We start from the raw sequence: 498,355 nt of genomic DNA on the forward strand, positions 1-498,355 counted from the left end.
AAAAGAAAAAAGAAAAAAAGAAAAGGAAAGAAAAGAAATGGTTTGCACAATTGCACCACTGAAGGAATGTAGAGTATACCTTCCAAAGCAACCACTGCATAGGAAACAATATCATTTGGATGCGTAAGATCTGGGGAACTTGTATAAAAAATTACTCAGGCTACACTATATAGTCTTTGAAATGTCTTGGTAAGAGATAGTCCTATTCTCCCCGCCTTTTGTTGTTGTTTGTTGTTGTTGTTGTTGTTAAGTTCAATTTAACCAAAATTTTTAAGATGTACTAGTGTCTAGTGTCCTAATGACAGCATAAAAGTGTTAAAACATTATACGGGCCCTTTTCCATTTTAATATATTTTTCAGACTGCTGACATTTCCTTTCACAAGTTAAAATACCACCTTTCAACATGGGTTTCAAGCACGAGTCAAAAATACTCTTAGGTTTGGTAGAGCCTACCAATAACTCTACTTTCCCTAGACCATCCAGATAACAGGCCAAAGATGCTTCATGACTTGGGGATGAGTGGTGTTCGAATTCCAACCACAAAAGCCTCTCTCTGAGGAGACCTCCTCAAGAAGCATCAGTGCACTTCACCGGCTTGGTTTGTGTAAATCCTAATTGTATTTAGAGTATGCGCCAGAACATGGTATCAGACTGGCTCTGTTTCATAAACATCCAAGTCTGACCTCTCAAACACTGACAACTAGCACCTGGCCCCTGGCTATCATGACTTTATTTATAATGGCAGAGCCCAGTCAATGTGTTTGTAAGAAAGTTTAAAAAAAAAAAAAAGCTTTGATGGTCTTAATTATTTGTTATTTAAAGAAATCAATATATTCTGTTTACAAGGTTTTATCAAAACATTAAACATTGCACATTTTTTTCCGACTTTTAAGTTCAGGGGTATACGTGCAGAATGTGCAGATTTATTACATAAGTAAACGTGTGCCATGGTGGTTTGCTGCCCAGCTCATCCCACCACCTAGGTATTCAGCCCAGCATCCATTAATTATTCTTCCTGACGCTCTCTCTCCCCCCACCTGCCCACTCCAACAGGCCTCAGTATGTGTTGTTCCCAGCAATGTGTCCATGTGTTCTCATCATTCAGCTCCCACTTTTAAGTGAGAACGTGTGGTGTTTGGTTTTCTGTTCTGGCATTAGTTTGCTGAAGATAATGGCTTCCAACACCATTCATGTCCCTGCATGGGACATGATCTCATTCCTTTTCATGGCTGCATAGTATTCCGTGGTATACATGTACCACATTTTCTTTATCTAGTCTATCATTGATGGGCATTTAGGTTGATGCTATATCTTTGCTATTGTGAATAGTGTTGCAAAAAATATTGCAAATTATATTTATTTATTTATTTTTGAAATGGAGTCTCGCTCTGTTGCCCAGGCTGGAGTGTGGTGGTGCAATCTCAGCTCACTCCAACTTCCACCTCCTGGATCCTGGATTCAAGTGATTCTCCTGCCTCAGCCTCCCAAGCAGCTGAGATTACAGGCACATGCCACCACGCCCAGCTAATTTTTGTATTTTTAGTAGAGATGGGGTTTCACCATGTTAGCCAGGCTGGTCTTGAACTCCTGACCTCAAGTGATCTGCCTGTCTCGGCCTCCCAAAGTGCTGGGATTACAGGCGTGAGCCACCGCACCCAGCCACATCGCAAGTTTTAAATGCTAAAATAAGGGCCTCAATACTTTGAATCTCTTATGTTAGTCATATGATGACACTGTTTTTAACAAAGGAGTTTGTGCCCTTTACATTATCATACATGTTACATATTACTGAATCATAATCAAGGCTTTACATACCTTGTTATTTGTTAGTGGTCTCTGTCAGCTAGGGGGCTAGAGCTCCACAAGGGCAGGGATTTCTGTCCTTTTGTTCAGTGATACATAATAAGCACCTGGAACAACACCTGACACATACTAGGCACTTAATATGGATTTATTTAATGGATGGATGGATGGGTAGATGGATGGATGATTGGATGGAGCCATATTCCCTACTAGATTACTAGATTGTAAACATCCCAAATAAACATTCTGGAAAAAGTAATACATGTACGTTGTTAAATACAATTCAAACAACCTATAAGAAAAGTATGAGACTCATTAGGGAAATTTGAACAGTGAATAATTGATGATATTCATAAAACACTGCTTGTTTGTTTAGGTGTGGAATGTATTGCAGTTATGGTTTACATATTTAACTACTTAAAGACACAATGACGGCTGGCGTTTGTTTCAAAACAATCTCAAGGCAGAGGAAGAGCAGTGAGGGAGATATGGATGAAACATAATCTACCATGAGTTGACCATTGTTTTGGGATAATGAGTGCATGAAAGTTTATTACACTGTCGTCTCTACTTTTGCTTAATATACTTAAAAATACTTAATTGTATTTTTTTCATAATAAAAACTTAAATATTCAAGTGTTACAGAATGGCATAGAGTTAAAAGCAAGACTCCGTCCCATCTCTGAACTCTTACCCCTACATCCTCTCATTTCCAGCTCATTCATTTAAAAAAAACATTCTTAACTACAAGCACCTAAAATATACCAAGCCCTATTGTAGTCGCTGGAGCTATAGCTGTAAGCAAGCGCTCGCATGCCAGTGTAGAAACAGACAATAAATAAGTTGATAAACAAATATATAAGACAATTTCAGAGATTGATAAGTGCTCTAAGAAAACAAAACCAGTTCTCCCCAAAGCAACCAGTGTTTCCAGGTAGTCTAGGCATTTAGCCACACATGTGTGTGTGTGCGTGCATGTGCACATGCGTGTGCGTGTGTGTGTGTGCATGTGTGCGTGCTCATGTATCACATACCCTTTTATTGCTCAGATGGGAGCATCCATGCTGTTCTATACTTTGCTTCTTTCCTTGAAAAATACATCCTACAGTTAAGTCTATACCCAGACTGTGACCTTTCAAGAGCAAGGGCCACATGAACTCACCCAGTGCCTGTCAGACCCACAGCAAAAGCTTGATAAATTTAATGCCTGATTGAAAGTCTTTCCAATCAAAAACTGGTTAAACAGCAAATACTCTGCCTTCTCACCCTCTCTGTACCTTGCCTCTCCTACTCCAAAGGTAGGATCCAAGGGAGGTTTGCAGAGCTGTGTGGTGCCTGGCATATGGAGAGCTTTCAATCAATGTTTGCTAGAGGAATTCAGAGTGGGATAAGAATTACAGCAAGGCAAAGACTGTCAGACAAACTTCTCCTTAATGAGAGCTGGGCATCTGGTGTGCTGCGCCAGGAAGAAAATGTGTGCCGGGTCCCCAGTGTGGACAGGTGTTCTCTGGCATTTGGAAGCAAAGCTAAAGCTCAGTTTACGGTGCATGCCGCATGGCCTAGTCTGGTTTTGGTTTTTTGCTTTTTGTTTTTGTTTGTTTCCTTCACCTGCTCTAGCTGCTACAGCCTTTTGATAATGCTGTGTTTGCCCTAAGAATCACCTTTAATTCTCAGCAGATCCCAGAGAGATGAACATGGAATCACTGGGCGATCACTTACCTCATGGTTTATTTCCTGAAGGGCTTGACTCTTATAAGATCCAAGATGTCACGTTAATTTTTAAAAATGTATTCTCAGTAGTCATATTGATTCTGTTGTTGTTTTTCTGGAAAGCATTAATAGCAGAAAGGCCACATGAGTTCAGTGGTCACCCAGACCATTTGAGCCCCAAACCTTGCTTAATCTTGAATGGCCTGAGAAAGGTTAGAGGTATTTGACTATTTTCTTAAAAATAAAATACCTGAGTTATTGATAAATACAAAAAAAATGGAGTGAAGGGGAAGAATGACCAACCGTAAATTGGAACTTATTTACTTATTTCCTAGCATTACTCATTTTAGGATAATGCCTATTTGTGTAAACAGAGTTGAAGAACATGAGGATATTCTTCCTGCTACTATATCCAGGTCAATGTGTGATGCTCCCTTTGCTCATCATATTTGTTTAAAAGATTGGAAGATTATTCCAACAAATTGACCTAGAGACCCCTTTTTCACAGCCCAAGATACTTGTAAAACTCTCCTTTTAAAATATCCCTACAAGATCTCATTTGACATAACATTAGTGTTAGGTTGAGTGGGAGCTCAGGTCTTTCCATGATGGTTGTGTGTGCTGGGTGAGTTATATCAGTTTGTGTGAAGAGAGGGAAGTGAATATGAGCACACAGAACATAGCAACAGAGGCTGGAGAATGCCTGCAAGTTTGAAATAGGAAAGGAAGATACCAAAGACATTTTCCATCAGGTTAACCATCAAAATCATCATAGAAAGAAGGACTGGCCAAAATGCTTGAGGTCTGCTCATGTAAACACATCTGTTAGTCAGCTGGGACTGCTATAGCAAAATACCACAGGCTGGATGGCTTATACAACAGACATTTATTTTCTGAGATCAAGGTGCCAGCATGGTTGGGTTCTGGTGAGGGCTGTCTTCCAGGTTTGCAGACAGCTGTCTTCTTGCTGTGTGCTAATGTAGGCTTTCCATGGTGTCCTATTGTGGAGAGAGAGAGATCCATCTCTCTCTGACTTCTTCTTCTTATAAGGGCACTAATCCCATCATGAAGGCCTCACTCTTGTGACCTCATTTAACCCTAACTACCTCCCAAAGGACTTTTAATATTATCACACTGAGGGATCAGGGCTTCGACATACAAATTTGGTGGAAGGGACACAAATATTTAGCCCAAAATAACACTGGAGTAATTTTAGCACTTTACACGTTTATTTCATTTGGTTGTTGTGAGAATGTATGTATATCACGAAGCCCTTTACAAGTTTGCTTTGGATTGATTATTCACTTGACATTCAAGAAATATTTCTTATCATTTACTCTGTGCCTGGTGCAGTCGTAGGCCTTGGAGAATTCAGCAGGAAAAAACAGATATGGTCCCTGTCCTCAAGGAGCTCACAGTTTAATGGGAGAAAGGAAGAGGCAATGAATAAACAAACAAACAAAGAAGAAAGTAAATACAAACAAATCAATCACTTGTGATTTGGCTTTGAAGGACAAAAACAGATGTAGTCCTAGAGAAAAGGATGGGGAAGAGGTGATTAGGAAAGGCTTCTGAAAAGGTGACATTGAAGCTGATACCTGAAAGATAAGAAGCCTGCCCTGTGGAAAATGCAAGAGTGTTCCAGCAGATGGAACAGCAGGTGTGAAGAGCTCCAGGCAGAATAGAGGCTAGCATGTTCTAGGAACCAAAAGAGGTTCCTGTGTCTGGAACGCAGTGTATGATGGGGAGAATACAGCATGAGGTTGGGGGGATTGGGAGGACAAATTGCAGGGGGCCTTGTAGGCCAAGGTAAGGCCTTCATTTTATTCTAAGGATGATGGGAGCTGTTATAGAGCATAAGCTGGGGAAAGAGGTGGTTTGGTTCATGGGACTTGTTCACTGTCATGAGAAGCAGTCAGTAGATAAAGGTAAAGAAGGCAGGAAGAGACAAAGACGAAGCCAGAACCAATTTAGATACTTTGAGTAAATCAGTTTTCTTCTAGCCTTCGCGATCCTAGAAAACTATATGTAGACTTAGTGTTGTTTGAAAATCATTTTTCAGGTGATGAAGGGACTGTGCATTCAGCAGACATTTGTGGAGTGTCTACCCAGATGTGCTATGTGGTGGTAGCACAAAGATTGAATAAGACAAAAATCCTGGCCACCAAGAGCACTTAGGCCAGTCAAGGATACTGACAAGCACACCAAAGACACTCAAAGAACATGTGAAGAGCTCTGAGAAGAGTAGTTAAGGAGGAGGAGGAGGAGGACTCTGAAGATCGAGTCCTGCCAGGGAGGGAAGGCAGCAGGAAAGGTCTTGTTCAAAAAACAAGTGCTGCATGAGCAGATTCCTTAAGGAATGAGGAAGACTTTTCCCAGGTGGATGGAGTTAGATGTGGAAAAGCAGGCAGCGGGAACAGCACACACAAATATTCGGAGATAAGTGAGCCGCGAGCGTGAAAGCCACTGTGACAGCTTGTGTGGTCAGAGCGCTGGGCCCCAAAGGGGAGTGACAATGAGGATCTTCTCTACCAATAAGAGGGGAAGAGGGAAGAAAGCTAAGATGAATTTCTTTAGAAGACGTGTGAAGAACAGTTTGGAAGTAGAATAAAGGCAAAGTAGAATCAGATGCAACAGCCCAGGTAACAATACACTAGTCACGTCTAAGGCAAGATGATAAGCCTTAAAAAGGTAAGACCACATGACAGTCTTCACCGTATTCCCTTGAGCACCAGGTACAAAACCAAACACGCAATATTTTCTTAAATTATTATTAAATTGCATTGAGTAAATATAGTACCCTCACACTGAGGGATCAGGGCTTCCACATATGAATGAATTAGAATTTGTATATTCTAATATACAAAATGTCCAGTTCTAGATTCAGGATAAGATATTACCCTACCACAGAGAGGCAAAGCACTAGGTGCTATTTTTACATATTTATAAGGCCCAAACAGGTTAATGCATATTCTTGACATCACAGATTTATTTCTATGTTAATTTACTTTCAGAAAGCATGTATAACCATAATATACATGGGGAAAAAGTAATTTTATTCATGTGTTTGGACATAAAAAATATCATTATGCAGTCTAATAATCCCAGTTGACAGTTAGAATCATTAAAAAAAAACAGATATATTAAGAAAATTCAAGAAAAGCAACAACCACACTATGGTCTGGCTCCTCTGTTTTGTTGGGTGGCACTGATTTATACCAGCAGGCACAGTCATTTACAAGTCCATTTTGTGATCAATGCCTGGCCTATTTGCCTATATACAGCATTATGAAAAGTGCAGGCAGGCCTGCTAAAGAATTTCAACGGCCTAGACTTTGCAGGCAAGTGAAAAAGAAGGGTTTTTTGTTGTAACCTGTTATGTTTACATTTTTTTCTACCCTACGGTGACAGCACAGGTTTGGGGTCCCTGGTTACATACCAATGTACTACTATATATACCATTTAAAAATTCAAATGGGGTTAGTTTAGATGTTGATTCAGATCTTCTCCAAAATAGGAAAGGGCATTTTTATTCCTTTTGGATGATTCAAATCTTTTCCAGAATAGAAAAGGGCATTTTTAGTCAGTTTGGATAACTTTGAGATTTTTCTAGATAAATTTAATCTGTAAGGGACGAAAGTCGATCGGGAATTATCTCTGCCAATGACTTGGTCCAGCCAGTGAGCTTGTGAGTAAATCCTGCTTCTTCTCCACATAACTTAATTCCCACATTTCCCTCCACTTCCACTGAATGAAAAGAGAAGATGTTTCCACCATAGGAAACCACAGATAATTGAGAGAACTTTCTAAGATAGTTTTTCCTTTCTTCTTTTTATCCTCACTTTCTCTCCCCACTCAGAGCTTAAACAAGTGATACATCTCTGGCTTTCCTTGCAGCCCTCCTCCCCGCCCCTCCTTTTGGATAAGCCTCAGCTTCGTGGCCTGGCATGCCGGAGAAACTGGTTCTACACACCCAGGGGGAAAATGACAGCTTTTCACCGCAAGCTGCTCAGCTCATAAATAGCGAGGGGTAGCGTCCACACACGTCTCGACCTGCCTCTTTCCAAACGCCTGTACAGCCAGCATGGCAGGAAAGTCTTCAGAGAACATTAACAGCTCTTTACATAACTTTCTGTAAAGCAGCTTAGTAATGTTTGCAGCCTAAACAGCCCACAGGTGACAGCTCTGCCATTCTAATGCCTACAAGTGAATGACCAGCTCAACTGGGTGGTTCTTTCTTCTTCCAGAGTGGCCCTGGGAGACAGGGAGAGGGAGAAAAGAACAGAGGTGAGCGGAGAGAGAAGTTAGCTTAGTAAAGAATGAAGTGTCCACAAACCTGGCAAAGGGCCTATGATTTTATGCCTTGAGGTAAGAAAGTCAACTGCTTTTCCTGGAACTTGGTCTAAATTTAACACCCGCTTTTGCAAATGTCTGCTGTACGGTGAGTTGTGTGAGCTCATGGTGGAAAGTGACAAAGTAGGTACACAGCTGATATAATTTATTTATAAATGCATGAGTGCCGAAAGGAGGTAAAATCATGCAGAGTTGATTTAGCTGTTGTGTTGTTCACGGAAAACATGTTGCACACCAACAAAACACACAGATGCACATCTAAATTATTTTAAAGATCACATTTAAACCTGGAAAATACCAGTGGCTTTTTAACTTTATCACATCATAGTTAGGGCTTTAAAAAATGAATCTATTATTGTTTCCTTATGAGACTATAAGAGAAATAATGAATATTAAAATGAAGGTACTTAGTTGTCCTTTAGTATTTAAAACTACCAGGAAAGAAAAAGAAAAACAGTTTAGGTTAAGTTTAAGGAAGGAAAGGAAAAGGGGAAAAAATAGGTTGTCATTTTCAGATTATCATTTCATTTTACTTTAATAAGATTTTTAGGTGGTGACTGTTTTGTTTGTTTGTTTGTTTTGCAAGCTCAACAGTATAACAACAGAACTTAAAGATCTTCGGGTTTGAGAGGAATTATTAAGGGCTAGACCTGTTTTATGTATTGCTTTTAATATACATTTCACAGCATTTACTGCAGTAATCTCTTTGGGGAAATTAGCAATGGAACAATTTCTATATTTAAGAACCATAAGCCTCCATGTATGTTGAATTAACCTATTGTATAACCACAATACTAACAGCAAGGAAAAAGATTTTATTAAAATAGGGTTATTGCACCTTTTTATTTTTCTCTACTCCACTCAGCAGAATCTTAGAAAACTCTTCCATAACCTTAACTTTATCTTCAAACATAAAGTGATTACATGCTTTCGATATACTGTGTTTTTGCTTTTGTTGATAAATAGCTTTCCTGTAAGAAATGGATCATGACAATCAGAAATTAGATAATTGTAAACAAATTATATTTTACTGATAAAAATACAACCACGAATATGAAGACACTTAGAAACAGAAAAAGAGCAAGTTACATTTTCCATACATCAATATATAAAAACAGCCAGAAGAAATTTTTTCAAAATCAGGAAACAGTTCCTGGTCTATAAGGTATAAATCCTAACTCTTTACCAAATGTATAATTCTATGTTTTAAAAAATATTAAAAATTAAAAATTGGCTATGAAAATAGCAATTCATATTATTGTGGAGATTTATATACAATGGGAATCAAATGAGAAAGAAAATATTATATTCTTATTTGTATAGCAATGAAAACAACAGAATAAATCTGGAATTAAAGCTGGTCTTTAAAACAATTTCAGTGTAAAGTTAAAGCATTTATTCTACTGCATATATTTTATAATCTACATAATGCCTAACTCTTGCCCAAGATGAGCTTTCTGCACAGATAGATACTTAAAAGCTACTTTTTAGAGACACTGCTACTCAAGATTTATCATTAAATTTATTCCTTCTCCCTTTCCATTATGGATAAATGTTCTTGAGATCTAGAGAAAAGAACTTCCTGCTTCCTCCAGAAAGTAAACTAAATCAGAAATAAAGAAGAAATAAATATAACAACCCAATAGAAAAAGTACAGAAGTCATCTGTAGTTATACACTTTGGCTTCAAATGAAGAGATAAGCAAATTAAGACCTCCCAGGAAAATCCATGCCACTTCTTACACAAAACCCAAGCCACTACTTGGACATTGAGTTAGTTCAGTGTAGACTTTCTGCCAGACATAATGTATTTGATAAAGCTTCTGGCTTTTTATCTTCAGACTTGGTTTGCTATATTAATTCAAGAGTCTCAGGAATATGAGAAACAATGGCAATAATTCAAAATTTTTCATTATCTGTTCTTGGATATGTCTTCATTTGTCATAACTGTAGGGCTGTAATAAAGGAGCTGCTTCTGTCTTCTCATATAAATTTGGGTTTATTCTTTCTCAGTACTAGTTTCAGTCTTGGACTCCCCTGGCCTGAGGGAAGGGTCTGCGCTCCTTCTCACCCAGGTACCCTCAGCTGGATGTATTTATTACCTCCCACACCAAGACCACCTTGGTCTCTGATCTTTCCAGCCTCAGAACCCATCTCTTCACCTCAGCTATCATCACACCGTTAGTGAAAGGGTGAGGGAGCGCCAGACTTTTTCACACTGAAACTGATCACAAATTCATAGAAAACCCAGAGCCAAGATTATGCAAACCACAGTTTATAATGGAAGCCATTTCTATGTTAAAAGAAAAACCTTAGACAAATTGAATTTACCAGAGTTTAATTGAGCAAAGAATGATTCGTGAATCAGGTAGCCCCTGAACCAGAACAGGTTCAGAGAGACTCCAGCACTGCCTCCTGGTCAAAGAAGAATTATGGACAGGAAAGCGGAAGTGACTACAGAAAAAGGAAGTGAGGTTGCAACTGGGTGTTTGCCTCATTTGAACATGGTTTGAACAGTTGGCCGCCTTTGATTGGCCAAAACTCAGTGATTGGCATGAGAGTAGGTTACAGTCTGTTAACACATCCAGTTAGGTTACAGTTCACCATGCGCGAAGAAACCTTTAGGCTGAACTTAAAATACATAAGGAAGCAGGTTTAGGCTAAACTTAATTTAACACCTATTGAAAAATACAAAAATCCTAAAGCAGGATTCACTATAAATATTTATTTCCAGAATTCCTTTCCTTCCCCTTCTTTGTGGCTTTGCCTATGTTCTTCCTAAAGCCAGGGAACATGCTAATTAGGATTAAAAAGGCCACAGTCTTATCAGTCTTTGGTAAGGCTTTGTTAGCATAATAACCAAAGTTATAAGAGTTGTTTGATATTAACAAGAGAAAGGACTGTTTGTCTTGTCGATTTTCACTCAAAACGATGCAGATGATCACCCTTCCTGCTCCCATATTCATCAAGGGAAAAACTAGAATGTATTTATTGAATGGTGAGTTTGAACCCTGGAATAAAGGCTAAAACCAAATGGGCAGTGGGGAGTATAACACGGAGATCTCAACAGCGGACTCGCTAATGCCCTTGGGAGGGAGCATCTGAATGGGCAGTTGACTCCTGGGCTTTTACATTGGCTGGCTTCTCTTCCTAGAACCTTCTTCTCCCTTTTAGGTTATAAAATACTCTCACCTTCTTCTAGTCTTTGCTAAAATGTTTATATTTTGATGGGGCCTCCCTTGACCATGCTATTTAACATTGCAAACCACCCTTCAGTCCTCCACTATAGATTCCCTGTTTCTTTCTACTACCTACCCATCACCTCCTAACTCTATACTCTATTACACTAGATCATGTGCTTTTTTATTAAGTTTTCATTTATTGTTTGTCTCTTCCCAACCACAAGAGGATAGACTGTTTTGGTTTGTTTTGTTTATTCATGTTCCCTAATTTTTCCAAGCATCTCTAACAGAGCCTATGGATACCATTAATTTCTATCTACTCATAGACTCCATACCTCAGGCCATTTCAAATATTACCAGTGTAATTAAGTAAGGGGTTACATTTAGGTTATCATCCGCCCCCCCGCCCAAAAAAAAAGCCATGATGGCAATACATAGCTGAACAGCTCAGTCTACCATTTTTAGTCTCTTAGCTCAGAATTTTCAATATCTATCAGTTTCCCACCAATCCCTACATTGCCACCAATAACTGAGATTTCCTTTTTCAATCTGCAAGTTATTGCTAACAAGCGATCATTGATTAACTGTGTTCATTAAGCAGTCTATTGAAAAGAGAGAATCTTAGAAAAACAAAAATAAATATAAAAGGTCATCTCACCATGAATTACTGCCACCACACCACCAAAAGAATAACAGTGAGAAGAAGGGAAAGAGAAGAAAGAAGCAGAGGAAGAGAAGAGATGTTAATATATTAATCATTTACATTGGAAAATGATCCTCCTAAATGCTGTTATCAGTTCATATACCATCACTATCAACAGTCATACTTCAGTTTTGGGTTTTGTTTTTTTTTTTTGTAATTTCAAAGAAAAAATGTGAGATAGGAAAAAAATGAAAACACATCATGAGATAGGGAGAAATTTGAGGTCTCAAGTTGACAAACGGAATGTTCATTTTGGTTTTTAAAAATTTAAATAACTTTTTCACTGACACTTGCAGAACAGAAATTATTTTTTAAATTATGCCTCTAAAAGCCAGAAGACGTAATCATAGCACTTTCTCTATTATTCTCACCTCTAAATGTTCATTCGTTTATTTATGTATTTATATATTTATTTATTTATTTTTAAGGCAGCTCCTCCCTCTGACTCCCAGGCTGAAGTGCAGTGGTGTGATCATAGTTCACTCAGTGTTGACTTCCTGGGCTCAAACGATCCTCCCATGTCAGCCTCCTGAGTAGCTGGGACTACAGGTGCAGGCCACTACCATTGGCTAATTTTTATTTATTTATTTATTTATTTTTGTTTTTGAAACAGAGTCTCTGCCACCCAGGCTGGAGTACATTGGCACGATTTTGGCTCACTGCATCCTCCGCCTCCTATGCTCAAGTGATTCTCATGCCTCTGCCTCCCGAATAGCTGGAATTACAGGCATGTGCCACCACACCTGGCTAATTTTTGTGTGTGTGTCTGTGTGTGTGTGTGTGTGTGTGTGTGTCTGTGTGTGTGTATTTTTAGTAGAGATGGAGTTTCAACATGTTAGCCAGGCTGGTCTTGAACTCTAGCCTCAAGTGATCCACCCACCTGGGCCTCCCAAAGCGCTGAGATTACAGGAGTGAGCCACCACACGCAGCCTATTTTTTATTTATTTGTTTGTTTGTTTGTTTTATTTTTATTTATTTATTTTGCAGGGATGGGGTTTCACCATGTTGTCCAGGCTGGTCTGGAACTCCTGAGCTCAAGTGATCCGCCCACCTCAACCTCCCAATGTACTGGGATTACAGGAGTGAGCCACCGTGCCCATCCTGTGGTTGAGATCTTATGTCTCTCTATATTTGCATTCAATATAACTTCTACTATTTTGTTTGGCACAGATATACTTTGTTAAATTTATTATCGGGAGGTAAAAAATATCAGACTGATTTTGACAACTCTCGGGTTCTCGAGTAAGACTTCGAAATTCATAAAGAAAAAGCATTTCCAATTTTCTGTTGCAGATCATGTAAATACTAGAGTGGAGTCTAAAATCTCCTGCCTGTGAACTGAGCCCATGACCCTGCATAAATCATTTGATCTGCTCTGGTTCCCATAATTCTATGCTTATTTATAAATACAGCTGAAAGACTATTAATTTCTTCACCAGGCACAGGTAAAGGAGAGGAATGGGAGCCAGGGCAAAGGATGTTGAGCCAAAGCCAATGTAAACTAAGGCGAAGAAGCCAGTACTGTCATTTGCTATTCAGCACCTGTTTAGTTATTAGTAGATATCAGATGTGTCACTGTAAGATTCTAAGCAAAGGGCTAGAGAGAAGATACAGGAAATTTTAGCCCTGTGGGTTAAGGCTCAGTAGAATGATTTGAACAATATTCAAAGGATGAATCAATGAATCAACATATGAGAGATTCAAAATGCAAATATTTAAAAATCAAATAGGAAAATAAAGAACTCTTTGAGTCAATTTCAAATATTTAGCTCCTGAAAATTTAAATAAATGAAGTTTTCACCTGAGCGCAGCAGCTCATGCCTATAATCCCAACAACTCGGTAAGCTGAGGTGGGAGAATGGCTTGAGGCCAGGAGTTTGAGAGCAGTCTGGGCAACAGAGTGAGATGCCATCTCTAAAATAAATAAATTCATTAATTAAATAAATGAAATAAATTCAGCCCGGCATGGTGGCCCATGCCCATAGTCACAGCTACACAGGAGGCTAAGGTGGGAGAACCACTTGCGCCCAGGAGTTCAAGGCTGCCGCGAGCTAGGATTGCAGCACTGCACTCCAGCCTGGGCAACAAAGCAAGACCCCAGCTCTAAAAACATAAATAAATAAATAATAACAATAATAAAGCTTTTCCTGAAAATTAAAGGTATAGGAAAGTGACAGAGGAAATAGGACTTATACAGGTATTTAAATGAGTATTATATGTTTATTGTGGCAATTTTATAGTAACTGAAACTAACAGAAACCACAAAAGGAGATTAATCAAATTATAGTACTTCATACAATAAAATACTACACATCTGTAAAAATAATGTAAAGAAATTTTTTACATCATGGGAAAGTCTTTTCAATACAATGTTAAGTGGAAAAAAGGTCTACAAATGAGTACATATATATATAATGAGTATATATACAAATGATGGTATACAAATATATATTACAAATATATACAAATATGTACAAATATATACAATTGTGTATATATACGAATGAGAACATATATAATGAAGCCATTTTTATAAATAAGAAAATAAACGTGTATCTGTATACAGATGTTAGCCATTATGTCTCTATTAACTAATTATTTATTAATTCTAATGTATATTTACAACAAATATGTATTATAATTGTCTTCTTAAGAAACAATATGTGTATATATATGTGTGTGTGTGTGTGTATATATATATAGTTTTTTTTTAATATTGTTGTGGTGGTGGGCAGAATAATGGTTCTCTAAAGATGTCTATGTCCTGATCCAAGGAACCTGTGACTGTGATGTGGTGTGTTCACAGCAAAGCAAAATTAAGAATGTGGATAGGGCTGTGGTTGTTAATCAGCTGACCTTAAAATATTATCCTGGATAGGTGCAATATAATCACATGAGTTCTTAAAAGGAGAAGCAGAGGATTAGAGAAGGACATGAGAAGGACTCACTTGTTGTATTAGCCTGTTTTCACACTGCTATAAATAACTGCCTGAGACTGGGCAATTTATAAAGGAAAGAGGTTTAACTGAATCACAGTTCAGCATGGCTGGGGAGGCCTCAGGAAACTTACAATCGTAGTGGAAGGCAAAGGGGAAGCAAGGCACCTTCTTCACAAAGCAGCAGGAAGGAGAAGTGCCAAGTGAAAAGGGAAGAGACCCTCATAAAACCATCAGATCTCGTGAGAACTCACTCACTATTAAGAGAACAGCATCGGGAAACTTCCCCCATGATTCAATTACCTCTACCTGGTCTCTCCCTTGACATGTGGGAATCAGGGGGATTATAGGAATTGCAATTCAAATAAGACTTGGATGGGGACACAAAGCCTAACTATATCACCTGCCTTCACTGGCTTTGAAGTTGGAAAAAGGAAGCCACAAGCCAAAGAATGCAGTGGTTTCTAAAAGCTGGTAACGCCCCTCAATTAATAGCCAGCAAGGAAATGGAGACCTCAGTTTTACAACCACAAGGAACTGAGTTCTGTGAACAACCCCAGGAAAGAGCAAACAAATTCTCCTCTGGAGCCTCTAAGAGAGGAACGGAGTCAGCCTACACCTCGATTTTAGTCCAGTGAGATCCGTGTGGGGCTTCTGACCTACAGAACTCAGATGATAAGTTTGTCTTGGTTTAGGCCTCTACATTTGTGATCCTTTGTTATGGCGGCAAGAGACAACTAACACCATCAGAAAGGGTTTGGAAATGCAGAGAGAACAAGGAGAATTAATTTCACAAATGAGGAAGACTCAGTAGAAATACACCATATATGAGAGATTCAATAGGATCAAAGGTTAATAGAAGGGAAAGAGACAAAGATGGAAAGATCCAGATTACAGAAAGCCAGAGGCACAAATCTGGATGATAAGGAAGTCAGAGAAGATCGAGGTGGTGCATGTCAGTGAGAGGTGACAGCGTGCTCACCTCTGAGGGCTGCGCTCTGAGGGCAGTCCTCAGAGCCCTCGCTCGCTTTCGGCGCCTCCTCTGCCTGGGCTCCCACTTTGGAGGCACTTGAGGAGCCCTTCAGCCCACCGCTGCGCTGTGGGAGCCCCTTTCTGGGCTGGCCAAGGCCGGAGCCCACTCCCTCAGCTTGCAGGGAGGTGTGGAGGGAGAGGCGCGAGCGGGAACCAGGGCTGTGCGCGGCGCTTGCGGGCCAGCTGGAGTTCCGGGTGGGCATGGGCTTGGCGGGCCCCGCACTCAGAGCAGCCGGCGAGCCCTTGCTGGCCCTGGGCAATGAGGAACTTAGCACCCGGGCCAGCGGCTGTGGAGGGTGTACTGGGTCCCCCAGCAGTGCCAGCCCACCGGCGCTGCGCTCGATTTCTCACCAGGCCTTAGCTGCCTTCCCGCGGGGCAGAGCTCAGGACCTGCAGCCCGCCATGCCTGAGCCTCCCAACCCCTCCATGGGCTCCTGTGCGGCCGGAGCCTCCCCAACGAGCGCCACCCCCTGCTCCACGGCGCCCAGTCCCATCAACCACGCAAGGGCTGAGGCGTGTAGGTGCACGGCACTGGGGCTGAGGCGTGTAGGTGCACGGCACTGGGACTGGCAGGCAGCTCCACCTGCAGCCCAGGTGCGGGATCCACTGGGTGAAGCCAGCTGGGCTCCTGAGTCTGGTGGGGACGTGGAGAACCTTTATGTCTAGCTCAAGGATTGTAAATACACCAATCGGCACTCTGTATCTAGCTCAAGGTTTGTAAACACACCAATCAGCACCCTGTGTCTAGCTCAGGGTTTGTGAGTGCACCAATCGACACTCTGTATCTAGCTGCTCTGGTGGGGCCCTGGAGAACCTTTGTGTTGATACTCTGTATCTAACTAATCTGATGGGGACATGGAGAACCTTTGTATCTAGCTCAGGGATTGTAAATGCACCAATCAGCGCCCTGTCAAAACAGGCCACTGGGCTCTACCAATCAGCAGGATGTGGGTGGGGCCAGATAAGAGAATAAAAGCAGGCTGCTCAAGCCAGCAGTGGCAACCTGCTCGGGTCCCCTTGCACACTGTGGAAGCTTTGTTCTTTTGCTTTGCTCTTTGCAATAAATCTTGCTGCTGTTCACTCTTTGGGACCACACTTCTTTTATGAGCTGTAACACTCACTGTGACAGTCTGCAGCTTCACTCCTGAAGCTAGCAAGACCATGAGCCTACTGGGAGAAACGAACAACTCTGGACGCAGTGCCTTAAGAGCTGTAACACTCATCGCAAAGGTCTGCCGTTTCACTCCTGAGCCAACAAGACCGCAAACTTACCAGAAGGAAGAAACTCTGAACACATCCGAACATCAGAAGAAACAAACTGCAGACGCGCAACCTAAAGAGCTGTAACACTCACCGCTAGGGTCCGCGGCTTCATTTTTGAAGTCAGTGAGACCAAGAACCCACCAATTGCGGAAACATCAGCTCTCCTCAACCTTAGAGGAGTGCACCAAGAAGAAGCTGCCTTCAGAAAATAAAATGGAAGGCTGCTGGAGGAGTGGGGGAGGGGGGAACAGACTTTCCCTGGGAAATACGGAGGAGATTTTCTAAAGGCTTAAAGCAGCCCTGCGTGGGCACTGGTAATCTGGAAAGCTAAAGAGAAGTTAATTTAAAAGGTGGCCAGTCAGCTGCAAGCCCTAGCAGAAGAAGTCTGTGCTCAACTGAACCAACAGCACTCATTGGCCCGGCAGCCAGTTGCTGGGGTGAGCCTCATTCATTGATGGAACTGGTAAAAAGCCATGGTAAAAGCTACATGTAATCATGATTGCAGGGAAAAAATGATAAGCTAGTCCTAAAGCTCATTCATTCTCAGTCTTATTGTTCCAGTTTAGGATTCAGCAAGGAGGAATAGCTAAAACCATTTAATCGTTCCTTCAGAATGAGAGCCTGTGTTCTTCGAATTTACTCTGCCATACACAAGCAGTATTTGTGTAAACAGCAGCTTACTGGTCTTGCATATACCCAGATCTAAAGAAAGTGAATGACTGTATTGAATTTTTTTTTTCTTGTTTGTTGCTTCATTACATGAAGTTTGGATCAAAGCCTACATTTAATATAAATAAAAGTTGATCTGCTAAAATATTATGAAAAAGATCATTAAATCCCAAGAAAGTAGCTATTTCTAGAACCTAAAATTTTCTGTTTTTCTGATAGACTGCCAGCAGCTCTTTGTTTGGATTAGAATTAAGTGTCTGCCAAATTGGAAACTGTAAAACTCAATCTCAAAAGATTTTTTTTTTTTTTTTGGTAAATGTAATGGAAGACTAAGCAGCTCTCCTCAAAAATTCACCCCAGTAAACAAATGAGTATTTTCTACATAAAAATTCTGTGAATTTATAAGCCAGCTACTCCCACAAAATTGTGGGGGAAGGAGGAACAGAAGAAAGGTCCAATACAACCTTATTTTCTGGAGGCAATTCCAAGGGTTCCTGGAGTTCTAGAATAAGGTGCCTTGGGGAGGAGTAAAATTAGAGGTGATTGAGTTGTTACAGGGCTCCAGCCTAGAGCATGACAATCAGCCCAGCATACCTAAATGCACCTTGAATCCAAATGAAGACCAGACCATCACTGCTGCCCTCCATGCTCCATGCTCTGGTGCTCAGGAATCAGGGAGATTTCCATGGTCACGGAGAGCTGGCCATGTGTCAGGCCTTTGCTAAGCACTTTCCCAAATACTAATTTATTCTCAAGAGCTGAAGGAGGCAGGTCATAGTATCCCATTTTTGTAGATGAGTAAGCCCCAGTATAGCGGATAAGGGTTTATCCCTCTTCAACCATGCGGTATAAAGTAAATCTCCAGTCATTCTTGGTTCCACTGTCCTGTTTGATTTCCTTCATTACATCTATCTCTACCTGGAATGATTTTGTCTATTTGTTTGCTTCTTTGTTCCCAGATTATGCTTAATAAATATGTATGGAGTGAATTAACGAATTTACCCAAGCCCCCACAATTGTTGGTGCCAGAGTAGAATTTGAACTCAGCTCTATCTGATTCCAAAGATAACTACATGCTTAAAGATTGTTTTATTTATAATCCCAGCATTTTGGGAGGCCAAGCCAGGCAGATCACAAGGTCAGGAGTTCAGGACCAGCCTGACCAACATGGTGAAACCCTGTCTCTACTAAAAATACAAAAATTGGCCCAGTGTGGTGGCATACACCTGTAGTCCCAACTCCTCAGGAGGCTGAGGCAGGAGAATTGCTTGAACCCGGGAGGTGGAGGTTGCAGTGAGCCAAGACTGTGCCACTGCACTCCGCCCTAGGCGATAGAGCGAGAGACTCAGTCTCAAAACAAACAAACAAAAAAAAACGATTGTTTTATTTAAAAAGAGCTACATAGATACTAATGAAATGACATGATGTCTGAGGTATGCTTCAATATATGTGGGGGTGGGGGAGTGTGTACATGAAACAAAACTGACCATACGTTGATAGTTGTTGAAGCCAAGTGATAGGTACAAGCAGGTTTATTGCACTATATTCTCTCTTTTTTGTATGTGCTTGGAATTTTCCATAGTAAAAGTTAAATTTAAAAAATAAACAGAACTTCAATACATTTTTAATTTCTGTCCTTTCCTCTCCTGCTACAATCTTTGTTATTGACAGTTTAAGTTCCATTCTCCTTCTCATGCTGTGGTATCTAAACAATTTCTATTCCCCTTCCTGCCTTTTCTTCTCCATTTCTCTGACTTATGTACAGTAGACAAAACTTTTATTTCTCCCTGAGCACTTCTACATGTAAAATATTGCCACATTCTCAATTCTATCTATTAACCAAAAAGCAGGAATTTAATTCCAAAACTGTTTATGTGCAAATCAGTGAGTTTATGTACAAGTTTAATATATTTAATGATTTTAAGGAAAATTTAAAATTCATGTATGCAAACAAATTGCAACACAGTATGCATCTGACTCATTGTTATTTAAACTCTTAAACATAACTTACATCATTATTCACTAAATGTTCTCCTGAGGTAAGCAAGCAAGCAGTAACACCTATTCAAGGCAATTGCAGGAAATAAGACTGGATTTAAACACCAAATAGGAGAGAAATTTATTGTTTTTGCTTTCACTCTTCTGATTTCTACCATCTTTCCAGCATTGTTGCAGGGGCAAGTGCCATTGATTTCTCAATGTATTTCCATTCTCTGATTCATCCTTGTCACCTGAACCCAAATGATGTTGGAACAGCAATGTGCCCAGCCCCAGATGAGATGTTCACTCTCTCACTCTCTCTTACCTCTAAGGATAGCTTTGTAAAATCATCTGGCTAATAAAATATACATGAAAGCTCACTTGTGCTCCGGAAAACCTTTAACACTTGCTCATGAAAGGAGACAGGAGTAGTTAGCATATCTCTCCACTACCACCCCCTAATACACACACACACACACACACACACACACACACACACACACACTTACTTTTCTTCCCATCTTGAATGTAGTTGTGATGACTGGAGCTACAGCAACCATCTTGCAGCCATGAAAATGGAATCAAACAAACACGGGATGACAGAGTGGAAGAAGGCAAGAAGCCTGGGCATCTAGTGGCATTGCAGGATGCCATTGAATCAATGCAAGCAGCCATTTACTTCTAGACATCTGTTTATATTCTTTAAATCAGGCCCTTTCAATACCTGCAATCAAATACATTCCTAACTGATATCATAATTTTTGCTGAAAACATTTACCTGCAGATTAATATTGATAAATTTAACAGAAAATCAGATTTGAAGATAAGGAGAGATGCTAAAGTGGATGGACCTTACACACATACATGCATAGATTTGTTCAGCTTGTGAAATTTACCCTGTGGCTTCAGGCAATTTTCCTGAGGTTCTGTTGGGTGTTTAAAAACATACAAGTCTCCATTTACTCAAAAGACTGTTTCATTCAGTAAAATGGGTACTAATCTAAACAGTGGAGGACACAAGGCATTCTATATTTTGCTATAAATAAAATTACACATTGTTAAATAAAATATATGCAAAATACATTCATTATCTGCTCCTTCCCTCATGGTATACCTCATCAGTTTCATGACCTCCCCCTACCCCCAGTTACCATTCCTTTTTCAGCTTGTCTTTTCTCTTCTCACCCTGATTGCCACCCACTAACACTTGATCTTCAATTTCTAATTCCTTCTCCCCAGAAATAATTGCTGGACTTTACACCCATCCTGTATCAGTTATTAGACCCTTTCCTTTGCTCAGTATTTACTGAGCACCTACTATGTGCTACCATATGAAGGGTGGGGTGCTGGCAGTGCACCAGTGAGGCCCCCTGTCTGGTAAATCTGATGCTGTAGAACCTCACAAATTCTCTCTTAAATGATATCTCAGGGTAGCTATTTATGCATTGAATTTTATACTTATGTGGCTGAAACTAATGTATATGAAGAAATCACAATGTTTTTAATGTTTCAAAACTTGACATTCCAGACTTGCTACTGCAAGGAAATAATTGGCAAGTGACCTTTAGATGCTTTAATTGGGTGACAAGCTTACTTGGATGATAATTCAAATGGTTCTGCATGTTTAATATGCGCTAAAAAGAAAAAGGTATGTTTGAGTATTTGAGATTCTTTCAGAAGGTATCAGCAGCTTACAAAATACTAGGTCTGAGCAATATAGACAAACACACGTATACACACATATATACACGTGTTTGAAAAATTATAGAATCTTAAACTTAATTCAAGCTTAGATATTAAAGTCCAATTCTATTCTTTGACATAGCAGAAAACTAAATCCCAAAAAGGTTCAGTGATTTAGTTAAGATTATAAAGCTAACAAATGTGTTAGGTTCAATTATTTCACTCATAGAGGAGGTTTACTATATAGGAGTCATCAAATCATGACTGAAAATGGACTCTCTGGCACTCCTGGGAAGAGAGAACTTTAGAGAAAGAAAATAGAACTCAGTCTGTTATTGAGGTAGAGGGGCCGTTGCAGTAGTTGGTTGGAACCATGGAAGAATGAAGATGGGCAGAGCTGTCCATCTTCTGTTTAGTTTTTGAAAGATAAACATATAGACACCATGTCATAACTGTACCCGTAACTGTGATTCGGGGATTGATTCTACAGTTAAAACATTTAAGGAAGAAATTGCAATACTTTTTCTGATAATGCAACATGCTCTGTTTTAAAGCCCTGCTTAGAATGAGAAATACAGAATTCTGCTGCAACTATGACTAAATAGTCTTTGAATCTAGGAATGAAATCAAGCTCATTTGTAACCTCTGTGTGTGAATACATCAGAGATTTCATGGGAAACATGAGTTAGAAGAGTTGAGACTAAGGAGAGGTTACCAATTTGTTCCCCAGTTGGCATTTCTTGGAATTTTTCTCCATGTAGTCATCACTGCTTTGGAATGCAGGCATGACATCTGAAAGGTACTCTGCACAGAAGATCTCAAGATGGCATTGGTAGATTTTTAGGGAGTCTCTGAATGTACCATACTCCCAGTGTCCACTTTGAGGAGAGAGGGCCCATCATTTTCATCAGATTCTCAAGGAAGTCTCTGACCCTAGAAAAGTTAATGATTCTAATAATAAACTTTGTGACTCCGAACTCACTTCATGGATAGAAACATGGTCAATGGGTAAATGAGGCCAGTGCACAATTGGGCTTCTCCCAGTTTCTCTCTCAATGTGAACACTAATTTATGCCAAGCAAGTAGAAAAGAAATATGCATTTCACTGATTTTATTACCTTTTCCTAAGGGTAGGGCCAAAAGGTGAAAAAATTAAGTTGTCAATAGGTACAATTTTGTACTTAACTTGTAAGAGAGCGAAAGTGTAGACAACGTGGAGTGCAGAACACGCAGATAAAATCATTATTTTATCCAGCACCGGCAGAACCCTCATAGCACTGTTCCTCGGCCTGGCCACAGTCGCCTAGGGTAACGTGCGAAAGTGTGTGGAAACCATGATTAATGGTTCTTACTTATCTCCTATTAAAATGCCTAGCGGCTTTTGAATATAGGTCCCTGAACGTTTTAAATTTATTAATTTATTTTTATTAGAATCAGTGTATCCTGACACTAAATTGCTTGAGCACCTTGCAAAAATTCTACAAAACTAATTTATAAATTAAGTTTTTCTGTCTATGCATGGCCTGGGCATTTCGTTATAAAGGATTCAACTTTCTGTTTTATTTAGAGCTTTTGTTTTTCCATGTATATTAATTACTTCCCAAACTGGCCATTTTCGTCTACCTTCCTCACTTCCATATGCACTTTTGAATGTGCCATGGGATTTTTTTTTTAGCATTATGCTGCCTGTGGTTCACAGGAAAAAGATACATTTGACTTTAAATAGAATGAAAATGATATTTTTTCACACTTCTGTTTAGTTTGGGAGAATGCAAACACATCGATATCATGAATGCTACATAAAATTGATTAACTCAACAAACATTTATTGTGTACCTACAAGGTGCCAGGAACTGTGAAGAATAATAATAATAATGGTAAGAAAAGCAAGTTTTTACCATGAGTGCACTATACCAAGTTTTGTGGTACATTCTTTATGTTGACTCTATGATTTAATTCTCACCATAATCCTATGAGCTGGATATTATTTTTAAGCCTCACTTTACAGATGGGGAAACGGAGGCAGAAAAGGTTAAATCTATTGTCCTGAGTCTTGCAGCTAAAAACTGGCAGAGCTGGGATTTGGGCTCAGGCAACCCCAACTAGACCGTCCATGTTTATACACCTGACCATCACTGTCTTACTCTGGAGGTAGCACAGGAAACAAAACAAATGGAACTAAAAAAATAAACAAATAAATAAAACTACACACAGGTTATTTCTTTTTTGTTTTCTAGAGAGTAGCCCAGTATTATGGAGAGAATTTTAAGACATATTATCACTTGATTCGTATTTTTAAAAATAATATAACAAAGGCCAGGCATGGCGGCTCAGGGCTAAAAAATTTGCCAGCACTTTGGGAGGCCAAGGTGGGAGGCTTGCTTGAACCCAGGACTTCAAGGCTAACCTGGGCAACACAGGGAAACCCCATCTCAAAAAAAAAAAAAAAAATAGCCGACCATGGTGGCACATGCCTGCAGTCCCAGCTCCTTGGGAGGCTGAGGTGGGAGGACCACCTGAGTCCAGGAGATTAAGGCTGCAGTGAGCCATGATCATGCCACTGCACTTCAGCCTGGGCAACAGAGTGAGACCCTGACAAGAAAATAAAAGGGAAAGAAAAGAGAAGACAACAGAAGAGAAGAGAAGAGAAAGTGAGAAAGAAGGAAAGAAAAAGACTACAAAGAAAAAAGCAAATTATGAGCTTTGAAATTTTTTTCTCTATGTCATATACTTCATATTACACTCAAATCTGTATTTATTAAATCATATTTCAGAATATCTGGAATCTCATTAACCATTCCCATAAATTCTGGCATACTCTTTCTTAATTGTGAGAAGGGAGGAAATCTAGCTTATGCATTTTCTACTGCTCAATTGTCACCAAGGGCAGAAATGAATTGAGAATATGAAAATCCATGGGGAAGGTCTTTAAGAAAGAAGTACAACCACTAGAAAAAATATGTGTGTTTTTCTTGCTCATCCGCAGCCACTCTGGCTTTTCACCCATGATACGGATGTGGTGGCAGGGAAGGTGAGCACCGGAGGCACAGCATCTCTCCATGGTCTGTGCAAGGCCGAAGGTGTGCACCTCACCACTTCGGAGCGCTGGCCAGGCGCCATGGGGAAGTGTCAGGACACCACATGAACGAAAGGTGCTTGCCAGGTTGCCAGACTGATAAGAGGAGAGTAAACACTATCTATTTCAAAAGGAAGCTTGTTGTGACAAGGTTTTTGGCCCATGTTCACTAAAGGATGATGTTTTCAGAGGAAAAAAAAAACTTTTTTGCATGAATTTCCATTCTCTTAAATTTTGCAAATACGTCCTCTGAAGTTGGTGCACCACACCTGCTGACAGGAGCCAACCATGTTCCCTGGCAGGATGAGGTGAATGCAAGCAGCAAGGCTTGAGCCATGGTGCGCTTTCAGCACCAGGGCCGTGGGCTCACAGACGCTTTCCTCACTGCCACCATCCAGGAATTTACATTCTAGACAACCCTTTCTTATGCCCTAGAGCTGTGTATCTTTGGATGCCTTGGCTTAAATTCAAATATCCCTTAAGGCATCATGAAACCTAGAATATATATAGTCCTGAAAGACTATTTATCCAAGAGTCTATAGGTAATTACAAAATTGTTTATAAAGAACTTTTATTAATGATGACTCAATGTATTAATCATGACATCATAATATTTTTAAGACACATGCTATAAATGTGAGGCAATGAGTGAAGTGACCTGCCTGACTGCAAATTATGATTGGTGGTGGCACTTCAGACTAACCCAGACCAATACAGACACAGTAGCATTGACCGTAAACATACATCAAAACGGAATCCATTGGGAGTTTCACCTGATAAAAGTCTCATACATTTCATGGAGCAAAGATCATTGTTTCTGAGACTATTTCAGAGACATTTGAAAAGGAAAAGTGCAGCCCGGGCACAGTGGCTCACGCCTGTAATCCCAGCACTTTGGGAGGCCGAGGAGGGGGTGGATCACCTGAGGTCAGGAGTTCGAAACCAGCCTGACCAATATGGTGAACCCTCGTCTCTACTAAAAATAAAAATTTGGCTGGGCATGGTGGCACGCATCTGTAATCCCAGCTACTCGGGAGGCCGAGACAGGAGAATCGCTTGAACCCGGGAGGGGGAGGTTGCAGTGAGTTGAGATCCGCCACCGCACTCCAGCCTGAGCAACAGAGTGAGACTGCTTCCGAAAAAAAAAAAAAAGAAAAGGAAAAGTGCAGTAACAATGTAACACTAATGGACATTTTCGCAAAGGCTAGTTTGCTATTTTTATACATCATTTGAGATTCTTTAACGACTCAAATGGGCTTGGGCCAAAAAAAAAAAAAAAAAAAAAGGTGGATGGGGAATGAATGTTTTGGCTTACATAACTGAAAAGTCCTGGGGGTAGAAAACTTCAGGCATGACTAGATTGAGGCACTCAAATGCTATTATGGGGAATGTGACTCTACATTACTCTCAGCTCCACCGTTTCTTTTCCGGGTCTATTCTCAGCCAGGCTCTCTCCATACATGGTGGTCAAGATGGCTTCCGGCTAGCCTCCTATCCACTAGCAACTCCGGTAGGAAGAGGATACCTCTTTCCGGCAGTGCAAGAAAATTGGGGCTGGATCTCATTGGCCTATTTTCAGTTATGTGACCAACCCAAAGCCAATCACTGCGGCCATTGTCATATCTTGTTCTACCCGTGGACCCAAGCAGTGGAGTCACCCTCACTTTAACCTTATGTATGTGTTTGTGAGGACTGCCATGACAAAGTACCACAGAGTGGAGGGGTTTAAACAACAGAAACTTCTTTCATGGTTCTGGCATCGGAAACTCCAAGATAAGGTGTCAGCAGGGTTGCTTTCTCCTAAGGCCTCTCTCCTTGACTTGCGGATGGCCATCTTCTCCCGGTGTCCTCACGTGGTCTTCCTTCTGTGTGTGTCTGAGTCCTCATCTCTTCTTATAAGGACACCAGTCAGATTAGGGCCCACCCTAATGACCTCATTTTAACTTAATTACCTCTTTCAAGGCCGTATCTCTGAATACAGTCACGTTCCAAGGTACTGGAAATAAGGACTTTAACATATAAATTTTGGGGGGGAATCAGCCTTAGAAGTTAAATTTTCTAAGAAAATTAGGACGCTATTCACAAAAGAGGGGAAAATTAATGCTGGGCAAGAAAAGTAACAAGGTTTGCCAAACCTTTCCTGTTTCTGCAGACACTGTCCCAGCGAATCTTGCAATGAGCTTGCTACAACTCTATTTAAGATACTCTTCCCAGTCCCTCAGGAATGCCAGCATGTGGAAGGTTAGCACCCTCAGTCAATAGTACTAGAAAGGAATTTTAATGCTTTCAAACCATATTCCCTAAGTGTGTTCCATTAAACATTAGCTCCAAGTGGGATTCGATGTTATTGAAAAAAAGGATTATGTGGTACAAGAAATGCTTTTGTTTTGTTTTGGAAATGCTCAACTCAAATTAGACACATTTCTAGACCATAGGAGTTTCCAGGCCCTTTTAATATGCTAATAATCTTTGTGAATCCCCAAGAATGATCGTGTAATCTGCAGTATCTACCATTCCTCCAAACACACATTAGGAAATGCTTCATTATTAAATTGACATGCATTTAATGGGACACAGACTTTGGAAAGTCGAGGCAGGGCAAAGGAATTGAGTAGACATTGGAACTGCTGAAAACTGGCTTTTGCCAGTTCTGGAGAACTTTGCCCTAATCTCGTGCTATACGCTGAATGTTTATGTCCACTCAAAATTTATTGGGTTGAAATCCTAACCCTCAATGTGATAGTATTTGAAGATGAGGATTGGGGGAGGCGATTAAGTCATGAGGGAGCCCTCATGAATGGGATTAGTGCCTTTATAAAAGGGACCCCAGACAGCTCCCTATCTCCTTCCACCATGTGAGGGCACAATGAAAAGGAGCCATCATGAACCAGGAAGTGGAATCTCATCAGACACCAAATCTGCTGTCACCTTGATCTTGGGCCTCCCAGCCTCCAGAACTGTGAGTATAAATACATTTCTGTTGTTTACAAGCCACCCAATCTATGGTATTCTGTTATAACCATCTGAATACACTAAGATACATTACGTATTCACCAACTCAACCTCACCTAGCTAGCAGCAAGAGGTTCAGAGCTGGAAGAAGAGGGCCTCCTGAGGCTGGCTGCAGAGAAGAACAAGGAAAAGTAATCAGGATAAAAGGGGGAGAAAAGAAGCTGTGGTCCAAAACACCAAATTCAAGAGATTTAGCAAAATTTAGCATGACCTAGAGTGGGTCAGTCTATAAGGGATCTATTTGATTATTTGGGGGCAGGGAGGTCTACAGTGAGATTTTCCTAACTGTACTTGAGTGTCTGGGTCATGGACCAGGGACACCCATCTCAGCTGATGAGATGGATATTAGAATCTGGGACCAGTCCATAAAGAAACAAACCAAGGGGTGCAGATCGACAAGGGGTGCAGATCCAAGAGCCAATTCCAGAACTGGGTTGGGAGCTTGGAGTCAGTAAGACAGCCTGGCCATGCCTAGTTTAACTTGGGAAGATAAGGGACTGATACAGTTATTAAGGGCCCATATTCACATCTACATTCATCAGATGGAGCAGCAACAGATTTTAAAACCAGATTATTAGCAGAGAAGGAATTTCCATTCTACTGCCAGGCTGACCACCATCCCTTACCTTCACAGCCTCATCTCCAGCAGCTCCCCCTCATCCTTCATGCTCCGAACCAGAGGCCTGTTGTTAGCACCCCCTGCATGATCACATGCGTCTTGCTTTTTCTCTTACTGTCGTCCTTTTTGCGTATCACCTAGGTAACCACAACTGATTATTTAAGACCCAGCTCACGCAAGACCTCATTCATAAAGATGTTCCTGCCCTCCATGTGTCTCTTTACCTCTCCCACACTGGGCCAGGTGCACTTCCTTCATAGTTCCATAGAAACTTGCGATAACACTCCAGTAGGATATCATACTGTACAGATGGCAGATGTGCACATCTCTCTTCCATACAAGTATGGGAAGACTGCAATCAATGGCTGCTAATCTCAGCCAACCTGTGGCAGCAAGGTACACATGGAGTTAATTGACTGCCATGTAAAGTTGGAATTAAGCCTAGCATATTACAACATTTACTTTCTACTTGTAAACGTGAAAAGGGTACCCTTTCACATATAATTCTCCTGCCATTTGACCTCTGAAATAAAATGGAGCACACGGTGTCAAGGGAGCTAAGGCATCTTTCTGACACATGGTAATTACCCTTAAAAGTATACCTCCCAGTGAATCCCCTAAAAAACGCCACAGCTCAGATTCTGGCAGTGTTCATAAATCACCAGCTCTGGTCCCTCAGAAGTTTAGGAAGTTAGCAAGGACACTTGACAGAATTACTGCTTTTATTAATGTCATGGGCTTGGATTATTTATTTAAGATTACTAGGATCTGAAAACATGCACTCCAATTGAGCCTTCACCTAAATCACAAGGAATGGTGCAGATGCCTCTCTTGCTAGAAATCTCTTGCTATTTGCTGCTGATGGGAAGAAGCTCTCTAAGGGATAGAAGGAGCTGGTAAAACTCCAGGAAGAACAAGGATGATTAAAAGTATCTTTTCCAGTCCAAACACTATAAATGTTAAACACATGTTTTGCAGTTCAATTGTTTTAAAATATTTTCCAACATGACCTTTATAAATATTTGTGTGTCTCTCCCACTCCAAGGAGTCAATGACTGCTGGGTGCAGCCCCCTGAGGAGGTCTAATGAGGAAATGCTCCCAGTGCAGGAACTCTGCCCTGCAAGTAAGTCAGCCCCTGTTAGGATGTGTGCTACCCCTGCAGGTCACAGGGCTTCCAATTAGACTCTAATTACTAGAACACTAAATTGTTCAACATGACCCGAAAAGAAAATAAAGCTTCCCAAAGTTGGTGAAGCAGACAGAACCTCAGAACAGGAAGGGGCTTTCGAAATCATCTGGTTCAAACCCTCCTTTTACAGATGAAGGAAATGAGGCACAGAGAAATGAAGAGAGAAATCCAGGTTCATGAACAAGCCTCTGTCTCTGATCAGTTGAGTCTGCCTTTCGAGACACTACACGATTGGTTGGCTTTCCTTTTCCCTCCTCCTCTCTGTCCCCACCACTGTGTTCTCTTTCTCTTCCTGACACTAAAGCAGGGTATTCTGCATGATCCATTCCTTATCTCTCTCCCATCCCAACCCTATCTCCCAGCAAACCAAACCACTGCCGCTCCCCAAGTCCAGGGCACTGGGGGATGTGCTTTTTCTCTGTCTACAATGATTTTCTTTCCCTGGGAAGCTGATAGACATCTGCTCAGCCTTTAACACACAGCTAAAGACAGACTTGACTCTCCCCAGCCATTTCCTCTCTTGTGTTACCATAGTCATTCTCCATGTATATTGAAGTATAGCGCTTACAGCATTGAGTTCTAACCATTGGCTTAGTTATTAGCCTCTTTGACTCAACAATGCGCCCCACACAATGCCTGGCATGTGGTGCATCTCCCGTGTCTGGCCAGTCCCCTCTAGTCAGTTTCCACTCCAACTCCACCCCGGATCTATATTTCCTGGCCCAGTCTCCCTGCATGTCCCAACACTCTGCGGAATGTTCCACCAACATCTCAAACCTGTTCCCAGAGCTGAAATTATTGTTCCTCTTACCCTTCCATTCACCACCCCAAACCTACTCCTGCCCATCTCCCCATCCTTTGCCATTTACGGTATTGTAATCCTGTCAGTCACCCAGATTAAAACCCAAGGTGTTCATTGATCCCTTCTTCCCATCTGCCGCTGAACAATGGCTAAGCCCTGTTCATTCCACCTCGACCACATCTCTAGTGACATCACCCCTCCTCTTTTATTGGGACGACAGCCTGAATCCAGCCCTCTTCACTGCCTGTCTCACCATTTTCAGGACCCTCTGCTCTGTTCTCTCAGCTTCTGTTCTTGGTCCTCCAAGTCACCCAACACACTGCCGCTAGAGTAATCGTCCCCAAGGGCAGCTTGGTCACATCATTTTCTTGCTCAAAAATTTGCAATAACTTCTTTGTCCACAGTCCAAATTCTTTCCAAGGTCCCCCTCATCCAAGGTCCTCTGCAATTCAGCTTCTACTGCTTTTTCGTTCGTACCTCCAACTACTCCGATAACTCATTCTAATTCCAACCACTGCATCTCAGCATCTCATCGCTGTGTTTTCCTACTATACTTCCTACTAATGCTTCTAGCCTCCAGGCCCTTCTCATTAACTGTCACCTAAAATTCAACTCAATTATGAAGTCTAAGCAAGAAGTAACTAATCCCAAATCCTACAAAGCACTTTGTTTATAACTTTCTTTTAATATTATTCCATTTTTTCTTGGATTTTGGGTTGGGAGGAAGAAACAACACTGTAAGGGCAAAAATCCTTGCATCCCTCACAGAGCCCACCACAGTAGCATTTGGAAATAGTAGGCACTTAATACTCGCAGGCTGAACTGAATTAGATTATACAGAAAACAGAAGTCTACGTAACTACTAAATTCATGAATTCTAAGACTGACAATTTTTCACATTTATCACTTCTGAAATCAGAAAGCATCTTACAATGAATGATGTCCTAAATATCACAAAACTGATGAGTGATATTTTTCTTTCTTCCTGATACATAAAATAGCAGGGACTTTTGCAATGGATAATGTCTTCTACTCAAGAAAATAGGGTATTATCCCAAAGGATTATAAATCGTTCTACTATAAAGACACATGCACACATATGTTTACTGCAGCATTATTTACAATAGGAAAGACTTGGAACCAACCCAAATGCCCATCAGTGATAGACTGGATAAAGAAAATGTGGCACATATACACCATGGAATACTAAACAGCCATAAAAAAGAATGAGTTCAGGTCCTTTGCAGGGACATGGATGAAGCTGGAAACCATCATTCTCACCAAACTAACACCGGAACAGGAAGCCAAACACCGCATGTTCTCACTCATAAGTAGGAGCTGAACAATGAGAACAAATGGACACCAGAAGGGGAACATCACACACTGAGGCCTGTCGTGGGGGACAAGGGGAGGGAGAGCATTAGGACAAATATCTAATGCATGCGGGGCTTAAAATCTAGATGACGGTGCAGCAAACAACCATGGCACATGTATCTCCATGTAACAAACCTGCACATTCTGCATATGTATCCCAGAACTTAAAGTATAATAAAATAATAATTAAAAAAAACTAGATGACAGGTTGTTAGGTTCAGCAAACCCCCATGGCACATGTATACCTACGTAACAAACCTGCACGCTATGCACATGTATCCCAGAACTTAAAGTAAAATAAATTAAATAAAGAAATGTATAGTAACTAGAAAAAAATGAGACACGGTATTATAAAGTATCCCAATGTTAAGGCCATTTTGTGGACACAACAATGGTTTTGTAAAAAACGCAATTACTGCTACCAAAAGACAAATAAAATTGGCAATTCTCAAGAAACTAAAGGAAATCTATTCTTCCCACCAAAGAAGCTTAGTCTGCTATACAGCGTTCTTCATTCTCTAACTACAGCCAAATCTCAGTAGATGTAAGATGCTCATGGGACAAGGCTGCATCCAACTCATCTTCTGTGGTTAGCACCTTAAATATAGTAGGTATTCAATTCATCTTTATTGATTAGTTTACCTTTCATATAGGTATGTTGAAATAATTAAGACAACTAGAGGATATAGAGAGCTGTCCCAAAGCACAATAAGCATTAAGTTTGAGGCACCAAGCAAAGAAATAATAACTTCTTTAATCCCAACCCTTATCTGTATTATCCATATAGCCACTGTGCTTGTTGTGACCTTTTTGTTATTATAATCAGCATGACCCCGACTGACACTCATTGAGCGTTTATTCTAGACAGACTATGTTATGCTAAGCACTTTACCTATTTAACTCAGTCTTCAGAAAATTGGGTTGTAATAGAGAATCTGACTGCATTTTTTTGATGTTTAAATAGTGATCCCTCATCCTCCCCTCGTGCCCCACACTTGGCAAACTGATAAGAAAGCCCGGGTGTTTCCTTCTGTGGCACCCATGGGTGATTCAAACCACACAAGCCTCCATCTATACACAGAAATTCTTACCCCCAGCCCCACTCTCTAATCACAATAAAAACCCCAAGATAGCCTCTTTTCTCTGTTTACTCAAGGCTCTCAGACCTGCTTGGAAAGCATGCCCTGCTCTTTCCAGAAAACTTCGTCATGTAAGTAATAAATCTTCTCAGACCCCCTGTGAGTGTGTCACATCCAAACCAAATTTTGGGTAGGGAATCCATCCTGACTCTGAAGGGTGCTTGGAGCCAGGATAGATATCATTACCCCCGCCCCCTTTAACCTAGAAATAAACAGGCATACAGCTTTACCCATGGTCACACAGGCAGTAAGTTCATCCAGTCAGCAGACTCTGAACCCCACACTGCGTTTTCTGCTGCCTGAATTACTATTAAGAGCCTTCCACCTGGTCTCCTTGCCTCTAACTTTTCCTCCCTGCAATCCCTTCTCCAAATGAAAAACAGGAACAACTCATACCTAAGTAGGTAATTTTCCTTTTTCCATGGCTGCTCATGGTTGTACAGAAGATAACTCTGGCCCAATCTACTTTTCTAGACTGATCTCACATGACACCTGCTCCACCTATGGGGAAGGTCTCTACAGGTCCCCAGGAAGCCTGTGCTCTGCTCTATATTTTCACTTAATCATCTTCTCCATATACTACATTATATAACATACAAATATTATCTATTATAATAATTATATGCTGTAATGCAATTATTTGTTCACATATCCATCTCTCCAACTAAACTCTGTGCTTCTAGTACAGTGCCTGACACACAGAGAGAAAAAACAGATCTGATGAATGAAATAAGTCAGCAGAATGGCGTTATTGGAGCTTGATGAGAATAAGTAGTTTTGTTCTAATCATTTTAGTAGCAACACTCACTCAAGAACATTGTATTGCATTTGTCCAATGTACTCACAAATTAATATATACTAGTTTATGATTTTAATTTTTTTATTTCCAGAGTCTCAAATTGTGCACTTGAATTTTGAAAGCATAATAAACCTCCAACTACTCTTTTTGCCTTCAATCCCTCCTTCCAATTCAAGCTATAAATTTTCACATAAAGGAAATTACTGTCTCTAGACAATTATCTGTTATCCATTTGGAAATGAAAGAGGTTGAGTAAATTTAGCCTTCCATCCATGCCCTCATTTAAGTCAGTAGATTCCATCTCCCCATCCAGCTACTCAGTGGTTTTATATACAAGTGTCACCACAAGAAACAGACAAATTAATGATTTTTCCATTATGAATTCCATAGGCTAACAGGTTTCCCTGAGAATGAAAATATGTCCCTTCTCTCAATATCATGTACATCATTATTCCACATACACTTTCAATTCTACTACTTTTATGGAGCATTAGATGAAGAATAAATTAAGTGCTTTGGAAAGAGTCAAAGCTCCCTTTCTTAGAAATGGAAAGATCTAATCCAGGTATCCCCAGTCACAAGATGTGGACCTTCTTGTTGTCTTTGAAGTCTTTCCTTGTTAAGCAGAATACCATGCACCAATATCAACCCTTGGGACCATGCATCAGTTATGAATCCCAGGGAAGGCCTCTAAACACCTCACCAATACCATCCACCAGCATCAATTCCAGAGAACTCTAAATACCTTGCCAATGTCTGCTAAGGTTTTTAGATCTGGCAAGAGGTTTTGCACAAACCCAGCTACCAGAGGTTTTACATAAACCCAACCTCCAACATATGAGTCTAGTGAGACAGAACACTTACACAAGAAGTCATGCAGAGCAACTTTATCACTCCCAGACAGGCAGCATGAATCAACAGAAGTCTCAAATCCACGGTGAGCTGGCTCCCCAGGGCTCAGGAAAACTGCCTAGGGAAGATGTAATCTTACTGGATTTTATACCCTGGGGGAACTCGGATTACTGAGCTGAAGCGTTGCAGGACCCCAAGGAAACAGATCACTGAGCTAAAGTGTTGCAAGACATCCTGTCCTAGGAAGGAATAGGACAAAGCTTGGGCTGTTGCAGAAATTTCCTCCTTATCTCAGGATACTGCATTCTCAGCACATTCTGCAATTATCCTGACAACTACAAACAGGAGATGGAAGAGCTGGTTCAGCCAAGGCCATTCAGGGACCTGTCATCCTGCATACCAGATTCATTTCTAATCAATTACAGATGCTTCCTTCCCTCTTTAATTTGCCATACTTTCCAACCTAAGAGAGGAAGACAGAATCCATGGTGTCCTCTTCCCTAGTCCTCCACTCAGAAGGTCCATTCATCACCCTCACCCTCCGAACTAAAAGCTTCAACGTCCAAGAAATATCACATATAGCATCAACATCTCTCCAGTAGGGGTTGAGGGCATTGAATAAACCCACTGAGAAATGCTGTGGCTACTTTCTCTGAAAGTACTTAACTCATATTATTGGCTAGACTATTGAAACAATTCAGTCAAATAATCATGTAAGTCCACCAAATAACTGATTTAAACCCCAGAATTTGCTCATTTAAATTTGCTGATTATTTTTTCATTATATGGATGGCAACTGTACCACTTAGTGCCAAAGGCAACATAATGGTGATAATGAAAATAGACACAGTTTTGCTTGATAATGTCTATGAACATATGAGATTGAGGATTTGTCTTAAATACTAAACCTCTCAGTGTATAGATAATAAAACTATTACCACAGATCAGTATCTTACCTAAAATTATAAAGTCATTCTTTTGCAAAACTGGCATAATTAGCTTCCCATTCAATTGTCTGTACAAGTAATTTAACTTCACAAGAAGTTTCTTTTATGGATTCTTATTAGATTTAAAACATCACATTGAGCTAAAACTCATAAATTCGTCTGAATAAGAATGTATTAATGCTGCCCTCAAAAGACTTCCAGTTAAACAGTCCAGTAATTAGACTGGAGGGAAGATTGAGAGAGAAAGTCCTGGCCATTTAAAGGTGAACTCTGCAAGCATGAATCAAAATCCTGTGTACATGGAACAACCAGGTAGGAAATTCGATGGTGCTAAGCTCCATTGGCTGAGTTGGATACAAAGGTCCAAGCTTCTAAAGAGTGTTGTTTTGGTGTCAGCATGGTACCATGTAGAGGATCTAGGACCAGCAAGGCATGTACATTTTCCATTTGGGCAGATATTACTTAATTTGAACATGGCAAATCTAGGCTTGGGAGTGTATGAAAACAAACAGAAATATGGAAAGCTTATTAAAACCTTCCTCCTTACTACCCATCTATTTTTGGGGGGACCTAATCTGGTAAATAAAAATAATATTGTCTGATTACACCTAGGAATATCTACGTGGGAAACTGGTGTATGAAGGAAATAAAATTATGTGTTGTGTGAAATTCAGAAGGCTTGTCATCGGATACAATGCAAAGCAAAGGTTAAGTATTATGTGCTTCTTTTTATGACAATGAAAATAAATAGAAAAGACAAAAAATTATTTCTAAAAGGTGAGATTTTAGGCTGGTCCAATTTCTGGACTTATGTAATCTTCCCACTAATAGTGTGTATCTGTACCCATTATACCTATTTTCTTATTTTAAATCAAATCTTAAAGGCAATCTCTCCAAGGACATACCAGAATAAAGGACACCTAAAGGACTTATCTTAAGACACTGACACATATTTGCATCACTGGTGGCAAAATGAGGCAGAAGTCTGATCTGAGAACACCTAAACGAAAAGTGTGAAATTATTCTTATACCAGGAGAAATATATCTTATAAAAACATATTGAAAAAGCCACTGAGCTGTATTAATATAGTTACGTGTGTGTGTGTATATCTATCTACAAATAGATAGATAGATAGATAGATATGTTTGTTGAGACTGAATTCTAGACTCTTCCTTTCATTGTACATGCAGGGCAATGTACAAATTCAATGTACAGTATCATACCGATATGGAAATAATTTCCATTTTGCCTGTTTACTTCTTTACTCTAAAATATGATGTAGGTGAGTACTTTGCAAAATGTGTTAGGATTTCTACTGAGATATCAAACAATTTCTCAAAGCAATGTCACCAATTAGTATTTTTAATTCAAAAAAAAAATGTGTGAGAAAACAAACGCTCTCTTGGCCTCATGTGTGAAAGAATGGAGAACATGGCCTTTGCATCTCTTCTCAGTCTTTGCAGAGCCCATGCTCCAATCCCAATGAAGCAATTGTGCCAAGTTGAATCCCCTACTTTGCCTGTAACTAGAAATAGCCAAGGAGTCCATTAGCATCCCCAAAGTAACTACAGCTGATCTAAATCATCCAAACTGATTCAGATTTTGAGGCCACAGGACCTATGAGATTTCTCGTGAATAGAGAAGAACTTTCAGTCATTCAGGGATTCTAAAGAGTAATCTCCACCTTTCCAACATAATTAGGAAGGAAACTGACCCACTATGCCAAATCAGCCTTGGGAAATAGTTGTCAGCACACAGCACAAAAATCGTCAAACTGAAGGACACTGTAACAATTGTTGAGTTCCGTCTTCTGAGAGATGCAGGCATTCCCTAGACGACATTCCCACCCAGGTGTTCTGGAGTCTGCTTCAGCATTTCCAACAATGAGTTATCTTAATATGATTTTTAATTTTTAGAAAGAGAATTACAGTACCCTCCATTTGTAATACACTTTGGAAAAATACTTTTCAGTGTGTTAATTTCAGACCCCAAGGAGTCCCTGAGGACCCTTCGGGGGTCTTGGAGTTTAAAGCTATTTTCATAATAAAATAAAGATACTATTTTCGTTTTTTAGTGTGTTGACATTTGCACTCATGGTGCAAAAGCAATGGGTCAAACTACTGGCCACTCAGCACAAATCAAGAAATGGTACTAAATTCAACTAGCAATCATTGTATTCTTCACTGCCAGCCACTGGTGGGTTGGGGCGAGGTGGGAGGGGGTGTTTTACTTACTGATGGCCCTGATGCGGCAGTAAAAATGAACTGACTAAATCTGAACACTTGCATATACATTTTAAAAATACTGTATTATATTTGAAGAAATGGGAGTCAGACATAAAGTGCGTCAGCTGCGTGACAAAGAATGATGCTTGACTTCTGGGATCATTTGAGTTGCAAGTCGCATTAGTCACTATTCTTCACAGAACATCATTGGTACTTGGAAGAATGACTGACAGCAGATCATGGTTATTCTGATTTGGTTACTTGGCAGAAACTTTTCAAAAAGTCAACCAAATAAATCTGTCAGGTCAAGGTAAACAACTGGCAATATTTGTTGCCAATGATAAAATTCAAGAAAAGCAGGAAATACACTAAACAAATTGGACTTCAGAACAAACAGAAATGCCTCTACTTGTGAAGACCATAAATTTCAGTAGCAAAATTTCGTACCAGAAGCTTTCTTACTAAAGGTAGACCTGCCCAAAGCATATGCATTAACCCAGAACATTTTGCAGTTTGCTCTGCTGTTAGCAAGATGTTCCCCTCACTACAGGTGACATGAGCAAGGAGTCCCCAGTTTTCTGGGCCTATTCAGAGGCCCATTTGGTGTGGCTAAGGATGCATCCAACAGAGCTTGGCAGAACCTTCCCTGCTTCTAGCCAGAGACGCTTCGACAGGTAACCCTCCTCAAAGCTGAGCTCAGCCCTGGCCTATTGAAAACAAAACAGGAGACCTTCTGCCTTATTTCATAACCATAACCATCCCATCCACCATGAAAGACCCAGTGCTGAAAATGCAGAAACTCCCCCAACTCCCTTCAGGTTTGTTTTTCCCATAGGATTTGTCATTTTATACTATGAATGTTAAAATTTGTTCCAAGGTTGGCTTCAATATGCAAGAAATAAGGCAGAAAAGAGATCAAAAGGAGATAAATCCTTTTAATCAAAAAATATTAACACCACAAAACAGCAGGGTTTATGTCGCTTGTGTTCTTTTGGTTTCTATGTGTTTGTTCTTTTTTATTTTGTTTTATTTTAATCTTCTGGCTCTTAAAGAAAAAAGAAACAGAAAATTACATAAACCAAAGAGAAGTTTAGAGATCCCTCATGAACAAAGATTGAATAATAATCTAATAGGACAAGTAAAGACAATTTAATAATAACTCATGGGTCTAGGTCACCAGTGCCCTGTAATGGAAGACACATGTATAATTTAAAATTTTCTCATAGCCACTTTTTAAAAAGTGAAATAAAACGGGTAAAATTAATTGTAATAATGTATTTTATTATTTTAATGTCATCAATATAAAAATATTAACTAGATATTTTACATTATTTGTTCATACTATATATTAGTTTCCTACACCTGCCAAAATAAAGTGGCATAGATTGAGTAGCACCAACAACGGAAATTTATTCTCTCAAAGTCTGGATGCTGGAAGTCCCAGATCTAGGTACCACTAGGGTTAAGTTCTTGTGAGGGCTCTCTTCCTGACTTCCAGACAGCCGCCTTCTTACAGTGTGCTCACATAGCAGAGAGAGAGCTCTCTGGTGTCTTTTCTTATAAAGGCACTATTCCTATGAGGATCCCACCCTTATAAACTCATTTAGGCTTAATTACTTTCTTACTTCAAACCTCCCATTGGGGTTTAGGGCTTCAGCATATGGATTTTGTGGGGTGGGGGGACACAATTCTATTTATAACATACTAAGTCTTTAAAATCTGATGTGTATTTTACACTTGCAGCACACCACAGCTTGGACTAAGCACATTTCAAATGTTCAATAGCCACAAGTGGATTCTGGCTGCTGTCTTAGACAGTCCTGACCTCAATAAATGGTTATTGGCTTCAGAAGTGAGAGCAACTCTGAAACTGAGAATTGCGGAGCTAGAGCCAAGAGCCTGATCTTTAGATAGAAGGCAGTTACCCTAGGAAGAAGCCTGGCCAGAAGCCAAGGTTCACCTGCAGGCAGCCAGGGAAACTGATGACACACTGCTTAGGGGAAAATAATTAGTCTTCAAAACCCAACTGTCAGTTTCCAAAGTTTGTGGACAAAATTGGCAGCCAAAGCTTAATGGAACATTTTTCCTCAGCTAAGAAAAGAGTAGCAAGATTTCTGGATGTGACTCGCTACAGGGTGTGTGCAGGTTCACCCCGCTCCCCGCTCAGCCACTGTAAGCTCCCGGGGGACTCCAGCCACAGGCATGGGCTTGGGATGGGGGAGGGTTCTCTAGTGACTTGCCTTTACAAGGGAATTGGTATGACTGGCATTCATCACTGGCAAGCATAAACAACATTAAAGCACACCAAATCCTGCCATGTTACCTTCTGTTCACCAAAACTGCAGGCAAACCAAAAACAAACAAACAAAAAAGATGTTGAAATAAGGAAACAATGCCTTAAGGAAAAAAATAATCCCTTGATTTTCACAACAAACAATAAAACAAACAATAAATAAATAACCTTCAAAGGTAAAAATTATTGTCCTTTTAAATATAAAATCACACCTGCAGCAAGAAAAACGCAAGTCATACATATAACAGATACCAAAACCCAAGAGAATCAAGAAAAACATTTCAGTTCAGAACATTGAGCAGTTGATACACTCTGTAAGAGTTCTCCATTTGATTAGTCATTTTTAATTCTACCTGTGGACTCTTAAAGGTGTTCTTTTCCCATAATGGTAATAGTAACTCTCAGGGACCCACCTAGGCTTTGACCTGCCAGAGGCAAAATTGTGACAGTGTCTTTGGCAGCTCCAACCTCTCCTTACTGGGACTCCAGCTCCCCTCTGTCCCACACACTTCTTAGCAGCTTCCCACTACTTTCCGGGCCTTTAGCTTTCACTATCCTAGAAGGGCAATCCAATAGGCACATTTGCCCATAAACTTAGCTGCAGTAGAATCTGTTCTTTGCCTGCTCTATAAACCTTCTCCTTTTTCCTGGTAGTAGCCTGCTTTCTCTGGAGAACTATCCCTTCCTCACTCTCTGCCTGCGGTTGAGGTGGAACTGACTCCACCTTCAGTATCCAGGGTGGACCCATGACTGGGCACCCAAGCCACGTGTTCCATCCGTTGGCCACAGTGACAGGTGAGGAAAGGGCATATAAACAAAGTCAACCAAGTAAGCAGTTCCCTCCGGAACTTCTCCAAAGGCCACAAGGAAAAACACTGCTCTCCTACTGGTGCTGCTGACAGAACCGTCTTGCCACCATCTGGGGACAAGACTGCCCAAATGAAGTGAGCAGAGGGAAAAACAGATTCCAGAGATGGGGAGATGTGTCCTCTTGACATCGCTCCAGTACCTGGTTCCAATGATCCAGGTTTCTGATTAAGCTGCTTTGAGCTGGGTTTTCTGTCACTTGCAACCAAGAGTCTTGACAAATAGAGCACTATACTAATTTAACCTCTTCAGAATAAACATCCCTCCTACTCCACCCCTCCCTCAACATCACCACCACTCCCAGAAGAGAACAAGGCTTAACAACAAAGGAAGAGATCCCCAGTGAGGGGATTTTAGGCACCTACGGCAAATTAATGAAGCTGATAGTTACAGGCAGGAAGTTTTTCCAGCATCCACACAGCTTCTAAAAACGTTACATAGTTAACAGCTCATACTGTTTCACTAAGGCCAATTCTGCTGTTTTGCATTCTTGGTCTACTGAGTTTTCCTTTAGTTATTTGAGCCCAGAGCCGAAAACATCTCAATAAGCCAGATGCTTTCCATTAGAACAGGCCAGGGTTGGGTTCTCACAACCGTGAGATGAAACAGCTATGTCTCCCTCCTACTGAATTATCCTCCCAACCATTGAAACCAGTCTCCTTTATTACAGCCTCCCTTTCATCCAATTATCCTTAGGCCAGAGTCACCTTTCTCTAACATTTATATACTCATGATTTTCCTGCTCAAAACTTTTTCATGGAATCAGAATAATGTTTAAAGTCCTTAGCATTGCCATCTCCTCTGTGAAGTCTTCCTAGACAACCCCTCTCCTCCACCACAGGATCCATACTTCTTTGGTGGCTTAGTATTTTATCTGTCAGTCTTCAATGATAGCTATTTGTGTGGCTATATTTTCTCCACCTGATTCTGTATTATAAATTCCTTGAGAATGGAGCTGTCTTATGCATCCTTTTTTCTTTTTTTCTTTTTTTTTTTTTTTTTTTTTTTTGTGAGGGGGAGTTTTGCTCTTGTTGCCCAGGCTGGAGCGCAATGGTGTGATCTCTGCTAACCGCAACCTCTGCCTCCCAGGTTCAAGCAATTCTTCTGCCTCAGCCTCCCGAGTAGCTGGGATTACAGGCATGCACCACTATGCCTAGATGAATTTTGTATTTTTTTATTTTTTTTAGTAGAGACATCGTTTCTCCATGTTGGTCAGGCTGGTCTCTAACTCCCGACTTCAAGTGATTCATCCGCCTTGGCCTCCCAAAGTGCTGGGTTTACAGACATGAACCACCATGCCTGGCCGTATGCATCTCTTAATTAAAAATTCCTGGCTGAGAAACAGACAAAAGCACTCGAGATGTGCATAGAATGCCTTGACCTCCACAAACTGGCACCAACCTACATTTCCACCACTCTACACACCCATCATTGTTCCTCTGTTCCAGCCATATAAGACAGCTTAGTTGGGGTCTCTTTGGATTTACTCAGACCAGCAGACATAATAACAGTTACCCTCTGGCTTCCCCACTGTCTATTATATACACTTTTTCCTAATATGTAGTGTCCGATTTGTAATAATTTCAACTTCATGATATCTCTTATTCATAATGTCCTTCTCTACCTCATTTCTCCTGGTGCACACATCTTCTCAGCTTCACTTTCCAAACCTAACTGCCGATTTTCTTCATTTCAGGATGCAATTTTTTAGGAATGAGACTCCAGCCAACCCAGTTCTTCCCTATTTGTGCAAAGCTTTCCAGGTCAGGACCCAGGCCAGCCATAGGTTGGCTGCTTTTGGATCAGCTGCTCCTCTCTGGTCCAACCAGCCTGGACAGTAGGGGCCACATGTCTGCCTTGGTCCATCCATATTATCGTGAGTGGGCTAGTCATCCTTAACTGAGGCCAGGGTTAGGTCAGGCACCCTACGATTGTCCAAACTGTGCCCCAAACACTATACCCACTGACACTGTTTAATCAATCATTCATTTGAAATGCCCTTCCACCCACTTTCTCCATTTGAAACTTCATCCTTAATAAAATCCAATTTAAATATTACCTACACTATGAGAACTTTCCCAAATCTCCGAATGGATATAAACCTCTCCTTTTTATGCAATCCCAAAGTACATGGTGCCTTTAATTTAGTATTATCACACTATCCTAGATGGTAAACATTTGGAGATGTTTCTTGGGTTTTTTTCTGGATTGTAGATTTCTTAAAGGCTAGGACCATAGCATTTATATTTTGTTTCCCACAGTATACCTCACAGAGAGCTTAAAAACAGTGATATTCAATAAAAAGTAAAATTAAATTAAATTCCAAATAGCTACTAAATTGTAAGAACAATTTTGGAGATGCAATATAGTTAGCTATTGCCCTCGACTTCTTTCCACTGAGTCCAAATTGTCCCTAAAATACACCCCATTTCTATCACACTGTGTGTTCTTTTGCAGCTTTCAAGTCCCTCTACTTCCTCCAGGATTCAGTCAGTTCTTTCCCAAATCCCTCAGGCTACTCTATCCTACTCTATCTAAAAGCCCCAACCACTATGCTTTGATTTCAGTTGGAACAACCTGGCTGTCAAGATCTCCAGGGCCTAGAGATCAGCTCATAGCCGTATCTATTTAAGCTTCCTTAGCAGCAAAATCCAGTGAGCCTCTGCTTTCTAAGTTCCTAAATTTGGACTTTTTGTTCAGAAAAACTTGTACATGTGATTTGCCACAGAGGCAAACTTAAAATAAAATGAACTTTTGCCTTTTCACAAAAATGTGAAATGGGCTTAACTTAGTCCAAAAACCAATAAATAGTTCTGTTTCTTTTTTTTTTTTTTTTTTTTCTTTTCTTTTTGAGACGGAGTCTCACTCTGTCGCCCAGGCCGGACTGCGGACTGCAGTGGCGCAATCTCCGCTCACTGCAAGCTCCGCTTCCCGGGTTCACGCCATTCTCCTGCCTCAGCCTCCCGAGTAGCTGGGACTACAGGCGCCTGCCACCGCGCCTGGCTAATTTTTTGTATTTTTAGTAGAGACGGGGTTTCACCTTGTTAGCCAGGATGGTCTCGATCTCCTGACCTCATGATCCACCCGCCTCGGCCTCCCAAAGTGCTGGGATTACAGGCGTGAGCCACCGCGCCCGGCCAGTTCTGTTTCTTATATGATAAAACATCCAGCACTTTGCATGACAAATCAGACAATCTGGAATTTGCTTTGAAGGCTAAACTTGTCTTAATAATTTTAAATTACTAAGCTGGAAAATAATACTCCCAATTGTTAAAAAATCTTAAAAGAGCCTCTACCATTAGACAGAGCTTTCATAAAACAGTAAAGTGTCCTCCAGTCTTCTAGATCTAGAAATGTCCACAATTCTTGATTATTCAAGAAACTAGGCTGGGTGCGGTGGCTCATGCCTGTAATCCCAGCACTTTGGGAGGCCGAGGCGGGCGGATCACCTGAGGTCAGGAGTTCAAGATCAGCCTGGCCAACGTGGCAAAACCCCATCTCTACTAAAAATACAGGTGGTGGGCACCTGTAATCCCAACTACTCAGGAGGCTAAGGCAGGAGAATCGCTTGAACCCGGGAGGTGGAGGTTGAGATGAGCCGAGATGGTGCCATTGCACTCTAGCCTGGGCAACAGTGCAAAACTCTGTCAAAAAAAAAAAAAAAAGAAAAGAAAAGAAAAAAGAAAAGAAACTATTATCTAACTTATGGATTTCCTGGTCTTCACTTTCATATTCTTTCTTCATGCTTGCTTTCTCTCTTTTAACCCCTCTGGCAAAGGCTGAGTAAAACAAAGTGAGATGAAAAATTAAATAAAAATTGAAAACATGCTGCATGATAGTCATTAGTTTCATTATGGACATTAATTCTTCCTTGGCCTTTTTCACTGAAAAAGTGCACTCCACGTAACACTTCCTGCTAAGATCATGCTATTCCACTGGGGCACACGATGTTACTGACCCACTCTGCTGACTCCATGTCTCAGCGACTCCATTCCCAAAGTGTTAATCAAGCATTCTGCCTCTTATTTTTAAAGTAAGCTTGGGTGGGAATGTGATTTCAACACAGTGGATGATAAAGAGCTATCAAGAATTCATGCTCGGGCATCTAATTTGCTTTTAACCTAAATGCCCTTCAATGGTAGACTGGATAAAGAAAATGTGGTACATATACACCATGGAATACTATGCAGCCATAAAAAAGGACGAGATCATGTCCTTTGCAGGAACATGGATGGAGCTGGAGGCCGTTACCCTTAGCAAACAAATACAGGAACAGAAAACCAAATACCACATGTTCTCACTTATAGGTGGGAACTGAATGATGAGAACACATGGACACGCAGAGGAGAACACCACCCTGGAGCCTATCAGAGGGTGGAGAGTGGAGGGTAGCAGGAGGGAGAGGATCGGAAACAATAGCTAATGGGTACTCAGCTTAATACCCAGGTAATGAAATAATCTGTGCAACAAACCCCTACCATACAAGTTTACCTATGTAAGAAACCTGCACATGTACCCCTGAACTTAAAATTAAATTTAAAACAAAATTCATGCCCTGGTTTTCCAGGCTATTTTTACCTTGGAAAATAGACTCAGTCATTTTTAAAAGACAAAAGTCCAACTGTTTGAAAAGCAAAGTCCATGCAAGAGAATGCAATGTTAAGTTCAGATACCTGAAAACTTCTACCTGAGGATTATTTTTTGAGACCTGCCACCTTTATGTGCAGCAGTCCTCAGCATCTCTTTTTATTTTTATTTTATTTTTTTTGAGATGGAGTCTGGCTCTGTCACCCAGGCTGGAGTGCAGTGGTGCGATCTTGGCTCACTGCAAGCTCCGCCTCCTGGGTTCACGCCATTCTCCTGCCTCAGCCTCCCAAGTAGCTGGGACTACAGGCGTCTGCCACCATGCCCGGCTAATTTTTTTGTATTTTTAGTAGAGACAGGGTTTCACCGTGTTTGGCAGGATGGTCTCGAACTCCTGACCTTGTGATCCACCCACTTTGGCCTCCCAAAGTGCTGGGATTACAGTCATGAGCCACTGCACCCGGCCCAGGTCTCAGCATCTCTTTAACATGTATAGAGGACCCCAAGAGCTTTTGTTTATGGAAATTATACCTATTGATATTTATCATATTAGAAATTAAAAGAGAAATTTTAAAACTGTTTCATCCATTAAATAACCCAAAATGACTATAGCGAATACATTACGTATTAACACAAATGACATATATTTTATTTTTAAAAATAACTATTTTCCAAAACCAAAGAAAATTTGCAGTGTCATTGTTTTACATTGTTTGCAAATCTTATATGATATCTTTATAAAATACCTTGCTTAATAGAAGACAGCTGGATTTTCCTGTCTGCCTCTGCATTTAATCTGTTGCGATGTGTTGTTTTGGCTGAAATAGCTGAAGAAAACTTGGCTTCATACAAATACAGCTGAAAAAAGAAGGACCTTGCCGACGCTCTGAAAGGCACATTTTGAGAACCACTGGGGTGGTGATATAGCTATGCATATGACACAGCTGTCATTGTGTAATTCAAATCCAGCTTTTGTGTTCTTACTTCAGCAGAGCTTCACTGATGGGCTTTGAAGGAGGCAATCCTGCATTTGAAAGCTGCCTCCATCCCTCTGGCTACGTGTTTTTGGACAGGATACTTTATTCCATCTGTAACTGAAGTCGTTGGGAGGATCTAAGAATGCCTGACATTCTTAGGTGATACAGTAGGCACTTCATAAATGCGCATTTTCTTTCTTTTTCTCTCACCTTTCTGTATGGTAGACACACCTGACAGCGGTAAGTTAACTTAAGCATATCCTAATAATGACCCTGCATGGCCAATGCAGTTGAATGTGTGTTCAGAGTTCCAAGCTAAGGAATTCGGGAGTGGCCAACACAGTTTCATTCCTTATCTATGAGGAACATCTAAGCCCCAGGGCCATCCCATCCCATAAAACATGGGTGTACAGGGGATGGAAGCCCTTTGTTTTGGGTTAAATGAAGGTTGCCAGGTGGTTGTTAGAGGGAGGGTGCTGAGTGAAAAATGCTGCATAAACCACATGCTCTTTGCAACCAGTTATGGTGCTGCCTAGGCTGCTGCTACTGGACTGTAGGTAAGGTGGTTCTCCTGTACAGTCAACACCACTGGACTGTAGGTAAGGCGGTTCTCCTGTACAGTCAACACCACTGGACTGTAGGTAAGGCGGTTCTCCTGTGCAGTCACCACAACTGGACTGTAGGTAAGGTGGTTCTCCTTACAGTTACCACCAATGGACTGTAGGTAAAGTGGTTCTCCTGTACAGTCACCATCACTGGACTGTAGGTAAAGTGGTTCTCCTGTACAGTCACCATCACTGGACTGTAGGTAAGGTGGTTCTCCTATACAGTCACCACCACTAGACTGTAGACAAGGCAGTTCTCCTGTACAGTCACCACCACTAGACTGTAGACAAGGCAGTTCTCCTGTACAGTCACCACCACTGGACTGTAGGTAGGGCGGTTCTCCTGTCCAGTCACCACCACTGGACTGTAGGTAGGGCAGTTCTCCTGTATAGTCTGCCACCACTGGACTGTAGGTAAGGCGGTTCTGTCTAGCCCACCACCACTGGACTGTAGGTAAGGTGGTTCTCCTGTCTAGCCAGCTGCCACTGGACCACCTTGTTTGTAAGTTTCCTGCTAATCAAACTCCATGTCTCGTTTGTTGGCTTTGGGTCTCTTCTTTGGCCTCTTCAACCTGGTGCCATCACTATTGAAGCTAATAGGGGTCTGACAGGACACATTCTGGGATGATTAATTTCATGTGTTAGCGTAACTAGACCACGGGATGCCCAGAGTCTGGTTAAACATTATTCTGGATGTGTCTGTTTGGGTGTTTCTGGGAGAGGTTAGCACTTGAATTGGTGGACTGAGTAAAGTAGATTGTCCTTCCCATTGTGGGTGGATTTCATTCAACCCATCAGGGCCTGAACAGAACAAAGAGACAAACAAAGGAGGAATTCTCTCTCTCTGCTAGACTGCTTCAGCTAGGACATTGGTCTTTTGCTGCCCTTGGTCTGGGACTTACACCATCAGCACTCCTGGTTCTCAGGCCTTTGGACTTGGACTGGAATTATATTAATACCGCCAGGTTTTCTGCATCCCCAGATTGCAGACAGCAGATCGTGGGACTTCTCAGTCTCCATAATTGCATGAGCCAATTCCTTGTAAACCTCATGTGATGGATAGATAGATAGATAGATAGATAGATAGATAGATAGATAGATCTATAGAGCATATCCTATTTGTTCTGTTTCTCTGCAGAATCATGATAAATATACCTTTTCTTTGCCTTTTTTCCTCTGCTAATGTTCTGATCACTAACAAAACACAACTCTTGTCATGGGTATTTGTTTAATAGCAGGCATTTGTGGTTTACTGCCCACTATCCACACCTGTTCCTTCTGGTTACAGAGCCGAGTTTTCAGTTCAGAAGTTTGGATGGTGTTGTCCCAGTTCCAACCAATAGACCATGATAGTCTTACTTTAGTCCAGATTGGCCATCTGCCTGGCAAGATGATTTCTTCAAGGATAACATAAACCCAGCCAAAGAAAAGTTACCACTCTTCTTTTGGACTTGGTAGTGGGAGGACAAGAGGCAGAGGGGTGTAGGTTGCTTCAGCCTTCTTGGCCTATGAAAGGAGTCACTGAGTGAAGGCAGCTGGCACCTACAGAAAGCGCAGACAAGACAGAAATCTCGTGGATATTGTTAGAGGTTTAAAGCAGGCTCTACCCCAAATCAGAGCTTCCATAGGCTTCCAGTTATGTGAGCCAACACACTGTTTCTGCCAAGTCTAGTTTGACTTAGGTTTTCTATGACTTTCATCATGCAGAATCCTAACTGATATACCCTCCGGTATGATTGTTTCAGTGGCATCTCCTAAACCTGGTACCTCAGTGAATAAACTTGAGCTGGAGCTGCGAGCCATCCAGCCACTACCAACACCCACACATGGAAAAAACCATGAGATGAGGAAGAGAGAATCCCATCCTAATGACATTGTTTGAGCTGCTAAATCCATCTTAGTGCTGCCCTGCACTCTCCAATTACGTGTATGCATATGCTGATTTGGGTTCATTTTTCTGTCACCTATAACCAAAAGATTTCTAACCAAGATATTGGCAATGCCAGAGACTCTCACATGGTGGTGAATGACTTGCACAACTATTAAAGCCTCAAGAACTACGTAAAAATACCCCTGGACCATCGTGCTAAAATCTTAATACTTGACTTTAGCATGGGTGGTTTACCTAAGGAAATGTTGAGAAGAACAACTTTTGCTCAGCATGGCTTAATACCAAACCTACTGCCCTTACTTCCATATTTTCCTTGGTTGTTATCACACTACATCATGGGCCTGGAACCTGATAATCTTGCAGACTCTAATATATACATTGATCTACCTTTCCCCTTTTCCAATTTTCTAGCAAGTCCCCTAAGAGTTTCTTTTTCAAATGACTGGAATTTCCTGAGTGAAATTTGTTCCCTCAGCCTCACTGTAAGCAGGGATGCATTTAGAAAATTCTGATGCATGGAAGGTATTTTTGAAACTTGTAATCTACCAAGAGAAAATGTTCTACCACATTTCAGCTAAGCTACTCCCACAGGATCAGGATCAACTAAATGCAGAGAATTGCCCCTTTACATTTCCAACTTAAACTATTCTGCCTGGTCCTCAGCTTTAAGCATGTTTCCCAAAAATAAAGAAGAAAGAAGCTCCTTAGGAGCACCTCCCAGTTCTCCCCTGGTGTGGACAGCCTCCTGGCTTCAGCACAAACTAGCCTGTAGAAATGGAAGTGAAGTTAGCCCAAGTCATAGAACATTGGGCCACGGAGATAAATCAAGACTGAACTGGATGCTGTGTCTGAATTATTTGACTTGGCATCACACTCAGCAGATGATTGTCAGTTTCCCATTTCCTTTTGTGCTGTGCTTTCTCAGACTCCACACCAAAAGGAAGCTGATACTCTCTCTCCATCGCTGACACACCACCCTCCTGCCAACTGTGGGAGGATCCTGGCTTTGTACGGCCTGAGGTTTATACCATTTGGGGTCCCTCTTTCAGAATACAGAATTTAAAATAAAATATTGGAAGTGTCCCATATGAGAGAGAAGCCCTCATGCTTAAGTTTCATTAGCTCCATGGGAAATCCAGCACTGCCCCTATCCAAGAAGGGGTGGGAGCCTAAGGCATAGAGCACCTTGCCCCTGTAGCTACTTCACAAATGCCTTTGACTGCCAAGGAAAGGAGCTTTATCTTCATTGTTATACCTTTCTCTCTGCTCTATTTTGGTTTTTGCATAGAAGAAAGGGAGATTACTCTGCTTCTCTTGGAAACCAACCATTAGGAAATTCTCAAAACCTGCAGCAACACTCAAGAGAATTGTAGAATGTTCCATGTCAAAGAAACATTAACAACTAGATTATCAAAACTTCTTGCTTTCTAGATAAAGAAACAAAGCTAAAAATGTGCCAAAGGCTGTGCTTTAGCAGAATGTCTAGTCCAGAGGACTAGAATTTAGGTCTTTGCTCGAAAAGAAGCATGCAGGAGCCACAGCCACTCACACAGCCCCCGATCTGTGCTCTCTCTCAAAGCTCACCCTGTCTTTCAATGATTGCAATGAAACGGTAACTTTTACTTACACATTTTGAGGAAGTGGTCACCACAAATCTGCCCTTTGAGAGAGAAGAGTATTTTAAAGTGTCGTAACCAGTTTGAATATCAGCCTAGCCATTTGTTAGCTATGTAAGGTTGGGATCAGTTACTTAATCATGCTGATCCTTTTGTGTCTTCATTTGTGAAATAAAAATGGTGCACCTTCTTGGCAAGGCTTCTTGGTGTGTCAACTATTAGATGTCAACTAATAATAGATGTCAACTATCTCCTGCAGTGGCTGTCATTCCAAATGCAGACCATGCAAATGTATCTGCCTTGGGCTCCTCCCAAAGACCCCTGAATAAAAGTATAGAGGTACAGAAAGGAATCTGTCATAAAAGTGAAGAGAATAGGACAGTCACCAATACAGAGAGTTCAACCAATTTCAACACATTTCTGTAACACGGAACACGGATAGGGATGGGTAGACAGAAGAAAGAGGTTTAGGAAGCCACTACATTTAATGGAGGAGAAAAGGATTAGGATACAGTCTGCCCAGCAGAACCTCAAGCCCTAAAGAGGGCTCTAGGTCCAGAGTCAGCAGATTTTACCCAGGTGGGAGTGAGAGGTGGGGGCTTAATGGGATATCTCTAAATTGTGCACGTGCACCAGCCCAAATCCTCATCCTCACCCTCCTCTTCCCACCCTTGTTTTCAGAGAGAAAGTTTTCTTTGGAGTAAAATATCAACACTTCTGCAAAGCCAGTGAACAAATTATATGAGGAAAGCTAATGCTTTACTAGGGGGATTGACTCTGACATCCCTGATATGGTTTGGCTGTGTCCCCACCCAAATCTCATTTTGAACTGTAGCTCCCATAATCCCCACATGTCATGGGAGGGACCCGGTGGGAGGTAACTGACTCATGGGGGCAGGTTTCTCCTGTGCTGTTTGCGTGATATTGAATAAGTCTCACGAGATCTGATGGTTTTATAAAGGGCAGTTCTGTACACGCTTTCTTGCCTGCCGCCATGTAAGATGGGCCTTTGCTCCTTCTTCACCATCCACAATGATTGTGAGGCCTCCTCAGCCAATGTGGAACTGTGAGTCCATTAAACGTCTTTTCTTTATAGATTACCCAGTCTCAGGTATTTCTTCATAGTTGTATGAGAACAGACTAATACAATACCTGAATAAGACCTTCCCATAAAAGAAGTATGCCAGCTTCCCAATGAGAAGCCATTGCACATCCACACAATGGATGAAACCCAAACCAACCACCCAAAGCTTTTTTCTTAGGTGAAGACATATAACAAAGGACCACCAGGTCTAGAAAAGGAACACAGCAACAACAACAACAAAACATCAAGATAACTAAGCAAAATAACTAACCCAGAGGAAACAGAAAATTCCAAAAGCAGAAGAGACATTTTTAAAGAATCAATTTCTTATAAAGAGAGATCAAAGATACTATTACATCTAGAAAATGATGATAAGAAGCTATGAAAAAGGAACAATCAGAGAACAAGAAATAAATTTTGAGGAATTAAAAGTATAATTGCTTAGATTAAAAAGAAAAGTCAAGTTTCTAAAATAAAGTTGAGGAACTCTCCCAGAATATACACGATAAGATAAATAAGATAAGAGACTAGAAAAGTAATTCAGGAGATCTAACATTTAACTAACAGGAGTCTGAAAAAACTACCAGTGGAAAAAACAGAAACCAGTAATATTTTAATAGATCACCTCAGGGAAGAAGGAATAAAGAAACAGAGCAGGCTGGGCGCAGTGGCTCACGCCTGTAATCCCAACATTTTGGAAGGCCGAGGCAGGCAGATCACTTGAGGCTAGGAGTTTGAGATCAGCCTGGGCAACATAGTGAGATTCTGTCTCTACAAAAAATTTAAAAATTAGCTGGGCATGGTGAGGCACATCTGTGGTCCCAGATACTTGGGAGGCTGAAGCAGGAGGATCACTTAAGCCCAGGAGTTAAAGGCTGCACCTCCACTGCACTCCAGCCTGGATGACAGAGCAAGAACCTGTCTCAAAAAAAAAAAAGAAAGGAAGCAAAGGAGCAGAAGGCTGCTGAATTGAGATCTTAGGAATCTCAAGCTCTTAGATACCATTTACATTGTTACCACTGATACCACGATATTGTTACCATATACACGTATTATGGTTGAGCCTTGAACAATGGGGAGACAAGAGGGACAAATCCCCCAACAGAGTTGAAAATCCACACATAACGCCCCCAAAACCTAACAACTAATGACTACAGTTGACTAAAAGCTTTACCAATAACATAAACAGGTGATTAACGCATATTTTATATATTGTATGTATTATATGCTGTATTCTTACAGTAAAGTAAACTCAAGGACAAAAGGATAAGAAAATCATAAGAGAAAATGTATTTACTATTCATGAAGTGGAAGTGGAAGTTGATCACCATAAAGATCTCCATCCTCGTTATCTTCACGTTGAGTAGGCTGAGGAGGAGCAGGCAGAGGAGGGGTTGGTCTTGCTGTCTCAGGAGTAGCAGAGGTAGAAGAAAACCCACGCACCAGTGGACTCTCACAGTTCACACTAGTGTTGTTCAAGGGTTAACTGTACTTTGATACTGGTAAACAGCATATTCCCAATAACTGAAATGTATCATGTGTACATTTCCACTCTGGAAGGTGTCAGGACCAAGGGTATCTCTTGGAGAATTTAGAATTTTCATCTTTGTCAGCCTTCCAAGCCGCCCCCCCTAAATAAATATACATCCAAGTCAAGTCAACATGATTTCTACATGAAAGCTACTTCAAGACAAGTCCTCCAATTCTCACTCCCTTTTCTAATTAAGTTGCCATCCCACTCTCCTTCAACATAGAGACCCTGGAGTCATCTGTGCTCTGACCTCCCCAGCTGGCCTCAGCTCTCTTCCTCCAGTTGTTTAAGGGACACGTACTAACCTGACTCACTCCCCACTGAAACTCCACCATCTAAAACAGTTTATCCAACCTCTGTTCAATTTCCCTCCATTCATGTAAAGCCAGGGGACTAATCTTTCTTAATAAGGAGGTTCCCTCTACCAAGGGCTAAATTATAACAAGAGTTACCTCTGCTAAGGGGTCATTTTATGCTAGACACTTTCTAAATGTTTCCTCTAATCACCCACCATTCTGCAAACAGATATTATAATATTACCCTCAATTTTAAATGGATAAATCTGAGGTTTCAGGGGGTTAAATAATTTGCCCAAGGACAAAAAGTAAGTGGAGGAGCCAGAATTTTGGCCCACGGTTATCTGACTTCAAAGCCCACACTTTTACATTTCACCACAGCCCTGCCCTAATTATTTATATTTGCATTACATTTTATAAGCACATTTATATATTAACCCAGTTTTATTAATTGAACAACCCTATGATATAAGTTACCAGCCCCATTTTACAGGTGAGAATATTGAGGCCCAAATAAGTTAATGATTTGCTGTTGATCACATGATGCATTCGGTGCCCACTGATTCTTAAAACTACAAGCACCTGTTTTTATGCCACTTTTCAGCTCAGTTTTCGTCATTTGACATTGTACCCTTATGGTGCATCAAGTGTCACTACAACTGTGACTTTTTAGTTTCTGCTGCCAATTGTTTCATGGCCAAACCCTTCATTCTATCACTCTGCACAATCTTCAGTCTGGCCACAAGGCACATCCTCCATCCCTGCCGGGCAGGTCTCCTGGCCGTGCACCCACACTTGCTAAGCTCATCCCCATCTTTAAACCTATGCCTAGGCTCACCCCTTCCTGGGACACTCTGTGTCTTTTATCTGCCCAAATTGTCCCCGTTATTTTAATGCCCATGTCAGATTCCAGGTGAACGTCTATCTTGTCTATCCCTAATAGCCCATAGTATAGGTTTTCACTGCCCTGCATGTTGGGCATTTATAGTTTTCAATCGGACCCCCCTCTTATGTTTATTTATCCCCCGTGAAGGCTTTGTGCTTCAAACCTGCAGGAGCTCTGTGAAGTCAAGGATGAAAACATGTATTTCTTTGTATGTCCCCCATGCCCAGTACTTCGGGCCTACAAGATGCATAGCTTCTAGAAAATGCTCAGCAAACCCTTGAGGAACTAAACTTACAGCTTTTTTGAGTTGTTTGTCCCCAAATCAAGCATCTCTCTTCCCCTGTTATTCAACTTCTCTTGAAAGCTTGCCAGGTCCTCGTGACTTTCCTTTGAGTCATTTGCTTCTCTCCCCCACATTTTCCAGGGTTATTTTTTCCACTGACCTGGTGTTCTGATGTGCCCCATGCATATTCTTCATTTGTCTTTACTTTCTGCTCTTTCACAAAGCAAAATGTGAAATGATCCATGCTTTCATTGGCAAAGTTCAATCTTGGGTTTTCTTCCCCCTCCTAACTGAACCATTCATGTGGAGGAAGCTTTTGATCCAGGATTCAGATACCCAGTCACATTTTACATAACCAGAAACCATGCTAGGTGGTTATGTAAACTCTGTTTTTGACTTGAATAGCCAGACAACAGTCTTTACAATTTAGGTTAAAGCATGTTGTCAGCTTCCATTCATTTCTTATGGTCTGAGTGTCAACGTTATCCCACAATAGTGCTGTCAAAGAGATTCATGAGTGTGTCAGGAGGAATATTTGAAGACAAAAAAAATATATTTTTTAGACCATTTTTGTGGAATGTGTTGTCATTATCATAGAAAATGCCTAAGAAGAGATCAAGTTTGCTCGTACAGTTTAGTGAACAATAGCTAGAAAAGAGGTAATGGCCGGGTGCGGTGGCTCACGCCTGTAATCCCAGCACTTTGGGAGGCCAAGGCAGGTGGATCACGAGGTCAGGAGATTGAGACCATCCTGGCTAACATGGTGAAACCCCATCTCTACTAAAAAATACAAAAAATTAGCCGGGCGTGGTGGTGGGTGCCTGTAGTCCTAGCTACTTGGGAAGCTGAGGCAGGAGAATGGCAAGAACCCAGGATGCGGAGCTTGCAGTGAGTTGAGATTATGCCACTGCACTCCAGCCTGGGCGACAGAGCAAGACTCCGTCTCAAAAAAAAAAACAAAGGTAACATAGATGAGGTAGCCCACTACGAGGCAAGGCAGAGGGTCAACATTCAAGGAAAGTACCTTCATTTATAATAAAATGTCCAGGCAAGTGGCCACTTCTTTAGATACTGATTAACTAAGTGACTTTTTGTTGTTATAAATAACCTTTTATTTTGGCAGGGACTGCTTTCTAACATACATTCACTATCACTTAGCTTTGAGAATTCAGGATATTTCTGGAAGGACATGACAATGAGAGGAAGAAGCATGGAGAAACTGAGGAATCAAAACACAAACTGACCTGTCATGAAATCTCGGGGCGGGGGGCGGGGAGCCACTTCAAGTTTTGAACCAAATGTCCCGTCTTTAGTTCCTGGCTTCTTCAAGTTGCTTTGTCCTGAGGTCTTTGCCCTTTAAAGTTACACCTTTGGCGTCTCCAAAGTACTTGATGTACATGGAGACTTACTTAAGCTCTTGTCAACATCGGCTCATCCATTTTCTTCCTAGGATCATGTAAACATCACATGCCACAGTTTTGTGCTGTGGGACTTGACCATTTGATCAAACCACTGTAAAGGAGGTATGCCATGTGGTTTCTAGCCTAATCTGACAAGGTAGAGGTCAATGTGGCCTCAGTCATAGTTTGCCTACCCTGGGGACAACATGAACCTAGTGATTAGTGAGAGGAACCTATGTTTTTGTACTTTGAAGGGGATGAGGGTGTAAGCTACCACCTTGAAGATTCTGCCTGATGACGCAGAATTTTTAGAAATCTTTCAGACTGATTAATGAACCAAGCTCACTCATGCTTCCTGGTCAGTCACCTTAGTGAGCAAAAGTTCTCTTCCAAAATTAAAAAATGTCATTCCCGATAGCGATCGCCGAAAAGCTTTTAAGAGCTAATACAATAATATAGAATTATGTCAAAAATCTTCTCATCTGAAGTTGTTAAATTTTAAAATCAATCCCAACATTTGCCAAGCAAAAGTGGGATAGATTTGACAATAAGATATTTAAATTACTTTATATCAAACCAAAAAACAGTAATAATTCCACAAATGAGAAAAATCTTCACAGCTGCTGTGTCAGAAAGTTGCTTAATATTTCTACCATATGAGGAGTTTATACATGTCAATAAGAAAAACACTACGATACCAATAATTAAGTTAAGGATAGGAATGATTTTACAAAAAACAAAGTTTAGCAACAGTAAGCATAACAATTATTAATCTCAAAAATTATCAAAGAAATTTAAATTAAAAATATTAGCCATTTTCCCTCATCACATACCTATTTTTTAAATAATAACTTAGTAAGGGTTTTCTAAAACAGGTGATGTCACATATTTTTGGCATGAAAATGTCTTATAGCAGCTTTGGAAAGAACTTCAGCAAAAATTATCAAGGATCTAGGAATTTTATTTCTGAGAATTTATCCCAAGGAAAAAACTTAAAATTGGGAAGGTGGACTTCTATGCATACATGTTTACTAAAGTGTTCTTTGAGGAAGAGACAGATTGCATAATTTAAATTTTTTTGTGTGATTACTAAAAAATTAAGAATAGTTAACACTTTTGACACTTACACTGTCCCTGAAACTGTCCTAAAAGTTTATGTGATTGAATCGTTTACTGTCATAAAACCCCTATTGAGTGGATGTACTATTGTTATCCAGTTTTACAGATGAGGAAACCAAGGCACAGAGAGGCTCAATAACTTGCCCCAGGTTAAATAGTAAGTGATAGGGCCAGAACTGGCATCAGGAGCTAATTCTCAATTACTCACTTATATTCCCTCTCTCATTGTATAATATTTTCATTGTAGAGAACTTACAAAAGACAGGTAAACATAACAACAAAATTTAAATTCATTTGTAATAACCAGAGATAACTAGTAGTTAGTTCCTTTCAGTTATTTTGATAAGCATTTGTAAAATCCTATTACACAATTCCATCTCATGCTGCATTTATTCAACAAAATATTTCGAGAATTTTCCGTTCTCTTCTACAATTACTTGTGTTCCACCTGATATACATGTAATAGAGGTATATGGCCAGTTGATTTGCCTCTACTTTTAATTACTATATTCAATGCATTAAACAGCTTTTACATAAATCTTTGTCTGAACTTTTGATTTCTGAAAACAGAACTTTGCTTTTGAGGACAAATGCCTTTCTTAAAAACTATACAATTTTTAAGGATACTTGACATATTTTTTGACATTACTTTGCTTTTATTCTTTTTTATCTTTTTTTTTGTTTTTGTTTTTGTTTTATTTATTTCAATAGGTTATGGGGAACAGGCAGTGTTTGGTTACATGAATAAGTTCTTCAGCGGTGATTTCTGAGATATTGGTGCACCATTACCCAAGCTGTGTACACTGTACCCAGTGTGTAGTCTTTTATCCCTCACTGCCCTCCCACCCTTCCCCCGGAATCCCCAAAGTCTATTTTATCAGTCTTATGCCTTTGCATCCTCATAGCTCAGCTCCCACATACGATGTTTGATTTTCCATTCCTGAGTTACTTCACTTAGAATAATGGTCTCTACTTCCATCCAGGTTGCTGCAAATGCCATTTTTTTGTTCCTTTTTATGGCTGAGTAGTATTCCAAGGTACATGTATACCACATTTTCTTTATCCACTCATTGACTGATGGGCATTTGGACTGGTTCCATATTTTTGCAGTTGTGAATTGTGCTGCTATAAACGTGTGTGCAAGAGCATACTTGACATATTTTCTATTTTTCTTTTTCTTTTTTTTTTTTTTTTTACAGTCCAGAGGTCTTTTATTTTTTTAACACCTATGATGCCATGAATTCGTAGGGAAGAGGTTCCAGCAGCTCAGGCTCCTTCCCACGGGCTCTCATAAAGTGTGCTTCTCTGGGTGGAGCAGACTGGTGCTTCAGTTGAACCCAGGCACCTTTCTCTTTGGCTTCTTTCTTTTTCTGATCATTTTCCTTCACGCGTTTCAGGAAGCTAGCTCGGCTCTTAGAGTGTTTAATGTGCTCAATACACACATTAATTCTCTTGGCAAGAATCTTGCCCTTAACTTGTTTGTTTACAACAATGCCAACGGCATGCTGGGGAACACTGCAGACTCTTCCCATTTAGCCATGGTAACACTTGGGGCATTCTTTTTTGAACAATACCCATTCCCTTGATGCCTACAATGTCACCTTTCTTATAGATTCGCATGTATGTGGCCAAAGGAACAACTCCATGTTTTCTAAAAGGCCTAGAGAACATACATTGGGTGCCTCTTCTCTTTCCCTTTGTGTTCGTCATCTTGGCAAATTACTGGAAGATGGCGGTTCCCGCCGAAAGGTGATACATTTTCAAAGTGTTGTTCAGAAAATGTTTTATCAATTTATTTTCTTGTTAAGGGTATCTGACAACCTCTACCCTACCAATATCATTATTGAAAACATTTGCTAATTTAATAGTTTAAAAAAAGTCTCTTGTTGCCATCTTATTTGTCACTTTTTGTTCATTAATAGATATAAACATGTATCATATATCTAGTGGCCACTCAATATGTATTTTTTGTATAATTGCTCATTCATGTCCTTTTCTCAAAATTGGTGTTTCACGTATTGATTATGTAAGCTGTCTGTATATTAAGGCTATTATTCCATTTACACTTTTTATTACCTATATTTTTAAATGTTTTGTTTACTGTATTATTTATAAACATAAAAATCTGGAAACATGCTAACTCCAAAAGGGAAACAGTAAGTGTGCTACATTCATTTCGTGGGATATTATTTATTGAAGAAAATGTTTCTGAAAAGTTATCAATATATGGGGGAATGTTTATTTCGTGGTATTACAAGAAAATATAGGAAAAAGTTGGATGTTCAGTATGATAAAAACAAACAATATTCATATTAAAAGACTGGAAGAAAAACTATTAACAGTGATGATTTTTAGTATTGGGTCTTTCATTGATTTTTTTTTTCTTTCTTTTCTTCCTTTTGTTTTTTTTTTTTTGTAGAACAGTAGTATTTTCCACCAGAAAAGAAGAAATAAACTTGAAGAAGAGAGAGAAAAAGGAGAAAAAGGCATTGTAAAAGAACCAAAAAAAAGGGGAGGGGACTAGTACAAAGCTGATCTTCTATACAGCGTTTCACTTTGCTGAACTGCATGAGAGATTCCCTAATAAACTTCTTCTCACACTTGAATATCTTGTTCCAAAAAGTAGGAGATGTACCAGACAATCTGCCTTCCCTCAGCTTTCCTGCTTCTCACCAGGGGTGGCCTGGACCAGGTATTTCCACAAACCAGAGGGGCCCATGGAACCCCAGAACACAAGACAGATGGGCTTGAGTTCCAGGACCTGAGGACTCTCCATTAATTCCTCACTGAGGGCAGTTGGACTTGCTGCTGAAGGGCAGCCGGGGGCCCTATCCCACAGGCCTGGAAGGGTGGGACAGCAGCTGGTACACACAGACCCCATTCTGCCAGCTGTTAGCCACACAGCTGCAAAAAGAAGAGAAAGATCCAGGCAGCTACTTAGCTGACTGCACAAGGAGGGCCACTTACATCCTTTCACTGGATATAAGTTAGTTTTCCGACTGTCTTTTCCCCAGATGGGGTTTTACCTTCTCAGGGTATGAGTGCCCTTGGGATAGGAGAACCACTGACCTTATGGCATGACCAGAAGCATCCTTTTGTGAATTGATTGCTGAACTCAAAGCATTTCTCCAAAAATCATGATGTTCCTCAAAAGGAAGAAAGGGAGTTAAGAAAAAGAATTTTAATCTGCACATGACTGGGCATGGCACTGGTTCTTAACCCTGGCTGCACAGTGGAATCACATGAGGAACTTTACAAATGACTAATGCATCAGGGATTTAAAAAAAGCACCACAGGTGATTCTAATGTGCAGGCGGTTGGGAATCTCTAGGCAAAAGCGATGAGTTAAAGCGATTGAGAAGATCGTTAAATCCAAATGAAGCGTTTGAGAAACAGATTCAGTACCTCTGGTGGAGCTGGAATATTTGTAATTGTGTAATTCAGTTCAAGGGTTTAGTACTTTTTCCATCACTTCGTGTTTTCATCTTACATCATCTTCATCTTGCATCTCTATGAATAACCCTCTTCCCCATTGTCAAAGGCAGCAAAGAAAGGGTTACAGTATCTTGCCCAATGTCCCCTCACTAATACAGAATGAGGCACAGAGAGCTTGAATAATATAATGGAAGCCTAAGGCCAAAAGCCACAGCCCTAACATCCTTGCTATTAATAGAATATTGTTTACTTTGGAGTGGAAGAGCTTTTTAATGGAATTGGTATATGTGCAGAATAGTGTTAAATCAGTGGAAGATTGAGAAAATATTAGGGGAAAATTTGTTGCTACTCTCATTATTAATTTGTAATGGGTCTTTAATATGGCAACAAATGAAAACATCTTTGACTACTTGTTAAGCCAATAGAAATAACAAGAGAAATTCAGTGTACTAAACAGTATTTTAAAGACAATTACTAGATAAGGATTTACTAGTGAAAATTCTATCAGAAACAAACCCAAACAAAAACTCTATCATTAACAACGCATATGGCCTGATGTGAAAAGCGTTATGAGACCAAAAAGAAAGTTCTAATGCTGTAAATATATTAGAAGTTTATCAGCTAATGAATAGAATACAATTGATTCAGTGACTTAAAGTTTAACTAGTAGTTTATTTTATTTATGATTTTATAAAGTGAAAAGGGAAAGCAATCAATAAACCTACATGAGAAGAAACAAGAATGGAAAACTTGGTGGTTTAGATGCCTATTTACATGGGAAAACGTTTCAGATCCCCTGGGATGATAAAATGTCTGTTGAAAGAAACATAAAAGGAAGATGATAGGAAATTTAATAAACCCAAATTACAGAATGTGTTTCTTTCCATACTACAATTTGGCTGTGGTTACATATGATAAATAGAGATAAAGAAATACAATAGGAAAAGAAGAACAAGTACAGTCTTCTTGATGACAAGTATCTTGTAAACAGGCAGTAACATTTATTTTTAAATGGTTGTCCTCTTTTGCATGCATTCGTACTTTTTTAACATAAAAACCAGACATGTAAAGCTAAGAAAATAAGCAGCTACAATTAGAGTGGGAACTGGAATTGGGAGTGGGTGACCAGGGAAAGACGATGGAGTGGGCTTGTTCTCTTTTCTGTTCGCAAACCTGTAGTTAAGCAACAGGTTAAGAGAAGAAAACTCTTGTTCTGCAGCCAGAGACAAGTTCAGCAAGTTTCTGGACCAAAGAGTGAACTCACGGAAATGCCAATCCATCCACAGTCGACTATTAGTAAAGTAGAGTAGATGACAGATCTGGAAGAACCCACTGAAAGCCTGGTTGAAATCTCTAATTGCAAAAGAACATCAACAGAAAAATACAGCTGGAGGGAAATGAGCCTTGGTTTTCCTCCCAAACAGGCCCAGGAACAGACCTCAGAAATAATCCTGATCTAAATGTGCAGACTGGCCGGTGGAGTCTTCCTCCCTGGCCACATTTGCCTGAAAATGGAGCCTTCCCACAGCTGTTTGGAGCAGCTTGTGGCACACTGTTGTGTCTGTTCATTCAATATAATTAAGAACTGCTTGCTCTAGGGGAAATGAAGGATTTGATTAAGGGGGAGTGTTTCTTCTCCCTTTCTTCTTTCTTGCTTTTGTTCAGTCTTACCCAAATTTTTTTTACCATTTTTTAAGTCATGTCACTTTCTGGGGCAATTTCCACTTTTTGTTATGGACAACCAAGTGCTAAAGGCACATAGTAATGGGGTGTGTGTGTGTGTGTGTGTGTGTGTGCATGTGTGTGCTTTAAGATGGAATAAGGGAGGCTTGGAAAGAGGAACGCATCCCAAACTGGTTTTTAGACCCCAAAAAGCAAAAAATTCATAAAACCAAAACTGACTGAAGCAGATTATGAAGAACCCTGAGCAAATGCCAAGCGGCGTGTTCCCCAGGCTTGGAATGGCATTTGCACTCGGCGGCAATAATTTCTTTGTTAACAAGTAAATCCTCCCAGTTCTTTCTGTGGCTTCTGAAGTGTCACTATTATATACCACTGTGGAACAACCACAGAGGGTGGGCTGGGGAGGGAGGGGACCTGACACCGGTTATCAATCTTTCACAAACCACAAGTTCTAAAACAGCACAGGATTTATGAGCAAACAAGTCCAAAGAGCCCCATCCAGGGACTGAAAAAATCATGGAGTTGGGATGACTGTGAACATGTCAGAACCAAAGAGGGAGGAGAGAAAGATGGCACAACAAAATGGGCCCTCCTTGCAGATGGATGATTCTAATTGCCATCAAACCTGATTTCAAGAGCATTTTACAGCTCTTCTTTCCCCATTTGAAAAAGTTAAATAAGTAGAACATGTCAATAAATGTGATCAATATCCAGAAAACCTTATAGTTAGCTAATATCCCAATGAGGACGTTTGTATTGATTCAGTTCTTGATGAGGTCCAGTTGTATATCTGAGGGATCTGCTCTATGAAATGTGTAGGGCCTTGAACACAGTGGGTGTTCAGTAAATGTGAGTGCATTGGATTAGTGGCATTCTAGATAACTGAGGTTAAACAAAAACTGTCCCTTTTTTTCTCCTCTATTGTCCCATCAACTATCAAATGCCCTTGGTACATCCCCCAGAAATATTTTAAGATCAATTTATCTTTCCCATTCCCAAAACTGCACCCTTTCCTAAAATTTATCATCCAATGCCTCAAATATCACAATACCTGCCAAGCCAGTCTCCTAGCTTCTGGTTTATCAGATTACTCTTACTAAGCATTCACCAGCTCAAAAGCTTCGAATCACTTTCTAATGCCTTTGGGATAAAGTTCAAATCCTTCTGCTGACATTCAGGGCTCATCACAATTCAGTTTCATCATGCCTCTCCAAATTTTCAACAAATCTCAAAAGAAAAATGATGCTGGCATCAAGTCAATGTCCTCTCTGGTCTTGGTTAACAAACTGCATTTCTGCTGCCATAACTTTGCTTTTCCTGTTCACCCAGCTCACCTTACCTAGAATGGTTTTCGCACTCCCTCCTTCTCCTCTTTCCTCTCTCCATCTTTTCCATGGAACCTCACCCCTCTCTTTGTCCTGAGGGAGACTCTCAGAACTCCAATGTTGGGATACTGTCTGTTTCACTATCGCCAGCCATTGCAGGCCATTAGTAGGACTTTCTCTCTCTCAAGCATTGTCCTGACTTCTTGATCCACTCTCCATTCATTCTTTCATTCATCCGTGCCTTCATTCAACAATCGTTTATTGACTATTTTGGGCCTATTTTGGGCCAGGCACCATGCAAGGACCCATGTATAGAAAGATAAATGTGAAAGAGTCTATTGTCAAGGCAATCCCAATCAAAGAGAAGGAAATTACAATGCACTGTGCTCAGTTCAATAAAATATATTTACATTATGCATATGATCTCTCTGGTTGTCAGAATCTTAAATTCCTTGAGGCCAGAAACTATACCATGGACTTCTTTTGTGGTCCCTAGTAAGCTTATTGAGCATGTAACTTGGTTTTTGAAACATGCTTACACAACGTTAGTGAATGTTGCAATAATAGATTAGAACTCAAAAATTTTCTTGGTATTTCTTCATTTTGCCAGGAAAAATATTCAGGTCTAAAATGTGAGTTATAGAGAATATTTCTGAAGGGATAAAGTCACTAGTGACCCCAAGAAAGAATGAGTTGCCTAACAGATGGGGCAAGAAAAAATACTTTTCTATGTACGTGTTTTTATACTTTTGAATCTGATACCATGTGAATGAATAACTAATTGAAAAATAATACATTTGTTGATACAGTTTTAAGGAATCAATAGAGATAAAACTATAGATGCCACATTTTTATTTTTCTCTTGTCCTGTTGAGCAGTGATCCCCAACCTTTTTGGCACCAGGGACTGGTCTCATGGAAGACAATTTTTCCACAAATGGGGTTGTCGGGGAATGGTTTTGGGATGGTTCAAGTGCATTACATTTAGTGTGCACTGTATTTATTGTGCACTTTATTTATACATTTATTGTATACTTTATTTACAGTGTAATATATAATGAAATAATTTTATAATTATACAACTCATCATAATGTAGAATCAGTGGGAGCCCTGCGCTTGTTTTCCTACAACTAGATGGTTCCATCTGGGGGTGACGGGAGACAGTGACACATCATCGAGCGTTAGATTCTTATAAGGAGCACGCACCCTAGATCCCTCACATGCGCAGTTCACAATAGGGTTCATGATCCTATGAGAATCTAATGTTGCTCCTGATCTGACAGGAGGCAGAGCTCAGGCGGTAATGCGAGCAATGGGAAGTGGCTGTAAGCACAGATGAAGCTCCACTCACTTGCCCGCCTCCTGCTGTGTGGCCCGGTTCCTAACAGGCCATGGACTGGTACTGGTCTCTGGCCCAGGGGTTGGGGAACCCTACTCTTTAGGATGCTTGATAAAATGACAACTTAGAAAATCTTTACCATAAACACAGATGATACGAATGATAGGAAGAATACAGGTGAATGGATAATACACAGTGCTATTCCAAAATAATTCTTGACTCTCTCCCCTTTCTAATGGATTTGCTTCTCTTTCCTCCTGCATTTGCTTCTAACCTAGAATTAAGTTTGAGTTCAAAAACAAACAAACAAAAAAATCTGGCTTGGCATTCAGTAGGCTCTGGTTCTACTGGCCCTGGTGCTTTCTTGCCCACTAAGAAAATAACCAATAGCAGAGTCCGTGGGGTGTCCTGAAAGGCCGCGTGCCCTGGCCATGCCTGGAACAGAGCTAAGCATAGTCAGCCTGCACAGTCAGCAGAGCCCTTCTCAATGCCATTTCCCTCCTATATACCCCTCTGGATCTGTTCACCTGTTTACCCGAAGAAGGGGCTGTTTTAGGGTGCTGGCCGTGGTATTAAGAGGGTCAGCTGACAAGCACATGGGTAAATGACATGAGAGGGATAACGCCCTTTTCTATCTATCTACCCCACAGCTGGTAATCTTGCTTTGTCAAGAAACAAAAGGATTTTAAAATAGGTGTTCTCTGTGTAACAAATATAGAATGGAAAGTTTTTACAAGGTACCCCTTTTAACAAAGCACCATGCATTTGAATTATATTGAGCTCAGCATCACACTCCCGGAGTTGTTCATGAAAATTAAGAACTATCCAAACTATTGAACCTCTATTAGCTGTCTGTTTCCCCCCACAACCTCCACTCCTTGTGCAAATCATATTCAACCCATTCGTGATAATGTTCTCACTGGCACGCCTGGAAACTATTAAAAACAGATGTCCAGACCACACTGCAGACATCTGGGATGGAGCAACTCTGGTGGGGTCATAAACATGTCTCTGTGCGTGGAGGATAAGCCCCCTTCAGGTGTCTGTTTAGGGTCTTCTTATAATACCAAATATGTAACTTCCAAACGAGAAACTAGAGGCAGCTTGCATTTGCATTTACTTTGGCATTTTTTTTCTTATTTTTAAGTTTGCTTTCACGGATTCTGAAACGTAAACTCTTATCTTGAGCTGCTGAGGCCTTCATAAAGATTACAGTGAGACCACACATTTATACATTGAAACTGGAGATTCGACTTGTGTATGTTACCCACCCTGGAAACACCAGATCCTACTTTGTTTCATCTAATAAATGCTCTATTATTAGAGAAAGAAAGAGGGGAAGAAAGGGATAACTATATTTAAACCAAGTTTTATTTGCTTTCACTGTTACTATCAATTGTTCCTCCAGTATTTGCACAGTTTCTGAAAGTATTTAAACCAAAGCAATGCTTGTCCCAACTTTTTTTTTATAATGAGGAAAATATGTCTGGTCTTATTCATACTATCAGAATACAAGAGTAGGCTTTGGGCATGAACAAACGGTAGTGATTGGAGAATCCCAAAGACTGATTTCTCTAAAGAAAAATTTAAAATTGACTTCGGTATTGTATGAAAGGAGAGAAGGTTGGCATTCCCTTTGACAAGGATGGAAGAGGCCCTCAGGCCTGACAACAAGCATTTAGTTAAGGCATTGCCACCTACTTCATGGCATCTAACCATTATTTAAATAAAAAATAAAATAAAATAAAGTTAAATATGGCACCTTTTACTGCTAAATCACTGACTTTTGAGAATAGTTTCTATGTTGATGGTTGTTTCTCATACGATAGTGTTGGGAAAGGATTCAAATCCATCCCATTGAAGGAGAAATGCGTTTGACTTAACAAGTGTTAAAATCTCCGGAGCAAGAACATACATGAAAGATAGAATGAACAGCTTTCTATTCTGTATCCCCAGCCTCCACCTCGCCTCCACCCTGCCCTTTACTCTCAAAAACCCATATGCTATGATGGTTTCTGTCTATTCTTCCTGGGCAGCAAATCTGGAAAGCGGGGTGCTAAAGGGAGCCCAGAGTGAAGAGGGTTTTTGAGCTTCCAGAGGATTATTGAGGGCTGATTAGCCATGGCTTTCCCCAGAACTCATATGTTCTCAGGCAAGTCTAGGTTCTGAGCCAATAGAGAGCTTAATGGAACCACAAGGAGTTAAGCGTGACTCTTTCACAGTGACTCTCTTGGCTGTCATCGGAGATCCAGAGCACAATACAAAAAGGGCACTTAGTCTTCTTTTCTTTCAGCCTAGGAAGTTACATATTTAGTAGTTTCATGACCAGTAAGCAGAAAATCAAGTCATCCGCTCCAAAAGAAATAGCAATAGAAGTATATAGAAGTATATGCTTACTTCTGTATCACTTTTTTTCTGCTTTGGGGGGGCCCAAAGTTGTTTTTTTTTTTAAATCTTAGTCAATTTTTTTAATACACAGTTGATTACTTATTATGGTTTTTATCTGCTTATGATACTTCTACATTTTTCTTGACAAAGATTGAGATGATATTCATACCCCCTTGGATATTAAAAAAAATCACAGATGAAAAGGAAAAATCTTTCTGTGGTTATTTCACAAACTGGAAAAAGTAAACAACATATAATAATCATAAATCAATATTATTTTCAGACCATGCAAAGAGAGGCAGCAGCTGAAGAAACAAATTGCCCCTTAGAGAGTAGGGTGAAAATGCAAAATGTTTTTGTGAGAATTTTTTTAATACAGATGTTTGGAGTCTTATGGATAATTATTTCTAAGTCACTGTGATTTGGGAAGGACTTCTTTCCCATACTTCCTTTTCACCAATAGCCTTTGAGCTTCTCTATCCACATTCGTGAACATTCATCAAATCAGAACACCCACTACCTCCTGGATTATTAGGATTATCAAAATGCAAAGAGAAAGAACCCGATCATATGCAGGTTCGAGTTTCAAAATGACCGGTGAGACTCCTACACAAATGATAGGCATGCATACCAAAGATGTGATTTTAGGAACTGGGCTTTTGAGTTTCAATAGACTGAGCCTATTGATAACACACAAAGTTTATGACATAAACAATAGATTGGAAAGAGTATCGCTGAAAACTAAATTGCAACTCCATCGGCTAGGGTAGACAATTAGGAAAGGAAAACAGTCAAGTCAGATGATGATGCGGGCCTACAGGAGAGCTCACCAGACCCTGCCCTATGTCCACAGCCAAGATGGGCTCCGGAGGGAGGGGAACTGGTAGAAATTTCAGATAGGGACCTGAGATCAGGGGAGACTGGAATTCCTCAAGGAAGCCTGGGACATTGAGAAACTTTAAGGAGAAGTCACCTTAGCCAGCTTGAAGTGGCGACTAAAGAAGTGAAGTGGCAGGAGGTCTGAGGCAGGTCCCTGAGTCTCTGCCCCGGAGAGGAGCGGGAAAGCAGCACACAGTCTTACACCCTCCCGCTTCCCATGAGGGAGCAAAAGGGCTGAGAAAAACAGGGAACTAGGAGGGGCCTCAAGATCAAAATGAGTTGTACTTGGAGTATGTGGACCACAACCAGAGACAATAGTGTGATCATAAATGGCTCAAGGAACACTGGATGAATAGACAGTGAAGACAGAAGACCAGATGCCCCTCCCCTCCAATTCACTGACAGCATGAAGCTCTCCCCTGTGTCTCAAATACAGCCCCAGGGAGAAGTTATCCCTCATTGACTAAGTTTTAGTGCCTGTCGCCAGTGGAATAAGGGCTTAAGTTAGAAATGAAATGGAGTAACTTTTCTTATGTTTTTAAAGTCACGTTTTTTGTGCACTCAAGTTTGTGGACAGTGAAAATGATATTTATGCTACATTGTGGTAACAGGAAAATATATAAATAATCCATAATTGTCACATGACAAGGAATGTTTAAAAAATCTGAATATCCTGACGAGCCAGGGTAGATCATTGCTGGTAGTCACTCTCAGGGTCGCTTAAGAAAGAGGCTCTGTAAAATTGAAGTAAGCATATAGACATCTCACAGTAATTACATTTTTCTTATAATGATCAGATCTTTGTTAACACGAAATGATTTTGATCTGAGCACCACAAATGAAAACAAAGTAAACATAGAACATTTGAGCCAGGCACGGTGGCTCATGCCTGTAATCTCAACATTTTAGGAGGCTGAGACTGGAGGATCAATTGAGTTTAGGAAGTCAAGGCTGCAATGAGCTATGATCATGCCACTACACTCCAACCTGGGTGATTAGAGCAAGACCCTGTCTCAAAAAAGAAGAAAAGAAAAAAGAAAGAAACAGAAAGTTGGTATGTAAAACGTATAAGAAATGAAAAATAACTAAGATCATGATACAGTCCGGAGGAACAAAGGATACCTTTCTAGGGCTTAAAGCATCAGGATGAATGGATACCTCCACAATGATCTTGAGGACTTGATCAATAGTGAGCACCTAATAACTGTTTTAAAAATAAAAACAGCTTCATTTTTAGGGAATTTTCAAAATCACCCATGATTTTCTTCTTTTTCATTCTTCCCCTTCTTCCATGAAAAGAAAACAATATTTGAGCCCTTTAATGATCACTTTCTGTTCCATGTTCTCAATTTGTCCATTTTTGTCATCAGGCTAATTATTCCACTTATTCATTCATCCACTCAATAGCTATGTATTGAATGTTCGGTATGTGCCATGCACTGTATTAGGTTCTGAGAATCCATCAGTGAACAAGAGAGAAAAAATTGTCTTACCTGAAGAAGCTAATAAGAGCACCAAATACTAAACAAATTGAATATGTTAGAAGATAAGTGCTATGGAGAGTGATAAAGTAAGGAGGGGAATAGGGAATGTGGAGGGAGAGGTAATAATCTTAAATGCAGTGGTCTGATCAGAGCTTACGAAGATGGTGACATTTGAGCAAACACCTGAAAGAGATGAGGAAATGAGCTCTGCAGAGATCTGGGGAAAGTGCTCTTGGTGGAGCGGACATTAAGTGCAAAGGCCTTGAAGGGGATGCATGTCTTGTGTGTTTAAGGAAGGGCAAGGAGACCAGCGGAGCACAAAGAATACAGGGGAGACAGTAAAAGGAAGTGAAGTCCGAAAGTGATGGAAACCAGATTGTAGGACCTTAAGACCATTACAAAGACTTTGGCTTTTACTCTGGAGGGCTGTAGGCAGAGGGATGACATTATCTGAATGACATCCTAATAGCACCACCACAGCCACTGGAGTGGGAATAGACTAAAGAGGCCAATGGCAGAGACAGGTGGAGCATTTAGGACAGTTGCGGTAAATCAGGTGAGAGTTGATATTAGCATGGACAAGACTGGTTGCCATGGAGGGGAAAAGAAATGGTCAGATTCTGGACTTAGTATGAAGATAAAACTAGTGAGATATATTTATGGATTAAATGTGGGGTGGGGCAAAAAAGGAGTCCAAGATGACTCTGAATTAGAAGAACTGGAAGGATGCAGTTGCTATTAGCTAAAAGGAGGAAAATTGAAGAAGAAATCAATTTGAGGTGATGGGCAAAGACCAGACACTGTGTGAGCTGTTCGACATCCAAGTGGAAAAGTCAAGTAAGGAGCTCAGCATAGGCCTGGGTTGAAGACGTAGATGGAGAATAATCTGTGCATTAATGGGTTTGGACTTAGGCATTTAGACAAGGTCATCAAGGGAATGAGCATAGATAAAAAAGAATTCTAAGAATTCTAAGCTATGATCATGCCACTATACTCCAGCCTGGGTGATAGAGCAAGACTCTGTCAAAAAAAGAAAGGAAGGAGAGAAAGAAAGAGAGAAAGAAGAAGGAAAGAAAGAGAGAGAGATAAAGAGAGAGAGGAAGGAAGGAAGGAAGGAAGAGAGAGACAGAAACAGAAAGAAAGGAAGGAAGAAAGGAAGGAAGGAAAGGAGGGAGGGGGAAAGAAAGAAAGAGAGAGGGAGAGAGGGAGGGAAGGAGGCAGAGAGAGAGAAAGAAAGAAAGAAAGAAAGAAAGAAAGAAAGAAAGAAAGAAAGAAAGAGAAAGAAAGAAAGAAAAGAAAAGGAAGGAAGGAAAAGTTTGTATGTAAAATATGTAAGAAATGAAAAATAACTAAGATCATACTACAGTCAGGAGGAACAAAGGATACCTTTCCAGGGCTTAAAACATCATGCTGAATGAATACCTCCACAATGATCTTGAGGACTTGATCAATAGTGAGGGCATTCCAAAGATAAAAGGTCTAGAAGATGAGAAGGAATAAAGAGGCTTTGTTTGAGATAGGGTAAAACCAGAAGTGGGGATATCCCTGAAAATATCAGAAGGAAATTAATAGCCACCTAGAATATTCATTGATACTGCTGCCCTTAGAGCATCTTGTGCTCTTTAATGACCATGAGCTTTCATTTGGACAGTCACAAGAAGTGTGATGAAAAACAGATAAAACACAGGACCTTACTAAGGAGGTTACTGATAGGAGACCCTTTCATTAAAAATGGTAATTCAAAGAATACTCGAGCCAAGAATTTCTTCTGAAAGAATCACAGGGCAGGGTGCAGTAGCTCACACCTGTAATCCCACCATTTTGGAAGGCCAAGGTGGAAGGATCATTGAGCCCAGGAGTTTGAGACCAGCCTGGGCAATATAGCAAGACCCAGTTTCTACATTTTTTTTAATTAGCCAGCTGTGGTGGTGCACACCTGTAGTCACAGCTACTAGGGAGACCAAGGCAGGAGGATCACTGGAGTCCAGGAGTTTGAGGCTGTAGTGAGCTATGATCCTACCACTGCACTCCAATCTGGGCAACAGAGTGAGTCGCATCTCTAAAAATAAATAAAAGGGTCGCAGGTTGGTAATGACCCCCAGATTCCTGACAGAAGAAAATTTCTCTTGAAGAATGCTACTTCAGTCAGGTTGCAAAGAATTTCCATAGATAAATTTCCATTAAACTTGATCTCACATTTGAATATCCTTAAGAACATGAGAAAACAAGGCACCATGAGCAAGAGTCAGCAGGAATAACAGACAGTAGAATCAGACCTGCATAGACTTCAGTAGGTGTATTTTGAAAATCTGTATGGTTAAAGAAAGGTGTTGTGGCTTGCAAATGTTTCATTATATGTTTAAAGAAATAAAAAGGGGCATTGAAATTATGAGTAAGAGTGGAAAAAAGACAATAAAAATATCCAAGCAGTTTTGAAAAAACACTAAGTAGAACTAATAGAGATAAAAAATGATAGTAATTGAAGTTTTAAAACACAAGAAATGGATTAAATGGAAGATTAGACACATCTGAAAGTAGGATTCATATATAATTTTAAAGTTAAAATTATACTGAGATGCAGCACAGAAAGACAACTAGATTGTAGAGTGAAAAGACAAGGAATAGGTGCTCGAGAGCACCTAACACACAATAAAAGCTCTACAAAATCATAAAAGAATGGTGAGCTGGGGAAAATAATAGTCGGAGACAAAATGGCTGAAAATTTTTCAGCTTTGATGGACAAGACTCAGAGCCAGAAATTAAAATGAATTCTAAGCAGGATAAATACAAAGAAATCTGCATCTACACCATTATAGTAAAACTACAGAATAGCAATGGAAAAGAGATCTTAGAAGGAATCAGAGAAAGAAAAGACCTATGTACATTAAAAAGAACAATTCTTACACAGACCAGATACAGTGGAAACCAAAAGACAGTGGACTAGTGTCTTCAAAGTGCTAAGAAAAAAAAAATGACTGCCAAACTAAAATTGTAAACCTGTATAGATTATATTTAGAGCAAAGCCAAATAGAAACATTGTTTAGACAAACCAAAAAAAAAAAGAAATTTTACAATCAAGTCCTTATTAAAGGCAATTAATCAAAACCCTATAGAAGAATATCAGTAGGAAAAAAGAAAATCGCAGAGTAAAGATAAGACACATAAGTAATGTCAAGCAAAAACATTGTTAACATTTAATGAAATCTAAAACAAACATTGAAAGTATAAAACAAAAAGAATGAAGTATCTAATTTGTAGTATCAAAAAAATAGGAAGAATTAAAATAGCACTTGTGCAGAAACAGGGTAGGCAGATTGTTTGCACTATCTGTGAGAAGGGTAAAAACACTAATTGATGCTTCAAAGAGAATAAAATACCTGGGAATCCAACTTACAAGGGATGTGAAGGACCTCTTCAAGGAGAACTACAAACCACTGCTCAATGAAATAAAAGAGGATACAAACAAATGGAAGAACATTCCATGCTCATGGGTAGGAAGAATCAATATCATGAAAATGGCCATACTGCCCAAAGTAATGTATAGACTCAATGCCATCCCCATCAAGCTACCAATGACTTTCTTCACAGAATTGGAAAAAACTACTTTAAAGTTCATATGGCACCAAAAAAGAGCCCGCATTGCCAAGTCAATCCTAAGCCAAAAGAACAAAGCTGGAGGCATCACGCTACCTGACTTCACACTATACTACAAGGCTACAGTAACCAAAACAGCATGGTACTGGTACCAAAACAGAGATATAGATCAATGGAACAGAACAGAGCCCTCAGAAATAACGCCACATATCTACAACTGTCTGATCTTTGACAAACCTGACAAAAACAAGCAATGGGGAAAGGATTCCCTATTTAATAAATGGTGCTGGGAAAACTGGCTAGCCATATGTAGAAAGCTGAAACTGGATCCCTTCCTTACACCTTATACAAAAATTAATTCAAGATGGATTAAAGACTTAAATCTTGGACCTAAAACCATAAAAACCCTAGAAGAAAACCTAGGCATTACCATTCAGGACATAGGCATGGGCAAGGACTTCATGTCTAAAACACCAAAAGCAATGGCAACAAAAGCCGAAATTGACAAATTGGATCTAATTAAACTAAAGAGCTTCTGCACAGCAAAAGAAACTACCATCAGAGTGAACAGGCAACCTACAAAATGGGAGAAAATTTTCACAACCTACTCATCTGACAAAGGGCTAATATCCAGAATCTACAATGAACTCAAACAAATTTACAAGAAAAAAACAAGCAACCCCATCAAAAAGTGGGCGAAGGACATGAACAGACACTTCTCAAAAGAAGACATTTATGCAGCCAAAAACACATGAAAAAATGCTCACCATCACTGGCCATCAGAGAAATGCAAATCAAAACCATAATGAGATGCCATCTCACACCAGTTAGAATGGCGATCATTAAAAAGTCAGGAAACAACAGGTGCTGGAGAGGATGTGGAGAAATAGGAACACTTTTACACCGTTGGTGGGACTGTAAACTAGTTCAACCATTGTGGAAGTCAGTGTGGCGATTCCTCAGGGATCTAGAACTACAAATACCATTTGACCCAGCCATCCCATTACTGGGTATATACCCAAAGGATTATAAATCATGCTGCTATAAAGACACATGCACACATATGCTTATTGCAGCACTATTCACAATAGCAAAGACTTGGAACCAACCTGAATGTCCAACAATGATAGACTGGATTAAGAAAATGTGGCACATACATACCATGGAATACTATGCAGCCATAAAAAATGATGAGTTCATGTCCTTTGTAGGGACATGGATGAAATTGGAAATCATCCTTCTCAGTAAACTATTGCAAGAACAAAAAACCAAACACCGCATATTCTCACTCACAGGTGGGAATTGAACAATGAGAACACATGGACACAGAAAGGGGAACATCACACTCTGGGGACTGTTGTGGGGTGGGGGGAGGGGGGAGGGATAGCTTTAGGAGATATACCTAATGCTAAATGATGAGTTAATGGGTGCAGCACACCAGCATGGCACATGTATACATATGTAACTAACCTGCACATTGTGCACATGTACCATAAAACTTAAAGTATAATAATAACAAAAAATATATATATATATATGTGGCCCAAAAAATAAAAACAAACAAACAAAAAACACTAATTTATTTATTAAGTAGGCATGCTAAACATCCCAGGTAACTAAGACTAAAAGTATAATTTATTACTTTCACACTCATACAGTGAAAAATAATAGAGTGAGAAAAATCAACCAAAAAGAAGTCAAGACATGAAAAAAGAAAAGTGGAGCCATATGGCGTATTTGAGAACACAACATAGCAGAAATAAATCCAAATGCATCCAAAGTTTGATAGCCTAAGTAAAAAATATAAGCATAGCTATTAGCTGTTCATAAGAGAAATTCTTAACTCATCTCTCACCTTATATAAGAATCAACTCAAGATGGATCAAAGACTTAAATCTAAGACCTGAAACCACAAAAATTCTATTAGAAGATAACATCAGAAAAACTCCTCTAGACATTGACTTATGCAAAGAATTCATGACCCAGAACCCAAAAGCAAATGCAACAAAAATAAATAAATGGAACCTGATTAAACTAAAAGCTTCTGCACAGCAAAAAAAAAATAATCAGCAGTGTAAACAGACAACTCATGGAGTGGGAGAGAAAATACTTGCAAAATGTACATCAAAAAAAGGACTAATATCCAGAATCTACAAGGAACTCAAACAAATCAGCAAGATAAAAACAAATAATCCCATCAAAAAGTAGGCAAAGGACATAAATAGAAAATTTTCAAAAGAAGATATACGAACAGCCAACAAACATATGAAAATATGCAAATTAAACAACAGAGTAATGCAAATTAAAATCACAATGCAAGAATGGCCATAATTTAAAAGTCAAAAAATTATAGATGTTGGTGTGGATGTAGTGAAAAGGGAATAGTTGTACACTGCTGGTGGTAATGTAAGCTAGTACAACCACTATAGAAACAGAATGAATATTCCTTAAGGAACTAAAAGTAGAGCTAGCATTCAATCTAGCAATCCCACTACTGGACATCTACCCAAAGGAAAAGAAGTCATTATATGAAAAAGATACATGCACACGCATGTTTATAGCAGCACAATTCACAACTGCAAAAATATGGAACCAACCTAAATGCCCATCAAGCAACGAGTAAATAAAGAACATGTAGTATATATACACCATGGAATACTTCTCGGCCATAAAGTGAAATGAAATAATGGCATTCACAGCAACCTTGATACAGGTGAACATTATTCTAAGTGGAGTAACTCAAGAATGGAAAACCAAACATCGTATGTTCTCACTTATAAGCAGGAGCTAAGCTATGAGGATTCAAAGGCATAAGAATGATGTAATGGACTTTGGGAATTCAGGGGGAAGGGTAGTGGGGGAATGAGAGATAAAAGACTACATATTGGCTACAGTGTACGTTGCTCAAGTGACGGGTGCACCGAAATCTTAGAAACCACCACTAAAGAATTTATCCATGTAACCAAAAACCACCTGTTCCCCAAAAACTATTGAAATTAAATTAAAAAAAAAAAAAAGATGTACTCGGCTGGGAGCAGTGGCTCATGCCTGTAATCCCAGCACTTTGGAAGGCCGAGGCGGGCAGATCACCTGAGGTCAGGAGTTCGAGATCAGCCTGACCAACATGGTGAAACCCCACCTCTACTAAAAATACAAAAATTAGCTGGGAATGGTGGCTGGAGCCTATAATCCCAGCTACTTGGGAGGCTGAGGCAAAAGAATTGCTTGAACCTGGGAGGCAGAGGAGCCCAGATCACACCATTGTACTCCAGCCTGGGTGACAGAGCAGAACGCCATCTCAAAAAAAAAAAAAAAAAAAAGGCATGCTTAAAGCACAAGGACATGAAAGGTTGAAAGTAAAAGGTTGGGAAATATACCAGGAAAACATTAGCCAACAGAAAGATACGGTGGCTAGGCTATACTACCACTGAACAACAACAAAAACCTTTAAGAAAAAAGTATTCCTAAAGATAACATGGTCACTCTATATTAACAAAACCTTCAATCTACAAAAAAAGCTGTAATAGTTCTAAACGTTTACATACTTAATAATAAATCCTAAAAATATGGTTAGCATTAGAGTAGAAAAAGTATTAACTAAATTATAAGGACAATTTACAAATCAACCATCTTTGTAGAATATTTTAATGCAAACTTATCAGTTATAGTTAAATCAAGCAAAGAAAAACAATGAAAAATAAAAAGACAGGACATTTTAACAGCCCAATTAACAAGTTTGGATTTATATATTACCCAACAATTGAAGAATATATATTCATTTTCAAATACCCAGCATATTTTTGAATAGGCCACATGCTACACTATGAAACAAGTCTCAACATATTTCAAAGAATTCATATCATATGGGCAAATTCTTTCACAACAATAAAATTAGGTTAAAAATCAATAACAAAAAGAAAACTAGATTTTTAAAAAATCATTTGGAAATTTAAGTCGTACTTTCCAATAACTTATGAGTAAAAAAAGAAAAGAAATTAGAAGAGAGTCAAAATGAAAACATACTGAAAATACACATATTGAACTGAAATGTTACTAACAGAAGTGTTTTTTGTTTTAGGTGCTTATATTAGAAAAGAAACGGTTGAAAATGCACAAAACATCCAGCTTCAGAAGTTAGATAAAAGGCAGGAAAGTTAAATTTAAGAAAGCAGAAAGTGGGCAAAAATAAAGAAAAGCAAATTAGTAAAACAGAAAACAAACATACAATAAATATCAACAAAGCCAAAATTTAGTTCTTAGGAAAAACTAGTTAAATTGACAACCTCTTGCAAGATTAATCAAGAGAAAAGAAAGAAGATATAAAGAAACATTATTAGGGATGAATACAAAGGCATAACCACAGATGCTATAAAGATCTAAAAAGATAATAAAACATTATGAATAAGAAACCAATAAATTTTCAAAAATTATACAAAATGGAGAAATTCACAGAAAGAAATTTAACTTACAAAACTGACTCAGAAAGAACCAGAATGCCAAATTAGTTCTATGACTATTAATGTAATCCAAATTTCTCACAAAGGCAGCAGGCCCAGACTTTTATGGCAAGTTCAGCAAACTTTTAAAGAACTTATCAATCCAATGTTATCCAATTTTCCAGAAAAAAGTGGGAATACTCTTCAACTTATTTTATGATGTTGGATACTGTATACAGGACCCTATACATAGGAACTGTATAAAAAAGGGATATTACAAGCAAATTTCACATATTAACACAGATGTAATACCTAAAAAAGATATTAAGAAAACAAATATGTTTTTAAAAGTTAATACATACAGACCAAATTGGTTTATTGTTAGAAAATTGATTGGTTTATTGTTAGAAAATTGATTAATTCACCACTTTGGTTAAAAGAGAAAACCATTTGATTATCTTAATACGTGCAAGGGGCATAGAGCATTAAAAAAACACATTTTGCGAACTAAAAATTGACAGGAACATCTTAACCTCATAATGAGAATTTAAACAAACTAATGCAAATACTATATTTAACAGTGGTACAATCATAGCTCACTGTAACCTCTAACTCCTAGGCTCAAGGCATCCTTGTGCCTCAGCCTCCAAAGAAACCAGGGCTACAGGCACATGCCACCACACTCAGCTAATTTTTTTATTTTTCGTAGAGACAAGGTCTCCCTCTGTTGCCAAGATTGGTCTTGACCTCCTGGCCTCAAGTGATCCTCCTGCCTCAGCCTCCCAAAGTGCTGGGATTCTACGTGTGCACCACCATGCCCAGCTTGCACTGGCTTTAAAATTAGAAAAAAATGACACACATGACCATCTTATTCACGATGTACTGGAAGGCCTACCCAGTATGATAGGAGAGCAAAACAAGAAAAGCTTCAAAAGGAGTATGATTAGAAAAAATATCACTAGTGTTCTTCATTCTAAACCCCAAAGAACCTATAGTAAATGTTTGGCATTTGTGCTCAGCAATGTTACTAAAACAAAACAACTAAAAAAGCTAATTGCATTTCTACGCACCAGAAACAAATAAGTAGAAATTAAAATTTTTAAATGATATTATTTACAGAAGTAAAAACGATGGGGAAAATGTAAGCAGCGTGGACGAGGCACTGAATGTCTCAAAGAAGATGAGACACGCAAGAAGGTAGGTGGCTGAGTTGCCATGATAAAAGGCTGTGGTCAAACAGGATAATTGAATTTAAGATTCCAGAGGTGAAGCCACTCTGTGTGATGACAAGGGCCAAGGCATTCAGCAAATGGCTGAACAGAAGCAGAGGTACCAGTAACTTCATCATTTCCTTCTAAGAGGTATTGGACAGGAGAATCTGTTTGTAGGCATGGAGAAGAGTCCATAGGTCTTGTCGAGAGATTGTTTTAGTATGTTTTGATTCAGATCAGTAAATGTAGCAAAAATGCTTTCATTCTCATTTTTCTATAACGAATAAAAACATGTTTTGTTTGTATTTATTGTATGATCGTCTGGCTTAAGGGTGCAGAAGATGGAGAATGCAACTCCCAGACACAACCACCCAGGAAATAGTACTGGAAAAAAATCAGGAATATTTACTTTCAAAATTCACAATTCTTATAACAAATAAATGTATCAACTACAAACATGTGCATGCTTGTGTTTTTGTGTGTATGTTTTGTGGGCAAACACTCTAAATCGGATTATAGGAAATTGCCATCTTTGTAGTCATATAAGTCAATATCAGCAATTGCATATTTTCATATTTTCTGGGTCTGCTATATGAAAATACTGACCAAGCTGAAAAGATTGGTTTTACAGATAAAGGGGATGGGGTGTTACCACACTACTTTATGTTTTTACAGAAAAAAAAACAAAAACAAGCACGGCTAAGTGGCAATTATATTTTGCTACTATTGCCAATATGATTCTATTAACTATGTTAAGAAGCTATAAAGTAAAATATTTTGCTGGTTACTTCTTTAGTCAACTCGAGTAGATATTATCTCTTGACTAATGAATAAAGGTTCATTTGATTATAAAATGCAGTAGTATATTAGTGTGATCTTGGCGCATATTATATGTGGTACAATAGCTAACTGGCATAGATTCTAATTCCGATGCTTTTATGTAGGCCTTGCTTCCCTATTAAAATTGGAAGTGTTAATTTGCCAGTAATCACTCCACTTTCTCCTATCGTCTAGCAAAAAGGACAGGCCCTTACTGCATGGATAAAATGTAGTAATGCATTTAGTGCTAGGCCATGATTTTAGACCTCCAGCTGTTTTACTGGTTGTATAACTAAAAATAAGATAATGTTATGCTGGGTAACCACGGCTTTTGTAGGCATTCACATTTTACAAATCACTGCACAGTATGCAAACCATTATATTTTTTAAATGCTTAAATCCGACCTGGGAGTCTCACACTTCCATTATTAAAGAAGAGCTTGCTAGACTGTGAAGTGGTCTGAATCCTGGAAAGGGAAGCTGGTGGGCTGAGTTTATACTGTCCGAAAAATTCCTCCACACTACCCATTCCTGAAGCCCGGTTGAAAACAGGCATTCCTTGCCGTCAACGATGAAGAGCAGAATTGTCAAAGGTTGATGGGGTTTTTTATTTTTATTTTTATTTGATCTGTAAACCTCCTACTTATTCAAATAATGCAAACCAGAGAGCAGTATATTGAGCAAGAACAGTGGCGAGAAATAGCATGCCTCTCTAAACAGGCTTACATTAAAAATGAAGGATCAGAGGAAAGAACTTTGCTGGTTCACATCATGCAAACACATAAAAGTCCTGTGATATTTATACTTCTGTGATCTAATCAGAAGCCCAAAGCATGCTGTCTTTAACTGATTTATTTGTTTTGCATGAAAGCATTGATAAATAAGTAGAGCTATCCTGAGCCACATTTTTACAATGGCATCTGCTTTCAGAAATCCCAGTCATTCAGAACAAATGCTCCTGGAGCACAGTGTCCCACATAGACACAAATACTGGTAAGGACTTGGTGAAACTGTACGGTATCTGAAATTGCTCTCAAGGTTCTATGGATGATTTACATTAAAAACAACAACAACCCGACGACGACAACTGAGATGGCCTTTAACTTCTCCAAACACTGCATCCCATATAGAAACCCGAGTTTATGTAGAGGCATCTAAAGCTCATATAAATGTGGTTGCATTCCCTACTTGGGCAGGGAAGACAGAGATCCCTGGGAAGCGAAATGATTCAGGTGTCAGTCAATCAAGGCCAAATAAAAAGCAAAACGTGTGTAATTAGAAGTGCATACATGTTCAAGCAATGTTAGCTGATTCTTAGATCCAAATTTTAACTCGCTTTTAATCACCGAGTGAGTAGTTGGGAGGCTGATCATAGGAATGGAAGAGAGAAAATAGGCTTGTCTGTGACTTCCAACCATTACAATGTTGGTCGAGGGGCCAGAGAGGAACCAAAGGGATTTGGGAGGGTGTATTTGAAAAATGAGACTTAGTATATAGGAAATGAGATTAGAAATCACTCCATGTGTGAGCTTTTAGGAGTGGATTTCTATGTGGGATTGCTAGAGGGAGAGGGACAAGGTTATTGATTCTGTGAAAAAAAGTGAAGGTACAAAGATCAGTCAAAAATGTAGTGTTCCTGGGAATCCAGAAAAATTAAGGTGTATAAAACTCATCTTTTCTAACAAGTTCCTCATGTTCTTCAAGAGTGAAGACTAGAATCCCTTCCTTCCCCAGCCTTTGTCTCCTGCACAGGTACTGTTCGCTACTCTTAAGGATGCAAAACTGGGTCTTCCATTAAGGCAGGAATGGGCAGGACTCCGTTGGTCTAAAATGTATCTCCTATGGGGCCAGGCATGGTGGCTCATGCCTGTAATCCCAGCACTTTGGGAGGCCGCGGCAGGCAGATCCCCTGAGGTCAGGAGTTCGAGACCAGCTGGACAACATGGCAAAACCCCATCTCTACCAAAAATACAAAAATTAGCCAGGTGGTACGTGTCTGTAGTCCCAGCTACTCAGGAGACTGAGGCAGGAGAAGCACTTGAACCCAGGAGGCAGAGGTTGCAGTGAGCCGAGATCATGCCATTGCACTCCAGCCTGAGCAACAAGAGCGAAACTCCATCTCAAACTAAATAAATAAATAAAAATAAAATATATCTCCTGTTGGGTTTGGCTCGGGATCTTTAGAGCCAGAGGGGAACTTAGAATCCGTCTGGTGCAAACCTCTAATTTTATACACAGGGACCTGTGACACAGAGACGTTAAGTGGTTTGCCTGAGGTCACACAGCTAATAAGCCATGAATTAAGCCAAATCTTTCTGAGCCTAAGTCGTGTCTTCAAGTTAATAGTACCAGACTGTCTGTACTTTCAATTCTTTCCACTCCAAAAAGGCAACTGGGAATGGTGAAACTAATTCTTCAAAATCATACCTATCCCCTTCACAAGGGACAAAATCAAATGTCAGAAGATAAAATGTCACAAGCCATGCTTTGGCATGGACATGAAGCACAGTCTGAGAGCCTGTCTGAGTGGACAAGAGGCTGTGGCTGAGGAGTGGCCAGTGACGAGCAGGGTGTGGACAGAGGCCTCACCTCCCCTCGGAGCGCCAGATGGCAAGCACAACTTCTCTTTGAGTCACCAAATCACTGAGTCACACCTTTCCTTTCTGGCTGACTCCAGCTTAATCCGAAGGGTGAGGTGAATATTCCCAGTCCTAAACTGAAGACTGTGCCTTTTTTTTCTAGGGAAAATGAAAGACCTAAGGAACTTAGCTTGGGGTTTGGTTGTTCTTTTGAAGCTTAACAATATCTGCATCTCAGGCCAAATTAACAATTCACATATATGTATATAAAAACATAAACATATATATACATTATATGTACATAAACATATATATACATAAACATATATATACATAAACATATATATACACACCATAAACATATATATTAAAAAACCATAAAACAAAAACAAAGGCCAACTTTTAACATATATAATGTATAATACATATTATACATTATATATGCTTGACATGTTAAAGTATTATATAATACATATATATGTATTGTATATGCTTAACATATATGTTTAACATAGATAATACATACATATTATATAACTATATATGTTTAATATACATATGCTTAATATATATGTTTAACATATATATGTTAAAGTTGGCCTTTGTTTTTGTTTTACGGGTTTTTTTAATGTCCTAAAAAAGCCCTAGGGCCTTTGTAAGCATTTTCAAATAATGCCAAGTTCTTAACATTATCCTTTGAAGCCCTGCAAGTTCCAGCCAATTTGGCCCCTACTGTCTTCAAGTTTAAGTGCAACACTTTTACTTCAGAAAAATTAAACAACAGACATATGACATGAAGTCATCTAAGTATGTTGATGCTGTGTCTTCACATTTGCACCAGGTCCACAGATACGACCCCTCCACTCTCAGCCAATCCAGCTCCTAGGATTCAACGTTCTGAAATCCAGGCTCTTTTCGATCAGCTCATTGAAAGCGCGTTACCTCTGCACTCTGCCCTATCCCCACCTTCCTGGCTGTCCCATGTCTCAGCCTAATGACAACATATTAACTAATTTACTTTATCAGTCTTGTGGTTGCTGGGAAAATATTTCACAGATTAGATAACTTATTGAAGAAGGCTGAAAGTGCCTCTTCTCTCTAGCCTTGTGGCAATTAGTAGTCACTCAGCCCACCTACAGTTTGGTTCCCATCTCTGGAAGGTGCCCGGATGTTCTGAAGCCCTTCCTCTCATTCTTCCTTAACTATGCCAGGTATTCTGGAAAACTGAAAGGCCAGAATAACATCTCATTTCTCTCCCACTTCCCCCAAAATATTATATTCATTGAGTAGAGAAGCTTTTGACAAGGAAAGTCTTCAATAAACAAATAAAGCAGGCTTTTTTTAAAACTCTGAAGTTATCTCAAAGCAGATATCACATTCAAAAGATGATGAGAATTAGGCTTTCCCCCACCCACCAATCACTCTACTGAAAGCCATTAATATTATTAGTTGCAAATCCATTAGGTTAAATTGCCTCATCACATTTTCTAGACCATGATCTAGGAAATGTAAAGATGAGGGGTAAAGAGTGAGGACAGATTCCCCTGGAAGAGAAGTTATGACCACTCAGCAGGCAAGATTTTTCTACTGAAAGGGGGCAGTTCAGTGGGATTCTCTTAATGTGAAACCCTAGGGTTTCACATTAAACTTGTTAGTGTATAACTAGCACCCTTGCTTTTGCTAATTATATAAACCTGTTAGCTGCTATTATTTCTTGACCATTTCTTTAGTCAGTGTTGCCCACTCCCTAAGTTTAAAAAAGTTACATAAAGTTGTATTCATACCTCATCAGTGGGTGATGCTTCTGTATCTTTGTCCTCTGAAGATGATGTGGAGAGATAGCCCATCAACAGTGCCTTCTATAGCTCTAGAGATACCCTCCCTGGTCTCCGAGACTTTGGCTGTTAAGTTTGGTGCTGCTCAACATTTTAATATTTTTATTATTGCTATAGAAATATTTCTTAATTGTAGATGTTTAAATATCACTCGCCATTTGTTGAATCTCTAAGAAACTGGTGGGTTTTCTCATTTCTGCTTCAGAAACAAGGAAATAAGAGATTAGGTGGTACTCAGGATTAGTATTCTTCCTGAATCCTGTTTCACAGCTCCCTAAGAGGCAGCACCTGCACAAAGAGGGAAGAGGATGGGCATCTTTTTCTTGGAAGCAGGAGCACCTGGGTCCCAGTCCAGGCTTGCTCAGCCTTTCCCTAGCTGTGTCACTGTAGGCAAGTTACTTAACTCCTGTGAGACGCCTGTACTTCCTCAGTCGATGTATCTACCTTGTCAGAGGTCAATAGAATAAATTGTGGAGAATAACTAGCATAATATTAATAGATAATAGCAACTATCGTGAGGCCCGAAAGAGTCAGGAAGGCAAGCTCTATACACAATTGGTTCAATCAGTCATTCTGTTGTAATTGACTGACTGGACATGCTAAGTGGCATAAAATGTTAGGCTTAAGCCTACTGTTAGTTCAACTGTTTAGGGAGATAATTTTGACCCCACTCAAAGATATCCCTCCTCATCCTCTATTAAAGTAGTAAACTAGAAAGCAATACATCTGGAATAGAATGTCTTATTTATGTCATAGAATAAAATATATTGCTTTTGTAATGGACCTTGTCAATTTTCCCAAAGCCTCCCTCCCATCCCATCACTTTCAATCATGGAGATCGGGTATCTTGGTGTCCCATCTGCAGGGTGGATCCCAATGGTCCTGTGCTGGTCAGTTTAATTATTGGTTCGGGAAGGGGCGTGTAACCCATGCTAAATTAATCCTAGGGATGTCCAGGATTTTGTTTAGTGGTTGAGGGAAAAGCAATTCTCTCTTCCTCTAGGAAGGCATGGTTTGCCCATAAAAAGCCTGGAGCTGCTGCAGCCACTTCCCGCTCTGAGAGAATCCAAACTGAGGATGAAACCAACCACCAAAAGAAGGCAAAGGAAAAATAATCTCAAAGAAACAGAGCTGGGGAGCTGATCAAAGCACTCTGAGGCTTCCTAGAATGTTGACCTTTTCAATTTCTTGAGCCAATAAATTCCTTTAAGTCCATTTAGAATTGGGTTAGCTGGTATGTGTGGCCTCATGTATGTTAACTGTATGATTTCTTGAGCTGCACTATTATACTACCACCCTTTATCAAGGATTGATGTACAAAACCCATTATATATGTTTCTGCATCTTCTGGAAAACCAGTCTTGAAGGCATTATATTACCATTGTCCTTTAAAAAACAAATCCAGCTAAGTGGGGTAGCTCACGCCTATAATCCCAGGTACTTGGAAGGATGAGAGGGAAGGATCACTGGAGGCCAGAGTTCAACATCAGCCTGGGCAACACAGCAAGACCCCATCTCTAAAAATAAATAACTTAAAAAACATGAATCCATGTGATGAATTTACTCTTTGAATTTAATATTAGAGGGGAACAGAGCTTACTTCTAGAGAATCTACATGCTATCATTTTCCAAACTAGATCTATATACCCACATAATTTCCTTTTTGCCTCAACTGTCTGGAAAGCAGAGATACATGATGTTGGCAGGTTTGGTCACAAGCACTGCAGGGACCTTGGCAATGTGTAAAGACAGGAAGACAGGAGAAGCTGTGAACATGGTTGTCAGAGTCCCCAACCCCAGCTGGGCATCAAAGAGTGTCAGGAGCCCTGGATATGCTTGGGAGGGCAGAAGATTCAAACAGACAGCAAGTGCACTCAGAGGTTTAGAACATCTTGGATTGGATCAGGCTGCTAGTAAGCCCTTAATAAACAGCAGTTCTCTTCAAGGCCACATTGGTAAAAGCGAACATGAGAACCACCCACATCAGATCTACCTGAAGACTACAGGGGAATTGTTGAGAATGAAGATTCCTAGGCCTCAGCCTAGGCCAGCTGCATCTGATTCTAGGTGGCCTTCGGAAATCTGCACCTCTTATAACCTCCTCAACTAAATCTGATGCATTCTAAATTTCCTAAACTTGCTTGACTGTAAGACTTGTTAATACACTGACTACAGTTCCCCACCCCAGAACTCATGAATCAGAATCTCCAGGGAAAGGGTCTAGGAATATTCACATTTAACAAGCACCCCAGGAAATTCTTCTCATCAAGTGTGTTTAGGAAATGCTTCCTACTTTAGGTCAGGCTTCTATAACAAAGTAACATAGGCTGGGTGGCTTATAAACAACAGAAATTTATTTCTCGCGGCTCTGGAGGCTGGAAGTCTGAGATCAGGATGCCAGCATGGTTGAGTTCTGGCAGAGGCCCTCTCTGGGTTGCAGACTGCTGCCTTCTTATATCCTCACATGGTGGAAAGAGAACAAGAGAGCTCTATGGGGTCTCTTTTATAAGGACATTAATCTCACTCAGGAGAGCTCCATCCTCATGACCTAATTACCTCCCAAAGGCTCCACCTCCTCAAACCATCATGTTGAGAGTTAAAATTTCAACATACAAATTGGAGGGGAGGATAATTCCGTTCATAAATTTTCCCTAGAGAGTACTGGAAATCCATTGGCACCAGAGCCCAAGGGCTCCTGCATCCCAGGTTTGCTGGGAAGTTGTGTACGGGAGCCCCATGTGACACTGGAAGATGTAACGAAGTCATCAGATCCAAGATCTGGAGAGGCTGACTTGCTTCTAAGTCCTTCAAGATGCTGAAACTGGAAGCTAGTCATCCACGGGCTTCCCACACCTGCCAGGTGCAGGTCTGGATCTGCTAATGCTGCCCAACACCGGGACCACCTGCCCAAAGCTGGGCAAACTGAAGCCAGGGCACAGGAGGTGTTTGCCTGCGGCAGCCATCAGACTCCAAGCATTTCATGCTCTCTCATCATTGGATCTCAACTATGGCTGCTTTAAGTCAGCTAAGGAGCTTTAATAAAACCCATGCAGTGCTCCACCCAAACTAATGAAATCAGAATGGCGGGGGCAGGGGGGACTGCTGTGTTTATTACCCCCATCACCCCCATCTAGATGACTCTGTGCACAGCCATAATTGGGAAACACTGTGAGTTGTGTCCACTTTTCTTCCTTCATCTCTGCTCTCAACTGCCCTGCTCTGCATTCTTATTTAAAAGGCATCTCTTTAACTGTTGTTGCAAATCTGTACGGAAATACTTTAAAACATTTTAAGTCACTCATTAATTCAGTCAACTAGTGAGTTCATATTTTTAAGGTTATTTTTTATTTTTTTAAAAACAGGGTCTCTGTCACCCAGGCCAGGGTGCAGTGGCACAATCATAGCCCACCACAGCATCAAACTCCTAGGCTCAAGCAATCCTCCTGTCTCAGTCTCCTGAGTAGCTGGGACTACTGAGTTGCTGCACAGCACCATGCCTAGCTGCTTTTTAAAAATTTTTTGTAGAGACAAGCTCTTACTATGTTACCCAGGCTGGTCTCAAACTCTGGGTCTCAAGTGATCTTCCTGCCTTGACCTCCCAAAGCTCTGGGATTATAGGCATGAGCCTCTTCATTTTTTAAAAATATACACCATATAGGTGAATTGGCATTTTAAAAATCCTTCCTTGGTGATGGAATATAAATCAAAAAATTCTGTAGCCAGAATTATAAATGTGATTGCCTCTTTAGAATTCAGTATTTATGCACACAAATATTTACTAGATATATTATAATGTAAAAATCATCTGATGACTGGAGTGATGTTTTGAAGATGAAATAAGAGGATTGCAATAAAAGGCGGTGTGATGAAGAGTAAAGGCTGTACTATATTTTTATCTGCATAAATACCAAAACACGCAGTCAGTTAAGTCTAATGTTAAAACAATAAATGGTAATGGTTAAAATCAAAAAAAAAAAAACAAAAAAAAGAATTGGATATTTATACTTTTTTTTTTTTTTTTTTGAGACAGAGTCTCACTCTGTCACCCAGGCTGGAGTGCAACGGCTTGATCTCTGCTCACTGCAACCTCCACTTCCCCGGTTCAAGTGATTCTCCTGCCTCAGCCTCCCAAGCAGCTGGGATTACAGGCATGCGCCACCACATCCAGCTAAATTTTTTTGTATTTGTAGTAGAGATGGGGTTTCACATGGCCAGGCTGATCTCGAACTCCTAACCTTGTGATCCGCCCACCTTGGCCTCCCAAAGTGCTGGGACGACAGGTGTGAGCCAGGGTATTTATACTTTTATGGGATAGGAAAACCAATCTACGTAAACACTAAGAGGTGGAGCCCTGGCCTTGCATCAGTCTACCCTCCACAGACTTTGGTCACAAACATAAGAAGCTGCATGTGCTCAGAAAGAGCACCAAGCATCCTGGGCTGTACAAGAGGAGAATGCACTGGAGAGGGTTTGTAATCACCTTTTCCCCCCACAGTAAAATATCATTTTTAATGGAAACAGTGAGCAAAAAACTCTATAGGCAGCAGGGTGTGGTGGCTCATGCCTGTAGTCCCAGCACTTTAGAAGGTCAAGGTGGGTGGATCACCTGAGGTCAGGAGTTCGAGACCAGCCCGGCCGACATGGTGGAACTCCATCTCTACTAAAAATATAAAAATTAGCCAGGCATGGTGGCGCATGCCTGTAATCCCAGATACTCGGGAGGTTGGAGCAGGAGAATTGCTTGAACCCCGGAGGTGGAGATTGCAGTGAGCTGAGATGGAACCACTGCACTCCATCCTGGGCAACAGAGGAGACTCTGTCTCAAAAAATTAAATTAAATTAAATTAAATGTAAAACGCTATAGGCAAAAGTTTATCGTTGCAACATGGGTCGTTAGGAGTAAAACTACCAATTGGTATCTTTGAAATAACAATGTTTCCAAAAGCATCACTTTAAGGTCCTTACTCACGGGACACATTTGCCATGAGCCTACTCTCTCACCAGCCCGTGACTCAGCTTCATCATGCAGTGGTCCAAGTAACAAGGGATCCGTGAGTCAAATGGAAGAATTTGGAAAAGTTTGGTGGGGGAAAATTAATGAATTAATAAAACTGACCCAACTATGTGGGGAAAAAAAGAGCTCTTGTGAAGTAGAGCAGAAAATTATTAAGGTGGCCCTGCACTTTATAAATTGTTTATAGGCGTGAGCTTGGATACAGTAGAAAGAACATTGGAATTAGTGACTTCAGTTCCAGTCTCAGCCATAATATGTGCTGGCTCTGTGCCTCAGGCAAGTCTCTGAATCCTTCTGAATCTCAATTTCCCCAACTGAAAAAGGGGGGTGATAGTACTTACCTCACTAGATTATAATGTAGATCAAAGCAAATAACAGGTAAAGAAACCCTTTGAAAATTACCTTTGCTGGACAGTAGGGCATCTAGAAATGGTATAATTATATTCCATGCTGTGAAAAGTTCTAGCTTAGAATTTTGAGCAATTAGGTGCTCCACAGCAAAATAGAGGACATGGAGAACTTGGAGAAAGTTCAGAAGACAGCCACAGAGATGATTAAAGAGATTGAAAATCAAAACCATGCTTAGGAAAGGTTAAAAGAACTGGGTTCATCCTGCTTGGAGAAGACAAGTCTACAGGGTAATTAAATCATTGTTTACAAGCACACGCAGCCTGGTGTCCAGCTGTTGCTTCCAACTGACAAAAGAGAAGAAAGTACTGTGGACCCTCATCACTGGCAGATTTGACATATGAGGTTTCAAATCATTGTGCGTGACTCTGGAGGTTCATGACATGTCATAATTTGTATTTTTTTTCTAAGTCACAAATTCTAACCACAGGTGTGTGAAGGGAGCCCTGAGATGATCAGTGACTGAGTCTATCCAACTACCCAACATAGAAATCTCAATGGGGGCTGGGTATAGAATCGCTTCAGCACTTTGGGAGGCCAAGGCGGGTGGATTATTTGAGCCCAGGAGTTCGAGACTAGCTTGGGCAACATGGTTACACCCCATCTCTACAAAAACATACAAAAAATTAGCCAGGTGTGGTGATGCACATGTGCAGTCTCAGCTATTCAGGAGGCTGGGATGGAAGGATCGCTTGAGTAAAGGAAGCCAAGACTGCAGTGAGCCATGATCACACCACTGCACTCTAGCCTGGGTGACAGAGCAAGACCTTGTCTTAAAAAAAAAATTTAAAAAAAAAAAAAGAATTCTCAATGGAAATATGTTGTACCCCACTAATGTCTTTCACACAGTAATTCTCAGAAATAACAAAAATAATAGCTACCTTTCACTGTTGACTCTGTACCAAGCAGTGTGTGCTAAGAGCTTTCAGTGCAGTATTTCATCTCATGGAGAAAGGAAATGAGCATGAATTAGTTAAGGAACACACTCAAGGTCACCCAAGTAGTAAGTAGAGGAGCAAGGGTTTTGTCCTACGTGTTATCCAGAGCCCAAGTTCTTCATAGCTGCCACAAATTTTCTTTGTGAAAAATGGCCCCAGAAATAGAGTCACCATGGATCTTAAATTCAGCTGATTAGATAAAAGAAAAAAACAATTAATTAAAATAGAGTCACTGTCTAGGGCTGATGACAGCAATGAAGGCAAAGTGACGAATTCAAATAGTGATGGTTGTTACTAGAAATTGGAAGTGTCACTGCATTTGGATGTAGCTGATATTTATGACACCAACTTGACCACCTGAGAATTTGACATTCCACATGATGTTATGTGAGCACATTTGGAGATTTTCTAGACCTGCAGCCTCTCTCCAGGCTTTCTGGTTCAAGTCAAGTTGGACTCTGATCACCTTCCTGCCGATATTTGTCTAGAATGCTCACTTTCTTTTCTGCAACCATCTTTGCTTGCTGTCTACACAACAAAATTAACATCACATACAATCCTGCTTTCTATTTGTAGCTCACCTTCCCATATTCTTACTGTTTTCCATAATCTTAACACAGTACATGCACTTTCTGGGTAAATTCTTCAGTTCATTGCCACAGAACATGAGATGAACAAGGCCTGAGCGTTAGCCTGAGTTGGTGCTGAAGGAAGAACTTCTGTGTTAGGTTGCGTTGTTGTCAGAGGGGCCCAAAGCAGACTCATTGGGCCAGGCGCGGTGGCTCACGCATGTAATCCTAGCACTTTGGGAGGCAGAGATGGGCAGATTGCTTGAAACCAGGAATTCAAGACCAGCCTGGCCAACATGGCGAAACCCCGTCTCTACTAAAAATACAAAAATTAGCCACGCCTGGTAGCACGCACCTCTAGGTTCAGCTATTCTGGAGGCTGAGGCACCGGAATCGCTTGAGCCTGGGAGGCAGAGGTTGCAGTGAGCTGTGATCGCACCACTGCACTCCAGCCTGGGAGACAGTGAAACTGTCTCAAAAAAAAAAAAAAAGTAGACTCATTGGAAGTGGGAATTAGAAATCAGACCCAAGATCAAGCCCAAGACTAGAAGCACAATACCCAGTTTCAGTTAAGTGAGAAGCCACCATCGGAAAACAAGGCAAGAAGCCAGAAGCCAAGGAGAAGAATAGAGAGTGCAAGAAAGAGTGACGGATTCGCAACACAGACAGCAACATAAGCAACAATGACAAGGCTCACTCATGGTGGGATGAATGGCATGGAGGCAGTTTTGCCAGTTTAGAATACAGGATTGGGCCAGACTTATATTTCCGTGCTCTGCATGTCTGCAAGCAGAAACCATGACATAAGCCATGTCAATGCGATGTGGTCTTCTGCTACAGTGGCAAACACAAGTGTGATGTGGAATCACAGAGACAGAGCTGTCAGAGGATTCTTGGGGAAGATGAGACTTAGACTAAGTTTCAAAGGAGAGCTAAGTGAGAAACAAAAGAAGATATATTCTAGGAAGAGGAACAGTGCAGGCAAAGACCTCTGCCTTGGTTGTAAAGCCGGTCAGAGAAGCCAACGGTGTGGGGGAAGCTTTTGGAGATAGGGCTGGGATTGATTATGTTGCTGCAAAAGTAATTGCTGTTTTTGCCATTGTTTTCAACGTCACACAGGGCTGCTGCGAAGAGGGGATGAGGTCACATGTTTCAGGCAATCAAGTTACAATCATGTTTTGGTGGCTGGTGTCTGCTCCTGGACTAGAATTTCAGGCAGGATGAAGGTCAAGCAACCAGACCAGGAACACTGGACCAGTGAAGAAACCGCATGTAGTTTCAACCCAAGCATTGCAGTCCTCCTGAGCTGTGGGGAAAACTCAGATGTGCTGAGTGTTTCTGAGGGAAGCAAAGTGTTCTTTCTGTAGACTAAAATTTGATAAGGATGAACTACAAGCATCAGGGAAGCTTTGCAAAGAAACAGGCAGCACCGAAAGTGCTTCAGAAAAATCTTACTGTCAACAATGAGAATGGCTGACTTTAGAAGAAATTTCTTTGCCTTTCTTGGCACTAAATACTGAAGGATCAAATCAGTGTAACAGACACATGGAAGTACAGTTGACCCTTGAACAACACGGGGGTTGTTGTCATATAACTTTTGACTCCCCAAAAACGTAACTACTAGTAGCCTACTGTTGTATTAGCCTTACTGATAATATAAACAGTCAAGTGACACATATTTTGCATATTATATGTGCTGTATACTGTATTCTTACAACAAAGTAAGCTAGAGAAAAGCAAATGTTATTAAGGAAATCATAAGGGAGAGAAAATACATTTACAGTACTGTGCTGTATTTATCAATATTGTAAGTTTCTTGTGGTCTGTCTACAAGATGAGTCATCTGCCAAAAGGGTGACAACCACAGTGCAGACCTCAGTCTATGGTACATATCAAGCAATTCAACTTTTTCTTGTAATGTCATGACTTCCCGCTGCTTTTTGGGAGCACTTCCAGGACACTTCATATGCATTCCATTGCGTTATGCAGGGTTTATGGTATTGCACTAAACACGATGAAAATATGCAAGAACTTCAAGAGATCGCTTTTTAGTGTGATGCGAAATTTACCAGGGAGAGGAAGTGCTCAAGGGGAAATGATTAGCATCACAATGCTTTTTTTTTTTTTTTTTGAAACGGTATCTCACTCTGTCTCCCAGGCTGGAGTGCAGTGGCGCCATCTCAGGTCACTGCAACCTCTGCCTCCTGAGTTCAAGCTATTCTTCTGCCTCAGCCTCCTGAGTACCTGGGATTACAGGTATGTGTCACCACGCCCGGCTAATTTTTATATTTTTAATAGAGACGAGTTTCGCCATGTTGGCCAGGCTGGTTTCAAACTCCTGGCCTCAAGCGATCCACCCACCTCGGCCTCCCAGAATGCTACACACAGCATTTTAAGTGGGTATTCACAACACTTGAGCTCACGGCAATAGCAACAGGAGATGGCTATGAAATGATTACAGTAGTATGGCGTTACTACAGTTAATTTTATGCAGTTATAATGCAATACTGCATTTTTACATTTGTTTACATTTCTCTCAACTACAAATGGCACCATATACATCCATAGTGTCTGTATGCACAAGTTTTGATAAATTTTAACTTTTTATAATAAATTTGTGTATATTTCATGGTGGTAAATTATAAAATAGACTAGTACCTACATATATTTTATGAATTCATGACATACCTAACATTTTCTTAATGTTTTCAATATTTCTAGGCTATGTGGTTCGTCGAGTTTTTCAATTTGTTGCAAATCTCAAAAAAAAATTCTAATATATTTGTTGGAAAAAATCTGCAAATAAACGGACCCACGAAGTTCAAACACATGCTCAAGGACGCTGTACCTATTTTACAGATAAGTTAGAACCTGATCAGGATTCCTTATTTAAGACATACTTACTTTATTTCTTAATTATGAAAACAGTATTTGCCATAAGTTGATTTCATTTGTTCAGATATCAGTGTGTTGTAAAATTATTCTTACCCCTAGAAACAAGAATTTAAGAGCCATCTCCTATCAATTACATGAAAACCCAGGAAAAATCATAAGCAAATTCCCGCTGCTATTATTAACACCTCTCATTGATCTAACGAGTATTATCTACTGTAACATGTCCCCCTCCTGCCTCAAGCTTCTGAGCTGTATCCTGCCTCCAAGAGCGTATGTCACATTGAGAAATACCAACAGATTTAAACAGATTTAACAAGACTTAATTAAGAAGTTCGAAAGTCTTTCCTAAAATTTAGATGCTGTCTTCCAAAGTCAAACCAAAATCATTGCTCATGTCTGTACTGATGACTTTCTCACCAGTGTGTGCAAGTTAGAGCCCACTGGAATTCTCCTACATTTTCAACACACCAGGTGACATCTTTACTTAGTTTCCGTCTATCGTCTCCACCCAGCAGGCCTAAAACATTGCCCTTCTCCCTTAATTAGTTCACGCTTTTAAACATCCTATTCCAACAAATACAAACCCTTTAGCACACGGTGTCTTACAGATACCAGGGGCTCTCTATATTATCTTCAAATGGCTGAATGATTGAGGGTACCCTAGACCTCTCTGCCTCTCTAGTCTCCTCTTCTTCCTCTCTGCCTCTTATGCACTCCCCTCCAGCCACATTGACTCCTGTTTCTCAAACACACTAAGCAGCATTCCAACATCAGGGCCTTTGCACTTTCTGTCCCCTTGGGCTCAATACCATTTTCCACCACATCCATATGGTTCATCCTCTGAGCTCCTTCAGGGCTCCTGAAATCTGACAACTTAGCAGTGAGCTCCTCCCCACCCATCAGGCTCAGCACAGCATCCCCCCAAACAGCCTCCATCTCTGCAACAACTCACAAGCTTCCCCCTTCATTGTTCTCCATGGCACTTATCAACAGCTGACATTTGCTTATTTCACTTGCATATTTGTTTGTCAGACTCTTCCATATAAACTCCATGAAAGCAATGTTTTGTTTACTGTGGTGTCCACAGTACCTAGGACAATGCATACATAGAGGACACTCAACTAACATTTGAACGAATGAACGAATGTTCAAGAAAAAAACTCAGGATCAGGGTGAAACAAACAAGAAATTACTAAAGTGAATTGGTTAGAGCTTTTGGGGGGAAATTTCCTCTTTCCTGGGACCTGGCGTGTGCATGTACACACAGCCAAGTAAATGCTATTGTGAAATTAGACTTTCTTTCTTAGGTCTTCAGGCTGTCCCATAAAGCATTTGAGACTCTAGGCTTTTAGCAATAATCGTGCTGATGCAGCTGAATTATAATATGGCAGAATGGATTTGGGCACTAGTGTGATGCTTTCAATGTAACAATGTGGTTGGTTTCTAAAGGACTAATTGGTGACATGGTGAAATCACTGGTTGCCCTGATATGATAAGGCCACCGGCCCCTGTGATCTACCCTTGTTGATAAGGATAAGGATTCCACCCAGCTGGTTCCTTTAGGGAGGTGCCCTGGCTATCTCTCTACAAGAGCCTGTAGAAACAGTACAAGCAGTAACTATTGCACCAGCCAGGACTGCTCCTGGAAATGTCATCTCTCCTCCCACTGGGCAATAAAGGACTCCACTTTTTCCAGGATCTGCCTGCACCCAACCCTTATCTAGAGCGGAAAGAAACCATAACCCTTAATTTCCTCCAAGGATCTTGACACCTCCCCACTCATTCCCCAGTGAGTCTCAGGAATACAGGTTTGTTTTCTTGTGAGAGTCTACGTCTCTTTGCAAAGGTCTGTTCTCTCAAAAGAAAAGGAATTTGCTTCAGTTCTGCTTCTGGAACTAGAAAGTCAGGTCTTCATCAAACTTATATACAAAGGGATAAAGTCACAGTTGCCATGACCTCAAAATAACATCAACAAATACTTACTGGGTGTAAGACATTGTGCTAGCTGCCATGAGGGAAGAAGAATGGATCTCTTTCCAAAGATCTTAAAAGACACAGACTCATTATCCATTAAAGAAATTAATTACTCATAGCACCCAGTGGAGCTCACTCTTCATGCCCATCTGATAAATGCTGGGACTCCAAGACAGGTTTCTGAGAGGATGCTAGCATTCTTGGGTGAAATGGTAAATGAGATATGGATTCTTCCAAACTATTCAGCTGCTATTGTCCTTCTCCATACCATAGGCCTGGAGCTGGTCCAGAGCTGGCTCAGCATGTAAATTCCTCCCCACCTAGCATTGCTGGCCTCTTTGAAGGGAGTGAGGGCTCTGTCCAAGGGAGCTTTCTGTCATGGGCTAGTCATGGGTAAAGGGCACCAAGACCTTGTCTACCTAGTGTCAGATGAGTGGCTGGGAGTGGAGGATGTCGCTTGACTGATCCTTGGTGGAGAGGGCTTCTGGCTTCATGGAAGGTTTGTCTCACTATCATTTAAGGAACTTAATGATAGTAGCTTTTCTCCTATCTTTAATAAAACTAAGTGTAGTAAAAAAAAATGGATAAATGGATAAGTGGATGGATAAATCCTAAGAAATCGGAATAAAACATTATAACAAGAAAAAGAGAGATGAATCCTGCTCTGGACCCTAGAGAAAGCAGGAACAGTGGGAGGACTGGGAAAGTCCAGGAGAATTTGGCGACATGGACCTCGCCTCTCTGTGAGCACACAGGTTTATGTTTGGTGAAAAATATTTTGAATGGGATGCCAGGTATTTTCACTTAGATTAAGCTCCAGCTTCTAGAACCTTCTGTACTTCTCATCCCCTTCAGTTTTCTTTGAACCTTAATAGAGAAGAGTGCCTTTTAATGAAATAAGATATTAAAGCTAGGCCAGGCAGAGTGGCTTACGCCTATAATCCCAGCACTTTGGGAGGCCAAGGCAGGAAGATCCCTTGAGCCCAGTTCAAGACCAGACTGGGCAATGTGGTGAAACCCTATCTTTACAAAAAATACAAAACTTAGTCAGACACAGTGGCATGTGCCTGTGGCCCCAGCTACTCCAGAGGCTGGGATGGGAGGCTCACTTAAGCCGGGGAGATAGAGGTTGCAATGAGCTGAGATTGTGACACTGCACGCTAGGCTAGGCAACAGAGCAAGACCCTGTCACAGAGAGAAAAAAAAAAGATACTAAGCACTGAGCTCTATGACGTTGTCAATATAATCAAAAGGCTTAGCTTTGTATGAGCTCCATTCTAAGAATCTGGGAGGGCTGAGCCTCTGCGAATATCCTGCTGTGCTGCCAGATGATGGGGCCATGCCTTGACCTTTTGGGTCACCACCAGAATAAAGCTGCAGATAGAAAATGTGGGTAGAGAGTGGAAGAAGGGATATCAGAGTGGGAAAAAGGACCTCCAACTTCAATCTGAGAGAATTTTACAAGAAAAGTAATTAAGGCTATGCACCACACTCAGGTGTATTCTAGACCAGGGGTTGGCAAACCGTGACCCACTGCTAGCTTTTGTACCTAACATTTGACTGGAAGACAGCCACAATCTGTTTTTTCCTTATTGTCTATGATAATTTTGTGCTTCAGAAGTAGAGCTGAGCAGTTGTGTTACAGACCGTATGGCCCAAAAGTTAAAACTATTTACAATCTGGCCCTTTACAGAAAAAGTTTGCCAACCTCTGGCTTCAAACATGAGTGAGAGTTCTACCAGCCTGACTTGTACTTTTGGTCAGAAGAGTAAGGTTACTCCAGGGATTTCCAGCTTTTTCCTTCCTACCTATTCCCCTTTGTTGAAATTGCCTGTAATTCCTCCAGCTCCACTCCCCTGTTTCATTAGACCTAGAGTTGGAAGGCTGTGTGCACTTGGAGCTGCACACATCTATCTGTGCAGCGGGTACCATGAAGGGGAGATTAACACCAGCTTCTTTTTTTGAGACAGAGTTTCGCTCTTGTTGCCCAGGCTGGAGTGCAATGGCACAATCTCAGCTCACCGCAACCTCCACCTCCCGGGTCCAAGTGATTCTCCTGCCTCAGCCTCCCGAGTAGCTGTGATTACAGGCATGCACCACCACACCTCGCTGATTTTGTATTTTTAGTAGAGACGGAGTTTATCCATGTTGGTCAGGCTGGTCTTGAACTCCCGACCTTAGATGATCCACCCACCTTGGCCTCCCAAAGTGCTGGGATTACAGGTGTGAGCCACTGCACCCTGCCCCACCAGCTTCCTTTTTTTTTTGAGACAGGCTCTCGCTCTGTCACCCAGGCTGGAGTGCAGTCCATGGCTCATTGCAGCCTCAAACTCCTGGGCTCAAGAGATCCTCCTACCTCAGTCTCCTGAGTAGCTTGGACTACAGGCATGCACCACCACACCTGGCTAATTTTTTAATTTTTTTGTAGAGATAAGGTCTCACTATGTTGCTCAGGCTGGTCTGGACCTCTTGAGCTCAATCAATCCTTCTGCCTTGGCCTCCCAAAGTGCAGAGATACAGGTATGAACCGCCGTGCCTGGCCAACACCAGTTTCTTTAGAAATGAAAGAGTGAATATATAGTTTAAGAAAAGCAGTTCCCTGTATTCTTCTGTAAACATTGAGAGTTTATTTTATTTTTCCTCCAATGTCCTATGTGTTTCATCAATAATCACAATAATCTTCATAACATTGCATGGTTTGGCATGATGTTTTTCTTATTAAAATAAAAATAAAGCTGAAGCCATCATTCTCAGCAAACTAACACAAGAACAGCAAACCAAACACCACGTTCTCACTCAGAAGTGGAAGTTGAACAATGAGAACACATGGACAGAGAGAGACGAACAACACACACCAGGGCCTGTCGGGGGTAGGGGGTGAGAGGAGGGAGAGCATTAGGACAAATGGCTAATACATGTGGGGCTTAAAACCTAGATGACGGGTTGATAGGTGCAGGAAACCACCATGGCACACGTATATCTATGTAACAAATCTACACATTCTGCACTTGTACGCCAGAACTTAAAGTAAAATAAAAAATAAAATAGAAAATAGCTAATATTTATTGAGCTCTTACTAAATGCTAGTCCCCATTCTAAGAGCTTTATGTGAACTATCCTAGTGAACCCTCATTATTGCCCCAAGAGATAAGGACTCTTATCATCATCATTTTACAGATAAGCAAACTGAGGAGGAGAGGGGTTAAGTAATTTGCCCATGGTCAGACTCACAGTAAGTAGAGAAACAGGGTTTCAAACCACTCCTAAGCTATGACCTTGGCCACTCTGTTATGTACTACTTGCCTCAAGAAACGTGAAAATAAACTTAACTAAAAAGTCTAATTAGGAAATAAATTCTCATTAGGCATTCAACATTCAAGTATCTATCAAGTGCTAATACCAAATGTTAATATGGAAGGACAATATTAATTTTTTTTTTAAGATGGAGTCTCACTCCGTCACCAGGCTGGAGTGCAGTGGCGCAATCTCGACTCACTGCAACCTCCGCCTCCCAGGTTCAAGTGATTCTCGAGCCTCAGCCTCCCCAGTAGCTGGGACTATAGGCACGCACCACCACGCCCAGGTAATTTTTGTATTTTTAATAGATACGGGGTTTCACCATGTTGGCCAGGATAGTCTCGATCTCTTGACCTCGTGATCCACCTGCCTCGGCCTCCGAAAGTGCTGGGATTACAGACGTGAACCACCGCACCCGGCCGACAATATTAATTTTTTATCTACATTGATCTATGATTTTTCAGATAAATATCTTGAGACTAAATTTCAAAAACCTGTAACTTTTAGTAATTTTTATTTTCTTCTGGGCCTTTATTGGACTTTGATTTCTTTTTTGGATTGGGAAGCATTTTTAAGTCATTCTTATCAAACTCAATTATGTAAGATTATCACACACTAGTGATTTTTTTCATTACATCCAAAGTAAAGACAGTGAAAAAAAGCAAGGCAACTACATCTTTTTCCATATTTTATTTAACTATATTTGTCAAGATACTTGCAAAGCCTTTGGAGGTCTAGGAACATCTCAGTGTCAGCAACATTTCCATTCTTGCACTTCAAGCTCTACTGATTCATCAGGGGCCTCCAAGTAGCAAGTTCTTCTTTGTTTGTGGATTCAAAAGATCAGTTAACAATATAACTCATTCATGACATTTCAGTTAACAACTTTCAAAAAGAAGCTTTTTAAATTAGAACGAATGTCCTAAAAAAGAATAGAAATAGGCTCTGCTAGAAGTAGAACCCTCAAGTTCTCCTCCACAGAATCACACCTGAAAGTTTCCAATGATTCCACCAGAGAATTTCCTCCGGTTTTAATTAATATTGTAGGGTGGAGATACTATATGCTGGAGACTTTTATATCTGTGTTTGATGTTACAACAAATACAGTTTGAAAAACATTTTTTTAAACACATGAATTGATGGAGCTTCCCCTTCCCGGTCTGGTGTATAAGGAAGGAGCTTGGAAGTCTTTACTCCATCCTAAAACAGGTAAAAAGCTGATCAAACTGAATGTCAACAAACTGCTTAGATCTGTCAGAGAAGTAAGGTTACAGGGTAAACTGCTGCCCCTAAAATTGGAGCAACTAACAGACAGATACAGAGAATTACAACTTACCAGAACAGAAACCCACAGCAGAAATCTCAGGAAGTAGTGCTATGGTAGGTAAACCTGAACTGAATTCCATAAATTGCTAGAGGCTCAGTGAGGACAAGTCCAAGAGTTTAAATTCCAGGGGACCCAGTTATGAGGGGCTTCCATAATTTGTGAGTTTTACCTCCAAGAGATCAGCCAGGTTCTCATAATGAGTATCAGAGAAAAATTCCCTCACGCCTCCACCAGGGGGAGGAGAAAAGGAACCATTTTTAAATATAAAAATATACCAGAGTATTCTGTTCTTGACAAGGCCTGCCCTCAGAAGAAGCTATTTTATGAGAGTCTAAACTGCTGGAGTCTTATCCCAGCCCAACTTACCTGGGAGAAGAGAAATAACCAACTCCAGCTCCCTCCAGCTTTCCTAACTCACCCTATGAGGCTAGCTTAACACTAGTACCAAAACCAAAGACATTACAAAAAAAAGAAAATTATAACCGTGAATACAGATATAAACACTCTCAATAAAATATTAGTAAATCAAATCCAACAATGTATACAAAGAAATATACACCGTAACTGACTGGTATTTTTCCCAGGTATTCAAGGCTGATACAACATTCAAAACCAATTAATATAATCCAACATATCAACAGGCTAAGGAAGAAAAATTACATTTTCACAATAATAGATACAGAAAAACATTTGACAAAATCTACACTCATTTATGATAAAAAAAAAACTCTCAAAAAAAAAAACTAGAATGGAGGAAGACTTCCTTAACTTGATTTTTTAAATCTATGAAAAACCTACTGCTAACATCATACTTAATGGTGAAAACCTTGAAGCTTTTCCACTAAGATCAGGAAAAATACAATAATGTTCCCTCTCACCACTCCTTTTCAACACCATACTAGAAGTCTTAGCCAATGTAATAAAACAAGAAAAGGAAATATATGATACACAGATTGGAAAGAAAGAAATAAAATTGTCTTTGTTAGCAGGTGACAAGGTTGTCATGTAGGAAAATTGGAAAGAATCAACAGAAAAACCCTTTTGGAACTAATAAGCAATTATAACAAGGTTGTATAATACAAGGTTAATATATGAAAGTAAATTACTTTCCTAAATATCAATAATGAACAAGGAGTATTGAAATTAAAAACACATTACCATTTATACTCGCACCTCAAAAATGAAATACCTAGATATAATCTAACAAAGCATGTACAAGATCCACATGAGAAAAACTACAGAACTATGATTAACGACATCAAAGAAGAACAAAATAAATGGAGAGACAGTCCATGTTCATGAATAGGAAGATGCACTATTGGTAACATGGATAGGAAGATGCAGAAGACGCACTATTGCAACTTAATCTATAGATCCAATGCAATATCAATCAAAATCTCTACAAGTTATTTTGTGGATATTGACAAACTGATTCTAAACTTTATATGGAGATACAAAAGACCCAGAATAGCCAATTTAATATTGAAGAACAAACTCAGAGGACTAATATTACCCCCAATTTCAAGGCTTATCATAAAGACACAGTAATCAAGATAATGTAATATTGATTAAAGAATAAATTAATCAATGGAACAGAATAGAGAACAAACATATAAACCCACATAAATAGAGTCAACTGATCTTTGACAAGGGAGCAAAGGCAATACAATGAAGCAAACACAGTCTTTTCAACAAATGATGTTAGAGCAACTGGACATACACATGCAAAAAAAAAAAAATGAATCTAAACATAGACCTTACACCCTTCACAAAAATTAGCTCAAAATGAGTCATAGACCTAAATGTAAAGTGTAAAACTATAGAACTCATGGAAGATAACACAGGAGAAAGCCTACATGACCTTAGGTATGGTGATGACTTTTTAGATACGGCTCCAATGGTAAAATTCATTTTAAAAAATTGATAAATTAAACTTTATTGAAACTAAAAACTTCTGCTCCGCAAAAGACAATGTCAAGAAAATGGAAAGATAAGTCACAGACTGAAGAAAATATTTACAAAGACATGTCTGATGAAGGGCTCTTTTCCAAAATACATGAAGAACTATTAAAGCTCAACAGTTAAAAAAATATGGGCAACCAACTTAAAAATGAGGAAAAGACTGGAACAGACACATTACCAAGGAGATTATACAGATGTCAAGTAAGCATAATAAAAGATGCTTATGCTTATTAAAACATCATATGTCATTAGGGAATTGAAAATTAAAACAATGAGATACCACTATATATCTATTAGAATGGCCAAAATCCAGAACAAGGACAATACCAAATGGTGATGAGGATGTGGAGCAACAGGTACTCTCATTCGTTGCTGATGGAAATGCAAAATGGTACAACCACATTGGAAGACAGTGTGGCAAGTTTTTCCAAAACTCTGACAATATGATTTAGCAATATCCCACATCCTATTTACCCAAATGAATTGAGAACTTATGTATACACAAAAACCTGTATGTGGGTATTTATAGCAGCTTTATAGGTGCCAAAACTTGGAAGCAACCAGGATGTCCTTCAGGAGGTGAATGGATAAATAAACTACTGTGGTACATCTAGACAACAAAATATTATGGAGGAAAAGAACAAGCTATGAAGTCATGAAAAGACATGAAGTAAACTTAAATGCATATAACTAAGTGAAAGAGGTCAATCTTAAAAGACTACGTACTGTATGATTCCAACCCTATGACATTCTGGAAAAGGGAAAACTATGAAAGCAGTAAAAAGATTAGTGGTTTTCAGGGACTGGGGGACAGAGAAAAATGAATAGCCAGAACACAGAGGATTTTTTTTTTGAGACAGAGTCTCGCTCTGTCACCCAGGCTGGGGTGCAGTGGTGCGATCTCGGTTCACTGAGGCCTCTGCTTCCCAGGTTCAAGTGATTCTTGTGCCTACTGAGTAGCTGGGATTACAGGCCCTCACCACCATGCCCAGCTAATTTTTGTATTTTTAGTAGAGACAAGTTTTCACCATGTTGCCCAGGCTGGTCTTGAACTCCTGACCTCAAGTGATCCGCCTGCCTCGGCCTCCCAATTTGCTGGGATTATAGGAATGAGCCACCGTGCCCAGCCCACAGAGGATTTTTAAAGTGGTAAAACTATTCAGTATGATACTACAATGCTGGATACTTACCAGTACACAACTTTCAAAGCCTATAGAATGTCCAACACCAAGAGTGAACCCTAATGTAAGCTGAGGACTTTGGGTGATAATGATGCATCAATGTAGGTTCATTAATTTTAACAAATATGCCACTTAGTGGGGGATGTTGATTGTGGGGGAGGCTGCAGGGAAGGGCAGAGGGACTAGAATATACAGGCACTTTCTGTAGTTTCTGCTCAATTTTTCTGTGAACCTAAAACTGCTCTACAAAGGGTTAATAATAATAATAATAAATAATTTAAAAAACATAAGAGAACCTGAAAAGAAAACCAAAACAGCCTCCTTTGTATTAATATCCGATTAAAGCATTCTTAACAAGCCAGGAATGCTGATGGCCAGCAAAGTAGTGTCCCCATTACCACTAATTACTGTTCAAGGCATCATTCTCCCGAAGTTCTGAATATTGATTAAGACCGGAGGGAAAACAATGACACTTGAAATTGATTTGACCTGCTTAGAAGAAGAAAATCTCAGCCCAGTTCTCCATAGGTTTTCAGTTTATGCTGTCGTCTCTCAGTTTGAGGTTAACAGCCAAAGTTGAGACACACACAAGACCAAAATTATGTCTTTGGAGAGTCCACTCTGCTGGCAAACCTTTTCTCTCTCTGACGTTCTCTCTGGAAGAGAATTCATTCATTTCAGAGTTCTCTGTTTCCCACTGGAATGCTGACTACATTCCATGCCAGAAATAAACCATCATTCTACAAAAACTTTCAGGAGAAAATTAAATTCAGCATATTCTAAAGGCAGAAAGCATTAGTCCTTTCTGATATTTTTAATTTTTTTTCTTTTTTTTCCTGCAAATCTAGTCTCTATGTTAAAAACCAGAGTGCATTTTCTAGAAAAGAAAGAAAAATATCATCACAACACAAAATAATGACAATGTGGACAAAATGTATGACAATGTGGACATAAATAGCTTTATAGTGCTGACTTCACTGAAATATATCAGACCAGTTCTGCATTTGGAGACCTGGACTGTAATGTGAGGAAGGTGCATTGCCTGCCTTGTTTCTGCAAGAGTGATGCTTAAAAAAAGCAGAAAAAGGATGGAATTGGGAGTGGGGAGAACAGAGTGTCAATCCTGGCTCCATTGCCAGGGCTGTTGTGGTGCTGATCCACATTTACTTTGTCACTTGTGAATCAGCCCTGGTAATAGTTGCCCTACATACCTCACAAAACTGTTGTAAAATGAGGTACTATAAATAAAAGTACTCTGAGAAAACACAAACGTAGTAAACATATCATACCTGGACTTATCCAGGATGGCCCTATGCAAAATAACGATGTAGGTGGCATTTGCCTAAGCATATTCACTTTCTCACTGGTGTCTCTTAAAGAATTCCCTCCTTTGTCAAATATCCCAGGAACTGTTGCAACCATGTTTCCTCTCTCCTGCTATCATTTTACCCATCACCCCATGATCACTGAATCCTCTGCACTCCCTCAAAACTACAGCCTCAATGGTTTCCAACTTTTTATGGAGACCATTAGCCAGACAATGGTGTCATGTCCATGTGATCATGGAGATGGCTGGGGATGACAATCCTTCTCACCCCCTTTCAGTGATCCCATATTGAATATTTTTTAACACTTACTAAGCTCCCAGTTTTGTTGTATGACCCAGAGGGGTAATTCTAAGGGTAGAAACCTTAGTTTAAAAAGTTTAAAACAATGACAAGTTGGCAACAAGATGAGGGAGGCATTTTAGAAGAGCCAATGCCCAGTCAATATCTGAGATCACTCTTAGAGTTGTTTTTGTCCACTCTGCCATCTTGCTATGCTGACCACATGGCTATACCCCTAGAGAAGAATTTCCCAGAACTACATGAGCATCTGCAGAACAGACAGAAAGCCAGGGACTTCCATTCCACACATCCCCTTTGGTGGCCAGAGGTCCTGGATGTGCCAGAGCAGCAGCGTGAAAGAGTTATTTGCTTCATGGAGACAAAAGGATTCATCCCACAGACTGCTTATGAGCACAAGCAGGAGCCCTCCACATTCTCACACACTTACATTGGTCTCATCTTCACTGACTTCCAGAGAACCAATCACATCTTAGGACTTTAATACCAGATGAACCATAGCAATCATCTCATTCAAATTTGAGACAAAATCCCAAAAGAAGTTAAAAGATTTGCCCAAGATTACATGCTTCCTCCATGGCAGACAAAATAGAGCAAATTTCTGTCATATGAACTTTGATTTGGGTGAATTAAGGAAGCTCTACAATCATCATTATTTTGATCATTAATATTTATTAATCACTTGCTATAATATTTCATGGAATCTAAGACCCACTAATCATAAGGCTCACCATTATTTTGTGGACCTCCAAGACAGAAAGAAAATGCTAACAATTACATCATTACCTCATTGATCGTTAAGACATATTTCAGAGATGTTAAAGTGTGAATCTCAGAATCAGTGAAAAACAGTATGTACCAAGTTCTTGATGTACCTAATGGTGTTTATTCTCAAAACAAATAGACACTATTATTTGACCCATTTTTTTTTTCAGATGAGGAAATAAAGGCTTAAATTTTTCCTAAGTAAGAGAGCTGAGTCAAATCCATGCCTATCTATCTCCAGGGTCCAAACTTGTAACCACTATGGCTCTCTGAGGCGTATAAGTATCTTGGAACAGAACAGAAAGGGGACCGTGGGACAGGACCCAAGTGGATCTCAAATATATCGACTCTCATCTCTCCCACCTGTAGTTTTTCATGACAATAAGTACAATGATCTTTTCTCCCCACCATATATTATATGCAAGGTTACACTTCCTTTTGCTTGTGCCCATATCTGCTAGCAGTTCCCAGAGTACAGAGCTCAATTCAAAATTGACCCACTGCCTTCCTCTTATAATGGGCATAATATTCTGAGAAGCAGTCAAATTTTCTGGGACTTAGAGGCTCATTATTCTCTAAACTCTTTTGTGTCTGAAAATTTTTATAAGAGGTTTTTTGTTTTTTTTTTAAGATCAGTTACAAGGTAGGCACAGTGGTGTGCACCTTGTAGTCCCAGCTACACAGGAGGCTAGAGTGGGAGGATCACTTGAGTCCAGGAGTTGGAGTCCAGCCCAGACAACGTAGTGAGATCCTGTTTCTAACAATAATAAGGCCAGGGTCAGCAGTAAACACCTGTAATCTCAGCACTTTAGGAGGCCGAGGTGGAAAGACAGCTTGAGCCCATGAGATCGAGACTAGCCCTGGCAACATAGTGAGACCCTGTCTCTACAAAAACTAAAAAAAATTAACCAGGCGTGGTAGTGCATGCCTGTAGTACTAGCTCCTTTGGAAGGCTGAGGCAGGAAGATTGCTCAAGGCTGGGAGGTCAAGGCTGCAATGAGCTGTGGTCACGTCACTGCACTCTAGCCTGGGTGATACAACAAAACTAGGTCTCCAAAAAAAAAAAAATCAGTTACAATTCTATATAGTAATAGTCAGCATTTATTAAACCTTTGTTATTTACCAAAGCACTAATCATGCTTAAGGTCATATATCTAAAAAATGGCCCACTCCTAAAATATATCCACAAGATGCTGTGTACATACAGTGGACAGGGTAGCTTATTCTTTCTTAGGCTTTATAGCAGAAAAGGTTGGATGAAAGTCTTGAGGGAAAAAACATGGTTCAATGTCAGGAAGACATGAGAAAGAAAACTGCATGTACAAAAAGACAAAAAGGAGGAATCTTTAGGGAAAGACTTTCGAAAACTGCAAGTGTCAATTCCTAAGCAACATTTCACACAAGTTCGGCTCATGACAGAAGGCCAGTGTTTCTCTCAGCACTCCACCTTTTTTTAATAATAATTTCAACTTGTACTTTAGATTTGGGGGTTACATGTATACGTTTGTTACATGGGTACACTGCATGATGCTGAGGTTTGAGGTATGAATGATCCCATCACTGAGATAATGAGCATAGTACCCAAGAGGTAGTTTTTCAGTCCTTGTCCCCCTCCCTCTCTCTTTACTGTAGTAGTCCCCAGCGTCTATTGTTCCCATCTTTCTGTCTATGTGCATCCAGTGTTTAGCTCCCACTTGTAAGTGAGAACATGTAGTATTTGGTGTTGCTTTTTGGTGGTCCCACTGGAGTGCAGTGGCATAATCATGGCTCACTGCAGCTTCAACCTCCTGGGCTCAAGGAATCCTCCCACTTCAGCCTCCCAATTAGCTGGGACTACAAGGGCATGCCGTCACATATGGCTACTTTTTTTTTTTTTTTTTTTGTATATTTTGTAGAGATACAGTTTCACCATGTTGCCCAGGCTGGTCTCGAATTCCTGGGCTCAAGAGATCCACCTGCCTCAGCTTCCTAAAGTGCTGGGATTACAGGCCTGAGCCACCGAACCTGGCCTCAGTATCTGGTTTTATATTTCTGTGTTAATTTGCTTAGTATAATGGCCAGCTGCATTCATGTTGCCACAAAGGACATGATTTTATTCTTTTTTTATGGGTGTGTAGTATTCCATGGTGTATATGTACCACATTTTCTTTATCCAGTCCACCACTGATGGGCACCTAGGTTGATTCCATGTTTTTGCTATTTTGAATAGTGCTATCATTAACATATGAGTGCATGTGTATTTTGGGCAGAACAATTTATTCTCCTTTGGATAGATACCCAGTAATGGGATTGCTGGATTAAATGGCAGCTCTGTTTTAAGTTCTTTGAGAAATCTCCAAACTGCTTGCTGCAGTGGCTGAACTAATTTACATTCCTGCCAACAGTGTATTCCCACCTAAGGGAACAGTGAAGCATTCCCTTTACTGCACAGTCTCACTAGCATCTGTTAGTTTTTAACTTTTTAATCATAGCCATTCTGAGTGCTGTGAGATGGTATCTCATTATGGTTTTAATTTGCATTTCTCTAATAATTAGTGATGTTGAGCATTTTTTCATATGTTTTTTGGCCACTTGTATGTCTTCTTTTGAAAGGTGTCTGTTCATGTCCTTTGCCCACTTTTTTTTTTTAATTATACTTTCAGTTCTACAGTACATGTGCACAACATGCAGGTTTGTTACATAGGTACACATGGGCCATGTTGGTTTGCTGCACCCATCAGCTCGTCATCTACATTAGGTATTTCTCCTAATGCTATGCCTCCCCCAGCCCCCTACCCCACAACAGGCCCCAGTATATGATGTTCCCCTCCCTGTGTCCATGTGTTCTCATTGTTCAACTCCCACTTACAACTGAGAACATGCGGTGTTTGGTTTTCTGTCCTTGTGCTAGTTTGCTGAGAATGATGGTTTCCAGCTTCATCCATGTCCCTGCAAAGGACATGAACTCATCCTTTTTTATGGCTGCATAGTATTCCATGGTGTATATCTGCCACATTTTCTTTATCCAGTCTATTATTGATGGATATTTGGGTTGATTCCAAGTCTTTGCTATTGTGAATAGTGCTGCAATAAACATACATGTGCATGTGTCTGCATGTGCCTTTATAGTAGCATGATTAATAATCCTTTGGGTATATACCCGGTAATGGGATTGCTGGGTCAAATGGTATTTCTAGTTCTAGATCCTTGAGGAATTGCCACACTGTCTTCTACAAAGGTTGAACTAATTTACACTCCCACCAACAGTGTAGAAGCGTTCCTGTTTCTCCACATCCTCTCCAGCATCTGTTGTTTCCTGACTTTTTAAAGATCACTATTCTAACTGGCATGAGATGGTATCTCACTGTGGTTTTTATTTGCATTTCTCTGATGACCACTGATGATGAGCATTTTTTCATGTGTCTGTTGGCCGCATAAATGTCTTCTTTTGAGAAGTGTCTGTTCATATCCTTTGCCCACTTTTTGATAGGGTTGTTTGATTTTTTTCTTGTAAATTTGTTTAAGTTCTTTGTAGATTCTGGATATTAGCCCTTTGTCACATGGATAGATTGCAAAAATTTTCTCCCATTCTGTAGGTTGCCTGTTCACTCTGATGACAGTTTCTTTTGTTGTGCAGAAGCTCTTTAGTTTAATTAGATCCCATTTGTCTATTTTGGCTTTTGTTGTCATTGCTTTTGGTGTTTTAGTCATGAAGTCTGCCCATGCCTATGTCCTTCGTGGTATTGCCTAGGTTTTCTTCTAGGGTTTTTATGGCTTTAGGTCTTACATTTAAGTCTTTTTAATGTTAATTTTAAGTTAATTTTTGTGCAAGGTGTAAGGAAGGGATCCAGTTTCAGCTTTCTACATATGGCTAGCCAGTTTTCCCAGCACCATTTATTAAATAGGAAATCCTTTCCCCATTTATTGTTTTTGTCAGGTTTGTCAAAAATCTGATGGTTGTAGATGTGTGGTGTTATTTCTGAGGCCTCTGTTCTGTTCCATTGATCTATATATCTGTTTTGGTACCACTACCATGCTGTTTGGTTACTGTAGCCTTGTAGTATAGTTTAAAGTCAGGTAGCATGATGCCGCCAGCTTTGTTCTTTTTGCTTAGGATTGTCTTGGCTATGTGGGCTCTTTTTTGGTTCCATATGAACTTTAAAGTAGTTTTTTCCAATTCTGTGAAGAAAGTCATTGGTAGCTTGATGGGGATAGCATTGAATCTATGAATTACCTTGGGTCCTTTGACCACTTTTAAATAAAGTTATTTGGTTTTTGCTTAAGTTCCTTATGGATTCTGGATATTAGACCTTTGTTGGATGCATAGTTTGTGAATATTTTTCCCATTCTGTATGTTGTCTGTTTACTCTGTTGATAGTTTCTTTTGCTGTGCAGAGGCTCTTTAATTAGATTCTACTTGTCAATTTTTGTTTTTGTCTTAACTGTTTTGAGCATGTATTCATAAAATCCCTGCCAAGGCTGATGTCCAAAATGGTATTTCCAAGGTTTTCTTCTAGAGTATTCCACCTTTTTAATCCATGAACTCATATGCCTTTTAAGTATTCTCAAGGAGCTCTCTTCAGACATAGAATTGACTCACTTGTGTTCACACAGAGAATGAACACCTTATCCTGCCCACATCTGGAGTGGTTTTCTGGGAAATCTTGTGTGGTGTGCATGTCTTTACACACCTGCCCGGAAAAAAGATGAATCAGGCCTCAAGGAATTCCTCTCCCTCTCAGCATTCAGAGAGAACTGAGGCTTAGCTTGTCTATCAGAAACAAAACCGGAAAACAAAACAAAAAAAGTTTGAGGGTTTAGCATTTCCATAAGGGCTAAAAATAATTTTTAAACTACTTTGCTTTAAAAGAAAGATGAAAGGAAGGAAGGAAGGAAGGGAGAAAGAAAAGAAAGAAAGAAAGAAAGAAAAGAAAGAAAGAAAGAAAGAAAGGAAGGAAGAGAAAGAAAGAAAGAGAGAAAGAAAAGAAAGAGAGCGAAAGAAGAAAGAAAGAAAAGAGGCAGAAAAGAAAAAGAGAAAGAAAGAAAAGGGAAAAGAAAGAAAGAAAAGAGAAAAGGAAAGGAAAGCAAAGCAAGAAAGCAAGCCTGGTGATTGCTAAAGTAGCAGAATCTTAAATCTTCCATCTCAAATGAGTGGACTGTGCTGAGGCCCATTCCGCCTGGAGTTCATGTTCGGAGGTCTGTGGGAGCCTCTCAGGTGGCTGGCCCTCAATTGGCAGCAGAAGCAGCAGCTGAGCAGGTGGCGGGGCAGAGACAGGGTAGGGGATGGGAATGGAAAGGGATGGAGAAAGAAGAATGAAGACAGTAAAAGCAGACTCAGGACAGAGTGAATATTTGCTGAAAAGTCAATGGATTAGCAGTCCCTTGTGATGGCTGAAGAGTTCAACGACAAAGATCAGCTGAAAAATTGATGCCGAATTCTCTAAAGGGATGCTCTATCCATAGGAGCTTGGACATGTCAGTCTTTCTAAAAGCATTTTCAAATATTGTCTTGAAATAGCATTAAATAAATTATGGTATTTTCAGAATATTTGGCTTTATTTTTAATACACATTCATAATTCTTCTATCTACCCAAATCACTGCCCCACTACAAATAAGAAAAATACATTTATAAGAATATTAAAGTTACTGTCCCACAGTGCTGTCTTTTTTTCCATTTGGGGTATGGATTTGACGCCCTGGAATATTTCCATTGGAATATCACCTATTCATCTACCTTGATCATCACAGTGACAGCCGAGGGAAGCCAGGCAGTCAATAGATAGGTCTAAAATACAAAGTTGATGAGAAGGGTGGAGTTTGCAAATGGAAGTAATTACACTCATTAGTCCAAAGCAGAGAAAAAAAAGAAACCCCAGCCCAGAGTTCATTAGAATAGAAAAGGTTTTTCTTAATGAAAGGATATCATGAAACTGACATTTAAAAATGGAATGGACTTTTAAATCATAAGAGATAATACCGTTGTCAAGAGAGCACCAGTGCAGAAGTTGATTTCGAATTCTTGGTAAGGTCACAATCTACAGTGTCCTGGATATGTTCAGTAGATCCTTTTTTCTTTTTTTTGAGATGGAGTCTCACTCTGTCGCCCAGGCTGGAGTGCAGTGGCACGATCTCAGCTCACTGCAACCTCCGCCTCCTGGGTTCAAGCGATTCTCCTCCCTCAGCCTCCCAAGTAGCTGGGATTACAGATGTGTGCCATCACGCCCAGCTAATTTTTGTATTTTTAATAGAGAAGGGGTTTCATCATGTTGGCCAGGCTGGTCTCAATGACCTCAGGTCATCCACCTGCCTCAGCCTCCCAGAGTGCTGGGATTACAGGCGTGAGCCACTGCTCCTGGCCTCAGTAGATCCTTTTAGCTAACTTTTTCCACTTGGTTTGTGCATTTCTTCACCATGCTGAGCTGACAGATACGTATAAGCTATGTGGTATAGAGGCAACTTTTTTTTTTTTCAGGCAACCTCAAGAGGGCTGAAAAAGTTTATAAAATGTTCTGGAGATGCATTCATTGAGGCTCAGTAACTAAAGCTTAACTCAGCCTTTGAGGAATTTATGCTCCTCTTGAGAATCAGCTTTGCCCCTTTGTCTTGCTCAGCCCACTGGTGGGGGTCAATGGGCACACAAGAACTCCCATGGCAACAGCAGGTGCTTCTCATTCAAATTCAAACTGGTCAGTTTCTTTCCTTTGTTCACTCTGCTCTCCTAAAACCATCATCCCAGTCTCCTTGCTGCAAAACTTGCCAAGTCATGAGAGGTAAGTCATAAAAAGTTGAACGCTTGACTTTTCGGGCTTTATAGATAGGTTTGTTTGCAGATACGCAGCATTAAAGAGAATTTAGCTACCTGTCATTTCTCTGACAGCGCACCCCAAGGTTGTGAACCCCTCAGACATGTCCAGTTCTTCTCTTACAACCAAACCTGTCTTCCCAGACACTTCTGAATGAGGAGGCCTAGGAAGAAAGAGGAAAAGAGAGAGAGAAAGTGTGCACGCACAGGCGCACAAACACAAAATCCGGCTTCCACGGAGGACAGCAGCAGCCTGCTGCACAGTGGGGACCAAGAGATACAAGGCTGCCCATGTAACAGATGCAAGTTTCCCGTGCTCCGGTTCAGCTGGGAATGCAGGCTGTAAAGCTGAAATAAATCACATGGAACTTGCTGTCATCTCTCTACCTTCCTGCTAAACCCTTCGACACTGCCGCTTGACTGGCTGGAGTCGTCGTAGTTTTTAAATGAAGGCTGGAAACTGGCATTGGCAGCACTGCCTAATTTTTAGCTAATACCTTTGTGGGTTCTGCGCTCGCATCTGGCCAGTGCCATCATGCTGGGGATGATTATAATAGGCTGCTGCTCTTTCCCAAGCAGGAAGCTGGAGTCCTGTAACTGACAGGCTAAACAGAAGCTTGTTCCAAACACAACAGCACATCACAGCCAGAGAAGGGTCTGCGGTGCGGGACTTCTCCCAAGGCATAAAAAAGAGAGAGAGAGAGAGAGAGAAATGTGTTAACTGTGCTAACAGTGCCAAGTAATATGCTTCGTTAAAAATTTAATCACCTACAAGTGCAAAACAAGTGCAAAGCAATCATGTTGTAATTAGCACAGCAATTAACACCTCCCTTTTCGATAGCACATGCATCCTAGGAAGGGCAGGATTGCAAGTGTTTATGCTGCTGACAGCCTCAGTTCCTATAGAGAGGGAAAAAATTGCTTAAAGAGAATTTTTTGGTTTCTGGCATTTGGGCTTTTATGTGTTCATGAAACCTCAGAACCAGCTGCCATTTTGGTTTTGTGTGAAAGTTGTTCAGCTGTGTGGTAAAACTAACTAACTTCCCCATTTTGTGTGTTAGCTAAAGCTTCTCACTAGCACCACCTTCACCTTTTCTAACATTAAAATATAAATAAATTAGTATTAGGACCAAATTTGTCATGTATATCCACACAATTTGCATGCGAAATGGTGCTTCCTACCAAAAGAAAAAGAGAATTGTCTTCCTCAGTCCTTTATCCGAAGCCAAAATTAAAAAAAAAAATACTCAATAACAGGATAAATGACTACTGGAAAAATGCTCTAAAAGTATTCCTGCCAAAAAATAAATAAAAATAAATAAAAGTATTCTTTCTATCACTTTAGAAAATTAGGTGTCTTCTATGTCACCAAGACCAGTTTTAAGGACTAAGCATCAGTTTTTGTTTGTTTGTTTGTTTGTTTGTCTGTTTTAATTTTACTTTAAGTTCCAGGATACATGTGCAGAACGTGCAGGTTTGTTACATAGGTAAGCACGTGCCATAGTGGTTTGCTGCACCGGGTCTTTGCAGTAAGCATCAGTTCTCTAAGGAAGTCAGGGAAGGAAGGAAGGTGGAGGATCCTTCTGTACCATCTCATATCAAGCCCAAGTCCAATAACTGGTCTAGATAGAACGTGGCACCAGAGCTGCCTGGTATTAAGCGAGAAGTACCTATTCCAGCATGTACTGCCTATTAACCTGATTTATAGGTACCCTAGAGCTCATCTCAATACATAGAGATTTGTGGGTAAAACAGTTGGGAAAATAGAGCAAGCAGTCTTCAATCCCCTACTGGAGAGTTAATCTTTAACTTGCCAATCTCTTGTCTCTATCCCAGACAGATGAAAGCCTGTCAGAGTATGCAGTCTGAGATGCCACTGACTAGAAATTCATCTAAGGCCCCAAAGTCCTTGGCACAGTTTTAGAAATGACTCATTATGAGAATGAAACCTAGTTAGCAACTCGAAAACTCTGAATGTCTTTGAAAAAAGTTATATAAGGAAATTTTCTTTAAGTATGAAACATCTAAGAATTTAAGAAACAATATGAGGGAAAAGCAAATAAAATCTTTAGGATGAATTTGTTTTATTCTCATTGGCCATTGATCATGGAATGAATATGTTTTAAGGAGCAGAGGAAACATTTGGAGTGTGATGTTTGAAGGCTAGAAAGCAATTACCTATGCTTTACATTTCTTTTTTCTTTTCTTTTTTTTTTTTTTTTTGGTTTTTTTTTTTTGAGATGGAGTTTTACTCTTGTTGCCCAGGCTGGAGTGCAATGGTGCAATCTTGGCTCACCGTAACCTCCACCTCCCAAGTTCAAGCAATTCTCCTGCCTCAGCCTCCCAAGTAGCTGGGATTACAGGCACGCACCACCACGCCCGGCTAATTTTGTATTTTTAGTAGAGGTGGGGTTTCTCCATGTTGATCACACTGATCTTGAACTCCCGACCTCAGGTGGTCCACCTGCCTCGGCCTTCCAAAGTGCTGGGATTACAGGCGTGAGCCACCGCGCCCTGCTAAGCTTTACATTTCTACAGTCAACTTTGTAACGACATTGCTAAGATAGGAGCAATGAAAAGCAAGAGTCCCTAAGAACTGGCTAACGTGCCAACAGTCTGCGGTCTATAGAAAGTGCAGGCATTCACAGAAGCTAGTCACTTTCCTGGTTTGCTGTTTCCTTTTCCCAGCAATTCTTTTGTTCAAGCTCAGACGCCCATCCCAAAAAGCTGAGAAAGGAAACCTCAGTAAGATAGAAGACACACTTTATAACAGGGCAAGCTGCAATGAAAAATTCACACTGGAAACCTCAGTAGGAAGTAAAATGAAACCCCTGTCTCAAATACAAAGAGGACAAATGTCTTATTATGCTAAAAAGCCTCAAATTCAGTGTGTAGAGCTACTTGGAACAGACAGTTCCCATAGTCACAGTTTTTATTCATTCTTACAAAAACCGTCCTTGAGACCGATGTTCTTTAAATATTGCTATCATTTGTAAAACTGGTTAAAAATGTCTGCTGTATTGTGGCCTTAATCCAAAGACCCAGATGATATATTTCTGCATTTGCATTTATTTCTAATAAATATTATATCTCTGTTGCTCGATGTTTATTTTCTCTTTCATGAGAAAGGCTTAAATGCCAGATAATTTAAAAACAAGTCATGTGAAACTTTTGTAATTATCATCTTACATACTTGCTAATTAATTCATTCATTTAATAAGGAGTACTTACTGTGTGCCTGGCGTTGATTCAGGACTAGGCACTTTTTACAGTGTAAAAACAAACTAGTAACAATGAAAAAAATAAGGACTCCAAGGCTGAAAGCGCTATGAGAAGCTTTTTTTTCACTATCATATCCCTATTCTTCCTAGCATGTCTTAGAAATCTGTGAAATGAATGAATGAATCAATGATCAACACCTCCACAAGCTGACAGCCTAGGAGTAAAGTCAGTATATAAATGTATCTCATACAACTTCTAAATTGATGAGTACTATAAGAAAGAGACACAGTTGGGTCAGAAGTTCAATGGGCAAATAATCGTAATAATTTTAAAAAGAGACACATTAAGTGCTAGAGGAGAATGGAGACATAATTCCATTTTAAGTGCTGGAGTGAGAAGATAGAGTTAGGATGACAGAAACAATAGGTGTTTCAGTTTTGCAGAAACATGGTGTCTCTCAGTGGGAATAATGTTGGAACAATGCTGGAAAGGCAGGTGATGGCAGATCACAGAAGCCTTGAATGCCTGCCAAAGAAAAGTAAGTTCAGAAAGAGAAGCCAGTAAGGGGAGTGTAAAACTGATTAGACTGGAAATAGACTGACAACAGAGAGACCAATTAGGGAGCTATTGGAACAGTCCACGCACAAGTTAAAGGTTACCTGAGCTGGGTAAAGCCAATTTTACAAGGAGTAAAAGTCAAGAAACTGGTGAATTTCTAGCAGAAGCTGACAAGTTAGAGCCAGGCCATGCCAAGCAACACACCAAGGTTTCGATGCTTAGTGGCCGGGGAGGTACACATTCTACTCACAGAAATTGGTACCACAAAAACAAGAGCATTTTGCAGAGATGAGATGAAGGTTTTGGTTTTAGATGTACTACTTTTAAAGAATGATTGGATATTTGGTGACAAATGAAAACACCTGGAAATGTCAAACTAAAGCCCAAGAAAGACATCTAAACTAAATGTAAAAACAAAACTTTAGGATCCTCTGCGTATAGTTTCAGAATCAGCATGTGGTTGAAGCCATGAAATTGAATGAGAGAGAAAAGAAAAGTGCAGATAGAACCTTGAATACTGGCTAAATGTAGGAGGGAGAAAGGAAGTCAGGGAGGGAAGAAAGTGATTCAGAGCCATGAAATCCAAAGAGGAGAATTTCCAAAGCTTGTGGTGCCAAATGCTGCAGAGAAATGAAAGTATATATGAACTGAGAAAAAGCCATCGGATTTGATCACCAGGAAATGATTGGTGACCTTTAAAATGCAATTTCCATAGACTGGTAAGGTCAGTAAACCAACTACTAGGAAGTAAGGGTGGAGAGGATGATAAATCAGTGGAAGAGAGAATACAGATGATGCTTTCAAGAACACTGGCCTTTAGGAGAAGGAAAAAAATAGGAGACTGTCTTAGGAAAGAACAGGTCAAAGGTCAGTTTCTTTAAGACAAGTGTCCCTCAAACTGAAGGAGAGTATTTATCAAATAAGATTGCAGATTCTTAGACAAGGCAGTATGGGGGGGGGGAAAGTTTAAAAACAAATAAATAAAAATAAAATAAAAGATTGAAGACACAAGTAGGAAGAGATAATTGGAGGAGCAAGTTTTTCAGAGCAAACAAGAGGAAATGTAATGGCCTGGAAGACTATCACTTCAGAGAACTAAAGTAGAATTTCTTCTGCTGAGGCAATAGAAAAAATGAAGACAAACTTAATGAAAAGAAATACTGAAGTGAAAAATGAAAAATTTTGAAGGACTTGACATTTTCCTTAAAACAGGAGGAGCCAATTACAACTTCTACTTCTAGGTAAATGAAGTAGACATAATTTTTTCTATTCTTCTTGCTAAGTACAACTACAGAACCTGGGCATTACATATAAAAGAAATGTAAGAAGGCTCTGAAAGATAAAAAGAAGAAAGCAGACCAGCTGGAAACCTAAGGACACAAGGAATAATATAGTGTTGAATTCCATAAGTTTTATTTTTGCCTCCTAAATCGTAGATTTGGAGCTAAGCAGTCAACCCAGAAATTCCAACAAGCACAGGAAAAACAAACAAACAAAAACCTCAAGAACCAGGAAAGGAAGAACAGCCTAACAAGACAGAAAAACTTGCAGATGGTAGTCATTCTACTCCAGTGAAACCCTACAGAACACCTGAAGCCCTACCACACCCACACCAGCAAAGGCCAGGTGGAAAGCCTAGACTTCCACTCTCACAAGGGTGTAACAAGTGCCCAAACATACCTACAAGGATAGTAGGCCTCAGAGAAGGCCAAATAGGGAGCTGGAACATTCATCTCTATCAGGACGTAATGTGAGTGGAGGCCACAGGGACAGTAACAAGGCACTGCTATGCTCCCCACCACAGAGCTCTCAGTGGATGCCTAGTGGGGAGCTGAAACACCCAGTCTCAGTCAGCACTAACAAGGACCCTCTAGATTTCTTCCCCTATATGACAGAAGGAGTCACCCCTACACCTATTGTCACAGAGTGTCAGAAGAAGCCACTCAAAACAGAATGTTGAAATAAGATCCAGAGTCTCATGACATACTACCAAAAAATGTCAAGGTTTCAACTGAAAATCATGCATCATACCAAGAAATAGGAAGGTCTCAAATTGAATGAAGAAAAGACAACCAACAGATCACATCAAGGTGATGGAGGTGTTAGAATTACCTGATGACAATTTTAAAGCAGCCATCATAAAATGCTCTAATAAGCAATAATAAACACACTTGGAACAGATGAAGTTGTAGGAAATTTCAGTAAGAAATAGAATACTCAGCGAATACTCAGCAAGCAAATAGAAAATATAAATGAAACCCAAATGGAAGTTTTAGAACTGAAAAACACAATAACCCAAGTAGAAAACTCATTGCATAGGCTCAATAACAGAATGAGAGAGATACAGAAAAGAATTGGAGAACCGAAATAGAACAATGGAAGTTACCCAAACTGAACAGCAACAACAACAACAAAAAATTGGCTGGAAAAAGGAAATGAACAGAGACTAAGAAATCTGTGGGACTATAACCAAGAGTTAACATGTATGTTAACTCTCACAACATTTTGTGTTAAGAGAGTCTCAGACAATAAGGAGAAAGAGGGTAGAGTTAAAAATGAAATAATGCCTGAAAACTTCCCAACTTTCTCAAACAGGATAAACCCAAAGAAATTGACACCAAGACATATCGAAGTCAAATTTCAGAAAACTAAAAACAAATAAAAATGATTGAAAGCAGCATGAGAGAAAGAGTGCCTTACTTATAGGTGGATAAATAATTCAAAGACAACATATTTCTTATCAGAAATCATGGAGGCCAGAATAAAGTGGCATGACATTTTACAAGTGCTGAAAGAAAAGAATTGTCTATCAGAGTTCTATAACTATCAAAAATGTCCCTCAGAAATGAAAGGGAAATCAAGAAATTCACAGATGAAGAAAAATTAAGATAATTTTTCACCAGCAGATCTACCCTAACAGAATGGCTAGAGGAAGTTCTCTAAGCAGAAAGGAAACCAACAAACAGTGAGGAAGAAAGAACACAGTAAGTATTAATATGAGTAAATACAATACGCTTTCCTCGCATCTTCAGAATTATGTCTGACAGTTGAGGCAAAAATTATAACACTGTCTCATATGGTACTAAATGTTTGTAGAGGAAATATATAAGACAATTCTATTGTAAAGAGGAATGCTAAAGAAATATAAAGAGATGCAACTTTCTTGTACTTTTCTCAAACCAGTAAAATGATAACATCAGCAGGCTACAATAAGTTATACACATAGAATGCAATACTGAGAGAAACCACTAAAAATATATACACAGAGATACATTCAAAATATTATAGGTAAATCCAAATGGAATTCTAAAAAATGTTCAAGTAATGCAGAGGAGGGCAGGGAAAAGGAAACAGAAAAATAAAAAATAGAACAAACCAAAAACAAACAAACAAAAAACCCAGCAGACTTAAGCCCTAACATATCAATAATTACATTAAATTTCAGTAGTCTAAATATACCAATTAAAAGACAAATATTGGCAGAGTAGATGAAAGACGTGACCCAATTATATGCTTTCTACAAGAAACTCACTTCAAATACAAAAATATAGGCAGTTGAAAATAAAGATGGAAAATGATATTCCCTGCAAACATTAATCAAAATAAAACAGCAGTGACTGTATTCCTATCAGATAAAGTAAACTTGAAAGCAAAAAAACAATAAAATTATCAAAGACAAAAAAAGACCTTCTATAATGATAAAAAGGGTAAATTTACCATGAAGGCATGGCTATGCTAAGTGCATGTGTACCAAACAACAAAGCTACAATATATGTGAAGCAAAAACTTATAAAACTGAAAGGAGAAACAGACAAATCCACAAGTATTGTTTGATAACTCAACATCTTCTTTCAACTGTTCAGAGGGCAATTAAACAAAAAAATTCAACAAGAATATAGGAAACTCAGTAACACTGTCAAACGACAGGATCCAATCAACATTGATAAAATATTGCACCCACGAATAGCAGAATACACATTCTCTTCAAGTGTCCAGGGAAGGTACATAAAGATAGATCGTATCCTGGGCCATAAAACATACCTCCACAGATTGGAGGAATTGAAGTCATTCAGCATGCATTCTCTGGACAATGGAATCAAACTGGAAATCAGTAATAGGGAAATCTCAATGCACTTGGAAATGAAACATCATACTTCTGTGGTCAAAAGGAATGTCTTGAGTCAAAAGGAATGTCTTGAGAACATTAAGAAAATTTAAAAATACATTAAACTGAATGAAAATGAAATAAAGTATATCAAAATGTGTGGAACACAGCTAAAGCAGTGCTGAGAAGTAAATTTACATCACTAAATACATACATTGAAACAGTGAAAGCCTCAAGTGAATTTTCTAAGCTCCCACCCCAAGAACCTTGAAAAAGATAAAAAATAAACCCAAAGCAGGAAAGAAACAATAGAGCATAAATCAGTAAAATTGAAACCAGAAAAATTTTTAAAAATTAATTTAAAAAGAGAGAGGATTCTTTGAAAAGGTTGATAAAGTTGACAAAATTCTAGAAAGACTGATAAAGAATAGAAGAAAGTAGACACAAATTACTAGTATGAGGAATGAAATAGGGGCTATCACTATAGACTGAGAAAGCCTCTCTTCCTTGACCTAACTAACTATAGTCAGGCTCCTATGAACTCTCTTCTTGACTAGGCCCTAATATTGGGGCTTCTGTGCTCATCCGTGTTTAGTCCAGTTTTAGCAAGAATCCAGCTGGGTCAGTTTAGGGAAAATCCCCCACCCATAATAGCTGATCAAATTCCTTATCCCCTACCCATAATAATATCTTATCACTCTGGCATGCCTTCGGCAATAATTCTGTCAAGTCAGTTTAGCCAGAATCCTCCTTAACCCTGATGATTCCTCCTAGTAATTTTCCATCTACTGACCTCCCCCCTCCACTCCTCACCCTGCTCCCAGGGCTATAAATCTCCACTTGTCCTGTCGTATTCAGAATTGAGCCTGATCTCTGTCTCCTATTACAAAACTCCATTGTAGTAGCCCCCTTTGAATAATCTGCCTTATCATTCTTTAACAAATGTCAAGAATAATTTTTTGTCTTTGACAGAATCCTACAAATATCAAAAGTATAAGAAGGGTATACTACCAACAACTTTAACACATACATCTGAAGACTTAGGTGAAATGAACTAATTCTTTAAAAGTATAAAGTACCACAACTCATTCAACATGAAACAAATAATTTGAATAGTTTTAAAACTATTAAGAAAATGGAATTTGTGATTTAAACGTTCCCAAAATAAAAACCTCCAGGCTCAAACAACTTTGTGGGTGAATTTTGCCAGACATTTAAAGGTGAATTAAAACAAATTCTGCAAAACATTTACAAAAAAATAGAATAAGAGGGAATTCATTCCAATTCATTTTATGAAGCTGATATTACCCTGATGCCAAAACCAAAGACTATTATGAAAAAAAGCAAACCACAGACTGATAGCCCTCATGAATATAGACACAAAATTCCTTAACAAAATGTTTGCAAATAGAATTCAGCAATATGAAAAGAAAGTATATACCATGACCAAGTGAGATTCTTTCCAGAGATGCAAAGCTGGATCAATATTTGAAAATCAATCAAACAAGCTAAAGAAAAAAAAAGAAGAAGAAAAATTACATGATTATATTTTTAATGCAGAAAACATCTATGACAAAATAAACACCAATTCTTGATTAAAACACTCAGACAAATAGGAATAGAGTAGGACCTCTTCAAATTCATAAAGAACATTTATAACAGTAACTACAGCTAATATTCAATAATGAAAGACAATGCTTTCCTCCTAAGAGCTGAAACAAGGCAAGGATGTCCACTTTCATCTTTCTTATTCACCATAATGTTAGAAGTTCTAGCCAGTGCAATAAGGTAAGAAAAGGAAATAAAGGCATATATATATATATATATATATATATATCAAAAGGAAGAAATTAAACTACAAAACAAAACTAGCAGAAAACTTAATTGTCTACATAGAAAATCCTAAGAAATGTACAAATGTATCATAGAAATAGGCTGAGTATGGTAGAAGGTGGAGGTGAGAGGATCACTTGAGCCTAGGAGTTCAAGACCAGCCTGGGTAAAAGAACAAGACCCCATCTCTACAAAAAAAAAAAAAAAAATTAGCCAAGCATGATGGCATAGCTTATAGTCTCAGCTACTTGGGAGGCTGATGCAGGAGGATTGCTTAAGCCCAGGAGTTCAAGGCTGCAGTGAGCCGTGATTGCACCACTGCACTTCAGGCTGGGTAACAGAGTGAGACTTTGTCTCAAACAAACAAAAAACTCATAGAACTAATAAATGAGTCAGATAGGTCCAGAAAATAAGATAAACATATAAAATCAATCATATTTCTACATACTAGCAATGAACAGGTGGACACTGAAATTAAAAATACAAGACCATTTACAATTGCTCTAAAAAAATAAAATAAAAATACTTATGTGTATGTCCAACACATGTATGGGATTTTGTATGCTGAAAACCACGAAACACTGATTTAAGAAATCAAAGATGTTATAAATAAAGGAAGAGACATATGCTCTTCACAGATTGGAAGTCTCAGCATAATAAAGATGTCAGTTCTCCCCAAATTGATATGAGTTTATGTTACTTTCCTAAGGCTGCTGAAACAAGTTTCTACAAATTGAGTATTTTAAAACAAGAGAATTTTTTTCTCTCACAGTTCTGGAAGCCAGGAGTTTGAAATAAAGGGATCAGCAGGACTGCTTCCTTCTGAGGTCTCTGAGGGACAAATCTGTTCCTGGCCTCTCTCCCAGCTTCTGGTGGCTGCCAGAAATCCTTGGTCTTCCTTGGCTTGTGGCAGCAAAACTCCAGTCTCTGCCTTCATCCTCACATGGCCTTCTTCCCTATGTGTCTTGCTTATAAGGACACCAGTCACTGGATACAGTGCCCACCCTAATCCAATATGACCTCATTTTAGGTTAAATAATTACATTTACAAAGATGCCATATTAGTCTGTTCTTGCATTGCTATAAAGAACTACCTGATCCTGGGTAATTTATATTTTTTTTAAAAAGAAAGAGGCTTATTTGGCTCCTGGTTCTGCAGGTTGTGCAGGAAGCATGGCTGGGGAGGCTTCAGGAAACTTACAATCATGGCAGAAGGCAAAAGGGAAGCAGGCATGTTTTACGTGGCTGGAGCAAGAGGAAGAGAGTTAAGGTGATGGTGCTATACACTTTTAAACAGCCAGATCCTGTTAGAACTCTATCATAACAACAGCGCCAGGAGGATGATGTTAAACCAATAGAAACCACCCCACAACTGAATCACCTCCCACCAGGCCCCACCTCCAACTTTGGGGATTACAGTTCAATATGAGATCTGGGTGGGGACACAGAGCCAAACCATATCAAATATGGTTTGTTTCCAAATAAGTTCATATTCTGATGTTCTGAGTGGACATGAATTTCAGGAAGATGATATTCAACCCACCAAAAAGTTTAACACAATTCCCATCAAAAATCCCAGCAAGATTTTTGGTAAATATAGACAAGAGTACAACAAAATTTATATAGAAAGGCAAAGGATCTAGAATAGTTTAAGTAATTTTGAAAAAGAACAGGCCGGGTGTGGTGGCTCACGCCTGTAATCCCAGCACTCTGGGAGGCCGAGACGGGCGGATCATGAGGTCAGGAGATAGAGACCACCCTAGTTAACACGGTGAAACCCCATCTCTACTAAAAATACAAAAAAATTAGCCAGGCGTGGTGGTGGGCGCCTGTAGTCCCAGCTACTCGGGAGGCTGAAGCGGGAGAATGGCGTGAACCTGGGAGGCGGAGCTTGCGGCGAGCCGAGATCGTGCCACTGTACCCCAGCCTGGGCGACAGAGGGAGACTCTGTCTCAAAAAAAAAAAAAAAAGAAATAAAAATAAAAAGAACAATGAAGTCAGAGGAATCATTCTTTCCCATTTCAAGACTTGATATAGCTACAGTAATCACCACTGTGTAGTACTGGTGGAGGGACAGACACATGGATCAATGGAACAGATCAGAGAACCCAGAAATTGATCCACACAAATATGTCCAGGTGATTTGGGGCAAGGGTGCAAAAGCATCTCCATGGAGGAAAGATCACTTTTTCAACAAATACTGCAGGAGCATGTGGCTAACCGTAGGGATAAATACGACCTCAACCTAACCCTCACATCTTATACCAAAATTAACTTGAAAAGATCATGGGCTCACACTATAAAAGTTTTAGAGAATATCTTCAGGAGCTCAGGTTATGCAAAGAATTCTTAGGCTTGACACCAAAAGCACAACCCATAAAAGGAAAAAAAATAAATTGGACTTTATCAATATTTAAACTTTTGCTCTGTGAAAGGTTCTGTTGAAAGGATGGAAAGTGGCCAGGTGCAGTGACTCACACCTGTAATCCCAGCACTATGGGAGGCCGAGGCAGGTGGATCATGAGGTCAGGAGATCGAGACCATCCTGGCTAACATGGTGAAACCCCGTCTCTATTAAAAATACAAAAAAAAAAAATTAGCCGGGCGTGGTGGCGGGCGCCTGTAGTCTCAGCTACTTAGGAGGCTGAGGCAGGAGAATGGCATGAACCCAGGAGGCGGAGCTTGCAGTGAGCCAAGATCCTGCCACTGCACTCCAGCCTGGGTAACTAAGCGAGACTCCATCTCAAAAAAGAAAGAAAAAAATAACAAAGGATGGAAGGATGGAAAAACATTTACAGCCTGGGAGAAATACTACAAAATAATATCACAAACCACATATCCAACAGAAGCTTAGAATTTAGAATAATAAAGAACTCTCAGAACTCAACACTTAAAAACAAAAACTGAGCAATCAGGTTAGAAAATGAGCAAAAGATATGCAGAGACATTTCAGAGAAGAGAATATACAGATGGTGTATTAGTCTGTTTGCAGGCTGCTGATAAAGACATACCTCAGACTGGGAAGAAAAAGAGGTTTAATTGGACTTACAGTTCCACATGGCTGGGGAGACCTCAGAATCATGGTGGGAGATGAAAGGCACTTCTTACCTGGTGGCAGCAAGAGAAAAATGAGGAGGAAGCAAAAGCGGAAACCCCTGATAAACCCATCAGATCTCGTGAGACTTATTCACTATCACAAGAATAGCACGGGAAAGACCAGCCCCCATGATTCAAGTACCTCCACCTGGGTCCCTCCCACAACACATGGGAATTCTGGGAGATACAATTCAAGTTGAGATTTAGGTGGGGACACAGCCAAACCATATCAGATGGCAAATAAGCACATGAAAAGATGTTCACCATCATTAGTGATTAGGAAAATGCAACTTAAAACCATAATGAGATATCATTACACACCTATTAAAATGGCTAAGATAAAAAATAGTGACAACACCAAATGCTGGTGAGGTTGCAGAGACACTGGATTATTCATGCATCGCTGTGGGAATGTAAAATAGTACAGTCCCTCTGGAAAGCCGCTTGGCAGTTTCTTTAAATATGCAAATACCACACGATCGAACTCTGGGCATTTATTCTGGAGGAAAATAAAAGGAAAAAGCTTTAGACAAATGTTTAGAGCAGCTTTATTTATAATAGCTAAAAACTGGAAACAATCCAGATGTCCTTGAACAGATTAATGATTCAACAGACTGTAGCCAATCCATATCATGGAATACTATTCATATATGTATACTCACATATATGTCAATATAAGTATGTGTGTTGCTACATGCAAAACCACTGAAGGATTACGCTGAGTGAAAGATAAAAAAAAACAGTGCTAAAAGGTTACATACTGTATGATCTGATTTAATTTTTTTTTTTTTTGAGACAGAGTCTCATTCTGTTGCCCAGGCTGGAGTGCAGTGGCACAATCTCAGCTCATTGCAACCTCCGCCTCCTAGGTTCAAGTGATTCTCATGCCTCAGCCTCCCTAGTAGCTGGGATTACAGGTGCAGGCCACCATGCCCAGCTAATTTTGTCTTTTTAGTAGAGACAGGGTTTCATCATGTTGGCCAGGCTGGTCTCTAACTCTTGACCTCAGGTGATCCACCCACCTCGGCCTCCCAAAGTGCTGGGATTACAGGTGTGAGCCATTGCACCCAGCCCTGTATGATCTGATTTATTATAATTTTGTCAAAATTATGCAAGTAAAGAACAGTTTAGTGCATGCCAGAGGTTAGAAGAGAGAGGGAAAGGACGGAAGTGTGTCTGGCTATAACAGAGCAGCAGGAGGGGCCTTTTTGATGACAGAAATGTTCTCTATCTTGACTATATCAGTGTCAATATTCTGATTGTGATACTGTACTATAGTTTTGCAAGATGTTGCCGCTGGAGGAAACTGAATAAAGGGTGCATGGGATCTCTGCATTGTTTTTTACAACTGCATGTGAATCTACAGGTATCCTAAAATAAGAAGTTCAATTTAAAAACATAATAACTGTGGCTGCTACATAATAATTGGTATATATGAGTATTAAGTAAAATGAATTAAGCTAAAAAATGAAATAGGAGAAGGCACTGGCAGGAAGTAGAGATGAAAAGTCTTTGAAAAGGTGTTATATTTCTACTTGATGGGAAGTTAGATAGATTATTTAGAATTGATTCTCCCTCCATTTCAAGTATCATAGAAATGCATCAAAATATTGAAGTGCACAAACACACATATACACAAACATCCTTATGTCCCAAGAACAAAGCAGAGTGTCAAAAGGAACTAAAACAAAAAGCAAAAAAAAAATGCAGGGAGAAGAATAAATATATACATTTCAGGGATGTGGTAGTAATAATCATGGTAGTAGAATCGACCATTTACTGAACACTTACAATAGCCAGCAGTGAAGTGCTTGCCATTCGTTGTCTCACTGCATCGTTTCCAGGTACATTTTGTCAATATTCCAATTTTATAGACGAAGAACTTGAAGCCTGGAGAAGTTAAAATCACTCAGCTGAGAAATGGCCAAGCAAGAGAACAAACCCTGATTTGAGAGTTGGCCGGGCAGGGTGGCTCACGCCTGTAATCCCAGTACTTTGGGAGGCTGAGGCGGGTGGATCATGAGGTCAGGAGAGCTGATGGTCCCCCTGCTGTCTTGTCAAAAGAAGACATACACGTGGCCAACAATCATATGAAAAAAGCTCAACATCATTGATCATTAGAGAAATACAAATCAAAACCACAATGAGATACCATCTCACACGAGTCAGATTGGCAATTACTAAAATGTCAAAAAAATAACACATGCTGGTGAGGCTGTGGAGAAAGAGAACACTTAGATACTGTTGTGAGAGTGTAAATTTGTTCAACCATTGTGGAAGAGAGTGTGGCAATGCCTCAAAGACCTAGAGGCAGAAATACCATTAGACCCAGCAATTTCTTTACTGGGTATATACCCAAAGAAATATAAATCATTCTATTATAAAGACACATGCATGCGTATGTTCATTGCAGCACTATTCACAGTAGCAAAGACATGGAATCAACTGAAAAGCCCATCAGTGTCAGACTGGATAAAGAAAATGTGGTACATATACACCATAGAATGCTATGCAGCCATAAAAAAGAACCAGATCATGTCCTTTGCAGGGACATGGATGGAGTTGGAGGCATTATCCTTAGCAAACTAATGCAGGAACAAAAAACCAAATACCACATGTTCTCACTTATTAGTGGGAGCTAAGTGATGAGAACACATGGACACATAGAGGGAAACAATGCACACTGGGGCCACTTGAAGGGTAGAGGGTGAGAGAAGGGAGAGGATCAGGAAAAATAAGTAATGGATACTAGGCTTAATACCTGGATGATGAAATAATCCATACAACAAATCCCCATGATGCACATTTACCTATGTAACAAACCTGCACATCCTGCACATGTACCCATGAACTTTAAATAAAAGTTAAAAAATAAAAATAAATCAGCAATCTCCTAAGAAGAGAAAAAAAAAAAAAAGAAAAAGAAAATGACCTTGTCAGACCTTTGGCCACGAGGTCCTCTGACCCATGAAACCAAGAGACAGGAGAATAACTCAGAGAACCCAAGCCTGGACTCAAGAAGATCCACCTTCCTTCAGAGATTTAAATATTTAGCATCCTTGGGAGACTGGAAAAACTCAGGCCCAAACAACCTTGGTTTCCATTGTTTTCCTCAAATGGTTTCCAAAATCCATTTGAAGTCTGCTGCTATTTCTATAAGGATGGGACCAAAATGAGAACATCCTTAAAGTGTTAATTTGTTAGGCTTTGTCATGACTGTTAGTGATGGTAATTATTTAAATGATACTGGTTAATTTTTTTATTGTTTCACATAATTTGATTTATTTGCTATTTATTGGTTCACTTATATAATGAGTAGGGTTAGATTAATAGAGTTTAGAATGTAAATTCATTTCCACTAATGTTTATGAGCTACATTTGTAGATGTGGTTTAAATAAATACACAACCAGGAATCAGGATTACAGTATATTTTCAGAGTAATAAAGTCAAAATTCAAATATGTTGCAGAAATAAATAAGATATGCAGATTCACAAAGAAAACCGCCTACCAGAGATGGGAGGCATAGCCAAATTCCATCTCACAGTAAATAGATCTCATTTTCTTCCTGACCCACCCAAAATGAAAATTGTAAAATAAGAAGCCCAGGGTCACAGGTACTTCGGTATGCTATGTCACTGAGAAAGGCTTCCACACTGTCCTACTTGGCCCTGATGTTTGGGGTATGCTGGCAGTCAGAGGGCTTCTGACAAAAGCACTTCGGGGCAGCTTCTCTGCTGGTCCTGCCGTCTCATGCCCTGCCGCATCTAGCTGCAGTTCCTATGGAATACCACGCACCAGGGTGAATGAAGGAGACCAGGGAGCTGCTGGAGCTTCCCTGCAAAATCCTTTGCATGCTCAGCACTGCACACGCTCCTCAGCTGATTGTAGGTAAGAAAATGACCAGAAATAAGTTGCTCCCTGACTTGGGATGGATGAACCCCTCCCAAGCACAAGGGTATTGCTGAGTACACCAGGAGACTCCACTGGCTAAGAGAGTGGTCTTCGTGCCCTGGAAATACCGATTTATCTTATGTGGAAGAACAACAGAAATATCCCTTTACTTGTTGATGTACCTTCAAAATGGTTTAAAAAAAAAGTAATAAATATATATAAATAGATTTTTGAATACAAATTTATGTTCACTAATGTTTATGAGCTACATTTGTAGATGTGGTTAAAATAAGTACAAAGCCAAAAATCAAAATTACAGTATATTTTTGGAGTAATAAAGGGAGAAGTCAAATATGTTTTATATATGTCTATGTATATATATGTGTGTGTATATACGTGTGTATATATATAAATATATACACAAATGTGTGTGTGTGTATATATATATATATATATATATATTTTTTTTTTTTTTTTTTTTTTTTTTTACTGACCACAGAAGCAGGCCAAAACAGTGATGAAACAGCTTAATGGCCTGAATGAGCCAGCCCAGTCCTTAATAAGTGCAGATTTACAAACCAGTCAGCCTTCTATAAAGGAACTATGTTGGTTAGAGGGGCAGGTTGAAGACCAGAAAGTTTCAATAGCCTGCCTAACTTTTCCAGATATTAATGACTGTTAAGGGCTGAACTGTGTTCTCCCAAAATTTATATGTTGAAGATTTAACTCCCAGTATCTCAAAATGTGACTGTATTTGGAGATGGGGTCTTTAAAGAGGTAACTAAGTTAAAATGAGGTCATTGGAGGGCCCAAATCCAATAGGGCTGGTATTTTTATTAAAAGAGGCAATTAGGACACAGATACACACAGCAGAGACTATGTAAAGACACAGCAAGAAGATGGGTAGAACAAGAGGAAGAAGAAGAAGAAGAAGAGGGAGGAGGAGGAGGAGAAGGAGGGAGGGGAGGAAGAAGAGGAGGACGAGAAGGAGAAGAAGGAGGAGGAGAAGAAAGGGAAGGAGAAGAAGGGGAAGGAGAAGAAGTGGAAGAAGAAGAAGAAGAAGCAGCAGCAGCAGCAGAAGAAGAAGAAGAAGCAGAAGAAGAAGAAGCAGCAGCAGCAGAAGAAGAAGAAGGAGAAGAGAGAAGAAGAAGAAGGAGAAGAGAGAAGAAGAAGAAGGAGGAGAGAGAAGAAGAAGAAGAAGAAGAAGAAGAAGAAGAAGAAGAAGAAGAAGAAGAAGAAGAAGAAGAAGAAGAGAAAAGAAAAAGGAGAAGGAGAAGGCCATCTGCAGACTCAGGAGAGAGGCCTGAGAAGGAACCAACCCTACTGACACCTTGATCTTGGACTTCCAGCCTCCCAAACTGTGAGAAAATGTTTCTGTTATTTAAGCCACCCAGTCTGTGACTTTGTTAAGGTAGCCCTAGCAAATTAATACAATGACAAAATTTAACTTTGCATCAAGTCCTACAGCTAAAGTTGGGGCTAGCAGCTCCCTCATCCCAGCAACACAGTAATGGTGTATTGTCATTTTAAGTACCAGAGGAATTGACTTTATTTTTAACTTTGAAACTAGAGGAGATCTTTGGTTATCCCTATTGTAATGTCATTCTTTTTTGTCTTGATGTTTCCTTGAATGGAGAGAAAGGGGTAGAATTACTGCTGGCAAGCAAATTTTACATAAGGTAAAGCTTACTGTTCTATTCCTCAACTATCACCTATGTGCCATGAACACCTGTGGCAAATCCACATTACAGATGTGCTTATGACCTGTAATTTTTAGACCTAATTCTGTTTTTCTTTTAAATTTCTCTCATAAATAAATGTTTAATAAGAAGATGAGGCAGGGTGCAGTGGCTCACACCTGAAATGCCAGCACTTTGGGAAGCAGAGACAGGCAGATCACTTGAATTCAGGGATTTGAGACCAGGCTGGGAAACATGGTGAAATCCTATGTCTCCAAAAAGAAAAAAAAAAAAAAAAAAAAAAAATACAGGTTGGGTGTGGTGGCTCACGCCTGTAATCCCAGCACTTTGGGAGGCCAAGGCAGGCAGATCACAAGGTCAGGAATTCGAGACTATCCTGGCCAACATGGTGAAACCCTATCTCTACTAAAAATACAAAAATTAGCTGGGTGTGGTGGCATGTGCCTGTAGTCCCAGCTACCCGGGAGGCTGAGGCAAGAGAATCTCTTGAACCCGGGAGGTGGAGGTTGCAGTGAGCCAAAATTGCACCACTGCACTCCAGCCTGGTGACACAGCGAGACTCTGTCTCAAAAACAAACAAACAAACAAGCAAATACAAAAAATAGCCAGGTGTGGTTGTGCATGCCTGTGATCCCAGTTACTCAGGAGGTTGAGATGAGAGGATCACTTGAGCCTGGGAGGTCAAGACTGCAGTAAGCCATAATCATTCCACTGCACTCCAGCCTGGGTGACAGAGTGAGACCCCATCTCAAAAAGAAAGAAAAGAAAGGAAGGAAAGAAGAAAGGGAGGGAGAAAGGGAGGAAGGAAGGGAGGAAGCGGGGAAGAACGAGGGAAGGAGGGAAGGAAGCAAGGAGACTTTAGCTAAGTATCAACTAGTGCATGCCTATGGGGAAACTATTAGAGGTCAGGAAAGAACCACTCAAAAGAAGCAGGCTGAGCAAACCTAGGAGCTCACACATTTCCTGAAATAGTTCAAGTTTCCACCTGCCAGAGTAGAAATACGTCATAATACACAGAGCACTGGATAGCATGTCAGAAGGGTGTTGCCTCCATAGTGGGAAAAAGCTAACCTAGACTCGAGACTGCTCTGGTTCTGCCTACAGAGTTTGAAAGCAAGCCTCAAAAGGACGAAACTGTTTCTGAGTATCTTACCTACATCCCAGCACAAAGCTCAAGATTATTTAAAATAAAAAAGAATGTTCAGCATCCAACAAGGTAGAATCACAATGTCACAGATCCAATCGAAAATTACCAGGCATGTAAATAAGCAGGAAACTATGACCCATAATCAGGAAAAAAAATCTATTAAACCTGGCCCAGAAATGATACTAAGGACTAAATTAATAGACAAGAATATTAAAATGGTTGTTGAAACTATATTCTATACAGTACACTCAAGAAGGCAGAGGAAAACATAAGCATGCCAAAAAACATGGCAGGAGAAACAATATTAAGAAGTCCCCAGTCAAGCCTGGGCAACAGGGCAAAACCCCATCTCTACCAAAAATACGAAAATTAGCCAGGCATGGTGGTGCACACCTGTAGTCCCAGACACTTGGGAGGTGGGAGGATCATCTGGGCCTGGGAGATAGAGGCTGCAGTGAGCCATGATTGAATCACTGCACTCCAGCCTGGGTGACAGAGTGAGACCTTATAGATACATATGAAAAAAAAAAGTCCCCAGTGAAACTTCTAGAGATGAAAAGCAATGTCTGAGATAAAAACACATAGGATGACAGTAAAATAATGCCCCCATAAGGTTGTTAAAAAGGTCACAGTAATGAATTTAAAGTGCTTAACACCATGCCTGGATCTTCATTTGCATAAATAATTGATAACCACTGATATTACTGATTCTGCTGTAAATTCAGATTGTCAGAATAATCATAATAGTGGCTAACATTTCTTTAGCACCTATTTATGCTCCATACTGTATTAAGGACTTCAATTTAAATATCTCTAAGAGATATAAGTAAATTTTAAATATCAATTGGTATGTTTTCTTTTTCCTTCCTGTTATTAGTAAGAATTGATTTTCAAACTTAATGTTGGCCTTCTGGTTTCTCTTTATCACTACTTCTTTTTACATTTTGCTTTCCTAATTCTGTTTTTTTAGCCTATAAGCTTCACCTTGGTAAAGTTAAATTTTTTGAATTTTCTTCATTCTATTGATAATTCCTTCTCTCTTATCTTTCAACAATACACTGAAAACACACAGAGAGAGGTTTAAAAAAAAAATAACATTTTGATTAATAGATGTCGTTTTTAAGGTGGACCCAGAGGATAATTCTAACAAACACAAATTGGGAAAATCAGACCCTAAACTTAGAAATAACAAGAAAATATTGTTTAAGTAAAGCAGATCAAGCAGTGCTAACATTTATGGCAACACCTCTTTTAATAAAGAGAATGCTGTCCCCAGATACTCTTTGCCTTCATAAACTGCTCAGCCAGGGATAGACGTAATTTAGGCAGCAGAGGGGTATAGTTTAGGGTGTCAGGGACATAAACACATCATTAAATACAAGCTGATACCAAACATGACAAGATCATAAAACATAAATCTGGGAATTGAGGGCATAGAGAAAGACACAAGACAGAGAAGAATAGAGGAGGACAATAGACAGGGCTTGGCTGGAGGCTTTGGGGGCATTGCAACAGCCCATTGGTACTGCTGCAGCAGAGGAAGACACTCTGACATGGCCACACTGACGCTGACCCATGCACTCCATGTGGGAACATTGTGACATGATCATATGAACCACCAGAAAAATGCTTAACAATTTTAAATTATCAAGTAATGTGTGAAATAGACTGCCCACCATCCCCAATCCCTGCCTGTATTAGTCTGTTTTCACACTGCTATAAAGATACTACCCAAGAAGGTTTAATTGACTCACAGTTCCACATTGCTGCGGAGGCCTCAGGAAACTTACAATCATGGTGGAAGACAAAGAAGAAGAAAAGGCACATCTTACATGGTGGCAGGTGAGAGTGAGTGAATGAATGAGGAACTGCCAAACATTTTAAAAACCATCAGCTCTCATGAGAACTCACTATCACCAGAACAGCATGGGGAAAACTGCCCCCATGACCCGATCACCTCCCTCACTCGACATGTGTGGATTAGAATTCGAGATGAGATTTGGGTGGGGACAAAGAGCCAAACCACATCACTGCCCCTCATTCTGTTCCTGGACTTCTCCCCATCCCCAGTCCCTAATGGAAAGACCTCCGCCCAGACAGCCCCAGCAAAGGCCCTGCTCAGGACAGAACAGAATCCACAGTCAGAAGAGGACAGAACTCGATGCCCACAAGTCACCAACCTACTCACATCTAGTCAACTCCAGACTCTCCCAGGGCTATCATTCTTTCTTCCTATTACATTCTCCTTTCTTCTGCCTGACCCAACCTTGTCAATAATTTTAACATCTCAAAGGCCCTGTGTTTTCATACTTCCAGAATACCCAATGCCTAGTGTGATTTCAAATATATCCTACATCCTGTTCCTCAAAGTGTGGTCCATGGAGCAGAAGCAATGCCATCACCTTGGAGCTTGTTTCAGCTCCAGAAATGCAGGATTTCAGGACACACCCAGATCTACTGGACTGGAATCTGCATCTAAAAAAGATGCCCAGGGGATTCATGGGGATCTTTGAACTTTAAAGGCTAAGAAGCATCGCATGCATCCCATTATCCCCTAAAACTCTTGCTGTCTACTAACAATTTTCTGTGTACAATTTTTACAAAGATATCTGTTATGGACTGAATTGTGCCCCAGCTTCCACCCTCACCAAATTTATATGTTGAAGCCCTAACCCCTGAGGTGACCCCCAATTGTTTGAAAACAATATTTTCAAAAAAAAAAAAAAAAAAAGAAACTCCATTCCCAAAGAATGTATTCATCAAGGGAAATGCATCAAGAGTAAAAATGCTATTGGAAAAACACTGTCTGAAAAGTCACCCTTATCAGAAAGAAAACCAAACATCAACAGAAAATAAAGTGAATGAAATAGTTATGGGAACATTCTGGTTACACGCGAATAGCATTTCCATGGATTCATTATACACTATCTTTGGGGTCCCTATTGCCAAATCATGTTGTAAGAGAGTAAGGACTTTCAGATACTTCCAGAAGTGCCTCCTTTTCCCTTGGAAAATGCCCAAGATACACCTACCTTATGTCAAGTTCCTTGAAACAGCAAAAAACAAACAAACAAACAAAAAAAAAACACTTTCCTTGTGAAGAAATTCTAGAGTCATGAATACTGAAACCAGGATCGTATTCTGTTTAGCTGGTGATGGAGGGAATGGGAAAGAACCTGGAAAAAGAGACAAGATAGACAACAGAGGTCTCTCACACCCCAAAGATTCAATCACTTCTTCCAAAGACCATAACTTCTCTAGATAATTTCGGCGGGGCCGGGGAGGAAATGGCTCCAGTTTATTTCCCCCAAGCATTTGCTGAGCTGAAATCTACCCATGTACAACACTAATAAAATTACTAACTCCTGTTGACTGTGCTTGAGCATAATGAGTCTGTTCTCTATGTTACTAAGATCACAGGAGCTATGGAAAAGGGTCTGTCTTAAAGAGTACGTTTGTAGATTTGTGCTGGGAACAAATCTTCCAGTCTGTTGCAGATGTCCTCAGAGGAAATCATGTTTGTATGAAAATTGTGTAAGGTAGGCAACTGATGGAGCGTCAAACGTGAAAGACGGTTCAATGAGTTTGCATTGCAGTTAAAAACAGAATCGAGCCATGTGACACATTTACAGCCTTGTTGTGGCATTTGCAACAAAGATGTCCAAAAGACGATTCCAGTGCAGAACATTTAAGTTTCTTAAGGCATCACAAAATGAGTCACATACAGAAATAAATATTTTACACATCCATCTCTGTGATATGAATACTTAACACTCATATAGCACTTCTATTCTGCTTATTAAATACATCACCTAATTTAATTCCTACAACAAATGAGGGTATTCGCATTATCATCATTATTCTCATTTAACAGATGAGAAACTGAGGCACAGAAAGATGAATTTGTTAGCCTAGGTTTACACAGCTAATGAGTGGGATTCAAAACTGGGCCTCAGTTGGGATTCAAACCTGGGCCTCAGTTGGGCACAGTGGCTCACACCTGTAATCCCTGCACTTTGGGATGCCAAGATGGGCAGATCACCCGAGGTCAGGAGTTTGAGAGCAGCCTGACCAACATGGAGAAACCCCCTCTCTACTAAAAATACAAAATTAGCCAGGCGTGGTGGCACATGCCTGTAATCTCAGCTACTTGGGAGGCTAAGGCAGGAGAATCACTTGAACCCGGGTGGCAGAGATTGCGGTGAGCCAAGATCACGTCATTGCACTCCAGCCTAGGCAACGAGAGCAAAACTCCGTCTCAAAAAACAAACAAACAAAAAAATTAGCCAAGTGTGGTGACGCACACCTGTAATCCCAGCTACTCCGGAGGCTGAGGCAGGAGAATCACTTGAACCTGGGAGGCAGAGGTTTCAGTGAGCCGAGGTCATGCCATTGTACTCCAGCCTGGGCAACAAGAGCAAAACTCCGTCTCAGAAAAAAGAAAAAGAAAAAACCCAAACCTAGGCCTCCTGCCAACTGTGGCCAGAGCCACTGCACTATCCCACCCCCTAAATCCTCAAGGCCCAGCAAGCCCAGGTGTATAGAGGCCAGGTCCCAGTGGCAGGAAAAATCAGGCCTTATAAGAATCTTTGAATCATCCGGAACCTTTATTTTGGAACTCAGACAGATGAATTTGTCAATACTTGTACTCCTTCTGCAGATTGCCGGGTTCCAAGCCCCAGGTCTGCAACTTAATGGCTGTGTGGCCAAAGGCAAGTCACCTAATCTCTAGGCCTCTCAGTTTCCCATTTCATAAAATGAAGAAAAGGGCCGGGTGCGGTGGCTTATGCCTGTAATCCCAGCACTTTGGGAGGCTGAGGCGGGTAGATCACGAGGCCAGGAGTTCAAGACCAGCCTGGCCAAAATAGTGAAACCCCGTCTCTACTAAAAATACAAAAATTAGCCGGGCATGGCGGCGGGCACCTGTAATCCCAGCTACTTGGGAGGCTGAGGCAGGAGAATCACTTGACCTGGGAGGTGGAGGTAGCAGTGAGCTGAGATTGCACCACTGCACTGCAGCCTGGGAGACAGAGCAAGACTCTGTCTCAAAAATAATAGTAAAATAAAAATAAAATGAAGAAAAGAATAGTTGCACTTATGTCATTTTAAAGATCATATGAGTTAATATCTTCATAACCATTTGAAACCATGCTAGGCATATGGCAAATGCCATGTTAGCTACTGTTATCCCTGGGTAGACGTCCAATGCCTGATTCATCCCTGTGTCCCCCACAGAGCTGAGCCCATAATGGACGTCAATTAATATTGATGGAGTTAATAAACAAGCAAGGCTTTAGGAAGGAGGAGACATTTAAGGAGGCCTCCTATGAGGAGTGAAATTTGGAAAAGCAGAGAGATTAGAGAAAGGCATTTTAGGAGCAGGAATCGGCTGAAGGTACTGGAAGAGCAGGAGGAGCCAAGACAGTTGATAGGGTTTGGCTGTGTCCCCACCCAAATCTCATCTTGAACTGTAGCTCCTATACTCCCCACATGTCATGGGAGGGGCCTGGTGGGAGGTAACTGACTCATGAGGCTAGTTTTTTCCCATGTTGTTCTCCATAGTGAATAAGTCTCATGAGATCTGATGGTTTTATAAAGGGCAGTTCCCTGCACACACTCTCTTGCCTGCCACCATATCGGACTTGCCTTTTTCCTCTTTCAGCTTCCACCATGATTATGAGGCGTCCCCAGCCATGTGGAACTGTGAGTTCATTAAACCTCTTTCCATTTATAAATTACCCGGTCTCAGGTATTTCTTCATAGCAGTATGAAAATGGACTAATACAGTAGTCCTGTGGGACTATAAGGAGACAAAGTCAACTGGAGTGGAGGACTCTAGCTGGAAAGTACATGGGAAATAACAAAGAAAAGCAGGATGGGGTCAAAAGATGAAAATCTGGAATAGCCCAGGCTATTCCAGGTCTGTAGCCCTCTCAGGTCTGCGCTCTTCTCTTTCCATTTCTATGTGGTTAAGAATCTTTGTAGATGGAGGCCGGGCGGGGTGGCTCACACCTGTAATCCCAGCACTTTGGGAGGCCGAGGCAGGCCAATCACAAGGTCAGGAGATTGAGACCATCCTGGCTAACATGGTGAAACTCCATCTCTACTAAAAATACAAAAAAAAATTAATCAGGCATGGTGGTGGGCACCTGTAGTCCCAGCTACTCAGGAGGCTGAGGCAGGAGAATGGCGTGTACTTGGGAGGCAGAGCTTGCAGAGAGCCAAGATCACGCCATTGCACTCCAGCCTGGACAACAGAGCGAGATTCCATCTCAAAAAACAAAAACAAAAAGAATCTTTGTAGATGGCTGAGTGCAGTGGCTCATGCCTGTAATCCCAGCACTTTGAGAGGCCAAGGTGGGCGGGTCACTTGAGGTCAGGAGTTTGAGACCATCCTGGACAATGTGGTGAAATTCCATCTCTACTAAAAATACAAAAATTAGCTGGGCATGGTTGTACGTGCCTGTAATCCCAGCTACTCAGGAGGCTTTGGGCATGAGAGTTGCTTGAACCTGGGAGGCAGAAGTTGCAGTGAGCCAAGATGGCACCACTGCACTCCAGCCTCAGCCTGGGGGACAGAAGGAGACACTGCCTCAAAAAAAAAAAAAAGTATTTGTAGACTCATTGCCTAACCTTGCTATACAGTTATATTATAAAGCAGTTTTCTTTAACAGTAAAAAATAGTAATAATTCTTTCTTACTGTAACTGTTATACTGTGCTTTAAACTTTTTGTGGCATTTATACATTTATTATCTCATATAATAAACATCTATCTTGTAAGCTACATTAAAAAATAATACATTATTATATAATATGTATAAATGCGTTATTTTCTGAGCTCACTTTACAACTTAAATTAATACTGAAGGCTAAGAAAGCACCTCGTAAGTCAGGCTTATACCATCGAAAACCAATTAGTAAAGATTAACAGTTTGGGTTATTTGCAAGCCCTCTTCATTCTCAATTGATTTTCTATCATTAGATAGACGGAAATTGGTCCTGGCTTGACTGAATCATTGGATCTGCATATTTCTGATGAGTATTCAATGCATGACAGAAAATTTTAGTTGGGGATATGGCAGCAAAGGGATTTCCATCTGTTATAGGTCAAAACCTAACCAAAGACACGTATGATCCTTTTTTTTTTCAGATGGAGTCTCGCTCTGTCGCCCAGGCTGGAGTGCAGCGGTGAGGTCTCAGCTCACTGCAAGCTCCACCTCCCGGATTCGCGCCATTCTCCTGCCTCAGCCTCCCGAGTAGCTGGTACTACAGGCGCCCGCCACCACGCCCGGCTAATTTTTTTTATTTTTTAGTAGAGACGGGGTTTCACCGTGTTAGCCAGGATGGTCTCGATGGTCTCGATGGTCACAAGTCAGGAGACCTTGTGATCCGCCCGCCTTGGCCTCCCAAAGTGCTGGGATTACAGGAGTGAGCCACCGTGCCTGGCCGACATGTATGATCTTTCGAGTGCTATAACTCTGTCAGGCTAGACTAGTTGGAATTGGTTCTGGCCAGTCCTGGACAGTCTTCCCCAAAAGAGAAAGAAGCTCCTCGGGTAAATTCTGACTCTAGCCGAGACCTACTCAGTATTACTAGCAGGGTGAAATGTCACAATCAATATGATTTTCATACTCCTTTTCATTGACTTTCTCAACAGGTAGGATGAGGGCAGTTGCAAAGGGAAAGAATTCAGAGCCCTTCGTACTGTGACACTTTTGGAAGAATGCTTTCAGTCTTCTGACCCCCAAAATCACTCAGAAGTAAGTGTGTCCATTTTACAGATGAACGATTCACACTTGGGCTTTCAACCCTAGCAGTGGCAAAAGAATCCTATTGTCCCCTGGTATAGACACACGCATTTTGAAAAATAAGTTCAGGTGATCCCTGAGCCAGATGGGGATAGCAAATGCATGTTCCTTTTTTTTTTTTTTTTTCTTATTGAGTGGCAGTAACTTTTATTTGTATCTCTTCACGTTTCTGTTTTGTTTTGTTTTGTTTTTAGGGTAAAAAGATGCAATTACTCTGAATGATACCATTTCAGGGCCCATGGTAATGGGACTCTGTGTAATTTGTGAGTGGTCAGTGGAGCAGGACCAAGCATATACCACCCAGGCCTCTGCACTGTCACCTCGCTAGGAGTGTTTATGTCTCCCTACACACAGTACTCTGTTGGCTGCCAAGTATTTTCACTCTGCCATGCCACGTGTAATAAAGAATCCATTTCCAGGCAATTCTCCATTGCATATTCTTGATGAAAGGTGGCTGGCGGGCACCACACTACAAACTGGAAACCCTTTGTACGAACACATATCCTGCCCTGTTACTGCCACTTCATTGATTTAGGATTGGCATTTACTAGAGCTCTCCTTCAAGATCCCACAAACCGGGCACCATTTCCTTCCTCCACCATTGCCTTACCAGGGCTGGTCATTTCCAACTCTCATTTTCTTTCGAGTTGGCATGAGAAGCATACACAAAGCAGAAAGTGGTGCAGTCTGTTTTTCTGTTTTTATTGCCTTCTGCATATACAGAGGGGTCCCTGGTGTCCCTTTCCATATCTAAGTTCAACATTTTACTCAGTAACATGCAGTTACGGAATAAACAAGAAAATGAATCACAATAGCTTGGATAAAGAGCGAGCTCTGGAGCCAAGTAACCCACAGAGTGCCCACATTTATAGGCATCATAGATGTTGCTGCTGATTTTATTTAAAGCTGGGGAATGCTGGACTCAGGCTGCAACAGGGAAGGATCATGTGAAGGCAAATGCATGTTTTGCAACTTAAGCTGGTGCTATCTGTAAGTGTGGGGATGGCGAGCCTTGTGCAAAAATACACGCTTTCCAACCAGGTCCACCATCCCTAGCAACTGGTGACTTATTGGAGCCAACACTTAGGGATACTTGTAAGAATTTTATGGCAACCCCAGGTTATCAGCATTGCAGCAGACCTCTGGAACCCCTGAGTGCAAACCTGGGCTGATGGAGAAAGAGAAGGGAAGCCCAAAAGGAATCATTTCCTCCTCCTCCCAACTATGCCTGATGCCCCTCTGTATATGGGAGGTTCATAAACCCTTCTACCCTGCTTTATATTTTCAGGACACCAGCGTGCTTCCTTTCCTGATCAATGAAATGCCCCAGATAGCCATGCAATCTGCACTGTCACCATATGGCATCTGCCACATGAAAACACCAGTTCAGCATTGGTCCCTCCTCATTCTGTCATCTCATTGGCAGAAGTGTCATTAACTTTGTGGTGACAATTATTCGAGGACCAAGGAAACTGTGGAAATTTGTAAACTCTTGCATGGCTAAATTAAATGCTATTTTAACTAACAGTTAATAGTGTTTACTGCTGTGTAATAGTAATTTTCATTTTTTACTGTATCTAATGACATTCTGATGACTGGAATTCTCTGTAGGGATACCAAATCATTACATTAAGGATGAGTGATTTTAGTATGCAATGACTGATCAGTACAATAATATGTAGCCTAATGCTTAAGCTAGTAAATTAAATCATTTGCACCACAGTGTTTGTCAACTAGAATAGGGATTCCATTATGCTGTTAAATTATAATGTAGAGGCTGCTTAAAGTAAAATAACAAATGAGCATCTCAAATTGTGACACATTGGTGGAATATTTTCTTAAGAGGTATGGAAAAGAGAGAAACACTCCTAATCAACCCAAACAGCCCATCAACTTCTTGTGGTAGGTGACCATTGAACTGAGTTATAAAGGTAAACTTGTAGACACCTTAAAATGTTGGTATAAGAGAATTGCCTGCTAGAGGGAGAGAAGGGAAGTAGGACCTCAGGGAAGGTTTGGATAGTTAACCATAGAAGAATTGGTTTCATCTTGGCATGTGAGATCTAACGAAAAAGCACTGTTGAAAGGCAAAAGAAACGACTCCCTTCCAACTGGTGATTGGCCATGTTTGGGAGCATGTTCAAAATATAACAGCCACCTGGGCGAGACTCCTGTCTCCAGACTGCAGTGAGAGACTCTCCTCTCTGGCCTGAAAGCCATTAAGGCTTTCCTAACTCTCAGACAAACTAGACTGCATTTCACAAACAGGAAATCCTTTTTAAGTTGGCCTCGCCAAGAAGCTAAAGCAAGTTCCGTGTTTAAGATATGAGATCACTCAAACTTGAAAGGCTGCAATACTCTCAAAAAAAAAAGTCATCTAAGTTTTTAGACTTCCTTTTATCTCAATGATTCTCAATCATCAGATCATGTTTGAGAATCAATATTAAAGAAAGATTTGAAGAATAGAACTGGCAGAGTTTTCTCTTGGTTAAAAAGACTTGAAGAATAGAATAAAAGACAGGGGGAAGAGAAGGAATGTTATCCTGTTTTTCCTAAAATAGAGGCTGTGGGATGGGGTGCAAAGGGAAGTAAACTTTACTCAAAAAACCTCAGTGTCTTTTGTAGAGGAAACTTTAAAAACAAGGTCTATTCCATTCAATTCAATTTAAAATTTTTTAGCTAAGCACACATTGGAGCAACTTTAGGAGTCAGGCTGGTTGATAGGTGTTGGGTTTTTTGGTTTTGTTTTTGAGACAGGATCTCACTCTGTCACTCAGACTGGAGTTCAGTGGTGCAATCACAGCTCACTGTAGGCTCAACCTCCCTGACTCAAGCCATCCTCCTGCTTCAGCCTCCTGAGTAGCTGGGACCACAGGTGCACACCACCACACCTGGCTAATTTTTAAATCTTTTGTAGACATGAGGTCTCACTCTGTTACCCAGGCTGGTCTTGAACTCCTGGGTTCAAGTCATCGTCCCACCTAGACCTCCCAAAGTACCGGGATTACAGGCATAAGCCACCATGCCTGGCTGGTTCTGGACTTATAGGGATGAGTGCTGAATCATTATCCTCAAGAAGCCCACAACGCAGTAGATGACACAATATGGAAAACATGAATTACTACTCAGCTCCTTGCGTTCTAACACAAAGATACGCAGAACCCTAAGAGCTCCCAGAAAAGAGGCCGTAGCTCTTTAGACGGAGTGAGGAAGGCTTCCCACAGACTTCACCCTTTATGTCAGTTAGGAGTTGGTCAAATGAAGAAAAGGAGAAAGGTCTTTCCATCAAATAAAAATGCACAGAGGTTTAAGAAAATGTGAGGTATCAACCAAGATTCAAAAGAGTAGTAGGAAGAACCCTCGAAATCATGGAAACCTTGTACAGCACACAGTAAGTCAGAGTAAGTGACCGTGGATGGATTTGTATTCTGGAAATGTCATTCTGGTGGCAATGGAGAGATGGTTTAAAGAGAGGAGAAGGTACAAACTGAGATAGCAGTAAGAAAATTATGATAATAATTATAACAGATGATAAAGGCATGTGAACGATAGTGACTATAGAAAGGCCGCGGCCGGGCACAGTGGCTCAAGCCTGTAATCCCAGCACTCTGGGAGGCCGAGGCGGGCTGATCACGAGGTCAGGAGATCGACCATCCTGGCTAACACGGTGAAACCCCGTCTCTACTAAAAATACAAAAAATTAGCTGGGCGAGGTGGCGGGCGCCTGTAGTCCCAGCTACTCGGGAGGCTGAGGCAAGAGGATGGCGTAAACCAGGGGGGCGGAGCCTGCAGTGAGCAGAGATCACGCCACTGCACTCCAGCCTGGGTGACAGTGAGACCCTGACTCAAAAAAAAAAAAAAGAAAGAAAGAAAGAAAGAAAGGCCGAAACATACATATTTAGAAAGTAAGATGATAAGACTATTGACTGAGATATGGAATTGACATAGCATGCAATGAGTAAGTAATACTAGTCATGGCACAAGGATGCCATTCGTTGGTTGCATTTATTCAATACTAATCAGTACACTAAAATGGCCTCCCTTTGGTAAGCAAAAACACTATTTATACATTTCAGTTTCTTCCCAGGGTATCAAAAGAGAAAACTCTCATGTAATACTATTTGGTATTTTTACTATAAATCAGGCCACTTTACCCAAGATGTAATTCAGAGCAAACGGTATTATTGCAGATTACATTATTCATATTGATATTCAGTGGGTGTATTCTGTGCTAGGGTTTGTGACATTCCTGCCCTGGATGGGGCTGATTGGTTCAGGAGTGGGTTTATAGAGCTAACAAACTGCCTGGCACACAATCTCTACCAATAGGTCACTGGCCACACCTACCCTCCCTTTCAGGGAGCTTGAATCAAAGACACCAAGACAGAATTACCAAGTCCATGATGACAGGAGAGAAAAAAGCCAAGAGAAAATAGCTGAGTCGCCAAAGAAGAAAATCACCCAAGCAAAGAGGATCACATACCTGCTGGTGAGAGGGAAACAAACTCTGTGGTTTTGTTAGCTCTGACTCATGTCCTCAAAGATGGATGTGCAGGTTGGGCACTGCACAAGCACCTCTGGCTAAGGGGATAAATTGGAACAGAAATACAGCTCACCTTTCACCTACCAGGCCAAGCACATGTGTTCAGTGCAGTGACCACCCGGAGAAGGGCTGCCCTAGATTTCTAAGTGGCCCAGAGGCCCTATAGGGCCTAACAGTGGCCCAAGAGAAAACAGTTCAGCTTGCTGTGATGCCTGGTATGCAGAATTGACACTATCTCCTGTCTTGCTTTCAAATCCTTTCAGCAATGACAACTGCCATCAAACAAGAAAAGAAAACTTTTTTTTTCTTTTCTTTCTTTGAGATGGAGTCTCACTCTGTCACCCAGGTTGGGGTGCAATGGTGTGGTCTCGGCTCACTGCAACCTCTGCCTCCTAGGTTCAAGCAATTCTCACACCTCAGCCTCCTGAGTAGCTGGGATTACACTCCACCACACCTGGCTAATTTTTGTATTTTTAGTAGAGACGGGGTTTCACCATGTTGGCCAGGCTGGTCTTGAACTCCTGACCTCGTGATCCACCTGCCTCAGATTACAGGCGTGAGCTGCCGTGCCCAGCCTCACAACCCTTCTTAAAAAAAAAAAACAAAAACAAACGAAATCTAGGTGTGTTTTTGCCATACAATGTATAGTTCCTTAAAAATCTCATATAAATGCAAAATTGCCACATATAGAATAATGTCTTATTGGTACATTTAAATTTAGTTTGATTTTATTAGCTTAGGTTTAGTTTCCATTGGCACTGGCATTTCCAAAGACATAAACCCAATATTTTTCAAAACGGATCCAAAACATTTCCTCGAAATCTTTGAATCTACGAGTAAAATGTTACATCTCCTGAGATTTGTTTTGCTCTTTAAAGTAATTCATAATTATATTTTCTCAGCTAGAAACTGTTTCCCGCTAATGACATCACAGTGCTAATACTTACCTTCTAACTTTCACAGGCAAATGAGGCCTTAATTAGAATACTTCAAGTAAATAAATGTGTTTGAAGGGATTTCCTAGCATTGTACTTAAAAGGATCGTTAGGCTAGGCGAGGTGGCTCATGCCTATAATCCCAACTTTTTGGGAGGCCAAGGCAGGAGGATCATTTAAGGCCAGGAGTTTGAGACCAGTGTGATCAATATAGCAAGACCCCATCTCTACATACATTTTTTTAAGTTTAAATTTAAATTTAAACATTTAAAAAAATTTTAAATCTACATAAATTTTTAAAATTTTTAAAAAATTGTTGTGCACCTATAGTCCCAGCTACTCGGGAAGGATTCCTTTAGCCCAGGATTCTGTGGCTGCAGAGAGCTATGATCGTGTCACGGCACTCCAGCCTGGGTGTCAGAATAAGAGATCCCCCACTCCCCACCTCCTGCCCCTCAAAAATAAATAAATAAAAAGTTTTTTTAAAATAAAAGGACCAACACTCTCACCATTTAGCTGAAATAAAAACCCTTTGCCACATGGCACCCTGGCACAATGTGTTTAATGTGATCAGATTTGATGTTAGAAAGGAAGTTATTGACATTCTCATAAGAATTTTTAAAACTCGGGCAGTGCTCAGTGGCTCACTGAGCCCCAGCACTTTGGGAGGCAGAGGCGGGTGGATCACCTGAGGTCCGGAGTTCGAAACCAGCCTGGCCAACATGGTGAAACCCCATCTCTACTAAAAATACAAAATTAGCCAGGTGTGGTGGTGCACGCTTGTAATCCCAACTACTTGGGAGGCTGAGGCAAGACAATCACTCAGACCTGGGAGGCCGAGGTTGCAGTGAGCTGAGATCGCAGCATTGCACTCCAGACTGGGCAACGAGCGAAACGCCGTCTCAAAAAACAAAAAAAGAATTTTTTAAACTCAAACTAAGATATTTTTTAAATTTGGGGTATTTTCTGGGATATCTGATTACCTAAAACAAACTATTAAAATATGCAGTTTTTAAGAACTGAATTTAACAAGCTCTCTAGGAACCAGGAACTATGCATTTCACAGAGGCACTCTCTTGGTGCTTAGTATGCAAAGAGAAGATGAGAAGATGAGAGCATTTTCTTTGCCCACTAATTTCGCTAATTTGTGTTATTGGGTGATCATATATCCTTACTTAAGGGATTAGCCACTGTTGTACCATTTTATTTCAGTGTTCCAAGAATTCCTTTGGAGATTAAAAACAAATCCTTGGAATGAGAATCCAATTTTTTTCGTCCAAAATTACTTCTTGGGACACCAGTGCAAAATATCAGAAATGAGCTAATCCCTTAAGAAAGGGATATTTGATAACTCAATAGCACAAATTAATTGTGAGAATGCTCAGGGAATCCAAATGCATTATAATTAATTTAATTCTTAAGAAATACATTGAATAATGTACGTAGCTAATCCCCATAAATGTAACCTAGTGGAGGGAAGGTGGGAGTTGGCGTTCTTGCCCTTCTCTGATCTTATAAGCCAATAATCAGCCTGCAGTTTCAGGAAGCAGCTCTAGAGTCGGCACATTCATATGTAAAAGATTATATAGGCATGTAAACTCTACCACAAAAAGATAAATATCATTTCCAGCAGACAAATATATGAAAACAGGTATAAACTGATGGCTCGTACTACCCAGTGGAATAAACTCTTCTGCAATAGAATGAATATGTTCTTCTATAAAGGAAAAGAGTCACATCATAGGGAAAAGAGCTTATTTGGTGAGCACATTTAAAGCTGAATGCGTATATTGTCTCTCGTGGACTTAATGACTCATTTTATTTTTTCCCCCAGAGGTCCAGAGTTACAAAAGCATTATATTTTAAGTTGTGAATTCCTCATTACAGAAATGTTTTATGTACTGCTGCATTCAGATTAAGCTTCTCTGGTGATATCAAAAAAAAATTAGTTATCATGTCTAATTTATGACCCACTTGGCATGCTTCAGTGAGACATTTAGCAAATCAGATTGGTGGGTTGTCAACTATCTTAAGTAATATCATAGCTACTTACGCCATGTAGCTTTTTTTCAAAAAAAGACTGTCAACATTTTCAAGGCCTTTTCATTAAACCATTAGCAGCCCAAAGCTAAGTGGTACGCAGTCTAGAAGGAAAAGGGCTGTAGGTGAAATGCTGCTCCTCTACTGAAATTAAATGCAGACAAACAAAACTCAGAAAACCCATTATGCATCTGGGCAACAGCTGAGTACGCCAGGTGAGTAGATTCACAGGCCGTGGCCAATTTGTATGGCTTTTCCACCTAACAATAAATTCTAAAGGAACACGAAGCACCGCTCCATACCGTGCAATCTTCATGCCAGCTCTGTCTTGTTTTCTTCGGGATGCCAGGTGAGAAAAGTCACCATGGATTCTGGGTGGGAAAAGTGAAGGCTTGCTTTCCATCTCACTCCCACCTCCATCTGTGTGACCTCATGTGATTAAGCTAAGGCCATTGTCCCTCCATTTGTCCTCCAATGAACAGCCATTGTTCCTTTAGTACAAATGTCCTGAATGCCTACCCTGTGTGTAGTTACACAAATGCATAACCCACAGTCCTGTTCCAGTTGCACAGGAAGTGGCCATCAGATTGAGGGAGTAACAGTAAATCACGAGAGGTTAAAAAACAATACAGAATAAAATAACCACAAAAGGCAACTACAAATGGCGACCAAAAGCAAGCAGATGACTAAGTGACTGATGAGTGGTTCAGACAAGAAGCTTTTATGGAGGAGGTGACTTGGAGGTGGGCAGGATTGAAGCCCACAGAAAGGAGAAAGAGCTGTTATCACACTCCCATGTTTGTGTGACCACATACTACTCATGTGCAAAAAAAAAAAAAAAAAGCACTGGACTAAGCTCGTTAGTGCTTTCTCCTATCTTTTATACATGTTGCCTCTTTTGTTTTCCCAAAAGGAAGGGAAAAGATAAAAATGGTATGGCCAGAGCCTGGGCAGTAAGGGAACAAAGAGGGCTAGTCCAGGACATCAGCTGTGGAAAAAGATCAGCCTGAGGCCTGTTCCTACCAGCAGCACCATGAGAACTCGGGCAGGGCTTCCTCAGAGCATTGCTCCCCACAGGAAGGGTGGTAGACCAGCAAGCTGGCTCACCACACTACTAGACAGAAGGCAGACAGAGAACCATTGAGTCAGGGAACGGTCCTTGTGAGGCATCAGATCATTCTTCAGTCCCCTTGCCTCGGCCACATCTTTTAGACTAATTCATTGTTAATTTTCCTTCAACAAATAAGAACTGCCTCCTATGTGACAGGCACGGGGCTTTCCTATTCTTTCTTTTTTTTTTTTTTTGAGACAGAGTCTTGCTCTGTCGCCCAGGCTGGAGTGCAGTGGCGCTATCTTGGCTCACTGCAACCTCCGCCTCCCAGATTCAATCGATTCTCCTGCCTCAGCCTCCTGAGTAGCTGGGACTACAGGTGCGCACCACTATGCCCACCTAATTTTTGTATTTTTGGTAGAGACAGGGTTTCTCTATGTTGGTCAGGATGGTCTCGATCTCTTGACCTCATGATCTGCACTCCTTGGCCTCCCAAAGTGCTGGGATTACAGGCATGAGCCACCATGCCCGCCCTTCCTATTCTTTCTTAGTCTTAATAAAAGAGATTGTGGCTCACAGTAGAACAGGAATTAAGACAGCAGATATAGTCCAGCCACCATGGCTCACACCTATAATCCTAGCACTTTGGGAGGCCAAGGAGGAAGCATCACTTGAGCCCAGGAGTTTGAGACCCGCCCGCACAATATAGCAAAAACCCGTCTCTATGAAAAAGAATTTTAATAAAAAATTAGTTGGGTGTGGCAGTGCATGCCTGTAGTCCCAGCTACCTGGGAGGCTGAGGCAGGAGGATCCCTTGAGACCAAGAGTTCAAGGCTGCAGTGAGCTATGATTGTGCCACTGCACTCCAGCCTGGACGACAGAGAACCTTCCCTGCCACCCGCCAAAAAAAAGACAGCAGATAAAGTAAGTGCAGAGACAAAAGGAGAGTCCTGCCATGCCTCTGTCTTTTTTTAGGTGCCTATTAATTTTGTTCATATATACCTTCCTTGTTTATCAAATGGTGAAAGCAATTCATGCTTTGTAATCTAGTATTTGATTGTGAACCCAAATGAAGTATTTTGGGGTTTTTGGATTTTGGAGGGTCTTGTTTTTAATTTGTAGGTTTTACCTTATTTTTAACTGACACATAATAATTGTACATATTTTTGGGGTACAGTGGGACGTTTCGATGCATGTATACAATGTATAATGACCAAATCAGGGTATTAAGCACACCTATCATTCCTGAATGATATTTAAATATTCATTCCTAAATGATATTTAAGGGTATTAAGCACACCTATCATTCCTGAATGGCATTTGAAGACTAATTAGCTAATTCCAAAAATACTTGGGGTATCTGTGAGAAACAAGCTTTGGGCGTGGAGTATGAGCCTCCTCTCTGTATCATCATGTGTACTTGAATCCTCAGGTTGTCTGCCTTTTACATCCACAGAAGATGTATGGTTAAGTATTGTAAAGATTTCTGATCTCAGGATGCATTTCGCATGTCATACAGAGAACGCAAAGTATATGCAGCATACAGATGCAAAATTGCACAAATGCACACACTGAAGGTAAGCGTCCCGCATTTGTGATTTTAAGCTACTGAAGGCACAGAGCTCACTCACATTCTTCCTGCTGTGACTCATGGCTTTTGCAGCAGAAAAGAAGACTTTCTTTCCAGGAATCAATTATTTAATATCTTTCCAAATAAACACATCAAAAGCAAACAATAATACCTATTAGGGAAGAGATATGTAAGCCTGAGAGTTAAACATATCCGAACTGCTTTCGACAAACAGGTTATAAAACAGAATGCACAGCCTTAAAAAAGGAAGGCAATTCTGACCTGTGCTACAACATGGATAAACCTTGAGGACGTTATGCTAAGTGAGGTAAGCTAGACAGAAAAGGACAAATACTGATGATTCCACACATATGAGGCACTCTCATATGATTTTTACTAATAAAAATTATGGAGGCAGAAAGTTGCATGGTGGTTGCCAGGGGCTGGGAAAAGAGGAAAATGGGGAGTTATTGTTTAGTGGGTGGAGAGTTCCTGTTTTACAAGCTCAAAGATTTCAGGAGATGGATGGCGGTGATGGTTACACAACAATATGAATATACTTAATGCCACTGAAGTGTATGCTTAAAGATAAAGTGGCAAATTTTATGTTATGTGTATTTTATCACAATTTTTAGAAACAGAAGGCAATGGAAATGTATACAGTGAAATGATGTGATAACTGGAATTTGCCTCAAAATAATGGCAGGAGAGGGAGTTAGGTAGAGATAAAATAAAGTTGGCCATGATTTGCCCATTGTTAAAGCTGTGTGATGAGCACAAGAGGTTTGATTATATGCTGCTTGCTTCTCTTGTATATGTTTGAAATTTTCCTTTTTTTTTTTTTTTTTAAGTTTAAGAAAAGGAACCCCAGGGCCGGGTGCGGTGGCTCACGCCTGTAATCCCAGCTCTTTGGGAGGCCAAGGCGAGCGGATCACAAGGTCAGGAGATCAAGACCATCCTGGCTAACACGGTGAAACCCAGTCTCTACTAAAAATACAAAAAATTAGCCGGGCGTGGTGGTGGGCACCCATAGTCCCAGCTACTCGGGAGGCTGAGGCGGGAGAATGGCGTGAACCCGGGAGGCGGAGCTTGCAGTGAGCCGAGATTGCGCCACTGTGCTCCAGCCTGGGCGACAGAGCGAGACTCCACCTCAAAAAAAAAAGAAAAAGAAAAGAAGAGAAAACAAAAAGAACCCCATAATGTAGAGCATGATCACAATTTTGTTTTCTTTGAAAGATTATCTGCCTAGGTATGCACAGAACACGACTGCATGAGCATGCGTTACTTCTGAAATGAAAATTAAATTAATTAAATATTTCTTTAAAATTTATTAAATAAAATGTAATGTTTTATTTACTTAAATAAAACAATAGGTTACTTTAAAAAAACTTAAAAAATACACAAGTTAAAAAAATAACTTGTGTATTTTTGTACACAAGTTACAAAATAACACTTGGCAATTTTAGAAGCGGCAGTGTGGGCTCTCGCGGGCTCTGGTCCTGAACTGAAGCAGAAAGCCTTGGTTCTGGGGAGCAGCAGCAGCAGCGAGCAGCCTGAACCCCAGAACGCACCCAGCTGCCACTCCAGCTCCTGCCCTCCTGTGCTCCTAGGACAGATGCACACAGACACATTCTTCTGTTAGTTCCCCTTCCCCAGGTTAGATTGATGAGGGGATGCTACTAAGCCCTGGGTTGACCTCTGGGAGCAGGGCCAGTCGGGGCAATCAGCCAGGCTCTGCCCCAGGCCATCTCTCAGCAAACAGCCCAGACGCTCAGGCTAAGAAGAGCCTTGTCAACCCACCCCAGGCCAGGCCCCTTTAAAAGCTACTCAAGAAGAGGCCCCAACTGTGGCTCTTTGCATTACAATCAGCCCAAGGCAGAGAGCATGAAATGGTCTCGATGTGTAAATTTTGTGTTTTACAATGAATATTGTATACTAACATCTTTTATATATATATATATATATGTGTGTGTGTGTGTGTATATATATATATATGTGTGTGTGTGTGTATATATATATATGTGTGTGTGTATATATATATATATATATATATATATATATATATATGTAATTTTAGGTCTTCTAGTATTCATGTATTTCATGAACGCTAGAATATTTTGTCTTCTTTTTTTTTTGAGACGGAGTCTGGCTCTGTCGCCCAGGCTGGAGTTCAGTGGCGCAATCTCAGCTCACTGCAAGCTCCGCCTCCCGGATTCACGCCATTCTCCTGCCTCAGCCTCCCGAGTAGCTGGGACTACAGGCGCCCGCCGCCACGCCTGGCTAATTTTTTGTATTTTTAGTAGAGACGGGGTTTCACTGTGTTAGCCAGGATAGTCTCGATCTCCTGACCTCGTGATCCGCCCACCTCGGCCTCCCAAAGTGCTGGGATTACAGGCGTGAGCCACCGTGCCCGGCCGAATAATTTGTTTCCTACAAAATAACACTGCATACCTACTTGGTCATTCAAAAAGAATTCTAGGGTGTTTTGTTTTTTGTTTTTGTTTTGAGACAGAGTCTCACCCTGTCGCCCAGGCTGGAGTGCAGTGGCGTGATCTCGGTTCACTGCAACCTCCACCTCCCGAGTCCAAGCGATTCTCCTGCCTCAGCCTCCTGAGTAGCTGGGATTACAGGCCCGCACCACTACGCCCAGCTAATTTTTAGTAGAGACGAAGTTTCACCATGTTGGCCAGGCTGGTCTTAAACTCCTGACCTCCAGTGATCCACCCACCTTCACTTCCCAAAGTTCTGGGATTATAGGCATGAGCCACCATGCCTGGCCCTAGGAATTCTAGGTTTTTTATGAGGCTGTATGATATACCTCATATAGGAATTATTTCTCACAATATTTATGTGTGGTTACCTTTGAGGCATAATTCAACTAGGAAGTTGAATTACACCCATTATTTAATGAGGAAGGACAAAATTACATTACCTTTCCTCAACATGAAGAAAAATAAGACTATACAATAAAAGCGTTTTGGAAGCCCCGTGTAAGATATTATAATTACAAAGACAATTGGAAAACCCCAAGTGGAAGTTGAACAGAACACTCTTGCTCCTGGGAAGCATCAGAAATAGTCCGAGGATCCTGAGTGGGTGAGTCTTGGGTTTCCAATCTCAAGTGGTGATCCAGCATGGAGAGGAAGAGAATGACCAGAGAGAGAAGTAACCATGAAGTATTTTCCCAAAAATATTGAAAGGCATCGTTTGTCTTTCCCTTTACATGTAGATTCATCTTTTTGTATCCAGGGAAGGAAGGCATGATGCCTGGTCCCCAAGTGCTGCTCTGTAGCAAGACCTGGTCCAGATGCAACCAGTGTGTTGTATTGGGTAAGACAGCCATAACTCACACAACATCTTTACCAGATGGCAAAACCAGCATAGGTGCACCAAAAGGTCTCTTGAAGAAGGCTCCTAGTGCCTGTAATAGCTTCCTCATTTCTGTCCCCTAGCAGTCTAAGAATAGACTAGAATAGATGCACAGGTGACCTCCAAGAAATACTAGAGAAAATAGGGCTTGGGAGCAGATTCTTATGTCCCTGAATCTGCCCTTTTCCAAAAATCTTACATGATCCTAAAATCTAGCAAAGCTATTTAAATTAAAAGCAAAGAGTTTTAAACCTGTATCACAGATTCTTTTTTCCACATTCTGGTCATATTTTAACAGTTTCATTGGATTGTAAGACCTGCTTTAAATATCCCCAGGACAGATAGAGTAATCAGCGTCACCTATTTTATGTATGAGGCCAATAGTGAATTTCCCAATCACTGACTACATTCCTGTGTTTTCTGAGATGAGTTCCAGCAGACGCCACTTTCTGACAGAGCAAGAGGCTGATTTGGGTTCCACCTTCATTCAGAGGTCTACAGACCTGGGAGAGGTGTTGGCCAAATCACTTCACCCTTCAGGGATGAAATGTTCACCTTTGCAAAATAAAGAGGTTGATCATTTCCAAAGTCCTTTCCAACTCCAACATTCCAGAATGATTCCATAAATAAATATTAGATGACAACTTGTAGTTGTTTTAATGGTAGAAATTTAAGCCAACAATTTAGCCTACAGAGACAATGACCTGAGCAGAGAGTCAGCCCTTGAAATGAGAAATCTGCAAAACCGCAGGGGAAGGCAGAACAAAAGCCTTTGACAGCAGGAAGCTAAACTGAGCCTCTTTTTCCACTTTTCATTCGTCCTAGGCACTCCTTCCCCAGCTGATATGTCCACCTTCCACAAATAACCAGAAAGCAAACACATATTATGTATGCAACTACGAGCCATGTGTCATTTGTCTGGATTTTCATTTTTTAATAAGCTCTCTTATCATTAAGCCTCTCTCATTTTAACTTCTTTGCATCCTTCCAACAACTGTGTAATGAGGACGCAGTAAAACCCAAGCACGTAATAAGAGCAGATTACTCCTTTTAAAAAGCTGACCTGAAGTTCTAGTTTACTAACCAAAATGACTGGAGCCAGGCATATTAGTCCTTTAACCTTTTTATTACGTATATACATGAAAACAATTAAAGCTGGGATTTCTTTCCAGTGTATTATCATTTTCTCTTCCCCCTGGCCTTTTTCCATCACATTTCAAAGAATTTACATCATATCCACTGCAGAGTCTCTCCTGTTTCCATTCTTTTCCCTCCTTTCCTCTTAACAACGGTCATCCTTTTAAGGTTAGCCAACCATGGGCTATCATTATACACCAGCAGTTCAGTCGGGTTGGTACAGCAGCCGCAAATAAGAAGAAAAAAAGAAAAAAAAACGAAAGGAAAAAAGTTGTGGGGTGGGGGCATTTAAAGCTCCTCATAAAATTAAATCTTAGATTTAAATTCTCCCTCATATTTTATTGTCTTTTCTTTTCTTTTTCCTGTGGTAAATGGTAATTAGAGTCAATAATCTTTTGCTGAGAGAGCACCTTGTCTTCACAGTGTTTATATCATCATCATCAAAGATCTGCCTTAAGGCCCTGGCGTGTTAATAATTTAAGGTGTGCACAGCCTAGTTATAGCAGGAAGCCTAGTTATTGAGTTTGTAAACCAGCCGATGATTTATGGCAACACCTTGCGTGAGTCATGCTCATTAAATAAAATACTTCGGTTTAATAAGGAACATGGGGTACACAGTTCTTCCCGTTACAGGGTGAGTGTGCAATTGGAGATTGTTGAGTTTTGTCGCCAGGTTCACCACGGCGATTTTGTCTTAATTGTGTTGGCAGGCAAGGGAGGGAGGGCCATGTGTCTGTGTACATCTGCACATGTATGCATAGCGTGTTGGCCTTCTTCCTCCCCAACAGGGGCTACGAGTCTAGAGCTTTCTCTCCCTTGAGAAGCTGTATCACAGAAGCCAAACTCTCTGATAGAATGTTAAATCTTTCTCTAAAAGGCTACTAATTAAGAAACCAGAAATGTTCATGGAAATAAAATTACAAGAAAAAAATCAATATACGGTTGTTAAATGTAGCCTGCATTTAAGAGCCATAACCATATTTTACTGTTAAATGCTACGGTTTACTCATTAGGAATTCCTAAGCAGGCTGAGACAGCAAAAGGCAAACACAGCATTCTGGTATGTTTAAAAGAAAATTTGTACGCAAGGTACACTTTTTGTTTTTTTAATGTCCCGTATCTGGGACTTTGAAAAAAAAATCGGAATCATTTAGTTGGATGTACTGTTTCCAAACAAATGCATTCCAACAACCACTTGCATTTCTATTACTCTGAATTAATTGATCAGAGCATGAAGTGGGCGCTGAGAAAGGTGAGAAGCTACGCTTGTTTTGTTTCACAGATTTCCATACAAAATGAAATTTCAGGCCAGGAGCGGTGACTCATGCCTGTAATTCCAGCACTTTGGGAGGCTGAAACTGGAGGATCGCTTGAGCCCAAGAATTCAAGACCAGCCTGGGCAACATAGTAAGACCTCATCTCTACAAATAATTTTAAAAATTAGCTGCGTGTGGTGATGTGTGCCTGTGGTTCCAGCCACTCAGGAGGCTGAGGTAGGAGGATCACTTGAGCCCAGGAGGTCAAGGCTACAGTAAGCAGTGATCATGCCACTGCACTCCAGCCTGGGCAACAGAGTGAGATCCTATCTCAAACGAAAAAAAAAATGAACTTTAATATTTGGTTGTGTTTATTGTTGCATGATCTCTAGGAAAACTTTCCAAAAAAAAAAAAAAAAAGGGTAAGGAAAGACAAACTGAACTTCTGTTTCACGTGTCTGAAAAACTCCCACCTTTGGGACATTTCTGAGCAATACTTAAAAATGTTCTAGGCTGGGTGCGGTGGCTTATGCCTGTAATCCCAGCACTTTGGGAGGCCAAGGCAGGTGGATCACTTGAGGTCAGGAATTCGAGACCAGCCTGGCCAACATCCTGTCTCTACTAAAAACACCAAAAAAATTAGCCAGGTGTGGTGGCGCATGCCTGTAGTCCCAGCTACTAGGTAGGCTGAGGCAGAAGAATCGCTTGAACCCAGGAGGCGGAAGTTGCAGTGAGCTGAGATCGCGCCACTGCACTCCAGCCTGGGCGACAGAGACTCTGTCTCAAAAAAAAAAAAAAAAAGAAAGAAAGAAAGAAAGAAATGTTCTATAAGCAGAATCACTGAAACAAAAATCAATCACATTCATTTCATACGCTAAATATAGTCAGTGGTTTTTACCAGCTTTCTTTAGAAAATAAATGTATCTTCAAAGGGAGCTGCCGCAGCCAGGGAGTCCGCTGAGTGAGTAGGTTTACTTTGTGGTCTCTGTTTTACCGCGGAGAAAATGGCTAATCTGAGTTTCGAATTACAGCGCTTCCTTCCCAGGAACCCTACCTGCTTTTAGTCTGGTGCTCAATTTGCACGAACTGTCGCCGCTGTTTGTTGATATGGCTTCCATATTCAGAAACCCCACATACTACTCAAGACTAGGAAGCACGTCATAGCCTGCCCTGATTTTAAATAAAGTTTTACATTTTGCTTTGATAGTATAGGATACTATATTCCCTTTCCTGAGGTTGGGAGTTCGAGACAAGCCTGGCCAACATGGTGAAACCCCGTCTCTACTAAAAATACAAAAAAATTAGCTGGGCGTGGTGGTGGGCGCTTGGAGGCCGAGACCGGAGAATCATTTGAACCTGGGAGGTGGAGGTTGCAGTGAGCCAAGATCACATTGCACTCCAGCCTGGGCGACAAGAGCAAAACTCGGTCTCAAAAAAATCAAAAAAATAAAAACAGAAAGGACCCAGTTTTTCAAGTGTAGTCAATTTTATCCAGCCTCAAAATTTTTATTTTATTTTACTTATTTTTTATTGCTCCTTATGGGGCAGGGCTACCCCATAGGCAGTGTCCCCAGAGTAGCACAGCCTCAAAATATTAAGAAGTACTTACCTTACTCATTTCTAAGACCAATTGTATTCCTTTTCTCTTCATGCACAGAAATCTTGTATAGAGAAGTAGTTTCACATTGAAACACTTTATTCAAAATATTTTAAATTCTAAGTGGCCTCATGGACATTTTAATACGTGACATTTATAAGACAAATCAGACTGTAAGCTTCTAGCAGACCAAGAATAGGCAGATGTATTAGTTTCTATATTATATTTAACAGTGTCATATAGTTAAGTTATTACTAAATAGTGATTGCATTAACAGGACCCATGCTATTATCTAGTGCCTCCTTAGGTTTGACAATGTTTTCCTTTTCTGTAATGAACTACAGATCTGGCTTGCACATGATTTTTACAATTTTAGCTTTGATTTCAGAAATGTACATGTTTAAGAATAAATTAAATAGCTGCAAGTCCATAAAAAAATCTGTGTGTGTGTTTGTGTGTGCACTCCCATAAACTTGCTTTAAGACCAGCAGACTGAGGCCCTTGAGATTTTAATAAATATGTCCAGGGTCATATAATTGTTGGTTACTTTGGTTCATCTAATAATGAAAACATAACTCTCATTCTTTGTGTTCTTACAATACTTTTCAGGGTCTCAGAGCTCTTTCCCAAGAGTGTTTCACACCTGCTTGTTTGCCCTCAGCCTCGGTGGCGGAGCAGATCCCTCCAAGTAAACAGCTACATCCCCACGGTGCCTGTAACAACTCACAAAGCGTGCAGTCCCTAAACCCCACTCCGAGGAAGGCCCTTAAACTAAAGCCACTCCCATGTAATTCACCCTTGGTAGAATCTAAGATCAGTCTCTGTTGCCATCAGTTTCACTGTAGGGTAAATAATGTTTGAGTTCCTGGAAATGTCTCCTTATTTTCTGTTCTTGCAGTTCCACGAATAAGTATCCCAAAATAAGGGCAAAACATGAGCATTTTGAAAACATTTGTTTTCCAACCTGCCGGCTGCATTTTCCACCAAGGCATTGGACACGCACTCTGACTGAGCCCGCACATTCCCCACAGGCCAACTGCCTTTGACGTCAGTGGGAGCTTGGCCTTCTCGAAGACAGAGGCAAAGATAATATTTGCAAAGTCAGCTTTGCAAAATTCAGCTTTTCTCCGCTTTGCTGCAGATTGAATGATAAGCCTGGGACCAGCAGAGATAACGTTTCACAGGGGTTTCCCTATCTGGACCCTCCTACCAAATTCGTGGAAATCAGTCTTTAAGAAAACCGGACGAGCCACTCATAATGGCCTGGCCACCACACCTGTCTGATAGCATCTCAGCTACTCCCTTCAAAGACAACAACGGGGTAGCAATTTTTTTAAATGCCTCTGTTACAATACAGTATATTTTACTCACTGCACCAAAATGTCAGCACAATGGAAAACAGATTGTTTACGCTGACCCAAGGATAAATATTTACGAGCCAGCAAATACAAACCTTGTCAAAGTCGACTGGTCAACAAGCAATCTTCCAGGAGAGGGACCCATTTTATGAAGGGTGTGTACTTTCTGACGTCAGCCATTTTGCAAGGGGACATTTGGGGACACTGTTGTCAAAAAGAATCCTCCGTTTCACGGGCTACATAGCAGCAACTGCCATACCAAATATCTTTTCTGCCATTCCTGAATCTCAGACAGAGACTTCTCTCTCTAGAAATAAAGACAGTCTAGGGGAAAAAACAGTGGTGGAGAGATAAAATCTTTAAAATGTTGCATTAGGAGTTCTTCTCTTTTCCTCCCTTTACTTTGTGTGAGGACAGTGACTGCCGCAGCTAGCCGCTCCCTCAGCCACCCTGAATGTATAGTTGCCTCCAGTGCCCCAGGGCCAGAAGAGATTTCTTTACGGGAGATGCAATCAGCTCTAACCAATCAGTAAGAAGGGTTAATCAGCTGATCGATTGGTCCCTGAGCAGCTGGGACCTGGCTCCTCTCTGACTGGCTCTAGCCTGGCCTTGGGGTAAGAGGTTGGGAACTTTTAATTATCCACAGCAGCCACTGCTCTGATTGAATGGTCAATGGGTTTACTACTGAGGCGGCGCTGCTTGAATAATAATAGAAAACAATGTGGATGCCGGCAAGTGCAAACAGAGGGCCAGAAAAGGCACTTGGATATGTAGAATGCACGTTAAGATGAGTTAATTGCCTGGCAGAAACCAAATTTCAAAGGTCTTGAAAGGTGTTTTATGGAAGCAGAGTAGATGCTTGGGGAGGCATCAGCGAGATCACATTTTTTTCTTTTGTGACTCTTGGGTCTGTGACCATTGCTGGCTACACAATGTTGCCCCAGGACAAAGGATAACTTGCTTACCCCAGTGGTTAAAGAAATGATCACTGGAGGAAATCTGTATTTTGACATTTGCAGGCACTGTCAGGGTTTAATTATTTTTCTTTGTAAACTTCCTTGAAAAATAATCATTCCCTAGTTCCACTATGTAAGATGTGCTCATGGGGTGGGGAGGTTGGGTGGCATAATTAAATCATGCCAAGAAATATAGCGTTAACACCCAAAGGTTTTTAAAAGCTTTGTTCGACTGTGTGTTGTGGAGATCTTTCTACTTCACCCTCCCTAAGCAGAATAAATCATCAATCCAATAACTCACTACAATATGCTGATCTTTCCTTTCCCGGGTTAAACAGCTCACTCGTAGTGGTTCCTTCTTCCCTTGAACATAAAAACCAACAAGTGCCTCCAAATAAAAATGGTATTTGTGTTCAAGTCCTCTGAGAGTGTCACAGTGGAGGCAAATGCCCCAAAAGGGCAAACAGCTCCATGCCCTGGCAGTGGGGTTAGCAAAAGATGTAAGCAATTTCACAGAACTGCTGAAAAGGATGTTTGAGTTCAATTTTTTTAAAAAAAAGAAAGAATAGTCCATTTGGCACAGAGACTCACGTTTGGAGGGGTGGTGGGAAAAGGCAACTAGACCCCTCTGGAAGGTATCCCCTGGAATCCTGGTCAAGATCTTCAAATTATCAGAGATCAGAAATCATCCTATTTCAGCAGATTCCACGTTAAAAATGTGCCTTTCTCCAGTGATCTCACATAAACACTAGAGCTCATCAGGCTCCGCTGGAGTCATTACTATTTATATTACCATACCCTGGCTGTGTGCAGTCAATTCATAATTGTCCAGTTTTTCTAATTAATCACAAAAGATTTTTGTTTTGCCTGCAGCTAGTTCTGGGGTGACTCACGACGGCAAGCCAAAGCTCATACATCAAACACAGGCCCTCTCTCACTCCAGCCTTCTGCTGGGAAGGCTGCTCTGCGCCTCTCGACCAAAGAGGCACGCACTGGGCATGTGCGGCCCCGGGCGCAGGAGAAGCCGGAGATCCGTCCTCTACTGTGTGACTTGTTATTTTTATCTGATGCTTGCATTCTCGGGCCAAGTCAGACCCAAAGAGCACGGCCAGGTTTCTAAATTCAGAGCCCTGTTGCTCTGGTTCCTGTTCCTCCCTCTTTTCTGTGTTCCTCCTCGTTGTCTTTCATCAAATTAAGACTATAGTGCTTCCAAGAGAGAGATTAGGACATCATTTTTCATATTCTTCAGTCCTTTCAATGGTGACCTTTTATGGAGGCAACAACAAAGAATGTCACCAGAAGAAGGAGGGAAGAAAGCACAGCTTCTGCATTTTATTCTACCAAATCCACATCAAGGCAGGGCAGGAGGAAATATCTTTTTTTTTTTTTTTTTTGACTGAGTTTTGCTCTTGTTGCCCAGGCTGAAGTGCAATGGCGCAATCGCAGCTCACCGCAACCTCTGCCTCCCGGGTTCAAGGGATTCTCCTGCCTCAGCCTCCCGAGTAGCTAGGATTACAGGCATACGCCACCATGCCCAGCTAATTTTTTGTGTGTTTTTAGTGGAGACGGGGTTTCTCCAATTTGGTCAGGCTGGTCTCGAACTCTCGACCTCAGGTGATCCCCCCACCTTCGCCTCCCAAAGTGCTGGGATTACAGGCGTGAGCCACCCACCTGGCCGGACATATCTATTTAATGTGCAGTTTATCTTACTGAAAGGTATTTCGGCAGGTGACCCGTTGGAAATGTGTCTGGTGCAAATAACCTCTAGGATTGCTAGGAAGGGGCCCAGGGCCACCACTGGCCTGAGTCAAAGCAGCTGGGTTTGCCTAATAGAAATGATCAGAGGGTCAACTGGAAGGAGGCAGGCAGAGGCCGCCTGTGTAACCTGCATTGCATGTGAAGAATTTCAAGGTGAGATCAATCTATTTGGAAGATCTTGTTTGATCACATTCGGTCTGCGTAGGCGTTGGCACAGGGTCAGCACAGTGACAGGAAAAAGCATGGCGCTTGCTCTATGAAATCTTCAGGACTCAAGCAGATGCTTTGGAACTGTCAGATGACTCCTAGTTGCTGATTTTATATATTGATTAATTTTGCAAGCCTCATATACTTAATACTATTCTTGATATGTCCTGATAGCAGATATAGTCCATGTAGCACCGGATATAAACTTTTCCTTGTGTAAGACACTGTTTACAAGTCCACAATGCTCCCACCTGCCGATCTCCCCAAACCCCACTTGTCCTTTAGGTTTAACTAGATATCACCTCTGCTGAGAACTCAGTCTCCCCTGACCACTCACCCCCCATCCCCAGACACCTGTTCCTGACACCTGTGAGATGCGTCTTTTCTGCACTCCCGTCAAAGCCTATGCTGCCTGTGTCATAGCACACGTCACAGGCTGTTGAAATTACTTTTGTGCCTGCCTGCTTCCCTCGCATGGCCATGTGCCCTGTGAGAGGAGGGATCGTGGTGCTCATCCTAAGCTCGGCCCGTGACTCCATGTGTGCCTCCAGGAGAGAAATACCTCTGAGAAGAGATTTATCATTGGATGGGAAGGTCATAGTGAGTGTGAAGGAGAACGATGATGAAACTTAACTTTTTAGATTTATTTCCCAAGTTATTTACCCTTCTAGTGTTACCTTCACCTGTCCACCCCCTCACTGGTGCCCTATTCTGTTAACTCCAGAGAATTCAGTCTCCCTCGCCAGCCCCTGCATTCTTTAGTTCATTTTGAATCATAACAACAATAAAATTGAAGAACGCTCTTATTGTCTCCTGATTAGGGAGAGCCAAGCATACCTGGAGTTGTGTTTTGGCTCTTGGCTCTCTCCCTTTCTGCAACCTATTTGCATATATGAGGAGTGGGGGCGGAGAGGGGGGGACATCAAAGGGACAAGCTGCTTGTTTGATCTAATTAGTCTATTTTTCATTCTTTCCAAAAACACTGGGGAAGGGGAATTCCAGATAGTCCTGGGATCTCTGTGAGGTAAATTAGTTTTTAGGCAGGGAGGCCTGGATTTTCTTTAACACGATAGCTGCACCATGAACAAAAAAACTGAGATCACCAGCCCTTTGGACTTCATATAAATTCATACATTTTTATTGAGCACTTGCTGTGTTTTGGCACACATTGGGTGCTCCGGGCACCTACTCTTATTTATAAGCAAACATCAAGCTTGCTAGTCTTCTGGGGCGACAAAACCTCCGCAAGCTATTACAAGCCTAGAAAGGTAAATAACTTGGTGTGGTGGAAGGATATTCACGCACCATGGAAACTTGCAATGGAAGGGACTCCTATGGTCTAAGGGACTCCTATGGTCTGAGGTGGGAGCATCCCACAAAAAGTGCATGAAGTTCCTTTTAAGTCTAGTCGTGAAGAATGACAAGGCTAGACGTGCTCTGCAAGCAGATGGAAATGAGTGAGCTATGCTCCCTCCCTGAGGAGGAGGAAAATGTCCACAGCTGGGGCATGGAAAGGGAATGGAAGCTCAGCTCTCCCAGTCACTGAGCTCTCCATAGGGAGCGCCTTGTACACCACAGAAAAAAATTTCAATCGTGTCCCAAGGACACTGGGGAAGCACTAAAGACGAGTTTTAAACAGGTGCATTCAAGACTCAGATTTCTGTTGTCTACAGGGCTCTCTGGTTGGGGTGTGGAGATCAGAGAGAGGTAAGATGGGGAATGGGGGATTCATCAGGCAGCCCCTGCAGAGATCTAGTGAGAAATGATGGCAACCTGGACGGGAGTGGCCACCGTGGGGATGGGAGGAAGTGGAGGGTTTTCCATGGGGATAGAGGGATGTGGGCAGGTTTTCCGTGGGGATAGAGGGACGTGGGGGTTTTCCGTGGGGATGGAGGGATGTGGGCAGGTTTTCGGTGGGGATGGCGGGACGTGGGCAGTTTTCCGTGGGGATGGCGGGACGTGGGCAGTTTTCCGTGGGGATGGCGGGACGTGGGCGGTTTTCCATGGAGATGACGGGACGTGGGCGGTTTTCCTTGGGGATGGCGGGACGTGGGCGGTTTTCCGTGGAGATGACGGGACGTGGGCGGTTTTCCGTAGGGATGGTGGGACGTGGGTGAGTTTTCCGTGGGGATGGAGGGACGTGGAGTGTTTTCCATGGGGATGGAGGAACGTGGGCGGTTTTCCGTGGGGATGGAGGGATGTGGCGGGTTTTCCGTGGGGATGGAGGGACGTGGGCGGTTTTCCGTGGGGATGGAGGGACGTGGGCGGGGTTTCGAGGCATTCAGAAGGTGTTAAGAGAAGACGAAGGAAAAATGAATGGTGGAACTCTCCTGAAGAACAACTAAGATTTGTTTCTTCAGTATTTCAGGCGTTCAATCCTGCTTTGTCTAGTGACTTTAAGCCCAAGAAATCTGAAACTTAATGAGTTTGGGAAAAGTAAATTAGGGGTGAAACTGTGGCACGCACTACTGCTGACTGAAACAAGACCCAGCTGAGGACATTTTCTTAACTAATATCTCTCTCTCTCCCTCTCTCTCTGTCTCTCTCCCTCCCTCCCTCCCTCCCTCTGTATCATGAAATTGCACACTCGCCCATTCGCACCTATTTGGAACCAAAAGAGACTTGAGGCAGCAATCCGATTTACTTTACAATCCCGACCTACACCCACCCCACCTCTTACCCAAATAAAGGAGCATTGCACTCGCCTGCCACACACAATTCACTCTTCATTGGGGCCAGGAGGCACCTGAGAGGCTCTAGAAAAGCTCATTCTCTTTTTGAGACTTAAGTTTCTCCCTTGTTACATTGGAGAAGAGTAGAAATCATATTTATTCAATTCTCTGCAAATGGCATGAGTAGTGAGTGATCAGATAAACCAAATTGAACTCTGAAGGCCAATGCCCTAAAACCACAAAAAATTCTTCTCTGAGAGTGAGTCTGACGTTCCAGCCTCCGCCATCCTCCCCAACCCCACTCCCACCTTAGTGAGAGCAACGATAAACATTTGGATGAGTAAGTTACTGACTTCAGAGACCTGCTACCGATAGCCTCAGAATAGTCACCCAGAAAGAGAATTTTAAATCTATTCGAAAATTCTAGAAGTAAAATTTTATTATCTGAGACTAAAAGTAAGTTAGGAATTATAAAATATCGACAGCAAGGGCATTTCATATCAATAACAACTCTAGGCACAGTTAAGTACCTTATCAGGTTTCTAGTTGCATTTTTTCCCTAATTCATAATATCCTAGACAGCCAATTTCTCCTTCCCTGGGAAGGATTCTGAATTCTCAATATGAGCCTTTTTTTTTTCTAACAAAGAATAGCTACACAAGTGGCTTTTAATTCTCTAATGCTCATATAATAGGGGTCTTGATGCTAAAAATAGGCACTCTCTCAGGTAGCTGCATAAGGATAAATTCCCTTCCTACTCCTCTTGAAGGAGTTTTGAAAAACGAAAGAGAACAGCTTCATTTTTAAAACTACCATTTGTAGGCCGGGCGTGGTGGCTCACGCCTGTAATCCCAGCACTTTAGGAGGCCGAGGCGGGCAGATCACGAGGTCAGAAGATCGAGACCATCCTGGCTAACACGGTGAAACCCCATCTCTACTGAAAATACAAAAAAAAAAAATTAGCTGGGCGTGGTGGTGGGCACCTGTAGTCCCAGCTACTCGGGAGGCTGAGGCAGGAGAATGGCGTGAACCCGGGAGGCAGAGCTTGCAGTGAGTGGAGAGCGCACCACTACACTCCAGCCTGGGCGACAGAGCAAGACTCCGTCTCAAAAAAAATAAAACACAAACAAAAAAAACTACCATTTGAAAAAAACAAAAACAAAAACAAAAAACTGTGTAAGTGAAAGACTCCTAAACCCAATCCATCTCTTTCTTCATTTAACTGAGATTGTGTATATGGAGTAACAAAATTCCAAGTCAACACAATGGCATGGCATCTTAGAGCCTATTGAAAAAGGATTTGAACTCTAGAGTGCACACAAACACGGGGCAGGGCAAGGAGATGATAAAGGAGAATCCCCTCAGCTTCATTCCTGGGCCTCAGACTAAATATTGCAAAGTAAGAAAGGATAGGCCAGGCACGGTGGCTGAAGCCTGTAATCCCAGCACTTTGGGAGGCCGAGGCCAGGTAGATTACTTGAGGTCAGAAGTTTGCGACCAGCCTGACCAACATGGTGAAACCCCGTCTCTACTAAAAATACAAAATTAGCCGGGTGTGGTGGTCCATGACTGTAGTCCCAGCTACTTGGGAGGCTGAGGCAGGAGAATCACTTGAACCCAGGAGGCGGAGGTTGCAGTGAGCCGAGATCACACCATTGCACTCCAGCCTGAGCAACAAGAGTGAAACTCCATCTCAAAAAAAAAAAAAAGAAAAGAAAGGATATAGGAAAACATTGGGGATTTGATTGGAGAGAAGTTTTTGTAGGAGCAAAGGATGTCCTCTTTTCCAATCATTAAAAGCATTCCTTATTTTCCCTTTTTAACCTGTGCTTCCAATTCTACCTCTTACCCAGGAATCTGCTTCTAGCTTCTTTTCCACAAGTGGGAACCTGATCTGGGAAGAGGCCTTCTGGAGAAATCTCACTTGTCCTGGTTGGAAAAAGCCCTGGGAAGACTCAAGCACAGTCCCTGGTCTGGTCTGTGTACCTGAGCACATGGCTACTGAGCTCTCCTAAGTCCTGGGGTATAGGTTCTCTAGAGCTGGCACTAAAAGTCGGGTTCCAGGATAAGTCAGCCATTCTTTCCAGAGCTTCCCTCAATCAGCTGGAATGGAGACACACTTCCTCCAGACAGATGGACCAGTAGGGCAGAGTGGGAGCACTGAGATGGCACTGTCCTCTCCATAATGTCCAGGACAATGACCAACCCTGGATGGGAGCCTCTTTGTACTCTGGCTGCTTTTGTCTCGGTGGCTTTCTTTTTTTTTTTTTTTTTTTTTTGAGACGGAGTTTCGCTCTTGTTGCCCAGGCTGGAGTGCAATAGCGCCATCTTGGCTCACCGCAACCTCTGTCTCCTGGGTTCAAGCAATTCTCCTGCCTCAGCCTCCGGAGTAGCTGAGATTACAGGCATGCACCACCACACCTGGCTAATTTTGTATTTTTTAGTAGAGACGGGGTTTCTTCGTGTTGTTTCAGGCTGGCCTCTAACTCCTGACCTCAGGTGATCCGCCCGCCTCGGCCTCCCAAAGTGCTGGGATTACAGGCGTGAGCCACTGTGCCCGGCCCCTATGGCTTTCTAGGAGTGCTGGGATGGCTAAGCAATGCCACGTAGCTGAGGCAAAGGAAGGCATTGGTTTCCCATGCTACCTCCTCTTTCTGCTGTCTTGCCATCCTTTTTTTTCATTTTTACTTCCAGATTTTCAGTCAAAGGAAAGATACGTTCATGCATTTAAGCACTTGGCCTCAAAATAAAAATCTAAGCTGAAAGCAAACTTCGAAGACTTGCTCTTCCATGAGTCATTTTCTAGCAGTATAGAAATTACAACTACAGCTCAAATTAAAAAAAAAAAATGCTCAGCATCTCATTGAGAAGCTCACCTCTCCTACAACTTTTGAAGAGTTGCAGATGAGTCAGGGTAAGGCGGGAAGCTGAAAACTCAAGTCGCTTTACTTTAGATTCTGTGATTTTTCATCCTTTAGCTAAAGCTACAATTACAGAGAAGGTTCTCAATCACCAGTATTCTGGAAGTGAGTCATCAGATGAACTGGGAATGAAGCTATTACTGAGTGTCTGCTCTTCAGAGACAGAGAGAAGTGGATTGAGGTGGAGTTTTTGCTGATTTATAAGCATTAAATCAGATGAGGATAATGGCAAATATGCCTAGCTTTCTTATAACACCATATGAACAGCAATCATTCTCCAATACCTTAGAGGAGTAGCTCACAACACGCAGGTAATATAAGCAGCAGGAAAGGAGGTTGAAAGTGACTTTCTGTCATCCCCGCATTAGTGGAACGGTAAGATGAATGTTGCGTCTTGAAATGCCTCGCATTTTTTTGCCTGCTATTATTAACCTTGCATGCTTCTAAGCAGCACGGGGTCCTGGAGAAAAAGGTTCTAACAAGTGGATATTTGAGGGCAGAGATTGCGATCAGAGGTAGGCTGAATTGTATTTGCTTCCTTTAACCTTCCTTTGTGCTTGCCATCCACTATGTTGATGCAGCTGCTCCTTCCAGTTAGAAAGACTTCACAAATGCAGCAGCGAAATGGAGCTGGGTTCAGCGCAATGTTAGATTCAAATAAGGTACCTCCATCGCTCCTCCAAGACAGTGGGAAAGTGCCCATCAGAGAAGTGTTGAAGGGCGTGTCCTCAAGGCCAACTACAAACATCATAAGGGGCTTTGTGTTTTACAGCATCTTCTCTCTCCTGGTATGGGTCCTCTACTCTGATTTTCCTTTTTATCAGGCTAAAGAGGATATATTTTATCACGATGGCTTTATATCCAATGTGTACAGGCCAACACAAATAAGGGTATTACAAGTTAAAGAACTGTACCTCAGGCACCATTTTATTAGAACTAGTGTTCACATCAAACAATACATCCTAAGTACTTTATATTAAGCGTGGACAAATCATTTGCCTGAGGATTAGATGTTGTGCCATTGAAATGTAATCCTGCTGTTGATTTTTTTCTTAACTGCCAAACCAAACATGGTCAAAGAAGTAACTCTAAAAGCTGCAACAGGAGCAATCTTATCCTACATTTCACGCATAGAATAAAAACTGGAGCTGAAACTAGTGTAACACGGCAATATAAATTGCAGTTTCACTCCACTGCACACTTCTCTGTGGTGTCTAATATATGTGACTAAGTTTGCTTTGATTATCAGAGTGTACCAATTACAGTGCATTCTCAAAGCATATAAAACAGATTATATACACTTAGCATTATAAAGAAAGCAGTGCCCAGTAGAAGTCTAGCAAGACCACCTGAATTCCCATCAATGTGGCACGTTCCCAAGTAATCCGCTTGGCCCTTCTTCTCAGCTATCCCATCCCTAAAGGCGAGAGAATGAGGGGGAAGTCCTAGTGCAAAGGACCACTGTGGCAGGTGATTTTACTCTCTCAGGGCAGGGCCGTATTCTTTAGGACACTGGAAAAATAATTTGCAAATAGTCATCAGAGATTTGTTACATTGTGGTTTCTGAGTTCTTATGCTATGGAATTTGTCTTATAATCAAAGACACTTTTTTAAAAAAGTCCAGATACGACATCCTATTGCAGTACATCCTTGCCTTATTCCAAATTCCATAAAGATTTGCCAGGTGAAGAGGACACATACATCAATGTAATATAGTGGTTAAGAATGGAGTCAGGGTCGGGTGCAGTAGCTCACACCTGTAATCCCAACACTTTCGGAGGCCAAGGCAGGTGGATCACGAGTCCAGGAATTCAAGACCAGCCTGTGCAATATGGTGAAACCCCATCTCTACCCCCAAAAATATACAAAAATTAACTGGATGTGGGGATGCATGCCTGTGGTCCCAGCTAGTTGGGAGGCTGAAATGGGAGGAGCGCTTGAACCCAGGAGGTCAAGGCTGCTATAAGCTACGATTGCACCACTGCACTCCAGCCAGGCAACAGAGCGAAACCCTGTCTCAAAAAAAAAAAAAAAAAGAAAAGAAAAGAAAAGAAAAGAAAAGAAAGAATGGAGCCAGACTTTCTGAGTTTGCATCTTTGTTCTGCCATCTGTGCTATTTAATCTTGAGTAATTTACTCAACCTCTCTGGGCCTCAGTTTCTTAGAAGATGGGAAGAAGAAGAAGAATATCTATCTCCTAGGTGTCTGTGAATATTGAATGAGTTCACCAATAGGAATTACTCTTAGCTTTTTTCCCTCACTCTTAACATTAACTCTAGTGCTGTATTCAGAAGGGAGAGTTCCCACTTCCTGTCTTCAGTTCTCTCTGTGACACCCAGACTGTTTTTCTATCACAGCAGAAATAAGCTGTGCAAGGAGAACTCTGATCAGAGGAGACAATACTTGAGCTGGCAGGAACTCTTCTCCGTACACACTTCTGTGACGTCGGTAAGGCTGGTTACCTTAAAGTCTCAACTTAATAACTTTTCTTCCAGTCTAACTGTAATGCAGATACTTCTCTCTGGATCGGTCTGCTAAAACCATGCCACCTGCACAGGTGTGTCAAGCAGGAACATGGGAAATGCAATGCTGGCGTCAACAGTGGACCCTCTGTAGATGTGGGGTGCAGAAAGAGTATGACAATTATTAGCAACTACATTGGAAAATTTTTAATAGTCAAACAGAATACTTGGGTAAGTTACTAATGCTTGATTGGATTTATTAACTCATGGAACCAAACCTTTATTGATTGCCTAATTCATGGCAGGCATCGTTCTTGGTTACTGGGGTTACAAAGCCTGAGGGACTGAACGAGTAGATTCGCTTGATCATTCGTTCACTCATTTGTTCACCTGTGCCTTCATTTAACTAGCGTTTATGTATAGCGTTTCTGTATTTATGTGCCAGTCCCTGTATGAGACACTCCAGTAAGCGAGACAGGGATACCAGTGTCCCTGGGGACATACCAGTTCCTGAGTCTCTTGGTCTAAGAGTTTCTGAAAATAACCCACACCTTGTAAATACTCACTAAATACTTATGGCCTGAGAAATTACAGGAAGCCTCTCTTGTCAGCAATATCCAGCACTCATTTTTGTTGTAGGCCTTTAATCTTCCCCAGTCACAAACCAAAGCAGTTCAGCATATTCAAAACATAGGCCCCTTCATAATCTGCTTCCGACGGGCTCGTTCTCAGGTCCACTTTGCAATATCTGATTAAACATATAAAGGGGAGGGCTTCTCGTTTCAGAGATCCTGGAAATCAATCAAGAAGGAATCAATCAAGTAGAAATCAATGAACAAGGTGGGCAGCCTCCATGGGTCCAGCCTTCCTGAGTATGTCTCTGTCACTGAAAAGAAAAGGAAGTATGTGAAAACAGAGCAACGGGTGCTTCTTTCCCACAGAATTGCCTACAAAACATTAAGAGACGAATGCCATCATCTGTCTATTTTCCTGAATAAATAAAATATAGAAAAGTCAGATGGGGCCGGGTGAGGTGGCTCACACCTGTAATCCCAGCACTTTGGGAGGCCAAGGCGGGCGGATCACAAGGTCAGGAGATCGAGACCATCCTGGCTAACACGGTGAAACGCCGTCTCTACCAAAAAATACAAAAAAGTTAGCCGGGCGTGTTGGTGGGTGCCTGTAGTCCCAGCCACTCAGGAGGCTGAGGCTGGAGAATGGCATGAACCCGGGAGGCGGAGCTTGGAGTGAGCCACTGCACTCCAGGCTGGGCGACAGAGCAAGACTCTGTCTCAAAAACAAAAAAAAAAAGAAAAGAAAAGAAAAGTCAGATGGGCTGGGTGCAGTGTCTTAACGCCTGTAATCCCAGTACTTTGAAAGGCCAAGGCACACAGAGGTCAGGAGTTCGAGACCAACCTGGCCAACATGGTAAAACCACGTCTCCACTAAAAATACAAAAAAAAAAATTAGCCGGGCATCGTGGGGTGTGCCTGTAATCCCAGCTACTCAGGAGGCTGAGGCAGGAGAATTGCTTGAACCCAGGAGGCCGAGGTTGCAGTGAGCCAAGATCGCACCATTGCACTTCAGCCTGGGCAACAAGAGCGAAACTGTCTCAAAAAAAAGAGAAAGAAAAGTCAGATGGTCTGGTGGGGTAAGACGGGTGGAGTAAGGGATCTCCTTGCTTCTAAGGGTTAGTGTAGGAAAGTTCCAGAATGTTGGGGTCCTCTGTTCTGCATGGATAATTGCCCTGTCAGTCCAGGTGAGTGACTTCCTCCCCAGTGCCCCCATTTCAGTCTGGGGTGAATTTAGGAGAATTCTAAACACGTTCACCATGAGCTTCTCACCAGCTCCGTGGCATTTGGGACAGAAGAACTCGCACACCTTTTTATGCACCACAGTGAGTTGCATTTGTCTTCAAGAACTCTTCATTCTATCTTAATTTAATTTAATTTAATTTTTTGAGACACAATCTTGCTATGTCACCCAGGCTGGAGTGCAGTGGCATGATCTCAGCTCACTGCAACCTCTGCCTCCCGGGCTCAAAAGATCCTCTCTCCTTAGCCTTCCAAGTAGCTGGGATTAGAGCTACACCACACCCAGCTAAATTGGTTTTTTCTTTGTTTGTTTCACCATGGGTTTTGCCATGTTGCCCAGGCTGGTCTCAAGCTACTAGGCTCAAGCGATCCACCCACCTCAGCCTCCCAAAATGTTGGGATTATAAGTGCCCAGACTCCCATCACTCTATTTTTTTTTTTTTAAAAAAGGTTCTAAGCTAAGGCATACAGCAGTACTCATGGTTTTTATTTACCCCTTAGCATTATACATTTATTTTAAATGGATAACTAATTTCTTTCAAACCCAGTTTTCATATCTTTTGGAGTAGCAGTTTCATAACAAAAGCATTTATCAGTTTGGAGGCCAAGGCAAGAGGATTGCTTGAGTCCAGGAGTTCTAGACCAGCCTGCACCATACAGTGAGACCTTGTCTCTACCAAAAAATCAAAAAACTAGCCAGGTGTGGTGGCGTGCGCCTGTAGTCCTAGGTACTCAGGAGGCCAAGGCAGGAGGATTGCTTGAGCTAGGGAGGTCGAGGCTGAAGTGAGCTGTGTTCACACCACTGCACTGCAACCTCGGCAAGAGGGTGAGACTTTGTGTCACACACGCACACAAAAAACCCTAAAAGCATTTATTTATCTGATGAATATTCCAGTCATTAGTAAATGATTGCCTCTACTTGGTACTCTGAAGGAATTGGTAAATCTTTAAGTACTTGAAACTTTAACAATCTAAATAAAAATCAGAAATATTTCAGACTTCTTTTCAAATGCAAATCTTACCTACCACCCACTCCACAAACTTCCTCAGTACAGCTCTTGACGTTTTAATATAGAGAACATATGTTGTTTTCAACCTTAGATTTCTCCAACTATTTTCTACAAGAGAAATATTATGACGATTAACATTATAAAATGTTTTTCTTCTATACAGGTAAGAGAGTTTTCTAGTATTAATGTCCCATGGAGTTCCCCCTAAATGTCACAAATCATTTGGGAAATACTTAAGAAGTAGATTTGTATATGTAGCTCTCACATACACACCTCGTTACATAGAAACCTGATACATGAAATTCACTATTACAGAATTTAGAAACTAGCAAACTAACTCAATTACACTTTATCCCAAAGCTTCTTTTATATAATTTTCAAGTTACATTCAGTCCTATATTCCAGTAACATGCCCCACCCTCTTGCTTCATTTACTGAAATAATTAGGCTCAACCTCTTTGGTATTTCTGCATTTTCTCTGGTTTAGAGGGGCCTGGTGATTCTAACACAGTGCCTTCTTATTGTTCTGTATAACAAGCTCTGAGTGATCAAAAGGAGGTGCACATTTGCTCCCAATGGAAAATAATGAAGTGTCAATTTGTTAGAAACAGATGCCTCTTCAATCCAATGTGACTGCTCAGTTAAGAAACTTTTTTGCTTGCTGAGAAAGGGAGGAAAGCAAAGCAAAAGAGTCATTAGGTCATTTAATGAGTTGAATTATCAAATGTGATTTTAATACACATACATCCAGTTGTATAATGAAATGATATAGGCTTTAATACATACAAATCCATGTTAGAGAAAAGTTCAGGAGTGCAGCTGTTCTAAAGGGGCCTTGCACCTGCAATCCATCAGATGCTGCAGACTTTGAAGTTTTCTTCTGGTATAACTTTCAAGTTAATCACTCCTCCCTCTCTGCTACGTTGGTCTTTGTATAAATTTCTATTTATGACTTTACTGTTGTGTTTGTTTTCTTGTCTATCTCCTCTGCTGGACTGTAAGGTACTTGAGGGAAGGACCTGTGACTTATTGATCTTTGCACCTCCTGGCACAAACTGGCATTCAGCAAGCACATATCAAACACCATGTACCAGTGACCTATCTGCTGTGCAATAAAAATTGGCGAGTGTTTATTGCTGCCCTTGATGCTACTGTGTCATCATCCTTTTCAACTTAATTTTTACCAGCCCATGTCTGAGTTTGTCAGTACATGTATCAGACCTTATCCTTTTGCAGAGATGCCTTGATGGCCTGAATGCCCATTGCCAGAGATATGAAAAAAAAGGCAGAGCAGACACATATGATCCAGGAAAGAGTGTGTGGCTGCAGGTGACCCCAGAGCCTTGTTGGAGGACAGCAATTTGAAAGCCTTGAATCTACCAGTCCTCATAACATCTCTGGATTGATAATGTCCTGAGGCAGAGCAAGAGGATTCTAGAGCTTTGGGGACTAGCCTTTGTGTCCGCAGCCCCACATGCACGTTTCTTCCTGACCTCTGACTCACGCTCTACAGTTGAGCATATTGACACCTTCCATGTCCCCCATTTCTTCACCTGTACGATGGGAATGGTGGTCATAGATGTCCCTGACATACTGAGGTGGGGACAAGACTTAAGACAATTTTGTTAAGTACTGAGTGCTCCAAAAAAAAAAAAAATTGAAGAGACCAAAGTGAAAGTGAACACAATAGTAAATCCTTTGTTTTTCCTTTTTCTTTTTTTTTTTTAAGACAGATTCTCCCTCTGTCACCCAGGCTGGAGTGTAGTGGCACGATCTCGGCTCACTGCAACCTCCACCTGCTTGAGGTCAAGCGATTCTCCTGCCTCAGCCTCTCAAGTAGCTGGGACTACAGGTGTACACCACCATGACCCGCTAATTTTTGTAATTTCAGTAGAGATGGGGTTTCACCATATTGCGCAGGCTGGTCTCAAACTCCTGGCCTCAGGTGATCCACCCGCCTTGGCCTCCCAAAGTGCTGGGATCACAGGCCTGAGCCACCACACCCGGCCTTAAATCCTTTCTTTCTCCCAAGAGAAAACTTCAAGAAAATCCTCATCTTTGTTTCAGCCACTCACCTGTTTTAAGGCTTCACTATCTAAGTTCCCTTTAAGAGCCCCCAGAGAACATTCAGAAATGCACTGCTCCCCATAATGGGAAAGCTGCACAACAGAAGGACTAGGTGGAGGAAGAATATAGAGGTCTAAACCAACTCCTTGTTTTTAATAGAACTCAATTGGGAGTGATAAAGCTTATATGATTTGCCAAAGATCATGTGACTAATTAGTGATGCCCTGGGGTGAATCCTGTGATATCATACTTCTTAGAATTATTCACAGGAACCTTCCCCGTACTTCCACTAGGGTAGCAAACTGAGGTAACCTTTCTGTAAAGCAATTTAGGCAATATTCTTCAACAACCTTAAATATATGCATATAATTTGACCCAGAAATTCTACTTCTAGGAACTTGCCATAAGAAAGTAATCAGAGGGGCCAGGCGTGGTGGCTCACACCTCTAATCCCAGAACTTTGGGAGGCTGAGGTGGGCGGATACCTGAGGTCAGGAGTTCAAGACCAGCCTGGCCAACGTGGTGAAACCCCGTCTCTACTAAAAATATGAAAATTAGCTGGGCATGATGGCTTATGCCTGTAATCCCAGCTACTCAGGAGGCTGAGGCAGGAGAATTGCTTGAGCCCAGGAGGTGGAGGTTGTGGTGAGCCGAGATCACAGCCCTGCACTCCAGCCTAAGCAACAGAGCAAGACTCTGTCTCATTAAAAAAAAAAGGAATCAGAGAAACACACTATGATTTAGTCATGAAGATGTTCACAGCAGGGTAATTTATAGTAAGAAAAACTGGGAAGCAACATCTATGCATAATAGGAATGGACTGGTTAAATAATTAATGGTACTTATGCACAAGAAAAACTATAGAAGTACAGAAAACTGCAGTGTAAAAGATTGTTATTAGCAGCCTAGGTTAAAAAAAGGGCGGGGTGCAGTGGGAAGGTGGCAAAACAATGTGTAGAGAGGCCCCAAATTACATAAAAAATCTAAAGAGATGTGAAGAACCGCCCGGATGAGGTTAAGTCAGGGTCAGAGAAGCTAAGGCAGATGATGTCATAGATATGTCATCTTTTGCTGAAATCTTCATGGTGTATGTTTTCAGGGATTTTAAAGACCTATAACTTAACATGCACTAGTCTGTTATATGTACTTTAGCTTAAAGTCACCAACGGGAAGAAGATGTTAACAGCATGAATGGTAAAGGGGACAGAGCAGAGCTCAGGAATAAGGATTGGGGAACAGAATGGGAGCGGTCACAAAAGTGTAGCTCAAGATGAGAATCCAGATAGAGATAAGGGTGCAATTGGGTGGAGCTCTGAAGATGAACAGGAGATAACGTCTGATAAACTCTGACCTAGCTGGCTTCATGACGAGACATCTGAAAGATAACAGGGGCAGGCCATGATGAGAAAGTATATCCAGGATTAGCAAGAGAGGTGAAGGTAAGGAGATGCCACGGCAGAGTAATTACTGGCAATTTTGTTGATTGGAAGAAGGCATTCTTTGCCAAGGATTCTAAATGTCACAGCATGGAATCACAATTATGACAATTTTATATGTGTGACAATGCAATAATAAAATGAATAATGCTTCACCAATGAATGATGTTCTAGAAGGTATGGGATATTATCTGCCATCACTCATCTTCCTCCTTTTCTTATTTAGCATCATCATGAAAAAAAAAAGGGGGGGGCTATGGAGTCACAAGCCTGGTTTTAGACTCCAGTTTTGCCAAATTTTTCCTGAATATCATGAGACTCATTTTTCTCATCACTAAATGGGGATATTAGTAACCTGCTGCACAGGATGTTTGTAAGAACAAAGCGAGTTCAGCTGGGTGCAGTGACTCACACTTGCAGTCCTAGCACTTTGGGAGGCCAAGGCAGGAGGCTGCAGTGAGCCGAGATCCTGCCACTGCACTCCAGCCTAGGCAACAGAGCAACACTCCGTCTAAAAAAAAAAAAAGAACAAAGCGAGTTTATATGTGTAAAGAGCCTAGTACATAATATGCTCTCAAGAAGTGTTTGCTTTTTCTTTTTTTTTTTTTTTTGAGATGGAGTTTCACTCTTGTTGCCCAGGCTGGAGTGCAATGGCATGATCTCGGCTCACTGTAACCTCTGCCTCCCGGGTTCAAGCGATTCTCCTGCCTCAGCCTCCCGAGTAGCTGGGATTACAGGCATGCGTCACCATGCCTAGCTAATTTTGTAGTTTTTAGTAGAGACAGGGTTTCTCCATGTTGGCCAGGCTGGTCTCGAACTCCTGACCTCAGGTGATCCACCTGCCTCGGCCTCCCAAAGTGCTGGGATTATAGGCATGAGCCACTGCACCCAGCCTAATTTTGTATTTTTAGTAGAGATGGGGTTTCTCCATGTTGGTCAGGCTGGTCTTGAACTCCTGACCTCAAGTGATCCGCCCTCCTCAGCCTCCCAAAGTGCTGGGATTATAGGCGTGAGCCACCACGCCCAGCCCATGTGTTTGCTTTTTCTAACCCCAGCTCTCTATGCCAGTATCTGGCAATACTGAGAAAAGAAAATAGAGTCTAGCAAAGAAAAAGATTAAGGCCACCAAGCATATTCTATCTCTCCCTGGGTTTTATGGTCACCCTGGTTTTGATTCAAATGTACTTCAATCTTGGCTGATTTCTTTCCACCTGGCAAAGGCTGCCTAGCGCCTCATACAATACACACTTGCTCTGCCACTCCAAATGGATCTGTTGCTTTAACTTAAGGTCTTGCTTTCAGAGTGGAGCCAGGAAACTAATTGTGTATATAGGAAATATTTGTGATTTCCTAACACTTCCACTTTCTGATTCTAAAAAATGTGCACCTCACGTCAGTGATCACAACCCACTGATCACCCCTCACCAATTTCTCACTATCCTAGGTACACACCGCTCACCCTACAGCATCCCAGAATGGCCCCAGCATTTACCCAAACTCTCAGGATCAGTGCCAGCCACACCACACACTGGCTACGTTTTTAGCATCGGTGTGTCAAGGCCTCTTGGACTGTGCTCCCAATTCGCTTCTTTGAAATGTCAACCAGTATTAGAAACATGGATTCCGGCCAGGCGCGGTGGCTCACACCTGTAATCCTAATACTTTGGGAGGCTGAGGCAAGAGGATTGCTTGAGGCCAGGAGTTTGAGACCAGCCTGGCCAACATGGCCAAAAACCCCGTCTCTACTAAAAAATACAAAAATTAGCTGGTCGTATTGGCATACCCCTGTAGTCCTAGCTACTCGGGAGGCTGAGACATGAGAATTGCCTGAACCTGGGAGGCTAAGGTTGCAGTGAGCTGAGATCACACCAATGCACTCCAGCCTGGGCAACAGATTGAGACTCTGTCTCAAAAAAAAAAAGAAAAGAAAAAAGAAATAGATTCCCAGATCTCCAGGTTAGAGGATGACTTGGCCAAAAGATTCTACTAGAAAAGTACTCCATTCTATTTTCTAAATTCTGACTACTAATGAGTTGAAATCAGTTCGTGCATCATTTCCATTCTCTCAAATCACTCAAAAGGTGCCTAAAATTTCTTTTTTTTTCATATGCTCCAAGGTCTGTAATAGACGCACAATAAATGGGATTATTATTTGTTTGCATAGACTGTTGTTAGAGGTATGTATTCTACAAGCAAAAAATTTCAATAATAAAATGACTATTACTTACCAACTTTAAATTCAAAATATATCCTAGTGGCCAGGTGCAGTGGCTCACGCCTGTAATCCCAGCACTTTGGGAGGCTGAGGTGGGAGGATCACTTGAGCACAGGAGTTTGAGACCAGCCTGGGCAACATAGACAGACCCTATCTCTACAAAATAAAAAGTGAAAACTGCACATGTACCCTAAAACTTAGAGTATAATAAAAAAAAAACATTAAAAATAAAAAAAAAGTGAAAACTGAAAATAAAAAATTTAAAATTAAAAAAACAGCTATCCCAGAATAATTTCTAGAAGGCAAATCAAAGCAGACAAGACATAATGGCCAATATCAAAAGCAAAACAAAGTCAAGGATAGGGAACTTCATTACCTGTACCTTCCCTTTTTATATTGGGACATATTTTCATTCAAGAAATTTTATCAGACTGGCCGGGCGCAGTGGCTCATGCCTGTAATCCCAGCACTTTGGGAGGCTGAGGTGGACAGATCACCTGAAGTCAGGAGTTCGAGACCAGCCTGGCCAACATGGTGAAACCCCATCTCTACTAAAAATACAAAAATTAGCCAGGCGTGGTGGTGCATACCTGTAATCCCAGCTATTCAGGAGGCTAAGGCAGGAGAATTGCTTGAACCTGGGAGGCGGAGGTTGCAGGGAGCCAAGATCATCATGCCGTTGTACTCCAGCCTGGGCAACAAGAGTGAAACTCCATTTCAAAAAAGAAAAAAAATTGTATCAGACAGATAAATGACAGGTGGGGCTGCATCATTCAATAGTGAAGACTAATTCTTCTTGTAGAAAAAAGGCAGCAGCCCAGACACCTCTCCAAGTAGTAAGGGAACCTTAGCAGAAGGGCTTTAGCTCACAAAATTTACTCCAGAGATCAGTATTTTATAATTTTATTAGTGTTATTACTAAATTAATATTTCCATATATGGATACCAGTTTATATTTTCAAATTACTTTCATAGCCAGCATGTCATCAGACAGATCATCAAAAAAAGAAACAAAAGCAGGTATTATTAACACCATATTTCACATTAGACTCCTCAGGCCTAAAGAAGTTAGATAACATGCCTAAAATTAGAGCTTAAAAATTCATTGTTACTCTTCATGGAATCAATGTGGTTTTATTTCCGAACCTAAAACAGTGGGTTCCTTGAAGAGGGGCACTGGTTCCAAATTTCTCCAGGTGTCATAGGCTAAAATCTGTACCCCCATCTCTCCCTCAACTAATTCCAAAATGATTTGTTGAAGCCCTAACCCCCAGTACCTCAGAATGTGACTATATTTGGAGATCGGGCCTTTATAGAGGTAATTAAGGTAAACAGATCATACGGTGGGCTCTAACCCAATATGGTTGGTGTCCTCATAAGAAGCGGGGATGAGGCCACAGACACACACAGAGGGAAGACCACGTGAGAACACAGGAAGCAGATGGCCATCTACAAGCCAAGAGGACAGGTCTCAGGAGAAACCAATCCTGCCTTCACCTGGATCTCAGACTTGTAGACTCCAGAGCTGTGAGGAAATAAGTTTCTGCTGTTTAAGCCACTCTGTCCATGGTATGTTGTCATGTCAGCCCAGCTAACTACATGCTGGGTACTCTTGATTCCTAGCTCTCTGTGGTTGTAAAAATTCTCATTGGTAGGTCCCAAGAGTTACAGAATCATCAGCTAGCGCCTTGAAGCCCTATGCACCCTTGTGTTGTGATACTGGTGGTCTCCAAATAGATAGAAAGTCAATGACACTTACCTGTCTGCTGTAGTCAGTGCTGGGTGTGAGCCCACTCATGGCCTCTAACTTCACCCAATCTCCCTCGAATTTCAGCTTCACCTACCAGCTGAAAGACCAAGCAGGTCTCACTGAGACACTGGGATGGCTTCTTACAAGAGACCGCACACCTCTGAAACATGTCCATAAGGGCAACTCTATGTGAGGGATAGAGTGACAGAAAAAGAACATCCTAATCTATCATTTTTTCAATAGAGCAGTTATACCCCAAGCAGAATCAAGGCTTTAGGATCACCTAAAACACATGATTTAAGATGAATAGTCCTTGCATTCTGGTGAGGAGAAAGCTGTGTTTGGTTTGAGCACATGTTCACTTCCCGGTAGATATACATTTAGGTGCTGGGTCTTCCAGCCATCTGGAGTGACCACATTTTGAGATGAATGTATTTCCTCCTAGGATCTGACTGTCAGCCATACACCTCAGCCTTCCATGGTAATCAATTTAAATGTGGAGAAGGACATGCAGGAAGCAGATAATGGCTTACTAGGGACACATGGTCCCAACTAAACCATGGAACAAACACAAGGGAATATGATCCCAAGGAAGCAGTCAGGCTCCCTGGACATTATTCCATAATTATTCCACGTTTTCCCAAACCCAGTGGATGCAACACACTCAGACTCATGTCTTCCAAGAGAACATTTCCTAGAGCCTTCTTTTCTTCATAATTTTTCCTTCAGTCTTTCAAGGGAGCATCTTCAAGGAGTCAACAGCTGCTTACTGAGCCCCTGCAATTGGTGTGGCACAACCCCTCCTCCTTCTTAGGGGCTTACAATCTAACTGTAAAGAAATATTCCACAGACCTGAGATGTTTCAGAATTAGGCCTTGTGTAATGCAAGTTACCTGTATGATGTACCATGTGTCTATCTATAACAGACTGTATGTCCATGAGGACCCAGGTATACATCTGTATTTGCTCACGCTTTTGTTCCCAGTACTTAAAACAATAACTTGCCCTTCCTAGCTAATCATAAATACAATTGAATAAAGTATATATAATAAAATGTAACTGAAGTGCAAGGAAAGAAAACATCAATGAAGTTCAGAGTTATGGAGGTGACTTTATGAAGGAAATGAGCTGAGTATCAGAAAATCAGAGGTCTTCTCACATGAAGGCATGAACAATGGAAAAGACGGACAAGACATGAGGGGAAGTTCGAAATTCTTTGTGTGTGTGTGTGTGTGTGTGTGTGTGTGTGTATGTGTGTAGAGATGGGGTCTCACTACATTGCCCAGGCTAATCTCAAACTCCTGAGCTCCAGCAATCCTCCCACCCTGGTTTCCCAAAGTGCTGGTGAGAGGTGATAGCGTGCTGGCAGTCCTCAGAGCCCTCGCTTGCTCTCGGCACCTCCCCTGCCTGGGCTCCCACTTTGGCGGCATTGGAGGAGCCCTTCAGCCCCCGCACTGCACTGTGGGAGCCACTTTCTGGGCTGGCCAAGGCTGGAACCCACTCCCTCAGCTTGCAGGGAGGTGTGGAGGGAGAGGCGCGAGCGGGAACTGGAGCTGCGTGCGGTGCTTGCGGGCCAGCTGGAGTTCCGGGTGGACGTGTGCTTGGCGGGCCCCGCACTCGGAGCAGCCGGCCAGCCCTGCTGGCCCCGGGCAATGAGGGACTTAGCACCCGGGCCAGCGGCTGTGGAGGGTGCACTGGGTCCCCCAGCAGTGCCGGCCCACCGGTGCTGCACTCGATTTCTCACCGAGCCTTAGCTGCCTTCCCGCGGGGCAGGGCTCGGGACCTGCAGCCCGCCATGCCTGAGCCTCCCACCCCCTCCATGGGCTCCAGTTGCGCCCGAGCCTCCCCTACGAGCACCACCCCCTGCTCCACGGCTCCCAGTCCCATCTACCACCCAAGGGCTGAGGAATGCGAGCGCACGGCGCATGACTGGCAGGCAGCTCCACCTGCAGCCCCGGTGCGGGATCCACTAGGGGAAGCCAGCTGGGCTCCTGACTCTGGTGGGGACGTGGAGAGTCTTTATATCTAGCTCAGGGATTGTAAACACACCAATCAGCACCCTGTGTCTAGCTCGAGGTTTGTGAGTGCACCAATCGACACTCTGTATCTAGCTGCTCTAGTGGGGCCTTGGAGAACCTGTGTGTCCAAACTCTGTATCTAACTAATCTGATGGGGACGTGGAGAACCTTTGTATCTAGCTCAGGGATTGTAAACGCACCAATCAGCGCCCTGACAAAACAGACCACTCGGCTCTACCAATCAGCAGGATGTGGGTGGGGCCAGATAAGAGAATAAAAGCACGCTGCCCGAGCCAGCATGGGCAACCCGCTCGGGTACCTTTCCACACTGTGGAAGGTTTGTTTTTTCGCTCTTTGCAATAAATCTTGCTACTGCTTACTCTTTGGTTCCATGCTGTATTTATGAGCTGTAACACTCACCGCAAAGATATGCAGCTTCACTCCTGAGCCCAGCGAAACCACGAACCCACCAGCAGAAAAGAACGACTCCAGACGCGCTCCCTTAAGAGCTGTAACACTCACCGTGAAAGTCTACAGCTTCACTCCGGAGCCAGCGAGACCACGAACCCACCCAAAGGAAAAAACTCCAAACACATCTTAACATCAGAAGGGATAGACTCCAGACGTGCCACCTTAAGAGCTGTAACACTCACCGCGAGGGTCAGCGGCTTCATTCTTGAAGTCAGTGAGACCAAGAAGCCACCAATTCCAGACCGACTGGGATTTCAGGCGTGAATCACTGCACCCAGCCAAAGTCCGCAATTCTTAAACTCACATCGACTCCCAAGTCTACTCGGTCCACTAGGGTTTTTTTCACTGCCCATCAGCCCCAAAAGATGTTACTCTTGCAGGGGTCGCTCAGAGTCCGTGATGCATCTGGGTATTCTCCCCCTCACTCACACTCTCAACTCCTTTTTTTCTCTCCATCTTATGTAGAACTCAGCTCCCAAATCTGGGTAAACCACAGCTGTCATCTGTTCAGCCTCTGCCTCCAGCGGAACACCACCAGAGGAAACCATACAATTGTACTTACAGGTTTTGTTTTAAATGTAGATTTTATTTTAAATCTACAAACAAAAATCTCAAGTGGCTTTTTCCAAAGCTGCCAAACGCTAGCGGTTCTGTCAATTCAGTGTCTCAACTTCCAGAATGACGATTTCATGCCTTTCTTTCCCCAAAACTCTTAAGACTCCTTCCTCCCTCTCTTTGATGACACTGATTTCTTAGAAGAAAAAAAGAGAAACAATAAAGGATTCATCCTCCTTTCACACAAGCCAATTCTACCGACGTTTCTTCCAGCCCTAGCTAACTACAGGCCAGGTACTCTTGATTCCTAGTTCTCTGTGGGTGTAAAAATTCTCATTGGTAGATTCCAAGAGTTACTTTCTGCAACCCTAACTCTTTTTCCCATTCCCTCCTAAATCTGTTCACTTTTGCTCTAAAGCTCACACCCCCTAGCCTGTTTACAGGCTCAGCAACTCCTATTATCTCCTTCTTCCGATTCACCTATTCTCCCCTTTCTTCTGAGTTACTTCTATTACTTCTATCTATATACAAAAATGTTTTCATAATTCCCCTATTTGAAAAATCCACCCTTGACCCTACATCCCCATTTTTTCTCCCCTTCTCAGCAAAACTTGAAAGAACTATTGCTACTTGCTGTCTCCACTTCTTTACTTTTTTAATTCATTTCATTCAGAATTTCATCCCCACTGTTCAACTGCAGCTGCTCATGTTAGGGTCATGATGTAGAATCTAGTATTCAATTATCTGTCCTCAGTTTATTCCCAGCAGGATTTGACACTTGTTCCTCTTTGAAACATTATGGTGGGCAGGACAACATGCCCTTCTGAGTTTCCTCCTATTTCACGGGCCATTCCTTCTCAATTTTCCCTGTTAGCATCTCATTCTTAACATCATCCATTAAATATTGGAGTGTCTCTGAGCTCAGTCTCTTCCTCAGGGCAAGCACCTCCCTCCCCATGTGATGTCTTCTCGATCAATGGCTTTAAATACCATCTACACGCTGGTAACTCCCAAAGTTTATTTCCAGCTCCGATCTTTATCTTAAATTCCAGACAGCTGTATCTTTTTAATATTCTATATAGTCACTTAAAACTATAAAAACAGAGCTCTTAATTTTCCAATCTAAACCGTCTCCTCTCCCGATCATCTTCATCTCAGAAAATTGCCCCATAAATCATCCAGTTGCTCAAAATACAAACCTAGGAGTCATCCTTGACCCCTCTCTTTCTGTCCTACTGGGCATCCAGTCCACGATTATTGAGTCCTTTCTCGATCTCTTAAAACACATACTGAGCCCTCCCTACCACCTTTCCCCGCTTCCACTGCCATCTCCATACTGCAGACCACCATCAGCTTACACTTGTACTCTACAACAGCCAAGCCACTGGTCTTCCTACAGCCTTCTTTCTCCACTACAGAATATTCTCCAAGAGCAGCCAGGGTATTCTTAAACTGTAAGTCAGCTTGCCTTGCTCTCCTGCTTAATTCCTACCAATAGCTTCCCATTGCACTTAGAATAAAATATGAAATCCTTATTGTAGCCTACAAGTCCCTGGTGATCTAGCTACTGGCTGCTTCTCCTCATCCTACACTTCTGCTCCTTGACCCCTCCTCTCCACCCACCCCAATCTTCATGCTGTTCAAAGAGCAATGCTTGTTCTTTTCCACCTCTTCCTGCAATGCTTTCCACCGCAAACTCCCATCACGGCCACCAGTTCAGGTCTCTGCTCAGATGTGACCTCCACAGAGTGCTTCCCCTGTCCACCAAACGGGAAATAAAAATACCTCCAGGCCCTGGTCACTGCCATATCCTGCCTCCCTTTCTTCCCAGCATTCATCACTTTATGAAACTGTATTATTTACTAGTTTGTTTATGATTTGTTTGTCTTCCCTTCTAGAATATGCATTTAATAGAGGAAGAAAACTTTGCTTGGCTTCTTTGTCACTGTAAAAACAAATCCAAGATGAGACATTTAGAAAATACTGCAGCCGGGCATGGTGGCTCACACCTGTAATCCCAGCAGTTTGGGAGGCCGAGGCAGGCGGATCATGAGGTCAAGAGTTCAAGATCAGCCTGACCAATATGGTGAAACCCCGTCTCTAATAAAAAAAAAAATACAAAAATTAGCTGGGCGTGGTGGCGTGTGCTTGTAGTCCTAGCTACTCGGGAGGCTGAGGCAGGAGAATTGCTTGAATCTGGGAGGCAGAGGTTGCAGTGAGCAGACCTGGGTGACAGAGCGAGACTTGGTCTCAAAAAAAAAAAAAAAAAAAGAGAAATTAAAAAGAAAGAAAATATTGCTAAGGAAGGCTGGGCGCAATGGCTCACGCCTGTAATTCCAGCACTTTGGGAGGCCAAGGCAGGTGGATCACCTGAGGTCAGGAGTTCGAGACCAGCCTGATCAACAAGGTGAAACCCTGTCTCTACTAAAAATATAAAAATTAGCTAGGTATGGTGGCAGGTGCCTGTAGTGCCAGCAACACAGGAGGCTGAGACAGGAGAATTGCTTGAACCTGGGAAGCGGAGGTTGTAGTGAGCTGAGATCACGCCACTGCACTCCAGCATGGGTGACAGAGTGAAACTCTGTCTCAAAAAAAAAAAAAATATATTGCTAAGGAAAGGGAGGAAGGGCAGGAAGGAGGAAGACAAGACAGAAACGGGAGAGGGAAGGGAATTGTGCTTTTTTGTATCAGATCATTTCCACGAATCCATCAAACCAAAATCTCCACATTAATAGAAGCACTTTCATGTTACCAATTTTGGAAAACAGCTGTTGTGAGCCTGAGCCTGAAGTCAGTAGACTTTCTGTCCTGTCCCACAGTCTAGCACACACTCTGATTGAGCACTCTTGAAATTAAAGTGTGTGGTTGCCAGATCTGGATTCCCATCAACAGGTGCATTCTTTGAATGGATTCAGGCTATCTGTTGCTAAAAATATCTGTCGTGGAGAACAGATACCCTAATAGAATTGCCGTGACCACCCTGAAGCATTGAAGAATGTGAACTCCTGGAGGTCAGGATATCCAACCCACTATTACCTGCAAAATAAACTTCAAACATAGACGAAGGAAGTTCCTTGTTTATATGAGACACTGTGCACAGCAGGTAGTAACAATATTGCCCCTAGGACCATATTCATGGAGACATTAAAGCAGGTAAAACTTAGGGTGAGAAGAGGTTGCTGGGCACCGATGCACTTCACTTCCTGATCCACAGCTTTTACTGTCAGCCCCAAACTAAGAACACTCCATAGTTTCCACTTGTCCCAGCCTGACACTCACCTTTCCCTGACCCTTCCCTAGGAAGATCCTCCTTGCCATCTCCTACCTGCCCCTTAGACAGGCTGCCCTCCTTACAGTTCTCTGCAAAAATATACTTATTCCCCACTTTAAACTGTTCATCAAACTTTTCTCTCTGTCAGTCTCTTTGGGCTGCTAAAACAAAATAATTTAGAGTGGGTCATTTATAAAGAGTGGAAATGTATTGCTCCAAGTTGGAGAGGCTGGGAAGTCCAGGATCAAGGTGCAGCAGTTTCTGGCGTCTGGGGAGGGCCTCTTCCTCATAGCTGGTGCCTCCTTCCTGCACCTTCACATGGTGGAAGCGGCAAACAGTCTCCCTCAGATGTCTTTTACAAAAGCACTAATCCCATTCATGATGGTTGCGTCTTCATGACCTAATCACCTCCCGAAGCCCCATCCTCTTTAATACCACCATATTGCAGATCATGCTTCCACACATGAATTCTGGGGGGACACATTCAGACCATAGCATCTTCTCCTTTTGTTCCAGCTTAAAGGATACCCACTGTGAGGAATTGTTGTTGTTTTCAATTTTTTTATAGTTATTATTATTATTATTATTTAATTATTTTATTTTCATTATTTTTTAAACTTTTTGTAGAGACGGGCTCTCACCACGTTGGCTGGGCTGGTCTTGAATTCCTGGGCTCAAGTGATCCTCCCACCTCAGCCTCTCAAAGTGCTGGGATTACAGGTGTGAGCCACCATGCCCACACTATTTTCATAATTTTTAAAAAAATGTATTTTTAGAGACAAGGTCTTGCTCTGTTGCCCAGGCTAGAGTTCAGTGGCACAATCATAGCTCACTGCAGCCTTGAACTCTTGGGCTCAAGTGGCTAAACGCCTCAGCCTTCCACATAGCTGGGACTACAGGCACATGCCACCATGCCTGGCTAATTTTTAAAAATTCTTTGTAGAGGCAGGGCTTTTCTGTGTTGCCCAGGTTGGTCTTGAACTCCTGACCTCAAGCAATCCTTCCACTTCAGCCTCCTAAATTCCTGGGATTACAGGCATGAGCCACCACACCTGACCTATGTTAATAGCAATTAAAAACTACTACTTCTCCAGTGGAGTCTGTCTTAGTCCATTTTCTTTTTGTTATTTTTTTTCTCCACACCATGATTCTGTAATAGTTTATTTTCTGTTGTTTATAACAGAATACTTGAAACTGAATGATTTAAAAAGAAAAGGTATTTATTTTGTACAGTTCTGGAGGCTGGGAATTCCAAGGCTGAGGGGCCACGTTTAATGAGAGCCTCCTGCTGGTGAGGACTCTGCAGAGTCCTGAGGTGGTGCAGGGTGTCACATCAGAGGAGCTGAGTAGGCCAGCTCAGGACTCTCTTCCTCTTTTTACAAAGCCACCAGTTCCAGTCCCATAATAACCCATCAATCCACGGACTGGTTAATCCATGAATCCATGAATGGATTAATCCGTTCATGGAGGCAAAGCCCTCAAGACCTAATCACCTCCAAAAGGCCCCACGTCTCAATACTGCCACATTGGGAGTTAAGTTTCAACATGAGCTTTGGAGGGGACATTCAAGACACGCAGGGCCCCACACCTTCCCCCTACCTGTTCCCCTGCCTCCTACCTTCTCCGGATGCCTAAATTGATGTCATGGGCCTCAAGCCTCCCACAGTGTCTGTGGTCCCAGCTACTTGGGAGGCTGAGGCAGAAGAATCGCTTGAACCTGGGAGGCAGAGGTTGCAGTGAGCCGAGATTGTGCCACTGCACTCCAGCCTGGGTGACAGAGTGACACTCTGCGGAAAAAAAAAAAAAAGCAGAAATTTGAGGATATCACTGCAATAATCACTAAAGTCCTCAATATTGATAACAATTTCACTTAGACCTAGTATAGTCTGTCACGATTTTCAAAAGAGATGGCATTGACCCATGTGGCCTATCCCTATCTAGCTAGAGCTCATGCTAATCAAGTGGGAAATTGCCATTCGGAAATTAGCCTGAGCAGGAGAAATCCTCTCCCAAACACCAACATCTTTCCGCAAATGTACACACAGAACTTTCACCCCAGGTTCATCAGTAATGCCCATCAATTTGTTGCATCAACCTGGTTCCACCCTGTACCTGCTCACACATCTAGCAAGCTTGGATTAAGTGTCTGGAAAGTGCTGGAGTCAAGGATTGAAGCAAGAGCTGGTGAGCACAGAGAGGAGAGCGAGCAGTCCAGGGGAGCCAGGGAAAGCCGCACCGAAGGCAAGACTTGGCTGAGTTCTGAAGAATGAATAAGAATCTGTCAGGAGACAGAACAACCTGGACAAACCGAGAGGACATTATGCCCAGTGAAATAAGCCAGGGACACACAGACAGATGCCTGCATGATCTCACTTACATGTGGAATCTAAAAAAGTCAAACTCATAGAAGCAGAGAAAAGAATGATGATTACCAGGGGCTGAGGGTGGAGGAAATGGGAGATGCTGGTCAAAGGGGACAAAGTTTCAGTGATAAGATAAATAAATTCAAGCCGGGCACAGCGGTACGTGCCTGTAGTCCCAGCTACTCAGGAGGCTGAGGCAGAAGGATCCCTTGAGGTCAGGAGTTGGAGTCGAGCCTGGGCAACCAAGTGAGATCCCATCTATGAAAAGAAAGATGAATAAATTCTGGAGACCTAATGCACAGCTGCTGACTAGAGTTAATAATTCTGTACTGTATACTTGAAATTTGCTGGCTGGGCATCATGGCTCACACCTATAATACCAGCACTTTGGGAGGCCAAGGTGGGAGGACCTCTTGAACCCAAGAGCTGGAAGCTGCAGTGAGCTATGATCGTGCCACTGCACTCCAGCCTGGGCAACAGAGTGAGCCCTTGAAGAAAAAAAAAAAAGAAAAGAAAGAAAGAAAAGAAAGGAAGGAAGGAAGGGAGGGAGGAAGGGAGGGAGGGAGGGAAGAGAGAAAGAAAGAAAGATTTGCTGAGAGAGTAAATTTCAAGTGTTCTTACCACACACAAAAAAATTTTAACTAGGTGAGGTGATAGAAATTAAAAACTCACTTGATTGTACGATCATTTCACAATGCACACTATATCAAATCATCACATTATATATGTTAAATTTATACAACTATATTTGTCAATTCTACCTCAATAAAGCTGAAGAAATCAATAACCAATGAAAGAGTTTTAAGTGTTAAACTAAAATGGTGTAGAAGAGGATAGAAAAAATTTTGTTACATTTTTCTCACACATTATTTAATTATTGCAACTAAGATGCTCCAATTATCACTCTTAACTAGTCTTATTTTTTGTGTGTATGTGTGGGGTTTTTTCTGAGACAGGATCTTACTCTGTCTCCCAGGCTGGAGTGCAGTAGTACGATCATATCTCTCTGCAGCCTCCAATTCCCGGGCTCAAGCAACTCTCCTGTCTCGGCCTCCCAAATGGCTGGGATTATAGGTGCAAGTGACTGCACCTGTCCTTACTGTTTTGTTTAAATTACAGCATTTGTGTAACAGAAAAGTAGATCATACAAAATAATATGCAATTTCAAATAAACACCCATTTTTTTTCATGAAATGAAATAAAATTAATGTGTCAGGAAGAGAGTTAAGAGGACCTTGGGCAGGGATGAAAAGCCTGGAATGGTGAGGGGTGACTGCATGGGAAAGGACCGGAAGTACAACTTGCCTGGAGTGTGGGGTACCCGTGCCTGAACCCCACCAGCAAAGCTGCAGAGGTCTGGGAGTGTGAGTCTGTAGGGGAAAATATAATAACCTTATGTGCCATATTCAGGATTTAAGGAGTGGGGACTTGACTTTGTAGGGCTTCAGAAAACCCATGAAGATTTTAAGAATTTCCACTTAAATAAATTACATCATCAACAGATTAGAGAATAGACTTTTCTTAGCCTGTTTGGGCTGCTATAAGAAAATACAGTTGAGCCTTGAACTGTATGGGGGTGTTTGGAGTGCCAACTCCTGTGCAGTAGAAAATCCACGTATAACTTTTGACTCTCCAAAAACTTAACTACTAATAGCCTACTGTTGACCAGAAGCCTTATGTAGTAGTACGTTCTGGCATTGCTATAAAGAAATACCTATAAACAAAAGAGGTTGGCCGGGTGCGTTGGCTCACACCTGTAATGCCAGCACTTTGGGAGGCCGAGGCGGGCAGATCATGAGGTCAGGAGTTCGAGACCAGCCTGACCAACATGATGAAACCCCGTCTCTACTAAAAATACAAAAATTAGCTGGGAGTGGTTGTGCACACCTGTAATCCCATCTACTCAGGAGAATCGCTCGAACCCAGGAGGCAGAGGTTGCAGTGAGCCGAGATCGCACCACTGTACTCCAGCCTGGGCGACAGAGCAAAGCATGGCAGCATCTGTTGGCTTCTAGGTAGGCCTCGGGAAACTTACAATCATGGTGGAAGGTGAAGAGGGAGACAACATGTCACGTGGTCGAGGCAGGAGGAAGAGAGAGAGGGTGAAGGTGCCACATACTTTCACACAATCAGATCTCGTGAGAACCCTATCATGAGAACAGCACTGGGGAGAAGGTGCTAAAGCATTAGAAACCGTCCCCATGATCAAATCACCTCCCACCAGGCCCCACCTCCAACACTGGGGATTCCAACTGAATATGAGATTTGGGTGGGAACACAGATCCAAACCACGTCACCTTACCCATAACATAAAGCTGATTAACAAATAAATAGACCAGTATCTATATAGAATTTATGCATTCATGACATAGCTTTTTCTTAATTTTTTCAGTATTTTTTTTGCCTATATTTGCCATATAAGCTACAGCAGTTTGCAAGTTTTTTCAAATTATTGCAAATCTCTAAAAACTTTTTCAATAAATTTATTGAAAAAAATCTACATATCAGTGGACCCAGGCAGTTCAAACCCATGTCATTCAAGAGTCAACTCTACTATAAGCTAGGTAGCTTATAAACAACAGAAATTTAGTTCTGGAGACTGGGCTGTTCAAGATCAAGGCACCAATAGATTGGTGGCTGGGCGCGGTGGCTCACGCCTATAATCCCAGCATTTTGGGAGGCCAAGGTGCATGAATTACTTCAGGTCAGGAGTTCAAGACCAAACTAGAGAACATGGTGAAACCCCATCTCTACAAAAAAATACAAAAATTACACGGGCCTGGTAGTGGGTGCCTGTAATCCCAGTTACTTGGGAAGCTGAGGTGGGAGAATCACTTGAACCTGGGAGGCGGAGGTTGCAGTGAGCCAAGATAGCACCATTGCACTTCAGCCTGGGTGACTGAGCAAGACTCTGTCTCAAGAAAACAAAGAAAGATTTGGTGTCTGGTGAGGACACACTTCTTGGTTGTCATAGACAGTGCCTTCTCATTGTGCCCTCACATGGTGGAAAGGGCAAGGCAGCTTTCTGAGGACTCTTCTATAAAGGCACCGATCGCATTCATGAGGGCTCTGCCCTTCTGACCTAATCACCTCCCAAGGGCCCCATCTCCTAACACCATCACCTTGGGGGTTAGGATGTCAATGTGCGTATTTCAGCAGGACACACTGAGGCCCACGCAAGGGGAGAGGTTGGTGGAAGGGAGAGGGTGGCTGGACTGGTGCAGTAGCTCAAGGGAAAGGTGAGGAGCTGAACAGAGAGGGGCAATGGAGTGAAGGGTAGGAAGTCAGATTTCAGAAACAAGTCTGAGAGGACTCAGCAAGCACATGCTGGGAATTATCTTCCAGTAAAATCTCTCTGTGACTCATTCGATGAGGAGGCTGAGGGAGGGGATGAATCAGGATGACACTGAGGTTTCTGGTCGGAGAGACTGCACAGGTGGTGACGGCAGTATTCCAAATGGAAGAGGGAGCAGGAGGAAGATCACCTGGTTCAGGGAGGAACATGATGTGCTTGGTTTGGGATGCATCACACTGGAAACGCCCACGGAACCTCAGGAGCAGATGACAGGGAGAGGTCACAACTGAGATCTCAATGTTGGTCAAAGCCACATAAGTGCATTAAATGACCCAAGGACGAAAAGAGAAAGGAATTCCTTGCTCAAGAAACTTCCCAACATAGAAAGGAGACAGAGTAGTATCTTGAGATGGGACAGTACGGGCATGTAGATGATTTTAGGTTTAAGGAGACATGGACATGTTTGTCAGCTCCAAGGAGGGAGCTAAAGGAGAGGAAACAATAGAATATTCAGAAAAGAGGGCTCTCACAGTTAGCATAGGAGGCAGTGGCTGTGGCAAATGAAGCAGAAGGGATTCACGCGCCATGCCCGGGTAGCAGAGAGCTTAGCCTCAGAGAGGAGAGGAACTGCTATTTTCTCAGACACATGGATTAACGAGTTACAGCATGGGAAAACCAGGTTTGAAAGTAGGGACTGGCCGGGCGAGGTGGCTCACACCTGTAATCCCAGCGCTTTGGGAGACTAAGGCAGGTGGATCACCTGAGGCCAGGAGTTCGAGACCAGCCTGGCCAACATGGTGAAACTCCATCTTTACTAAAAATACAAAAATTAGTTGGGCATGGTGGCGTATGCCTGTAATCCCAGCTACTTGGGAGGCTGAGACAGGAGAACCGCTTGAACCCAGGAGGCAGAGGTTGCAGTGAGCCAAGATCACCACTGTACTCCAGCCTGGGCAACAGAGTGAGGCTCCATCTCAAAAAAAAAAAAAAGAAAAGAAAAAAAGAAAAAAGAAAGAAAGAAAGAAAAGAAAAAGAAAAAGAAAGTAGGGACATTGGCCGGGTGCGGTGGCTCACGCCTGTAATCCCAGCACTTTGGGAGGCAGAGGCGGGCGGATCATGAGGTCAGGAGATCGAGACCATCCTGGCTAACACGGTGAAACCCCGTCTCTACTAAAAATACAAAAAATTAGCCGGGCGTGGTGGCGGGCGCCTGTAGTCCCAGCTACTCCGGAGGCTGAGGCAGGAGAATGGCGTGAACCCGGGAGGCGGAGCTTGCAGTGAGCCGAGATCGCGCCACTGCACTCCAGCCTGGGAGACAGAGCGAGACTCCGTCTCAAAAAAAAAAAAAAAAAAAAGTAGGGACATTGAGTGGTTCTCCCAGTGGTCTCTATGGCCTCTGTACATAGGGAGGTGATATAACCTGTTAGGAGTGAGGCCAAGAGTGGAGTGAGGGTATTGGAGAGCTTTTGGAACAGCAGCCCCGGAATAGGTAAAAGAGAAGCCGACTGAAAAGTGGAGATCGGGGAGTTATCAGCCCTGGGGAGAGAACAGCATTTCTTGAGTACCTGTTCTGTGCAGGCAGGATTGTGGCTGATCTGCAAGACGATGGTGACAGTGACGACAATGACTGATGGTGGCCTTGCCTATTTGCCATCTCACTGCCTCTTCCTCCTTTGCCACTGCAAACAAGAAGGTTGGTTGCAGCTGTGACTTGCACTGTGTAGGAGGATAGAGCTGATTCTTTCCCACCTTCCTGCTGTCACATCACGTCTCTGCTTCTCCCTCCTCTGCCCAGCTGCCCTGCTCAGTTCCCATGAATCTGGGGGGATGTGTTACGAGGAAAAAAGACAGAAAACACCCCACCACTTATCGCAGGGAAGATGGGAATTCAGAACCTTTTTGTTTGTTCATTTGTTGTTGTTGAGACGGAGTTTCACTCTTGTCGCCCAGGCTGGAGTGTAATGGCACAATCTCGGCTCCCCGCAACCTCTGCTTCCCGGGTTCAAGTGATTCTCCTGTCTCAGCCTCCCAAGTAGCTGGGATTACAGGGGCCTGCCACCACACCTGGCCAGTTTTTGTATTTTTAGTAGAAACAGGCCACCATGCTGGCCAGGCTGGTCGCAAGCTCCTGACCTCAGGTGATCCACCCTCCTCGGCCTCCCAAAGTGTTGGGATTACAGGCGTGAGCCACCGTGCCCAGCTCCCGTTTGTTTTAAACAGTTAATAATAGTGATTCTTTATCAATCTCAGACTCTGGGCCAGGTATCGTTCTACACACTCTGTGTATTAACTCACTTATTTCTTTTTTTCTTCTTTCTCCTTTTTTTTTTTTTTTTTTGGAGACAAGGTCTCATTCTGTCACCCAGGCTGGAATGCAGTGGCACGATCTCAGTTTACTGCAACCTCCACCTCCCAGACTCAAGCATCCTCTCACCTCAGCCTCCTGAGTAGCTGGGATTATAGGTGCACGCCACCACAGCAGCCTAATTTTTTGTACTGTTAGTAGAGATGGGGTTTCACTATGTTGCCCAGGCTGGTCTTGAACTCTTGAGCTCAAGTCATCCAACCACCTCAGCCTCCCAAAGTGCAGGGATTACAGGCGTGAGCCACAGTGCCTAGCCTAATCCACTTATTTTTTACACCAGCTCCATGAGATGAGGCAGCATAGCTCTCATGAAATAGATTCTGCTGTCATTGAGCCTATTTTACAGATGAAAAAACGAAGGCACAGACTTTCGCCTAAGGCTACACAGCATAGGCTATAAGTAGCAGAGTTGAAATCTAGACTGATTGGCCTCAGCCACTGCTTTTGATCAACACACCATACTGCCCTCCTATAAGAAAGCTGAACTTGGGGAAACCCTCAGCCGTGCTTTTAGAAAAGACTTTAGACATAATCTATTCCAGCCTCCTATATCAAGCAGAATTCCTTCTGCAGTTTGGACAACTCAGGACTTGACAGGCAGCCTGTTTCACTGCTGCCCAGCCCTAACTGGAACAAAACCTGCCAAAAACCTGTTCCTCGTCCTCCCTTCTTTGAGAAGCCCAGACAAAATGTAGCTATCAAGGTGGTGAGCCTCACCACTCTCCTGGAATATGCAAGTCATTATCCACCCTTGCACAAGCAAAAGAAGGGCCAGTTCCTTCTCTTGCTTGGAGCTAAATGGGGATTAAAAAGAAAAAAAAAAAGAGAGAAAACAAGATGACCCCAGACTGAGGCACTTTACATGTGGCCTCATAGGGTACTAGGAAAGGGTGACTCTGTGGCTCTTAGGTGTGCTACACATCCCTGAAGCCACAGAGCATCTGCCTCCCTTAAACCACCCAGAAGGAGCACACTGCTAGGCTCGACCCTTGGGCATTCTAATGTCCAATCAGAAAATGTGTCATTAGGCTGGGCACAGTGGCTCACGCCTGTAATCCCAGGCCGAGGCGGGAGGATTGCTTGAGGCTAGGAGTTCGAGACCAGCCTACGCAACATAGGGAGCCCCCTCTCTACAAAAAATTTAAAAATTAGCCAGTTGTGATGGTGCATGCCTATAGTCCCAACTACTTGGGAGGCTGAGGTGGGAGGATGGCTTGAGCCCGGGAGTTCAAGGTTGCACTGAGCCATGATTGCATCGCTGGACTCCAGCCTGGACAACAGAATGAGATCCTGTCTCAAAAAAAAAAGGAAATAAAGAAAAAGAGAAAGTGGTGCCATTCAACATTTGTTTAGGCTCCTCAACTGACACAAAAATGGACTTTACACTCTAAAGCCTATCTCTCGAGGCAATAATTCACAATTTGCTTCTGAAAGTACAGGGTGAGTCTGGAAATGGCTTCCTCACCGCCTATTAATTAAGCGTAGATCTCTAATCTCTGGTTTTCCTCTGGGCCAGCAGATTGACTCACCGTGCCCTTCCAAGCTCGGCCTTTTGTCAAGTACTTCTAGGCCCCTGTGGGAGCTCAGTGGGTCTGTCCCCATTTCGCTCTATCACCATATGGGCTGCACTCACCTGAGGAGCGAGAGGGCACGTGGCCAGTCAGATGGGGGCAGAGTGTCTCAGGAGTGCGGCCCAGGCTGCAGGCTAAGCAGTCGGCCTCGCTGGCCTGGGGACAGCCGCCCAGGATGACTGTCCAGAAACAACAGCAACCCTTTCAAGAACCTCTGAATCGCGGTTGTAGCTGTCGGCACTTGCTCCTTCACACTCCCGGGTGTGTGTGTATGGGAAAGGGAACAGGCGAGCAGGGACAGGACTGAAAACTCAGGAAACTATAAATAAAAAAGAAAACTTGAGCCAAATCTTTTCACACTAAAGGAAATAAACATATGGAATAAGTTATTGGAACAAGCAGCTGAAGCAAAGGGCATAAATGAGTTCAACAGATATCTGCTTTGTTTTCTAGAAGAGGAAAGGACCAAAGAGAAACTGGATAAGAAAGAGGTAAACAGGAGTGTTCCTCCCTCTTAATTTATTTATTCACTAATTCGACAAAAATTTTGGTGAACACCTACTAGGTACCAGACACTGTGTTAGGTTCCAACGATTCAAAAAACAAATAAAACATGGTCCCTGCTCTTAAATTGCTCACAGACTAGTGTTTTAATTGCCTTAAAGTTTTTGTAGTTTTAGGGTTCTATTAAAATTTTATCACAATAAGTATTTTAAGCATCTCAAGACATGTAGGGCTTTGGAAATAAAACTGATTAATTACCACGTTTTTTGTGCTTTGATGCATCTTTTTCAAACCAAGGCCACTTCCACCCTAGGTTGGAAAAGATACAAAGAGCTAATAGTAGTGGGGGATTCTTTTGTTGGTCACATGCAGTGGGACTTGGGTTTTCTCAGTACGGTGGAAACAGCCCAGACATTGCAGCCAGGAAGTATCCAGGCGTGGTCATTTACAGGCTGTTACACCCTGGCCAGGGTATAATTTTTTAAAATTGGCTGTTGGGAGATAATTCTCCATGGGTCTCTTAAGTTTCTATATATCTTACAAGCAAGGTACTTTGTTCCAAGCTGCCCTTACAAGGATGTTTACATAACAAATAGCTTTGGAAGGTAGAGATAGTGTCTCACTCTGGAGAAAAGGGGAATCAGGCTTACTAAACATTATAAAAGATTCAAGTTCCTTAAGTTTAGTATAATGTGACACACTGAATGTATAGGCATCTACTTAGGTCTATCCACATCACCCTTATGGGACTTGCAGAGGAAAGGGGAACTGGCACAAATACACTGGTGTTCATGTTGCTTGCTGTACCATTCATCATAAAGTCCTTTGTCTCTGACCCAGGAGTTTCATGTCTTCTGCCAGCATCCATTAAACCATGACAGGCTAACTTGTTAACTTACAGGTAGGGTAAAACCTTCAACCCTTCATAATTCTTTACGTTCACCCTCATATGAACATATAATGAGCTCATGTAAAATATTTGTTTAACTAATTAATGAGGGAACAAATAAGATGGCAAAGGTGATTCTAATAGCATTTGAAAATGGGTCAGCCGGGCACGGTGGCTCACACTTGTAATCCCAGCACTTTGGGAGGCCAACACAGGCGGGTCACGAGGTCAGGAGTTTGAGATCAGCCTGGCCAACACAGTGAAACCCCATCTCTACTAAAAATACAAAAATTAGCCAGGCCTGGTGGCGGGAGCCTGTAATCCCAGCTACTCCGGAGGCTGAAGCAGGAGAATCACTTGAACCTGGGAGGCAGAGGTTGCAGTGAGCCAAGATCACGCCATTGCACTCCAGCCTGGGCGATACAGCTGGACTCCGTCTCCAAAAAAAGAAAGAAAAGAAAAGAAAATGGGCATTTACTGGCTGGGCATAGTGGCTCACACCTGTAATCCCAGCACTTTGGGAGGCCAAGGTGGGAGAATCACTTTTGAGCCCAGGAGTTTGAGACCAGCCTAGGCAACATAGGAAGGCCTCTCTCTATAAATTTTTTTCCATTAGTTGTGCGTGGTGGCATGAGCATTGTAGCATGTGCCTGTGGTCCCAGTTACTTACAGAGGCTGAGGCAGGAGGATCACTTGAGCCTGGAGATTGAGGCTACAGTGAGCTGTGATCATGCCATTGCATTCCAGCCTGGGAGATAGAGCGAGACTCCGGAAAAAAAAAAAAAAAAAAAAAAAGGAAGGAAGGGAGGGAGGGAGGGAGGGAGGGAGGGGAAAATGGGTATTTATTTATCCTATCAGAAAAAAAAAGTTGAAATGAGCTTGTTAGATATAAAACTGGGTAATGTCTTACTGGTCGATAAAATTATGACCTTTGGGATTATCTTTTATAATAGAAAGAAATAATTTGCATCTCTATGGGAGAAATACAATTTATAATTTAATAATCTACAAAGTTAAAACTTGGACTCTGTATTTTCACAGAATATAGGCCCTAATCATAAGAAATAATTAATCAAAGGTACTCTCCCTAGAGATTTAAATAATCCTTGGAAGTAGGATGGCCTGTTAGGTAGAGCTTCTGATGATACTAAAAAGAGATGCCGGCAGTCATTCTTCTTTTGCTTATTTCCAAGTTTCAGATTATTATTTTCTTATGTCCTTGTACAAGTTACTTAAGTTCTCTGGAGCTCAGTTTTTTTCATCTGTAAAATAGAGATAATAATATCCTTTAAGGGCAGTTATGTGGAGGAGAAATAGTACATGCAAAGTGTCTGGCAGAGAATAGGTGTTAAATTAAAAGTAGCTATTAGGAGCAAAAATCATACACAATCAGACTTCCCAAAATCTTTCTTCCCCAGCCTTACCTGTGCTCCAAGGCTAAAAAGAATGTGTGTGTGTGTGTGTGTGTGTGTGTGTGCGCGCGTGCGCGTGTGTATGTGTATGTGATAACTCTGAAAAGCTGATTGGGGATAGTGGGGTGTTGAGGCGTGGCTCAATTCATTTATATAAAGATAGAGCCTAGCTTGAAAAGGCAAGCCACGCCCACCCATGGCTTAGAGCACTCTTTAAAATAACTTAATTTAATTTAATTTTTGTGGAGAGAGAATCTTCCTGTGGTGCCCAGGCTTCAGTGTGTTGACTATTCATAGGTATAATATAGCTCACTGCAGCCTCAAACTCCTGGGCTTAAGTGATCCTCCCGCCTCAGCCTCCCTAGTAGCTGGGACTAGAGGCACACCACGTTACCTGGCCTTAGAGTACTATTTTAAAGGCTTCTAAAGTGCTTACCAAATACACTAGAGGATTGAAGCAAGAAGGTAACAAGCATGATTCCCAGCATTCTGTGGGGGTAACTTGTACTTTTTGCAATTTGAAGAGAGTTCCTGCAGGAGGGAAAATAGCACCTTTTGCTGTCCCCGGAAGTTCCATCCCACAGCTTGATTAACAGGAGCTTGTCCAAACTAAGCCAGAAAAGTAAACCTGAACTAGCCATTCTGAACACTAGAAAAGCAGCATTCTGCCTGTTGTTCCTTTAGTGCCCTGCCCTGCCACAAGAGGAGACAGTGGGCACAGGTGAGGTCTGAACACAATAGTCTATATCATCCCACTCCCCGACTGCACACTGGTTTACTTTTCCCACCTCCCCTGCCCAGCAGCCTGCCGAGATCTGGCTCTTCACCCATGTGATAGCACAACAAGACTTTATAACTCCGTCACCTCTCAGCAGAAAGTCCCCACCCACACGGAAGAGCGCACCCCTGTTAGTAACCTAGTATTTTTCCTTGCCTGATGAGGAATGTTTGTTTTTCCATTACAGTAACATGCATAGTTCCCATGGGTGCTAATGGGACTTCCCCACAGATGCATAAAAGAGAATAGCACCTTGAATTTAGACAGAACCTTCTGCTGAATTCAGACATGATCTCATTAATTGCCTTCACATCCCTATGAAGTGACAAGGGGCCAAGTATCATGGTGTCTGGTATCCACATGAAGATAATGAGAAACATGTCATCATGTGTGACACAAAGTCAGGTATTTAACAAAAGTAACTAAGTTGAAATCCCCCTGCCCTCCAAGAACTTAGAGCTGTGCTGTCCCATAGGATAGGCACTGGCCACATATGGCTGTTGAGCATTTGAAATGTGGCTAGTCCAAATGAGATATGCTTTAAGTGTAAAATACACATCAGGGCTGGGCGCAGTGGATCACACTTGTAATCCCAGCACTTTGGGAGGCCAAGATGGCAGATCACCTGAGGTCAGGAGTTTGAGACCAGCCTGGCCAACATGACAAAACCTCGTCTCTATTAAAAATACAAAAATTAGCTGGGCGTGGTGGTGTGTGCCTGTAATCCCAGCTACGCAGGAGGCTGAGGCAAGAGAATCGGTTGAACCCAGGAGCGGGAGGTTGCAGCGAGCTGAGATTGCGCCCCTGCACTCTAGCCAGGGCAACAGACTGAGACTCTGTCTCAAAAAAAAAATTAAAACAAAATACACATCAGAGTTGAAAGACTTAGTGCAACAAAGTGACATATCTGATTAACAATTCTTATATTGATTACATATTAAAATGTAATACTATTTTTGGCTTTTTAAATTTTTTTCTTTTTTAAAATCATCCCTTTGGTAATAATATTTTTGACATATTGGTTTAAATAAAATAGATTATTAAAATTAACTTTTTTTTTTTCTTTATACTTTTCTCTGTAGCTGCCAAAAAATTGCTCATTGATAGCTTGCATTATGGTTCTATTGGGCAGAGCTGACTATGAGGCCAGCAAACTCCTTTTTGACCTTTATACATAGTCCCTTCGTTACACAGAAAATAAAATGTAACCAATGGCCCTGAGTCCTGGTCCTGTCTCTACTAATAACCAACTAGCAAGCTGTGACCTTAGTTAAATTAGTCTCCTGGTTTCTATGAGTTTTGATTTTCTTCTTGGTAAAATTAAAGTTTTGGACAATCAGTTGCAAGGATCCCTTCAAGTTCTGATAACTGGTAACTGGAAAATTACTTTGCCTTCTCACTTCTAGACCCTGGCCAAATTCCAAACAAGTTCTCAAATAGTCACTTCTAGAAGAAGATGAAGAGGTCTATCAAGGGTCTGTATCTGTTATATTCTGAGGAAGCTCCAGATGAAAGGACCACTGAACATTTTTAGGGGAATGTGAGACTAACTTTCAGGATGCAAATACAACTAAGAAATGCAAGAAAGTTTGGTTATATGACATTCTATGATCATTCAATGATCAGGTTTCCCAATCAGTCAGGACAGATTGGGTTATGCTGCACAATGGACAATCCCAAAATCTCCATGGATGGTTCAGAAAAGGATTTATTCTTTGAGCATACCATAGGTCCATTTCTGGTCATCCGATGGGGTCTTCTCACTGTAACCACTTAGGAACACAGGCCAACGGAAAAATGACCATCCTAAACATTGCCAGTGGCTATTCCAGAGGAAAAGTGAATCCCAGAGGGTATCACAGAGGTAATTATGCTGCCCAGCTCAGAAGCGACTCAGGTCACCTCCATTCCTTCTCACTGGCCAGAACTGGCCACATGGCCCTCTCCAACTGCAAGGGATCTGAGAAGTGCAATCCTACTGTGTATTCAAATAGTAGGAGAGCTGAAGTGTTTGATGCACAGGCCTAAAATCACCTGCTGGCCCAAGACTGTTCTTAAGCTTGTCCAGTCTGACCCAGGAGGATGTGTGGCCCTGGGCCCATACAGACTGGAGTGGATCCCTTCAATCACAATCAGATTCTGAGCAGTACCAGGCCAGGCTCTAGGCCGGAAGGAGTTGGGGGCTGGAATATAAGTAAATACCTAGGCTGGGTGCGGTGGCTCATGCCTGTAATACCAGCACTTTGGGAGGCCGAGGTGGGAGAATCACCTGAGGTCAGGAGTTTGAGACCAGCCTGGCCAATATGATGAAACCCCGTCTCTACAAAAATACAAAAAATAGCCAGGTGTGGTGGTGCATGCCTGTAGTCTCAGTTACTTGGAAGGCTGAGGCAAAATGATCACTTGAACCTAGGAGGCAGAGGTGGCAGTGAGTTGAGATCATGCCACTGCACTCCAGCCTGGGTGACAGAGCAAGACTCTGTCCCCCACCCCCCCAAACAAAAGTAAATACCTGGTCACCTTATTTCAACTTTTTGTATCAAAAAAAAAAAAAGGATTTTCCACTAATCATAATTTTACTTACTTACTAGGCATTTGTGCTTTTAAAAGTATTTGAGGGCCAGGGCAGTGGCTCATGCCTGTAATCCCAATACTTTGGGGGGCTGAGGCAGACAAATCACCTGAGGTCAGGAGTTCGAGACCAGCCTGGCCAACATGGTGAAACCCCGTCTCCACTAAAAAATACAAAAATTAGCCAGGTGCGGTGGCACACACCTATAAACCCAGCTACTTGGGAGGCTACGGCAGGAGAATCTCTTGAACCTGGGAGGCGGAGTTTGCAGTGAGCCAAGATTGCACCACTGTACTCCTGCCTGGGCAACAAAGCAAGACTCCATCTCAAAGTAAATAAGTAAATAAGTAAGTAAATAAATAAATAAACGTATTTGGGGAAGAGAGACTTGGCCTCCCATTTTTGCCAAGTTAGTCCCTGTTATATAAAACCATCCCCCAAAAACTGAAAACTGTGGTTTCACTAGTTCCCTTTCCAGGTAACAACAGCCTCCCTGATCTATACTCAAGCAACCCTAAACAAATATCACCACTGTCAAAAACAACCAGCCACCCCTTCCAGGGCCATGCTAATTAGCCAGCACATATGCAGGGGCATCACTGAACTGAACTGCCTCTCTAATTTTCCTCTCTGACGAAGCCTCCATTCCAACCAAATCACTCTACTCTGTATAAACGTACATCTGGGGCCTGCCCCTCCATTTTCCCGATGGGCATAGATCTCTCTAATGACCAGGAATGGCACAGCACTTGATATCATAGACTGGACACTGGGCTTTTTCACTCAGCGAACTTATGCCATACAGACCCTTCTGTACACTTCAAGCATATGCACAAACAAATGCACCAAGGTGACCCACCAACATGTGTTGAATGGCTCAACACAGTACATATTAGATGGGCACCTCTGCAAAGCAGTCCATTTCAGCCAAGGGACAGCTGATGGTGAGTAGCCTTAATGTATTCTGAGTCCAGTGCTGTTTGGGCACCACTTCTTGCTTCCTGGGTTACACAATGTGTGGGTTCAAACAGAATCCTAATGTGTCCCCTGAGCCGTGGGTCACTGCAGCAATCTCTCTACAGCTGCTGCTCCCCAGTGACCAGTCCCGGTGTCCAGACTGTGCTTCCCAGAATCACTTCCTCAGCCCACTTGGGGGTGACCCACTTTGCTGGTGAAGTGACAGCTGCAGAACAATCTTGTGGCTGTTCATATGGCGGATGGAAAATGCTGGGTCAAAGGCACTTCCAAAAACAAACATGACATTCTGCCCCCTAGGACTGAGGATGCACAATTTTGTATTATCTCCATACCTCTGATTAATGAAAATAAGGCCAAAAAAAAGTTTAACCAAAAATAGAATGGGAGCTAACATTTCTGAAGCCTTAACCCAGGCTAGGGAATTTACTAAGTACTTTAAATGCATTAGCTCATTTGATCCTCTCAGCAACCCTGTAAGGGAATTACTGTTATCTAATTTTACATGTGAAGAGATTGATATTTTGGCAAATGAAGTAATTTGTCTAAAGTCATGCAGCTAGGAAGTATGGAAATCAGAATTGAGATCCAGGATCCAAACACAATCCCCAACCCTGATGTAGCAGAGGGTTCTCCAGAGAAACAGAGCCAATAGAAAATAGATATAGATAAGATGTATTTTAAGAAATTGGCTCATGCTATTGTAGAGGCTGACAATCTGAAATTTGTAGGGCAGTTCACCAAGCTAGAAATTCAGGCAGAAGTTGATGCTACAGTCCTATAGCTTCTTTCTTTCTTCCTTTCCTTCTCTCCTTCTTTATTTCCTTCCTTCCTTCCTTCCTTCCTTCCATCTTTCTTTCCTTCTTTCCTTTCTTCCTTCCTTCTTTCCTTCCTTCCTTCCTTCCTAGGGTCTTGCTGTGTCTCCCAGGCTGGAGTACAATGGTGCAATCACAGCTCACAGCAGCCTTGAATTCCTGGGCTCAAGCAATCTTCCTGCCTCGGCCTCTGGAGTAGCTGGGATTACAAGTGCATGCCACCATACCAGGGTGATTTTTTCATTTTTAATTTTCGTAGAGACAGGGTCTCGCTATGTTGCCCAGGCTCAGAAGTTCTTCTTTCCCAGGTTTCTGCTCTTAAGGCCTTCAAATGAGTGGGTGAGGCCAACCCAGAGTACGGAGGATAATCTGCTTTACTTAAAGTCAACTGACGCAGATGTTAAATACGCCTATAAAATACCTTCACAACAACATCTAAACTAGTGTTTAATGACATAGCTAGGTACTATGGTCTCATCAAGTTGACACATAAAACTAACCATTACACCTGGTCACTGGATTAAGAAGCTGCATTTTTGGCTGGGCACGGTGGCTCACGCCTGGAATCCCAGCACTTTGGGAGGCAGAGGTGGGTGGATCATGAGGTCAAGAGATCGAGACAATCCTGGCCAACATGGTGAAACCCCATCTTTACTAAAAATAAAAAAATTAGCTGGGCATGGTGGCACGCACCTGTAGTCCCAGCTACTCGGGCAGGTGAGGCAGGAGAATCGCTTGAACCCGAGAGGCAGAGGTTGCAGTGAACCAAGATCGCACCACTGTACTCCAGCCTGGCGACAGAGCAAGACTCCGTCTCAAAAAAAAAAAAAAGAAGAAGAAGAAGAAGCTGCATTCTTAACCCCTGTCCTATGCTGCCTAGCAATGGTACTGGTCTTCAAGCTTGTGAGATTTAGTCTCGTTTCTGCATCTGGAACAAATGAAAAGGACTGGTTGCTTCACACCCGTTGGATATTTTTATCAGTCTTCTGTCACTAGCAATGTATCTCTAAACGTTCTTTCTTTCTTTTTTTTTTTTTTTTTTTTTTGAGATGGAGTTTCACTCTTGTTGCCCAGGCTGGAGTGCAATGAATGGCGCAATCTCGGCTCGCCGCAACCTCTGTCTCCCAGGTTCGAGTAATTCTCCTGCCTCAGCCTCCTGAGTAGGTGGGATTACAGGCATGTACCACCATGCCTGGCTAATTTTGTATTTTTAGTACAGAGGGGGTTTCTCCATGTTGGCCAGGGGGGTCTCGAACTTCCAACTTCAGGTGATCCACCCGCCTCAGCCTCCCAAAGTGCTGGGATTACAGGTGTGAGCCACCGCGCCCAGCCCATATCTCTAAACTTTCAAAACTCAATTCAGGTGTCATCTCCTTTGCCAGCCCCAGAAATAAGATGGGCTCAAAAAGAGAATCCAGAAATTCAATTAAGGAAGGATGTTCTTCCTTAAGCCATGGCAGTACTTTACTAATACTCCTAGTGAAGCATTGCAATCATCCGCCTTTCAAACAAGGATTGTGCCGCAAGGGAAAGGACTCAAATGATTTTTGTCTTTCCATGATCCGGAAAAATACTTAAGTAGCAGGCGATCAATAAATGTATGTTGGCCAGGTGCGGTGGCTCATGCCTGTAATCCAAACACTTTGGGAGGTGGAGGTGGGAAGATCGCTTGAGCCCAGGAGTTCAAGACCAGTCTAGATAGCATAGGGAAATCCTGTCTCTACAAAATAAAAATAAATAAAAACATTAGCTTGAGAATGTGAGGCAGGAGGATTGCTTGAACCCAGCAACTCCACGCTGCAGTGAGCTATGACCACATCACTGCACTCCAGCCTGGGCGACAGAGTGAGACTGTGTCTCAGTAAATAAATAAATAAATAAATAAATAAATAAATAAATAAATAAATATATGCCGAGTGGTGGAAAGGATGAGCAAAAGTTTTTGTTGTTGTTTTGAGACAGAGTCTTGCATTGTTGCTCAGGCTGGAGCGCAGAGGCACTATCATGGCTCACTGCAGCCTCAACCTCCAGGCTCAAGCAATCCTTCTTCCTTAGCCTCCTCAGTAGCTGGGACTATAGGTGCACACCACCACACGCGGCCAATGTTTTTATTTTTTTGCAGAGACAGAGTCTTGCTTATGTTGCCTAGGCTAAAATGTTTACAGATAGCAAGATTTCTGGCACAAAGTAAACTACAGAATTTTCAATTCAGGGATTTTTTGTCTTTGATTCCTCTCTCCAGTCCAGGTGGATTCCTCTGTTGGTTTCAGGAGGTCTCTATGAAACCTCAAGACTTCTGTGCACAATTCTGTGAGCAAATGCATCTGTGAGTTGTTATTTAGAGAAGGTTCCGAGCTTTCAAATGTTATATTTCCTGGGATAGTCTCAGCTTGCTCCTATTGTAGGTCAATTAATTTTTTTAAAAAATTGTTTTTAGTATCTCTTTTCACTCTCAAAAGGATTCTGGTTTGTGCAAGATTAAAACCCATTGTATAAAACTTTATCCACATGTCTACCTTCACAGCCAGGTGGATTCAAGACGTTTGAACCAAGAAGAAATGCTTTCTTGGCCTATTCCTGCATTCTCTTGTGCAGCCAGCAGCAGCCTCTGCTTTATACAAAGGTTAGTGTAAATTAGGTCAAAGTTTCAGTTGAGTAGTAGGGGCCTCACCCTAAGGTGGGGTCACCCAAAGCTCCAGACCCCAGACTCTGGCTGTATCCTTGAGACATAAGAGTCATTGATGATAAGTTAAACCACATCAGCAAAAAAAACAACAACATTCCTGGGAACAACTGAAAATGCATGTCCTGCTGATCGACAGAAACCAACACAGTAGCACAGTGTTTTAAGAGAGGCGACCTCAGGCTTTTCTTGTTAGAAAGTAATTATCATGGTACTCACCTTTCTAGATGATGATAATACAATTTGCTGACTAGGAGAGCAAGGGTCAGTGTGGACCATAGTGTTTGCCTCTCCTGTAAGAGGAGAGCTATTGGCCGTTAAAACACACTTGGAAATTGTTCAGCAATCAATCCTTTGATAAAAATTGATATATTGGAGAATAGCTATGAAAAGACACCATGATCACGCTTTCTGAATCAAAAACTGGGATTTGGCTATGCACAATGACTCATGTCTGTAATCCCAGCACTTTGGGAGGCTAAGGAGGGAGGATCAGTTGAAGCCAGGAGTTTGAGACCAGCCTGGCCAATAAAAATACAAAAAAAATTAGCCAAGAGTGGTGGCATATGCCTGTAATCTCAGCTACTCAGGAGGCTGAGGCACAAGAATTGCTTAAACCCAGGAGGTGGAGGTTGCAGTGAGCTAAGTTGGCACCATTGCACTCCAGCCTGGGTGACAGGGCAAGACTGTCTCAAAACAAAACAAAATAAAACAAAAACTGGGACATGAGTTTTGTTCTGTTTTGTTTTAAAAGAGTCTCAAAAAAACATTCAAGGGAGGACGTGGGGACTGTCTCACATCATCAAAAAAATAGAATTTCCAAGGGTGATATATAGAAAAAAATCAAACATGTATTAGTTCTTTAACTTACTCATCCTATGGGAAAGGCCCTAAAAGGAAAACCTAACAAGCAAAAATTAAATTAAATATAGTTTCTACCAGTAGAAACTGCAAACCGGCTAGAAAAGATGGGACACACACATGATAAAACAGACAGCCATGGTGAGGGGTACCATGATCATTAGTTCTAGAATCAAACTAGGGAAAGATCAATAGATGCTGGAATATTCATGTACGAGATTATGGATTGGGAGGAATCTTTTAAAACGAGCACAGTTTGCGGCCGGGTGCGGTGGCTCATGCCTGTAATCCCAGCACTTTGGGAGGCCGTGGCCGGCGGATTGCCTGAGCCCAGGAGTTTGCGACCAGCCTGGGCAACACAGTGAAACCCTGTCTCTACTAAAATACAAAAAATTAGCTGGGCGTGGCAGCGTGCGCCTGTAATCTCAGCTACTAGGGAGGCTGAGGCAGGAGAATCACTTGAACCTGGGAGGCGGAGGTTGCAGCGAGCTGAGATTAAGCCACTGCACTCCAGCCTGGGTGACAGATCAAGACTCCATCTAAAAAAACAAAAACAAAAACAAAAACCAGCACAAGCAAAGAGAAAAGGAAAAGGCACAGCAAACAGACGTGCTGTGGCGGTTTCCAATGCTTCCACCACACAGAAGCCCCCAGTTAAAACAGCAACTAAATGTGCTATAATTTCACTGAGGGGCGGATGAGGAGGGGAGACTTTTCCTCATTGTCAGCACAAGTTGTAACAACCCCATCGCCCTCTGCCAGAGGTGGAGAAATTGGGCTCATCATCGTCTATCTATGTTTCCCAAGGTTCTGAGTAGTTCATCTGTCATGATCCCAAACTCCTCCAACAGGTCTTGGCGATGTGATTCATGTCATTTCTGATTCATCCAGGGATGATGTCTGTCTTTTCCATTTCTCCCGTGGTACTCAGTCCTGTAACAATACACTTGGGAAGTTTTCTTCTTTGTGTTTCCAAAACCCCTGTTGCTTGCCGCAGAGAAAGCCAATGGTGGAGACAATAGTATTGCCCAGGAAAAAAGCTTTAATTGGGCGTTGCAGCCAAGGAGATGGGTAATCTGTCTCAAATCCATTTCCTTGACCAACTAAACTACTAAAACTAGAGATTTGTGTAGGAGGGAAGAAATGTTACAATGTGTAAGAAAACAAGAACTAGGGAGGGGCAAGGTAGCAATCATGATAAATGAGGGGTCTGGCATCTCATTGTGGTGATCTGGTGAGTTTCAGTTCTTTGATACTTTTTTTGAGGAGCCTGAGCATCCTTTCCTGAGAAAGGAACTCAGATAAAACAAATTAAGTTTCAAGCTTTATCACCAGAAGGGTCAATTTCTATGTTTATATATATATATTAAAAAAAAATCTATGGGACTATTGGGTGCCTACAAGAGTATAACACATTCTACCAGTGAAGGCTCAGGTGCAGAATAAAGCCTTCATTGATAGCTGTGATCTGTGATTTAAGGCAGGAGGCTACTTCCAGGACTATTCTTCAATGGTTCAGGCTTTTAGGTTACCTTCTGCGTGCTAAAGACTTCGTATCTTTTAGAACATGAAGGGACAGAGCCAGAAAATATCTCATGTTTCAGTGAGACATTGAAAGTTCATATTCACAGTGAAAGAATCTGGCCCATTTTACTGGTTCATTGATCTCATTTTTCTAGTGATTTTTAGATCAAGGCTCTTGACCTTTAAGATAATGATTTGTTGGTAGATCCTAAAACCCCCAAACCTGGTGTGCGTTTTTTTCTTTCCCACAGCAGAGACACCTGAACATTTATTTTTGTGCCTTTCTTCCTACATGCATTTCAAGTCTTTTCAAAACAAGGCCCCAGAAATCTCCAGATTCAATTATGTCCCTGGGCTTTGTCCATTGCTACAGGAGTCTTAGGGAGCCTGTACAAATGCTTGAGTTACTCATTCAGCAACAATTAAACCCTAGGATAGAAGATGCGACAAAGCAGGACTCCTTCCTCCATGGCATGTGCTGATTTCAGATGAGGCAGCAGCCAGTGTAGAAAACACTGGAATTTTTCCTTGGAACTGGACTGCGATGAGAGGTGCTTGCCATGAACATAACCTACTGTCTTTTCTTTGAACTTTCCTTTCCATTTTTGAAGATAAAACAGGAAATCATCTTCTCCGAAGATACTTGATAATAATTCCAAAAAAAACAAAAACACGTGCTTCCCCTGCACTGTGCTTTCAGATATTCTGGCTCTAGTTCAGCTGGTGGATGAGCTGATTGATGCATTCACCCTGATAGCCAGGTAAGCCCATCTCCCTGAGGAAGCCCATTCTATTCTTGGCAGTGGACAGGCCACCAAGAGGTGGAAAGGGTGCAAGAACCATAAGATCTCCTGGAAATACTTCCCGGACAAGGCAATTTCATGAATGAGCTCTTCCAAGCAAATGACACCAAATTTCCCCAGGTACTCCTCAATCACTGTGTTGTCTGTCAGAGGGATGGCCTTATTCTTGACTGTGGCTTGTCGACATTTCAGAATGAGATCCCGGACAAACTTCACATTTGGAAATCCCCGGGTCACATAAGGTTCCACTATATGCAGCATTTTTAGGTTCTAGCGGGTAACTTTTACAAAGACACCACTAAAAATTTTCTTCAGGTGAAGTCTTGCAATGGTTCTCTGCACAGGTAACTCACACCATTAATCCTTTCAAGGAGTATAACAAAGGCCAAGGAGCCCGTAATTTCAGCACTTTGAGAGGCCGAGGTGGGAGGATCACCTGAGGTCAGGAGTTTGAGACCAGCCTGGCCAACATGGTGAAACCCCATCTCTACTAAAAATACATAAATTAGCTAGGCGTGCTGGTGCGTGCCTGTAATCCCGGCTACTGGGGAGGCTGAGGCAGGAGAATCGCTTGAACCCAGGAGGAGGTTGCAGTGAGCCGAGATCGTGCCACTGCACTCCAGCCTGGGCAACAGAGTGAGACTCTGTCTCAAAAAAAAAAAAAGAAGGAAGGGAGGGAGGGAGGAAGGAAGGAAGGAAGGAGAGAGAAAGGCCAAGGAATGTTTATCTGGCAATTCCAAGGCATGAGGTTTCACTTCTAGTTGTCTGAGATGCACCTTGTCACGTTTCTGCCACCAGGAATCATGTAGAAAAAATTCCAGTCACTTAAACCTGAGCCCTTTTTCTTTCCTCTGCTCCTCCTTTGCCAAAAGTGCCTGAGTTGCCTGAATGGCTTTGAGGGCTTGATAAGCCTTCCTCTTTTTCAGGAGATTTTCTGGAACCAAAGGAATTTTTCTTTGCTCTTGCTCCGCCATCTTTCTAGTGTATTTGGTGGTTTTTCAAAGTAGTTACTGCTGTCATACCCCAAAGAGTGACATTTGTGGTCAAAAGTATTCTTTATAAGGATAACATTGAGATCTGTTTTGTGGCTTAAAAAAAAGAAAGTCATGGCTGGGCACGGTGGCTCATGCCTCTAATCCCAGCACTTTGGAAGGCCAAGGTGGGTGGATCACCTGAGGTCAGGAGTTCGACACCAGCCTGACCAACATGGAGAAACCCTATCTCTACTAAAAATTCAAAATTAGCCGGGCGTGGTGGTGCATGCCTGTAATCCCAGCTACTCGGGAGACTGAGGCAAGAGAATCGCTTGTACCTGGGAGGCGGAGGTTGCGGTGAGCCGAGATCACACCATTGTACTCCAGCCTGGACAACAAGATCGAAACTCCGTCTCAAAAAAAAAAAAAAAAAAAAAAAAGTAAAGAAAAGAAAAGAAAGTCAGTTGCAAGGATGAAACAATAAGGCAACAAATTTCCATCAGAAGGTCAGGTGGTAACCTTTGAAGAGTACTGCAAATTACATGAGATTCTGGAAGCTCAGATCAAAACATAGTTCAGGTTTTTACCAAAGCTGACATTCTGAACATTTTAGATCAGCCGATTTGATATCATTCATTGGCAAAATTTTAGAAGAGTCAACACAGGGAGAAAAAAAATCTTGTGGACAGAAGAAAAAGAAGATGAGATTGCAAGTCAGTAAGGGCCCACTAACAACATCAAAGAGAGGACTACATTCATTTCCTTTTTACAAAATATTACCAGCCTAAAAAATCTTTTCAACATCAATATCTTTACTTTTTAAAAGCTTTTTAAGAAAATCCGTTTTATTCTTGTGGCATTGAAGAATTACAAGCTGGATGGTAGTATAGTTCTAGGTGAGTCAAACTTCATTGAGCAACTTACCCAGGAATACTTACTTCCCGTAGGTAGACTGTCCCTGGAAGTATACAAGACCCCCTCAGCCTTCACCAGTTGGCTAAGGGTTGCTGCCAGCCTCAGTTTCTTCTTGATTCAACATTATTGATCAAGAGGAGGCTCAACATTCTTATTCAGAAAGAGGCTTCTTGGCTCAACTTTTATTTACGTTGTCTCTGCTACCCCATTCAGAGATGCTCTCATCTTATTTGCATATAATTTCTTATATGTTTTGTAAGTTAATTGAGATCAATAAGATGAATTTGACATAAAAATGCCTCCGTTTCTCCACATCTTAGAACCTATGGTGTTGATAACTATGACCTTGAATGGGATAGAAGCACGCTACACTGACAACGTAAAACACTCATCCATATAAGTGTATGCTCATTTTAACAATATATTATTTTAATACATTCTATTTATCAGAGATGCCAGTAGCTTTTTCTTCATATAGCTGTCGTTGAGATGCCTGGCACACAGTAGAGAGTCTGTGAACAGTTGTTGGAAGAGCAGACAAATAAAACATTGCTTGTGCTTCTAGAGTTCTTTGCTCAAGTTGATGTTTCCAAATATCTGAATTTCGAGGAGGGCTCTTGTCCTAATAGAGATCCAAGGAGAACTGTTAGGTAAGGATTTTTGAGGCGATGTACTCCAATCGTATTTAGCTTTAATAGGGATTGTGCACTGAAACCCTAGGAGATGCTTTGAAAATCTCTAAGAATACATATTATGAATTCAACAGCTCTCCAGTCATTTTGCTGATATATTAAAAGGCAACATTTTTATTAATTTATGCAGTGCTGTCTTACCAGTTCTAGGCAATAAAGAAGTTTACAAGGTCAGTCAGGATCTGAACAAAGAATAAATAAAAAGATAGTCTGAAACTGGCAATGCTGTCAGGAAATTGGTGGGTACAAAATGAATTGGGGGTGATGGCCCGGCGTGGAAAATTGAGGATCAAGTGACCCGGCATAATGTAGATGCCAAGACTGCAAAAAGTGACACAAGATCCTGACAGAAAATAATTGGTACTTATTTGCATATAATTTCTTATATGTTTTATAAGTTAATTGAGGTCAAAATGAACATAAATTCCCCTCGGCCCGTGTATTTTCATCTTATGCATCCCCAGTTCCCACCAGCCTCTGCTGAAGGAGGTCAGGCTAACCCATTCAGAAAAAGAAAAAAGAAAAAATCCCTGCTTAGCCCAGTCTAAGGCAGTAGTTCTCTAAGTTCATTCTGCAGCACTGCCAAGGGTCTCAATCTATCATCTCTCGCCTCGCCTTCCTCTTCTCATCACCATCTTAACATTAAAGTGCCAGACAGGCTGTTCACACTCAAGCAAATGATTTCCTTCACTCCTCATCACAATCCTCGTTTTGCAGATGATGAATCTGAAATACAGAGAGGTTTAGTACCAAGGGCAAGTCACCCAGCTGCTAACAGGAATTCCAATCCAAACAACCAGCTTCAAAGCCAGTGCTTTTAATTAAACCTCATGCTCTCTTGAACCATTCCTCCATAAATCAGAAAACCTCTAGCCCACCAGAATTGCATGGCTATCAGATATCAAGATGCCCATCTCCCTCTGAGCACCCCACCGGACCATAAAGACTCCTCGGTATCATGGAGACACAAAAGGCCAACCCATTTACACTCACCCTTTTCCATGCCACCAACCCCAGGAGGCTACTTGGGCTTGGAAGCTTCAGTCTCAGGCCACCCTGGTTTCCATGAATCTGTTTCCATGAATCTTCCCACACAAGAAGCAGTGCTCTAGGCATTCCCAGCCTTGGCTGACATATTTCTTCCACAACTTATGACCCCATAAGTACAGACACCTAGAAGAAAGTAAGCCTAATTCGGAGACTGAGATGGAGGGTGATCTTGACGAAGGCCTCACTTTCCTTTCTCGTTAACCATGAAGCAGAAACTATATTCATCAGTTTCCATGCTAGAGAAATTTTGAACAGAAAATGACGGAAAAATACTTTTACCGTCAGGAAAAAAAATAAAATAAAAGACAAGGTGGCTGGGCGCAGTGGCTCATGCCTGTAATCCCAGCACTTTGGGAGGCTGAGGCAGGCAGATCACGAGGTCAAGAGATTGAGACCATCCTGGCCAACATGGTGAGACCCCATCTCTACCAAAAATACAAAAATTAGCTGAGCGTGGTGGTGGGTGCCTGTAATCCCAGCTACTCAGGAAGCCGAGGCAGGAGAATTGCTTGAACCTGGGAGGCGGAAGTTGCAGGGAGCCGAGATCACGCCACTGCACTCCAGCCTGAGTGATAGAGCAAGACTCAAAAACAAAACAAATCAAAAAGACAAGGTGAAGAACAATGTGTATAATAGATTTCTATTATGAAGAGGAAGATAAAAATCTGTAGCATGTACAGTCATGTGACAAAAAATGACGCTCAGTCAATGACAGACTGCGTATACCATGGTAGTCCCATAAGATTCTAATGGAGCTGAAAAATTCCTATTGCCTAGTGACGTTGTCGCCATTGCAGTGTCTTAGTGCAATTCATTACTCATGTGTTTGTGGTGATGCTGGTGTAAACAAACCTACTCAACTCCCAGTCATATGAAAGTAGAGCACATCCAATTATGACTCACAACACTCCATAGTGATAATAAATGACCATATTACTGGTTTATGTAGTTACTGTACCATACTTTTTATCGTCATTTTAGAGTGCACCTTTCTACTTGTATTTTTAAAAGGCAACTGTGGAACAGCCCAGGCAGGTCTTTCAGGAGGGATTCCAGAAGAAGAGATTGTTACCACAAGAGATGACAGCTCCCCTGAAAACCTTCCAGTGCGGCAAGATGTGGGGGCAGAAGATACTGATATTGATGATCCTGACACTGTGTAGAACTAGGATGTGTGTGTTTGTGTCTTAAGGTTTTTAACGATGTTTTAAAAGGTTAAAAAAAAAAGTAAATAATTATAAAAATATTAAAAAGCTTATAGAATAAGGATACTGTATAGCTGTACAATATGTTTTTTAAGCTAAGTATTACTACAAAGGGACCAAAAGGTTAAAAAAGCTTTTTTGGTTTGTATAATAAAAAATTTATAGTAAGGCCGGGCATGGTGGCTGATGCCTATAATCCCAGCACATTGGGAAGCTGAGGCGCGAGGATTGCTTTTCAGGTCAGGAGTTCAAGACCAGCCTGGGCAACATTGGGAGACCTTGTATCTACAAAAAATACAAACATTAGCCATGCGTGGTGGCACACGCCTGTGGTCCCAGCTACTCCAGAGGCTGAAGTGGGAGGATCACTTGAACCTGAGAGTTAGAGGCTGTAATGAGCTATAATTGCACCACTGCACTTCAGCCTGGGTGACAAAGTGAGACCATGTCTCAATAAATAAATAAATAAATATGCAGATAAATGATGAACTAAGAGAGACTTTTGACGGTGTAATGTTTTGTGTATTTTCATTTTTGACCCATGAGAATATATTATCTATTCAAAAATCTAGGCCGGGCATGGTGGCTCACGCCTGTAATCCCAGCACTTTGGGAGGCCAAGGCAGGTGGATCACTAGGTCAGGAGTTCAAGGCCAGCCTGGCCAAGATGGTGAAACCCTGTCTCTACTAAAAATACAAAAAAATTAGCCAGGCATGGTGGCGGGTGCCTATAATCCCAGGTACTCGGGAGGCTGAGGCAGAGAATTGCTTGAACCCAGGAGGCGGAGGTTGCAGTGAGCCAAGACTGAGCCACTGCACTCCAGCCTGGGCGACAGAGCGAGACTCAAAAAAAAAAAAAAATCTAACAGGTTGATTTTTAAATTAAAAAAAATATGTGTATATTATATATATATGTGTATATTATATATATGTATAACCGTGAGAAGTATTAACATTGATTGCCTCTGAGCAGAGAAACCAAAAGGTAGAAAAATGATGTATTTGTTTCTTAACAGCTGCCATAAGCAAGTGCCACAAATCATGTGACTAAAAACAACAGAAATTTAGGCTGGAGGCTGTAGTGGCTCATGCCTGTAATGCCAGTGCTTTGGAAGGCCAAGGCAAGAGGCTAACTTGAGGCCAAGAGTTTAAGACCAGCCTGGGCAACATGACAAGGCCCCATCTCTACAATTTAAAAAATAGAAAAATTAGTCAGGCATGGTGGCATGCACTTGTAGTCCCAGCTACTTGGGAGGCCAAAGTGGGAGGATTGCTTCAGCCCAGGAGTTCAAAAGTGGGCACGGGGGGTCATGACTGTAATCCCAGCAATTTGAGAGGCCAAGGTGGGTGGTTCACCTGAGGTTAGGAGTTCAAGACCAGCCTGGCCAACATGGTGAAACCTGGTCTCTACTAAAAATACAAAAATTAGCTGGGCGTGGTGGTGGGCACCTGTAATCCCAGCTAGTCGGGAGGCTGAGGCAGGAGAATCGCTTGAACCTGGGAGGCAGAGGTTGCAGTGAGACATAATCGTGCCATTGCATTCCAGCCTGGGCAACAAGAGCGAAACTCTGACTCAAAAAAAAAAAGTGCAGTGAGCTATGATCCCACCCCTGCACTCCAGCCTGGGCAACAGAGGAAACCCTGTCTCTAAACAAAACAAAACAACAAAAAAAGAATTATTATTTTACAGTTCTAGAGCCTAGAAGACCAAAAACAAGGTGTCATGCTCCCTCTAAAACTCTGGGTGGATTCCCTCCTTGTCTCTTCCTAACTTCTGGTGGTGGGGGGGAGCTGGCAGTCATTGGGGCTCCTTGGCTTGCAGGTGCATCACTCTACTCCCTGCCTCTGTCTTTAACAGGTCTGTGTCCAAATTCCACCCTTCGTGTAAGGACAGCAGTCGTATTGCATCAAGGACCCCCGACTCAAGTATGACCCTGGCTTAACTAATTAGATCTGCAACAACCCAATTTCCAAATCAGGTTGCATTCTGAGGCATTGGGGGTTAGGACTTCAACCTATCTTTTGGGGAGACACCATCCAACTTGTAATAAACAGGGTGCGGAAATTTTTTGCAGGGTTTCCTTTTACACTGTTTTATTTTTTCATGCCATGTGCAGAAAAGAAATGCATAACATTTAAAATTTTAAAAGACTGCCATCACAAATGAGTGCATGGTTGGAAAAGGGACGTTCTGTGTTCAGGCTGTATTCTGAAACCCTATTGTGGAAAATTCTGCCTGCACTTGGGTGTGCTTGCTTTGGGGTTGACTTTACTTTTAGAACGTTCCCAGCATACAAAAGGAAAGTAAAAAATATGCAAGATAAATATACGCGTGTTTACACAAGCCCTGATCTTTTTATTTTTATTTTTTTTGAGACGGAGTCTCACTCTGTCGCCAGGTTGGAGTGCAGTGGCGCAACCTCCACCTCCTGGGCTCAAGCAATTCTCCTGCCTCAGCCTCCCGAGTAGCTGGGACTACAGGCGTGCACCATCACGTCCAGCTAATTTTTTTATTTTTTTTATTTTTAATAGAGATGAAGTTTCACCATGTTGGCCAGTATGGTCTCGATCACCTGACCTCGTGATCCTCCTGCCTCAGCCTCCTAAAGTTTTGGGATTATAGGCATGAGCCACTGCACCTGGCCCAAGCCCTGATATTTTTATTACCTTGGGACAGTCATAGTGGGATCCCACGGACACAGTCACTTTAACACAACTGGCACAAAGCATCCTTCATTTTGGGTTTAGTTTCTCTCCAGCAAATATAGGAAGGAGCAAATACTTATCACCCAGGATTCCCCTCCCCAGCATTTATTAACTAATCAATAAAACCTAACAGCGCCATCATTAATTCAGATGACACCCATTCACTTAGAAAGCCATAGGAGATTTCAGGGCGAAAAAGCCATCATCCACGAAGTGGCTGATATTTCTACTGCAAAATTCTGGAGGATTTGCTTTGTCAGAATGAAAGAACAGTTAATGTGTTTGCTGGCAAAAATTTAGAGTTTTGGGGGGTTTCAGGGAAGTGGGAAGGCTGATGAGGACTCTCTGCTCACAGAAAACCCATCATGAAAACTCAGCACAAAGTCTTCACTGACAGAGAAATTCAACACTTGGTTTTCTTTAAAAAGATCTATTGAAATGAAAAAATCAGGAGACCGAATTTAGTCACTGCTTTTTAAGAACACATTTTTCTCTCTAAATGCACCCATTTCCAAATCTCCTTTGATTACTGTCTCTTGTTTAACATTTTTCCAGCCAAGAGATCTAAACCTTCACAAAATGTATCTGATTAACTTAATTTTATTTTAGTTACTTTAGATGCAAGATCCCCTGCCAGTCACTACGGAGAACACAGATATAAATAAAGCATAGGCCCCACCCTCAATAAACTTGTCATCCCACCCAGTAAAGGAAACAGACATAAACAACTAACCCAACACAAAACAGAATGAGAATTTTTCCCCATGCTTTATTAAACAGGGCCTCATTGTAGCTGAAGCATGAACAACATTACATTTATTAACTTTATTATAAAGGATGTTCGATAAATAATGATGATGATGCCAGGATCACAGCAGCAGAGGTTAAACAGAGTTATAGCAGGGTTAAATAAAGTTACAAGAAATATGCGATAAAAAGTCAGGAGAAGAGACAATTGCTTCTGACTGGGGAGATTAGAGATGCTTTATGAGATGAATTTGTAAGCTGGGATTTAGAGGGTAAGAAAGTTTTTTTTGTTTTCTGAGTGAGAGGAATGGCATTCTAGGCTGAGCAAAGGTCAGGAGTCCTGTAAGTTCCTGACATGTTCAAGGCAAAGCAGGAAGCCTGGAGCAGCCAAAGCACAGGGTGTTTGCAGGAATTTAATGGAACAAAAGTCTAGAAGGGCAGTTTGGGGTAGGATTGGGGAAGAGCTTACCTGCCAGGCTAAGAGGAGGTTAATTTTTACAAAAGAAGGACTGCTGCAGTTTTTCGAGGAGGCAACTTATATAAGTGGACTCATGTTTAGGAATATAATTCTAGGCCACAATGAAATACTCAGCATTAACCCAGTGTGGCAAACGGACTGGAGGGAAGAATACCTGGGTATGAGGCTCTCAGAGGGAAAGTCTTGGTGTTAGCTCATTTCCAGCCTGATTATAAAACCACTTTACATTGTCAAAGCACTCTGCAGTTTTTTGTTTGTTTGTTTTGTTTTGTTTTGTTTTGAGACGGAGTCTCGCTCTGTCGCCCAGGCTGGAGTGCCGTGGCACAATCTCGGCTCACTGCACGCTCCGCCTTCCGGGTTCACGCCATTCTCCTGCCTCAGTCTCCTGAGTAGCTGGGACTACAGGTGTCCGCCACCACGCCCGGCTAATTTTTTGTATTTTTAGTAGAGACGGGGTTTCACCCTGGTTCTCGATCTCCTGACCTCATGATCTGCATGCCTAGGCCTCCCAAAGTGCTGGGATTATAGGCATGAGCCACCGTGCCCGGCCAGCACTCTGTAGTTTTATGGTAGCCTTTATTTCACCTAATCCACCCAAAATCCCCATGGTCTCTCTGTGTGTGTGTGTGTGTGTGTGTGTATGTGTGTGTGTGTGTGTGTATTACAATGGTCATTTTACAGATGAGGAAATGGAAGTATACCCATTGTAAGTGGCTCACCCACAACACAACACTGCCAGTTCCTCAGCCTCCAAACCCACTCCTCTTTCCACTAAACCACAGCCAACTCCAAGCATGTCCATCTTTACTTTAGAGTGGGGGTTATTTCCTTGAAGATATCTAATGTTGTAGATGAAAAGATAGAAATATTTGAGAGTTTAAAAACTAGTTTCCTTTTCACAAAATTGCCTCTTTACACGCACACACACACACACACACACACACACCCAAAACTTGAGCACCAAGATTTAGAGCGAAGCAAATGTTAGCAGTCAACTTTTAAACTTTTGGAAATGGTGTCATTAAAGGAATAACAGCCACAATAACAAGACTACAATAAAACAGTCAATACTCATATGGTGTGAATGAGAAGAATTGTTTGTTACATTCGCTCAGGAATGTGGGTCAACCTTCTCATGCTTCCCCTACAGCCTTGTCTGAAGCATTAACAAATGGCTTTTGTGTCCCTGTCTATGTGACTATGGTATGTAACTGGACAAGCGGCTACTTCACACAAGAAGGGTTTATATATAAAGGTTTATATCTACCCATGGCCCCAGACAGGGCCTTCTGCCCCAGATGGAATGAAATGCTATTTGAGAATTACTGTGGTTTGGTTCCCACCCCCGCCGCCTTAGCCCTGTTTTGGGAAGTCACTAACTCCAGCTGACTGGGCTTTGCCCTTTGTTGGCAATGAGTCCCAAGCCAGATTTTCTGCTAGCATACCCTAATGTGCTCACTGGCTCCTTAGGACTACCCAGGGTGTCTTTGTGGGTGGCAGTGCTTTTTATTTTTCAAATTTTGGTGGAAGGGGGAAGAGGGGGCTCTACTATTCTTTGTAAATGAGGCCATTTCAGGTAAAGCTATTTTTGTGACCATTTTCATCCCCTTTTCTCCCTCAAGCCACCTTTCCTTCCCCTCTTCACTCGCTCGTTTAGTAATTATGATCATTTCTGCTTTCTCGATTGTTAGAGTCTATTAGTATATTTTCCAACTTGTCTTATGTTCTACTGTTTAAATGTCTTTATATAGTGAAAAATTCCTTCCAAAGCTGTCTCTAAATTTTCAGATCTTGGGCTCAGCAATTTCTTAGGTTAAGCTTTGGGCAAGATATAGAAGTGGTAATTACAGTTAGTCCAAAGGATAAAAACTGCAAACCAAAAGAATAAATTACGGACAACCTTGTGAAGGGATTTTATTGCTTTCTCTGTGTTTTAAAAGTAGATATCTTAACCTCTGCATAAATAAAAGGAAACATGATTGGAAAATCAACAATAAATCAACATATTCTTAACTTGTAATTAATAATATGGAAATTCATCTGTCCAAAAGCTCACCCTTCTAGAGGTGTCGTTTTATCTAGCAGCTTTGTTTTGAAGCAGGGAAACTGAGGCCAAACGTTGGTTTTCCATGCTTCTTCAGGGTTAACTAATTTCTGAGGGAACTAAAGGAATATTTGAGAATTCACTTCCCTGTTTTATGAGGCACCGGGTGTGGGGTTTCCCTACATCAAGCCAAGAATCAGGGGGATTTTTTTAATCGGTAAAATAATAACAGATTTTTGGACAAAGCAGCCAAAGTAGTTGCTGCTTTTTTTTTTTTTTTTTTTTTGACACAGAGTCTCGCTGTGTCGCCCAGGCTGGAGTGCAGTGGCGTGATCTCGGCTCACTGCAAGCTCCGCCTCCTGGGTTCACGCCATTCTCCTGCCTCGGCCTCCCAAGGAGCTGGGACTACAGGTGCCCGCCACCACGCCCGGCTAATTTTCTGTATTTTTAGTAGAGACAGGGTTTCACTGTGTTAACCAGGATGGTCTCGATCTCCTGACTTCGTGATCCACCCACCTCGGCCTCCCAAAGTGCTGGGATTACAGGCGTGAGCCACCGCGCCAGGCCAGTTGCTGCTTTTTAACCAACTGAGCAAGTCAGCCATGATAGCTAAACTAGTAGTGGTTTTTATTTGTTTGTTTGTTTGTTTGTTTTTGAGACAGAGTCTTGCTGTCACCCAGGCTGGTGTGCAGTGGCGAGATCTCAGCTCACTGCAGCCTCCGCCTCCCTGGTTCCAGCAATTCTGCCTCAGCCTCCTGAGTAGCTGGGATTACAGGCATACATGACCACTTCTGTCTAATTTTTGTATTTTTAGTAGAGACCAGGTTTCACCATGTTAACCAGACTGGTCTCGAACCCCTCACCTCAGGTGATCCCCCCGCCTCAGCCTCCCAAAGTGCTAGAATTACAGGCGTGAGCCACTGCGCCCAGCCTTAACTAGTAGTCTTAAGCACACTCAGCCTGAGTTAGTGAGTCAAGTTCTCCTACCTAGCCCAGTGGTTCTCAATTTCTCACTATTATCACTCCCTCAATATAAAGTCTAACAAGAGAAATTGAATACGAAGGAGTTACATTTTGTCAGGTAGGGTTAGTTTGAAGGACCACAGACCATTGTAACATCTGAGATTTGTTTCATCTCCCAGGAACCAATTTTTGCCCTCTTGAAGACAATATCACCCCAGTTGAGAATGCATGCTGTGGCCTAATTCCGTATATCAAAATGAGTAACCAGTCCAGCCCTACTCTGTGTATAAATCTTTTATTGGAACTTACTTCACTGTTCTGTAATTATATTTGTATTCGTCTGCCTCCCACCAGGCAATAAAATTCTCAATGGGATTTTTTTTTACTTCCTAGAAAAGAGCTCAAAAGCATTGAATAAATGAATGAACAGATGAATAAATGAAATATAAAGATTGATTGGCACAATCCAGAAGCCAGTATGTTCTTAATAGCTCTGCCTCTTCATTCCTTGACTAACTGATCTGAGGTTCAAACAGTAAAGGCATCTGCAGGTGTTGCCTCAGACAAGTGACTACTGTGAAATGGCACTAGGTTTCCAAACATCCACAAAGTCTTGCCCACTTTTTGGAGGATAACAGGTGCAGGAGGCAGTGACAGAGATTTGATGTTTGTTTGATGTCTTTGTGACCATTTCTCTACCAGATACAATAGGGTGTAGGAAGTAGTAATTATGTTGTCTCAAAGCAGCATTGTAAGTTTACTTACAAAAATGAACACTTAACCTTTCTCACTGTTGTGCCTGGACTGGCTGCCTAGAGTGATGGCCGAGAGCAGGGCTAATGGTCCAGGCAAGGCAGAACAGGGCACCCTGCAATTAGGAGGAAGGATATCCCTAAAGAAGATGGTGGTGGGGGATGCCAGAAACCCACTCCTGCCAGACCCTGAGATCCCACAGGATGCAGGGAGACTCAGTGGGAACAGCCAAATCTTCTCCAACAGTATTTCCTCCATTAAACCAGGAGTCTCTCTGTCTCATTCTCAACAGATCCATCACCGCTCATGTTCCAAAACAATCACTCAGCCAAAGTTCAATCAATTTCAGTGGTTGCTGCTGCAGAGTAGGTTATTGTAGCTACTAACAATTACAGATAAGAAACAGCATATAATAATAATAACAACAAAAACAATAGTATATTCATGCAGCATTCTAACATTTGCAAAGTGTTTTCATAAATAAATGGAATTTTAATTTCACCACACCGTGAACAATATAGACTAGATGGGTATTAACTGCATTTTATAGACAAGAAAGCTGAAGGCAAATGACTGGAACTCCTAGGGTCGTAGGCTCTTCATTCTAGTGTAACAGATACCTGAGTTCCAGATGAGGCACTGCCGATTACTCACTGGTGGCCTAAGCCCCAACACTTACCTGCTCTCAACCTTGTTTCCCTCATTTAAAAAATAAAGATAGGAAAAACAGCACGTATCTCAAAGGGTTGCCAAGAGTTTAAATGAGGTAAAGCCTATGTGGCACTGAGTGCAGTAACTGGCAAAAGATAATAGCTAAAAAAAAAAAATAGTTATTAGTATTAGTACTTGTATTTATTTTTTTATTCCCTATTTTGTTAAGAAAGTACTTGTGACCGGGCGCGGTGGCTCACGCCTGTAATCCCAGCACTTTGGGAGGCCAAGGCAGGTGGATCACGATGTCAGGAGTTCGAGACCTGCCTTACCAACATGGTGAAACCCCATCTCTATTAAAAATACAAAAAGTAGCCGGGAGTGGTGGTGCGCGCCTGTAATCCCAGCTACTCAGGAGGCTGAAGCAGGAGAATCTCTTGAACCCGGGAGGCGGAGGTTGCAGTGAGCCGAGATCGTGCCGTTGCACTCCAGCCTGGGTGACAGAGGGAGACTCCGTCTCAAAAAAAAAAAAAAAAAAAAAAAAAAAAAAAGAAAGAAAGCACTTGTATTTAGATTACATAAAATATTAAGCAATATGTGCAAAGCTAAAATGATTCAATTCCAGCAGCTCTCAAGGGCAAAAGAAAAATATTCAAATTGTCCTAGCTATTTACAAAAAATATATATATTTTTGACTCGTAACAAATAAAGACATAGAGAAATGATCCCATTAAGGAAATATAAAACATCTTCCTTAAAACCATATTCTTTATATGACTTTCATCAATAGACTTCGCATCTCCTTTCCTCAACTCCATTTCATAAAGAGGAATCTGGAGGGTAACAGTCATTTTCCCAAAGTTAGGTAAGAGGCCATTTGCCCAGCCATGTAAAATAATACATCAGCCAAAACAGGACAATTCAAAATATTAGCTTCATAAGAAGATGGGTTTCTGTCTGTTTTGTTTGCTTACTGTATCCTCAGGGCCTGGAACAGTTCCTGACACATAGTATGTTATCAGAAAATGTTTGGTGAATATTGAAAATATTGAGTGCTTGAGCATCTTTTTTTTTTTTTTTTTTTTTTTTTTTTTTTTTTTTAGAGACGGAATCTCGCTCTGTCTCCCAGGCTGGAGTGCAGGGGCGCAATCTTGGCTCACTGCAAGCTCCGCCTCCCGGGTTCACGCCATTCTCCTGCCTCAGCCTCCCGAGTAGCTGGGACTACAGGCGCCCACCACCACACCCGGCTAATTTTTTGTATTTTTAGTAGAGACGGGGTTTCACCATGTTAGCCAGGATGGTCTCGATCTCCTAACCTCGTGATCTGCCCGCCTCAGCCTCCCAAAGTGCTGGGTTTACAGGCGTGTGCTTGAGCATCTTAATTCATCTTCAGATATTATCAAGGAGATTGTTCATTGAGTAATTTTCTGCTGTTGTTCCATTCAATCATTCACTTATTCAATACACACCTATTAAGCACCTACTATGTGCCAACTCTGGGCTGGGTGCTGGGCATAGAAATGTCAGAAGAAGGCCCGGTGTGGTGGCTCATGCATGTAATCCCAGTACTTTGGGAGGCCAAGGCGGGTGGATCACCTGAGGTCAGGAGTTTGAGAACAGCCTGGCCAACACGGTGAAACCCCATCTCTAGTAAAAATACAAAAATTAGCTGGGCGTGGTGGCAGTAACCTGTAATCCCAGCTACTCAGGAGGCTGAGGCGGGAAAATCTCTTGAACCTTGGAGGTGGAGGTTGCGGTGAGCCAAGATCGTGCCCCTGCACTCCAGCCTGGGCAACAGAGTGAAACTCTCGTCTCAAAAAAAAAAAAAAAAAACTGTCAGAATAAGATCACCTGCTATAGGAGTGTACCTCTGATATGCAGAGAGGAAGGAAAAAGCAAACATATAGGGCAGGTGTGGAGGACAATGAGCTTGCCCCTCCCCTCCGCTTCTCCCAGGCATTGCCTTGGGCTCTTCTTTCTGCATAGATTTTGAAGAAGTTTGAGTCTGTAACAAGCTTTCTATTTCAAAAGAAAAGAAACAGGAGCGTTTTGTGATTTTATTTCCACTCTGACCCACCGGCTCCTGCACTTCTACATTTGTCGTTGTGCCATTGCTGCCACTGTTGTTCTTGTCCAGGGAAACACCGGTGGCCAACCCAGATCGGATACAATGGTGCGGCTCTGGACTGAGCCTCCAACCACATTAGCCATGGGCAGCATTGTTGCTGCCGCTGCTGTTATTTTAATTATGATTGTACGTTAACCACCACCTTCCTTCCTCTGCCTCCCTTCAGCTGCAATGATGTATGTTACTTTTTGGTAACTGGATTTCATTAACATTTATGAACTCTCATAAAGTAGTAGAAAAAGCAATTTGTGTGGAAGAATTTTCCACCTCATTAAACAGTGTTCTTTTGGGGGTCAAGCTGATATTTTTTTTGTTGTTAGATTTTTTTTATAGGTCCTTTGTCCTTCCCTAAGCCCTGGGGGATGAAAGGAGAGCCGTCCACCCAGCGAGGGGCTTGTGTGCCCTAGAGGGCGCTGGGCCCCGCGCGCTTTCCTGGCTGTCCCCGCCGGCTTTCCACCCTCCCCAAAGCCCAGGTGCCCACCGTGGGTCGCTGCGGCCTTTCCCCTTCTTGGCCAAATCCGATTACTTCGCAGCCTGCAGATGGCATCGCCGGCTAAGGGCAGCCTGCGGCAGGTCCCCGAGCCTGAGCACTCCTCCTATCTGGGGCCTGAGAGGACGCTCTGGGCTTTTTCCCAGGCCCAGGGTGCGCGGCCTGCTAGCGCCTTTCGAGGCACAGTCCCAAGATAGGCTCTTGTCCTTCGACGCCCCCTTGGCACAAGCGCACTGGCGCCCTCCGCTCAACCCACCTTGCCTTTGGGGCGGGCTTCAACCCTGGGAAGACAGGCCTGGGGGAAGCGAGAGGAGAGGCCCGAATAGAGGTTCCGGCTCAATCTTTCCCAGACGGAGGCCTGGTGTTTCCAGCTCAGTTGCATCTTCCAGCCGCGGGCTCCTGGCCCAAACAGAATGTGTTTGCTTTCACACCGGGACGGCAAGCGGAGTCCGCCTCAGTGAGCAGCGAGCTGCGCAGTCCGGACGGGTGTCGCCCCCAGAGACTCGCCAGCCGCCCCCAGACACTCGCCAGCCGTCCCCATCTCTAATCCACCGTCCAGGCCCGGGCCCTGGGAAGACCCCGGGGACGCGCTGGAGCCCCTGAAGGGGGTCAGGGGGAACAATGCCCGAAAAGGGAGCCTCCCCGACCGCCAGTCCAAAGGAACCGGGGATGTGGCAGCGATTGCGAGGGGCCTAGGTTAGGGACACGCTCTTCTCGCTGGGTCCCAAGCCCAATCACCCAGGCCAATCACCAGCCTCTAACCTCCTTCCCCTCTAACCCCATCCCCACCTAGGAAGTTAAAAAACGCCCCTGCCGCCTTGACTCTTAGGGGGAGAAAGAGGAAACCCGAGGACTCCTGCCTGAGGGCTCCATAAAGTAACCAGGAACCGAGTGACAGGTGCTGGGAGAAATGAACATGCAGAAAGACCAGCTTTTTCTATTCTAAATGTGAATATGTAAAACAAGAGTTCAAACTCAAGAATCTGGGTGTCCATTTTGATTAAAAAACAAAACATCTCTCCAAGAAACAGGTTCTATGGTACTTGTGAGATGCTTTTCTGCCAGACAGCTCCCAAATCACATCTTATTAAGGGAGACTTCGAAGGCCTGTTAGCAGGTGACTGCGGCAGGGGCAGGGGCGCATCAGCTGTCCGGCTTGGACCGGCGTGGGCGTGGGCTGGGGGCTTTTCCGATTTGCTGAGTCAGCCGCGGGCGCCGCGGGCTTTGGTGTTTCCAGCCCAAGCGACTGTGCTTCGCTGACTGGTGTGTCAACTTGGTAGTGTAATTATTGTTTTGTTTTCTAATATGTAATTACTCTTTGTCGTTGCTATTATGAATCCACCGAGCTTGACTCTTGAGCAGCAAGATGGATTCAAGTTTGAAGTTAGGATTTGATGCGTGGGGAAAACTGGCTTCTCCCCATGCGTAGGACACTATAGGGGCCCACGCGTGTCTTCCCCGCAGCCCAGCAAGAAAGGGGGCGCCGGGGGTGCCCTGGCGGATAACAGGCGGTCACGCCTGATCCCCGCATAACAGATCCACTCTCCGTGTGGCTACGAGCATGAATTGCCGAGGTTGTTTTCCTCTTTAGCATATTTATAAAGGCAGAGAGAGGGGCGGAGAAAGGGAGGGAGAAAAAAAAGATACACTGGAGAGATGGGCTGTAAAGTTGAGAATAGACAGAAATAGAGGAGAAACGGCATTAGAGGGACAAGGAAGAGCTCAGAGAAAAAGACAAAGATGAAGAGAGAATGAGAGAACAGATTATTGTTTATTTTCAAATGTTTCCTTTTAGATTTAAAGTGAGATACTGCAAAGTTCCCTCAGTTTCCACTTACTTTACCACACTCTGCTTCAGTAAATCCCCAAGAGCTGCCAGGTTCCTGCACGTTCTCCCCTAGCCGTGCCTCGAGTTCAGAGCGCGGCCCTCACTGTACAGGCCTCCCCCGCCCGACGGAGCGTCCCCTCGCACCTCCCCAGAGTTGCCTAACTCCTAGGCCCTGAAAGTGCCAGAACAAAGGCCGACTCCCCCGGCGCCTCCCTCGGGGACTGAGCACCCTGGGCCCTGCTGACGAAGCAAACCCCAGACTCAGCTCAGCTACCCACGCTCCCAGCCACGTCGCGGGTGGATATTCCCGCCTGGGCTGGGCACCGCGGAATCAGCACCGCCTGCTGCGCAGGCCCCGCCCAGAGGCTGCACCACCCAGGCCCTGCCCGCCGCCCTCTGCAGCCTAGGCGGGGTGTGTGGCGTCGCGGTCAGCCTTACCGAGGGACACGCCGCCCCGGGCCGGGACGGGGTGGGGCTGTGGGGGATCCTGGGCCGAGGAAAGCGATCCATTTTCTCTAACCGTTTGCTCCAGAGCTGTCAGGTTAGCGTGGCCTCCTCGGCCGCCCAGAGAAGAATGTGTTAAAATTCTTTGCACGGGAGCCTTTCCCAGCCCAAATATACCACACTGTGGCGTTCCTCGTGCCGACCGTGGGTCTCTAACCTAGCCACCTTCTCCCGTTGAAATATGCACATCGCTATTCAATAATTTAGACAACTGGGAGACTGGACAAGTATAATTTTTTTTCCAAACACACGAGCATCCGGGATGCCATCAATCATGCTTTTGTTTTATGTGAGATGGGCTTTGTGTGTTTAGCTGCCCGGCTCCATTCTATTTGCATGTGGCTATTTAATGGGCATTTATTTTAGCTTTGAAGATCTGCTTAAAAATCTGAACCCAGAGAAGGGGGGAGGGGCGCCCCTCTTGTGATTCGGGTGGGTTTGCCTTTGGGACCCTTTCCTTTGAGGAGACTGCCCCTGCGGGTCCCGATTACAGATGAATTTTTATTCCGAGGTGGGGCACGTAATGGAACGGAAAAGATATGATCTGTTTCCCAAATCTCAGGGTGTCTTTCTAGCAAACAATGCTCCAGTCACTGTTTGTGTATGAGACAAGTAATTGTGCTGCAAATGCTTAAATAAATCATTGATGGGTGAAATTACACATTCTCACTTAAAGTGTAATGTGATTAAGAGATTATGAAATTGAAGCTAATATCTTGTCTCCCAGCTCCTGGCCCCAAGTCTTGACACCAGAAATTTATCAACTACAACTGTCCTGAAATTTACAAATACCATAGGTTTCTATTGACAGCGAATCAAAGACAACCTCTAAAAAATAAAAATAGGTATATGTGCTTCTGCATATTGCGTTGGTCGTGGTTTTGTTTAAAAAGACGTAAGAAGGGAAGAGAAAGACTGAGATGATGGGGAGATGGTATTTGCTTGTTTCATCTTTTATTTTTAAAAGTAAATAGGGAAGGGGGAAGGAGGGGGAGCCGTGGCGGGCGCTACGTCTGCGAGCTGATTACTCCCCGTCTGAAAGCGGCTCCATTTCCCGCACGGTGGGTAAGTCCTTTATCGGGGGAAGCCCCGGCCTCGCCCGCAGCCATTCCTCGCCTCGAGGCGCGCGCCGGGCCGGGGCGCGGGAGCCGCTCCGCGACTCCGTAATGACCCGGGTTCGCCGCAGCTGCGCCCTGACCCTTTGTGATGGCGCCGATAGCGCTCGGATGAAATTATGTCCTTCTCCGGGTGTGAAATTACCATGTTTATTAATTGAGCCAGACATTAGCTTTACCTTTTCTTTTTAAGCCGTGAAAATTTGCGATTCAGGGCAAATGATTCTCCGACAGACGCTGGGCTCCACATCCCACCCCTCCCAGCCCGCGCCCCCTCCGGTCCTCGCGCTCCCCGGCCGCCACGTCCCGGGCAGTTCAGGAAAGCTTGCTAGGTTTCCACGCCGGAAAGCCCAAGGAGAAGGAGCCAGCAGGCCTCTGAGCGTGTGAGCGCGTGTGCGTGTCAGCGCGTACATGGGGGTGTTTTCCTCTTCGGGAAGTGTTATCAAACAGTAATAGCTACCCTCGACTCCGAATCACAGCATTCCCCCCAGAATTCCTGATCAGTAAAACCCAAATCGTTTTCAAGACAAAGGAGCATCAATCAGCGACAAAGACAGATTTAACGTATTAAATCTTTATTAAAGTGAAGTCATTCTTATTGAAATGATGTATTGGGTGTGCAGAAAGATTGGATTTTTTTTTTTTTTTTTTTTTGACAATGTGTAAAATGGAGATGGTGGCGGAGAGCTTGCGCCGCGTCTTGCCCTGATTGTTCTGGGCTGGGATTGGATTACTGGGACTGCCCAGGGTCCCGCGCCAGGAAACACCACCTTGGACTACAGGGAAGAGACTGATCTCCCTCCTCCTGCCGGCCCCCACGTTGATTTCCCGAGAAACAAGCGTGTCCCAGGTCTTCTCAAAAACTTCCCTCCTTGGTCTCCGCATTAGGGAAACTGAGGTACTGCTGGCATGGCTGTCCATACGTTTGCTAAATCAGCTACTCCAGAGGCCTAGAGAAGGGAGGGAACGCCCTGGGTTTTCCAGAACAAGACACAGATCTCTCCGTAGCCTAAAGAAAGTCCTTGCGCCCCAGGTCTGAAAGCCAAGGGGAGCCTGTGTTTGCTCCCAGCGGGGTCGCCGGCCGTCTCCACAACCCTTGCTTCCTACAGGCAGAATTGAATGCAGGAGCTGGCTGTCTTCCCGCCTGGGGTGGGCTCTCAATTCAACTGGACCTCGGGTCCTGTCAAGGAAAGGAAACCAGGAGGAGGAGGAGGAGGGAGTTCAGGGAGGAGTCCTCTCCCCCAGGGATGGGCTGCCCAGAGTTTGCTGCATTGCATCTCAAATGGCTCAAATTCTTACCTCCCCAGGAGAGAAAGCAGAGGGGGAATGTAAAATTGTAGGCTGCTTTTCAGAATGGCAGCCTCAACTTTAACAAAAAAAAAATGTGTTTGTGTCTCCACCTTCAGACACACAGACATCCACACTAACTGAAAATGAACTGTTGGAATCAATTTCCTCGGAATACTCAACTTTTTTTCTATCATATTTCAGCAATGGACTGAACAGTTATAGCTGGTTGATTCAATTTAGTATTTGCATAACCACGAGAAGAAGGTGGCTTTGCAGACTCAATGAATAGGTCTCTTGTTTGTTGTGTGTGTGTTGTGGGGTTGGATTTTTAAATACATGTGGGGAGGAGGAGGGCATCTCTAGGGCTATGCTGCTGCCCCAGGAGTCAGAAACTGAGAAGCTGCTTCTGGGCTGATGACAGTATTGTTTCCTTACTCCTCCAAGTTCTCTCTCCCTTCCCTCATATCTACCCCTGGAATCCTCTACATTGGAAAATTCACTCATTGGATCTTTCTTTTGTTTGTTCTAGGCAGCTCTGCATGTAAAGACAAACTGCTGTAGTAAACCGTTTGAAATAATTCCGTGGCAAGGAGAGATGGCAATGCTGTTTTACACTTTGCACATAGAAAAAGGGACAAGCAGATTTTCAGGGCAGCCTTCAGAAATAGAGCCAGTTTTAATAGGATCCCAACCCGTGCACTAATTAAATATTTCACAGCTCCCAAAGTTAATGTGTTAACATTGGAACTTTTTTTCCACCAAATCATACAAATTGGCCCTCTGTAACATCATCCTCCCACCCCAACTACTCCCTCCTGTACTCACCCACACACATACGCACTCTGTGCCACAAACTCCTACCAACCGACCTGTTTTCTGAATGGCATTACAAAGAATTTTGTTAAAGAAAAGTCAGACTAATTGCTGCCAGAAGACCCGTCTCTTAGAGAAGTCTGGTTTTCATAAGCCAGATTCAGTAAAGGTTGTGGTTAAATCTAAGCCGAGTAGAAGGTTCTTAAAGTTTTCTCAGCAAAGAGGGAAAAACAAAGAAACAGTAAGTTCAGCCAAAATGCTCAGTAAGGGGAGGAGGGGAGATGATGGGTAGGAGGGAAATTCAAGAGGGCTCTCTCAACTCTTGTTTCTAGATTCCTCTCCTTAGAAGAGCTTTCTTCAAACTTAGTAACACCAATTGAGATGGTTTTCCTAAGTAGCCCAGCATCGCAGTCACAGGCCAGTGACTTGATTCTCTTGAAATGGCACTAATTTCCAAGGGCTGGGAGTTATACTAGAGGGTATAGCAAGGGATTTTCCAGTCCCAGGATTCCCCGAGGCACCTCCCTGTTCAGTTAGCACCAGCCTTCCTTTCAAATCTCCTGATCAAGTTAGTTGCAAAAAGTCCCTGCAGGAACAGGCAGGTGGATTCTCCCCACTTCTAAGCTATGTCACTGAGGAACACAGGCTTTCCCAGAGCGTGTCAGGGACTGCCACTCCAGCCTTCCCTCCCAGCTCTCCCCCTGGCTTTACCTGAGCTAAACTAGCAAGATGCTGCAGAACCTTATAGAGCGCAGAGACGGAAAGCAGTGGTGGAGGTGAGGTTTGGAGAGACCTTCATCTCTTTGAGTGTTTGAAAAGAAAAATCCCTCCAAGAATGGTCTCATTTAATAATGAGGCTGGTTTAATTTTCGAAGTTTCTCATCAGAACTTTAACCTATGGTTTAATAGGTGCAGTCCCATGACTGGTTAGAGATTCCCTATAACTCATTATCTCCTAATAATGGGTCTCCCCCAAGCCCACCTTGTTCTCATGGATCCAAGAAGCTGGAACCATCTGATCATGTCTCATGTTGCAAGAAGAGAAACCCACTCAGTGTCCCAGTCTCTGAACTTCATGGGAATCTCCAAGATCATTCTGACTTGAAGCAACATCCTCAAGGTTAAGACTCAACACGCCCATGCTCCCTGATATTCCATGGAAATAGTTACCCTTTTTGGAACCATTATCTTGGGTGCTTCCATTCAACTGGCTATGGAGTATGGGGGTAGGAAACAGAATATGCAACAACTACATTATATTGAGTATAGTCTCCCCCAGCGGAGGGTTCTCATAGCCCTTGCCATTCTGGTGGTTAGTATTTAACTTATTTTTTCCTTTGAAGATTACTGCTTCCTTCTGAATCCATTGCCCACTCCCACCCTCACCCCCAGGTAACTATAGGGATGTGGAAATGAGGGCTGGAGGAGGTCTTGGTGTTACTGAGTCTTTCTTTTATTCTGTAATTACAAAAAGATCATAATATAAGCAAATGAATAAAAATTTAAAAATCACTCTTTCTCTTGGCAATTCTTGTGGTTGGGGTTTTGAAGGATGTTATCCATCCTTTACTGTTTTATAACCATAATGAAGTGATTTCTCGTTCTTAAGACATGAAGCTACTGAGCTGTGAAATGTACCCCATTTTCCAGTTTTCAGGATGAGTCAGGACAGCCTTTGCTCCAAAGTCCTATCACTTCTCATCCCACAGCCTGAACACTTTAGAGAACTTAAGGCAGCATGTTGCCAACCACATCTTAAAACTGTGATCATGGAGGTTTGACTTGAACACCTGGGCATCAATGTCAGCAGTGAATTTGGCTCATCCATTTAGTTAATCCGGGAGACTGCAATGATTTCATCTGAATCTGAAAGTGGACCAAGGCCGGTAGGGTTGGCACTGAAGGGTCCATTTGAGCAGGAAACAACTGATCACTTTCAAGCCCTTCACAGTCTTCCTTAGCCTGGACATCTGAGGAGGGAGGGGAATCATTAAGAAGCTACCTGGAGCTTTATGCCGTAAAGGCCCACTATGCTCTAGGACTGTAGAACAAGGAACCATGTCCATTTACATTGCCTTCCTCCCCTTGATCATCATGGGAAAAAAAATGCTGCAGAAGAAAGTACCTAAGTCACTTAAATCAGTCTCAATATGGAGCGTTTGTGGATTTGAAGAAAACTGTATATTACCCTGACGTTCTCATTTTATAAACAAGCAGCAAGGCTGTGTTCTCATAATGGAACTACAATCTCTTCTGTTTGTGTGTTATTTGCATAATAATTGCTACACAAAATCAAACCTCACGCCCAGTCTTTTGCATTTGACTTTTTTCTCCAGCGTCAAAAATATTTCCTATGTGCTTCTAAGATCTTTTTGAGAATCCATCTTTTCACTATCATTCCTCCTTTCTTTTTCTCCTAATCAATTAAAAGCTTTTTCTCCTGAAGCTAGGAATTCAGCCAAAATATCAAATCAGGAGTGCGTGAGACTTCCACATTAACCGAGGCAGAAATCTTCAGATCCAACTTTTATTTACGCCTGTCGCCAGCAAGAAAAGAGAGATTGGATATGTACGTGGAAATCAGCGCTGGGAATTTTTTGTCATAGCATTTTGAGTCAGAAACCACCAATAATATCCTCTAGACAGGACCCTTCTGGGTGCTAGGCCCATTTCACAGAGCTTGTTTCTGCCTGTCTTTTTATCCCACTGGACTGCCCAAACACTCCACATAAGCAGTCGATTTCTGTGGTTTCAAAGAAAAAAAAAAAAAAGATGAAACATGTCTTCTCTTTGAGGGTGACCTTTGACCTTTCTTTCCAATACACCTGACACAAAGGGCTTAGAAAAGACCCGTTTCGGGTGCGGGGTGCTGATGCTGCTTTTTTGTTGTTCGTTTGCGCTCGCGCTCGCTCTCGCTCTCTCTCTGCATCCCCCTCACCCCCTTTCTCGGAGACTGAACTAAGTGAAAAGTTGTTTCAATAATCGCAGCTCTCTGCTCCGCCAGGGCCGAGGGAGGCGGGCGGAACACGGAGGGTGTTTTGTTAAATGCTCCCGTCGTTCGCAGGGGCTGGGACTTGATAAAAGGAGACAGTTTTCTGAAAAGATTTGATTGAAATGGCGTGTGCCAGGGCTGATGGGAGCCAGCGAGGGACAAAGCGCCGAGAATCCATGGACACTCGAGCAATTATGCCTCCACGCTGAAGGTGGATTAGCGCGCTGGAAAGAAGCATATGTTTGGCCCGGGGCGACACTTCCCCCCGGCTGAGCTTAGAGAATGGGAGCGCGGAGAGCGGCTGGACCCGGAATATCAACTATCTGCGAAGCCCCCCCTTCTAGCCCAACTCCGCCAGCCTCCCCGCCCCCGCCGGGGAAAAGTCGGAGTGCATTTTTACAAAGATGAGAGGAGAAGAGAGGGCTAGGGGAGGAGCGGGCAGGGAGGGGAGTAGGTGCCTAGAGGTGCAAATGGCCCTGGGATCCCCCAGGAGCGGCCCTCCAGGCTCTCCTCTCTGGCGATCCCGAGGGCGCGTCCGTCCTTGGGTGTGGAAACCCAGAGGGGGTCAAATAAATGCTCCCCTATGGAATTTCCCACTGCTAAGGTAGTTCGGTCCAGGATGCCCGCTCAACGCGTATTGGAAGGTCAGCCGAATTGTTGCAATGAAACAAGGTTTTAATGACTAAAGATGCAAGTGCCTAAAAGGTTGCGTTGGGCAGGAGGCGCTTGGAGGGCAGCGCGGGTTCCCAGCCATTCCTTGGGTCCAGGTCGAGGAAGGCCTCGGGAGACGAGTCCCACAGTGAGATATTTGATGAAATGGGTCGGGGCTGGAAAGCTCGGACAGGCCGCATGGGAGAGAAAGGGTGCGGGTGCGGCAGTCGGATCCCCACGCAGCTCTATCTGCTTAGACACCCGGGCGAGGGATGCTTTGGGAGTTTGGAGCCAGAAAGTTTCCCAGACCCTGCCTCCAGTCATTAATTAAAGCGCCCTTCCCGTGGAAAAAAAAAAGGCCCTTAAAACTCTGACCTGGAGCCTCCCGGCTCTTCCTCACTGCACCCGCAAGCGCGCTAAGGGAGACGGGAGGCACAAGCAAGTCCCAAACCTTTCTCTGGGTTTTACTGCAGTTTAATTGGGTCTATCCTGGACGCGAGTGCCGGTGGCCGCTGCCCAGGCCGTCCACATTTCCCTCCCTGGCTGTCCTTCGAGCCCCTACCAGTCCTTCCTCTCCCTGCCGCCCAAGCCCAGGCAAGACTCGAACCGCCCGTCCCACACAATCTCTACCATCCCCCCACCCCCACGCCCAACGCCAGACAGTCCAAATCAAGTAGCGAATAGCTCCTAATACAAAGGGGTGCATGGCAGGATATTTTCGGGGAATTCAAATAGGGCAGCGCCCTGCCAGCGGGTGGGGTCCTGGGTGGGGCAGGTGGGACCCAGTGAGGGGGTGCGCACCGCGCTGCCTCCTCCCAGGCAGGGGTCCAGGAGACCAGAGCTGAGCTCTGGCGCTGGGGACTGACTCCATGCTGTGGACAAAGGCGCAACCCAGACTTGGGGACTCCAAAAAGACAGGGGGGAATCCTGAAATAGGATATGGTAGCTGACAAAGCAAAAGGAAATTTGATCCTAGCGTTAACTCGGTGCCCCAGGGGGAAAAATTATCTTAAGGTATATTAGCTAAATTTAGTTTGATCAAACACACACATACACACACACACCCCACAAGTGTGTGTATATCCATATCCTGAGGATAAGCTGGATTTTAAAACGGTGATGAGACCAACTCTAGAGAGAGTTTGGAGAGATTTGTTCCCAGTCCAAAAACAAAAAAGAAAAAAACAAAACAAAAACCCGGAAGGCCTGGGCTTTTTGACTTGTAAAACTTGAGAGTCATGATAGACACGCCAAGATCGATTGCTCATACAGGGGCTGTGGACCACCTTCAGTTGAGGGCGTGTGTTTAGGTTTGTTACTGGAATTTAAAGGACGCGATCTTTATTGCCATAGAAAAATCACGTGCAGCAAAAGCATAGCATGGGTTGGGTCACTTTTTAAAGCTCCCGCCCTGCTGATGAAAATATTCCCGCCCCCTTAAATGGGCGTTAAAGGAAAGTCAAAGGAAGACTAGGAAGTTTCCTCAAAGTCCTAGAGACCCTTTTTTTTTTTTTTTTTTGGTGAGAGAGAGAAAAAGGGCGATCTGTTGCAAGTGTCTAATGTGGGGAGGTCATCTCCCTGGGCCACTGCTTCTCTACACACTTCTCCAGCAATATATTAAGTGTTGCTCTTTTGTTAAGAAAGAAACATCTCTGTGAAAACTGAAGTTTGTTCTGCGCTATCCTTTTCGGGCATCAAAGATGAAAAAGAAATAAAATTTTACACATGAATCACACTTAAAGTTTCGTTTTAGGCCTCCCAAATTCAGCCTGAAATCACTTTTCTTTCCTCCTTTCCTTATTTTTTTAAACACAGGAACTTTCCATATACATGAATTATCTAGTTTTCCATCCCAACATTCTCTCTTTCCACTCTCATGCCTTCCATGGGAAACATCAGTTACTTCTTTGAGGGTAAGACTCGGTGCATAATGTGATTGTGAATATTTCTCATCTGTGTCCACACAGGCAAAGATGAGTTTGGGCTACTGGTTTTGCAGAAAGAAGTCAATGTCTTGTTCAATCAAACAAGGGCTCACTATGAATAAATACTTCACCTCAGACAAGTTCATCCTTGCCTTCAGAAAAACCGTTGACCAAATTCTGATCATTAATGGGATCATCAGTTTGAACTCATGGCTAACCTGGCAAATAATGTTTTTAAAGACATTGAAAGAAGGAATCCATAACAGGGTCAAACTTTTTCAGTTTCCCACCTAAGGTGGGTCACAGGGAGGACCGTATCATTAAGAGTAGTAATAGGCCAGGCACAGTGGCTCACGCCTGTAATCCCAGCACTTTGGGAGGCCGAGGTGGGTGGATCACCAGGTCAGTAGTTCCAGACCAGCCTGGCCAACATGGTGAAACCCATCTCTACTAAGAATACAAAAAGTAGCCAGGCATAGTGGTGTGTGCCTGTAATCCCAGCTACTCAGGAGGCCGAGGCAGGAGAATTGCTTGAACCCGGGAGGCAGAGGTTGCAGTGAGCCGAGATCGCACCACTGCACTCCAGCCTAGGTGACAGAGCCAGGCTCCGTCAGTTGGGGTGGGGAGGGGGAGTAGTAATAATAATAGGAAGCTGAGATGGCATACCTGTGCAACTCAGGTAGTAAACCAAGTTTAATATAGAAAAGAATCGTTCACTGAAATTCACAAGGAAAAATATCCCGGAGCATCCTAAAAGGGGATGCAGAGGTGTGAAAACTGATATTACCTGTTGTGCTCCATGGTTTCATTCTTCTGGGATGGGGTGGTTGGGTGATGTTAGGAGTTGAATTGGGCTTTTCTGAGGTATGCGTGGGTTTTATTTTTTTCTTCTCTGCTTGACTTTAAGATTTCTTTCACCCATAGCACTAAGCACTACGGAAACATGGATGTGTTTCTTCAAATGCACAACTTGGATAATCAAGTAAATTATAAAGCAAATTTCAGTACTCTTGCCTCAGAACCGCTGCCATCTCTGCACCTGTAATGTAGACAGTGAAAACGCTGGTTATTTATTTTGTACTTTCTGCCTCTCAGATCTCTTGTGAGTTGACCCGATTTTTACAGCCCTTTTACCCAAGCAATGAGGATTCTTCCCCACTCTACTTCCCTCCACCCCTCAACCCTATAACTGAGTGGCTTAGGAGATCTGTAACTGGGATGAAGCAGCTGTTGGCTTCACGCCGTCCTCTAACTTGATTATTCTTTGGACACGTTAGGCAAGCATTAGTGATTGATAATGACGCTAATTAACCCCTTTCCTTTCCAAACAGTAAACTGCTGCCAGCAGGATGCTACAAACAATAAATATAAAACACTGCATACATCAATATCTGTTTAAAGCACAACTTCATTTGGGCACATTTAACTGTACTGCTTTCAGTTAACAATTGGGTATTTATTCAAGTACTTCTCCAAAAGCCAAAGGGGGAAGCAGAGGAAGAGAGAGGGTTAAGAAAAGGAGCCTGTGGCTTTAAGACCACAAAATGCTGTCATACCTGTCAGCTGCAGCAAAGTTAAGCTCTCATGGAAACCATGCATAATTTTTTTTATTTCAAGTCTATACTTTTAAAAAACTTAATTAATCCAGCTTTGTTCTTAACCTATTTAAACTTAACGCAAGGCTGATGACCACAGATGATTTTTTTCTTTGTGGGAGAAAGTAGCTCTCCTGCCTGACATGGAATTATTGTGAATTTACTTTTGGCTGACAAAAGGAATGGGGAGACATCATCTCTTTCAGAGGGTGGTAAAATGTATATGTTAAGCAGGATTTGGGGAAACCAGGGCAAATTTGATCTGACTGTGCAGTCTAACATAACCTGAGTTGTAAAGAAATGTACATTAAATTTGGAATTTTGATAAATGAATATTCCTAGCAAGTGAATAAAATGTATTCAATTAACTAAAACCCTGTGCACTTCTGAACTGAAGTGGAATCGACTGTAATTGATTTATTTGAAACCAGAGGTTAAGGACTGAATTAGCTAAGTACAACTGGGTATTTCAAGCCACTGACTTCTCAAATGTCAAATCCCTTCTATTTTAAATATTATTTCAGCTGCGGGGCATTGCAGTCCTGATGGTAGTTCCATCAAGAACGCAAATTGTATTAATATTCGATTTTGGGGAGGAATGGATGGGATTGTAATTTTTAAAGGGTGTTAGAGAATAGAGGGGGTAATGATGACTACCAAACTCGAAGGAGCATTGTGTTTCCATAAAAATTGGGTGTGGTAATTAGCATAGCCTGGCAAGCATCCTTATAATTCAACTATGTATCCTAATTTAGTTTAGTCAAAAAAAATCACTGTTGTTAGTTTACAAACACCTGTCCTGTCAACTAATCACCATGTGTTTTAGAAAGTATACATTGGTCACCACAGAGAAAGCCAAAATCCACCGAGCCTTTGGTTAGCCCAATAAAAGTTATTTTTAATATAACCTCTCTAATCCTCCCATTTCTTAAAAATATATGTAACTTTTTAAAAATTTTGTTTAAAAAAAAAAGGGTGACAATATCATGATCTTCAAAATGTCCACCTACCGAATAAAAATAACTAATTCTCTGCATTTGGAAACCATTGTTTATTATGACCTTGTAATGTTCTAACCCACTATTTCCTTTCTGTCTTTCTCAGGATGCAAGGATTATATTGGGTTCAGGTTTTCCAACATAACAAGCATCTGTAAATCCAGATATGAATGAATGGTATTTAATAAGATTGTTTTCGTTTTAAAATGAGTATTTATGTGTCATTGGAGGCAGAGCAGCAATGTATGGCTGTTTATGAATGCTATTGTGCCTGAGGTTAGGATCCCCCACACAATCTGAGATGCAGCCAAGAAAAACAGCCCTGATAGACAATGCTTCACTTCACCTGCTACAATGCTGTGTGCATTTCATTTCTGTCAAGAGTATGTACAGTTAGGGTTCATTCGCCTCATTATTTTGTTACATCTACGTTACAGTTAACCAGTCTCTCTAGGAAATAATAAATAACCGCTTTAAAAAACAATTGCCGCGTTGCGTTCTGAGAATACACTTTCCATTTGAATTCTTTTTTAAACCCACCATTGTTATGAATTCTCTGGCTTCGGAAAATAGAATTCAGACTCCACCAACTCGCGTTCGTTTGTCGAGATTGATTTTACACTGCCTTCCATAAGGAGATTAGAAAGCAAAAGGCTGCAAAATGGACACTCTCTAATGCTTTGCTTCCTTGGTCCTTCGGAATGTCAGAGCGCAGGAACAAATGTGAAATCCTACCAGTCTGTCTACCTAGACACTTGTTCTGTGGCCTTTCCTCTCAACCTTCCAGTTAACCACCTCCTTTTGCTTGTTAAAAATCCTCTTCACTTCCAAAGCAAAGAATTTCCAAATCAGTTTACAAAAGCTCTGGATTCGCCATCTTTATGCACAGGAAGTCCTTCCTTCTCTCAGAGCTCAGCACACAGTCCTCTTATTGTAGAAGACAGATAGGAGAGGTCTGGAGAGGCAGGCTTCACAGCCCTCCCCCATCCTCCCCACCCCACCTCAGAGAACGTTTTGTATTTCTAAAAGGTTCTAAGAGGAGCCCTGTGGTGATAGGAAGGGGTGGGCTGGCATTTAGGGGCAAGCAGGAAAGATTCCAGGGATCAACATCATTTCCCACTCCCCTCTCTACCTCGAGAGCTACTGAAGAACAGCACAGTAGTAAATTCATCTCTAAATAAAATATGAAAATAAATGGGAGACAATTTGCCCTCTCTTTCCCTGCTACATGTATATTTCTGCCACTATTCCTTTTCTCCCGCCAGAAATCTAGAGCTGGTCTGAGCTCATTTGCCCGTCTTAGCCGCTGACTACCCTGAGCAAGCAAGTGAAGGTTGAAGTCGGTATTTCCTTTGTGCTAATGAACTAACAATTTAAATCTCAGTTATCCTCTGAGACAAATTCCAAAGCAGTTATGGGGGGCGGGGGGGGGGGCTGTTAGGCGGGGGGCCTGCTGGTGGGAAGTTTCTTCTGTTCTTCTCCATCTTCCTTGTCATCCTTAACATTTGGTCCTGGAGATTTTATATTTTGGTTTCCAAAACACAAATGAAAACCTAAAGGATCAACATAAATAAAATAAAACTTTATTTTTAATAATAAAATTAATGTTTCTAGTAAGGAAAAGACAGTATGTCATTCCTTTAGCAGTACAAACAATCTTTTATCCAAAAGAATACATTGGGTTTTATTGTGTCATTTGTCTGAATACAGACACAGTGGAATATCTAAATGATACCCTGCTCTGAACTCCAAGTTGAAAGTAAGTTTTTATTATACTTGAGGGAAACAATGGGTTCAGCTGCTTATTGCAAGGAGCAATTGCCAAGGGAGAGTTAAACTCAATTACTGTAACCATACTGAATAAAAAATACTGCCAAGAACAAAAATACGCCTGGGTAAAGACAGCCACTGAATAAAAAAAAATCGACATAAAGCGTATCAAATATTTATTTATCTGGGCAACAAAGGACTATGATACATTGACAGGCATGGAAACTACTGCCAGCACAACTCAATACAATGCAACTAGAACTGCTTCCAATATGGCCAGTGAAAATACAGAATACCAGGTGGTCCCAAATGTTTGAAGTTCTTTGAACAGAAAGAGAGAGGAGAGAGAGAGAGAGAGGAAAATTCCCTAACCCTTGGTTTAAAGACAATATTCATTTATTGCTCAAATGATGCTTTTAAGGGAGGACAGTGGAATAAAATAAACTTTTTTTTTTCTCCCTACAATACATAGAAGGGTTATCAAACCACTCAAGTTTCAAAATCTTTCCAGGGTCCAATATCACTTTTTTTCTTTCGGTTCAATGAAAAGCTAAATGTAATAATACTAATTATAGATAAAATTTTATTTTACTTTTTAAAAATTTGTCCAGCTGTTTGTCACCTTTAACATGCTACAACAGGGCTAAATTCATGAATCCCAGAGAAAAAAATCCCCCAAACACTGGATTTCTAAATCAGTACCATGAACCACATGAAGAACTAATAGGGAAGATTCAAAACCCACTAAACAAGAGGTAAACAAGATCAGATAAATAAAAAAAAAAAGGCTTAAAACAGACTCACCATATTTACAATTCCCATTAAATTACACATAAATAAATATATACAGAGACGTGAACACTGATTCCCTTATATAACTGCGAATCGTGTTGCCAGAGAAAGTTCAAGTTGGTCGCTTTACCTTAAAGAGGAAAAACTTCTACAACTGAAGACATGACATGGAACTTCGTGTATTTGTGTTCAAGTTTATTCACAATACTGATAAAAATGTTGTCATCATCTTTTGGCTTTTTTTTTTTTTTTAAGTATGGCTACAATCTGAACTGAAGTATGTAAGGGAAGGTGGTGACTCAGTCCCATGAAGCGCATATAATTTTTTTTATTTTCACTTTTTTTTTAGAAAAAAGTTTTTAATTTTTGTTGTTGTTGTTGCTGTTGTTGATTTGTTGTTTTGTTTAAAAAAAAAAGGGTTCACAAACTTGGCAGAACTTTTCTCTGCTGGCTTCACGGCCTGTTCTGTTCTCTTAGGCTCCACATGAGGGCACAGGGGTGTGGGAGCGGGTGGGGAGGTCGAGGCGGGTGCAGAGTCGGAGAGGCTGCCCCACTGACAGTCGAGAGGGCAGTCCCGGAGACTCGGGGGGACCCAAGGGCAGCGGCGGCGGCGGCGGCGGCAGCAGCAGCAGCAGTAGCAGCAGCAGGAAGGGTTGCTGATCCCGGAGCTGTCACCCGCCGGAGGGTGGGCGCGCGGGGGGCTGGTGAGGCGTGGGAGGGGCGGGGCGGGAGGAGAGCCTCACTTTCTGTGCTTCTCCTCTTTGTCACTGCTTTTGGCGTTGTTGTCCGTGTGGCTGTTGGGGTTGTTGCTGAGGTACATTTTGTCCATGGCCTTGAGGGCCTCGGTGAGATAGTTCTGCAGGGCCGTGACCGCGGCACACACCGCGGGGCTGCCGAAGCCGTGGGAGATGAGGTTGAAGTGGGTCAAGCAGCTCTGGATGCCGGGCTCCAGGATGGGGTTGGGCCGTGAGTTCCCCAGGGGAGATCGGTCCTGAGCCAGCAGGTCGGTGAACTCTTTGCATATCTGTCTGCAGCACAAGTGGAGCAGAGAGAGAGACATAAGGCTCCACTATGGGCAGCACTAGCAGCAAAGAGAAAACCTCCCTCCCTGCAGCTACCTCTGCCGGGATCCAGCCGGTACCTGACATGACCCAAGACCCCAGAGACAGACAGTGTGGCCACATGTTGGGAGATCCAGCCACCTTTCAGTGACCACTAAACCATCTCTCTTTACTTCCTACCTTCACAAATGACTCTCTCTCTCTTTCCTCTCAGATATGGTAAACTTTTATTCCCACCTTTCTCCCTCACACAAAACATCCTAGACATAGGAAACCATTTCACACATTGGAAGAGAAAGAAAGGAGTCACGCAGACCGGAAGTCAGAAACAGTAGCATCTTGCGAACATTATGCTGCAGCCATCAGCCTTCCTATTCAAAATGTCATAAAGACCCTCTTCCCTGCTCCTCTAGAGAGACCTCAGCAGCAGTTTGTAGAATGAAGTCCACACTCGTTCACCTTCAAATCAAATTCAGGTCAATGTGGACAGAGAGACAAAACTTTACTTGGGATTATTTTGCCTTTAAAAAACAAGAATAACAAAAAAACAAAACGGGCCCACACAAGCCCTGTTACTTGGAGATAATTCAAAGTAGTGTTTGGGAAGAAGAAACAGACATTTCGATTTCCCATTCCTCCTCTTTCCCCACATAGCTCAAAATAAAAATACTGCAGGGAAATTGTGGAGATGGGTGTGCTTACGAAGCCTGGGGAAAGAGAAAGTTGAAATTTCGCAGAGGTAGATGAGGCCTGCACTCAGGAAGCTCTGTCTCTGAATCTGGGAAGCAAGGGCTAGCTGGGGCCTTCCAGGGGCAGCAGCAGCCTGGCCTGGGGGGCTGGGGAGGGGGATGAATGAGGAGCCTGGGCTGGCTCCCTTCTCCAAGGCCAGCTGATGTCCCCAGGCCAGAAACAGGGTCCCACCCAAGGCCTCAGCTTCTGCCCTCTGCTTCCATGCCCTCCTGTGACATCAACTTTGATAATTAAGGGCTTCCAAACAAGCCTTTTAATTTCCAGAAAACACATCAAAACAGTCATTTTCTTTTCACACATCACCTGGAGAAGCCTATTCAGCCCAGGCACCGATGGGAATATAACTTGGGCCATTTTGAAATCTATTTGACTTCTCGCCTGTGGGCTAAAACTTATGTGGGGTGTGGGTCTCTCTCTCTCTCTCTCTCTCTCTGTCTGTGTGTGTGTGTGTGTGTGTCACTTTCGAGAAGGGGTTGTGAAAGGAAGGTAAGAAATGGAATAACAGATTAGGGTTGAAACTAGGACAGCTTCTGGCTTGCACATTTTGCAGGCCACTGTTTAATCTTTGCCCTTGGAGAACATATTGATAGGATACAAAAACTGATATAGGTAAGCCTGTTACCCCTTTGAGGATTTGATTCTGGTCTTTCTGAAACAACATAGTCACAAATCCACCCTTAACTTCAGTCAAACCCCTCCTACAACCCACTCCCATACACACTCATTAAAAAAAAAAAAAAATGAGTAAATGGGACAGATGAGAGGAAAAAGATGGGAGCGCCCAAGAATCCCACCTGTATTTCTTCCTTAACATAGACTATATATAAGATGGTGTTATAACTGCAACAAAGCTGATTAACACAAAAGGAAAACAAGGGAGAAGGAAGAGCAAAAACGATTTTTGTTTCTCTTTCTCTTGACAACGAGACACAGAGACCCCATAGAGGTAAATGCCTTACTTTGTAGCCAGGAGCATGTTTTTTCTTGTCACTTGCTCATTGGGATCGGAATGTTGTCGGTTGAGAAATTCAGCTACTGCTTTGGCAGGAAATTCGGTTTCGCACACGTACCCAAAGTCCCTGGCTAGGTGGACAGCTTCTCCTGGCAAGAGGGGAGAGGAGGGAGCCAGTGCGAGAGAATGAAGAGTGGGGATCCTAACTTCCTCCCCACTCCCAACTCCCTAATTCCCTTCACCCCAGATGTTGCAGGAAACACAAACTACTTGTTTTCTCATTTCAGGCATTTTATTTCCTTCTCTGTAGGATCTGGTGGATGCATTTATCAGGAAAAATGACCACTTCTCCTAGAGGGCCAAGAAGACTTGAAAATGAAAATCTCATCCACCAACCTCCAGTCCCATCCCCCACCCTAAATGACACTTCTCCAAATTCTCTTTTAAAATGCTTCTTGTATTCCAACTTCACACCTATCAACACATTCATAAATGATATTCATAATTACTCTTTGAGCTTTTCTGCAAGGGAACAACTGAGGGGTTACATTTTAACTTGATCACATAAATTATCTGTTCATCCAAACCGATTAACCAAGAGGATTTGAGGGTCACTCCACTGAGTCTGTCTGTGTTGTTGATTTTCGAATCTTTGGTTTTAATTTCCTGAACCAGTTGGTTTTTACTGCAGGGCTTCCTGCCATTAGCTCCAGCTCCGGAAGAACGCATGCGCCAATTAGAGCATCAAAGCCCTCTCCGCAGAGCTTGTTTCCATAAAATGGAGCGGATCACAAACAATAACAGTTCTCCAGAAACTGCCTCCCTGCTACAGAACTCAACCCCCAAACCCAGACGAACTCCACGCTATACCTTAAGCCACCACTACCATTTTCTTGGCTTATAATTCTTTTGGAGTATGAATAGTGGGTTCTCTATGGACTGTTATGATTTTTAATGTAATGGTACTGTAGTTGAGTTTCTGGCACTGAACAATTGCTGATTTTCTAAACAGTTATATTACTATCAATCTCTGACATCATCAACAAAGAGAATTCATAGGATTCCTCCTCAAATATATGGTTTTAAACATTTTAAAAAATAATTTACAAAGCCAGAACTTAAATTCAATTGTAATATATCTCCTCAAATACAAGATGTGAATGAAATAAAATGACTTCTTTAAATATATATACATGCTAGTTTTAAAATCTGTCTGGTAATTAAAGTAACTTTTTTTTCCCTGTTAGCATGAGATATTTACAATAGGACACAAAGAAAAACACAGGAGAGCTATAGATTCATTCCAGTACACCAAAACCTAGGCCAATCTTGTATCAGAAAAACTTAATCTAGAGGCAGCAGGAATATGAGTGGCTTCCGGTGGCAGTTATCTAGAGCAGGGAGTGAGGATAAGGGTTGGCTTTTTGTTTTGAGGCATTTGGAAGGGTGTATGTATGTTTAAAGCTACCAGGAGAAACTTTTTGCAATGCTTATATTTATCTTTCCATATCCACATCATCCAGAATCAAAAATTGCTCACTTTTCTTCTTCTCCAAGAGAAAAGCACAATTAAAGAGATAAGGGAGCATATGTTTGGAAAACAAAGACCTGAAAGGGCACATAACCCTGAGCTTTCAGGATGGTCTTAAATCAGGACGCAGGTCAAAGATTCCCAAATTAATTCAGGAAGTAATGGTCACGCATTTCTCAAACGCAGATGTCAGAATAACTTAAGTTATTTACTGCTGAGCCCTTTAAAGGAGACAAACTTGGAGAATGTGCAGTTCTTAAACTTGTGCGTTGTTTAGCTCAGAATTAGGCTGGGGAGGTGTAACTTTATGGTAGAGGAAAAGAAGGAAGAAGGATGGAGGTATAGGAGTACATGCAAATGTTTCTTTTTGCCATGAAATAATTCCATTCACATCTGGCTATATTCTCTGCAAAGATGAAACTGCCCAACTGACATAAAATACGACCAAACATCTGGCCACTAAATATTATCCATTTTCCAAGAAGGAAGTTCCTTCTAGTTAGCAAGTGGATTCGCTTACCCTCTACTAGTGATGTGAGCAGGGTAACGTTGGCAGCTTTACGTCTCCCTGCAGGCAGATTTAATCCTATTTTGTCCAGTTTTTCTCTTAAAGATCTTCCTCCATTTTTAGACTTCGCCCTGTTTCACAAATATATGCGAGAAAGGGATTTAGAAAACATTGGGTTGCTCTGCACCACATTAAAATCATTTTGAAAGCTTCCTAAAATGTGCTTTCAAAAACTGAGAAGCTTGGCCCCAAGACATTTAAAGGAGGGAAACCTAGGAATAGTACAGAAGTTCATAGGAGATAAACGCCTGTTAAACTGTAAAGCACCCCCTACGTTCAGTTATTATTGCAACTCTTGTGGCAGGTTGGAAGGTTTTGATTTCCCAACTCTCTAAAGAAGAACCACAAACAAACACAGCCCCATCTCTAGGGTTTGAGGTATTGAGTTCAACTGATTCCTGTATATTTTCTCTGCTGTTACAATCACACCAATCCCAATGGGGTCTTTAAAACTGTCTTTGCAAGATATGCTGTTAGGTTGTTCCGAGTAACCAAAGTTATCATCACTCTCACGTTTCTTGCTCTGGCTCTAGCCCCAAAGGGAAATTCGTTTCGCCAACTGTTTACGTGCCATGTCACCAGCCTAACTGGAAATGTCAAAAGCTGATATCAGCCCTAAAAGTTTCACTGATTTCAGAGACAATGGAGGCAGTTCTAAACAGATGTCTAAATAGAATCCCATAATCAGAAAGTGGTTAAGATAAATTGTTTAAATAAAACAGCAAATTAATTAATTTCAGATTTTATTCCCTACTCAAGTGCTCTTTAATTGTGTGGATTAGATTATACTCCCCTAGGTAAACAGTCTCCAATATTGGGGATGGGGGAAGGGAAGGAAAAAGCAGAGGGCAAGGAAAAGATCTGTGTCAGTGAAAGACTACAAAGGGAAAGCAAAATGACTGTGCAGGAGGAAGAAAAGACTAGAATGGTTGATGTTAAACCCTTCCAAAAAATGATCTTTATAGGCTTTGTGCGGGATATAGCCACTAGAAAGGAACTGTGGGTCTATCAACACATAAGTAAATGAATAACAGTCAAAACAATGAAGTTCTCAGTATTATTAAAGAAGAGAAGAAACATTATCCGGGTAAGTTCAACACAAGCCCCACAACTCACAACGTGCAGTGGAATCCTAGGGGTAGGAAGCCCACAGCAGGGAGAAAACTGCCCTAAGGGAAGGTGCTTTACCTTGCTGACCCTTATAAAATCTTATCTACTAAATGAATCACTCAAACCTCGCAGGGGTGAGGTAAGAATCCCTGGCTATGTATGTAACAGATGCATTCCTTGGTAGTGACTACACACAATGCACGTAAACATGCTCGCACGCAGCCTGGCACACATCAGGGCCTCAGTAAATTGGGAATCATCATCATATGCAAACGCCTATAGTATGGGGGTCTGGAGATGACAGCGACCGGAAAGCATGGCGTGCGGACTCAAGAGGACAACCATTCTCTTCCTTTAGTTAAAAGCCATTCTATTAAAACCCTATACAAGGCACGACCGGTTACCCTCGGAGACCCTACTCAGAGAGGTAAGGCAAAGCGAGGAGCCTGAGAGGAACTTTTCCTGGGCTTGCAAGGTGTGCGCGAAGAGGGAAAAGGTGGCTGTACGGCGCCCCGCGGCTGCAGTGGCCGGGATTGAGCCCGCGGCGGAGCGAGCTGCGCTTGCGCGAGGAGGAGGGCGGAGCGGAGGACTCCGCGAGCGCGCGGCAGCGAACGAAGCGCGCACCAGAACTCGCTCGCGGGAAAGCAGCGGAGAGCGCAGGCGCGCGCCGCATCGCCCGCTCCCCCGCCCCCAGATCCCGCCCACTTGGCTCTACGCTCTTCTCCCCGCCCCCTTTCCTTTCCCGCGTAGGGAGGGCCGCGGCGCGAGGCCTGTTTGCGTCGCCGCCACCGCCCCGGCGCAAGCGCAGTGGTTCCCCCGGCCGCGGGGCGGGGCGGGCGGGGCCGTGCCGGGCCTCACCTCCGGAGCACTCCGCCCAGCAGCGACGCGTTGAGACACTCGGGTGGTGAGAGCCGCCGCTGCACTTCCGCCACCGTGACCTTGTACTTCGAGGTGGAGCTGAGGAGCGAGAGGCGACCCGGAACTGAACAGAAGACTTCGTTGGGGTTCACCACGCCGCCGAAGAGGTTGTCCTTGTTAATAGGGATGGCGGAGACGGCATTGCTGTTGGACTTGGACAGGGACACGGGGCCTGCGGAGACAGAGGGGAGGCCGCGTGTTGGGCGTCGTGGATCACCCCCAAATCCTGCCCGACCCCGGCCCTCATCCCGGCCAGGGCCGGATCCCAGGCTTTGGGCCACAGTCCCCGCTTTTCCGTCCGGCTCTGAAATTCTGTGGCTCTGCTACTTCCCTTCCTCGGGCTCGAGCCCTTCCCTACCTCACCCGGCGGCCGGGAGGCGGCCCTGCCCTCCCCCAGCCAGCCTGGCCTGCGTTTCTGCCTTGACCCTTTCCCCTTCGCCGTCAAGGGTGCTCTCTAGAGATGGGTGGTGAAATTGGTGACCCCTGAGGCGCTGAGCATCCGAGCGGAGTGGGCCCCAGATGAGGTCCAGGACCACGGGTTCAGGGTGCAGGGGAGGGAATTACATTTGCAAACCGAGAGCAAGTTACTTGTACTTCAGGGGTTTTGCTGGGTGGGGTTTTAGTGTCGGGGAAAAACTGCTTCAAAGACCCATTATTAAAATCAGCCGACAATTTAGATGGCTAAAGCACCCTGTAAACGAGCGTTTTAATTGAGGCACCACGCTGGGAAGTGGTGGATTTTGTTGTCCACACCACACGTCCCGTCTTTTTGATAAATAGGCCCTTTCCTATGTTCAATTTTGAAAACGTCTCAGTTTTGGAGATCCATTCCAAGGCCAGTTTTGAACTGCGGAGTGGGGAGGGAAGAACAGGCCTACAGTGGAATACTAGCAATGTGCCCTTTTGTTAAGTAAATACTTAACAGTCCTCTGCTAAAGCGCCTTTATTGGGAAAGTGGGTATATATACTTCCTAGTTAAAACCATAAGCTCTTTATTGCTGGACTCACCACTGTTAGAAAAAAAAAAAATAGAAGACCTGCAGAAAGTATACTAATGCATTACGTTTCTCAGCACCAGTGTAATTCAGATGCATTCACAACCATTTAAGTACAGTATGCATTGTATTTTAAAATTCCATTTGGAGACATCATATGCACACAATCTCATCACAGTGTTCCTTATGCGTTCTTTAATGGGGATATGCTAGAGGTATAGGGAGGTGGGGGGCTCTAGGTTTTGGATAGATCACTTGTGACATTAATAGCTCTGGGGAGGCTAATAGAGACAATAGGAGTTAAACGAACTCTTGAGAGATTACTAATAAAAGAGCCAATTATCATGTCGACTTGGAAAGAGCATCTCTTAAGATTTATCCCTTGCACATCTAATTTGACGTGACAAAGACTTCACAGATGCAAAAATGAAACTTTAAACTAGCTAACAATATACTGATTGGGGTTAGAAATGAGAACAGTTTTATATAGCATCGTCCTCTGGTGGTGCCTAGAATCCTGAAATGTAACATTGCCACCATAACCAAAAAAAAAGCTGCTACCAAGAGTGAATAGCATTTAATTCAGTAAACTTTATTTCTACTCACTAAACACAATACAGATTACAAATCCATGCAAATCACTTGACACTTTTCTAACAATTTCTCCTCTGAACAAGTATGCTAATATTCCTCCCATCTTCAAGATACTAATTTTAACCAAAAGCTAAAATTTTGTTAACCTAATTCACAAAGTTCTAAGACCCTTAAACAGCTAACAAGAAACTAAATTGAAGAACATGAATGTTTTTTTCCTCTACTAAAGAGTGCTTCTTATCATCTGTTCTTACATTAATGTTAAATTATTTGTACTATTTTAGCATTATACACTTCTTAACCTTCATCCAGGCAATGGATTAAACTATCAAACTGTTTCAAAATTGAAATGCCACTTCCAAATCAGTTCAACTACTGTACATTTTGTGTGTTTGTCCAAATATCATTAAACTAAATTAAATGGTCAAATCATGAGTCAGAACAAAGCTAGCCTGTTGGCATTACCAACATACTGAAGGCTGATTATTTAAGCATTGCTGTTCTGTGCCTATCTATTTGCTAATTCTGAGCCTTTAGGAAATCCTATTTGGAAAAAATAAACACATCTCTGCAAGTTCTTTTAAATAGCACTCTGCCTGTAAGGACATGCTTGGAATGCAGAAGGAAATGGCTTACCTTTCTTAATTACAGTTTGATCTGGGATGTTAATACCCGGGTCTTCTACATGCTGCAACAAAAGGATACACATGGATGTAAGTGTATCATCAAAACAAAAGGAAATGAATATTCCCTGCAAGATGGGAGGAGGGGAAGGTGTAGAATCAAAATTCCCCCTCCCGTATAATGACATTTATATATAAACATCTCATCTTGGCTTATTGGAATTTGGGGCTTTGCAACTCAAGAGGTTTCACTGCACACCCATGGCCAATTTCTCCTCCTCCAGCAAATAATCCATGTTTAAAAGGGGTGGAGATGGGGAATAAAACTTTCTTTGGAAATTAAATCAAGTGTTGGAGCACCTAATCATTCTCAGTCAGTTCAACATTTAGAAATGTACCTAGCTTTAGATTGGCGCCTCAGCGGCTTCTGACTTTAGCAATTCCAGTGTTCAGGCAGCGAAAGCCAGGGAAACACAATAGAAATGACAGGGGCGGGAGTAACAGGAGAGTGTTGGAAAAGAAAAGGTTTAGGTAGTATAATAAAGAGCAAACACACACACCTTTATGGAAAACTCCACATAAATTTTTAGAAAGACTACTGCCTAAGCCTGGGTATGATAGGAATATGAAAATGACCAAAACCAAAAAACCTTTGAGCTTGCTTTCCTGTTGTCCAACAGCAGGTTTGTTGTTAGTGTGGGGTGTTTTTCTTTTTCTTTTCTTTTTTTTTTTTTTTTTTACAGATGGATGGGTATACGTGTGCGCACTAGAGTCAAAACGTGATTAGAAAGTAAAATGAAGTCATGTTTTCTAATGCAGAAACTGACAGGCAATATAATGTCTGGCTGTGTTTACAAATTAGCACCAGGGCTGCTGAGATAGAAGATTTTGCAATCATTACCAAACACAGGCATTACCATTTAAAAAACTATTGCTTCCTTCTCTAGTCTTTGTCCAACAATAATACTGATTCGAACATTTTCCATTCTGTCTTGGATTTATGCTCCTGTTAATTGTGCCTGATCGCAATGATTCCGGGTGGATGGTACTAAGTTGCTTTATTACAGGTTTTATTATACTCAATGCTCTCATTTGTAACTTGCCTAAAGTGCTTCTGGATTTAAGTATAATTAAATTGAGAAATGTTCAGAAATGACTACTGCTGCAGTTCTTGTGTTTTAACTATATGGGGAAATATGATCCCTTTATGCATGCACCCTAAACCCATAAAGTAAATGTAGTGTGGCATAATACTTTTATTTGTGTTATTTCTAGACCTTGTCCATACAGGGAAGACTGTTAAGTTTAAAACCCCACTGAGATATTAATGATTAAATAATTTTCACCATCGATTTGATTTTCTTAAATATTTAGCAGTTATACTTACTAAAGGTTAACTGTTGCAGCAATGGGAAAAAATTGAAAACAACCTTTTTCTTGACCCAAATTCCTTTGAAAGAATTTTTTTCTTAAAAGATGGGGGAGGGAGAGGGAAAAACAGCAACTGGGTTTCCTTGTTTTTGTTTAATCTTTTAGTTAGTTTCTCCTACTGACCAATTTTGCCACAAAGAGTGAGTATACAGGTGTTAAGAATTCACCTTGAAATTTTTGCAAAGTAGAGCAATTCTCATTCACAGTAGTTCCAAAAGCTTGCAACATTATTTTGCAATTCAAATATTTTCAAAGAACAAGCAAGGAAAAGATTCAGAGTGCTTTGGGAAAGGGAACTAAAATAATCATAACTCCCAGTTCATGTTTAAATTGCTCTTATATAAATTAGTGCTCCTCTCACTTCCAAAAAAATGCACTGTTAAGTATCAGTTTCTAAAAACATGTAAGTATGAACACACATATACAGACATACAGTGCTCACTAAACCTTATACTGGATCAAGTGCCCACTTTCCTGCCTTCCATGCAAGGGCTGCTAAACATAACCAACAAATTTCAGTGACTAACTGGGCCAAATGAGAGATGTAATAAATTTTCTATTTTCCTACGGAACTTAAATAATGTTTTAAATTCACCAAGCAAGGAGGTAAGTTCATCTGACCATTTTCCTTACAATCTAATGTAGTAATCATTAAACTGTCAACGGACATACTGCTGCAATATTTGATGCAGTAATTTGAAATAGCATTTTAGTAAAAATCACATCCAGATACATTTCCTCTCCAAAGAAAAGCAGCTTTAACAGAAGCCTTTACAGCTTTAATAAAATTATTGGCTTGCTCTAATTCCATTTCAGGAGGGTTGTGAGGAAACCATAAATATATAGAATTGAAGCAGAGGTACTGGTTTAAGTTTAATTCCAGAAAGTATTTTCAAATTATCAATAGCCTGGTTTGCATTGTAAATAGTAAATGTGCTAATGCCATGCTTATTTAGAAATCATTTTAAACTGCATTTATTGATAACTAAATTAGAACTCAAATAATGTATTACCCAATAGTCTCGAAACATTTAATTTAATATGGAGTGTAGCAGGTTCTGATAGGCGTTGGGAACCTAGCTAATGATTTATGAGGTCACCACTTAGCACCCCTAGTAAGAAGAAGGCTGCATTTTAATGTCCCTCTGCTTGGATTTGCTACTTAGTTTTTCTTTAATCAGGATAGGGTGTACACATAACTTTTAGGTTTCACTTGTGCTTATAAAATCCGGTTAAAATGATCTTAGTGTGTCTTTTACACTTCCTTTTACATTTTGAGGACATTTAATGAGCTCTTTTGGTTGCATTTAACATCATTCCCAGGACAGGGAGAAATCTCCACGCCAGACTCAGCGATGGAAGTAGATCTTTTAGCAATTGAGACAGTTTACTGTCGTCGAGAGGAAGATATTGTTAATGGTGACATTCGTCTGATTTATCTGTGTTGGTGGAAATGGTAATGCAGGCATTGTTTGAGGGAGCTCCAGAAACCATTGTTCTGGGGTAGAACTCGCAACTACTTTGTGTGGTTCCTCAAAACGTCCCTCACTCTCCGCCTCCGAATAAAATGTTTTTATAAGGAAATACTAGGGAGAACCCGGGCCCACCGACTGTATGTTCCAGGTATCCTTTCTGGGGTAGGTAAGTAGGGGGCTGTGTTCCCTCCCGCGCTGGTTGCGCGGCCTCTTACCGGGACCTCCTCGATGGCGTGAGGTAAGGAGTGGATCGAGAGGTCTCCGAGTCCTGAGCTGAGCGCGTGTGGGCCGTGCAGGAGGTCCTCGTGCCGCCTGTAGTCCCTGCGAGGATCCAGGCCCGACAGCTGGTGAGGCAGCCCCCGGTGCGTGTGCAGGAGCCCAGACTCCTGGCTCTGCCTCTGGCCGGGCCAGCCTGGGTGCTGCGGCTGCGGCTGGGCGTGCAGGGGGTTCAGGCTGTAGGGGTCGTTGACGTGGGAGTAAGGATCTTGCGACTGGGGGTAGATAGGCTGGTAGGGTGGGGGGAAGTATGGGGGCTGGAAGTCGGCATTGGGGGTGTGGGACAGCGGCGGGGCGCTCGTGTAGGGAGATTGACCTACAGTGCCCAGCTGGGGCAACCGTGCCGTCCCGTTGCTGGTGCCGTCGTGACGGTCCTAGAAGAGAGCGAGAGGAAAGGTAAAGAACAAGGAATCAGGCGTCGAGCTACAACTATCCACACAAAATCCACTTGACAAGTCTGCGTGGGAAATCGCCCGTTCCCGTTGGCTGGCCGCCGGGAAAAAATCAGCTCTAAGTTCTTTTCAGGAAATACCCTCAAGTGAAACAGACCGAACAACGCAGAGAAACTGTATATGGAGGGGGCACAAGAGACTATTTAGGGGTTTCTTTCAAAGAGAGGAAAAGATAGAAAAGGGTCTCCTGGAACACAGCCCATTAAACTGCAGCGTGAAATCTCTCTTAAGCAAAATTAAAATTCCTCCTAAATACTAAACAGCAGAAGCGGCCTTTTCTTTTCCCCCGATTTGAACCTGTCTGCCACTGCGTTATTGTTTATTCTCTTCCATTTATTTGGAGAGAAAAAAATCATAAACGTTCAAAGACTGTTACCGTTTCATGACTACTTAAATAGAAACATATTTCGCAGAGGGGCTGTAACAAAAACACACGTTTAAATTACCAGCTTAAAGAAGGTTTTAACTGCAGGATCGGGGTCTGTCTTTTTCGCTTCCTCTGTTAGGAGCCTTTTTCTCGACAGAGTCGATTTATGGTTTGGATAGGGAAAGGGGGACGTCAAGTCAAGGTTTAAAATAGAAAGATTCAGCCTTATTGGGTTTAAAAGAGAGAGGTGCACCCCGGGGCTGTGGCCCCCCCCCCCCGCCCCTTCCACCCCAGCCCCAAAGGGCAGAAGAAACGCCTGACTTTAGGTTTCTCTATTGCAATTCCCTTGCAAAACAAGCGAAGAGAGTTGATTCCAGAGACCGCGAACCCTCGGCGGTTCGGCCGCAGGTCCCGAGGGTAGGGGGCACACCGCGCTGCACTTTTCCTGCAGACAGTTTAAGCATCAAATGTTGAGAACATCTCGGGGACAAGTGAAGACTCAAGGAAATCAAGATGAACGTGGGGAGAAACACGCCTTGGGAAGCCGCGGCGAGGTAGGTCTGCGTGCTCGGAGAGGTCGAGCGGGGGCTGGGGTAGGGGGTAATGCACTCGATTTAGGGATGGAAAAGAGCGAGAGAAAGGCGGAAGGTGGGGTGGGGGATGCAAATGGAGAGGGTGTCCTGAAGGAAAGCTGGGCGTGAAACCCGAGGTTTCGGGCAGCTCCACGGCACCAGGTTTCCAGAATCCAATTCCTAAAGAAACAGCAACGGGGGTGGGGATGGGACTCACCATGGCTGAAAAACTGTGAACTAACATCTGCGAAGAGTCTGGGGTAACGAGTCAGGGTGGAAAAAAACAAGCAAGCCTGGAGCGCCCGGCTGCCCCGCCGCCCGAGCGCGCCCCACACAAAAGGCGCCGAGAGCCCCGCGCCACCCAGGACTCCAGTCACGGCGCCGACGCTCCCCGGAGCGCGGGAGCCCGGCTCGGATCCATCCGAACTTGAACCACCGATTCGCGCGGCGCCTTCAGCTGGTCGAACCCACGGTCTCTATCCTGCCGCGACTGGTTATGATTCAAAGTTCTTTAAAAATGAAAAACCCCAAAAAAGGAAAAAGGAAAAAGTATGTGTGAGTGTGTGGGTGCGTGCGTGTTCCTTAATCCGTGTCTCCCCCTCTTTTCTTAGCGGCGGCTTCGCTTGAGCTTCTAATAACCGCGCTGGGCAGCGTTCCTGGAGCCTCCTAATAGCAGATATTCATGACTATTAATATTACACGAATACTTAATAAGGGAAGAATGCCTGGAAATCGAGCGTGAAGCGGAGAGGCAACTCGCGCCGGAGCCGGCTCTCAATGCAGTCCATTGACGGGAGTCTCAGTGTAGCAAATCGGAGTGGGGAGAGGGAGCGCGAGAGACAAAAAGCGAGCGAGAGAGGGAGCGGGCGAGCGCGCGGGGGGCCGCGGCGCGGCGTCTGGCGAATCACAGGGAAGGGGCAACATTTTAAAAGGTTGCAGGGCATGCAAAAGTGAAAGAGAAAGAGGCAGAGAGGGAGACCGAAGGAGAGAGCGCAGAGAGGGAGAATGTGTCTGCGTGCGTGTGTGAGAAAGAAAGTGTGGGCGAGGGAGAGGAGCCCCGGGTGGGGAGAGGGGAGGGAGGGAAGGAGGGAGAGCCCGAGAGGAGGAAGGGAGGGAAAGAGGGAGGGAGGAAGGGAGGGAGGGAGGGGGAGGGGGCCCAGCCGGAGCGCACGGAGGGGGAGGCCGCGGGGGAGGGGGAAGGGGAGAGGAAGCGAGCGAGGACAATCAGACCTAAAAGGCTGGGGCAGACCTCGGGATGCAGCGGGGGTCGTGCGTAGCGGGTAGGAGCTGCTTGGGACCGCGTCCGGGCGCTCGTGGGGCTCTCGGCGCGGCAGGCGCTTCCCGGCCCTGTCTGGCCGCGGGCTCCGCCGCTTCGCAGCCGAGTCTGGGACTCGGGACTCGGCTGCCCGCTGCTGCGCGGCTCCTCCATGACCCGGCGCCCTGCCCGGGACCGGCCCGCTCGCTGCACTGGTCCTCTCCTCGGCCTCCTCTTGAGCTTTCCTCGGACAGGGGCACCGTGCGCTCCCCGGCCACCGTCGCTCTGCCCTCGGCTCTCTGGGGCCGGGGATTCCGGATCGGGAGCCGGGATGCGGGCCGGGGCGCGCACAGACGCTAGGCGGCCCAGCCCGGGCGCCGCTGGCACCGGCTCGCGGCTCCCGGCAAAAACCCGTCCGACTGGCTGGGCCACTCCCGCCTGACGCCCCCCCAGATGACACGACTAGCTCTCCCGGCGTGCTGCCTTTGCCAGTCTACCCGCCAGGTTGTCAGAACAAGCGGCACCTCGCCTCCTGCGTGTCCCTACAGAGCCCCGGCACAATCAGACTGCCCCAAGCCAGCTCCGAAACCCGAAATCCCCGCTCCGGCGCTTGCCCACCACGGCCAAAGTTGTGGAAACAGCTTTGACTTTATTCTCCTCTCTCTCTCATCTTTTTTTGCCTCGCTTACACACGCATTCACACTTGCCCCCACAGGATCCCTCTAGGGGTGCAAGTTCATCCCCCACCTAGCCACCCACCCCATCCAGTCGGCACCTAGAGCCGCACGGAGGTTCGGACCCCGCCCGCCGAGGGCGCCCACACCTGGAGCTGGGTTTCGGCCTCTGCGAAAGTGAAATGCCCAAGCCTCCGGCCAAAGCCCAGACCAGTACAGTATGAATTGTCCTATGAGACTGAGGGGTTCGGCTTCATTCCTACCTGCCCGCAAAGCTCGCCCCCAGCCTCGAAAACAAAGCGACTGGTCTGACGTGGGGTCCCTGCGCCCCTCCTCTAGCGCGACAGGACCCCCCCAGGGAAGAGCCAGTACCCGTGGGATGTCACCCCGTCCCCATCTACCGGGGTGGGGGGCCTGAAAGGAGAACGATTTAAAATAATCTTCAGAAAGAAAAGGGAGGAGGGAGCGGGTGACACATCGTTCACATAAACCCAATTTCTGGTTTCGAGTGAAGTCAAGATCTCCGCCCCTGCGCCTGCACACACACCTCCTGCCTAACATTCTCAGCTGCAAATGCCAAAAAAGAAAAAAAAAAAAAACAGCAAAAGTTGGGACTGCCACCTATTTATTTAGGTAATCTCCAGCCCTACACACCCCAACCCCTCTCTCGGACTCATTGCTCATTACAGTGTTGGTTGTAACCGTTCCCAGCGCCTCCTGCGGGTGGACAGGTCGCGCTAGGGTCTCCCTTGCTGCCTCAAGAAGGCGAGCTCAGGGGACTCTGCGTTTTAAAATGGGTTCCAAAGCGGCGCGCTCTGTCGGCCCAGCGGGCTTGCGGCACCAGAGGTGGTCTGCAGCCGCGCAAGGATTCCCACGGTCGTTCTGGGCTGGTGCAGAAGCTGGTGCTCCCGCACCCAGCGGCCAGCAGGCTCGGCGCAGCACATCTCCCCACCCCACCCCCACACACCCCCGTGGGGTGCGTCGATCCTGTAGCTCAGAGGGAGAAGCTACTTAGAACTTCGTGAAGCACAGAGGATCTGGAGCGAGCCCCGCAGCTGGGATCAGTGGTCTTAAGTTGAACCCGCTTACAGGAAGATGCAGCCCAGCTCACAGCGAAGTGTGGGGGGGCCGTCTCTAAAGCCGAGAAGGGAACCGCTTTAGAAGTGGGGGTGGGGGGAAGAAAGAATGAATGAATGAATGAATGAATGAATAGAAAGAAGAAGGAATATTAAAGATCGGAGAGGAAGTTCAAGAGAGAAAAGAGTTTTCTCTTTCCTTTCTGTTCCTGGTGACTTGGGCCCTCAATCTCGATGAAGATAACACGAGGAGTGCACAGGCAAGTGCCCAGTTGCCAGCAATTGCTTCAAAAGCCCATGTTCTTCTTTTCCCCCATTCTTAGGCACAGCCAAAATTGGTCAGAAAGGGGAGTAAAGTGGGACACGAGCTTCAAAGTAGGGAAACCAAAGAAGGGAGCATCCACGTCCTCTCTCTGCAGCTTCTCCCCCGCGTTCTTCGGGCGAATCCGAGGGACGGGCGCTGCGCTGGGGAAAGTTTGTCCCACCCGCGTTTCGCAGCTGGTTGCAAGGAGAGGAGGAGGAGAGGGAGGGTCAAGCTCGGAGCCTGTGACCGCACGGATGATCGAGCCGGCGTCGCGCTTACCTCGCAGTCCTCGTACTTGATATTATCCGTCAATTTCCAAAGCATTTTCATGGATCGGCGTGAACGGATATGCCCCTCTCGGTCTCGCACCCAAGTGGAGCTACTCTCTGGGTGAGCGCAAAGTGCTGGCTGCCGGCGGTGAGCGCAGGAGGAGGAGGAGGAGGGAGAGGAGGTGGAGGAGGAGAAGGAGGAGGGAGAGGAGGAGGGCAAGGAGGAGGAGGAGGAAGAGGAGGGCGAGGAGGAGGAGGAGGGCGAGGAGAAGGGCGAGGAGGAGGAGAGAAGGGAAAGAGCTCCCGTGTGCGCTCGGAGATCTCCCTCTAATGGTAGAAACTTTTCCCTTTTCCAGCTCTTTACCAACAGCCTAATCGCCTCATTAGCATATCAACAATAGTCCAATTGCTCGCCAGTACCACAATCTGCCGCCGGCCGCTCCGACACAGGTATAAAGGCCTCTCTACGCCGCGAACTTGCTTCTAGAGCGCACTCCAGCCTGCGAACTGATAAAACCTTCCTCGAGCTCCGCCGCGAGGCCCTGCCCCAACACCCCCTCTCTTACCCCAATTCCGCCACATTCCCCTTCCTTTCTTTCTCCGCTTCCTTTTCTCCAGAGATGCCTTCTGCAAAGCCCGGCACTGCTCAAGGTCCAAGCGCCACGCCTGGGGCCCAGCTTCTAGCACTTCTCCCTTAACCCTGCTACCACGATCCGAGCTGCCCTTTTGGCCCCGTGCAATTTTATTAGAAATCATTATCCCTTTCGCAATTAAACATAACCACCAAACCAAGACCGGCGAAGTCACTCCAGGATTTTTTCCCAACAAGGGATCGCCTCCGCTCGAGGCAGCCACCCCCTCGGGCCGCAGCGCCTTGGGAGTTTTATTGGCTTTGAGCTTTCCCCCAGGTTGGAGATTCTGCCAAGCGGCTCCGGTGGCTCTGCTGGGGTTTGCAATCCCTTAATTGCAGCGTGTAAAATAAAAGTTGTACCCTGAAGAGGTTACTTGACAGCTCCAGGGGTTAAACAATTTTTCTCCTGTTTGTGTGAAGCTAGGGCCAACTGACAGTTCAAATTGGTGTTCAGGCTAAGGTTTCCTGGGTGCAACGTGGACACGAATACAGAACTCCTATGGAACTGCACACCCGCTTCTGAAGTTGAGCCTAAAAACAGACGTGTGTGTGCCTGCAAGTCTAGATACCGTCTCGTGCGTGCATCAAAATAAATCACCGGGAACCGACTTTTAGCTGTGTTAATCTGCTCTAGTTTTCCCAAGATTCCCCTTTTTAATTAAAGCAGGGAGAGTTCCTTCATGATTTGGTGATGCTACTAACGCGGGCGTGCTCGCGAGGCAGAGCCCGGCTGCCGCGGAACCTGGAGGCCTGGGAGCCACCTACTCGTCCAGACTGGTCAGTCCGGGCTTTTGGACTCCTCACCGGGGCCTGCTGGGTCCTCTGGGGCTTTTATCCCTTTCGGTTTTGGGATTTTTTTTTAAGTAAGAAAAAAAAAAAAGAAAAGGACCTAATGTGACACTAGGAAATACAGAGTAATTAATTTTCCTGGCTGAGCTTCCTCGTTTGTCCTCCAAAAGAAAGTTACCTCTGTCTTTTCTCTCTGCTATATGTACAAACTCCTTAACTACACTAGGTCCCGCCTCAGAGTTGCTCTAGTAAGGACCTTTGATTCATCTGGGCTTGTTTCTCGAAAATCTCCAGGCCTCCCATATTTCCACCGGGCGTTCCTAAAAGGGGATGGGAACTGTGGCAGATTGGAGCATTCCCTCACAGGTGGAAGGAAGGCAGGAGCTGGGAGAACTCCCCATTCCACCCAAGGCTGCAGAAGGGGAATTCTCCCTCCAAACACCTCAGCAAACTCCCCAAACCTAGCAGAGTAGGCAGAAGGCTCCAAAAAGCTAGGGAGAAGCCGGAGCTGGCAAGGGGCCTTACAGACCCAGGAAGCCCTCCCCATGCTCTGGGCCTCCCTTGCCCTACCTGAACTGAGCACAATTCCTCGGCTGAACCGGGCTGGAGGCTTGGCGCCGCCCTCCGTCCAGAAAATGGTCGACTTTCCAGGGCTAGACCCTGCAGGGCTGTCCCAGCCTGTCGCCAGTGCAGTGGTTTGAAGTCAGGATCTGGGCTGCCAGGAGCACCGACACCCTCCCAGCAGCGGCCATAGCCTGAGCAGGCCAAACCCTAGGCCTGAGAGCATGGGTTTTTACACTCCGTAGACGTCGCCGCGGTGTGCTTAAGGGAACTCCAAGTTTCGCTTTCTTGCCCTCTGCGGGCTTGGAAAGGCCGCCCTCCATCCTCTGCCACCCCATTTCAACCCCCGTTTCCACCTCCCCGCTGCCCCGCGCCCAACAGATCTCCGGCTCCGCACCCGCTGGGGCTGCTAAACTGTTGTTGTATTCCCGCCGAGGGCGCCATTGAGGTGCAGATTGGGACCTGCCGGCTCTGGACTGCCGCCCCCGGTGTAGGCGCTGATGAAAGGCCCGGGCGAGCGCCAGGGTCGCCTCTGGAGCCAGCCGAGCTGCATTTATGCCAGCGTCATTACCACGCTAAGTCGCTTCATTGCATGTCAATGCTCCGGCGGGGCCAGAACCCCGGGACAGCAGCGCCAGGCCTGGGGTTGGAGGTCGGAGATCCAGGCCTGACGTGGGGGGCATAAAAAGGGCGTCGCGGGGAAGAGGGAGTATTTGTGTGAGAGACAGAGTCACAAAGAGAAAGAGACAGTGAGGGGCCAGAACGACTCTCTTTTCTCCGATTGTCAATGCCCAGTGGGAGCCGGGAGCCCAACAGGCCCAGCCCATCAGATTCGGCCCCTCCGGGCCCCAAATCCGCTCGCCCCACCCGAGATCCAGGCCTCCAGCCACTTGCCTAACTGTGAGCCCGCAAGAGCCAGGCCCGCGGCTCCCTCCTTCCTCCTCCTGCGGCAGTCTCGCGGCTTTCAAACCTTAGTCGAACCCACAGAAGGCCCAGTCCCAGGCCAAACCTACTCAACAGGCACCTTCTCACGGCCTAGGAATTCTGCAGCGAAATTCACTGGAATTTGAGGAGAAAACCCAAAGACTGCTCCGAAAGGACTCCCCCAGTCTTCAGCCTCCAAATAAGAGAGTTAGGAAGGGCCTTTAGCCCACAGGGTCAGGAAGGGAAAGGTGTGGATTCCCGGGATTTGTCTCTGGTATGGGATTTGCATCCTTAAACCACGAGGTTTGTCTAAACTTGCGGATGAAATACCATTTAGTGAGGCTTAACTAGGGAGAAGAATATAAAAGAGCTCACTCTTGATAAAAGTAATAAATCCAAGGGAAAAAAGTACAGAACGCAAAAGGCCTTTCTTTCTCCAACTCCAGGTAGCTTAGTGAAGACTGCACTTCTCAGAACTTTACTTTTAATGGCCTAAATCTGAAACAAGAGAAAGAACTCGACCAGGAGTAGCAAGGCCTCAGATTTTTGGGGGGAAGTTCAGGGCATTAGATTCGAATTGTCCCCTGGGCTTTTGGGCACACAGAATCTCACCCTCACCAGGCCTCTTGGTTGGGGCGAAAACAGGGCCTCGCGGTTCTGATGATGAAATCGGCGACAGGCAGAGCCTTTTACCGCCACCATCCTGGCCAGAGCCGCTCTGTTTCCCGAAGGGAAAGTGTCTGGAAGTTGGAAGGAGAGAGCTGGACAAATGCTTCCTTGGCCAGGGTCGGAATCCGGGGCTCAGGAAGGACAGGAGCCAAGCCTTGGATGCCTTGTGGTGTCCGCGGCCTAGCAGGGCCAAGTTCCACAGGCGTTGGTTTTGGCAAATTCACCACCCCCCTGCCTCCTCACCCACCATTCTCACACTCCCTCATCCGTAGCCCAGGCGGCAAAAACCCATTTCAGGAAGTGGAGTGAGTTGCTAGCTAAACTTCGGGCAAACTTTGTATCTCCTACAGAAACACGCTGCCTCCGCGACCCAGCCATCTGGACCCCTTTCCATTCTTCACACATCCTAGATCTCCCGAAATCTGGGGGTACCAAGAGAGACAGGTGCACCAGAACCTGTCCAACACTCAACCCTGGGGTCTAGGGCGAGGCCGCAGGCGCAGCAGGCTGAAAACCTTCACCGCCGCGCACCACAACCCCAGGCCTTCTCCCTCCCCCCTTCCGAATTAGTCATCCTCCCAAGTTTCTACTTGAGGTGGGAGGGGGGTGGGGGAAACGGCCACAGCACAAACCACAAGTGACCCACCAGGCCACCTGTGGAGCGTGCGCCGGACTTCCCCGGCGCCGGGCCCCGCGGGCTGCGCGCTTTGCGCCCAGCACCGCAGTCGCTGCCTGCGCCCGTTTTTCCTGTCTTCGCTGTCTCCTGGGAGCTCTCCTGGGCGCTGCCAGGCGCGCCTCACCTACGACTCCCCTGCCCTGGGCCACGGCGCTTCCTCTCCTCCTCCCCGCTCCGGCCCCCTCCCCTACTCCACCCCTGCCCACCTCAACCCCAGCCAAGGCAAACCCCCCGTACCTGCCAGTCCCCCATTTTGGCAAGTATGGACATCGCGGCTCTGCGCTCCTGGCGACTGGTCCCCGCCGGGCATGGGCTGGAGGGCTCGGTCGGGCCAGCTCCCTGGAATCGCTTAGGCAAATCCTCCTTTTTTACCTGCTCACCAACATCTCACCTGGTCATAAAGAGCTGGGTTGCTACCTGCCGACGCATGCGCGCTGGCCCAGGAATTCACTCCGCCAGCTGCAGTCCCAGCGCCGCACAGAGCTGACCTGGGAAGTGATGGATTTATAGCCGCGGCAATCTTGCCATCAGCTCCAGCTTTTCCCAACAGCCCCAACCCGCTTTCCCGGTCAGTCCCTGGCCCGGGAACCGAAGCTGACTGACTGCTGGATGTGCTGGGTGCGATGCGAGTGTGAGTGTGTTTTCGCACTCCAGTGGTGGGGCATCGACAAGCTCGACCCATGGCTAGCCTCCCCTCGGAACTTTCGAACTGGGGGAGTCTCCACTCCCGGGTGGGGGTCGGGGGTTGGGGAAGGGCTAGACTGCTAGAAGCGTCCAGACCCCATGATCCCCGCGCACCTGGACACAGTGGGGACAGGTCGCCGTCCCCGCCTCCCCACCCGCCCACGAGGTGCAGGGCACGGCTGGCCTTAGCGGATCTGACTCTGCCAACCCCGGGGCCACTTCAGCGTTAGATTCCACATGAAACTGTTGCTCAATAGGTGAAGACGTTCATGATTCTGTGTCACTTCTGGCTTCTAGGTTTAGTCTCCTCCCATCGTAGAGAGAAAGAGAGAAACTCTACACATACATACACACACTCACACACACTCTCTCTTACACACTCAGACTTAGCACTTCTGTACAAAGGTCCACCCCCTTCTTCCTACTTTCACAGTTCCCTTCCCCTCTCCCACTCCTCTATGGCTTCCAGCGCTTTATCTTTTCCATTTAGAACTTTTTAAAGGAAGAATGGGGGCGTTGGTGGCTCTGGGATGGGCAACTGAGGTTTGGTTTAGGGTTTGCTTTCCCATGACAGATAAAATCACTGAAGTGATTTCACCGCTGCTTCTAATTAGAGGGGAGCTTTAAAAGAAGCCACGGGATTTGGGGCTCCCGGAGCCGCACCTGGCCAGGAGGGAGGTGAGGGTGAGGAGATTGGCCTCGGGCCACACTCTCCCAGAGACGGTGCCAGTCCCATTCCGCGGCTATGAGATCGAATTGTCCTGGGTCTAGGCCTGGGACGCCTGGGCCAGGCCCAGTTACCCTCCCGGGCTGCTGTCGCCGGGACTTGGAGACGAACAAAGAACCAGTTTTAAATCGTCTTCTCTGACATGTCAGGCAAATATGTGTAAAAGGTCAGCTCCACGCTGTGGAGCAGAGACCTGTCCCCCAGGCACCAAAACCTCCCCTTTCTAACCGTGCCCGAGAGCCTCCGACCCCTGGGCCCTGTCCAGGCGGCTTTGCACCTCTCGGCCTTCCCAGGGGTGGGGTGGAGGTGCCTCTCCCTGGAGTCCCCTTATCGGTTCCGCATTTTATTCATCCCTGGGCTACAGGACTTTCATCCCAATGCCCATCCTTTAGTTGATTTAAAACTTTCTGGGACCTGCCTTAGAATCTTGGTCAAGGCTGGGGGTTTCTGTGGGTAGTTTTTTTGGTTTGTTTTGTTTTGCTGAGAATTTAAATAAATTAGATGAAGTTTTTAACTCCTAAGTGCATCTTCCCTGGCTTTTTCCAGACGGTGGAAATAGGGCGGTGACTAACTTTTCAGAGTGGAAGACACGCACGAAGGGCGCACCTGCAGCTCTCCGGGATTCAGGCGGGGGTCGCTGTGCTCTCTTAAAAGTGAGCGGCGGTTTCAGCCTGCCACCGCTTCGCCTCGCCAGCTCGGAGGAAACTCTGGCTGGAGGCGACCTCGGGCCCAGCCGGACGGGCCGGGCCGAGCCTAGGAGGGGCTGGCAGACGTGTCCCAGGGCCAGGGTGGGGCGTAGGGAGCGCCGTCTCCACCCTCAGTACTTTTGGGGTGGGGGACCTGAGCGTGCGGAGAGCGGGAGGCAGAGCTGAGAGCGGGGTTAAGCGCGAAGCTAAGGCGCCGCATAGGGTTGGGTGGGAATGGACAGGGTGAGCTGGAAGCGAAGCACCCCAGCCAGGCCTTAGGAGAGAGGACCGTCGGCATCTGTGCACATCCTAGCGGGCGGATGATGTGGGAGAGAGGCGGAGGGAGGTGAAATGCGGGAGCTAGAATTTAGCTTTGCAGTGAGGTCACTTGGGGTCTGCATTCAGCTCCGATATATACATGTAGGGGCTGTGTGATCCTGGGGAAGTTACCGACCTTGTCTGAACTCCTGTTTCCTGGTTTGTAAAGTGGCTAATTGGTGGGAATTCAATAGGAGAATGTGCGCAAAACGCTTAGCACAGCGCCTGGCCAACAATGCGCTCTCAAGAAAGGCTGCTGAGCCTTGTCCAGGACGGTCTACACCGCCCCACGTCCAAGATGAGTTCACAGCGCCCAAGACCTGTTCAATTTAAGATGATGTAAACTGCATTGCCCTTCTTAGACACGCAGCAGCCAGGAGCTGGTCATCTGCACCTCCCGCGATTTCCTCCTCAGAACCCCAGTCCTGCCAGATTTGCGTCCTTCCCTGGCTCCTCAAACACCTGCTGCACCGCTCAGAGCCTTTCCCCACCCCGACCTCCTCCGCAGCTCCGCACCAGCGAGACTGCGCCCCGTGGCACCTCGGGGGTGCCACGATTGGCGGGGGATGGGGGATGCCTCCCAGCTTCATCCGCTCTCCGGGTTCCAGACAACCATTCCGGAGAGCCAGCTGCTCTCAGTGCGGGCAGGCCCAAGGCCACTAACTGCACTTGGCGACCCACCTCCGTTCCCAAGAGGCCTCGGAAAGTGCGGCCTCGGGTCTCTTTTGAAACAGAGACCCGCGGCACCCCGCTTCTCCCCCTGGGATAGGAGAGGGAGAGCCGCGGGAGTTCCGCAGCCACTCCTGGCGCTGCCACCACGAAGCAGGTTCACTAGCTAACAGGGCCTGGGACACTGAGCCGTGTCGCAAACTTTTCTGTGCCCCACTCAATGAGGGAAGCCTGAGCTGCGGTGAGGGGCGGGATGACCTGGTGTTGGGTTGAGCGGAGCTCCCAGCTTCAGGTAATGCTGAGCTCAGGCTCTCTGAGGCCTGTGGTGTCAGAAACTGCGGTGGAACCCATTCTCCGCCAACAACCCTCCTCCCAGCGCCATCAGCCCCAAAGTTTCTGAGGGAGTAATCTCTGAGTTAGGGTTAAGCCCTGCTTGAGCCTCATTTTCACTCCACTCCTTCACTTACCATCAGGCACCATACCCCTAGCGATTTCACCCAACGTTCTCTAAATGAACTTGGATATCTGGACCCAAGTCTGAGCAATGGGTTCATTCGGGTGATGACCTCGGCTTTGCTTTTCCGCTGGGGAGTTGAAGATCCCTGGGCAGGTGGAGTGACCTCTGGCTTCACGTCTTTCCTCTTCCCCTGTCTCCCACAGTGGCTGCTATTCCCTGCCCTTGGCAGAGCAAACCTAATTTAAACTTTGTTTCCTTCTTGGTCCCCCTTGGCGTGGTAAACTTGCCCTCAGGGTCAGGGCCAGGAAGAAGGAGAATTGGGCTACTCAAAGGAAAAGGTGAGGGAAACTGAGTGGCATGACTCTCCAATTGGATTAGGGCAAAGGAATTACCAGGAGAATTACCAGCAACCACAGGAGAAGAAATTAGCCAAATCTCTTAGCAAAGGTGTCCAGGGAGAAGGTGAAGAAGGAAGGGTGTGCATTAGGGATGTCCCACTGTGGCTTTCCAGAATGCACGCTTTCAACTGACAGCAGTGGGTACAGGCCCGAGGTGTGCAGCAAGCTGGGAAGCCCAGAGGCCGAGAAGCTAAAGATGCCCTGGAGACTGGAGGAGCGCATCACCGGTCAGTGCGCCCCCTCCAGGAGCGGCCTCCCGGCCCTCTCGGCCTTAGGCGACAGGTGCAGCAGCTGTCTCTACTGCCCGCTGTGCCAGGGCGGCTGCCGAGCACTGGTGCGGAACCACTATCGGAACGAGTTTGCACTTCTGTTTACAAAGCAATCCTGCCATCAAAAGAGGAACAAAATCACCACTTATCACACCCTGTCATAAAGTAATCTGCCCTGGAGGGAAACCCTTGTGGAGAACTGCTGTGTGTGTGTGTGTGTGTGTGTGTGTGTGTGTGTGTGTGTGTTGGGGGAGGGGGGATGGAGGAAAGGGGGATTCTCCCAACTCTTCTGCAGAGTAAATCGCTGGAACGCGTGGTGTCCCAACCGGCCTGGAAAGACCGAGAGTACCATGAGCTGTGAAGCTGGGGTGTGACAGGGATGCCCGTCCAGGGCTGGCAAGAGTGCAGAATGGCTCTCTTGGATCTTTGGAATAGGCACATCTGCAGACCCCGCTCCAATGTTTACTTTCCTAGCGCCTTCGAAGATACTCCCAAGGGCCCCCAAAATAGATCAGCAAAAAGTGTTGGGGGTGGGGGGAGTGAAAAAGCCAGTTCTTGAAGACTGTAAGGTCCCCTTTCGCATCTCAGCATCTGGAGTGTGCAGGGAATTCCTGACCAGTGGTTTTGCTCCCTCCAATCCCTTGCCTCCCCCCTCCCATGTTATGCACTTGTTCTTGGAGAGATGGACGTTAAAGAAGCGTCAAGCAGTTCTCACTGCAAATAAATGGTGCAGAAATAAGAGAGAGAGGATGAAAGCCTAGGAAGTTATAAGTGATCCTGACCCGACCCAGCCACCAGGGGGTTATCTCTTTCCAGGTCCTGCCTTGTGTAGAGTGAGGTGATAAACGCTTTAGGCAGCCAAATCCAAGCACAGCTGGGTGCCTGGCGGGGATGGGGTGGGGGTGGTCCTATGTGGTGCCTCTGCCTCTGGAGTTACCTTTAGGAAAGGTCAAGAGAACTATCCTCCCCTCCATGTCTGCTGAAAAGGGGCTATTTTGCTAGTCTTGTTATCAGTAATTCACCACTTAATATAACCAGGTTTTAGGTTTGTATATGAGCGATCCTGGACATCCAATACCATCCCCCCAGTTCCCCAGCGCCACTCCTGGACATTCTAGACACCAGCGAGGCTTCTTCTGCAGCCATTCCTAATGTAGCAGATCCATTTTGGGGGGAGTCTGGATGCAGGTGTGTGTGATCCAGCCTGAATTTGAGACTCTCAGTTTCTTTAACACCAGCTTGAAAAGTCTGCAATCACTAGCCCTGAGAGAGTACTTTGGTTCCTAATGGGATATCCTGAGTCAGGGTGGCTGAAAGAGCTACCAGTTTACCTTGTACATGGCAGGCAGAATTCTCAATGCTAACTTACCACTTGCACTTATTGAAGGCCTGGGGGAGATGGTTTCATCCTTCATAATTCCTGTATGTCTGATGCCAGTGGAGAGTCAATGTTTTGCTGTGTCACTGTGCAAAAAACAAACAAACAAACAAAAAACCTGTAAGGTGAGGGATTGTACTTTTCAATGACTGGGGAGCTAGTTCCAAAGCTGGCACAATCGCCAAGAGCTAAATGGAAGAAGGTCCTTGCTCCTTCTCCAAAAAACCTTTCCTGGGGGTAATGGGTGACTTAGGGCAGTGACCTTCAAACTTTGCTGTGTATTAGAGTCAGCTGGAGGGTTGTAAAGTCGCGATGCCTGAGCGGCTCAACACAACAAAGAAATCAGAATATCTGGGAGTAAAACCCAGATTTGGGAACCATTTAGGGAAAGTCTGCCTCGATCTGTAGCAGAGTTTTGGGATTGACTTTCTAAACTGCAGCCACTCCTCATCTTTGGCCTTGTGAAAAACTTGAGACCCCGGCTTTATCAGTCCCCCTTTTGAAAAACAGGGCGTGTCTCAGCCCTAGGTATGCAAAGCTAAACGTCTCAAACCGCTCTGCATTCGAATTAGCCAACTTAAGAACAAGTCCAACAGCACTGCTAAGCAAGAGCCTAATAACTCAGCGTTTCGCGACATCTCTTGGCGGCGTTGACCGTTTGCCCGGGACACTGGTTTAGAAGCACGGCATAGGGTGTCTCTACATCTTAGAAATCAAGACAGCCTCTAGGTTAGAATAAAGTTTACTCTGGACTGGGCATAACTCCACTCCACCTCTGCGATTCTTCTTCTCGTTTCCCGTCTTCTGTCTTTTCTTTCCTCCCTTCCCAACTCCTAGCGCGCTACTTTAACGTCTCAGTCTCGTTCGCTAAGCCCATGCGCCTGGGACTTGTTCTTTGAATCTCAAGTCCGAAAAGCCAGGAATCCTCGATCATGGACTTCCTCCTGCTAAATTAGAGGGAGTGAAATTTCGCTCTCCTCTCCATCCTACTTCCCCATCCCAAACTCGCTAGATTAAGTTCGCTGACCAGGCGCGCACCCAATGGCAGCACCCTCTCCAACATTTTCCCCACCAGAGAGGCAAGTGTCCTACATTTGTACGTAAAGGTCCCTGAGTGGCTAGGTGGAGAGGCTCGGATGTCTTTTCCTGGAGCGGGCCTCGGGGAGCTGCAGCAGCCCCAGCCTCAGGCACCACAGCCAAGCGAGCGCGCCTTGGGCTCGCTGCTCTGCACGCAGCTGGAGGTCTGGGCCGCTGACCCTCTGGCCACGTAGTCAACCCGAGGATGTGTGCCCCGGGGCTCGGCCTTGCCTCGGGTGAGAAGGCTAGTCACCATTCAGGGTGCAGGTGTCATGGCCTGGAAATGGCAATATCTGAGCAAACAGGTGGGCGTCGCTTCCCGGCGGTGCGGTGGCCGCTGGCTCGCAGCGCGCTCCAGCTTTCGGCGCCGCCGCCGCCCCTTTGCTCTGCGGACTCAGCCAGTTCCCGGGTGGCCCAGCTGGGTGGCTCCGAGGCCTGCCCCCTTGGGCTGCGGCGGGAGGCGGGGACTGCAGTGCCGAGTGTAGGGCGCCCCAGCCGGGCTGGCGGTTCACGCTGCGCTCGGGCCTCTGCCGGGAGGGCGCCCTGGCGCCAAACCCGGGCGGGCAGGGGGGTGGAGAGCCGATTGAGTTTATTCCCATTCAGAATTTAGAGGCTGGTGGAGACAGAGAGTCTCCTAAATGGATGCAAGTCTCCTGAAAGTCTGGGCCGGAAGCCTCGAAACTTTCTGCCACGCAAAGCCCCAGCTAGTCTCCAGGGCTCGGTCCTGGTTCCCTTTGTGCAGGCCCGGAAGTGTCCGCCCGGTTTTCCCACTGCCTGGAGGGGCCCAGGGTCGCGGATAGACTCGGACAAGGCTCCGTTTACTTTCAGTTTGTCTTAGTTGACTAATGGCGGGACTGGTTGTAATGCGTGCTCTGAGATTTTCTCCAGGATTTGTCACTTTAATTTTGCAATATGAGGTAAGGCCATGTTTTTTAAAGTGGAGACACTCTCTTTGCCTTTCCTGCCTTCCTAAAGGAAGCACATCCTCTTGATGTGCCCGACGGGACCTGCAGACTCCAGACTCCACTGCTTTTTCTCAAAACCACACACTTGAAAAGAATACACTTCGATTGCTGTTAAAACTTGTCAGATTTCCATGTTTTAATCGCTGGCAATGTCTTAATAATGGAACCTTACCACTTTTGCACGTGTTGCTGAAAAGAGAGCTCTCCAGTAAAAGTGCCGTGCCCATGAGTCTCTTGAGGCTGTGCAAGGTTACTTATCAAGGATCTCAAAATGACAGGCAGGCTACCTCTGGATTTCCAATCACATGTTCAAAACTCAAAGATTCTCAGTCTGGAGAGGTTTGGTTTTGTTTTGGTTTGGTTTTAAAAGCTCATTCCTCCCCCCCCCCCACCCCCAATAACACAGTACTTAATTGTTTTATTAAATTGTTCCAGGCTCTGGAACCCTGGGGAGGCACTCTTCAAATGGTATTGTTTTTTCTGTATTTATGTCAACACAGGAAGTTGCATTAGAAACTTAAGTTGACAATTTAATAAGGCCTGATCAAGTATATGAGGTTTTTTTAAAAAAATTGACGTAGCACATATCACTTCATTTGTTTTCAAACTCAAAATGTGCTCTTTCTGAATCTTACGATGTAAATCGTAGAGTCTTTATACTAGATAATTTTAGCTGTGATATTGTGAATATAAGAATTGTACAATTTTCCTTTGAAATGTGCTGCTGAGAAGAATAAAAATGAAGTTTTCTCTCTGGAAATGGCTGGAAACAAACGTCAAAACCTGACAATTTACACACACAGTTCTCTTTCTGACTTGACTCACCCCTTTGAGAATTACTTTTTAAAACACCAAAGTTATAGGATACTAAGTTAATTGTGGTCTTTCTAATTCTGAAAAACTGGTTTTCATTTGCCTCAAGAACTTTTAAGGCAAAGTTGTCTAAGATACTTCCTTGAACAAAGACTCAGACAAAAGCATTTGACTGCTTTTAATTTCTCAGCATTTTTACATTTTAAAACTATAGCTTGAATGAAACTCAAGTGTCCTGAATAAAGAATAAATACTTAAAAATTGTTTAAATACATATTTTCTCCTTTCATTGTTGGAGCATTCAAGCAAAGATTGTGTAAAATTCAGGTTAAGTAAAATGTAAAAAATACATATCCAGTTTACATTACATATTCTTTTTGTGTACAAATATTTATACCAATAAAAACCCCCTAAGATATTTATATCTTTAACATCTATTTTTCTTTTACCTTTACTACTAGAAAGAGAAGCTAACAAAGGAAAGCCTCTTCAAAAAATGGGATTTCCTTGGCCTTAGCAGTTCTGGTGTGTTCCACTGCCAACACTAGGTAGGAAAAATCTGACTTGTGATGTTGTGATTAAATAGCGGCCTGGCTCAAACTGCCCAAAGAGAGGGAATTCACTATGAGTTCCACAGTTTTATCTTGAGGAAGAAACTAGCAGAAACACAGAATTTTAGAGCCTTAGAGCTCTCATTACAAAATGGCCCTCACTATAAAGTGGCATATACTGAACCCAGCTTAGATGTGTGTACTGAGCCCAGTACAAATGTATATAGTGAACCCAGAGCTCTCATTACAAAATGCCTCTCACTATAAAGTGGCATATACTGAACCCAGCTTAGGTGTGTGTACTGAGCCCAGTACAAATGTATATACTGAGCCCAGAGCTATTCAGCTTGTTGGTGGTGGGGGTGGTTAGGATTAGATGACAACACCTATTCTCGAATGAGTTAGTCTATGATGCTGTGTCCTAGATTGTGCTCAAGATTAAAAACCTGATTAAAAGACCTTTTTGACTGAAGAGTGTTCTTAAACCTTAGCATCCAATCTGCTTTAAACAGGTTGCAATTAAACATAATGCTATGTGTTCATTGTTAATTGCAGACAGGAAATGTCCAGTGTTGATAGAAATTACCTCTAAAGTCTTGATTCTGGAAGAAGCTAGAGAAATGGCTCTTGGATTTCTAATACTGGCACTTCTTTGGTGACTGTTTCCCATGAATTACCTCAACTTGCACTGAAAGCCACAAGAAAACCAAAAAATGCAAACTACAAGCCTGAATATGCCTACAGATTACCTGTGTCTTTAATGTGTCTTGAGCAGTTTGGATACATGCTTGATATTTTGTGGCAACAAAATACTAGTGCCAGACCTGTATACCTATGTAACAAACCTGCACGTTCTGCACATGTATCCCAGAACATAACATATAATTTTAAAAAATTCAAAAATAAATAAATAAAATTTAAAGACTCAAAAAAAAAAATACTAGTGCCAGGACTCCACTTTTAGTATCACTTTTCATATTTTAGTATTTAGTATTATCATTTTATCTTTCAATGTATTAGTGAAGCTTCTACGGTATTGTTCTGTCTTTTCAAATCAACAGGTGATAGTAGGAAAGCAGGAATAATCTCCCAGGAATCATTATTTTATTGAGAGTTATTAGGGAGTAATAAGAAACTTGACAATAAGAGTGGAAACATTAAATCAAGGTGGGGGGAAAAAAGAAGTATCTACCTAAAGAAAATGTTTTATTCATCAATAATCATAACAATGGAAATGGATTATGAAAACAGCTAAAGGAAATCTTCACCAATAAGTTTGACTATATTTATTCCAGTCTCTGTGACACCAAATCTCATGATTTTCTAAAAAGATGTGACTCAAAATTAGCAAACACTGCAAAGAAGACACACGTGCTATTTATGAGTGCTTTTAAGTCTCTTAGCAGAGACACATTTGGAAGCTAAATGGAATCACAGTGACTAAAACTTTTTCTGAAATCCCCAATCCGATGTTGAAGCACATGGCTCAGAAACAATCTCAATATCATCAAATAACTAAACCACAAAAAAGAAAAAGAAGCTCTCAAATATCCCTTTCCCAAACGTTTCCCAAATGTATACACATATGTAGACAGTAGAGGCTAGAACTGGAATTGTTTTTGCCTAAACATTTGCTGCCCCCACGTGTCCCTTTAGAAAACTGAGTGTTAAAGCTAAATCATGTTCATTAGCACCTTCTATACAGCATTCGCAGGTTAGGTACGCTTAAGTGTGATCACAGAAACAGCCCAGTGTTGGTAGAAAGTACCAGAGACAGGGCGGGGAAGCAGGGAGGGAAGAAGCTGACTTTTGCCACAGACTCCTGGGGTAATCCCCAGTAATTACATAAGGTCCATGTGTCTTTGTCTCTTCAAACTTGAAATGGGTGGCAGGCTGGTGGGACGGGACGAGTAGCCAGATTTTCACTAAGGTTCCATCTAGCTCTAATATTTGGTCACTCTCATTGAGGATGATAAAAGAGAAGTAGGGAAACCCAGTTATCCCATTTCTGGCTAAGTCGTCACTTTGGAGGTGTGGCCAAAAACTCATGAATGAACTTCCTGTTTCATCACTCGAATCCATTACCTCGGTTCTCTGTCATCTTGACAAACTTGCTTCCCAATGTCTGAGTGGCTCTGAGCCTAAGGAGACAAGAAGGAGTTTGTTTTCTTTAATGTCCAACAATTATACATTATACAGTATCCTGCTCATGACTACAAAAATGAAAATCATCTTCCACGTTTATAGTGTGTATCAGTAGCAGGTGCCTCAACACCTCAACAGCTCTGACTAGTTTTTTTTTTTTTTTTTTTTGAGACAGAGTCTCACTCTGTCACCCAGGCTGGAGTGCAGTGGCACAATCTCGGCTCACTGCAACCCCCGCCTCCTGGGTTGAAGCAAGTCTCATGCCTCAGTTGGGACTACAGGCACACACCACCACACTCGGCTAATTTTTGTATTTTTAGTAAAAACAGGGTCATCATGTTGGCCGGGCTGGTCTCGAAATCCTGGCCTCAAGTGATCCACCTGCCTTGGCCTCTCACAATGCTGGGATTACAGGCGTGAGCCACCTCGCCTGGCCACTAGTTCTTAAATCTCCACAATACCATGATCAGCATGGCAAAGCCATTCTCTCCCTATTCCAGTTTTGTTCAACTCTCAGGCAACCACATGTTTAAAGAAAGGCTGGGTCCCTCCCTTGCCCAAGGGGGTGAATTTTGATTCATCTAAGAGAGATATTAGTTTTATCCTGATCACCATCTACGAAGACATGTAACTTAAAAATTCAAAGCCCCAAAGGCAGGAAATGCAAACTTTTAGGTTAACTAGGTGGATTTTCAAACATTTTCTCCATTACCAGATGGTCTAATATTTAACTGAATAGAAAACAGATTTATAGTGTGAAAAATATTTGTGTATTCTTACCTAAATCATGAACCCATTATTTACCTTCTCTCTGTGTACCAAGAAACCAAAGACATTTAATGGGCATGATTACCAACTATAATCAGAAGTATCTAGGGAGAGCCAGAGGGGATGTGATCTTAGAACAGGCTTTAGAGTGACAGACGTGAAGTCATTGTCCTTTGAGCTACAGTTCAGTTTGGTGGAAGAGCAAAGTGCCAGGACTATTGCAGGCCCATTCTTCATTCTCAGGGTTTTGTCATTTCTGCAATGATTCTCAAATGACAGTCTCTATTCCCATGCTGCACCCATATTTTCCCAAAGCTGATTAATTTAACTACAATATATACCCTTCTCAAAAACTGCTAATGTAACAGGTAGGAAACACTCAATATTCGGGAATGCTGATGAGTTTCCTGAGTAGCATGCGACTGGAATGGGAAGAACAGGAATCTGGTATCAGCCTAGCCACAGGCTGGCTGTTATGTCCTTGGGCAAGTTTCATCTTGTCTCTGGGTTGTATTTCCTGACCTGTAATGCAAGAGTATCAGTCCCAACCATCTCTGAGGCCCTTTCCAGCTCTCAGAGACTCTGGAATCAGATTCATACATCTGTCAGCTGAGTTTCCAAACAACACAGCCTGGAAACAACAATTCTAAAAATAAAACATACAACTAAGAAACCAGTCACAAGACTAGAAAACATCATCACATGTATTCTGTCACTGGTAACAAAATAGTTGCATACATATGCGAGCCAGTCCTATTTATTATTATTTTTTTTTTAGAGACAGGGTCTTGCTCTATTGCCCAGGCTGGAGTGCAGTCACCGCTAACTGCAGTCTTGAACTCCTGTGCTCCAACGATCCTCCTGCCTCAGCTTCCCAAGTAGCTGGGACCACAGGTGAACATTGCCACACCTGGCTAATTTTTTATTCTTATTTTTATTAGAGAAGAGTTCTCCCTTTGTTGCCGAGGCTGGTCTCAAACTCCTGGTTTCAAGTAATCCTACTGCCTCAGCCTCCCAAAGTGTTGGGGTTACAAGCACGAGCCACTATGCCCAGCCAAGTCAATCCTATTTTAGATTCATCATTATTCATTAGAAAAAGTATTTTCACTTATTTGTATCTCACCCTAACTTATAAAATCCAAATAACGTTTGACTGACATGAAGATAATATGCCACTTAATCATGTTATTGACTTCACTTAAGTGGGCTACACAAATAACGCCAATAATATTCAGTAATATAAAAATTATGACATTTTTCTAAGGGAACTGAGTCATACAGGCCTTGAATGATTATATATAATAATCTTTTTTTTTTTTTTTTTTTTTGGACACGGAGTTTTGCTCTTGTTGCCCAGGCTGGAGTGCAGTGGCGCAGTCTCGGCTCACTGCAACCTCTACCTCCCAGGTTCAAGTGATTCTCCTGCCTCATCCTCCCGAGTAGCTGGGATTGCAGGCATGCACCACCATGCCCGGCTAATTTTTTGTATTATTAGTACAGACAGGGTTTCACCATGTTGGCCAGGCTGGTCTTGAGCTCCTGACCTCAGGTGATCCACCCGCCTCAGCCTCCCAAAGTGCTGGGATTACAGGCCTGAGCCACCGTGCCCAGCAATAATCTTTATAGTCAAGTTTGCTGTTGTGTGTTTTTTTTTTTTAAAAAACAGAATTAGTTGTTTTGTCTTTTATTTTGTTTTGTTTTAGAGGCAGAATCTCACTATGTTGCCCAGGCTTATTTTGCACCACTGGCCTCAAGCAGTCCTCCCAGCTCTGCCAAATTTTAGACACCTGGACTTGGAAACCCATGAGAAGTTGGCCAGCGCTTCCTTTTGCATTTATGCAGAGCAATGGTAAACGTCAGCAGCAAATTTACAATCAATCTTATTTTCCAGTGTCTCCAGAGATTTGATTGTTTTGCTTATATGGCTTATGGCAATACTTACCTCCAATGTCTGATTTTTCAAAAAAATTTCATCTAATCCTTTGTGCAATGGTTTACATCTAATTTTTTTTGTTCTGAGATGTAGACAGCTATTAAGAACTGATCTTTGCACAGTAAATTTTTCCTATTCTTAGTCATTATCCTTAGGTGAGGCAACATGGTGCCATTCAGTTATTCAGCAAATTCTCACATCTTCCGTGTGCCATGCATTGTTACAGGTTTTGAGCCTAGAACCATGAAAACAAAAGACAAAAATCTCTGCCCTTGTGGACTTTGTATTCCAGAGGAGAGAAAATAAACAAGGTAAGTAAAATATATAGTATGGTAGATAATGAATGGTATGGGCTGAAGGAAAAACATAAACAAAGACGTTAGGTAGTGCTGAGAGGGAGGGTGGTTTGCAGTTGAGATAAGGATGTCTCCAAGGATATGGTGGCATCTGCATTACCAGAGAAACATTCCAGGCAGAGAAACCAGTGAGTGCAAAGGCCCTGAGGCAGAAGCATGGCTGGCTTGTGTGGTAGGCATGAGTGAGCTAAGGACAGAGGAGCTACAGAGGACGCCAAAGAGAAATTGAGAATTGAAGGGAGTTGGGGGATGGAGCTGTTGGTACCGAAGGGAGACATTATAAAGACCTTAGCTTGGCTGGGCACTGTGGCTCATGCCTGTAATCCCAGCACATTGGGAAGCCGAGGCAGGTGGATCACCTGAGGTCAAGAGTTCGAGACCAGCCTGGCCAACATGGGGAAACCCCATCTCTACTAAAAATACAAAAATTAGCCGGGCGTGGTGGCGTGCACCTGTAATCCCAGCTACTTGGGAGGCTGAGGCAAGAGAATCGCTTGAACCCGGGAAGTGGAGGTTGCAGTGAGCCAAGATCACACCACTGCACTGCAGTCTGGGCAACAAGAGTGAAACTCCATCTCAAAAAAAAAAAAGACCTTAGCTTTTCCTCTGAGAGCAGAAACTTTGGAGGGGCTTGAGTCAAGCAATGGCGTGATCTGCTTCGTATCTTAACAGAGTCACCTTGGCTGCTCGGTCAGGGCAGGGGGACAAGTGTGGAGGCAGCAAAGTCAATTTGGACGCTGTGGCCAACAACCATAAGCACGGCTGAGGTCACCTAGGGAGTGCTTGTGGATGAACAGGGAAGAGGCCCAAGACTGGACGTGGAGGTCTCCAATGTTTAGAGTCAGGGAAATGAAGGACACCAACAAAACTCACCTAAGAGAGGAGCAGTCGAAGAAGGAGGGGAACTGCTGAGCATGGGCTCTGGAAGCCACAGCTCCAGGAAGAGGAAGTGAACAGCTCTGTCAAACGCTGCTGCTGGGTGGAGCTCCCTGAAGACAGAGAGTGAACCCTTGGTTTTCGCCATGTAGAGGTGAGTGGATGTGGTGGAAAACCTGCAGGGAGGTTAGAATCAGGGAGCTCTACCATTTTAGCCAAATTCACTACATAAAACCTAGGCACTGCTAAGCAATTTACTCACCCCTTTGATCCTCAGCGGTCTCATTAGTAACACAGATGGAATGATTCCTACCTCAGGCTGGTGAGCTCTTAAAGAGACAATGTTAGGAGTATTCATTTGCTAGGATGGCCTTCACAAAATACAACCGACCTGAATTGCAAACATTTATTTTCTCACAGTTCCGGAGGCTGGAAGTCCAAGATGGAGCTGCTGTGAGGGTTGGTTTCCGGTGAGGCCTTTCTTCCTAGCTCGTAGACAGCCACCTTCTCTCTGTGTCCTCACATGGCTTTTCTTTTGTGTCCATGCCGAGAGAGAGGACTCTCTGAGGACTCTCCCTCTTCTTGTAAGGACACCAGTCCTATCAGACTAGGGCCCCACTCTTATGACCTCATTTAATTTAATTATGTCTGTAAAGGCCCCTGCTCCAAATATAGTCACATTGAGGATTATGGCTTCATAATCCTGTGACTCTGGGGAGAGGACACATTTCAGTCCATAACAAAGCCCTTAGTGTGTTTTAGTGCTCAAAACTGTTCATTCATACCTCGGTTATTCCATTATTATTGCCTACGATATTACCACTTCAGGGTTTTTGTTATTTTTTACAATATAGAGCACAACGTATAATAAACTACACATACGAATTCTCATTGAGGAATTACAGAAAATATATCTATCGCGTCTAACAAGGTTTAATTAGCATCTTGGAAAAAAAAAAAAACACCTACGTTTTTAAGGAAAAAGTTGGCCAATACTGCCATCTGTTGGAATTTTGGTCAAAGCTCATGTGTTGGACTTTACTCATTCTTTGTCAATATCTTTTCTTTCTTTCTTTCTTTCTTTTTTTCTGAGACGGAGCCTTGCTCTGTTACCCAGGCTGGAGTGTGGTGGCGCGATCTCGGCTCACTGCAACCTCCGCCTCCTAGGTTCAAGCGATTCTCCTGCCTTGGCCTCCTGAGTAGCTGGAATTACAGGCACGCGCCACCACGCCCGGCTAATTTTTGTATTTTTAGTAGAGACGGAGTTTCACCATGTTGGTCAGGCTGGTTTCGAACTCCTGACCTCGTGATCCACCCACCTCGGCCTCCCAAAGTGCTGGAATTACAGGCGTGAGCCACCGCGCCCGGCCCTTTGTCAACATCTTATATGTTGCTGTGATTATTTTCTTCCCTAATAAGTGTAAAATTGGATGATTTTGTTTTCAATTTAAACCTACAATAAGTATTCTAAGAAATACACAAAGATTCTACTATGACAGAATGAGTCTTTTCCTACTTGCGACATTCATTCTAAATTTCACAAATGCAAGTTGTGGAAAGAGAGACATTGATGGAAAAATTTCTACTTTTGGAGACAAATTCTCATTCGCATTAGTTTTATTTTTATTTCTCAATTATAAGTTATTTGGCGTTCTGGCTCACCTAATCCGTGAACCAAGAGGGTTGCTTTCGGAAGCCTACTAGTGGAAAATGAAAGTTTCAGATCTGAAGCTAGCAAATGCTCACTTGCTGATGATGAGGAACAAGTTCTATTATAATAGAGTTGGTTACAAGGCTATGCAGCAAGAAAAAGGTGCTCAGCTTTATGAGAGAAGTGCAACAGATATTGGAATGTGGTGGCCTTGATGATGCTGTTCTTAGGAGACTCCATAGGCATTCTTTTTTTTTTTTTGAGACGGAATCTCGCTCCGTCGCCCACTCGCCACCGCGCCCGGCTAATTTTTTTGTATTTTTAGTAGAGACAGGGTTTCACTGTGTTAGCCAGGATGGTTTCCATCTCCTGACCTCGTGATCCGCCCGCCTCGGCCTCCCAAAGTGCTGGGATTACAGGCATGAGCCACCGCGCCCGGCCGCAGTAGGCATTCTTATACTTTGATGGGAGTAGTGTAATATGGTATAGCTTCTTTGTGAAATCGATCCAAATAAATATGAGCACACCTTTGAACCTAGCGACTCCACTTGTTGGAATTTATCCTACAGATGGAGTTGCAAGTGTGCGAAATGATGGGTTTATATATCGTGACTTTTTTAATAATAGCAAAGACTGGAAACAGTCTAAATGCTATCAATAAGACACATTTAAATAAATGATGGGTCAGTCGTATAAAGGAATAACATTCAGTCATTACAAGGAATGAGGCAGTTCTCTATGTACTCTACAGATTCATTTCCAAGACATATTGTTAAGGAAGAAAGCAAGGTGTAGTGCACTAGGTATGGTATACACATGTGTTAAGAATTGTGTTTTACTGTAGTATACCATACCTTATATGTTTAATAGAACATATCTCATCTATATTTTGTAATTCATTTTTATAAAACTGCCTGTAAATAGAAAAATTTTATTATCTCTTTCATGTCTACAGCTTCTACATTTATGTCCCCTCTTACTTTTTTTTTTTTTGGAGAGACAGTGTCTCACTATGTTGCCTAGACCAGTTTCAAACTCCTGGGCTCAAGTGATCCTTCTGCCTCAGCCTCCCAAAGCGTTGGAACTACAGGTGTGAGCCAGCCCGCCTGGCCCCTCTTACATTCTTTGTTGTTGTTGTTTTGTTGTTGTTGTCTTTGTTGTTTTTTGAAGCAGAGTCTCCCTCTGTGGCCCAGGCTGGAGTGCAGTGGCTTGATCGTGGCTCACTGCAACCTCCGCCTCCCAGGTTCAAGCCATTCTCCTGCCTCAGCTTCCCGAGTAGCTAGGACTGTAGGCATATGCCACCACGCCCAGCTAATTTTTTTTATAATTTTAGTAGAGATGGGTTTTCACCATGTTGGCCAGGCTGGCCTCAAGCTCCTGACCTCCAGTGATCTTCCTGCCTTGGCCTCCCAAAATGCTGGGATTACAGGCATGAGCCACTGGGCCGAGCCCCCTTACATTCTTAATATAGTTTATTTGTGTCCTTTCTTTTTTCACTTTTTCACTCTTGCTTACAGGTTTTTCAATTGTGTTAGGCTTTTTAAAGAACTGCTTGTCTTTGTAATGCTCTATATTATAAATTTTAGTTGTATTTATTTACTTCTGCTCTTACATTAATTTTTCATTTTTGATCTTTGAATTTATTTTGCTGTTGTTTTCTAATTCTAATTTGGATGACTAGCTAATTAAAAAAAATGTTTTCCCACTTCTTAAATGTCAGCATTTATAGGCTTTTGCGCTATACATTTCACTCAAAGTAGATTTTGTGAAATGCCACAATATTTGGCATGTGGCATTTTCACAATTGTCAATTCAAAATGTTTTCTAGTTTTCAGTGTGACTTATTTTTTGATCCATGGCTTTACTTATAAGTGTATATTTAAAAATTTCCAAATATATCATTTGTTTTGACTATTACATTTTTCATTAAGGTATAACTGACAAATAAAAATTACGTATGTTTAAAAAAGGAATTGTATTTTGCTGCAAGTAACAGTGAGCTTGTTATGGTGTTTAAGCTGTTTCAACTGCTAAAAAACAACAACAACAAAACAGATATGGACAGGGCCATGGCTTATAAGGGAACTCCATCATTCTCAGGACCTAATTTCCTCCATCTTGTTGCTCTGCCATCCCAAGTGGGCTGTTTTACAGTCCAAGAAAGCTGCTTAAGCTCCAGTCATCACGTCCACATCCCAGCCAGCAGAAAGGCAAAAGATCTGACAAATGTTACATTCTAGTATCTTCCACTCCAGTATCGAAAACTTAGTTACATAGCCTGCATTATTAGCTAACAGAAAGGCTGAGAAATGCAGTTTTTTGCTGGACAGCAATGAGTGGCTTCAAATACATTTGGACGGCTGTTATAAAAAGAGTGAGGAGATCAGACGCCAGTGGCTCACTCCTGTAATCCCATCACTTTGAGAGGCCAAGGTGAAAGGATCCCTTAGGCCCAGGAGTTTGAGACCAGTCTGGGCAACATGGTGAAACTCTGTCTCTACAAAAATTTAAAAATTAGCCAGATGGTGCGTGCCTGTAGTCCCAGCTACTCAGGAGGCTGAGGCAAGAGGTCAAGGCTGTGCTGAGCCTTTGTTCATGCCACTGCACTCCAGCCTGGGTGGCAGAGCAAAACCCCATATCAACAAAGAAAGAAAGTGGGAGAATGGATGTTGAGACAGGCGACTTGCTGTCTCTTTCATAGTATGCTAACATTTATGTGATGAGGAGAATATATAATCTGTATATGTTAAGAAAAGTTTGGGATGTCTAGAAATACACAAGTACCTAGTAACAGTATGTATAGGTGTCTTTGGGAAGATCTGATGACTAGGGGAAAGGAAGAGAGACAAGCTTTGCAACTTACCATTTTGCCTTTTGAATTTTATATTATGGCCATGTATTTTTTAAAGAAAAAAATTACATGCAAAAACTAGCATTTGATGTTAAGATTTTCCAACTGGATCTGCTTTGTGGCTAAAAGTTTCCCTCCCCTGTAGCTTGAATATATACAACTAAAAGATATGTATAGATATGTATATGCAACTATATATATACAACTAAAATGTGTACAATGCAATGTTTTGATATATGTCTATCTTGTGAGGTGAGATACCATAATCAAGCTAATTCAAATTCACACATCCATCACCTCACACAGTTACCATTTCTATGTGTGTGTGGTGAGAACATTTAAGCTTTTTTTTTTTTTTTTTTTGAGATGGAGTCTTGTTCTGTCTCTCAGGCTGGAGTGCAATGGCGTGATCTTGGCTCACTGCAACCTCCACCTCCCAGGTTCAAGCGATTCTTCTGCCTCAGCCTCCCGAGTAGCTGGGATTAAAGGCGTGCACCACCATGCATGGCTAATTTTTGTATTTTTAGTAGAGTCAGGATTTCGACGTGTTGGCCAGGCTGGTCTCGAACTCCTGACCTCAGGTAATCCACCCTCCTCGGCCTCCCAAAGTACTAGGATTACAGGCATGAGCCACATTACCTGGCCACATTTAAGCTTTTTAACTAAAAGTTTATTGGGAGAATAAAGTGGAGGGCAGTTAAAATCCCTCTAGTGGAAGAAAAGACCTGGACAATATGAGCTGTGTTCATTATGACCACTGGGAAGATGAGTTTCACCCTTCACATGACTATATGGTGAGAACATGTTTCTCAGCTGAGACAAGATTTCAGGAAAGTTTGCAAGAACCGAGAGAAAATGGAAGAAAATGAAATATTTGTTCTTCAGAGTCACCAGTTTTATTATATGCCTGGACTCTGTCACTTATGTCAATAAATTTACAAATGCAAAATACACATTTAATTCCAGCGTGGTAGCATACACCTGTAGTCCTAGATACTCAGGAGGGTGAGTATCTAGGACTACAGGTGTGTGCTACCACGCTTGAACTCAGGAGTTCAAGGCCAGCCTGGACAACACAGGGAGACCCCCTCTCTAAATGTATATACACACATACACACACACACACACACACACACACATTCAAACATTGGAATCAGATGTCCTGGACAAAATGCTCAAATCAGCTGAACACTTTGGAATGCTTAACTTTTCTTTTTTTTAGATGTTTATTTATTTATTTATTTTGTTTTTTATTTTATTATTATTATACTTTAAGTTTTAGGGTACATGTGCGCAATGTGCAGGTTTGTTACATATGTATACATGTGCCATGTTGGTGTGCTGCACCCATTAACTCGTCATTTAGCATTAGGTATATCTCCAAATGCTATCCCTCCCCCCTCCCCCCACCCCACAACAGTCCCCGGAGTGTGATGTTCCCCTTCCTGTGTCCATGTGTTCTCATTGTTCAATTCCCACCTATGAGTGAGAACATGCGGTGTTTGGTTTTTTGTCCTTGTGATAGTTTGCTGAGGATGATGGTTTCCAGTTTCATCCATGTCCCTACAAAGGACATGAACTCATCATTTTTTATGGCTGCATAGTATTCCATGGTGTATATGTGCCACATTTTCTTAATCCAGTCTATCATTGTTGGACATTTGGGTTGGTTCCAAGTCTTTGCTATTGTGAATAGTGCCGCAATAAACCTACGTGTGCATGTGTCTTTATAGCAGCATGATTTATAATCCTTTGGGTATATACCCAGTAATGGGATGGCTGGGTCAAATGGTATTTGTAGTTCTAGATCCCTGAGGAATCGCCACACTGACTTCCACAATGGTTGAACTAGTTTACGGTCCCACCAACAGTGTAAAAGTGTTCCTATTTCTCCACATCCTCTCCAGCACCTGTTGTTTCCTGACTTTTTAATGATCACCATTCTAACTGGTGTGAGATGGTATCTCATTGTGGTTTTGATTTGCATTTCTCTGATGGCCAGTGATGATGAGCATTTTTTCATGTGTTTTTTGGCTGCATAAATGTCTTCTTTTGAGAAGTGTCTGTTCATATCCTTCGCCCACTTTTTGATGGGGTTGTTTATTTTTTTCTTGTAAATTTGTTTGAGTTCATTGTAGATTCTGGATATTAGCCCTTTGTCAGATGAGTAGGTTGCAAAAATTTTCTCCCATTTCGTAGGTTGCTTGTTCACTCTGATGGTAGTTTCTTTTGCTGGAATGCTTAACTTTTCTTTCCTGCAAGAGGAAGACTGGGAGATTGAGAGGTGTGCCCAGGGTGTCAGCTCAGTGCCTGGTAGAGGCAGGTAACATGAGCTTTGAGCCCTGGCCTGTGGATTGTGTTGTGCTTGGACTGGCCTGTTACGCCATCTGCTTGCTTCTGCCTGAAATTCCTGTAACACAAGATAAAACCTCTCATTCTGCAATTTACCAATAAACCTTATAAAATCTGAGGCTAAGCCTTGTGAAATGGCAAACCCTAGAAAGCCAGAGAGCTGGCATGCGGTAGTTCAGCAGTGGCTGCAGGAAATAGAAGGAAAGGGAGTGAGGAGACAGGGTGCAAGCTGGAATGTGATCACAGGGGAGGGGGATCTCTGGACTATGGGGGAATGACGGGCAGCTTGAGGCCCTGAGATGAAAGACACTCCCTTTAAGAAAAACGTCTGTGACTCAGAGCCACAAGGCGTGTCAGGAGAAAGTTCTGATGAAACTGCATTCCATTCCTGGAGGAATACGCATTGCCATTGAAGTACAAACTCTAAAATGATGTAGGATTAATAATTAAGGCAACACTAGTAGTGGATGGTGGCCCAGAGAGCTTTCCCTAGCTTTGTTAATTTTCTTCTCTCCACAGCTTACGTAAGCAAATATTCACCCAAAGAGTAGAGAATGTTGAGACATTTAGCATTATGTATTAGTCTGTTCTCACAGTGCTATAAAAAAAAAATACCTGAGACTGGGTAATATATGAAGAGAAGTTTAATTGACTCAGTTCCGTAGACTGTACAGGAAGCACAGCTGAGGAGGCCTCAGGACACTTGCAGTCACGGCATGGGGCAAAGGGGAAGCAAGCACATCTTCACATGGCAACAGGAGAGAGAGCAAAGGGGGAAGCGCTACACACTTTTAAGCCACCAGATCTCATGAGAACTCACTCACTATCATGAGGACAGCAAGGGGGAAATTCTCCCCCATGAGCCAATCACCTCCCACCAGGTCCCTCCCCCAACATTAGGAATTACAATTTGCATGAGATTTGTGTGGCCACACGGAGCCAAACCATATCACATTGGTCAACCTATATAGTAATGTTTTTCTTAATCTAAATGTATACTAAGTTAGTGTTTTATCGATTTAAAAATACATCTTGAAAAGGATTTTGCAATTTACTTTTTTTTTTTTTTTGTGAGACAGAGTCTCACTCTTGTCCCCCAGGCTGGAGTGTAGTAGCGTGATCTTGGCTCGCTGCAATCTCTGCCTCCCAGGTTCAAGCAATTCTCCTGCCTCAGCCTCCTGAGTAGCTTGGATTACAGGCGCCTGCCACTACTCCCGGCTAATTTTTTGGTATTTTTAGTAGAGACAGGGTTTCACCATGTTGGCCAGGCTGGTTTCAAACTCCTGACCTCAAGTGATCCGCCCACCTCGGCTTCCCAAAGTGCTAGGATTACAGACGTGAGCCACCATGCCCAGCCCACAATTTCTTTTAAAACTAAACATATACAGTTGTCCATCAGTATCTGCAGGGGACTGGTTCCAGGTCTCCCTGCAAGTACCAAAATCACAGATGCTCAGGAATCTGATATAAAGCAGGGTAGTACTTGCATATAACCCACACACATCCTCCTGTATACTTTAAATCATCTCTAGATTACTTATAATACCTAGTACAAGGTGAAGACTATGTAAACAGTTGTTATACTGTATTTAAAAAAATAATTTCCACTTTCATTTTAGATTCAGGTGGTACATATGCAGGTTTGTTATATAAGTGTATTGCATGATGCTGAGGTTTGGAGTTCAATTGATCCCATCACTCAGATAGTGAGCATAATTATACTGTATACAGTTTAGGAAATAATAACAAGAAAAAAGTCTATACATATTCCATACAGACATGATCATCCTTTCCTCCCACCCCTTGATTTTTTATTGAATTCATGAATATTTGCTGAGTCCATGAATGTGGAACCCACGGATAGGGAAGGCTGACTGCACCTACATTATGACCTGGCAATTCCACACCTAGGTTACTCACCCGGGAGAAATAAAAGCATATGTCCTCAAAGAGGCTTGTTCAAAAATGTCCATAGCTTTATTCATAAATAACTGAAAGCTGAAAACAACCAATAGGAGAATGAATAAACTAACTGTGGTAAATTCAGACAATGAAATACTACACAATAAAAAAGGGAGGAACCGGCTGGGCGCGGTGGCTCACACCTGTAATCCCAGCACATTGGGAGGCCGAGGTGGGTGGATCACCTGGGGTCAAGAGTTCGAGACCAGCCTGGCCAACATGGTGAAACCCCATCTCTACTAAAAATACAAAAATAGTCAGGTGTGGTGGCACGCACCTCCAATCCCAGCTACTCGAAAGGCTGAGGCAGGAGAATCAGCTTGAATCCAGGAGGCAGAGGTTGCAGTGAGCTGAGATTGTGCCACTGCACTCCAGCCTGGGTGACTCTGTCTCAAAAAAAAAGGGGGGGTGGGGGGAGGAACCATTGATACATACAACATCATGATGAATTCCAAAAATGTTGTACTGAATGGAAGAAGCCTTACACAAGAAAGCACATACTGTTTATATATTTATCATCCTAGAACAAGCAAAACTAATCTATGGACTAATCTAAGGTGGGGGCAGGGGAATCCAGAGAAAGGGTTACCTTTGGGAGTTGGGCCATGGGGTTGGGGACCAGCTGTGCAGGGGAGCTTTCAGGGCAGTCTTAAGGTACTGGATCTCACCAGGGGTTTGCCTTGCTTGTATACATGGCCTTCCTTGCAACTTGCTGAATGGCACACTTATAAACTGTGCATTTTTTGTATTTAAATTTTACCTCAAAAGAAGAAGAAATCAACCAACATTGAACTCTAATAAAAGATATGCATGTTGGAACATATGGGGAGAAGTGTATTGCTGACTGCAACATACTTAGAAATGCATTAAAAAGACAAGATGCTTTGGGAGGCCAAGGCGGGTGGATCACCTGAGGTCAGAAGTTCAATACCAGGCTGGCCAACATGATGAGACCCCGTCTCTACTAAAAATACAAAAATTAGCCGGGCATGGTGGTGCACACCTGTAATCCCAGCTACTCAAAAGGCTGAGGCAGGAGAGTCACTTGAGCCCGGGAGGCAGAGGTTGCAGTGAGCCGAGATCATGCCACTGCACTCCAGCCTGGGCAACAGAGTGAGACTCCATCTCAGAAAAAAAAAAAAAAAAGACAAGATAGATTGGTGGGTGGATAAACAGCTGGATAAATGGATAAATAGTAAATGAAGTACAGAAGAATGTTTATTGTTGAATCTAGCTGGTGAGCATATGAGTGTTCACCGTACAGTTTCTTCAATTCTGAGCTATGCTTAAAAGGTTTTATAATAAAATGTTGAAAAAAATTGATCTCGAATTAGAATTAGGAGTTCTAACAAAGAGCTTCTGCTATAACTTACATATTTCTGTAGGAGGTATTCCCATGAAGTTGGGGCAGTGGGAAGGCAGAGAAGTTGCAAGGAGAAAAATCTGTCAGTAATGGAAGGCTCTTATATTGCATTCGTTTCCCAAACACTGGCATATCATAGAGCTTCAATAAAAGCTTTTTGAATGAATGAAATGAATAAGACATTCCTCAACCAATGACTGCAGAAACTATAAAGGAATGATTCTGACATGAATATTACAGAAAACTCCGTGAGGGTATATACTTAGGCCAAAGAATAAACAAGTGTCTGAAATTATCAGACTTTAATACTCATTCCAGTGAATGTTTCTAAAGGACCAAAGGGATGAAAAAGAGAAATTTAAAGTCATATCTAAGACTAGCTTTTTGACTTGACACGTGACTCAGCCACTTTTGTATTACCACTGCCATCTTTGAATTAACACTGGAGAAGTATCTAGAACAATTGTGTTTTTCTCAGAGGTTGGAGGAAACGAGCATGACTCTTCCCCAAAATGCATTACTTCTCAAAAACTTACAGGGCTATTCTCTTTTATAGGTTTTTGTTTCTGTTTTTGTTTTTGAGACGGAGTCTCGCCCTGTCGCCCAGGCTGGAGTGCAGTGGCGCCATCTCGGTTCACTGCCACCTCCGCCTCTCGGGTTCAAGTGATTCTTCTGCCTCAGCGTCCCGAGTAACTGGGACTACGGGCCCAGCTAATCTTTTTTGTAGTTTCTGAAAATTTCTTTCACCTGTAGTACATGCAGACCCTGTCTCCATTTATTTTCCTTGGCCTGTTCTTTTTTTTGACAATCTCACTCCATTGCCCAGGCTGGAGTGCAGTAGCATGAACTTGGCTCACTGCAACCTCCACTTCCCAGGTTCAAGAGATTCTCGTGACTCAGCCACCTGAGTAGCTGGGACTACAAGTGTGCGCCACCATGCCTGGCTAACTTTTGTATTTTTAGTAGAGATGGGGTTTCACCATATTGACCAGGCTGGTCTCGAACTCCTGACCTCGTGATCCACCCACCTCGGCCTCCCAAAGTGCTGGGATTACAGGCATGAGCCACCACACCCGGCCTCTTTTATAGGTTTCTATGTAAGTAACATAAAGACTCTGGCAAGCAGTTAAAGCTCTTTAATTGTTCACCATTCTGGGCACTTAGGGTTGTGTTCTTTCTTGGTTTTGGAATAGCTTATGCTTACCTCTTTAATAACAGAGTAGAATTCTACTGTATAAGAGATCCTGGGCCGGGCGCAGTGGCTCACACCTGTAATCCCAGCACTTTGGGAGGCCAAGATGGGTGGATCATGAGGTCAGGAGTTCAAGACCAGCCTGCTCAATATGGTGAAACCCCATCTCTACTAAAAATACAAAAAGTTAGCCAGGCATGGTGGTGCATGCCTGTAATCCCAGCTACTTGGGAGGCTGAGGCAGGAGAATCGCTTGAACCTGGGAGGCAGAGGTTTCAGTGAGCCAAGATCGTGCCATTGCTCTCTAGCCGGGAGACAAGAGTGAAACTCTGTCTCAAAAGAAAAACAGAGATCCTGGGGGACAAGGGTGACACCCTTTACCAGGACAAGAGGCGTATTCAGGGACAGTGGGCTGGGGTAACTCAGAAAATCAAGATGAAATTTTTTTCCCCAGAAAAATCTCAAATTTTTCTTTGTTTTAACTGATTTCCGGTTTGACACTCCACAAGCAAAGTTAATTTTTAGGAACTTCTTAAGTTTAAGGACTATGTATTAGCACTGACCATGTGTCCCGCATTTTTGATGTATCGAGAAACAAGAGGGGCTCAGCTGTTTCTTGTCTGTCTTCACAGTCAAGGCCACATACTTTTTCCTGCCTTTTTAAAAAAGTAAGCTCAATCAGAAAAGCTGAAAAATAGCACACAAACAGCCAAATACCCCTCACATGGATTTAACAACTGTTATTATTTCATCATGTTTGCTTATCTCTTGATAGATAGGTAGGTAGATAAATAGACAGCAGATACCATATTTTTTTCCTAAGCCATTTGAAAGTAAGTTGCAGATGATACGATGTATCATGCTGACACACTTCAGAATGCATCCCCTCAAAATATATATCAAGGCTAGATTTTGAAGAGAGAAGTGGTGATGCTTTTTTTTTCTTTTTTTTTTTTTTAAGCTTGACTGGGTCATTGAGAGAGACTATGTTCTGGGCATTGTATTGAAAGAAGGTAGGTTGAAGTTCAGGTAGTTTTGGAGCCTGCAAGTTTTTTGTATTTTTGTGTTTTTCAGACAGGGTCTTGCTCTGTCCCCCAGGCTGGTGTGCATTGGTGTGATCACCACTCACAGCAGCCTTGACCTCTGGGGCCCAAGCCATCCTCCCACCTCCGCCTCTGGAGTAGCTGGAACTACAGGCATGCACCACCATGCCCAGCTAATATCAGCCTGCAGTTTTGACTTGGACTTGGATTTTATAACTGGCTCAACAAAATTATATCCACTGTTAGTCTGTTTGGGCTACTATGGCAAAAATACCTGAAACTGGGTGTCTTTTAAACAGAAATTTATTTCTCACAGTTCTGAAGGCTGGGAAGTCCAAGATCAATACCTCAGCTGACTCAGTGTCTGATGAGGGCCTGTTTCCCAGTTCACAGACAGCCATCTTCTCCCTGTGTCCTCACATGGTGGAAGGGGCAAGGGAGCTCTCTGCAGTCTCTCTGTAAGGGCACTAATCCCACTCACAAGTGCTCCACCCTCATGTCCTAGTCACCTCCCAAAGGCCCCATCTGCTAATACCATCACCTTGGGGATTAGAATACCAGTGTATGAATTTGGAGGGGAGATAAGCATTCAGTCCATTGCACCCTTATTTCCAAGGCCCAGGGATAACGCTGAGCTCCTCTGTGGGTGAAGCACATTCAGCTATAAAACAGTATCTTAAGATTTTCTTCTCGAGTTAGATTTGGTACGTAGATAACGACCTTTAACTATTTGCATCTATGCAGCTTTTACTTCCACCTCCTCAACCCACTGTCTACAATTCTCACATAGAATTAAGAATAATTTTGCATAGCAGATAATTGGCTGAGCATGCGGTATTCTTTTGACCCATTCAAGTGAATAAAATACTGTATAGGAACACTGTCACAATTTAAATGAAATTAAATTTCTTGCCCCTTTTCCTCCCCCGACCATTTAGTCTTTGGGTAGCAACAGAGATCACTAACATGATATAACAATTAATGTAGTTTTGTTTCAGGGCATTAATTTGATACAAATTGTAATTCTGTTCTCATCAGTTCTGTAAATTGCTTTACTGTAATTACACCAAGTATTTGATCAAATATTGCCGATATTTCCATCTGTTTAGTGTATGGTATTATGATTTCAAAATTGATTCTAGATTTAGTCCAATAATTTTTAGAATGTCTCTTTCTATATAAAAGTCAATGCAGAAATAATAATATTTTGAGATAAAAAATAAAGGCATCTTCTAGTTAATATAACAGATTTTAGTCACATTTATATTCTTTAATGTTCAGTGTATGTATCCACTACATGAGAAACTCAAGACACAAACAAAATGGTTATATTTACTGCAACACTAAGCAATATGGAACATTAAAAAGAATATGTATTCATAAACAAGACAAAAGATGGTATAGCAACATAAAATTTACAAGAACATTATAGCTGGACTGTATAGGAAGAGCTTGACTGATTTCTTTCCACAATGCATTTTCATCAAAACTCATACATATTCAGAGATACAAATAGCATACCAGTGAATTCAATGAACTGCCACTGAAACCAAAACATTATTTCCTAGCATCTGTTTGTGGGAATTATGTAAAATACTTAATGCAATGTGTTTTCATTGCAATCCTATTTTTGTTTCCCAAGCAGTGAATTTTCATTTAAACCAATATGTTTACCTGAGACCCACACACATGCATTTATTGGAACTGAAATACAGCTACAGATACAGGCAACACGTCTGAGGCCAAACCAATGCATTTTGATGCAACTCAGCCAATTTTCCACAACATGTGTTCTGATTCTCTAGGGATATAAAGCCCCATATAATGGTAAATGCACTGAATTGTGATGACAAGGAGGGGAAACTGATGTCTGGATTGTAAAGAAATACAGGAGCCTCAGCTCTCTGGAAACCTTGCCACCAAAAGCGTGCTTCAGGGACCAGCAGCATTGGTGTCACCTGGGGAGATTGTCAGAAAGACAGAATCTCAGGCCCCACTCTAGACCTACTGATTCAGAATCCAAATTTTAACAAGATCCCCAAGCGATTTGTTTCCACAGTAAAATTTGAAAAGCAGTGTTTTAAAGCAAACTTCTAAATGGTCATAGTTAACTTTAGGGTAATACTCTAAGTTTTCTGAGATGGAAAGCACAGCATGGTGACTACAGTTAATAATAATGTACTATATACTTGATGAATATGTTAATTCATCAAGTTAATTACTACAAATTGGTTGTAATAATCCTTTCACAGTGTATACTTATATCAAAACATCACATTGTGCACCTTGGATATATGTACTTGTTATTTGTCAATTATACCTCAGTGAACCAGAAAAACAGTTTTCTGTGGCAAGCACTTTTCTCCAGTGGACAGAGAGTTCGGTTGAAACTAGCTTGCTTTATATGCAAAAGCAACCCCAACCCCTTTTTCTTTTATAGGACATGTGATACATGAATTTATTTTTCTTGTGAACACTCAAAGAATTCAGAAGTCTGCTGAGCATTCTCTTCATTTTTATTAATTAATTAATTTCTTTTAGAAATGGAGTCTCACTCGGTTGCCTAGGCTGGAGTGCAGTGACACAATCATAGCTCACTGTAGCCTCAAATTCCTGGGCTCAAGCAATCCTCCTGCCTCAGCCTCCCAAGTAGCTAGGATGACAGGACTATGTGCACCATCACACCTGGCTAATATTTTAATTTTTTGTAGGGGCAGGGTTTTACTATGTTACCTAGGCTAGTCTCGAACTCCTGACCTCAAGCAATTATCCTGCCTCGGCCTCCCAAAGTGCTGGGATTATAGGCATGAGCCACATGCCTGGACCTTCTTTTACCAAAGTTACTCACCATCAATACTTTCACTTCCCTTTAGTTTCTTTTCTATGAATTTATGTACATATTATATATATGCAAACATTTAAAAAACATAAGTGGGATATATTAGTATATTGTTACATATTATATACATATTATCTTTTTCATTTACCTACATGTTCCTGAGGTCTTTCTTTGTCTCTGCTGGTCAACTTCAATCTATAACCAACCGCATGGTCCTCTGCAGTATGGACACACCATAATTTCTATAGCCAGCTTCCTATTTATGGACATTTGTATTATTTTTATTTTTGCTTCTATTATAAACAATGCCGTAGGACTATACGATTCTGACCCTCCCTAAACTGCTCCTAAGATCAGTGCTTGAGATATTTTGCATACCCTGCACTTGATAGATCAGCTGGCCCCACCCAGATAATAAACTGGCTCATCTGATCTTGTGGCCCCCACCCAGGAACTGACTGAACACAACAAGACAGCTCTGACTTCCTATGATTTCATCTCTGACGAGTCAGCACTCCTAGCTCACTGGCTTCCCCCAACCCACCAACTTGTCCTTAAAAACTCTGCTCCCCGAATGCTTGAGGAGACTAATTTAAGTAATCATCAAACTCCGGTCTCCTGCAAAAATAAAAAATAAAAAATAAAAATAAAAAATAAACTATGCCATATGAACATTCTTGAACATCTATCTTTTTGAGAATTTCTTTAGATTATATTCCCAGAAATGGAATTTTAGGGACAAGAGAAAGAGAGAAAAGCATATGGTAATAGACTCACACTCAGTAGTGATCAAATGTAAATTAAACAATAGAGCCCTTTCCCTTCTTCAGGTTGGTAAAAATGAAAAAGAATGATGCACTTGTGGTAGGTGTATGAATTGGTAAAGCCTTCTAGGAAGAAAGTTTAGCAATAGCCAATCAAAAGCTTTGATGTTCAGGAAGGTGAGGTGCAGGCTGCTTCCAGGGCTGGTGGGGTTTGCCTCAGAGGGGCGGGCGTGGAGCCCCAGAAGGCCTGAGTCCCATGCCTTACAACTCGCAAACAAACCTCCTTCATTCCATGGGACACTTCCTTTAGGCAGGCAAGCCCCAGAGGGACAGTGAGAACTTGCTCCAGTGTCAGCAACCCCATGGCACTCACACTTCCACCTCCTCTTCCCGCGGGCTCCTTGACACCGGGGTTAGCCTGTAGCCCCCCTCTCTCTCCCGTCAGAGTGGCTTTACTTGAATTGTCCTACTGCCCTTCCCAGCACCTGGCTTTAATTGGGGCTGCTCTGGGCCACTTTGCCAGGAATCCTGAAGTTGATTTGTAGGGAACAGGGATTGAGTGACCGGGCCCTACCTCCGCTCCCCAAAAACAATGTCCTGTTCTCATGTGCTGGCCCACCTCCTCCCCAGGACCTGGGTCCCTACGCTGAACACTGAGGTGGCTTTTGCTCAGCTAGTCTCCAAGACAGCACGAGCCTATTTTGCCTATATTGGTAAGAGTAATGGAGCTGTTCATTCCAGTTATCTTTCACTGGACTGAAAGGATTGGCTTAAAAAATTACTGTACCCTACTGCGATATTGAAAAATATATATTTCATCTTCCACCTTGTTTCCCTGTGTACAACTCCTAAATTCCTTGGAATCTCCAAAGTGATGTCTTTTTTGTGTGCTGATGAGTTGACAGATGGCCGGCAGCCCATCGGTAGCTTCAGAACGGAGACTGGTCATGGGAAAGGCTAAGCCATGGTTAGAGGGTTGGGGCTTTCAGCCTCATCCCCCAACCTCTGGGAAGGGAAGAGGGGCTGAAGTAAAGTTAATCACCAATGACCAAGAGTTTAATCAATCATGCCTACATAATAAAGCCTCCATCAAAGCCCAAAAGAACCATGTTTGGAGACCTTCTGGGTAGCTGACCACGTGGAGGTTCCTGGAGGGTGTGGTGCTTGGGAAGGACGTGGAAACTGCTTCTGCCTTCCCCCATACTTTACCCTATGCATCTATTAATCTTTATCCTTTGTAATATCCTTTATAATAAATCGGTGTTTCCCTGAGTTCTGTGAGCTGCTCTAGCATATTAATCAAACCCAAGGAAGGGCCACCGGAGGGGGCCATAGGACCCCTGATTTATAGCCAGTCAGATGCACAGATAAAACAACGTGGAGCTTGCAGTTGGCATCAGGAGTGAGGGGTGGTCTTGGGGAATGAGTCCTCAACCTGTGCCTTCTTACACTATCTCTAGGTAGCTAGTGTCTGAATTGAATTGAATTGGAAGAGTCTCGGCTAGAGTCCACAGAAGAATTGTTTGCTTCTTGGTATGTGGGGAAAAAAAACCCCACACATGCGGCCACAGAAGTCTTCTGTGTTGGGTGAGAGAATAGAAGAAACGCGTTCAGTCTGTATTTTTTTCCTCTCAGGTCTGCTGTGCTGAGACTCATGGCAAACCCCAGGAGCCACCTATGATGTGCCAGACACATAAGCCCCTCCCTCACAGGCGTGGGTGCAGCCGGGGCCGACCGCATTCCAAGGAGCATTTCCTCTGAAAGCCAGGCCAAGTGCCCGCTCTCCAGCGTGAGTCAAGCAGTGCCATGCCTCCCACACCCCTTGCATCACATCTCTGGGAATGCACAGACCTTGCTGTTACGCTCTCTCTTCCCACCCTTTATGGGTGTTTTCTTTAAGTGGCAGAAGGAAGTGGGCATGGGTTGGGAGAGGACCATGAATTCTAGTTTCTGCCATACTGCAGGTGGATTTGGGGAAGAAGAGAGTCTCCTTTCTGGCCCACACCACAGGGACATTCAGAAGCAGTTGTTAAAGGGGGAGCAGCATTGGCTGGGCCCAGGGAAGGACAAGTAGATGACTGTATAAAGCCAGGCATGAGAGCAGTTGGAATAAGTTGTTTCACTCATAAATTTATGGTGAGCCTTGTCCATATTGTTAATGGCATATTCTTGTGAAGCAGACCTACATACTTCTGAAAAGCACGGCCTTGTTCCCTGCTCAGCTAACTCTGTCTGATCTCCTGACATATATATGTGGCAATTTGGAATTCTAAGCAGAGTTCAAAATTCTAGGCCAAGATTGGGATTTGGAGGAGAAAAGGGGCCAGTTCCAGAGCAAGGGGAAGAATAAAATCTCTCCACTGTGGACACTGAAATGAGACTGATAATGACCTATTTATTATCCATCTAGGGCAGACCCCACAGGCAGGGGTCATGCATGGGGGAGTTCAAAACCTAGTTCATCAGGTTCTTTCCTCCAGGATTTTGGTCTAGGCAACATCAGATGAAAACGAACACTAAGGGCAATCCTGAAGAACCAAAAGAAACTGGCAATGGACAGGTATAAAAGTGTGTGTGCGCGTACCTGTGTGTGCGCGCGCATCTGTGTGTGTGCGCGCACCTGTGTGCTTGCACCTGTGTGTGTGCGCGTACCTGTGTGTGCCCGTGTGTGCGCGCACCTGTGTGTGTGTGTGCACGTGCTGACATTCAAGGCAACAGCAGGGCTTCTTTACTACTAATCAACCTTTTTCTTCTCTGTTGGCCATGCACTTCCGTATGGCTCAGCAAACGTGCAAAGGAAGGAATAGTGGGAGTTGGAGAGGAAGAAGGCAAAACCTGGTCTATGTGTGGCTCTGAGGTTTTTGTTTGTTTTTTAAAATGTAATCCACTAAATTCACCTCTGGGACCATGTGAAATGTGACTCAGGAATGGGAAAATGATTTTAGCTCAGGAAATGCCACTGCCTTCCTAGAAATAGCTTTGGCTCAAGTGAAAAAGAGATGGGCAGGCCAGGCGTGGTGGCTTACACCTGTAATCCCAGCACTTTGGGAGGCCGAGGCGGGCGGATCATTTCAGGTCAGGAATTTGAGACCAGCCTGGCTGACATGGTGAAACCCGGTCGCTACTAAAAATTCCAAAAATTAGCCGGGCATCGTGGCGGGCACCTGTAGTCCCAGCTACTCAGGAGGCTGAGTCTGGAGAATGGCTTGAACCCAGAAGATGGAGGCTGCAGTGAGCCAAGATCGTGCCACTGCACTCCAGCCTGGGCAACAGAGCGAGACTCCATCTTAAAAAAAAAAGAAAAGAAAGAAAAAGAAATGGGCAAGACAAAACCAAGTTTAAGAATGCAAGTTTATTACTTATGAAATTATAGATTGCAGGAACCAGAGACTTAAGTTTCTCCAGGCAGTAGTGTATATTATCAGGATGAGGTAAGGAACACCAGACCAACAGGGCAGACAGGTCTGATGAAGGAAAGGGACCTGAAGGTCATTCTGAATCCAGTGGAGCTCTAAGTAGGTCAACTTTTGGCCTCCTCAGACCAACATCCCTTTGTGGTGACTCAAGACCAATGTCTACCTCAGGGTCAGGCTGGTTTGGTCAACCACCTCCAGTATGGCTGACTTAGTTTTCAAATTCAGCCACAAGGATCACATTGAGGAGTCTTTTTTTCAGAGACAGGGTCTTGCCCTGTTGCCCAGGCTGGAGTGCAATGGTACAATCATAACTCACTGCAGCCTCGACCTCTTGGGCTCAAGCAATCCTCCTGCCTCAGCCTCCTGAGTAGCTGGGACTACAGACACACACCACCATGCCCAGCTATTTATTTTATTTTTGTAGAAATGGGTCTTGCTATGTTGCCCAGGCTGGTCTTCAACTCCTGATCCTCCCATCTTGGCCTCCCAAAGTGCTGGGATTACAGGCATGAGCCACCTTGCCCAGCTGATCTTGAGGAGTAGTTCTTTCTTTGCTCTGAAGCCCCATGGCTTCATTTGAATGTATGACTAAGCCCCTGTTAATGGTAACCAGTGAAATGAATTATTATTTTTTTTATCATTTTTATTTTTTTTTGAGTCAGAATCTTGCTCTGTCGCCCAGGCTGGAGTGCAGTGGCACTATCTAAGCTCACTGCAACCTCTGCCTCCTGGGTTCAAGCGATTCTCCTGCCTCAGCCTGCCGAGTAGCTGGGATTACAGGCGCCAGCCACCACGCCTGGCTAATTTTTTCTATTTTTAGTAGAGATGGGGTTTCACCACGTTGGCCAGGCTAGTCTCGATCTCCTGACCTCGTGATCCTCCCACCTCGGCCTCCCCAAAGTGCTGGGATTACAGGCGTGAGCCACCGAGCTTGGCCAGTGAAATGAATTATTAAACATTATTAACCTTGGTATTGATATATCAAAATTAATTTACTAAAGAGTGTTGTGGCCCACACCTGTAATCCCAGCACTTTGGGAGGCCAAGGTGAGAGGATTTCTTGAGCCCAGGAGTTCAAGACCAGCCTGGGCAACAAGGCCAGACCCCATCCCTACAAAAAATTTTTTTAAAAAAATAGCCACCAGGTATGGTGGTGCACGCCTGTGGTCTCAACTGCTTGGGAGGCTGAGGCAGGAGGAATGTTTGAGCCCAGAAGGTCGGGGCTGCAGCAGTGAGCTGTGATCACACCACTGCATTCCAGCTTGGGTAACAGAGTGAGATCTTTTCTCAAACAAACAAACAAACAAACAAAAAAAAGATTTGGAATCAATATCCTAGCAAGACTCTGGGTTGCAACTTTGCAAATCTTCTGCTGTGCACGTTTGTTGTTGTTGTTGAGACACAGTCTCGCTCTGCTGCCCAGGCTGGAGTGCAGTGGCACAATCATTGCTCACTGAAACCTCGACCTCCTGGACTCAAGCATTCCTCCCGCGTCAGCCTCCCAAGTCTCTGGGACTATAGGCGTGCACCACCACGCCTGGCTAATTAAATAAAAAATTGTGGGTGCCAGGCGCGGTGGCTCACGCCTATAATCCCAGCACTTTGGGAGGGCGAGGAGGGTGGATCACGAGGTCAAGAGATTGAGACCATTCTGGCCAACCTGGTGAAATCCAGTCTCTACTAAAATTACAAAAATTAGCCGGGCGTGGTGGCGCATGCCTGTAGTCCCGGCTACTCGGGAGGCTGAGGCAGGAGAATCACTTGAAGCCGGGAGGCAGAGGTTGCAGTGAGCCGATATTGTACCACTGCACTCCAGCCTGGCGACAGAGCAAGACTTCGTTTCAGAAAAAGAAAAAAAATTTTTTTTTTTTGTAGAAACAGAGTCTTTCTATGTTGCCCAGGCTGATCGCAAACTCCTGGGCTCAAGGGATCCTCTCACCTCCCAAAGTGCTGGGATTACAGGCCTGAGCCACCTTCCCCAGCCCTATGCACATTTTCACAAAGATATTTTGAACCCTAGCAGTGGGAAAGGATACTTTTTGACTGGTGACATCCCAGAGCTACCTTGAGTTCTTGTGGTTTTCAATGGATATTGCTGATTTTTGTTTAAATTTTGGTCAAATTTGTTTACATTAAAGGAGCATAGTTTTGTGTTTATTTCGGTTGGCTTGGCGACATTGTCTTAAACATGGTATGATACACATAAGCCTATAATTTTTTTTAATTAAGTGAAGTAAAAGCCTGACATTAACACTTTGTGTAGGTTTATGTAAGTAATTTATTCCTGAAACTAATGCCTCTTCAAATGGAGGGTTTTGTTTGTTTGTTTGTTTATGGGAATTTTAAGTAATTTTCAGTGCCTGAGAATGTTCTCCATAAAACCTGTAACAAAACACATAATAATGGTTCCAGTGAAAATAGTTATCTCAAAGTTGGATTGGATTTGAAATTCTAAATACCCTATGACTAGGGTATCAAAATTTAAGGTTTGGTCAAATGTAACTTTTTAGGTGTCTTGTGTATGGTACAAGTTTGAAAGTGTTTATGTGCACTACCTGTTCCATTCATCATATCTACCCATATCTGTATCACTTAAAATGAATACTTTTAGGTTTATTAAAAAGTAACACTTCAAGCAAGCAAATGGAAATTATTTTGCAGTAACTACAAATAATAGAGAAGTATTAACATAGAGTTGTGGGCCATGACCTAGTGGGTTGTTTGTCACTGTTTATTTTCTGCCATTTCCTAGGGGTGAATTGCATCCTGTACTGTTTACAGCCTTATCTCCAACTTTTGCAGAGTCAAGAATTTAAAAGCAGCAGGGCTTGGTGGCCCATGCCTGTAATCCCAATATTTTGGGAGGCCGCAGCGGGAGGATCACTTGAGGCCAGGAGTTCCAGACCTCCCTGGGCAACATGATGAGACCACATCTCTACAGAAAAATTAGCTGGGCATGCTGGCATGTGCCTGTAGTCCCAGCTCCTCAAGAGGCTGAGGTGGGAGGATCACTTGAGCCCAGGAGGTCAAGGCTGCAGTGAGCTATGATCACACCAATGCACTCTAGCCTGGGGACACAGTGAGACCCTGTCTCAAAAAAAAAAAAAAGAGGAATTTAAAAGCATTTACTACTATCTAGTGTACTATATACTTATTATTAGTTTATTTTTGGTCTCCCTCACCAGAATGTAGGCTCCTTAAAGGCAGTAGTATTGCACATAATAGGGACTAATATACCTTTATTGAATTAATTAATGAGGGCCAAGATATCTCATGTATTGGGTATCTACTATGTGCCAAGCCTTTTACTAGGTGCTTTACACACACATTTATATTGTGCCACTTAAAACTTATAGTAACTCTAAAAGATGATGGCTGGGTGCACTGGCCCACACCTGTAATCCCAGCAAGTTGGGAGCCCAAGGTGGGAGGATGGCTTGAGGCCAGGAGTTTGACACCAGCAGGGAGAACATAGCAAGACCTCATCTCTACAAAATTAAAAAAAAAAATACAAAAATTAGCCGAGTGTGGTGGTGCACACCTGTAGTCCCAGGTACTTGGGAGGTTGAGGTGGGAGGATCACTTGAGCCCAGGAGGTTGAGGCTGCAGTGAGCTATGATTGTACCACTGCGCTCCAGCTCAGATAACAGAGCCAGACCCTATCTCTAAAATTTAAATAAATAAATAAATAAATAAATAAATAAATAAATAAATAATGTCTATTATCCCCATTTTGAAAAAAAAAAAAAATCTGAGAGAAGGCCAGACACCATGGCTCAAACCTGTAGACAGAGACGGGCAGAAGGCTTGGTCAAGAGTTCGAGACCAGCCTGGCTAACATGGTGAAAACCCCTGCCTCTACTAAAAATACAAAAATTAGCCAAGTATGATGGTGGCGCCTGCTATCCCAGCTACTTGGGAGGCTGAGGCAGAATTGCTTGAACCCGGGAGGCAGAGGTTGCAGTGAGCTGAGATCACACCACTGCACTCCAGCCTGGGTGACAGAGCGAGTATCCATCTCAAAAAAAAAAAAAAAAAAAAGCCTGAGAGAGAAATCAAGCAATATGCCCCAAATTACACTACTAGCAAATAACAAAATCAAAATTCAATCCCAAGTCTCAATTTTCTTTTCAAATTCTTCACTTACTATATCCGTTTCCTGTTGCTGCTGTAGCACGTTACTGTGCACTTTCTCACGGTGCAGGAGATGAGAAGTCTGAAATCAAGGAGTCAGCAAGGCCACAGTCCCTCCAGAGGCTCCAGGAGAGAATCCATTCCTTGCCTCTTCTGGCTGTCAAAATTCTGTGGCTTGGAGCCGCATGGCTCCAATGTCTGCCTCCAAGGTCACACGGCTTCCTCCTCTTCTGTCTGTGTGAAGTCTCCCTCTGCCTCTGTCTTATAAAGACACTTGTGATTGCATTTAGGATACCCCTAGAGAATCCAGGATAATTGCCTCATCCCAAGATCCTTAACTTTACATCTGTAAAGTCTTTTTTTTTTTTTTTTTTTTGCCATATAAGGTAACACTCACAGGTCCAGGGTTAAGATGTGGATATCTTTTGGAGAGCCTAACACACACATCTTAAAAAGAGAATTTGTGCTCAGGTCCCCAGGGCCAAGACAAGGCGTGCTCTCCAGCACAGTCATGCCAATTACAACACTCAGGCAAAGCCCAAGGGGTGCTGGGGTCCTTTACAAGATGCAGTCACTTTTGTCTGGATCTGGACCTTATAACCTGAGCCTAGTGCAGCAGAGGGGGTTGGAGGAGTGAGGACTGGATGGGCCAGATGCCAGGAAGGTAAAAAGATAAATGCTGATTTGTCAGATATGAGTGCTTGGTGACTGTAGGGTTCCTGAAAACAGAAGGAAGAGAGAGGAAGGAAATATGTTTCATGAATATAAAAAGAATTTAAGTATTCACTTTAACCAAGTGATCAGGCTTAGTGTCACCAATATGAAAAAAAAAAGGTGACATTGTTCACTTCTGGTGTGATTCAATAAGATACTCAACATCACCTGTTCAACACTCTTAACAAAGCTAAAAAGTAAATAAATAAATAAAGGTTAAATCACTTGGAAACCATCAGACAAATCCAGAATGTGGGACATTTTATGAAACAACTGTCTTGGATGCTTCAAAATATTTCAGTACCATGAAAAAAATCTGAGGAGATTGTTCTAAATTAAAAGGCACTAAAGACACATAGACCAAAGTAGCACTTGAACCTTAATTGGATCCTGGGTGGTGGTGGTGGTGGTTGTTGTTGTTGTTTTTCATTTTTTTATTATTATACTTTAAGTTTTAGGGTACATGTGCACAACCTGCAGGTTTGTTACATATGTATACATGTGCCATGCTGGTGTGCTGCACCCATTAACTCGTCATTTAGCATTAGGTATATCTCCTAATGCTATCCCTCCCCCCTCCCCCCACCCCACAACAGTCCCTGGTGTGGTGTGTGATGTTCCCCTTCCTGTGTCCATGTGTTCTCATTGTTCAATTCCCACCTATGAGTGAGAACATGCGGTGTTTGGTTTTTTTGTCCTTGCGATAGTTTGCTGAGAATGATGGTTTCCAGCTTCATCCATGTCCCTACAAAGGACATGAACTCATCATTTTTTATGGCTGCATAGTATTCCATGGTGTATATGTGCCACATTTTCTTGATCCAGTCTATCATTGCTGGCTGGACATTTAGGTTGGTTCCAAGTCTTTGCTATTGTGAATAGTGCCGCAATAAACATACGTGTGCATGTGTCTTTATAGCAGCACGATTTATAATCCTCTGGGTACATACCCAGTAATGGGATGGCTGGGTCAAATGGTATTTCTAGTTCTAGATCCCTGAGGAACCGCCACACTGACTTCCACAATGGTTTTAAAAAAACAAAAAAAACAGCTATTAAGGGCATTCTGGGAACAATTAGGAAAATATAAATAGGAACTATTTTATCATAGGATATTGAATTAACATTAATTTTCTTTTTTTAAAATACATGTTAGCAGCAGATTTGTATTAGATGGAGGATAACAAGGGTTAGGTAAGCAGTAACAAATGGCAAGTACAGCCATGCTACAGAGGAGTGAAGGCATTACTGGGTATGGGAATGGGCACTTATGAAATCTAAGGGTCAGGTCTCCTGACGAACTCTGACCACCCAGTAAGCTCTTCTCCTTGGCACGCAATATGACCAGTGCTGGCATGAAAGCGTCTACAGTAGCTAGTTCAACTTGGCCAACCGTTCTTCCAGTTCTGGTCGAGCTTTGAATCTTCCCTTGAAGTCTTCTTCAGTGTGCTCCTTCAACGACAATCTGACTCCTTCAGGAAGACTGCTTTGGATTATTTCCAAGAAAATCTCTGCAAACGTAGCACTCAAACTGCTGATGTGAACCACTCGCTCATGGGTGGTAAGCACTGAGTCCAGGAACGTTTTGCTGCCTTGGTCCTGCAACCACAACACTTCAGTGGTTTTGGTTGGCATCACATAACTTTCCTCGACTTTAATGGAGAGAGAGTTGCAGAAGTTGTGAACATACTGGGCATAACTCTCTGCCAGGGTCATGTCATATGCAGGCAGGTGAATGTTTAAAACCCCATATTCATCATCTGTCCCCAAATTAATGAGTTTCACTTCCACTTTTTGCTTCTTCTCGGGCTCTTCTGCTTTAATTAGGTGCTTGTACTTTCCAATGGCGTGGGTGGGCTTTGTCTTGTAGGGCCGACTAGTACTTAGTAGAATGCCACCTACAGAATAGATGGGCTTCTCTGCTGAAGTTCTAAGCCTTAAGAGTGAAAAGCCTTGCTTAAAAGTGGTATTGTTCCTCAGGCACAGCACTTTTTCCAAGGTTCTGCTCATCCTTTGCTGCTGCATGGCCTCTAGCTGTGCAAACCGAAGACCCGCCCCCCCAACATTAATTTTCTTAGATGTGATAATGTTTTATGTCAGAAAGAAATTTTTAATCTCACAAGATACATGTGAAGTATTTAGGGATGAAGTATCCTGGTGTTTGCAACCAACACGGAGTACAATTAAATGAAGGGTATGTGGGTGTTTGTTGGACTATTCCTCCAACTTTTCTGTAGGTTATACTTTCTTTCCACATAAAAAAGAAAAAAAATGTTGATGCTTATCTGGTGAATTTGGTGGTGCTCTTCACCAGTGATGAGTGACGGGAGTTTGTCAGTAACTTATAATTGCTGCGCTGTCTTTGGATTGCTCTATTTTCAGTAATCATCAGTAAACTGACACAGTGTGGGAGACTCACTAAGGGCCCTGGGCTAAGCCATTCTTAACGCAATACTCCTCAAAATTGAAGCCACTAATATAAATAAATTAGTTGTAGTTGTCTATTTTTTATTTTTTTGAGATGGAATTTTGTTCTTGTTGCCCAGGCTGGAGTGCAATGGCACAGTCTCAGTTCACTGCGACCTCCAACTCCCAGATTCAAATGATTCTCCTGCCTCAGCCTCCTCCCGAGTAGCTGGGATTACAGGTGCATGTCACCACGCCCAGCTACTTTTTTTTTCTTTCTTTCTTTCTTTTATTTTTAGTAGAGACGGGGTTTTGCCATGTTGTCCAGGCTGGTCTCGAACTCCTGACCTCAGGTGATCTGCCCACCTCAGCATTCCAAAGTGCTGCAATTACAGGTGTGAGCCACCGCCCCCGGCCTGTAGTTTGCCTATTATCTGTGATTCTGTTCTCCTCTATTTGGATGGAAAACAAAGCACTAATGATGGATGTAACCTTTGTGAGCATTTTTTCACCATGAGCATTTATTCATTCAATGAATTTGCACTGGGCAGCTACAATGGACTGCTGTAGTCACAGGGGATTCAGTGGACAGGATATGGTGCTTGCTATTATGGAGATTATATTCTGAGTAGAAGCATTAGAAACAAGCACTTAAAAAATCTACAAAGAGTGATTCTACTTACTCACTGCTCTTTTATTAACTCTCATTATATCTACCAGGACACAAGCTGAAGATGTTTACAATACCATAAAGCAGATGTCAAGATGGCTCCTGCAGGTCAGGCATGGTGCCTGATACCTGTAATCCCAGTGCTTTTGGAGGCCAAGGTGGGAGGATCAGTTAAGGCCAGGAGTTTGAGGCCAGTCTAGGCAATATATTAAGACACCATCAAGAAAGAAAGAAGGAAGGAAGGAAGGAAGGAAGGAAGAGAAAGAAAGGAGGGAGGGAGGGAAGGAGAAAGGAAGGAAGGAAGGGAAGGAGGGAGAGAGGGAGGGAAGGAGAATAGAAGGAAGGAGAGAAAGAGAGAGAGAAAGAAAGAGAAAGGAAGGAAGGAAGGAGGGAAAAGGAAGGAAAGGAAGGAAGGAAAGGTAGGAAGGAAGGAAAGGTAGGAAGGAAAGGTAGGAAGGAAGGAAGGAGGGAAGGAAGGAAGGAAAGGACGGAAAGAGGGAAGGAGGGAAGGAAGGGAAGGGAGGGGAGGGAAGGGAGGGAGGAAGGAAGGAAGGAGAGAGAAAGAAAGAAAGAGGGGAAGGAAGGAAGGAGAAGAAAAAGAGAAAAGAAAAGAAAGAAAGGAGGGAGGGAGGGAGAAAGAAAGAAAGATTAGTCCAGCATGGTGGCAGTATATGCCTGTAGTTCCAGCTACTCAGGAGGCTGAGGTGGGAGGATCATTTGAGCCCAGGAGTTGGAGGCTGCAGGGAGCCATGATCGCATCACTGCACTCCAGCCTGGGCAGCAGAGCAAGACCATGTCTGGAAAAAAAAAAAAAAACTTGCAGTCCCCCATTATTTCTAGTCTCCTGGTATCCATACCCTCATTTAGTCCCCTTCTATTAGCCTGCTCAATAAATGTCAGCTTATTTTTGGAATTTAAAGTCATAAGAATGGAAATGGATGAAATGACTTACGGAGAAAACATGGATAGAAGAAAGCTCCAAAATCTGAGCCCTTGGGACTTAGTCCATTTGGGCGGCCACAACAAAAGACCTCAGCCTGGGTGATTTATAAACTGCAGAAATGGATTGCTCACAGTTCTGGAGGCTGGGAGTCCAAGATCAAGGCACTGGCAGATTCCGTATCTGCTGAGGTCTCTGTCTATTACACAGATGGTGCCTTCTATGTGTCCTTACATGGCAGAAGAGCCAAGGGAGGTCCCTTAAGCCACTTTTATAAGGCACTAATTCTGTTCATGAGAGATAAGGAGGACCCCGCAAGAGAGACTAAGAGGGAGCATCCAGAAAGGTAGGATAAATATCAGGAAAATATGATGTCTGGAAACCAAGTAAGGTAAGTTTTCTAAGGAAGAGAGAGAGAGCGAGAGGAGATTAACTTTCAAATGCCATTGAGAGTTGCTAGGAATAACAATTAAAATGAGCAATGTGGAGGTCATCGGTGACCTTGATTTAAAAACTAACAAACAAAGAAAACAAAAACCATTCTGCCGAGGCACGGTAGCTCATGCCTGTAATCCCAGCACTTGGGAGCCAAGGTGGGAAAATTGCTTGAGCCCAGAAGTTCAAGACCAGCCTGGGCAACAGAGTGAGATCCCGTCTCCACAAAAAATAAACAAAATTAGCTGGGCATGGTGATGCATGCTTGTAGTCCCAGCTACGTGGGAGGCTGAGATAGGAGAATCGCTTGAGCCCAGGAGGTTGGGGCTGCAGTGAGCCGTGATCACGCCACTGCACTACAGCCTGGGTGACAGAATGAGACTCTGTCAAAAAAACAACTCACTGGGCGCGGTGGCTCACGCCTCCCAGCACTTTGGGAAACTGAGGCGGGTGGATCACAAGGTCAGGCGTTTGAGACCAGCATGGCCAACATAGTGAAACCCTGTCTCTACTAAAAATACAAAAAACTAGCCGGGCATGGTGGCCGGTGCCTGTAATCCCAGCTACTTGGGAGGCTGAGGTAGGAGAATCACTTGAACTTGCAGTAAACCGAGATCACGCCACTGTACTCCAGCCCAGGCAACAGTGAGAGACTCCGTCTCAAAACAAAACAAAACAAACAAACAAAAACTTGTCAGTAGTGTTAAGAGAAAGAACCTCTTTGGAATGCGTTAATGAATGAGAAAACATAAACTGAAAGCAGTACCTAGACACATCATTTTGAAAGAATGTTGCTATAAAAGGAAGGTGATAGATGAGGTAGCAGACGGAGGGGTAAGTGGAGTCAGGAAGGAATCGTTTTTGGGATGGGGGAAATAAGAGTATGCTTTATGAGGATTAGTATAATATGGTAACAAGAGGAAATTTTATAGCACAGGGGAGGGACAGAATTGCTAGAGTGATGTCCGTGAGTAGGAGAAGGTTGGATGGGATCACGGGCTTTGGGAAGAGGGTCAATTCATCCACACCAGCAAGGGAGAAGGGAGCGTATATGGGCACAGAGGTTAGTGTGCTGGTGGGAGCTTGTGGCACTTGTGATCACTTTACTCTTTACCAACCTCCAGAACTGTGAGAAAATAAACTTCTGTTGCTTAAGCCAAAAACAAAACAAAAAAAGACACCTCTTATTACTGGTCAGATGACTGTGTTTGCTGAATCAACTGAAAAGCTTTGTCTGAACAACCCCCTACAGGCTGTCATTTGGCGGAGAATGTGAGAGCCTTCGATAAACTTATCCGGGACCTCCCTGTCGTCTTCTTCTCACTGAAACCTGGCTCCCTGGGACTCGGCCTTCCCTGAGCATCTCAAATGGTGTTTTCTCTCCTATAACCTTTGTGCCACTGAAACTAGGGGTGGAGTAGGTCTCTTCCTCATTCCTCATCACTGCTTCAAACCATCTTCCCTTTCATCTTCACAGATACATCCAGCTACAAATCTCACGCCATTATCAGACTCTTCCACACATTTTTCCACTTCGTAAGCAGTCATCTTCTGGGGTCACACCCCCATTCCTTGCAGAGATACACTGCCACTCTAGGCAATACACTTCTGCCCCAATTCCTGGTGATTTCAATGTCCACTTAGACGACCTCTCCTCCAATGACCCCCTTGTCCGCCCTACCTCAGCGGCTCACTTCTGTGGTCATATCCTTGACGTTGCAACCAAGTAACAACAACCCTGACATAACATCAATTGCCACAACTCACTCTCCTCCTCACCACCATCTTGGCATTCTCCCTCTCATTTCTCCAACTCCAACAATACTTTGACCCCATTGGGACTTCACTTATGATCCTATCACCATTTTGCTTCTTTCAATGCTACCATATCCGTTCTTCCCTTCTTATTCAGCTAAACTCTGTGGTCAGTTATTATCATGACTTCTTGCTTGAACCCTGAGCTCTCTTGCCCTCTCTTCTCCGTCACTTCAGGCGGCTCCACCACAACCCTGATGAAATCCAACTCTGCCTGTTCCACGCTTGTCCCTATAGAAAAGCATCCAACCCTGCAGAATGTTTTAAATTTGTGGTCACTCACCTATGTGGGCCTTGTTCATTCTCCCTGTTTCCTAGAAAATTATTTCATCACTTATTCCTCCCCAAGCCTGTAAACACCCATCCTCCTGTCAGCTGTCACTGTCAGCTGATAACATGCACGGTGGCTCATGCCTATAATCCCAGCACTTTGGGAGGCTGAGGTGGGAGGATCACCTGAGGTCAGGAGTTCGAGACCAGCCTGGCCAACATGGCAAAACCCTGGTCTCTACTAAAAATACAAATTTAGCCAGGTGTAGTGGCACGTGCCTGTAATCCCAGCTACTCGGGAGGCTGAGGCAGAAAACTTGCTTGAACCTGGGAGGTGGAGGTTGCAGTGAGCTGAGATCATGCCACTGCACTCCAGCCTGGAAGAAAATGAGACTCTGCCTCAAAAATAAAATAAAATAAAATGAATAAAATTAAAAAATAGACTTGTGACAATGGAACATAGTAGCTCTGGCACATAGTAGTTGATTAAAAAAATAGTAGCTGCGATTTTTGCACTTGCAATGGTTTATGTTATTCAATTAATCAACCAGGATTGAAAACCAGGTTATCAGGTGGGCCAAGGAAAAGGTCAGAAGAGGTGCCGTCCACAGAGACAAATCTGAGCAGAGGTCTGAATGAGGGGAGGAGGGAGCAGGAGCTGCTTGAGGGGGCTGAGGGGTCTGGAGGTGGGGTGGGGGAGGGGCGATTTAAGGGTGGAAGAGAGCCACAGGCACTGAGGTCGCCTGCTCCACGGCTCCACCTGGTGGAAATCATCCTTGCAGAGCTCAAGCTACAGACAAACCCAAGGAAAAAAGATGTAATACTCAAATATTGCAGCCAATACTTCTGTTATAAATGTTTTTAATGTAGTGGTGTTCTTCTAATTATTACTTGTCTTTCGGAAGTACACATTTAAATGTTTTTGCACCTTTGTTCTTAGATCATTTTGCAGCATCAACTTTTCTCCCTGGGGTTCCTGAGCCCCCTTTTCTCTAGCCTCGGAGGCAGAATATTTGTGGAGTCGAATCAGCCCTGCTCAGTAGTCCAGCAAACTCTTTTCTTTTTAAACTAGTATCTCTGCAAGCAAACTCTTCTTCCACATCCCACAACCCAACTCCTCATCCCCACAAACACAAAGGCACCTCGCACCACACCTTACTGCTGCTTCTCGGCCCCCAGCGCACACTCCCTTTGCTCTGCGACATTGCACCTGGGAGCTCCACAGCTGCGCTTCTGCCTTGCCGGCTGGCTTGGGTTCTATTCTGGCGGAGATTTGAAGGCAGGAGGAGGAGGGCAGGACTGCCTTTTTCTGGTTTGAGCGCTGTCCCTGCAATGGCGCTTCCCCCTCAGCAGCAGCTGGTTCCAGCCTCCGTTTCCCCTCAGCGCTAACGTCATTGCTCCCCCTAAACAGATCAGCAGCAGCCGTGTGCCCTTCTCGGAGGTCTGAGCCCCAGCTTCATAGGGCCATGTATTAGCTTCCTAGGGGCCGCCGTAACCAATGATCAGAGATGGTGTCATTTAAAACAATAGAAATGTATTCGCTCACAGCTCTGGAGGCCAGAAGTCAGAAATCAACATGTTAGCAGGGCCGTGCTCCCTGTGAAGGGTCCAGGGAAGAATCCTTCCTCGCCTCTCCTGGCTTCTGTGGTTGCCAGCAATCTCTGGCGTTCCTTGGCCTGTAGCTGCAATACTCCAAGCTCTCTGCCTCTGTCTTCGCACCATGTCCTTCCCCTTGTGTCTTCTGTGTCTTTCCATGGCCTTCTGATAAGAACACAAGTCACTGGATTTAGGGCACACTCTAATCTAATAGAACATCTTTTTTTTTTTTTTTTTTTTGAGACGGTGTCTCACTCTGTCGTTAGGCTGGAGTGCCCTGGTGCGATCTCGGCTCACTGCAAGCTCCGCCTCCCGCGTTCAAGTGATTCTCCTGCCTCAGCCTCCGGAGTAGCTGGGACTACAGGAGACTACAGGCGCCCGCCAGGCCTGGCTAATTTTTGTATTTTTAGTAGAGACGGGGTTTCACCATGTTGGCCAGGATGGTCTCTATCTCTTGACCTCGTGATCCACCCACCTCGGCCTCCTAAAGTGCTGGGATTAGAAGCGTGAGCCACCGCGCCTGGCCTAGTAGAACATCTTAACCTGATTACATCTGCGAAGACCCTATTTCCAAGTAAGGTCACTTTCAAAGGTTCCAGGTAGATGTCAATTTTTGGAGACTACTCCTCAACCCGTGATTGCCTCCTCCACCAAGTCTCTCAGTTCCAATAACTCCAGACTCTTCTCTTTAAGGGAAGAGTTATTCTAACCCTTAGAATAACTTCTAACCCTTAAGGGAAGAAGTTATTTTATATTAGCATGGTGCTTTATTTCATTTTGTTTGATGTTTGTTTGTTCCGCTCTTCAACACGTGTTACCAATTACCTTTAGTGAATTCCCTCCATTGAAATAACATTATGTGGTTTCTTCTTTCCTGATTCAACCCTGACACAGTGCTTGTTACCGGGAGAGGTTCTAGGAAACAAGACTATCAAAAATGAGAGTCTATAATCCCAGCACTTTGGGAGGCTGAGGCAGGTGGATGGCTTGAGATCAGAGTTCGAGACCAGCTTGGCCAACATGGAGAAACACTGTCTCTACTAAAAACACAAAAATTAGCCGGATGTGGTGGTGCACACCTGCAGACCCAGCTACTCAAGAGGCTGAGGCATGAGAATCGCTTGAACCCTGGAGGTGGAGGTTGCAGTGAGCCATGATCGTGCCACTGCACTCCAGCCTGGGCCACAGAGTGAGACTCTGTCTCCAAAAAAAAAAAAAAATACTGTAACGCAGAGTGACATGTGCCTGTAGTCCTAACTACTCAGGAAGCTGACACAGAAGTATTGCTTGAAGCCAGGAGTTTGAGTCTTGATATGGTTTGGATCTGTGTCCTCACCCAAATCTCATGTTAAATTGTAATCTCCAGTGTTCGAGGTGGGGCCTGGTGGTAGATGATTTCTTCATGGGGACAGTTTCTCATGGTTTAACACCACTGCCCCTTGGTATTGGAAGGTGAGTGATATCTGGTTGTTTAAAAATGCACGGCACCTCCCCACCACCTCTTCCTCTTGCTCCCAGCCATGTGAAGTGTTGGCAACCCTGCTGCCCTCCGCCATGATTGTAAGTTTCCTGAGGCCTCCCCAGAGGCCAAGCAGATGCCAGAATCATGCTTCCTGTACAGCCTGTGGAACCGTGAGCCAATTAAACCCCTCTCTCTCTCTCTCTCTCTCTCTCTATATATATATATATACATATATATATTACCTAATCTCAGGTATTTCCTTCTAGCAATGTGAGAATAGACTAATACAAGGCTGAAGTGCACTATAATCGTGCCTGCAAAGAGCCTCCATCCTGGGCAATATAGCAAAACCCCATCTTTATAAAAAAAAAAAGAGATTCTGGGATTAGCTTGGAAATGCCACTTGCCTTAAAAAGAGTGCTGAGCTCCTTGCAAATGGGACAGTAATGCATGTCATGCCATAGCATTATGATTAATTGCAGTATCACCTCTAGTGATTGTGATGAAATGCCTAATAAAGCAACTATTAGGAGACCAGTTAGCTGCTGCACTTGACCACTTCGTTAGTAATGATTACTACCAGGGCTGTGGACTGTTGTATTAGTTTTTCTTTGCTAGATAATGAAGTACCACACACTTGGCAGCTTAAAACAACACCCACATTGGGCACGGTGGCTCACGCCTGCAATCCCAGCACTTTGGGAGGCCGAGACAGGTGGAGCGCTTGAGATCAGAAGTTCAAGACCAGTCTGGCAAACATGGTGAAACCCTGTCTCTACTAAAAATACAAAAATTAGCAGGGCATGGTGGCGGGCACCTGTAATCCCAGCTACTTGGGAGGCTGAGACAGGAGAATCGTTTGAACCCAGGAGGTGGAGGTTGCACTGAGCCAAAATTGTACCACTGCACTCCAGCCTGGGCGCCTGAGACTCCATCTCAAAACAAACAAAACACCCATTTATCAGTTCACAGTTCTGTAGGTTGTAAATGCAGTATAGTTGTGTCCCCTGCTCAGGGCCCTACGAGGCTAAACTTGAAGTGTGGGCTGGGAGCTGTCATCGGCCACTATCGGCTACCCACATTCCTTGCCACATGGCTGCCTGTCTTCAAAGACAGCAATGGAGAATCTAGTTTGCTTTGAATTTCTCTCATGCTTTAAATCTCTGCCTTCCTCTTTCTCTGACCCATAGACCAGGATTTAGAGGGCTGATATGATTAGGTCAGGCCCACCTGGATGATCTCCCTTTTGATAAACTCATAGTCAACTGATTAGTACCTTTAATTACATCTACAAAATTTTTTTTGTCTCAAAATATAACACAATCATGGTATTAATATCCCATCCTATTCACGGGCTCCACCTACACTTTAGGGGAGAAAATTATACAAGTTCTCTACACCATGGGTGAGAATCTTTGGAACCTTCTTAGAATTCTGCCTACCACAGATGGTGTATTTTGGACTACATTGAAGAGCTTACAGGGGAACAAAAAGATAGGCTTAAAACACTGAACACAGAGAACCAGAGTGTGTCTATGGTACTCCTTAAAAAATTTTGCTATTTTGTGTGGCTGCAAGGTTACCCTCATTGAAAATAAGAACTTGTGTGGGTTGCAGAATTATAACATAAGTTGACTTCGCAGACTTGCCAAGTCTCCTGCCAAGAGCACTGATTGGGAAGGATAGACACATCTGGGTAAACTTAGATAAAGCTAAGAATTTTGAATCCCTGATTCACTGTGTATTTCTTGCCAGGAGAAGCAACGCTTCTTCATATGTGTAAGGAAATTAGCTTTCTCTTGCTTGAAAACCTTATAATGACTTTGAGGCAGTTATCTTGCAAGAGGATGCCTATTCTCCCCAATATCCGCTCCTTCACTCTTCATTGCTTTCAGACTTTTAATGGAGTCAGAGCTCAGCCTATTTCAGAGAGAAAAGTACAACACATGTCCCAGGAAGAGATAATTCATTTTTCAAAAAATTGCAAGCTTTTGCTAACATATCTTGGCAGGAACCTAAAAAATATATGTTGGGATGGATTCTAAAGGTTATAGAACAGATTAACATTGCATTTGGTCAGTTTATTAATGGGGATGCGCTTACTGGGGAATCTGGATTTCATGTGTCCACTCAGGCATCTAGAATTGGCTGTAACAATTTGATGGATTCAGTGGGCAAAACTTGGATTCAACGGTTGCCTATATCCAATAAAGTTAAGTTGTCAGACTTTCCTGGTGTGATGTCAAGGGAAGAATCTAAAAGCAAAAGGGAAAAGGAATGCTGCAGTGGACAGAAATGTTAACCAGGAGCCACCCCCGCCCCAAACTCACACTCTGAGATGGCCCAGAGGATGTTCTCTTCACTCTGTGTTTTGATATGAACCATGAAGTGTCCCAGATATTACCCCACTTGCACAATTATGTATTAGCATACGTGAATATGACAGAAAACACATGGCACCTGGGTCAGGGAAAACTATATTGATAATCTTTCCTTGAAGAGGATCTTGATGTCCGCCTCTACTAGGTCCACCACTGTGCTGCTCAAATCTACTTCATCTACATCTGGGGAGCAGCTCCTCCAGCCTTCCAGTGGGCCTCTCTTCCTGGAGGAAATGTAAAAGTAGATGGCTTAGAAGCACAAGCTACAACACCTGCTGCTGCAGCTGGTCTCAGGGCAATGACTGATACTTTTCATTTTCCTCCCCTAATCCCCAGTCTAGATTCCCCCTCACCTCTGCAGCTTACCTCCTGGCTTATCCAGTGGTGTGACCCTGGTCCTCATTCCCATGGGGTCTGAACTCTGGCCACCATGCCCTTCCCAAAAGTGTTCCTGCACTTGTCTGTCATCACAACTGGCCACGGGAGTACCATGGGTTGCAAAAGTGGATCAGTGGTGCCACACGTCTTCCCTACCCTCATAGTGGAACCACAGCCTTTCTTCTCCTGCTGATCAGGGTCAATTAGCCCTGCCAAGACTGTGACTCTTCTCTTTTATTGCTGGTCCCAATTATAAGAAGCCCAAAATCCCCAGGCAGCAGGCATAGCTGCAATGTAGTGGAGACTTTTGCTGTGTCCCCTGATAAAATTATGCCCCCTTTTGACCAGGATTTCTAGCACTGCAGAAAGAGAGGCTGCAGGGACAGGAAGCAAGACACTTCTGCTTCATCCCTTGGTTCATGACCAATATATTCTTCCTACTGGGGAGCCATCTCCTTATCAATGCTGTGTGATTCAATGTGTATGTGCCATCCTGGAGATGATGTCTCATTCTCATGGAGTGTTGCCTCTAAGCTGGTACTTTAACGGGGCCATCTACAAGTTATTCCAATGCCTTATAAGTCTGTAGCTTCTGGATGATGTGACAGGTGATACAGTCAGTTGACATCATGGTCATAGGCTTGGCTGGTCTGACTCAATCCTGGTGAATCAACATTCCTTCAACCTTCAAATAGTGGTACCAGAGGAGGCTCCATGGCAGGAAAGGTCAACCTATGCCTGCAACACATGCCTATTCCTCTTAGAACAAATCTCTGTCTTCCCAGAATAGAAACAGCCCAGTGTAGTCAACTTGCCACAAAGCCATCAGTTGGTCTTCTTGTGGAATGGTGTCATATCAACAGATCTGCATCGGGCTCCCTTGCTGAAAGTTTTGACATTCCACAGCAGCAGTAGCTAAATCACCCTTGGAAGTTGTTTTTCTGCTCACTCATGTGGCTGCTGTCAGTTGGGAGCTAAGCTGGGATACCTCGGTTCTGCTCCCCATGGCTGTTTTCCCCACATGGTGTCTTGTCCTCCAGGGCCTCCTTCTACAGCAGGATAGCCTTGCAGAATCGGGGCAACAGGTTTGGAAAGAACAAGCCCAATGTGCAAGCACCGATTAAGCCACACTTGCATCATGCTCTGGTGTCCTATTAGCCAAAGCAAGTCACATGAATGAGAATGAGCTTTTCCTCAAAGCATAAGAAACTAGGCCAAAGCAAACAACAAAAGGATCTTAGACAGACAGACACACACACACACACACACACACACACACACACACACACACAGAACTTCTCTTTCTCTCCTTTTATTTATTTACTTGACCACATCATCTGCTAAAACGTTAAAAGCAAATAAGATGCATTTTCCATTTTGTGATTTTAGAAAAATTTACATTATTACAATAGTAGTACATTCTTGCCTGTGAGTGTAGGTGATTGATTGTATGCAATGCAGTTCTGCTCAGAGCATGAAAGAGGCTGCAGGGAATTACAAAAGCAATTTCATTTACAATAGTATCAAAAAGAATAAAATACTTGGAAATAAACTTAACCAAGAAGACAAAAGACTGTACGCTAAAACTTTAAAACATTGCTGAAAGCACTTAAAGAAGACACAAATAAATGGAATGACATCTGTGCTCATGATTGGAAGACTTAGTTTTGTTAAAATGTCAACACTACCCAAAACAATCTTAATGTAATCATTTAGCAAATGATTATGACTATGATTTCATATTTGTTGGGGGCATAAGAAAATCATATGCATTATGATTACATTAAGCAAACAATGTAATCCCTATTAAAAAATCCAATTAAAAATTTATCCTAAAATTTATGTGGACTCTCAAGGGACCCTGGATAGCCAAAATAAGCTTGAGAAAGAAGGACAAAGCTGGAGGCATCACACTTCCTGATTTCAAAATATATTACAAGACGAGAATCGCTTGCCAGGAAGCGCAGGTTGCAGTGAGCTGAGCCTAGATTGTGCCACTGCACTCCAGCCTGGGCAACAGAGCAAGACTGTCTCAAAAAAAATTTTATGTATGTATAAATTTTATGTATACATAAAAATTTTTATACATACATAAAATTTTTTAGACAGTCATATATGGTAACAATAATCAAAACAGTGTGGTACTGGCATAAAAACAGACACATAGACCAATGGAATAGAAGAGAAAGCCCAGAAGTAAACCCTTGCCTATATGATTGAATGACTTTTTACATGGGTGTTGAGACCATTCAATGGAGAAAGGGGTCTTTTCAACAAATAATATTGGGAAAACATGAATGTCCACATGCAGAAGAAGAAAGTGGGACCCTTACCTTACACCGTTTGTAACAATTAACATAAAATAGATCAAAGACCTAAATGTAAGGCCTAAACTATAAAATTTCTAGAAGAAAACATAGAGGGAAAGCTTTACAATGACATTGGATTTGACAATGATTTCTTGGTTGTGTTACCAAGAGCACAAGCCACAAAAATAAAATAGATAAATGTTTTGTTTGTTTGAGACAGGGTCTTGCTCTGTCACCCAGACTGGAGTGCATTGCCATAATTATGGCTCACTGCAGCCTTAACCTGCCAGGCTTAAGCAATCCTCTCATCTCAGCTTGTCGAATAACTGGGATCACAGATGCATGCCACCACACCTGGCTAATTTTTCTGTGTTTTAGTAGAGGCAAGGTTTTGCCATGTTGCCCAGGCTGGTCTCAAACTCTTAGGCTCAAGCAATCCACCCACCTCAACCTCCCAAAGTGCTGGGATTACGGGTGTGAGCCACCAGGCCCAGCCATAAAATAGATAAATTATACTACATTAAACTTAGAAACTTCTCGGCATCAAAGGACACAATCAACAGAGTGAAAAGGCAACCAATGGAATGGGGAAAAAATGTTTGCAAATCATACATCTGATAAGGTGTTAATATCCAGAATACATAAATAGCTCCTACAACTCAACAACAACAAAAACAAAACTATCTGATTTAAAAATGTGCAAAGGAGGTGCAGTGGCTCAAGCTTGTAGTCCCAGCTACTGGGAGGCCAATGTGGGAGGATCACTTGAGCCCAGGAGTTGGAGACCAGCGTAGGCAACACAGCAAGTGATATAGCTTGGCTGTGTCCCTACCCAAATCTCATCTTAAATTGTAGTTCCCATAATTCCCATGTGTCATGAGGGAACCAGTGGGAGGTAACTTAATCATAGAGGCAGGTCTTTCCTGTGCTGTTCTTGTGATAGTGGATATCTCACAAGATGTGATGGTTTTATAAAGGGAAGTTCCCCTGCACACACTTTCTTGCCTGCTGCCATTTAAGATGTGACTTTGCTCCTCCTTTGCCTCCCTAGCAATGTGGAACTGTGAGTCAATTAAACCTTTCTTTTATGAATTACCCAGCTTCAGGTATGTCTTTATGAGCAGTGTGAGAGCAGACTAATACAGCGAGACTCTGACTAAAAAAAAAAAAAAAAAAGAGAGCAGAGGACTTGAATAAATATTTCTCCAAAGAAGATAAACAAATGACCAATAACACATGAAAATATGTTTCCCATCACTAATCACTAGGGAAATGCAAATCCAAATCACAATGAGACACCACTTACTGTGTGTGTCTCCTTTTGTTTTCTTTTTTCCTTGGGCTGCATCTGGGTCCTGGTAATACTCCTTCCATTGCACAACTAATTCAATGTTTGAACTCTGGAAAGGAACACAAGTGGATATAAAAAGTTTAAAATTTGACATTGATAAAATAGTTGGAAATGTGCATGCAGTAGCAGCAGATTCTGGTACACTGCCTCCTGCCCCTGGGCTTGCCTCTAATTTCAGCTGCTGCTATGGTAGACAGTTCCATGAGAGCTCAGCTGCCTGCTTGCCTCAAGCCTATGCTCTACAACTCTGCTTTTCTGCCTTCTCCAAATCATGCGAGCCTCCGAAGTGCACCATGGTGCACCAGATGCATGGAATTAATGCATCTGGTGGCAATCTTCCCATGATAGAGGATGAGAGCCAATGACAAGTGCCCCAGCTCCCAAATGCTGGGAGGAATTCTGTACACTTCTTAGAGGTGCTGGTGGAATCAGCCCCTGTTGCTTAGAGCAGCAACCTGGAGAACGGCCATATAGTTAAGCTCCTTTTACTCTAGAAAAAGATAACAAAAGGTTGAAAGCAATTACCAAGCAATTGAAATCTGAGTATGAATGCCAGAGAACCTCTTTGGAAGTGTACAGAGAAACTCTCTTTTGCATTGGGAGGCCAGAGAAAGCTGAGGACCAGGGCTAAGAATTAATCATCTGAGACCAAAGAAGGTGACACTCCCAACCATGCCAGATCTGCTGTGTCAAGTTCAGGGCCCTGATTGGGGAAGAACAGGACTGTGAAATACAGGATGCAAACATCTGTGTTGATGCCCTACCCCTTGAAATTCTAGTTTCCTCTAGACCCTCCAACCCCACAAATGTGGGCTATCCCTCCATAGCAAGAGCCAGCCCACCCCCGGCCCCATTGCTTGAAGACAATGCAGAGGCCTCTTCCCTTCAAGACACTTGTGCCCTCCACCCAGGATGAGCCCCAGCTTCTTTCCCGGATACTAGTATAGGTTTAAATTCCAGCATCACCCAGCTGAGGTTGCACTGGGCCTTATAAGGGAAGAAAGGGCTTAAACTCAAAGAGAGCTGATGACCCAGCTAACAGGTACCAAAAGTGTCAGGGGGTATGAATAAGACTGGATTCTTGGGGTACTTGGTCAAGGGGGCCAGAACATAAATGTGGATGGGGGAGAGTCTACTGACTGGAGAGCCCTGGCCAAAGATATAGGATTTAACCCCCGAGTAAAGACCCCAGGAGATGGTGTACATTTGGAACTAAGATGACATAGTGAGTTTGGTGCCCTCCACCCCACCCCCTGCAAACCCAAAAGAAATGTCCACATCCTAATCCCTAAAACCTGTGAAGGTGACCTTATTTGGGAAAATGGTCTTTTCAGAATTAAGGATCTTGAGATGAGATCATCCTGGATTATATGGGTGGGCCCTAAATCCAGTGACAAGTGTTTTTATAGGAGACACATAGATAGATAATGGAGAACAGGGGGAAGACCATGTGAAGGCAGAGGCAGAGACTGAAGTGATATGGCCACAAGCCAAGGAATGCTGGAAACCACCAGAAGCTGGAAAAGGCAAGGAACCGATTCTCCCCCTAAAGCCCTGGTGGGAGTGTGGCCCTGATGACACCTTGACCTCTAGGACTGTCAGAGAACAGTTTCTGTTGTTTTTACACCATCCAGTTTGTGGTCATTTGTTACGGCAGCCACAGACGCTAGTACAGATGGCTTTCGGACCATGGAAAAAGAGGATGCCCATGCTAGGTAATGTTAAAATGTCAGAAGTGCCAAGTCAGACAGTGGATTAAGGGATTGTAAGACTCAGGGAGGTGTGTATGATCAGTGAAGTGCCATCCAAGACCAGATCACTTACCAGATATTTATGCTCCACAGGAAGGCTCAGAGAAAACATCCTCCACCAAGACGTAAAGCACCCACATCACTCGGAAGCTCAGTGGTGGCTCTACTCTGCCAGCCTGGGCAGACAGTTGGAAGGGTTCAACAGAGCTGGGCTTACTGATAGCAAGTGGGATGACAAGACCCTAAAATAGGAGAACTACGTGGTGGCACATAATCCTCAGAAGCCAGGTGGAAGCCATGACCGCAATCAGGGAAAAGCTCAGAAAAGCAGCTGAGGGAGCCTGGACCACAGAGAGCTATGGAGATAGTTCATAGAGGACCACATCCCTAGCAGCAAAATACACAGGCAGACAGGGGTGCTTCTCAACCTGTGTCATAGGAAGAAATCCAGGATGGATAATGAGCAGACTAAGGATGGGTGCTCCTACAAAAGTCAGGACCACCTGCCCAGTTTCTGAATATGCGCCAGATTTCAAACCCTGAAGCCCTTGACTGGGAGGAGGGCCAGGTATCTAACAGAAAGACCCTGTAACACCCTGGCAAATGGGCACAGTCATGATTTCCTGAGTCCTTCTGCAAGGGGACCTAAGATCTCACAGAACTGTTCACCAGGGAAGGGGAAATACTCAAGTATTTGAAGTATTTTGGAGGACTGTTAGAACAGGGTCAGAAGTGACATTGATACCCTGAGACCTGCCACAGCATTGCAGCTGCCCGCACTCTGCTTCTGTGGGGCACATGGTGACCAGGTGATCCATGGAGTCCTGTCCATGGCATGGTGGCTCACAGTGGATTCAGTAAGACTACAGGCCCACCGGCAGTCATGGCCTCAGTCCACAAATGTATAACTGGGGTAAATATTCTCAGAAGTTGGCATAGCCTCCCCATTGGGTCTTTGGCCTGTGGGGTGAGGGCATTCCATGGGGAAAGCCAAGTAGAAATTTCTGAAATTGACCCTATCCACTCTGCCAAGATAGCAAACAAAAGAGATATATTGTGTGTACTTCATCTGGGGGGAGGAGGGGACAATGGGAGGATGGAGAAGAGGGCATTATGAGATGCACACAGGGAGACGGAGGGAGATGGCCAAAATTGGTGCTACCCGTAAGAATCGAAAACATGGTGGATTGGTGCTCCTTGTAACATCTACATTTATTTGTTTTGAGTCAGAGTTTCGCTCTGTCACCCAGGGTAGAGTGCAGTGGCATGATCTCGGCTCACAGCAACCTCCACCTCCCAGGTTCAAGCGATTCTCATCCCTCAGCCTCCCAAGTAGCTGAGGCTACAGGCGTGCACCACCATGCCTAGCTAATTTTTGTATTTTTGTAGTAGAGACAGTTTCACCCTGTTGGCCAGGCTGGTCTCGAACTCCTGACCTCAGGTGATCCAACTGCCTTGGCCTCCCAAAGTGCTAGGATTACAGGCATGAGCCACTGTGCCAAGCCATCCATTTCATTAACCAGTCTGGATCATGAGGAATCCTGGTTTGTCTTGGGATAGTAGATTATGCAACTCAACCAAGTAGCAGACCCAAATTGGGCCAGATACGGCACGCTGGCTGGAAGAGATGTGTGCAGGCTCAAGTACATGGTATGCAGCCGTTGATTTTGCATTTGATTTTGATTGTGTTCTTTTCTATCCCCATCAGGAAATATGATCCAAACCAGTTTACATTTTCATTCATTCTTATTATTTTGCAGTTCACAATGCACATTCACAATTTTGTCCCAGGGCTAAGTTAACTCTCATGTCTCTGTCATGATACAATAAAGAGATTTAAACTCTGGGGACCTTGTGCAGAACATCACAATGATCCACTACATAGTAGCCTTTCCTAAGGGTCACTGAGTACCCGATTTACTGACATGGGATCCAGAGTAACAGTGCCTAGGACATTCTAAAGAGAATGAGGTGAGGCAGGGGGCGCATAACCAGGGGACCTGCTGATCCCGACCATACACTTCATCACCCAAAAAGCTACTGACCTGATGGGAGTTGAGATGAACCCCTGGGTTGCCACTATGCCTACAGCTTGGGGATGACACCCCACAGGGCCAGGCACTGTCCTTCAACATGTGGAATGTACTTTGCCCTTTATATGGTTCCAAAGTATTTCAGTGATACTGAATCAGAAACACGGGGCTAGTATCTTCCTCTGTTTCCAGTTTGTAGCTTTTGATGTTGATCTGAAATGACCGCCCAGCAGGAAAGTTAAATGAAGAGCTAGTACATTACATGCAACACAAATCATTGTAATTCACAAGTTAACCTGCAGATGGTGCCATATTATTGCTGTCTCTTTGTTGATCTTTTTAAAAAATTACCTCCCTGACCCCTGTGGGTCCATATCTGGTTGTGACAAACTCATGAGGAAAGACCACAGTCACTGAGTCCCAAAACATTTGGAGTTGAATTTTTACTAACACTGTCTGATGTGCAACCTTCCTTCAAGAAAAAAAAAAGAGATGCTCAGGACAAATAGCTAATGCATGTGGGGCTTAAAACCTAGATGGCGGGTCGATAGTTGCAGCAAAACACCATGGCGCACATATACCTATGTAGCAAACCTGCACGTTCTGTACATGTACCCCGGAACTTAAAGTTAAAAAATGGAAAATAAAGCTTAAAAAAAATTGCTATCTAGCCCTTCACAGAAAAAGGCTGACTCCTGCTTTAGGAGAAAGCACAAAAAAGGAGGTAAAAATAAACAGTGCAATCAGACTTCTGTTGGACCCTGAGAGTTTAATTATGGAAGGTGAAGGGGGAAAAAAACAGAAGAGGAAAAGAGAGCTAAGTGGAAAAAGTCTTTGAAAATTTAGTAGGGCCAGGTGCGGTGGCTCACGCCTGTGATCCCAGCACTTTGGGAGGCTGAGGCGGGTAGATCACCTGAGGCCAGGAGTTCGAGACCAGCCTGGCCGACATGGTGAAACCCTGCCTCTACTAAAAATAAAAAAATTAGCCGGCTGTGGTGGTGTGTGCCTGTAGTCCCAGCTACTCAGGAGGCTGAGGCAGGAGAATCTCTTGAACCTGGGAGGTGGAGGTTGCAGTGAGCCAAGATCATCTGGCCACTGCACTCCAGCCTGGGCGACAGAGCGAGATTCCGTCTCAACAACAACAAAAATCTGAAATCCAAAATGCTCCAAAATCTGAACTTTTTGAGCACCAACACGATGCCACAAGTAGAATATTCCACATGTGAGAACCCTAATACAAACTGTTTCATCACAGATTTAAAATGTTATATAAAATTACCCTCAGGCTATGTGTATAAGGTACATATGAAAAGCTAAGACCAATTTTTGTGTTTAGAATTGGGTCCCATTCCCCATGATATCTTACTATGTATTTGCAAATATTTAAAAATTTGAAAAAATCTGAAATTCAAAACACTTTTGGTTCCAACCATTTCAGATAAGGGATACTTAACCTGTAGTACAAAAATGCACTTTATAAATTTTTTTCTTCAATTTTTAAGTTCAAGGGTACACGTGTAGGAGGTGCAGGTTACCTAGGTAGACGAATGCCATGGTGGTTTGCTACACAGATCATCCCATCACCTAGGTATTAAGCCCAGCATCCATTAACCATTCTTCCTGATGTTCCCCCTCCCCCTACACCCGATAGGTGCCCATTGTGTGTTACTTTCCCCCATGTGTCCATGTGTTCTCATCAATCAGCTCCCACTTAAAAGTGAGAACACGCAGTGTTTGATTTTCTGTTTCTGTGTTGGTTTGCTGAGGATAATGGCTTCCAACTCCATCCATGTCCCTGCAGAGGACATGATCTCATTCCTTTTTATGGCTGCATACTATTCCATAGTGTACATGCACCATATTTTTCAGTCTATTATTGATGGGTCTATCAGTCTATCATTTGGGTTGATTCCATGTCTTTGCTATTGTGAATAGTGCTGTAATGAACACACATGCATATGTATCTTTATAATAGAATGATTCATATTCCTTTGGGTATATACCCAGTAATGGGATTGCTGGGTCAAATGGTATTTCTGCCTCTAGCTCTTTGAGGAATTGCCACACCGTCTTCCACAGTGGTTGAACTAATTTACACTCCCACCAACAGTGTCAAAGCATTTCTTTTTCTCTGCAACCTCGCCAGCGTCTGTTGTTTTTTGACTTTTTAACAATAGCCACTCTGACTGAGAGGAGATGGTATCTCATTGTGGTTTTGATTTGCATTTCTTTAACAATAGTGATGTTGAGCTTCCTTTCATGTTTCTTGGCCCGATGTACGTCTTCTTTTGAGAAGTGTACTTTACAGATTGAAGACTCTCTAAACTTGAAAACTTTTCATTTAAAAATTTTTATACTTTTTTTTTTTAAGACAGGGAGTCTCACTCTCTCGCCCAGGCTGGAGTGCAGTGGCTCGATCTGGACTCACTGCAAGCTCCACCTCCTAAGTTCACGCCATTCTCCTGCCTCAGCCTCCCCAGTAGCTGGGACTACAGGTGCCTGCTGCCACGCCCAGCTAATTTTTTGTATTTTTAGTATAGACAGGTTTCACCGTATTAGCCAGAACGGTCTCCATCTCCTGACCTCGTGATCTGCCCACCTCGGCCTCCCAAAGTGCTGGGATTACAGGCATGAGCCACCACGCCCAGCCAAAGTTTTTTATAGTTTTTATAAGTGACCCCACTTCCACCAACCCTCTCTTTTGGACGCTGGAATCAGCTTTGGAGATTTGTGTTTGCACCCAGACTTCATTCCTTACTAGCTTGGCGCCCTGCACTAGAAACCTCCATCTCTATTCTGTAAAAGTGAAGCAATAATGCCAATCTAATTGATGGAATGAGGAATAAGCTAATCCATTCAGGCAGTTTACTTAGCAATTGTAGGAAATTAAAGCTTTTTCTCTCCTCTTGTCTCCTTTACACTAAAACAGGGTGGACTGGGCACAATTTAACCCCTCCTGAATAACACGGATGTTTTTGAGATGAGTAACTATTGCTTTTTTTTTTCCCCTGAGGTGTGGAAAAGCAGAGAAGCAGAGAAGTAGAGAAGCTTCAGAAATTGCTTTGTGAAGTTGAATGTGGATGTAAATAGGCAGCAGTTGCTGCCTCCTCCTTTCCCAAGGCTCAGCTCCCATTTCTAGTAGTTTAATTTAGAATCCAAGAAACCCTGGACCTGTGCCTTCCCTCTAAATGACAAGGAGTAATAGAAGATGAGGATAACAAGGTAAAGGTAGCTTACCTTTGCAATTCCAGCACTTTTGAGAAGCACAAAAATTACTTGAGAGCCATGACTTCAAAACCAACCCGGGGAACAGAATAACACCTGCTCACTCCCAAAAACGTAAAATGTAGCCTGACAGAGCGTCCAGACTTGGTGCGTTCGTCTCACAGACTTCACTCAGCAGATCTTTGTGGTGAGTGTTACAGCTTTTAAGAATATGTATGTGGAGATTTCTATTCCCCTCTCCCGACTTACTTATTCTTTGTTAAGTTTAATGACCTGCCTGGCCTACAGACATAAACCTACGAACCTTCATAATAAGCACTACAAAACAAAGAAAATACAAACCTAAACTGCAACAAAAATCTATTGCAAAAAACAAACACTTCCACACCACACAAAAAGTACTGCAGCTGGTTACCAGTACTGGCTCCCGCAGCCTGCTATTATACTCTTATCTGGCCCCACCCACATCCTGCTGATAGGTCCATTTTACAGAAAGCTGATTGGTCTGTTTTACAGAGAGCTGATTGGTCTGTTTTACAGAGAGCTGATTGGTCTGTTTCACAGAGAGCTGATTTGTCCATTTTGACAGGGTGCTGTTTGGTGCATGTACAATCCCTGAGCTAGACACATAGTGCTGATTGGTGTATTTGCAATCCTCTAGCTAGACATAAAAGTTCTCCAAGTCCTCCCCAGATTAACTAGACACAGAGCACTGATTGGTGCGCTTACAAACCTTGAGCTAGACACAGGGTGCTGATTGGTGCATTTACAACCTTTAGCTAGACACAAAAGTTCTCCAAGTTCCCACTAGATGAGCTAAACACAGAGCGCTGATTGGTGCATTTACAAACCTTGAGCTAGGTACAGGGTGCTGATGGGTGTGTTTACAAACTTGAGCTAGACACCGAGCGCTGATTAGTGCATTTATAATCGTTTAGCTAGACAGAAAAGTTCTCCAAATCTCCACCAGATTAGCTAGATACAGAGTGCTGATTGGTGCACCCATGAACCCCAAGGTAGACAGAGTGCTGATTGGCACATATACAATCCTCCGGCTAGACATAAAAGTTCTCCGAGTCCCAACTCTACTGAGGAAGCCAGCTGGCTTCACCTAGTGAATCCACCATCAGGGCCGTGGGCGGAGCTGCCCTCCAGTCCGGCGGTGTGCGCCCACACTCCTCAGCCCTTGGGCAGTTAATGAGACCGGGTGCCGGCGGAGGAGGGGGGCGCCCGTTAGGGGAGGCTTGGGCCGCCTGGGAGTCCACTGCGGGGGACTCGGGCGTGGCGGGCTGCAGGTCCCAAGCCCTGCCCCGCGGGAGGTGGCTGAAGCCCGGAGAGAATTCGAGCGCGGCGAGAGCGGGCCAGCGGTGCTGGGGGACCCGGCGCCCCCTCTGCAGCTGCTGGCCTGGGTGCTAAACCCCTCACTGCCTGGGGCCGGCAGCGCTGACGGCCCCTCCCAGTGCGGAACCCGCGCCCGCTGGGAACTCGCACTGGCCCGCGAGCGCCGTGAGCAGCCCCGGTTCCCGCCCAGCGCCTCTCTCTCCACATCTCGCAAGCCACACCTCCTGGCAAACACAGGGAGCAGGCTCAGGCCTCAGCCAGCCCAGGGAGGGGCTCCTACAGTGCAGCGGCAGGCTGAAGGGCTCCTCAATCTTGGCCAGAGCGGACACCAAGGCCGAGCAGGTGCTGAGAGCGAGCCAGGGCTGCTAGCACGTTGTCACCTCTCAGCATGGTGGCACGCACCTGTGGTCTCAGCTATTTGGAAGGATCACTTGAGCCCAGGAATTAGAGGTTGCAGTGAGCTGGGATGGCACCACTGCACCGCAGCTTGGGTGTCAGAGCAGCAAGACTCTGTCTCTGAAAAAAGATAAAAATAAAAGAGACAGATGAATTGTGCCCAATGGCCCTAGATGTAGGGCCTCCACTATACCACATATGGGATGGGGGCGTGAGTCACAGAATAGCATCCTTTCTGGAGTGTCCTGGCGGAGACACATGTTCTCATAGTGTAGCAGCAGAGTTACCTATTCCTCACTTCCAGCTTTTGATGGTTTTGCTATTTTTCATGTCTGTTTTTCTAATGGTTCTAGCACAGCTCTTACTAAGTCAAGTTGAGAAGCTGGCCGAGTGGCTTCCATCCCTTCGCCCTTTCTCCCCACCTGGCAGCTCCGTGGGGCAGTCAGGGGCATGGGCCTGGGAGCTGCCCTGGCTGACGTGAAAACAGGCTCCTTCCAGTGTGAAATGGGGCCAGTAATCCTTGCCGCCCCTGCTCTTAGGAGGGTTGTGTGCAGTGGCTGTTCCCTCCAGGTTTTCCAAAGTGCCCACGGAGAGTGAAACGGTGAATGAATGAATCTAAGCCAAGGCATCATGTAGGAGTCAGTGGCTCACAATAATTTGTGGTGAGGTGTGCCTGAAGATACAAAATGTGTCATTAAAACACACACAGGGGCACCGTGGCTCACATCTATAATCCCAGCACTTTGGTAGGCCGAGGTGGGCAGATTACCTTAGGTCAGGAGTTCGAGACCAGCCTGGCCAACATAGTGAAACCCCATCTCTACTAAAAATACAAAAATTAGGCGTGGTGGCACATGCCTGTAATTCCAGCTACTTTTGTTGGGTGGGGGGGCGGCGCTGAGGCAGGAGAATTGCTTGAACCCAGGAGGCGGAGGTTGCAGTGAGCCGAGATTGTGCATTCCAGGCATTCTAGCCCGGGTGACAGAGTGAGACTCGATCTCAAAACAAAAAACAAAAAAAAAACTAGCTCCACCAATTTTAATGGCTTACTAATTTTAATGCTCTTGAGAAAAACCACGTCTGGGTTGGTTCCCTCCTTTACAAAATGGAGATAACAGTTTTGTTTTTTTTTTAAGAAGGGGTTCTTGCTCTGTCACCCAGGCTATAGGCCAGTGGCATAATCATAGCTCACTGCAGCCTATAACTCCTGGCCTCAAGTGATCCTCCCACCTCAGCCTCCCAAAGCATTGGGTTACAGGCATAAGCCACTATGTCCGGCCGATATTATCTATTTTTTTAATTAAAATTTTTATTTGGGGATAACTGTAGATCCAATTGTAAAAAGTACTACAGAGAGATTCCATGTACCCTTTACCCAGCTTCCCGCAGTAAAGTTTGCAAAACTATCATACAATATTGCATCTAGTATATTAAAATGTACATAAACTACCAATTTTATTCAGTTTCACTGTTACTCATGTGTATTTTGTTCTAAATAACTATATCGCATGTGTAGGTTTGTGTATTTACTTCCCCAGCCATGACCACAAAGAACTCTGACCTCTCCTGTTGTCCTTTTACAGCCACACCTACCTGTCTTCATCATGACCCCCCTCAATGCCTGGCAGCCACAAATCTGTTCACTTCCAAAACTTTGTATTATCAATAATGTTATATACATAGAATCATGTAGGCGTGTGTGGGATTTTTTTCCACTCTGCATACTTCCTTGGAGCTTCATCCAAGTTGTTGCATTTATTGTGAATTTGTTCCTTTTGATTGCTAAGTGATAGTTTGTAGTTTGGATGTACACAGTTTAACTATTCATTAAAGGACATTTGGACTGTCTCCAAATTTTGGGCTATTATGAACAAGACTCCTATGAACATTCTTATATGGGTTTTTATGTTAATGTACATTGTAATTTCTCTGGGATAAATACCTAAGAGTACAATTGCTAGGTTAATATCTATTTTTATAGGTCTTGGCGAGCAATAAATTGAATGAGATCGTGTATGTAAAATCACTCATCTGACTTTTTTTTTCATTCCTCAACCTTCTTCCTTTCCTTCCTTTTGATGACGTTTTGGTCATAGGTTTGTGCTAGGATGAAAGTCTTGTTTAAAAAGAAAAAATGAGAGGATGGACTTCTTTTTGGAAAAGATGTAATGAACAGATGCCGTTGAGACCTGTTAGGATTTTCTGTCCTTAAGTTTCTTTCCACAGATTTTCAGAGCTTGAGTCACTTTATAATTTCAGAGAACACATCTTCGTCACCTGCTGTGGCGTAGTGACTTTAATCTAGATGATCTTGCTGGCAGCTGTGCTGGATGAACAAGTGTCTTCTGTTTTATAGGCAGCATCGTCACAAACACTGTCAGGTCAGGAAAAGAAAAAGAAACACACACCACAGCACTTTATTCCAGGCAGATTGAAAAATCTGCGTCTGCTTTCCTGACCCTAACTTTTTTATTTTTTTTTGGAATCTCACTCTGTCGCCCTGGCTGGAGCGCAATGGCACAATCTCGGCTCACTGCAACCTCCGCCTCCTGGGTTCAAGCGATTCTCCTGTCTCAGCCTCCCAAGTAGCTGGGATTACAGGCACCCACCACCACGCCTGGCTAATTTTTTGTATTTTTAGTAGAGATGGGGTTTCACCATGTTGGCCGGACTGGTCTTGAACTCCTGACCTCAAATGATCCCCCCACCTCGGCCTCCCAAAGTGCTGGGATTATAGGCATGAGCCACTGTGCCTGGCACCTTAACTTTCTTATTGGGCGTAAAGGGTAATTTTACATGTCAACGACTCGGCGGGCCATGGAGTGCCCAGATATTTGGTCAAACATTATTCTGGGTGTGTTTGTGGGGGTGTTTCTGGGTGAGATTCACCTTCGAATTGGTAAACTGAGTAAAGCAGATTATCTTCCTAATGTGGATGGATCTCATCCAATCAACTGAAGACCTGAACAGGTAAAAAAGAGGCTAAGAGAGAATTTTGCCCCTCCCAGCTACTGATCTTGGACATCAACTGTCTGAGTTGCCCTGTTGCCCAGACTGGAATGCAGCGGTGTAATCAGAGCTCACCTGGGATCAAGTGATCCTCCCACCTCAGTCTCCTGAATAGCTGCACCACAGGCATGCCACCATGCCTGGATAGTTTAAAACTTTTTGTAGGCCAGCTGCGGTGGCTCATGCCTGTAACCCCAGCACTTTAGAAGGCTGAGGCAGGCGGATTGAGGTCAGGAGTTCGAGACCAGCCTCACCAACATGGTGAAACCCTATCTCTACTAAAAATACAAAAGTTAGGCATGGTGCCTCCTACCTGTAATCCCAGCTGCTAGCAGAGGCTGAGGCAGGAGAATCACTTGAACCCAGCAAGCAGAGGTTGCAGTGAGTTGAGATCATACGCAGTCCAACTTGGGAACCAAGACCAAAAACTCCAAAAAAAAAAAAAACCAACACAACCACACACACACACAGAAAAGACACACTCCAGGGACAGGGACTCAGACTTTCCAAATAGTCTTCACAAACTTATGCTTTTCCAGGGCTGCTGGTGTGTCCAGAATTGGTCAGTGCCCGGTTTCACCGACTTCAAAAATGAAACCATGGGCCCTTAACAGTGAGTATTAAATTTCTTATAAGCGGCATGTCTGGAGCTTGCTCCTTCTAATGTTCCAATGTGTTCAGTTTTTTTCCTTTTGGTGGATTATGTAGTCTTCCTTGCTCAGAAGTGAGGCTACTAACTTTCACAGTGAATGTTATAGCTCGTAAAACTGGCACGTCTGGAGTTACGTCTCAGTGAATTTGTGGGCTCACTGGCTTCAGAAGTGAAGCCACAGACCTTCATAATGAGTGCTACAATTCACAAAAGCAGCACAGACCTAAAGACCAAGCAGAAACAAAACGAGGGAGGAGGAGGAGAAAAAGCTTCCACACAGCAAAAGTAGGTTACAGCTTATTACTACTGGAAGCTCAAGGCAGCCTGCTTTTATTCTCTCATCTGGCCCCACTCACATCCTGCTGATTGGTCCATTTTACAGAGAGCTGATTGGTCTGTTTTGACAGGGTGCTGATTGGTGCGTTTACAATCCCTGAGCTAGACACAAAAATTCTCCATGTCCCCGCTAGATTACCTAGATACAGAGTGTTGACTGATGTATTTACAAATCGTGAGCTAGTCACAGAGTGCCGATTGGTGTATTCACAATCCCTTAGCTAGACATAAAGATTCTCCAAGTCCCCAACAGATTAACTAGATACAGAGTGCCGATTGGTGCATTCACAAACCCTGAGCTAGACACAGGGTGCTGATTGGTGTGTTTACAAACCTTGAGCTAGAGACAGTGCTGATTGGTGTATTTACAATCCCTTAGCTAGACATAAAGGTACTCCATAGTCCCACACCAGACTCAGGACCCAAGCTGGCTTCACCCAGTGGATCCTGCACTAGGGCCGCAAGCGGAGCTGCCTGCTGGTCCCGCGCTGTGCGCCTGCACTTCTGCACTCCTCAGCCCTTGGGCAGTCGTATGGGATCTGGGCGCTCTGGAGCACGGAGTGGTGCTCATCGGGGAGGCTTGGGCTGTTGGGGAGGCTCAGGCTCGGCGGGCTGCAAGTCCGGAGCCCTGCCCCGCGGGGAGGCAGCTAAGGCCCGGCGAGAAATACGAGCACAGCAGCTCCTGGTCTAGGTGCTAAGCCCCTCACTGCCCCGGACTTGCGAGCCGGCGGCCGCTCCGAGTGCGGAGCCCGCTGAGCCCACAACCCGCCCGGAACTCGCGCTGGCCCGCAAGCGCTGCACGCAGCCCCGGTTCCCGCCCGGCTTGTCTCTCCACACCTCCCCGCAAGTTGAGGGAGCCGGCTCCGGCCTTGGCTAGCCCAGTAAGGGGCTCCCACGGTGCAGTGGTGGGCTGAAGTGCTTCTCAAGCGCTGCCAGAGTGGGCGCCCAGGCCCAGGAGGCGCTCAGAGCGAGCCAGGGCTGAGGGCTGTCAGCACGCTGTCACCTCTCACTGGTACAGCCCCCTTATCTCCAGGCTTTTTCCCTTCTCACCCGTTTCGCGTGCCTTTTAAGATGCGGGATTTTTCTTCTACCTGACTTCAGACTTGGTGACCTCTTTGTTAATCCAAGTCCTTGATCTCAGGAAACCCCCAAGATCTCCATTCACTCTACTCATCCCAGGCTTAGGTACCTGACCCCTCAGTGCCAGCTGTGTGACTGTTTCCTGAATCCTACTTCCAGTCTGTGGTCTCATGTTGCTTCTACCGTGCTTTAAAGGACTGCCAATGTGTGAAGCTTTTTGTATTTGATGTGTTAATGAGGTTGTGAGTTTTATTCTTTGCTCAGCCAAATGAATTTGTAAAGAGAATTATGTATTAGAGAATTTGTAAAGAGGATTATACACATATATATATGAAATACACATATATATAATCCATGTATATATACATATGATCCATAAATAATCTGTATATATATGTTTAATGAGTAACAACTATCTATTGATGAAAATGGTGGAAGTTATGTAAGATGACTTGTAAGGAGCATCCCTTCCCTGGGAGAAATCAGCACTGAATGTCTCCTGGGAGGTAGCACATTTTGATGCTGCTGCTGATGATGATGATGATGGAGAAGAGGAAGATAAGCATCTCCATTGCTTTTTATGTGCTAGGTACATAGTCTCATTTGCTCTCACGTTAATCCAGGAAACTAGGCACTGTTTTGGTCCCTGTATTAGCTAGCTTGGGCTGCCATAACAAAATACCACAGACTGCATGGCTTAAACAACAGAAATTTATTTTCTCATAGTCTGGAGCTGGAAGTCCAAGATCAAGTTACCAGCAGGGTTAGTTCCTGGTGAAGGCTCTCTTCCTAGCCTGCAGACGGCCATCTTCTCCCTGTGTCCCCACATGACCTTTCCTCTGTGACATGCTCCTGGTGTCTCTTCCTCTTCTTAGAAAAACACCAGTCCTATTGGATTAGGGCCATGCCCTTATAACCTCATTTTACCTTAATTACCTCTTTACAGACCCTATCTCCAAGTACAGTAACAGTCTGAGTTACTGGGAGTTGGGACTTCAACAGATGAAATTTGGGAGGACACAGTTCAGTCCGTAACAGTCCATCTCTTAGGAATGATGAAACTAGACTGAGATGAGATATACACCTTGCCTAAGATGATAGTAAAGACCAAAGAACAGGAATTTGAAGCCAAATTTGCTCTCATGGCCTCTTAGCCACCAGACCACCCTGCCACAGGCATCAGAACAGAGCAGCTCCACAAAGTGGGCAGGAATAGCACACGCTACCTGCCACTGCCATTCTGACTGGGGAAGAAGGAGTGCTTCCTGGCTTCTCTGGACCTGAGCTCTCACAGTCCAGCCTTACGCTCTTGAGATAGGAGCTCTGAGCTTTTGAAATAGTCCTTGCAAACCCATGCTTTGCTAGTGCAGGAAAGATGCTGTTTGCTGATGTCTTAATGAAACACAACCTAAGCATTGATTACTGTTTACGTGCGGACATGTGTCAGGAAGAAAAGGCATTAAAACTCTTGTGGGGGAAGCCTGTCCAAGGTGGAAATGAGCCCAAGATTCCCAGTATTAATCTGATGCCCCAGGTGTTTGTCAACTTTAGTTTATCTGGAGAGTGGAACATTTGTGTTGGTGTTTCTATCCAAATCTTTCCAGGCCCAAAGGCTCAACATTTTTTTTTTGTGGAGACTTCCCCAATCTCTGGGGTTCTCAACTGCTCTTGAGTTCTTTTAAAGGAGGGGTCCCCAATCCCTGGGCCACAGGCAGGTACCAGTCTGTGGCTTGTTAGGAACCAGGTACACAGCGGGAGGTGAGTGGCAGGTTTGCGAGCATTACCACCTAAGCTCCACCGCCTGTCAGATCAGTGGTGGTATTAGATTCTCACAGGAGCATTAACCCTATTTTGAACTGCACATGCAAGGGGTCTAGGTTGCACATGCCTTATGAAAACATAATGCCTGATCATCTGCGGTGGAACAGTTTTATCCCAAAACCATCCCTGCCCTCATCCATCCTCATCTGTGGAAGTCCCAACTCCCAGTAACTCATCCATGGAATGTCTTCCACGAAAACCAGTCCCTGGTGCCAAAAAGGCTGAGGACCACTACTTTTAAGACCCTCTGTCCAGGCCCCACCTTCAGATGCTGACCACCCAGTGCCTTAGACTTCATTTGTTCATCTGTGTTAAATTGAAGGCTTTTTTTTTTTTTAAACGAGGGGCTCTGGGCTTGCAATGTGTTCTTGTGAAATGAATGAATGAATGAACAAATGGCTTTAGAAATCAGACAATTATATTTCCCTAAAGTTTTTGAAAGATTCCATAAAATAAAAAGACTATTTGGAAGCACAAAACCAGGGAAAATTGCCTTGGTTTCTCATTACCTACTGGCAGGGGTTGCTCAGAGCTGAGCGGTATAGAATAGACAGACCTGGATTTACTATGCTTTATCTTACCTGATATTCAAAACTATCTTACAAGTGGAATACTAGTAACATCTCGCCACCCCCCAACCCTTTTTTTTTTTTTTTTGGAGACAGAGTGTAGCTCTGTTACCTAGGCTGGAGTGCAGTGGCGCAATCTCGGCTCACTGAAACCTCTGCCTCCTGGGTTCAAGAGATTCTCCTGCCTCAGCCTCCCGAGTAGCTGGGACCAGAGGCACGTGCCACCACACCCGGCCAATTTTTGTATTTTTAGTAGAGACGGGGTTTCACCATGTTGGCCACGCTAGTTTCAAACTCCTGACCTCAGGTGAACCACCCGCCTCAGCCTCTCAAAGTGTTGGGATTACAGGCGTGAGCCACCGCACCCAGCCAGCATCTCCCTTCAATGGATAAGGAAATCAGAGCTTCCAGAAGTTAAGTGAGGTTTGCGGACACTTTATTGTTGGGCACAAACTCAACAAGTCTGACTCTAGTGTAACTGGTAACTCCCATGCCAACATGGAATTCAGAGCCTCTAGTGGTGGGATTTCTTGCAGGCCCTGTCATCCCTGGGCTGAGGTTCTTGTGGAAGGTCAAGGTGGCTGGGTGGAACTTGGCAGTGTGGTCAATCAACAGCGCATGGGCATTGAAATTAGGATACTTAGATTCAAAACAGATCTCTCACTTTCTGATTTAGGGCAAGTTACTTGACTTCACCTGCCTCCATTTTCTCAATTGTAACGTGGAACCGAGAAATGACAATGTGCCAGCAGCCCTCCCTCGCTATCGGCGCCTACTCTGGCCGTGCTTGAGGAGCCCTTCAGCCTACCGCTGCGCTGTGGGAACCGCTCTCTGGGGTTGGCCCAGGCTGAAGCCAGCTCCTTTGCTCGCAGGGAGTGTGGAGGGAGAGCCGCGGGCGGGAGCCGGGGCTGCGCGCGGCGCTCGTGGCCGGCGCGCGGTCTCGGCAGTCGCCGAACTTCACTGTCAACTGACGTCTGCTGGGCTTGACTAGGGAAAAAGCTCCCTCTGGGCTGCCAGAGTGCCCGAATTGGGTGCTGCAAAGTGCCCCAGCGCCTGCCGGTAAGAGGTGAAACCGGCTGGGTTTCTGGGAGGGGTGCGAACTTGGAGAACTTTTGTGTCTAGCTAAAGGATTGTAAACTCACCAATCAGCATTCTCTGTGTCTAGCTAAAGGTTTGTAAAAGTACCAATCAACACTCTGTGTCTCGCTAATCTTGTGGGGACTTGGAGAACTTTTGTGTCTAGCTAAAGGATTGTAAACGCACCAGTGAGCACTCTGTGTCTAGCTAAAGGTTTGTAAACACACCAATCAGCACCCTGTCAAAAATGGACCAATCAGCATTCTGTAAAATGGACCAATCAGCACTCTGTAAAATGGACCAATCAGTTCTCTGTAAAATGGACCAATCAGCAGGATGTGGGTGGGGTCAGATAAGGGAATAAAAGCAGGCTGCCTGAATCAATAAGGATAACTGGTTTACGTCTGTTCTTTGTGTTGCTATAGACTTGTTGTTTGGGTTTGTGTTATCTTTTTGATCTGCAGGACTAATAGTAAAAGTCTGTAGCTTCAGTTATAGACTAAGATTACTACTCTGCCAGAAGTAGTGAATAAAGAATCAACTGGGTGGGATGAATCACGGTAGGTGTTCTATGCTTAAGAGCTGGGAGGTTTACCATCTCTGTCTGTAGCTTTGGTCGTTAAAGCAGCGGGATTCTGAAAAAAAGCTGTAGCACTCAGTGGGAAAGTAGGTAGCTTCAGTTTTTAAGTTAGTGAGATTAGGAAGGTGTGTAATGCTCCCAGTCCACTCAATGTGAAGATCTGTAATGTCATTCCTGAAGTCAGTAAGAGCACGAACCCACTATAGAGAAGAAACAAAAGAGGCAAACCCACCAGAGAGAAGAAACTTTGAGCACATCTGAACAGAAGAAATAAACTGGGGTCACATGTTTAACAATTGTAATTCTGTGAGGGTCCACAGCTTCATGCTTGAAGTCAGACTGAGAACCCACTAATTCCACACGCAGTTGTGAAAACTATAGAGGATTTTTTTTTTCTTTTGACAGTTTCACTTGTGCTGCCCAGGCTGGAGTGCAGTGGCACTATCTTGGCACACTGTGGCTTATGTCACGGGTTCAAGCGATTCTGCTGTCTCAGCCTCCCAAGTATGGATTACAGGTATGTGCTACTAGGCCCAGCCAAATTATTTACTGATCATTTTTGGTTTTGTTGCCCAGGCTGGAGTGCAGTGGTGTCCTCTGTGTACTGCAATCTTTGCCTCCCGGGGTCAAGTGGCTTGCCTCTCTCGGCCTCCTGAGTAGCTGGGACTGTAGGCACCCACTACCACACTTGGCTAATTTTTTTGTATTTTTAGTAGAGATGAGATTTCTCAACATTGGCCAGGATGTTGTTGATCTCCTGACCTTGTGATCTGCCCACCTCAGTCTCCCAGAGTGCTGGGATTACAGGAGTGACACACTCTGCCTGGCCTATTTTTCTATTTTTAATAAAGATTTTCACCACGTTGGCCAGGCTGGTCTCGATCTGACCTCAGGTGATCTGCCTGCCTTGGCCTCCGAAAGTGCTGGGGTTACAGGTATGAGCCATTGTGCCTGGTAAATAAGTTTATGTACCAGTGCTGCATCCATGTCATGTGAGCTGGTGTCTTCACCTCCATATAAATATGTTTACATGCTTTTGGAAAGAATGAAAATCTGTGGATGACGACTAAAAATGAGGAACGGCGGAAAAAAAGTCCTGAAGTTTAAATGGACCCGTTTTCTCTAGTGGTGCTTGAAACGAACTGGTTACGGGGGTCAAAAACATGATTCATCGCACCAGGGTGGTCTTTGGTAGCTCTGAGTGGCCACCGTGAGTTCAGTCTTAGTCTTGAATGCAATAGATAATCCTTATCAATTCCAATGAGCCAGTTAAACGGATTTCATGGAACTCTGCAATGGATTACTAAAATGTTCACGGCGGGGCGCCGTGGCTGAAGCGTGTAATCCCAGCGCTTTGGGAGACTGAGGCAGGCAGATAATCTGAGGTCAAGAATTCAAGACCAGCCTGGGCAACATGGTGAAACTGTACTAAAAATACAGAAGTTAGCCAGGCATGGTGATGCACACCTATAATCCAAGCTACTTGGGTGGCTGAGGCAGGAGAATTGCTTGAACCCAGGAGGGGGGAGGCGGAGGTTGCAGTCAGCTGAGATCATGCCATTGCACTCCAGCCTGGGAGACAGAGCGAGACTCCGTCTCTCTCTCTCACACACACACAAGTTCACATTGATCCCGGAGCATTAGGACCTTGGTTTCCTACTGCTGTGTGGATGGATGAGACCTCAGCTGGCATCTGAGAACCCTGGGGAGGGGAAAGAATCAAAACCAGATATACCTGCACCCAACTCCCAGGGCCTCACCTTCTCAAAACATCAACCACTGTCGCCTTATAGTGCAAAAAGCATTGTTGAGTGAAGTGCATGCACAAGTTTGATCGTGCCCCAAGTGCAAACTTGCCTTGAGAAAAATGTCATTTCCACGTCCCCCTCTTAAACATTAAGAGACCGTCTCCTACCTCTTAGGTCTGGGCAGCCTACCCCAGAATCTTGGCTCTCCCTCTCTGCCCGAATCGAAATCAGAGATTTGAAAAAGTCTGGCAAAAGGTTTTTGAAAGGTCACCAGGCCATTTCTTTGCTACCTTTAGTGGTGGTAGCATTTATCTTACCATAGACGTCAAGTCAAAAAAAAGTTCCGCAGACATTTGCGTCAGTAAAGCAAAGAGACTGGGCCTGGCTCCGCGGGACTCAGTGGTGCCCGCTGGCCCTGCCAGCTCTGCTGAGTCTGTGAGGACTGGAAGGCTTTGGAGCTGCTGCGCCGACTCCGACGTGGAAAAAGCATGTAGTCGGGGCAGCGCCTGTTTCCACAAGGAACGCAAAAAGGTGGCGTCAAGGATTACGGTCCCCCTTGCAGTAAAGTAACTGGGCAGGAAGGCGACAAAGGTACTGCGGCTCCGAACCACAGTGGGTAACAAGGGAAACCTGCTCAGACCTGTGTGTGCATCGCCAATGTCGGATTTTGGTTTGGTTTTGTTTTTTTACTTTTAAAAAGATATAAAGTCTTTGGTTCTTTGCATGAAAACATTAGTAGTGGGATGGGAAATTTATTTGGATGAAGTTCAGTAGTTACTCAAGTGATAGTCGCTCTTCCTGGGAGGATCTTAGTGATCATTAAGGTCCGGGCCACCCTTAATAAGTGCCTGTTAACAGCAGCAGTCATTGATTTTTGAAAGTGTGTGGTCGGCAGCAGAAAGCCTGGTACAGCCTTGCTTCTACCGTTTTCTCGGTTGTTTTGGAATCGCCTTTGCAAAAGCCATGCACGGCTATAGTTCTGTGATAGCACCCAGGGCTCATGGTCTCTCTCTGCTGTGTACCAAATGCGTCGAACTAGCGCTGAGGACTTCTTGCAGGGGATGTCTGTTTAACAGCGGTCATTTCTGCTTCCCTGGCGGTGAAAGCAGGAAACACCTGGAATCCTTAGATTCTGAAAACTTCATGTTACTCTCTGGAATATGTGCGTGCATGTGTGTGTGTGCATGCGTGTGCATGCGTGCGTGCATGTGTATAAGTATGATCTGCTCTAGTGCATTCTCTCAAGTGATTTTTTTAAACTGTATGATTTATTGCCTACTTTGTAAATGCAACAGGCTTACACAGCAGTTGGTCCATAACCTGCCCCCAAGCACACAGCCCTCATGACCCTACACTGGCCAAATTCACCCTTTTTTTTTTTTTTTTTTTTGAGACAGAGTCTCGCTCTTGTCACCCAGGCTGGAGTGCAGTGGTGTGATTTCGGCTCACTGCAACCTCCGCCTCCCAGGTTCAACCAATTCTCGTGCCTCAGCCTCCCAAATAGCTGGGATTACAGGTGCCTGCCACCATGCCTGGCTAATTTTTGTATTTTTAGTTGAGACGAGGTTTCACCATGTTGGCCAGGCTGCTCTCGAACTCCTGATCTCAAGTGATCTGCCCACCTTGGCCTTCCCAAGTGCTGGGATTACAGGGTGAGCCACTGCACCCAGCCCCAAAATTGCTCTTATTTGGATCGGGAAAGTCTGTCTACTGTTCTCTGAGGGGCAACTAACTATTAGTATTCATTACCATACAGTAATGTTGTTTGTGAAACAAAACCAAACAAATTTTTAAAAAGCAAAATAAAAGCTCTGTGAAGTTATAATGTGAGGCTGGTAGGATTTTACGGGAAAGGTGTAGTATTCTGGAAAATTCTGAGATTGCACCACTAATGCCTGGCTAAGGAAGGAGTTTGCTGAGAGAAAACTCTTTAAGTTGTGTCCGTCTGTCAATTCATCCATTCATCCATCTAGCTATCACCTCAGCTCCTCTGAGTTCAGAATCTTGCTGAAGTTCATACAGTTAACACTCAGGAACCAGGACTCTGCTCTTCTCACCAGTGGGGCAGCCCAATTAGCAGACTTTTGGCCCTGTATCCCAAATTTTTCTGGAGTGTTATTGAATCAGATTATGAAGAGATGCCACAATTAAGGAACATTGACCCTTATTTTCTGTGTAAGGTCAATTTTCTACTTGGAGGGAGGTTAATGCTTAAGCTCCTCTAACAAAGTATTAAACATAACCCAGCTGGTGCTCTGTGGACTCAGGGCTTGTGCTGGAGACCTGGCTGCAGGGCCACAGGCTCCATAGCGATACAAGGGTGGTCTGAAAGGCAGGCTGTGCCCACCACGCCCCTAAATATCTCTTCCTAAGCAAAAACGGACCACGCTCTGCTTTTGCCTGAGTAAGGGCTGCTGATTAGGTTTTTTTAAAAAAAATTTATTTTGGAATTTTTTTAAATGTACAAGAAATTTGCAAAGGTAGTACCGAATCCCTATATACCCATTGTCCAATTTTAGTTGCTGCTAATATTATCAACTCATATTACATTTGTGGTACATTTGTCAAAACTAAGAAATTAGCACTGATGCATTATACTAACTCAACCCCAGACTTTATTCTGATTTCACTAGTTTTTCCATTCAGGTTGCTTTTTGTTCCAGGATCCAGCCCATATTACACGTTGTGTTTGGTTGTTGTACCTCCTTAGTCTTTTCTGCTCTATGACAGTTTCTGTCTTACCTTGTTTTTCGTGACCTTGACAGTTTGGAGGAATACTAGCCAGGTATTTTTTCAAATGGTCCTCAATTTGGGTTTGTTCGATGCATTTTTCTCATGCTTAGACTGCAGTTGTGAGTTCTGGGGGGAAAGAATACCACAGAGTTGTAAAACGCCCTTCTCATCATGCCAAATCGGGGGTACAGTAGACACAGGATGTCGCTGAGGGGTTATCTTTGATCCCTCGGTCAAGATAATGTTTTCCAGGCTTCTCCACAGTAAAGTGACCCCTTTTCTCTTTCCATACCCCATTCTTTGGATGTGAGTTATGAAATCAGTGTACCCTCAGGGGTGGGGGGATTAAACTCTACCACCTGGGGGAAAAGTGTTAGATTGTTTTTTGAGAACTGGGGATCACCTGGCTCCATCCTCCCCTGTTTATAATTTGCCATTTCATTGTATTGTGAGGGAGAATGTGTCCATCCTTTCATAGCTAACTTAGCAGTTAAATTTTGTCCTGGGCACTGTGGATGTAGGACGTAGAGGTGAACAGGAAATAGACCAGTGGAAAAGACGTGGAGGGCAAGGCCGATGTAATAAAGTTTAAATACAGCTCATGCATAAAATCACAGTGGGACCTGGTTTGGATTTAAGCTTTTTCATCTAAAAACTTGGGATAATAATAGCTTCCTCTTGAGTAATTGTGAGAATTAAGTTGGACAGTGAATGCGGAAGGACTAAACATAGTGTTTGATATGTAGTAGCTGCTCAATAAATGTTAGTTGTCTTCCTTCAAGAAGAAAATGATGGACCCAGGCCGGGCACAGTGGTTCACGGCTGTGATCCCAGCACTCTGGGAGGCCGAGACGGGCAGATCACGAGGTCAGGAGTTCGAGACTAGCCTGGCCAACATGGTGAAACCTCGTCTCTACTAAAAATACAAAAATAATTGGACGTGGTGGTGGGCACCTGTAATCCCAGCACTCGGGAGGCTGAGGCAGGAGAATCATTTGAACCCGGTGGCAGAGTTTGCAGTAAGCCTAGATTGCACCATTGTACTCCAGCCTGGGTGACAGTGCGAAACTACATCTTGAAAAAAAAAAAAAAAGAAAAAAATAACATGATGGACCTTTGCTGCTAACAGCATGGATTCTGGCACCAAACTGCCTGCTTTTGAGACGTGGTTCTATGGCTTCAAGCCTGTGTGACCTTGGGAGAGTTAATCAACTTCTCAGTGCCTCATATTTTTCTTGGGTAAAAGGAGGATAATAATAGTATCCCTCTCATAGGGTTGCTGTGAGTATGATTCATTGTATGTAAAGAGCACAGAACAGCGCATGGCACATTGTGTGTTACAAGTGTTTGCAAATATTCCATATCATTCCATTCATTCATATCTTAGGCAGTACAATATGCATTAATTTGGTATTTAACCATTCTATTGAATTCAATAGATTAGAATTCAGTTATTCAATAGATTAGATTTTTATTTATTTATTTTTCATCTTTTATTTATTTTTTGAGACGGAGTCTCACCCTGTCGCCCAGGCTGGAGTGCAGTGGCTTGATCTCGGCTCACTGCAAGCTCCACCTCCCGGGTTCACACCATTCTCCTGCTTCAGCCTCCCAAGTAGCTGGGACTACAGGTGCCTGCCACCATGCCCGGCTAATTTTTTGTATTTTTAGTAGAGATGGGGTTTCACTGTGTTAGCCAGGATGGTCTCGATCTCCTGATCTCATGAGCCACCTGCCTTGGCCTCCCAAAGTGCTGGGATTATAGGTGTGAGCCACTGCGCCCAGCTAGATTTTAATTTACTAATGTAATAACCATTCTATAGAATTTTATTTATTTATTGAGACATAGTCTTGCTCTGTTGCCCAGGCTGGAGTGCAGTGGCACAATCTCGGCTCACTGCAACCTCCACCTCCTGGGTTCAAGCGAGTCCCCTGCCTTGGCCTCCCCAGTAGCTGGGTTTACAGGTGTGCACCACCATGTCTAGCTAATTTTTTTGCATTTTTAGTAGAGACGGGGTTTCATCATGTTGGCCAGGCTGGTCTCCAATTGCTGACCTCAGGTGATCCGCCTGCCTCGAACCCCCCAAAGTGCTGAGATTACAGGCATAAGCCACGGCACCCAGCCCCATTCTATAGAATTTAATGGATATAGATTACTATACCAATTTAATTTTTTCTTTCTCCCATATTCCACCCAACCTAGCAACACTGAGATATAATTGAGATAAACTTCACATACATGTACAATTGATGAGTTTTAACTTATTAAAATATCTGTGAAATCATCACTTCAGTAAAACACAGAACATATTCATCAGCCCCAAAAGGTTTCCCCGGGTCCCTTTGAGATGTCTCCCTTCCAGATAACTGCTGATTGACTTTCTGTCGCTATAGAAAGTTTGCACTTTTAGTTTGCATTTTCTAGATTTCTATATTAATGAAATCTTATAGCAGGAACTTTGTTTTCTGGTATGGCTTCTTTCAGCATTAATATTTTGAGGTTTGTCCATGTTGTTGCACGTATTAATAGTTTACTCCTTTTATTACTGGGAAGTATTCCCTTGTATGACTATACCATACTTTTTTTAATCCATTCACCTGCTGATAGACATTAGTATTACTTCCACTTTTTTTTTATTTGTTTGAGATGGAGTGTTGCTCTGTCACCCAGGCTGGAGTGCAGTGGCGCGATCTCAGCTCACTACAGCCTCTGCCTCCGAGTAGTTGGTATTAAAGGCGCACGCCACCATGCATGGCTAATATTTGTATTTTTAGTAGAGATGAGGTTTCACCATGTTGACAGGCTGGTCTCGAACTCCTGATCTTGTGATCTGCCCATCCAGCCTCAAAAAGTCCTGGGATTACCGGCATGAGCCCCTGTGCCAGGCTTTTTTTTTTTTTTTTTTTTTAAATAAAGATGTCATAAACAGCTATATACAAGAGTATATACCAACATATGATTTGAATTCCCTGGAATAAATATAGTTGATCCTTATTTGCGGGTTATGTGTTTTAAATTCACCTACTCATTAACATGTTTGTGTAACCCCAAAAGTATTAACCTTACAAGTAGTATTCATGGTCACTTGCCCATATGTGCAGAGCTGCCAAAAGTCTAAGTTCCCAGGCTTGCACATTCCCAGCTAAGGTTGAACAAGATGACTCTACTTTCTTGTTTCAGCTCATACACAGAGGTGACTAGAAAATAGAGACGGGGCCAGGCATGGTGGCTCATGCCTGTAATCCCAGCACTTTGGGAGGCCGAAGCAGGTGGATCACGTGAGGTCAGGAGTTCGAGACCAGCCTGGCCAACATGGTGAAACCCCATCTCTACTAAAATACAAAAAATTAGCCAGGCGTGGTGGAGGCGCCTGTAATCCCAGCAACCCAGGGGGCTGAGGGAGGAGAATCGCTTGAACCTGGAAAGTGGAGGTTGCAGTGAGCTGAGATTGAGCATGCCACTGCACTCCAGCCTGGGCGACAGAGCAAGACTCTATCTCAAAAAAAAAAAAAAAAGAGAAACGGGAGGGAACATTATACATTATAGGGCAAAAAGTTGCAGCTGTGGGGCCAGCTGGACAGATCTGAATCTCACCTCCGGCGCCTGTAGATCCCGGAGCATTAGGACCTTGGATGTTTTTAAAAGAATATTCTCTGATCACACGGAATTAAGTTGGAAATCAGTAGCAGAAAACGCCCCTTGGTGGAGTATCTCAGGCAAGACTCTTAACACTTTGGAACATAGTTTTCTCTTTTATAAAATAAAAGAAAATCAATCAGGATGAGTTGTCTTGGAGATTTAAGATTATAATCCATGTTAGATATATATCCTCTAGCGACAATATTTCAGAGTTAGCTAATTCAGTTTGTGGCAACTTTATAGAAATAACTACCTCGAATAATGAGAAGCAATTGTACCTAGAGGGGATGGATAGGTCTTACGACGGGTATATTTAAGAGTTTAGGAAACTACTGAACTATTGTCCAAAGTGTTTGTGTGATTTTACATTTCCAGCAGGATAGGAAATTTCCAGTTGATTCACATCTCACCAACACACGGTATGGCCAATCTCTTTAATTTTCGCTATTTTAGTGGGATTATAACAATATTTCCTTGTGATTTTAATTAGCACTAAGCTTGCAATGAATAATGATTTTGAATATCTTCTCAGGTATTTATTTACCTTCTGTGTGTCTTCTTTAATAATCTGTTCAAATCTTTTCCTCATTATTTAAAAAATCAACTTTATTGGTCTTTATTTTTAAGAACATGCTTCTCACATATTTACCTATGTAACAAACCTGCACATCCTGCACATGTACCCCAGAACTTAAAAGTTGAAGAAAAAAAATTTTAATCTTAAAAAAAAAAAACATGCTTCTGCCTTCATTGATTTTTTTTTCCCCATTTTTTTCCTGTTTTTCAGTTTATTGATTTTTGTTCCTATCTTTAGTATTTCTTTGATTCTGCATGGTTTGGGTTTAATATAGCCTCTTGCTTTATTTTGTTAGAGAGGAAACTGAAGTCATTGATGAGAGAACTTTCTTCTTTTTTAATGTAGGTATTTCATGCTGTAAATTTTTCTCTGCATTGCGTTAGCTGAATCCCACAAATTTTGATACATCATGTTTTCATTTTCATTAAGCACAAAGTCCTTTCTAATTTCCCTTTTAGTGTCTCTTTTGGACTACGAATTATTTAGAAGTATGGTCTGAAATTCCAAATATTTGGGCATTTTCCAGATATCTTCCTGTTACCGATTTCCAACTTAATTCCACGTGATCAGAGAACATCCTTTAAAAAAAAAAAAGAAAAGGTACTTTTTTGGCTCATGGTTCTGCAGGCTGTACAAGAAGCATGGCACTGGCTTCTGCTTGGCTGCTGGTAAGGGCTCTTGTGCTACGTCAAAACATGGCAGAGAAGGTCAAAGGGGAAGTGGGCACATGAGAAGCAACGTTCCTTATAGGACCTGAACCCTGGTGTATTTATCAAGACTTGCTTTATGGCCCAGAAGATGATCTATTTGGTAAATGTGTACATGAAAATAATGTGTATTCTTTGTTGTTGTTGTTGTTTTGAGACGGACTCTTGTTCTGTCACCCAGGCTGGAGTACAGTGGTGTGATCGCAGCTCACTGCAACCTCTGCCTCCTGGGTTCCAGCAATTCTTCTGCCTCGGCCTCCCAAGTAGCTGGGACTACAGGCATGAGCCACCACGCCTGGCTATTTTTGTATTTTTAGTAGAAACAGGGCTTCACCTTGTTGGCCAGGCTGGTCTTGAACTCCTGACCTCAAGTGATCCACCCGCCTCGGCCTCCCAAAGTGCTGGGATTACAGGCACGAGCCACCACGCCCGGCCAAGAATGTATATTCTCATATTGTTGGGTGAAGGGCTCTTTCTATGTCAAATAGGTCGACCTTCTATATCCTTCGTGGTTTTGTGGCAGCTGTTCATCTAGTTTGACTGTGCTGAGGCAATCCCCTTCTAAGTATACTACCTAATGACTTAGAATTACAAGGTTTTTCTACTCCAGCTGGAAGGAACACAAACAATTGTTAGCCCCGTGTAAGCTTTGCTGTTTCTTTTCTCTAATCCTCGGGTCATTCTTTCCTTGGCATTGGGTCATTTCTTTGCATATTTCCTGATCGGTCGTTAGCTAAAGACTTGAGGGAGACCCTCTTGCATGTGTCTGGAGTTCTCTCTCTGGACTATCTCCTTCACAGTAACTCCACCCTAGGAACCTCAGCAGTCTTGACCTCCTCAAACTCTCAAATCTGTCTGCTCCATTCAAGGAGATGGCCAGGCTCCCCCTGGACTCCTCTGCCTGCCCTGTGGCAGAATAACTCTGTACTCAGTAAGCTGGGGCAATCGCGGGGCTCATATCATTAGTTTCCCCTCTTTCGGAGTTCACTGTCCCGTGCTGTGTGATGTCCTATGTTTGCAAACTGTTGGCTATAGTAACGATGAAATATGCGTCCTGATTACTGAATTGCTATCTAATTAAGCTTTCATTTTGGTTTAACAACTTACTTGACTTATTCCCGATAATGTATACGCTAGAATGTTCCTTGATTCTGAACTTAAACACCAGTGGCATGAAAGAAGAAGGCTACTGAGAATTGTAAACCTTCATCCTTGGCCCTGCTCTTGCTGATTCAGTATCCTGCAGAGCTGAGCTTCCTTCGGCTTTTTCACTCCTGTGTCAGGCTCTCCTACCGTGCTCTCTTCTGAGGTTCACATTCACCATTATTGGATTCTTCTTGTTGCTGTTATTGTATCTTTATTTTCTAATTGTTATAAAAATTTGTCCCTGAACCCCAATTTGGTGCAACTTATTGTTCCCAGGTTTGTTTGTTTTTCTCCCTGGCCTGAACCTCATCCACTTCTTTGCATTTCTTTTGGCATATGTGTCTTTTAATGGCATTTTAATCTCTTTTTAAAACCTCAATATTTCAAAGGCATTTGCTTATTATGACAAATTCAAATGCTATAGGAATGTATAAATTTACAAATTAAACTTTTCTCCAAGTCAAAGTGGGAACTCTGGGTCTGGTCAGAACACCTGATTTTTTTAAACATGCCTTCATTCTATTAACTCAATTATCAAGTTAGCTTCCTCATTATAAATAATATGCAAGGCCAGACACGGTGGCTCACGCCTGTAAATCCCAGCACTTTGGGAGGCCAAAGCAGGTGGATCACTTGGGCTCAGGAGTTCAAGACTAGCCTGGACAACATGGCAAAACCCCATCTCTACAAAAAATACAAAAAATTAGCCAGGCATGGTGGTACGTGCCTGTAGTCCCAGCTACTTAAGGAGCTGAAGCAGGAGTATCTCTTGAGCCCAGGAGGTCAAGGCTGCAGTGAGCTGTGTTCACACGACTGTATTCCAGCCTGGGTAGCAAAGCAAGACCCTGTCTGAAAAGAAAAAAAAAAGATATACATATATTTTCAGACATTATATAATTCAATTAGACATTACCCTACCAAAGAGGACTGTATTGTCAAACAAGCTCACATAGGGCCACTCGTGGTGGCTCACACCTGTCATCCCAGCACTTCAACTTTGGGAGGCTGAGGCAGGAGGATTGCTTGAGCCCGGAAGGTTGAGGCTTCACTGAGCCATATTCATGCCACTGCACTCCAGCTTGGCTGACAAAGCAAGACCCCGTCTCAAAATAAAAAAGAAACTTAGCTAAAAAAATGAGTTTGGGCAACACTGGAAGAAATAAAGCCAAGCAAGTTTCTTTACCGCTTCGCAGATCTTCTTCTGAGCTAGTTTAAATTGTCAACTTTCAAGGTGGGGGAGGGATTAGCCCTTTTCAAATAGCCTTTTTGTATGAGTAAATCCATAATAAAAGTTGATCAATAACCAGTAGACATTTAAACTTCAAATATAAGGGAATAAAACAAACACTGATTTTAGACACTGTTTGAATTAATCAAGCCCGGGCTCCACTTTACAAACATCTGTCTCTGAAGGTTATTAAATTTGGCGTTGGCCTGTGCACTTCAGTGGCCAGGAGGTCAGAAGGCAAGGGAAGGCCAGAAATGACTGCTTCCCCCCACCGAACCCTCTCCTGGATCTGGAAAGAATATGTAGAAAAAAGGATAGTGTTTTAATTTATTCTTGATTAATCTCTTAATTTCATTAAAGTGAATTAAGTTTTTCAGAACACAGAAAAGAACTTCATAAAAATACCAGATATATTTTTTTCTTTTCATGAACATAAACTGCCCAGAAGTCTCTGGGTATTTCTTTCAGGAATTTCAGATCTCCTGCCATAGTTTGAAACATGGTACTGTCTCAGGATGTGGTATTTGGTCCACTGTGATACTCCTAGAGCAGATGCAGTTTCCGCTTTGACATTTCTGGATTTCAGAAATTAGCTCCACACATTGAGACTGAACAAAATCTTTTCCCTGCTTATAAAAGCAGTGCAAGCTCTGGAATAGAGTAAAAGTAATAAAAATAATCCATAATGCTACAACTCAGTGAGAACCACTGTTAACATTCTTGTGTATATATCCCAGTCTTTTTATTCTGTGTATATGTGAATGTATGTGTGTGCATCTGTGTAGGAAGAAATGTGTCTGGGCTGGGCGTGGTGGCTCACACCTGTAATCCCAACACGTTGGGAGGCCTAGGTGGTCAGATCACCTGAGGTCAGGAGTTCAAGACCACCCTGGCCAACATGGTGAAACCCCATCTCTACTAAAAATACAAAAGTTAGCTGGGCGCAGTGGCAGGCACCTGTAGTCCCAGCTACTAGGGAGGCTGAGGCAGGAGAATGGCTTGAACCCGGGAGGCAGAGATTGCAGTGAGCTGAGATCATGCCACTGCACTCCAGCCTTAGCGACAGAGTGAGACCCTGTTTCAAAAAAAAAAAAAAAGTATCTGTTTCTCACCCCTGTATTCCAAATACTCAGCACCTATCTACCTCAGTCCTTGGTATAGGAAAGGCATTTCTTAAGTAGAACATGAATAAATATTAGGGGCCAGGCATGGTGGCCCACACCTGTAATCCCCGCACTTTGGGAGGCCAAAGTGAAAGGATTGCTTGAGCCCAGGTGTTCAAAACCAGCCTGAAAAAGATGGTGAGACTCTCCCCCCCGAAAAAAAGGATCACAATGGGTCCGTTCTTAACCACTTTCAAGTATTCCATTGGAGCTGCCTGATCTCCACCTAGCGATGGTCTAGTACAGTGAGAACTCCCAGATGTGCCCCTTCTGGTGAGAGGCAAGCTTCCTGACAACGCCATGCTGAGTGTTTGATTGGCCGGCCAGACCTGTTCATAAAGCATTTCACAAACCGTCCTTTCTTACGCAAACTAGCTGGGAATAAACAGGCCCCCTGTGGGTCTTAGAACTAAAGCAAATATGAACCTCAAAGAACAAAGGAAAATCATTACTGGTGGCAGGAATATGAGAGTGCTTCCACAATACTATTTCACAAGTCTTTTCTACATGGGCTTCAGTCACAAAGGTGGTTTGACATTCACTGAGCAGCATGGGAACAATTCTAGAACACTTATTCTATCCCTGAGCTATTTCTGGGATAAAAATATTGTTAAAATACGGCTGGGCACCGTGGCTCATGCCTGTAATCCCAGCACTTTGAGAGGCTGAGGCAGGCAGATCACCTGAGGTCAGGAGCTTGAGACCAGCCTGGCCAACATGGTGAAACCCCATCTCTACTAAAAATACAAAAGTTAGCCAGGTGTGGTGGTGTGTGTCTATAATCCCAGCTACTTGGGAGGCTAAGGCAGGAGAATCACTTGAACCCTGGAGGTGGAGGTTGCAGTGGGCTGAGGTCGTGCCATCGCACTCCAGCCTGGGTGACAGAGCGAGACTCTGTCTCAAAAAAAAAAAAAAAAAAAAAAATATATATATATATATATATATATAAACTATATATGTAATTTTAACTATATGCATATATAATATTCTTGACAAAAAGAACACTATTGTTTATTCTAATAAAACAAACACACCTCTTCTCTTCCAAAAAGAATGTGAGACAGCTTAGACTGTTACAGTACTGTGAAGGGAACTATTAAAATTTATACCATATTCTAGTTGTCAAATGTTCAGAATAGGAAAGACTTTAGAATCAGAAGGTAGATTAGCAGCTCTCAGGGACCCAGGGAGTTGGGGCAGGGATGTAATGGTTGGATGGTTTCTTTTGGGATAATACAAATATTGTGGAATTAGATAGAGATGATGGTTGCACAACCTTGTGTGAATATACTGAAAACCACTGAACTGTACATTTCAAAAGGGAGAATTGTATGGTGTATGAATTAAGTTTCAATAAAGTCGTTACAGAAAATTTGCATCATAACAGTGGCTTGCGTGTGTAACAAGTTCCTACTTTCAGAGTACCTTCCTTTTATTATATAACTTTTAATATCATTATAACCTTATAAAATACACAGGGCAAGTTTATGTAATCTCCCTTAATAGTTGGTAGAGCTGAGACCCAAAGAGACTCAGTGATTTTGCCAACATCACACATCTACTTAGAGGTAGAGCCAGATTTCGAATAAAAATATTCCAGTTCCTATCCAGTGAACCTCTATTGTTCAACGTCCCATTAATGGGTTATACTCAATATCCAGCTACTCAATTTCATATATTTTATATGATGTTATTAAATAATAACAGCTCTTATTATTAAGTGCCTGTTATGTGCCAGGTAGCATCATACACTGTTTTTGTTTGTTTTGCTCTTTAGAGAGCAGATCTTGCTATGTTGCCCAGGCTGGAGTACAGTGGCTATTCACAGGCTGGATCACAATGCACTGCAGCCTTGAACTCCTGGGCTCCAGTAATTCTCCCGCCTCAGCCTCCCCAGTAGCTGGTACTACAGGTGCATGTCATCATGCCCTGCTATTACAAGTCATTATACAAACCTCATAAAGTTTTGTTAGCTGCATTTTACTTCTTTTGGAAGGTAGCTTATTCGTCCAAGGTTGCCCCACAGGGGACATTTAGCAGTGCGTGGAGACGTTTTTGGTTGTCACAGTGGGAGGGGGAGGATGCTACTAGCATCTAGTGGGTAGACGCCACGTATGCTGCTAAACGTGCAACAATGAACAGGACAGGCCCCACCACAGACAATTATCTGGTCTAAAATATTGATAGTGCCAAGGGTGAGCAACCCTGCTTTAAATGATGATGACATAGTATGTGTGAAAACCCTCTACAAATCCATACTGCTATTTTTACCATTTTACAAGTAGATTTTTCTAGTATGACAGCTATTCCTGGCAATGTTAGCCAGCACTAGGCCCTCAGCTCATGTTTGTTGGGTAGACCAGTGCATGTCAAAGATGATTAGCAAACATTATGCTAAGTGAAATTAGCCAGTCACAAAAAGAAAAATATTGCATGATTTCACGAACATGGGGTATTTAAAGTAATCAAACTCATGAAAACAAAAAGCAGAATGTGGTTGCCAGGAGTTGGGGGGAGAGGAAATGGAGAGTTGTTCTTTGATGGGTATGAAGTTTCAACTTTGCAAAGGTGAGAAAGTTCTAGACATCTGTCATACAACAATATGCAATATAGTTAACACTATATTGCACACTCAAAGGTGGTTCAGATGGTAAATTTTATGGTAGGTGTTATTTACACAATTTTTAAAACTTTAGGTGGGCGCGGTGGCTCATGCCTGTAATCCCAGCGCTTTGGGAGGCCGAGGCAGGAGGATCACTTGAGGTCAGGAGTTTGAGACCAGCCTGGCCAACATGATGAAACCCCATCTCTACTAAAAATACAAGCAATTAGCTGGGCATCGTGGCACATGTCTGTAATCCCAACTACTCGGGAGGCTGAGGCAGGAGAATTGTTTGAACCCAGGAGGCAGAGGTTGCAGTGAGCTGATAATTGCACCACAGCACTCCAGCCTGGGCAACAGAGCTAGACTCCGTCTCAAAAAGCAAAACAAACAAACAAAAAAACCTGTTTTAGCAAGTCTTCAACATTAGTGATTAGGGGTAGAATTTGAAGTTTCCAGGTTACTGTGGCAGTGTGTACACCTGATTAAACACTACTCTTCCAGCTAATTTGACAGAAATGCAACAATATATTAAATATGGAAGGAGAGGGGCAGGTGATGGGAGAGAGAAGTTGTGAAAAGCCCCACAATGTGTCCTCATCCTGGAGACACTGAGTATGTGCTTGAAAATAGGCTGGTTCCATCGTGTAATGGTTAGAACTCTGGACTCTGAAAATAGGCTGATGTATTGGACTAACCTGTAATTGTGAGAAATAATTTATTTGCAGAAGATAAAAGACTTAGAGGACATTTATAAATATAAATGTTATTAGAATTAGGTGACCTTCAAAGGAGTACTGAATACGCCTGTTGGTTTTGGTCACAAAGTTTCCCAAATCATTTTTGTTTTGCTTCGATTATATTTACCTAATCCTGATAAGTTTCACCCGAATGAATAAATGTTATCGCTCTGAGCTTCAAAGTGCAAATATTTTACCAGCCTCATTGAAAAGCACAAATATTATCTTTAGCATAGATTGGTTTCTCAGGGTAGAAAACTGCATATAAGAACAAATCTCATGAAGTTAAGGTTATCTCATTCCCTATTTAATTTGTCCTTTAGTTGAATAGTGAGTTAGAGCTAGAGACATGCTTATAAAATTTTGTTTTCTGATGTCTTCTCTGTAGGACAAATGGAAGGAAAGATTTTTGGAAGCAGCTTCTTGTGTCCGACCCGCTGTGATCAGCTGCTACTCCCAGGTCTGGGGTTAGATGGCTTTGTGACTTTCCTTCTCTGGATGGCATTTTGCTTTCCTCTGTAAAATGGTGTGATGAATGAGATGACCTCTAAGCCTCTTTCCATGTCTGTCACTGGACTGTCCTCTTATGTAGCCATTTAAGTTTTCTAATTAAAAAAAAAAAATTTAAAATTTGATGCTCAGTTAAGTTACATCAAAATAATTAAAATGAAACTACAGGTTGAGTATCCCATATCCAAAACGCTTGGGACCAGAAGTGTTCTGAATTTCAAGTTTTTTCTAGGTTGGAAAATTTGCATATACATAATGAGATGTCTTGGGGATGGGACCCAAGTCTGAACATGAAATTCATTTATATTTCATATACACCTTATGCACATAGCCTGGAGATAATTTTATACACTATTTTAAATAATTGTGTCCAAGAAGCAAAGTTTTGGCTGCTGTTCGACTGAGACCCATCACATGAAGTCAGGTGTGGAATTTTCCACTGATGGTGCCACATTAACTCTCAAAAAGTTTTGGATTTTGGAGCATTTCAGATCTCAGATTTTCAGACTAGGGATGCCGAACCTCTATGTAATTTTGCTTTGAATGTGTCTGGGACACTGGGGAAATTTTGATTTTTAAGATTCATCTCTAATTCTGAAAATAACCTGGTTGGGTGCAGTGGCTCACGCCTGTAATCCCATCATTTTGGGAGGCTGAGTTGGGCAGATCTCCTGAGGTCAGAAGTTCGAGACCAGCCTGGCCAACATGGTGAAACCCTGTCTCTACTAAAAGTGCAAAAATTAGCTATGCATGGTGGCACACACCTGTAGTCCCAGCTACTTGGGAGGCTGAGGCAAGAAAATCGCTTGAGCCTGGGAGGCAGAAGTTGCAGTGAGCCAAGATCGCGCCACTGCACTCCAGCCTGGGTGACAGAGGGAGACTTCGTCTCTAAATAAATAAATAAAATCTAAGTGATGGCACGTCACCCCGGGGCATCTTTCCACTTTCACATTCTCTCCTGGCTGCTTTACCTGCCCTGCCAGCACAGTCCAGAGGGCCCCCACTAGCATTCCACATGCCAGGCCTTGCTTAGATGGAAGGCCTTTTCTTCCATCTAATCTAACCTGTCTCTTGTCCCATTTTTCCAGAACCTCTATTGGATGGCATTTTCTAGAACCTCTATTGGTTACTTACGGCATAATGAGATATATAGAGGTTATTGCTAGGTCATCCTTCTTGACTCAAATCTCATTTAAGCAATTAGCTTCCTTATGAAACTTCATAAGGGTCATTGTGGATCCCTTGGCTGGCTGATGGGGCTGAGATCTTGGGATAGGCAGGTTTTTCCTTGCGCCTCGAATGCCACGTTGAATACTCCTCATGTCTTTGGAGACATGTCCTTCCCTTCGAGCTGCTCCCAGTCAGGTGAGGAATAAAATGCTATGATGGCGTGAAAATTCTCCCTTGGTCTCATCCATAGATTTGCAATCACCTAAAAAAAAAAAAGGAAGAGTGTGCCAAGCCACCCCATATAGAGCCACTGTGTGGCAGCACTGCCTCTCGCCAAAGCTTGGGCCACTCGGTGTCAGGCAAAGTGCAGTGGGGTGAGTTTCCAGTTCACTGGCGGTACAGGTAGCCCCTAGAAGCGATCGTGTGCAGTGAGAATAGCTAGCATTTCAGAGTGTTCACTATGCGTGAATACTGCTCAGAGTGCATTCTACTTATTAACACATCAACTCACAAAACAGCCCTACTGGTATTATCTTTATTTTACTGACAAAGAAATTAAGACAGATAGGAAAAGTGATTTGCCCAACGTCACACAACTAGGAACTAGCAAAGCCAGGATCTAGACCCACGCAAACCTCTCTTTGAAGCTCATGCTTTGCTACCAAATATCGTGTCATTCTGGCATTCACGAGGAAATCTTGAAAATAAAGCAAAAAGTTGTAAAATGGTATCAAGTCCACAATCGCTGTCTTGATGTAGTGCAAGCACAGTGGTATACAAGGGACATCCGTAGATACAGAGGAGAGGGTCAGCAAACCTTCTCTGGTAAAGGCCAGATGGAAAACATTTTAAGCTTCGGTGGTCAGATGTGGCAACAACTTAGCCCTGCCATTGTAACGTGAAAGCAGCCATAGGCCCTGTGTAAACAAATGAGGACGGCTGTGTTCCAATAAAATTGTATTTATGGACACCGAAATTTGAATTTCATATAATTTTCATGTGTCACAAAACATTTTTCTTCTTTGGATTTTCTCCCAACCATTTTAAAATATAAAACCATTCTAGCTGAGAGATTGTCTAAAAACATGCAGCGAGCCAGACTGGACCCCCCCAGCTGTGGTTTTGCTGATCTCTGGTATAGAGGAAAGAAGGGTGGCTAAACTTAATTCGGTGAGTGCCTACCATAAGCAAGGTGTTGAAAGTGCAGTGACCAGCAGACCGAAATAGTTCTCCATGGGACATTATGTTGAGTGAAATAAGCCAGGCACAGAGAGACAAATATTGCATGATCTCACTCATGTGGAATCCACATAGAAGTAGAGAATAGAACAGTGGTTACCAGAGAATGGGAAGGGAAAGGAGCAGGGGGGTGATGAGAGATGGATCAACAGGTGCCAAGCTATAGATAGAGAGGAAGAATAAGCTCTGGAGTTCTACTGCATAGGAGGAGGATTACAGTTAATAATAATGCATTGTATATTTCAAAATACCTGGAAGAGCAGTTTTTGAATGTTCTGATAACAAACAATAAATGTCTAAGGTGATGGATATGCTAATTACCATGATTTGATCATTACACAATGTATACATGTATTGGAACATCATGCTGCATCCCATAAATACGTATAATTACCACCTGTAAATCATACATTTAAAAATAAAATATTAACTTTTTGTTTTAAAAATAAATAGTCCTCCATGGACTAGTGGTAGAGCAAACAAACAAGCAATTGTAGGAGTACAAGGTTTTATTAGGGCAGGTGAAGGGCTTCTAACCCAGACTTGGAAGAGCAAGGAAGGGTCACCAGGGAAGCAGTGTCACATAGGGACCTGAAAGATGAGTAGGAACTCAAGACAAGGCAGGGGGAGAGAATATTCCAGGTAGATGGCCTATGCAGTGAGAAGAGATAAGCTTGAGGCTAGGCACAGTGGCTCATGCCTATAATCCCTTTGGGGGGTCAAGGAAGGAGGGTCCCTTGAGCCCAGGGGTTCAAGACCAGCCTGGGCAACATAGTGATACCCCGTCTCTACAAAAAAACGATTTTTATTTTTTTATTTTATTTTATTTTTTTTGAGACGGAGTTTCACTCTTGTTGCCCAGGCTGGAGTGCAATGGTGTGATCTTGGCTCACTGCAACTTCCACCTCCCGAGTTCAAGCGATTCTCCTGCCTCAGCCTCCCTAGTAGCTGGGATTACAGGCATGTGCCATCATGCCCAGCTAATTTTGTATTTTTGGTAGAGATGGTGTTTCTCCATGTTGGTCAGGCTGGTATCGAACTCCCAATCTCAGGTGATCTGCCTGCCTCGGCCTCCCAAAGTGCTGGGATTACAGGCATGAGCCACCTCGCCCGGCCCCAAAAAAAATTTTTTTAAGGCTGGGTGAGGTGGCTCACTCCTGTAATCCCAGCACTTTGGGAGGCCTAGGCGGGTGGATCACCTGAGGTCAGGAGTTCAAGACCAGCCTGGCCAACATGGTGAAACCACTTCTCTACTAAAAATACAAAAATTATCTGGGCGTGGTGGTGGGTGCATGTAATCCCAGCTACTTGGGAGGCTGAGGCAGGAGAATTGCTTGAACCTGGGAAGCAGAGGTTGCAGTGAGCTGAGATCGCACCATTGCACTTCAGCCTGAGCAACAAGAGTGAAACTCTGTCTCAAAAAAAAAGAAACAAAATCTTATGTTTAATTAGGCAAGCAATGTGGCTGGCACCTGTAGTCCCAGCTACTCAGGAGACTGAGGCAGGAGGATGGGTTGAGTCCAGGAAGTTGATGTGGCAGTGATTGCACTCCAGCCTGGGCACAGACCCAGACCCCAACTCTAAGATAAGAAGAAGAAGAGTTAGGTTTGAAAACCCCAGGCTGCCATTAACTCATTACTGGATATCAGGCAAGCTAGCATATCTTTGGGCGTAATTTCTTCATGTGCAAAGTGGATATAATGTCAATGCTTACCTCTCAGGCCATCAGTGAGAAAATGGAGACAAAATGTGATAGAATAGTCGTTATGGGTCATTGTCAGTGTTCTTTATTTGTAACTGAATCAATTGGTGAGAATAATCTGCAAGATTCCTTTCAATCCTGAAATACTATAAATTCTTGATCTTTATTTTTAAGTAAAGAGACCCCACTATCGAGGAGTTCTGGGTGCTGTCCACGTAAATGGTGACCTACTTCAGGACAACTGTGATTGCCTGAAGTTGAAGAAATATAGTGTCCCTTGCATTCAAAGGTGACATCAGTGATGGTGATGGTGGCTCTGCATGGGAAAAAGAGGTGCCAAATGAACACACATTCCACCTGTACTCCACATGGGAAAAACACCCTGAGCTGGCAGCTGTGGCCGATTTGCTAGGGTCTTAATTTGTGGTTGACCTAGACAGAGGTGCCCAACTGTGCCTGGCTTTTGTGAAGTGGTCAGCTGGCCCCACTGGCTCATGTTCAAAGAGTCACCTGATTTTTTAAATAGAAGAGCTACCGACTTGTGGTTGATCCTCCTTCTTTTAAGTAAATGGTCATATTGCACTTCTTGCTGCAAATAAGTTGCTAGAGCACATTTCTCAAGTCTGGGCAGGGACCTGCAGACTGACTTCAGCAATGGCATAAAATCAGGTGAATGATGAATCCAGAAAAGACCATAGGAAAAATAAAGGTAGAGGCATTTGGGTTGGTCCTAGGGCTTATGGCCACGTCCATAACTCTTTTATTCCTGTATAGTAACTATTAGGTCCCGCAAAAATATCTTCCATGGGGGAAGATCTCAAACTCTTCAGTCCTTGCAGAAGTGTGTGGCATGATTGTGACAGGCAAGAAAATGTTCTTGGATGAAAATATACCAGTGACGCCATTGAGAAATAATAACCTGCCAGCGATACTTGATCCGAAATCACTGCATAATGGAACCTGTGTCCAAAGACGAAGCCGAGTTCCCTTTGGCCTATGTCATGGTCATCCGCAAAGACTGATACATTTGAAAGACTCTTGAGGGCCATCTACACTCCCCAAAACATCTACTGTGTTCATGTGGATCAGAAGGCCCCAGTCACTTTCAAAGACGCTGTAAGAAAGCTACTGAGCTGCTTCACAAACGTCTCTGTGGCTTCTGAGAGGGAGTCTCTGTTCTACACAGGGATCTCCAGGCTCCAGGCTGACCTGCACTGCCTGAAAGACCTTGTGGCCTCTGAGGTTCCCTGGAAGTACGTCATCAACACCTGTGGGCAAGAATTCCCCTGAAAACCAACAGGGAAATACGTTCAGTATCTGAGGTTACGGAAAAGGAAAAATATCACCCCCGGGGTGCCGCCTCCTCCTCATATTATCAGAAGGACCAAATACATGCACTTGGAGCAGAGATAGCTTGTTTTCCTTCATGCTGTGGACTTGCATGAGAAAAATGCCTCCTCCCCACCATCTGACAATTTACTTTGGCTCTGCCTATGTGGCCCTTACAAGGGAATTTGCTAATTTTGTTCTTCAAAACCTAAGGGCCATTGATTTACTTGAGTGGTCAAAAGATACTGACTCTCCTGATGAGCATTTCTGGGTGACACTCAGTAGGATTCCAGGTATGTGGAACTTGATTTCCAATCTACATAAAGTCTAAACTCTGTGAGTGCACGCACACGTGTGTGTTACACATTGAAAATGGTCTTGATGAAGTTATGTATACCCATCTGTGTTTCTAGACTTAATGAATATCCTGTTGACTGCTTTCCATATGTTTCAATAAATTAATATAAAATATACTTCTGGCCAGGTGCGGTGGCTCATGCCTGTAATCCCACCACTTTGGGAGGCCGAGGTAGGCAGATCACTTGAGGTCAGGAGTTTGAGACCAGCCTGGCCAACATGGTGAAACCCTGTCTCTACTAAAAATACAAAAATCAGCCAGGTGTGGTGGCACTGGCCTGTAATCCCAGCTACTCAGGAGGCCAAGACAGGAGAATCACTTGAACTTGGGAGGTGGAGGCTGCAGGGAGCCAAGATTGCAGCACTGCACTCCAGCCTGGGTGGCACAGCAAGACTCCATCTCAATGAATGAATGAATAAATAAATAAAATAAATTATGCTTCTATGTGTCACTAAATAGACTGTTAGCTTATAGAACATCCTTATTAAATTTCTGCTGTCATTGTATGTTATGTTTTGTTAAATTTTTTGTTGGTACACAGTAGGTATATATATTTATGGGTTACATGAGACGTTTTGAATCAGTCATGAAATGTGAAATAATCACTTCAGGGTAAACGGGGTCTCCATGACCTCAAGCATTTATCCTTTGTGTTACAAACCATCCAATTACACTTTTATTCCTTTTAAAATGTACGATTAAATTATTTTTGACTTATGTTATGCTAGCAAATACTAGGTCTTATTCATTCTTTCTGTTTTTGTACCCATTAACCCTCCCCCTTTCCCTCCATACCCCTACTCCCTTTCCCAGCCTCTGCTCATCATCCTTCTACTCTCTAACTCCATGAGTTCAATTATTTTAACTTTTAGCTCCCACAAACGTGAGAATATGTGAAGTTTGTCTTTCTGAGATCTTTGAATCTCTGATATGACACCCAAAACTTTTTTTTTTTTTTTTTTTTTGAGATGGAGTTTCGCTCTTGTTGCCCAGGCTAGAGTGTAATGCCACAATCTCGGCTCACCACAACCTCCGCCTCCCGGGTTCAAGCGATTCTCCTGCCTCAGCCTCCCGAGTAGCTGGAATTGCAGGCATGCGCTACCACGCCCGGCTAATTTTGTATTTGTAGTAGAGACGGGGTTTCTCTATGTTGGTCAGGCTGGTCTCGAACTCCTGTCCTCAGGTGATTCGCCCACCTCAGCCTCCCAAAGTGCTGGGATTACAGGCTTAAGCCACTGCGCCCAGCCCCCAAAACTCTTTTTTAAGCAATGATAATATGTTGTCTAGAAATTCAGTATCTTCAATATGGATTGGATTATTCATTATAATCTCATTTTCTGTGAATCTATATTACACGCATTTGAAAAGTTTGAGATCTGAGAATGTCAATAAAATTTCTATAAGAACAATATGAAATAATGCAAATTTCTCCAAATGAAAAAAGTTTTAAAAATCCATTAAGAATTTCAAGAATTTGGCCAGGCACGGTGGCTCATGCCTGTAATCCCAGCACTCTGGGAGGCCAAGGCGGGCGGATCACAAGGTCAGGAGATCGAGACCATCCTGGCTAACATGGTGAAATCCCGTCTCTACTAAAAATACAAAAAAAATTAGCCGGGGTTGGTGGCGGGCGCCTGTAGTCCCAGCTACTCGGAAGGCTGAGGCAGGAGAATGGCGTGAACCCAGGAGGCGGAGCTTGCAGTGAGCCGAGATTTCGCCACTGCACTTCAGCCTGGGCGAGAGTGCGAGACTCCATCTCTGAAAAAAAAAAAAAAATTTTTTCAAGAATTCAGAACCATCTTCCAGGTGAACTGTCTGTCAACTGTGTTTGGGCCATGTCCACATGCTGGCCTCACTTGGATTGATGGGTAGAAACCCTCTGTGGGCCAGCCTTCATGAGTCTTCAGGAAGTCATCCTTCGTATAAAATTTTAAAATCCTCTACTAGTTATCCGTGGGCAGAACATTTTAAAACATTCTTTTCTTATTATAAAATTCAATCTTACTGCGGAAACTCTGGGAAAAACAAAAGCATAAACAAGAAAGTAAAATCTACGCATTATACAAAACTGAGAAGTAATTTCTGTTAGCATTTTAGCATTATTTACCTCTTTCTCTGTGTATTGCTTCATGTAGTTAGGTTATACTGATGATGTAATTTTTTTATCCTGCTACTTTCATTTAACACTATATCATAATAGTTTCCCTATGTGATTAAAAATATGACATATTGTATTTTATCATAGTATGGATGTACCATAGTTTGCTTACCAATTCCTCAATAGTTCGTTTTTTCCTTTTTTTTTTTTTTTTTTTTTTTTTGAGACAGGTTCTTGCTCTATCACCCAGGCTGGAGTGCAGTGGCACAATTTCGGCTCACTGCAACCTCTGCCTCCCGGGTTCAAGCGATTTTCCTGCCTCAGCCTCCTGAGTAGCTGGGATTACAGGCTTGAGCCACTGCGCCCCACCTAATTTTTAAATGTTTTGTAGAAGTGGGGTCTCGCTATGTTGCCCAGGATGGTCTCACACTCCTGGGCTCAAACTATCCTACTGGCTCCGCCTCCTTTTTTTTTTCTGAGGCGGAGTCTCACTCTGTCGCCCAGGCTGGACTGCAGTGACGTGATCTCTGCTCACTGCAAGCTCCGCCTCCTGGGTTCACGCCATTCTCCTGCCTCAGCCTTCCGAGTAGCTGGGACTACAGGCGCCCGCCACCACCCCTGGCTAATTTTTTTGTATTTTTAGTAGAGACGGGGTTTCACTGTGTTAGCCAGGATGGTCTCGATTTCCTGACCTTGTGATCCGCCCGCCTCAGCCTTCCAAAGTGCTGGGATTACAGGCATGAGCCGCTGGCCCGGCTGGCTCCGCCTCCTGAAGTGAGGGGATTACAGCCTCGTTCCTAGTTTTTTACTGTGTAAAATGTTATTTTAGTCAATACTGAATAACATCAAAAGTAAGTAACATCTTTTCACATAAGCTTCGCCACATTTTAGTATTATTGTCTTTGGAATTAAAATTCACTGGATTGAAAGATAGCCACATTTAAAATTCTTGATACATATTGCAAAATTGCTTTCCAAAATATATTCTAATTTTCCATCAGTCCACCAGTGTGTGATCACACGTCTGCTAACAGTGGTATTCTAATGTATTTATTTTATTTTTGAGACAGTCTCTCTGTCCCCCTGGCTGGAGTGCAGTGGTGCTATCTCAGCTCACTGCAACCTCTGCCTCTCAGGTTCAAGAGATCCTTCTGCCTCAGCCTCCCAAGTAGCTGGGACTACAGGCATGTGCCATCACACCGGGCTAATTTTTTTTGTATTTTTAGTAGAGAGGGGGTTTCACCATGTTGGCCAGGCTAGTCTCGAACTCCTGGCCTCAAGTGATCTGCCCGCCTCGGCCTCCCAAAGCGCTGGGATTAGAGGCGTGAGCCACCGCACCTGGCCTAATGTATTTCTTTTAAAAAATTACTTGAATTAAACAGAAAAAGAACTGCGCTACTCTTGTTATTTATAATTTGTTAAAGATGAATATATTTTAAAGGTATGTTAGCCATTTTTCTTGTTCTTTGTGGGTTGCCAGTTTTCTGGGTGGCAGGCACAGAATTTCAATGCTCTATTGTTTGTGATGGAGAAGAACAGGTTGGGTGGCCAGGAGGTGAAAGGATAAGGGTATTTCCAGCAAAGAATGGAGGCTGTAAGGAGCTGGCAAGGACTGAGATCATTTGAATAGGCATAATGAAATAGTGAAATAATTAGGTAATTTGCCAAGGAAAAAATCACCCGTTGCTGCGATGATTTGACTTAACTGGCTCTTTCCCAATAAGTAGACCCCGTCTTGAATCTCCAGGACAGTCATCCTTTTTTCCCTACCTTCATCACTAAAGTCTGGGTTTGTAAAATACTGATGTATACTTGGATATTTGATGATTTTATTCTTTGGTTGGTAAAAGGTATAGAATTGTATGGAGCATTTTATTTACCTCTCCAGCAAAATTCCCATGGGCTGGTCTCTATTTTTCATACTTTTGCAAACAGTACAGAATGACAGGCCATGAAGAAATGCTGACTCATGCGCTCATGAGGAAGTTGAATTGTAGATCTGGGCCCAACACACACAATGCAGCGTAAGATGAGGGAGAAGATAACCAGTCACGACCATTAAAATTGTTCCTTTCCAATTAGAAAAAAATAATTCATGACCATTTTATAAAATGTGGAAAATAGGAAAAAAATACATAGAAGAAAGTAAAATTTACCATAATCCTAAAACTCTAAAATAAATGCTGTTAAAACAGTTGGGCTTCTTTTAGTCTTTTCAAAATAGGTCATTTTAAGAATTGTTGATTTGGCCAGGCGGGGTGGCTCACATCTGTAATCCCAGCACTTTAGGAGGCCAAGGTGGGCAGATTACTTGAGGTCAGGAGTTCGAGATCAGCCTGACCAACATGGAGAAACCCCGTCTCTACTAAAAATACAAAAGATTAGTCGGGCGTGGTGGCAGGCGTCTGTAATCCAGCTACTTGGGAGGCTGAGACAGAATTGCTTCAACCCAGGAGGCGGAGGTAGCAGTGAGCCGAGATTGCACCACTGCATTCCAGCCTGGGTGACAGAGCAAGGCTCCATCTCAAAAAAAAAAGAAAAGAAAAAGAAAACAGACGACAGGTGCAGTGGCTCACACCTGTAATCCCAGCACTTTGGGAGGCCAAGGTGGGTGGATCACCTGAGGTCGGGAGTTCGAGACCATCCTGACCAACATGGAGAAACCCCGTCTTTAATAAAAATACAAAAAATTAGCAGGGCATGGTGGCGCATGCCTGTAATCCCAGCTACTCGGAGGCTGAGACAGGAGAATTGCTTGAACCCAGGAGGCAGAGACTGCGGTTAGCCAAGATCGTGCCATTGCCCTCCAGCCTGGGCAACAAGAGCAAAACTCGGTCTCAAAAAAAAAAAAAACGAAAAAGAAAAGAAAAATAATCATTGATTTGGGCCGGGTGTGGTGGCTCACGCCTGTAATCCTAGCACTTTGGGAGGCCAAGAGGGGTGGATCACTTGAGTCCAGGAGTTCAAGATCATCCTGGTCAACATGGTGAAACCCTTTCTGTACTAAAAATACAAAAATTACCCGGGCATAGTGGTGGATGCCTGTAGTCCCAGCTACTCAGGAGGCTGAGGCAGGAGAATTGCTTGAACCTGGGAGGCAGAGGGTGCAGTGAGCTGAGATTGTGACACTGCACTGGGTGACAGAGCAAGGCTCTGTCACAAAAAAAAAAAAAAAAAAAAAAAGTTGATTTGCTATTTCTTCAGTTTATCCTGGCTTTATGACTGGAAAAAAATTTTTTTTAACTCAGTTGGATTTTTTCTTTTTTTTTTTTTTTTTTTAAGTTGATGTCTCACTATGTTGCCCAGGCTGGTCTCAGAATTCCTGGGCTCAAACAACCCTCCCGCCTCAGCCTCCCTAGTAGCTGAAACTGCAGGTGCACACCACCATACCCTGCTTTATCCCCACTGAATTTTATAAGCTGCTTCTGACTGCAAAGTGTTTGGCAGAAGAGAGGGATATGGCTAAATGCACGGTATGACTAGCTTGTTTCCTGGGACAGGAATCAGTTCATTCCTGAAAGGGTATGTAAAGAGCCCGTTTGCCTGGCCTAGGAAAAGCCAGAGGTTCAGAGAGAGGAAGTGACTTGCTCAAGATATACAGCTTGCATTAGAGAGGAGAGAACTTGCCTTCTGAAAATGCCCAGGGCATTTTCTACTAAATTCTGCTGCCACCTTAGGATTCCCCTTCCCCAGTGTGGGTAGCATTTGAGCAGAACACATATCTAAATCTGTTAGAGGTTACCCTGGGGCAGAGACTATAAGATTTCCTACCAATAACTAAACATAAGAGTGGAACCTTAAACACGAGGGGTCTGTGAGGGAATCCAAAACTTCCCCTCTTGAAAAAGCAGCCTCTAAGGGGGCAAAATGGAGGGTAGTCTTAGGAAAACACCCAAATAATTATCCTGAGGTCTATCTTGGAGTGTCCTCATGAAAAACCCAGTTACACCCAGGGCAGTTACCTTTCTGAGCGGTTTCTTATAACATTCCTGGAGTGGAAAGTGATCAACTCAAAGCCCTCCAGGACTCTAGAGGCAGGGGATGAGCTGGTGTCAGGTAGCACCTGGTATCCAGCAGCTTAAAAAATCCAGACTCTAGGCAGGCTCTCTGTAGACGTGTGTTCTCCTGTCTCAGACTCTTAGGGCAGGCCTTGGGGGTGGGACTGAAAGCAAACAGACCTTCCCACTTTCACATTCCAGCCTCTGTTATTCCACTTAAAACGCTAGGGTTAAACTGCGTTTACCTTAAACAGGCTTACTGTGTTCACTGCTGGACGCCTCTGGGCAATCTTACCCTCCTGGGAACTGAGAGAGGTAGGTGGAGGTCAGCGTGCTGGGAAACTGGTGGAGGGAGGAAACTGCGGGGAGCTGGTCTTCTCGTGTTACCTCTGTTAAATCGCTGACAGCAGTTTAAGGTCCAATAGGCTGGTACTCAAATGGGCTGCGTGGATGTTTTATATTTCCAGAACCTAGCACAGTGCCGGGCATAAAGTAAGTACACCAAAAAATGTTGAATGAGTCATTTGGTCATGAGATTTCTGTTTTCAAAGGTTTTTTTTTTTTCAAAGAATAGCATGTTTGTATGTTGTTTCATTACATGATGGGCCTACTGGGCACGAGGGTTTTCCATCTGTCTCTAAATCATTAGTATCCTTCTGTATCTCAGTTACAACTTTTAACTTTGTAGGAAAGAACAACGTTCACTTCAGACTTAATGGTTTATGTTTCTCAGTTCCTTCAGGCAAGGGAAAATGTTTCCAGAATTTGATAAGGTACTTGGTACTGTCTGGCATTTAAATTTTTTTTTTTTTTTCCAGACATAGTCTCACTCTGTCACCCAGGCGAGAGTACGGTGGTGCGATCTCAGCTTACTGCAACCCCCACCTCCTGGGTCCTGCCTCAGCCTCCTGAGTAGCTGGGACTACAGGCATGCACAACCAAGCCCGGCTAATTTTTGTATCTTTAGTAGAGATGGGGTTTCATCATGTTGGCCAGGCTGGTCTCAAACTCCTGACTCCATGTGATCCACCTGCCTCAGCCTCCTGAAGTGCTGGGATTACAGGCGTGAGCCACCGTCCACAGCCTGAAATGTATTTTATTTAATTAGTTGCTGTGAGGTATGAACATTCCTGTGAGGTATGAACCTCATTTGATAATAGGTAAAATTGAAAATGAAGCTCTGGGCCATGTAGAAAAGTAGTAGATCCATATTGCCATTCTATGAAAACCCATCTTCTGATATTAAAGACAGGTCTACTAAGTAAATTCAGGTTTTGCCAAACTCAAAGCTACTTTTCTGTTTTCCTTATTTTTAAATGTAGGCCTTTGAGAGTCGTCACTTGTAAATAGTCTTTCTGCACCTGGTAGTAGATTGGCCAAATAGAGGGTAGTTACCTGTAGGCTGTGGTTTTCCAGAAGAAATAGGGAGACTGTAATCCCAGGCCCTGGGGACCCTACAGCGTAAAGGATCTGTTTCTTTGCACTCTGTTCTGATTGAACAGCATATTGCAATTATCGGAAGAAGGGAGGCTATATTCTTTCATGTAATTATTCTTAGTGATCAGAAGCTTGAGGTCTCCCTTGTGGAAGTATTCTACCTATGGCAGTAATTTTTGGTTCCTGTAACTTCAAAATCCTATCAAGGACTTTCTGAGCGATAGAGGTCGGGAGGGTAAGAGCAAAACTCCATCCAGAAAGGTGAAAACAACAAACAAAGCCTCGGGCACGGAGATTGGGCTGCTGTTCTAGCTTCTCATAATATCCCATTTATAGAATACACTCAATCCTCAACTCCAGGGTAACTTTCTGCAACAGTAAAATTAGACTTAAAACGAATGAGGTTCTCCAGCTCTGGCTTCTCCCGGAGACCCTGGCTTGGAAAGCCTGGAGTTGTCAGATATCTTTTCATGTGCAAACGCAGGCGGAAAGTGCCTTTAAGGCCTCGACTCCGCCTAGTAACTGAGCTGCTATTTAACTTTGCTCAGTCTTGCATTGCCTCAAAGTTATTTGACTGAGCTTGAAAAGACCAGCTTTCAGCCAGGCGCGGTGTGGCTCATGACTGTAATCCCAGCACTTTGGGAGGCCGAGTCAGGCGGATCACCTGAGATCAGGAGTTCGAGACCAGCCTACCAGCATGGTGAAACCCCATCTCTACTAAAAAGAAAATACAAAAATTAGCCGGGTGTGGTGGCACATGCCTGTAACCCCAGCTGCTCGGGAGGCTGAGGCAGGAGAATTGCTTAAACCCGGGAGGCAGAGGCTTCAGTGAGCCGGGATGGCGTCATTACACTGCAGACGGGGCAACAAGAGCGAAACTCCGTCTCAAAAGAAAAAAAAAAAAAAAAAGACCAGCTTTCTCTTATAGTTTCCTATTACTTTTTTTCCCAGCTATTTTTTGTTAAACGATCACAACCCACTTCATTTCCCCCTCGTAGCCTCTTCTTCCCCACAGCTTTCCATCCAGGTCTGGAATTAGCTCTGACTTCTCTAGAAGCCCTGAGCTGAGCACGTTAGGTGCCCTACCTCCAGAATCCTCCCAGCATGGCCTGGAGATTGCTGTTGTCTTGACTCTAGACTTGAAAAACCAAGGCCGGGCGCTGTGGCTCATGCCTGTAATCCCAGCACTTTGGGAGGCCGGGGTGGGCGGATCACGAGGTCAGGAGATCGAGACCATCCTGGCTAACACGGTGAAACCCCGTCTCTATTAAAAATACAAAAAAATTAGCCGGGCTTGGTGGTGGGCGCCTGTAGTCCCAGCTACTCGGGAGGCTGAGGCAGGAGAATGGCCTGAACCCGGGAGGCGGAGCTTGCAGTGAGCCGAGATCGCGCCACTGCACTCCAGCCTGGGTGACAGAGCGAGACTCTGTCTCAAAAAAAAAAAAAAAAAAAAACCAAGACTAAGAGGTGTGGTGATCTGGCTAGGAAGGAAGCCACAGTTGGGAGTTGGAGGCTCTAAGTAACAGCAGAGCCCCTTACAGCCTGCGAGATCCATGCTGGATCTTGGTTTGTTTTTCAACAAACGGGTGTTGTTTTCTCAAATTCACTCCAAGAGGAAGCTGTGATTATAAATCAAATGACTTATTCAACGGCTCCAAGCCTGTTAAGAGTGGCCTTGGTCCACGGAAACTTTCTGACACATAATCCAGGGCTTTTTTTTTTTTTTTTTAGACGGAGTTTCGCTCTTGTTGCCTGGGCTGGAGTGCGATGGCACGATCTCGGCTCACCGCAACCTTCGCCTCCCGGGGTTCAAGCGATTCTCCTGCCTCAGCCTCCTGAGTAGCTGGAATTAACAGGCATGCGCCACCACGCCCGGCTAATTTTGTATTTTCAGTAGAGACAGGGTTTCTCCATGTTGGTCAGGCTGGTCTCTAACTCAATCCAGGGCTCTTTTTAACCATACTATTTAAGCCCTGTTGCTGGAAGCCTGTGGTTATAACCTATGCTTAAAAAGAAATAGTGATGAGGATAAAGCAGGGTACCGAACTTGTCAAGAGAAAACACATAAATAAGAAAGAGCAGGCAGAGAGGAGGACAGGAAAAGGTTGTCTTTTTGAAAAAGGACAAAATGATACAAAAATTAGCCAGGCATGGTGGTGCATACCTGTAAGCCCAGCTACTTGGGAGGCTGAGGCAGGAGAATCACTTGAACCTGGGAGGCCGAGGTTGCAATGAGCTGAGATTGTGCCGTTGCACTCCAGCCTGAGTCACAAAAGCAAAACTCTGTCCCCCACCCCCCAAAAAAAAGAAAAGGAAAGAAAGAAAAGAAAAAGGACAAAATGTGTTGCCCTTCAGATTAAAAACCAGTTTAATCCAAGCTGTTCTTCCTCTGAGACTGCATCAGGCTTTCACAGACACTGAGAAAGTTTCCATCGGCCCACCCCCCCGGTTTCTAATTTGGGCACACAGGTGATGTCATGGTAAAATGAATATGTGAAAAGTGCTTTGGGCATCATATGGTCCATGAATAATTAAGGTGAGGATGATGGGATTCTTGTCTGTAGAAAGGAACCCCTTTTTTTCTGCTTCTCTTTCTACAGTCAGTTATTGAGATTAAACTCTAAGTGCAGTGTCTTAGTGCAATGAAAATTAGTTTACATCCTGGAGAGTGAGAATTTATAAGAGTATGTGTTATGGAGAAATAAGCAATTAGTGATTGAACATAATATACACCCTGCCAGTTATTGAGCAACCAAACTATAAGTCTTTGCTGGTTCCCAATTTGTTCAGAACTCTTTATTTATCCCACCTGATCAGTGCCTCCGACTTAGAATTGGGGGGTATTAATTTTGATCTGAAATTCAACCTGGGATGAACAATCTCGCGTCCTTTTGGTCACTCCCTGATTACCATCTCCTCCCATTATATCACACAAACGCAAGAGCCTAGAGCCCAGAATTGAGGAGAGTGATTACTGATAGATTGTACAAGGGCATTGGGAAAGCTGGAGGGTCTGGAAGACCAGCGTGTCCCATGTGCCTACCAAAATAAAATGCACCAGCTGGCACTGGGTTGATGAAAAAGGAAATAGGTTCATATTAATTCTTTTTTTAAATGTCTAGCATTGTCAAAGATACTATTTTACAGAATCATAAATATTCCAGAGCTCAAAATCAAGGGACCGTCTTAGCATTACAGGTAAGGTACAAGTAAAGACGTATGAACTTTGCTTGTACTTGCAGCAGAGCACAAAATACAAGTGTTCGTTACCCTGCAACTAAATCCAGTGAGTTGTAAATTCGAAGAGCAGGCAAATAATTCAAGATGCTTCTATGTCTGCAATGTCTGGAGGGATAGAACTAGGCCAAGAATGAGGTAAGAGTCAAACAAACACCTGATGTAATTGTCTGGATAAATTAGGAGAAAATATGGTAAAAATTACTTGACTAGTTTAGATAAGCATAATTCAGCATTGACATTTTCATTTAATCATTCCTATAGTATTTCATTTGATATGGACAGGGTCTAAAGAGACGTTAAAAGTCAACTAAAAATTAGAGAAATTTTAGTCATTTCAGAAAAGATTGATTTTGTATGCGTTCTGTATTGAAGAAGTGATTTGTTCAAAAGAATTCTGGATAGACGCATGAAAGATAGTTAAGAAAATAGATATTTGGGTTGATTAAATTCTATTTTGGGGGCCCTATAGGCACAACTGGGTGTACCTGAGTCACGCTGTAGAATCTGATTCCAGAAGCAACTGAGAACTGACTCACTGTGTTCTAGAGAATTTTCCCTGTGTCCTTTCTTGTCATCATTTCCTGTGTTCCTGACACCGTGAAATGGGGTTGGCTGCCGTCTCAATGTGTTCGCTTTTAGCTGGGTTAGCGGAAAAATCAACAGGAATAACTCCAGGTTCTAAAGTAGTGATTGTGAAGATAATACCCAAGGCACACCAAGAAGCACTATGGAAAATGTTATTGTATAATAGTAAGTGCAGAATGCAGGATTTAAGCTTGCATCTTCCTGCGTTCTTTTTTTTTTATTAGAGATGGGGCCTGGCTGTGTTGCCTAGGCAGGTCTCAAACTCCTGGCCTCGAGCTCCTCCCGCCTTGGCCTCCCAAAAGTGCTGAGATTACAGGCGTGAGCCACTGCACCCAGCCTCCCCTGTGTTCTTGATAAAATAAGAATGTGTATTTCCTATAGGCAAGAGGTAAATGAAAGTACAGGACGTGGAAACATTGTGTTTAGAAACTATCTACGATATTATGTCGTCTTTGTGATTAAGAAAATGAGCCAGGTGCAGTGGCTCACAGCTGTCATCCTAAAGCTTTGGGACCCTGAGGTAGGAGGATAGCTTGAGGAGTTCAAGACCAGCCTGGGCAACACAGTAAGACCCCCATCTCTACAAAAGAGTAAATTAATTAATTAATTACATTTAATAAAAGTTAGAAGATACATTGGAAAAATTAGGTTTATTGACTGTACCACATTCACAGATACAAATATATATCTCCTACAAATCAGTATTACCTGGAATTTCTCACTAATGTGATCAGGGAAGCAGGGAAATGAAAACTTGAGCATTCAATCAATAAATAGTTGATTGTGCGGTGGCTCGCGCCTGTAATCCCAGCACTTTGGGAGGCCGAGGCGGGTGGATCACCTGAGGTCAGGCGTTTGAAACCAGCCTGCTCAAAAATGGTGAAACCCCGTCTCTACTAAAAATACAAAAATTAGCCAGGCATGGTGGCAGGTGTCTGTAATTCCAGCTACTTGGGAGGCTGAGGCAGGAGAATCGCTTGAACCTGGGAGGCAGAGATTTCAGTGAGCCGAGATCGTGCCATTGCACTCCAGCCTGGGCAACGAGAGCGAAACTCCGTTTCAATAAATAAATAAAATAAAATAAAAAGTTGCTTGTCTACTACATACAGACAATGCTAGGAGCCAGAAACATGAGGAATACATGAGCTCGGCGCCAATGGAACATGCTTTCACACCGGGTGCAGCTAACCACCACATCATACAAAACTCGTCGCTGACGTTTTAGATGTATAATCTGATTGGCATGGACTCACAGAGGAGGGAGTAAGGGAAGAGTAAGAAGATTTCAAAGGAGAGGTAATTGTGTCATTTATTAGAAGTATGAGTGTGGGGTAAGAGATACGTGTGTATGCATGCGTGTGTGTGAACGGACTTCTTGTTTAGTACCATTTTGCTGCTGCTTTACCACCCCAATCTGTTCCTGGACACGGCGATGGACTCTGTATATGTTATCTCATTTTATTCTCACAATTGACCTCTGGTGGTAAAATTATTCTCATTTTTTACAGATTAAAAAAAAAGCCTCCTTTAAAGCATTTGTAAATCTGGACATAAGAGCCTCTCTCCTAAAATTCAAGACTGAGATGCTCTTCTCTCCTTCCTCTAAGCATCAGGGTTCTCTGTCTGCATCCTATGCGGACCAGGGCAAAATAAACTTGAAATTCACTATGTTAGCCTGTATGCAATTTTGGGTGATGATGGGCTATTGGTCGTTTTGTTGTTTTAAAAAAAGAAGTTAGCCTTTATTCATCCGAGTGCCACAGTCACTTTGTGCAGTAAGTTAGGTGGTGAGGTAAGCTTGCTAATTAATGGGCATTTTAAAGGACTTTACCCAGCAGCAGACAAAATTAAGCCCTGGAAAGAATTTAGCCCAGTAGCCAGTCATATGCCATGTCGTATAGCATACCCAGCCAATGGGGAGAGCGAGGTGTGGCTGTGGAAAAAGACAGGGTTAAGCAATTTTTTTAAAGCACTACATATTTATTGATAGAATATCTCTCCAGGCAGTATTCACATGCTTTAAACTGAAGCTCGTAGCTTGGCAGTGCAGTTTAAGCAAATAAACTCAGGCTGTTGAACACAATGATTAACAGGAAGCAGGGGAGGGGACATAGTTACTAGACTCTGGCCGGGACAAGAGGCTGAGGTTAAGGTCTTAGAGCCGATGACTTGCAGAATGGTCACCTCACCCACTTGTAATTTCATGGTGGGAACAGGTGGACCCCCTGGAATCAGAACCTCTCTGAGGACATCTGTTTTTGTGTAGACACAGGTTGCAGGTTAGCAGGAGAACAGGCAAGCCAAATGCAAAGGAGCCACTTCAGAAATGTGTCACAGAAAAGTGAAAATGCAACCTAGTGGTAAGTGAAGAGGGGAAGAAGAAAGAAAAAGGACCAGAACCGTGAACTGAAGGGACAGGGAACAGCCAGACGAGAGCTTCAGCCATCACGAGGATGATTTCGGAACCTGGAGAAAATGTAAGTTAAATATATCTACACTCTGATCCTATCTCAAGAGAGAGATATTTTACTCATTTCCTGGTTGTGAATGATGGGCTCTTGGAAGCACTGTCTTTTTAGCGCGTCTCTTATCTCTGCCCTGATTTTTGTATTTGTTTACAATACTGAGTTATGGGAGAATAAACGTTTTCTGAGGGCAGCTCTGTCCAATGCTTCACTGTTAGCAGAAGCCTGTCATCAGATTTTTGAGGGGAAAGTTTTTTACCCAACAGAAAATGCATTGAAAACTACCCTTGATGAAGCTACCTGCTATGAGTACATGGTTCGAAGCCACTATGTAACAGAAACACTCTCTGAAGAAGAGGCTGGGTTCCCTTTAGCTTACACAGTGACCATCCACAAAGACTTCGGCACTTTTGAGAGGCTCTTCAGGGCGATTTATATGCCCCAAAATGTCTACTGTGTGCACCTGGATCAGAAGGCGACGGATGCCTTTAAAGGTGCAGTGAAACAGTTACTCAGCTGCTTCCCAAATGCTTTTCTGGCTTCCAAGAAGGAGTCGGTTGTCTATGGGGGGATCTCCAGGCTCCAGGCTGACCTGAACTGCCTGGAAGACCTTGTGGCCTCTGAAGTTCCCTGGAAGTATGTCATCAACACCTGCGGGCAAGACTTTCCCCTGAAAACCAACAGGGAAATAGTTCAGTATCTGAAGGGATTTAAAGGGAAAAATATCACCCCCGGAGTGCTGCCTCCTGACCACGCTGTTGGACGGACTAAATACGTCCACCAAGAACTGTTAAACCACAAAAATTCCTACGTGATTAAAACAACAAAATTAAAAACTCCTCCTCCTCATGACATGGTGATTTACTTTGGCACGGCCTACGTGGCTCTCACAAGGGACTTTGCTAACTTCGTCCTCCAAGACCAGCTCGCACTTGACTTACTCTCCTGGTCCAAGGACACCTACAGCCCCGACGAACATTTCTGGGTGACACTCAACAGGATTCCCGGTATGTACGTCTCTTAACTTTTATTTTTACGAATAAACACTGCATGGTCAATACTAAATAAGTTGCTTTGAAAAGAGTGGAAAAAATGGGACAAACTTCTTTACGGTTTTAAATGTCAAATTAAAAAAAAAATTTCATCTGTAAAATGGTAAAATGGAGATGTGTTATATCACCCACTCTTGTGAACCGCTCTGTTCACAGGACAAAAGACCGAAGGAACACTGGCCATATAAATAAAAACGTGACCGAGCACAGTGGCTCAAGCCTGTAATCACAGCACTTTGGGAGGCGGAGGCAGGTGGATCACTTGAGGTCAGGAGTTTGAGAGCAGCCTGACCAACATGGTGAAAACCTGTATCTACTAAAAATACTAAAAAAATTAGCCAGGCGTGGTGGTGCATGCCTGCAATCCCAGCTACTGGAGAGGCTGAGGCAGGAGAATCGCTTGAACCCAAGGGGCGGAGGTTGCAATGAGCCAAGATTGTGCCACTGCACTCCAGCCTGGGTGACAGATCGAGACTCCATCTCTAAATAAATAAATAAATAAAATGTAAACCTTATTCTCCTTTAAGCGCAACGCATTTAAAATCAGGAATATGTATTATAAATAAAATTTGAATGACAATTTGAAGATTTCATAATATTTTTGTCTCTGTTGAAGCTCCCATCCTTTTGAAATGGGAGCAAGATACAACTTTCAAATTTTTTATTTGCAAGCTCTTTTCTGGTCTTGAATCAAAAATCTAAAGCATGGCCAGGCATGGTGGCTCACGCCTGTAATCCCAGCGCTTTGGAAGGCTGAGGCAGGAGGATCTCTTGAAGCCAGGAGTTTGAGACCAGCCTGGGCAACATAGTGAGACACTGTCTCTATTTTTTTTCAAGAAGTTAAAACAAACAAACAAACAAAAAAACCTTATTGCACCTTAAAGATTTCTAGGCTGAGCGCAGTGGCTCACACCTGTAATCCCAGCACTTTGGGAGGCTGAAGTGGGCGGATCACAAGGTCAGGAGTTCGAGACCAGCCTGGCCAACATGGTGAAACCCCGTCTCTACTAAAAATACCAAAAATTAGCCAGGCGTGGTGGCGCATGCCTGTAATCCCAGCTTCTCAGAAGGCTGAGGCAGTAGAATCGCTTGAACCCAGGAGGCGGAGGTTGCAGTGAGCCAAGATCACGTCATCGCACTCCAGCGGAGACTCTGTCTCAAAAAAAAAAAAAAAAAGATTTCTAGACTAGTACCTCCATTTTATAGATGAAGAAACTTCAATGTGATTACATGATGTGCTCAAATCCCACAGCTAGTAAGCAAATGCACCAATTATAAACCAGGTCTCCTAAGCCTGATGTTCTTTTTAGGTTGACTTTCAATAAGGTCTCAATTGTTGCTAAATCAATTCCATCTCTCCTTTGGTCCAAGTTCCAAATGATTTTTGAATAATCTCAAGTTGTTTATAGTGAACCAATTTAGTCCTGCTAGTTCAATTCAAAATAAGAATTCATATTTGCAGTTCAAAGGAAAAAGTAACTGGAACCTGTATGAAGATCACAGTCCTGGTTTCTTTGGATTGCTGGTTCAACCCTGGATGCACATTACGATCATCTGGGGCTTCTAAAAATAACTAAGCCAGGGCCTGTTTCCCTCCTTGGGGCAAGACCTAACTATTGATATTTGTACAGCTTCCAAGTGATTCTCATGTACAGCCAGGGGTGTAAACCATTGCAGGTGCTTGTTTTAGATATTGGCATACAAAGCTTCATAGGCTTAGAATTCTCTTTAAGTCTGTGATTTTCTCAGAGCCAGAAGGGGAAGTATAGTGATCAAAAGAAATTAGGGCTCAGGAAAGTCTGGTGGGGAAAGCACAGAGCTGTTTAAATAGAATTGTAGTGTCCAGAGTAAGGGAAGTGAAAGCCTCACTTCTCTCCCATGTGCTTGGAGTAGGATGTAGACTCTTCAGGTCTGGCCACCCTACTATACGGGGAGACATTGACACAGCAGTTCCAAAGAGAGCAGCCAGGGAGGTAAAAAGGCCAATCCCCACTTTTTTTTTTTTTTTTTTTTAGAGAAGACCAAGACAAAGAAAAAGGATAATTGATTTGGAAAAGACTTGAAGAGGGATCGGTGTCTTTACCTAATTAAAAGATTTGCTCAGGAAAGAGAAATTAGACCAACTCTGTCGTTTTGGAAGTAGAATCTAGGGCCAGCGGGTGGGAGATGAGAACACATGGAGCTGGGAATAAAACGGGCAGCTTCCTCAATGGTGAGCAAAGCCAAGGGAAGCAGGGCTGGGGAAGTGCTGCTGAGGAAACCTCAAGGATTGGACCGGATGGCCTCCGAGTCCCTTCCCACTCTCAGAGTCTGTGATCCTAATCAGGGGACTCAACAGAAACTTAAGGGAAACCCCCTGACTTCTCGACTCGATGTATCTATTGGAGCTGGATTTTTACACCCCGTGTTAGCAGTAACAGATTGGCAAAGCAATAGAAAACAAATGCACCAATTCATGTTTTTCAGAAACTTAACAAAAGTTAGCCCCTGAAGTCATTTCTGTGTTATGTGTGTGGAGGAACACTGCCGGAGGACCCTGACCAGCTCTGCCAACTCTTTTTTTTCTTTTTTTGGATCTCACTCTGTCATCCAGGCTGGAGTGCAGTGGCACAATCACGGCTCACGGCCTCAACCTCCCAAAGTGCTGGGATTACAGGTGTGAGCCACACAGCACCCAGCCCGTGCTGGTCTTGACCTCCCAGGCTCAAGCCTTCCAAGAGGCTGGGACTACAGGCATGTGCCCCCATGCCTGGCTAACTTTAACTTTTGTAGAGACGAGGTCCTGCTGTGTTGCCAGTGCTGGTCTTGAACTCCTGGGCCCAAGCGATCCTCCTGCCTCAGCCTCGTGAGCCACCACATCGGGCAAGCCCTGCCAACTCTTTCCTGACCTGAGGCAGGGCTGAATGTAGGAGGTTAGGGAATTAGAAACCTAAGGGTTGTCTTGTTTAATTATTATTCCGGCTATGTGGAGATCTGAGCCATTTTCCGTTGTAAGGGTCCTTCTGGTTGATGTGTATATGTTGTGGTTTTTGCTTTTTTTTTTTTTTTTTTTTGGCAGGTGTGCGAGGGACATTTTGAGATTGTTCCAATTCATTGTCATGATTGAGGGATTATGATTAGGATTCTGTAAAGTAACTAGTCCAGGCCAGGTGTGGTGGCTCACGCCTGTAATCCCAGCACTTTGGGAGGCTGAGCTGGGTGGATCGCCTGAAGTCAGGAGTTCAAGACCAGCCTGGCCAACATGGTGAAACCTATCTCTACTAAAAATACAAAAATTAGCCGGGTGTGGTGGCACGTGCCTGTAATCCCAGCTACTCGGGAGGCTGAAGCAGGAGAATCACTTCAGCCTGGGAGGCGGAGGTTGCAGTGAGCCAAGATCCTGCCACTGCACTCGCGTCTGGGCGACAGAGTGAGACTCCATCTCAGAAATAAAAATTTAAAAAAAAATTAGTCCAGAAAAACATCTCACAGCTGAAGTGGTCTCATGGGAAGGGAGAACAGCACTGCCCAATAGGAATGCTATAATGGGAGCCATAGATCTAAAATCAAATTTTAGATTTTCCAGGAGCCACATTAAAAGAAGTAAAAAGAAGCAGATAATATGAATTTAAAGAATGTATTTTATGCCAGGTGTGGTGGCTCTCGCCTGTAATCCCAGCACTTTGGGGAGCCGAGGTGGGCGGATCACTTGAGGTCAGGAGTTTGAGACCAGCCTGGCCAACATGGTGAAACCCCAACTCTACTAAAAATACAAAAAACTAGCCAGGCGTGGTAGCTTGTGCCTGTAACCCCAGCTACTCGGGAGACTGAAGCAGGAGAATCGCTTCAGCGATTTAGGAGAACCAGGAGGCAGAGGTTGTGGTGAGTTGAGATCATGCCACTGTACTCCAGCCTGGGTGACAGAGCAAGACTCTGTCTCAAAAAAAAAAAAAAAAAAAAAAAAAAGAATGTATTTTATTTAACTCAGTTTGAAACATCACTTTTACTTGTGGCCTGTGGCTGCGACCACAGGCAGGGGAGGTGGACCACGCATCCTCATTGCTGGTGCAGTGGTCAGGCTCTGCCGCCCTAGCAGCACCGAGACGTTGGCCGTCCTCATGTCGCAGAGTCTCCACCTCTGCTGGTTTTGCTTTGCCTGCTTCTACTTTATTTGAAATTCTTGCCTGTGCTTCAGCACTTCCCCTGGTTTATGGGCTCCTCCACCCTGTGGGTTCTACTTCCTATGTCTTCCCCTGGTATCTGCCAGATTCCATGCTGCTCTTTTTTTTTTTTTTTTTTAAGATGGAGTCTCGCTCTGTCACCCAGGCTGGAGTGCAGTGATGTCATCTTGGCTCACTGCAACCTCCTCCTCCTGGGTTCAAGCAATTCTCCTGTCTCAGCCTCCGCAGCACCAGGGATTACAGGTGCATGACACCACGCTTGGCTAATTTTTGCATTTTTAGTAGAGACGGGGTTTCACCATGTTGGCCAGGCTAGTCTTCTGACCTCAGGTGATCCACCTGCCTTGGCCTCCCAAAATGCTGGGATTACAGGCGTGAGCCACTGTGCCTGGCCCATGCTGCTCTCTTGACAGCAAGTGCTCTCTGTGTCCCATTCAGATGTCCCCAGAGAGTCCTGCCTTGGGTCATGCAGCCATTGTATTAAACAATGAGGATCCCCGTTCTCATTCCACACCACCTCTCAGGCTGCGGCTGACGTCTTTGCAGGCAGCTGCCCTTTATGTAGCCCCAAGTTGTCCAATCAGCTGTGACCAGGGTGGCAGGGTCATGTGGTTTAAAAAAGCAAAGCTTGGGTAACACAGATACCTTGTCTCTACAAAAAAAAATCAAAAAATAGTCAGGCGTGGTGGCATGCACTGTAGTCTCAGCTGCTGGAGAAGTTGAGGCAGGAGGATCACTTGAGCCCAGGAGGTCAAGGGCACAGTGAGCTGCAATAGCACCACTACCCTCAGACTGGGCAACAGAGTGAGACTCTGTCTCAAAAAATGGATAAATAAATAAGCAAGCAAAACAAAACATGGGTCCGGGCACAGTGGCTCACGCCTGTAATCCCAGCTCTTTGGGAAGCTGAGGTGGGCGGATCACCTGAGGTCAGAAGTTTGAGGCTAGCCTGGCCAACATGATGAAACCCCGTTTCTACTAAAAATGCAAAAATTAACCGGGTGTGGTGGTGCATGCCTGTAACCCCAGCTACTCAGGAGGCTGAGGCAGGAGAATCGCTTGAACCTGGGAGGCGGAGGTTGCAATGAGCCGAGATCGCGCCACTGCACTTCAGCCTGGGTGACAGAGCGAGACTCCATCTCAAAAACAAAAACAGACAAAAACATGGTCCATCCAGCAGGTCCTCTGGAGGCCTCTCAGAGGATAAGACTCTCTGCATGGCCTGCTCAGGTGAAGGTGCCCATGAGGAGAACAGTGTTACAGAAAGGGGGTTCACATATGGCTTTAAAGATGTCCAAGAAGCCTCACTAGCTGTTATGAAATTAGGGCTTCCTGCCCTCCCTTTTTCCTCTCCCCACTTCCGTCTTTTACCCTTAATCTGGTCCACAACAAGATGGCATGCCTTTTAGTTTCTTGTGTGATTCAGCTGTGGATGATTTCCATTTATAAGCCCAAGATGCAAGTTCATCCACCTCCCACTTTCCTCCTGAGTTATTATTGATCCTCTGGGTTGGATGGCTCTGCCTGTAATAGGGACATTCAGTGAGTTTATTCCATTGGTCATGTGTGCCTTGAATTTTACACATTTCAAAACTGACCAGTGATTTCTGTTTCACTTGCTACAAAGGAGTATTTTGAATATAACTCCATGGGAGTTTGTTTCAAACTCACATTAAAATAGGAATGAATGCAAAAACAGCCTTTCCTGGGAGCAGGCTTTGTGGGCGGTGGGAGGAAGGAGTGCCAAGGTGTCCAAAGGGGAAGGAATAGAGAAAGGAAGATACCTGGTGGGTGATTGAGGGCCCGAAAGACAGACCCTCCCTGCTTCCAATTTGTTTTTCCCCTGGAGCCAGCCTGCGGACTAGCCCTATTGGATATTCCATGGCAGGCATCTTCCCCTGAACCCTAAATGTGGGTGGCTCATTGTATTTCTATTTCCTGTAGAGTCCATACTGGCCTTACTCTTTGTCACTGTTTGAGGCTGATATATCCCGTTAGTTCCTCTATATGTAAAAATGCAATGCTGAGGTTCCAGGTGCCGAGACCTTGAGAGATGCAAATTTGGGAGCAGAGAAGGGCAGATCCGAATCAAGGTGGTCTTGGGAACTCATCCTTGAGCCCCAGGGATGTGGCTGGGATCTTACTGTGTGCAGAGGGAATTGATATTCCCCAAACCAATCGAGCACACAGAGCTTCTGAGATGCTAGGCGAATGGACAGACTTGAAGGGGAGGAAGATTTGGGGATTTTTACTATTAGCTCCGCTTAAGCAATCTCTGTTTTTTTATATCTGCCAGAAATATCGGTTTTTGTCAACTTCTTCTTTTTTTTTTTTGAGACAGTCTTGCTCTGTTGCCCAGGCTGGAGTGCAGTGGCGTGATCTCAGCTCACTGCAAGTTCTCCTCCCGGGTTCACGCCATTCTCCTGCCTCAGCCTCCCGAGTAGCTGGGACTACAGGCGCCCACCACTGTGCCCGGCTAATTTTTTGTATATTTAGTAGAGACGGGGTTTCACCATGTTGGCCAGGATGGTGTTGATCTCTTGACCTCGTGATCCACCCACCTCAGCCTCCAAAAGTGTTGGGATTATAGGCGTGAGCTACCGTGCCCGGTCTCTTGTCAACTTCTAGAAAAGGAAATCAGAGAGTTGGGACACCTGTGAGTTCCTTTTTTTTTTTTTTTGAGATGGAGTCTCACTCTGTCACCCAGGCTGGAGTACAGTGGCGCAATCTCGGCTCACTGCAACCTCCGTTTCCTGGGTTCAAGTAATTCTCCTGCCTCAGCCTCCCGAGTACCTGGGACTACAACCTCTGCTTCCCGGGTTCAGGCGATTCTACTACCTCAGCCTCCTGAGTAGCTGGGACTACAGGCGCCCGCCACCACGCCTGGCTAATTTTTGCCTCTTTAGTAGAGATGGGGTTTCACCATGTTGGCCAGGCTGGTCTCGAACTCCTGACCTGGTGGTCTGCCCACCTCAGCTTCCCAAAGTGCTGGGATTACAGGTGTGAGCCACCACTCTCGGCCACCTGTGAGTTCTTCTCAGGGAAACAGTTTCTTAGGAAGGTGGTAAATGGCCTGACAGACTTCATTTTTTAAATAGGTAGATTATCAAGAAAACAATGGCATTAATCACTTCCCTAGAAGAAGAAAGGAAGAGTTTAATCTGCAAGTGATCTTATCTTTGCTAACCATTGTCTTCCCTCTTCACTGATCACTGAGTTTGTTCTTCGGGCATTCTGTGGCTCACACTCTATCCTTACTTTCTTCTTCCTCCTTCCCAGCTAAGTTAGACTACAGATGCTCTTCGACTTACAGCGGGGTTACATCCCAAGAAACTCATCGCAAGTGGAAAATACCATAAATCAAAAATGCATTTAATGGCCACGTGGGGTGGCTAACGCCTGTAATCCCAGCACTTTGGGAGGCCGAGGCAGGTGGATCACTAGAGGTCAGAAGTTTGAGACCATCCTGGCCAACATGGTGAAACCCTGTCTCTACTAAAAATACAAAAATTAGCCGGGCGTGGTGGCGGGCACCTGTAATCCCAGCTATTTGGGAGGCTGAAGCAGGGGAATCGCTTAAACCCGGGAGGCGGAGGTTGCAGTGAGCCGAGATTGTGCCACTGCACTCCAACCTGGGCAAGAGGGAGATTCTGCCGCAAAAAAAAAAAAAAAAAAAAAAAAAAAACAAAACAAAGAAAACGAAAGAAAATGCATTTAATGTACCTAATCTACCAAATATCCTAGCTTAGCCTAGCCTCCCTTAAACATGCTCAGAACACTTACATTGTTAGCCTACCGATGGGCAAAATCATCTTACACAAAGCCTATTTTATAATAAAGTGGTGTCTATGTCATGTGATTTCTTGAATACAGTGCACTATAGAGTACAGTCTCAGTTGTTTACCCTCATGATCTCATAGCTGACCGGGAGCTGGGGTGGCCTGCCACTGCTAGCATCATGAGAGAGTATCCTACCGCACCTCGTTAGCCTGGGAAAAGACCAACATTCAAAAGTCAAAATATGGTTTCTACTTAAATGCTCATGGCTTTCACACATCATAAGGTAAAAAAAATTATAAGTTGAGGCCAGGCGCAGTGGCTCACGCATGTAATCCTAGCACTTTGGGCAGCTGAGGTGGGCAGATCACCTGAGGTCAGCAGTTCGAGACCAGCCTGGCCAACGTGATGAAACCCCGTCTCTACTAAAAAGGCAAAAATTAGCCAGGCATGGTGGTGCACGCCTGTAATCCCAGCTACTCGGGAGGCTGAGGCAGGAGAATCGCTTGAACCTGGGATGCAGAGGTTGCAGTGAGCTGAGATCGCACCATTGCACTCTGGCCTGGGCGACAAGAGTGAGACTCCGTCTCAAAAAAAAAAAAAAAAAAAAAAAAAAAAAATATATATATATATATATATGTTGAACTCTCATAAGTCAGGGACCGTCTGTATTCTTTCCTGAATTTATACCCATGACACCTTAAATATAAACCCTGATAGATCTCATGGCATCTATGTTTTGTTATGGAATAACAGGCTTAGTTGCTGAAAGTCATAAAGTGACACAGCACAACTGAGGACTGCTAATGATTTTGACTTTTTTTTGAGTTTATAAAAAGATTGTAATTTCCCCAGATCAGAAATTGCCCCAATATGTAGTTTAATTGATTTGTATGCATTTTATGTATCCATATATATTACCATCAAAAATGGCTTACATAATAATGATAATGTATATAAATAGTTTTGCTTTGCCAATTATACCATCTTCTGGGATCTCAGAGGAATAACCAGAGACATGACCCTGTTTTAATATTCTGTTGCTCCTTTAGGTAGCAATTTCCTTTTTAAAACCAAAAAATAATGTTTCTTCCTATGGGGACCTATCTTAATTTTATACTGAGGAAGCTAAAAGTAGTTTGATGAGAAAGAAAAAAATAAGGGTTGGGCCCAGCTGGAGTATAGTCAGATGACATCAATTAGAATGCATTTAAGATTTAAGTGGACTGGTGAATGGTTTGGAAAAATAGTCTAAAGATTTGTTTACTCTCTATTAGAGTTGGAGAGTAGCTCACACTCACTGGTGGGGTTTAGAAACAAACAGGCCTGAGTTTAAAGCCTATCTCTACAGCTCACCGTCTCTTTTTTTTTTTTTTTTTTTTTTTTTTGAGGCAGAGTTTCACCCTTGTTGCCCAGGCTGGAGTGCAGTGGTGCGATCTCGGCCCACTGCAACCTCTGCCTCCTGGGTTCAAGCGATTCCCCTGCCTCAGCCTCCCGAGTTGCTGGGATTACAGGTATGCACTACCACGCCTGGCAAATTTTGTATTTTTAGTAGAGACGGGGTTTCTCCATGTTGGTCAGGCTGGTCTCGAACTCCTGACCTCAGGCGATCCGCCCACCTCAGCCTCCCAAAGTGCTGGAATTACAGACGTGAGCCACTGCGCCCGGCCCCGCCATCTCTTTAACTTTGGGCAAATGCCTCATTTCACTGAGCCTGATTCTTCATCTATATCCTGGGGATAAAATATCTCTTTGTAGGACTGTTGAAGGATTAGAGAGTACACAAACTATACCTGGCACATCATAGAAACTCATTAAATGGAGAGAGAGAGAGAAAACAGATGAACTTCTCAGGTGTTGATTTTTGAGGTTTTAATGTTACGATTCTAAAAATTCTATGTGCAACTAAAACAAAAAACAAAACCTTCTAACATTTGGTTTTGAAAGCATAAGGTCTAATTTTTGGTTAGAAATCAGGTATGTGAGGCCGGGCATGATGGCTCATGCCTGTAATCCCAACACTGGGAGGCCAAGGCAGGAGGATCAGAGGATTGCTTGAGACCAGCCTAGGCAACATAGTGAAATTCCATCTCTACAAAAAATACAAAAGTTAACCGGGCTTGGAGGCGCGTGCCGGTAGTCCCAGCTACTTGGGAGGCTGAAGCAGGAGGATCGCTTGAGCACGGGAGGTCGGGGCTACAGTGAGGGGTGGTCGTGACATTGCACTCCAGTCTTGGTGACAGAGTGAGACCCCATCTCAAAAAAAAAGGAAGGAAAGGAAGGAAGGAAAAGGAAGAAAGTAAAGGATGGAAGGAAGGAAGGAAGAGAGGGAGAGAGGAAGGGAGGAATAAATTAGGTATGTGGCTGAAGAGGTTCCCTAGGGTATAGTTCTTCTTAGCAATGTCACCTGTCTGTAGTCTTGTACCAGGAAGTAGCATTCTGTGACTAAAGCCTCCTACCTCTCCAGGCTTCTCACTTTAGACTTGTCTGAAGCCAAATGGCCTCCACAACCTGTTCATGCTGTCTTTTTGTTCTGGAATACTCTTTATCTTTGCTGCTCATTCTCCTCTGTTCAAGATCCAGTTGAAAAGTCACGGCCTCAGCTGCTTTACACTCCTGCAGAAGCAGCTCCCCTGCCCCACCTTATCCACACTTCTCTTGCAGCACCTCTTCCATTGCATCTTAACAATTTGTGTAGATCTCAGTTCCCTCTATGCCCGGGCCCTGCCCACCCCCAACCACCAGCACACCAAATGTGAGCAGGCAACCTAATGATTGGCCCAGGACCTAGACTTTTATCCAGCTTCATCACTGAGTGGGCTTCCAATATCACTTTGCATGAGGAACGGAGAAATGGAAGAGAAATCGTCTGCATGTCTAATAAGATGTTCTCTACAAGTGGAGAAAATTCCCCTTCAGCATTACAGGAAGTTTATTTTCTGATTTTTCAATTCTAGCTCAGCTTTTAAGCAGTCCACAGGGTGGGATTCCTAAATCTAAACCCCAACTCCCCCATCACTTCCACCAACTTTTTCAAAGGACAAACATCCTTTGCTGCCACCTGTGCTAAATCCATTAGAAAACACTCTTGGGAGTGTGGTCTGCCTTTGGGAGTTCTTAGTCATCTGATTGCTAGGGTCAGTATCAATTACCCTCCATCCGTTTTGAGGACTGAATTTGTATATTGTTTTTGTTTTCTTTCTATTTTAAGTTCGGGTACGTGTGCAGGATGTGCAGGTTTGTTACATAGGTAAACGTGTGCCACAGTGGTTTACCCGCACAGATCATCCCATCACCTACGTATTAAGCCCAGCGTCTCTATTAGCTCTTCTTCCTGATGCTTTCCCTCTGCCAACGCCCCCCACCAGCCCCAGTATGTGTTGTTCCCTTGCATGTGTCCATAAGTTCTCATCAATCAGCTCCCACGTATGAGAACATGCGGTGTTTGGGTATTCTGTCTCTGCGTTACTTTGCTGAGAATAATGTCTTCCAACTCTATCCATGTCCCTGCAAAGGACATGATCTCGTTCCTTTTTATGGCTGCATAATATTCTATGGCGTATATATACGACATTTTCTTTATCCAGTCTATCACTGATGGGCATTTAGGTTGATTTCATGTCTTTGCTATTGTGAATAGTGCTGCAGTGAACATACGCGTGCATGTATCTTTATGACAGAATGATTTATATTCCTTTGGATCTATGGGATCGCTGGGTCAAATTCCTATACGTTTTAGTTCAGGTCTAGAAAAGTAAAATCATTAATTAAGGGAAGTTAGCAGAGTTATTTTGGCCCTGAGAGGCTGTGATTTAAAATATTCAGAAAATGTAGTTGAAGTAGTTGATTTGGCTTCAACTTGAATTCCCTATGTAATTGCAGGGAATTCAAGGGACTCTGAATTCAATTCAGGGAATTCAAACAGACCTCTTTGCCTTTGAGCTAGTTTTCCCCCTAGGCTTTTCTTAGCCTGCAAAAATCCTGGTTATCTTTGAGGACCCAGTTGAGTTGGTCTTGCTCCTAAATCATTGACAAGCCCCTACCCTCAGGCAGAGCAGTTTGTCCTTTGTGCTCCAAATACTTTTTGTTGTCACTGTAGTTAGGGTTTGCGGTTTAATCATCTATTGCTGCTGCCAGAAAGCAGAATCTTGGAGGGTAGGGAGCTTTATATCTTTGCGAGCCTCAACCAACACAAAGCTTGGCGTCAGATTGAATTCAAATTCACCTTACGTTGCTAGTATGAAACCAATTGTGTTGTTGCTTTCATACAAATCCAGCAGTTTTCTGCTAATGAGACCTGCAATGTAAAATTTAAAAAGAAAAAAGAAAAAATATCCAACAGGTTTCTACCGTCCAAGTCACTGATAGAATCTACAACAGATCGACAGAGTTACAGCTGTTTCCTGCCCCAGTTTTAGGCACCATAAAGATTTTCTAGAAGGCTTGCCAATCATCATCATCCTGTAAGTTCTTACACTGCTACGCACTAAACTAATTGCCTTTCCCCCTCTTAAAGGTAACAGGTTTATTGAGGTATAATTTACATAGGGTGAAATTTATGACATATAATTTACATACCATAAAACTCACCCACTTTTGTGTACAATGTAATGATTTTTAGTGCCTTTACAGTTATGCAACCATGATCCCCGGCTAATGTAGAATCATTTTATTACTACACAAAGAAACCTCATGACCACTTCCCATTTCCACACCCAACCCCTGCTTTTCTGGCTCTATGGATTTGCCTTTTCTGGACATTTCATATTAACCAAATCATACTATATGTGTTCTTTCATGCGTAGCTCCTTTTACTTATTGCCATGTTTTTAAGGTTCATCCGTGTTATCGCGTGAATCAGTACTTCACTTTTTATAGGAATGGATGCTGTTCCATTATATGGATACACCACGTTTATTTTTTCATCCATTGATGGACATTTGGGTTGCTTCTACTTTTGGCTTGTGTGAAGAATGTTGCTATGAACATTCCTGAACAAGTCACTATGGGGACACATGTTTTCATTTCTCCTGGGTAGATACCAAGAGTGAAACTGCTGGTCCCTATGTTAATTCTTTTTTTTTTTTTTTTTTTTTTTTTAATTTTGAGACGGAGTTTCACTCTTGTTGCCCAGGCTGGAGTGCAATGCCATGATCTCGGCTCACTGCAACCTCCACCTCCCGGGTTCAAGCGATTCTCCTACCTCAGCCTCCCAAGTAGCTGGGATTACAGGCATGCGCCACCACACCCGGCTAATTTTTATATTTTTAGTAGAGACGGGGTTTCACCATGTTGGCTAGGCTGGTCTCAAACGCCTGACCTCAAGTAATCCACCAGCCTCGGCCTCCCAAAGTGCTAGGATTACAGGAGTGAGCCACCACGCCCGGCCCTTTTTTTTAAATTGAGACAGAGTCTCGCTCTGTCGCCCAGGCTGAAGTTCGGTGGCTCCATCTCAGCTCACTGCAACCTCTGCAATTCTCGTGCCTCAGCCTCCCAAGTAGCTGGGACTACGGGAGCACACCACCACACCCAGCTAACTTGTTTGTATTTTTAGTAGAGACAGGGTTTCACCATGTTGTTCAGGTTGGTCTCAAACTCCTTACCTCAAATGATCCACCTGCCTCGGCCTCCCAAAGTTCTGGGATTACAGGCGTGAACCACTGTACCTAGCCCCCAATGTTAATTCTATGTTTAACATTTTGAGGACCTGCCAAACTGGTTTCCAATGGATTGCAACATCTTGCATGCCCACCATCAGTGTATGAGGGTTCCAATTTTTTCATATCCTTGTTATTGTCTATCTTTTTTAGTTTAGCCCTTCTAGTGAGTGTGAAGTGGTATCCTCTTATAGTTCTGATTAGCATGTCCCTAATTAACAATGATGTTGGGCATCATGTACTTGTTGGCCTTTGATATATCTTCTTAGAAGAGGACTAAGTGCCCTTTGGACGTTATTTCTTTGAATTAAGATTGTTGCAATCACTGAGGACACTGAGATATGGAGTCTGTATTACTTGCCCAAGGACGCCCAGCTAGTAAGTGTCAGTGTCAAGATGATTACATTTGAATTTAAAATGGAGTCGATTAGGAGATGAAATTGTCTGACATTGAATTAAGGACACACTATATGGACAAAATGTTAGTTTAGGTCTGTAACTCCTAAATCCTGTGACCAAGAAAATAGCTAAGACTCATTTAAAAAATAAATAAATGGGCCAGGCCTGGTGGCTCACGCCTGTAATCCCAGAACTTTGGGAGGCCGAGATGGGCGGATCACCTGAGATCAGGAGTTCGAGACCAGCCTGGCCAATATGGCGAAACCCCGTCTCTAGTAAAAATACAAAAATTAGCCGGGCGTGGTGGTGTGCGCCTGTAATCCCAGCTACTTGGGAGGCTGAGACAGGAGAATTGCATGAACCCAGGAGGCGGAGGTTGCAGTGAGCCGAGATCACATCACTGCATTCCAGCCTGGGCGACAGCAAGACTCTGTCTCAAAAAGTAAAATAGGCAACACGGTGGCTCACGCCTGTAATCCCAGCACTTTGGGAGGCTGAGGCAGGTGGATCACGAGGTCAGGAGTTCAAGACCAGTCTGGCTAACTTGGTGAAACCCCATCTCTACTAAAAACGCAAAAAAATTAGCAGGGCGTGGTGGCAGGTGCCTATAATCCCAGCTACTCGGGAGGCTGAGGCAGAGAATTGCTTGAACCCAGGAGGCGGAGGTTGCAGTGAGCCGAGATCACCACACTGCACTCCAGCCTGGGTGACAGAGCAAGACTCCATCTCAAAAATAAATACATAAAATAAAATAAAATATTAAATAAATAAATAAATAAATAAATGGGGCCGGGCATGATGGCTCATGCCTGTAATAGCAGCATTTTGGGATGTGGAGGTGGGCAGATCACCTGAGATCAGGAGTTCGAGACCAGCCTGGCCAACGTGGTGAAACCCCATCTCCACTAAAAATACAAAAAATTAGCTGGGCGTGGTGGCAGGCACCTGTAATCTGAGCTACTCGGGAGGCTGAGGCAGGAGAATCACTGGAAACCGGGAGGCAGAGGTTGCAGTGAGCTGAGATTGTGCCACTGCACCCCAGCCTTGGCAACAGAGCAAAAACTCTGTCTCAAATAAATAAATAAATAAATAAATAAATAAATAAATGAGGTGGTCAGAGAGCTGCTGGGAAAATAAATAAAGCAATTTAATTTAATCCTAATATGTAGTTACTATGATTAGATTCCTTTTCTGCGATTTTATGTAAACCATCATTCCTCTTTTTAAGAATCAAGTGGGTACAGCCCCCCAGCCCCCTCCTTTCTAATAAAACTGTATCTTCTCTTTCTAGTCTATATCCTTTTCCTCCCAGCTCTTGCACGGTGAGCTGAAGGGTTCGTGCTGAAGTCCTAGTTGGTGCCTTTGCTTTTACTTTTTTGGCTTTTTCCATTTTGCAAGAGCTGTGCCTTGGCTGTGATCTCCATTTTTGTGGGTGCTCATTGGTCTGCGCTATCGACATTTGACCACCTAGAAACTTTGGAGTTTTGTTTAAATCCACATCAAGCCAGCTCAAACTTCCTTAGTGATTTTTGCTGCTTTAAATACTACCTTTTGTGTTCCTGAGCTTGACAAACTTAGGACAGTTTCTGACAGGGTTTCATGTTCTTTTGTTTTTACCTCGAAGGATTCATAACTGTGTCTCTTTCTAGTATTCTCCTTATTAGGAATAAAGCGAACTTCAAATTCCTATGATCGTTGCAATCCTAACCTCCTTCGTGCCTTGTGAAAAATCATAACAGTTTTCATGAAGGGTAAATCAGTCACCCTTGTAGAATTTTCCATTCAAATCCTGAGCCATGTGAAGCTGTTTTTAGCTGCTTTCCTGAGTTTAGTCCTGGTCTGGGAGACTCAAGTGTCTTCAGCTTTGTGAATCAGGCAAAAGCCAGCAGTGGAGGAGGGTGTAAGACTTCCTTGCTTTTCAGCTCCCAGGCAATACAAGGGATGGTTAAGATGGCAGGGTAAATGAAATTAAAGAAAAGGCAAGGTTAAGAAATAAAATCAGTTACAATGGATAGGTCACTGTTGACAAGATGTGGGGCCTGAAAGTAGAAACCTGGAGTTGTTCCAAAGGTTGCAGGGTCTAGTTCCAAGGGCAGCTAGAAATGACTTGATCTTTTCCCCATGTGTAATATTTTCCCGATGTGTGTTTTTAGCTTCTTAAACTGATTCCTGTAACGGCAGCCTCTTTTGCTGTTCTTTATGCCTCACTGCTGAGCTTCCCTGCCATGTCTGTGCATGCTGACTTGCTGGGAATGGGTTACAGATGGGCTACACGTTGATCTCAGCAGCATATACGGCAGGCAAAACCCAGGACAGTTGAAGCCGTTTGGCCAGATACCTCTGGCTGAGAGCAGCTTTGTCCATTTTATCTACAGGTTTCAGACAAATGCAGTTGACCAGTGCCAACAATGTGGCGGTTAGGCCCACTGAACCCCTGTGTAGCCAAAAACCTATGTATAGCTTTTGACTCCCCTAAAACTCAACTACTAAAAACCTACTGTTGTCCAGGCACGGTGGCTGATGACTGTAATCCCAGCACTTTGGGAAGCCGAGGTGGGCGGATCATGAGGTCAGGAGTTCGAGACCAGCCTGGCCAATATGGTGAAACCCTGTCTCTACTAAAAATACAAAAAAATTAGCCAGGCGTGGTGGCAGGTGCTTGTAATCCCAGCTACTCAGGAGGCTGAGGCAGGATAATTGCTTGAACCCAGGGGGCGGAGGTTGCAGTGAGCCAAGATCTCGCCATTGTACTCTAGCCTGGGTGACAGGGTGAGACTCCGTTTAAAAGAAAAGAAAAGAAAATATTACTCTTTGAAGATCTATAAAATATTTAAAGATCTCAGTGAGTTTTCAACCTTTTATTTTATTTATTATATTTTAAAGCTGATTTTTATGAAAGCAGTATATCCTTATTTTAAAAATGTAAACAGTACACAAAAGATTAAGAAAAATAAAACATGTCCATACTTCTTCATCCTTCTCTGTATTACATCTTTTTCCAGAGATAACATTAATAATATGTTGGTAATCTATGGCACACCCATCTGTATATAAAAATATACTTTATGGAATCATTACACTTTTTTTCTTTTATGGTTCATGATTTTATGTCCTACCTTAAGAAATTATTGCCATCCTGAGATCACAAAGATTTCCTTTGACCTTTTATTTTAAACTAGTTCAAACTTACTATACTTAACAAGAATAGTATAAAGAGCTCCCGTATACCTTTTATCCATATTTCCCAACCCATAATATTTTGTACACTTGCCTAATCATATCTGCTCTCTCTCTTATTCATATATTTTTCTTAAACTATTTGCAAGTTATCCCTTAATATTTCAAAGCATATTTCCTAGCAACAAAGACACCCACCCCCATGTAACCACAGTACAACTATCAAGTGATAAGTAGCATTACTATTTAATCCACAGACCCTATTCCAGTGTGCATGGTTATACTCATTATGTCCTTCATGAATCTGGGATCTGATCAAGAATCTTAAGCTAAACTTTGGCCATCATATCTCTTTAGTCCCCTCCAGTTTGGAACAATTTCTCAGTCTGTCTTTGTCTTCCAAGATCTCATTTTTGAAGAGTGCAGCTCTGATGATTTCTCATGATTAAATTTAGGTTATACCTTTTGGGCAAAGATATGGTGGAAATAATGCTGTAGAGCCTTATAATGATGATGACTTTTTATCACTTGGCTAAGATAGTGCCTGCCACATTTCTCCAGTGAAAAGCTAGGAAGTGTTTTTATTTATTACTAAGTAGATATCCTGTTTATCAAACAATCACTCTCCAGTTTTGCCATTCATTGGATCTTGCCTGACTCAGTTTTTACTGTGATCGTTACCAAATCATGAATTTTAAATAAAATTCATCCTTCTTCTGTGTTTATTAGTTGACATTCAACTATTAGGTAGAGCCATCCCTTCTCCTGTGTGTTGGCTTATTTATTTATATCTCTGGGGACTTAGATTTATATTTATTCAATGGGTTATAATCCATTATTCTTTTTACTTACTTTACTGCTCAAATTGTCCCAGACTTGGCCAGTGAAAGCCTGTTCAAGCTGGCTTGTGTGTTCTTTCAACAAGTCCCAGTGATTCTTTTTGGCACAGGAGATGTTCCAAGCTAATCCTGCACTTAACCTGCCCCAGTCTTGCAATCAGCCATTCTTTCCAAGAAGGAAGCCCTGGTTCTACTGAATAGAGAATGGTATTTAAAGATCAAAATCTGGGAAGCTGAAACAGGAGGATCACTTGAGCCTAGGAGTTTGAGGCTGCAGTTAGCTAAGATCTTGCCACTGCACTCCATGCACTCCAGCCTGGGCAACAGAATGAGACCCTATCTCTAAAAAAGTTAAAAATAAATAAATGAAAGTGAACACCACAGTTCTCCTTAGGTCAAAGGATTTTTCTGTGAAGCAGATCTGGGCACTGACACCAAGATATTCCTGGGCCTCCCAGAAAGGGCACCACAAAAGGCTGCTGCAACAAGAGCAAGAGCTTGGGAACAAAGCCGTTCACATTCAGGTCTTGGGTCAGCCATTGCTACCTGAGTGATTAGGGGCAAACACCAGTGACCTTCTGAGTGTAGCACCTAATGCCAGCTATCAGCGTCATCACTCATACTTTCCTGGTACCCTCTTATTACCATCCACTCCACTTGCCAGGGCAGCCCCCTCCCACTCCTGGTATAATCTAGATATATAAAATCTTGTTTTTGTACTTCATATAAGTGGAAATATACAGCATATGTTATTTTTTCTATCTGGCTTGCTTTTGTTCAACATTATGTTTGTGAGATTCACCGTTTTGTTGCAGGCAGTTGTATTTCATTCATTCTCATTGTTGCATAGAGAGAAGAACCCATATTTGGAGACCTTTTTTTTTTTTTGAGACGAAGTCTCGCTGTCACCCAGACTGGAGTGCAATGGCGTGATCTCAGTTCACTTGCAACCTCCACCTCCTGGGTTCAAGCAGTTCTCTGCCTCAGCCTCCCAAGTAGCTCGGATTACAGGCGCATGCCACCACACCCGGCTAATTTTTGTATTTTTAGGAGAGACGGGGTTTCACCACGTTGGACAGGCTGGTCTTGAACTCCTGACCTCGTGATCCACACGCCTTGGCCTTCTAAAGTGCTGGGATTGCAGGAGTGTGCCACCGCGCCCAGCGTGAAGACATTTTTGGTTGTCAGAGGTTGAGGGAGGGAAGCAAAAGGTGCTACTGGCATTAGTGGGTAGAGGCCAGGGGTGCCCCTCAGCATCCTACAATGCACAGGGCAGCACATCCTACAACACACAGCCCTCACAACACGGCATTTTTCAGCCCAAAATGCCAATAGTGCCCACGCTGAGAAACCCTGCTCTATAGTAACTGTTGGTGGGCATTTGAGTAGTCCCCAGTTTGGCTCTATTATGAATATGGCTGCAGCGAATCTTGACTTAGATATCTTTTGATGAATATATTTCATTTCTGTTGAGTAAATACTGGAGAATGGAATTTTGGGTCATAGGATATAGGTATGCTCAACTTTAGTAGACATTGTATTGTTGGTTTTTCAAAGTTGTCATACCAATTCACACTTCTCCATCAGGGCATGAGGGTTGCTGTTGCTCCATATCTTCACGAATTGAATTGGTATTTTCTGCCTTACTTCCTTTCTCTCTCAATCTCTCTCTCTTTTTTTTTTTTTTTTTTTTTTTTTTGAGACAGGGTCTCGCTCTGTCACCCAGGTTGGAGTGTAGTGGCACAGTCTGGGCTCACTGCAACATCCGCCTCTCAGGCTCAAGCAATTCTCCTGCCTCAGTCTCCCCAGTAGCTCTCTGTCTCTCTTTTAATCCCTTTCCTACACCGTCTTCGAATTCAGCTTATGACCACTACTCAATGCAGCAGTGTTTATTGTTAAATAATTCTGTTCTGTATTTTGTATAATATGGATTGTGCCCAGATGTGGTTGCTGTGTATCGTAATTAGAGATGGTGTTTGGGAGATGACTTGTAACCAAGGTTTCTCTCATTTAAATATAAGCACCAGGTGTTTGTGTATTCATTTTCTCCCACTACTACCACCAATTAGTTTTCCATAGTAAATTTTGCTCTAGTGGTTAGATTGTCCATCATTTGAGTTCATGTTTACTATGTATTTCCAAATTATATAGTAGTTTACCCCAATTTTTTCTGTTTGTTTGAGACGGAGTTTTGCTCTTGTTGCCTAGGCTGGGGTGCAGTGGCGCAATCTGGGCTCACTGAAACCTCTGCTTCCCGGGTTCAAGTAATTCTTCTGTCTCAGCCTCCCGAGTATCTGGGATTACAGGTGCCCACCACCATGCCTGGCTAATTTTTGTATTTTTAGTAGAGGTGGGGTTTCGCCATGTTAGCCAGGCTGGTCTTGAACTCCTTGCCTTGGCCTCCCAAAGTGCTGGGATTATAGGCATGAGCCACTGAGTCCGGCCTAACATTTTTTTTTTCTTACAATATATTAATTATAGGGAAAGTAGAGATAGGGTCATTGAGAAAAAAAAATCGAGTAATTTTGCTCTAGTCCCTTGACTCCCAAACTTTGGTCCTAGGATGAGTGGTTTCAGCTTTATCTGGGACCAAAATGCAAATTATTATTATTATTATTGAGACAGGGTCTTGCTTTGTCACCCAGGCTAGAGTGCAGTGGCACCATCATGGCTTACCGCAGCCTTAACCTGCCAAATTAAAGTGATCTCCCCACCTCAGCCACCCAAGTAGATGGCATGCACCACTGTGCCTGGCTAACTTTTTAATTTTTTTGTAATGACAAGGTCTCACTATGTTGCTCAAGCTGGTCCCAAACTCCTGGGCTCAAGTAATCCTCTCCCTCGGCCTCCCAAAAGTGCTGGGATTGTAGGCGTGAGCCACCACACTTGTCAGAAATGTAAATTATTAAACTCACCTGGAACCTACTGAACTCTTAGGGCAGGGGCCCTGTAACCTGTATTTCTACAGCTCCTCCAGGTGATGAGATGTAAAAGTAAAGTTTGCAAACCACTAATCAGTACTACCCTTATCCTCAAGCTACAGACACACCCAATTTGGCTGATAGTTGTGGAAACCAATGTTTTGGTAATACAATTAATGAGTCAGTCACCCTCCCAGTGTTAAACAATTTCCACAAGTAAATTCAGTGGTAAGTCTCATCTTGAGATGTTCATTGGCCGTGACCTATTTTTGGCAACTTAGTTTTCATTTTCCAAGGCCCCAAATGTCAGGATTTTCATTTTTCCAATTGTTAGATGTATGCTAATAGAAGACTGCCCCTAGCCACATGCGCCTTAACATTTGCCTATTTAAATACTTTGTATACTGTCTTTTGCAAGTATTTGCTTGGCATCATTCAGCATCCAGGAAGTGTTTCCATCATAACTTTGCTGCATCAAAATCAGGTGCAGATTACACCAGCTCACACAGAGATGGCAAGACCACCTCTGGACTTGCCGCCTGGGTCTTTAAAATTCTGCATGTTAAACTTCTTTCCCCGCCTCTGAGATAATTTATTTTTTATTTTTTAATTTTTATTATTTATTATTATTATTAATTTATTTTTTTTTTTTGAGATGGAGTCTCGCTCCGTTGCCCAGGCTGGAGTGCAACGGCACGATTTCGGCTCACAGCAACGTTCGCCTCCCTGATTCAAGCAATTCTCTGCCTCAGCCTCCTGAGTAGCTGGTACTACCGGCGCCCACCACCATGCCTGACTAACTTTTGTATTTTTAGTAGAGACAGGGTTTCACCATCTTGGCCAGGCTGGTCTTGAACTCCTGACCTCGTGATCCACCTGCCTTGGCCTCCCAAAGTGCTGGGATTACGGGCATGAGCCACTGCGCCTGGCTATTTTTTTTTATTTTTTATTTATTCATCTTTTGAGACGCAGTTTCGCTCTTGTCACCCAGGCTGGAGTGCAGTGGCGCCACCTCGGCTCACTGCAACCTCTGTCTCCCAGGTTCAAGCGATTCTCCTGCCTCAGCCTCCCAAGTAGCTGAGATTACAGGTGCCCGCCACCATGCCCAGCTAATTTTTGTATTTTTAGTAGAGATGGGGGTTCCACCATGTTGGCCAGGCTGGTCTCAAACTCCTGACCTCAGGTGATCCACCCATCTTGGCCTCCCAAAGTGCTGGGATTACAGGTGTGAGCTACTGCACCTGGCCTGAGATGAGAATTTAAAATAATGCTTTGGGTTCTGTGATCTAGACAACAATTTCTTTTGTTGCTAATTAGATGAAAGGTATAGAAAGTAAAATGATTGGGCCCCCGGAGAAGCAGGATTTTCCCCAGGGAATCCAACAAATCCAGAGAATGTCTTTGTTACGGGAGGATTGTTGTTTTAGTTAAAGATGTGCTTTGGAAATGTCTTCTTCCTTCATGTTAGTATCATGATCATTATCATGTTAAAAAAAAAAAAAAAATTTACAAACCACCTGGCCACCCAGAGCAGAATTACAGTCAGCACTCTGTTTCCCCAGGTCCTGAATCCTTGGATTCAACCAACCTCAGCACTCTGTTTCCCCAGATCCTGAATCCTTGGATTCGACCTTGGGCGGGGGAAAAAGAGTGGTTGCTTCTGTACTGAATATGTACAGGCTTTTTTTTTTTCTTGGCATTATTCCCTAAGGAATACAGCATAACAACTGTTTACATAGCATTTACATTGTATTCGGTATTATAAGTAATTTAGAGATGATTTAAAGTACAAGAAAGGCTGTGCATAGGTTATATGCAAATACTACATCATGTTATATCAGGGACTTATGCATTTGTGGACTTTGTATCCTCAGAGGTCCTGGAACTCATCCCTGGAACAGGGACGACTGTACTTAATACGCTGTCCAAAATGAATTGGACTGCCAGCATTCTCTACTTTTTCATGTATTACTCTTAGGTCAGGGGAAAAAACAAATCTCTGTATTTTATAATTAAGAATGAATCCCTGAGTCATTTGACTTCTTCAATGACAGAGCAAGCCACGTAAAAATACCCTTCCAAGGAAAGCCATCAGGGAGCCTCAGAATGGGTACAGTTTCACCCCATTTACCTAACCTTTTCTGCCAGTGCAGCTGAGCCTCTCAACGCGACTTTAACAAACTCTCTCTGAGCCAGTCTTCTCAGTGCCATCTTTGCTTTCATTCAACTTTACATGTCTAGTGTTGCTGCTCAAACCTGTGTCCCCTCAAGTCCTTTCCCAACTAAAGGATGGTGGTTAATTGACAATAGACAAACAAGTCTCAGAACAATTATGAGGGTGTAATGAAGTGTGCATTCGTACATGCAATTAAATAGAGGAAAGATGCAGGAGGGAATGTGTACACAATCCTCCTCCAGCTGGCACGCCCTGCCTGGAGGTGCTCCTCCACTGGAAGCCTGTTGTGTGCTCCTCTGGCAAGGAGATGAAGTCCCAGATTTTTAGTGCCTCATGCAAGGTCTTTTCCACCTCCTTCACTAGTTGACTTAGCCTGGCATGTAGCAAACTCTCAGTGTCATCTGCCTCCAACACAGTTTTCCCCAGGTCTTTCGTACCTTGGCCTTCACATGGGAAGCCAAGAGATGCTGAGCACATGGAGGAGGGCAATCTTTTCCCCCTTTGATTATTATTTTTTTAATTCATTGAGATTCTAAGTCCTCTGTCATTTCAAAGAAAGGATACTCTCTTTCCTTTGGAGCTATGTTCTACATATCATCCTAAGTGGAAAAAAATCATTAAATAGGCCGGGCGTGGTGGCTCACGCCTGTAATCCCAGTACTTTGGGAGGCCAAGGTGGGCGGATCGCTTGAGCCCAAGAGTTCAAGACCAGCTTGGCCAACGTGGCGAAATCCCGTCTCTTCTACAAATACAAAAATTAGCTGGGCGTGGTGGCACATGCCTGTAATCCCAGCTACTTGTGAGGCTGAGGCAGGAGGATTGCTTGACCCCAGGAGGTCAAGGCCGCAGTGAGACATGATGGTGCCACTGCACTCCAGCCTGGGTGACAGAGTCAGACACTGCCTCAAAGGAAAAAAACCAAACATACCTCAAATAATGTCTGCAAAATAAAAGACTATGAACGGAATATGGAGAAAGCCTCTAAGATGGCCCCAGGGGAGTGTTAACATGTCTAGCCTGATTAATTGGCTAGTTTGGGAATAATTCTATCCAAAGTGAGTGACAAGGCATGGCTGGCTAGTGTCAACTTTGTCCTCAGCTATAGTTAAAGGCAGGCCTGGAGGGCTGACTTGTTCAGTCTCAGTAGCAAAAAAGTGCATGGTGTCTGGATAAGCAGGTTGTACAGCCTATTAGAAAAGAAAGGTAACAGTCTTCCTCTAATGCAATAAGGGATTTTTTTTAAAGTTCTCCTGTCAAGATTTTTTAATACCAGAATCTGAGAGTGGAGAAAATTGGCCCAAGGACAGACAAAAGAGCTGGGAGGAAAATCGACTATATTTTTCAACACACAATGCCATTTGAAGTACTGGATTGAGTACGGAAGTATTACGAACATTCCTAATTTGGTTAGTGTCTATATTTCTTAATATAGTAATGCTATTAATGTCTGTCTCCTAAGTTTGTATAAATCCAAACCCCCATGTTATTGGCCAGTTGGAAACAATAATGTAAACAGACTCTGTTGCCCAAATTAAGTTATGTGCACCGAATGCTTTGTCAAACTGTAACTATTTTAATGTTCATTCTAAGCCACAAATCTTTGCCAAAGAAGATACTGAATTACTCTCTTTTGTTTAGGAGTAGAATACACAATAACCTAATATTTAAAAGTATTATTCAGAAGAAGAAAAACTTAGGATTGAATTTTTCTTTATCATAAATTTTAGATCATTCTCTTTGCTCGATTCCATAGAAGACACTAAGAATTAGACTGAACTGCTTTCTCATTGTATTGTTTTCTACTTGACCTAAAAATCCAGGGGTGGGTTATATAGAGAGTTTATTTAGGAGACTTTGGTAAGGGAGAGAGAAAAATAATGTACAAGCTGGAAACGCATGAAAAATGTAAACAATGAAAGTTAGAAGAATGGAAGCGACAGTGTGCTCAGGAAATGATGTGTCATTTGGTCGGAGTTCAGGGTGCCCCTGAATCCCAGGAGGGTAGCACTTGCTTTCCTGCCCATTGTGAAGGCAAGGAATCCGCGTGTTGTCCTATCAATTCCATTCATGGCAGGGTAGAGACTTTTCAAATGGAAGAAAATGTGCATTAAAGGACATTCTTTCTGCATGGGGTGGGGTAGTGAACGTGTTGGGGTTGAGGCACGGAGTTGTTTAGGTCAGGTGAATAGTGAGGGGAAATGGGCAGGCAGTCAATGGTTAAGTTGGTGTTTTGCAAGCCATTTTAAGAGGATACCAAATAAAATGCATTAATCTACATTTCATTAAAAATTAGTTGGTGGGAAAGTGGAAAGTTGAAGATGAGAACTTTCCAAGTAAAACAGCTTCATACTCCTTGGCCAGAACACCACTATATTTACAAATAGGGGATAAAAACACCCACTTCCTAGGTGGTCCATAAGCTTAACTGGGCAGGCATATGACACTTCTGAGCATTTGATGCCGTTCTCTGGGGGGGTTAAAGCCTGAATGCCCACCAAATCCCCTGTCTGAGCATCATTTGTGACCAAGATTCAAATTATTTCCCATGAAGCTCTAAGGTCTCATATAACTCAGTGGATGTAGCTCACGACTTCTTCTTTTGACCCCAGTATTCTAAGACAAACACCACAGCCGAAGCTGGAAGTGAGAGGAGAGGGGTTCGTTTCAGAGTCAGGAGCCCAAGGCGCCCCAGCAATTTCAGACCCCCTGGGACAGGAACTCCTCCTCCAGTAAGCTCTTGTTTTGAAAAACAGTGGGGTGGGGCCAAAAAAGCATTACAATGGAGCTGGGATGGATGAGGCTTTCTTTTATTTGAGATGTCACTTGTGTCACGTTTCCTGAAACAGCACGTTGGAAAACAGAAGCTATTTTCTATCCCGTGGGTTGCGCTGGAAGAGCTGAGAGGCCAGGCTGTGGATCCTTGCCACGAACAACAAGAGAGGGCAAGTCCAGCCGCCTGCTAGGGGACTAGCAGGAAGCGGCACGCCTGCCAGAGCTCATCACTTCAACTCTGGCTTTCACTGCGCTCATTCCCTGAATGGCAGTAACCAGGGGGCGGGGGTGGCATGGGAAATGAAAGAAAGAGATATGGGAAACTAAATCTGCCGGGGGAAAGAGAGTTACCGGAGTTTTAGCAAAACAGCTAGCAGATGCAAACGGGGAGGCAGAGGGAGGAGGGAAGGCTGGGCTTCAGCAACCTGCCACGGGGATTTAAACAAAGGAGGTTTGAGAGAGGCGGGATCTGGCTGTAATATCGGCACAGGGACAGAGACAGCAGCTGGACTCTCGGGATGAAACGGAATCGATTCCCAGCGTCTCCAACAGGGCAGGAGTGAGTGGAGTATGTTGCAAAATAAGAACTCAGAGAAACGAGTGAGTTTGGAAAAAAGACTTACAGATTTTGACGGTCTCTTGACATTTCACCCTTCTTTGAGGCATGCCTTTATCAATGCGTTACCTCTTCATAATTTCTGTCTCTAGTGTAATTATTTTTATCGTCTTCTCTGTGTTCAATTTTGGGGGAGATCCAAGCTTCCAAAGGCTAAATATCTCAGACCCTTTGAGGCTGACTCAAGTTTGCACATCTTTTATCAATGGAAAAACACGTTTCCTGTGGAAAAACAAACTAATGATCCATGAGAAGTCTTCTTGCAAGGAATACTTGACCCAGAGCCACTACATCACAGCCCCTTTATCTAAGGAAGAAGCTGACTTTCCCTTGGCATATATAATGGTCATCCATCATCACTTTGACACCTTTGCAAGGCTCTTCAGGGCTATTTACATGCCCCAAAATATCTACTGTGTTCATGTGGATGAAAAAGCAACAACTGAATTTAAAGATGCGGTAGAGCAACTATTAAGCTGCTTCCCAAACGCTTTTCTGGCTTCCAAGATGGAACCCGTTGTCTATGGAGGGATCTCCAGGCTCCAGGCTGACCTGAACTGCATCAGAGATCTTTCTGCCTTCGAGGTCTCATGGAAGTACGTTATCAACACCTGTGGGCAAGACTTCCCCCTGAAAACCAACAAGGAAATAGTTCAGTATCTGAAAGGATTTAAAGGTAAAAATATCACCCCAGGGGTGCTGCCCCCAGCTCATGCAATTGGACGGACTAAATATGTCCACCAAGAGCACCTGGGCAAAGAGCTTTCCTATGTGATAAGAACAACAGCGTTGAAACCGCCTCCCCCCCATAATCTCACAATTTACTTTGGCTCTGCCTATGTGGCTCTATCAAGAGAGTTTGCCAACTTTGTTCTGCATGACCCACGGGCTGTTGATTTGCTCCAGTGGTCCAAGGACACTTTCAGTCCTGATGAGCATTTCTGGGTGACACTCAATAGGATTCCAGGTACGTACAATTCCATATTTCATGCAAAAGAAATGTGTCGTATTTGAAAGGGCTTTAGAATAACCAGCCACTTTTTATTAGGAAGTAGAAGATGAAAACTGGAACATATATAGTTCTCACCCTAGTCCTTTCTAAATGCAGAAAGATGTTCTTTTTTTTTTTTGAGACTGGATCTCACTCTGTGGCCCAGGCTGGAGTGCAGGGGCAACATCATGGCTCACTGAACCCTGGACCTCCTGGGCTCCAGCAATCCTCCCACTTCAGTCTCCTGAGTAGCTGGGACTACAGGTGCACACCACCATACTGGGCTAATTTTTAAAAAAAATTTTGTGCAGACAGGGTCTCGCTATGTTGCCCAGGCTGGTCTCCAACTCCACAGCTCAAGCTATCCTCCCCATCTTGGCCTCCCAAAATGCTGGGATTATAGCCATGAGCCACCATGCCTAGCCCAGAATGATGTTCTTTATGTGATAATTCACATGTTCTAGCACTACTAAGTAATACCTTTCCATGCTATCACTTGGTGGTCCATCAAGTTCTTTTTCACACATCATCTTATTACATCTTTACCACAATAGCTGTTAGTCCACACTGGTGTTCTTTCTTTCCTCTAAATTTGTCAGGCTTGCTCTTACCCCAGGATCTTTGCCTTGGCCACCCTCCTGCCTACTCCAGGCCTCCACAGGCTCCTTCCCCTTAGCCAGATCTCAGCTCTCAGGTGTCAGCAGCTCTGATACTCCCCCTCATTGGCCAGCACACCACTCTGTTTTTCTTTTAAAGAGTTTATTGCCCTGTGGAATTAGGATATTTACCTATTTGCATGGGTTTGTTCTTGGTCTCCTCTGCATTTGTTCCATGAAGCCAGGGTTATTTTCTATCTCATTAACTGCTCCTCAGTGCTTAGAACAGAGAGTAAATGCTCAATAAGTATATATTAGATGAATAAATCAGTGAGTGAGTGAATGAATGGTAAAGCATGAAGCTTTACTATGGCACCAGAGCTGTCTCCCTAAGACATTGTTGAGCTGAGAAATATTTGGACTCATGCATGTACCATATTATATGTGTAGGATTTTTAAAAATACATTTTATTTCAAATAAAATAATGAGATCCTAGCAGAAACTCCTTGCTTTCTCACCCGAATTTTCCTATCTTTACTAATTTACCAGACCGATTGTTTTTTAAAGTGTATAAAACATGATGGGATTTCTTCTGAAGAAAACAGCGTGCTTTGGACTCAATGAAAAATACAAAATGGATCTCTGATGAACTAGACAGCATTATTATAGCAAGAGAAAAGCAATCATTGTTCTGGCTGTTGGGGGATTGCCAAGTTCGAAAGGCTGGTAGGTGCTCTCAGGCTGCAGGGCAGGGCCTGCTGGGCGATAAACACGCCGGCATTCTCTGGAAAATACCATGCCTGGTGTTTGAATCCCAGGGTGACTTTCCTGGTGAATGCGGCTCACTCGTATGCTGCGCACACTGTTTCCGCACCTGCCTCTGCCTGGGTTCATCCTCTCTTCACCTTTGATCTGTTGTTTCCACCATTCGCATATCATTGAGGAGCATTAGGTACTTAGGAGCTGATTTTCATATTTAAATATTTATTCCCTTTCTATTTTCATTCTTTCCTTAAAATTCATAAAAGTTGGGTCCCAGTCAAGTGGTTCCTTAAGTATTGTGCTGAGATGAGGGCATTTCATAAGTTAACAAAAGTCTAAATTGTTGCTTTTTTTTTTTTTTTTTAGAAAAACATGGGTTTTGGTTTCTATTAAATGTAAATATCTGTGGTTATTTTGCCAGAAGCCTGGTCAGTTTTATCAATGTCAAATAATATAAGAAAATCAAGGGAAAAAGAATTCCCCTTTTTTCCTTACCCCTTTCTGATCTCTTGGGAGACCAAAAGAATGATATCTGGATAGGTGTAGGAGAGAATGCTATCTAGATGGGTATAGGAGAGAACGACATCTACATGGGTAGAGGAGAGAATGCTACCTTTTCTTCTCTTTTTTAGGAGAGAGAACACCTTTTTTGCTGTAGGTTTATGCCATGGCATGCTGGCTTCTGCCTTCTCACTGCAACAGTGTGGCCCCATGTAAATCATAGAACCTCATGGGACCTCAAATCTCTCCAGCTACAAAATGGGGAACCCAGGTAGAAAGACCCCTTTCATTCCTACACATACCTTTCTTTGCAGAAGACACAATGCCTAGAACAATGTAAAGACCTCCCACGCTGCTAGTGGGAATCTATAGAGAGAAAGGCAGAAGGGCTGGTGAGCCTGGATCATGTACTGCCCATCAACTTTGGCAAGCGCATCCCATTTCCCTTGCAGGAATTAGAGGCGAGAGCTCCTCCAGAGAGCAACTGCCTGGAGAGGAAGGCCATTGCGGTCCATGTCAGTGGTCTGTCCTGTCTGATTCTGCAAGGGATGCCTTTCAGGATAACGTGCCATGTCCTGGGGCTTTGTTTCTTTCCTTTCTTAGACTCTGGGCAACATCCTGGTTCAGGGAGAAAGGATATCCTGCTTCTAGGTAGGCCTTCACAAATTACAAGTGAATTACAGCAAACAAATCTTCAAATGCTCTAGCCCTAGTAGTGCCTCTCTCTACCTTCAAAGGCAGTGGAAAATCTAATCCCACGCTCGAGTAACTCCCATGGTTTTACACTTGAGCATTCTTTGTGATTTAAGATTTGGCATGTGAATCTGGTTCTTATATAACCACACAGCCGTTAATCAATATCAGCTCTTCTATTTTTTTTGAGACAGAGTCTCACTCTGTAGCCCAGGCTGGAGTGCAGTGGTGCGATCTCGGCTTACTGCAACCTCTGCCTCCCGGGCTCAAGTGATTCTTGTGCCTCAGCCTCCTGAGTAGCTAGGATTATAGGCCCCCACCATCACGCCCGGTTAATTTTTTTGTATTTTAGTAGAGACGGGGTTTCACCATGTTGCCCAGGGGTAGTCTCGAATTCCTGAGCTCAGGCGATCCGCCCACCTCGGCCTCCCAAAGTGCTGGGATTACAGGCATGAGCCACTGCGCCGGGCTGAGCTCTTCTATTTTCAATGTCATGTTTTAAGAGGAAAAATTCTTCTGTCCGTACAGGGTAAACATCTTTTTGCAAACGTGCAAGTGCAGGTGGTGCTGTTCATTTCTTCCCTCAAAGCGACCGCCTCCCTTTCTCCTAAATACCTTAAATTAAAATGTGTTAGCAAGACCCTGTGCAGGCATTTCAGGTTTCCCAAAACACCCCCAAGAGCAATGTGACCGAGAAAATGATTAGTACCTTAGAATTAGATGGTTTCAGAAAACAAAGTGAAAATCGGTTCGAATTGGCGAGACTGAATAGAAGGGATATTCATAGAAGTAGCAGTAAATCACAGAGCTTCACACTGCCTTTTTTTTTTCTTGGTGCCTTTCTACTGAGAGTGACTTCTCTTTTGGTTTTCAACCACTAGGCTCTCTCTACACTGTTAGAAATGGTGATACAACAGGCCAGAAAGAGGTCCTTAGGGGCCCCAGTCTCTCACTCCTTTTCAGGGGAACCAGGTAAAGTGGTTGTCCTTCTCTTCTGTGTGGCTTGTGCACAGATGGGGTGTCTAGCCCCCTCCCTTCTGCTTACATTCTCAAAGGAAATTCTCCAGGACCACAGATTTCTCTGACCCACGTTACAGAGCATCAGGCTGTGACAGCCGTAACTTCTGACTTCCGGTACACCCTTATATTTTCTAACATCTCTGAGCTTTGTAATGATTGCTCTAAGTCACTTTAAGAAAAACCCATGTGCTCTAGCTCTCCCGGCTCTTCTTTCAGAATTTTCTTTTCTTTTTCTTTTTTTTTGAGACAGAGTTTCACTCTTGCCCAGGCTAGAGTGCAATGGCACGATCTTGGCTCACCGCAACCTCCGCCTCCTGGGTTCAAGCGATTCTCCTGCCTCAGCCTCCCAAGTAGCTGGGATTACAGGCATGTGCCACCATGCCTGGCTAATTTTGTATTTTTAGTAGAGACGGGGTTTCTCCGTGTTGGTCAGGCTGGTCTCGAACTCCCGACCTCAGCCGATATGCCCACCTTGGCCTCCCAGAGTGCTGGGATTACAGGTATGAACCACTGTGCCTGGCTTTTGCAGCATTTTCATCTGCCTATCTTCCCCAAGGCAGAGCACCTGAAGCCATTTAATTTTTGCTTTACGCTTTGTGAAATTGTTCAGCATCTACCCAAGTGGCCGCTGGTTGATCTTCTTCCCAGTCCATTCCCATGGCTAGAATGTCTTCTTACACTTCAGGGTGGTTTCGTCTCTAAGGAACAGAGCTACCCCACTCTTTGGCTTCAGCTCCTGTTTTTCCCTCGCTGCACTAAGTGTGCTTTTGGAGTCTTTGCTCATTCATTACTCTGACCTTTCTCATGCCATGATATTTTTCTTCCATAAGAATGTTTTCATTTATTTCGTTTCCTTTTTCCATTTTGTATACGTTTTCCTTTTTTTTTTTCAGGGCCCTTTTGTCAAATTCTCTCAACCTCAGAAGGGATCACATGATCCCATTTCCTCATTTTTTAATTCTAAAAATATCGTGTTTCCTACTTTGATTTATTTTGCTTTTTAAACTGTGACTTTTATTTATATGTGCACATTCTTTGGGAGGGTGTTAGGACTCTTTCGGTTGCAAGTGTCAGAAACTCAACTCAAAGGAGCTTAAACAAGCACCAGAAGTTACCGGGTCACACATCTGAGATGCCCAAGGGAGCTCCCAATCAAGCTGGATCAGCGAGTCAAACCGTGTGCTCAGGACCCTTTCTTGCTAGGTCATCTCCCTGTGGGGAGACCAACTGTCCCAGTTTGCCCAGGTCTGAGGGGCAGTCCTGGGCATGGGACCTTGATGGGTACAACCAGGTCGAGATGGTCCCCCTATCTCTCTGCATCTCTGTGCTGGCTTCCATCAGGCAAATTCTCCCCAGAAAGCCAGAAGTAGCTCCAAGTGTACTTGCTTTTCACAGTGGTTACTCCTGGGGGACAAGAAATACTTTTTCCTGAGAGTTCCAGCGGCAGCTTAAGGGAGACCTCAGATTGGCCCTGCTTGGTCCAAATTCCCATCCCTGGTTGGGCACGGTGGCTCACACCGGTAGTCCCAGCACTTTTTGAGGCCCAGGCGGGAGGATCCCTTGAGCCCAAGAGTTTGAGACCAGCCTGGGCAACAAAGCAAGACCCTGTCTCTACAAAAAATAAATTATTCACCAGGCATGGTGGTGTGCGCCTGTACTTCCAGCCACTCAGGAGACCAAGGCAGAAGGATCACTTGACAGAGTCAGAACTTCTCTGAAAAAAAAAAAAAAAAAAAAACAAAAAAAAACCCACAAAAACAAATTCCTATCCATAAACAAATCACAGGGGTGAAGAATGCTCACCAACATTTCTTGGGTCCCTTTTCTACCCTGAAGCCAAGGGCTGGGGACAGGCTTTGGTGGAGGAGGCTGCTCAGGGTGACGCTGGGCAGAGCAAAGCACAGGCCCACTGCAGGACACCCTTTGTCCTACACTGGGTGGCAGGGTGGGTTAAGGGTTGTTAACAAGCAGCACTTTGGGAGACTGAGGTGGGTGGATCACCAGAAGTCGGGAGTTCGAGATCAGCCTGGCTAACATGGTGAAACCCTACCTCTACTAAATATACAGAATTAGTTGGGTGTGGTGCACGCCTGTAATCCCAGCTACTCCAGAGGCTGAGGCAGGAGAATCACTTGAACCCGGGAGGCAGAGGTTGCAGTGAATTGAGATCATGCCACTGAACTCCAGCCTGGGCAACAGAGTGAGACTCGGTCTCCAAGAAAATAAACAAATAAGCACATCCCTCCTGTGATATTAGAGGGGCAAGATTTAGTTTTATACATATGGGTGTGTGAGTGGATACAACATTAACCATTTGTACAATTTTAACTGACCTAACCGTACCCTTTTCTCTCATAAAAACATGTTCAATAATAATGTCACTCTATTATATTTGGACAATGCTTAATTTGCAAGGGAAATTTCTTACACATTATCTCCTTTAATTCTTATAAAACCCCATAAGAAGGGGACTGTTCCCATTTTACAGATGAGAAAGTTTAAGATGAAAATATGTGACTTAGCTGGGCGTGGTGGCTCACGCCTATAATCCCAGTAGTTTGGGAGGCTGAGGCCTGTGGATCACCTGAGGTCAAGAGTTCGAGACCACCCTGGCCAACATGGTGAAATGCCTTCTCTACTAAAAATACAAAAATTAGCCTGGCGTGGTGGCAGGACCCTGTAATCCCAGCTACTTGGGAGGCTGAGGCAGGAGAATCGCTTGAACCCAGGAGGCGGAGCTTGCAGTGAGCCGAGATTGTACCACTATGTTCCAGCCTGGGTGACAGAGTGAGACTCCATCTCAAAAAAAGAAAAAAGAAAAAAAAAAAAAAAAAAAAAATATATATATATATATATATATATATATATATGACTTGTCCAAAGACAAATATTGCATATGCTTAACAAGAAATCAAAATAAAAAGAAACATCCAAGGGAAGGAGGTAGCACATGTTATCCGCTTATTTTAAATTGAACCCAGTTTAATGAATTCTTCATTGAATGATTGCAATTACTGCGAATATTCTGAAGATGAAACTTAGCTAATTCTAAGTCTTATTCAGCTTGCGGAATGGTTATATAATTAGACCCACTCAAAAACTTTCTCTTTCATCCTGATATTCAGCCCATTTTCCTGGAGATTTTGGCTTTTTCATGTGAGCAGAGGTGCAGGAAAGATGAAGGCAATTAATGTTTACTGAACATGTGCCTATGGGTTTAGAGTATCTCAGTTGAATCTCCACAAGAATCCCATCCAGTGGGTACTTAAATCCACATTTTGCAAATATGAAGACGGGACCAGAGGGGCTGAGTAATGTGCCCTGTTCCAAAAGCAGGAAGCAGAGTAGAGAATGTGTGTGGCGGGCCCCTCAAATTCTACATGCTCTGAACTAAACTCAGACTCTCCCCTTTGCAAGTCTCTGAATTTGACACCATTCTCTGTTAGCTCAGACCTGCGGGCTGGTCTCCCTTAGCTCTCCCTACCCTCATCCCTGCTGATCTGGCTCTTCCTGGAGTGTAGAAGTCAAGGGCTCAGGCTCCAGAGTCAGAGAGAACCAGGTTGGACTCCTGGCTCCTCCATCACCAGCCATGTATCCCCCGACATCTGTCAACCTTGGTCTTAGCATTGCAATATGGCACAGATGGCAGAAGCCTGGACCCTGCAGCCAGATGGCCTGAATGTGAATCCCGGCTCTGTCACTTAGAAGTTGTGTGACCTCGGACAAAGTACCTGACTTTTGTGTCTCAGTGACTTCATCTGTAAAATGGGACAATAATAATAGATATCAAATATGTAAGGTCTAAATGAGTTATTGTTATTGTATTTTCATCTATAAGATGGATATTCATTTAATAAATATTTATGGAGCAACCAGACACTTTGCTGGGTACTGAGAAATAGTAGTGAATGAGACACATAAGGCCCCTACCTCATGGAGGATACATTTTAGAAGGAAGAGACAGCCAATAAATAGTAGAGAGAGAGAAGCCAGATCATTAGAGTTGATGAGAAATGCTATGAGGGAAATACACAGGGAGCAACCTACTGTAGATGAAATGGGACAGGAAGGCTTCTTGGCAATGGTAGCACATGAACTGCCTCCCAAAATGAGAGTGAGCCAGCCACGCACTTGTGAAAGAGGTCCCAGGCAGAGGGAATAGGGATCGCAAAGGTCGTGGGTGAGCCTGGTGTCTGCAGAGCCAGAAAAGCAGCCCGTGTGGCCATAGCCGAGCGAACGAGGATGAGAGCTGGACTGAGCATGAGGCAGGCAGTGCATGAACCACACAGGCCCTTGCAGGAGGCCAGAGAAAAACAGATCTGACAGTGCCCTGCTTGTGGGCAAGTGCTGGGCACAGAATAAACACTCAGCAAAATGGATCTTGCCACAGGCCTGTTTTCTGTGGAGTCCTAATTAGGGAAAAGGAGTCAAGCTGGTGGGATCAAGGGAAAGCAGAGGGAAAGCAGATAAGCTGCAAGTCCGCCTTTCTTCATGGTCCAGGACACAACCTCCTGAGCCAATAATTCACGATTTTCCCACGACCAGCTATCACCAGACACCTGCAGATTAGCTCCCCGCAACCTTGGCATTGTCAGTACTGCACAAAGCTCTCTTCAGCATGAACACTACCCTATAAAATCTCCAGCAAGGCTTTGTTTCTTTGCAGTCAGCTTCTGCTGGCCTGCCCGTTGCCTTTTCGCAATGTATCTTCCTACTTTCTTGAAGAAATCTACCTTTCTCTACCTACAACAGTCTTGGTAAATTCTTCCTGGTAAATTCTTTTCCCCCCACACCACCGGCCAAGATAGTATCGCTCCCCCGTGACACGTTCCACTTCTGGCGCCGTCGTCTACCCTTCTTCTTTCTCTTAAAGTTGTATAATTTCTTCCTAACTAGTTTCCCTGTTCCGTGCTTTAATCCATCCTCCACAGTGACAGGATGGCCTTTGTAACATGCACCCATGATCATGCGATCACATCCCTCTCCTCCTTAGAAGCTGTGTATGGATTCCCTTCCCCTACGGTGTATGGATAGCATCCCAGCACCTTCACCAAACACAGAGAGCTCCTCGAGATCTGGCCCCCTTGGCCTTTCCAGTGACTTCTCTAGCTGCGCCCTTCCCCAGATAACTTGCGGATCCCTGTTCTGCCACTCCCAGCCTTCCTGCCCTGACGCATGCAGTCCCTCTCCCGGGAGGCTCCCGGATGCTCTTCCTCCCTATCCTGCATCTGATTGATGTGTGCTTTTTTTTTTTTTTAATTCAGCTTAGAGTCACACTCTGTAAAATTCTTTTCCTGATTCTCACTCATCTGGACTCCCGTACAACGTTGTACTATTATTGGTCTTTTTATTTTTAATCTTTAAAAAAATTTTTAGGAGACAAGGCCTGGCTCTGTGACCCAGGCTGGAGTGCAGTGATACCATCATGGCTCACTGAAGCCTTGACCTCCTAGGCTCAGGCAGTTCTCCTGCCTCTGCCTCCCGAGTAGTTGGGACTTTAGGTGCCACCATGCCCAGCTAATTTTTAAAATCTTTATAGAGATAGAATTTCACTGTGTTGCCTAAGCTGATCTTGAACTCCTGGCCTCAAGTGATCCTCCTGCCTTGGCCTCCCAAAGCGTTGGGATTATAGGCATGAGCCACTGCGCCCAACCATATCAGTTTTGCAGTGCTGTGTTGTATATTCCTAGTGACCTTTTAGAATAGGCTTCAAGGGCAGCAGCTGCACGGGCCTATTTCTGTTTACACTTAGCATACCTCGGGCACATGAGCAGTACTCAAGATGATGGAGTCCCAACTTATATTTGTTTAACCTACACAGACTTAATTAAATGCATGCACACATGTACGCTTGTGCACGCACACGTTTTATATGGGTTTAAATGGTGTTGGCCATGCTACTCTGCCCTTCATTTTACCCAATGAGTGGGGTCCAGAGTAAGCCAAGGAGTCTGCTCATTCTCTTGATGGAGTTTGCTTCCCAAGGCTCACTAATGTTAAAGGACTGTATATGTCTATCTCATAACATAGCTCGTCTGCTCAAACGAACTTCTTCATCTAGTGCTCATTAGAAGAAACAACCATCTGGACCAAGATTAAAGAGAAGGCTAGACTTATGCCTATAATCCCAGCACTTTGGGAGGCCAAGGCAGGAGGATCACTTGAGCCCAAGAGTTCAAGATAAGCCTGGGCAACATAGTGAGACCACATCTCAACAAAAAAATAATAAAATGAAATTGGCCAAGTCTGGTGACACACACCTGTATTCCCAGCTACTCAGGAGGCTAAGGTGGAAAGATCACTTGGCCCCAGGAGTTGGAGACCAGCCTGGGCAACACAGTGACTCATCTCTACAAAATATACAAAAATCAGCTGGGCATGGTGGCACATGTCTGTGGTACCAGCTACTTGGGAGGCTGAGGTGGGAGGGTCACTTGAGCCCCAGAGATGAAGGCTGCAATGAGCTAGGATGGCGCCACTGCATTCCAGCCCTGGCAACAGAGCAAGATGCTATCTCAAAGAAAAAGAAAAAAGATGAAAGGGAAGACTGACCATGTTGGAATGTGGTGCATTCCTAAGGGATATCTCTAGAGGAATATTAACTTTTAGGCCTTTTTCCCTTTACTCATTGACTCTGCAACCTCACCTCTGTGTAAGATGTATAGCTACTGTACATATTTCTTGGATGTATTGAACAGCTAATAATTGCCAGAGCCAGGGCACAAATTGATCTCTTCTTACTTCTAATCCAGTCCTCTGTCTCCTGTCCACAATGCAATGTATAGAATCGATCTTTTCTGGAAGTTGTTACTGAGAAAGGCAGATAGGGTTAAAAGTGCTAGCAAGAGAATTATCAAAGACGGAAGCCAGCAAAATTTATCATGGAGTTTTGACTTTGCCCTCGAACTCTCAGCCGAAACCTCAAGATAATGAAAAGGTGATCACTTTGCCAATGATAAATGGATTTTATAATCCCTCACTGAGAAAGTTGAATGTAAATGAAGAGCTCTGTTCTTTTCATCTTCTTGCTTACTGACTATTGAAATGAGACTTAGCTATCGGTGGAATTTTGGAGCTACTATTCTCAGTGAAATTCAGAATTCGAGAAATGTTTTCAGGAAACATCCTCCTCAGTTCTTGCCTCAGTTTACTTCGTGGCTCTTGCAGTTCTTTCCCCCTTTGTGATCTCATTTACATCTGCAGTTTCTCACCACCACCTCAGTACTGACCATTCACTTCCCTGTAGTGAGCTCCCAGGCCTTCTGCCACATCTCCTTGTTTTTTGGATATCTCTTCTCGAAGCTTCCACGAGTGCCTGCTGACATCTCCCTACTCCCCACACACCCAGCTTTCCACTCACAGTCTCTGTGGTATGGCCATCCTTCAAGTCAGCCAACTTCCCCACTTCTGGTACCCCAGGATCCAGCCAGCACATTCCATACGTTTTGTCTGTGAGAGTTTTCTAGCAAGTTCTACCCTTCCTGTTTTCATCATTACTGTTCTTAACTCTGGCCCATCACACCTGTCAAGCAGACTATTGTCGGACCCACTCCAAGTGGTCTCTCTGGCCCGAGTCTCCCTCTTCAAACCATTCTAACACTCTTAACATATTTTGCTTCTTAAGACATAGCTCTAAGAAAAACGTTTTCTCAATTCCAAAAGCTTCAGTGAGTGTCAACAACTTATTGAATTATTCAGTATAGACATCTCAACATGGCAGGTTGGATGTCAAAATCTCCCTGTTGGAGATCCCCTCAGTATTACCTGTGTTACCCCACCGTCAACTCCCATTGCTGCCTTCCCTGAAAGGAACCCTTCAGAAAAATTACCATGCCTGTAATCCTGCCATAGGTCCTTTTCTTCATGTCACCCTCTCTGTTTGTGCCATTGCCTTCCATCTCTCCATTTAAATAATGGCCTTGTTTAATGGTATGTCATTCAATGGTAACACATCATGTCATTGGTGTGTCATTTAGGAAGCTTTTTCTGGTCTTATTTTTTCCCAATTTTATACCTTTATAAACCTCTGTTGTAATGCTTTTATGTCATTCTAGAATCTCTGCATTATCATTATTAATGTGAATATCGTATTACCGCGACTAGACTATAATGTCTTTGAGGTCTTTTGTATTTTTGGCAGTCCAGCATAGTGAGCATTCAGTGGGCTGACAGGAAATATTTATTGAATTGAGTCAAATGGAAATAATTTTAGGATGTTGGTGCCCCTCAGCACTGCTGCCTAGTCAACTTCAAATCATTACCACTTGCATCACCCCCTGCCACCCACTCCCCCCGCCACACACACACACACACACACACACACACACACACACACCCCCTAGGTAATTTTGCCAAATCCTGAAGGGTCAACTTCAAACAGTATCTTTCAGCCATGTTTTCTGAGACAGGGTCTCACTCCATCTACCAGGCTGGATTGCAGTGTGTGATCTTGGCTCACCGCAGCCTCAAACTCCTGGGCTCAAGCTGTTCTCCCACCTCAGCCTCCCAAGTAGCTGGGATTATAAGCATGAGCCACTGCACCTGGCCCATGTTCAATTTTTCTTTGACGTTTCCTAAATGCTCCTCTGTTCTTGGGCAACAGCAATGAGACAGTTCTCTTCCACTCAGTTTTTCCAAAGCATCCTGCTTATTTTGGGAATGCTTCTCATGCTGAGCCCAGCCTGGGGGCAGCATCTGCTCCAGACAGGCTGTTCTTCAACCCAAGGTCCAACCACCATCATAGTGGACCATTTGCAGTCTCAGCTATGCCCTAAGCAAAAATATGTTAACTGCTCTTCTAACTAACCATTTCTCAGTGTAGTTTTTCCATGCTAGGACTACTCATAAACCTGTCTTTCTCTTACCCTCTGAGCTCATATGGATTTCTTCCTTCCTTCCTTCCTTCCTTTCTCTTTCTTTCTCTTTCTTTCTTTCTTTCTCTTTCTTTTTCTTTCTTTCCTTCCTTCCTTTTTCCTTCCTTCCTTTCTCTCTCTCTTCCTTCCTTCCTTCTTCCTTCCTTCCTTCCTTTCTTTCTCTCTTTCTTTCTTCCTGACAGAGTTGCACTCTGTCACCCAGGCTGGAGTGCATGGCGTGATCACGGCTCACAGCAGCCTCAACCTACCAGGCTCATGCGTTCCTCCCATGCACCACCATGCCCAGCTAATTTTGTAATTTTTGTAGATATGGGGTTTTGCCATGTTACTCAGGCTGGTCTTGAACTCCTGGACTCAAGTGATTCACCTGTCTCAGCCTCCCAAAGTGTCGGGATTACAGGCATTAGCCACGGCACCCAGCATGTGGCATTCTTTCTTAAGTGCTTCTAGACAAAGCAATAAGTGGCAGAAGGCTTTCCCCAAATCCATTTACCTTGTGTCTCCTTTTGACACCACATTTCTGGAGAATGGATGGATGGGAGTTGGGCTTTCGAAACTTTGCCCTTCAGCTCTGTACTTTTGTGAAATGTATTCTCCCATAATCTTCCTCCTCAGCCAGGTTTAAAAGATCAGAACTTAACTGTGAAAATATTGGAGGATACAACTTCAGTCTTTCCCGAGTAAGCTGGAGATACTCATGTCATACTGATAAATTTAGCTTCGTGCTACCATCAGCCCTCTCTTCTGGACATTTCCTGGTTCATTTTCTTTCTAGCCATCTCCTTCCTTAGACCCAATCTTCACATAACTCTTCCTTCACTGAAAATCTAATTCTGCACTTGGTCCAAGTCTGAGCTCCTCCTTCAAGCTCTTTGGGGGGCCTACTGAAAAAGGCCCTCCTGCCTTAGAGTCCAAATCCCCTCTTGTGTCCTATGTGAAAACTACTGTCCCCAAGACCCTGAAGTCCTTGCTATGTTTTGGGCCATGTCCTAGAGAGGCTGAACTTGTCTCTGTCTGGTTTCTTCTCTCCCAGGATTTTGGTCTGTTGGAGTTAACCGGCTTCCTCCCCACTTCTAAGCCTTGTAGATTTATCTCTGGTCCATTATCCTACCACTTTATGGACTTTCTTTGTCAGGTACTCAGTCTAAACCAAGCCTCTCAGGTACAGTTTTCCCATAAAAACAGCCTCCTCTTTATTCTATGCTGAATCTAAAATAATGACAGCGTTTAGAACCACAAGCGGCCTTAGAGAACATCCTCTAATCCTAGTTATACAAATTTGGAGATTGTGAGCCAGAGAGATCAAGTGGCTGGCTGATTGTCCTGCTCCTTAAAATGAGTTTACATTTTTTAGCCTCACTGCCTATTTCTTATAAAGCTTAGAATGAGCATTCCATCCCTACAATCCCATATGTTTCTATTAATCCCACCCCATACGGAAAGAAGATCTCTCAAGTTACACGTGGTATAGAGGGAAGGGAGTTTAGAAACTGTAATGCTATAGTAGAAATTATGATGATGATCATGATAATTATTATTATTATTATTTTTTGAGACAGAGTCCCGCTCTTGTTACCCAGGCTGGATGGAGTGCAATGGTGCAATCTCAGCTCACTGCAACCTCCGCCTCCCAGGTTCAAGCAATTCTCCCTGCCTCAGCCTCCCGAGTAACTAGGATTACAGGCGCCTACCAATATGCCCGGCAAATTTTTGTATTTTTAGTAGAGATGGGGTTTCACCATGTTGGCCGGACTGGTCTTGAACTCCTGACCTCAGGTGACCCACCCACCTCAGCCTCCCAAAGTGCTGGGATTACAGGTGTGTGCCACCGCACCAAGCCCTATAGTAGAAATTATTATCTCTTCATGTTCTCCCATTATTGTTTGTTACTAAAACCTTCCTATATCCACTGGAAAACATCTGTGTAGTTGGTATAATTTAAATGCGTTCTTTTGGGTTCACTGTAAAGCCATCCCATGAATATTAATCACTTGTCCCCATGCCTCAGTGGTTCACGGAAATGTGAAGAAGGATCACGCAGAGATTTTCTGCACTATAGACTTAGTGATGATTTGCACGCCTGCCCCCTCCACACCCCCTGAGATAATGATTTGAATGTTTCTTTTCCTTTCACACTGATAGTTATTGTATGTCCCTAATCAGTAATACCTTCAGTAGTAATTGTCTATCTGGGAGTGGTTAGGACTGATGCTATCTAGAGTGAACAATTCTCCCTGGTCTGCCAAAGCTTCTCTAGCTCTAGTACTGAAATCCCGTGTTCTGGGAAACCCCTCAGCTCTGGGCAAGCCGGGACAGTTGGTCACCCTGAGCACCTCCCACCCCATTCCTGCTCACCTTTCCATGTCAGGATGAAGAATTCAGTGCCCAAAATATTTATGTTCCGCAGAACTGCACTGATCAATAACCTGGAAAAAAAATGATCCTTGAAACCACTCATTTATGTAGGTTACAACATATTGAAGGGTAAAAATCAAAGCTACAATATTAGCCCTGAAGACCCCAACCAAAGTGAACCTGGACTGGACCTATTCCATTTATAACGCTTTTCCCATTGTTTTTGAGGAGAGAGTATAGAGTTTAAGGATGTCATCTAAAAGGATAGATGGCAGGCCGGGCGCTGTGGCTCACGCCTGTAATCCCAGCACTTTGGGAGGTCAAGGAGGCCAAGGCAGGCGGATCATGAAGTCAGGAGATCGAGACCATCCTGGCCAACATGGTGAAATCCCATCTCTACTAAAAATACAAAAAAAATTAGCCGGACCTAGTGGCGGGCGCCTGTAGTCCCAGCTACTCAGGAGGCTGAGTCAGGAGAATGGCGTGAACCCAGGAGGCGGAGCTTGCAGTGAGCTGAGATTGTGCCACTGCACTCCAGCCTGGATGACAGAGCGAGACTCCGTCTCAAAAAAAAATAAAAATAAAAATAAAAAATAAAAGGATAGATGGCTAAATATAAAATGTGAACTTAAAACTACGTTACCCAGTGAGAGCATCAAATGCAAAAATTGTCTCCAGTTAGGTACAAACACAGGATGTATCTTGGAGGCAAATTTATTCCTGATTTAATTTCTAGGAAAGCAGAAGAAACGTCTGCTTTTTGGGATCTATCCAAGCCCTCTGCCCTAACAAACGGTCTAAACTCAGGCAAATGGCCGGCTCTGTGGGAAAGGAGCTAGTATAAGAGTGGATTGAATAAACTGAAAATGAGTCCAGAATTTAATAAGGCTATTAAAATTAGAAGTTGCAAGAAATCACTGCCTATCTCTATTTTAAGACTTTTGTTTCCATTTATTTGAAAGTGTTCGGAAGATATAAAGGATGGGATGTTCTAGATATGGATCTCTGGCAGCAGCTGGATTGTCAAATAGTGTCTCTTGGAACTTCTCAACTTCTTTTTCCTCGGATGCGACATTCGGAATCAGAGAAAAGTTGTTGTGCAGAAAGACAAATAGTTACCTACGCTGTTCCTTGAAACTTAACAGAATATAGTCAAAGATAAAGTTTTCATTTGTGGGTTTTATTGTTGTTGTTATCTTTGCTTGGGCATTTAGTGTTAACAGCTGGGCAGTTAACACCAGAAGGGAAAGAAATTTTGTCTCCCAGTGGGGTTGCTAGGGAAGTAGAGAAAAGCAGTGTGTCCCTGGAAGAGCAAGGTAAGTTGGGGTGGGGGCAGGTAGTGTCACAGACAGAGAAGCCATAGCAAGCTTCTTCGATTTACTTTCCACCACTTGGATAGGCTTTCTACTACTGCCTTTTAAAAATTGGAAAGCTAAGGCACAGTAATTTTTAGAAGCTTTCTCAGGGACCCTTAGCAAACAGCAGGGCCAGGTTTAAATGTGGTCTTCAACTGAAAAGCAGTGGTCTTCACCACCATGCCGCATATTGACCCCATCGTTAGCTTTTTGCAGGTGCACCAGCAGGCCAGCTCACTGGAGTAACCAAGTCAGATGCAGTGTCAAAGCCCAGGCTGCAATTGGGAATGAAAGGCAGTTCCCCCACACTGGGCTGAGACTGCCCGTGACAATGGTGGCCTTGAGGGCTTCTGCCTATGCTTCGGGATATTTCAGGTGGCAGAAGCACCCCTGCACACACAGCCATGCTGCTTCACTAAACCTACCCTGTAAGGTGGTCAGGGTGCTCAGGGGCCCAGATGAGCCAGGTTTGGCAACAGAGAGAAATGTCTTGAGATTTGTCACGTACTAATTACATGCAAGGCATTGTTCTAAACTCTTTTTATATACTAGCCTATTTCAATCTCTTAAGAACCCTATGGGGTCAGCGTTCTTAATGTCTCCATTCTGTAGAAGAAGAAAGGAAACGGGGGCACGCAGAGGGGCTCTGCAGCCTGCCATAAATGGTGGCATCTGACTGCCCTGGCATATCTCGGACTGGCCAAGAGAAGCTTGTCCACTCATGGGTTCCTTGTTACCTCCACCAGAAACCAGTTTCGGTGGGCATCAGGACAACATATATGCATGTGCTTATATACCTACCAACCTCTTTAACTCTCACCGCCTTGTGAGGTAGTTTCTATTACCTTCATTTTACAGAAAAGAAAACTGAGGCTATGAGTGTAAATTACTTGCCTACATTCTCTACAAATCCACCCCTTTGCACTGCAACCCAGATGGCACATATAAAGGGGGTGTGGGTAGAAGGATGCTCAACATTATTATTTTCCCTCATTTCACACTTCCTCATCTGGAAAAACACAGAAATTATAGGTGATTGTAAAGATCCCAAAATTGCAAAATTTAGGATGGGGGGAGCATGATTATAATCTAGAGCAGAGATCAGTGAACTATAGACCATGGGCTAAATCTGCCTATTTTGGTACTGCCCTTGAGCCAAGAATGTTTTTTGTTTGTTTGTTTGTTTTACAGTCTAGAGGTCTTTTATTTTTTTTTAACACCTATGATGCCATGAATTCGTAGGGAAGAGGTTCCAGCAGCTCAGCCTCCTTCCCACTGGCTCTCATAAAGTGTGCTACTCTGGGTGGAGCAGGCTGGCGCTTCAGTTGAACCCAGGCACCTTTCTCTTTGTCTTCTTTCTTTTTCTGATCGTTTTTCTTCAAGCGTTTCAGGAAGCTAGCTCGGCTCTTAGAGTGCTTAATGTGCTCAATACACACATTAATTCTCTTGGCAAGAATCTTGCCCTTAACTTGTTTGTTTACAACAATGCCAACGGCATGCTGGGGAACACTGCAGACTCTTCCCATTTAGCCATGGTAACACTTGGGGGTGTTCCTTTTTGAACAGTACCCATTCCCTTGATGCCTGCAATGTCACCTTTCTTATAGATTCACATATACGTGGCCAAAGGAACAACTCCATGTTTTCTAAAAGGCTTAGAGAACATACATTGGGTGCCTCTCCTCTTTTCCTTTGTGTTCGTCATCTTGGCAAATTAATTTTTATGTGATGAATTAAATCCTCTTTCTTGTCAACCAAATTTTCCGTGATAGTGTATCTCATACAGTGTCTGTTTAACTGGAAGATGGTAGTTCTGGCCAAAAGGCTGGGTTGACATTTTTTTTTTTTTTTTTTTGGAGATGGAGTTTCACTCTTGTCCTCCAGGCTGGAGTGCAATGGCGCGTTCTCAGCTCACTGCATCCTCCGACTCTTGGGTTCAAGAGATTCTCCTGCCTCAGCCTCCCAAGTAGCTAGGATTACAGGTGCCTGCCACCACGCCCAGCTAATTTTTTTGTATTTTTAGTGGAGATGGGTGTCAGGCCTCTGAGCCCAAGCCAAGCCATCACATCCCCTGTGACTTGCACGTATATGCCCAGATGGCCTGAAGTAACTGAAGAATCACAAAAGAAGTGAATATGCCTTGCCCCACCTTTAACTGATGACATTCCACCACAAAAGAAGTGTAAATGGCCAGTCCTTGCCTTAACTGATGACATTCCACCACAAAAGTGTAAATGGCCGGTCCTTGCCTTGAGTGATGACATTACCTTGTGAAAGTCCTTTTCCTGGCTCGTCCTGGCTCAAAAAGCTCCCCCACTGAGCACCTTGCGACCCCCACTCCTGCCCGCCAGAGAACAAACCCCCTTTGACTGTAATTTTCCTTTACCTACCCAAATCTTATAAAACGGCCCCACCCCATCTCCCTTTGCTGACTCTCTTTTCAGACTCAGCCCGCCTGCACCCAGGTGAAATAAACAGCCATGTTGCTCACACAAAGCCTGTTTGGTGGTCTCTTCACACGGACGTGCATGAAAACGGGGTTTCACCATGTTGTCCAGGCTGGTCTCGAACTCCTGACCTCAGGTGATCTGCCTGCCTTGGCCTCCCAAAGTGCTGGAATTACAGGCGTGAGCCACCACGCCCTGCCACATTTTCAAATGATTGAAAAAATATCAAAAGAAACAACTTCGTGACATGAAGAGTTGTAGGAAATTCAGATTTCAGGATCCATAAAGAAGGTTTTATTAGGACACAGCCATGCATTGTTATGGCTATTTTCGCACCTCAACAGCAGGGTTGAGTTGTTGCAACAGAGACCTAGTGAATGGCCCACAGCTTTAAATACCTACTACACAGCCCTGTGCAGAAGAAACACTGATGCCTGAAGTAGAATCACATGGCAAACATATTTGCCTCACGTTATCTGAGGAAACAGTTTGGTCGTAATCGTGAGTTTCCTAGATAATTGAAGCCTTCCCTTTTGTGCACAGAATAGTTAATTAAAAAAACAAAAATCTATTCAAGGAGGCTGGAATTCAGGATCCAGAGGAAGAAGCATTTGAGAGTGGAATGGAAAGACTTAGGGGGAGGTAGGAGGAATGGGTTGGGGAGTTCCAGGATGAAAGAGGGCTTTTCAATAGGACAGAGACAGAAAGAGATTTGGGGAGAGAGAGAGACACACACATAGAAAGAAGAACCAGGATTCAGAGATCATTGCAATCAGAAAAGAGGAAAAAGTGTTGTAAGCAGGAGCTCAGAAGCACTCAAGAAGCCGGATACAGTGGCTCAAGCCTGTAATCCCATCACTTTAGGAGGCCGAGGCTGGAGGATCACTTGAGGCCAAGAGTTCAAGACCAGCCTGGGCAAAATAGCTAGACTCCATGTCTAAAAATAATAACAATAATAATAATAATAATAAAATTAGCCAAGTGCCTGTAGTCTCAGCTACAGGAGGCTGAAGTGGAAGAATCTCTTGAGCTCAGGAGTTCAAGGCTGCAGTGAGCTATGCTCTCACCGTTGCACTCCAGCCTGGGTGATAGAGCGAGATCTCATCTTTAAAAAATTAAATGAAAATGAAAAATAGAAAAGAAGCACTCAGGAGGCTGGTGAGAATTGGGCGTGTGTGACTTTGGCCTAGCAACTTTACCTCCCTGAGGCTTTCTTGCACATCAAATGGAGAGAAATCACACCTCGCCCAAGGGGGCTGCTGTGCAGTGTGAGGGGGGAGGTGACAGCCATGTAGGGCAGGGGGTGGGCTCTGCACTCAGACGCCTCCCGCGGCTCCTGGAGTTGCCTCCTCTCATCCCAGGCAAGTGACTACATTCCCTACCTTCGGGAGCTCAGCCACAAAGTGAGCAGAGTGGGATCTGTCACCCTGGGAAATTGGCAAGATGCTACCTCCTTCCTGATAGGTCACCGAGCAGTCTGCCCAGAGCCCCAGGAGCAGAAGTGCTCATGGGCCAAGTTAAGGGGCTCGAATTCCATGGTTCCATGGTTTGTTGAATGCGTTTATTTTTTATTTTATTTTATTTTTTTGAGATAGAATTTCACTCTTTTTGCCCAGGCTGGAGTGCAATGGCATGATCTCGGCTCCCTGAAACCTTCGCCTCCTGGGTTCAAGTGATTCTCCTACCACAGCCTCCCGAGTAGCTGGGATTACAGGCGTCTGCCACCATGCCCAGTTAATTTTTGCATTTTTAGTAGAGACGGAGTTTCACCATGTTGGCCAGGCTGGTCTTGAACTCCTGTCCTCTGGTGATCCACCTGCCTCAGCCTCCCAAAGTGCTGGAATTACAGGCGTGAGCTGCTGCACCCGGCCTATTGAATCCATTTAAAGCAAACGCCAGGTCATTGTTTTTGAACTTCGTGGTGGTAGGAGGTGCACCTTAAAATCAGCGCTTTGCATAACACTTATTCCTTGATTTAACCCACCACCACCATGACCACCCCTCACTGATTCACCCAAAAGTGGGTTTATTTGTTGTCTTTTCTCTAACTTCTGTAGTTGATTGACCTCATTCAAGAAATATCTGTTGGGTACCTCTGCTCTGCACTGCTATTTTCAGTGGTAAAGAGTAGATGAAACTGGCCAGGCGCATTGGCTCACGCCTGTAATCCCAGCACTTTGGGAGGCCAAGGTAGGTGGATCACTTGAGGTCAGGAGTTCGAGACCAGCCTAGCCAACGTAGTGAAACCCCGTGTCTAATAAAAACACAAAAATTAGCTGGACACATCTATAATCCCAGCTACTCTGGAGTCTGAGGCAGGAGAATCGCTTGAATCCAGGAGGCGAAGGTTGCAGTGAGCCGAGATTGAGCCACTGCACTCCAGCCCCTGGGCAACAGAGTGAGTGAGACTCTGTCTAAAAGTAAAAAAAAAAAAAAAAGAGTTGATGAAGTCCCTGTCTTCATGGAGCTTACATTCTTTTTTTTTTTTTTTTTTTTTGAGACGGAGTCTCGCTGTCGCCCAGGCTGGAGTGTAGTGGCATGATCTCGGCTCACTGCAAGCTCTGCCTCCTGGGTTCATGCCATTCTCCTGCCTCAGCCTCCCGCGTAGGTGGGACTAGAGGCACGCGCCACCTCGCCTGGCCAATTTTTTGTATTTTTAGTAGAGACGGGGTTTCATCGTGTTAGCCAGGATGGTCTCAATCTCCTGACCTCGTGATCCGCCTGCCTTGGCCTCCCAAAGTACTGGGATTACAGGCGTGAGCCACTGCGCCCGGCCCGGAGCTTATATTCTTGTGGAGGAGAGAACATGGAAAAGGATAAGCATACAAAAATGAAGTTAACTTAGATCCATTTTGTTGTTGTTGTTGTTAAGATCATCACTTTTGAGCACTTGTTTAAGGCAGATATCTGGATTAACCACATTGAGGAACTGGGAGGAGGCGGAGAACTGGAAACTGTGTTAAGTAGGGGTTGACTAAACCCTGCTTCTGGTATGAGAAAGTTAAGCTTATCTTCAGAATGGATGCTGAGGCAACATCAAACTATAGGAATTCACCACACTGCATAATTTTGTTTTAATATGAATTTCTCTGATCTCTAGTGTGAGAAGAGTGTGTTTCTATATGTTCATTGGCCATTAGTTTTTTCTGCTTTGTGATTGTCATGTACTCTGCCTGCTTTTCTCTTTGGTTATTTACCTTTTCTTATTAATTTATAGGCTACCTCTTCACAAGAGGAATATTAACCTCTAGTCTTACAAAACTGTTGTCCCAATCTATTATTTCTGTATTCTGTGCTATTAAAAACAATGACTCAATGAAAAAACCCACTATATTAAATAAATATATTTCAGAAATGCATTTTTAAATAGAATGTGCAGAATATATGTATAACATGTCTATTAATCCATTTCTATTTGTTTCACTAAATGTTTGTATTCTGCTTATATTCAAAGAAAGCTAGGTTGGCCTGTTTTCTTCACAGCTTTCAAGTCCTTTCATAGACATTAACTTGTTTGATCTCTATAAGTACTAGAGATATTGATCTAGTAAAGTAATAAAATGGGGCCAGGCATGGTAGCTCATGCCTATAATCCCAGCACTTTGTGAGGCTGAGGCGGGTGGATCACTTGAGGTCAGGAGCTTGAGACCAGCCTGGCCTACAGAGTGAAATCCCGTCTCTACTAAAAATACAAAAATCAGCTGGCTGTGGTGGCTGGCACCTGTAATCCCAGCTACTCGGGAGGTTGAGGCAAGAGAATGGCTTGAACCCGGAAGGCGGAGGTTGCAGTGAGCTGAGATCGTGCCACTGCGCTCCAGCCTGGGCCACAGAGCGAGACTCCATCTCAAAAAACAAACAAAAAAAAAAAAAAAAAAAAAACAAGTAATAAAATGGGCATGGAGCTGTATAAATGCCGGTATCCTTACACCAAATGATCTCACACAGCTCTGCGTTTGTAGTTGAACTTACTTCACCTACTGCTGTCGGCAGGGGACCTGAGCCTGCCAGTTTTGTTTCCCTGTTCTAATTTGTGACTTTGCATCTGCTTAGCTATAAGAACATTTTATGATCGTGTCTAAACTAAGATTTAACAGGCTAAGCCTCAGAGGGATTTAAAGGATGTAAGCTTTGATGCTTAAACCAAAGAAGACAAAACTGGCATCCTGAGGGCCAAATGCCATCCTTAGGGGTAAGTTTGAGAGTTTTTCTGATAAAATTCAGGTTTCTCACTTCTCTGAATACACTGGAAAAGCTGGCAGCCCTGGGCTCATGATCCCCTGTGGCATTAATTGCCAGGGGTCAGGGGGGTGGGGAGGGATGCAGGCTCTCTCATTCCCAGCAGCCCCCACCCAATCCTCCTCAATGTCTGCTGCCCTCTGTGAACTCACCGGCCCTGCTCGTCTGACCCTTCACCAGCTTCCCGCACTGTGCCTTACCTGCCTGTAGGCATTTGAGTGCCTGAATCCGTCCTACAATGTGTGATGATTATTTTGGTTGCTTGGAGATCTGTTTTTGCTTAATTCCTGCATCTCGCTTGTGGCCAAAGAGTTTGAGGTTGCCAGCCAGGCACAACTAAAGCCTTAGACACAGATGAAGATGGAGTGGTCTTGGTGGAGATGAGAGGACTCATCAAAAAGCATTGCCTTAAAAAAAAAAAAGATTCAATAGCCACTCATTCTGCAGAGGGTGATGAAGAACGGCAAGGATTTGAGAGTAGGTCCGACTCGGGTTCCAGTCCTGCCCCTCCCCTGACCGGCATCTGCCTCAGCCTTTGTAAACTCACCTGCAGTGGAAGCAGAGCTCGTGGAAGATTAATGAGAACTAACTCATTGTGAGGGAAGAGAAATCCCAGCACTGCTCAGAGGGCCCCGCAGGCAGCCCAGCCCTGGTTTTCATGTTGAGTTGAGATGATGATGTGTTGTTAGCCATAGTCCTTGTGCTGTCTTCTTGTTTGTGACCGTAAAAGTTATCCTGGGGCAGAGAGAGGTGGGACTGATACAGAATGACCACTTAACAATTTTCAGTCTGTTGAGCCAACTAGAGTGGGCAGAGCAGAAATAATGCCCTGGTTGGAAGTTAATAGCTTTGCCTGCCCAATTATTTACTGGAAGGAAATGCCTGTTCAATATACCATTTGATATATTCAAAGATACCAAACAAAACAAACCTACTGCTAGGGCCAGCCACTCAGAAGGCATCACATGCTAGTCTCAGTCTGTTCATCTAAACCACTGTAAATAAGTCAGGACAAATGATGTACATGGTTTTGGGGTTTTGTTTTATGTATGTATTTATTTATTTTTTATTTTTTATTTTTTGAGATGGAGTTTTGCTCTTGTTGCCCAGGCTGGAGTGCAATGGCGTGATCTGGGCTCACTGCAACCTCTGCCTCCTAGGTTCAAGTGATTCTCCTGCCTCATCCTCCCTCGTAGCTGGGATTACAGGCATGCACCACCCCACCTGGCTAATTTTGTATTTTTAGTAGAGACAGGGTTTCTCCATGATGGTCAGGCTGGTCTCGAACTCCCAACCTCAGGTGATCTGCCCTCCTTGGCCTCCCAAAATGCTGGGATTACCGGCATGAACCACTGCACCCGGCCTCATTTATTTATTTTTGGATACTGCTGTTTTGAACTATAAATCATGCTGCCACTCCCATCTGCAGACTGCTTTGGCTACATCATGTTGAAAGATTTCTTGAGTTTGTTTTGCATTGGCACTTATCAGAGCTCCTTATTGTAGGATCAAGGCTTGAGGCAAAGAGAAGGGAAAAAACCGACTGAACCTGCAATAGAAGACCTTTGCCTCTCTTTTCTCACTCCAACTTTCCCCTTCTGTTCTCCACAAGACCTGCCAAGGACAAATTTTACAGAAAAGGGTGTGGTTCTAGTAAGAATGAAGAGACATGAAGGCATCAAAATGGGTTATTGGATTGTTCCCTTCATACAGTCACATTTCTAGAGTGTGTGTGAATATACATAATAAAATAGTAATATATATATATACACACACTTATATGTATATATAAATATATTTATGTGTATATATGTATATATCATATGTATTATATGTATATATTTAAAAATACACATGTAATATATATTTTAAATATGCATACAAAAATATATCTCTTAAAGTACATATAAAAAACATTTATAAATGCATATATGATATATTCATATATGTATGTGTATAAAATATTTTATATAAAATATATTTTTATATAATATATAAAATTTATTATATATATAATTATATATATTTAAATATATAAAATATATATAATATATACTATATATTAAATATATAAATATATATAATATTACTATATATTTAATATATAGTAATATTAAATATAATATATACTATATAATATATAGTAATATTAAATATAATATATACTATAATTTAATATTTATTATATACTATAATAAATAGTATAATATTTATTATATACTATAATTTAATATTTATTATATAATATATATAATAAATATAATATATACTATAATATATACTATAATATATAATATAATACATCATATATTATATTATACATCATATATTATATATCATGTATAATATATATCATATATATTTAAATATATATAAACTATATATAAAATATTTATATATTTATATAAATATATATATTTTTTTTCCCATGGGCTAAAGGGGAGGCAGTGATGGGGAAGAAAAGAGTGGAATTTAACCTCCGGGAATAAAGCATTTGAAAACCTTAAGGTAAATGCTTTTTTTTTCCATTACTAAGAACAGAAATCAAAATATCAGTTCATTATGAGGGTCAGAAGTGTTGGATATTTTCCAAAAGAGAAACAACAACAACAACAATCATAGCTAATGCTTATGGAACATCTACCAGGTGCCCGGATTCTTGCCAAACCCTCAACAAGAGGTATCTCATTTAGTCTTGACAACCATTTGAAATAAGAGCCACTGTTCTTTATCTTTTCACAGTGGGAGGACCTGGTTGTGTAAAGAGGTTAAGTAACTTTACCCAGGCACTGTGAGCAGCTGGGATTTAGCCAAACAGACTGGCTTCAGCACCTGGACCAGGGAGCTGTGGAATTAAGGCTCTGGTTTCTATCCAGCTGAATGACATTGGGGAGAATATTTTTAAAGGCCTCAATGTGCTCATCTGTAAAAATAACGGGGTTGTGATGGGTGATCTCAAAGATCCCCGCCAACTCTCTAGCAGCTCACCAAATTAATATCCAAATCAATATCCATCGCATCCACGGCACTGTTGCCATTCATTCCTACAGTTCACTGTAGGAAGTTAAGGGGTGGAGTGGAGCAGAGAGGGGGCAGGGAAATGGCTGCATTGTGAATCAAATGTTTTCCTAACAGGAGCAGCTGTTCCAACTGGCACAAGCCCCGGCAGGTACGATTGCTAGGTGACTACAGGAGTGAGATGGGAGCAGGGCCCACTCTTAACATGCCTCGTGTGGCTGCCACAGTTGATCCTTTAGTTGACCAGTTAATTTCTCCCTTGGAAGTGTCCTTACCGTCCGCATCAATCCCCAGTGCACTTCACATTGGCTGCGAGATCGCTTGCAGCACTGCAAGCAGGTGAACTCTGAGAACCCTCTGTAATGCGACCAGACCTGTGCTTTTCCTGGTTCCCCTGAATTACACTGGCTGATACTTCCAGGAATTCTGCAGCAGCCCTGGTGGTTTTGTTCTTTCTTCAGAAAAGGAAGTTGGAGAGGGGGTTGGGTGGGAAGGAGAATGAGAATCCTTTAAGTTCTTTGAAATGACCTCAAATCTGAGGTTGTCAGGCTTTTAAAGAGAGCCAGTAGGTAGTCACTCCACATATTGTAGATAATACTGTGTCAACAGCTCAAGTTATCTGAAGCTCTCTTTGTGAAATGGGACCCAACTTTTGCTCTCTGGGAACACTATCACATTTCTCTCTGGCATGCAAACTTAGGTGTGTTTGATGAAGGGAGCCTGCCTCTCCACTCCTGTGGGTATTTCTTGCAAGGTGGAGATGAGAGACTGAGAAAAGAAATAAGACACAGAGACAAAGTACAGAGGAAGAAAAGTGGGCCCTGGGGGACCGGCGCTTAGTAAGTGAGGACCAACACCGGTGCTCACTTACTCTGAGTCTCTGAGTTCTCTCAGTATTTATTGATCACTATTTTTCCTATCTTGGCGAGGGGAATGTGGTGGGGCTATAGGGTGAAGGTGGGGAGAGGGTCAGCAGAAAAACATGTGAGTAAAGGAATCTGTGTCATAAATAAGTTTAAGGAAAAGTGCTGGGCCTAAATGTACACGTAGGCTAGATTTATATTTAACTTTACATAAACATCTCAGTGCAGTAAAGAGTAGTATTGCTGCCATGATGTCTCACCTGTATCCATAAGGCGATTTTCTCTTAGAGTAGAATGTATGGTTGGTTTTACATTTGTCATTCCATTCCCAGGGACGTGCGGGAGACAGACGCCTTCCTCTTATCTCAACCGCATTGAGGCCTTCTTCTTTCACTAATCCTCCTCAGCACAGACCCTTTACGGATGTCGGGCTGGGGGGCTGTAAGGTCTTTCCCTTCCCACGAGGCCGTATCTCAGGTTGTCTCAGTGGGGGGAAACCTGGACAATACCCAGGCTTTCTTGGGCAGGGGTTCCTGCGGCCTTCCGCAGTGCATTGTGTCTCTAGTTAATAGAGAATGGAGAATGGCGATGACTTTTACAAAGCATACTGCCTGCAAACACATTTTTACCAAGGCACATCCTGCACAGCCCTAGATCCATTAAACCTTGATTCAATACAGCACATGTTTTTGTGAGCACAAGGTTGGGACAAAAGTTACAGATTAACAGCATCTCAAAGCAGAACAAAATGGAGTTTCTTATGTCTTCTGTTTTCTACATAGACACAGTAACAATCTGATCTCTCTTTCTTTTCCCCACATTTACTTCATCATATGATATCAACACTGACTCTTTCATGTAAAATGTCAGTCCTAGGTTCCTTCCACCCTTGTGTCCTGCCTGTGCCCCCAAGGGTGTAATTCTTTGTTCCCTCTTCCCATAGTCAGTGTGTGTGTGTGTGTGTGTGTGTGTGTGTGTGTGTGTGTGTGTGTGCGCGCTATATTCTGACACATCATTAGAATCTAAATTAATCTACCTTGTTATATTTTTCTGCCACTGATAATCTTCTACTTAGTCATGTTACAAATGTATTTTTTAAAGTAAGTGTTTGAAGAGACAGGGTCTCACTGTCGCCCAGGCTGGAGTGCAGTGCTGCCATCATAGCTCACTGCAGCCTTGATCTCCTTGGCTCAAGCAATCCTCCCGCCTCAACCTCCTGAGTAGCTGAGACTACACGTGCGTGCCACCATGCCTGGCACACATTCATTTTTCATTATCTGTGTCTGTATGTGCCCAGAGGTACAGATAACACTAAAATGAAAAGAGGTGGCAGAGAACAGGAAGAGAAAGAAACCAGAGGAGCCGATATCCTTAAATGCTGTGGCTCCTAAGGACTGCCAGCAGGTTGTGGGGCTAGCCAGAAAAAACAGAGCCTCTGATTCTAGAAGGCTTGGAGAAAGCGTGAGAAGGGAGATCAGATCAGAATAGATTGATGGAAGGGAAAGGCGGTGAGGGTGAAGCAAGAGAAACTCGGCTCCAGTGAAAAGGACCCATCATTGCATTCCAGAACGTAATTTGCATTTCATATGTAAATGAGGAGGCTTCCTAGAGGCTGGACTGGGCTGGGCTTAGCTGAGCCTTTGCAAACAGCAGGGATTCAACCCTGGGGAACTGCAGACCAAAGTGAGAGAGGGACGCACCGCATCTCCAGGCACATCCAAAAAGGATGGACGAGACACCGAAGCAGAGGATACAGGAGGATTAAAGGATTCAGGAAAGCAAGCAGCCCTCCGGAGAAGCTGTCGAAATTCAAGACTGGCAAGAGAAGCAAATTCAACCTCTCACACCGATCATTTCTCATTCCCTGAAAAGAAGAGATTGTTTCCCCAGGGAAGTGAAAATAATGAACTTTTGGAGGTACTGCTTTTTTGCTTTCACTCTGCTCAGCGTGGTCATTTTTGTGAGATTTTACAGTAGCCAATTGAGCCCGCCAAAAAGTTATGAGAAGCTGAACAGTTCCAGTGAAAGGTATTTTAGGAAAACTGCCTGTAATCACGCCTTAGAGAAAATGCCAGTCTTTTTGTGGGAAAATATATTACCATCACCTTTGCGAAGTGTCCCTTGCAAGGATTACCTGACCCAGAATCACTACATCACAAGTCCCCTGTCGGAAGAAGAGGCTGCATTCCCTTTGGCCTATGTCATGGTCATCCATAAGGACTTTGACACCTTTGAAAGGCTCTTTAGGGCTATCTATATGCCCCAAAATGTCTACTGTGTTCACGTGGATGAGAAAGCCCCAGCTGAGTATAAGGAATCTGTGAGGCAGTTACTGAGTTGCTTCCAAAATGCTTTCATTGCTTCAAAGACAGAGTCTGTGGTTTATGCAGGCATTTCCAGACTCCAGGCTGACCTGAACTGTCTGAAAGACCTTGTCGCCTCTGAGGTTCCCTGGAAGTACGTCATCAACACCTGTGGACAAGACTTCCCCCTGAAAACCAACCGGGAGATAGTTCAGCATCTGAAAGGATTTAAAGGGAAAAATATCACCCCAGGGGTGCTGCCTCCTGACCATGCAATTAAGCGAACTAAATATGTCCACCAAGAGCATACAGATAAAGGTGGCTTTTTTGTGAAAAATACTAATATTTTGAAAACTTCACCTCCACATCAGCTGACCATCTACTTTGGCACTGCCTATGTGGCGCTTACCAGAGACTTTGTCGACTTTGTTCTACGTGACCAAAGGGCCATTGATCTACTACAATGGTCAAAAGATACCTATAGTCCTGATGAGCATTTCTGGGTGACACTTAATAGGGTTTCAGGTAGGTACTAATTTCCATTCTGATTGATAGATTGAGTTTGCTAACATTCTGCTCGCCTAGAGAACTGACTCATTTGAAATTATTATGAAATAAATTTAAATACTTAGAAAACTATTAGTTTGGTTGCTTGTAGCAACAGTGTATTGCTGACTGTTGTCTTATCAATATGTGTGATATAGTGATCTAAGAAATGCTGGCTGCAGTCGCCCCAGCAAAACTAACTTTGATTACATAGTTGCTGAATTTTAACTGTTGTTTGAATTAATACTTTTCGTAGTCCTTGATAAACACAGCTGTAACAAACAAAATTGACTTTTAAAATAAGCATTCTAGAATTTAGGAGTTGAAATAGGTGATGTTTCTTTCGGACGGATGTTAGACATCGCTTTCATTGATGCAGTCTCATTGCTCAAAGTTCATGGAGCTGTTACAGGGGTACTTACTGGTTTTAGAATCTTGGAAGCTGCTTCGGATATTCACAAATCACCATTCTGGCTGAAACATCTCTGGTTTAAGATCTGAACAAGTAGCCAGGTCTCAGCTCTTCTTGTTTCTACAAATCTAACCTGATATTTTAGCCTGGAGGAGTGGGTAACAAAGAGTTGGAACATACGGAGAGAGAATCTAGCTACAGATGATCCAAAGAGAATTCTCAATTTTTAAGTCATAGGTTTTTATTGGACATTCCAATTTGCAGCTTCTTGTTTTTATATACTGTGCAGTCTTTGGTTGTTTATGATAATTTGGGAAAGCGTCCAAGGTATGCCAGGCAGCTGAGGCAGAAGATAGCACCAAGCTCCCTCGTTGGTTCAGGACTGGGTTTCTTTTCTAAACTCTGTTTCCCATAGGTGGTCTGTGACCTGCGTTACGTCTTTCCTGTGTGTCCCCACGTGCTTGTTTTCAACAGTGACCCAGCATGGTTGTGGGTGACTGGTGGTTCTCATGAGCACAGTGACCCCGACAAGCCTCACATACTTCCTGTCTACACACACACACTGCACAACCACACCACACATACATACACACCTGCCTGCCATTCTTGAAATAACTCCCAGCTCTTATGTCTAGTGTCATTATCATTGGCATACTTTCAAGTGCTGTTTGAAGCCACCTCTTGCCTGAAAGTAGACTCAATGCAGAAAGGTCCCCAATAACACGGCATTCCTAAGAGCTAAACTAGAGTGGTGGTCACAAAAATCTACTTAGAGAGGGACAGAAAGAGGATGGGCAAGGTGGCTGGAGACGAGAGAATTATGCTGTCTCATGCGCAATTTATTTTCAGAGATGCTAAACTGTCAGGTCACAAAGACTTGTAGGAGGGGTGGTGAACCAACATTTATCACAGTGGTGAGAGCGTTAACCCTTTCTTTACAATCACCTATTTTAAACGCATGTAAATACTGCATGCGTGGCATTTAATCTTATTTTTGTTGGTATAGTTGGTGATAGCCTACATCGTTCCTTTTAATGATAGGAAGTCATCGTGTTAGCCTCACGTACAGATGAAAAACATGAGGCTTAGAGAGACTGAAGCAATAGTATGTTCACGTTGTTCACATAGCTTTTCATAGGCAAAGCTGGAATCTGACCCTGCATTTGTGTGGCCTGAAGTGTGAGCCGTTTCTCTTGCACTAGGAAAAGAAGGAATGAGCATTTCTTTTTTCCTGTATATCTAAAGCAAATTTCCTGCAGAATCCCGAAAAAGGGAAAGGATTGAGGGTGTTTGGAAAAAATGAGGAGGGCTGTGGAAGGAAGTTTCACCTGATCACTTAGAGCTGGAGATGAGGTTAGCAGGGATATGGTGTGTGTGTGTGTGGTGTCCCAATATGCTTGTGTGGTGTGTGTGTGGTGTGTTTGTAGTGTGTGTGTGATGTGTGTGTGTGTGTGTGTGTGTGGTGTATGTGTGTTTGCAGTGTATGTGTGTGGTGTGTGTGTGGTGTGTATGTGTATGTGTGTGGGGTATGTGTGTTTGTAGCGTGTGTGTTGTGTGGTGTGTGTGTAGTGTGTGGTGTGTTTGTAGTGCGGTGTGTGTGTTTGTAGTGTGTGTGGTGTGTGTGTATGTATGGTGTGGTTGTGTGGTGTGGGTGTGTGTGTGGTGTGTATATGTGGTGTATGTGCGTGGTATGTGTATGGTGTGTGTGTGGTGTGTGTGTAGTGTGTGGCGTGTTTGTAGTGTGGTGTGTGTGTAGTGTGTGTGTGGTGTGTGTGTATGTGTGGTGTGGTTATGTGGTGTGGGTGTGTGTGCGTGTGGTGTGTGTGTGGTGTATGTGCGTCATGTGTGTATGGTGTGTGTGGTGTGTGTGTTTGCAGTGTATGTATCTGGTGTGTGTGTGGTGTGTATGTACATGTGTGGGGTGTGTGTGTTTCTAGTGTGTGTGGTGTGTAGTGTGTGGTGTGTTTGTAGTGTGGTGTGTTTGTAGTGTGTGTGTAGTGTGTGGTGTGTTTCTAGTGTGTGTTTGTAGTGTGGTGTGTGTTTGTAGTGTGTGGTGTGGGTGTATGTGTGGTGTGGGTGTGTGCGTGTCTGTGTAGACAGCAACTATGTGAGGCTTGTCAGGGTCACTGTGCTCATGAGAGTCACCAGGTGTCCTTTCTGGAAAGGATCCACCATCCCTCAAAGGCTTCTGTGCTGTCTCCGGGGTCCATCTGGAGCAGGCTTTGGTCTGGGCCAGTGGCAATGGGAAGTGGCCCTTGGTTCATGTTCTCAGAGAAGCTGGGGAGTAAGAAGCAACCAGGCAGATTTGAAAGGTCCCAAATTTTTAAAGTTTTCACTCCATCAGCTACCAATGTTAATACTTCCTTGTACATCTTTCCAGAGGTACTTTATTATGTTTATAGGTAATAAAACTGATTAAACGTGGAGAACATTACATATGGACTTTAAGTTCACTACAGATATACTCAGAAAAGGAAAAATGGTCCTTATTTTAGGTGCCATATTGTCTGTGAGAAACAAAATACAGCAAAATGTGTCTTTTATTTAAATACATCATATGCAGACATTTAAGAAGCTCTTTTTTCATTACTTTGTAGTATTTTTAAAGCTAGGTACAAGGAATTTTCTGGACCAAAGTTACCAGGGACCTTTGCCCCACAGCATCCAACCGCGATGAAGTGCAGAACTCTTGCTGATAGAACACCTACTATTCCCTTGCTCCAGGCTTTATAATGGCTTCTCCTGATCTTAAGGGACCCTTAAGGCTTGGCCGGGCAAGGTGGCTCCCACCCATAATTCCAATACTTTGGGAGGCCAAGGCAGGAGGATTGCTTGAGGTCAGGAGTTTCAGTCCAGCCTGGGCAACATAGTGAGATCCCTGTCTCTACAAAAAATTTAAAAATTAGCTGGGCATAGTGGTGCATGCCTGTAGTCCCAGTTACTCAGGAGGCTGAGGAAGGAGGATTGCTTAAGCCTGAAAAATCAAGGCTGCAGTGAGCATGACTGCACCACTGCACTCCAGCCTGGGTGACAGAGTGAGACTCTGTCTCAAAAAAAAAAAAAAAATGCTAGGCTTAAGCTCTTCATGTGGCATGACTTCCAGGACCTGGCCCCCCACACCCTCTGTCTCTACCCTCATTTCTCTTTATTTGATGCCTCATACTTTATGTTCCAGCAACTACTTGGCCCCACACTTCTGCAATTTTCACCTATTTTTTTTTTTTTGAGATGGAGTCTTGCTCTGTCGCCAGGCTGAAGTGCAGTGGCGCGATCTCAGCTCACTGCAACCTCCGCCTCTCAGGTTCAAGCGATTCTCCTGCCTCAGCCTCCCGAGTACATGGGATTACAGGTGCCCACCACCAAGCCCGGCTAATTTTTGTATTTTTAGTAGAGACATGGTTTCACCATGTTGACCAAGATGGTCTCGATCTCCTGACCTCATGATCTGCCCGCCTCGGCCTCCCAAAGTGCTGGGATTACAGGCATGAGCCACCGCGCCCGGCCTAATTTTGACCTATCTTTTTATGGCTTTTTAATGACATCCTCTCATAAAGAATGTCCTTCGTGTTTGATGCCCTTCCTGTCTAACTCTTCATCCTTTATGTCTAACTCTGTCTAACTCTTCATCCTATATGGCCCACCTTGGAAGTCACTTCCTCTGGATGCCATGTCTGATCACCTTCCTCCCAGATCGTGTTTCAACTCTGGGTTCTCCTGGACCTAATGCCACTGCTGCCAGCATTGAATTGTAGTCACCTATTAACTGAATAGCTCTTCTACCAGACCTCCTCAGTATTTGAGCTCCTTAAGCATAAGAAAAGTGACATCTGTCTTTGTGTTCTCCACCACTACTCCTACGCTGCATGCATCACTATGCACCTGCCTGATCTGATGATATGCAGGGTGCTAGATGGATGTGGAAGGGTCGGGAGGGGCAGGAATGTGCTGGAGAGTTCTGAGAAGATGGGCAGAACCTATGAAAGTGTACCCTGTACCTAGGATGGGGGATAATTTTTGGTAGTAGGGATTGGAGAAACAGTAGGTAAAACTCCACAATGGCCAGGCCAACAAATGATATCAGTAAATATGAGAGAGTCCTGAAAGAATTAGCGAGCCCCACTTTATTCCAGATAAAATGTTAATGGGATAGAGTCTTTCCTTAGAAAATGTGGCTCCCACACAGCCAACCTGGGCCCATGATGCAGTCGGATTCTGATGCCAAGAGAAAGTCACAGCAGGCGGCGTATGCAGACGCCTCCACTTAGTTTCTGCCTTCCTTGCACCTGGTGTGAGTTTCTTCCACACCTGCCACCCACTCCCTCCTCCTGCTAGTACCACTCCCGGGCTACTCACATTCATGCACTGGGCTTCTTCTCACTTAATTTAATGTAGACTTCTCCTGAATTGTTGGCTTAGGAAAAAAACCAAGACTATAAGAATATGAGAGGCTAAGAAGAGACAACAATAGAAAGAAACTCAAAACGTCTCTCCAGCTCTCAACAACTGTAAACACTGAGCTATTTAGAAGGTATATGTTCTCTGCAGGAAGGTCACTGGGACCTTACGTCTGGGTGTGGCTGAATCAGTCCCAGTCTTTTTCAAAGTATGCATTGTGTTCTCTCTACATCAGCCCAGACTTTGAATTCAGTTTCTAGGACCACAAAGGATTCATTCACTCATGCTGATTGGACCCGTGACTGAGAATTAATTACAAACGTTGAATGATGGGGTAGAATCATGTCTTAACAAACGTCACCAGGACGTTCGAGTCTAAAATAACGCTACTTGGGGGGGCTGGAGGACAATCCACACTGACATTTGTCTTGTCAATATGGAGATAAATTCTGGCTGAAGGAGAAATTCCACAAAACAGATACTTCCATAGGTTCGTATCCATTGAACAGACTCTTAAAATAATATTTTTGGATAGCCAGATGATATTAAGTATGCATAATAAATGAGAACATGATTTTCAAAATATTGCGTTAGTGATGTGGACCAGTCTGGCTTATTTAACCTCTTCAGTAAAGGGCTCTAGGCTCTTCCCAGGTCAGTAATTCAGGTAGGATCACAGGGGAAGATTTTAATTTACAATGTATCCCAGCTCTTGTGAGCACCTAGATTGATGGGTCTACATCATAAGATGCTGGGCTCCTGGTAGAGAAACCTTAGGCAGGTTATAAAGTATTTACACAGTAAATTATGCTGACGCTATAGCCATTTGTAGAATCATTTGTGACGTTTCCAGCCACTGGCTCCATTGTACTATTTGGGAAGGATCATCTCCTTCATTGGAGAATCTGTACCCTAACATTTCTGTTCGCCACCCCTAAAAAGGAAATAATTGGGAAACGCTACTCTTAATGAGCTCTTTTATTTTTATTTGTTTGTTTGTTTGTTTGTTTATTTATTTGAGACAGAGTACCACTCTGTCGCCAGGATGGAGTGCAGTGGTGTGGTCTCGGCTCACACAACCTCTGCCTCCCAGGTTCAAGCAATTCTCCTGCCTCAGCCTCCCAAGTAGCTGGGACTACAGGTGTGTGCCACCATGCCCAGCTAATTTTTTCATATTTTTAGTAGAGATGGGGTTTCACCATGTTGGCCAAGGTGGTCTCGATCTCTTGACCTCGTGATCCACCCACCTCAGGGTCCCAAAGTGTTGGGATTACAGGCGTGAGCCACCACGCCCAGCCTTAATTAGCTGTTAATTCCTAATCTCTAGAACAACATTTTATAAAACAAGACAAATTGGATTAAAGTATATATTAGTATAAAGTATATATAAAGTGAATATTGAATTAAGTATAAGTACAATCATGATTGGTAAACATCTACTAAGCTGAACTGAACATGAATTTAATTCTAGCGGAAAGGATGAGCATTCTTTCTACTGCTTTAGAACCGGCAAGATCATTTCTCCAACTCATTCATCCTCCTGTCATTCCTTATCGATTGTATAAGACAGTTTTTTCTAGAAGCAGGAGTTGTTTTTGTCTTTGTTTTGTTTTGAGATAGGGTCTCCCTCTGTCACCTAGACTGGAGTGCAGTGGCATTAATTTAGCTCACTGCAGCCTCAGCCTTCTGGGCTCAAGTAATCCTCCTGCCTCAGGCTGCCAAGTAGCAAGGACTACAGGTATGCACCACTACACCTGGCTCATTTTTAAATTTTGTGTAGAGATGGGATCTCGATATGTTGCCCAGGCTGGTCTCAAACTCCAGGGCTCAATTGATTCTCTCCTCAGCCTCCTACAAGTGCTGAGATTACAGGTGTGAGCCATTGCACCTAGACAGTTGTCTTTGTTTTAAATGAAGTATTGCATTTTGATGGCTTCTAAAAACAATAAAATATTAGTGGTATATCAAAGCTATATATAATTGATATATGTATATATCAATGTCCATAGTACAATGATCAATATATACTCGACGTCTAAATTATCTCTTGAAAATACATATCTCTTCCCTATTTCTCTTTACACAATACAAAAGCATCTCCTTCCATCCTCCTTTGTTTGAGCCCACATGCTATCAGGTAAACGACTTTGGAGACAGACGTAGTGTAAGTCTGTCCTCCCAATACTTGCCAACTGTGTGACACTGGTGTTAGTTTACACTGAGCCTTAGTTTACTCATCTGTGATGATGGAGATAATAAATAGTACTTAGTTCCCAGAGAAGTTGTGAGTATTAAATAAGCTAATGCATATAGTACAGGGGTTCCTAGACTTGGCCATGCCTCAGAACCTTCTGCAGGTCCTGTTAAAGCACAGATTTCTGGGCCCTACCCCGAAGTTTCTGATTCAGCAGGTCTGGAGCAGTCCCCAGAATTTGCATTTCTAACAGTTTCCTGGGTTATCCTGCAGCTTCTCATCTGGGGGCCACACTTTGAGAACTGCTGACACGGACCATCTTTTACAGAGACTGGCACATGTATAGATTTGCAGCAAATGCCGATTCTGTTCATTTCCAACCACCAGTAAAAATAAAAACTAGTTGATATAAGGAAAAGCTTTATGGTGTTGATTGCATATGGCAGACTTCATGAAAGTGGTATGCAAATAACTGATATTTGGGATGTACTCATATTAAGGATATATTATGGGCTCTGGAGTGAGACAAATGCAATATTGAATTTTAGCTTTATCTCCGTTAGTTTGATGACCTTGTGTACTCTGACCTAAAACTCTTCATTTTGTAGTCACAATAATGATGGCTACTTAGTAAGGCTGTTTTGAGAATTAAATTTTAAAAATGGGGTAAAATGACAGGTTAGGTGTTTATCCACTTATTAATGTGAACATTTATTAAGAAAAACCTACATGTGGTCTTGTGTTCCTACACTAATGAGATCCTCAAGGTGTTGAATAAAAGCAATTTAAATCTCACTATAGAAGGATGTCTATGCCATGGCTCACCAACCATATAAAACTAGATGTAGATGTACCCAAAGATGGATAGGAGGAAATGTGTAAAGTAAATTGACATGTTCAGGTGGATACCAGTTCCTTTTTTTTTTGAGATAAGGTCCCTGCTCTGTTCCCCAGGCTGGAGTGCAGTGGTGTGATCACGGCTCACTGTAGCCTCGACTTCCCAGGCTCAAGCAATTCTCCCACCTCAGCCTCCCCAGTAGCTAGAACTATAAGCCTGCCTCACCATGCCCTGCTAATTTTTAATTTCTTGTCGAGTCGGGGTTTTACTATGTTGCCCAGACTGGGATATCTGTTCTTGATCATTTTGATTTCCATTAGTGTTATTGATGTACTTTTTATGACCACCAAAAAGCTTCACTTACCCCTTACATAACACTATGAAATGTGTATTATCCATTAGAAGAGTGTTTCCTTAAAAACATGAAGGATGTCAATGCTATCTATTTTTGAAATCAGTCATATCACAGGAAAGGAGCAGGAATTGTGTTGCTTTATTTTCTTTCTTTTTTTTTAATTTTTTGAGACGGAGTCTTGCTCTGTCCCCAGGCTGGAGTGCAGTGGCGCGATCTTGGCTCACTGCAAGCTCTACCTCCTGGGTTCACGCCATTCTCCTGCCTCAGCCTCCCAAGTAGCTGGGACTATAGGTGCCCGCCACCACACCCAGCTAATTTTTTGTATTTTTAGTAGAGATGGGGTTTCATCGTGTTGGCCAGGATGGTCTCGATCTCCTGACCTCGTGATCTGCCCATCTCGGCCTCCCAAAGTGCTGGGATTACAGGCGTGCCACTCTGCCCGGCCGGTTGGTTGGGTTGCTTTCTTTTCTTAAGCCGTACCATGTTCCAGAAAGGACTTAAGATGTCATAATATAATTTCTTGGGAAAGGAAATCAACATAGCCAAGATCTGAAAAAAAATGAGAGCCTTTTCACAATTATTCTATGTAGGTTTTGACTGGCTTGGCCACATCTTCCCATTTTGAGTGTTTGGCTTCCTCAGTGTTAAAACAAATTTTGCCCATCCTCTTTGCAGAGGAGTAATTTTTAAACTCTAATAGAAAAACTTATAAACACACACAACAGTGCAGAGAACAGTACTGTAATCCTCACATGCCCATCAGCCAGTTTCGACAATCATCAACTTGTTATGCAAACTCAAAGCAAAAAAACCGAAAATGTATGACAAATCTTTGAGTTGACACTATAATTCTCATAAATAAGTAGCTTCCTCTTTTCAAAGAAAATGCAAAATTCTGATATTCCAGACTAAGGCTTTCTCCTCATCCCATAATAACAGTTCACTGAAAAGTAAAAATATTTTTATCCAACTTCACCTTTTAGGCTATACTACATGAACCGGACTGAGTTTTCTTTTTCTTTGTTTTTCAGCAACAAAGCTGAATCTACAAGCACAAGCTCTTTAGGCATTCAAAGTAGGAGGCAGAATGCGGTTTGTTAAGATTTCCATTCAGCTGGGTGCAGTGACTCACACCTGTAATCCTAGCACTTTGGGAGGCCTAGGCGGGTGGATCACTAGGTCAGGCATTCAAGACCAGCCTGGCCAACGTGGTGAAACCCCGTCTCTACTAAAATACAAAAAGTAGCCAGGCGTGGTGGTGCATGCCTGTAATCCCAGCCACTCAGGAGGCTGAGGCAGGAGAATCACTTGAACCCAGGAGGCGGAGGTTGCAGTGAGCTGAGATTGCGCCACTGCACTCCAGGCTGGGCAAGAGAGTGAGACTCCATCTCAAAAAAAAAAAAGATTTCCATTCTCTTGGCCTCCGTTTTTCTGGAGGAAAAATGGGAAGGAGTATGGTACTAAGAGTAGAAGATTGGTTAGTGGGGTACACTGGTATCCCACTGTATGGTTAGTGGGGTACACTGTTTCCTGTGTATCCCTCTAACCATTAAAGTTCCCTTGTTTTCATCTCTTCTCCAGACTGAATATTCTGTTTCCTCTATTAAAAAAAAAAAAGACAATGAGTCCAAAGTATGTTTGAATATAGAATTGACACGATGATATTTTGCCTTCAGCCAAATCTGAATGTATTTTCCATTACTGCGTATTCTCACAGAGGCTTCTCTATGAGATTCATTGTTGTTAATTTTTCACATCTGTAATTTAATTTGAGATGCCTCAGTTATTAAGTTATTAAGCCTCGTTACTTTGCATGAGGTCTTTGATCTTGCAGCGTGATGTGGATGAAAGAATACAAACTTTGGAATAGGACAGATCTTTTGAATCCTAGGCCTCACTACTTAACAGCTTGTCAGTCACTGAACAAGTTATTTAACCAAACTGAGCCTCAGTTAATTTTGGTTTTAGGACATTAAAGAAAGTTTTTAAGGTGTTTGAGAATTTATTAGAAAGTAGGAATTGCCTTTTTTTTTTTTTTTTTTTTGAGACACGATCTTACTCTATCACCCAGGCTGGAGTGCAGTGGCATGATCTCGGCTCACTGCAACCTCTGCCTCCTGGGCTCAAGCAATTCTCGTGCCTCAGCCTTCCGAGTAGCTGGGACTACAGGTGTGCCCTACCATGCCAGGCGAATTTTTTGTATTTTTAGTAGAGACGGTTTTGCCATGTTGCCCAGGCTGGTGTCAAACTCCCGAGCTCAAGCAATCTGCTTGCCTCAGCCCCCCAGAGTGCTGGGATTATAGGTACTAGCCACCACGCCCGGCCAGGAATTGTCTTAATTCAACTTCCACCCCATAAAATATATCTGGAATTGGTCTGGAGACAGTCTTATAGCAGTGACTACGACTTGCTAACATTTCTTTTCAAAGATATTTGTAAAAGGGCTAGAAGAATCTCTGGGTGTCTCCAAGGCTATGAGGGTTTTTGTTGTTGTTGTTGTTTTGCTTTTTTTGTTAGAGATGGGGTCTCACTCTGTTGCCCAGGCTGGTCTTGAACTCCTGGGCTCAAGCAATCCTCTCACCTTGTCCTCCCAGAGTGCTGGGATTATAGGCGTGAGCCACCACGCCTGGCCAGGATGTGAGTGTTGATGACCCCAGAAGACACTAAGGATTGGAACAGTAGCTCATGAACTTTGACTTTTTAAACACTTCACACTGCACAGTTAAAAACAGTAGAATACTAAGCAAATGGAAAGTAAGGATTATGAGCCATGCGTGAATGTTTAATTTTCTTTTTTTAAAAAAGTGCTTTCGAGTACTGTGTAAGAGAGGCTAGTGACTTAGATACCCACACTATACAATTCTGTTCTAAATTTTAACCTTTGTCTGTAGATAACTGTTTGGCCTTGGGCATGTCACTTAACCTCTCTGGGCCTCAGTTTCCTCATGTGTAAAATGAGGAAATTGGGCTAGGTCATCTCCGAAGAGATTCCTGTATTATTTTGCTTTAACTCTGGAGCATGCAGTGAAAAAAGCAGAAGTATTTGAGGCAGGCAGACTTAGGTTTTGTTTCCCTGCTGTCAGATCTTGAGCAATTAACGTATCTTAACATGGGCTTCCGGTGACTTATCTGTAAATTGAGGACAATACCAATTTCATGAGATTGTTGTGAGAGTTACAGACTATGGGGGTATATCTCCCCTCTCAGCCATTGTTAATTCAGTTATCACCTCCATCTCTCCCCCTTCTCCCTCTCCACGGTATATTAATGTCATGACATTCCTATTTATATTACACCGTGGACAGTAGGATTAATGAAACAATGGCCTCTGGGCATTGAATTTCTCTCTTTGTCACGGTCACTGTGTCCACATCTGGATGCCAACCACCACTACTGCTACAATGTAGAACTCAGGCCAGCCACCCTAGGCAGTGTGTGGGGGTGATTTTTGTGCTGTAAAATTCTGACCAAAGGAGGAAACTGAGTACCAAGTACTTACACAATATCTTCACCTCTCTGATTGTTCTTAATGTAGCACATTTCCCCTTGTTTCCAAGAGTATTTTCTCGATGTGCCCAGGGACGCTGAGCTGGACAAGGCTAGTGTAGTGTATTCAGTGCTGGGGAGGGAAGGGGCCCTCTGGAGCCGGATCATTTGGCTTCCAATCCAGCTTTGCAGATTCCTAGTGTGTGTGACGTGAGGCTAATTATGTTCTCTCTCTGATTCTCAGTTTCTGTATATGTAAAATGGAGATACTAACATTACCTACCACTGTGCAAATGAAATGTATGAATACATATCAAGTGCCTGGAATGGCGCATGGTGCCTAGTAAGTGTAAATAAGTGTTGTATTTATTCCACCCAATTGCCCTCGTTAAGGGGAAAATTAGCAATGAACAATTTCCCCTTGTTAAGGTGCTAGAAAAAATGCAGTCCCCCAAAGTGCCATTACAAAGGGTCTGGAAGATTTTCTGAAACTCAGACAAAAGCAGCTTGAATTCCCTCCGTCCCTCAGCTTCCCATAGTACCAGAGCTCATCCTGCACAAGGAATGAGAGGAGCAGAGTAACTAAGAATCTGGCATTGGTGAGTGGGATCGATTGTACCAGGTGCGCTGTTCACAGGCGCGTCAGTCCACGTACTGCAACGCTAGGAAACACAGGGAGCCAACAGCAATCCCAGGCCAGTGTTAACTGACTCTTGAAAAGAGAAAACCTAACAATTCCCAAATAACCTGAATCTTCTCTGTGTCTACCTCAGTAAAATATGTGGTGTTGTTTCCACCAGAATGAGGGAGCACCTGAACCAGACTGAAACCGGGTGTTTCAGTGAGAGGCATCTTGCCCATCTCCCTATCAGCTTCCATCTATTGTATCCCAGCGGAGGTAAGAGCAGGAGACAGTGTGCCGTATGAATTAGACATGAGGCCATGTACCTTCAGAGTCCGCCAGTGGTCCCCAGAGAATTGAGAGCTATGGTAGAATGAAGACGGTAGCTTCCCCTCTCTCCAAGAGTAGGGGGCTCACATCATGGCTTCTTGTAGCTTACGATCTTGGACAGATCTTTTCAATTCTCCACACTGGGTTTTCTCAGCCAAGGAATGATAATAACTGCTAATCTCATGGTGGCAAAGGAGGAGAAGGCACATGCTGTGAGCCATGAATTATGAACTCTTTAATAACTTATAACTCATTAATTCTAAAGCCAAGAGCATCACTCCTGGCACATAGAAAGAGGAAGGTTGTGGTGATGAAGTTTTTTTGAGTGGAAGATATGAAAGAAGCAGAAACTCAGGCTCCTTCAGGAATAACAGAATGATTTTGTGAAGTGGAATGTGTAATCCTGTGCTGGGGTTGGAAGGGATACTCTCATCATTTAAAGTGGAGAAACCAGGCACAGGGAGACGAAATGATTTGTCTGTGTTGCATGATTTAGCAGCTGAACCTGGCCACAAAGATAAGACTTTTAAGTCCTTCAAGACAATAATCTTTCTATATTTAGTGCTTCTTATAATTTCTTTCTGAAATGTCATAGATATCTGAGCAAAGGGGCAGTATGAATATTTTGGTGTCTATACTAATACTGAAATTTGGGTTTCAATGACAGGATTCTTAAAAAGTGTTCAGAATTTATGGGAAAAGAGTGCATATCAATATTACATCAAAGTCTTATAGGTATACTATATAATACAGTTTTTGAAATGTATACATTTACCATAAAGGAGATCCGTTCTGTTTTACATTGTTGTTGATTTTGAAGCAGCTTCTTTGTATTCTTTAATTTATATACATACAGTTCACTCTCTTTAGTGTGCAGTTCCGTGTGTTTTGATAGTGGTATAGAGTCACGCATCCACTACCGCCATCAAGAACAATTCCGCCAGTTCCCAAAATTCCCTCATGCTGCCCCTGGGAGCCAACCCCTACCCCCAGTGTCCCCTTGCCAAATCCTGACCTGTTCTCCATCCCTGCTGCTTGCCTTTTCCGGAAAGTCATATTTTTATCATAGCGTATGTAGCCATTGAGGGCTGAGAAAGCGCTGCTGCTTCTTCTTTCTTTTCTATTAATGAATGCCTTTTGTATGTTACAAGGTGCTCGTGAGGGTCTCTCTTAGATCCTCAGGCAGTTTTATTTTTATTTATTTATTTATTTATTTAGAGACAGCATCTCATTCTGTTGCCCAGGCTGGAGTGCAGTGATGCGATCTTGGCTTATTGCAGTGGTGCAATCTTGGCTTATTGCAGCCTCCACCTCCCAGGCTTAAGCAATCCTCCCACCTCAGCCTCTTGAGTACGTGGGACTACAGGCGCATGCCACCACACCCAGCAAATTTTTTGTATTTTTTGTAGAGATGGGGTTTCGCCATTTTGCCCAGGCTGGTCTTGAACTCCTGGACCCAAGCAATTCACCTGCCTTGGCCTCCCTAAGTGCTGGGATTACAGGCATGAACCACCGCTCCCAGCCCTCTGGTAGTTTTAATATCTATTGAGTATTGGTTCCTTTTGCCCTGCTTTTCTTTTTCCATGTTATTTGTTTTGCCCATAAATAACAGAAGCAGCTGGGCCCGTTATTTTTTTGAAAAAGTAGGGCTATTCTTAGTAATATTATTCATTTGGGGCAATAAACTAAAAGTAAGTACAGCATTTAATTATGTAATTAAACTTGTACTTTTATTACCTTTGATTTTTCAATATCAGTGATTCAGAATGAATAGTAGAAACACCGTGAACTTAATTGGAAGAACAAGAACAACCAAAAGTGTGTCCCACTTTTATTCTGAAAACACATGTGACAGACTCATAAAAGTTGCCATCAATCAATCAGATCATACAAGAGCATCATGGTGAGCATGCCACAACGCCCCAGTATGGTTTCTTATCAGAATTCTTACAGGAAAAACTCTGCTTAGGTTTGCAGATGGCTCAATGGTTTATTTTTTCCTATAAATTGAATATATTAGTCATTGGTCTTGATCTGAAGATGTCCATAATTCTGTTTCTAAAATATTCAAGTATTTAAAAGTAAAGCCCTTGGCCAGGCGCAGTGGCTCACGCCTGTAATCTCAGCACTTTGGAAGGCTGAGGCAGGTGGATCACAAGGTCAGGAATTCAAGACCAGCCTGGCCAAGATGATGAAACCCCCGTCTCTACTAAAAATACAAAAATTAGCCGGGCGTGGTGGCGGGTGCCTGTAGTCCCAGCTACTCAGGAGGCTGAGGCAGGAGAATGGCGTGAACCCGAGAGGCGGAGCTTGCAGTGAGCTGAGATCATGCCACTGCACTCCAGCCTGGGCAACAGAGCGAGACTCCATCTCAAGAAAAAAAAAAAAAAAAACAAAAAAAACACTAAAGCCCTTGATGCCGGAAAACTGGATACTGGAAACTGCCACTGCAGTCCCTAAATCAGCCCTAGGCAGAGGAGAGGGTACGAGGGCAAACCACTGAAGAGGCCAACATTTCTTTGCAGTCTCATTGCTTTATTTTACAAAGTTATTTAAATATTACATTTCTGTCTACTCTATAACTTTTGTAAACTTTTTATTGCAATATAATCCTATATACAGAAAATTGCACATACCAGAATTGAACAGATCACTGAAGTTTTACATTGCTCTTACCTGTATGCACAGCTCAAGAAACCATGTTCCTGGTACTCCTAGGACCCCCTACCCCACAAGGGCTCCTTCCCAGACACGTCCAAGATTAACAGTGGTCCTGACTGCATTAATTATGTGTGTGTTTTTGTGTCGCTGTGTAACTTCTAACGGAAGCCCAGGGCTTTTCATCCAAATGTCCAGGTTAAATGGGTATTTCAGGAAGAAGTGCCAGGCCTAGGTTATTTGTAGAATAAGACTGTAAACAGAACTGCCCTGCTGTTCTTTATAAAACATTAGGCTTGCAATAGATAGGGACTTAGTTCCCAGACTTAGCAATCTATATATACTGTAGTACATGCAGCAACAAATGGAATTTACCATTGACCTTAAACAACTTTTGACCTGTCTCGGTTTGCAAATAGGGGTTAAAATTAAACAAGAGTCGTAAGTGAGCATAATTTCTTACTTGGCTGCTCGTACATGGAATTGGAGGGAAGGTTTTACAAGTTGTGAATGAATTCTGCATTTATATCTAGCTGGGTGCAGCCTGGTGCCTTGTTTTGAAGGTGAAGAAGGCACTGTGTGCAGGGCAAGATGAAAATTTGTCTGGTGGAGTCATTAAGAACTTTTCCCCCGGTTACAAACAAAACAGTTCAGGGCAAACTGTGTTCTATTGATTTCAGACAGAGAGACGACCCTGCTGTGAGAGGCAAATCAATGCTGTACTTTTATTTGAAAGAGTCAGTAAAACCTAGGAAATGCCACCTGAAATGCAAAATACCTAGGTCAAGCTGTGAACAAACACATCTGAATAAATAGATGGCAGAAAAAGCTTATTACTTGATGTTCAAGTGCTGCAAACAACAGAATCTCTCATTTCTGGAATCCAATAAAACTTAAGTCCTAAAGAGGCAGTTTTTGAACTCAAAAACCCATCAAAGTGATAAACGTGTACATGAGTGACGCCTCACCTCATTTAATGTAAGGAAACCTCATACATCTCAATGGTACAGGTCCCTTGTAAAAGGTTGTTTTCAATCTATGTTCAATGTAGGTTAGTCAGCTATTTAATAGTTACGTTATTGTCATAAGCTCACATGGAAGTATTTCTTTGTCTGGAAGATGTTTTATGAAATGGTATTTTCTTCCCTTTTTTTCTGCCATTGGAAGAAAACTTTAATGTTATTCACAGTTGCCCTAGAAACAAGAGGCACTGCGCACCACACAGCGCCACGGTGGGAAGCACCCGTGTCAGTCCAGATGCAGACAGGGGAGGGAAAGACATAAGCCACAGTCTTTTTTTATTTTTTTGAGACAGAGTCTCTCTCTGTTGCCCAGGCTGGAGTGCAGTGGTGCAATCTCAGCTCACTGCAACCTCCGCCTCCTGGGTTCAAGTGATCGTTGTGCCTCAGCCTCCTGAGTAGCTGGGACTGCAGGCGCCTGCCACCACACCTAGCTAATTTTTGTATTTTAGTAGAGACGGGGTTTCACCATGTTGGCCAGGCTGGTCTTGAACTCCTGGTGTCAAGTGATCCACCTGCCTCAGCTTCCCAAAGTGCTGGGATTACAGGTGTGAGCCACTGTGCCTGACAGTCTTTTTTTTTTTTTTTTTTTTTTAATAATGCTATCTTAAGGTTTTTGTTTGCTTGTTTGTTTTTTGGTTTGTTGTTTGTTTGTTTGTTTGTTTGTTTTGAGATGGAGTCTTGCTCTATCACCAGGCTGGAGTGCAGTGGTGCAATCTTGGCTCACTGCAACCTCCGCCGCCCCGGTTCAAACGATTCTCTTGCCTCAGCCTCCCATGTAGCTGGGATTACAGGCGCACGCCACCACGCCCGGCTAATTTTTTTGTATTTTAGTAGAGATGAGGTTTCACAATGTTGGCCAGCATGGTCTCGATCTCCTGACCTCATGTGATCCGCCCGCTTCGGCCTCCCAAAGTGCTGGGATTACAGACGTGAGCCACCGCGCCCAGCCTATGCTTTCTTAATGATTGTTACTTGTAGGTATTAGATTTCATAATGTGTTTTTTTATTTGATCTTTGTTTTTTGTACTTTAATGTATTATTTGAAATTATTCTAATAACCACTGTCCTATTTGGCAGAAGTTACAGAATAATAGTTTTAAGAGAAAATAAGTAAAGACTCACAAGGTAAATATGCCAAAATGCTAACACTAGCTAATTTGAGGGAGTTGGAAAATAAACAATTGGCTACTTCTTTGAACTTTTCTGTACTTTGAAAATCTCCAAGACTTAAAGAAAGTTGCTGTATTTGGTGAAAAATAAACTCTCTCCTTACTGAGACATAATACTTGGTGCTTTAGTGCTATAGATAATACTATGAAGTATTATCTCTGGGCCAGGTGTGCTGGCTCACGCTTGTAATTCCAGCACTTTGAGAGGCCAAGGCAGGTGGGTGTCTCAAACCCAGGAGTTTGAGACCAGCCTGGGCAACATGGTGAAACCCCATTTCTACGAAAAATACAAAAATTAGCCAGGCACGGTGGCACATCCAGCTAGTCCCAGCTACTTGGGAGGCTGAGGTGGGATCACTTGAGTCTGGGGAGGTTGAGGCTGTGGTGACCTGTGATTGCACCACTGCAGTTCAGCCTGGGTGACAGAGTGAGACCTTGTCTCAAAAAAAAGAAAAAGAAAAAGAAAGAAAAATGTATTATCTTTATAAAAAAGATGTTCAATAAAAGACTTCTATGAAGAACAGGTATTCCTAGCCCAGGCAACATAGCAAGACCCTGTCTCTATAAAAAAATTTAAAAATTAGCTGGGCATGGTGGTGCATACCTGTGGTCCCAGCTACTTGGGATGCTGAGGTGGGAGGATCACTTGAGCTTAGGAGGTGAAGGCTGCAGTGATCCATGATTGCGCCATGTGCTCCAGCCTGGGAGACAGAGTGAGATCCTATCTCTTTAAAACAAAAAACAAAAAACAGGTGTTCTCAACCTTAACCACATATTGCTTTCATGTAGGAATTTTTTTTTTTTTTTTTTTTTTTTTGAGACAGAGTCTCACTCTGCCACCCAGGCTGGAGTGCAGTGGCAAAATCTTGGCTCACTGCAACCTCTGCCTCCCAGGCTCAAGCCATCCCCCTACCTCAGCCTCTCAAGTAGCTGGGACGCACAGTACCACGCCTGGCTTTTTTTTTTTTTTCTTTGTAGAGACAGAATTTCATCATGTTGCCCAGGCTGGTCTTGAACTCCTGGGCTCAGGCGATTCATCTGCCTTGGCCTCCCAAAGTGCTGGGATTACAAGCGTGAGCCACTGCACCTGACCATCTAGGATATTTTAAAAAAATACCAATGTCTGGGCCCCACCTCCACCCAGGTATTCAAAATGCCTGGGAGATGGGGCCCTGTCATTGGTACTTTTAAAAAGTTCCATAGATGATTCTAAAATGGCAGCCACAGTGAGGAAACGCTGGTACACATGAAAGCTAGCGTCAGGGATAAAAACCGAAGAATGGAATTTACTAGTTTGTTGACTTGGCCCTCATTTATTCCCTACCATTTGCACCTGCTATCTACTTTGTAAAAGAAAAAAAAATCAGTTAAGATTTTCCTGGGAAAAAAAGAACTTCCTAAACTTGGTGGCTTGAAAAAAGTTTTTTTGTGATTCTTTGAGTTCTTCTGATCAAGGCCAGCTCCACTAGGGCTAGATGGTCTCGGATGGTATCACTCACCTGACCTGGCGTTCTCCCCAATGATCTCTCCTTCTCTGATGGGCTTGCCTCAGCTGCTTCACTTGATGGCCTCAAGGAGAGGACAAGCCCTGGTCAACAAATGTTTTTTAAGTCTTTGGCCAGGTGCGGTGGCTCACGCCTGTAATCCTAGCACTTTGGGAGGCCAAGGCAAGCAGATCACCTGAGGTCAGGAGTTTGAGACCAGCCTGGCCAACTTGGCGAAACCCTGTCTCTACTAAAAATACAAAAATTAGCCGGGTGTGGTGGTGCATGCCTGTAATCCCGACTACTCGGGAGGCTGAGGCAGGAGAATCGCTTGAACCCAGGAGGCAGAGGTTGCAGTGAGCCAAGATCACGCTATTGCACTCCAGCCTGGGTGACAGAGTGAGGCTCCTTCTTGTCAGGTTTGCTAATGTCCCATTGGCCAAAAGCAAGTCACATGGCCAAAACTAGATCCAAGAGGTAGAGAAACATTTTCCCCCTCTTAATGGAAAAGCTGCAAAGTCATACTGAACAATGACTGCATATAGCAGTGAGACAGACACATTTGTGACCATCTTTTGCAGCCTGCCACAACAAATCAAAATATATCCTTGTTTAGCAGAAACATATGATAAAGCAAGATATTTATTGGGATCTCTTTTAAAAATGAGTTTTTTCTAGTTAATTTTGAGAATGTACCTTTAACTTCCATTAAAGAAATTTAATGGAAATTTCCATTAAAGAAATTTAATGGAAATTTCCATTAAAGAAATTTAATAGTGGTTGAGAAATTTTTAAAATCGCCACCTGCCCAGCAGTGGTCATAAAAGTAACATTTTAAAAATAAAATGCAGAAAACGATAAAGACTAAAATAAAAATCATCACTAAACTCAATACTCAGAGATAATAGTTCAGTATATGTTTTTTATATAAAAGCATAGTTTTACATGTCTTTACTGGTTTTTATAACCAGCTCTCCTCATGTATTAGTCCATTCCCATTGCAATAAAGAAATACCTGAGACTAGGTAATTTATTTATTATTTATTTTTATTATTTATTTTTTTGAGACAGAGTCTCACTCTGTCACCCAGGCTGGAGTGCAATGGCGTGACCTCGGCTCACTGCAACCACCGCCTTCCGGGTTCAAGCGATTCTCCTGCCTCAGCCTCCCAAATAGCTGGGATTACAGGGGTGCACCACCACACCCAGCTAATTTTTTGTATTTTTAGTAGAGACGGGGTTTCACCATGTTGGCCGGGCTGGTTTTGAACTCTTGACCTCAGGTGATCTGCCGAGACTGGGTATTTTATAAAGAGAAGAGGCTTAATTGCCTCACAGTTCCACAGGCTGTACAGCAAGCAAAATCCTGGCATCTGCTCAGCATCTGGGGAATCCTCAGGAAACTTTCAAACATTGTGGAAGGCAAAAAGGGAGCAAGCATCTCACATGGCTGGAGCAGGAGGAAGAGCAGAACGGGGAGATGCCACACACTTTTAAACAGCCAGATCTCACGAGAATTCTATCACGAGACAGCGCTAGGAGGACGGTGCTAAACCACTGGAAAACGCCCCCACGATCCAATCACCTCCCACCCAGACCCCAGCTCCAACGCTGAGGATTACAATTCAACATGAGATTTGCGCAGGGACACAGATCCAGACCATTTCACCTCACCTAACAGTATGTCATGGCTTTCCATGTCATGAAGAGTTTGTCACCATAATTTTTAATAGCTCTGTAGAGTGCTATCATTTGAATGCAATATAATTTATTTAGAAAAGCCCTAACTTACAGACATTTGGGGGGTCTTATTGGTAATCAGTTGTTTTGTTAATAAAATTGATAATTAATGATGATAGATACTTTAACAGCACTATGTACCGAGCGCCATTCAGAGGGTTTTAAGTATATTATGTACTTCACAATAAGTTCACATGGTAAACATGCTGCTTTTACTCTAATTTTGAGATAGGGAAACTGAGGAACAGAGAGATTAGATAACCTGTCAGTGGTCTCACAGTTAGTAATTGACAGAGCAGGCACTTGAATCCTGCTTAGGTTCGAGAACTTGCTTAGGTTTCAGAATCTCTCCTCTGCCTCAAATAATAATTTATAAATAACTTCCTTGAGACAGATTCCAATAGATTGAAATGCTGAGTCAAATGGTATGCACTTTTTTTTTTTTTTTTTTTTTGAGATGGAGTTTCACTCTTGTTGCCCAGGCTGGAGTGCAGTGGCACGATCTCGGCTCACTGCAATCTCTGCCTCCCGGGTTCAAGTGATTCTCCTGCCTCAGTCTCCTGAGTAGCTGGGATTACAGGCATGCGCCACTACGCCTGGCTAATTTTGTATTTTTAGTAGAGACGGGGTTTCTCCATGTTGGTCAGGCTGGTCTCAAACTCCCGACCTCAGGTGATCCACCTTGCCTCAGCCTCACAAAGTGCTGGGATTACAGGCGTGAGCCACCACGCCTGGCGATATGCACATTTTTAAGGCTTTTAATCCAGAATGTCATATTGCTCTTCCAAAAATTGTACCAATTTATACTCCCACTTGCGGGTTTGAGGGCTCCATTTCACTCTACCTTTTCCACTATGGGGCATTATTATTTTCTAAATCTTTGCGAGCTTGATAAGTATAAAAAGAGGAATTACTAGGTGCAGTGGTACATGTCTGTAATCCTAGCCACTCAGGAGGGTGACATGGGATGATCCCTTGAAACCAGGAGTTCAAATCCAGCCTGCGCAATAGAGCAGAGACATTGTCTCTAATAAACAAACACAAAAAGAGAGGCTACCTTAGGGTTTTAACTTTAGTAACTTAGTTCCTAACAAGGTTGAGCATGTTTTCTTATGTTAGACATTTGCATAAGCCAAGGTGCAAAGAGCTGTGTGAAAATGGAAGACCAATTCAGGAATTCCCAGATGTGTGGCAGGACATTTGGGTGTGTGTGGACATTGTTGAAAGATGAGGCCTGGAACCCAGTGTTGCAAACTACATGTCAACAGGGCCAGACAATGTAGGTGAATGAAACACGTTGGGGCCAGGGTGGCCAGAGAGCTCCTGGATGCCTAAAACCCCGGTGAATTGTTGTCAAGGGACAATAGGAATTCAGACTTCCATAGAAAATCTGGTTTTTCCATGTTGGCTCAATTCCACCCTACTGCAGGGGTCAAACCAAACAGGCCTACCAATCAAATGTGGTTTATGGGCTCCCAGTCTGCTGTTTGTAGTCTGGAGGTGTCTTAGTTTATTTTCTGCTGTGTAACAGAATCCCTGAGACTGGGTAATTTATAAGAAAAGAGGTTTATCTGGCTCCTGATTCTGGAGGCTGGGAAGCTCAAGAGCACAGCAGTGGCATCTGGTGAAGGCGTTCATGCTGCATCATCTCATGGCATAAAGTGGAAGGGCAAGAGAGCACATAAGAGTGAGAACCAAGAGAGGGTCAAGCTTGCTTTTACAATAAATCCACTCCTGTGATAATGAGCCCAATCCTGCAATTATGAACCCATACTCAAAATAATGACATTAGTCCATTCATGATGTCAGAGCCCTCATGACCTGGTCAGTTCTTAAGGTCCCACCTCTCAAAACTGTTGCACTGGGGATCAAGTTTCCAACACATGAATTTTGGGGGACACATTCAAACCATAGCAGAGGGCAAGATTGTAAAAGCTCTTATGTGTTGTGGTCAGCATTTTGGGATCTTCCTGGCCGGAATGTGATCTATAGAACTGAAGTGATGGGTCTGGCCAGGGTTATAATTCTGAGGAGCTGGCTGGGGCAGTCTGCTTGGTTAGTGACAGTATGAAGCAAAGGAAAGAAATGACAGTTCAGAATCTAGCTCTTGAGGGAGGAGATAAGCATGAAGCTGGGTCCAGGGGAACAAATGTAGAAATGTAAAATGAGAAATGAAGTGAGGAGTTGGAATTCTGGTAAGGGTGGTAAGAGGCGGCAGAAGAGGTCTAGGATGAGACCAAGTCTGAGTTTGCTTGTTTGTTGGAGGGTGAGTGGTGGTGGGGCATCTCAAGCTGGCTTGAAAAATCAGACACAGGGTCAACCATTCAAATAGAAGGGTGACAGGATCAGTGCTGATTATAGGAAGAGCCATCTGGTGGTATTGACTGCATCTGGTGGAAATACTGCAGACAGAGAGACCCACTGGCAGGCAATTACAGTCTTCTTGATGAGAGATGTTGAGCACCTGAGTGAGGACTGTGGCATCAAAGGAAAGCAAAAGGTATGTGTTTGAGCAATGCTATTATCAACCAGCTTGGAGAACTGCTGGTAGATTGGAAATCCATTGGCGACTCCTGTACTGTGCAAAATTTCAACAGTCGTAGCTGGAAGGGAATAACTAGTGCATTAGGTTAATCGTGAAGGTGAAAGATTTTGAAGTATGGCAGGGTTTAGTGGAGCAAAGAAGGGAACATTCTCAGGCTACATGTCTGGGAATATGGAAGCTGAAGGCCTTCACCACCTCAGGAAAATCTGCTATAATTAGAAGAGTGTTTGACAAGAGCTAAAAATTATAAACAGCAGAGATGCATAGGCAGGCGGCCAATGGACCATGTCAGCATTGTAATGAAATCTGAACTGCTCTGAGCCAAGGATTGCCTATGTTTCTCAACTTTTTACTGACATTGCCTAGTCTTCACCAGAAGACTGTCCAAGAATGACTCTGGCTTGAAGGCATTTAGGCTGCTACTGAAGATATTAATAAATATAAATTCTCTAGATACATTAAGCTGAAAACCCCAAGAATATCCCATTCATGGCTTTACCTCCACCATCTACTCTGGAATGTTGGAGGCATGCAAGAAAGTATTTGAATAAGTGAGTAAATTATCTGGAAACAAAATCAACAAGTTCTTTAGCACATCTGCACTCCTAAACTAGAGCCTAGAAAATTCACTTAAATTTTCTAGGCTGTAGTTCACATAGCTTGGTAACGAGGGGGAGGCATTAGGAAATTTTTGAAATCCATTCAATTCTAAAATTCAGGGGTTTTCCTCCTTTCTTCATTTCATCTTTTCCTTTTAAACTAAGGAGTGAATTTGTTGGCAGTTATGCGAGATGAGTGCAGAGATGTCATATTAAGAATGCTATACCACTGTCTCAGGGACTACAAAACTAGAAACATCCACATCAAACAAAACAGGGTCTCTTTTAGTAAGTTTCTCGTGTTAAAAATCCTAAATAGGCCAAATGTGATGGCTCATGCCTGTAATCCCAGCACTTTGGGAGGCCAAGGTGGGAGGATTGCTTGAGTCCAGGAGTTTGACAGCCTGGGCAACATAGTGAGAGGAGAGCCATGTCTATTTGAAAAAAAAAAAAAATCCTAAGTGATCAATTGATCACTTGAACTGGTTCAATTGATCAATTGAACCAGTACTGGGTGGAAACAAATATATACTTTTAATTTCTTTCTTTCTTTTTTTTTTTTTTTGAGACGGAGTCTCGCTCTATTGGCAGGCTGGAGTGCAGTGACGCGATCTCAGCTCACTGAAACCTCCGCCTCCCGGATTCAAGCAATTCTCCTGCCTCAGGCTCCCAAGTAGCTGGGACTACAGGTGTGCGCCACCACGCCCGGCTAATTTTTGTATTTTTAGTAGAGACGGGGTTTCACCATGTTGGCCAGGATGGTCTCGATCTCTTGATCTCGTGGTCTGCCCGCCTCGGCCTCCCAAAGTGCTGGGATTACAGGCGTGAGCCACCATGCCCGGCCTATGTACTTTGAATTTCCAAAAATGACCCAAATTAGCAATCAGAATAAGAGGCTACAAGTTATTTAACACTACAATTCCCTGCCATTTGGTAATTTTCCATTTTTTTTGTTGTTAAAGTTAATTGAATTATTAGAATTAGTCACAAGCACAATTACTAAATTAATGAAGCAAATAAAGCTTAGATGTATATCAATAAACTTTTGTAAAAAATATAAAAGCAATACAACATTAAAGAAAGTTTTATAAGTAAGGAAAACACTGGTATTTCCTCCACTCACATTTCACATGCAAATATTTGTGCATGGTTTATTAATAGTATACAATTTCATATTCTGGTGTTTTTGTGGGGTTTTTTTTTTGTTTGCTTGTTTTTTTGATTCAGAGCCTCACTCTGTTGCCCAGGCTGAAGTGCAGTGGTGCAATCTCGGCTCACTGCAACCTCTGCCTCCTGGGTTGGAGCAATTCTCCTGCCTCAGCCTCCCAAGGAGCTGGGATTACAGGTGTGTGCCACCACGCCCGGCTAATTTTTGTATTTTTAGTAGAGACAGGCTTTCACCATGTTGGCCAGGCTGGTCTTGAACTCCTGACCTCAGGTAATCCACTCCTCTCAGCCTCCCAGAGTGCTGAGATTACAGGCGTGAGCCACCGCGCCCGGCCTTTGTTTTTGTTTTAACTTTAGATCAATCATTCTTAACCAGGGGTGATTTTGCACCTGAGGGGACATTTGGCAATGTCTGGAGAGATTTTGGTCTGTCACATCTGTGGTTGGGGACCTGCTACTGGCATCTAGTGGGAAGAGACTGGGAACACTGCTAAACATCCTAAACGACATAGGTCAGCCCCCACGACAAAGAATTACCTGGTCCAAATGTCGATAATGCTGAGGTTGAGAAAACTGCTTTAGATTATAGTAAAAAAAGCGGTCTTTTCCACAGAAACATTATCCCCATGATTTTATTAAAGGGATTATATTTTCAACCATGTATTTAGTGGTTATGTATGCCAGGCATTGCAAAGCACTGTACACAGATTTTTCTCATTTAGCCCTCCCAAAACCCTGTGAGGTTTTAAAGACGAGTACACCATGTCTTAAAGAGATTCAATAGTTGTTCAGAGTCATACAGTTAGTGGTAGCAATGCTTGTCTCTCCGACTTCAAAGCTGGTGCTGTCAGTTATCGTGTGTAATGTCATAATGAACATCTTCATATACGGATTTCTGCATTTTAAAAGTCCCTTCCGTAGCTTATTTTGAAGATATTAAAGGGTCAAAGGGAATTGGCAGTTATGGTGGCTTTTCCTACATGTTTCTAAATTGATTTTCTACAGCTGAACCAATTTCAGCACTACCATTGAATTGTGAGAAAGCCCTTTCAATATATTCTCATCAGCATTGACTATTTAACATTTAAAAACAAAATTCCTTGTTTTCTTAAGAAATTAAAAAGTATATATGTGAGCTTAAATAATAAGCAATTTCTGGAACTTGTTACCACAGATAGTTCTCCCAAAATGAGGACCAAACTGTGTAAGAATAATGAGAACGTCAAGTCAATATAAATAAAGCTTGCATTTCAAAGAATCATGTTTAACAAACGCAGTTATTTGACTAAGAAAGGCTGAGCCCCAAGAAAAACATTCCTGGTTACTCTGTAAACTTTGCCTCAAATGCTCTGTTTATATAAGCCTATGAAGAGCAAATGAGAGAATTGGATTTTATAGTTTAAAATGTTTTCTCAGATAATATTGACTTTTTTTTTTGCCCTGTCCTAGAAATAATGAAAAATAGGCCTTTGCTAGGATTCTTGTGAATGAAGGGTACGGTCCTACCCATACTCCCCATAACTACCCTCCCAGAGTCCTGACAAAGAATAGTGATAGTGATCCTAACAGCAAATATAATAATAATAGAATCGAGTCCAGTATTTTTCCAATACTAGTTGTGTCCCATTAGAGGATACAGAAATCACTTTAGTAGTTTTTGATCAGAATTTTTAAGATGAAACTAGACCAGAAAACAACATAAAATTAACAAGTGCATCGCATGTAATAAGCACAAGTATTGTTTTATGAAACTTGTTTGCTTTATATACGTGTGTGTGTGTGATGGTATACAGTGTTTTTTCTGTGGGTTGCAGTCTAAAAGGTTGAAAAGCCACTGATCAGATTTACCTACTTCATTTGAGAGGTGAGGTTTGGAGACGTTGGATGATGTCCAGGGATACCCAGCTGGTTAGTGGCAAAGCTGGAATGAGAACGGAAGTTCCCTAATCCCTAGGCCAGTGTCTACTCCATCAGGGTGCTCAGCCTGGGATCAGTCTCTGGCAGCAGGCAGGAAACAGGCTTAATAGAGAGGCTTTTAGGGAGTAGAGAAGGAGCAACTGGACATTGGCAAGAGTGATGGGACTGGTAGCTTTGGGATCTCCATGTATCTTTCAGCCCAAGCCAAATTAAATTACTTACTGAACAGTGAGCACATTGTACATTCAGGGTCTTCAATCTTAAGCTTGCCATTATCTCCTCAAAATAATAACCAAGTGATGCTTACTAGGTATTCAAATTGAGCTGTCACCAGAAGTCTTGTTGAATATTTTCTCACTTCCCTAAGCAAGTTGAACCAAGCAGGACAGATATGGAGAATGGATGATTGCTGATCACCCAGGTCATTATTGAAGGGCAAATTGAAATGGGTTGGTGCTTGCTAAGAAGGTAGAAGAGGCCGGGCACAGTGGCTCACGGCTGTAATCCCAGCATTTTGGGAGGCCAGGGCGAGTGGAGCACTTGAGTTCAGCTCAAGACCAGCATGGCCAACATGGTGAAACCCTATCTCTACTAAAAATACAAAAAATTAGCTGGACGTTAGTGGCACGCCCCTCTAGTCCCAGCTACTTGGAAGGCTGAAGCAGGAGAATCACTTGAAGCTGGGAAGCGGAGGTTGCAGTGAGCTGAGATTATGCCACTGGACTCCAGCCTGGGCAACAGAGCAAGACTCTGTCTCAAAAAAAAAAAAAAAAAAAAGAGAAAAAGAAGAAAGGTAGAAGAAATGCTTTTTGGTACTGAGAAGTAGAGATTATTACACCTTAAGTTGCCATGTCCTATTGGGAAATCAAGACAGCATCCAGGCCCGTCTGATCCTCACAAAACCTAAACGGTCCTCCCCATCAGCACTAAAGACTGACTGAGTCAATGGGGCCACCCTTGCATTGGGAATGGACGCGCGTTCATTCCTTTAACATTGGTTGAGAGTCTCCTGGTGGCCAAGTGCTATGAAGTCAAAGGCACTGTGAGAACTGGTCCTCTGCTCAGTGCAGCTTTTTCCTATAACAGGTGGGCTGATGCCTTCAAGGAGGTGATGTGAGAGATCCGTTAAAATGCATATATTCCTAGCAGTGGGAACAAGTTAGTTACAATTAACCCAAGGATATAGGGACCAGATTCACTCACAAGAGAAGATTTTGAGTGAGAATAGTTAGTAAGAGACTAACCTACAAACCTGATGAAGACTGAGGGAGAGAGGTCAAGGAGGGGAGGAAAAAAGGACAGTGCTGTTGCTCCCCAGGACAAGCTGCATCCTCCTCCCAGTGTTGCTTACAGCTGAGAGCTACTCACACTTGATCACACACAAGAATCTTCTGGGGATTTTGTGAAGATGCTGACGTTGGATGTTGATACAAGAGGCCTGGCGTGGGTCTCAATTTCTTTTTTGAGACAGGATCTCACTGTGTTACCCAGGCTAAAGTGCAGTGGCCTGATTTTGGCTCACTGCAGCCTTGACCTCCCATGCTCAGATGATCCTTCCACCTCAGTCTCCCGAACACCTGGGGCCCCAGGCGCACATCACAACACCCAGCTAATTTTTGTATTTTCATAGAGATGGGATTTCTGTATGTTGCCCAGGCTGGTCTGAAACTCCTGGATTCAAGAGATCTACCTGCCTGTTACAGGAAAGGGATCCCGATCCAGACCCCAAGAGAGGGTTCTTGGATCTTGCAAAAGAATGAATTCAGGGTGAGTCTTCAGTGCAAAGTGAAAGCAAGTTTATTAAGAAAGTAAAGGAATAAAAGAATGGCCACTCCATAGACAGAGCAACCCCGAGGGCTGCTGGTTGCCCATTTTTATGGTTATTTCTTGAAGATACACTAAACAAGGAGTGGATTATTACCCCCGTTTAGACCATAGAGGGCAACTTCCTGACATTGCTATGGCAGTGGTGGGAGTGTAGCAGGACGACCAGAGATTGCTCTCATCGCCACTTTGGTTTTGGTGGGTTTTGGGCGGCTCCTTTACTGCAAACTGTTTATATCAGCAAGGTCTTTATGACCTGTATTTTGTGCTGACTCCTGTCTCATCCTGCTATGTCTGGAATTGGTGGGTTCTTGGTCTCACTGACTTCAAGAATGAAGCTGCGGACTCTCGCAGTGAGTGTTACAGTTCTTAAAAGCAGCGGGTCTGGAGTTTGTTCCCTCTAATGTTTGGATGTGTTCAGAGTTTTTTCCTTCTGGTGGGTTCGTGGTCTCGCTAGCTCAGGAGTGAAGCTGTAGACCTTTGCAGTGAGCGTTATATCTTTCAAGGCGGTGCGTTTGGAATTGTTTGTTCCTACCAGTGGGTTCGTGGTTTTGCTGGCTTCAGGAGTAAAGTTGCAGACCTTCGTGGTGAGTGTTACCACTCATATAGGCTGTATGGACCCAAACAGTAAGCAGTACAAAGATTTATTGCAAAGGACAAAAGAACAGCACTTCCACAGTGTGGAAAGCAACCTAAACAGGGTACCGCTGTTAGTTTTGTCAGCCTGCTTTTATTCTCTTATCTGGCCCCACCCACATCCTGCTGATTGGTCTGTTTTACAGAGAGCTGATTGGTGCATTTACAATCCCTGAGCTAGACACAAAAGTTCTCCACCTCCCCACTAGATTAGCTAGACACAGAGTGCTGATTGGTGCATTTACAAACCCTGAGCTAGATACAGAGTGCCGATTGCTGCATTCACAATCCCTTAGACATAAAGGTTCTCCAAGTCCTCACCAGAGTAACTAGATACAGAGTGCCGATTGGTGCACTCACAAACCCTGAGCTAGACACAGGGTGCTGATTGGTGTGTTTACAAACCTTGAGGTAGATACAGAGTGCTGATTGCTGTATTTACAATCCCTTAGCTAGACATAAAGTTTCTCCAAGACCCAACCAGAGTAACTAGACACAGAGTGCCAATTGGTGCATTCACAAAACCTGAGCTAGACACAGGGTGCTGATTGGTGTGTTTACAAACCTTGAGCTAGAGACAGAGTGCTGATTGGTGTATTTACAATCCCTTAGCTAGACATAAAGGTTCTCCACGTCCCCACCAGACTCAGGAGCCCAGCTGGCTTTACCCAGTGGATCCCGCACCAGGGCCGCAGGTGGAGCTGCCTGCCAGTCCCACTCCGTGCGCCTGCACTCCTTAGCCTTTGGGCGGTCGATGGGACTGGGCACCATGGAGCAGGGAGGGGTGCTCGTTGGGGAGGCTCTGGCCGCGCAGGAGCCCATGGCGGTCGGGGGGAGGCTCAGACATGGCCGGCTGCAGGTGCTGAGCCCTGCCCCGCTGGGAGGCAGCTAAGGCCCAGCGAGAAATCCAGCACAGCAGCTGCTGGCGCAGGTGCTAAGCCCCTCACTGCCCCGGGCGGCGGGGCCGGCCGGCTTCTCCGAGTGCTGGGCGCCCCCAGCCCACGCCCACCCGGAACTCACGCTGGCCGGCAAGCGCTGCGCGCAGCCCTGGTTCCCGCCGGCGCCTCTCTCTCCACACCTCCCAGCAAGCTGAGGGAGCTGGCTCTGGCCTTGGCCAGCCCAGAAAGGGGCTCCCACAGTGCAGCCGCGGGCTGAAGGGCTCCTCAAGTGGGGCCAGAGTGGGTGCCAAGGCCGAGGAGGTGCCGAGAGCGAGCGAGGGCTGCTAGCATGCTGTCATCGCTCACCGTGACTTAGAATGCGTAACCATCTGGGAATGCGGTCCAGTAGGTTTCAGCCTTATTTTACCCAGCTCCTATTTAAGATGGAGTTGCTCTGGTTCACAGGCCTCTGACACCTCAGCCTCCCAAAGTGCTGGGACCACAGGCATGGGCCACTGCACCTGGCCAGAGTCTGCATTTCTTCTTTTTTTTTTTTTTTTTTTTTTGACACAGGGTCTCACTCTGTTGCCCAGGCTGGAGTGCAGTGCTGCAACCTCGGCTCACTGCAACCTCCACCTCCCAGGTTCAAACAATTCTTCTGCCTCAGCCTACTGTGTAGCAGAGACTACAGGTGCGTGCCATCACACCCGGCTAATTTTTGTATCTTTAGTAGAGACAGGGTTTCACCACGTTGGACAGGCTGGTCTTGAACTCCTGACCTCAGGTGATCCGCCCGCCTCGGCCTCCCAAAGTGCTGGGATTACAGGTGTGAGCCACCACGCCTGGCCAGATTCTGCATTTCTAACAAGCTTCCAGGTGCTGCTGATGCCCCTACTCTTAAGAGCCACACTCAAAAAGCAAGGCTTTGTGCCCACTCCTGCCACTTTCTGCGCCTCAGAATTCTTTGCAAAAAGAGTAGAATTCAACTTGTTCTGTTTGCCCTTCTTTCCCCTTCTGCTTTTAAAAATGTAATGTTTTAATGCACAAACATGCATAATATGTAAGCACATACGTGTTTGACACCTGTCATCAAACAGAAAGTATTGAAGTTGAGGTTTGGAATTTCAGTAACACGAGGTTAGTAGGTGTTATGTGTTCATTTTATAAAGACAGCAGGTAATTAATTATAAATGTCACGATCTTACCTCTGCAATAATGGAATCTGTTTCTGAGTAAGAGTCAGTTTGGGATTATCAGTATTAAAGAGAATGAAAAAGGAAGAAAAATGTCTTGTGCTTTCAAAAATAGTCATTTCAACATTAAATGACTTTTTGTCATGGGAATGTACTCTTCATACTTTTATGATGTAGTTATTTAATAGACATTGGCTCATAATAACACGTCAGCTAAGCACACAAATGTCGGTAAATAAGCCAGATTCTCTCTTTGCTTTCCAGACTCTCCTTCTCCATCCCACAGCTTCACCGGACAAGTTTTACTCCAAATTCTTTTAAAATGTGTGTTAAGAACAAAACAAGGTAGCTTCCTTTAGATAGGCAAGCATCAAAATAATTGTAAAGTATTAAAATGCAAGTTAAAGAAATAGAAATATTGCTTAATAGTGTTTTTCTTGAATACTTGAATACTTTTATTAAATAAATTCAAGTTTAGGTAGCAAGAAGAAAAGACTCTTGCCTTATAGAGAGCCCTTAGGATTTAAGACTCATGCTGTTTACAGGAAAAGCTGTAACAAAATTTAATTTTAGTTAGGAAACCTGGTTACAAATCAGATCATCATATAATCATCATATGACATCAGGGCAAAAGAACAGACCTTTTTTCTTCTGATCTTCTGAAAATGCACATTTTTATTAATATTTTTAAAAGCCTAATTCAATTAAATTTCTTCAAAATATTGGTCTTGTCCAATTTTTTCTTTATTAAAAACTATTAAAAATATTCATTGTCTTAAGTAGCTTTTTTCTTCTTTTATTTTAGGAATGATCCCTCTCTTGTCACCCAGGCTGGAATACAGTAGTACTCAAACTCACTGCAGCCTTTAGCTCCTAGGCTCAAGCAATCCTCCCACTTCAGCCTCCCCAGTAGCTGGGACTACAAGAGTGCATCACCATGCTTGGCTAATTTAAAAAAAAAAATTGTGGAGATGGTGTCTTTCTGTGTTGCCTAGGCTGGAGTGCAGATGTGCAATCATTGTTCACTGCAGTCTCAAACTCCTGGGCTCAAGTGATCCTCCTGCCTCAGCCTCCTGAGTAGCTGGGACCACAGGTGGGAGTCACAAAGCCTGCCTAATTTTTAAAAAAATTTTTAGTAGAGATAGGGTCTCACTATGTTGCCCAGGCTGGTCTCGGACTCCAGACCTCAAGCAATCCTCCCACCTCGGCCTCCCAAAGCACTAGGATTACAGGTATGAGCCACTGTACACAGCCCTTGAGTCGTTCTTTTTCTCATTAGCATGTGTATTAGCTTTTTACCTGGCTCTGCAACAAATTACCACAAATTCAGCAGCTTCAACAACATAAATATATTGTCTTACAATTCTGCAGGACAAAAGCCTGACCAGGCTGAAATCCAGGCATTGGCTGGGTCAGGTTCCTGTCTGTAGGCTCTGAATACAATCCATTTCCTTGCCTTTTCTAGCTTCTAGAGGCCACTCACATTCCTGGCTGGTGGCTTCTTCCCCCATCTTCAAACAGCAAAGGCAGAGTCAGAGTGGAGCCTTCTTACATCGTGTCACTCTGTCCAGCTCTTCTGTTTCCTTCTTCCAATGTTGAGGACCCTTGTGATTACATTTGGCTCACCCAGATAATTCAGGATAACCTCCCTATTTTAAGGTCAGCTGATCAGCAACTTTAATCTCCCTTTGCTGTGTAAAATAACATATTCTCAGGTTCCAGGGATTAGGATGTAGGCATCTTTGTCTGTTCTGCATGTGTGTGTTTGAGGGAGTGAGTGGGTGGAGGCCATTATTCTGCCTACCACAATATATCTTATCAGTAATTAAAAAGAATCTTCTAAGAGAGGACTATTGAAATTTGGGTACAGATAGCATTTGCACAGTGCCATTGCATCAAAATTCAGATTGCATTACTCACTGGTGGAAAATGCTGTAACTCTAAAGCAAAGTATTTCTCTTTTAGTTGCATTTATGTTGACTCCCATGTTTTCCTTTTCTTTTTTTAATTTTTTTTTTTTATTTTGAGACAGGGGCCTGCTCTGTAACCCAGGCTGGAGTACAGTGGCACAATCATGGCTCATTGCAGCCTTGACCTTCCTAGGCTCACATGATCCTCCCACCTCAGCCTCCTAAGTAGATGGGACTACAAGCACGTGCCACCGCACTCAGCTAATTTTTTATTTTTTGTAGAGACAGGGTTTCATTAGGTTGCCCAGGGATCTTCTTACCTCGGCCTCCTAAAGTGCTGGGATTACAGGCATGAACCACTATGTCTGGCAACTTCTTCTCTAGTAATGATTTATATATTATAATCTTGGAGTCTAACTATGATTAAATAGACCCTTCAATCTCTATGACCTATCCAAAATTTATTTCATAGACAGGGTTATTGAAAAACACTTAGCACAGTGTTTCTCAAATGGGGTGATTTTGCTCACCCACAGGACATTTGGCAATATCTGCAGACATTTTTGGTTGTCACAATTGAGGAGAGGGTGCTATCGGCATCTATTGGGTAGAGGCCAAGGATGCTGCTAAACATCTTACAAAACACAGGACAGCCCCCACAACAAAGAATCATCCAGCCCAAACTGTCAATCGCGCTGAAGTGGAGAAACCCTGGCTTAGCAAGATGCCAACCTACAGCACCCCACCCCTCAACCGAATTAGGTATTAGTAAATGGATCAGAATTGTATTAGTATATTGATTTGTATATTGATTGAATTAGATGTTATACTAATTAGATGATGAGTCAACAACTAAAATTCTGGTCAAAAGATCAACTGGAGGAAACAGAAGATGGGTAGATCAGTACATACCAATCTGTGTGAAATGCGAAAGGTAATAAACTGAAAGAAAGTAAGCCTGACTTAGAGGCTTAATTGATGAAATTGATGCCCTTCTCTCATGACTCTCATCTCTACGCTTCTTCTTTATCAACATTGCAGGTGTTCCTGGCTCTATGCCAAATGCATCCTGGACTGGAAACCTCAGAGCTATAAAGTGGAGTGACATGGAAGACAGACACGGAGGCTGCCACGGTGAGGCTCTCGTTCCATGCTTCTAGGCCACTGCCTGTTGGTGTTAGCAGGAAGGTAGCTGTGGAATCCAGGGTTCTCATGGAGAGAGAATTGCTGCTATATTTAGACCAATCTGTTAGTTATTGGAGAAGCCAGAGGCTTCAAGACACAGTCCTTCAAAAATAAGTTTAAACATCTCATTGATGTTCTCTAACTTATAATTACCTAGGGAGATGGAAAAATGGGTTCAAATCAGGGCGGCATGTTTTTCTTCCTGCTAGTTTTCAGCTTTCTTTCTTTCTTTAGAGACAGGGTTTCACTCTGTCATTCAAGCTGGAGTGCAGTGGCATGAATGCAGCTCACTGCAGCCTCAACATCCTGGGTTCAGGCCTCACACCTCAGCCTCCCAAGAAGCTGGGACCACAGGCGTGCACCACCACACCTGGCTAATTTTTTTTTTTCTTGTAGAGTCAGCTTTCTTGTTTATTCCTCTTGCTGTGCCTTCTGGGAGTCCAGCTGTTCAGAGGCGAAAGCCATCAGGAGGAGAAGTGATGTCATGTTGGCACCGCAGAGAAAGCTGGGCCCCCAACCCTCAGGCCAGTCCCTGCTCCCCCTACAGGCAGCCTTCCCAGTGGCTTGGAGAGCTGTCGGGGTTTGCACAGCTCTGGCATGATGGATGGCAGGTTACACTAGCAAGAAGGGTTCCCCTCCAAATGGAAAAGAACTAGAAATCCTAAGTCATTTCCATTTCTATAGAATTTTGTGAAGGAGAGTTTTTATCAGTCCTGGCACACACTGCATTCAGAATATTGCCCAGCATATACTGGGCATGAGTATTAGTTTGCTAGGGCTGCCATAACAAAGTGGCACAGACTGGGTGCTTAATAGAAATTTATTTAGTTCTAGAGGCTGGAAGTCCAAGATCCAGGTGTCAGCAGGGCTGGTTTATTAAGGCCTCTCTGCTTGGCTTGTAGATAGCATTTTCTCCCTGTGTTCCCACATGGTCTTCCCTCTGTGCGTGTCTGTGTCCTAATCGCCTCTTCTTCTAAGGAGACCAGTCATATTGGATTATGGCCCACCCTAAAGGTCTCATTTTAATTTAATTACCTCTTTAAAGACCCTGTCTCCACTCTGAGACACTCAGTGTTAGGATTCAACATATGAATTTAGAGAGACAAACAATTCAGTCCATAATATGCAATAAATATTTATTTAGTAAGTGATTGTTTGAACAAATGAATCAATGAATGAATGACAATATGGTGGTTTGGCCTTTTCTCTCTATGGCAACGAGACTTTGCCTCTACTCCTCAGTCCATCTTTTTTTTTTTTTTTTTTTTTTTTTTTTGAGATGGATTCTCGCTCTATCACCAGGCTGGAGAGCAGTGGCGCCATCTCAGCTCACTGCTGCAACCTCCACCACCCAGGTTCAAGTGATTCTTCTGCCTCAGCCTCCCAAGTAGCTGGGATAACAGGTGCATGTCACCACGCTCAGCTAATTTTTGTATTTTTAGTAGAGACGGGGCTTCACCATGTTGGCCAGGATGGTCTCAGTCTCTTGACCTCGTGATCTGCCCCCCTTGGTCCCCCAAAGTGCTGGGATTACAGGCGTGAGCTACTGCGCCCGGCCCCATCTTACCTGCACCTAAATGTTAAATGTTTCAGGTGAAAATCTCCAAGTTGCTCCATCTCTACAACTCTCCATTACACCAACCTCTTTCTCATGTGTCTCTTGATGGTCTCATCCCACTGTGGACAGCAATGTTTTCATGCAACTGTAAAGAAATTTTGGTCCATTCTGAAGCATGTTAATATATTTAATCAGCCTGTATTTTCTCCAGGGGACAGTGCATGCCACCTGCCTACATTATTTTTTTTTTTTTTTGAGATGGAGTTTCACTCTTGTCACCCAGGCTGGAGTACAAGTGGCACAATCTCGGCTCACTGGAACCTCCGTCTCCCGGGTTCAAGTGATTCTCATGCCTCAGCCTCCTGAGTAGCTGAGATTACAGGCACCCACCACCACACCCAGCTAATTTTTGTATTTTTAGTAGAGACGGGGTTTCACCATGTTGGCCAGACTGGTCTCAAACTCCTGACCTTATGATCCACCTGCGTCGGCCTCCCAAAGTGCTGGGATTACAGGCATGAGCCACCGCACCCGGCCTGTACTACCTTCATCAGCCCTCTTAGCACTTAGAATGATCTTCAACTTGGAGTGCCCATCTCTGATTACAGTGTCTTTGTCACCTCTACTAGTTTCCTTCACCTACTCACATCCTACTTATTTTACTGTCTTTCTTCCCAGAGCAGAAGCTCCAAGACAGCTAGGATTTTTGACCAGTTTGTTCACTGTTGTGTGTCCACACCTAAACCATGTTGTTTTTGGTTTGAATTGGGATTTCCAGAGGTTCAACATTTCAAGCTTTTTCCTTCTATGAGCTTCCTTCTGAGGACTCCCCGTCTGACCCGTGTATTGTAAGCCACTACAAGATGTCCTCACCAACATTTTTGGTCCTTTTGCCATTTTGACCCTACAAGGCTGATTCCTAACCCTAATCATTACCACCATCTGCCTTTTTTGCCGTTTGTACTTCCCTAGGCAGAGTATTGGTGGGGAGTGTTGCGGAACTCTCTTAAGACAAACCCACCATTGGGTCCTGTCATCTACCTTCAGCTAGGCCTCCTGGCTACCTACTTATCCTTTTGTTTACCTCATTATTTTCCTAGTGCCCTTCCTAAGGGACACCTTTTCAGCTTTCCTGCTCACCTTTAAGCTCCCAAGGTGTATTAGTCCGTTTTCACACTGCTGATAAAGACATACCCAAGACTGGGTAATTTATAAAGAAAAAGAAGTTTAATGGACTCACAGTTCCACGTGACTGGGGAGGCCTCACAATCCTGGCAGAGGGCAAAAGGCACATCTTACATGGTGGCAGGAAAAACAGAATGAGAGCCAAGAATGAGAGCCAAGCAAAAGAGGAAACCCCTTATAAAACCATCAGATCTTGTGAGACTTACTCACTACCACAAGAACAATCATGGGGGAAACTGCCCCCCACGATTCAACTATCTCCCACTGCATCCCTCCCACAACACATGGGAATTATGGGAGCTGCAATTCAAGATGAGATTTGGGTGGGGACACAGCCAAACCATATCACAAGGTTATGCTAAAACAGCCTTTCTATTCTCAAAAGCGACCATTTCAACTTGAAAAAGAACATTCAAGATATGTGATCAAAATTCATCATCTAGTCCCTTGTCAGGTCATCCTGCCCCACCATCTTAGAGCTGTGTGGACACCTTCTTTCATTGTTCCCTCCTGTTTCAAGAGGACAAGTCACCCATCCTCCCAACAAAAGCCGCCAGCTATGGTCTCAGCTATCTGTGGGCCCCCTCTCTCAGACCCTTGCTCTTTTGCATTCTCAGCCTCTCCCTTTCTGCTGCCTCTTTTCCTTTTCTCTGAAAGCCTGTACTCATTGCCCCTATCTTGAAGACATCGAGTTGTCTATGAACCTTCTGCTTTCTCCAGGCCGAAATATTCTTTCCTTGTTCACTTCCATTTCTTTAAGCGTGTGCTTAAGGCCTGTGTTTTTGGTTCTCGCCGCCTGGTCATTCTTTCACTTCCTACAATTCTGGCTTCTTTCCCCAATGACTTCTACTCTCTATTATGCTTCTTCCCAGCCCACTGAATTAATCACCATGTTCTATCTGTCCTTCTGTACTAGTGTCTTCAACATCCTCCCTTTCCCACTCATCACAGACATTAACTTTGAACAAGCTCTCCAGTTTGTGTTATTACTGCAGCCTCTTGGTTTCTAATGTACCTTGCAAAACACTTCAAAATTAATCTTGCTAAAATGAGTTTCATCACTTGATTCTTCTCTTCAAAAATCTTTAAGGACTGTCCATACTTGTGAGACACAAGGCCCAACCCTTCAGTCTGTGAAGTCAGTCAACCAGCAATTGTCCTGTGTGCCCAGAAGAATCTCTGGAAAATGGTTGCAACTTCCTACCATTCTTGTTTCTAACCTATTCCCAACAAAACCCCCTCTCCCAGCAGGAAGTCCCCACCCCAAAAGCTATTGAGGTTAAAAAAAAAAAAAATTTCAATATTGACGTGTTACATCACTGAGGTTTATCACACATCTAGGCAGAGGTGCAAAGTAGGCACTTGGATAGACCAGAGCTCAGGAAAAAGACTTACTCAACGCAACCCATAAAGATCTCTCCCACCTGTACCACTGTAGGACTTCTCATCTGTAACTCTCATTTAGTAATACCGTAGGCCCCCCTTATCCACGGGGGGATACATTTCAAGACCCCCAGTGGATGCCTGAAACCACAGACAGTACCGAACTCTAAATATACTTTGTTTTTCCCTGTACATGCATATCTATGATAAAGTTTAATTTTTGAAGTAGGCATAGTAAGAGGTTAACAATAATAACTAATTATAAAATAGAACAATTATAACAATATGCTGTAATAAAAGTTATGTGAATAAAAGTTCTGTGAATAAAAAAGTTATGTGTAATAAAAGATATATGCTCTCTTTCTTTCTCAAAATATCTTAATATTTTTGGATCGTGGTTGACTTCGGGTAGCTGAAACCTCAGAAAGCAAAACTGCAGATAAGGGGGGATTACTGTACATGAATGACCTTGTAACACCTATTATGTTACTAACACAATTTTCATATTAATTTTGATATACACAATAATTAACATAATTAAAATATTAACACCTGTTACTTTATGCCTTGTATGATTTAACTCTCATTTTTTTCAAATAACATATTTGTACCTCTTGTTCTTCTAAATAGAGTTCCAGTTCTTTGTGGGCTGAGACTGCACAATCATATTTCATTTGAATCCTGTACCATTGGCACAGTTGTAGTTAGTCGGAGAGTACCTCTAGTATTCTGTAAGTTCATCACCCTTTTGAAAGCAAGCATGTTTTGACTCTGTTTCTTGTTCTTTCTTTTGCAGGCCACTATGTACATGGTATTTGTATCTATGGAAACGGAGACTTAAAGTGGCTGGTTAATTCACCAAGCCTGTTTGCTAACAAGTTTGAGCTTAATACCTACCCCCTTACTGTGGAATGCCTAGAACTGAGGCATCGCGAAAGAACCCTCAATCAGAGTGAAACTGCGATACAACCCAGCTGGTATTTTTGAGCTATTCATGAGCTACTCATGACTGAAGGGAAACTGCAGCTGGGAAGAGGAGCCTGTTTTTGTGAGAGACTTTTGCCTTCGTAATGTTAACCGTTTCAGGACCACGTTTATAGCTTCAGGACCTGGCTACGTAATTATACTTAAAATATCCACTGGACACTGTGAAATACACTAACAGGATGGCTGGGTAGAGCAATCTGGGCACTTTGGCCAATTTTAGTCTTGCTGTTTCTTGATGCTCACCTCTATATTAGTTTATTGTTAGGATCAATGATAAATTTAAATGACCTCAGATCTTTGCACCAGATACTCATCATATACAAATGTTTTAGTAAAAAAGAGAATTGTAGATAATACTGTCTAGGAAAATAAGAATTAGGTTTCTTTGAAGAAGGAATCTTTTATAACACCTTAACAGTCACCACTGTGCTCAACCAGACAGATAGTGAAACAGCTTTCTGGGTAATTCACCAATTTCCTTTAAAACATAAGCTACCTGAATGGAGAATACATCTTGTTTCTGAGTTTCAACACTAGCATTTTTGGCTTACTCATGGACAAAGTTCTGTATATAGTATAAAGTCATTAACAAGAAACAGGATATGCTTTAAGACAGAATTCACTGTCTGTTGCTTCAGTAAAAGGACCTCGGGGAATAAAACATTTCTCTCTTATATGCCAGAATGTAGGCTGGTCCCTATGTCATGTCTTCCATTAAGAACACTAAAAAGTCCTTGCAAGAATGGAGATATGCATTCAAGAGAGGTGCTATCACATAGATCTAGTCTGAAGTCTGGAACACTTTCCTCTTCTATGACCCCTCTCTCCCCAGTATTATCTTACTTGCAAAATGGAGACCAAATTCTATCCTGTGAGGCTTTTAATTGCACCATAGTATGCTCTGAGTAGCTTTACACTGCCTGGTACTGATAGTAGTGGCTCGATTTTTAAGAGCCTTCAATTGTAGATGAACATCTCTGTTATTTATCCCTCATTCATCCATCCGTTCATTCATTCAGCCTTCAATCAACATCTCTTGAGTGTCTATTATGTACAGGACATGTACTGAGACAAAAAGGAAACATAAGAGCTTTTTCACTCTAAAAATCTTGGCAATAATGTCAACACCAGAAAGCCTCCTCTGGAGAATCTTACAGAGTGATTGTAGTTTAATACAGGAACACACAGGGCTGTGTAGCATGATACCAGGCCCAGGAGATCAGTAATTACAAATTAAGGGTTAAATCAGAGATTATTCAACAGAGAGGGAGAAAGGAGGAGACAGAGGGAGGACCTGTTGTGTTCCAGCCATTCTGGTATTCCTTTATGTATCTAATTTCATTCAAACCTCACAACAGTCTTGTGAGGCCCTTATATAATTACTCCCATTTTGCAGATGAAGTAACTGAGGCTTAGAAAGGTTAATAGCACCGGGGAACAATTTCTCTGGGTGAGAATTGGGACTCTGTTGCTGGTCTTCTCAGTTCATTTCCTGAGGTGGATTTACTGAGAGAAGGTGAAATAAAGCCATATTTAGTATACCAGAGAAGGTAGATTTTAAGAATGGTCTCAGTGTTAATACTGAGAAAAAGTCCTGTCAGTTCAGAAAAAATGTGAAGTCTACTTTAGTATTCCTGTAATACTAAACCGTTGAGTTTCTAAATATTTATTTATTCTAACAAAAAGCAATTACTACAAATGGATGACACATTTAATGAACACAATTTTATTTTTTTTCTGTAACTGTGCTTGTTGAATGTCAATCATATTTAAAGGGAATGACTTTGAAGTAAAACCTTTTTTCTTGCTACTGAAAAAAATGGAGTTGTTTTGGGTGGTAAAGTGTTAAGGAATAGGGACAGCTGGTCACACAAGGAACTCTTGAAGGCCACATGTGAAAACCTGTCACTTGCACAGAGGCCAGTCCCACTAAGGTGACCAGAGTGGGCTCCAAGCACAAACTGCCATTGGCTATAGATGGGACTGTGTCCCCCCAAAATTCATGTGTTGGAGCCTTAACCCTCAATGTGATGGTATTTGAGATGGGGCCTTTGGTAAGGGAAGTTTAGATGAGGTCACGAGGGTAGGACCCTCATGATGGGATGAGTCCCCTTACAAGACCTCTGGCTTGGGCCGGGCGTGGTGGCTCACACCTGTAATCCCAACACTTTGGGAGGCCAAGGCAGGTAGATCACTTGATGCCAGGAGTTCCAGACCAGGCTGGCCGACATGGTGAAACCCCATCTCTACTAAAAAATATAAAAATTAGCCGGGCTTTGTGGCATGTGCCTGTAATCCCAGCTATTTGGCAGGCTGAGGCATGAGAATCGCTTGAACCCAGGAGGTGGAGGTTACAGTGAGCTGAGAGTGCCCCACTGCACTCCAGCCTGGGTGACAGAGCGAGACTTTGTCCCAAAACAAAATAGGTGAGGGGATAGCGAATGCACTCAGGGTCAGCAGTGGAGTTTAAAAATTGTCTCTTTTCAACTTATTTAAATGACAGCACCTGAGAAGAGGAACCGTTTTACACTGGATGTTTCTCATGTAGAACAAGAAATCTTTCTGGAATTGATGTTTACATGTCTGTTGTTGGTCATCTCTCCTGTGTCTTAAATACTTTAATGTTGGAAGAGCATAGTGTTTGGGCTAGTGGGTTTCTGACAGCCCATGGGAATGCCCTGAAACTACTGTATCTGATGTTTGTTTTCGATGAGGTTCCATGTTTTGTTTTCTTGGGAATAAATTAATATATTGTTTTCCACTTCGGGGATACTGTGTATTTTTATATGACAATTGGTTAAAAATCCACTAAAGGATATGTCTAACAAGGCAATTCTCCTGGTGTTAAACAAAATTTACATTCATTCATACATACATGCATACCTGTCTAAGAAACATCCATCCACTGAAAAATCATTAAACTTTCCCATTGTGGGGTGTTGGAGAGAGTAACTGGGAGTGATAGAGAGAAGAGGGCGCAATAGAAGATCAGTGTCATTTGAATTGGGTATAACTTTTTTTTTTTGGTAAGAGTACAAGTATTTTTAAAATTTGAGACAGGAATAAGTTAACTTATTATTTACCTGCCTCTATTGTTCATTTAAAAAAATCAAGATATACATTAGGAAAAAGTTTTATGTTAATATTACCATAATTACTGATCAAGTGCCAATGTTTTTGAGCAGCATTTCAATTGTAAGTTTGATAAATATTGCCTCTAACAGACACATGGAAAATGATCAATACTAAAAAAAAAAAAAAAATCATTTAAAGGACATCTTATCCATCATATTTTTTCAAATAAAAATATTTTAAAGCTAAAGCGAAAAACATTTTAAACTATAATAAATACATACATGCTCATAAACATGGAAATAATGAAGAATATAGAATAAAAAGTGCACTACTTTCTCCAGACATAATCACTTATTTGCTTTTTTTGGTTTTTGTTTTTCTGAGACAGAGTCTCACTCTGTTAACCAGGCTGGAGTGCAGTGGCACAGTCATGGCTCACTGCAACCTCAACCTCCTGGGCTCAGGTGATCCTCCCACCTCAGCCTCCCAAGTAGCTGGAACCACAGGCATGTTCCACTGCACATGGCTAATTTTTGTATTTTTTGTAGAGACAGGATTTTGCCATGTTATCCTGTCTGGTCTCAAACTCCTGGGCTCAAGCGATCCACCTGCCTCAGCCTCCCAAAGTGCTGGACTACAGGCTTGAGCTACCACACCTGGTCAAGTGCTTTCTCAGTGTACTGATATAATCTATAGCAGTGCTGTCCAGTAGAATTTCTGCAATGATAAAAATGTTCTACATCTGCACTGCCCAATATAATTGCCACTCACATAAGCTAATGAGCTCTTGAAATGCAGCTAGTATGATTGGGAAATATTCTTTAACATTTTATTTGGCTTTAATTTTTTTTTTTTTTTTTTTGAGATGGAGGGGACTCATCCAGGCTGGAGTGCAATGGCACAATCTCGGCTCACTGCAACCTCCACCTTCCAGTTCAAGCGATTTTCCTGCCTCAGTCTCCTGAGTAGCTGGGACTACAGGTGCATGCCACCACGCCCAGCTAATTTTTGTGTTTTTAGTAGAGAGGGGATTTTGCCATGTTGGCCAGGCTGGTCTCAAACTCCTGATCTCAGGTGATCTGCCTGCCTCAGCCTCCCAAAGTGCTGGGATTACAGGTGTGAGCCACCGTGCCTGGCCAGCTTTAATTAATTTAAATAGCCACATATGACTAGTGGCTACCATTGGACAGCAGAGTTATAGAGGCAAACAATAGTTATATGTATGTGCTTGTATATACAGTGTATATACAGTGGGCATACTAAAAACAGATATACTGGCATATTTGAATTGATTATATAAATAAAAAATAATATATCTTTACAACTTGCTGTTTTAGTTCGACCTTTCTTTTTTTCTTTTTCTTTTCTTTTTTTTTTTTTTTTTAAGAGAGACTAAGTCTTGCTCTGTCACCCACGATGGAGTGCAGTGGCATGATCATGGCTCACTTCAGCCTCAAACTCCTGGGCTCAAGTGATCCTTGCATATCAGCCTCCCAAGCGTGTACCACCATGCCCGGCTAATTTTTTATTAATTTTTGTAGAGATGGGAGTCTCACGATATTTTCCAGGCTGGTCTCAAACTCCTGGCCTCCAGTGATCCTCCCACCTTGGACTCCTAAAGTGCTGGGATTATAGGCGTGCACCTGCCCATAATGCAATTTTAAATAGTAGCAGTGGTAGCAGCTTTCCTTGTGTTGTTTCCAACATTAAAAAGCACGTTGAATTACTGTTGTTGGAGATTTTATATAGCTTTTTAGTAGATACCTTTTATTGAGTTAAGAATTACAATAGCAGAAAATAAATATAAGTGTTATGATTCTGATTTTTTAAATCCCAGTTGCTATCTCTTTTTTGTTGGCTGATATAATTATGTGTGACAATGTGTTGTTGTTTTTAATTTTTTTCCCCACATATTAATTCAAAAGATAAGAAAAAAGTTTTCTACCCCTGCTTTTTTTTTTTTTTTTTTTTTTGAACACCTAGACTTGAGTACAGTGGCGTATGCCAAGCAAGAGATTGGAGCAGGGATCCATTTAAACAGAGAGCTACACAGTTGGAGTTTGGGAACACAAATGCCTGAGCTGGAAGGTGTCTATTATAACTCCTCCCTCTACTGGGTGGGTTGGTTTAGGGATTCAGGGGTCAAGCCAATTGGAAAACACATAAGTGGACAACCTCTGAGGGCTGACTTCTGACCTTGGAACAAGAATGTCTTTGAGAGGAGGAGGACATGGGCAAACCTGACTCTGGTCACCTTTCCATGAGGAACACCTACAAGCTCTGAAAGTGGTGAGAATCCACAGTGGCCGAATGGAAGGTCAACCTTGACAATCCTGTTTGAGCCCGGGAAGCCTAACCTGCATCTTGGGAAGGATCTATAGGAGATGGGCTGGCAGAACAATCCAAAAGGGTTCCTGACAAAGAAATACAGGACTCAGAAACTGACATTCAACATCAAGTATCAGACTGCAGAAATAAGCCCAGGGCATAATGTGATGGAGGACTCAAGATATTAGGAGAAATCATTGAAAAAGTTAACGCCAGGTTAGTTAAAGTGAATTATTTCAAGTTCAGGCCATTGGCTGCAACCTCCACCTCCTGGTTTCAAGCGATTCTCCTGCCTCAGCCTCCCAAGTAGCTGGGATTACAGGTGCCCGCCACCATGCCTGGCTAACTTTTGTATTTTTAGTAGAGACGGGGTTTCATCATGTTGGCCAGGCTGGTCCCGAACTCCTAACTTCAAGTGATCTGCCCACCTCAACCTTCCAAAGTGCTGGGATTATAGGCGTGAGCCACTGCGCCTGGCCTAGAATATTTTTTAATGTATGTAGTAAATCCTACGGCAGCCATTAAAAATTACATCAGTAGATGAAATACAATACAATCATAAAAATGCTCAATTAAAATCAGAGAAGGCGGCGGGGCGCGGTGGCTCACGCCTGTAATCCCAGCACTTTGGGAGGCCAAGGCAGGCAGATCACCAGGTCAGGAGACCGATACCATCATGGCCAACAGGGTGAAACCCTGTCTCTACTAAAATACAAAAAATTAGCTGGGCATGGTGGTGCGCGCCTGTAATCTCAGCTACTAGGGAGGCTGAGGCAGGAGAATCACTTGAACCCAGGAGGCAGAGGTTGCAGTAAGCCAAGATCACGCCACTGCACTCCAGCCTGGGCGACAGAGCGAGACTCCGTCTCAGAAAAAAAAAAAAGCAATAGTTTGAAATTGTATGAATAATCAAAATTATTAATATATATGAGTAATGGGTCATGTTAAAACTTAGTCCCTAATCTTCCACAGTCTACAGCAGTTTATATGGAAACACTGTCTCCTCTAAAATCCACAGCCAGTTGTGGGGAGATTTTGCCATCCAATGTTGCTGGGACCCTTCAAAACTAAATGAATAAGGGAAATGAGTTACTCATTCAATTATTCATTGGAAGAATCAGCTGAGTGCCCAAATGTGCCAGGCACTATGCTGAGCACTTTGGATAAAAACTCTTAAGACCTGGCCATGCCTAATGAAGTACTCTTACTTGAACGGACAGAAATCTGGAAGGATCCTCCTGCTTAAAAGGTTAGGAATGATAAGCAAGATGGGAAATTACTTGAATATACCCAGATATGCATACCCAGGGAGAAGTTAGCCACAAAAGGAGAGGTAGATACAGACAGGTATATAACTGGACACAATTACAACAAATTAGATGACTCAACAACAGAAACAGGAAATGGGAACTAACCCTTTACCCCATCTCCCCAGTTACAGCCACACAGGACAGAAAGGAGGGTGAGTCACACTGAGTAGTCTTGGTAGCCCAGCCTGGATGAGGATGCATTGACTAAAAGATCAGAACATTTGCAGAACAAGAAGTAAGAAATACCACAGAATTGACACTCAACTGAGGAATGGCCAGGCATCAAAATAAGCAAATGGGATCTGGAAAAGTGAGTGCAACTGATAAAGTGGCCAAATGTAGAGACTGGTAGAGAAGTAAAATGTTTTAGAAATTGATTTATTTCTTAAAGAAGAATTCTTTCTCTCCACCCTTCTACCCCCAGGTGTCAAAAACTAAAATGAAGGTTTGGAGCTGTTATCTTTGTATCATTACTCTTCAAATTATAATCATAGTCACAGTATTATACAATGTGCATGTAAGTCAACCAGACAGTGGTCAAATAGATGACGTAGGTGGTGAATATCAAGCCCTTTCCCGACTGCACATCTGTGACGCAGCCCTAAATGGGAAGACGGTGCAAGTATTGCCAAGCGCTTTATCCACAATGTTTGGAATAGATTCTTGCCCTTACTATGTGCTAGAGAACCACTATATCACAACTCCTTTGTCCACAGAAGAAGCTGCATTCCCTTTGGCATATGTAATGACCATCAGTCAAGATTTCGATACGTTTGAATGGCTTTTCTGGGCTATTTACATGCCTCAAAATGTCTACTGTATTCACGTTGATAAGGCGGCCACGATTGACTTTAAAATTGCTGTGAGTGAATTATTGGAGTGCTTCTCAAATGCATTTATATCCTCACAGTCTGAGTATATTATTTATGGTGGAAAATCCAGGCTCCAGGCGGACCTGGCCTGCATGAGAGATCTTATAGCATCAACTGTTCAGTGGAGATATGTCACTAACACTGGTGATCACGATTTCCCCCTAAAAACCAACAGGGAGATAGTTCAGTATTTGAAAACAATGAATTGGACAAACATTACACCTAATTTAGTGTCTGTTCTGAAATCTACTGAAAGGATCAAATATACCCATAGAGAGTACAGAACCAGAGCACACGCTTTTGTCCTAAAGAAGCATAAAAAGAAGAGCCCACCTCCACGTCAACTCAAAATCCACTTTGGCTCAAGTTACGTTGCCCTTACAAGGGAATTTGTCCATTTTGCTCTTTATAATAAAATAGCCATTGAGTTACTCCAGCGGTCTCAAGATACCTACAGTCCAGATAAACATTTCTGGATTACACTCAACAATATTCCAGTTGAGTGTGGTTTCCTTTCTCATTTCTTTTTTGTTAATTTTTTTTTTTTTTTTGAGATAAAGTCTCCCTCCATCACCCAGGCTGGAGTGCAGTGGAATGATCTCAGCTCACTGCAACCTCCGCCTCCCGGGTTCAAGTGATTCTTCTGCCTCACCCTCCCAAGTAGCTGGCATTCAAGCGTGTGCCATCACACCAGGCTAATTTTTGCAATTTTAGTAGAGATGGGGTTTCTTCACGTTGGCCAGGCTGGTCTCAAACTTCTGGGCTCACATGATCCACCTGCCTCGTCCTCCCAAAGTGCTGGGATTACAGGCATGAGCCTGTAATTTTTATTTTTCAATCAAGGTGATGTATAATTATGATTTTTAAAATCAAATATTATTAAAAGCCTTCTTATAATAAAGATTTATGGCCTTATGCCCTGCTCCTCCCCATGTGCAGTCCCAATTCACAAAAAAAACTGTCATATTTTAGCTGTTCCTCCTAATGGTGACTTCTATGCAAAGAACATGCTTATGCTGCCATTTCTTGATACATTAATTTTAATATCAAGTAGCAATATCCTGTTATAGTGGTTAAGAATGCTTATATCCTCTACCCACAAATTTTCCTTATCTCTTTTAATATTGTGATTTTAAATCAATTGTCAATATTTACATGATCATAACTATGAAGCTATTGTTCATAGCTGCCAAGGACTCTACATTTTGTTTTTCCTGAGGTTTATGATTGCCTCAGGTTTTTTTCTTCCGTTACTTCTTATATATACTTATCACTAATTATTTCAAAATGCTTAATCTCATCGGTAAAGTAACTATGATTATTTTCCAATTGTTCACCTCTTTTTGTTGTTGTTGTTTTTTGAGACAGAGTCTCATTTTGTCACCCAGGCTGCAGTGCAGTGGTGCAATCTCTGCTCATTGCAACCTCTGCCTCCCAGGCTCAAGCGAGTCTCGTGCCTCAGCCTCCTGAGTAGCTGGGACTACAGGCATGTGCCACCATGCCTGGCTGATTTTTGTACTTTTAGTAGAGATAGGGTTTCACCATGTCATCCAGGCTGATCTCGAACTTCTGGGCTCAAGTCATCCACCGGCCTCAGCCTCATGAAGGTGTGAGCCACTGCACCCAGCCATGTTCCACTCCTTATGCCCTCCCAGTCTGGCTTCCTCTGACCTCCCAATCTGGACATTGTCTCTATGGGCCTGTTGTCTGCGTTTATCTTACCTGGAAACTCTCTTCCTTGTTATGATGTTGAATCTTACATTCCATAGAATCTACATTATCTATCTTTTATATCTATCTTTATCTATCTTTGAATATTTAAGAATTAAATAATACGAACTCACACATGTGCTTCAAAATAATCTGAGGGTAGATGGGGAAGTGAATCATGATTAGTTTATAATTATTGATACTGGATGATAGGTATGTCAGAGTTAATTATTGCTCTACAATTTTCGTGTGTTTAAAATCTTCTATAGTAAAAAGAATTTAAAACCTTAATAGCTGTTTCATTTTTTGAAGTTATTGTAAATAGGATAGTAATTTCTGTTATGTTTTTCTGATTATTTTACTTTGTTTATTGATTTTTGTATATTATTTTTAAATTCAGCCATATTGCTAAATTCTCTTATCCTTTTTTTTTTTTTTCTTTTTTTGAGACGGAGTCTAGCTCTGTTGCCCAGGCTGGAGTGCAATGGCACAATCTCGGCTCACTGCAACCTCCGCCTCCCAGGTTCAAGCAATTCTCCTGCCTCAGCCTCCCAAGTAGTTGTGATTACAGGTGCACGCCACCACACCCAGTTAATTTTTGTATTTTTAGTAGAGACGAGATTTTACCATGTTGGTCAGGCTGATCTCAAACTCCTGACCTCAGGTGATCCGCCCACCTTGGCCTCCCAGACTGCTGGGATTATAGCTGTGAGACCGGCCTGTCTTATCCTTTTTAACAGTTTTCTAGTTGATTCTCTTGGATTTTTCATGTATTCAATTATATAATGTGCAAATAAATGATAAATTAACCTAACTTCCAAAGGTGAGGTACATTTGTTTATCTAATTTGTTAACAACTACTTTCAGAATAATAGTATTGATAATGGTAATCCTCTTATTCTTAACTGTAATAAGAAACTTTCTAGGTGTGTGTTTGGTGAGTGCATACTTGTTTGTTGGGGATGGGAAGGGAGCCTTTAGCATCTTTCTCTACTTTTTCCAAGTCAATTGTCTACTTAGAGTTTTCATCTCTTCTGGAGTTGGTTTTTGATGAATTATATTTCCCTGGAAAATTATTCATTTCATGTAGATTTTCACATTTATTTTCAGAGTTGAACATATGCATCTCTTATAAATCTTTTAAATTCTTTATATATCTACCGTTAATTTCCTACTTATCAATTCTTATTTTGTGTAACTGTGATTTTTCTCTTTTTCTTTAAAAAATTAGCTCAGCTAACAGTTTCTTGCTGTTTGTTTCAATTCAAAGACCCAACACTCAGATTTCACTTATTCATTCTGCCATTTTTTTCTTTGCAAATGTATTAATTTCCAGTTATTATTAATTCTTCATTTTGCTTTTATGAACTTTGTTTTGGTATTCTTTTTCTAACATTTGCTGGTAGATGTTTGTTTCTTTTTCTTTTATTCCTCCTTGTTTATTAATTATTTAAAGCTGTAATTTTCTTCTGGTCACTGCATTAGGTACGAGATTCTCATAAGTTCTAAGTAGGCTTTTCATCACTATTTTCTAGATATTGTACAATTTTAATTTCAGCTTCCTCTTTGACCAAAGAGTTGTGTGAGAAAAAAAGGTGTTTTTTGTTTTGTTTTGTTTTTTGGTTTTTGGTTTTTTTAAGACAGAGTCTTGCTCTATCGCCCAGGCTAGAGTACAATGGTGCGATCTCAGCTCACTGCAACCTCCACCTCCCAGGTTCAAGCGATTTCCTGCCTCAGCCTCCCAAGTAGCTTGGGATTACAGGCACCCGGCACCACGCTCGGCTAATTTTTGTATTTTTGGTAGAGATGGGGTTTCACCATATTGGCCAGGGTGGTCTCAAACTCCTGGCGTCAGGTGATCTGCCTGCTTCAGCCTCCCAAAGTGCTAGGATTATAGGCATGACCCACTGCACCCAGCCAAAAAAAAAAAAAAGTTTTTTTAAAGTGTCAGGTGGCATTTAAAAAATTTCTGGTGTGTGTGTGTGTGTGTGTGTGTGTGTGTGTGTGTGTGTGTTTAAATTAGTATTTAATTTTTCTCTTTTATTCCATTTGATCACAGAATGTTATCCGTATTATTTCTACTTCGCGGAAGTTGTTTGCTCTGTGGCTGCATCTATGATCAGTTTTAGCAAATGTTTTATGGACACTTGAAAAAAACATGTATTCTTGGTTTTCAAGGTATAAAATTCTACATATATTCATATAAATTAACATGCCTTATTTGGTATGTTTTAGGTATTATAACTTTTTTGTAATCTGTTTATTGGCTCTGTCAATGCTTAATTAAAGGGAAGTTAAGCCTACTAGAACTTTGTTTCTCTTCCTCTTGCAGCATCCTTCCCCTGGGTTGTTGTTGTTGTTGTTTTGAGACAGAGTCTCGCTCTGTCACTCAGGCTGGAGAGTGCGGTGGTGCGATCTAGACTCACTGCAACCCCTACCTCCCGAGTTCAAGCGATTCTCCTGCCTCAGCCTCCCGAGTAGCTGGGATACAGGTGCCCACCACCATGCCCAGCTAATTTTTGTATTTTTAGTAGAGACAGGGTTTTGCCATGTTGGCCAGGCTGGTCTCAAACTCCTGACCTCAGGTGATCCGCCTGCCTCGGCCTCCCAAAGTGCTGGGATTACAGGCGTGAGCCACCACGCCTGGCCCTTCTCCTGCCTTTCTAACAACAATTATGAGCTGGCAAAGAAGAATTTCAGGATCCAGCTCCGATCACAAAGGAGGATACATTTACAGCTGAAAGGATTTTTACAGGATCCAGCTCCATGATCACAAAGGAGGATACATTTACAGCTGAAAGGCAACAAGTTAGTAACTGGCACAGTCCACCCCTTTGGCTATTGTTTCCATTTGTATCCCTACAGGAATTTGGACTTCCATATAACAACAAAACAACTCTGTTTCCACCTGGGACACATCTACCCTTTGTGCAAGTGGGAAAGTTGTCATACTTTCTCTTAAACTAGGAGACACTCAATCTCAAAAGTCATTCTATCCATTGCTGGCTATATGAATGAATTACTCCTCCAATGTAGTCCAGTCCAACAGAATATTCTGTTACCTAAAGAATAAATAATAGAGTTAACCTCCCATAACCAGTATATAAAATAACAATGGGAAGAAGGAAAATTAGAAATGGTTAGCATATATAAATATATACAAGCAAAGCTACTATAGTCCTCACTTTTATAATTGGCCACAAGATCAATTATAAAATCATATCTATGACTTTCTTCTTCCACTTCCCATTCCAGATTTCCCTTGCCTCAGCCAGACCTCAGCTGGTCAAGTTTCTTTACCCGGTGGGGTGACCCAAATTATCTTCCCTGAAGTGTATGAGTCTTCAATAGCCTTGCCTCTTTCTGGTTGCTGTAGTTTTCCATTAACCTTTACTATTAAGCATGGAAGTACTAAGAGATGCCCCCACCAGAGAATTCCATAGTCCACCTTGCCTCCGCTCAGTATGCATTTTCCTCTTGAAGATTTGGATCAATCACTCCAGCCAGTAGAGTGAAACTTATTTCTTCTCCCTGTTGGTTAAGTGGTGCGAGCACTTCAGAATGGCCAAGTGGCAACATCATCTTTGCATTCGATGGCTCCACTGTTGTGCCTCCTGGTGACCACACTTCCCTCCTTGGAAACTAAGATCTTCAGATCAGCAGAGCCCAGAGTTGTAAGAATAGGAAGCAAAATTCTGTGCATGGGTTTTATGAGCCACTCCTACTTTCAGTCCTTCATTCCCAGACCCTTGTGTTCTAGCTATAGAGAAGATAGCACCATAGGTGTGGTCTCTGGTTCAAAGCATGTACTGTATCCTTAGACAAAGTATATGTGGCACCCAAGGACAGTGGTGAAGGAAAATCCTCCAATAAGCAGTACTTCAAGTCATATATTTGGTAGTCTACTTTGGAAAGAGAAAGATCCATTCTTTTAGGGAGTTGTCTCCCAACTCGTTCTAGAACTGAGCCTTCAGTAAGCCATTACGGATTTCAACAAGGCCAGACACTTCCAGCTGATGAGATATGTGTGGAGAATTGTTAATTCTATGGACGTGAGTCAACTGACATGCTTTCTTTGTATCAAATGAGTTTCCTTGATAAGAAGGATCAGAATGAGTTTTCTTATCATGGTACAGAGTGACTTGATCACAAATAAGTCATTTTGTGAGGCCAGGCACGGTGTCTCAGGCCTGTAATCCCAGCACTTTGGGAGGCTGAGGCAGGCAGATCACCTGAGGTCAGGAGGTCGAGACCAGCCTAGCCTGGCCAATATGGTGAAACCCTGTCTCTACTAAAAATATGAAAATTAGCCAGGCATGGTGGCAGGCACCTGTAATCCCAGCTACTCAGGAGGCTGAGGCAGGAGAATCGCTTGAACCCGGGAGGTGAAGGTTGCAGTGAGCTGAGATCTCACCACTGTGCTCCAGCCTGGATGACAGAGCGAGACTCTGTCTCAAGAAAAGAAAACAAAAAACAAGTCATTTTGTGAGTCCGTGGATAGTGGTGCTAGCAGGACGACTGTGGGTAGGGAAGTCAGATCCATATTCAGAATGCGTGTCTATTCTAGTGAAGGCAAATCTCTATTCCTTCGATGATGAATGAGGTCAGCATAATGAACCTGCCACCTGATAGCTGACTGATCCCCTTAGAAAACTGCCATTTCAGTGCTCAGTGTTGGTCTCTGCTGTCAGCAGATTAGGCACGCAGTGACACTGGCCCGGTCAGCCTTGGTAATGGAAAGTCCATACTATCAAGCTCATACATAGCTTCCATCTCTGCCACCATAGCCACTTTGTTCACGGGCCCGTTGAGGAAGCACTGGGTTTTCTGGGGAAAGTGCCTGGCTGATATACACAGAGTGTGTCATTTGTTTCAACTGATAGTCAAAAGCTTTCTCGTCTTCCTCTGTAGTGTGTGCTATCTGGTGAGAATTCACATGGGACACAAATATCTTCATCGTTTGTGCTTTTTCTTCCCCAGGTTTCCTGTTCACCAATCTTTCGATCCTGTTTTTTCTAAGTCTAACATTTGAGACCAACTATGCAACTGCTCATGTAATGAGTATAGAGCCATATGTCTGGCCAACTGTCTCTCCAAAGTAGACAGACTACCAATGAATTACTCAAAGATCTGACTACTAGAGAATTTTCTTTTTTGTCTTTTTTCTTTTTTCTTTTTTCTTTTTTTGAGATGGAGTCTCACTCTGTCACCTTGGCTGGAGTGTTGTGTTGTGTTCTTGGCTCACTGCAACCTCTGCCTCCTGGGTTCAAGCGATTCTTGTGCCTCAACCTCCTGAGTAGCTGGGACCACAAGCGTGTGCCACCACGCCCAGCTAATTTTTGTATTTGTAGTAAAGACTGAGTTTTGCCATGTTGGCCAGGCTGGTCTCGAACTCCTGGCCTCAAGTGATCTGCCTGCCTCAGCTTCCCAGGGTGCTGGGATTACAGGCGTGAGCCACCGCACCCAGCTTCAGAATTTTCTTTCACCACTGCCCTTCAGTGTCACCCTGATGGGTTACAACTGATCTTACCACTTCAGCCTCCCAACTAGCTGGGGCTACAGGTGCACACCACCATGCTTGGCTAATTTTTTTACTTTTGTAAAGATGGGGTCTCACTATGTTTCCCAGGCCGGTCTTGAACTCTGGACCTCAAGTGATCCACCTGCCCTCAGCCTCCCAAAGTGTTGGGATTACAGGAATGAGCCACACCCAGCCCAGAGGCATTTCTTTCAACTGCCCCCTGAACAGGAAAATTCACTCGCTAGCTCTCAACCTTCTCACCCTCCTCTATTCATCTGTCTTCATTCAAGGCAGAATCTTCTGAAACATCCTGCATTCTTCCCTTTTCAATGACTCCCACATTCCTTTTAGTTTCTAAACCAGGAGGATTTATTGGATCCGATCCTTCCTTTCCATTCATGCCACACTGCCCTGGCTAGGAAGGAGCCATTGAGATATTTGAGTAGGCTTAAAATAAACAGATCTAAGGACAGAGATTCATTTATCTGACTGTCCCAGGCAGAATTAATCCTTCTTCCCCTCTACTCCCTTATCACTTTTATTTCTCCTCTGTGATTGGATTTCTGACATTTTATCTAATGTCTATTTCTCTTCATATCCAGTTTGGGAATCCTTTTAGAAAAGGCTCAGTCATATTCAGTGCCCTTAATTCCTTATACACGGTCGAATTAAATGTTCACTGTTGAGTACTGTATGTAGTACTCCCTTACAGGCAACAGTAAACATTTGAATAACAATATGAATAAGTAGTATCTTTTCCAGCTCGTTTTGTCAGTATATTAAATTATATTTAAATGTTTAAAATATTAAATTCAGTTTTGTGCTAGCAATCTTGTAAGAAAAAATTTACAATCCAATATTTCACAGACTACAGCAACGCTGGTCACAAGGCTTTGGGGCCGTGTTTGTAGTAACTATTAACTACAAGATCCATGTGACTCCCATAGAATTCATGTTTATATTCCAAGAGAAATCAGAGTTACTCAGGATCAGCTGGATATGTACAAAAGAGTCACTTTTGAGGCCCACGATTGTTGTTAGATTAAAGGACTTGCTTAGCTGGGCATGGAGGTGTGTGCCTGTAGTCCCTAGGCTACTCAGGAGGCTGAGAGAGGGGGATGGCTTGAGCCTGGGAGGCAGAGGTTGCAGTGAGCTAAGATCGTGCCCCTGCGTGCCAGCCTGGGTGATAGAGTGACTCCTCCATCTCACACACACACAAAAAAACTTGAGATAATGATTCGGTTCCATGTATAGGTTGAGCACCCCAAATCCAAAATTCTGAAATCCAAAATGCTCCAAAATCTGAAATTTTTTGAGCACTAACATGATGTTCAAAGGAAATACTCACTGGAACATTTAGGACTTCAGATTTTGGATTTGGGATGCTCATCCAGTAAGCACAATGCAAATATTCCAATATCTGAAAAAATCCAAAATATGAAACACTTCTGGTGCCAAGCATTACAGATTCAACCTGTAATACATCAGCAACATCAATAATTAACATTTATTGAATTCTTAGTATGTGCCAGGCACTGTGCTAAGTGCTTTCTAAAGACTGTCTCAGTTATTCATCCTGACATTCCCATGATACAGGTCCTGTGTTGATTTTTCCTTTTACAGAAGCAGACATTGCCACACAGCTAACAAGTAGTGAAATGAAGATTCAAACCAAACTATTTAATATGAAACAAGTACTTCTCCCCTATCTCATGATGGCATAGACGATTTTTCCATTTCTAAAACAATCTGACATTTCTTTTCTAGTGTAAGGACGTTATCATGTTAAAATAAACTTTTACAAACACCCCCAAACCTGCCCATTGCCCCAGTCTGATTTAATCTAACCACTTCCTTCATCCCCTTGCAGCTTGCATAACTAAACACCATCACTTCCCCTTTTTTACACATTTTACTCCCTTGACCTTCCCCTTCTCCATTCATCTCTTCCTAGCTTATTTTTCTTTGCCATTCATAATACCTACTGTCAATCTGTCTTTTTGCAAACATTCTTTTTGCCCCTTTGTCTTTTGGTTGTACCCATCTGGAAATCCACAGTCCTATAACAAATTCAGATATCCATTATCTCTACGTTTAGACAGCTGAGCATTAGCGCAGAAATTGCACAACCAAGCAGAACATTATCTCTGTATGTTCTCAACCTACTGCTTCAACTGGATCCTCAATTCCAGCCAGGCAGTTGCTATGATGATCTGATCGTCACACATTTCCACTACCAGCAACGACTACTTCAGACTTTCTCCTCTCTTCTCAAACTTCATATAATTAACGCATGTCAGAAAATATTATTCTTTTGATTTTTTTCCCGTAACCATTCAAACATATAAAGACAATTCTTAGCTTGCGGGCTATACAGAAACATATGGCCAGCCCAAGGGCCAGAGTTTATGCCTTGTTCTAGGTGTTCTCGTCACCCTTACAACCTTAATTACTATCTACACATGATAATTCCAAATTTAAACCTGGAGCTCAAATACATTTTTAAAGTTCGAAACGCACATGCTCAACTGGTTTCTCAACCTCTCCTCTTGGGTGTCTCACTGGGTCCTTAAAATCAGCATATCCCAAGATGACCCCAACTCCTCCCTCACTCCACAAATCCAAACAAGCACCAGGTTCTGCTGAGTCTACATCCTGTCTATTTCTTGTAACCATTCTATTCTTACCATTCACTCTGCAATCATTCCAATCCATGCCATCTTCATCATTTGCTCTATTGCAACTGCTTCCTGATTGGTCTCCTAATATCTCCCCGTCCCCTTGCAACCCATTGCAGCCAGTCTAATATTTAAAAACACAAATTTGATAGGATTACTTTCCTGCTTCAAGCACTTTTGCCACTTTGCCAAAAAGTCTTTAACTCATTAAAGCCTGCAGGTTGCCACAGGGTCTACCCAACTCTTGTTCCTCCCTCCTCACCTTGGGCCTCTCACCTTCTTTTCTCTCTCTCTTTTTCTTTCTTTCTCTCTCTTTTTCTTTCTTTCTTTCTCTTTCTTTTTTTTTCTTTCTCTTTCCTTCCTTCCTTCCTTCTGTCTGTCCTTCCTTCCTTCCTGCCTGCCTGCCTGCCTTCCTTTCTTTCTTTCTTTGTGGGGCAGCATGGTGGACACCTTCTTACTCTGTTGCTCAGGCTGGAGTGCAGTGGCGCAATCACAGCTCACTGCTGCCTCAACCTCCTGGGCTAAAGCAATTCTCCTGCCTCAGCCTCCTGAGTAGCTAAGACCACAGGTGTGTGCCACCACACTTGGCTAATTTTATTTTTATTTTTTGTAAAGACAGGTTCTCCCTATGTAGCTCAGGGTGGTCTTGAACTCCTGGCCTCAAGCAATCCTCCTGCCTTGGCCTCCCAAAGTGCTGGGATTATAGGCATGAGCCACCACACCCAGCTTGCACCTCCTCCCTTGTTACTCCAGCCATCCTGGTACTATAACGGTCTATACATTTTAAGCCTTCTCTAAGAAATCCTTCCCTACCCTGAGACCATAAAAATATTCTCCCATATTTTCTATTAATTGTTTTTCTGGTTTTGATTTACCATTTTAACATATCTGAAAATTATTTGTGGGGAGCGGCATAAGCAATACATCTAATATTATCTTTATCCATTTGGATAGCTAATGTTTCCAGTACCATTTATTGAATAGTGCTGATTTTTAGTGCTATTTCCTTCTCAGTCCAAGTTCCTTGGGTCAGTTTCTAAGCTATTATTTTCCATTAGTCTATTTTTTTAATAGCAATAGCATCATTTCAGTTATTATGCTCAAAATGTTCTTGGCTATTTTTGGTCCTTGCACTTGCCAATTAGTACTAGGTTTAGCTTGTAAGGTTCTGATAAGAATTCGGCTGTGATTTTTACTGGATGATGTCAATAAAAAGTTAGCACTCCCCTTCAGTGGATAATATCAAAAAGCCATAAGAAGAATGAGAAGTAGAAACTCTAACTTTATTGAAACTAGAAGAAATAGAAACTGTAAACCACAAAGTATGTGAAGGAGCTTCCAAAGCAGCAAAGATCAAACAGTGTTGCATGTGGGAAGAAGCAGGCAGGGGATATTGATTTCCACAAATCTCAGAAAGAGCCAGCAAAGTCGACTTCTCCAAGGTGAGAGGACACTCTTAGAGGAACAAAAGCACAAGTCCTGGCTTATTTTTATAGCAGTGCGATCAGAATGCCTGAACTGACAGAAAGAATGTCTATGGACCTGGTTTGGTTCCAAAGAAGCAAAGGCAAAGAGGCTAAATGAGCAAACTCACGGATAAGTTGGATGTATAACTCCCAACCAAAAATCTACTGCAAACATGTTATTCTTTTTCTTTTTGAGACGGAGTCTTGCCCTGTTGCCAAGGCTGGAGTGCAGTGGCGTGATCTTGGTTGGCTCACTGCAAGTCCCGCCTCCCGGGTTCACGCCGTTCTCCTGCCTCAGCCTCCTGAGTAGCTGGGACTACAGGCACCTGCCACCACGCCCACCTAATTTCTTTTTTCTTTTTTCTTTTTTTTTTGTATTTTTAGTAGAGATGGGGTTTCACTGTGTTAGCCAGGATGGTCTCAATCTCCTGACCTCGTGATCCGCCCATCTCGGCCTCCCAAAGTGCTGGGATTACAGGCATGAGCCACCATGCCTGGCCCAAACATGTTATTCTTAAAGATGAAATCTCAGAAGTATTTTATTTAAAGTAATAAGGATGACATTACCACTTTCATATTCAACATTTTAAAGGAAACTGTAGCCAGCTCGATAAGGCAAGAAAAAGAAAAAAGCTATAAGAGTTGAAAGAGAAAGACCTTTTCTGTCAAAAGTAGAAATTAGGACAGGAGGAGAGGATACACCAGATTTATCAAATCTTTGCCTCTACTTTTTAGGCAGTTCTTAGGCAATTTCTTCACAATTACCATGAGCACCAAAATAATGTTATCAACAACTACTTACACTTAACTATGAGTTTAACTTATTTCTCTGCTTGCTATGTTTTCTTATATTCCATTTATCTCTTTCTTAAATTAATATTTTATAAAATTAGAGTACATATTTGGGTAATTATTAATAAATGTTCTGAAAGTAGTATACACTATTTGAGCTCTTATATTTGTTTTCACTCTTGAATGATAGATTTGTTGGGTACATAATTCTGAATTTAAGATAATCTCCCTTGGAACTTTGCTCTGATCACTTTTTGTATCAAATGTCACTAATGAGGACTCTGTTACTAATTAGATCTTTTTCCTTTCTAGATAATCTATTTGCTATATAATCTTTTAGGATTTTTTTTTCTTTGACTTTGAAGACTTGAAATTTTATCAGAAAGTATCTAATGTGTGGATTTCTTTTAAAAATTAACTGTCTGACACTCAATAGTTACTTTAAAAGACAAGCTCAATGGCACATGCCTATAATACCAGCTGCTCAGGAGGCTGAGGTGGGTGGATAATTTGAGCCCAGAAGTTCAAGACCAGCCTGGGCAACATAGAAAGACTCCACCTCAAGTTAAAAAAAAAAAGGCACTTTTAATCAGAAGATTCAAATTTTTCTTTAGCTCTTGAAAACGGTTTTCTAAATTTTTTTGATAGGTCCTCTTTCATTCAAATAGAGGTACTGGGCCTTGGATATTGGCAGTGAACTCTGGCTCCTGCCAGAATAGACACATCTGTCCACGTGGCCTTGAGTTTCAGCAACAATATCCAGTTAACAGCTTTGGTGGCAACAACTGTAGCATCGCAGCTGGCACTGCAGCACCAAGGGAGGCCCTGGGGCCTTTCCACCTGAAGGCAGCTTGTTCTGCTCATCAGAACAAGTGGGGATTCTGGAACTGCTATTTGCACCTCAAATAGTAAAGCCAGATCCCCACCCTCTAGCCCACCAAGCTACAGTATATAAAAACCAAAAAACAATACCTAAAATGTTCATTTATCTCAGGATGTGTATTAGTTTCATATGGCTGTTGTAATAGATTACCAAAAATTCGGTGGCTGGTTTTGATTGTTTGTTTGTTTGTTTTTGAGATGGAGTCTCGCTCTTGTCACCCAGGCTGGAGTGCGATGGCGCGATCTTGGCTCACTGAAACTTCCGCCTCCTGGGTTCAAGCCATTCTCCTGCCTTAGCCTCCAGAGTAGCTGGGATTACAGGTGCACACCACCACACTCGGCTAATTTTTGTACTTTTTTTAGTAGAGACGAAGTTTCACCGCATCGGCCAGGCTGACCTCGAACTCCTGACCTCAGGTGATCTGCCCGCCTCGGCCTCTGAAAGTGCTAGGATTACAGGCGTGAGCCACGGCACCCAGCCTCAGTGGCTGTTTTAACACAAATTTATGATCTTACCGTTCTATGGGTCAGAAGTCTGACGTGGGTCTCACTGGACTAAATTCAAGGCATTGGCAGGGCTGCAGTCCTAACTGGAGGGTCTAGGGAGCATGTTTCCTCATCTTTTCTAGCTTCTAGAGGCTGCCCACATACTTTGGCACCTGGTCATCTTTCTCCATCTTCAAACCCAACAACATCGCATCTCTCTGACTGTTCTTCCCTCATCCCATCTTCCTCTGACCACGGCAGGAAAGTTTCTGTTTTTAAGGAACAATGTGATAAGACTCGGCCCAACTTTACTTCTTATTCCCAAATTAGTCAACAAAGAATTTGAGAAATGGATTCTGAAACTCATGTTACCAACATTCATGAATGACTTTTGTTTTTGTTTGTTTGTTTGTTTTTTGAGATGGCCTCACTCTGTTGCCCAGGCTGGAGTGCAGTGGTGCGATCTCGGCTCACTGAAACCTCTGTCTCCCAGGTTCAAGCAATTCTCCTGCCTTAGCCTCCAGAGTAGCTGGGATTACAGGTGCCCGCCACCACGCCAGGCTAATTTTTTTTTTTGTATTTTTAGTATTTTCTAGTAGAGATGTGGTTTTACCATGTTGGCTAGGCTGGTCTCGAACTCCTGGCCTCAGGTGATCCATCCACCTCGGCCTCCCAAAGTGCTGGGATGACAGACGTGAGCCACCACACCCAGCCTTGAATGACTTATTTTTTTATGGCCTTATGTGTAGGGATTTTGTAAGGGACCACAGGGTCAAGATTAGGGTGAGACATGTGAAACACCTGGGGTATACAACTCAAGAAGGTGTTCACGTTCAGGGTCAGCACTCACATAACCCTGAGAGTGAATGCCTCATCACTTGACCCTAGTCCTGCCCTGATACACAATAAACCTGCACATAAATCGTTAATACAGAAATAGTGTTACTCTAAGAGTGTGATGCAAGTTATTCAAATAGCAGATTCAGGCATCACATATCACCAATGAAGTGGCACTGTACAAGTAAGTTTTAGGAAAATATGTGCTTTACCTTAAGTGATAGATGCCTTACATTGAAACATTACAGACCCAAATATTGTTAAGCCAAACATACACCTCTGCAGTCTGGGGTTAGCGTTAGCAAAGCAGGCTATAACAAATTAAATTGTAAGACTAATAATAATGATTTAAAAACAAGAAAAGCAATTGAAAACAAAACCAACTCAGCATCACACTGATAAAAAAGTGCCCTTATGGAGTTCCAATGAGATCCATTCATGTGTGTATGCAGTAGGAGCTTCATGAGATTGGCAAGTTTAATAAGAAGCCAGACTCAGCAATGGGATATTGAATATAAACCCTAGTAATGCATTGATTTTAATTTTTGAAAACGAAATTATACTTTCCTTTACTATTTAGTAATTAGTTACTAAATAATAATTAGTTACTAAATAGTAAAGACTATTACTGTTAGTAATAGTAATAGTAAATAGTGAAGACTCCTCAGTTGCCATAAAAATTAGTCTATTCAGTTCCACATTATATCACCATAAGAAAAGAGGAATATGTGGATCGCTTTGCTGCCAAAAAGGATCCTCAAGGTATACTAGGCTGGGCATAGTGGCTCATGTCTGTAATCCCAGCACTTTGGGAGGCCGAGGAGGGCGGATCACCTGAGGTGAGGAGTTCAAGACCAGCCTGGCCAACATGGCAAAAACACATCTCTACTAAAAAATACACAAATTAGCTGGGCATGGTGGCAGGCACCTGTAATTCCAGCTACTCAGGAGGCTGAGGCAGGAGAATCACTGGAACCCGGGAGGCAGAGGTTGCACTGAGCCGAGATTGTGCCACTGCATTCCAGCCTGGGTGACAAGACGAAACTCCGTCTCAAAAAAAACAAAAAAAAAAAAGGTATATTAGTTGACTACTGACCACCCTTTGACAAGATGAGGTAAAGGTGAAAATGGAAAAGGTGAATACTGTTTGGAGTGCTCAGTTCAGTGGTGTCTGGCATATTCACACATAAGGGCAACCAGCACAATGTGTTTAGAACATTTTCATCACCTGAAAAAGAAACTCGTGCCCCTTAGCTATCATTCTATTCTTCTCTCCCCTCTCCTCTTTCCCCATTCCCATCCCTACCACCCAGCCCTAAATAAGCACTAAATTAATTTCTGTTCCAGAGAGTTCTCTATTCTGAATTTTCATATAAATAGGATTATATAATATGTGACCTTTAAAAACTGGCTTCTTTCACTTAGCATAATATTTTCAAGGTACATCCATGTTGTAACATGTATCAGTACTACTTTTTTTTTTTTTTTTGAGACGGAGTCTCGCTCTGTCCCCCAAGCTGGAGTGCAGTGGCGCGATCTCTGCTCACTGCAAGCTCCGCTTCCCGGGTTCACGCCATTCTCCTGCCTCAGCCTCCTGAGTAGCTGGGACTACAGGCGCCTGCCACCACGCCTGGCTAATTTTTGTATTTTTAGTAGAGATGGGGTTTCACCGTGTTAGCCAAGATGATCTCGATCTCCTGACCTTGTGATCCGCCTGCCTCAGCCTCCCAAAGTGCTGGGATTACAGGCGTGAGCCACCGCGCCTGGCCTATCAGTACTACATTTTTAATGGCTAAATAATATTTCATTGTATATCACGTTTTGTTTGTCCATTCAATAGTTGATAGACATTTGAATTGTTTCCACTTTTAAGCTAGTATGAATAATGCTACTATAAACATTCATGTAAAAATGTTTGTGTGGACATTTGCTTTCATTTCTTTTAGGTATACAACTAGGAACAGAATTTCTGGGTCATGTTCTTGCTTAACTGAGGAACTGCCAGACTGTTTTCCAAAGGGGCTGTACCATTTTACATTCCAACCAGCAATGCACGAGGATTTCAATTTCTCTACATCCCTGTCAGCACTTGTTATTATCTAACTTTTTAATTCTAGCCATCCTAGTGGATGTAAATTGGTATCTCACTGTGGCTTTGATTTAAATTTCCCTGATAACTAACTATGTCAAACATCTATCTATTTATGCGTTTATTTGCCATTTGTGTATCTACTCAGCAGAAATGCTTTGCCCACTTTTCAATCGGGTTACTTGTCTCATTATTGAATTGTAAGAGTTCTTTATATATTCTGGATACAAGCCCCTTATTAGATACATGATACTATGATATGCAAATACTTTCTTTCATTCTGTGGGTTGTCTTCTTTTCATTTTTTTTTTTTTGGAGACAGAGTCTCGCTCTGTGTCCCAGGCTGGAGTACAGCGGCACGATCTCGGCTCACTGCAACCTCTGCCTCCTGGGTTCAAGCAATTCTCTTGCCTCAGCCTCCCAAGTAGCTGACATTACAGGCACGGGCCACCACGCCCAGCTAATTTTGTGTATTTTTAGTAGAGATGGGGTTTCACCATGTTGGCCAGACTGGTCTCAAACTCCTGACCTCAGGTGATTCACCCATCTCAGCCTCCCAAAATTCTGGGATTACAGGCATGAACCACTGTACCCAGCCTTATTTTTTATTTTTTTTGAGGCAGAGTCTTGCTCTGTTGCCCAGGCTGGAGTGCAGTGGCACGTTCTTGGCTCATTGCAACCTCTGCCTCCCGGGTTCAAGCAATTCTCCTACCTCAACCTCCCAAGTAGCTGGGACTATAGGCATGCACCACCAACACCGGGCTAATTTTTGTATTTTTTGGTAGAGACAGAGTTTCACCATGTTGGCCAGGCTGGTCTCAAACTCCTGACCTCAAGTAATCCGCCCACCTCAGCCTCCCAAAGTGCTGGGATTACAGTCATGAGTCACCGCACCTGGTTTGTCTTTTCTTAATTGTATCTTTTGAAGCACAACAGTTGTTAATTTTGATGAAGTCAAATCTTTTATTTTGTCACTTGCATTTTTGGTGTCCTATCTAAGAAACTATTGCTTAACCCAAGGTCATGAAGATTTATTGACTCCTATGTTTTCTTCTGTAAGTTTTACTGTTAGCTCTCGTATTTAGATCTTTGATCCATTTTGACTTAATTTTTGTTAAAGATACGAGGTAGAGATCCCAATTCATTCTTTTTTATGTGGATATTCCATTATTTCTGTGTTATTTGTTGAAAAGACTATTCTTTCCTGCATCAAATTGTCATGGAAACCTTGTTGAAAATCAATTGACCATAGTTATCTATATCGGGGTGTCTAATCTTTTGGCTTCCTGGGCCACATTGGAAGAAGAATTGTCTTGGGCCACACAGAAAATACACTAACACTAATGATAGCTGATGAGCTAAAAAAAAAAAAAAAAATTTGCAAAAAAACTCATGATGTTTTAAGAAAGTTTACAAATTTGTGTTGGGCTGCATTCAAAGTCACCATGGGCCACGGGTTGGACAGGCTTGATCTATGTCATTGGTACTGTTATGTCAATACCACATTGTCTTGATTACTGTAGCTTTATGGTAGGTTTTAAGATCAGTAAGTGTGAGTTCTTCATTTTTGTCCTTTTTAAAGATTGTTTGGCTATTTTGGAGTCACTGGCTTTTTAAACTTTATCTATTCCTTTCTTTCTATTAAACATAACTGAAGCGCCCTTTCTGTTTTCCTTTCAATTTCCACAAGCCTTAGTTCATTTAGGACCATAATTTGCTCCCAATACTTACATGGGTTCATGCTATTTATTTTTATTTTTATGCCATCTGTCTCTACCATTTTGGAACAGAGATGATCAAATAGCCCCTGTGTCTAATTTCTTTTTGGAGTCATTGGTCTCGATGTTGTTTGATTCTTGTTCTTTAGAACCTCCCATTCCTCTTGGGCCATCTTTCTTAAAATCATACCCTAGGCTTTTTGTCTTCATTGTTATGGGCACTTGTTTGCTAATGGACCCTGACTCTGCATGCACCTGTTGAGGGAAGAGGTGCCAGGACCACATGCTTAAGAGCACTCTCTCTCTCATATAACCTGTGGCCTGGAAAAGAGACACGGTGTGGTTAGCTACAAAGACCAGATTATGTGATCTATCTAGGCTCCTCCATTCTGAAAATGTTGGCCAGAAGCTGTAAGAGAATCCTATAAAAACGAACTGCATTTTCCCTAAATCTGTGGGCTATCTATTCTAGACAGAATCCATTCACTGATAGTGCAAAGAAGTACAAAGATGCCCTCCAATCAGCCTTCCTTCTAGTTGTAATTATGGCAAGACACCAGAATATTATGATACAAATTCCCTCTCTTCTTCAAGGTCTGGGGCTCCTTTGCACACAGTCTGCTGAATACTCACATTTTTAGCAGAGTCCGAGACTGACCAAAGTGTTGTCTGAGAGCTGGTCAGAGGTCTGGGCAATCTCTGAGTCACCTGGGACCCCAGTGACTTCTTATTTCTTCCCATCCTTCTGTGACTTCCTAAAAAGATAGGAAGGAACTAAAACATAAGACATTCAACAGCTTTCTTATAATAATCTCCAAGAAATATAATAAGAAAAGATCCCACTAACATAAAATACATCTAAACAATTTAAACAAGAAATGTTCAAGATAAAAGTCAAGGTGGGGAAAAAATGTTCAGCTTATGTAACTGATAAAGGTTTAATCACCTTTTTATATAAAGTGGCCAATTACAAATCAATAAGAGAGGACTGTCTTTATAAAAAATTGTGGGATGAGGAGGAGTTGGATGCTAGTCCAGACTATTTCACAGTTGCCACCAAGGGAAACTCGAGGAAAGAAGAAGGAGACGGTGAAGTGGCAGATTTAGTATTTATGTGAAACTATACAGTCGTCCTTCAGTATATGGGGGGATTGTTTCCAGGACCCCCACATATACCAAAATCCATGCACACTCAAGTCCTTCCCTAAGGAACTCAGCATAGGAAAAGTCAGCCCTTCCTATATGTGGATTTCACATCCCACAAATACTGTATTTTCCATCGACCTTTGGTTGAAAAAATTTCCGGTATAAGTGGATCCACTCAATTCAAATCCACACTATCGAAGGGTGAATTATAATTAAAAGAAAACCCTATAGGACCAATCTCCTCAACTCCACCTATGTTTTGGGAAGAAGTGGAAGAATGTTGGGATCTCTTCTCTTCCTCTACAAAATAAGTATAAAACATGCTTTTTTTTTTTGAGACGGAGTTTTGCTCCTGTTGCCCAGGCTGGAGCGCAATGGCACAATCTGGGCTCACTGCAACCTCCACCTCCCAGGCTTAAGTGATTCTCCTGCCTCAGCCTCCCAGGTAGCTGGGATTATACGCATGCGCCACCACGCCCAGCTAATTTTTTGTATTTAGTGGAGACGGGGTTTCTCCATGTTGGCCAGGCTGTTATTGAACACCAGCGAACACCAAAACAAACCACTGGGGAACCACTTATTCCTTGATCCACCTCCATGAATCTTTTACTTAATGAGGCATGGAAATTGAATGCATTAAAGACACAATTTTTAGAATGTAACGTATTAGCCTTAAAATATGATTTAATATCCATAATAAGAATTCAA

The 498,355-nt window shown here is 43.1% G+C and overlaps 2 protein-coding genes, 10 long non-coding RNA genes, 1 other non-coding gene and 8 pseudogenes across 35 annotated transcripts in view, besides 41 other annotated features; 9 read left to right on the plus strand and 12 right to left on the minus strand.

Annotated features, from left to right (window-relative positions):
- The window catches only part of OFCC1 (orofacial cleft 1 candidate 1 (pseudogene)), a 506,631-nt pseudogene extending 450,893 nt beyond the window's left edge, over nt 1-55,738 (minus strand). The window contains exons 1-2 of the transcript NR_170155.1: nt 55,508-55,738; nt 3,524-3,629 (exon numbers count right to left, since the gene is read on the minus strand). The product of NR_170155.1 is annotated as an orofacial cleft 1 candidate 1 (pseudogene) (transcript). The remainder of the gene's footprint in view (nt 1-3,523; nt 3,630-55,507) is intronic.
- RPL21P62 (ribosomal protein L21 pseudogene 62) lies at nt 57,980-58,532 on the minus strand (annotated as a pseudogene).
- On the plus strand, nt 66,166-66,291 carry RNU6ATAC21P (RNA, U6atac small nuclear 21, pseudogene; annotated as a pseudogene).
- Nucleotides 159,092-159,813: an enhancer, noted in NCBI's record as "OCT4-NANOG hESC enhancer chr6:10315195-10315916 (GRCh37/hg19 assembly coordinates)". NCBI's record gives its function as "activates a minimal SCP1, AML or CMV promoter by ChIP-STARR-seq in naive and primed H9 embryonic stem cells {active_cell/tissue: H9 hESC(naive and primed)}" and the evidence as "EXISTENCE:reporter gene assay evidence [ECO:0000049][PMID:30033119]".
- Nucleotides 169,340-174,234, minus strand: LOC105374920 (uncharacterized). Its single transcript, XR_926458.2, has 3 exons — nt 172,558-174,234; nt 170,288-170,607; nt 169,340-169,869 (listed from the first exon to the last, which is right to left on the minus strand). It is a non-coding gene; the product is annotated as an uncharacterized LOC105374920 (long non-coding RNA).
- Nucleotides 191,318-192,517: an enhancer, noted in NCBI's record as "MED14-independent group 3 enhancer chr6:10347421-10348620 (GRCh37/hg19 assembly coordinates)". NCBI's record gives its function as "activates an origin of replication core promoter dependent on BRD2, BRD4, P300/CBP and CDK7 cofactors, and independent of MED14, by STARR-seq in HCT116 cells {active_cell/tissue: HCT116}" and the evidence as "EXISTENCE:reporter gene assay evidence [ECO:0000049][PMID:35650434]".
- Nucleotides 192,093-196,224, minus strand: LOC105374921 (uncharacterized). The gene is made up of 3 exons (XR_926459.3): nt 195,985-196,224; nt 193,552-193,665; nt 192,093-192,176 (listed from the first exon to the last, which is right to left on the minus strand). It is a non-coding gene; the product is annotated as an uncharacterized LOC105374921 (long non-coding RNA).
- Nucleotides 209,443-210,722, minus strand: RPL7L1P20 (RPL7L1 pseudogene 20; annotated as a pseudogene).
- Nucleotides 234,543-235,147: an enhancer, noted in NCBI's record as "H3K4me1 hESC enhancer chr6:10390646-10391250 (GRCh37/hg19 assembly coordinates)". NCBI's record gives its function as "activates a minimal SCP1, AML or CMV promoter by ChIP-STARR-seq in naive H9 embryonic stem cells {active_cell/tissue: H9 hESC(naive)}" and the evidence as "EXISTENCE:reporter gene assay evidence [ECO:0000049][PMID:30033119]".
- Nucleotides 237,311-240,798, minus strand: LOC124901485 (uncharacterized). The gene is made up of 2 exons (XR_007059911.1): nt 239,786-240,798; nt 237,311-237,691 (listed from the first exon to the last, which is right to left on the minus strand). It is a non-coding gene; the product is annotated as an uncharacterized LOC124901485 (long non-coding RNA).
- On the minus strand, nt 240,807-263,789 carry TFAP2A (transcription factor AP-2 alpha). 3 transcript variants are annotated; one of them, NM_001042425.3, is made up of 7 exons: nt 263,548-263,789; nt 254,031-254,465; nt 250,923-250,974; nt 248,638-248,869; nt 246,622-246,740; nt 244,578-244,719; nt 240,807-242,835 (listed from the first exon to the last, which is right to left on the minus strand). In NM_001042425.3, the coding sequence occupies exons 1-7, from the start codon at nt 263,578-263,580 to the stop codon at nt 242,547-242,549; spliced, it is 1,302 nt and encodes a 433-aa protein (NP_001035890.1). In that variant the 5' UTR covers nt 263,581-263,789; the 3' UTR covers nt 240,807-242,546. The 3 variants fall into 3 exon arrangements, with proteins under 3 accessions (NP_001035890.1, NP_001358995.1, NP_001027451.1); NM_001372066.1 differs by lacking the exon at nt 263,548-263,789 and adding an exon at nt 259,071-259,204; NM_001032280.3 differs by lacking the exon at nt 263,548-263,789 and adding an exon at nt 255,700-256,521.
- Nucleotides 243,152-243,694: an enhancer, noted in NCBI's record as "H3K4me1 hESC enhancer chr6:10399255-10399797 (GRCh37/hg19 assembly coordinates)". NCBI's record gives its function as "activates a minimal SCP1, AML or CMV promoter by ChIP-STARR-seq in primed H9 embryonic stem cells {active_cell/tissue: H9 hESC(primed)}" and the evidence as "EXISTENCE:reporter gene assay evidence [ECO:0000049][PMID:30033119]".
- Nucleotides 243,695-244,236: an enhancer, noted in NCBI's record as "H3K4me1 hESC enhancer chr6:10399798-10400339 (GRCh37/hg19 assembly coordinates)". NCBI's record gives its function as "activates a minimal SCP1, AML or CMV promoter by ChIP-STARR-seq in primed H9 embryonic stem cells {active_cell/tissue: H9 hESC(primed)}" and the evidence as "EXISTENCE:reporter gene assay evidence [ECO:0000049][PMID:30033119]".
- Nucleotides 247,174-248,373: an enhancer, noted in NCBI's record as "BRD4-independent group 4 enhancer chr6:10403277-10404476 (GRCh37/hg19 assembly coordinates)". NCBI's record gives its function as "activates an origin of replication core promoter dependent on BRD2, P300/CBP, MED14 and CDK7 cofactors, and independent of BRD4, by STARR-seq in HCT116 cells {active_cell/tissue: HCT116}" and the evidence as "EXISTENCE:reporter gene assay evidence [ECO:0000049][PMID:35650434]".
- Nucleotides 247,174-248,993: a biological region, named in NCBI's record as "BRD4-independent group 4 enhancer GRCh37_chr6:10403277-10404476".
- Nucleotides 248,286-248,580: an enhancer, noted in NCBI's record as "tiled region #6139; HepG2 Activating non-DNase unmatched - State 10:DNaseD, and K562 Activating DNase unmatched - State 1:Tss". NCBI's record gives its function as "activates a minimal TATA promoter and a strong SV40 promoter by Sharpr-MPRA in HepG2 and K562 cells {active_cell/tissue: HepG2 | K562}" and the evidence as "EXISTENCE:reporter gene assay evidence [ECO:0000049][PMID:27701403]".
- Nucleotides 248,294-248,673: a silencer, noted in NCBI's record as "silent region_16899". NCBI's record gives its function as "represses an Ori minimal core promoter by ATAC-STARR-seq in GM12878 lymphoblastoid cells {active_cell/tissue: GM12878}" and the evidence as "EXISTENCE:reporter gene assay evidence [ECO:0000049][PMID:35858748]".
- Nucleotides 248,376-248,993: an enhancer, noted in NCBI's record as "H3K27ac hESC enhancer chr6:10404479-10405096 (GRCh37/hg19 assembly coordinates)". NCBI's record gives its function as "activates a minimal SCP1, AML or CMV promoter by ChIP-STARR-seq in naive H9 embryonic stem cells {active_cell/tissue: H9 hESC(naive)}" and the evidence as "EXISTENCE:reporter gene assay evidence [ECO:0000049][PMID:30033119]".
- On the plus strand, nt 248,632-252,057 carry TFAP2A-AS2 (TFAP2A antisense RNA 2). Its single transcript, NR_145448.1, has one exon. It is a non-coding gene; the product is annotated as a TFAP2A antisense RNA 2 (long non-coding RNA).
- Nucleotides 248,804-248,913: an enhancer, noted in NCBI's record as "active region_23966". NCBI's record gives its function as "activates an Ori minimal core promoter by ATAC-STARR-seq in GM12878 lymphoblastoid cells {active_cell/tissue: GM12878}" and the evidence as "EXISTENCE:reporter gene assay evidence [ECO:0000049][PMID:35858748]".
- Nucleotides 256,448-260,299, plus strand: TFAP2A-AS1 (TFAP2A antisense RNA 1). Its single transcript, NR_033910.1, has 3 exons — nt 256,448-256,497; nt 258,811-259,181; nt 259,417-260,299. It is a non-coding gene; the product is annotated as a TFAP2A antisense RNA 1 (long non-coding RNA).
- Nucleotides 256,688-257,047: a silencer, noted in NCBI's record as "silent region_16900". NCBI's record gives its function as "represses an Ori minimal core promoter by ATAC-STARR-seq in GM12878 lymphoblastoid cells {active_cell/tissue: GM12878}" and the evidence as "EXISTENCE:reporter gene assay evidence [ECO:0000049][PMID:35858748]".
- Nucleotides 258,428-259,085: an enhancer, noted in NCBI's record as "H3K4me1 hESC enhancer chr6:10414531-10415188 (GRCh37/hg19 assembly coordinates)". NCBI's record gives its function as "activates a minimal SCP1, AML or CMV promoter by ChIP-STARR-seq in naive H9 embryonic stem cells {active_cell/tissue: H9 hESC(naive)}" and the evidence as "EXISTENCE:reporter gene assay evidence [ECO:0000049][PMID:30033119]".
- Nucleotides 259,086-259,745: an enhancer, noted in NCBI's record as "OCT4-NANOG-H3K4me1 hESC enhancer chr6:10415189-10415848 (GRCh37/hg19 assembly coordinates)". NCBI's record gives its function as "activates a minimal SCP1, AML or CMV promoter by ChIP-STARR-seq in naive H9 embryonic stem cells {active_cell/tissue: H9 hESC(naive)}" and the evidence as "EXISTENCE:reporter gene assay evidence [ECO:0000049][PMID:30033119]".
- Nucleotides 260,404-261,061: an enhancer, noted in NCBI's record as "H3K4me1 hESC enhancer chr6:10416507-10417164 (GRCh37/hg19 assembly coordinates)". NCBI's record gives its function as "activates a minimal SCP1, AML or CMV promoter by ChIP-STARR-seq in naive and primed H9 embryonic stem cells {active_cell/tissue: H9 hESC(naive and primed)}" and the evidence as "EXISTENCE:reporter gene assay evidence [ECO:0000049][PMID:30033119]".
- Nucleotides 261,062-261,719: an enhancer, noted in NCBI's record as "OCT4-NANOG-H3K4me1 hESC enhancer chr6:10417165-10417822 (GRCh37/hg19 assembly coordinates)". NCBI's record gives its function as "activates a minimal SCP1, AML or CMV promoter by ChIP-STARR-seq in primed H9 embryonic stem cells {active_cell/tissue: H9 hESC(primed)}" and the evidence as "EXISTENCE:reporter gene assay evidence [ECO:0000049][PMID:30033119]".
- Nucleotides 263,038-263,695: an enhancer, noted in NCBI's record as "H3K27ac-H3K4me1 hESC enhancer chr6:10419141-10419798 (GRCh37/hg19 assembly coordinates)". NCBI's record gives its function as "activates a minimal SCP1, AML or CMV promoter by ChIP-STARR-seq in naive H9 embryonic stem cells {active_cell/tissue: H9 hESC(naive)}" and the evidence as "EXISTENCE:reporter gene assay evidence [ECO:0000049][PMID:30033119]".
- Nucleotides 270,274-270,543: a silencer, noted in NCBI's record as "silent region_16901". NCBI's record gives its function as "represses an Ori minimal core promoter by ATAC-STARR-seq in GM12878 lymphoblastoid cells {active_cell/tissue: GM12878}" and the evidence as "EXISTENCE:reporter gene assay evidence [ECO:0000049][PMID:35858748]".
- LOC107986564 (uncharacterized) lies at nt 270,558-272,411 on the plus strand. The gene is made up of 2 exons (XR_001743960.1): nt 270,558-270,890; nt 272,213-272,411. It is a non-coding gene; the product is annotated as an uncharacterized LOC107986564 (long non-coding RNA).
- LINC00518 (long intergenic non-protein coding RNA 518) lies at nt 271,915-278,952 on the minus strand. Its single transcript, NR_027793.1, has 3 exons — nt 278,643-278,952; nt 278,378-278,556; nt 271,915-274,443 (listed from the first exon to the last, which is right to left on the minus strand). It is a non-coding gene; the product is annotated as a long intergenic non-protein coding RNA 518 (long non-coding RNA).
- Nucleotides 277,803-279,002: an enhancer, noted in NCBI's record as "MED14-independent group 3 enhancer chr6:10433906-10435105 (GRCh37/hg19 assembly coordinates)". NCBI's record gives its function as "activates an origin of replication core promoter dependent on BRD2, BRD4, P300/CBP and CDK7 cofactors, and independent of MED14, by STARR-seq in HCT116 cells {active_cell/tissue: HCT116}" and the evidence as "EXISTENCE:reporter gene assay evidence [ECO:0000049][PMID:35650434]".
- Nucleotides 278,459-300,911, plus strand: MIR5689HG (MIR5689 host gene). The gene is made up of 4 exons (NR_132993.1): nt 278,459-278,534; nt 296,033-296,186; nt 296,878-296,957; nt 300,566-300,911. It is a non-coding gene; the product is annotated as an MIR5689 host gene (long non-coding RNA).
- On the plus strand, nt 283,847-283,924 carry MIR5689 (microRNA 5689). Its single transcript, NR_049872.1, has one exon. It is a non-coding gene; the product is annotated as a microRNA 5689 (primary transcript).
- Nucleotides 284,865-285,365: an enhancer, noted in NCBI's record as "H3K4me1 hESC enhancer chr6:10440968-10441468 (GRCh37/hg19 assembly coordinates)". NCBI's record gives its function as "activates a minimal SCP1, AML or CMV promoter by ChIP-STARR-seq in primed H9 embryonic stem cells {active_cell/tissue: H9 hESC(primed)}" and the evidence as "EXISTENCE:reporter gene assay evidence [ECO:0000049][PMID:30033119]".
- Nucleotides 285,366-285,866: an enhancer, noted in NCBI's record as "H3K4me1 hESC enhancer chr6:10441469-10441969 (GRCh37/hg19 assembly coordinates)". NCBI's record gives its function as "activates a minimal SCP1, AML or CMV promoter by ChIP-STARR-seq in primed H9 embryonic stem cells {active_cell/tissue: H9 hESC(primed)}" and the evidence as "EXISTENCE:reporter gene assay evidence [ECO:0000049][PMID:30033119]".
- On the minus strand, nt 303,807-304,719 carry MRPL48P1 (mitochondrial ribosomal protein L48 pseudogene 1; annotated as a pseudogene).
- Nucleotides 310,042-326,096, minus strand: LINC02522 (long intergenic non-protein coding RNA 2522). Of its 7 annotated transcripts, NR_183332.1 has the most exons (6): nt 325,696-326,096; nt 322,471-322,671; nt 318,630-318,723; nt 315,003-316,165; nt 314,359-314,860; nt 310,042-310,958 (listed from the first exon to the last, which is right to left on the minus strand). It is a non-coding gene; the product is annotated as a long intergenic non-protein coding RNA 2522 (long non-coding RNA). The 7 variants fall into 7 exon arrangements; NR_183334.1 differs by lacking the exon at nt 322,471-322,671 and having other exon boundaries at nt 310,045-310,958; nt 314,359-314,510; NR_183336.1 differs by lacking the exon at nt 310,042-310,958 and having other exon boundaries at nt 314,316-314,860.
- Nucleotides 310,469-310,975: an enhancer, noted in NCBI's record as "H3K4me1 hESC enhancer chr6:10466572-10467078 (GRCh37/hg19 assembly coordinates)". NCBI's record gives its function as "activates a minimal SCP1, AML or CMV promoter by ChIP-STARR-seq in primed H9 embryonic stem cells {active_cell/tissue: H9 hESC(primed)}" and the evidence as "EXISTENCE:reporter gene assay evidence [ECO:0000049][PMID:30033119]".
- Nucleotides 352,790-365,536, minus strand: LOC101928146 (uncharacterized). 2 transcript variants are annotated; one of them, XR_001743961.2, is made up of 3 exons: nt 365,478-365,536; nt 354,473-354,770; nt 352,790-353,433 (listed from the first exon to the last, which is right to left on the minus strand). It is a non-coding gene; the product is annotated as an uncharacterized LOC101928146 (long non-coding RNA). The 2 variants fall into 2 exon arrangements; XR_241974.4 differs by lacking the exon at nt 365,478-365,536 and adding an exon at nt 365,197-365,399.
- LOC100422564 (glucosaminyl (N-acetyl) transferase 2, I-branching enzyme (I blood group) pseudogene) lies at nt 358,315-359,076 on the plus strand (annotated as a pseudogene).
- Nucleotides 362,612-363,112: an enhancer, noted in NCBI's record as "H3K27ac hESC enhancer chr6:10518715-10519215 (GRCh37/hg19 assembly coordinates)". NCBI's record gives its function as "activates a minimal SCP1, AML or CMV promoter by ChIP-STARR-seq in primed H9 embryonic stem cells {active_cell/tissue: H9 hESC(primed)}" and the evidence as "EXISTENCE:reporter gene assay evidence [ECO:0000049][PMID:30033119]".
- Nucleotides 363,128-363,272: an enhancer, noted in NCBI's record as "145 bp enhancer 266 fragment used in the MPRA reporter construct; PK_construct_3935". NCBI's record gives its function as "activates an SV40 promoter by MPRA in HepG2 cells {active_cell/tissue: HepG2}" and the evidence as "EXISTENCE:reporter gene assay evidence [ECO:0000049][PMID:23512712]".
- Nucleotides 363,195-363,205: a transcriptional cis regulatory region, noted in NCBI's record as "NFE2L2 motif; enhancer activity is reduced when this motif is scrambled". NCBI's record gives its function as "necessary for full MPRA enhancer 266 activity {active_cell/tissue: HepG2}" and the evidence as "EXISTENCE:site-directed mutagenesis evidence [ECO:0005528][PMID:23512712]".
- Nucleotides 363,352-364,047: an enhancer, noted in NCBI's record as "H3K27ac-H3K4me1 hESC enhancer chr6:10519455-10520150 (GRCh37/hg19 assembly coordinates)". NCBI's record gives its function as "activates a minimal SCP1, AML or CMV promoter by ChIP-STARR-seq in naive H9 embryonic stem cells {active_cell/tissue: H9 hESC(naive)}" and the evidence as "EXISTENCE:reporter gene assay evidence [ECO:0000049][PMID:30033119]".
- Nucleotides 365,481-473,498, plus strand: GCNT2 (glucosaminyl (N-acetyl) transferase 2 (I blood group)). Of its 13 annotated transcripts, none has more exons than XM_047418633.1 (6): nt 365,481-365,724; nt 371,604-371,790; nt 372,761-372,971; nt 373,226-373,966; nt 465,481-465,573; nt 470,547-473,498. In XM_047418633.1, exons 4-6 carry the CDS (start codon nt 373,273-373,275, stop codon nt 470,735-470,737), a joined length of 978 nt encoding a protein of 325 aa, XP_047274589.1. In that variant the 5' UTR covers nt 365,481-365,724; nt 371,604-371,790; nt 372,761-372,971; nt 373,226-373,272; the 3' UTR covers nt 470,738-473,498. The 13 variants fall into 13 exon arrangements, 10 of the variants coding, with proteins under 10 accessions (XP_047274589.1, XP_005249056.1, XP_006715115.1 ...); XM_005248999.3 differs by having other exon boundaries at nt 365,481-365,547; XR_926136.3 differs by lacking the exon at nt 470,547-473,498 and adding an exon at nt 463,995-464,188 and having other exon boundaries at nt 365,481-365,547; nt 372,761-373,966; nt 465,481-465,567.
- Nucleotides 365,768-365,827: an enhancer, noted in NCBI's record as "active region_23967". NCBI's record gives its function as "activates an Ori minimal core promoter by ATAC-STARR-seq in GM12878 lymphoblastoid cells {active_cell/tissue: GM12878}" and the evidence as "EXISTENCE:reporter gene assay evidence [ECO:0000049][PMID:35858748]".
- Nucleotides 378,132-378,381: an enhancer, noted in NCBI's record as "active region_23968". NCBI's record gives its function as "activates an Ori minimal core promoter by ATAC-STARR-seq in GM12878 lymphoblastoid cells {active_cell/tissue: GM12878}" and the evidence as "EXISTENCE:reporter gene assay evidence [ECO:0000049][PMID:35858748]".
- Nucleotides 378,502-378,831: an enhancer, noted in NCBI's record as "active region_23969". NCBI's record gives its function as "activates an Ori minimal core promoter by ATAC-STARR-seq in GM12878 lymphoblastoid cells {active_cell/tissue: GM12878}" and the evidence as "EXISTENCE:reporter gene assay evidence [ECO:0000049][PMID:35858748]".
- Nucleotides 399,856-400,751: an enhancer, noted in NCBI's record as "OCT4-NANOG-H3K27ac-H3K4me1 hESC enhancer chr6:10555959-10556854 (GRCh37/hg19 assembly coordinates)". NCBI's record gives its function as "activates a minimal SCP1, AML or CMV promoter by ChIP-STARR-seq in primed H9 embryonic stem cells {active_cell/tissue: H9 hESC(primed)}" and the evidence as "EXISTENCE:reporter gene assay evidence [ECO:0000049][PMID:30033119]".
- Nucleotides 402,685-403,232: an enhancer, noted in NCBI's record as "OCT4-NANOG hESC enhancer chr6:10558788-10559335 (GRCh37/hg19 assembly coordinates)". NCBI's record gives its function as "activates a minimal SCP1, AML or CMV promoter by ChIP-STARR-seq in naive and primed H9 embryonic stem cells {active_cell/tissue: H9 hESC(naive and primed)}" and the evidence as "EXISTENCE:reporter gene assay evidence [ECO:0000049][PMID:30033119]".
- Nucleotides 403,359-404,113: an enhancer, noted in NCBI's record as "H3K27ac hESC enhancer chr6:10559462-10560216 (GRCh37/hg19 assembly coordinates)". NCBI's record gives its function as "activates a minimal SCP1, AML or CMV promoter by ChIP-STARR-seq in primed H9 embryonic stem cells {active_cell/tissue: H9 hESC(primed)}" and the evidence as "EXISTENCE:reporter gene assay evidence [ECO:0000049][PMID:30033119]".
- Nucleotides 408,850-409,411: an enhancer, noted in NCBI's record as "H3K27ac-H3K4me1 hESC enhancer chr6:10564953-10565514 (GRCh37/hg19 assembly coordinates)". NCBI's record gives its function as "activates a minimal SCP1, AML or CMV promoter by ChIP-STARR-seq in naive H9 embryonic stem cells {active_cell/tissue: H9 hESC(naive)}" and the evidence as "EXISTENCE:reporter gene assay evidence [ECO:0000049][PMID:30033119]".
- RPL21P63 (ribosomal protein L21 pseudogene 63) lies at nt 418,842-419,369 on the minus strand (annotated as a pseudogene).
- Nucleotides 419,172-419,817: an enhancer, noted in NCBI's record as "OCT4-NANOG-H3K27ac hESC enhancer chr6:10575275-10575920 (GRCh37/hg19 assembly coordinates)". NCBI's record gives its function as "activates a minimal SCP1, AML or CMV promoter by ChIP-STARR-seq in naive and primed H9 embryonic stem cells {active_cell/tissue: H9 hESC(naive and primed)}" and the evidence as "EXISTENCE:reporter gene assay evidence [ECO:0000049][PMID:30033119]".
- Nucleotides 419,818-420,463: an enhancer, noted in NCBI's record as "OCT4-NANOG-H3K27ac hESC enhancer chr6:10575921-10576566 (GRCh37/hg19 assembly coordinates)". NCBI's record gives its function as "activates a minimal SCP1, AML or CMV promoter by ChIP-STARR-seq in naive and primed H9 embryonic stem cells {active_cell/tissue: H9 hESC(naive and primed)}" and the evidence as "EXISTENCE:reporter gene assay evidence [ECO:0000049][PMID:30033119]".
- Nucleotides 420,464-421,109: an enhancer, noted in NCBI's record as "NANOG-H3K27ac-H3K4me1 hESC enhancer chr6:10576567-10577212 (GRCh37/hg19 assembly coordinates)". NCBI's record gives its function as "activates a minimal SCP1, AML or CMV promoter by ChIP-STARR-seq in primed H9 embryonic stem cells {active_cell/tissue: H9 hESC(primed)}" and the evidence as "EXISTENCE:reporter gene assay evidence [ECO:0000049][PMID:30033119]".
- Nucleotides 422,866-423,160: a silencer, noted in NCBI's record as "tiled region #5327; HepG2 Repressive non-DNase unmatched - State 23:Low". NCBI's record gives its function as "represses a minimal TATA promoter and a strong SV40 promoter by Sharpr-MPRA in HepG2 cells {active_cell/tissue: HepG2}" and the evidence as "EXISTENCE:reporter gene assay evidence [ECO:0000049][PMID:27701403]".
- Nucleotides 426,802-427,775: an enhancer, noted in NCBI's record as "OCT4-NANOG-H3K27ac-H3K4me1 hESC enhancer chr6:10582905-10583878 (GRCh37/hg19 assembly coordinates)". NCBI's record gives its function as "activates a minimal SCP1, AML or CMV promoter by ChIP-STARR-seq in primed H9 embryonic stem cells {active_cell/tissue: H9 hESC(primed)}" and the evidence as "EXISTENCE:reporter gene assay evidence [ECO:0000049][PMID:30033119]".
- Nucleotides 429,724-430,696: an enhancer, noted in NCBI's record as "OCT4-NANOG-H3K27ac-H3K4me1 hESC enhancer chr6:10585827-10586799 (GRCh37/hg19 assembly coordinates)". NCBI's record gives its function as "activates a minimal SCP1, AML or CMV promoter by ChIP-STARR-seq in primed H9 embryonic stem cells {active_cell/tissue: H9 hESC(primed)}" and the evidence as "EXISTENCE:reporter gene assay evidence [ECO:0000049][PMID:30033119]".
- Nucleotides 433,152-433,699: an enhancer, noted in NCBI's record as "H3K27ac hESC enhancer chr6:10589255-10589802 (GRCh37/hg19 assembly coordinates)". NCBI's record gives its function as "activates a minimal SCP1, AML or CMV promoter by ChIP-STARR-seq in naive H9 embryonic stem cells {active_cell/tissue: H9 hESC(naive)}" and the evidence as "EXISTENCE:reporter gene assay evidence [ECO:0000049][PMID:30033119]".
- Nucleotides 440,062-441,049: an enhancer, noted in NCBI's record as "NANOG-H3K27ac-H3K4me1 hESC enhancer chr6:10596165-10597152 (GRCh37/hg19 assembly coordinates)". NCBI's record gives its function as "activates a minimal SCP1, AML or CMV promoter by ChIP-STARR-seq in naive and primed H9 embryonic stem cells {active_cell/tissue: H9 hESC(naive and primed)}" and the evidence as "EXISTENCE:reporter gene assay evidence [ECO:0000049][PMID:30033119]".
- GCNT2P1 (GCNT2 pseudogene 1) lies at nt 477,890-478,960 on the plus strand (annotated as a pseudogene).

The sequence above is a fragment of the Homo sapiens genome, chromosome 6 (assembly GCF_000001405.40).
Source record: "Homo sapiens chromosome 6, GRCh38.p14 Primary Assembly".
NCBI lineage: Eukaryota > Metazoa > Chordata > Mammalia > Primates > Hominidae > Homo > Homo sapiens.

What these genes read in the sequence shown, in the direction of transcription:
- GCNT2 (XM_006715052.4), top strand. Translation starts at nt 373,042, where the DNA reads ATGATGGGCTCTTGGAAGCACTGTCTTTTTAGCGCGTCTCTTATCTCT. An exon ending in GACACTCAACAGGATTCCCG is followed by an intron (nt 373,967 to 465,480) that starts GTATGTACGTCT and finishes TCAACATTGCAG; the next exon opens with GTGTTCCTGGCTCTATGCCA. An exon ending in CAGACACGGAGGCTGCCACG is followed by an intron (nt 465,574 to 470,546) that starts GTGAGGCTCTCG and finishes TTTCTTTTGCAG; the next exon opens with GCCACTATGTACATGGTATT.
- TFAP2A (NM_001372066.1), bottom strand. Translation starts at nt 259,121, where the DNA reads ATGAAAATGCTTTGGAAATTGACGGATAATATCAAGTACGAGGACTGC. An exon ending in TCAAGTACGAGGACTGCGAG is followed by an intron (nt 254,466 to 259,070) that starts GTAAGCGCGACG and finishes GCTCTCTTCTAG; the next exon opens with GACCGTCACGACGGCACCAG. An exon ending in GCTCACATCACTAGTAGAGG is followed by an intron (nt 244,720 to 246,621) that starts GTAAGCGAATCC and finishes CCCTCTTGCCAG; the next exon opens with GAGAAGCTGTCCACCTAGCC.